Source organism: Panthera pardus, unplaced genomic scaffold, assembly GCF_024362965.1.
Source record: "Panthera pardus isolate Hobbes unplaced genomic scaffold, ASM2436296v1 HiC_scaffold_19, whole genome shotgun sequence".
NCBI classification, from domain to species: Eukaryota; Metazoa; Chordata; class Mammalia; order Carnivora; family Felidae; genus Panthera; species Panthera pardus.
The window spans coordinates 7120745-7620651 of record NW_026526754.1 but is presented as its reverse complement, the minus strand read 5'-3'; the positions used below and the strand labels follow the sequence as shown (position 1 = coordinate 7620651).

The following is a 499907-nucleotide window of genomic DNA, read 5'->3' as shown; positions in this document are numbered from 1 at the left end:
CTAGATAAGCTCCTGCTCTCTGGCAGCAGACATAGGGATGGTTGGTACAGCCTGAGATTCATTGCCTGTCACGCCCATAGCTGGACAAGAAATGTGACTCAGTTGGACCAACTGCTCGTGATTGGTGTAAGGGCCCTGGCCCTGTGCTTTCCCCGAGTTCTGCCTTGGGGCATGATCCTATAAGCTGCTGCTTTTTCTTGGTCCCCACCAGGGCCTTGGCTGTCACCCCACAGACCATGGCCTGTTGGAGAGGTGTTGTCATGTCTGTAAAGGAAAACTCATCCTGTGCGAGGCTGGGGATGGCTAGCTCCCAAATGCAGAGGTTAAAAACATCAAGGTGTTAAAATGATCAGAGCTGAGCAGGATTGGGCATTAAAACCAGAGGCTTTTTTTAGCTGGAATGGGGTTCAGAGACCATCTACTCCATCAGTCCTCTCATTTAATAAGGAAACAGGCCTGGGAGATTAAATGACTTAGCCAAAGTCACAGAGCAGGTTAGTGGCAGAGCTGGGACTAACCTCATCCCCATGGGCTGTACGACACTGTTTAGTCTTGAAGCCAAATGGTGAGTGAAAGGCTTAGGCTGGTGAGGCCCCCAGCAGTGTCTAAGCAGCTGGTATCTTCAGGGGTGTGTCAGGGATGGGGATGGGTGGCTGGGCTTGAATTGTGGAGCAGCTGAGAGAGGGCCCAAGAGGGCCCAGGACAGCTGTGTGCTGCTTGGGGTTGAGTGTCCACCTGGCTCGCGCTCAGTTCCCATGGCCATCTCCCCATTTTCTGTGCCTTATCTCTCTGTTTCAGCTGAGTCCAAGTTGTTTACTCTGTTCCTCTCCAGAGGGGCTTTCTGTCCCAATTGGACAGCTTACCTTTGGGACATAAGCCTTTGCCCCACAAGCCATGGAGAGGATCAAAACCAAGCTGCTTGAGTCCACTATCTTGCTGATAGTCCAGGGCTGCCTGCCAGCCAGAGGAGCCCCTTATGCACACCCAGTCCTACCAGCCTGTTGTCTGGGAGCCAACAGTGGGGAAGGCACCTGGGAGGAGCCCCAGTGAAGGGCTGGACCTGACCCAAGAGGACAGGAAGAAGACCTGGCTCTGTTGGGTCATCCAGCCCTGGGGGAGCAGCCTTCCCTGTTTACCTTTTCCCCTTGTGCCACCAGATGTTACCTTCCAGAGCGGACACTGGCAGATGATGCAAAGAAAGCCAGAACCTCTGATCCTCACCCACATGGGTCTGTGGCTGGGGGTAGGCTGCCACATGGGGGTAGTGTCCCAGAACAGGGACACTAAGAGATGGGGAAGTGGGGACTGCCCAGCCACCCAGCACCTTCCTACCCCTTAAGCAAGCACAAAGAAGATGAGGCAGAGAACTGTCAGCGCTGAAAGTTCCTTTGGTTGCTCACAACTCAGGTATGCATGCATGTGGCAGCCAGGCAGCAGAGCCCCCACTTGACTGCCAGTCCCGTGCACCGGACCTGTGGCCAGTTCATGGACTCTGGCTGCCTCAGGTGCCACCTCTTTGCATAGGGTTTTCCTCCATTAGTAACTACAGCTGAAACAGATGTCCTCCACATTGTGCACACTGGTTCTGCCTTTGTCCTTGCGAGTTGATACTTGGCATTAGCATGAAACTTGTGGGAGGGTTTAGAGAGAATTCTAACACAAAACATCCTATTAAATTGTACTTGAGAAATGAAAAAACTCCTGTTGTATTTTGACAGAATTATTTTTATTAAAATATACATCCATGAGCAGTCACGAGTGTCTAGTCTCTATTTTGAGTCTTATTGGGGTTTGTACCCTTTGTGTGGCACAGTCTGTTTTGACAGTTTGGCCCCTTCTCAGCCCACCTCTTAGGTTGCCAGGCCCCTGGTACCCTTCAAGACTTCAGGTGTTTGCGAGAGCCCAAAGAGGATAGGAACTTAGGCTTCAGCTTTCTCCCCCCAGACAGCTTTCATCTAAGACAAACAAGGAGCAAATTCAGCTTCCAAAAGGTGGCCACAGGTCCTCCTGTCCACAGGGTAAGATTTTAATGGACTCCAAATACACTAATCCCAAACACTGGGTAGTCAGAGCTCTTCTGAGGGTTATTGAATTAGCTTCCAGGCAGTTTGAGGAGAAAGCACTCATACTCCAAATCCTAGTTCTGTTTACTAACTCTGGAAAATTAACCTTTCTCAGCTTCAGTTTCCCTACCCTTAAAATGTGATTAATCCTACCCCACGGAGGTAGGGGATTATAGCACATATAGGCCAGGCTTGACAGAGAGGGATAGATACAGTACATGCGTGCTTCACTCGGTTATTTTATAAGACTATTACTCGACAGAACTCTCTTAGGGAAAAGTTACTGTGGCGGGACAATGGAATGTTAGATTAAGAACAAAAGTCCTGGTTCCATAAAGCCAGAGTAGATTAATTTCTCTCCAGTGGTTCTCTACAGGGAGTGATTTTATCCACCCACCCCCACCCCTACCCCCACAGGGAACACTTGGCAGTGACTGGAGATATTGTTGGTAGTCACAACTTGGGTGGAGTGCTAGGCTAGTGGCATCTACTGGGTAGAGGCCAGGGATGCTATAAACATCCTACAATGCATAGACAGCTCCCAACAACAAAGAATTATCAGGCTCAAAATGTCAACAGTGCCACTGTTGAGAAACCCTGTTCTAGGGTGAATCTTGGGACAGAAACAGAAATATCAAGCACAAACACAAGCACATTTTGATTCTGCATGGCTGTTCAGAATCCAGGGGAAAAGATTAAGGGGATAAAACCCTATCAGAAGAGGGAGGTTAGAGGTTACAATTTCTCATCACTCTGGGAGTCTTCCATGCTCTGAAGGTGGCAGCAGTGGCAGGAAGTCCTGTCTCCTAAAGCAGTTGGACCCGGTTGGTCAGCAGTTCTGAGAATAACTGCCTCAGCTCAACTGACATATTCTATTGTCACAGGTTGCTCTGGAACCACGGCTGGGACACCTTCCTAATACCACCTGAGTGGGGGTCCAGACTCACCAGGAGTCAGAAAAGCAGGGGAGGGGCTCCCCATGTAGGAACAACCCCTAATCCTACATTTCCAACATAGCCTGTTTTACAGTAAGGCTTACAGGTTTCACTACTCCAGCGGACAATATGGTGAACTAAAGAGAAGTCTTGTTACAAAACGGTATTGACTTGGGAGGACACAGGCTCCAGTAGAGATCAGGGGCACTGAGGTCACTGTAGGACCACTAACATGTAAGTAACAACCGAAGAACACGCAAAGGAAGAGAAAGGAAAGAAAACAGGAACCAGAGAACAGAAAAGACAGTCATTAGTAGGAGTCAGGAGGCCAGGAAGTACGGCGAGTTCAAGAGAACTACCGTTTGCAACGACAGGTCGTTGTGTCCAACACCAGACCTTCCTTCATTCCAGAACAACCAAGGCCCACCACAGTTCCCAGAACCTGGTTGTTTTTGATGCTGGACGGAGGCCCGAAACAAGTAGACGCAGTAACACACTCGCCCACCAGCCACCACCGCCGGAAATAAAGGACCTAGCCCTTCAGCCAAGACACTTAACCTCCGCCCCTAAAGTGCGAGCATGCGCACATGCGCAGCCCTCAATCACGGCACCTCCCAGCGCAGGCCCACCCCCCCGTCAAGGAGCATGCGCAGACTACTCGCCGTCCCGCCCCTCCCTTTCCAGAGCTCCCGGTTCCTTAGAAACCAGGCGGCGCGTTCCCGGTGGCTGCGCTTTAGATTCCGGGGCCCGCGCGTCCCCGCCAGCCTACCTCTTGGCGGGCGGGTGGTGGTCGAGACCGGTCCGGACCCATGGTCTCTGGTACAGCGCGGGACGGGCGATGCCAGCATGCCAGGTGAGAGGCGGGCCCGCGGCGGCGGGTGAGGATGAAGGAGAGCGCGGGCATGGCGCGGCAGCCAGCGGGCGTCGACCGGGCCTCCGCGGCCCGGCGCCCGAGGTCGGAGGCGGAGCTACTCATAGCCTGGGCTGGAGGGGGCAGTTCTAACTGCCACCGCGGTCGCCGAGTTCGGGGGTCGCCCCGGAGTTTGTCCTCCCCACCGCAGAAATAGGACCTACAGATTTGGTCATAGAATTGTAGAATTTTGTGTCCTGAAAGGACCTCGGCCATGACCCATCCCTTTACCGGACGCGGAAACCTAGGTTCCCTGCCTCGTGCCGAACAGACCCTACCTGTGTGAGGACTGACGATTTGTGGACGAGGATGTGAGGTGTGGAAGCCTCAGACAAAGGGCGCATAGGGTAGCTGGTACATCGTCTTTCAGAGTGAGATGGGACTTGTAGAAGGTAAATACTTTAAGGAAAGAGAGTTCAGGTGGCAGATGGGAGAAAGGACACTCCGGAAAGTGCAGGTGGCTCTGCCAGTTACAAAATGCCCACTGGCCAGGTCTCAATGGCCCTGGCCTAGCTTTGAAGCCCAGGAAGGAAGCAAATGGACTAGCGGAGACAAAAGGTGAGGTAAGGTGTTCCCATCAAGATGTTATCACACGAATGAGGTGGAAGGAAATGGGGGTGGGGAGATCAGGACTTGTGAATGGTTGTGTGAAAGTTTACCTTCCCTCTGCTGCCAAAGGTAAAGAACGGGACAAGAATAGAAAAGTTTAAAGTTGCATTAGCTAGACAGCAGGAAAGGTTATAAACCATCTTATAGAAGAAAGTGGGTGCCCTGTGAGTATCCAGAACCAAGTTGGGGCACTGCCCAGAAGACTTTTGTAGGCTCTGGGGCATAAAGGTCTCAGAAGGAAGAGCCTGTAGAGTATGACCCTTCATTTGAAGGGAACGCTATTTAAGTTAGAAAAGACACTTAACACATTATTGAGATATGGAGAAGACAGTTGTCTTTGTGTTGGGGAAGCTACATTCATTCTTGATAAGCAAACTCCTTTTCTTCTGAAAAGCTATGTGCACCAGGGAACAAAAGACTTTTTTTTTAACGTTTATTTTTGAGAGACAGAGCACTAGTGGGGGAGGGGCAGAGCGAGAGGGAGACACAGAAACCAAAGCAGGCTCCAGGATCTGAGCTGTCAGCACAGAGCTGACTCGGGGCTCCAACCCACAAACTGCGAGATCAAGACCTAAGCTGAAGTTGGACACTTAACCAACTGAGCCACCCAGGCACCCCAAACAAAAGAGTTTTTTAACTAAGGCCATCTATTTTACAGAAAATGTGAAAAAGTACTGGGTTTTGACTTGGAATATGGAGACTGGACCAAGAGATGAAAATTTTCAGCAGACAGTTCTGTTGGACTCCCCATTTTTACAGTTAAAAATTCTGTTGTCAGGCTTTCTCTTAGCACCCGGTTGTCTTACTTTTCCTATGGAATGATTGGTCTGAGTCTGATCACTTATATTTATTTGAGGGGGAAATTCAGATATTTCTTTAAGTATTGCTAGAATCCACTAGTAGTAAGATTAGCAATAACACCCCTTTTCCCCCTTCAAAGACATAAAGATTTGTAATATGGTCAAAAGAAGTGTGTGATTTTTAGAAGATGGTCCCTGATTCTAATCATCAAAATCAATTTCTTACTAGCTTGATAAAACTAATTATCAACGTATATTCGATTTTGCAGTATGTTTTCTTTCCCCCTCAGAGCGATGAGATACATTTAAAGTATGATGGTGTTAATAGGTCAGATTAGTTTAAGAAACAAAACTTTGTCTTAGGTTCATAAATCACTGCCAGACCTTATCCGTGATGTTGTGGCTGTGCATTTTATTGATTTTTCTTTCATCTGTGGAAATATTTTGTATAAAATATATCAAGAGATATAATGTGGTGTTATTAGAAGGGTTTGTAATCTGTGCGGAAAATTGGCACTGTTAATCAGATCCTGTCAGAAAAGCTTTATGAAAATCATTGTATTCTTTGTAGAAACTCAAATTACTTTAGCGCTGGCCCAGATAGAAGACAGGCTAATAGGCCAAAATCAAGGTAAGATGGAAGGGAGTAATTACCATCTGTGGAGCTGGATGCTGTGTGGGATGCTTTGAATGTAAGTGCAAATACTTTCTTGAATGCGCAGTTGAAGAAGATATTGCGTAAATGTGGTGAGTGTGCCCCATTGATTGGTGTACATTTTTTGAGCTCCTCTGTATAATCAGAAAGACACTGATTTTCTTTTCAATTTTCAAACGAAAAGACGGACTTACAGACTCTTAAAGTGTTTCTGCGTTGCTATAGCAATGAAACTTCGGACAAATAATTGCTTAATCTCAGCTCTGTTTTCTGGGGCAGCTGAGGGCAGTTATCAAATCTGACCTGTAATAAAGTAATCAGCAGTATTTAACAGGCCAATATACCAGATAAACCAGTAATGTTAACAGGATCTACTTTCACTGAACTGATTTTCTGGTTATACAGTAAGAGGAGAAATGCAGTAGAGATGCAGTGCCATCTGATAAAAGAAGTTGTAACACAGACGTTGGTGTTCAGAAAACACAGGAATCGGAGACCACTAACTTAGAAGTAGGAGAAGAGCCTTTCTGATGTCTGACAAGTCACTCAGGCATATTTATAGTAGGAGGTCCAATTCCTGGATAAATTCACTGTTGGAATAGGACAGTCTCTAGGAAAAAATTTCAGATTTTGCTATTTTTGAGAATTCATGTACAACATAGTAATGGAACATTATTTTTCTTAAATTAAAAAGTAGCAACTTTGTATTCCAAGGGAGTCCAAATATCCAAGTTACTTGAAAAATTTAAATGTTGGGTGTTTTTAAAAAATGGGCTCATGAAAATCAGAATGGTAAGAGATACTGAGAAAAATGTGAAAGCATTAAGACTTCCGACATTAACACTTACTATGAATTAGCCATTAGGTCAGGAATGAGCTCACTCGAGTATTATCTGTATAAACTGAGACAAAAGAAATGAGAAACGAAGTAAGTATTTCTGTCTCACGGGATGGGAATAAACACTTAGATAATACAGTTTAAATAAACATTCAGAAGGAAGAAATGAATATTCCTGCATTACTTAAATACACTCAAACTCTATCCTTAAGCACTTGTTCTTTAGATCCTTCTCTTAGAAGGAAAGTTGCAAGTAGTGCCTTTGTCCTAGATACTCGCAGTTTTCAGAGTAGCCATTGACAAAATGCCACATTCTTTGGGACCCAGGATAGACAGGAATTGCGGGAGAGATAGCTCTCCCCTGCCACTTCTCACAGCTATTCCATAAGGGTTTCTACCCGTCCTCTACCATGAAAGATTAGGAATGAAGGCTGTGAGGAATGGGAATGGAGTATCGAATGCAGTCCTTTTTCCTAGCTGGAGATAACTGGTACTCTCACACTGTCAGCTCTCAATTTCTCATGAGAACAGATAACCCCAAAATAGAACCTGCAACACTTCTACTTGGCTTTGAGATTTACCATATCACTTTACAACGTCAGGATCTTTTGTTATTTACTTTCATAATTACATTTTGCTTAGAATGCTGGGGCACCTGCCTGGTTCTTTCGGTAGAGCATGTTACTCTTGATCTCGGGGTTGTGAGTTCCAGCCCCACATTGGGTGGAGAGGTTACTTAAAAATAAAATCTTAGGATGACTGGGTGGTTCAGTCAGTTAAGCGTCCAGCTCAGGTCATGATCTCACAGCTTGGGGGATCAAGCCCTGCATCAGGCTCTGCCCTGACAGTGCAAGAGCCTGCTTGGGATTCACTCTCTCTGTCTCTCTCTGCCCCTCCTCACCTCACTCCCTCTCTGTCTTTCAAAATAAGTAGATTAAAAAAATAGTTTTTAAAAAAATCTTAAAAAAAAAAAAATGTTAGGCAAATCTTACAACTTGTGGACCATAATTTCATAATGTGTATAATTTGTAGCAAAATAAATTGAAAATAGTACAGTTGTCTAACACTAGAGAAATAAAGAGCTGGTTCATGGAGTCAGTGAAATATGCAACCCTTAAAAACTGTGGTAACATAAAAAATGCTTATGTCAGAATGGGTATGTGAAAAAATCAGGATACAAAGTTATGAATACAGTTTAATCACAATATATTAAACAAATCTAAAAAAAACCCAAAAAAACAGAAGAACACAGAATAATTGTCGATGAGTATATATTTTAAAATACAAACCTTCCTGGGGCGCCTGGGTGGCTCAGTCAGTTAAGCGTCTGACTTCAGCTCACATCATGGTCTCACAGTTTCTGAGTTCGAGCCCCGTGTTGGGCTCTGTGCTAACAGCTCAGAGCCTGGAGCCTCCTTCAGATTCTGTGTCTCCTCCTCTCTCTGCCCCTCCCATGGTCATGCTCTGTCTCTCTCTGTCTCTCAATAATAAATAAACATTTAAAAAAAGTTAAAAATAAATAAAAATAAAATACAAACCTTCCTAGGAGTTTCTTGCTGATGTAAAAGATGATTTGGAACTTTCTTTCTGCAGGCCTTCATCCCTTCATACTCTTTGACTGTATTAAAGTTCTGGGGAGGAGGACTGGCAGAGGACAGCACTGTTGTTTCCTGTCTCAGGTGTCAGGGAGTCAAACAGTAGTGTGGTTACCTAGATAATGAATTTTCATGTGTATAAATGAAGGGTACACTGTACATCTTATGTGTTCTCTGAGACTTTTTTTGTTGTTTTAAGATTTTTTACTTGTAAGTAATCTCTATACCCAACATGGGCTCCGACTCACAACCCTGAGATGAAGGGTTACATGCTCTTCCTTCTGAGCCAGTTAGGCACTGCCTAAGACTGTTTCATTGTTGTTGTTTTTGGTGCTTGTTGATAGATAGTCTTGAGCCTGAGGGTCTCTTCAGTGTGTTTTGATGGATGCTTTAGTAGCACAGTGTTCCAAAGTATATTAGAGGATGTTCCATGTGGTTAATGTTTTCTGCCTGGTGGTGTGGTGGTTCCTGCTAGGAAATGGTTATCATCTCTGGGGGACCTCTCTGGGAGTAGCTCTGGGAGCATGTGAGATAGAATGTTTGTCTTCTCAGGCATCCTTTGTTTGTCCGGGAGAAGGGGGGGTGGTAGAGACAGCCATATTTCCTGTTACTTTTCAGCCTTTTGCATTGGTTGACAATCCTGTGCCAGTGGCTTATGTTTTGGAACAATGGAGAAAATGATTGAACATAGTATTCCTTATCCGATGTTATTTTCAAAATTAAATCAGTATGCTTAAGTGGCTTGTTTTGGTTCCTCCAGGCCTGAGCTTGCTTCTGGTCATGGTGGTTATTCTTTTAAAACTATCTCTGTTTCTCGTTTCCTTTAATGACTAATAACCCTAATATACTAAGGTTGTTATTCAAAGAACACTTAAATGTCTTTAAGTAATTTCCAAAGTGTTCTGGGATTGTTACCAAAATACTTTGAAGTGTGAGGTTTCAGGGACCTGTTTTCTTCTTAAAACCGTATAAAACCCAGTCTTGGTCCCAAAAGAGCTTAGAGTCTCAATAGTGAGACAAGACATTGTGTGCATCATTTAAATAATAACCAAAAAATCTAAAATATAAAATGAATGGCTGTTTTCAGGAACGCATATCCCATATACATGCTGTGTTTTATAACTGGTCTTCTCCATTACACATTAAACATCTCCCCTCTCCCCTGCCCCCCCCCCCCCAAAAAAAAAAAAGGTAAAAAGAAGAAAAGGTGGTATGACAAAGACTGTCCTGAGATTAGATTATTTTAGATTTCACATGTAATAGCTAGATGATCGTTAAATGAAACCACAGCTGAGTGTGGTCATGGCCTAGTTGATAAGCAGTTTTCTTGCATATAAGAAGGAGATATGTTGGGCACCTAGGTGGCTTAGTCAGTTAGTGTCCAACTTTTGATTTCGGCTGAATTCATGATCTCATTGATTGTGAGATTGAGCCCCAAGTTGGGCTCTGTGCCAACAGTGTGGAGCCTTCTTGGGGTTAGGTAGGTAGGTAGGTAGGTAGGTAGATAGATAGATAGATAGATAAACTTAAAAAAAAAAAAAAAAAAGGAGATGTTTGTGAAGGGCTTTGGGCATTTCCAGTCACCAGAGAACCACTTCATATTTAAACTGTTTGGTGACCAGAAGCCATGTAACACAGAGTTAGAGAATGACAGTCTGAGTTGCTATGCTCCAGGGTGCCCTACAAACGTCCTATACCCAAGAGACTCCTGGCTGGCTCAGTTGGTGGAGTGTGCACCTCTTGATCTCTGGGTTGCGAATTTGAGCCCCACATTGGGTATGGAGATTATTTTAAATCTTAAAAAAAAAAAAAAATGTCCCAAACTGAAATCCAGTGTCTATTACTGTCATAGATAAACCAGTTTTCCCAGGAGAAGAGTACTTTTCTCCATGTTGAAGGTGGAAAACACTTAGAAAACTTCAGTAAATTAAGTGTGCATTCTTGGTCCCTAGGTAAAACCAAAGTTTGTAATACACCTCTCTACGGTTGGCTGTTTCACATGCATCACGGCCAAATGTGTTTTACCTAAGTGATTTAAAAGTAAAGGCAGAGTCTTTGTTCACATGCCTGCTACAGTGAAAGATCTCTGAACACTCATTGTGTTTCTGTGTCAGATCAGTCCTTGGTATTCGGCTATGGGTGTAGCAAGAAATAGAAACTAAGCTCCAGGGACCTAGCCTGCCTGTCTAGATCACTGCTCTGTGTCCCACCTCCTGGCATAATGCCTGACTCATTGTGGTGCTTATAAATATTGGGGAATAAATGAGAAGAGGACTCTGGTGACTGGATAGTGTGCCACTGAAATGGGTGGGGGTGCGCAGAAGGAGGTTTGTGTTTGAGAGGAAAGACAAATTTGGGATGGGAGCAGCTGGTAGGTCACTTATGTGGGGATTTCCATTTGACACTTAGACATTTAGTAGAGAGAGAGCTGGAACAAGTTGTTGAGGCTGGGAATTGGAAGTTAATATTTGCATGAAGGTTGTAGTGAAATTGAAGGATTAGATTATGTTGCTTCAAAAGAGAGAGGACTGAGGATGGAATTTTCAGGTTGATGTCAACCTGGAACTCACTGTTAAAGTAGTCTTAGCAAAAAAATAATCTTCTTGTTCTTGCCAGATTTTCAAAAGCAATAAAGAACTAATATGGAGGGGGTGGTGCCTGAGTGGCTCAGTCTGTTAATTGTCCAACTCTTGATTTTGGCTCAGGTCATGATCTCATGGTTCATGAGATCGATCCCCACGTGGGGCTCCATGCTGGGCGTGGAGCCTGCTTGGGATTTTCTCTCTCCCCCTCTCCTTCTGTCCCACCTCCCTCCCCTATGTGCGCGCGCGCTCTCTCTCTCTCTCTCTCTCAGTAATAAAATAAAATCTTAAAAAAAAAACAACTTAATGTAGCCAGTAAATAAGTAGTTTTTCCTACTGTAATCATCAGCTGAAGCTAACTTTTAGACCTGATAGCAATCCAGATATTTCTGTGGGTGTTAAATTTTTTCTTTATGACCCAATTTAGCTGACCCTTTTGTAGCTTGGGTAGTTATGCCTCATTGAACAGGTCATTAGGTCTTTCATTAGTGCCCTCGTAGGACACTGTGTGGACTGGAGCAGGGGGGCAAGGAACTGTCCTCTTTGGCCAGCTCTGGGTGTGCCCCATCACGTGGTAGCTGCCTAACAGTTTACCATCATATCAGCTTGTGGACCTGAGGGAATAGCACACCTGTCCTTTGTCCTGTTTGTGTTTTTGCTGACAATGAGAAGGTAGGAATCTGTGACCATGTCACTGAGTCAGTGTGGGCACTGTTAAAATAAAAAACAAATCATAGGAAAATGAAACCTTCTCCAGAGAGCCTCTGGATTTTTGAAACCCAGGGACCAAAACATTTATCACAACTAATTTGTAAAACTCAACACCTGTTTCTTTAGTTTGGCTTTTATTTTTTAATGGGAACATAAATGCAAGTAAAGAAACACTTCCACACATCTATCTGAAAGCAGTCCTGCTGAAAGCGTTCATGTTATCATATCAGACTCTTAAGTACATGCTGTAGGTAGTCCCTCTGCTATGAACTTGAGGTTTAGAACTCAGGCTGCATATCCCCACTCCCCCTCATGTTTATGCTCTGATGATGGGGTGTGGTTGTCTTTCCTCTTTGGGTCTGGCTCTTGTACTCAGGCATTGACCGCCTGTCTCCCATACTGGCTCAATTCCAGGTGTTAGGAGGGGCCAAAAGGAAGGCTGGGGGACAGTTAGACACCTCTTTCTAATTAATTCTTGGTACATGACTGGTGTTGAAGGCCTGATAGAAGGCATTCCTGCTTATTTCCCCAATAGGTCCTAAGTTTTGCAAAACAACAATTAAAATTGACCTTCATGGTTTTATTTTATCTCCTTTATCATGCTCAAAAATTAAGCTTGATGCCTGGATGGCTCAGTTGGTTAAGTGTCTGATTCTTGATTTCAGCTCATGTCCTGATCTCACAGTTTGTGGGTTTGAACTGCATCGGGATCCTCTGCTTGGGATTCTCTCTCTCCCCTCCTCTGTCTGCCTCTCCTCTGCTTACTCTCTCTGTCTCTCTCTCAAAAATAAATAAATAAACTTGAAGAGAGGGAGGGAGGCAGGGAAGGCAAAGAAGGAATTAGACACAAAAAGCTATTGTCCTCTAACCAGTGCACCATCTATACAGGTTTAACCCTACTTCCCGATCTATTCATTCTCACACTTACTTGTACATTCATTCTTCAATGATTACTCAGCACCTACTCTGTCAGCACTCTTTTGTCCTGGTGACAGCAGTGTGTGAGGTAGGCAAGATCCTGCTATCATGACAGATGCTAAATAGGTGATCCCAGTGAATCATGATGGGCACTGTGAAAACCAAAGCCCAGGCTGCTGGGAACTGTAAGCCGAATCACTTAACCCAGCCTAGGCCATGCTGGGTTAAGATGTAAAGAAGTAGTGTTTAAGTGGAGACCTGACAAATCTCCTGAGAATTAGCCTGCCAAAGTAAGAAAAGATTGTTCCAGGCAGAGCAAAGAGCTTGGACCAAAATCTCAGAGCAAGACTGAAAAAGATGTAGTAGCTGCTAGCATGTCAGGTACAGTGTAAGGGAAAAGTGGTAAGGTGGAGAGGTGGGGAGGGGTCCAGCTCATACTGGGAGATGCTTTGTGGACCTCATCAAGGAAATTGGGGTTTATCCTGGGGGCACTTAAAGTCTAGGGAAGGAAATGGTCAGGACAAGGAAAAATGTTAGGTGTCTGTTAGGAGACCAGAACAGTGGATGAATTCCAGGGGCATTGAATCCAGTTGGTGAGATGTAGTGACAGACTGGCTGTGGGGCAGATGGCTTCACTGCAGCCAGAGTGGTTTCTTATGGACTGGTTAGGACTGAATCACTGTCACCTGTTTGAGCTACTCTCACTTGCCTTCCCTTCACAATTACCTGTTGGTGTTTGACTGAACATAGTCACTGGGTCATTGTGGTCTTGTAAGGCCCTTAACATACAGTACACTTCTGTTACATGGAGGAAGCTTGACTGCAAGGGGATTGAGCTAACGAGTAATCATGAGTCATGTCATGTGGAGGAGGGAGGTTAGTTGAAGAGACAGCTCTAGATGAGGGTGCCCTCTTAGCAGGTCAAATTGTAGCTTAAGACTGAAAGTAGCAGCTCGTTTTCCTAATCCCAAGTGGCAGGCAGAGCTATTCTGTTATCATATCATGCTTGTTTTCTTTCCTGAACTATTAAATCAGATTTTGCCCCAAACTACTTAAATTCATGACATAAGTAATCTCTATTATATTGATGAACATATCCCAAGACCCTACTAAATTATATGCAGTTTTGATGAGTTCAGTATATGCATCTTGGTTTATTAACTAACTGTGCAGGAACAAGATCTGCAATCTTTATTTTTTCAGCAGTATGCATTGAATACCCACTATATATCAGGGCTTGTTCTAGGCACTGGGGATGCCACAATGAATAAACAGACAAAAAATCGCCTGTCTTAAAGAAGCATACATTCTAGCAGGGGTGATTGAGGGAATCAAACAATGAGGTAAGTGAGGGAGAGAGTAAGCCAAGTGGATATCTGTACAGAAAAGGGAACTGCAACTACAAAGGCCCTGAGACAGGAGCATACCTGGCATGTTTGAGATATATTTAGTACTGAGCCACTGCTGCGGAGGCAGAGTAAGCAAGGGAAAGAGAGATAGGACATAAGGTGAGAGATGTAAAAGGAGGAAGGGAATGAGGGCAGACTATGTAGGACCTTGTAGGTCAGTGGAAGAGCTTGGCCTTTTATTCCAAGAGAGATGGGAAGCCTGTGGAGAGCTTGGACAGAGGAATGACTTTTTACTCTAATTTAATTTGAGTCATTCTCAATGCTATGTTGAGACTAGATTGGGGTGCAGTATGGGGTGGAGGAGCAGGGTAGAACCTGGGAGGTCACCTAAGCTGTTGCAGTAATGTAGGTGAGAAAGGTGGTTGTGACTTGAACTGAGATAGCAGTAGGTGTAGTGGATGTATCTTGAAGGTAGAAAGCCAGCAAGATTTGTTAACACATCAAATGTGAAGTGTGAGAGAAAAATAATAATCAAGGATTACTCCAAGATTTTGACTTGAGCTGTTGGAAAGTTTGTTACCAATTTCAGAGATGAAGCCATTGTGCACAAGTTTGGCAGGGGCGGGGGATGGAGGATTGGCAGGGGGTGGCATGGGAATTCCAGGAGTTTAATTCTGGACATTTAAAGTTTGGGATGCCTACTAAAATAAGCATCCAAGTAGAGATATCGGATAGGGAGTTGTTGTTTATACTAGTCTGGAGCTGAAGAAAGAGGACCTGGCTAAAATCTTTGGGAGTCCTCAGAAAATAGTGTGTATTTAAGCCATGAGACTGAATAGGATCATCATGGTTACCACGGGAGATTGGGAAGTAGCCAGAGAGATAGGAGAATAGCAGGAGAAATTTGTGTTCTGGAAATTAAGAGTGTTGCAAAGAGGGTGGAACATGCTATATCAGATGCTACTGCTGTGTCAGCACAAAGTGGAATGAAAATGAGAATTGGCCCTTGGATTTGGGGATTTTGGATTTTGGATTTTGGATTTTACAACATTTTAATTGTATTTGACAAATATCGGGTAGCTGAAGTATTTATGACCATTCCTATGGGGTTGTCAGCCATGATGCCTTGAATACATAAGATACACAATTACAGTTTGAAGTTCTGAACATTTCATTCTTCTCCTACTTCCTTTGGCCCATTTTATTTTACCTTTTATTTATTTTTTTGTTTTTTAAGTAAACTCTTTGCCCAGTGTGGGACTTGAATGCATGACCCTGAGATCAAGAGTCGCATGCTCTACTGACTGAGCCATTGGGCGCCCCGGACCCATTTCATACTGAGGAAATACTGTTAGGTAGAGGCTTGAACACTACTCTAGGAGACGGGAGTGTCTGCCAATTACAAATTGACTTTTTAATGTGCTTGGACTGCTGTGCTCTTTACTGAACTGAACCAATATGTCAGTGTTTTTTCATAATTCAATCCTGCAGTGTGAGTAATGCCTTCCTCATGTGGAACTCGGAGTGCATTACAGATATGTCATTTAACTTTTTTTTAAAGTTTATTTATTTTGAGAGAGAGAGAGCATGCGTGTGAGAGCGGGGGTTGGGGAGAGAGAGAGAGGGAGAGAGAGAATCCCAAGTAGGGTCCACACCATCAGTGCAGAGCCCGATGCGGGGCTCGAACTCACCCAACTGTGAGATCGTGACATGAGCCGAAACCGGACACTTAACCAATGGAGCCACCCAGATGCCCCTAACGTTTTTTTAAAGATAAAATTAATTCATATCCTGTTGAATGCTCTTGTAGTACCCTCTTTGCCTTTATAATGCTTTTCTCAAATTATAATGACATATTTATGTGATGATTTGTCTTCTCGCTCCTGCTAAACTGTAAACTCTATGCAAACAGAAACTATCTGGTTTGTTCACCAATATAACCTGTGCGTTGCCTTGGCCTGGCCAATAGTACGTAATTAAAATAAGTATTTATTAATGAATCAATGTGCATAAATTACAGGTGTCATTTTATATATGAGCATCTGAAACACAGACTGTGATTAGCTAAGCTAATGTCGTAATCTGTTTTAAAACTAGGTTGAGGCCCCATCTCACTTAATAACTAGGGTCCTGGCCTCACCCCTGGCCACAGTACTTTATTTTAGCATATTTTATATGAAGATATAATTACTAGAAAAACTCATCCACAGAAAAAGCTGGCCTCTTGATACTGGCCCTTTGGAATGTTTGAAGGGTCAGAGATCTGTGGCAGTCTGTAGAGGCATCTCAGAGGAAGAAGGAGTGCCCTAAGGATACACAGCTTGGAATGGCTGCTTGCACTGGGGAACTGCAGGTGTAAGGCTGGTTCCAGGGAAAGACGGGGGTGGGCACTGAGTGAAGGCTTCTTGCTCTTGTGGTGTTCCAGGTCTTGTTGCCCAACCTGTACAGCTACGGCCACAAACTGTTACACATCATTTCTCACTTAGAACCATCATTAACTTTATTTGCCTAAAGCAATACACAAGAATTCTTTTTGAACCCTCCCTTCCTTAGTATGAGTTGTTCATGAGTGGTAAGGACTTACTTACCTAATACCTGAAGCTCAGTAGCTTGTCCAGTTTGGCATTGGTTAGTGGAAAGTGCCATCTTCAGATACCCTCAGCAAGTGCTGAGACTGACTAGATCATTGGGCCTTGAAGTTAATTCATCAGAAAACTTACTCTCTTGGCTCCAGCCGTTGTCTCTGTACTGTTGATATCTCCAAAAGTAAGCTGACAAGGTTTTATGTTGTTTTTAAGGAAAGAGACTTTTAGTTCACATGTATCCATTTTGTTTGATTATGAACCTGAATCTTCAAGATGTGAACAGGTCGTTCTATGCTCTTAGAAACAACAACTTCTGATTAAAAATTGAGGTATAATTTACTTAGAAGTAGTGCACAGATCTTAAGTATTCAGTTTGATGAGTTGTTACCAGTTGCATCACCATGTAAGTACAGTGCAACAAGAATGTAGAATATTTCCATCACTCGAAAATGTTTCCTTATGCCCCTTTCCAGTCAGTCCCATACCCCTACCACCACCAATACCTTCTGCTATCACTATAAATAAAGTTCACCTGTTCCTATACTTCAGATTAGTGGAATCCTACAGTAAGGGGTGTTGTGTTTTGTTTTGTTTTGTTTTTGGTGTGTATGTCTGGAATCTTTCACTATACGTATTTTTTAGATTCATACCTGTTGTTGCATGTATTCATAGTCCATTCATTTTTATTTCTTTACTATATTGTATTGAATGATTCTACCATAACTTGTTTATCCGGTCTCCTATTGATAAACATTTGGATTTGTTTCCAGTTTGGGGCTATAATGAATAATGCTACTGTGAGCATTTTATTTTTATTTTATTTTTTAATGTTTATTTATTTTTGAGAGACCGCGAGCATGAGTGGGGGAGGTGCAGAGACAGGGGTTACAGAGGATCCAAAGCGGGCTCTGTGCTGACAACTGGGAGCCTGATGCAGGGCCTGAATTCGCGAACCGTGAGATCATGACCTGAGCCGAAGTCAGATGCTCAACCTACTGAGCCACCCAGGTGCCCTTACTGTGAACATTTTATGTAAGTTTTTGTGGACATGCGTTTTTGTTTTCTTGGGCAAATATCTACAAGTGGAATTGCTATGTTATTGGGTTAATATATGCAGGGTTGTTTTAATGTTTATTTATTTATCTTTGAGAGTAGGGAAAGGGCAGAGAGAGGGAGCGGGAAAGAGAATCCCAAGCAGGTTCTGCACGGTCAGCACAGATCCGGACCCGGGGCTTGATCTCAAGAGATGGAGATTATGACCTGAGCCAAAATCAAGGGTCAGCTGTCAGCACGGAGCCTGACATAGGGCTCAAACGCATGAAACTATGAGATCATGAGCTGAAATCAAGAGTCAGATGCTCAACCAAGCCACCTGGGCACCTCCCAACACTATTTCTTTAAGAGTTTCTTTTTAGGGCACCTGGGTGCCTCTCTGCCCCTCCCCTGCTCGTGCTCTCTTTCAAACTAAATAAACTTAAAAAAATTTTTTTAAAGAGTTTCTTTTCCCCGTTGAATTGATTTAATACTTCAGTTGAAGATCAGTTGACTGCATTTGTGTGGCTTGCAGGGTAAATATAGTATTACAAGGCAGTAACTTTGTCTATAGAAATCCCTAATGGCTCTTTTTGAAGCCTGGTGCTGAAAAGTAGAAAGGTAAAATGTGGAAGCAAACCAAGTGTCCCTGGTCAGATGAATGGATAAACAAAAAATGTAGTGTATACATAAAATGGAATATTATTCAGCCTTAAATAAGGAAGGAAATTCTGACACACCCTACAACATGGGTGAACCTTGAGGACATGATACTAAGTGAAATAAGCCAGTCACAAAGGTACAAGTATTATGTGATCGCACTTATAGAGAATCAAACTCATAGAGATAAAGTAGAATGATGGTTGCTGAAGGTTGGAGGAGATAGGATGTTCTTGTGTAATGGATCTAGAGTTTCACTTTTACAAGGTAAAAAGAGTTCTGTGGGTGGTGGTTGGTGGTGATGGTTGTGCAACAATGTGAATGTTATTAATGCGGCTGACCCATACGTTTAAAAATGGTTAAGATGGCAAATTTTATGTTGATGTGTATTTTGCCACAATTAAACATTTTTAAAACCTAACGATATACGTACAGAATAGTTCTTAGGACATGTGATTCCTACTGTGTATTAGGATGACAAGGCTGTCTAAATTCTATAATGAATGTAAGCTGCTTAATAGGAGTATAGTATCTAAAGGAAGAAGGTCAGACAGAGTATGCTCAGGATATGGCATTTAGTTCTGGGGGCCCCATTTCAGGGGGATGTTGGCAAACCAGAGATTGGGCAGGCCAGAGCGACCTTGGCTATTCTTTTGATAGAGAGTATGAGGAAGGCCCGAGGGAATTAGAGTTCTGTCTGTAAAGGAGTGTATCAGTAAGCTTTTGCTATATAACAAACAACCTCAAAATTCAGTAGCTTAAGACAAATATTATGTCTCATGATTCTTTTTCCTCCCCAGCTTTATTGAAATATAATTGACATATAACATTGGGTAAGGTAAAGGTTTACAGTGTATTAATCCGGTTTTCTTATGATTTTGGGGGAGGTCTGGATGGTTCTGGGTTAGGTGGTCTCAGCTGGAACTGGATGACGTGAGATGATCTCACTCATATAACTGGCGTTTGGCTCAGTGCCAGGTGGGGCAGTGAGGATGACTTTGGTCACATGTCTCTTGTGATCTAGCAGGATGGCCTAGGCTTGTTCACATGGTGATGGTCCCAGAGAACCCACGAGCAGTGTAAGAGAGCAAGCCTCCATGCATAAGTACTTTTCAAACATCTTGTGTCATTTTGCTAATTTCCCATTGGCCAGAGCAAATGGCATGGCTAAGTCCAGAGTCACTGTGGGAGGTGATTGACTATCTGATGGCATGAAAACAGAAAAGGGAGTTATTGTGGCCATTTTGCAAACAACCTACCACCACCTATGAAGTTTAGTGGAAACATGACAGTTTGATTAGAAACATCACAGATAGTTCCACAATGTAGAAGACCAAGGACTTCAAGTCCATCCACAGAAGAGTTTTTGGACTAAAATGGCCACAGAACAGAATCAGGCCACTAATAAAGGGAAGGTCTTGTCATTGGATGGGTTGGACAGGCTGTGTGACCTCTTGTCTTTCTGACCAACTTGGACCTGTTACATCATCTCTTCCAGGAAGCCTTTCCTGCTTGCATACCACCTGTGGCCCCTGTTGTTAATGATGGCTGTTCTCCATGTGACACACAGATTTGTTGCTCTACCTGTTGTAATGAATAACAAATGTGTTTACATGCCTGTCTAGTCCATGAAATGGAGTTCCTTAGGGTGATTCACCATTTTAGTACCAATGTCTTTGGGAAATTGTGTTCCATCCTCAGGTTGCCTCCTGGTGGTCATTTGACTGTGGCAACTCCAGCCATAGAATCTTAGACTTAAAGCTGAAAGGAAGGAGAAGGAGGGGGGAAAGTGCCTGTCAATGGAGATTACCTCCTTACCTCCCTTAAAGAATGTTCTCAGAAGCTCAACCAAACTGTATCTTCATCCTATATTTATCTTCTTTGATGCGTCTTTTTTGCAGGAGAGGCTGGGAAATACAGGTTTTAGTTCTGCATGTCGCATCTAGTAGTAAAGTATTCATAGGCAACTACTGCCCAGGGTCTGACTCCTACTCAAGCTGCCTAATCGATGAATGACCTCTCTGACATTATGCAGGTAACACCAGAATTCCCAGAATCTGTGATTCCTCAAACAATGAGGTAGAATGGTTTTTAATCATAATCCTGACTATCTTCATGATTAAATTCTGTCATTTGAAGCTCCTAGCTTCATAACTCATGGGATAGGGCAGGGGTCAGCAAATCTTTTCTATTAAGTGCCAGATGGTAAATATTTTCAATTTTGTGGGCCATATGCTCACTGTTGCACCTACTTTGCTGTTATATTACAAAAGTAGCCATAGATAAAGGAATGGATATGACTTGTGTTCCAGAACTTATAAAAACAGGGGTAAGACTGGATTTGGCCTACCCCTGTGGTGGGGAATGAGTCTCTTCCTATGATTTTGCAGAAGCTGTGGCTCCATGGACCAGGCATACAGAAGGTAAGATGATATCCCACCAGTCTGGGAAGAGCAGAATCCACAAATCCCAGCTTCTGCACAAGTTTCAACAAGTCAGGCCTTTCGGGTTCCCTGTTTCTCTACATGACACTACAACTTGTCATTTATGCTTAGAACTTCGGTGTCATTTTTAGGGTGTCACATTTATTTATTTATTTATTTATTTATTTATTTAAATATAGTTTACATATCAGTAAATTTACCCCTTTTAAGTATACAGTTCTGTGAGTTTTGGCATGCACACAGTCATGTAACTAACAACCTTGTCAAGATAGAGAACAGTTCCTTTACCACCTACCCCCCAAAATTCCCTGTAGCCCTTTGCAGTTGACTCATTACCTTTGGCAATCACTATTTTCTGTCCCTGTTTGCTTTTTCTGTAATGTCATGTAAATGGAATCACACAGTATAGAGCCTCCTGAGTCTGGCATCTTTTAGTTAGCATAATGCACTGGAGATTCATTTTGTCATTGAGTCCATTAGTAGTTTGCTCTTTTGCGTTACTGAGTAGTATTCCATTGCATGATACGCTACTATTTGTTTATCCATTAACCACCAGTTGAAGGACATTTGTGCTGGTTCTAAGTTTAGGCAGTTACAAATAAAACTAGTGTTAAACATTAGAAGATAGACATTCACATACGGGTTTTTGTGTAAAAATCAGTTTTGTTTTTCTTGGTAAAAACCCAGAAGTGGGGCTACTAGATTATATGATAAGTGTATATTTAACTTCGTAAGATGACAAACTGTTTCCAAAGTGGCTCTACCATTTTTCATTTTCACCAAGAATGAACAGTTGCTTTATGGCCTTGCCAGTATTTGATACCAGGTTTTCTGATTTTTAGACATTTTAGTAGGTGCGTAGTTGTATTAAATAAGTTTTAATTTGCATTTTTTTTACACAAAAATTTTTAACGTTTACTCACTTTTGACAGAGAGACAGAGACAGAGTGTGAGTGGGGGAGGAGCAGAGAGAGAAGGAGACACAGAATCCAAAGCTCGAACTCCAAGCTCTGAGCTATCAGCACAGAGCCCAACATGGGGCTCAAACTCACAGATGGCGAGATCATGACCTGAGCCGAAGTCGGACACTTAACTGACCAAGCCACCCAGGAGCCCCTAATTTGCATTTCTAATTAATGCAGTCTAATAACTAACTACTATTGATATGGTAGATTATAGTAATTCATTTTATTTTATTTTTATTTTTTATTTATTTATTTATTTATTTATTTTAAATGGTAGATGTCTTTTAATGTTTATTTTTGAGAGAGAGAAAGAGAGAGCACACATGAGTGGGGCAGGGGACAGAGAGAGAGGGAGACAGAGGATCTGAAGCAGGCTCTGTGCTGACAGCACAGCCAGATGTGGGGCTTGAACTCACAAACTGTGAGATCATGACCTGAGTTGAAGTTGGATGCTTAACCCACTGAGCCACTCAGGCGCCCCTGTAGTAATTGATTTTAGAATGTTGAACCAGCCATACATTCCTGGGATTAAATTCTCTTAGTCATGCTAAGACTCTGATCTCCTTGAGGTACTTCCCATTGGCTGGACCCAGAAAGTCCAAACTCAGGTTAGTGCTTGGTGCCACCAGCTCTGGCTCCTACACACTTTTCTGACTTATTGGCCCCAAAATTGGGGTGTTTTGTTGTTGTTGTTGTTTTTAATCTTTTTATCTCCACAGCCTCCCTGTTAGGCCCTCAGTAAAGGTGTGATGTATGAACAGATCAACATTGGTTTGAGTGGGGGATCTGAGGCAAGCACTTGCCAATCCAGGCAACAGAATGGACTTTCCTGGCTCATACTTCTTACAAAAGAATGAAAGATTTATTCCACACATATAAAACCTCTGTTTTTACAGAGGCTCAGAGAAGCTAAGTAATCTGCCCAGGGCTTCACAGCTGGTTGTGGCAGCTCTAACATACACAGCCAGCTGCAGAGCCTTGGAAAAGTTGTCTAGCCTCTTTGAGCTTCTGTATCCTCATCTGCAAAATGGGATTGTGTGGACTTAGATGTACTATATGTTATACTAAACATTGTTTGGCCTATTGCATTTCACTGCATATTAGCTCAGAATATTATCTTCGTAGTCCTACACAGCTTTTGAAAAGGAGACATCTAAGTCAGTCATAGAAATCTTTTTAAAAATTATGGATGTATGGGGCTTCCTGGCTGGCTCAGTTGGAAGAGCATGTGACCCTTGATCACAGGATTGTGAGTTCAAACCCCACGTTGGGTGTAGAGATTACTTAAAAAAGAAAAGTTGGTTCGTTGAAAAGATCAACAAAATTGACACACTTTTAAAAATTAAATTAGGGGCACCTGGGTGGTTCAGTCTATTGAGCGTCTGACTTCAGCTCAGGTCATGATCTCGCAGTTCCTGAGTTTGAACCCCGCATTGGGCTCTGGGCTGACAGCTTGGAGCCTGGAGCCTGGAGTTTGGAGCCTGCTTCAGATTCTGTGTCTCCCTTTCTCTCTGCCCCTCTCCCACTCATATTCTCTCTCTCTCTCTCTCAAGATAAATAAACGTTAAAAATTTTTTAAATTAAATTAAATTTTTAAAAATGGTGTATACAGTGACTTACTATTATAGGCCCTGTAATAAATGCTTTACAAATATTAACTCGTTTAATCCTTAACTCCCCTATGAGGTAGATACAATTATCCCCATTTTACAGATGAGGAAACAGAAGCATAGAATGATTAAGAATTAAGAAACCTATCTGAGGTTACCTAGCTGGTAAGTGGTAAGCTGGTAAGAGTCAAAACTTGAGCCAGGCAAGTTGGCTTTAGATTCCATGCCTCTAATCTCTGTGCTATCTTCCCCATAGCCTTGTGAAGGTGTATATAGCCAGTCCTGTCCCAACCAGTGTGTGGTGATTGGAATGCATGTGAGCTAGGTAGGGTTGAGTTTGTGGAGATCTTTGGAGAATGCAAAAGGTCTACATATATACAAGAAAGTTAGGGGCTGGGAGTAGGGAAATTTTAGGGGTTAGAAAAGGGTAGTCACTGAAATAAAAAAGGGAAACCAGCTCTACCTGCTTGAACAGGAAATACCTAGTATCAAGCCTGCCTAGCTTCATGCCATCTGGCTTCCTCAGAGGCCAGCTGATGCCCCTTTATGGGTGTTGATGAAGCTGCCCTTTAAGTCATTGTAGTAAAACAGAGGTTATTAAAATGTCTTCTAATCCATTCTGTTCTTTTAAACCACCCATGCAAACATACATCCACATATAACTACAGCATGAAGGAATGAAGTGGGAGAGAGGAGCAAGTGTGCCCTGGGCATGAATTTTGAGAGAACGTGGACGTCTTTGCTTATAGTGGCTGTGTTTCACTCCTCTGGCCCTTATAGCTGTTGGTAATTAATGACCCACAAAATTTATGCAGAACCTTACTTGTCTAGTGCTACAGATTTGACACTCAGGCTCCCAGAATATCCATGATCTGAAAGTAGCAAAACAACAACAACAACAACAAAAACAATAACAAACTGCAAATGCAGAAGGTGACCAAAATAGCTGAAGAGGAGAAGTCCAGGACATGATAATTATAGAAAATACTATGTGACTTACCTGTTTCTAACTAGAAAGGAAGCCTCTAAGGGCAGAATTAATCAGCAAAGAGGAAAGAGACATAGCTGAGAGTCCACAGACATTATTCATCATTATTAGAAAGAAAGATGATTAAGATAAAACCCAGTGGTAGAGTACAGGAGGCAAGCCAAGATCCACAGCCCCAGAGGATAGAGACAGGAGCACAGGAAGCTGACTGGGGTCTAGAGTTAGCCCCAGTCATGCTTGTTTCAGTGGTTCACAGAGGCACAGGTGTCCTTCGGGTAGGGTCAAGCAGTATAGGATGCTGTATTGGGCAATACCAGCTAACCAACCCCTAAGATAGACATGTAGTTTACATAGTACATTTGTATCTATACTAGAAGCAAAAGAACTGAAATGAAATTAAGAAAACAATTCCATTTACAATAGCATCAAACAAAATTAAATACTTAGAAAAAAATTTAACCAAAAAGTGTGTTACTCTCTAAAAACTATAGAATATCATTAAAAAAGAAATTAAAGACCTAAGTAAATGGAAAAGCATACCATGTTCATGGATCAGAAAACCTAATATTATGATGACAGCGTTCCCCAAATTGATCTACAGATTCAAAACAATCTCTACCAAAATCCCAGATTGAACCTAAATTTTATAGGAAAATGCAAAGGACCCAGAATAGCAAGAACAGTATTGAAAAAGAACAAAGTTGGAAGACTCACACTGACTTCAGAACTTACTGTAAAGCTAAAGTAATCAAGACAGGGTGGTACTAGCATAAGCACAGACAAATTGAGCAGTGAAATAAAATTGAGAGTCTGTAAATAAACCCATACATTTATGGTCAACTGTTTTTCAACAAAGATATCAGAGTCATTCAGGGGAAAGAATAGTCTCTTCAACAAGTGGTACTGAATAACCACGTGAGGAAGAATAAAGTTGGACCCCCCCCCCCATACCTCCCAAATCCTCCATCCCCGCTATCTCCTGCCACTAATTTACTTTCTGTCTTCATGGATTGCCTGTTCTGAACATTTTCTATAAATGGAATCACAATAAATGGCCTTCTGTGACTAGCATCTTTCACTTAGCATAATGAAGGTTCATCCTTGTTGTAATTTGTATCAGTAGTTCATTACTTTTTGTGGTTGAAGAATACTACATTGCATGGATATACCACATTTTGTTTACCCATTCAGCAGTTGATAGACATTGGGTGTCAACTTTTTGGCTATTAAGAAAGATTGTCCTATGCACATTCATGTACAAGTTTTTGTGAGATGATACGCTTTTAATATGATATAAAAGGGTCCAAATAAACAACTGTTCTCCACTATTTAATTTTCCCAGAAAGAAAAGACATACTCTTCATCAGTTACTCTGAAGCCATTTTTGTGATTTTGAGTAACTGTCTCCCCAACTTTTAGTTGATTTATACCTGACAATTTTGCAGACTGTTCTTCTTACTCTGTTATTTAAGTATGTGTTTTGAAACCCATTTCTCTTTGAGATAATCTTTGAAAGTGACCCTGTACAAAGCTAGACCTGTCTGAAGATTTCTGGATCATGCAGGACCTAAGTCATACTGAAGAATCTGGACTTTGTGAAGTGTTTTGTTTGTTTGTTTGTTTGTTTGTTTGTTTGTTTGTTTGTTTTAAGGATCTATTTTATTTTATTTTATTTATTATTATGATTATTATTTTTAGAGAATGCAAATGGGTGAGAGGGACAGAGGGAGAGAGAGAGAATCTTAAGCAGGCTCCACACTGAGCTTGGAGCCTGACGAGGGGCTCAGTCCCACAACCCTGGGATCATGACCTGAGCCAAAATCAAGAGTCGGACACTCAACCAACTGAGCTACCCAGGCAGGTGCTATTTAAGAATCTGGACTTTATAGAGGCGCCTGGGTGGCTCAGTCGGTTAAGCTTCCGACTTCGGCTCAGGTCATGATCTCACGGTTCGTGAGTTCGAGCCCCGCGTCCGGCTCTGTGCTGACAGCTCAGAGCCTGGACCCTGCTTCGGCTTCTGTGTCTCCCTCTCTCTCTCTCTACCCCTCCTCATCTCGTGCTCACTCTCTCTCGCTCTCTCTCTCTCTCTCTCTCAAAAGTAAATAAAAAACTTTTTTTAAAGAATCCAGACTTTATAGTGAGTCCAGTGAGAAGTCAAAAAAGGTTTAAAAAGGAAGGAAGTGATGTGATCCCATTTGCATTTTAGAAAGATCTCTTTACAATATGAGGATTAGATGAAGGAAGGAAAGGATGGAAGGAAGAGAGATAAAGTAGAACGTTGTTGCAGTCATCCAGGTGAGCGGTACTCGGGGCTAGACTAGGGCAGTGACAGAGGTGATAACAATGAAGGGATGGATTTAAGAGATAATAAAGAGATAGGATCAATAAAACTTGATGAGTTACTTGTACGGGTAAGAGAATAGAGAAGTTACGGATGATGGCCAGCTTTCTGGGCTAAAGAATTGAGTTGATGATAGTAACATTCCATAAGAGAGAATATGGAAAGAAAATGTTTGAGTGAGGGTTTATGATAATTATTAAATGCTGACCATATATACTTCGCTAGGCACTTAAAACTGGACCTCATTTGGGGCACCTGAGTGGCTCAGTCAGTTGAGCGTCTGTCTTTGGCTCAGAGTGTGATCTCATAGTTGGTGGATTTGAGCCCCACATCAGGCTCTGTGCTGATAGCTCAGAGCCTGGGGCCTGCTTTGGATTCTATGTCTCCTGCTCTCTGCCCCTCCCCCACTCACACTCTGTCTCTCAAAAATGAATAAATGTTTAAAAACAATTTAAAAAAAAACTTGACCTCATTTAATCTTCAGAAGACCCTGGGAGCTAAATAGCATTAGGCCTGTTTTACCCATGAAAAGAGTTGCATAAGAACTGGTGAAGCCAGAATTTGAACTCAGGTATCTCTCAAGCCTTCACTTCAGGTGCTCCCACCATCTCACTTTACTCTTTCTGTTCAGATTTAGTCATGTGGGTGTGTGGGTTATGGAAACTATAGAACATCAGTGTATATTCAGGAGTAGAATATGTGGGTGTGAAACTCTGGAGGGAAATCTGGGCTTATTCTGCAGATTTGGGAGTCCCTGGTATACCGATAAAGCTTTGGACATGAGTGGAAAGAGTATGTGGAACAAGAAGAAAAGAAGACACCTATGACTTGAACCTCAAAAACCTCAGCATTGAAGGTGCTGGGAACCCCAAAAGTGGCACTCAGAAATGACCAGAAAGGTGGGAGGATGTTGTGGATGGGGAGGGAAGAGATGTATATCCCTAGTACTTGGAGTTACTAAAGGAACACCATGTCTCCTTTAAACTGTGAATAGGTTGGGGCATCTGGGTAGCTCAGTCGGTTAAGCGTCTGACTCTTGGTTTTGGCTTGGGTCATGATCTCTTGGTTCATGGGTTTGAGCCCCCCATTGGGCTCTGCGCTGACAGTACAGAGTCTGCTTGGGATTCTCTCTGCCACTCCCCGCTTGCTCTCTCTCTCTCTCTCTCTCTCTCTCCCTCTCTCTCAAAATAAATAAATAAACTTAAAAAAAAAACTGAAAATAGGTGGACTCTGATCTGTGAGGAGATGCAAATGAAGCAGTGTTATTGTGGATTAAAGTAGAACAGCAAAGTTGTGTGTTTGGATAAAACTTCTTAAAATTTAGGATTTGTGGTGAGCAAGATCAGTGGTAAGGTTTTTAAAAGATAGTTGGAAGACTAAGGGAACGTAAAGTGTTTATAAAATTATTATTTAAAATGGTACAGCCCCAGTGGGAAACAGTATGGTGGTTCCTCAAAAACTTAAAAATCTACCGTATGATCTAGCAATTCTACTTCGGGGTATAAATGCAAAGGAATTGAAAGCAGCATCTTGAAGAGGTATTTGAACACCCATGTTCATAGCCGCGTTATCTGTTGTAGCTAAAATACAGAAGCAACCCAAGTGTCTGAACAGATGAATGGATAAGTAAAATGTGGTATATACATATGGAATGGAATATTATTTGAATTTAAAAGGGGAGGAAGTTCTGACACATGATAAAACATGGATGAACTTTGAGGACATTATGCTAAGTGAAATAAGCCAATCACAAAAAAACAAACACTATGACTCCCCTTCTATGAGGTACCTAGCATAGTCAGAGTCATAGAGACAGAAAGTAGAATGGTTAGAGCACCTGGCTGCTGTCAGTAGAGCATATGACTCTTGATCTTGGGGTAATAGGGTCTTGGGTTTGAAGCCCATGTTGGGTGTACAGACTACTTAAAAAAAAAAAAAAAAAAAAAAAAAAAATATATATATATATATATATATATATACACACACACACACACACACACACACACACACACACACAGTGACTAGGGAGAGGGACTGGAAAGAGGAGTTACTGTTTAATGAGTATAGAGTTTCAGTTTTGCAAGATGAAAAGTTTTGGAGGTAGGTGGTGGTGATGGTTGCACAATATGAATGTATCACTGAACCTGTACACTTAAAAATAGTTAAGATGGGGCACCTGGGGGACTCAGTAAATTAAGTGTCTGACTCTTGATCTCAGCTCAGGTTATGATCTCAGGGTTGTGAGTTCAAGCCCCGTGTTGGGCTCTGCACTGGGTGTGGAGCCTACTTAAATTAAAATTTGGAGCACCTGGGTGGCTCAGTCAGTTGAATATCCAACTCTTGGTTTTGTCTCAGGTCATGATCGTGCAGTTTGTGGGTTCGAGCCCCATGTTGGGCTCTGCACTGACAGAGCGGAACCTGCTTGGGATTCTCTCTCCATCTCTGTCCCTCCCCTGCTCGTTCTCCGTCTTATTCTTCCTCTCTCTCTGTGTCAAGATAAATAAACATTTAAAAAGTTAAAATTTTAAAATTTTTAAAAAATTTTAAAAAAATTTTAAAAATTTTAAAAACATTTAAAAAGTTAAAAATTTTAAAATTTTAAGGGGTGCCTGGGTGGCTTAGTTGTGTTAGCATCCAACTTGATTTCAGCTCAGGTCATGATCTCATAGTCATGAGATCGAGCCCCTTGTGGGGCTCCCCACTGAGCATGGAGCCTGCTTAAGATTCTCTCCCCCCCCCCCCCCGGCCCTACTCCACTCCCCAACTTGTGCTCGCTCTCTCTCTCTCTCTCTCTCTAAAAAAAAAAAAAAAGTTTAAGATTGTAAATTTTATGTGTATTTTACCACACACAAAAAAAGAATTTAATTTACTATGAAAAGAAAATGACAGTGACACAGCTTCATCCCTTTATATGAACTCAGTGGGTATGGAGTTACCATTGACCTAACACACAGCCAGAGAGGGTACTACTGGTTTAGCAGAGGGGCTGCTGTATGGGGAAACCTGATACCCTAAGCACACCTAAATCTCATCTTGGTTTCCAAGAAGACTTTTGTCTGTTTTTTATTTCATTTAATAACCCTTGTGATCAGAAGGAAAAATTCCACAGTAAGACATACTCATTGTATAAAATTTGGCAATGTTTGAAAAACAAAATTCATCCATAATCTCATAATTTGAGTAATCATTATTAAATTCAGGTGTATTCTGGTCCTTCTAGTGTCATGTGTGAAATATATTTACAGATAATATTATAGATATCCTTATATGTTTTCATTCATATATATTTATTTTTTTCTGTGCTTTAAAAAAATGGATATCATACTTCACATATTGTTTTGTTTTCCCTCTTTTCAGTGAACATATGGTGATGTCTTGCAGGTCATTGAGGGCTTTCTATCCCCTTGGTTTTCAGTGACTGCATAGTGTTATTTATCTTACCCATTACTGTAATTCAGCATCTAGATTGTTTCCCAGTTTTTCACCTATCATAGCCAATGTTGGAGTGAATATCCTTATACAAAAAATACCATTTTAAACTTCCTGTTACTGTTATTGCCAGTTTGGTAGTTGAAAAAAAAAATTTTGTTTGTTTCTAGTGAACGTTCTCTATGCTTGCTACCATAAACTTGTAAATTATAATCTGCACAGCACTTAGGTAGTTCTCTTCCAACTTGTATTGGTTTTTGTTTCCCACTCCTCTTTTCCTTTTTCTAATCTAGTATCATAGAATCATGAACTTTTACAGTTAAGGCCCTGATAGTTAAATGATTGGACCAGAGTCACACAAAACATTAAGTAACAGAACAGAGATTTAACCCAGCTTTACTCATTTTTCATTTTTCTTCCTTTCAGTAGATGTATATTACTAATATCCTTAAGTCTCCATGGGAAAAGCTTTTGCAGCTTTTCATTTTGGAGTAGTACTTCACTTGTGCTTTTGTGGCAGAGAACTTGTTGCTTCCAAATAAGTCCAGAAGGTAGCCTCGGCTGAGTATGCCATCCACTAATAGCCAGTATAATGCTTGCTCTTCCAGGAGCCATGTTTGACCAGGACTGTGGGAAGGTCGTATTCATGCTGGAGGCTCTTGTGAGGAGATGAGTTGGTGAACAGAGAAGCCGGCATGAAGATGCTCCCAGGAGTGGGCGTGTTTGGGACCGGCAGCTCTGCCCGGGTTCTGGTCCCACTGCTGAGGGCAGAAGGGTTCACCGTGGAGGCCCTGTGGGGGAAGACTGAGGAGGAAGCAAAGCAGCTTGCTGAGGAGATGAACATCACCTTCTACACCAGCCGGACCGATGATGTCTTGCTGCATCAAGACGTGGATCTTGTGTGCATCAATATCCCCCCTCCACTCACCCGGCAAATATCTGTGAAGGCTCTAGGTACGGATAGTCAGACGATAGCAAGGGTAGGATGTATCTCCTTCTGGGTGGTGTCTTGTGTGTCACTGTTCTCCTCTTGTGCCTATGTGGTCCTTCTTGGGCTTTGGTCTGCAGGTAATGGTACTCTGGGACAACATTCACCCTTAGAGCCGTCCTGGGGAGGGCACACTGGGGGTGTTACAGCTGTGGAAAGAAATGCTCCAGGCTTACCTACCTCCCATAAGTAACTCCCTGAGCAAAAATTAAGCATATGCCAAGAGTTGTCTTGTCACAGGGACCAGAGATCATTACATTACATTTCATACAATGTAAAGTTGGCCTGTTTGAAGTCGGAGTTCAAAGACTTGGGCAATGGGAAATTGTGACTGATGTATTTGTTCTTCCATTTCCGTGGCACGTAGCACCTCAGAAAGGATGGAGAGGAGGGTGTAACGAGGCTGCCATTTCCCATGTTTTGTCAGTCCTTCACTAGATTGAGTGCACACCCTTCCTGCCACATTTTGCAATCTTGTGTTCCAGAAGTCAGGAAGGCCCTCGGACAGTGCTGGGCTTCCCTGACAGGATCCACAGGACAGCCAGCTCACATGTCTGCCCCCTTGGGAAGCACAAGGCAGTATAGGGCTTGCTGAGTTGTTCTCCTGCAATTCCTGTTGGGCATATCTTCCCAGTCAACTCTGGGCAACCTTTTCTCTTTTTCTAATGTAAATCAGAATCTAATTTAGTAAGAAAACAAGCCAGTAAATAGTCATCCAGCATGTTTGTTGTTGTTGTTGTTGTTGTTGTTGTTGTTGTTGTTGTTTGGTGTTTGTTTTTTTAATGCCTTCTAGGTGCCAGGCACTGTCCTGATGTCATTCAGGACATTCAAAGCAGTGTTGGATCAAAGCCCTCCCTGCCTTCAGATTTCACAGTTCAGTTGGAGAGACTAGAGATAACACACATTACAAAGTAAATGAGACAATTCAGGTAGCATATAATTAATTGACAGAGAAATTATTTAATGAAGGTGATAGGAGCAAAATATTTCTCTGATGCAGTCAGAGATCTCTGGGCCCAGAAACTGGTATGCCACTAGGCTTGACCACTCCTCCTGGACACTACCATGATGGAGAGTCCAAGCCACTGCTACTTGTTTCCCTTGTTCTGAGGAGAAGAGGATGTCGGTCACCTCTTGCCTAATGCATTGGTAAGGATAAACGTTCATTGGAGTGAATAAGAACATGAGTGTCTGGTTGTTGATTTGGGGGCATGTACATTTTGGCCAAAAATTGTAGATGGTTTGTCTTTTCCAGAGAGCACTCTAAGGATGTGTGACACTGGAGCTATCCACTGGACACTAGATTCTTAGGAGGGCAAGTAATGGCTTTCAGATTGAGTTTAGAAGTAGGCCTATGCCAACACTTTAACAGAAGGCTAGTTCAGGGGGATCAAGCTATTGTGGTCACTTGACTTCCTGCCATCCCTGTGACATGAATACAGGCTGGTGATGCCAGGTGTATCCAGAGGCAGAGTTCTAGAGGCTCTAAGTCTGCTTATATATTAGGGTTCTCACAGAGACCATTGCCAAGCTGTGTAGGAAGAAAGAGGAAATCCCAAGTTCTTTGGCTACAAGCCTGCTGTTTTCTGGTTCCTGGTATAGGAAAGCACCAGACTTTGGATCTTTTAATACAAATAGGAAGGACAGGAATGACCAGAGGCTTCTGGAATCTTATGTCCCAGCCCTCAGTGAAGCAGGGTCATCTGTCTTCTCACTGCATCTATGCTGTCAGGAGGAAGAGGGTGTGAATGAGTCCTTGGTCTGTTCTTATAGACACACAGTCCCAGGGTCAAGTTGGTGGGACTGGGAGAGCCATGTCAGCTGGACCTGCCTTGAGGCACTGCTCACTCAAACCCCAAAGGAGTCACTGAGCATATTGTGACCATGAAGTTCACTTCCTGTGAACAAAGAGGTGCTCTGGGGCACTTCACTCCTGGGTAATCTGGAGAATATGAGCTGGAGAAAGGATTGCAGCTTGAAATTTGTTCCCCCTCCAAAAAATCTGAGCTAATAAGCACTCAGCATTCATGCCTTTCCCACTCCCTGGAGACAAAAATCAGTTCCCAGCTTCTCTGATCCCTCCTTTGGCTTCCTAGCAGGAATGCTAGATAACTTTAAAAAAAATTTTTTTTTAATGTTTATTTATTTCTGAGGAGACAGAGACAGAATGTGAGGGGGTTAGGGGCAGAAAGAGAGGGAGACACAGAATCCGAAGCAGGCTCCAGGCTCTGAGCTGTTAGCACAGAGCCCGACACGGGGCTCGAATTCACGAGCTGTGAGATCATGACCTGAGCTGAAGTTGGACATAACCGGCTGTGCCACCCAGGTACCCCAGGAATGCTAGATAACTTAAATATGTCTTTCAAGATAACCCAGGTCCTCCTAAAGTTAAAGACCCTGTGCGGCTGGCCTTGCAGGAGCCTGTTTAACTTAAGATGGCCTTTAGCTTCCCTACTGATAATACTACTGAGTCTTAAGTTAAAAAGCATCCCCGTTGTTTGGGCTCAAAATGGGAGGTCTCTCCCCTTTCCCTGACCTCTCATGACATGGAACAGAAATTTCCTTATCCTGGTTTTACCATCACCAAACTCCCAGGAGCCACAAAAGTCCTTTTCCCCCCTGCCCACCTCCTTTCTGCCCCATGCTGCAGTGTCCACCCCAATTCCTACAGTGAATAGTTACAGCAGGTAGTTTCTGGGTTGGCCAGAGCTACAGCCCTCAGATGAGGTGTTAGTGTCTGAGAATCTAATTTCCTCATTACTTTCCTGGTCAGCTCTATGTGTTCTGCACTCAGGTGGCCAAATTGTCACCCAGTATGGTGATTCTCCAGTCCCTAATCCTAAAATCTCACATGTGTAAGGAAGCATTAGAGATTCTCCGAGAGCAGATCGTGATAACAGTCAGGGGCTATTCTCCCTGAAGGGCCCCCTCCTGCGAGACCCCAGTGTAAGGACCTCTTCCCTTGGTTTGGCACCCACTACTTCTTTGGAGGTATTAACATAGGGAACCACCCCAAGCTCTCAGGAGTATCCCAGGTATTGTTGTCTTGTGACTGCTCATACCCTCATGAGCTTTCATCTTAAAACATCTTAAAAATATTGATCCTTTCTGCTTCCTAAAACAGAAGCTGCCCAGTTCTAGCTCTCTTCAGGGCTTTTTCTAAGGCTTTTTTTGCTCTCTTAGTCCATCCCACCTATAGTATACTCGGAACAGGCATGAGAGCATAAGGGTTAATTTTACTTTCTTTCCCTTCCTACCAGAGCCAAACATTTTCTGGCCTTTTGACTACACCAAATTGTTGGATCAGTGTTTTTAGAGAACAATCTTTGGGAAATCTTAGAGCCCTTTCTGCAATTGCAACTGAGAGTACAGAGCCCATCCCCTAGAGTATAGATTAAATACTTTTGCCCAAAGCTGGTGATCTACTAAATGTATGAAGGTACACAAGCATGTCCTCTCTCCAGCCCATGTGTATTAGGCAGTGTTCTTCAGAGAAACAGAACCAATGAGGGTATATATAGAGAGAAAGGAATTTATTTTAAAGAATCCTCTCTTGATTGTAGGAGTTGACAAATTTGAAATCTACAGGGTAGGACAACAGGATGGAAATTCCAACAAGAGTTGATGTTGCAAACTTGAGTCTGAAGGCAGAATTCCTTCCTCTCCATGGAACCCCAGTCTTTTTTCTTGAGGCCTTCAACTGATTAGATAAAGTCCACCCACATTGTGGAGAATGATCTGATGTACTCAAAATATACTGGTTTAAATGCTAATCACATCTAGGGGCTCCCGGGTGGTTCATTTGGTTAAGCATCTGACTTCAGCTCAGTTCATGATCTCATGGTTCGTGAGTTTGAGTCCTGCATCGGGTGAGCTTGAGCCCTGCTTTGGGTGAACACAAGCCCTGCTTCTCTCTCTCTCCCTCCCTCTCCCCCTTGTGGGTTTTTCTCTCTCTCCTTCTTTCTCCACCTTCACTCACCTGTGCCATCTCTCTCTCTCAGTTAAAAAAAAATAAAATAGGGGCACCTGCGTGGCTCAGTTAGTTGAGCATCTGGCTTTCCCTCAGGTCATGATCTCACAATTCATAAATTGGAGCCCCTCGTCAGGCTCTGTGCTGATGGCTCCGAACCTGGAGCCTGCTTTGGATTCTGTGTCTCCCTCTCGCTCTCTGCCTCTCTCTCTCTTTCTCTCAAAAAATAAACATTAAAGAAGTTTTTAAATAAATGCTATTCACATCTAAAAAATACCTTCATAGCAATGTCCAGACTGGTATTTGATGGACACCACAGCCTTGCTGGGTTGGCACATAAAATTACAGATTTTTTAAAAAAATTTTAATGTTTATTTTTGAGAGAGAGACAGAGCGTGAGTGGGGGAGGGGCAGAGAGAGAGGGAGACACAGAATCTGAAGTGGGCTCCAGGCTCCAAGCTGTCAGCACAGAGCCTGACACGGGACTCAAACTCACCAGCTGTGAGATCATGACCTGAGCGGAAGTTGGTCGCTCAACCGACTGAGCCATCCAGGCACCCCATAAAATTACATATTATACCTCCTCTCTTTACTTGCCATTCCTGGTTTGCACCTTCTACCTCTACTCCTTTCATTTTCCCTTAAGAATTTACTCTTCATTCTGCAGTCTATAGCTTGTTCTCCAGTCCCAGTCACCAGGTACCATTTTTATCCAAGCTGTTGCCTTTCCTCTTGTCCCAGGCCACCATCTGATACAGGAGGCTTTTCCGAGTTCATTTGCCTTCAAGAAAATATTTTTTCCTTCATTGTAAATCCCTTGGAACTTTGAGACTTCTTGGTGTGTTTTATTCTCAGGTATTGGGAAGAATGTGGTTTGTGAGAAGGCAGCAACTTCGGTGGATGCATTCCGGATGGTGACAGCCTCGCGCTACTACCCACAGCTGATGAGTCTGGTGGGGAATGTGCTGCGCTTTCTGCCTGCCTTTGTGCGCATGAAGCAGCTGATCGCGGAGCACTACGTGGGCGCGGTAATGATCTGCGATGCGCGCATCTACTCAGGCAGCCTGCTCAGCCCCAACTATGGCTGGATCTGCGACGAGCTTATGGGTGGTGGGGGCCTGCACACCATGGGCACCTACATCGTGGACCTGCTGACCCACCTGACTGGCCGGAGAGCTGAGAAGGTGCATGGGCTGCTCAAGACCTTTGTGAGGCAGAATGCAGCCATCCGTGGCATCCGACATGTCACCAGTGATGACTTCTGCTTCTTCCAGATGCTCATGGGTGGAGGCGTGTGCAGCACGGTAACACTTAACTTCAACATGCCAGGTGCCTTTGTGCACGAGGTCATGGTGGTGGGCTCTGCAGGACGCCTTGTTGCCAGAGGAGCTGACCTCTATGGGCAAAAGAACTCTGCCACACAAGAGGAGCTGCTCCTGAGGGACTCACTGGCTGTGGGTGCAGGGCTGCCCGAGCAGGGGCCCCAGGATGTTCCACTGCTCTACCTGAAGGGCATGGTCTACATGGTGCAGGCCCTGCGCCAGTCCTTCCAGGGGCAGGGGGACCGCCGCACGTGGGACCACATCCCTGTTTCCATGGCCGCCTCGTTCGAGGATGGGCTGTACATGCAGAGTGTGGTGGATGCCATCAAAAGGTCGAGCAGATCCGGGGAGTGGGAGGCCGTGGAGGTGATGACGGAAGAACCTGACGCCAACCAGAACCTATGCGAAGCTCTCCAACGGAATAACCTCTGAGCCTGCACATGGGCTCCCTGCCATGGGGCAGAAGGGATGGGGAGGGACCAGAAGGATGAGACAGGAGGTCTTGGCCATTGCACACATAGTGTATTTCATTTCATGAGTCAACTTGGGCAGGGTCCAGGTGAAGCCCAAGGTGGCCTTGGGAAAACACCCCCTCCAATGCTCAGACTTGGAGGGTGGTGGTATAGCTGAGGGCTAGCAGCTCCCACAGTGTAGCCAAGTAGAGCTGCCCCCAGGTCTCTGCATAGTCATGCTGGTGAGCAGAGCCAGCAAAAGCTTGACTTGGAGGCTGCTTCAGCCTATTTGTGGCCCTAACTAGGTGAGAAAGCACAGCAAGGACCCAGCTTGGCTGATTCCTCAGGCCTGAGGGAAAACGACAAGAAGCCTTGTTTTCATGCCCTTCCTGGGCTAGAGCATCTCAGGAATGGTGAGGGCAGCAAGCTATCCCTCAGGGATCCGTACCTGCCCTCCTTCCCATATGCCCAGGCCTTTCCAGCCTCCAGGCTGCCCCTTCCCTGGCAGGGAGGAATGGGTTCTTCATTGGGTGAGCTCTCAGGGGCTATTGACCTGGGGCAAAGGGTCCCTGATTTGGTGGAGAGGAGACAGGGAGAGTTCTGGAATATCTGATAAATATTAATAAATCAGAAAGTCTGACACTATGGCAGTTGGTTGTTGGTTGTTTGGTAAGTTCGGTTTCTTTAATAATGAGAGGCTTGTTTATTGTAGTTTGTTTATATTTTTTCTCTCCTTGTGGCCACAGCAGATCTGGCCTGCCCTGGATCCATCATGGTCTGGTGGGCATATTCCCTTGTGACAGAATCCCAGGAGTCCTCCAAGGAAAAGTCTTTTCTCAGGGAACAAGACTCAAGACTTCCTTAACCTCAAGACTTCCCTGACCTGGTAGGCAGGTGAGGGAGATAGGGAGAGTTTAAGGCCTTCCTGGGCTGGAGGTCAGGAAGAGTTCTGTTCCTACAACCATGGATTTGGCTCCGGGAAACCCTGGGAGAGGGGAGGTAAGAAGTGGTCCCGGGGAGCCTGGATGCACTGCCCTTGGAGTAGGTACAGCCTAACGCTGCCTGACCTAGATAGCCAGTCACCAACCATGCTTTTTATTAACTATTCTACACTGGGACTGCCTTTTAACGAAGTCAGTCAGAGCTGAGGTGGGTCGGGGGGTCGGGGAAGTGGACACACACCCCCCCTTCGTTTCCTCTGCCAGCCTGCCAGGATTAAGCCTAGACGGAACTCTTCCCTTCTCTAAACTTCACTCTCTCTGCCTTGCCCTGGGCTCCTTGCCAGAGAGAGAAAGGCTCAGGGAAATCTCCCTCTTCTTCTTGGCACCCTTTCTAGAAGTCACTAGGCCTATTTTCCTGTGTGTGGTCCTGATAAAACTTTGTCCTTGTGAGCTAAAATAACAGTGACTAGTGCTGGGGAGTGTGCTTACTGAATGCTCCTCGCCCGGAGACACTTCACACATATTTCATTTGATATCCAAACCACTCTGTGAGGTCCTACTATTAATATTCTCATTATTCAGATCATGAAACTGAGGCAGAGAGGGGCAAAGTTACTTGCCTCCTATAAGTTAAAAGTGATGGAGCCAAGGAGGAGCATGGTCAGGGTCATCTGACTACAGAGACTGACCCTGACCTACTCTTTCCCCAGCACTTAAAGATCTCAGAGACTGAGTGCCCAGACATTGCCCCTCCCCGCTCAGGTCCTGCCCTCCAGGTTACTGCCTTCTCTGTGCAGCAGAAATCTGTCTGCCCTCAACTAGGAGAAGGAAGGACTACAGAGAGCCCTGCGAGGCAGGATGCTGGTAGAGTTCAGAGAGGCTGTTCCCTTCCTCCTGACTCCAGGTCAGTCCCTCTGAGTGTTACTAGGAAGATGGGATCCCTCCTAAATTGGGGGATTTACTAAGAAAGCTCATGCACCTTTCCCAGTTGTACCTGACTCAGGTTTACTGCCCCACAGTGGCACTTCTTAGGTTTTATAGGGCTCTACAACGAACCCCTTGTTGACAAAGACAGGTTCCCAGAAGTCCTAGGGCAGAGTGCAGTGGGCTTGGTGCACAGCTACTTTTGTGAGGGCCCTGGGGTCCTCTGTTGGTACTCGCTAGAGCCTAGGTCCATGGCCATCCTTCAGACATCTTTACCATTATAAATTTCTTGGGTTGGTCCTGGGGAGGAGATGTACCTTAAAATGGCCCAGGTGCCTGTGGCCTAGGAAGTCAGCAGGGTTCTGGCCCTCAGGATGGACTGTGCCTACACATGGATTCAGGCTTGTCCTGCACCGCCCCCTCCTGGAGGAAAGCAGCATCACCTCCCAGGTCCTGTTTCCTAAATTTCAGGATCTTTTTGGAGTCAGAGTGAATGAAGTTTTTCCAGCCTTCTGAAAATGGTTTGTTTTTCCTCTCTCTGACAACAACCAGAAAATAACTTACTTTTTTTTTTTTTTTTTTTTTGCTTTTATTTGCATTTATTTTATGCAGAATTTACTCCCAGGCCATAAGTTTTGTTTCTTCAGTTTCTTCTGGCGTACCTTTTTTTTCTGTGCAACTTCCTCTTCTGGTTTAGGAACAATCTGTTTTTTGTTTTTGTTTTTCAGTAAGGATCATCTCAGTGTGGCAGGGAGAGCTCATGTATGGATTAATCTGACCACGAGCCCTGTAAGTTCTATGCCACATCTTGGGGGCTTTGTTCACCTGGATGTGCTCAATGACCAGAGAATCTACATCTAAACCTTTAAGTTCAGCATTACTCTCTGCATTTTAAGCATGTGCAATAAAAATTCAGCACTTTTTTTGGCCACCAACCCTGTGTCCAGCCCCACTGTTTGGCCTGGATACAGCTACCAACTCCACCATTGTAGCGATGGAATGGCACACACTGCTTCTGCAAAGTGACATCTTTCAGATACTTGGTGGCTTTTCGGATATATATACCCTTGATTACCTGGGAAGTTTCACATGTGTTCTTAAAGTGAACACAAAGATTTGAACCTTTTGTTGGCATGATTTTGTCGGGTTTTCCAGGTCAAGTGAATAGCGAACCATTTTCAGAGATCACCTCAGGCTGCCTACAGGAAGAGCCAGAAAAGAACTTTCAAAATACTTTTTGCTTATTTCTCAACCCCCCAACCGAATGTAGGCCTCATACTCACTCAGACAATCAGCAGTCTCCTCACCTCCCTGTCCCCGGTCTCCCTTCCTCATTCTACCCTTCTCACTGCTGCCCACATGACCTCTCCAAAATATCAGGCCAAGATCCCTCCTTGCCGGCACCCCTTCTCATCACTCCCAGACTTGCCTAACCTGGTCTCCTGATGTCCATGCCTCTGCTTCAGCCATGCTAAATGGCCCTCCTGAGTGAGGCTGACTTCTATACTAGCAAGGCTTTGTGTCTGGTGTATCCCCTGCTTGGAAGGCCACCCAAATCTCCTTCAAGAGTCAGCTGAAGGGCTGCCTCTTCGTTGCTTCCCTAGGCAAAACAGCAGTCCCAACGCCCACACCCACCTCAAGGTCCCACAGCCTTGGTCCTCTGCTCTTCTGTGGTACCTGTCTCCTTGCACCCTACTCAGCATTTCCCCCTTAGATTGAGCTTCTAGGAACAATAGTAGTTACTTGTTCTTTCTGTGGCTATTGTCACCCACCCTGCTTTAGGAAAACCTATCAGGTAATAGACCTGCAAATATAGATCAGTTCTTTGCTGGTTACTGAGTATTTCCTGTGCCACCTGTTGGAAGAGAGGAACAGAGTTTCCTTGTCAGTGCTGGCCTGGGTCAGGCCTTAGCCAGAGTTTTCAGGTCCACAAATCTACAGGGTTCAGGAAAGGGTGCTGCCTCCCTGGTGCCCCGGGTGTGATTTCGTGCAAGGCCACTTCTCTCCAGGTCTCTCCTCCCTCAGCCATAAAGTGAGGCAGTCAACTCAGTTATGTGAAGAGTCCTTTACCTCTGAGAAATTCCAAAGAATCCATGCTCATCCCTATGGACAAGATTTGGTCTGCATGGTCCCTGTGGACAGTATCTTCTGGGGTGGTCCAGTCACTAACCAGGGAAACGTATGGGCAAAAATGTCCTGACACCATGACTTGCCCTATAGTCTTGCCACCAGGCCAGTGAGCTTCCAAGTGATTCCTAAACATAGAAGCAGCCTGGGATGATGTGCATTTTCTTCCTACTTCTATCTGGGCTTGCCCACCCTATCCCTTCCAATGACCTTGCCAAACCAGTATTCGAGGGGCCCTGCACATGGTTCTGGACTTTGGATGGCCTCAGCCTTTCAGATCCTGACCTGCCCTCTGCAACTTCCTCAGCTCCCCACCTCGGTCTCCTTATCTTTGTGTCTTTTATGGGGGCTCTCCACTAGATGGGTGCAATGCAATGATGTATGCCCTTGGGGAGTTCACAACCTAGTTCCAAGAGCAGGTCTAACCCACAACGGCAGTAACATGTAAATGCTATGACATAGGGCAACATTGGGTGCTGCCTGGCTCAGCACGAAGTAAAGTGCCCGAGTCTTCAAGGTAAGAGTGCACTAGTCAGGTGGAGGGGTAAAGGAATGAAGGCACTTTAGGCAGGAGAAGGCCCATGTGCAGAGTGAAAGTAAGAAAGTTGTGGCTGGTCAGGGACTTATAGAAGCCACTGAAAAGTTATGTTTTGTTTTGTTTTTTAAGTTTATATATTTTGAGAGAGAGAGCAGGGGAGGGGCAAAGAGAGAGGTAGAATTCCCAGCAGGCTCCGCACTATCAGCATGGAGCCTGATGTGGGGCTCGAACTCCCAAACCGCAAGATCAACCACGAGATCATAACCTGAGCTGAAATCAAGAGTCAGATGCTTAACTGACTGAGTCACCCAGGCGCCCCGCCACTGGAAAGTTTTTAAGGCATTTGGAGCAAGAGGAGCAACATGCCAGGGAGAAGCAACACCATCAGGTTCAGGTGTGTGTGTACCAGGATCAGTGGGGTGGATTGGTTGGGGAAGGAACCACAGGCAGAGAAACTAGTGAGCTCTCACCTGGGAATACCAGTGTCCCAAGGCAAAAGTGCTGACTATGAGATACGAAAGGTTCTCAATCTAGAGGGCACATTCACCAGCCTTGATGCCTGATTAGCTTGTAGGAGTCAATGAGCAAAGAACAGGATGGGGTCTGGGGTGACACCCAGGATTTTGGCTTGAACAATTGTGTAGATGAGACACAGGAGGGAAAGCAGATTGGAGGGAGGAGAGGTTACTCATTTAATTTTAAATTCTTTATGTTTAAGGTATCTGAGGTACGTTCGGGAGGATGAGGAGGTGGCACGATATGAGGGTTTCCAAAGTGGCCAAACTGGATAATTTCAGTTATCCAGTGGCTTGGCTGCAGGGCTCCAGGAGAACATTCACATCCACCACCACCCCCTGGCTGCTAGGAAAAAGTCACAGATGCCTCTGTTGGCAGGGCCACTCTGGGGGCAAAGTCTGGTCCAGCTTTAGTCCCCAGTATGTGGAAAACATTCCAAAGACACCACTCTTGGGGCAGGCAAGTGAACTCTGACACCTCGGTGGGAGATCCCAAGTATTGATCCCCTGAGGTCAGGCCAAATGCAGGCCCCTTCCCTGGAAGACAGGGAGCAAAGCCAAGCACCCGCTTCCTGTGACCTGACAGTCCCCTTCCTTTTTCTGCCTCGTTTCTCCCTTATCACCTCCCTCTGCATCCCCACTGTTACCCTATCTGACCTTCAGGTTCATGTGAAGAGCCTTTAAATGCACAGAACTAGGCCCCACCCCTGCAGATTCTGATTCAGTTATGTCTGGGATAGTGCCCAAGAACCTGTATGTTTGTCAAGTTCTTGGATGATCCAGGTGACCAATCAGGCTTCACACCCTGCACCCACCTTCCCAGCCTCTCTTCAGCCATTTATTTTGGGAAATCATGAAGTCTGAGAAAAGGAAAAATGTTTATTTTCAGTAAGTCCAAGGCCCCAAGTAGGGAGAAGGGCCAAATTTTCCCCTCCTCCTGAGGCCTAGGCTGCTGCTCTGGTTTGGGCTTGGGAGAAGGGGAGACTCCAGTGGAGGCGGAAAAGTCACTTGTACTGAGGAGAGAGTGGAGGTACAAGTGGGGCGGCACAAACACTCAGCATCTTATCGATGTCCACCTGGGTTGACTTATCCACCTCAGCCTTGAGGCGGCCACTGATCCCCAACTTGGGCAAACACCCTGGCTCTTCTCCAACCTCCTCTCCCAGGGGAGCCAGTGCATGGGTGGGGGACACGAATGTACTGGGGCAGGGCAGAGTGAGGCCTGACCCCAGCTCACCTGTCACGGGCAGCAAAGCCTGCAGTTGCTCCACACCTGCCTCCTCGGGGACCAGGGCCAACTCCAACTCAGGCTCCACGTCCACCTCAGCCTCCCTGTCCCCCTCCCCTGCCTGATTCAGCTCAGGATTGCAATAGTTGATGTACTGGTACAGGGGCCGCAGGCGCTGGGCCTTTCCTGCAAACGGGCAGGGCAGGGCAGGGGCTGGAGCACCAAGCTGTGCCATGACAGGGGTCCATCAGGCAGGAGAAAAAGGGAGAGCCCAGGGGCTGCCACTCACGCTCCAGCCCCAAGGTCTCTGGAGGTGCAGACACTGTGCTGGCCACAGCTGGGAGCACTGGAGCTCCCAGACTCTTGCGCTTCTTGGCTTTTTTGTGCTGTTTGGCAGATGGTGAGGGCTCAGTCTGGCTACCCTCTGGCTCCTCCCTCTGCGGTGGCAGCCCCTGTGGCATCTCAGCTTCAGCTTTGGGATGGACTTGGTGGCTAGGTCCTGGGAGGCTGGGGGACAGGAGGCCTAAGGAGCCAGCCTCCAGCTTTGGCCCCTGTGCCCTGACCATAGGGAATAACCCTGCCTATCCACCACCCCGGGCCCAGATTCTTGTCCCTTTCCTGGTCAGCGAGGCTCTGGGCTGGACAGGGAACTAAAGCTCATGTGGGCTTAGTACCCTACATAGGCCTGAGACCCCTCCTCTGGATGCTCCCTATGCCAGGGTTCCTCAGGGACAGAAGGAGTGAGGAGTGATGGTGGTGGCAGGAGATAAGGATGCACTATGTAAGAGTGCAGGATTTAGGGATCCTGCTGGAGTGTGAGCCCACCCTCCCCACCAGCCCTATAGCTCCTTCCCTCTGAAAGCCCCCTCACTTGACTGGCTTCCTCTTCGGACCAGGACTGGGCCTCACAATGGAGGCCATAGGCCTGGGAGGGCCTCTCTCCTCTAGTGACTCCACCTCTGGCTTGAGCCTCTCTTCCTTCAGCTTGAGTCGTTCCTCTTGGAGCTCTGGCTCTGAGACTTGGACTGTTGGGCACTTGTCTTCACCCAGGGTCTGGCAAGCTTCATAGTGTGGTACCAGGCACTGGTCTGCCATCACTGGACACTAAGGGTGACACATAGGTAACTGGTCACCAGGCAAAGGACACAGGGATCAGTAATTAGACACCCGAGGAGGAGCTTGTCCTGGCATTTAGGGGGGCCTCGCACAGAGTTTGGCCTCCCAGAGCGCCGCGGACAGTCGCTTGGAGACCACAGCCTGACGGTCACCTCGGAGGTCTAAGCGTGGCCGCCAGGCGACTCTACGAGCTGTGCCTACCCCGCGGCCGTCCTCTCCTGGGACCCTGGCCGCCTCTCGACCCCTGCTGAAGCTACGGCTGCGCAGGGTCAGTACCTCCTCGACGGTTGCTTTCGGTGAGCGGAGCGAGGGGCCGGACCTGTGGACCTGGCGCTGACCCCAGAGACCGGCCGGGCGGCGAGGGCAGGCGGGTGGAAAGGGTGCCTGACCGTGGCTCTGTGCCCCACTCCCCAAAGCTGGAACTACAAGCCCCAGAAGGCTTTGCGCCAGGGGGCCTTGGCCCCTGACCTCAGGGACGGAAATTATTGTTGCCCGGCAACAGCAAGCCCGTCGGGTCGCAGCAGTCGGTGGCAAAAACTGCTCCGGTGAGCCCCTTGTCAGAGTGTTGCGGGGAAGGGGTCGCGAACGAAGCAGGGAAGTGGGTTAGGAGGGGAGGCGGCGAGCGCTTTGCGGGGTGAGACGGCGGGGCAGGGGCAGGGAATGGAGGGGCACCGTTGGGGTCAGGGTCTGGGTCCAGAATCCGGGAGGAGGCACAGGGCTGGGAAAGGGGCCAGGGGCCGGAAATGTGCAGCCCAGCAGGCCTCGGTACACCGTTGCAGGGTGACGAAGGCGGCATGTGCGAGGGCCCGTCCCGTATCTCGGGGCCAATCCCCCCAGACCCTACGCTCTTCCCTGACTACTACCGGCGGCCGGCCTCGGGTGAGTTAGGGGGTGGCACGGCTGGGTGAGGGCCGAGTGAGGGTCTGGCTCTGATCCACCACTGAGCCCCGCGCTCGGCCCCATCTGGCTTCTCAGCCCAAGGACGCCTTGAGGGAAACGCGCTGAAGCTGGACCTGGTCACTTCGGACCTCGATTTGGACGCCACCCCTCCGCGCGGCCCCCGCATAGGTCCTGGAGCCAGACAGATCCTGGACCGTGGCAGGCATGGCGTCGGAGGAGTGCTGCTGCAATTTGGGGGCATCTCCCTAAGCCCAGGGGCCTCTTCCAAGAGTAAGTTCGGATACAAGGGGCAATGAAGCTAGTACGATGAGGTCAAACGCTGAGATCAAAAGCGTTGCTTCTCCTTGCTAGATTCTGGGCTCAGGGTTTGCCTCTCTGAGTGTCAGTTTCCCCAACTATGAAAGGAGGGGGAAATGCGCTACTTCCTCAAAGAAGAGGACTGAATGCAGTAGTCCCTGGGAAACCCAAGCTCAGCTTAATGAATTCATGCATCAGCAAAACGTGGTCTGTTGAGTGCCTACTGTGTGCCCTCTTTATAGGTGCTAGAAAAACAGTAAACAAGTAAAGAGATGGCTATGATAGACGAAATGATTAATGGTCTACTTCACAATAAAAATGTAGAAAATAATCAGGGACAGAAGAAGGTAATGACTATGTCAGGAAGGGAACAAAGTGATGAGGCAGAGTATGTGTATACTGTTTTAGATGGAGAGGTCATGGAGATCTTTCTGTAGGAGGCAAGGTGTGGGCCTTTGTGTGAACTGATGGGAGTTGGATCTCATGGGCTGTATGTAGGGCAGAGTCTGGCAACATCTTTTTCCCAGGGAAGGACCCTAAAGACTATGAGAAGGAGAACCTGAAGCGGATCAGAGAGATCCAGAAGCGCTTCCGTGAGCAGGAGCGCAGCCGGGAGCAGGGCCAGCCCAGGCCCCTGAAGGCTCTGTGGCGTTCACCCAAATATGACAAGGTGGAGTCCCGGGTCAAGGCCCAGCTGCAGGTACCTGCCTTGGAGAGCCAGAAGCATTGTTCATCTTGTTGACCAACAAGCAGTTATACTCTGATCTGAGTTACGGAGATGAAAATCACAGGGGACTAGGGAAACAGGGGCTAAGAGATAGCCGGCCTGCTGCAGAGTCGGGCTGGGGGCTTCCTCAGGAGTGGTGATGGCTTGGGTCATCCTGAGGGACAAATAGGTATTAGGCAAGGGGAGAATTGAAGAGAACCATTCTAGTGAGATGGAACCTCACAGATAGAAGTCCTAAGACCAGAGGGAGTATGCGCAGTGGGATGTTATGTTCAGATCAATGTGAAGGGAGAAGAGCATGCGGTTAGGCTAAGAAGTCAGCTGGACCCACATCATTTAAAAAAAAATTTTTTTTTCAACCTTTATTTCTAAGGGCAGTGAGAAGGGCAAGTGCAGGGGTATGGTGGTGGGATTGTCTTGGGTAGATAGTACCATTTCTCTGTCCAGGGTTCTCAGAAGGAGGAGCAGAATTGAGAAAAGAGACAATAAGGTCATATGTGAATTTGTTGAAGCTGAAGCATTTGTGGGATTCCCAGGGGGTAGGAGTGTGTCCAGGAAGCAGATGGAGAGTCAGGTCTGGATCTGAGGAGTGAGACCCAGGAGTTATTGAGCATTGGGCTGAGGACAATGATACCAGGGAAGTGACCCTGGATTTAATGGCTTAGAAGCCAGCTGTGAGTGACCTTGGTGGGGACAGAGCCAGGAGGCTTGGCAGGGAAAGAGAAAAAGAGAATGGTAGTCAAAAGCCAGGACTGAGGTAGAAGGAGGAATGGTTTGTTGTTTTCTTAAAGATGTGAGAGACACACATATTTAAATTGCTCATGGATAGAAGTGCTTCTTCAAGAGGGAGGAGGCCCATAGGGCTAGATACAGAGAAATATCCTCACAGGCAGAAGGAACAGAAGCTCAGCTGTACGGCCAGCTTAAGACTCTGACCTCAGCCTGGCTGATTCCTCTGCTATGCCCTACCCTCCAGGAGCCCAGCCCAGCCTCTGGAACAGAGCCCACCCACTTCCTTCGGGCACACTCCCGCTGTGGCCCTGGGATCCCACCACCCCGTGCCCCCAGTCCTCAGCTAAACCCACCAGGCCCCAATGCTAAGGTGAGAGGATGTGTGGGGGTCGGGAGGTGGGGCAGGGATCTTGGGTTCTGGAGCACAACACAGTACTGTCTGCCCCATCATGCTTGCCATGTCCTGCAGGGGCCAGGCCTGGATGTGGACTTCATTAGCCACAATGCCCGCACTGCCAAGAGGGCCCCCCGGCGGCATTCCCGCTCCCTGCAGGTCCTGGCACAAGTGCTGGAGCAGCAACGGCAAGCCCAAGAGCACTACAACACCACGCAGAAGGGCCACGTACCCCATTAGTAGGTCCCACTGCCCAACACCCAGGGTGAGGGGTTCCTGCGGAGGGTGGGAGAAAACCTACGCCCTGGGACCATCAACTCTGAGCCTGTGCATCCACAGCTTGTTGCAACGCAGGGATCTGTGGCAGCGGGAGGCTGAGGCCCGCCAGCATAGCCAGCCGGACCCTGCCATGCCCCCTGGTCACACTTGCATGCCTGAGAACCAGCGGCTGGAGACACTGAGCAATCTGCTCCAGAGTGAGTCCATAGGCAAGAGGTAGGGGGGTGTAGATGAGGAACCCACTGGGGACCACACACCCCTGCCCAACACTCACTCTTCCTGGATCCCTCATAGGCCAGAGCCAGTTGCTACGTGAGCTGGTGCTGCTGCCTGCTGGGGCAGACTCACTGAGGGCCCAGGGCCACCATGCTGAGCTGGACCAGAAGCTGGTGCAGGTAGAGGAGGCCATCAAGATCTTTTCCCGCCCCAAGGTCTTTGTGAAGATGGATGTCTGAGCCCTTTTGTGGGGCGCTTACGGGGGTCCTCAGTGAAGATTGCCACACAGTTGCAGAGGGCAGGATCAAGCCCCATCATAGAATGGGGGTCCAAAGACAGGAGCAGTGGTGTGGGCAGTATCCCCAGAGCACTCTTCCCAGCCACCGGTGGCTGTAGAAGGGCCAGCCCAGCCTCTTAATCCCTTTGTCAAAATTAAACCTTTTGTACAATGGGGTTTGTTTCCATAAGAGCTTTTCTTACCCTAGAAATGCAAAGCCTGGTGTCCCTCCTGCTGCTCAACTGCAGGGAGGTCTCTCTGTTGTCCTTATCACTCCTGCCTCAGGTCCAGGGCAGGAGGCAAAATTGTTAGAACATGGAGGATGTTAGGGCTGGGACACAGAAAGACCATGACTGCATTTGTAGAAAACTTTTAATGTTCCCCAGACGAAGAGGCCCCTGCGAGCAAGCTAAAAACCCCCACTGAGGAAGTCCCTGCCATGTCTCAGCAGCCTGGAGTGGCAAGGGGCTGCATCCTTGCCTGTCAGAGGCTAAAGCCACTACCATCTCCTCTCATGCTACTTCCCCAGCCAGCGCTGGCCTGCTCTTGATCCAGGGAGGGCAGAGAGCTGCGGGCACTGGGAAGTAGGGGGCCCTGGCGCAGGTCCCAGCATGGAGGCCCTTGAGACAGCCCATTGGAACAGGGAGGCTGGCGGTTCTCAATGACCAGATCACTGCTGTCATCGTCACTTTCGGCCTCAGCAGGCCCAGGCCCAGCAGAGGGAGGCCCTGTCAGACGACCAGAAGCCCCACGCACCACATTATTGTGCTGATTGGCTGGCTTGACAGTGACAATGAGGTTGTGGCTGTTGGCGACCATCATGTCCGTCACTTGGTCCAAGGTCTTCCCAGCGACCTCAATACCATTGACCTCGAGGATCTCATCACTGACTGCCAGCAGCCCTGTACTCTCAGCCAGGCCCCCTCGTACCAGGCGGGAGATGAAGATGCCTGGAACCCGTTCCAGGCCCTGGGGAGCTACACGTACACTCATGCCATCTCGGATGTAGAAACCAAGGGGACGGTCAGAGCCATGCTTGTGCAGCCGCACCCTTCGGTGTGTCTCAGGCAGTAGGTCCACATCTATGACTGAAGAAACCTGGCGGAAATCTTGGGGCAGGCTAATTAGCAGGGGTGGCCGGGTGCGCAGCGGTGCCACTGGCCGAAGTAGAAGCCCTTTCTTGCGCCGTTGCAGAGAGTTGGAGGCAAAGGCCAGGCCACTGGAGTCGGCTTCTGCTGCAGGAGAGGGGGAGGGGGGCGCTGAGATCAGAGACTCTGCTCTCCCACTTGAACCCTTTTCCATCAGGCCCAGGCCTGGGGAAAAGGGCACTGTAGCTATTTCCTACCACTTGGAGGTCAGGGCAAGGGCAGGGACTGCAGAGGGTGAAGCCTGGACGCCCTGGGCGTGGACTAACCCTTGTAGACCTGCCCTGCTGTCCTACCCCACAGAGGCTGCCCGCTGTACCCCATCCTCCTCACCCCGCTTCTGTACTAGCAGGCGCAGCGGTGGGGGCCCGCTGGCCAGGGCCCGGTGCAGGCTGTCGTCGTTGGTGAGGGGCAGTAGGTCGCCGTGAGCATCTGTATAGCCAAGCAGCACGTCCAGGCCCGGGATCTGGTGCACTGCACGCAGCAACCGCGAAAATTCTTGGAAGCCACTCACCGAAGCGCGGGGCAGCGCGAAGCGTCGGAACTCAGCATCAAACTGGAAGCAGGGGGTGGGTGAGAGGAGAGGTCAGCACGGAGCCCGTGCCCTTTCCCACCACAGGTCCGAGGGTGTTAGAGGTCGGAAAGGGCTGTCGCAACAGCTGCAGCCTTGCGCCCAGACCTCAGTTCCAGTACAAGGGACGCTGTCCAAGGTCTTCTCCCCGCCCTCCAGGTACCAAGGCCACAGGACTCTAGTGGCCGGCAGTGGAAAGGAGGATAGATGGAGGAAAGCGAGAGGAAAAGCCAGAGAATGGGACATGAATGATGGAGGCGAGAAAAAGGTGGTGGGGACTAAGGAGCCAGGAAAAGGGAGAATAAGGGAATTGGAAGCGCCTAGGGCCGAGGCCGGAGCCGGGGCCAGAGGGGCCCTTACTTTGCTCTTCACCTCGACGATGTTGTCTGGACTGCGCGCCGGAGTCCTCTGCGGCCTGGCCATGGTGGGGCCGGGCGGGCTGGGGACGGTGCCCCAGGCGGCCCGCGGAGGCGCAGGTGCACAGACCCGGCCGGCCGGCCCGTGCTGCCCCGCCCCTGGCGGTAGCACTCGCCCCGCCCTCCCATCCTGACCATGACGTCAAGGGGGCAGCGACAGAGAGTGGAACGTGGAGTCTACGTTTCCTAGGAAACGGAGATGGGGATGGAGGCGTCTTCTTTTGCTCTTACGTCATTACGCTACGGTGCGCAAGTCTCTGGACCCTGGGGGCGGGGCGTGGCCAATCAGAGGGAAGGGGTGGGGGAAGTGACATTTACTGAGTGTAGTCTGTGTACTGTTACTTCTACTGGCCTTATAAGACTGCACGTTTTAGAGGAGAAACTAAGCCATAATAAATATTTGCTCAACTCTTCGGTTCACAAGGTGAAGTGGCTTTGGGCCAACTCGCTTGACCACTCCTGGCCGCAGCCTGAAGCCCTAGATCCCTCCCTCTCCATTCGAGCCAGCCCGGCCGGTGCCACAGAAGTCTTGACGAATGGCCCAAACGCCGGGCCCCTGCTCGGAGATACCCTGGTAAGACCAAGCAGGTTGGCATCCAATCTTCCCAACAAGAATCTGCCCGCAAATAGCCGAACAACACGGGCTCGTGCGCACGCGCGGACACGCATTTGGGCGTGGCCTCGACCTTAGGTTCCGCCCAGCCACGGTGCGCTTCCTCTTCCGACGAGAGGCGGGGCCGCGGCGTCCGCGGGAAACCCAGGCTGGTGGTGCTCCACTAGGTGCATCCCGGGAATGGCAGGCTCGGGGAGCTTGGTCCTGCGGCCCTGGATTCGAGAGCTGGTCCTGGGGTCAGATACCCTCTCAAGTCCGCAGGCGGGGCAGCTGCTAGAGGTGAGTCCCGCCACCCTTCTCAGAGACCAGGGCAGGGCCCGAGGGCGGTGGGATTGACGCCGGTCGACGCCGTCAGGTGCTACGAGAGGCCGAGGCTCCGGGCCCGTCCCGCGCCCCTGACTCGTCTGATGTCGCGGCCACACTGCTTGTGTCTGACGGGACCCACAGTGTCCGATGCCTAGTGACGTGGGAGACCCTGGACGCCTCGGATTGGTGAGAGAGGAGCCGCGGGGTCTGGGGAAATCGGAGTCTAGTGGGAGTGCGCGAGGCGGAGGTGGGAGGGCCGCAGGCGGGCCGGGCCGTGGCCGTGAGGGTCGTGCTTGCCGCTTGCCGCAGGGAGGAGAAGGAGTTCGGCTTCCGAGGGGCAGAAGGCCGGCTGCTGCTGCTGCAGGATTGTGGGGTCCGCGTCCAAGTCGCCCAAGGCGGCGCGGTGAGTGGTGAGGCTGGTTTGGGTGGGTTAATGAGCCTCTTCGTGACAACTCCTAAGACCCGTCCCTTAATTAAATCCTTCAGCCCGCGGAGTTCTACCTCCAGGTGAACCGCTTCAGCCTGCTGCCCACTGAGCAGCCCCGGGAACGGGTGATTGGTTGGTAAGTGATGCCTCCCCCCACCGGCTGTTCTCTCTACTCAGGCCTCGCTGACTTTGGTGTAGGTCTTTTGGGTGGGAGGGCTTAGGCCGCTGGAAACATTGCCAACTACCTCCCTTTTTTTTTCCCCCAGCAACCAAGACCCGGATGTGCAGAAAAAGCTCTATGACTGTTTGGAGTGAGTAGAGGGTTGGGCTCTGGGGCCGAGTGTGGCTCTGTCAAGGGCAAATGTGTGCAGACAGGCCTCAGGATTGTTCCTCAGGCTTGTCCTCTCTGTTTCTATAGGGAGCACCTTTCAGAGTCCATCTCCCCCAGTGCAGGTATTTACAGGGGTTGGCCAATGACCCTAACTCCCTGTAGAGTGACCTCCCCAGCCATCACCTCTTGCTTCTTTAGTAAGCTTTTCTTCCTACCCACCCTGCCTTTCTTAAGTTTTGGCCCATCCTCTGGTCCCCTGCCCTCAGGCCTTTCACTGTCCCAACTTCTGGATGAGGTGCAGGAGGACCAGGAGCATCGGGGGGCGTTAGTGCACCTGGCTGAGAGCTGTCTGATGCTGGCAGGCCCTTACACAGCACCCCCTCTTACCCGCTGGACCTCCTCCCACCATACGACCACGGTCAGTCTGGGGCTCCCCCTGGGAAATGTCAGAGGAGTTGAACAAGGGCTAGGCTGAGAGTTTATGCCCACAGGGAGAAGCTGTGTACACTGTCCCCAGCTCATGGCTGCACATCTCTGAGAATGACCAGCGAGTTCTGAGCTCTCTGGGCCCAGGTCAGAGGACACAGGGTAAGAAGGACTGGAGAGGTCAAGATGGGAGTACCTGGGGACCTAGTGCCCACAGTGCTAATAAGCTCCCCCTGACCCTCAGACCCTGAGCTGCCCCCACCAGACCCAGCTCTGGAGGACCTATCGCTGACCCTGATCTCTCCTTCCTCACCTACGTCCTCAGGTAAGGTGGTGCGCAGGCCACAGGCATTCACTGCTATCAGCCAGGTGGGGGGATGAACACAATCCCTGTTGGCCTGCCTAAGCTAATGAGCCACTGAGAGGGCTGTGCCCACAGTCGGTGCCCTCCTCTCCAGGAACCCCTGCTTTACCCGGCCACATGTCCTCTGAGGAAAGCGGTGCCAGCATCAGCCTTCTGCCTGCCCTGTCCTTGGCTGCTTCAGACCCAGTGCAGAAGGGCAGCTCCCGGCCTGTGCCAGCCATCTGTTCAGCCCCTGGCCCCCTGCCCCCCCGTTCCATACACCCTAGCCGTGGAGCCAGATCCCCACTCCTGAGCTGTGCCCCAAGTCTCTCACCCCTTGGTCATGTACCCAGTCCACGTCAGGCCATTGTGACCAGGTCCCAGAAACCTAACTTGGAGTTCAAGGAGCTAGGATTGCCCCCCAAGAACCGGCAACACTCTCCAAGGACAAAAACGACCACAGGAGCCCTGGAGTCCAGCCCTGTTCGGGTGAGTATAGCCTCTCTACAACTGGATAGTAGAATGGGATGGGTCTTGGGTGGAGCTGGGAGTGGGGGTGGGGAGTAGCATTAGATGGGGTTAGGGGTCCTTGTAGGCCCCTCTCCAGATACCACACCACCTTCAGGACCCTCCAAAGAAGCATCGTGATGGTTCTGCCTTCCAATATGAGTATGAGCCACCCTGCACCTCCCTCTGTGCCCAGGTGCAAGCTGTCAGGTGAGTGCCTGGGGCTGCCCCTACTCTTTTGGTCACCAGGCCCAGTCTCCATTGACCTACAGCCATGGTTCTTTTCCCAGGCTTCCTCCCCAGCTTGTGGCCTGGGCCTTGCACCTTCTGATGGAGCCACAGCTGGAGTCTGAGCTCACCCAGGTGTGAGGGGTCATGTGAACATGTGGGAAGATGTGTGCACACAGGTCCATGGCTGGGGATAAACCAAAAGTACTCCCCACTCTGCTTCGAGTTTTTTAATAAAATAATCTCATGCGGCAGGAAAAGGAGAGGGTCAGGGGTTGGGGCCGCCGCCTCTTTGGTCTGTGGCTGGGGAGGGTGGCTTCTGCTCAGGACTAGAGGGCTCTGTGGGCTGTGGGGGCAGAGGTTGGGCTCCAAGGCCAGATCCTGCAAGGGAAGGAGGAAGGGAGAGGAGGGATCAGGACTGGACTGAGCAGTCCTGCCACCCTCCCAACTGGCCCTAGCTTCCTCTCACCTAGGCCTGGAGATGAGGGTGCCTCAGGCTTTGGCCTCCGCTTGAGAACAGGGGAGCGCTGCAACCGCAGGGGCCGTTCTGAAAGACACAGAAACACTTGGCAGGGGAGGAGGTTGCTAGGGGCTTGCTGCCTGTCCCCAAGCGTTCTCTCCCACCTCCAGTGCGTGTGTGAACACACACTGTTGGCTTCAGAGCCACCTCCTTCCCCTGCATCCTCCCACCCCTGGCAAAAGCTGTTCTCCTGGAGGTGGAGCCAGGACTAGTGGGAAGGGCTTGTCAGACCCGTGCTCCTGGCCTTCTGGCTCCCTAACTTCTCAACCCCTTACACTATTGGTGGCCCCCTCCAAGGACCAAAACCACAAAGGGAGCCATGGAGTCTACCCTCCCCATCTCCTCCTGCACTCAAGCACACAGGGAGGTGTTCCCCCTCACCAGCAGGGGTCTGGAGCTGGTCCTCATGCACAGACACTGCTCGTCGCCCTGCCGAGAGAGGCCTCGGCCTCAGCTGGCCATCTGGGGGAGGCCAGGGTATCAGGGTATGGTCTCAACAGCTTTCCCCACTCCAGCCCTTGCTTCCCCCTCCACCGTCAGGGTCCCCAGCCCAGTATTGGGGTGGGGGCTAGGTGCCTGCTTACCTTCGTTCCTAGGGCCCAAGCAAGGGTCCTCTGGGAGGACCAGGCTGTCAGGGGAGGGGCTGGTTCTTCGTGGACTGGGGCTGGGACAAGGGGAGGGGGGGCCTGGACCATCCTGTTGGCCCCAACCGCGGCCCCTGAGCTCTGCATTCAGCTGCTGTCCTAGTGTCTTCCAGGTGGTGGACTCCGGACCTTGGATCCCTGGACCAGGTCTGCATGAGGGGTCTACAGGGAGAAGGGTGTGAGCCTAACCAGTGGTCTGACCCCCTCCTATCTTTGCATGTCCCCCAACACACACAGTGGCCCTTACTCACCAGCCGACACGGAGTGGGTGCGGGACTTGATTGAGATGGGAGGGGCCTCTGTGGAACTGTCCATAATGTCACCTGCAAGGGGCTGGGGGTTCAGGCACCAGCCTTTGGGAGTGAGGGGAAGAAAAACCTGGCCTCTTCCCCTCTTCCCCCAGAACAGCAAGTACCTTGGGGACTATATCTAAGGACAGCTCCTTCACCAAAAATGTACTGCCATAGCACAGGATCCCACTTACCATCCGAGCCAGCCTTCTTGATCTCTCCATCCTTGCTCTGTAGGAAACAGGGAAATCGAGCTCAGTCCTGTCCTGTCTTCACTCTAGCCTTGTTCTTGTAACCACTACTAAATGCCCACCAGGAGATGCAGGGATGGATGAAGAGGAAGCTCATGTAACCCACAGGTGGCGATGAGAGGCTAGAAGTAGCCAGGGAGGAGTTCCTGACACAGGAACATGTGGCAGGGTGATGAGATGAAAGAAGTGACAAGGGCTGAGGCCTTGGGGCAGGATTAGGAGGCAGGGCAGTGTCTTGAGAGGAAGTACCTGGAAGACTTGCTGTTTCAAATGCAGGTGACAAGGTCAGAGTTCTGTTAGATCTACAGAAAAAGGACCACCCCAGTCCAATGACCAGGGCAGAAGCCAAGAAGGAAGAAAGGTGGACTCTGATGACTGTTCTGAGGGGGAGGGGGTGGAACTGACAGAGCTGTCTGTGTGTCATGAGCCTCCTTCTGGTCACATATGTCACCCACAGATTGCCACAAGCCACATGTCGCCTGCCCCCTCACTTTGCACTTGTGTCCCTCCCAACTTACTTGCTTCCTCTTGCCTTCAGCACTCCCGCTGCTTCTGCTCACACCAATCCTCTGCAGCATCACTTGTACCCGCTGTTCAAAGGATGGGGCCAGCTCTGTGTCTCCCCGCTCCAGGGGCCGCCGCTGAGAACACAGAAGCCCAAGTAGGAGAGAGCCCATTGCCTCAGTCCTAGCAGAGCCCTCACCCCTTGTCACCAGGCCTACCTTGTCAGGTCTGGTGCCCAGTGTTTCCTCCTCCTCAGCAGGTAGTAGTATCATTGAATAGGCCTTGCTTTCCCGGGTGTAACGAGGCCGGCTCCTATGGGCCGGGTCTGGGCTGCTGGTGCCCCCCTCAGCTCCACCAGGCTCCTCCCCACGACCGGGGCGGGATGGTGGCCGCAACAGGTCTCCAAGTGTGGTCTTTCGAGTACGGGGAGCTGCCCCAGGGCTGGTCTCTAGATCAGGCCGTGACCCCCGGGTTGAACGAGGCTTCTTAAAGGCAAACAGGGTACCCAGCTTCTTTCTCAGTGTACGGGGGACAGGGGTGGTACCCCCTTCATTGGCTGAGTCCTCTTCAGGAACCCAGCTGTGGGAACAGCTGGCAGTGAGTGGCAAAGCAGACAGACCATCCCACCTTCTCCCACCCCATACAACTGCCCCTCACTCACAGGCTATCCTGCTGGATCAGCCTTTTGGAGAAGAATTCCTCCACGCCTTCGTCCACGCGGGCACTGAGTCCATTCCCTTCCTGCGGCAGGGCTGGGAGCACCTGGGGGACACCATAGGGTGAGGACTGAGCACAACCATATATTCTCTCCACCCCTTGATAAGCAGCCTAGCCTGGGCAACTTCTGTACCTGGGAGCTGCAGTGACCTTAGGGGGCTACTGACAAACATTCCTGCTGTCCAACTGGTGGGCAGAGATGGTTTCACATATCCCCTAATCAGAAGCTGGCCCTGGACACACACACTCAGCCCACACCTGTTCTTGTCCCATGGAGTATCGACACCCGGAACCATCCTGTCACCAGCAGGCTAAAACCTACAGGCTCCTGGGTCACACGTTCCCATTTGCTACCCTCTCTGCTCCAAACAGTTCCCTGCAGTACCCTCCACCCCCACCCCACCCGGCCTGCTGGCAGCTCAGCGGCTCCTGCTGCTGCGTCAGACCCTCTGGGGGGCCTCAAGCCAACTCCTGCCTGCCTTCTACCCTGTGTCCACTGTCCCCACCAGTACCCAGCCCACACAGAACATCTCCCCACATAAACAACTACTGGACGTGCAGTAGATGCAGGATTGTCCCCGCAGCCAGGGGGCCCAGGATCTTTGAGTAACCCTGGGAGAGGGAGGATAAGATGGACACCCTCTCTCGCATATCCGTTCATGCAAAGGGCCAACCTAAGATGCAGTTCTAAACTGAGATGTACCCCAAATTAAATCCACACGCTCATGACCCTGCATGGGAATGGCCTGGGGAAGGGATGGCCAGGAATAAGCCAAGATTCGGCAGCACGACCAAGTACTCTTGAGTCCCGACAACCCACCTCCCTAGCTGCTTCTCTCCTGAGAAACAAATGAGGCACCCGTGACCCCCCAGTTCCACGAGCTCTGGAATGGGGGAAGGGCACTCACCTGGGGGCCCCCCGGTGGCGGACGGTGGTGGTACTGGCGCCGCGGCCGCGGCCGGGCCCGGGTCGGATGGCGTAAGGGTTCCCCAGAGGGTGGCAGGTCCATGCAAGGCAGTGGGCCGGCCTGGGGACCCGGGGTGGCAGGGCTCGGAGAGCCACGGGCAGAAGGCCCCGCCTGCGGCTCTGCATCTTCCCCCGGAGCCGCCAGCTCGGGCTCCGGTTCCTCAGCAGCACCTAAAGGGAGAGCACCAGAGGAGTACCGAGGAGCAAGCCTGGGGAGGTGGTGGCGGCAGCAGCGGCGCTGGGGCGGCGGGGGACCCGCCCAGGGCGCGGGGAGGGGCCCGACTACGCCACCCCCACCCCCCCACGCCCGCCCCTCCCCCCGTCGCCGCTGTCCGTGGTGCTGAGCGCGGCCCCGAGCGGCGCGGCTCTGCGCTGCCGCCAAGCATGCGCATCCTGGGGGTAGGGAAAGGGGCGGGGGAGACGAATGGAGAGTAGATCCTGGTCTGCTCAGGTCCTGCTCCATGCTGACCACAGTAGACCCCAACCTGCAAGTCTGCATGGGGAACCTGGCCTGGCTCAGTCAAGGGTCAGGTAGTTCCTAGGACAAGACTAAATGAATGTGACCATGTGTCTACGTCCCCAGATCTAATGGAGGACCTTCAGCTCAACCTGGTTAACTCCCTTTCCCCCAGACCGACTTACTGTGAGTGGAGAGGACCAGGTGAAAACATTGGCTGGACTCAGGCCATTTCTGTGGAGGACTGTCATGCTGGGTGGGGAGGGCAGAAACTCAGCCTGGGAACCAGGGGAGCTGCCTCCCTGCCTTCCAAATTTCTGGAACCACCTACCTTCTGTTCCTCTCCATCCTTCTGCTTTTCCCTCACCTCCTCAGAGAAGAAAAGACCTTCCAATTCCCCAGGCCCAAGGGGGCTGGGCTCACCTCCATCCAGTGCTGGTATGGCAGGAGGCACTGTCACTGTTGCCTGCTGAGCCAGACTCTCCACCTGCAATAAGGCACCCTAAAGATGGGCAGGTAGGGCCTCAGCCATAGTCCCATCAGTGCTAAGGAAACCCTGAAATAACCCTGGGCTATATGACCCCAGAAGACATTAAAGAACCCCTGCAAGGCAGTGGCCAGGTCACTGTGTGTGTATGTGTGCCTGTGCACGCATGCACATGCCTGCATGCACAATTCTCCCTCACCAGCCGATCACGGGCTGCATTCAGCCCCTCCAAGGCCTGAGCCACAATGCTCTCTGCCAAGGTCCCCGTGACTGACAACCGCATATCCCTGAGAGCAAGAGAGAGCAAAGATTAGTGTGCTATCTATGCCCAGTCCTGTCTAGTCCAGTTTAGCCCAGTCCCATCCAGCTTACCGGAGCCTAGTGAAGGCATCTTGCAGCAGGTGCTCTGGGAGCAGTTCTGGGAGGCCCCTTGAGCCCACCAGAACCCCCTCTAGCTGCTCCCTCCACCTGGGTCCCTGTAGCATCTGTGGGCAGAGGCTCCTTGTTGTGTCCAATGTAGCCTGAGTGAAATCCTGGGTAAAGATCAGAACATGGAGGGTGTGGCCTGAAGCTCCAACCCTCACAGAACAGTGATTCAAGGAATATCACAGTCAAACCTATGGGATAGGGGTCAAGCCTATTATGGAGGTGGAGATGGGGTTGGGGCTAGGATACCATCTTACTTGAATATCTTTACGGCAGACCTCGCCCACCTGTCCCAGGAGGCCCTCTAGCTTTTGCCGCAGCTGCCACTGATGACTTGGGGAGCTTCCAGCCTCATACAGAATTGGGAGAATCTGGAGGCCAAGGAGGAGAAGGAGTTGCAAGTTGACACCTGATTAAGTGGGGGAGGGTCTTTTTGCAGTGGTGGGGAGGGGAGTACTCACACTGAGAGAGAAGTTGGCATTTTGGATGGCATCCTCAGCCTGGTGCACAGCAGCTTCACCCTGGGGTCCAGCCCCACAGCCCAGTAGCTCTACATGCTCCTGCACTGACTGACACAGTTCGTTCACTTCCTGGGGGGGATGCATCAAGAATCAGTCCGATCTTAGTCCCCTCCCAGCCCCCCAGACTCTGCCTCCTTCCCAGTGTCTCCAACAGGGTGGTAAGGTCCTGAAGCCAATCCCATCAGGCCAGTCACTTAGGAAACCTATCTGTTCAAGGAGGGCAAGCAGTGTCTCCTTTGGTTCATTTTAGAGACTTTATATATACTCCCTAATTGTCCTGAATAGGAAAAAAAGGAGCTGTTAGTCATGTCTGTATTTTAGAAGCTTGATCTGCTTATCATCCACATAGAAGACAGACTTAGTGGTGGGCAGAAATGGGAGTGAGGTGGGGTGCCTGTGTGGCTCAGTCGGTTAAGCAGCCAACTCTTGATTTTGGTTCAGGTCATGATCTCATTGTTCGTGGGATCACAACCCTAGTCAGGCTTTGCACCGTCAGATTCTTTCTCTTGGGATTCTTTCTCTCTCTCTCTCTCTCTCTCTCTCTCTCTCTGCACCTCCCCTGTTCTCTCTCTCAAAAATAAACATTAAAAAAAAGAAATGGTTGTGAGGAGCCATAGATGAAAGACCAGGCGGAGCAAGAGATAGTTAGGGTGGGGGTAAGGATCAGTGTGTGTGAAAGTTAGCAGAGGGAGGACTAAGGAGGTCTGTGGGGGCTCTAATGTGGCCTGGAGAGACCTGGTCCAAACCTCTGTCCACAACACTTGGTGAGTGTGGGCACCATTGAGATTGGGTTCCAGGATAGAGAGAAGACGTTGTGCAAGGTGATGAGATCACTTGAAAATCTGTAGAATGTGAAGCCCCTGAAGGATGTCTGGGTTGAGATGCCTGAGCTCTAAAGCCTGGGATTTGAGAACAGATGGGTGGAGGGATCTCACAAAGGTAAGGTAGCAGAGGGAGATGAAACCAGAAAAAGTGTCGCTGAGTTTGGCCCCAGCAGAGGTGGGTGGAGAGGGCAGAAGAGCCCTGTGAGCAGGAAGTCCATACATGAGGCTATAATCACCTGGGGTGGGGGGTAGGGGGCCGGTAGGATTAAGGGAGGATTTCAAAATAGCTCCCATCTTGAACAGGAGACCCTATTTAAATGCTTTTAAAAGGCATCCAGGGGTGTTATTTGGGGGAGCTACCAAGAAGAGGGACTTGTCCGGGACAGCATAATTCAGGCACCCTAGCCCCAAGAAAGTCAGACCCTCAAACTCAGAGGATCTCGAGGGCCAAAGCTCATCCCATTCCCTACCTCCTGTGCCTACTCAAGGTTATGGAAGGGGACACTAACCTGCTCTGAAGGGTCGGAGACCAGACCCGGTGGCTGCGGACAGCAAGTGCGGTCAGAAGAGGCATGGTCCGCACGGTTATTCCTCAAAAGACAGGCTTGGATCTGGGGACAAGGGATATTGAGAAGTGGTAGGAAGCGGGGCTACCAAGCAGAGCAGGGCAAGGGAGGAGAGGGACCCACACCTGATGCACTGCACGTGTGGTCATTTCCGGGCGGCTGCGATGTGCCTGGGCCACGTCGTTCAGTGGCAGAGGCATGGCCTTTAGGCTGCGGTTCTGCTCCAGGGCCTGCGCTACGTCCAGCAGGCCCAGAGCAGACGTGTGGTTCCGGTCCCAGACGACAGACCTGGGCCAGGCCGGGCTTCAGTCAAGGGCGGAGCTCCACAAGCTCCACCCAACCCGCTGGCCTCGTCCATTCGCCTCGCACACAGGCCGCAGCATTTGTTCCTCCACATTCAGCCCCGCCCCTTAGCCCAGTAAGCTCCCCCCCCCCACCCTCCCCGCACCACGCACTCTTCCCCCCTCCGACCCCGCCCACCGGAGCCTAGTGTTGACCCGAAGTGCCTTGGCCAGCATCTTGGCGCCGGTATCCCCCATGGCGTTGCCGCTGATATCCAGCGCCGTCAGGTTAGGATTCGTGCCCAGGGCCCGGAGCAGGACGCTGGAGGCCAGCTTCAGCCGCGACTCAGCCACCGACAGAGACTGTAGGGGCTGCAGTTAAGAAAAGCGGTCAGCAAGGAGGGCAAGTTACAGAGTCTGAGGGAGCAGGAGTCACAGGGGTCCATTGCCTGAGGATCCCACATTGTCCCAAGAACTCACACAGTCATCATCCTGCATGAGCTGGACAATCCGGTGCAGGACGTCGTCCAGGGTCTCCCTGTGGGGCAGGGGCCGCGGTTTGGAAGGACCTGGGTGGGGTGGTGGGGTGCTGTCTGGGAGGCCCGGGAGTGGGATGGGGACTCACTTGCACCGGACGTTGAAGTTCCTTCCAAGTGCCACATGTCGCAGGGACCGACTCCTCCCGATGGCCAGCACCAGAGTCACCATGTCTGAGCCGAAGCCTAGGGGTGGCTCGGATCACGCATACGGCGAGGCTGGGGATGAGGTGGGAACTGGTTGGGCAGTGGGAGGGTGGGTTTGCGGGCAGCCTCACCATTATCCGCCAGATCCAGGGAGCTCACTGCGCCGGCGTCGCACACTAAGTCCTGTATCACCTGAGCGCCCGCTGAACGCAGCTGAAGGTGGAAGGTGAAACAAGCTCAGACCGACAGGCCACAGGTGCAGAGGCTCAGGCGCCCAATGGCCGGCGCTCACCGCCTCGCGGCCCCACTCCGCGTGCGCCCACTGCCTGATCACGTCTCGGGCCGGGCGCTCACCTCACAAGCGCTGAGGTCCAGATGCAGGTCGCCCGTGTGCGTGTTTAGCGCAAGGCCTTCCAAAAGGGCCCTGGGAGAGGATGTCACAAGGGGTGGCGGGAGCTGGGAAAGGGGGCCCCAGGGCGCGAACGAATAGCAAGAAGGAAGGAGCAGGATACCGGAAGGTCGAGGGGGCGATAGGAGCGGGGTGAAGCTCTGGGGCCCCGGCCTGGGTGGTGGCCGCACACGCCGGGGCGTAACCGTAGGAAGCGACACTGACCTGAGCGCGTCGGGCGGCAGCTTACAGCCCGCCAGGCCCAGGTGCCGAAGCGTCTCCGCACGGCTGAGGAAGAGTTGGAGCGCGTCGGGCGCAGCCCGGGACTTCCTGGGGTGGGAGAGCGGGAGGAGTGGGCTTCCGGGCGCAAGGAGGCGGCTCCCCGCCGTCTCCCCCTACCCCGCCCGGACCCGCCCCCCTTACGTGCGGGAGAAGACGTTCCTCGAGGCGTCCAGGTGGCTGAGGCTAGTGCAGCAGCCGCCGGCCAGCGCTGCGAAGAGCTGCGGGAAGAGTGTGTAGGCTACACCGGCGATAGATTGAGCCCCCCTCCTCCCCACCACGGGTCTACCCTCAGGTCTCGGGCCCGGCCACCGGCCCTACCGATCATCCCCCCACTGACCACCCTCTCACAGTGTCCAGGGCGGTGTCGGTGCCCGCGAGATTCAGGAACATCAGAACATTAGGACGGCTCAGGAAACTATAGAGGCCCTGGTGGGAGGATGGGCGTGGGAGGGAGGGAGTCAGGGATCACCTCACCAAGAGCTTCCTGACATCCCACTGTCTGCAGCGCCCCCAATCATTGGCCCTAAAGACAGCCACTCACCCCACTGTCCTCCGAGGACCCCAGCGCCCCAGGGTTCCCGGAAAGATCCAAGTGGGTCAGGGCAGAGTCAAAGGCCACATTGGAAGCCAGTGCCCGGCCCAGAGACCTCATTCCTGTGGTGGAGAGAGTGGCTCAGCAATCAGGCGGATTCACCTCCTCTCCCCGCTCTGACCACCCCACCTACCTCGAGCTGTCAACCCTGTCTGCGCTAGGCTGAGTTTCCTCAGGGCTCCAGGACGATACTCTAGGTGTCTGCTGAGAGCAGCCATGCCTGGGGAATGGGGGCAGCTGTGTGGCTCTCACCTCCTCTAGCACCAGCCTCCTGGGGGTCCCTAGGTTCATCCGTACCTCGATCATCCAGCAGGTTCCCCGCCAGGCTAAGCTCCCGGAGGGCAGAGCTCGAGTGCCCTGCCAGTGCCTGGGCCAGTCGCCGGACAAAGTCTCTGGGGACGAGACCCCAGGTGTGAGACTCTGACCCTGGATTCCCATCTCCTCCCCAGGCCACTAGCCTCCCAAGCCCAAACCCAAGCCCCCAGACTCCTGTCTCCAAGCCCTACCCTTTCCCCCTTACCCCCTCAGGCCACAGTTCTCTAGCACTAGCTCCTCCAGGTGGGACGATTGACTCATCATGTGCAGAATCTGTTCCGAGACCTCAAGGCTCTGAGAACCAAAGTGGAGGCTCAATGAGCTGCACCCTGGCCACCACACCCTTGGCTCCTCCCTGCCCCTACACTCTCACCAGCTTCATGTCCACACAGGAGAGGCACTGGAACCACAGGTTGTAGGACAGGGCAGCCACACTCAACGCCAGGTCGCTGGGTGAGAGAAGGGGAAGGGGCAGGGCTCAGGGTCCTCCTAGGCCCACCACCCCCCTCCATGGAGAGGCTGAGGCCCAGGAATGTGGGTCATGGGATCTCCTTCCCTTCCCAGTCCTGGAAGGCCACACACCGACTGCCCAGATGGCTGAAGTCGCCTAGGCTGAAGTGGCGGCAGCCCTGACGATGGTAGATGGTGTCCACATCCTGGATGGGAAGAAGGTGTCTCCAACTGGCTTTGGGCCATAAAGGGTAGAGGGGACCCAATGCATGTGGGGGGTCAGATGTCTCCAGAGCTCCACAAGGAGGGCCCTACTCTCACCCACTGAATCTCCTCTCGGAAAGGGAAGCCATTGTAGTCACACAGAGCCTCATACGTCTCCAAGAAGCCACCTGGGGGAGGTGCCAGGGGTGTAATGGATGAGGAAGAAGAGAGAGACAAAAGGTCAGAGATGGAGGAAGATCAGACTCGAGTTGGGTGGTGGCTGTGCCTCGAGTGACTGTTCAGTTTGGGGGACGCCCAATCCAGGGGTCTGGGGCTGCAGGATGGGGGGAGGCTGAAAGTTCTGTGTGCCCTTTTCTTGGTCCTTACCACAGGGGCTGCTGGGCAAGGTGTCTTCGGAGGGGCTGCTTCTCTCTAGCCGAGCCAGCATGGAGGAGGATGTGGGCTTCCGGAATAGCTTCCTGGGGAGGGGGATAAGGGAAAAGGGGGCAGGGGACTTGTAGCCCCTAGGATGGGAGGCAACCCACTTGCGTCATTCAGAGCACCCCCTGCTGCCCTCCTTTCCTGCTGGTCCCTTGTAGTTGTCTGGCCTCACCCAAGGTTCGAGCGAGGGAAGACCTTCTTGATGGCTGCAGCAATGTGCTGGGCCAGCTGTTCCAGGGCAGCTACACCAGCAAACTCCAGGACCAGCTCAGGCAGAGACTCTAGCTCAAAAGTGACCTGGGGAGGGAGGGCTGCTGGGTTGGGCTCCATGTGTGGGGGCAGGTGGAAAAGGAGGCAAAGACCAGGCTGCAGGCTGTGGTGGGGTACCAGGTGTCTCACCTGAGGGGGTGTCTCCTGCAGTGCCATGGCCTGGACCTCCAGGTAGCTGAATGTGCAGTCCACCTATGGAGTGCCTGAATCAGCTGGAACCAAGGCCTTAGCCCTGCCCTTCTGGGACCCCAGTCCTCCGTGCAGTCCAGAGTTCAGAGCCAGCCCTGCTTGCTGTGGGGAGCTCAGTGCTATTGGCAGGGCAGAGCCCACAGAGCACAGACAACTCAGCGGAGGCAGCCCTCATCAAAAAAGCTGCTGGAGGGCAAGGGGTGAGGGGTGGTGGTTAGCCCCTGGCACTCACCCTCAGGGGAAGGCAGGTGTGGAGCAGGTAGGCTCTCCATCGTAGCAGTGCCTGGGGGAAGAGAGTGTCTCACCCCCTGGGCAGGACAAGGACTCTATTTTCCTGGGCCCCAGTGGCCCTCCCGAGCTCTGCCCCCTGCCATACCAAGACATGACCTCGCTCAGCACCCTCCCGTTCTGGTAGCCAGGTTTTCAGCAGCAGCTCAGCCTCCTTGGGCCACAGGAATCTGGTGATCTCGCCTGTGGAATGGCAGCCTGCTGGGTGACTTTGGTCCTCCTGGGAAGGTCAACTCAGGCCCATGGTCTGCACCAGGCTTCTGGCCTGGGCTCATCTATGGGCCAGTAAGGAAGGAGTGGAGTGGATGTGGGGGCACCAAACACTTCCGAGAAGCAGAGAGAACTGTTTGCAGGTGCTCCGGGACGCTGGATGGGCTTCTGGCTTTGGAGCCAAGTACGCGGGAAGGGCCAGCGCTTACCTCGCAGCTCACAGGATATGCCGTCGGGGGTCTGGGCCATGGGGCCGGGCCGGGCCGCCGGATGGCCCAACGAGCTCCGACAAGAAACAGTAGCGGGCGGGCGCACACACAGGAAGCCTGGGGGCCCCGGCCCGCACTGTAGCCACCTGCTCCTCCTGCAGCGGAAGGTACGCGCTGCTTCCTGCCAGGCCGCCCCCAGCCCGGCTCCTCCCCGCCCCGGCCTCCGCGGGACAGGAGATGTAGGAGGGGGGCAGAGTCCCAGCTGTCCGCCCGCCCAGTCGCGCAGGAGCTACTCTGGCAAGACAGACACAGGGTAGGAGTGGTGTGGCCGGGAGGGTCGTGCGTGTGGCGCGCGCCTCTTGCCATTCCTAGCCCCCTACTTCCACCCCGCACCGCAGTGCCTGTCGCGAGCACCAGGGGGCGCTGCCCGCTCGGGGATCCCTGCGGCCCACCCGCGTTGGTCCCCTCCAAAACCTAGCTGGGGAGGTGGACAAGGGGCGGGCCGGGAGGAGTGCCTATTCAGCAAGGAGCAACGAATCTCTCCCAGTAGCTCTCCCAACACCCGGGTCCTAGCCTGAAGGGCCTAATCTGTTGCTCCTAACCTGGAGTATGTGACCCCGTGGGATAGCCACCAACTTTTTTTTTTTTTTTTTTTTTCTTTAGCAATCTGCATGGGGGGGATAGAACTCACAACCCCGAGATCAAGGGTCACCTGCTTTACCAACTGAGCCAGGCAGGTGCCCCCGAGATCCACTAACTTTTGAAAGGCCGAAAAAATGCCAGATGGGCTCAGATACCCTTTTCTAGAGCACAGAGTCCCCAGCTTTCACCAGATTTGGGCTGAAAGGTGGGGAGTACCTTCATGGGGCAGTCTTGGGCCAAGGGCTGAACCCCAAGTGTTTCAGGCAGGGGTGAGCGAAGGCTAGGTACATGGGAGTCCTCTCCTGTGTCTGTGTCTTCTCCCTCCTGCGCGCCCTTACCTCTGCTAGAGTTTAGGGAGGGGGGGAACCACTGAAGGAAAGAAAAGTTAGTGTCTCCAGGGCTGGGAGGGGTCAGTAGGTCATGGGGTGAGGTCCTGCTAACCAGAGCATGCTGCCAGATAAAAGACCAGGGACCTAGATTCTGGAGGGTTCACAGGAAAAGAATTACTGTTTTTTTCTTCCATTACAATCCAATTAAACTCCACTTATTAGGAACAGCCCTCTGCCCTGCCCACAGCTCAGCCAGGCAGAGGTGAAAGAAATAATCTTGAAAGTAGATGAGGGATGCTGAGCAGGGTGCCTTGGTCTCATTCCCATTTAGCTATCCCTCCCCACTTCAGGGCTTGGAGATAAGTGGAAACATCCTCCAGTCACCTGATCATCCCACCACCCCACCCCCACCTCCACCCCCTCACCTAACAAAATCTCATCTCTACCAAAGATTGACACAAAGTGGCAGTAGAAACTGAACAGTAGCAGCTTGGGCAAAGCCTACCCTCAAGCAAAAGGCCAATGGTGTGAAAGCACAGGGCTGACTAGGGTTGATGGGAGGATACAGCGGGAGAAGTTGCTGAGAGTTTCTGCAAACAGAGGCAAGAGATAGTCCTACTCTGCCGTCTCCCAGTTTGAAAGAAGAGTTTGGTTTAAGATCTAGGATTCCTTCTAAGACCACATAGAACCCACAAGCTGCTTTTAGGGTGAGAACTCAGTAGGTCTCTTGCACTTGAAGCGTGACCAAGTGGTACAAGAATGCTGCTTCTAAAGGCCGACTGCCTGAATTTAAGTCCTGACTCCCAACTCTTTCCAGCTGTTCCACACTAAGTTACTTAACCTTTTCGGACTTCCTTTCCTGTTTCATAAGCTGGAGCTATTAACTTGCCTCAAAGTGTTGCTATAAGGATTAAATGCTTTTTAAGTGCTCACAACAGTGCCTGGCACTCAGTGAATACTCACATCTGCCAAGTCTGCCATGGCAACCCCAGGACTCCGTAATAGAAAACCCACCTCAGTGGGACTTCTCTGTTTAGAATGGACTAGGATAAGAAATACAAGAGGGAATGTCTGCCAAAAGGGACTCTCGAGGCCAGCAACACATTGGTGGCATCTACCCCTGTCTGATGAGTGCTGTTGGGGTGGGTACAGGCTGCTGAAACCAGAATCAGCATGGAGATCAGGGCGGCAGTGACAAAACTACCACACTGCTATCAGAAACCAAGTGAACACATGGGACTCAGCTCCTAACATGTTGAGTGACTGAGAAGGGGACAGGCCCTTCAGCTTGTCTGTGTTCTAGATGGTGTGACACTCCGTGGGCGCTCAGGAAATGCTGAAGCTCACAAGGAAGCATAAGCCCCGCCTGCTCCAGCAGCACAGGATGAGGCCAGGCCAGGCTGCACCTCCCAGGTTTGCCACAAGTCTCCCTTCAGATGGTTTTAAAAGACTAGATCCTGGGGCGCCTGTGTGGTTCAGCGGGTTGAGCTTCCAACTTCGGCTCAGGTGATGATCTCGTGGTTTCATGAGTTTGAGCCCCACATCGGGCTCACTGCTCTCAGCCTGTCAGCGCAGAGCCCGCTTCAGAGTCTCTGTTCCCCTCATTCTGCTCCTCCCTTGTTTGCACTCTCCCAAAAACAAATGGTTAAAAAAACAAAAAAACCAGCTAGGTCCTGACCAAAGGCAAGAGGACTCAGGTGCTTGCTGGGCACCTTGCTGGGCAGCAGGGGAGGGTGGTACCAACCCAGGTGTGGAAAGAGAATATTTTACTCCAGTACTTGCTATTGGCTTAGTAGTGGGGAACAGCAGACAGGTCAGAGAACTTCCGCATCAAAAGTTCTCTGGTGAGGACTAACCATGAGAATTGGCTTCTGTACTTTGTTTATATATAAATATAATAAAAATATATTTAATTTTTTTAAATTTATTTTTGACAGACAAGTATGTGAGCATGAGCTGGGGAGGGGCAGAGAGGGAGACACAGAATCCGAAGCAGGTTCCAGATTCCAAGCTGTCAGCACAGAGCCTGACGTGGGGCTCGAACTCATGAACTATGAGATCGTGACCTGGGCCAAAGTTGGACGCTTAACGACTGAGCCACCCAGGCGCCCCTATATTTATTTTTAAATGTTTATTTTTGAGAGAGAGCAAGCAGGGCAGGGCAGAGAGGGAGACAGAGAATCTGAAGCAGAGGCTCTGAGATGTCAGCTCAGAGCCTGACGAGGGGCTCAAAACTCATAAACTGTGAGGTCACGACCTGAGCCAAAGTTGGAAGTTTAACCAACTGAGCCACCCAGGTGTCCCGATTTATATTTTAAGTATAAGGCTGTATGTATATAATGGACTCACACAGGATACATCATGGGCTATGCAATGAGGAATCACTTTTCAGCGTCTCTTCCATCAGAATGTGACTTTTCTTGCCCCCTCCCCATCCCAAACATACTTTACACTTTCAATTTGAATGTACACAATGAGAAAAAGCTATGCTGAAAATACAGATAAAGGCCTCACTGTTCTGCAGAGATTTTGTCATAAACACCAAGAAAGTTTACAAAACTCTATGGCCACTGGAACAATTCTGGAAGGGGGTACTCTGGCCCCCACGAGGGTTGGCCCATGCATGACAGAGACTCAATATTCTGACAACTTTCGACCCAAGGAACTGACTGCAAGGCTCAGAGTTTGAGGCCTCAGCTACCTGTTTTCCTGGGAGACGGGTCTATGTAGACAGTATGAGCAGCCAAAGGCCACACACATCTCAACTTTTGTTACTTCTCACTGAAAACCGCTAATTTGGGATTCTGGTTTAAAAGCCCTATAATTAGTGGCTGAAGATTTTACCTAAAATGGGTTTGCCAAAGCTATCTGCCCAGAAACGGCCAGCAGCATCAAGATGTTTCACTAATGCATCAACTTCCTATTCCAACTCCCTTTCCACCCTGTCTCCTGCAGTGCCTAACAAGCTACGCCATCTGAGTCTCTCTCCCTGCAGCCTGGTGACTAGACTACATGTGTCTCCCCCTCCCAAATTAGCCTCTCTAGAGCAAACTGGGTCCAGCTTCTGTTGTCCTGCACTTGGGCTCAAGTGAGCCCAGCCCTCAGTGAGCGGAGATCCAGAGTGCAGAACTTCCCATGAGCCCCTTCTCTAACATCTGTGGTTACCCCTGCCGTAGGAACCCACTCCTAAGGTGGACCATGGGGGCTGATAGCAGTCCATCCACACCTCGCTACTCACACACACCTTTGGGGAGTTAAAACCTGTGACAGGATGCACTCGATCCAACCATTTACCAAGATCATCTCCTAAGTGCTAGGGAGGAAGTGGCCATCCTGTGGTACAGAACTTGCCTCTGAAAGGTGACCAGGCCTGCACTGCCTGAGGCCAGGAGTGTGGGCCCTGTGGGGCCCCCATCAGGCAGAGATCACACACGACGGAGTATCTGGAGCACTTGTTAATCCGTTATGATTTATTAGCTGTACAGCAGTAGGTCCTCCTCCCCAGCTTTCAACCCCATTACATATTTTATTACAGGTCTCATGTTGGTGTCCTAAAATAATGAAAAATATCACACAGTACAGCTAAGTACAAAATGCATCAACCTAGAGTTTGATAGCTAACTGATGGCTCTTTTAAAAGCAATACACAGAAGAAAAAAGTGTTTGAAATCAGCAAGACTGAGGCTCTCTAAAAAACACATTTTAAACATGTGACAGTTCATGTGCAAGAATCACTTTTTAGTTGGTTTTGTTTCACATTATTATTATTACTTTTTTTTTTTTTTTTTTTTTTTTTTTTTTTTCAGATCCAAAGTTTAAATTACTGACCTAGTGAAATTTTCTGGCCCAGCTTTTAAGGGCTGCTGTGACCCACTCATAATCATCCTTCTGCTTGAACAGAGGAGTTATAAAACACAAAATTCAGCTACGAACAGAGCAAAGAAAATGTGGATGGGAAATCATAACTGAAAGTTAATTGTACAAGGTTCAAATGCTGGCTCCATGGGCTGGAAATCCGATCTTCCACGTGGGTGTCCATCACTAGCGGCAGTAGTCTGGGTGCCGTTCTGCTACATGATTGTGATCCAATTCCTCGTCAACATTTACACACTACAGAGTCTGTGGTGACTTAATTTGCAAGTAATTAAAATGCTGGGTTTTCTTACACTGCACTTCTTTTCAACCTCTTAATTAATGGAAAAGATTAAAATGTAAAAAAAGTTATTTACACGCTTGACCATACCAGAAACTCTGCCAAGAAAGAGGCAAAGCCTTCAGGACAGAAACCGATCGCAGCATGCCGTACTACTGGTGTGCAGCTGGCTCCGAGCAAAGGGAGTCAGGGAGAAGCAGAAGCAAAAACCAGTTTAAAAGTGTAAGTCCTTCCCAAGTCTGCATTTACAATTAAAAACTCTCCTGGGAAGAAGACCTAGAACTCTGGGAAACCTGGTGGCCATTCTGGAGTGGTTTACCATAGCCAAGAGAGAGGGTTCAATGTCTCTGTTTCCGTCTAAGAAAACCAGTCAGGCATCAACACTGTCCTCAGCACTTCACAGTAAACCCTCAGGGACTCAGAACATTCCATGATTTGCTAACATCAAACAGCAAGTTCTAGTTAAATCACATTTTTCTAACATCATCCTTGAAGTTTTAGTTCTCAGTATGTTTGGTAAAATGGTGTAAAATGATGCTTTTCCCAAAGCCAAAAGAAGAAAGAGGGAGAAAAATTAAGATGCAGGCCGTTTAAACACAGCCCAGAGCAGTCCTGGCGATGAGCAACGCCCTGCCATCACCGGTCCATCATGCTGAGGATCATCTCAGGCGTGAGGTCTCCGTTGGGGGCGTCTGTGGCGGCTGGCTGGGCCTCCTCCTCCTCCCCTTCCACGGGCTCGGCGTCTGGCTCTTTTTTTACTTCAACTATAATGTTCTCAATTGCACCTGTATTCTGGTCTTCCACCTGGATGATGGCTGTTGCTGGCAAGAAAGAGCATGAACAAAACAAATGCTCCATTAAAGCCCCTGAGGATTGCAAGGGTCCTTTCAGACTTGACACTAAATGGATGTCAGCAATGTAGGAAAGCCTCAGTAAGAACACAGAGAAAGCCAATTAAAAAAAAAAAGGCTCAATGACCTAAAATGTGGCCATTCAAAAATCCCCAATACTCTAGAAACCATCAGTGAACAAAAGGCAGACATTCATCTTTATATGCCTCCCAAATTACATATTATAAGCCTTAGTTTTCCTTTATATCATAAAGTTGAGCTTTACACCAATGCAAGATAGACAAAAGATGCAGACAGCACATGACGAAGAATACCTCACACTGTGTGTGATGCAGGACTGTGTTAGAGGCGACCCGCCTCTAGCGAGAACATGCCATTCCTGATTCTGAAGGTCTCCCACACCCAGGGCCCTCCACCAGTTTTTTCACTCAAGTATGTGTAGGCAAAGCGGTTCCCAGGACCTATAGTTAACCAACCTCACACTCTCCTGTGACAGACATCTATACATGGGGTTCAGGAAGTACGTTAAAAAAAACAGATTAAATCTTGCATTTGTTAAGGAAAAAAACCCCACCAGCTTTCAGGTATCCAGGCAATGAGTAGAATAGAGACCTGAGTCCCCCAGAGCCTGCTGTCACGGGGGCAGTGTCCAATACAGGACTGCTGCCCACTACCACTTGTGATGTGGGGTACAGGCTAAATACCTCCTCTGTGTCCTCTCTTAAATCAGAAGGCGAGCACTTGAATCCAAAGGCCTGGAATTCTTAGGAGGAACAATCTCAGCACAGAAATTGCTTTATCCCTCCATCCTTTAAAATTTAGCTCTTTTATATTCATTGCCACATCAATTTTGCCAGCTGACTCTAACTGTGATGGTCTTGTAACCCCTACCACATTAGCAGTACCTATCTTGTACAGCACGAGTACCCTTCTACTCTGGACTTCTCACTGAAGCAGAAGAGGCCTCTAGCATCTTCCTCAGGTGTTACCCAGTAAAAACTAAACAACTGCTTCCTGAGAGTTTGTTCAGGGTGTGACCTTAACTTATTCTCATGGCTTAGTTCCTATCTTTCCCCAAAACAAGGACCCATCTGGCTCCTCCACATGCTGGGAGAGGATGCCAGCCTACTGAACTGAGACAAGTAACTTACGCTGGGTCTGTTTGGGCTGGTTGGTTCTGCCAGGGGGGCGTCCTCTCCGCTTCTTGGCAGGTGGTGGGGCTGGGGTCACAGGCTGAGGCTCTGGCTCGGGTTCAATTTCCACAGCAGGCTCCTCCTCATCCTCATTGTCATCCAGATCTGGCTCAGCATTTTCTTCTCACGAAATCAGGAATAACAGGTGGTGGGGCAAGAAGAAGTATGGTGGAAGAAAAATATGACACACACATATCACATATTCTGTTATGTCTAGTTACGTATTTATTTTAATAGAAATCCATTTAAAAATGCTTTTGCTAGGATTTTTGCTATCAACACTGACAGAGTAAACTGGTATTGTGGTCCAATTAATAAGCAAATCAGCTTGAAGACTACTATTCATACTTTATATGGACTGGATATTACTTTTTTCTTTTAGCTGTAGACATCAGAATATTGAGTTTCAAATTCTTAACAGGCAACTCCATCATATGCTAGATAGACAAAAAAAAAGTGTTTAAGCTGAAAACATACGTTCCCTCTATTATATGAGGACAAAGCAGGACACTTAGCCTGAGACAGACCCTTGAAGATGTGCTCCTGCTTATCTCTGAGAGGAAGGTGTGTGTGTGTGTCAGAGAGCAAGACATAACTTCCTATTGCACTGTGACGTCCTATTATTAGGATAAGCAGCGAAGAGTTCTTTTAGGACTATTATTGATGTGTTTTTTTTTTAAAGCCAAGTTTTTGGACTTAATTCCCAGCTATGTCAGATTCAGTGGGTCATTCTTAACTCTCTAATTTTCTCTCTGATTCCATGACCACATAAAAGGAGACAGGACTATTATAGAAAGAATACTGACAAGGAGCCTGATGATATGGCTTTGAATCCCACATATCTTACTAGGTGTATGTAAGGTGTCCCTTACTAGGGACAATTACCACAGTGAATCCCAGTTTCCTTGTATGATCTCTACACTTACTGGTGATTTGAGGATCAAAAGGACTGAACTAACAACACATGTAACCATGCTCTATAACTTCTACTCTCTAGCACAGACATAGCTCTTATTTACACCACAGATCACAGTTTTTAAATTCTCCATTATTCCATTCAGGCTTCATTACTTCATTTAATAAGAGGTGTTACCCTCATTTTATAGAAAAAGTGAGAAGCCAAGTGATTTGTAAGGCACGGCTGAACTGCAGCAGGCAGAATTCACCTCTGGCCTCTGTCTGGGGCTGTCCTGCTGCCCCTTCCCACTCACCACAGCACACAAAGCGCCTTCCCTGCCTTCCTCTCAGAAGCACAGGTTATACAATCTTCCCCTGGGTCCAGACATTTAAATTTAGAAATCAAAGACTAAATGCTTTATCTTCAGGACAAAATGCCTTATTTGTCAAATCCTAAGTGAAAATGTGGGGAATACATTGGTATGTGGCAGTGTGTCAAAAACAAGATGCTTCCCTGTTGAACTTATTCAAGCCCCCTATTGCCTAAGTTGGCATAATGCCTAGAAAACCAAACAAATTCACTCAGAATTGGGGGAGAAAGCCACACAAAGAAGGTTAATAGGGTCAAAGGCTTATTGGCTTGGAGAGATTTTGGCAAAAAGCCTTGAAAATAGCAGTAGACTCTGCTGGTTAATCTCTGCAGGCAGAACTTCTGGGAGAGAACAAATATGACTGTGGCCTTGGTCAGCAAAGGGATGGAAGGCCCTGACTTTCTGGGGGGGCGGGATACAAAGACACTGGGTACAAGGCCCAGACCCAAACTGTGCTCTACAAGCCAGCAGTGCAGAAGCCAAAGGAGGAATGGCAGAAATCTACTGGGAACCATCAGTAAAATCTTTAGCTGAAAGATGCTCTGGTGAAACATAATTAGGGAGTGAGGCTGATGGTGCACATCACCAAGAAGACTAAGGGCCAACGTCTGTGGCAGAAGGAGGCTCTGCAACTAGAAGCACTTACAGACATCCTTGAGCTCAAGGTTACCCATGGATCTCTGGTGGCATTTGGAGCCTGTGACTTCCCCTGGCTTCTCCCAACAGTCCATTCATTCATTTCTTAGCCAAACAAAGGGGTCCCACAAAGATTCTCAGTAAAGAGTGGTGTGGGGTTTTTGTTTTTTCATGTTTATTTATTTGTAATTTTTTTTAATGTTTATTTTATTTTTGAGAGAGAGAGAGACTGTGGGGGAAGAGGGGAGGGGCAGAGAGAGAGAGAGGGAGACAGAATCTGAAGCAGGTTCCAGGCTCAGAGCTGTCAACACAGAGCCCGATGTGGGGCTGGAACTCGGGAACGGTGAGATTGTGACCTAAGCCGAAGTCTGATGCCTAACCAACTGAGCCATCCAGGCGCCCCGATGTTTATTTATTTATTTTAGAGAGAGAGAGAGTGTGTGAGCAGAGGAGGGGAAGTGAGAGAGGGAGAGAGAGAATCCCCACACTGTCAGCGTAGAGCCCGATGCGGAGCTCAAACTCACAAACTGTTATAGCATGACCTGAGCCGAAATCAAGAGTTGGACACTCAACTGACTGAGCCACCCGGGTGCCCCAAGGGTGGTATGCTTTTTTTTTTTTTTAATTTTTTTTTTTAAGTTTATTTATTTTTGAGACAGAGAGAGACAGAGCATGAACGGGGGAGGGTCAGAGAGAGAGACACACACAGAATTGGAAGCAGGCTCCAGGCTCTGAGCCATCAGCCCAGAGCCCGACGCGGGGCTCGAACTCACGGAGCGCGAGATGGTGACCTGAGCTGAAGTCGGACGTTTAACCGCCTGAGCCACCCAGGCGCCCTGAGGGTGGTATGCTTTTATAAAGATTAAAGCAAACCGACATTTTAAAGGAGGCATGTTTACTTAAAACCCAGTGATGAAGATAATGCTTAAAATAGATTTCTAGAAAAGACAGCAAAAAATAAATTACTCTTATGCTTACTGGATGAATAATCTCTCAGAAAAGTTCTAAATAGAAAAGTAAAGGCTTTATTAAAATATACAAAATACACAAAAACTAAAAAGGACCTTGTTACAGCTCTAAATATAAAAAATCAGTACTTTCATAAGCAAGTTTTAGATAAAATCAATAAAGTCACTGAAGTTCTCAAACATGTTCAACCTTCAAAAATTTCAATCCCTCCCCATTACTACTGAAGCTTCTCTCCCCCAAGTTTGTTTATTTTGAGAGCGCACGCATGCGCGTGCACATTGAGTGGGGAAGGGGCAGAGAGAGAATCCCAAGCAAGCAGGCTCTGCACTGTCGGTGTGGAGCCTGATGTGGGGTTTAAACCCACAAACTGTGAGATCACAACCTGAGCCAAAACCAAAAGTCAGATGATTAACTGAGCCACCCAGCTCCCCCGCTCCCCATTACTTCTAACAAGCATGCAAAAGACAAAATGAAGAGCCTTAGAAACACATTAAGGCGCCATCTATAATCTTTCCAGTCCGATGGTGCTTCTGGGGTAGTGTATTCCCCAAAACAAAACCCATTTACATACATCTTTTACCATAAAAAACTTAAATCTTTAGTCACAAATGTGCTTTCTCAACTACTTGGCCAGTAGTCCAAGTATCCACATTGAAAAAGCCTACCACCATGAAAAAGTGTGTACAATCAAATGTGACTCCTATGTTACCGACACTCTTGTTCTCCCTCCCTCTTCATGACTCTAGCACCTCAAAACCATACCAGAGCACCTGGATTTCATGACTAGAAAGGCAAAAACACCCCAGAAAGCATCAACGGTAGGAAAATAGGCAAAGTGTTACATTTTAAAATTCAGAGATTAAGGTAGGAAGAGAAAGGCTGACCTTCATGGATCTGATCAACACATCTCAAGGCTAGGCTGACACAGGCAGTCAAACCAGAAGTTGGTCAAGATGCTTAAGCAACCTTCTTCACGTCCATTAGATTCATTGCTCAAATCTAGACCAGCTTCCTAAATGTAAAAGTTATGAACATAGAAAAGAAACTCTGCTGGCCTTAGAATATTACTAATCTGAGTAAACTGAGTCAAGATATTAATTTTGCTTTGGCTTTAACTGAACATGTAACATACAAGACATTATCAAGCAGTGGAATACCAGGAGAAAAAAAAATGGCCCCAGAAACATACTAACTGCTGCTGTAAAAATATACACATTAGGGCGGCGCCTAGGTGGCTCAGTTGGTTAAGCGTCCGCTCTCGGTTTCAACTCAGGTCATGATCTCAAGTTTCATGGGATCAAGCCCCGCATCAGGCTCTGCGCTGACAGTGTGGAGTCTGTTTGGGATTTTCTCTCTCCTCTCTCTGCCCCTCCCCAGCTCTCTTTCCCTCAAAAACAAACAAACAAAAAAAAACCCCCAAAAAACAAAAACAAACAAAACAAAAAAAACCCCCACAAAAAACCATACACACATTAGGAAGACTAGAGGTTACAAAAAGTAAGAGTGATTGGCCTATCTCTATATCCCAGCACATCCTACATAAATGTACTGGCAGCTGGGCACCAAAATCTCTATGTGTAACTAAATCAAGAAACAAGGTACTCACCACTGTCAGAGGAGTCTTCTTTTTTAGAACGCATCTTTCTTTTTCTTCCACGTTTACTCTTCTTTGTTTCCCCTCCATTTTCCCCTTCTACGCCATCTGGACCAGCACAATTATCAGCATGTCTTGCCATGGTATTCTAACAAAAGAAATAAAACCTTCATTCATATTACTAAAAAAGTTGATATCAGAATTAGATGTTCTCTTATTTTAGCTTAATAAATAAAAATTTGGGGTAACCATATTAAGTCCAAATGTTCTAGTATGTGTTACTAAGCACATTCTAAACATATTCTCCTCGTTCAGGGGAAATGGCCTCCCTCTGGAGGGGGGAGAGAGGGGGGGGAAAGGAAGGGAGCGAGAGGGAGACAAAGAAAAGTCCGTCAGAAGAGGAGGCTGCATCCTCTGAACAGGGGCTCAGCAGCCTGCAGACAAGAGGAACATGGGAGATCAGACCAGCTCCCTGTCCTGTACAGAATGGCTCTAAGGGAAGATCCAGGACAGATCTATTCACAGATACAGAGTTCCCCTTCAGCAGAAGGGTTCACACATGCACAGAGAACCTGGAGGTGGGGATGAGTGGCCCTTTCCAAATGATAAGGCATCTCTGTGCTTATAACCTCAGTGGAAAATCAAGAACATGGTATTAAGAACCACAACAAGGGAAATAAAGTTCTGACTCTTACCCGGCGTGTAAATGTTTTCCCACACTTAGAACAGACAAAGGCTGCAGGGACAAAGTTGGGGTCATGATAACGTTTGAAGTGCATGTCAAGGAGCTGCTTCTGGCGGAAGGTCTTGTCGCAGTGGCTGCAGGCATAAGGCTTCTCCCCGGTGTGGGTGCGCTTGTGCATGATCATGTGCCTCTCCTGAAAGAAGGTGGGGGGGGGGGGGGGGAGGCCTCAGAGCCTGTCACAGGGCTGCTATACTAGCCACAACCTACATGCATGTGGTTGACAGGCCTTTCTCTCTAAAGGATCTAGGCTCAAAACTACCTGTCCAGAGGATAAAGTTGTCTTTACTGGGGTATAAAACTGCTTCCATCAATTCTAGTATAGATATGCTCCCCCCTCCTGGGCTGCTTGTCTTGATCTCCCCCAACCAATAGGCCCCAGGAACAGATTCTTCTCTTTTCTCAAGTCCTGGACTTAATTCCCTCAGTTCTGAGAAAGCAGCCAGTATTTGGCCTGAGGGGGAGGTAAGCTATGACAGAATAAAACATCAGCTGGGGACTGAGATGATAAAATTGATGAGTGAAACCTTTGGTGACATTCCTCATACATCAGTCTGAAAATATCATCCTTAAAAACAGCCATCATACAAGGAATATAAAAACCCTCGGATAAAACCTGACACTGACAGGGAATCAACTGCTTTCTAACTATGAAAGTCTCTACCTGTCTGCAAGCGTAATCACACTGATCACACTTAAAGCGCTTCTCGTTCTTGTGTGACTTCTGATGCTGTATGAGGGCATAGCGCTCATGAAACACAGCATCGCAGTATCGACATTTCTTGCCTTGCTCAATATAGGAATGCTGCTTTCGCAAGTGGACACCTGAAAACAAAACACAAAGCCCAGTCTAACTTGTGAAACCACAAACAACATTTTTTCTCCTTCTTAAAATAATTACTCTGGCTGCTGTACTGAAAATGAATTAAAAGGAGGAGAGAGGTGAGAGAAGATGGTGGCCTGGAAGGAGCAGGGAGAACTGATGAGAGACTCAGGAAGTGAAATCAACAGGATTTAGTGACCAAATACAGAGCAAGGAAGAAGGTAGGTGTCAGAGACGATCTCCAGGTTCCTGGATTCGAAAATCAAGTAGGTGGTATAACCATTTGCTGAGACAAGGAACAGTGGAAAAGGGCTGAAGCCCTTTGTTTGTTTTGGGGAAAGGGGGTTGAGGGGACTTTCAGACCTTCAGTTCTAGATATGTCAAATTTGAGATGCCAATGATATCCAAGTAGGGATAGGTATGGCAAGGGCTAGATAAGCCTAGCTCAAAGGAAAGATTCAGAGTATGAACTGGAGTTGTTAGGATTTGAGTTACACCATGGGAGCTGATGAAATCACTAAGGCAAAAAGAATGAAAAAGAAGAGTTAGGGTCTTGCTTTAAGAAATCTATTAGGTAAAAAAAAAAAAAAAAAAATCTAATAGGTAAGGGGTGCCTGGGTGGCTCAGTTGGTTGAGCATCTGACTTTGGCTCAGGTCATAATCTCATGGTTTGTGGGTTCAAGCCCCACGTTGGGCTCTCTGCTGTCAGCACAGAGCCTCGTTTGGATCTTCTGTCTCCCTCTCTCTGCCTCTCCTCTGCTGGTTCTCTCTCTCAAAATAAATAAATAAACTTAAAAAAAAATCTAACAGGTAATGCTAGTGGGAGGAAAAGAGGTTAAAACAACGGAAGGCTGAGAAGGAATAGAGAAGACAGATAACAGGCTATAGTGCCACGGAAGCCAAGGAAGAAAGTGTTTTAAGGAGGATGGCACAATCCACTATGAAGAACACTCTTAAGAGATCAAGAGACATGGGAAGTAGAATGCTCCCTGCATTCAGCAATGCAGTGTTCTTACTGATCTTAGGAAGAGTCACTTTACACAATAGGGTATAAGTCAGATGGGACGGAAATTAGGAGCTGAGGAAGGGAATACTGTGAGGGACAGAATTCTTTATGAGGGCTGGCAGAGAAAGAGACAAGAGTCAAACCTAAACACCCAAATAACATAAAAAAATAAAATAAATGAACCAAAGATGACTCCTAGAGATCTACTGTACAGCGTAATTCCCATAGTTAAATTTTTTTAAGACTGTATTTTTAAGTAATCTCTATACCTAACGTGGGGCTTGAACTTAACAACCCTGAGATCAAGTTGCATACTCTACTGACTGAGCCAGCCAGGTGCCCTGAATTCCCACCATATAATACTGTTATTACATATTAAACATTTTCTAAGAAGGAAAAAAAATTTTCTAAGAAGGTAGGTCTTATTTAAGTGTTCTTATCACAAAAACTAAATAAAAAAAAGGAAGTTTCTGTGTACAAAAATTTCCAAATTTTGTTTAAAAATTTTTTTTAAATGTTTATTTTTGAGACAGAGAGAGCGTGAGTGGGGGAGGGTCAGAGAGAGAGGGAAACACAGAATCTGAAACAGGCTCCAGGCTGTGAGCTGTCAGCACAGAGCCTGATGTGGGGCTTGAACCCACAAACCAGTGAGATCATGACCTGAGCCAAAGTCGATCACTTAACCGACTGAGCGACCCAGTCACCCCCAAATTATGCTTTTTTTAAATTATTTTTTTAATGTTTATTTATTTCTGAGACAGAGAGAGACAGAGCATGAGTGGGGGAGGGGCAGAGAGAGAGGGAGACACAGAATCAGAAGCAGGCTCCAGGCTCTGAGCTATCAGCACAGAGCCCGACTCGGGGCTCGAACTCATAAACTGTGAGATCATGACCTGAGCCGAAGTCAGTCGCTCAACCAACTGAACCACCCAGGTGCCCCACCCCCAAATTATGTTCTAACAGGAAAAACTAGAGACTATAAAAAAAAAGTCAAACCTAGAGGAGGAAAACCTGTTCTTTTCCTTTTTCAATGTTTATTTATTTATTTTGAGTGAGAGAGGATGTGAGCAGGGGAGGGGGCAAAGGAGAGAGGGAGAGAGAATCCCAAGCGGGCTTCAAAACGTGGGGCTCAATCCCATGACCACTGAGATCATGACTTGAGCCAAAATCAAGAGTCAGTAACTTAAACCAACTGAACCACCCAGGCACCCTAAGACTTTTTCTTTTCTTTTAATCTTCAAAAAAAAGTTCTTTTAATTTACTTATTTTGAGAGAGGGAGAGAGCGAGAATCCCAAGCAGGCTCCAGTCAGTGCAGAGCCCAACACAGGGCTTGAACTCATAAACCGTGAGATCATGACCTGAGTCGAAACCAAGAGTTGGATACCCAACCGAATGAGCCACCCAGGCGCCCCCAATACTTTTTCTTTTTCTTTTTTTTTTTTAAGACAGGAGAAATGTAAGCGTGTTTAGAGTTGAGGGGAAAGACAGGAAAGAAAGTGTGAAGATGAGGGTAAGGAGGTGGTACAGGATGGTATAAAAGCTGCAAAGAAGACAAGACAGTAGGATCAAGACTAAGGCAAAAGGACAGGCCACCAACAGGAGGAGTGATGCCAACTCTCTTGCAGCAAATGAGAAATGAGAAGATGAATGCACACTGGCTTACAGATTTGATAACAGGAATTTGGGAGTTTCGATCCTTACTTTTTCAGGGCTTGAACCCATGAACTGTGAGATCCTGACCTGAGCCAAAATCAAGAGTCGGATGCTTAACCGACTGAGCCACCTAGGTGCCCTACAAAGTGATAAATTTTAATTATGGCATATTAGTGTGAAATCAGGCCTGCTTTGAAGAGGGAACACAAACTTCTTTGGGACTGGTTTTGGGAAATAACTATTATTTGACAGCTCCTAGGCAATTATGTAGGGCCTAAGGGGTATCATGCAAATATAAAACATCCAACATATTTATTTATATCATAAAAGTGAGTAATTTTAAAAAATTGAATAATCCAGGGGGTGCCTGGGTAGCTCAGTCAGTGGAACATCTGACTTCGGCTCAGATCATGATCTCACAGTTCCTGGGTTTGAGCCCCGCGTCGGGCTCTGTGCTGACAGCTCAGAGCCTGAAGCCTACTTCAGATTCTGTGTCTCCCTCTCTCTCCGCCCCTCCCCAACTCATGCTGTCTCTCTCAAAAATAAACATTAAAATGTTTTTTGAATAATCCAGACAGTGGCCTAGTAGCTCACACACATTGCCATGAGATATTATTAATTTAGATTTTGGTTTCTGTACCATAAGAATAGAAAAACTCACTCATTTATCAGAGGACAGTGCCTCTTACATCTTTCCAACAAAGTCCTCTTAACAGCAGAGTAGGACGAACACATGACACATGGGTCTTATGTGGAGCCCAAAGTCCTCTGCTTCAAACTTGTGGTTTCATCTTAAAAATGAATGTTAGATGTTAAAAAAATTAAAAATCTTACAACTTGAAAAAATGTGCGCTAGTCTGCATTTTGTTCAATATGGTCATGTTAATACAAAAATGATTTAAGACACCAGCTAAATTATAGAACTTTACATAAAATCTTTGAGTAAAACCAATGTTGCAGAAAGATAGGCCATGTTTATGCTATGGCTCAGTATGCTCCTGATATGACCCAAGTACTTCTATGTTCCTCAGTGGAACTAGAGGCTCTTAAGAGCACTCAAGACCAGCTTGCCATTATAAGCTGTGTTGTGTAGCAGCTCTGCTCAAGATACCTGTTGGAGCATCAAGTTTATCACCTATAATACTAAAATACATATGCCTTGGTAACTTCATATGGTTGTTGTGAAGATCAAATGAGTTAAAAAGTAAAACAAAGCTGGGGCACCTGGGTGGCTCAGTCAGTTAAGCGTCCGACTTCGGCTCAGGTCGTGATCTCACAGTTCCTGGGTTAGAGCCCTGTGTTAGGCTCTATGCTAACAGTTGAGAGCCTGGAGCCTGCCTTGGATTCTGTGTCTCCCTCTGTCTCTGCCCCTCCCCCACTCACACTTGGTCTCTCTCTCTCTCAAAAAGAAAAGTTAAAGTAAAAGATATTTTGTAAAGTATAGCATTTTACCTAAATATAAAAACATTTAGAAGAATAATATTCAAGGAGCAATACATCTACCATCAGTGCAGAGCTCGATGCGGGGCTCGAACTCCCAAACCATGAGATTACAACCTGAGCCGAAGTCAGATGCTTAACTAACTGAGCCACGCAGGAGCCCCAGCAATGGCTTTTATTAAGTGGCAGGCCATTCATATACACAAAGCTTATATGAATCAGAAAAGGAAGTTATTTATGATCTTCATATTTTCGCACATCCTCAGAAACATTTTTCATTTACTTACCCAAATCACTTTTTCGGGCTATGACAGTGTCACAGTGGGGACAGTGAAATTTGGCCACATTTTCTGTGTGCTTCTGTAAAATGTGCATCTTCATGGTACCACTTTGGGTAAACCGAGCATGACAAATATAACATTCATAAGGTTTTTCCCCTTAAAAGGAAATAGAGAATGAACAAATTAGACAAAATGAATATTACCATTTAATTGGAGGGTAATTCAGGAGGCAGTAAAGCTAAGCTACAGAGAATCTCTGGGTACTACCCAGAGGGCTCAGGCCCACTGCATGGCTTGCGCCTGTCTTGAGAGATGGAAAAGTCCTAAACTGCTGCCGCCACCCCTGCTCTGCCAGCTCTACCAGAGTCATTCACATGAGAAAGAGAGCAGTTCCTATGACAAGGCTTGCCTTTGGGGGGCAGGAGATGGATGACAGGAGGACCTACAAGTTCTTTTCTTTTTCTTTCTTTTCTTTCTAAATTATCTCTACACCCGATGTGGGGCTCGAACTCACAACCCCCGAGATCAAGAATCATGTGCTCTATCACCTAAGCCAGCCAGGCGCCCCTACAAGATTTTCTTTTTTAGAAAAAGATAGTACGGGGAAAACTGAATGAGCTAATTAGGGATTCGACCCAGACGACTTCTAATAGTGAAACTTTCCATTCTCCAATGTATATTCAGAGCAATGAATTCAGAAGATATTCCAGAAAAGCATCTGTTAATTCCATTACTTTCATGCTAGCTTCCATTCAGGTAAAGAATAGGGGCGTGAGGTGGTTCACAGGGTCCCATGGAATCCACTGAAAAGCAGCTCATCAACACAACAAGGGAAGATGTCCTACCTGAATGCGTTCTCATGTGCCTCTTCAGCTTGTATGTGTCCCTGCTGGCATAACTGCACAAGCTGCATTGGAATGGACGCTCTCCAGTATGAGAGCGAATGTGACGTTTTAATTTGCTGACCTGAAACACGAGAGCAATCAAACTTCTTACTTCTGTTAACATTGATTGTAATGTGAGTGCTGTGGGTTAGGCACAAAAGCTTAGCTTTTGGGCACTGAAGTTCACAATACAGAAAAAGCCTAAAATATAATATTTCTTCCTCATTACTTGTAACCTTTGTCTCTCAAATCCTTATCATAGTCCAAAGGAAGAGGGTAAACAAATGGATGGGGCACAGATGAGTCAAGATTGGTTATTATGTAACTATTTAAGCTGGGGGATAGATTCATGGGGGGTGTATTATCCTATTTTATCTATTTCTATATATGTTTCCACTTTTGAAATTTTCCTTAATAGTTTAAATAATCTATGCTTATTTACAGATAATTTCCTCACAGATACAGAGGTATCAGATTTTTTTTTGTTCAGTTTACCCCTAAATGATTTTACTGCTATTAGAATGTAAACCTGTTTCCTACTATCGATCATATAAAGTTACTGACTTCTGTGTATTTGTCTTATATCTGGCCATCCAAATGGACTCTGTTTTAAGTTTTCAGCTAATACTCTTGGATGTTCTATGTAAGCAAATATGTCTGCCACAAATACCATTTTTTGTTTTTCCATTTATAATTCATTTCTTATTTAGCTAGGATTTCCAATACAATTTTGATACAGTAACGGTAAGAAGAGATGTCTTGTTCCAAATTTTAATGGGAATACTCCCAATATTTCAGAGTTAACTAGGATGGATTGACTATAGGTTTCTGGTATACACTCCTTATAGTAAAGCCATTTTCTTCTACTCTTAACTTGCTAGGACTTTAAATGGTAATAAATAATGAATTTTAGTTTTTCAGTCATCTATAGAAATGATCATATGGTTTTCTTTAACCTCTCAATATAGCACAAACCAGTAATTTCTTCATGTTCAACTATCCTGGCATTTTAGATATAGTCTATCTCATAATCACTTATTTTTATAATATATTACTAAATTTGGTTAATAATTTTACTTAGTAATTTAATTTTTCTGTGAGAAAAAGATACCCTTTTGTTTTTGGTAGCATTCTTACTCAGTTTTGGTAACAGTATAACCTCAAATAGTAAAGGAGATAAAATTTTCTATTTTTAAATACTCTAGGTGCAGTTATTTATTTCTTTAATGTTTGGTAGAACGTATCTGTAATAACATGTGGAACTAATGCTTTTTTTTAAAAATGGGTAAATCTTGCACACTCATGACAGTTTTTTTTTGTTTTTGGTGCCGGGGAAAGGGAGTGGGAGTGTTAATAATCTGGTAAGATTTTTTATCTCATCTTAAGTCAGTTTGGTTAGTTTTTATCCTTATACTAGAATCATGGTCTTAAGACAGGAACCAACAAGGAGCTGAACACTTACTTCTACACTGGCGTAATCGCACATGGAACACTTAAATGGCTTCTCATGGGTGTGTTTATAACGACGATGCCGCACCAATTCTCCACTAGTCACAAAGGCCATGTCACAGTCTGGGCACTTGTGAGGACGAGTACCTAGGGAAAGTAAGTTATAAAAGGAAGACAAGATCAAGGGCACAATTAATGACAGTTCAACATGTGACACAAAACTGCATGATGTTGAACTCAACATCTCATCAATCTTGTACCAGCCTGAGAGTAGCTCCAAAAGCTATGGGAGGGCCTGGTCGACTTTCTAACAGTAACCCCAGAATACTGGAAACATGTGCCAAACATTTAGTTTCTCTTAATTACCCATGTGAGTGATGCTTTTGAATACAAAATCTTTTTTATCCCTAGTTTATAAATTCTGATCACTATGGATCAAAAGTTAGTAAAAACACAAGTCTGCTTCAACTCTTGGTTAAAAAAAAAAAATAGAGAACATCTTTTAAACTTCAATGTTGTGGGGAGCCAGGGTAGCTCGGTCAGTTGAGTGTGTCTGACTTTGGCTCAGGTCATGATCTCACGGTTAGTGAGTTTGAGCCCCGCGTCATGCTCTGTGCTGACAGCTTGGATTCTATGTCTCCATATCTCTCTGTCCCTCCCCCTCTTGTGCTCGGTCTCTCAAAAATAAACATTAGAAAATTAAATAAATAAACTTCAATGTTCTGTCAAGTACAGGCCACAGAATTAATAGTTACTTGACCCAAGATTCCTTTGCATATCAAATCTTACTATATTGTGACTATACACAGGGCCAAAGGGCTGTCCATATTGATACTTTTTTCTTAAAAAACAAAAAAACCTCACATATGTAATAGCTTGTTTTCTATATAAATTTGTTTTGATAAATCTAGAAATTTATCAAAGGCTTTAAAAAGTAGTACTGCCTTTTATGTGATTTAAATAGATCATTTATTTTTTAGTAGGCTCTATGCCCAACATGGGGCTTGAACTCACAAACCAAGACCAAGAGTCACATGCTCTACTGACTGAGCCAGCCTGACACCCCTGAACAGATCACTTTCCAACATCCAATGTCTAATACTATGTGATCTGAATGTCAGTTCGTAGAATATTTAAACATTTTTACAAACTAATACATTTTTTTCTTTTTTCCTTTTACTGAAGGAAAGTTACATTTCTTAATTTTTTAATGTTTATTTATTTTTGAGAGAGAGAGAGAGAGAGAAGGCATGTGTGCACATGAGCCGGGGGGGTGGGGTGGGGGTGGGGGAAGAATCCCAAGCAGGCTCCACGCTGTCAGCACAGAGCCTGACGTGGGACTTGACCTCATGAACTGTGAGATCATGATCTGAGCTGAAATCAAGTTAGATGCTTAACTGACTGAGCCACCGAGGTGCCCCTTACTTTTTTTTTTTTTAAGGAAGACTCTTACTGTTTTTAATATGTTCCCACATAGTAGACCCATAACATAACTGATTGATTACTTTAATGGATCTTTTCTAGTCACTTTATATTCTAAATATAGCATTGGAAATATGCCCAGGTAATAATGACAATAAAGAGATAAGCTGACAGCAGAAAACAGTGCTGTTTTCATAAACCACTACTCAAAAACTGGGAACCATTTGTAATTATGCACTGCAGGTAAGGGGTGACAACAAGGTAACCCCAAACACCAAAACCAAAGGAAGACTTCCCCTGAGAGTGGTATTAAGAAGAATTACAATGCAAAGAATAGGACTACCCACCTGCAGAAATGATTCTGAGATTGAGAGAACCCAGAAGAGGAAGTGTGATTAAAGTATGACAGTAATGAAAAATTCCAAGAAATTCCAATCAATGTTCACATGCTCATTTTGCTTCTTTAGTACCACTAAGGATGTAGGAGTGAAGGATAGAGTTCTCTCTATGAAAAATATAGTCTGGCAGCACAGATAGGTAAGTAGAACAACAATTAATGAGAGGAGGAAAGCAGGATCCATTTCTCTTAGGACAAAGTGAATTGAAAACCAAGAATTTCTAATGTTTACCTAGTACTATCTAGGGGACAGAAAGAGGCCTGCTACTGGTAGACACAGCATGGCAATTAGGGAAGAAGAGACACTGCTGTGCAACAGAGATTTTCATTGAGTTGCACCACCTGGCTGCTTATGTCCCTATGCTCAGGGCCCATGCTCACCAAGTCACCTGTCAGTTGCTACATCATCTCAATATAGGTAAGAGTGTCCCCTAGAAAGCAATACAACTGCATCCAGAAAATGAAAAGGTGTATTCCTCACTGTAAACTGATTTTCTGATATGCATCTGACTGCTGAGGGTTTGATTAGTATGAATTAGTGCTGCCAAATTAGCTCTGAGCACCAGACATACCACAGTCTTATTTTCAAAGCTGAGGACTAGACCATGACACACACAGTCTACATCAAGCATTCCCATTTTAGGAGGTCCTATTATGGGGCCATATATTTTTATCCAGTCATATGCACTTTCGTAGTGTCTTCAAACTACTAAATACATCATATCATCAAGTGTCTGAGTAGAAAGCAGGGACAATGAAAAGTGACCAGGTCATATTAGCAAAACATATACTAATGCACAGCATACTGCTTACAGGGCAAACTCAACTTGATCATGCTCAACAAACAACCAGTACATCAATCAAAAACAAGAGCCATATTAGGTGGAGAATCTGGAGAGGAAATCTACTCTGCATGAAGAACCATGTGAGAGAAGTTTCTATTAGCACTTGCAGCCAAATGCCAAAACGGAAAGAGCAAAAAGCCCAGAAAAGACCCTAAAGAGAGCTCCAGCACACTGTCCCTCCAACTTTAATGATGCCTGGAACCTAACCATAGCCAACACAAAGCTAATACTAGAATATTAAAGTATATATGGAGCACAAATGAAGAAATGTTTGGATTGCTAGAATAATGCCTTTAACTTTCCATTCTGCAATTCTGAATTACTTACCTTTGTTGAGGCGAAACAACCAGAAACCATGGTTTTTACCAAGGTAGGATTTTGTTGCTATTTCTAATGTTTGTCCTTACAGTGCCTGGCAATTGTTGCCTGGGAATTTTCAGGGTCATTCTTTGTCACTGATGTTAAAACCTTAGCAATGCAATGGTGAGGTTCTTCAGGAAATACTACAGATTAACTATCATAGATCAGCTTTTCTGGATCACTATCCTTATATAATTTGGATTATTTTCCACTAAATTTTCTTTACATTTGCCTATAAATTCATCTGCTTATAATAAATCAGGATTACAAAACAGCATAAGAAATGGGGCGCATGCGTGGCTCAGTCGGTTGAGTGTCCAACTTCGGCTCAGGTCATGATCTCATGGCTCATGAGTTCAAGCCCTGCGTCGGGCTCTCCGCTGACAGCTCAGAGCCTAGAGCCTGCTTTGGATTCTGTGTCTCCCTCCCTCTCTGCTCCTCTCCCACTCACGCTCTCTCTCAAAAATAAACATTTAAAACAAACAAACCAGCATAAGAAAGAACAAAAGTTGTTCTTCTTTAACTTCCCACTGGAACCAGTTTTGAGGATACTTAAAACCCAAGTTTTAAACTTTGCTATGCTGCAGCCCCCAACATTCATATCCAGCACCTGTGTGTGTGTTAAGGTGATTCCTCAGGAGGGTGACTGTTCTGAATGCCCTGCCACAGAGATGGCACTTGTGTGGTCTCTCATCAGTGTGACTTTTCATGTGACGATCCAAATTTGAACGCCGCGGACATGTGTAACTGCAAAGCTCACACTGGAATGTCTTCTTTACACCTATATGCAAAATAAAACACTTACTTGTTCCAGGGTTTCAAAGTGTTAAGTTTAACCCTAATGTTAAATTTCTACAAATAAATTTCATTAGCTTTTTTAAACTAAATCCAATTTAAGTCATATTAAATCAGAATTATTTCATGCCACTAATAGATTTACTTCTTTGTCTTCTTCAGGACTTAAAAAGTACTCAATTTGGAAAAACCTCTTTTAGACTGGTTAAAAAGATTGGTACCCACCTCATGATCTTTTAAAAAAAAAAATAAATAAATAAAAATAATCCATTTACTTTAAAATAATTTGCGTACACCGTGTTATATATGCTTTATCCCAAAATGACTTTATGAGAGTTTAATGGATAAACTAATTTTACCTTTCTTTTTAATTTTTGTTGGTTTTGGAGGCTTCATGTTACCAACCACTTTCTCTGCATTAACCTCTGATAGCAGACCCTCCTGCTGCTCTTCCTCAAAATCGTAGACAGACACATCCACATCTTTGCCCTCCTCTGTGTAACGCAGTTTGCTCTTTTTGGTTTTCTTTGTTTTTTTGGCTGGCGGCTGATAATCTGGGTCTTTTTGCCAACTAGGATCTTCTTGAGGTGGAAGTTCCCCTTGCTCTAGCGTCTCCACCTCTCCATTGGCCCCTACTTTCACCACTTGAAACCCTTCAGGCAAAGGTAAGGTGTGACATATCATGGGTTCGCTTTCTGCAAGACCCTCTTTAGACACTTCATTCTCATAAGCCCCCTGAAGTTCTTCTACTGAAGTGGTAGCAACAGGTACAGTCACAGGAACAGGTACTTGGACAAGCTGAAGCTCTCCTATGTTTATGGGCTGTTCCTCCATATTTACAACCTGTAAGGTTATGATCTGGGTATCGTCCACAGCAGCCTCTGCTTCTGGAGCGACTGTACCCTCCATTACTTCAGTCTTCATCTGAAGAAGGGTAGGATCCAGCTGTTCCATCATTACCATCTGCACACTGTTATTGACATCCTGGACCACCTCACCCCCATCAGTCTGGTTCTGGGGTAGGTGGCAAGTATCTTCTTCCTGGCCACCTTCCCGGCGTCGCTGGTAAGTCTTTCTTTCCTTTCCTTTAATGAAAGTTTCAGACTCTTCCACAATGGCTTCAACCGCCTCACCTTCCATTTCCCCTTCCTTTAGTAAGGGAGAACACAGGTTGTTATTTATTTATTTCACAGATTGTCATTTAAAGTAAAATTTGTCCAAATGAAAATAAATACATTTTAAAACAAAATGACCCTTGGCAAGTGAATTAGGAAATCAACAGTTGTTAATATGACAAAAAGACAAAACAGATATTATGAGCCTCCTGATGGAAGAACAACCTATATATGAAGCAATCTTGTTAATAAACAAAACAAAAAATCCAAAACTAATCAAGCCTCTAGATCCAACCACCAATTAACAGGAAACTGGTGACAGAGTATGTTAAATTACACTACAGGGATGACTCAGTGAAATCCAGACTGAAGGAAACTGCAGGATTAACCACCCAGTTTCTTCTGCAAATAAATCACCAACACAAAAAATGGGAAGGATAGAGGAAGAATCTACACCTCAGTGGTTCTGGACCTAGGGTGACTTTGCCCTCAGGGGACATCTGGCAAGTCCTGGTGACATTTCTGGTTGTCACTACTGGGTGGGTATGCTACTAGCATCTAGGGGTAGAGGCCAGAGGTGCTACTAAATCTTCTGCTATGCACAGGTTCAGTCCTCTACAATGAAGAATTATTGGTTCACAAATGTCAATAGTGCTGAGGTTGAGAAACCCTGATAGACGTAAGAGATTTAAGAAAACATAGCAATCCAAAAACAAACAAACAAAAAGAAAAAGCAAAAACAAAAACAAAACAAAAATCCAACAGTCAATCACAACATATGGATCTTCTCTGGATCCTGATTCCAACCAACAAATGATTTAAAAAAATATGACATGAGACAATTAGATTTAACTCTGGGTATTTTTTTTTTTCCAACTCTGGGTATTTGATGATACTAAAGAATTATTAACAAATCTAGTTTACATCTTATACATTTCCTGTATCTATTAATAAAAACACTGGCAGAGGGCCTTGCTATTTTTAGCTAAATTCTACCTTAGAAAATATTCCACGTCATAGTGTTTTCTCACTGTTTTTTTGGAGCCAGAATCAGACCTTGGATCCACACTCCTATGGTCCTGACTGTCCACACAACACTACCTCCTGTGTCATACCATCAACTTGACATTCATTGTACCTCTCTCCTCTGTAAGACCACAAATTCCTTGAGGACAGGGACCATGTATAACAAGTAGTTTTTACTCTTTAGCACTATGCCTAGGTTGGTAAGTACTCAACTGTTAACTGAACATTAAAAAAAAAAAAAAAAAAAAAAAGGTGGGGGTAGCCTGGGTGGCTCAGTCGGGGTAAGCATCCGACTTCAGCTCAGGTCATGATCTTATGGTCCCTGAGTTCAAGCCCCATGTTGGGCTCTGTGCTGGCAGCTCAGAGCCTGGAGCCTGTTTCGGATTCTGTGTCTCCCTCTCTCTCTGCCCCTTCCCTGCTCATGCTCTGTCTCTCAAAAAATGAATAAACGTTAAAAAAAATTTTTTTTAATGGAAAAAAAAATCAGCTAATTCATAGTTTCCGGCTCTTAAGTCTTGTGAATACTCAAAGTACCCAGATACCTAAGAGTAAAATGGGTCTGAACAATCATCCAATTCATAACAATAATCCAACTTAACAAAACCCACATATATAAGCTTAATTCAAAATTAAAGTGTTTTGTATTCTTGCCCTAGTCTCACAAAAAGCTTTTGCTACTTCTATTACAGACACATTTTTCCAATTCTCTGTCTGGGTACCTTAACACTGTACCCATGCTGGCAGTCAGGACCACCTGTAAGGCAATACAAACACTACAGGAGAATGGGTAAGGCTTGGTCCCGCATTCAAAGAGTTACTACCTATTTTTATTTATTTTTTAAAGTTTACTTATTTAAGTAATGTCTACAACCCAATGTGGGGCTCGAATTCACAAATGTGGAGATTAATAGTCACATGTCCTTCCACCTGAGCCAGCCATGCCAGGCACCTCTTCAGGTTCTCCTGGACTCCACACAATCAGAATTTGCAACTTAATAGATCTCCAAGTGGTTTCATATACTAAAGTTTGAGAAGCATTTATTTATACCATCGTTATTCACAGATATTTTAAGAGAGAATTTTCAGGTCAATAATGTCCCAAAATTAGTACCCCAACAAGGATGGGATAATTCTAAATGCTGGCATTAGGGAACAGAGAAAAGGCCCATCTACCTTGGCACCATTCTTGGGAAAAATACCAAAGTACAAAGAACAAAAAATTCATAAGCCATAAATGCTAATGCTGACCCTGTCAGAGGCTCATCACACAACCCCAGGCTATTTAGATATCTTTAATGGTAAAACTAGTGGAAGGAAAACATTTAATGTCTAAGTTCTGTTGGGTTGTGAAGCACACAACAATCTGAAGGACACAGAAAAATCCATCCCCTCTCTGCCTTGAATTTGAGAACTTTTAAATATAAATAACTTGTAAAAAACTTGCTTGTAAATAACTAAGTCTAACCTAAAAGAAATCACTGGAATTATAAACCAAGTAGAAGAAGTGGTAGAAAGGAGTACAAATTGAAACCAATTGTGTTGCCAGGGAGCTGAGCTGACAAGAGTATTCTCTCACTGTGAAAAAAACACATGGCATAAGGTTCCTGAACATGGGCCTCTACTCAGGGTACTAAAGCAGTAGCTTGTTTTTACAGAGAAAAATCAGGCACAAAGTAGCAAGGTATTAGCCTCTCCCAAATACTGCTTAGAAAACTCAACGCATCCCCTCAAGCACTTTACCTAATATTCTCCATGAGAAGGGAGTCTCTCCTTTGAATCATTAACTAACCTAATAGGCTGTACCAGGTCTCTCTTCCCACTCCGTAAGGACTGTGCTCTGCTAGCTGTTGTCACCCCTTTGGCAGTTCTGATCCATTTCTTCTCTTCCTCCAGGGACTTGGCTCTGCTTCTACTCAGTTTCTCTTAGCCACACAACACACAGAGAACAAACTTACACTTACCCAACTCCCCAATTTTCTGCCTCTTTGCTTGAGTCAGCCATGCTTTCTAGGTTTTATCAAACCTTTCTGAGGACACCACCACTAGAAAGGGGTTTACATTTATTTCCAGAACACATTTAAAAAAAAAATTTTTTTTTAACTTTTTTTAATTTATTTTTGAGACAGAGAGAGACAGAGCATGAACAGGGGAGGGGCAGAGAGAGAGGGAGACACAGAATTGGAAACAGGCTCCAGCCTCTGAGCTGTCAGCACAGAGCCTGACGCGGGGCTCGAACTCACAGACCGTGAGATCATGACCTGAGCCAAAGTCGGACACTTAACCGACCGAGCCACCCAGGCGCCCCCAGAACACATTTTTTAAAGATTATCAAAGTATAGTAGCTTATTTAGAGAAATCTGAAAAAGGAAGCACATGAAGATTTTTTTAAAGTTATTGATAGGATGCCTGGCTGGTTCAGTTGGTGGAGCGTGTGACTCTTGATCTTGGGGTTATGGGTTCAAGCCCCATGTTGGGTACAGAGATCACTTAAAAAACAGAATCTTTAGGGGCATTTGAGTAGCTCAGTCAGTTGAGCATCCAACTTGATTTTGGCTCAGGTCATGATCCCAGGGTCACGGGAATGAGCCCTGTGTCAGGCTCCGCACAGAGTGTGAAACCTGCTTAAGATTCTCTCTCTTTCCCTTTGCCCCTCTCCCCAACTCATGCTCGCTCTCTAAAAAAAAGTTAAATAAATACAAGATAAAAAAATAAAATAAAATCTTAAAAACAGTTACTCACAATTCCTTTACCTAATCACCTACCATTTTGGTATGGTTTTTTTTCAGTGTTTTTCCCCTTATGGATATTTATACATAGATGACATTGTATTATACATATAGTGTGCACACATTTTTATACGGCTTTGCTCTATCTTCAGAACCTTTCCTTACTGAAAAGGACTCCACTTCCTCTTTAGCTTTCTATAATCCCCTTTGCTTGGTCCACAAGCACCAGAGCAACCAACCCAAAGACCTTCCCCTTACCTTCAATCTCAGTTTCTCTGGCATCTGACGGTATGAAACTTGTATTCCTCCTTCATTAACCTCTTTTCTCCCTTGGTTCTGTCTTTCCTAGGTCTCTCTCTTCCTTTGTCTCTGAGAGCTACTCCACCTACCTTCTGAGCATATCAAGGCTCTGTTCTTTTCTCTGTAGCCACTCTATTCGCCAGCCTTTTTTTACTTCAGCTGTCTCCACAGAGGTCTTTCAAACCCACATCTGCAATTCTCTAATTTTTTCACTGCCTACGAGAGCTCTCGCCCAGTGATGCTTGGCTATCACCTTCAATTCGATGGCACTTGAGAAGGAATAAGGAAACCTGTACTCCAGTCCCTAATGCATCACTAACCAAACGAGGAGCTTACAAAGTGGGTTAGTCTTCTGAAGAACTTGTCTTCTGAATTTACAAAGTGGGTTAGTCTTCTGAAGACATTTTGTATTCTCTGTCATCTTCATGACAAAGTAAAGCTTAGGGACATTTATTTTATTTTAACCAATAACTTTTGGTATATATATTTACTTAATTTTTAAAGTAAACTCTACTCCCAACATGGGGCTTGACCTCATGACCTTGAGATCAAAAGTTGTATGCTCTACTGACTGAGCCAGCCAGGCACCCCAGGAACATTTCTTAAACATCATTCGACCAACTTCTGGGTAGAGGGTGGGGCAAGAGGAGGTTCCCTCAGACTGTGGCAGGATGATTCTGGCACCTGTGAGTGTTGGGGTTGGCAGAGAGGAAAACTGGCATCTGAGCACGTCCCTGCTCTTGACGACTGGGTGAGTGGGAGGATGTGGAAGCCTAGCCTCTAACAGAGGCCCCTGAGGTCTGGCCATACTCCTAACTAACCACCAGCCTGGCCTGCATCCTTGGGAGCCTACTGGATCAGCCCTCGCCCTCTTGCCTCAGTGTCTTTTCTACCAGCTCTATGTTGCTCAAATCTTTCCCATCTTAAAACTTCCTTTAACCCACTTGACAATTTAGCACCTGCCATTTCTGTATTCCTTCCATGGTCAACCCCACACTGTCTCCACTCTTTTCTCTTCCATGCCTTGGTTCACCAGTTTGTTCCTCAATTCTCTACTGAACTGCTCTAAGCCTAGCAATGGCCCTTAACTGGCAAATCCAAAGGAGACTTTTCTGTCCTTATCTGACTTGACCCCTCAGTGGAATTCAGCATTCTATTCTAGGCTTTACCCCAGATTTATGCCAGACCATCAGAAAAAAAGCTTGGTATATTTGGGTCACATGGTCTTATCCCTACAGAACTGCTTTCACCAAGTTTTGTTTTGGCATTATGCCCTTGGCTTATACTAAAGGATACGTGGCAGAAATTTTCAATTACACACTTGGAAAGGTCTTCTTCAATTAAGGATTTTTTTCCTTTCATTGTTGAGACCTATGTTACAGGATCATGAGTTACCATTTTTTTTAGTTGGGCCACACCTTGTTCAATTTTTTTCCTCTCAAGCTATATAATAACTTCCTATTCTAAGTTGTATTTTCTAGGGTTTTTACTTTGTATCATTTATCATTTATATTTTCTGTACACTTCGTCAAATTGTAGAATAAGATGGGCTTTAAACCAGGGGCACATGGGTGGCTCAGGTGGTTAAGCATCTGACTCGATTTCAGCTCAGGTCATAATCTCTCGGTTCCTGAGTTTGAGCCCTATGTCAGACTCTGCACTGATAGCATGGAGCCTTCTTGAGATTCTCTCTCTCCCTCTGTCTGCCCCCCCCATCCCCGCTCATGCATGCTCTCTCTCAAAAATAAATAAACTTAAAACTTACAACTGTATATATGTAGATGTGTGTGTGTGTGTATACATATGTAATAGAAAACACAAAAATATAGAAATATAGGGAGTCTTACCATTCTTAAAATATATCAAAATAGAAATAACTTCAACTAAAAACGTGCAAACCTATTTGAAGATTATAAAAATCTTCCAAGAGGCAAAACAAACAAACAAAACCAAAAACCAAAACAAAACAAAAAAACCCCAAACAAACAAAAAAACCTCTTGATTCTAAGAAGCATAAAAGACCTCACTGAACAGACACTACTGTCTGTATCCATGATCAGAAAAGCCAAACATCATAAAGCTGTTAATTCTTTCTACTTTATATAAAGTCATTTTCAAAGTGTCTGAAAAATAAACAATGATAGCAATAAAATTTCCAAAAAAATGAAGGCAACCTTCTATTTCCAAATATTGACATATTATAAAGTCACAATAATTAATATAATGTATACTATCACTATCACAACCAATCAATTTAAACAGAAGAGAGGATTGGGGCACCTAGGTGGCTCAGTCGGTTAAGTGTCCAACTTCAGCTCAGGTAATGATCTCATGGCTTGCAAGTTCAAGCCCCGCATTGGGCTCTGTGCTGACAGCTCAGGGCCTGGAGCCTGCTTCAGATTTTTTGTCTCCTTCACTCTCTGCCCCACCCGTGCTCAAGCTCTCTCTCTCAAAAATAAATAAATATTTTAAAAAAATTTAAACAGAAGAGAGAATCCAGAAACAAACCCTAGAATATAAAAAGTTGTCATTTTAAAAATTAGTGGGGAGAAGAGGATTACTTCATAAAAGGTACCAAAAAGCTATTAAACTATTTGGAAAATATTGAGCTATATGTTTTTTTAATTTTTAAAAAATGTTTGAGAGAGCATGTGCGCGTGTGCGCACAGGGGAGGGGCAGAAAGAAGAGGGAAACACAAAATCCCAAGCAGGCTCCAGGCTCTGAGCTGTCAGCACAGAGCCCCATGCAGGGCTCGAACTCATGAATTGTGAGAGCATGACCTGACAGCCAAAGTCAGATGCTTAACTGACTGAGCCCCCAAAGTCCCCTTGAGTTATATTTTTAATCCATCTGGAATATGATGTCATTGTAAGAGTTAAGGAGATATTAACTGCCCCCCCCACACACACTTAAAAGCCCTCACCCTGAAAAAAGATATAAGGTGAATAGCCTTCTGACCCATGAGGAAGGCTTTGTGCTTAGACACAGAAATAATAGGAGACACCAGAGTAAGATTACTGAAATTTTAACAACCTTAAAGTAAAAAATTTCTTATGACAAAACACTGAACAAAATTAAAAAGAAAACAGTCAACAAGAAAATTGTTTGCAGCAAATGTGACAAAGGACTAACATCCTTATCGTATGATTGTAAAATGTGTAAGAAAAAGATGAACACCAAAAGAAAAAAGCTGGGCAAAGGACACAAATACATGACTCAAAGAAAAACAAATGGCAGATGAAAAAAAAAAAGAAACCAAACTTCAACACTAAAACAAAAAAGGAAATTTAAAATAATGTGACAGCATGCTACCTCTATTAAACTGCTACAGCTGTTTTAAAGCAAGGTGCTTTGAAATTAGCAAGGTAACTGGTGATATGAATCAAGAATTTTTAAAATATTCAAATTGTGGGGGTGCCTGGGTGGCTCAGATGGTTTAGGCATCTGACTCTTGATTTCAGCTCACGTCATGATCTCAAGGTCCTGAGATCGAGCCCCATGTTGCACTAGGCATGGAGCCTGCTTAAGGTTCTTTCTCTCTCTCCCTCCCCACTGGCATGTGCGCACGCTCTGTCTCAAAAAAGTAACTACACTTCATTTTATACCCAAATAATCAGAGATGAACATCAAGATTTCAAGGATATTATTAATCAAAGTGAATAGTTTTAAACAACTCTAATACATCTGGAGGTGAGTAATTAAAACTTGGTAAATGATATATCCACCAAGTGGAATACTATACAGACATTAAAAATCATGTTTCAATATAACACTTAACATGAGGGAAATGCTCATTCCATATTTAAAAAGGACACGGATGGGGCGGGGGGAGGGAGTGTCAGAAGAAGCAGAATAGAATAATTATTAAGAGCTCAGGTCCTTCAGCCAGAAAACTTCATTCCAATTCTGGTTCTTTTACTTAACTAGCAGTTGATATGGAGTGAGAGATACTACCCTTCTGTGCCTCGGTTTCCTTTTGTACAAAAAGGGACAATAATACCCTATGAAGGGTCATCCACTTCATAGGCTGTCATAAAGATGAAACAGAACAATGTACACACACAGCCTAGGTCCTGTGCTCCTCTGTATCCTCCACCCCAGAGGGTAATGAATACATGTTAGCTGAACAAATACATAACCTCCCAGTTTCCTAGAATACTAATCACAGACCTTACATAAATGTTCCCCACTAAAATGTCTGATAAACTACTGAATTTCTGTAGAATGAAGGTAGTAACCAATGGACAAAACCTGGAGACTGACCAACTCTAGGAAACAAACAGAAAAAGAGCCAAAAAGGAACACAACAAGCCTCCCAGGCTGGTGTCCCTTATTAGGTGTGTCCAGCATATTCCTGCCCAATGAAATCTTCCTTTCTGAAATTTGGTGCAAAAACTCACTGTGGTTGAGGTTTACTGCATCAACTCCAAACTCTTCCCCCATTTATTTATTTGAGAGAGAGAGAGAGAGAGAGGGAGAGGGAGAGGGAGAGAGAGAGAGAGATAGCACATGAGTGGGGGAGGGGCAGAGAGCAAGGCAGACACAGAATCTGAAGCAGACTCCAGGCTCTGAGCTGTCCGCACAAAGCCTGAAGCAGGGCTTGAACCCACCAACTGTGGGATCATGACCTAAGCCAAAATCGGATGCTTAACCAAACTGAGCCACCCAGGTGCCCTTCTCCCTGCTTTTTAAAAGCAATCTCTGTGCCCAACGTGGAGCTCGAACTCACGACCCTGACATCAAGAGGTGCATGCTCTACTGACTGAGCCAACCAGGTTGCCCTCAATTCCAAACCTTTTAGCTTGGCTCCCAGAAGTTTGTTCCCGTCCTTTCCACCCACTCAACCTCACCTCCTGGGCATCTTCTAAATAACTGCTTACTGTCTTGTACCCTCCAAGCTCAAGTGATCCCCTAAATCACATCTTCTCAAGTGCAAACTGACTTCATGTTTGTTTGGTTTTTACTGTAGTATACTTTTCTATGTCTATGTCTTTACCTCAAATAGACTATTAGCTTGTTGAGGGGAGGAACTATGCCTTTTACTTCTGTATCCTCTACAGCAATAAATACAAAACAGTGTTAGGTAAACAACAGACACTCAATGTCAATATTACTGTCACATGAAACATATAAATGGTTCCTGCACGCAAGAGCAGGAAAGGGATATGGAAAAACAAAATATCATATGCTAAGTGGAAGCTTAATTATGTGAATTTATTTCCTTTATTTTATTTTTTAAACTTTATTTATTTTGAGAGAGAGAGGGAGGGAGGAGGGAAGGGGTGGGGGGGGGAGAGGGAGAAAGAGAGAGGAAGAGAAAAGAGAGAGAGAGAGAGAGAGAGAGAGAGAGAGAGAATATCCCAAGATCCCAAGCAGGCTCTGTGCTGTAAGCACAGAATCCAACACAGGGTTCAAACCCATGAACTGAGATCATGACCTGAGCTGAAACCAAGAGTCAGACGCTTAACCACCTAGATGCTCCATGAATTTGTTTCCTTTATTGCTATGTTTGCGTCAATAAAAAGTCCTAATGACACAATTATAGGTTAGAGTAAAACAATCCTGCCACATAAAAATAAAGGCTAGGGGCACCTGGCCGGCTCAGTCAGCAGAGCATGAGTCGTGAGCTCAAGCCCTATGCTGGGCACAGAGCTTTGATAGATAGACAGATAAAAACGCACTCGTGTCATACACTGTATGTACTCAATAAATATGTTCTATGTGAAAAAAATTTTTTTAAAAAGGCTAACTGTGACTGTGCTAATTTTGAGGACAGTAAAATTTAGTAACTTATCACCTGGATTACATGGCTGTACAGTCAGTGTGTCAGGTACTTCCCAAAGGAAATCAACCAAAATAACCTTCCACACTCACCAATGCAAAGTTCAGTCCTTTGGAGAGTTCAGTTATTATAAAACATACACACAAGGGGTGCCTGGGTGGCTCAGTTGGTTAAGCATCTGGCTTCGGCTCAGGTCATGATGTCACGGTTTATGGGTTCAAGCCCTCCATCAGGCTCTGTGCTGACAGCTCAGAGCCTGGCGCCTGCTTCGGATTCTGTGTCTCCCCTACTCTCTGCCCCTCCCTCACTGACACTCTGGTCTCTCTCTCTCTCAAAACTAAATAAAAAACATTAAAAAAAATACACTAAGAGTACATGCACACTAAGAATAAGACAGTGGAGAAGAATGATTTCTAGTAGTCTATTTTCTTTTTTCTTTAAATGTTTATTTATTTTTGAAAGAGAAAGACCAAGTGGGGAAAGGGTAGAGACAGAGAGGGCCAGAGAATCTGAAGTGAGCTCCATACTAACAGCAGACAGCCTGACGCAAAGCTCAAAATCAGGAACCGTGAGATCATGACCCGAGCCAAAGTCAGAAGTTTGACTGAACCACCCAGGCACCCCTATTTATTTTTTAAAGATTATTTGTTTGGAGACAGTGGGGAGGGGCAGAGAGAGAGGGAGAGACAGAATCTCAAGTAGGCTCCATACTGTCAGCACAGAGCCCAACATGGGGCTCGAACCCAAGAACCATGAGATTATGACCTGAGCCGAAATCAACAGACACTTAACCGATTGAGCCACCCAGGTGCCCCTAGTAGTCTATTTCATAAACAAAGCTACCACATCTTTTTAATTTTTTTTTTTAACGCTTATTCATTTTTTTGGAGAGACAGAGTGGGGGAGGGGCAGTAAGAGAAAGACACACACACACACACACACACACACACACACACACACACAGAATCGGAAGCAGAAGCAGGCTCTAGGCTCTGAGCTGTCAGCACAGAGCCTGACGTGGGGCTCGAACTCATGAACCATGAGATCATAACCTGAGCCGAAGTCAGACACTTAACCAACTGAGCCACCCAGATGCCCCAAAGCTACCACAACTTTTTAATATATACCGTCCTTTACAAGGGAAAACTGCTAAAAACTCCTTATTTCCTGGAGCACATTTGAAGACTATCTATACACTCTTCGCAAGAAATAATAATCCCAAGTTCCCATGATTATAAGAATACAGTAAATAATATATGCAACATACAAAACACGTGTGTAATCAACTAGGTTATCAGTGAGGCTTCTGTTCAACAGTAGGCTGTTGGTAGTTAAGTTCTTTGGAAGTTAAAAGTTATACTCGGATATTCAAGTTGGAGGTTGGGGGCTTGGGGGGCGCTGAAGTCCCTAACTCCATGTTGTTCAAGGGTCCACTGTAACGTGATGGGTGCTGTAACAGGGGTTAACATGCTTCCTACCAGCCTGGCACAAAGGATGGTATAAGTGGGTAAGAGATGGGTCCAAGAAGAGCAACTGCTAAAGCTGGACCCTAAAGGATGAGATGAAACTTGACAGGCAAACTACAGTAGAGAGGAACTCTAAAAGAGGAAATTGTATGTGGGAAGAAACTTATGTATGGAATTAGACAAATTTTCTGCAAAAAATTCAACATAACTGAGTGGAACTATACTAAATAATCTCAAATTTATTATTGTGACCTGGTTTCAGAGGCCATGTTCTAGTTCCTCAGTAAGGGTAGCCTGTTTATTTCACTTACTGAATATTTACCCAACAAAATAGAAGACAAAGTTTATCTGGGAGTCAACATTCTAATGCCATTGTACTGATTGAAGGTTGCCTCCCAAGCACACGCTGTCCCTCTCTGCTTTCTATAGCCTGAAAGAGACTTTTGCTAGCATACAACAACTTAATGCTTCACTTCTCCTCATGCTCCCAAGGGTGACTATGTCAGGAACCACCAGATCTCTCTTTGTTCTGCTCCAGGCCCAAATACTTGAAAGCAGCTCAGAGTTACACTCTCTTTGGAGCAGTCCTACAGTCTTTCGTTGCTGGGAATATGAGAAAGGTAGGATCTATGGCAAGTCTATTACTGTGAGTAAGTATGTTATAAAAAGAAATAAGTTATACACACACAGTATAGAATTTATACAACATCTAACAGGCACATCTATGGATTTTGGTGCACATTCTACCTGAGCAGTAATTCCCAAACGTGGATGGTATCAGGATCACCTAATAAACTTTTAAATACATAGATCCCGGAGATTCTGATTCAGTAGGCCTAGGGTGGAAGAGACCTTATTCCAAAAGGTCCCCAGGTGATTCTGATATAAAATCTCTGTTGACCTTGGTTTGGAAGTGACTGACCTAGAATACAATACTTATCTACCCTAAATACAGGTCTACATAAATCCAAGCTACTCAAATACCCACTGTTTCCTACTATGAGAATTTTTGGTTCATTCTTTAGAACAAAGAATTATTTTGTTTATTTATTTAAATAAAGTGTATAAAGCCTACCTCAAAACTAGTATGATGTCCATATAAACAATAATGGAAATGTATCACCCAAGATGGAAATTCTAACGTTTTACCTCTACCATGGGTACCATCAATACCAAAATATCTCTCTAGATGGTATGGACAAGCTCAACACATGACAGAAGGAAAAAAGTAAAAAGAGAAGTGGAAAAACATGGTAAGACTGAACTCATGGTTTTGCAGTGTGTTTCAGTGACCATGTGGGCCAACGTTTGAGTGTTTCTGTAACCCAGTACTCACTCATGAAGGCTACTTAATACCAAGACAATTTTTATTTGATAAACAGGGTCTTACATAGGGTCAATATTAAATCAGAAGCCAACAGCTTAAATTCAACAATGCATACCTATACCAAAGGCATAATAATGATAATAAATGGCAATAGGAGATCTCTGAACAAAGATCAAGTAATACTTACATTAAAAAAAAAAAAAGACAGGGGTGTCTCGGTGGCTCAGTCAGTTAAGTGTCTAACTTTGGCTCAGGTCATGATCTCATGGTTTGTGAGTTTGAGCCCTACACTGCGCTCTCTGCTGTCAATGCAGAGCCCGCTTTGGATCCTCTGTCCCTCCCTCTCTCTCCCCCCTCCAGCTTGTTCTCTTTCTCAGAATAAATAAAAATAAACTTAAAAAAAAAAAACAAAAGAGTAAGATATCCTTAGTGAGTAAATAGTATAATAGCATGAAATATGGAAAATAGTTAAAGTGCTATTCAATAGATAGAACAAAAGAAATCTGAAAAACCACAAAGGATACATATGTATAGGAATACAGACATACAGAAGTTTAAACAAAAACAAAATGTTACTCTAAACTAATATTAATCATGAAAACAAATAATTTGTCAACTTGATTGCTCCTTAAAAATATGGAAACAAATACAGGAAAGAAGGAAATCTAGGCAATAGGTTAACCAAGAAATGGGGGAGGGGGATTACACATTTATGAATACCCAAAAGACATGACAAGGAGAGAAGGAGCAAAAGACCTTGTCTAACAAGTGGTCAGAAAAAAAAATTATAAATAAAATTTACTACAAAGAGGTAACCAAGTCACTATATTTTAGTCTCAATATACATTCACAACAAAAAATTTTGTTGTGTGTGTGTGTGTGTGTGAGAGAGAGAGAGAGAGAGAGAGAGACAGACAGACAGACAGACAGACACCAACTGAGCGCACGTGCATGTGTGTCCAGGGGAGAGGGGCAAAGAGAGACAGAGAATCCCAAGCTAGATCCATGCTCAGTGTGAGCCCAACATGAAGCTCAATCCCACGACCCTGGGATCATCACCTGAGCCGAAATCAAATATTCTAAATAGGAGTGGAAAGATAAAGATACAAATAAAACAGGGAGGCCTGGATGGCTCAGTCAGTTAAGCGACCATACTCTTGATCTCAGCTCAGATCAAGCCCCAAGGTGGGCTGTGCACTGGCAGCAAGGAGCCTGCTTGGGAATCTCCCTCTTCGCTCCTCTCCTGCACACACACTGTCTCTCAAAATAAATAAACACTAAAAAAAAAAAAAAAAAAAGGAAGACACATGGAGCACCTAGGTGGCTCAGTTGGTTAAGTGACTGACTCTTGGTTTCAGCTCAGGTCATGATCTTGCAGTTCTTGGGCTTGAGCCCCACACTGAAAACAATTAGGGTACCCTCTATTATTATACAATAGTTATATATCATACCTCTGGGAATGTAAACTATCTTGTATCTGCTTTATGATATATGATAATGACCATGTTATGTCAGAGTTTTGTTATACCAGAATTTATAAAGAAATAAAAAGTAGTGGGCTGAAACAATTTAGAACTTTCGGTGGTCCAACTAGACAATACTAAAACTACGTACTAACCAACCCTGGCCTCAAACCATGGTCTGTTTTTACCACAGGGAAACTACTGAAGGACTCTGAAAAGGTTCTGAGTTAGAAGAGGTAAATAAGCTCAAAATCTGAACAGTGGTGGTACTAGACCTTTAACTTTAGCGACAGCCAGAGCCTAATAACGCACTGTTTACATGGACAACCTTTAAAGTTGGTGACCAAAAAAAAATAAATAAATAAAATCTGACAAATACATACTGAAAACCTAATGTGTGCCAGTGCACAGGTATACTATACTCAAGTGCAGTAATGATGTAAAGTTTTCATGCTGTTTTTCTATAGATATACACTGATACATATTTCTGTCAAAAGAGATCTAAATAAATGAATACATATAGGGGAGTCTGGGTGGCTCAGTCGGTTAGGCGTCCAACTTCAGCTTGGGTCATGATCTCACAGTTTTTGAGTTAGAGACCCACATCGGGTTCTGTGCTGACAGCTCAGAGCCTGGAGCCTGCTTTGGATTCTGTGTCTCCGTCTCTCTCTGCCCCTCCCCTGCTTGTGCTCTGTCTCTCTCTCAAAAAGAAATAAACAAAAAAAATTTTAATGAATATATATCAAATAATTAGCTACAGAACCAAATGCAGCAGGATATTCTGTGAAACGCATAGACTATTCAGAGCCAGTATGGGGAAGAATAAAAAAGGCAGATGCACTTGTCCTACATCTATGACCTCAGGTATATCACTTTGCTTCTTAGGTTTCTTACCTGTAAAATGAGGGGATTGCCAGATGACTTAAAATTTCCTCTGGCTTTAACATTCTACACTTGTTTTTAGGTTATTAAATTCATCCCTGTAGGTAAGAAGGGAACAAGTATCCCCACTTCCCAGCTATAGAAATCAGATGGACATTTTAACTGCATCCATCAAAGCTGTACAAAAGGATGGAGCAAAAGGTAACTTCCTAGCTTTGCAGTCCACTTGTCTGTAACCAAGAATTAGGCAGAAGTCTCTAAAATCTATTTAGATTAAGATGGCTAAGGCACACCACTCTACTGAGTGGCATTTATATCTGAAGTCGATGAAATTTGATGAGGTATCTCTGTGTCAGGCGAAAACACCACAAACATTAGACACAAACCTACCAGACTGGTTCTTTCCTCCCTCCATTAGGATATGTTTTTTATACTAGACAGTCTGCTCAAAGTGAAGGTACAATCACTATTTGTGTAACTCCCCACACACTCCTTGCACACAGAGTATCAAGACATCTGCTTTTCAAAAGCCGTAACAATCTAGGACATTTTAGGATTCGGTTGCCACCTTTCTTGTTGGGGAAACTACTGTATCATCTACCCTCCTACAAAATAAGACATTCTATTTCTTTAATTTTAGTGTGAAAAATGCTTAGAGCCATAGTTATATACTTGATAGGATACTATTTAGCCATTAGCTAAGATGAACACTTACCTAGAAGTCATTAAATTGGCAAATATCTACTACTGAGAACAGTTCAGAATGAAAACAGGACTCTAAATAGTTATTACAGACATCTCAAAATCTATGTACAATTTGGCTCTTACTCAAAGTCCACTTACTCTTATATTAAAAATAATTCAAACAATGGGGATGAGGAGGGATAAAGTATTAGAAACAAAAAGCTCGGGTTAAAAAGACACTGGTCTCCAAAGGAACAGGTTAAAAAACATCCAGCAATAAGAAAGTACATTCCTGTTAAAGTAACATAGGGTATCTAACGGGAAAATGTGCATAACATACAACATGAAGGAAGATTACAAAAGAGGATACAGAACAGGATTCCAACTTTTCCAACTTAGTTTTTTATTTTCTTTTAAGTTTATTTATTTTAAGAGAGAGAGAAAGAGAATTCGGGGGAGGGGCAGAGACAGAATCCCCAGCAGGCTCCGCACTGTCAGCACAGAGCCTGATGCAGGGCTCAAACTCATGAACCGTGAGATCATGACCCGAGATGAAGTCAGACACTTAACCGACTGAACCAACCAGGTGCCCCCCAACTTAGTTTAATAAAATGAAACAAAACTATACAAATAGCATTCCTGGTGAGATCCCCCTACCTTAAGTCAGGTGGGTATTGTATCTCGCCTGGACTGATGCAATGGCCTCTGCACTAGTTTCCCTGTTTCCCTTCTTGCTCCCTTACCACCCATTTTTCACACATTGGCCAGATTTCTAAAATGGAAATTCATGGGGTGCCTGGGTGGCTCAGTTGGTTAAGCATCTGACTTCAGCTCAGGTCATGATCTCGCAGTCCGTGAGTTTGAGCCCCATGTCCGGCTCTGTGCTGACAGCTCAGAGCCTGCAGCCTGTTTCAGATTCTGTGTCTCCCTCTCTCTCTGCCCCTCCCCCATTCACATTCTGTCTGTCTCTCAAACATGAATAAACGTTAAAAAATTTTTTTTAAATAAAATGGAAATTCATGATCAGCAAGGAGACTTCCCTTCTGAAACCTCCCATGGGAAAACTTGTAAGCTCAAATCTAAACTCTTTCACCTGGCCTACAGGGTCCTTTAGGGCCCTATCAGCAGATCTGCATCTAGCCTCATACACTCTGCTTTAATCATATTAAACTGCTTTTAGTAGCCAGAACATTTTAGGCTTCTCTCCTCCTGCCTCTGGACCTTTGTACATGCCATTCCCTCTTCTAGGAATATATAAACAACTAAACTCCTACAAAGTCATTGTATAAATACACTAGTACAAGTGCCCAAAGAGGTGTAGGCAAGAAAAATATTGTAACATCTTTATCTAACATCAAGATTAAAAAAAAAACTCAAATATCCACACTATGTGTATAGTGTGCTGTCCTCTGTTTTTTAGGAAGGATACACAAACACATATGTTAATACATGAATAGAATTTTCTCTGGAAGGATGTATGAAAAACTGGTAATATTTATTACCTGTGGAGAAGAAAACTGAGGGATCAGAAGTGGAAAGAAATTATTTTTCATTATTACCAGTTTGTATTGTTTGATATATCTCTCCCCACATGTTTGTATTTAATGTGGTAGTTACAAAATACTTGTATAGCACTGTTACATTTTGTCTTTAAAACTGTATTATTACCTGTACATGTCCATTTACAAAAGTGCAGGGAAAAAACCCAAAAGGAATACACCAAACTGTTAATAGTGTTTATCTCTGTGGAAAAAAAATAAAAGGGCTACTTCTTTAGGGTTTAGTATAGTTCTACAATTATTAGACTCTTCCAAAGAATGAAACTAAATGCTACTCGGATGATACAAAAACAGATTAAGGCCAAATGTGAGGAAAGTTCTAAGAATTGCCTCTGTGATGTCAATTCCTTCTACACTTGGGCAGATACACGGCTGCCAGTACCCTCCCCCTCCTGCCTTCTTTCCTTCATGCCTGCACTTCTCCCACAGTGTCCTAGCAAGGCTTTGAATCCACCCAAGAAGTCTAAAGTTTTGAGAGAGAGCGGGCGAGCGTGTGCACATGGGAGGGCAGAGTGGGAAAGAGGATCCCAAGCAAGCCCTGCACCACTGGCGCAGAGCACGACGTGGGGCTCAAATCCATGAACCATGAGATCATGACCTGAGCCGAAATCAAGAGTTGGACACTTAAGTGAGTGGTTACCCAAGACACCCCAAAACCACCCAAGAAGTCTAGACTTTACTGCCAGAGTAAACTAGACAAAAACTACTTTTATTATCTCATTATATTTATCAGAAAGCTTCAGTCCTATTTCCTACTATATTGGATTCCTTTCAAAATTATACAATACAGGGGCACCTGAGTGGCTCAGTTGGTTGAGAGTCCGACTTCGGTTCAGGTCATGATCTCACAGTTTGTAAGTTTGAGCCCTGTGTCAGGCTCTGTGCTGACAACTTGGAGCCTGGAGCCTGCTTCAGACTCTGGGTCTCATTCTCTCTCTGCCCCTCCCCCATTTGTGCTTGGTCTTTCTCTGCCTCTCAAAAATAAATACATTAAAAAAATTTTTTTAATTATACAATACAAACAGAAGAAAACTCAGATCATCTAGAATATAAATCTATAGGGTTTGTTTTTTTTTTTTTTTTGAGAGAGAGAAAGAAACAGAGTGGGGAAGAAGGGCAAAGGGGGGATGGGGGAGAGGGGAGAGAGAGTGAGAATCTTACGCCGAGAATCCATGCTGATCCCACAATCCTGGGCTCATCACCTGTGCCAAAATCAAGAGCCGGACGGACACTCAACTGACTGAGCCACCGAGGTGCCCCTCTATTGGTTTTATATAAACATTCTGGTTTATATCTATAGTCTCCTCCCTATATATACACACATGCCTTTGTGCATACATTTGATAATTTGCTTTATGTAAAAGGTCTCAAATCTCTCCATTTCAATGTATTACTATACATAATATAATGGTTTCATGACATTCTATTATATAGACATTCACAACTTAATCAGTCCTCTATTGTTGAATATGGTTAGTCCCAAATTTTGGTAATTCTACTTTATTAAAAAAAAAAAAAAAAAAAAAAAAAAGGAAAAATTTATTTGCGTTACAAAATCTTATACAAACTAGAAAAGCTAGAAAAAGTTACTCCAAACTTAACCACCCTTGCACTACTAGTTCTTTATTTTATTTTGACCAGTGTTTTCATGCCTGTTTTGTCTTTTTCCTGGGGTATTCATTCAATTACACACTAAGTTCTTGCTATGTGCCATGTTTTTGGTTTTCTTTACTTTTATTCCATAACAATTTCTTTTTTTGGAACTATATTAAAAAAAAAATCATAGACATTTTGCTGGCTAAGAGTCTTCCCAATTAGTTTCTTTTTGTGGTTGTCAAACTTCACTCCCACATGGGGTATGGCCCTGTTTACTCATCCATTTCTCTGCTGCTCAAGAGATTTTGATTAATGTCATTTTCTCATCCACAAAGTCCCAATTTACTTGATTCACTTAACTTCTGTACAGTCTGGTGGTCATCACTGTAGCTTAATGCAAAATATATACATTGACCCACTATTCTAATGTCTACAGATTATCACTTTACTTCTATATAGCACATTACCGTTACAAATACATGGATTTCCCCCTAACAATACTTCATCTAACTGCCACAGCCTATAACAAGGTAGATACATCATTTTACCAATGAGGAAAGGAAGGCACAAGGAAGTCACCCTTGATGGACTTGCCCAAGGATACATAGCTATTAAGCTGCAGTGACTAAACCTTGGTGCCCTAATGGGATTAAAATCGAATTTATACTGCTTCTGAATTTCTTGATATACCTAGATCAAGGTCTCTCCTCCAGAAAGCCTTTCTCAAAATCTTTCACCAACTCCTGTAACAGACTACCCTCTCTGCATCCTGAACACACTTTTATCAGAGCACAAACAACACTTAATCTCTTCCCTATACTCAAGACTCTCAGAAAAACAATCTTTTTCTTATTTAAGAAATCCCTGGGGATTCAAATCCCCAGTATGTAACACACTGCCTGGCACAAAGCAGAAAGGCAAGTGTTCAAAGAATGGAATGAATACAAGTATTCAACAAATACTACAAATATTTAGAGTACATCCAAATATTCAGGTTGATCCAATTCAAATCATTTCAGAGAAATTCACACTCCATGATATCTAGAACAAATTAGGTTCAAATATAAAACTTGTATTCAAACAGATATTGTCAGTATAGAAAATGTATTTCTTACGTGCCACTTATATTAAGAGCAATACACTAGTAACAATAGGTAATAATAAAAAAAATAGACACTTCTAAATAACTGTCTTAGGAATCACAAGGTCTACAAGCTTAAGATTTAGACATATTATTAAGACTCTCAATACTTGAATGGGGAGGTAACAAATTAGTATAAATTGTTAATTATGCTGGAGTTAATATGACATTTGCTTTCAAAATCTTGTTTTGTAGAATTTATTTTACAGTTAAAAAAAATTTTTTTTTGAGAGACAGCACACGTGTAAGCAGGGGAGAGGGGCAGAAGAGAGAGAGAATCCCAAGCAAAATCCACACTCAGTGTGGAGCCTGACATGGGGCTTGATCCCATGACCCTGGGATCATGACCTGAACTGAAATCAAGAGTCAGAAACTCAACTGACTGAGCCACCCAGGCGCCCCAAATGATATGTGGCCTTTTACAAAGTAGGCTCCATGCCCAATGTGGGGCTTGAACTCATAAGAGTTCCTGCTGAGATCAAGAGTCTCATGTTCTATGGACTGAACCAATCGAACACCCCATTTTACAGTTTTAGACCTGAGTCTGTTCATTGTTTAAAAAAAATTTTTTTTCTTTTTAAATTATAATTAGGTCATTGGAATAGTCTTAATGACAGTATTTCTGTCTTGGTCCACCATCTACAACTGTCTACCAATCGGTGCAGAGCTCTTGTGCATGTTGGGCACCTGTAGAAACATGCATGCAAGCAAACAAGCACCGATTTAATACAATTTAATGTCTATATTCCACAATAGGATGCTACAGGGAACAAAGTAAGGAGCTGGATGACAGAGCTGTTCCATAGCTCAGAACTATTGCTTCTCAAATGTTTCCACTGTAGTACCTAAACAAAGGGCGATTCTTATTCCCTAAGGACTCATGACCCATTTTGCTGAAAACCTGGGTTCTCTTCAACAGTCTATACAGAGTTCCCATTCTGATCCTAAAATACGTATTTGCTTTAATGTAAAAATTTAAAAATTACTTACCAGTCAAATTACTTAACTCACCGCCCCCTCAATGAGCACAATTGAAGCTCCAAGAAGATGGGTCATGCTTATCTTGTGGCTTCAAGTACCCCGGAATCATACCACTTTGTACCCTAAGGGTATTCATATCCCAGTTTGAGAAACAGGGATCTAAACAATTAAATTGCCATAATACTTAAAAGTGACCAACACGTTCCTACAACCCCGTTCCCCAAACTCTTAAGGCTAGTTTTCTCAACAGCTTTTTAAATCAGTATTGTTTTTCTTTTCAGGAGCTCATTAATACGTACTCTGTGTCAACACTCCTTAAAAAAACCTGCAGGGCACAAATTATTTCTTGAGTGACAGAATCCTAGCACACAGACCTGGTTCTTGCCACCTATCAATGTACTAAGCTGCTCATGGAAGATAGATTTGAATAGTAGAGTTTTCACTCCTGTTCCCTTCCTCCTCTCTATTTGCTCCAACACAGCTTGTAAGAAAAATCTTAGTAGTCACTTAGTTGATTCATTCACATAAGCTTATCTAATGTCAGCATTTATAACTCCCAACCTTTCCCTTTTGCCGTTACACAAGTGCAATTAAATTATTTTCACATTTTCTAAGGGACAAGAAGGATGTGTACTCTAATAGCCTGAGAAGAGATAATTTTCCTCCCCAGAACCCTACTTTGTTGTTTATGAGATTCCAAAGCCTAGTAGATGTCAATATTTATGAGGCCTGTTTCAAGTTCCCTATAATGTCCATTATATTCTATAGCAGAAATTGTAAGCTACAGTAAATTGTAAGTGACCCCTTAAAATGTTTCAAAACGTTACTCATAATGAATATAATACTGATACAAAAATGGGTCATCAACTAGACTAATTAAAATTAATTAAGACAACTTTTATCTAGGATCCATTTCCAAAAAAATAGGATTCCATCTATTGCTCATCAAAATTTCAAATTGCCACAGGCCATGGACTCTTGACGTCTTTTGTTAATAATCAAAATATACGTTCCAAGGGTTTCTGCAGAAAAACAACTATTTCCTGGGGTCTATGTACATGCTCAGAATGGTACTTAATGCTTTATACACATTCTCACCAACCTAGAGCCTAGCCTCTGTAATTGGTGTTCTCTCACAAATGGGGACCATAGGAGTAGAGAAGTTAAGTAACGTGCTCAGTGTCACCCAGCTAGTATATGCCAGTGCAGAGTTTCAAACTGAGGACTCTGACTATAAAACTTGTATGCCCCCAATTATTCACTGTCCTGCATCTTCTATACCCAAGAACAACATAGCAAATCCTCCAACCCCAGAAAGGATTTATTACTCCCATTTTCAAGACCAAGAAATGGAAAGAGCATTTACCTCTCCGTGGCTGCAAAGTCAGTTTCAGGAGAGAACACAGAACCCAGCTCTCAAGCCCCTGGTCAGCAACCTGTCCACTAGTGCATCTTGGTCTTTGGCTCCAGATCTGTGACCATTCTAAAACAGAAACATAAATCATTTTATGAACACCAAATACACACAACTGCACATATAATATGGAAAGCAAATTGAGAGCAAGATAAAAGCTGACAAAATTGGTTAAAAAACAATATACTTGTTCTGATACATCACATTACTAAATGAGGCATTCCATAAATTCTACCAAACCAATAATAAAACACTTATTTCTTTATATATTTGCTAAATATATAAAGGACTAAAGATCTGTGGTTATCAAAATAGCACCATTGGGGTGCTTAGCTGGCTCAGTTGGTGGAGCATGAGACTTGATCTTGGGGTTGTGGGTTTGAGCCCCATGTTGAGTCTACACCCAACAGATTACTGAAAAAATAGTAACTTCATATTACTGAAAAAAATAATAAAATCTTAAAAAAAAAACAAAACCCCATTATGACCTTGCAGGGAAATAATGGCATACGTATATATATTCGAGCTGACAAAAAAATTAATTCTTATAGATGTAGTAATTAATAGTCCTTTAACAGTATTATTTCCTTATCTTCAGGAAGGAAGGGCTTTCACTGTCTTGAAATTCCTAGAAGTACAGCAATGAAATACTTTTTTTGTTAGCTGATAATTTTATCCCCAAATTACAACTATATGAATCGTCAAGTTTTAAGCTTTAGGTAATAGTAGAGTGGAACTTACTTCCAAAAGAAAAAAAGAAAAGAAACTTCCAAGTGAAATGGAAGTGCTAAATTTGAATTAAGAGTTTCCAAAGAATTTGGCATATAAGGTACAACTACAAAGGAATCTATCTCGTAATTAACTAAAGCTCACAAAACTAAGCTAATATAATACTTTCTTAGAAGCTAAAGAAAAGTCTTCTCTGTTGAGAGGCAATTTACATCTTGAAAAGAGGATTAGCATATCTAGTCCAAGAAACACTTTTGTATTAGAGTCCATATAGTGTTACTAGCATGCCTCAAAGGGAGGAGATTTTATATACCTGAACATTCTAGAGGTAACTAAAAATGAACACCAAGTATAGAAAAATCACTATTCTCAATGCATACATTAGCAGTCTATAAGCAATGTCCCATCTTTGCACTGAAATATTAATCACTAAGAAAATGCAGACCTGCCGGTGAAGATCTGAAGATGGTGACTAGAGAAAGTTTAATGTTTAGAAAAACAAACATGGTACGCCAAATCCACACATCCAACTGCAAACCAGGGTCTTCAAGGCTATGCATTATTTGCCATTATTGTTCTTTCCAAACCTGTATGCTCTTTCTCAAAGTATTAAATTATGACAAATTTTAGTTGTTTGAAGAGGGACCTAATTTTTGGCCAAAGAGCCTGAAGTCATCCAGGACTGAGACAGGTCAGTAAGGTAAACAGATGATCAACTAAGTCTCTGGTTTAAAAAAATGAAATGGAAGCTATAGATGATGGGGAGTGAATTTGATGCCAGTAGCAAAAAAAGTTTCTAGAGGTGGACTTTTTACCAGCAGACACCACTGTGAAAGGCTCTGCCACAGGACTCTCCCTTGGGGCCCTAGTCAGCCGCAGGTGGCCTCTGCACTCCCAAAGAACTCCCTAAGCCACCCAAAGAAGTTCCTCATTTTTGTGTGTTCTTTAAAGCTATATCTTAAACCTCTTAGAATTGGAATAGTCTTAAGAATGACTTTTACAACTTCTAAATTTTCTTATGTTGGTTAAATAGACCCCTAAGGATGACTTTCACAATTCCTCTTAAATATTTTCTTATGTGGGCAAACATTCCTGTTGTAATCTTCATGTTATTGATTTAAGTTATAAGCTCCTTTCGGTAACCTTATATCCTCAATTCATTCTCTGTAGATTTCATTTTCCAATAAAAACAAAGTATGAATCTGGCATATAGGAAATCTCAAAGGACAGCAACTCTGTGGAGTCTACACCACTGAAAGAGCATAAATAACATGGAAGACTAAGAGGCTGATGACTGCATATGGCAGAACTAAACGAAGAAACAAAACATGGTTTGTGGAGCATAACACTAACCAGGGAAAACAAATTTTATTCCTGGCCCAATATAGATCTTCTGGATTTTAATTTTTAACCTGTGTAGAGATTATTTTTATAAGTAAAACAGACCACCTGCCATCCACAATGTGGAAAATCTCACAAACGCAAAAAAACTACATAGACTAATTTATTAAACAATTAAGCATGGTTCTATTACCAAACCTGCACTTCATCAATACTACTGTATTTGTTAGTGCAATTTTACTTTTACTGTAGGAGGAGGAGAGAAGGGACATTTTGTAGAATTTGAAAAAGGATGTTGAAAGACTACTGTAGATGCAGATTGCTGCAAAATCCTACAGGTTGAGCAGACCCAACAACTTTGTTTAGTGCCAGCCTGTTTTAATTTCCTCATAAATTTAACAGTCTTAAAAAAAAAGTTAATCAAGATTTCCCTCTCTCCAAAGCAACCCGAGTTAATGTATCAACTGGTGCTGCACGATACTATATTAAAGTACTAGAATACTTGAGGAAAAGGGAAAAAGAGATAACTCTGACAATTCAGCAGGAAGCTTTTTAATGACTTAAGACAGCTGAGGACAGTAAACTTAATATACATGTCCTGTTTAACTTCTTTTGCCGCCTATAGGGAACTTAGATTTTTAACTTTCCTACTTGATTTAAACTCAAAGCTTGAAGACTACTTATGCGAATGTTTACTTAACGCTGAACTCTGAGCTACAGGAAGTCAGCTACTAAAGAGTAGTTACATTAGGCGTAGATATTTATAAACCAACTGCAGCTAGCGACCCAGGATTCAATTACAACATCAACCCTCATATTTCAGCGTATGGGCAAATTACCAGTGGAGTCAAGAATAAATTCATTCTGCCCTACTGGAGCTTTAGATCAGGTTGCACAATCCCGGGGCAGAAGTGCCTTCGCCTAGCCCTAAAGCATCAGGTACTAAATACTGTACTAACTCAGTGTCAGGACATTTTAAAGCGGGAGGGAAACTCAAGGGTCGCCTAAACCAATTCGACAAGCCCATAATCCCGAATTCAGGAATTTGTCACGTCACGAGATCAGAATGAAATTAAGTTTCGATCCCTTTGAGATCTCTTAGCGCACAAAGTCAGGCTATCATTACAAGAGGAGTCCGACCCTGGCTGTAGGAAAACGACTCGGTGCGGAACTCGAGTCTCTTCCGCCCACTGTGTGGGGCCGCACCAGTCAGGTCCAGCGAGGAGCTGGGGCGCGAGTTTGGGGGCGCAGCCGGGCCCGGCGGGGGCGGCGAGCGCGCGTCCCCCCGCCCGCTCAGGCAGCGTCGAGGCGCGAGCAGCTCAGCCAGCCTTGCAGAGGGAGCTCTCGGCAGCTCTGGGGTCTCTCTGCTCGCAGCCGCAGCAGCGCCGCCTGCGCCACTCGGCGGAGACGGAGACCAGAGGCGGCGGCGCGCGGACTGGGAGCGACCGCAGAGCAGCCGAGCGGCAGGGGTACGCTCGCAGAGCGGCCGGGGTAGGTTCCGGGGACCGGGCAGGCTGGAGGAGGGGCAGCCAGAGAGGCGTCGGCCAGGGCCCGACACTCATACTACCCGGACACCGGGCTGCGCGCGCGCGCGCGGCGACAGTGGTTCGGGACCCTCGAACAAGGCAGGCGCGGGAGCCGGGATGCGGAGATCGCCTCTCGGCTGAGGCCACCCGCCGCGGGAGGGGCGGAGGGCAGAGGGCGGGCCGCGGCCGGGCAACCAGTCGGGCCAAGAGCCGGCCTCGAGGGCAGAGACAAAGGAAGGAAAATGGAGTCGCCGGCGCGCGGGCCTCTGTTGCTGCCGCCGCCGCCAGAGGCCTAGCGCGCCGCCAGGAGGGAGGCCTAGCGGGCGGGTGTGTGGGGGGGGGGGAGGGAGGCGGCCGGGCCGCGGCGGCGACGGGCAATGGCGGCGGCCGCGCCGCAGCAGGGACGGTAGAGGGAGACAAACACCCCCCGGCGGCGGCGCTGGCGCCGGGCTGCAGCCAGCGCCGACCGGAGCGGCCCCATCGTGACACCTAGAGGCGGCCCGCGAAACCTCCTCCACCCCGGGCCCCCTTACCTCCGCGCCACACCCCCTGCAGCGCCCGCTCCGCCGCCGCTCCACCGCTCCGGCCACCCGGCGTCCCCGGACAGCTCCGCGCACCCGCACCGGCTACCGCCGCCGCAGCTGCCGCCAAAGAAGCAGCTCCGCGCACGGTTTAATCGCTCCACAGGCTCGGACACAAAATGGCGGCGGCGCGGTGCAGTGCGCCTGCGTCGGCGCTGCCGGGGCCGCGGGTGCTGATAAGGGAAGGGACGGGTGGGGGGGCCGGCCAGGCGACGAGTGGAGGGCGGGGGAGGAAAGGTGAGGGGAGGGGTTGGCGCAGGGCAGCATGGGAGGCGGCCCCGGGCGCCAACTTTCAAAAGCGGGCGCGATGGCGTCACGGGACGCGCCGCGAGTCGCGTCACGCCGCAGGCGCCCTCCCGCGCCCTCGCCCGGTCGCGCGTGGACTCTGCGGGCGCCGCTACGTCCGGGCTCCTGCTGGGTGGGGCTTCCTGGGCGGAGGCCGCCGCCGCCTCTGGGCGGTACAGGATCCCGGGGTCTCTTGACCTGGTTCCCCAGCCGCAGTCTCCCTTCCTGAATACGTAAAGAGGGTGGGGGCGGGTGGTGCGAGAGAGGGTGTTTGGAGGAAGCGCGCGCGGGGCTAGGCGGTGGGGTTGAGGCGGTTCTTAGGCCGGGCCCCGCCCCAATCTCCGCCCTAGCCGGGCCGGCCCCTCTCTCCCAGCGCCCCACCGCCGCCAGCTACCGAGTGAGGCCGGACTGGCCCCCATGCACTCCAAGCTCATCAGAACAGTACAGTGTCCACGAATGAGGGCGGGAAGGGGTATCCTTTCCCAGCGGCTTTTAAGGGATCTCTCCGCCCTTAGAAGAGGGCCTCCTAAAACCGGGTGCAAGAGGACAAGGGCTTCTTGGTGTCACCAGGCCCCTTAAGCCGGAAAGGCCAGCAGAAGACCAAATTTGATGCTTTTTACACGACCATAGCAGTCTTTGGCCAAAAGGGTTTTCTTACTCGGCGCTATATAATGCTGTATTTTTAAAACGTGCACTTGTTGCCTTTGCTTGAGAGTGAAATTCTGTGTGGGTGGCGCCCTTAAGCCCCTCACAGTGCAGTCGCCCCTCCCCCTCCCCAGGATGCACCTGCGGACTTTACCCAACTTGCAATGATGAAGTTCACCTACCACAGACTGGAGGATGTTCTGGTGGCTCAGGGAGGAGAGCCTTTGGTACTGATGGGAACTGACTCAGGACTGTATTCTGAACTCCCTTACTTTCGATATCACGGATAACAAGCAGACCCAGCATCAAGGAGACAGCTTCTGCGCTATTCAGCAGATTGTTTCATTATGAGGATGCCAGCCCAGTATTGACAGATTTTTCTGGGTGTTTCTGAAAAAGGAAATCAGACGGGCGCCTGGGTGGTACAGTCGAATAAGCGTCTGACTTTGGCTCAAGTCATGATCTTGGCGGTTCTTGGGTTTTAGCCTCGCATTGGGCTTTTGTGCTGACAGCTCCGAGCCTGGAGCTTGTTTTGGATTCTGTGTCTTCTGCTCTCTGCCCCTTACCTGCTCAAGCTGGGTCTCTCAAAAATAAACATTAAAAAAAAGGGGGGGATCAGAAATCTAGATTTTTGTAATGTAAATCTTCAGATATTTAGATGTTAGCAACTAAATCAGATGTTTTTAAAATGCATAAGCTTGATTAAACCATTCGTGTGGGCTGTCAGTGTATGGCCTCTGACTTGGAGAGGAGAATGAAGAGAAATTCCAAGGCCAGATCCTAGACACTCCAGCATTTAGAAATAGGTAGGGTAATGAAGGAGACTGAGAGGGAGCAGCCAGGAAGGCAAGAAAGAAATCCACAAGATTGTTGAGTTTGGAACCCAAGGGCAGAGAAGGTTTAGGGTAGGGAGGAGTGGTCAACTGTGCCTAGTGCTGCTGAGAGGTCAGCTTGGGCCAGAGACATGGCTGTTGGACTGGTCACCTTGGAAGTCACTGGAGAATATCAATGGTGACTGGCTTGATTCATGTTGGTAAATCAACAGATGCAGATCTCACTAGAATGAGTTTGAAGAGTGATTGGAAAAGTAAGGGACTAGAGATAGCACACATAAGCAAGATGAGAAGTTTTGTTGTGAAGGGAGCAAAGAAATTTAGGGATAAATGGAAGGTAATGGGTCAAGGGAGGAGATGTTTTAAAACATGAGAGTTCTTGATTGTGTTTATGTGCCATTGGGAGTGATACAGGAGAGAGAAGGCTTGCTTGACTTACATAGGAATGAAACCCATGAGAGGATATAAGGGCACGGAGAACTGACCTCAGGAACAGGATGCTTCTGCCGTGAAGTAATGAAGGTGAAGATGGATGCAAATGCTGGGGAGAGGAAAAGCAAGGACTGCCTTGTCAGCATTGGGTACCCATTTGAAGTTTGTGATCATGACTTTAAAGTTAAACCAGTTGGCCCAGTATGTGGTTTTTTCCCAGCAACATTCAGCTGCTTGGGTGCAGACATGCAGAAAAGGGATAATTTGGTTTCTCAACACCAGGTCCTAAGTTTTCTGGTTCCTAATCTCAGGTACTTGACTTATGTGACTAGCTAATATTCTAGAAATATGTGAATATTTGGAAAATTTACATGTGACCCATTTTTCTAGAAACCAAATGATCCCATTTGTCTTTTATGTACACCTGAGGACTCAAAAATAAAACCCTCAAACTTAGAGGGAAATTACCATATACCTCCAGAATATTTGTATCTTGCAGTTTCTTCAGCTCTCAACCCCAAATACCTCCTGGTATATCTAGGAACTATGTACCAGAAACAACAAGACTGACTTGCACTTAAGTTCTTAGCTTCTTTTTCTTTCTGGTACCTTTAATAATCTGATTAATAAACTTTCTGTACAACTTTACCTGAAACCATAAGAGTAAGCTATGAGAATGTCTTCAAGGGACACCTGGGTGCCTCATTCAGTTGAGCGGCCCACTTTGGCTCAGGTCATGATCTCATGGTTTATGAGTTTGGGCCTGGCATTGGGCTATGTGCTGACAGCTCAGAGCCTAGAGCCTGCCTCTGATTCTGTGCCTCCCTCTCTCTCTGCCCCTCTCCTGCTCTGTCTCTCAAAATAAGGAAATATTTTTTAAAAAAAGAAAAAAAAGTCTTCTAAAGCTTTAATATGGGCAAATATAAGTCAATGTATTTAGATGGAAAAAAACCTCAACTATATTTACAATTATATTAACAGCTGCTATGGTCTGAATATTTGTGTCCCTCTCAAAATCCATATGTTGAAATCCTAATGCTGGAGTGCCCGAGTGGCTCTGTTGATTAAGCATCCGACTCTTGATTTCAGCTCAGGTCATGATCTCGCAGTTCGTGAGTTTGAGCCTGGATTTGGGCTCTATGCTGACAGTGTGGAGCCTGCTTGGGATCCTCTGTCTCCCTGCCTGTCTGCCCCTCCCCTGCTTGTGCTCGTTCTCTCTCAAAATAAATAAATAAACTTAAAAAAAAAATCCTAATACTTGATGGGATGGTATTAGTAGGTGGGGCCTTTAGGAGGTACTTAAGTCATGAGAGTAGAACCTTTATAAATAGGTTAAATGCCTTGTAAAAGAGCTTCACAGAGATCCCTAGTCCCTTCCACCATGTTAAGGACACAGCCAGAAAGCAATGGCTATGAGCCAAGAAGAGGGCCTTAATCAGAAAGCAACCATGTTGGTACCTTGATCTTGGACTACTGAGTCTCTAGAACTGTGAGCAATAAATTTCTGTTGTCTATAAGTCACCCACCCAGTCAATGGTATTTTGTTATAGCAGCCTGAACTGACCAAGACAACTATGTTTATACCAACTATATCAGGGGTGCCTGGCTGTCTCAGTTAGTGGAGACTTTTTGATCTTGGGGTTGTAAGTTCAAGTCCCACGTTGGGTTTAGAGATTATTTAAGAATAAAATCTTAAAAAAAAAAAACAAAACCCTCCATCTGGGGTGCCTGGATGGCTCAGTCAGTTAAGCATCCAACTCTTGGTTTCTGTTCACGTCATGATCTCATGGTTCATGAGTTTGAGCCCCTGTCAGGATCTGTGCTGGTAGCACGGAGCCTGTTTGGGATTCTCTGTCTCTCTCTGCCCGCTCCCCCCCGCCCCATCCCTCCTCCACTCATGCTGTCTCTGTCTCTCTCAAAATAAATACACGAACTTAAAAAAACACCTTGGGGCACCTGGGTGTCTCAGTGGGTTAACTGTCCGACTTTGGTTCAGGTCATGATCTCAGTTCATCAGTTCGAGCCCCACGTTGGGCTCTGTGCTGACAGCTCAAAGCAGGCTTCAGGCTCTGTGTCTCCTACTCTCTCTGCCCCTCCCCTGCTTGCATTCTGTCTCTTTCTCTCTCAAAAAATAATAAAAATATATAAATAACAAAATATTTATCAACTATATGACCTCTGAGGCATCAGAAGCCAAGAATGGGGTCCAAGTGGCCTTGGAGCATGCTTTCTGAAGACAAAGATCCTAGAGGCTATTCACTAGGAAGGAGCAAATAGAAATGTTTTCTTCTCTTTGTGGAAAACTGTGAGATGTCCTACTTTATGGAATTGACTCCAAAAACCAAGAAATAGAGAGCCAAACCAAAAGGATAGGATGTTTCAGGCTGGACAGAAATAAGCTGAGAGGGAAAAGCAATATGATGAGAGTGCGAAACAGTTGGTATAATAAAAATAAGGACAGATTTGTTCCCTGCAGTACTACTCCAGACTACCTCACCAGTGAGAACTATGGTGGTTTAAAACCACTCAGTAATTTAAGGAAGAGTTCTTCCCATGAACTCTGTCTTAGGTTTGTAGTCCACAGGAGTTTAGGGCATTATCAGCTGAAGCTGTTGGCTTACCACATGGCATTAGTGAAGTCACCACATTCCAGGATCTGGTCCTCAGCCTCACAGGCAGGACCAGAAATATAGTCTGTATCCTGAGAGTGTATTCCTTCTTTAGGGACTTGTCTGGTTCACAGGAGCTTGATGGATAAGCAGAGTGCTGCTGTACTAACTGGCAAGTGGACCAATGCCCTTGTGTTGGCAAAAGGCACGTTCTTTCCTTGCAGGAGAGCCTCCTGAAAATCCATATTACTAGAAAGCTTGGTGTGCAGTTAATTAGATTAAGAGATGTAAATTATATAACTTAGACATTTAATACCACCCTTTCTGGATGCTAGAGTGAAATTGTCCAGCATTTGAGTCTTATCCTGTCTCTTTATTGGTTTTATGATCTTGGGTGAATTATAACAACTGTAGATTTCTTCGCTATAAGATAGGGTGGTAATTGTACTTCACACAGTGGTAAGGATTCAACAAGAAAATTCAAGTAAAGCTCTTGGATAATTCTAGACACCAGTAACCATACAAAAAATGTAAACTATTGTTACTATTTTATTTTTATGCTTCTTGTTACCTACCTTCACTCCCAAATCTACCTTCTGATGGACATGGTCTTTCTAGATTCATTAACAGAATCTATTACTGACTAGGCTTTCCATTCTTTCTGTGAAGGGCGTACTTTGCTCTATAATCCTTAGAGAACAATTCCATTTCCAAGATCTCCCTTGATTCCCACTGTTGCCCCATATAAAGTCTGCAATTACTACAAGATTTATGTGGTTTTTAGAAACTCTTTCAGCAAGAGAATTGCTGATAGAGGAGAAGTGTTGATTTTCTAAGTAATGATGGTAATGGTAATTCTAAGTAATGATTTCTTGCCTGCTTTAAGGGTAAGATCTAAAGTTACATCTGAATACTCCTGTCTGTATCTGTTATGTGACATATAATCCAGTTTAGCAAACATTTATTGAGTACTTGCTGTTCTATTCACTGGGGATATAAAAATGACCCAAGATGTGTTTCCTGTCCTTGAACTCCAAGTTTAACTGGTGAGACTAGTTAAAAAAACAGAACAAAACAAAATAAAACAAAAAAACAGGGGCGCCTGGGTGGCTCAGTCAGTTGGGCGTCTGACTTCGGCTCAGGTCATGATCTCACGGACCGTGAGTTCGAGCCCCACGTTGGGCTCTGTGCTGACAGCTCAGAGCCTGGAGCCTGTTTCAGATTCTGTGTCTCCCGCTCTCTCTGACCCTCCCCCGTTCATGCTCTGTCTCTCTGTGTCTCAAAAATAAATAAACATTAAAAAAAATTAAAAAACAAACAATTATTGCAATAATGGCTATAATGGGAAGAAATGGATAGATAAAGGGGTAAATCATTCTCTAGGAGTATCTCATTTCAGCTGGGTGTTAAAGGATCAGAAAGCATAAACAAGCAAGGCAAAGGCATGTAAGGTGAAAAGAGCCATAATCAAGAGCATAAAAAGGCACAAGAATGTTGGGGGACAGCAAGTCATTCCACGCCATTGGACTAGGGTGTAGAGTAGTGACACTAAACCTTGTAAGACATTTGGAAAGCTTCCAATGTCAACTGCCAAGGGCAACCACTTTCTTGTAACATATTAAAGACTTGCCCTTTCATATCTCCTACCCAGACCACAAGTTTTTTTCTTTACTGATGTCTTTAGACCCCTGTAAAAAGCCACGTTTATTTCTTACCTCACAGCTCAAATTACTGCTTTCTAAACTCTAACAGACTTTACCTAGATCTACGTCCCACATTTGTTTTTTGTGCTCTTACTTGCATTTTTCAGGCATGCATTGATCACCCTTGTAACAATCTCATCTGTACATTTTTCATTTTGCAAAACTTTTTGATGTGTGTTCTTTGAATTGATGTTCACAGCTGTATTTGAAGAGCCAGACACAGGTTTGTCCTAAGCTCAAGACATAATGTGACTTGCTCAGAGTCATCCGGTAACTTGTTGGAAAAATCAGAATGAGTGCTCAGATCTTCCAGCCCCACCTCCTCTCTTCCAGTTCTTTCCCTGGCTGCTCAGAGGTCTTCACTGCCAGATAACATTTCCATTTTTTTATGTGTATTTATTTTTATTTTTTTAATGTTTATTTTTGGGAGAGAGACAGACAGACAGAGCATGAGTCGAGGAGCAGCAGAGAGAGAGGGAGACACAGAATCTGAAGCAGGCCCTGGGCTCTGAGCTGTCAGCACAGAGCCCAACACGGGGCTTGAACTCACAGACCACGAGATCATGACCTGAGCCAAATTCGGATGCTTAACCAACTGAGCCACCCAGGTGCCCCTGTTTATTTTTGAGAGAGACAAAGACAGAGCGTGAATGGGGGAGGGGCAGAGAGAGATGGAGACACAGAGAATCTGAAGCAGGCTCCAGGCTCTGAGCTGTCAACATAGAACCCGCCATGGAACTCGAACCCACAGACTGTGAGATCGTGACCTGAACCGAAGTCGGACGCTTAACTGAGCCACCTAGGCGCACCTGGAGTGATGAATTTTTAATCTAGAAGTATGTTCTGAGTAACTGCTTGAGATCCAGATCAATGCATCAATGCCCACACTGGGTAATACTGGACATAGATTATCTCCCTAGCTCTTAAGTGCCTTATATTTTTGTCTTATGTTAGTCTATAGAAGCTAGACTAAACTTCATGAGCATTAGTAGCTAAAAGTCAAGGATGAAGAGACAAGTATAAAGCATGGACTGCAGGTATGGGAGGAATAGATGGATCACTGGACATCACAGTAGTTCTATAAGACTTCATAGTAAAGTACGGATGACCCTTAAGCTGCCTCTGGTCCACACCCATCTCTCTTTGCCCTGGATCTACATTTCCAGATTTTTTCTGGATACTTCTTCCTGGAAAGCTCCCAGATCACCTTTCCAGCTTGTTTACTCTCCTCCCAACCTGTTAAAAGGGCTCTCCCTTTTCAGTGAAAGATACCACCCTCCATCCAGAAACTTGGGCTTCATCCTCTCACCTCCCACATCCTATCAGCACCAAACTTTGTTTTTCCCTTCTGTCTTTGGAACATCTCTTCAGTATCCTATCCATCCCACTGCCTCCATCCCAGCCCAGGCCATTATCGTTTCTCCTAACTACGGCTTCAGACTCCTCACTGTTTCCTGCCTCCTCTCTCCACACAACTGCTAGAGGACCTTTCCAAAGACCAGCTGTGATCACAAAATTCCCCTGCTTCAAGCCCACATGTGGCTCCTCGGTTACCTGGGAGTAAATTCCAAACTCCACAGCCATTCCACCAGGCCTTATGACCAAGCCCCTGCTTACCTCTTCAGCTTCGTTTTTTTTTTTTTTTTTCCCTTCATTTTTTTATTTTTAAGGGGCTCCCAGGTAGCTCAGTCAGTTAGTTAAGCATCCCATTTCATCTCAGGGCATGATCTTGCAGTTCCTGAGTTCGAGTCCTGTATCGGGCTCTCTGCTGTCAGCACGGAGCCCACTTCAGATCCTCTGACTCATTCTCCTCTGTCCCTCCCCTGCTCACGTTTTCTCTCTCTCTCAAAAAATAAACATTTAAGATAAACAAATAAACATTTTTAAAAAAGATTTTATTTTTAAGTAATCTCTATATACAACATAGGGCTCAAACTCACAACCCTGAGATCAAGAGTTGCATGCTCCATCCACTGAGCCAGCCAGGCGCCCCTCTTCAGCCTCATTTCTAACGCCCCCCTCAGGCCCCTATGGATTTAGGTTGCTTGCCTCCTCTACCAGTCCAGCCTCAGCTCTCCCTCCCTATATTGTTCCATGCTCTGGCTTCCATTTTATTCCTTAATTGGGATCCCAGTGTAAAAGTGCATTCTAAAACACTGTGTTCTGTAGGGCACATGAAGAGTGTTTTGAGTGTCTAAGCTTTTTCTGCGTTAAACATGGTACTTTCATACTTGAAATGTTTTGGATGGTGCCTATTACCTAGTAGAATAGTCAGCAAATACTTATGGTAACATGTATACATACTGGAGGATACAAAGTAAATGAGGATACAAAGTAAATAAGCAATTGCAATGGGATGTGATTACTACTGGACTAGGGTAAGTGCAGGTTCCTATGACAGGACCATAGTGGAGGGACCCACTTCTGAAGAAATCTGTGATGTCTAGGTTGAAGCCTATCAAATGAGCAAGCATTAGCAAGGCAAGATGAGGCCAGAAGAATGTACCACAAGGGGCAAGCAAGCTCTGTAAGTGCATCAGTGCAGAGCAAGAAGTTAGGTGGCAGACGGGGCACCTGGGTGGCTCAGTCAGTTAAGTGTCCGACTTCGGCTCAGGTCATGATCTCATGGTCCATGGGTTTGAGCCCCACGTCGGGTTCTGTGCTGACAGCTCAGAGCCTGGAGCCTGCTTCGGATTCTTTGTCTCCCTCTCTCTCTGCCCCTCCCCCATTCATGCTCTGTCTCTCTCTGTCTCAAAAATAAACATTTAAAAAAAAAAAGAAGAAGAAGTTAGGTGGCAGAAGTGAAGCTGGCTTTGTGCCCAGGTTGAGGGGGCTGGACTTTTCCCTAGGAGAAAGGAGAGCCTCTGTGGTGGGTTTGTTTTAGAAACCATTCTGAAAGGTGTGCCTGGGTGGCTCAGTCAGTTAAGCATCTGACTTCAGCTTGGGCTATGATCTTGCAATTTGTGAGTTCGAGCCCCACATCAGACTCTGCACTGACAGTGTGGAGTCTGCTTCAGATTTTCTCTCTCTCTCTCTCTGTCTCTGTCTCTGTCTCTCTCTCTCTGCCCTTCCACTTCTCTCTCTCAAAATAAATGAAATAAAACTTAAAAAAAAGAAAGAAATCATTCTGATGAACCATGGAAAATGGATGGAAGAAGGGTAAGACCTGAGGCAGGAAGCCTGTGAGGGAGTTTCAGTGTCTTAGTGAGAGGTCAACATGTCTTGAATCTGAGTGGTGCCAATGGGGATAAACAGGAGTGGACAGAATTTAGAAATATTTAGGGCATTTAATTGAGAGGATTCTGGTGGCTGGGATGAGGGGACAAAGGAAAGAGTCAAGGTTGAGTTCATTGTGTGGCTTGCGTCCCTGGTAGTTTGGTAACCTCAAGAGACCCGGAGAAGAGGGGCACCTGGGTGGCTCAGTCAGTTGAGCGGCCGACTTCGGCTCAGGTCATGATCTCGTGGTCTGTGAGTTCGAGCCCCGCGTCGGGCTCTGTGCTGACAGCTCAGAGCCTGGAGCCTGTTTCAGATTCTGTGTCTCCCTCTCTCTGACCCTCCCCTGTTCATGCTCTGTTTCTCTCTGTCTCAAAAATAAATAAACGTTAAAAAAAAATTAAAAAAAAAAAAAAAAAAAAAAGAGACCCGGAGAAGAAACAAGCTTTGAGATACTCAGTTTGATTTTGGGCATGCTGAGTTTGAAACACCTTGGCTATTCAAAAGGAGGTATCCAGCCAGCAGTTGGATATGGGGTGAGGAGACAGCCATGTGAATCATTGGATTCAGCCTCAGCATATAAATGGGAGTCAGAGGAATAGATGCGGTAGTTCAGGGAGTGTTTCAAGAGAGAACAGGAAAGAGCCTAGAATAGAATCTTAGGGAGTGATGTTTGTAAGAGGATGCTTGAGGAGGAGGTGGCAGAGAGGATTGTAAGGAGATTCAGAGGAAATAGCTAGAGATTTAGGTTTTAGCCGTGGCAATTCAATTACTTATTCAGTGGCTCTAAAGCAGCATTTATTGAGAGTCCATATGCCCTGGGTATGTTTAGAGACAAACGAGACTTGACCGTTGGCATTAAACTCAAACTCAAATGGTGGTCACCACCATATTGTAACCTTTTGAAAAAAGAGGCTCTTCTCTTGCAGGCTATTGACGGTCTCATTTTCTAAATGATAGACTGCTTGTCCATAGCTGTTCATATAGGCCCTGGAGTCCTTACCAAGCTTATTACCCTTCCAATATTACCCAGGCACAGAAGATCTGGGTCCGACAGCCAAGCCATGGCAGGTAGTTGGCCTGAATAGGACACTCCAGGGCTGTCTGGTGGCTGGAAAGGAGGGCGAAGGAGCATGTCATATGCCTAGGGTTCAGCAAATTGTACCCACACATCGTGCATGGAAACACACAAAGAAGGCACCCCCACTTTGTGGGTGAGACAAAGAAGCAAGCAGTCCTCTTCCCACATGCCAACCCATCTGCTTCTTTGCCTTCACAAACATGCCTTTCTTTCTTCTTTTTTTGGTTCTCTACAGCTTTGAATACATGGAGAAGAAGAGTGGGAGACAGGAAAAAAGGTAAGATTAGAAGACGAAAGGGGGGAGAAAGGGGAAGCGCTGATGACCACCAACACAATAAACTATCCTGGACTACCTCAGTCTGGTCCCTCCTTTGTATCCTGCACTTATATTTTTGTCCTGGGAGAGCTCCAACTATGATGGCAAAGGCATAGCTGTGGCCTTGATGGACTTGATTGATGGGGCACTCCTCAGTATGTAACACTTCTGCTGTCCTCTCACAGAGGCTGGCACAGGCTCCACAGGACAGCTACGCATAGGCTTTCCCTGCCCTGGTGCCTTTGAATCCTGATGGTGTCATCAGGCCCCCTCCCCCCCATCACTTTGAGCAGCAGGAATGAGTGCCTCCCTGAACCTGTGTGACAGCAGGTAGGAGGTGGAGGGAGTGCCGGGTGGTGGGGGAGCACCTATGAGGCTGTGTGTGTGTTGGGGGAGGGGAGGGTACAAGAGCCTCTCCCTGTCCTCAACTATATCACATACATGGGCCTGGGCCTAGGTGTAGGAGGCCATTCAGCCTGACATCAGGGTGTTAATGGAGAGGGGTCGAGTGGCTGTTCTGGAATTGATCCACACTGCTCTAAGCTAGGTAGGCTTGATGGGACAAAGGCCTGAGACTTTTTTTTGCTTTGGTCTTGATAGTCCTTCACCTGTACCTGGCTGTGCTCACAGTGCCCTAATTCTGGCTCCTGCTCATCCTGACCCTCACACTCACCCTCAGCTAGAGCTGAATACTAGGCTCTGGCCTTGGGACTCTCCTTGTAAAGGACAGAGTTAGGGGCCCTATCCCTTCTCAGCATTGGAAAGCAGGCTGCTCAGATTTTTGGTGACTGCTTCATTTAACCCTTGGTTGGGATGATATTTTTCCATCCTCTACTTCTTGCCCAGGCCCTGTGCTCTCCTGTGGATTGAGCTGTGAGCTCATCCTGGCCCAGTCACCCCTGTCTGCACTTTCCCAGGACCTGGCCAGTGAATGTTCACTTCCTCTTTCCTGACCACACAGGCTAAAATTTGGATCCAAGTGGATAGTCCTGCCCCACTAGTGGGCCTCTTGTGGGACCTCAGGCCTGATAGGCTCCCTGGGGTGGTTCTGGGACTGTACTCTTCCTATAGGGGCTCTTGGGGCAGGCCCAAACTGTGGCCAACTTTGGGTGCTGGCTTGGTCTCTATCACTTGTTTGCTTTCTCCACCCCCTGCCACCCTAGCCAACCATCCAAAAAGCTGAGCTGCACAACATCCACCATCCCTCCATGCCACCCTTCATAGTTATAGAGGGAGCATAGAGCTGTGTCATGTGCTGAGGGCTGTCTGCCTGCCACCACCCCCACTCCAGCCCCGACGCTTCTGGAATGAGACACCTGTATCCACACACAGGTGTTTCCTGTGCTCCTTCCTGTTGGCCGTTTTTTCTGCTCAGCTTGGCTTCCCCAGCAGGTGGTTAAGGGCCCAGCCTAACCTCCTCATACACAGCTCTAAAACACTGGGGAGCAGGGCTCCCTTGGGGATCTGGGTCACCCCTCCCCCACCTCCCCCCGGGGGACTATTGGCACCTCATTGGCTCCTCTAGAGTGCAGGCACACACACTTTCCCCAGTGTCACACTGCTGTGCTACCACCACAGGCACCACAACAGAGTGGGTTCAGGGAGTAGGGAAGTCCTTGTTTCCCTTGCCCCTGGATGATGAAAGCTCTGGAGGGACAGAGGAAAGGTAGAGAGCCTGTTTGTCCAGCCTTGGGTGTGGGCCTCCCTCGGGCCCTCTTTGAAACAGGCCTGCCATTCTGAAATTCCACCCCCCCCCCCCATAGAATTCTTAACCTTCTGGGGTTAACACACTCACGTGCCAGGTAGCTCTAGGAAGATGTGAGTCCTTTCCCTGGAGCCCTGCCTCCCGAAGCAGCAGTCTGCCTGTTGGGGGGCCTGGGGGCAGCGCACAGGGTTCAGTCAGATTTGTTATTACAGAGAGGAGAGGCAGCTTGGGGAGAGAAAGGACTTGCTGTTTAGTATCACAGGGCAGCTGCCTGAGTTTCCTGCCTCCTAGGCCCCAGCTCTTCCCCTCTGCAAGAATCTCCTCTCTCTTACTACCCAGCCCCCAAGGAGCTCCTTGGGTTCAGCTCAGCTACCTCCGTAGGAAGCTGCCTGAGCCGAGAGAAGACCCAGAAGCCTCGTGTTCCTTGATGGGATTCTGCTGCCCCCTTTTGGCCAAAAGCTCACGCTCTTACCGTGCCTTATCCTGCCAGCTTCCTCTGTCTGCAGGCTACCTCATGCTAGCTGCTAGTGAGCCACTCTCAGGACTGGGACCTTTGGGCTTTCTCTAGGTCAACTCCACAGTTCAGCTCCAGCCTGGACCCATAGCTTCCAGGCCCAGGGCACCCCCAAGCATCCAAACCGGACCTCCTCAACAATACCCACTACCCTCTTCCTCTGCTGTTTTGCAACCCCAGTTTCAGTCTCTGGGCTCTCTTCCACCTGAATTTCCAGGGCCAAAACACAGTTGGAATGCAGATAGACCAGGGTCAGGAAGGGCCATAGCCAGAGAGTGCTGGAGCAGAGGGTCAGGAATGCACCAGGCCAGGCCATGTAGGAAAGGCATTTTGCTTTTTTATTTTCTGTAAAACTCTGTAAATAAAATATAAAACCAAGGGATGTGGCAGGACACTGATTTGTGGCAAGTGTGCTGAGCCGAGGCTGGGAGGCACTTGACTGCAGGCACTGACTCTACCAACCCAAGGGCAACAGAAGAATATATTAGATTTTCATTGATAGGAATCTGTGGGGGAGAGGTGTCTGGAGCCAGCCCTCACCCTCCCTGCCAGTGCCTGGTGAGCCCTGAAAGTGAGAGGAAGGGGCACTGGAAGCTAGTGGGTAGGAAATTTAGAATGCTGTGCTGGCCATGCTGCCAGGCCCAAAGATGCGGGGCAGGGCGTCCAGTGATTCCTCCAGCCGTCGATGGGCAGACTGTCCCTCTTCCCCTGTAATGGGTAAGGATGGGGTTAGGAGCGATCCTAGCCCCATCTCGGCCCTCCCATCCGTGACTCCACTCACTCCTACTCCCATCAGTCAAACTGTTATGGAACTCTACTTGACCTGTATCTCCCATCCCCCAGCCTCACCACACTGTTGCAGGCTCTGTCGAGCGGCTTCCCTCACAGCTTCTGTGTCTGTTTGGCACAGGTACACCAGGGGCTCAATGCCCTCAGGAGCCTACCGGGGGAGGGAACATTGAGGTGGGCCCAGTGGAGCAGGTGGGAAAGGCCCACAGCCCAGGGCTGGGGGAACTGGAAGGGGCATGAAGTGCAGGGGTTGGCAGGCATTACCTTGATGCAGCCCAGGGCCAGGCAACCAGCCACTCTTGTCTGTACATCCTCATCCTCGAGTTGGTCCAGGAAGCACAGTAGGGCCTGGGTAAGGGTGGGAGGGCAGACTTAGCCAGACACTGGGAGCCTGGGACCCCAAGCCTTTTCCTCAAGAAGGGCCTGCCTGACTCTCACCCTTTCCCTAAAGACGGGGCCCAGTGACAGGCTCCGGAGCTGGGTGCTGACAGCAGCCATGACCTTGTTGTTGCCATGGACAAGCAGGGAGCTGAGGGCCCGAAGCCCATCCCTTTGCAGTCTCCCCTCAGGAGCCAACCTCAGGGCCTTCAGCACAACAGCTTGGTCATCTGAATTCAAATTCCGCACCAGTAACACTGAAAGAAGAAAGGAGAGTTGGGACAAGGTAGCAGGGCAAGGAACGTTGTGGGGTAGGGTCTTGTATACTCATGTTCTCATCCACACCCACAGAGTCAGGCCACTTTGTGATCAGGGCCTCTGGCTCACCCTCCTCGGCGGTCTCAGTCACATAGGCCTCCATAGAGGGGCTGTCCAAGGCTTCGACATAACTCCAGAACTGGAAGATGGTGAACTGCTCTCCAGGGCCTGTCTGGGGCCTCCTGGGCAGCTTCTGCCCCAGGGCATCCTCCAGGAACTTGACACACACTGTGGGAGGCAGTGCTGCAAGCCTCAGGGTTTGGGTGGAGCCAGACCCTTAGAGGGAAGAGTGCTCCCATCCCAGGTTCAGGTCCAGGGGCCCCCCCATCCAAACCCTACCCTTCTGGGTCCTTCCATGCAAAGAAACAAGCCTTCATTATTTCCTCCCACTGCTCAGCTCAGCAGGTCTGTGTAGGCTGACCTGGCTTTTCCTGAGATCCCGTCACTAGGGATCCAACAAAGGAGGTAAGAGGGGGCAGGTAGGCAGCCCACTCACCAGCCTCAGCTAGGCCTGGCTGGCGCAGGGAGAGACGGGCACTGTATTGATTGCAGAAGGTGAGGAGCACTCTCTCTACGGGGCAGATGAAGGGGCTGAGTCCCTCTGTGCACTGGTCCCAGAAGGTGAGGAAGCTGGGCCGAGAGGCTGAGAACTGCACCACTACGAGGAGGTGCAGACAACCATCAGCAACAGAGCAGGCAGGTGGGCAGACAGGCTTGCAGATGGGGCTAGGTAAGGGAGGAGCTTCAGGGCAGACAGAGCCCTTACCTTCCTGGGCAGAGGTGGCAGGGACTTCCCATCGTCTGCTAAGCTCACATACGGCCTCTAGCACTCTGGCTTCCCTCAGCAGCCGCTCCAGGGCCCATGCCTCCTGGCAGCGCAGGGGCCCAAATGTGCCCAGTTTCTGGAGAATAGGGATGGCCTTATCTCAGGATGAAGCTTGGGGAGGGTGGAGCCCAGGGACTACAAGTCCCAGCATGCATGGAGAGGATGGGGGAAGCCAGAGTATGGGAGGTGTTCCACTCAGCAAGAGCCAAATGCTAGAGCCCTGGGGCAGTGGGGAGTGGAAGTCAGAGGAGGCATGGAGGGTCAGTATTGAAGTGCAGGGCTCCCTGGGGTAGGGGATTACAAAAGGAGGGTGTGGAGAATACCACTAGCCTCACCAGCAGGAGGCGGCTGCAGTGGTACAGGTGCTGGACCAAGGCAGCGTCCAGAGCTGGACACTCCGTGCTGAGGGGGCGGGCACTGGGTAAGTCGAGGCTGTCCTCAGCCCCAGGCTCCAGGCTGTTTGGGGGCCTGAGAGAAAAAGGGGGTCAACCACCCCAGGAGCACACATCATCATGTGGTCAACAGTTTATTTTTATTAAGGTCCCCCCCCAGAATGGAAGAGCAGACGATACACAGACAACAGACAATGGGTAAGTTCACGGAGGACTTCTAGAAGGAGGAAGAGACTACGACCAACAGGTGTTAGTGGGGGTCTCCAGGGTTCGTCTGTCTTTTCCCACCTCCAGCTACAACTTCTGGGACCACCAGGGCCGCCGGGGTTGGGATGGCTGGGAGTAGGGTTGCAGGCGGGATGGTCTATATAATGTGGACTCCAAGGGATTGTGGCCCAAAGGGTTCAGGGCACAGGGCCCTAACCTGGGCAGCAGCAGAGAGAGGACAGGCCAGGCAGGACTCTTAACCAGGAACTGGCAAAGGCCACTCTGGGACAGAGAGCCAAGGGGCTGGGTTCTCGGGGAAAACCTGGGTTGAGACAGAGGGGGCTGGTGCTGAGGGACCCAGGGTGCATGGAGAGGCACCAAAAGGGCTTGTTCATAGGGTAGGTCCAAGGTGAGTCCAAGGGAAAGAGGAGGAGCTGGAGGATCACAAGCTGATGGGGACCAGCAGGAGAGGCAGGCATTGCCTGGACCAGAAGGAGGGAGGTCAGAAGCACTGGGGATACAGATGGGGTTGGAAACAGGCATCAGGGACACATGAGGACTACATGGGGTGAGGGGTGGGGGTGTCAAACACAGATGCACCTGCTGGCAAGTGTATCCCCTCCTGCCACCTCCAGTCTTGCCACTCTCCTTGTGTGCTCTACCTGGCTCCACCTCACCTGTTCCCCTTTCTGGCCTTTCCCCTTCACTTGGCACTCCCCTCACCTCTTCCCCCTCACCTGTCTCCAGGACTATCGATGTCTTCATCTTCATCCTCATTGAGGAAGCTGAAGCTCTCCAGGGCATGCTCCACAGTGATACTAAGGCTGGAGGCCCGGCTGCGAGTGAGGCCTTGTTTCTGCTGGGGTTGGGAAGGGAGTCAGTGCTACCGCCCACTGCCTTGCTGCCCTCCCTGCTGCAGCCCACCTGGCCCTCCTTACCATGAGCAGACTCTCCAGCCGGGTCACCTCCTGCTCTAGGCCCTGCAGCTCAGGGAACTGGCCACGATAGTCATCCAGGGCAGCCATTAGGGCCGCTAGTGCCTCTTCCAGCCTCCTATCCCCAGCCCCTCCAGCTGCTCCTGGAACTGGGGCCTGAGTGGCCACAGCCAGGCTAAGGTCTAAATGCTGGGCCACAGGGGCTACGGGTGAGAGAGGGGGACTTGGACTCTGAAGGTCCGGTTCTGGGGAATCTGGGGATGGACTTGTGAGGGGTTCGCAACTGGAACAGGCAGGACTTGGGTAGGAGGGGCTGGGGGCTACGGGGTCTGCCTGAGTGCAAGGAGTGGAAAATGGGTAGCTACAGGACTGGGTGTTGGTGCCTGGGAGGGTAGGGTCTGCCTTTGCAGAGGAGCTGGGAAGCATGGCATGGTCTAGAAAAGTGGAAGAGCTTACAGTTATAAGGGTGGGGCTTGTGACAGGATGGGTGGGGCTCCTAGTGGTCTGGACTGGGTCCTTAGCCTTGGGGGTAGGACTCGTAGTGGTGTGAGTTGACATCCTGGCTTTGTGAGCAGGGCTTGTACTTGCATGGGTGGGGCTTGTAGTGGCATGGGTGGGGCTTATAGTGGCATGGGTGGGGCTTGCAGTAGTGTGGGCAGGGCTTATAGTGGTTTGGGTGAGGCTTGCAGTGGTATGGGTAGGGCTTGTTGTAGTGTGGATGGGGCTTGTGGTGGTCTGGACTGGGCCTGTAGTATTGGTGGTAGGACCTTCAGTAGTGAGGGTGCAAAGCATTGGCTTGTGGGTGGGACTTGTGGTGGTCTGGACTGGGGCTGTGGCACTGGGAGTAGGGCTTGTAGTGGTGAGGGTAGAGACCATGGGCTTGTGGGTAGAAGCTGTGGTAATATGAGTGAGGCTTGGAGCACTTTGGGTAAGGCTGATGTCATTATAGGTAGATCCTCTGATGGTGTGGGTAGGGCCTGGCAGTTCAGAAGGGCTAGAGTCTGTGATCTTGTGAACCAAATCTAGGTGTGCAGACAAAGCAGGGTCTGTAGATATGTGGGTGGGGCCTGTTGTACTGAGGGTAAGGCTTGTGGCAGAATGGCAAGGGTCCACAGCAGGAGGGACAGGACCAGGTTGCTCCCCATGGGTGGGATCTAGGTGTGCAGGCAGGCTAGGTCCCTGAGCTAAGCATTCTAGGCCCAGAGCCTCCACAGAAGCCTCAGCCAAGGCAGCATCCACACTGGCCTCACTGATGTGGCTCAGAGTCCGGCTATAGGGGGCATGGCCATTGGCCAGGGCAGGGGCCATGATCCGCTCTTCATCCACAGGTGCAGAGGTGGGGGTCTCAGGCCTACGGAAGGTGACTTGAATGGGCAGAGGTTCAGGTTGCTGCACCAGAGGCCTGGGAGCTGAAGAGTGGCGGGCAATGCCTGAAAGCTGGGGGCTGGATGAGTCGTCTGAAGATTCGGATGACAAGGACCATGCCGTCCCATTCTCCAGCTCCTCCTGCCGCCTCAGCATATTCTGGGAGAGAGGAAAGGGTGCTTCAGGACCACCCCAGGGAGCCCCTGGAGGATGGTGGGGCCTAAGCCTGGCCTGTGACTCACATAAAAGGCCTGTTCCCGAAGTGAGGGCGTGTCTGGTGGGCTCTGGCTATAGGTGGAGAAGCGTTTGGTGACTGTGGAGGCCTTGTTGACAGTGGAAGCAGTTGAGGGCTGGTCATCCTTGTCGAAAGGGCTGGGGAGGTAAGAGGCTTTTAGCAGGTGCCACAGGCCCCTTGGTCCTGTCCCCAAGCCACTCAACAACACCAACCTCCATGTGACTTCCAGGCTGAGCTTGATGGTGCCGAGGTCATTGATGTCCACAGCCACAACTTGGGGCAGGGCAGCAAACAGGTCCTTGGTCTCGCAGGAGACACTGCCTACAACCACATGGTTGGCCAGACCCTTCAGTTCTGTCACCTGTAGCCAAGAATGCATCATAAGGTCACAAGGGTATAGGGATCATGAGGTTGTGGGAGATCAGAGGTCTGAATATGCATAGACATTATGTGATAGTCACAGGGTCATAGGGCTATGACAAGGTTGCAGGGATTGGAATTCTCTGAGTGATGAGGCCATGGAGGATTGAAGCATCCTGGGAGCATGTGGATTGCAGAGGTCTAAGGTCATTGTGGCCATGGGGGTCACAGTCTCATGAGGGTTTAGGGAGTCAAATATTTACAAGATTAAAAGATCATAAGAAAATCACAGAGTTATGAAGGACATGGGGATTACATATTCACAGAGCCATGAAGCCAGCTGGGAGTTACAGGGTAAGGGTCTTAGGGTCATGAGGGGTTCACGGGTCAAGGAGTCACAGGATCATTTGACCTGTGGTCCTGGGCAGACGCATCACCTTGATAGACAGGAATTCCGTGAGCAGAGGAAGAAAGACGGTTTCCTCGCTGTCCCACACCTGCTTTCCGCTACCCTCAATTCGGCCCCGTAGTTTCCAGCGTTGACGCCCATATTTCATGCAGATCTAGGTGAACAGGCAAGATGAGGCAGCCCCTGGTGTTGTGACCCTCTCATTCCAGCCCTTCCTTGCCATTCTCATACCTCATACTGATCCCCCACACACAGCCTGGCGAAGCCAGCCAGCCCTAGGAGTAGAGGAGGAGATGAGCCATGGTGAGGGGTCTCAGGCACACAATCCCCTCTCCCTAGCACCAGTCTGTCCCCATCACTTAGTACCTTTCATCCGGAGATGGAACTCGCCCAGCTGTGCTTCCAGCTCACTCTCCAGCAGACACATGCTCTGGGAGGGGTGGGCAGGGACAAGAGTGGATCAAGAACCAGTCCTCTCTCACCAGCTCTGCTATACCCTGTGCCTCTGCCTTCTGGACACCCATCCCTCACCTCTGTGTACTCGCGATGCCCTCGAGTGGCTTCGGCCAGGCTGTCCCGGGCCTCTCGGCTCCCTGGAGACCCAGTGCTGTAGGCACGGATCATGTTGTAGGCACCATCCCGGAGACGCCGCTGAACACAGTATGCTTCATACAGCTCATCAATCTGGGCAGGTGAGTGGGGTGATATTGGGGGAATTGAAACTCACTGCTGGGGTTGCTCACCCAGGACCTAGCATCCCCCTATCTCCCACCCGCCTTGTGTGCACACTGCACACATGTGCATGCTGCACATATACCTTGCTGGCATGGAACTCCAACCGTCGCAGGAAGCGTTCAATGGACTTGACTTGCTGAGGGAGAGGTATGTCAGGAGGGGCGGGAGGCCCCAAGCCCTTACCCTCCCCAATGAGCCAAACTCTTCTGTCACCATTCCCTACACACTTACCTTATCCAAGTCATACAGGAAGCCCTGCGGGGGAAGATGAGAGGGGACACTTAGGAGGCATGGGAAGTATTCCAGCAGGGGCACATGTCTACCCAGGCCCATCTAACTCCTCTTTCACAGCCTTCCTCCCCCTCATACCGCAGGCCACAGCCACTCCAGTCAAAGTATGGACTGACCCATCTTCCCTCATGCCTGGCCTTAGGTGCATGTTAGTGACATAGGGTCTGGTCCTCAAGACCCCTCCCATACCCATCCCCCCATCTCTTCCCCTGGGATCCCTTCCCCGGGCCCACTCCCTTTCCTGCAACCCCTAGGAAGAGGTTCCCTCTACCAGGGAACTCCTATTCTTCAAGACCCAGCAGAAGCGTTTCCTGCTCTGGGAAGCCCTGACCTGTTTCCAGAGAAGAACCATGACTCTCTATCAGAATTACTACAATATAGTTTCCTGTCATCACGTCTGGGGGGGGGGTCTGACCCACCCCACTGAAAGCTCCAATGGGCAGATACTGAGTCCCAGACAGAAAGCGTACAAAACCTGGGGAAGGTGGGGCTAGAAACCTGCCCAGCCTTTCCTGATATCCCATATTCTAGTCACAACTGGGCTAAATCCAGGGCATCCTTGTCAACCCTTTACTTACCAGCCGGGAATTCCTCTTGGACTCCCTAATCTGTCCCTGGAGTTTCTCCTGTTCCTGCTGGTGCACTTCCAAATAGGCCCTGGGGAAAGGAGTGACTGCAAGAATTAGCTTACCTTTCCAGCCTCCAGCTGCCCAGGGTACAAGCAAGCAGTGGAAAGAAGATAGAAGACTGGGGAAGGCTCCTACTAGCAGGAAGGGGATGAGGGCTTAGGGAGGAGTCCTGGGATAAGGCATTGGGAGGCGTTCCTTACGTCAGGCCCTGCTTGAGCGCAGTGTACACCAGGTCCAGCCGCTCAGGCTGTGGGACCTTAGGGGCTGGGTGCGCCACGGAAAACATCCTGGACACTCGGGAGAGCGCTGGGGGCTTCCGTGGGGGCCCCGGGGGACTGAAGGCCGGGAAGCTCCTGGAGAAGAGGCCACACTCAGAAAGGTACGAGAAGGATCCCCAATCCCTCACTGCACACCCAGCTCCAGCCCCGTCACACTCGCTTGACCCCATTAGCCCCGCTCTGCTGCGTACCTGGGGCCCCGCTCCTGGCTGCCGAGGACGCCTGCGAAGGACTGGCTCCTATTGACCCGGGCGCTGAGCAGGCGGCGCTGCGGCCGCACCGACAGGGACATCATGGAATGAGTCCGCGCGGGGCTCCCTGGGGGGTGGCGAGGGCGGGTGTCCAGCGCCAGTCAGGCTTTTGAAGCCCCCTCCGGAGGCCCAGCCTCTGTATCTTAGTCCAGCCGGATACCGCCTGACGCCGGGAGTCCGACAACCCTGCCGGCCCCAGCACTAATGACAGGGCGGCCGGGCGACTCGGCCTCGGACTCAGCGTGGCCTGGGCTCGGCCCCCACTTCCTGCAGAGGTGCAGGCTCCGCCTGTCCCGGGGCAGGAAGGGGGGTCGCGCGGGGACCCCCCTCCCCCGCCCCTGGCTGGGAAGGGGCAGGAAAGGGGCGGGGCGCATGAAGAATGTGCGGAAGCGCTTGTTTACCCGGGGGCGGGGCGGGCTCCCCAGCCCTGCCCCTGACCTCACCCCCTATCTCCGCAACAGTGACCAGGAGCTCCCGCGCTCCAACCCCGCGAGGCTGCGGGAGGTCACCTGGCGAGGTGAACGCTCTGAGCCTAGCGGAGCTGCCCAACAGGCCCGGCAGGCCCGAGGTTGGCTCCCGCGACCCTCCCGCCCCGTGTAAACTGCTCCCCTCCAGCCCCCACCGGGGATGCCAGAGCCCAGCAGCCTGGGGATTCCCAGAGTCGGGGGCAGCGACAAGAAGTGCCCTGCCTCCTCCACTTTCCTGCGGCTCAGGCCTGGAAACTTAGTCATAGATGGACTCCTTCGCCCGCGCCCTTAGCGGGAAGGGATCCTCCGCAGACCCCCACCCAGATCCGGCGAAACACGTGCCCCTGTCCCCCAGAGTCCAGCCCGCACCCCCTGGGGCCAGCCTCGCAGCCATCGCAGCCTCAGGCCGGGTCCTACCTCTCTTCTTGGCACTCATGGTAGATCCAGGACAGCTCCCCACCCCCTGCGTTTGCCCTCCCACCCCTACGTCCCCACAGGCCCAGGGCCACTAGGTGCTGGTCGAGCTGGGCTCCGCGCTTGCTCCCAGCGACTCTGGCTCGGGCTTCAGCTCCTCCCGGCGCCGCCCCCCGCCCAGTTCCTGCCGCCTGACTCAGCCCGCCGGGATGGGCGGGACCGGCTGGACCACTGGGCGGGGGCACCGCTCAGACTGAGCGGCCTCTGGGAGGGGTACTGGGGGCTCCCTTCGGGGAGGATACTGAAGTGGGTCTTCTCAGGTGGGGTTCGGAGTTTGGGTAAAGGGAATTGAGCCCGGCGGTGAATAAGGAGGGATAAACAGAATGAAGACCCTGAGCGGAGGCTGGATTGGATGCAGTTAGAATAAGGGGCTCGTAGAGTGGCTGTTGAGGGGTATTAGAGGGCTGAGCACACACAAGGCTGGGAGTTGGGGTTCTGAGTATGCAGACTGGAAAGTGGGGCTGAGGGAGTAGAAGGAAGGACTGTGGGTGCTGAGTGGATGGCCTGTGCCAATAGAGGGCAGAGTCAGGCACTGAGCATGAGGGGTCTGGGAAGCTGGGAAGAGAAAGAGGCTAAAAGTGTGGGACTGGACCAAGCTCATATTATGTGTTGCTGCCCCAAGAAGGAAGCAGAGAAGGAACTGGGCTCAGAGTCCCATAGCCCATGCACTACCCCATCCACAGAGGAGGTGATCATTCTAGGCACATCCTCCCCACCCTCAGGCCCTAGGGAAGAGGATCAGGTCCCAGTGCCCAACCAGGGCTACCTCTCTGGTAGAAGCTGCATCCTACGGCGAGGCCCCCATCCTTCTGGCCACCGGCTCACATGGCTGAATCCCCTTGGTGTTGGCCCTTTCCCACCCTGAGTATTTTTTCCTTGAGTTTCCCTCATCCACCTCCAGCCTGAATAGAGGCTATCATGCCCAAACTCCAGTGGGCATTGGAAGGGCTGGGTGCTCCCTCAACCCATAAATACTCCTGCTCCTTGTTGCTCAGTTCTGCTTATTTTCTCCCCAAGAGGCTGGAGTGGGCCCAGGGGTCAGCATTTCCAACAAGCCCACCACCCCCCTATAGAATCAGATGCAAGATACCCAAGGACCCCAGTTTGAAATGTGCTATCCTCCTCTCTCTCCTTGAAGACCAGGTGCTCTGCACCCTACACTAGCAACTATGTATTCCTGTGGATTGCACGCCCCACACTGACCTTTCTGCTCCCATCCCAGTCTGCACGCCCCACACTGACCTCCCCCCCCCCCCACCGGCTCTGGAGTGCCCCTTTCCTAAATTGCAACCACAATGATGCCAATCTTAAGACTCTCTGCATCACCCCCACCTACACTGTCTTCTACCTGAGACCTCTTGAAACCTCAGCTCATTTATTCAACTATTCACTGAGTGGCAACTCTGTGCCAAACATGTGCCAGTCACTAGAGATACAGCCCGGAATTTCACAGACACCATCCTGCACAGAGCTCACAATTGGCCTCTGCTTCCTTTCTCTCTGCCAGCTCCCTCCCACCTTCTCTTCCCTGCACATCCTTCTCTCCCCTGCACATCCTTCTCCCCAGCCTAGATCCACAGGCACCACACTCCATAGCTCACCTGCTGCTAATATGCCTAGCACTCTGTGCTTCTCTCCTACCTGGCAGAAAACAACCCTGGGCGACCCAATGTCCTGCCTTCTCTACACCTGCACACAATGGCAGGAGCCGCCAGAGGTCTTTGCACAGCAGCTGAGCTGGAACCACAGAGCAATTCTCTCAACCTCAGCCAGGTTCTCATTTCCCACCCAGGAAATCCTCACGTGTGGCCCTACTCATCTTTCTTCCTTCTCATAGACAATGAGTGTTTCAGACTTCCTCCGCAAGCCTTAAACAAGTTCAAGTCACTTGCCCATAAAAAACTAAAACAATCCTGGAAACTACCCAAATGCCCATCAGTAGATAGTGGAATGCTATACAACAAAAAGAACGAACAGTATACATCTGCACACAAAAATATGGATGAATCCTACAGACATAAAGAAGAAGCAATACCACAAGAGAGGACCTATGTATGGTTCCCTTGATATGAAGTTCAAAAACAGGCAAAACTCATCTATGGTGATAGAAGTCAGAATACTAGTTACCCTTTGGGAGTAGTTACTGGAAGGGGACACAAGAGGGTTTCCAGGGGGCTGGTAATATTCCATATTTCCTCATCTGGGTTCTATTTCCTGGTCCTAGATGGGTGTATGTTCCCTTGTGAAAATGGATTGAGCTGTACACTTTGGACGCTCACCCTCTCTGTAGATATTTTTAATATAAAGTTGGCTTTAATAACTCCAACAAGAGGGGCGCCTGGGTGGCTCAGTCGGTTAAGCGTCCGACTTCGGCTCAGGTCATGATCTCGCAGTTTGTGAGTTGGAGCGCTGCGTCAGGCTCTGTGCTGACAGCTTGCTCAGAGCCTGGAGCCTGCTTCAGATTCTGTCTCCCTTTCTCTCTGCCCCTCCCCCGCTCACACTCTGTCTCTGTCTCTCTCAAACATAAATACACATTAAAAAAAAATTAAAAAAAAAACTCCAACAAGAAATTATTCCTCTGTGGACCCCATTTCTCTTCCCAGTGACCCCATCCATCGCTCCATTTGGCCCTTTCATAATCAAATTTCTCGAAGAGACAGATGTCTACCTTGATTTCCTCTCCACAACTACGCAGTCCTCTACCACCCTGGGCTACCTTCCACACCCACCACTCCCCTGACTGGTCTGGACAAGGTCACCAGTGACCTCCCTGTTGCTGAATCCAGTGTCCAAGGTTTAGTCCTTCTCGTGCTTGATCTCAGTAAAGCTTTTCACTTTGTGGCTCTCTTTCTCTTCTTTGAGCCTTTTCTTTCCTTGAATTTCAAGAGGCAACAACATGCTCCCGGTTTTCCACCTATCTCTCTGGCTGTACATCTTACTTTCCCACAGAAGATCTCATCTTTCTCATCATCCCGGAATTGGCCTCATCCTCCTCACTCTTGGGCTGGGTACATCTCCCACACCTCAATGCCCTCGAAATGTCGCCAGCTTCCTTATCTCTTCCTCACCCAAACAGCTCTTCTGAGCACCAGGCCTATATATCCAACTGCCTGCTTGTTGCCTCCCCAGAAGCTAAGCAACAATGCAGAGTAGGCTATTAGGGGTGTGTTGAATTTGAAGTCCTCAAGCTGGATTCACCAATTTCCTTCTCAAACTTGACTCTTCCCAGTCAACCTCTCTCCACTCAGCCACACGCTCTGGAATCTGTCCCCTCACCTCCATCCCCATAGCTAGAAATTGGGTCCAAACAGTCACCAACTCTCAGCTAGAACCCTAGTGGAGCTTCCCAATCAGCTGTCTCCACTGTAATCCACAATGATCTATTATTTTTGGTTTGTTTGTTTGTTTGTTTGTTTGTTTATGGGTATCCAGCATTATTTTACATGATTGCCTACTTTTTTTTTTTTTTTTTTTTTGTAAGTAAGCAAGAGTCTCATGCTCTACCGACTGAGCCAGTCTGGTGCACACCCCCCTCCCATTCTTTATTCAATAACAACAGTGCTCTTCTTAAAATTCCAGTCATCTGACAGTGCCAAAAACTGTGATTTGTCAAGTGCTTTCTATAGGCCAAGCACTGTGCTTAATTAACAAACAGCGTCTCATTTAATTCTGGTAACAACCTTATGGGGTCAATCCTATTAGCCCCATCTCACAGATGAGAAACGTGAGGCTAACTAGCTCTGTGACCTTGGGCAAGGCATTTCTTAACCTTTTTGGGCTTCAGATACCCCTCTGTTAAATAAGCCTAACAACAGCAACAACAGCAACTGCCTCACAGGGCTGCTGGGAAGATGAAATGAGATAGTTCTCTTTCTAGGCACTTGTAGGGAGCATCTGGGCAAGTGAAAATTGTATGTGGGGTAGGGAAGTTCGGGTGGACACACTGCCACATTGTAAACACAAAACAAATATTAACTGTTGTTGTTAACAATTATTAATGTGCCCAAGATTACACAGCTGGTAAGTGGTAGAGTCAGGATTCAAATCCAGGCAGTCCAACCACAGGACTCTTAAGTGCTAACATCCCTCTCTTTTGCCTCTTGCAAAACATCCATGGGTGACCCCCTATTCCAGGGATAAAGTCTAGGCTCTCTGACATGACCCCAAATAACCTTCAGGCTCTGTCCCTTCCCTCATATACCTTCTACCACTGATCTACTCAGTCCCCTTCTTCTCTCATGGTCTTTCTGTTCCAGCTACTGTGACCCTTTCTCTTTTTTCTAAAATTTTCTTTTTATTACTATAGTTAATTTTTTTTAATGTTTACTTATTTTTGAGAGAGAGAGAGAGAGAACACATGAGCAGGGGAGGGACAGAGAGAGAGGGAGAGAGAGAATCCCAAGCAGACTCCACACTGTCAGCAGGCAGCTTGACAAGGAGCTCGAACCCACGAACCATGAGATCATGATCTGAGCTCAGACGCTCAACAAACTGAGCCACCCAGGTGCCCCTGATCCTCTCTCGATACCTACAAGGCTCTTCAGCCTTTCAGCAGCAGCCTCCATTGCTCCTATACCCTCTTCCCATACTGTCAGCCTTACCAATTCCCTCTCCTTTTTCAAGTTTTACCCTACGGGTTCTTCCTCCTCCTGCCCTGGGTTGGTTCCTCCTTTTTAGGCGCCTCATAGCTTCCTTCCTCTGATCCTGGAAGCCACATAGTTCAGTTGTCAGTTCTCCTTTAGCATCTGTCTCCCAACCAGACTGTGAACTCTGGGAGCAGGGGCCTGTTTGCTGGGTTCACTGCTGTGCCCTCTGGGCCCCGCACCAGAGAGATGAGGGAGGGGGCTGAGTATGAGTTCGGAGCTGAGTGAACTGGGCTGCCGGGACACAGGAAGAGCAGATCCTGGGCTGTTGGAGGGATAGATTTCAAGTCTGTGCCTACCCTAACTCCCCTACTCCATTTACAATTTTCTTTGTCCTTCCCCCACTTTATGATTATATCATCAAGTAGAGTTCTGCTCCCTGAGCATAGGGTAGGGTGAGGACCCCTGGGCTTCTGGGACTGAGTGGGTAGACTAGACTCGGAGTAGGCTAACTGTCCCAACAGTTTTCTTTCTCTCTCTAACTAGGGCTCTGCTGCTACCAATTCCCTAGTCCCACCAATGTGTAATTGTTGGTCCACACTCTTGCCAAAATGACCATCAGAATATCCGTCTGAGTGACCATTTCAGGGGGGTGGAGGCAGGGTCTTCCCTGCTGCAGGGGAGAAAAGAAAAATTGCTGAGCTCCTCTGAGCTAAGTAGAGGGCCCACCTTAACTGGTGGGGGGAAGCTGGCCTCATACCAGCCCTGAAGTCTGTTCTGGACGTGGGACAGATCTCAGGTCCCAAAGATTATGGGGCCAGCAGCACAGCCAGCGTCAGGCAGCAAGGAATGGAACCCTGACTGCCTGCATGGCCCCAGATTCCTCCGCCCCCAAAACCCTCTACATGCCAAAAGTGGTGCACTTGTGTGGGACAGGAGGTCCCACCACCTGCACTGCCCAGCTCAGTGGTAGGCCAGGAGGGTCCAGCAGCCTAGCCAGGAGTCCGCGATCTAGCCCCGCCCAGGAGCAGGGCTGCCCCAGAGGTAAACAGACACTAAAAATAGCCTGGGCAAGGGGAGGCTGCAAGGAGAATGGGGTCCCTACTGAACCTGTCCCTGTATCCATAGCGACTGCCACCAAACCCGGCTGCTGACGTCATGCCGCAGCTGCCGGAGCCGGAGGGAGGGGTGTGCGCGCGGCCTGGGACCCCCCACCCCGGAACCAAGCAGAGACTCCCGGTGGCTTCACTTCCTGCCGGCCCCCTCCCTGGTCAGCTGGTCACATTCCCTGGCTGGAGGCTGGTGGCTGGCGGCGCGCTGGAAACCGAGTGGCTTCCCCTGGGCCAGGCCTGGAAGGGTCGGGAGTCTCGAGCCTAGCTGCAGTGAGAGGCAGGGGTTGACTGAGCCGCGCCCTCTTCACCTGCCTTTCCACCCAGGGTGGACCCAGCCTGGCCCCCTGCGTGCTCTCCTCACCCCCACTCAAATCCAGGCCTCTATCTCTGGCTGTTGCCTCACAGGACCCAGAACGGGTGGGTGGAAGTGGAAGCTAAGCCAAGCCTCCTTGTCCCACTGGAGTATTTTGTACTTCACTCTCTAATTCTCCTTTTCCACACCCCTTCTGTGCCACAAAGGTGGTAGTGCAATGGCAAGGTTTGAGGTCTTGGTCTAGTTCCCATTTCTCCCTAAATCAGCTGTGTGACCTTGAGAATACTACTTAACCTCTCTGGGCCTCTTTTTCAGCCTCTGCCAGATTGTCATAACCCTCCTCAGAAAGCTGTGCTGGTGCTGAATGCTGCAGGCCCGGGGTGAGGTCCCACAGATGGTGACAGGAGAAACTTTATTGTTATGTTTGTTATATTTAGACTGCACACAGTAGGTGCTCTGCCAGCCAGTCTGGACCTGAATTAGGATTAATCCAGTAGAACTGGCTGGACTGAGGCCTCAACAGGGAGAGGAGGACAGGGGGTGCTGAGGGCAGACAGCCAGATCCCTAGCCTTGGTAGGCAGCTCCTTCCCCCAAACAGTTCTTCAGGGTGCCCAAGCCTGGCTGCTTGCAGAGACCATGCATCAGCCTCCCATTCCCAGGGACAGGGTCTGTTCCCCCACCCGGCCAAGGCGATCAGCTTCAGCCGCTTGGGCAAAGAGCCGGGCCACAGGCCAGGATCGGCCACCTCGGGCCGAGCCCCAAATCCGCTTAGGCCGGCCGGTGTGTCCAGGAAGATTAGCTCATCTCCGAGGCTAGCCTGCAACCCTCGTCGCCCCCTCTCCATTCCCAGCTCATCCTTTCCCCTCCCCGCACCCAGCGAGGACAGCGGGGGCTCCCGGAGAGCGCCCTTGCCAGCGCCCAGACAGGCTTCTTGGGCCCGCCCTCAGGCCCGGCCCACCCTAGAGCCCCGGGGCAAGGGCCGCCTGGGCCTTGCCTTGGGAGGGAAGAAGGCAGCGCGGCGCGCGTCAGGCCCAAAGGCGGCGGCTTTTGTGGGCGTCCTCCGCGCCCGGGGGGAGGGGAGGAACGCGGCCCGGGTCCGGGGGATGGGGCGACGTGGGACCGGGCCGCAGCCGGGGCAGCAGATCCGGGACCGATGCGGAGGCACCCGAACCGCCGCATCCGACCCCCGCCTGGCCCGTGGCCCCCCGAAACGGCGGTGACACTCACATGGCTGCGCTGGGCTGCGCGGACCTCGAGCTCTCCGTGCGCTCGTCCCTTCCCGGCCTGGTCGCGCCGCAGCTGCCGCTGTCCCCGCCGCCGGCGTCCGCCCCTCCCTCCGCCAGTCGCCCGCCGCCCAGTCACCCCGCTCCTCCCCCTCCCGCTGGGCCCCACCCACTGCGCTCGGGAGGCTCCGGGACCCAAGGAGGCGCCCACGGCTCGCTCCGCCCTCTCGGGTAACGGGGCAGGCCAGTGGCCCGCGGGGTCCACCAGGTTGCGGGGAGGCGGGGCCCTGGACGACGCTAGGGCGGTGGGAGTTCTTAGCGCTCGGGATTCGCGGGAATTGGGCAGCTGCTTGCAAAGCCAGTCCCATTCCTTCCCACGCAAATCCCAAAACAGGGTGCGCCGGAGAACCCCGCTTGCCTATCCCCCTTCTCAGAATCTGTGGTCTCCAGAGATCTTTCAGGCCCTCCTATCTATGACCATCCCGGAGCAGCCACTGCTGGGTTGGGTTGGTTGGAGGAAAGAATCAGGGCCAGTTTCGGGGACGGGAACAAGGGGTCCTGAAGCCTAGCCATTGGATACTTGACCGCGCATTCACTACTCACTGGTTACTAGCTCTGGGGAGCCTCAGGCCTTGCTCACAGAGTGCGGGAGGGTCTGGGTACCTGGGCTTGGGGCACATGCTGGCCAAAGGGGGCCAGAGCCAGTCCTTCCCAATAGGGGACTGGAATACTGACTCTCCCCTCCAGTGGGTTGAGGTGGAGCTGAGAGCTCTGGGCCCGTACCGGAAGGGTTTCACCCCGTAGTCCTTTACCTTTAGAGGGAGCACAGACATACCCGGGAGCAGGTTGAGGGACTTTGAGAGGTTTTTGACTATCTGCACCCACAGGGTTGGTCTTAAAAACCCAGAATTAGTGGTAGGGGGTAGAGGCCCTCAGGGACACAGAGGTCCCCTCCCTCACCAGCTCTTCCAAGAGACACACCTCATTCTCTCCCAGTTCTCCCACCTCCCGGCCCCTCCTCTTTGCCTTCCTTTACAGCACACCTTTCTCTACAGTCCTTGAACCTGGGGATTGCTTCCAGGGACTGGGTTCTCTTTATTTCCTCACCACACAACATCATCCAGTCCCAGGGCTTCAATCCATCCACTGCTGAGCGCCCCAAGCATTCCTCCCTACTCAGAGTCCTCTCCTATTCCAGAGCCTCTGGTCAACCTGCCAGATCGCATGACCTTCCCCTGGGGGACTCTTCTTCCTTCATCCTCATATTTGCAAAGCACTGCCCTCCACTCAGGCTCCCACCTGAGCCAGAGACTCAACCTCTCCACAGCTCTCAAAACCGGCACCAGTTAGTCCCTGCCCACCTCCTCTGCAAGGCATCCTCTGACCGCCTTCTCTGAAGATTCTCTTGTTACTTTCTCTTTCCATGTCCTGTGGACTCCTACCTTCATGTCAGTCATCACCACCAGGCAGCATGTAGGCCCATGTGCCTAAACCTGCCTCACTGTGGGTCTCTAAGTTCTGTGGAGGCAGGGATCATGGAAGTCCTCATTACCACTGACCCTGGCTTGTAGTGGGAATTCAAGAAATATTTGTCAGATGAGCCAGTGAAGGAATGAGTAAATGCATGAACCATGACGTCCCCTCTCCTACTCCCACCTTCATTCAGCCTTCTAGTCCTATTGATCATCCTCCAAGACGTGTTTCAAATTCATTCCCTCCCCGCACCTCACCTCCCACTTCAAGTACTCTGTTTATTAATTAATTCAACAAACACCCACTGAGCACTGAGGGCTGGGAACTTGCTGGCTCCTGGGGTGGCGGTGAAATAGAGCTGTGCCTGTGACACTGCTCAGAGCTTTGATGAGGCAGCACTGATTGTAGGGCCTCACCAGAGCACTGTCCAAAGAATTCTTTCTCATTCTAGAATTCTGTAATTCCACTTCCAGAAAATTTCCACTTTTTTTTTTCAGTTTTTTTTTTAATGTTTATTTATGAGAGAGCGCAAACGGGGGGAGAAGTAGAGAGAGGGGACAGAGAATCCAAAGCAGGCTCTGTGCTGACAGCAGAGAGCCCGGTGTAGGGCTTGAACTCACAAACCATGAGATCATGATCTGAGTCGAAGACAGAGAGACACAACCAACGGAGCCACCAAGGTGCCCCATAAAAAATTCTTTGTTTTAAGTAAACTCTACCTCCATCATGGGGCTCCAACTCACTACCCCAAGATCAAGAGTCACATGTTCTGGGCGCCTGGGTGACTCAGTCAGTTGAGTGACTTTGGCTCAGGTCATGATCTCATGGTTCGTGGGTTCGAGACCTGCGTTGGGCTCTGTGCTGACAGCATGGAACCTGGATCCTGCTTCAGATTCTGGGTCTCCCTCTCTCTCTGCCCCTCCCTCACTCACTTTCTGTCTCTGTGTCTCTCTAAAAAATAAATAAACATTAAATTAATTTTTCTACGTTTATTTATTTTGAGAGAGAGAGAGAGAGGGAGAGAGAGAATCTCAAGCAGACTCTGCACTGTCAGCACAGAGCCCCATGGGGGGCTTGAACTCATGAACCGAGAGATCATGACCTGAGCCAAAACTGAGTCAGACATTTAACTGACTGAGCCACCCAGGTGCCCCTGAAATAAATAAACATAAAAAAATTATTTTAAAGAGATGTATGCTCTACCAACTGAGCCAGCCAGGTGCCCCCAAAATTTCCACTTAAAAAAAATTTTTTTAAATGTTTATCTTTGAGAGACAGACAGACAGAGCATGAATGGGGAAGGGGCAGAGAGCAAGGGAGACACAGAGTCTGAAACAGGCTCCAGGCTATGAGCAAGCTGTCAGCACAGAGCCCGACGGCGGGGCTTGAATTCACAAACTGTGAGATTATGACCTGAACCAAAGTTGGACACTTAACTTACTGAGCCACCCAGGCACCCCCAAAATTTCCACTTAAATATTTTTTTTAATGTTTATTTTTGGGAGAGAGAGAGAGAGAGAGAGGCAGAGAGAGAGGGAGACATAGAATCTGAAGCAGGCTGCAAGTTCTGAGCTGTCAACACAGAACCCAATGCAGGGCTTGAACCTACAAACCTTGAGATCATGACCTGAGCTGAAATCAAGAGTCAGACGCTTAACCGACTGAGCCACCCAGGCACCCTCAAAATCTCCACTTTTATTTAAAAAAATTTTTTTTAACGTTTATTTATTTTTGAGACAGAGAGAGACAGCATGAACGGGGGAGGGTCAGAGAGAGGGAGACACAGAATTTGAAACAGGCTCCAGGCTCTGAGCTGTCAGCATAGAGCCCGACACGGGGCTCGAACTCACGGACCGCGAGATTATGACCTGAGCTGAAGTCGGCTGCTAAACCGACTGAGCCACCCAGGCGCCCCAAAATTTCCACTTTTAATGGATAATTCCCTCGTCCTTCGCAGCCATTCTGTTCTGTGTCTGGCAACGTCTCTACATGGTCACAGTTGGTATCTAGGCCTGGGCCACCATCTTTTCTGGCCTCCCTGCCTTCACCTTTATCCCTTATGGTTGTTCTCCACCTAACAGCTGGGGTGATCTTCTAAATCATAAATCAGGTCATTCTGGTTCACCATTGCCTTCAGGATAAGTCCACACTCTGTAGTGGAGCCTCTAAGACCCAGGAGGTCTGGACTAAGATGACCTCACCTACTCCTCTCCCATGCATCCTGCCAGCCTTTGCTGCTCTGGTTCCACTACACCATCCTACCTGTGGCTCCCTGAGCGTGGTCCCCACTGTCTAGCCTTTCCCTCTTGTCTCAGCTTCCCTTCTACTTGGGATGCTCCTCCCCTTATCCACTTGGAAAAAGATTCAAATGTCACCTCCTCCAAGAAACCTGTGTCCTCTGGCTTCCCACTCAACTCTTCTGAGCACCCGTCACTGCCTGTTGTCCTTGTCTGTGACCAGGCTTGGATTCTCATCCTGTGACCACAAGGGCCAGGCATGGATGGGGCCACAGTGAGCAGATGGGGCACCTTAGCCTTCAGCTGGCCCCTCCCCCTGCCTAGGTGCCTTGAAGAAGGTATAGTAGTTGACGGCTATGGGGTGCTGCAAGTCTCCCAGGCTTCTCCCCAACCACCATGAGCCACATGAGGAAGGACACAGCTGAAACCCATTTCACAGAAGAGCCACCTGAGGCTCAGGGAAGGCAGGGACTTTCCACGGTTCTGTGGTTAGGAAGGAGCAGAGTCTGAGCTACAACTCAGCTCACTGAATCCCAATCAGTTTGGCTCTGTGTCAGCCATGATTCCCTGAGGACATACTCTGCTTGGCACTGGGTTGGGAGCTCAGGCAGAGCACCAAACCATCACCATTTCTAACCATGAGCACCGTAAGTTCACATTCCTGAATGGATGGGCTCTGGCCTGAGAAAAGTGCCTCTAATAGCAGAGGGTGGTGAGAACCACAGTGGGCCCTAGGTCCTCACGTATGGTGTAGCTAGTTCCACTTTCAGAAGTAACGCAGTTCACGTCCCCAAACCCAGAAAAATGTAGGCTTCCTTCACCCCAGCCCACAGCCTCTGTGGCTACAGCTCTCTGGTATGCAACTTCACTCCCCAGCCTTCTGTGAGGGGACAGAATAGAAGCCTGCCCTATACTGTGCCTGTGGCCACATGCCTTGAACAGAATGTGCGTCATTCATTCATTTGCCAGATATTCACCAAGCAGAACCTGCTATATGCTCAGTCCTTGAAGAAGTAGGGGGACCAGAGGTGAGGCCATCCAGTCGGTGTTCATGGGGGCTCACTGTCAGTCAGGGCAGTTATATCCCTGAGTCTCTGTATCTCCTGTGTCACCAGTGTGAGAGAGAGAGAGAGACAGAGTGTGTGTGTGTGTGTGTGTGTGTGTGTGTGTGTGTGTGCGTGTGTGCGCGCGCGCATATGAGAGAGAATGTGAGTATATGCTAGTTAGGAAGGGCTTTGCAGGGAAGGGGCCCTTAGCATGGAAAATTGTCGGGGCTCCCTAAGCAGGTGGAGGGTAGATTTTTGGAGAAGTGTCTTGGGCAGAAAGCACAACAGAGTTCAAGACACAGGAGGGAGGAGCTGTCCCCCGTGCTCTTGGGGAGCAAAAGCTTCACGTGGCTAGAGAATTGTGTATGTGTTGGGATGGAGCCAGTCATTAGGGACCTTGGGGATTGTCTAAGGATGATGGATTTTACCCTTGGGTGATGAGAAGCCTGGGCTTTAAGCTGCAGAATTTTGTGGTCCTATCTATGCTTTCTAAAACTCACTTAGGCAGTATATGGAGAGGGGAGGTAGAGGCAGCAATGAAGCGACTACCATTTTCCAGCCAAGGCATGGTGGCCTGCGCCCAGGTGGGAGCAATGGGGACAGAGAGAAGGAGACATTCAAGAGATGTTCAGGAGGCAGAATGCAGGGCTTGGTGACTGATAGGATGTGGTGTCTGGAGAGGGAGGCAGCCCAGATGATGCTGGGGTTTCGGGCATGGGCGATGGGTGGATTATAGTGTTTTTCAATGATGTGGGGAGGCCTAGAGGGTCACGTAAGCGAGAGGGTGTTGTGGTCAGTTTGGGCAGGTGGAATCTGAGGGGTCTGGAGACCATTCATCCAGGAGGAGGTATCCAGAAGGCAGCTGAACATGTGGGTAGAAGAAAAAGGGGTCTAGAGTAGAAACAGCTTTTGGAAGGGACAATGGTCAGTTGGCTCACTAAGAGGTCAAGTAAGAGAGGGCCCAAGGTGCCATACCTTGCTAGAACACTTCAGTGAATAGTGGGGGCAGATGACGACTCCAGAGGGAGGACATAGAGGCTCATAGGTATGTCTGTATCTGCAACCAACCTCCACCTCCCTCTAGCCTCAGGCTGGACTCTACTTCCCAATGTGTGTGTCAAAGGGCAAGGGCCAGGGATGCTGCTCCTTGTTCGAGTGGCTTTACCACTCTTACCTTGTGGTTCCTGAAGCCACTTCTCTTTTCTGATGCTTTAACTGAACCCATTCATTCACCCATTAAAATTGCAATTTGGGGGCACCTGGATGGCTCGGTCTGTTATGTGTCTGACTTTGGCTCAGGTCATGATCTCATGGAGCGTGGGTTCAAGCCCTACCTACATCGGGCTCTTTGCTGAGAGTGCAGAGCGTGCTTGGGATTTTCTCTCTCTGCCCCTTCCCCACTTGCCCTCTTTCTCTCTCTCAACAAACAAACAAACAAACAAACAAACAAAAAACACCCAAAAATTGCAATTTTAAGAGGCGTTCTGTCTTGTTAACAATCAATACAATGCAAATATAAACAAACACCAACAAGAAACTTTTTTTTTTTTTTTTGCCTCTGAGATTGGCAGTGAGAAATGATGTGTGAGTGGACACTCTCAAGAGAGTAGGAATTGGTATGAGTGTTTAAGACTAGTTATTTCAAGGGGGCACCTGGATGGCTCAGTCAGTTAAGCGTCTGACTTTGGCTCAGGTCATGATCTCATGGTTCATGAGTTCGAGCCTGCTATGAATCCTCTGTCCCTTGCTTGCTCTCTCTCTTTCTCCCTCTCTCAAAAATAAATGAACATTAAAAAAATACTATTTCAGTAGTTTCAGGATATCAAGTGCAAACCCCTCTTTCACCTAGAAGTACCACTTCAAGAAATTTATCCCAAAGAAAGAGTTGTACAGGCAAGAAGAGATCTGTGCCTGAGGATGTTATGTTGATTACTGGCTTGCTTGTCAGGGATAAAGGGACGGCATGGTCCATGTGACCATCAGTGGGCAATTGAGCATTGAAAGAGGGTCACAGATGCCCTGAGATGCTCTGTGGCCACTGAAAATGGAAACGAGGCATGGAATAAACACCTACCATGTGCCTGGCATCATTCTAAATGCTGGGGACACAGTGGCAGACCAGACAGGCAAGGTCTTTGCTCTCAAGAAGTTTACACTCTAGCCAGAGGAGACAGATAATCATCAAGTTAGCATATAAGTATGATGACTTCAGAGAAAGTGAAGAGCTGTGGAGAAAACGACCAGGGTGATGTGATGTCAAGCAATGGGGCTGAGGGGCTACTTCAGTCAGGGTGGTCAGGGAAGGCCTCTTTGATCAGAGAAAAGAATGACAAGAAAGAAATAGTCATGGAATGATCCAGAGAAAGGGTATTCCAGGCAGAGGGAAAAGCAGGGGCAATGGCTGGGAGGTGGCAACGAGCTTGCTGTATTTGAGTCACGTGGGCTGCAACAGGGAGAAAGGAAGTCTGAGAGGCAGTAGGGTCAGGTCAGGGTAGGGTAGGGAGTAAGGGTTTGTTATCTCTAGAGGGGGAAATGTGCTCAACACAATAAGCACAGAGGAGTGGCGAAGGCACCAGAACAGCTGCCAAGTCTCCTGTAGTGGGAGTCTCCTCAGCGCAAAACTGCCTCCACTGACCCTGAGAGCTGTTGGGATAGTCACCCCTGCACCACTAGTGACCATCATCTCTGGGCATTGTAATTCACTTGGTTCTATTTTTTTCTCTGTATTTACTTATGTAAAGAATGGTTTGCAATGGACATAACATTGTTTTCAAAGACAACATGGCCACCACTTCTTGAGACATTTCCAGGCCAGCCCCTGCACCTAGGAGGCACAAGTTTCTAGTCCAGGGTTTCCAGGGTCCACAGGTGACATCCCAGGGGGACTCTGCCCCAGGTGGGGTGATGTCTCTGCTACTGTCCCCGCTGATCCAGCTTTGGCCTCCAGGGAGGCCTGTGGGCAGGGCTGTGCTGGGGTGGGGTGATTGTGTCCCACAGCCTGGGCCAGGCGTTCTTCCTTCCTTCCTGACTCTCTTCTCCCAAGGGATAAGTGGGAGGGACATCCCTGCCTCTCCCAGATCATGGGATGAGCTGTTCCCCTGGGACCCTTTCAAGCCAGGCCCCTTGCCAAAGGCTGCAGTGTGTGATGTGTAGTTTATTTCTGAGCTCCTACCACTAGGAGAACTGTTCTGACAGAGATTTGGAGGGCATCGTTAGTGGGGAGGGTCCTAGCCATCCTGTATCTGGCTGTACCCTCCACTCATGCTAAGATGACATTGCCCCGGAGGATGCAGACCCCTGCCCTGCCCCAACCTCTCCCAAGAAGTACAGCATTGGTCTTTGGCGCCACCTTGTGGTAAATATCCACACTGCAGTCACAAGTTTCACAAAATACCACTCAACTCCGCAGGTAGCCCCTTGCCCCAAGTTCTGTTTTTGTGAATGGACAGCCACTGGAGTGTGCAGTGCACAACCTGTTCAGCCTTATGCAGCCCCTCTCCTAACACTCAGACCTAGTGGCAGATCATGGTCACTGGAAAGCCTGCCACCACCGTTAAAATATCCTCCACACTCTGAAGCCTCTCCACAAATGCTCCCTGGCCCTTCACTTCCCAGTCCTCTCCTCCTTTGACCTGACCAGGTGTGTTGAATATAACTAATCCTTCCTCTCTTCTGAAACTCCCTCTGGCTTCTGTGACTGCTCTTCTTGGATTCCTAGCTGCTTCTCTTGTTTTTCTTCATGTTGCTTGGTGGGCTCCTCAGGGCGTTGGGCTCCCTTTGCTTTTCCCCAGGCCTTAGTACTTTTCCCCAGGCCATCCTGACAACTTCCAGGGCCTTGTTTTCATCCCCACAGTGATACCTTGAGTCTTACTCCCCCCATCTCTCATTCCATTTACCTGTTAAGATGACCCCTGAGCTCCCCAAACTCATTGTGGAAAGTCAGCCTATGACCTCTCGTCAGAACTGCTCCCCCTCTAGGGTCCTCATGTTAATCTGAGTAGCCTTTTCCCTGACACTCCACCAGCCACCAGGTCTGTTTTGTCCTCCCCACGTCCCCACCTCCCCACCCCACCCAGACGCACCACTTGCACCTCCTTTCTGGCCTCTTAGTGTCCTTGGTTTCATCTGCCCTGGTCCATTCTCCACAGGGCAGCTGTTGGCCTCTGCATATTGGACCCTGTCCCTTGTCACTTCTGCACTGGTCCCTCATTTCTGGCCAGTTCCTCTCCAGGAGGTCCTAGTTACAGCCAAATCTGAACTTCTTTGTATTCTTTCAAGTCTGAATACACCCCGCTTCCCATGCCTCCATGTCTTTGCACAGGCTTCTTCTCTGTGCATCTTTTTCCTCTTTCCTTCACCTGGCTAACTCCTGCCTACACTTTAAGCCTCAGCTCAGACATCACTTCCTCTGGAATGCCTTCCCTGGACCCCAGGCTAGTCAGGACCCTCTTGGTCATGCTTACATGACCCATGCTTCTCCCCCCAACAGCCTTGTCTGCCTCCCCTTCCGAAAGGGACAACGGCTCTTATACAGGCTCCACACAACTGTGTCCAATCATTCTGCCCGATTCTTGGACTCAGAGGTCCTAGACCTCAAAAGTTATCGAGTGCACCATTGTGAACCAGTGGTCAGGCTGGGATGGAACCCAAGGTTCTTACCTTTCCCTCTGGGGCTCCCCTGTTCCCCCAGATGCCATTGTGAGCTGAGTCAGGACCCTTGAGAGCCCATAGGAATTTAATGGGCAGAGAATCAGTAGGTTCGTGGCCTGGGAGGAAGGCAGCCATCAGCCTGGGCCCTTGAGAGCCCAGGGTACCGGTAGAGACCGTCCAAGCAAGGGGACTGGTGTGCAGGTGACTCCGGGCCAGCACATCTGCTGAAAATTTTTAATGAGATTCCTTTCTCCCCCAGAGTTGTGTGGAAGGAGTGTGGCCTAAATGTCATGCAGGGAGGGCCCAAATTCCTGAAGGGTGGTGGTGACAGCTGTTAAGGTCCCAGGGTTAATTATCTCCAACGTCACACAGAAGAGAATGTGCTGAGGCGGGACCTCCTCCACCCAGCCTTGGCTTCTTAGAGCACGGATCCCTCTAGGACTCATCCTGCTCCCCAAATGACAGTCTGAAGATCAGCTCCTTGTGCCTTTGGACCTTGGCTCCTTTACCCTACTGCAGACCCAAGGGACGGATTTTTCCCTGAGATGCTTTGAGGAGGTGGGGGGGGGGTCCCACCTCTGGGCCTTTGCCCTTGCTGTGCTCTCTGCCAACCCCATGGCTGGGTCCAGGTTATTTGTTCAGGGAGCTCAGTAAACACTGGTGAATTAAATTGCTCTATAAATAAACAGAAAGTGCCAAATAGGTTGCCTGGCACTTAGAAGATGCACCCCACCCCCCAAATTCTGTAGCAAACAGATTACCCACAATGGGAAAAGAGAAAGGACCAATCCAGGCTTTTCTTGTGGCTCTGTTCCCAAACTGTTCCCCTCTCACTTCTTCCAAACAGCCCTGCTCTCTCTATCCTGGGCCCTTGCCTGCAATTTAGCCTGTCCTTTTTTTGTGTCTGCCCGAGGTGTCAAGAAGCCTTGTAGGATCCCCACGTGGCCTCACGCCCCTGAAGTTTCTTCCTTGTCACTTGGCACAGTTTGTGGGATGGCTTGCTTAATGGCTGGAAGCTCTGAAGGGCCAGGGACTGTGGTGCCTCATTCACCACTCCAAGCCCAGGAGCTGGATGGATGCTTTGTAAATATCTGTGGCATTCTGAAAGGCTTTGGAACATGGGGGTGTTTTCTCCCTCTCTGAAGCTGCCCGGATAATTTGCTGAGTCTGTGCCATCTCCGTTATTCCAAAGTGCCCACAGGCACAAGGTCTCACCCGAGCTCTGTCTAGTTCCTTGCTATTTCTCCCGCCACTCGCACTCTTGTTTTCCTCCTCCGGTTCCCACAAGAGTAGAGAGGCTTGACAGTTTCACACTAAAGCTGAAAACTTCCCCAAGATTCCTCTTGCATATTTCCTGGAGTCTACTTTCCACCTCTCTTGGCTTGCAAAGCCAGTGACTCACTGAGCCAGGAGTCTCTGCAGGGATTTTTTGCAGGAAACGTGAGAGGAGCAGGTGACATCGTCTTTCACCCCCACCCCCTCTAGTTCTGGCTTTTCTTATCTAAAATGCCAGATTTGTTGCACCATGTGGAGCGGTAGAATTGCTATATTTTCCCTTGATGCTGGCCACCCTTATTAAATCAGGGCCCTGCACCCCCGAGGCTCAACACAGGATGTTTGCAGAGCTTACAACATCCCCAACCCCTAGACTCCACAAAAGCATAAAGTCACCTTTGTTTCCTTGCTAATGTGCTTTCAAGATGCCAAGCCTTCTCATCCTTCCTAGCCACCAGAAATTACACGTGCACATACTTTCTAATTTGCAATAATTTAAAAAATTTTCAAATGCAAATTATAGAGTCTGCCACCTGCACATTAAGCAGCCTTCATATCAGCTGTCCCTGGCAGGAGGTTTTCATGCTGAACAGGAGGGGAACTGTGCAGATGTCACCCACACAGTCAGATGACCTGAGTGTGTGTGTGTGCATGTCCATGTCAACTTTGAGAGAATCTGTGGCAGCTGGGGTGAAGGGGGTGGGATTTTAGGGACTGTTGATGCAACTCGATGAATGGGGTAACATCTGATGTAGGTGTGCAATGTCAGTGGGTGTTTGAAAGGTTAGGTGTATATTCGTGGTAAGTTCCTAAGGGTTGTCAAAGGCACCGCTTAAATAAAAACTGCTTTGCAAATGAGTCAGTGAAACAGAAGGATGGCTTGCAGATCATGAATTAACCGGGCTTAAATGAAGTTTGAGAAACATTACTAGAGGAGTCCAATAACTTACCATCATCATCATCATCATCATCATCACCATCAATAACACACAGTAACAGTAGATACCATTTTTGAATACTTAATATGTACCACACACATGCACACACACACCAACACAAACACAGGTAGCATGGCACACGCAAGTCAAGGAAGTCTTGTCTTCTGAGTGTCCTCTATTCTGTACTGGTCTTGGAACCTTTTGCCCAGGACATATTTTGTAGGATTCAATGCAAAATAAAAATGCAGAGCAACTTGTTCAAAATTATGATGGGGGCGCCTGGGTGTCTCAGTCGGTTAAGCGTCCAGCTTCTGCTCAGGTCATGATCTCACGATTTGTGAGTTCAAGCCCCATCTTGGGCTCTCTGCTGTCAGCACAGAGCCTGCTTCAGATCTTCTGTACCCCCCTCTCTCTGCCCCTCCCCTGTTCTCTCTGTCTCTCTCTCTCTCAAAAATAAATTAAAAAAAACAACAACCAAAATTACAATGAATTTCAAGACAGCAACAGCATAACTAGGGACACTTTTTGAGAAGAAAGCTTGGTGTGATGACACAGATCTTAGGCCCATGAAATAGGACCCCCTGCTTTCACCTCCAAATGACAAGGTGCATTGCTCAAACTTTTGTCCATTGGAAAGACTTTCCCCCACAGCTGGGGCTGGAGTGCAAGAACAGTCAATTTTAAGCTTGTCCCTTTCACATCAAGACAAAGCATCCTCAAGCCAAGCCTGGGCTTTCTCTCTCTCTCATTTGCTGGGTACCCCACATAATGTATGGCTGTGAGCTGAGTGAGAGCCATCAGTGTGACAGCGTTAGGTGATATTGGTGTTTGAGCCACCTGTTTATGTAGATTACTTGTGCTATCTGGCCCTGGCCAGGCTTGATTTAGGATAAATAAGAAAGTAAACATCTGGATAAAGATATGCCAAGCTACCAGTGAGTGTAGGAAAGCTGCAGAGGCTATATTCACAGAAAAGTAAACTTCAGGAGAATGGCTGTTACCCAAGCTAAGGAGGGAAATCCATATGGATAAAAGGATCCATGCTTCAGGAAGTCATAATAATCATATATGTGTATGTATCTAGTAACAGAGCTTCAAAATAGTTGAAGAAAAAACTGACAAGAAAGGGAAGAACTAGACTACAATATTATAGTCACTGAAGACTTGTACACTCCATACCCATTGGTGGATAAAATAGCTGGACTGAGTAATGAGAAAATGCTTGTAGGGCATCTGGGTGGCTCAGTCCACTGAGTGTCTGACTCTTGGTTTCGGCTCAGGTCATGATCTAAGGGTTGTGGGATCGAGCCTCATGTTGGGCTCCATGCTGAGCGTGGAGCCTGCTTGAGATTCTCACTCTCCCTCTAACCTTCCCCCGCTCATGCATGTGTGCATGCATGCTCTCTCTCTCTCAAATAAATAAAATGAAAAAAAGAAAAGAAAATGCTTAGAAGACCAGAAGAACATTGTCAACTACCCTGACTGTAGCTGACATTTACAGAACACTAAACTCAACAGCAGTAGCACCCACATTCTTTTCCAGCAAATGTGTCAACTTCATCAAGATAGACCATATGTTCACCCGTCAAACAATATTAATAAAATTTAAAGAATGTAGAGAATATGTTCTCTGACTACCATGGAAGGAAAATAAATAACAATGAAATATACAGAAACATCTTATATATTTGGAAATTATACAACACACATATGAAGGATTCATAGGTCAAAGGAGACATTTTAAGGGAAATTAGAAAATATTCTGAATGGAATGGTAAAACTAAAAACTATCAAAACTTTTGAGATATACTGAAGCAGTAGTTAAGGGGAAACTTACAGCTTAAAACACTTATAGAAAAGAAAAATGTAAAGTGGGGATTAGTTCAACATTCTTATAGCCTTGTAGTTACAGTGCAGAGTGTGAACCTTGCAGGGCAAAAGACTCCTTCTCCTGATCCCCCTGACTACAGGTTCCCCCATCCCCTCCATTTGGTAGCCCAGGGTATGGTTCCAACACACAAATCTGATTGTGTCACTCTCCTGCTCTAAACCTTCTCACAGCTCCTCATTGCTTCAGGACGAAATTCAAAATGGACCTGGCAAGCTGACCATTTATGACCCTGCTCCTTTGCTTCTGATACCATGCCCTGTTTGCCACTGTGCTGCATCCAGCTTTCTGAACTGTCTCTTGAAATACCATGAGTTTTTCTCTCTTTTCTGCCCTAGAGCTATGGTTCCAGATAAAATGCAGGACTCCCAGTTAATTTGAATTTCAGATATGTATGAATAACTTAATATAAGTATGTCCCCAATGTTGCATGGGGTATATGTATATCCAAAAATAGTATTCATTGTTTATCTGAAGTTCACGTTTAACTGGGTGTTAAATTTTTATTTTTTATTTGCCAAATCTGGCAGCCTCACCCACAACTAGCACATCTCCCCTTTCCTGGCTTCTTGTGCATGGCTAACTCCTTTTCCTTAGACAGGTCTCAGCTTAGAAATAACCTCCTCCAGGAAGACAGTTCTCTCCACTACCCCCCCCCCCCCGCCCCCCCGCCAGGGTCTATCTCATTCACTGCTAACTCCTCAGTCCGCAGAACAGTGTCTAGCACTTGGTAGACACTCAACAAACACTTGTTGAAGGAATAAATGCTGACCTGGGTCTCAGCTCCAGGGATAAAGAGCTGGCCCATTTCCTGCCTTCCAAGCCTACGGCCCTCAGCTGGGGGTGGGGGGGAGCAGGGATACATCAGTTACCTATCACTGCAAACAAACCACGCCAAAAATGAGTGACTTAAGATGGCAGCAATCATGTAGTTTGCTCTCAAATCCGCAAAATAGGCAGAGCTCAGTGGAGACAGCTCATCTCTGCCCCACACAGCCTCAGCTGGGGACGGAGGATCTACATCCAAGATGACTCACTCAAATGGCTTTCAAGTTGCTGCTATGTGCTGCTTTTCTCCACGCATGCCTCTCCATAGGGTGGCCTGGACTTCCTTAGAGCATGGTGGTTGGGCTCCAAGAGCAAGTGTCTCAAAAGAGACGGGAAATGGCAGATGTTAGGCTTTTAAGGTCTGGATCTGGAATGTATACAATACCATTTCCACTATATTCTATTGGTTAAGCAGTCGTAGAGTTCATATCTAAGGAGAGGGACAGAGACCCTGTCTCTTAATGGGACAAGTGCTAGAGAATTTTGTGACCATGTTTTAAAGTCATCACAGGGGAGAATACTCACCGCAAAGGAATTGACATAGCCCATCATCCGCACCCAGTCTGGGTGTGGATGATGGGCCATAGGATAGGATGCCTTTCTCTCCACAGGTCAGTGGGTACCACGGGGCCAGTATGTTTAAGGCAGCCTTGGAGTGGGATAGGGCAGGAGAGAAAGAGAGAGACAAAGGGACAGAGAGAGGAAGGGGCGTGAGAGATAAGGAAAGAGTCTTCCCTTGAAGGATTAAGGACTAAGCAACTCTACTCATGTACGTACTTAACAATGATCACATCTGAAAGGAGGTTGCACAATTGGTACCTATTGCGGGTCCCTTGGGATGTCATAAACAGAAATCATGAAACTGAATTGTCTTTTGGCTTTGAACAATTTTAAATCTACAGAGAGTTGACAGAATAGTGAAAGCAACAACCCACACACCTCTCACCTAGTTTCACCAGTGGTTAACATTTTGTCACATTCGCTCTTTGAAAGTAAGTTACAAATAAGACATTCCCTTCCCAAATCCTTCAGCCTGCATCTCCCTCCATCCCCTTAAAAGCAGTGTCCTGTCTGCACCAATAGTTCTCGGCTGGTGGAATTCTGTCCCCCAAGGGATATTTAACAACATCAAATGGAGACATTTAAAAATTATATATGTTTTTTTAATTTAATTTTATTATTATTTTTTAATTTACATCCAAGTTAGTTAGCATATAGTGCAACAATGATTTCAGGGGTAGATTCCGTAATTCCCTTTACCCATTTAACCCATCCCCCCTCCCACAACCCCTCCAGTAACCCTCTGTTTGTTCTCCATATTTAAGAGTCTCTTATGTTTTGTCCCCCTCCCTGTTTTTATATTAGTTTTGCTTCCCTTCCTTTCCCTTGTGTTCATCTGTTCTGTGTCTTAAAGTCCTCATATGAGTGAAGTCATATCATATTTGTCTTTCTCTGACTAATTTCTCTTAGCACAACACCCTCTAGTTCCATCTACATAGTTACAAATGGCAAGATTTCATTCTTTTTGATTGCCGAGTAATACTCCATTGTGGGTATATCTATATATATAGATACACACACACACACACACACACACACACACACACACACACACACATACACATACCACATTTTCTTTATCCATGCATCCATCAGTGGACATTTGGGCTCTTCCCATACTTTGGCTATTGTTGATAGTGCTGCTATAAACATTGGGGTGCACGTGCCCCTTTGAAAGAGCATACCTGTGTCCCTTGGATAAATACCTAGTAGTGCAATTGCTGCATCGTAGGGTAGTTCTATTTTTAATTTTTTGAGGAACCTTCATACTGTTTTCCAGAGTGGCTGCCTCAGTTTGCATTCCCACCAGTAGGGCACAAGAGATCCTCTTTCTCTGCATCCTCGCCAACATCTGTTGTTGCCTGAGTTGTTAATGTTAGCCATTCTGACAGGTGTGAAATGGTATCTTACTGTGGTTTTAATTTGGTTTCCCCGATGATGAGTGATGTTGAGCATTTTTTCATGTGTTGGTTGGCCATCTGGATGTCTTCCTGGGAGAAGTGTCTATTTGTGTATTTTGCCCATTTCTTCACTGGATTATTTGTTTTTTTGGGTATTGAGCTGGATAAATTCTTTATAGATTTTGGATACTAACCCTTTATCTGATATGTTGTTTGTGAATATCTTCTCCCGTTCCGTCGGTTGCTTTTAGTTTTGCTGATTTTTTCCTTCACTGTGCAGAAGATTTTTATTTTGATGAGGTCCCTATAGCTCATTTTTGCTTTTGATTCCCTTGGCTCTGGAGACGTGTTGAGTAAGAAGTTGCTATGGCCAGGGGGCGCCTGGGTGGCTCAGCTGGTTAAGCATCCGACTTTGGCTCAGGTCATGATCTCACAGTTTGTGAGTTCAAGCCCCACATCAGGCTCTCTGCTGACAGCCTTGAGCCTGGATGGAGCCTGCTTCAGATTCTGTGTCTCCCTCTCTCTCTCTACCCTTCACCTGCTCACACTCTGTCTCTCTCTCTCCCTGAAAAATAAATAAACATTAAAAAAAAAAAGTCACTGCGGCCAAGATCAAAGAGGTTTTTGCCTGCTTTCTTCTTGAGGATTTTGATGGCTTCCTGTCTTACATTTAGGTCTTTCATCCATTTTGAGTTTATTTTTATGTATGGTGTAAGAAAGTGGGCCAGTTTCATTTTTCTGCATGTCGGCGTCCAGTTTCCCAGCACCATTTGCTGAAGATACTGTCTTTACTCCACTGAATATTCTTTCCTGCTTTGTCAAAGATTAGTTAGCCATACGTTTGTGGGTTCATTTCTGGGTTCTCTATTCTGTTCCATTGATCTGAGTGTCTGTTCTTGTGCCAGTACCATGCTGTCTTGATGATTACAGCTTTGTAATACAGCTTGAAGTCCGGGATTGTGATGCCTCCTGATTTGGTTTTCTTTTTCAAGATTGCTTTTGCTACTCGGGGTCTTTTCTGGTTCCATACAAATTTTAGGGTTGTATGTTCTACTCTGGAAGAACGCTGGTGTTATTTTGATAGGAATAAATTATATTTTTTATTGAGAGAAAATTAACATAACATAAAATTCACCCTTTTAACCATTTTCAAGTGTACAGTCCAGTGTGCTTTCATATATTCTTGACGTGATGCAACTGTCAATACCACCTAATTCCAAACCATTTTCTCAGACCGTTCTGCGTGTTCCAACTGAGAGGGTGCTGTGCTCCTGACACCTAGTGGGCAGGAGCTGGAAGTGCTGCTAAACTCCCAGGAGAATTATCTGGCTCTAAGTGTCACCATTATACACAATTACAGTGCCATTATCACATCTAAGCAAATCAAAAGAAATTGAGTATTGTCATCCCCACTGGTCTCAAGGGTGTCTTTTTAGCATGTTTGTGTTAGTTCAGGAGGTAAGCTTCACACACTGCATTTGGTTGTTAGGTCTTTTTTTAGTTTATTAATATAAAAAATATTCTCTGTCCCACACTCAGTCTTTTTTGTTTGATTACTTTTCATAGGAGTTCAGGCTGGTTTTACAGCAACATAGTTTGGATTTATCAGATTGTTTCTTCAAGATTAGATTCATGTTAAATATTTTTGGCAAGAATACGACATTGGTGATTATTGTATCACATCAGGGGGTCCATAATTTGAGGTTGTGGCACTATTTGTGATGTTGAAATTGGATGGTAATGTAGTTGAGAAGAGAGAAGCAAAGTGCTGCCTCCCACATCCTGACCAGCCAAGTGTGGCACCCAGGTAGCCACGCTGGTTGGCTTACCCTTCCTGAAAAATAGAGATAGCCTGGGGAGGATTCTGTCACCCCAGGGGTGACAGAATCCTCCCTTCTCCTTGCTGTTCCACCTTCCGGAGTTAAGGGGAAGACCCCAGCAGCTGGGGGTTCCCTCTGCCAATCCCAGGGAATAGGCCCCAGCCCAGGATGGCTGGGAGGACTTGGAAGGATTCTTGGGACTCCTTCAGCTGTTCCTTAGTTTCCAGGAAGAAGAAACTGCAGGGCACAAGTGGGCTGAGTACCTCGAGCCTGGAACCAGGAAGTGAGTATCTCAAGTGAGGCTAGAGGCTGATTGTGGTCAAGGGCTTGTAAGGCTGGAAACTGCAGGGCCTGTTAGCATTCATGCAGCAAACAACTATGCAAAAGCTGTGCTAGATAGAAGTCACTCCCTATTTTCATCCTTTTTGGAAGTTCCCTCTACCTTTAGAAACAACTTCTAAATACTGTCTTCTCCAGGAAACCCACCAGGACTGCAGAAAGAAGGAATTGCTCCTTTTCGCGAAGCCCTTCAGGCTAGAACCACAATGGCAAAGGTTCTATCCAATTACACTGGAAGTGGTATGATGAGGAAAGCAAAGGCAGGAGAAATGTAGCTTAAATGAAATCCTTACAGCTGGCAGCCCACTGATAGATACCTGAAATTGCAGAGCATGACCTTCAAGGAACTCATGGCTGCCTTAGTGCCTTAGTGGGTTTTTTTGTTTGTTTGTTTTTTAAGGTTTTATTTTTGAAAGAGAGCATGCTAGCCGAGGAGGGGCAGAGAGAGAGGGACACAGAGGATCTGAAGCAGGCTCCTTGCTGACAGCACAAAGGCCAATGTAGGGCTTGAACTCACAAGCCATGAGATCACGACCTGAGCTGAACAACTGAGTCACCCAGACGCCCCAATGTTTATGTTTTATTAAAAACTAAAAGTAACCTTATCTTAACAACAGCTAGCCCCTCAAGGTCCTGAAAACCTTGCTTCCTTATTCCTTAGAGACTTATGCTATCCCTAACCCCCACTAATTAAATAGTATATAATTAGTCACTCCTCACAATCACAGTGCAGCTCTTTATCTCCATGGGTCCTGTCTCCACGCTATAATAAAATCACCTTTTTGCACCAAAAACATCTCAAGAATTCTTTCTTAGCTGTTCGCTCCAAACCCAAAACTTCCAAATTTCATAATTTCTTCAGGAACACGACAACCTGCATTAAGCTGAAGCTCCGGGCTTGCATATCTGCCTGGTGTCGATGACTTCCCCTTGCAGACCAAGCCCGCACTCCACATTTCCCCAGTACCTGAGTCCAAGTGTGGCTTTTAGTCTCCTCCTGTACCTTGCCAATGTTGAAATAGAGAACTGATTTTCTATACCTGTGTTTTTGAAAAAAAGGGTGACAATAAAAGAGAGGTCTAGGAGCCATTGCTTCAGGGAAAATGGGAGGAGGCATATTTTTTTTGTGGAATTGAAGAAATTCCACAAAGCATTGTGTGCTTGTAACATGATTAAAGTGAATCTGTGTTAAAAACAAAATTGACCCCAAGTGTCATTGTGTCTTAGCATCATGGCTGGGGGGCACTGGAATGTCAGACACCACTTGGCTCTGCCACTTACAAGCATGTGACCTCAGATAAGACTGTGACAATACTCAGATGCCTCTGCAACTTAAACCTCTCTCAACTCCTTGAATATCGAATATCGCCCAATTGCTATCCTGCCAACAAAGCACCCTAAGCACATGACTTTCAAGGCTATGCTGAGGAAGAACGAGATTCCACACCAAAAGTCATTTTTTTTCTGGGCTGGGAATTTGCCCAAAGTCAACACCTGCGTAAACCAAAAGCCAAACCTGGCTCCCAAGGGTAGATATTTGACCCTGACTTTGGCAGAAGGTGCTGGCTCATGTGACCCACTCTATCCTCAGGGCCTCTCCAGGGGCAAGGTCTCCGGAGATCAGAACTTCTGTGGAAGTCACAAGCTGACCTTGGGGATGCTCAGGGCCTGTAAGGGTTCAGCAAAGGTCAAAGGAAGATAAGAAGAACTCACCATGAGTGCTCCAGCCACAGCCTTCAGCACTAGATGCCAGCAGGACTTCCAGAGCCAGGACCAGGGAATTCTGGAACAAAGGTGACTCTCTCCTGTAGGATGTGATTGAGGAAGCAAGAGGCTTCAGAGACTCCTGAAAAGCCAGTTTGGGTCCACAGGGGAAACAAGTCTTAGAATGAAGCATTTACCACCAAAAATGTGGACACGGGATACAAAGAAAATGAAGATATCAGTTTGGGAATGTGTTTAGCTGCAAGTAAGAGAACCTAAGAATAGCTTAAACAAATATTTGTTTCATGTTTGTCTCATGCAAGAAAATGTCAGGAGGTGGGCAGACCAGGGTTGGTATAATTGGTTTACATTTCCAGGAAGGCATGGTCTACTTTTCTCGCCTGCCATCCTTAGCAACTTAGTCCGTTCTCAAAATTGCTGTCTTATGGTCACGAGTTGGCTGCTACAGTTCTAAGTATTATATTCACATTCTGGGCAGGAAGTCGAAAGGAAAAGAAGCAGAAAAGGGAGACACTTCTGCTGGGGAAGCAAAACTTTCCCAGAAGCCCTTAACATAAGTTTCATGGGTCACACTGTGTCCCAGGGACACCGTGAACACTTAGGGAATCTGAGGAAGTTAGTCTGTTTAACTAGGCACTGCCCCAAACAAAACTGGGCTTCTTTTGGGAGGAAAGGAGAATAGCTATTAGGAAGGCAACCAGCTGAGTCGGCCATACCAAGTCCTTATATAACCAAGAGGTCTGGTATCAAACCTCACCTGAAACCAGCCTCCTGGATTTTTTCAATTATATGAGCCAATACATTATTTTTATAATTTAAGACAATTTGAAACAAGCTTTCTGTTCATTACTACTGATATCTCACTGGTACTGTCTGTTTTCTCCCCCCTTTCACTATTTTTATTTTGTACCATAAACAACACCTGCTTTTCTTCACATTTATATAAATTTTCAGAAATCACTGCCTTTTCTCCTGGAGAAATAACCTACAGACAAAAAAGAAGTACAACATTGTGAAACTATGCAAATCCTTCAAGTCCACATCGTGAAGATAACCCCTAGAAACAGGGAAGAAGAAAATTGTCACAAGAGACGACACAAGCACATAAAAGGATAGCAAGCTGGAGAAGCATCTGTGTTCAATGCCACTGACCCAGACAGCAGGTACCCTTTTTCTCCTGGCAACCACGGCCACCACCTCAAAAAGATGATCTTTGGTCTATGGTCTGAAGCACTTTTTCAAATGACATAAGAGTTGCTTTGAGGAGAGGTGCAATGAGAAATGTTCAAGAATGAATAAGAATTGGGGCGCCCAGGTGACTCATTCGGTTGAGCATCTGACTTCAGCTCAAATCATGAACTCGAGGTTCATGGGTTTGAGCCCTGCATCAGGTTCTGTGTCTTCCTCTCTCTCTGCCCCTCCCCCACTTGCACTCTGTCTCTCTCTCTCACAAAAAGAAATAAACATTAAATTTTTTTTAAGAGAAAGAATAAGGATCCTGTAAAGTCTAAAGTCAGGGAATATCCCCTAGTGAAAAGGACACCTGTGTAACTACCCCCAGACAAAGACACAACACATTTCCAGCACTGCAGGTATCTTCCTCATTCCTCTCCTTTGGTCGAAAATACTCCCAGAATTAACCACTGTTCAGAGTTCTGTCACCACTTTTACAGTTTTGCCTGGTTTAGAACGTCATATAAATGGAATCATAACCACATTCTCTCCTCTGTGGCTGGTGTCTTTCATCCAATATTACATCTGGGAGATTCATCCTTGTTATGTACAGCAGCTCATTCTCTTTTTATTGCTGTGCAATTTTCCTCTGTATGAATATACCATTATCTATCTTCCTGGTGTTGGATATTTGGATTGTTTCCAGTTTTTAGGTATCATGAATAAAGTTGCCGAGAACATTCTATACATGCATTTTAGTAGAAATCACAGTCAGTTTTCCTGGGTTTGTACCAAAGAGTGAACTTGCTGGGTCATAGATCAGGTGTAGTAGTTATAGGAAACACTGCAGTTTTCCAGCTTACCTCTTACCAGTTCTAGTTACTGCATATCCTCACCAACATATAGTTTTGTCATTGTCTTAAGTTTTAGCCAATATAATTAGTGTATAATATCTCGTTGTTGTTTTATTTTTTAATCTTTTAAAAAATGTTTATTTATATTTGAGAGAGAGAGCAAGCAAGCAGGGGAGGGGCAGGGAGAGAGAGAGAGAAAGAGAGAGAGAATCCCATGCAGGTTCCACACTGTCAGCACAGAGCCTCAAACTCATGAAACCGTGAGATCATGACCTGAGCCGAAACTGAGTCAGACGCTTAACCGGCTGAACCATCCAGGTGCCCCTTAAATATCTTTAATTAATAACCAGAAGTTCTTAATTTTATTTATTTTAAAATTTATTTATTTTCAGAGAGAGAGAGAGAGCGAGTGACTGGGGAAGGGCAGAGAGAAAGGGAGAGAGAGGATCCCAAGCAGGCTCTGTGCCATCAGCACAGAGCCCAATGTGGGGCTCAAACTCATGAACAGTGAGATTATGACCTGAGCCAAAACCAAGAGTCAGATGCTTAACAGGCTGAGTCACCCAGGAGCCCCCAGAAGTTCTTCATTAAAATTAATGAAGTCTAATTTATTAACCTTTGATGTTTAGAGCTTTCTGTGTCTTGTTTTTTTTTAAATATTTTATTTTTCTTAAGTAGGCTCCCACATCCAACATGGGGCTTGAACTCATGACCCCAAGTTCAAGAGTTGCATACTCTACCAACTGAGCCAGCCAGGCACCCACTTTGTGTCTTATTTAAGAAATCTTTGCCTACTTCAAGATTATGAAAATAGTCTATGTTTTCTCTAGAAGTTTTACTGGTTTACCTTCACAATATGCTTATGATCCATCTCAAATTAATTTTTGTGAAGGCTTCAAGGTACAGGTAAAACAGTCACTTGCCCCAACACCATTTATTGGAACTATCTACCACTTTAGTAAGTTTGCATAATTTATTTTCAACCATTCTTCTTTTATTTTTTTTAAATTTTGTTTAATGTTTATTCATTTGTTTTTTTTTTAAATTTTTTAACATTTTTATTTATTTTTGAGACAGAGAGAGACAGAGCATGAACGGGGGAGGGTCAGAGAGAGAGGGAGACACAGAATCTGAAACAGGCTCCAGGCTCTGAGCGGTCAGCACAGAGCCCAACGCGGGGCTCGAACTCACGGACCGCGAGATCATGACCTGAGCCGAAGTTGGACGCTTAACCGACTGAGCCACCCAGGCGCCCCTATTCATTTGTTTAGAGACAGAGAGAGCAAGTGGGGGAGGGGCAGAGAGAGAGGAAGACACAGAATCCAAAGCAGGCTCCAGGCTCTGAGCTGTCAGCACAGAGCTCGATGTGGGGCTCACACCCACAAACCACAAGATCATGACATGAGCTGAAGTTGGATGCTTAACTGACTGAGCCACCCAGGCGCCCCATCATTCTTCTTTTCTAATATATGCACTTACACATATGCATCTAATATATACACTTACAAATATGCATTGTTCTATGTGCATCCCAGAGGTTTTGACATATCGTATTTCATCATTCAGTTTGAAACATTTTCTAGTTTCCCTTGTGATTTCTTCTTTGATTCATAGATTTAGAAATGTGTCCAAGAGCATAAGAACACTCAGCACAGCTCTGGCACCCAACTGAGCCCACAGCCTCATGGGGGCCGAGCTGAGCGTGGGTGGAGCAGCTGCTTGTTTTTGTCTGTGCAGCTCCTGGGAGCCCTGTGGGTGGGTGAACCGTTTCCACTGTCAAGAAGTGTGTGGGGAGACACATAGGGCAGCATGTCTGATAAACTCTTGGATGCAGCGCGTGCACACGTGCGCACACACACACACACACACACACACACACACACACACACACACCATTCTTCTTCAGCTCTAAAATATGCCCTGGGCCATGCAAGGAAGAATGGAAAACAGGCCAGCCTCTTCTTAGCTAAATGATCAAAACTTAAGTCACTTAACCTGTAAGCCTGTTTCCTAATCTATTAAAATGGGGAGAATGTGTATTTCAATGTTCTGCTGAGAGTTAAATGTATGGGATGGGAGTTCTGCTGTGGGGCATTGGATAAACTTAAAGCAGGTAAAGGGATAAGGTAGGGAGGAAAATTTGCTTCTATGCCAGATCCTGACACAAAGTTTGGCTTTGGCCAGAGTTGGGGAGGAGGACCTCTACCTAGGACTTAGTGGACACAGTTTACTAGGGCCTACAGGGACAAAATTGGGATGTGGCCAGGGGCTGCTGGTGGAGGGGCACCCTGTGAGCTCCTTCTCCCACACTGGGCTTGGGCTTGGTGCCTGGGTAAGAGCTGTGCTCCAGGGGTTTAAGCTGCAAGGTTATCTTTCCATCCAATGTCCCCAGATGACTATTTCTCTCCAGAACTCAACCCCCTCCCAGCTCTATACCTCCACCTCCCAGGTCTTCTTTGCAGCTGGAGGCAGAAAGGATGGGAAGGGGTAACAGCAGAAAGGAAGGGGTCCAGGAAGCCTGGGAGCCACTGCAGCTCTCAACTGCTTTCTCCAGCTGAACCTGGGCTCTCACCCTGAATCTGTCAAGCCAGGTACCAGCTCACCCCATACCCAGTACCCTAGGCAGCATCTCCATGCCTATGACCAGAATTCCTGCAGTCTCTGTTCTTAGCTGCACAGAACTCTAATGGCAGAGATGAGCATGTTGGAGAGCTCTTGGAGCTTTAGCAGAAAGAGTTAATTCCTAGGATAAGAGTCATTTCTAGGTAGCCCAGTGGCTCCTGTTGTGAAAACACCTTTGTTCCCGGGGCTTTAGCTGAACCATTGAATATCCTCAGGGAGTTGGGTTGCTCCCTTCTATGGGGATAGATTAGAAACAATGCAGGGGATGTCTTGGGTGCCTTCTCCCCAGCCCAACAGTGCCATGCTTCTGCAAAGGGTTGGTGGGGACTCAAATTGCACTTACCCAGAGATCCTGTAATATTCAGGGGTTGTCTCATTACCCGGAATGGAACAAGCTCCTCACCACTTTGTGTGGGTTTCCTGTGAGTGTGGAGGCTGCCATCTACCTGTTTGGACATGTTGACAGTGAGGAATCACCCTGAGGCAGAATGTAGAGTGCTGCAACACCTCCAAAACAGAATATTTCACACTGAAAAGCAGGACCTGGCAGGCAGGAGGAAGGACTGGCTACCTCTCCAGGCATCTGGGAGTGAACACTGTGGGTTGTAGATGTCTTAAGAGAGGACTGGGGTTGGAGTTTAAGGGGGTCTTTGCCATACCAGAGGGGCCTAAGCATCCAGACTGTAAGCCACATTCTATGAACCAGACTGGCTGGGCTTATTTGTCTATGGCACCCCTGGGTCTTTGTGGAATTTCATCTAAACACCCCACCCACAGCTCAGTTGTTCTGAGGACTCCAATAAAGGGCCCATTTCTAGCACTGAAGGGGAGGACTGTAGGAGGAGAGGGACAGAGGGTTAGAGCAAGGCCGGAGGGGAAGGGGTATCTCTGGGCCTGAGTCCCCTTATAGTCTGTCCACCAGCTGTCCCTGCACCTTGCTCTCCTCTCCCTTGGCGAGGCTCCAGCCTACGCTTTCACTGGCAACAGGAAAGCCCACAAAGCCTGTCTGATCCCAGAATCAGGAGCTTCAGTTCACCACAGCCTCTGACCTAGCCTTTAAGTCTAAAAGCCTTGTCATATGCCTTTCATGTAGCATGCACTCAATAAATAATTCTTGAATGAATGGGAGAATGGCAAGTGCTAGCATTCAGCATTCCATGCAGCAAACGTGACTCTCCTCTAGGAGCTCCTGATTATGGTGGGACCCCCTCCAGCTGAGGGCTCAAGACACCAGCCTGAAAAAACCCCCATCCATCCTCATTCCCCTCCCAGGATAAGATGCCTCCAGGCAACTTCTGCCTTTTGGAAGTCCTGCAGGATCTGGTTTCCAGAAAAGTTGGATTGAGAGACCCAGTGGGTGCTCTGCTGCCCCCTGCTGGAAAAAGTAGGACAGTGCCCTTGGAGGTGAGGACTACCTTACAGGAGGAAAAAGAGGAAAGGCAGGGTTCAAGTCCCCCTCCTTGTCCTTAAACGTGGACTCTGGCACATAGCAACCACATTCCCCTCTTTCTCCTCCCTGAAGACAGGTCTCCTATGTTTGGTCCCCGGCCTCACCAAGCAGGCTTTGCATCCCACCAGGTCTCCCAAATTCACCACCTAGAACATTTCTGAAGGACTTTTTGTCAACAAGCATTGTTCTGGGAACATCAGGCCGGTTCCTGACAAATAAAATCACCCACACAGTGTTTATAGTTATTAACAAATGAAATGGGCTCCCAAGGGGCATTTTACAGACTATTGATGTAGGCAACTGTGCTCATCAGAAGGAAAGATAAATGTAAGGATGGACAAAGCCAAGGAAAATAGAAAATAGGAGAAAGGCAGAAATTTAGTTGTAACAAAATCTGATAAATCAAGCCAAAGATTGGTAATTTGCAAAAACAAATAAAATTTGATAAGACAATGGAAATTTCACTTTAGATATAGGTATAGATATATACAAAGAGCTATGACAAGAAACCCACAGAATTGTTTTGGGTCAATTCAGTGGTGGTCGGAGGGGGCCAGGTGACAGTGTTGGAAGGCATGAAGGCAGTGTGGGAAAGATATAAACCAATGTTGATCTCCTCCTCTGGATTCCAATTGTGTGGCACAGGGTTGCTAGGCTCCTGTGGCTATGGTCTGAGCCTGTGTGCACTCACAGTAGTAGTACAATGTAGAGGTGGCTACAGATGGCTGCTGACTCACTCACTGATTGAATCAACTCTGGGATTCAGCTGGCTCCCTGACCCCAGGGGAGAGTCTACTGACTGCTTATCAGTCTGGGGTTCATCAGGCCAGAGCCAGTCTTGGAGCAAAGCCTGTACCAGTGTTAAGCTGTAGAACTAGGCAGCTTGGTAAACCACGTGCCAGTTATGGGTCCAGGAAACTTATATTGTCCCTTGCCTGGCTCCTTCCTTGATTCTTACTCAAGCTTCATGAATGAGTAAAGTTTCCTGTCCCAGAAAGCCTTCCCTAGCCAACTTCCTGCCCCTCCCTCAGCTGGGGTAGGTGCCTTTCCTGGTCCCACATGCCCCTGGGGCATTCTTCTATCAACAAATTTATCCCACTGGATTTTAAATAATTCCCTTTGTTTTTAATAAAAAAATTTTTTTTAATGTTTATTTATTTTTGAGAGAGACAGAGACAAAGACAGAATGAGAGCAGGGGAGGGGCCGAGAGAGAGGGAGATGCAGAAGGAATCCAAAGCAGGCTCCAGGCTCTGAGCTGTCAGCACAGGGGGGTTCGAATTCACATGAACTGTGAGATCATGACCTGAGCCAAAGTAAGACACTTAACTGACTGAGCCACCCAGGCGCCCCTTTTTTAATTAAAAAAAAAAAAAAATTAAAAAAAAATTTTTAAAACGTTTATTTATTTTTGAGACAGAGAGAGACAGAGCATGAGCAGGGGAGGGGCAGAGAGAGAGGGAGATACAGAATCTGAAACAGGCTCCAGGCTCTGAGCTGCCAGCACAGAGCCTGACGTGGGGCTCAAACCCACGAACTGTGAGATCATGACCTGAGCCAAAGTGGGATGCTTAACTGAGCCACCCAGGTGCCCCCCCTTTTTTCCTATTCTTAATTTCCTATTCTTAATTTTTTCCTATTCTTAATTAATACACAAGGGTAACAGTAATAGGTTAGCGAAGCCCATGTACTCATCACCCAATTTCAACAAATTACCAACTTGTGAAAAATTTGGTTTCATCTATATTGTATCTTGCTATTTCCCCCTACCTTTGATTATTTCATACATTTTATCAGTAAATAGTTCATTATGTTTCTCTAAAAGATAATAGTACTTTAAAAAATGGTATTGTAACCACAATACCATTATCACAACTAAAAAAATTAACAATTATTCCTTAACATCATCCAATGTCCAATGTTTATAATTCTCTCATCATTCTACTGTGTTTTGATGGTTGTTTTTCTCAACTGTCTCCCCCATTGGACCTGACTAGAGACCTGGGATGCCCTTAGGATTGCTTCAGTCCTTGTCCATCACCGTCCATGTCTTCACCTGCACACATCCAGGTGAAGACAGTCATCGCTCTATAGATGAGCAAAGACACTGAGGGCCTTGGTGGGGTGACCAACCTCCCCCTGTTGCCCCCTGGAACAGGAAGAACTATTCTCAGCATGGATGCTGATCAGGCTCAGGCAAGTGCTCACAGCCCTTACCTCAACTCATCTAGGGCACCTTTCCAAAATCCACATGCAGTCCCTGCTCCCCACCACCAGCTCTTCAGCCACAATCTCCAAGGATGGGGCCAGGGGACAAGGTTTGGGGAATGTGCTTCAGGTATGTTTCATGCGTTGCCCTTCTTGAGCTCCAAGTGGCCCCACCAAGATGGGGGCCTGATCTTGGTGCCTGATACCACTCTGAGAAGAGAAAGCCCTGGGGTAGACGACTGTGCCCAGCTGTAGCCTCTGGGAAATAAAGGTCAATGTCCGTTGCCAGGGAAGCCTCGACACCAGGTCAACTTTATGACAGAGTCACCAAAATAGCCAGTAGCATTGTCAGGGGGAGAAACAGGGTTGGCCCTTTGCTGGATTATCCAGGGACCAGCTCTTCATTGAGGCTTTCCCTCACTTCCTAGCCTCCTCCCTCTGGGCAGTATTATGTGACTCTCCGAGCTCCTAGGACTGTTACCTTGTGTCAACCACAAGTGAGCCCAGTGCCAGTCCGATCCCAGAATAGACATCAGTGCCCATCTGTGAAAGGAGCTGCCACAGCTCCACCATCTGCAGAGGGGTGCCTCCCCATGCAACCAAACCCCAAGAGTGATTGTTGGTGCCGAAGGCCAAAGGCTGTCAGCTGATAATATATGGTTTACACCCGCTGTTGGGAGGACTTCCTCAGGCTTCATCCTGGGCAGAATAGCCTGCGTGAACCCAGATGGCAAACCCCAACAGCCTCTTCATCCTCCTACTGGCCCAGACCAGCTGTTTGTACAGTGAGGCCTTAAAGGTGATTCAGCCTGTACCCCTTTCCCTGATGGGCAAGTGTATGTTAGAGGCCTCCAGAGGGGAGAGGGAAAGCAGAGGCAGGTGGGGTCCTTTGTGTTCTACCATCTTCACAAACGGGCAGTCCTCACCCTGGCCTCATGCTGATGAGACCAGGCGTGGGCACAGGCCTGACAAAGCAGGGCGGAAAGGAACAGCCATTAGCACTAATGAGACAGGCGGCCTGAAAGCTTTTTACTTTGAAGCTGCTCGCCCACCCAGGGAACAGTCCGTTCTGCCTCCTTGGCTTCCAGGAACCCCAGGCGGAAAAGGGTTTGGGAGAAGAAGCAAGGGTGGGGGTCTTGTTGAAGCTTGGAGGGACACGGGGGTGGGGGGGGGGGGAGGACCAGGAATGGAGGCAGGAGGGCCTGGTTTTGGCTAAGTGGACTTCTCCCCTCCTTTTTCCCTCCAAAAAACCCCCAGGGTTTAGGTCTGCACCCCACTCTGGCCACTGGCCCATCACCCTCTTCAATGCCCTTGACCAAAATTCCTGGAAGCAAAGGAAACAACATGCCACACAGGGTCTAAGTGAGCATCTCCGGGGCCACAAATTAAATTAAGTTCTCAGGGCTGCCTGCCTTGTTATTGCTAATGGCTCCAGCCTGTCCAACCTCCCCATCCCTACCCAGGTCCCTGTCCTGCAGAAATTTGGGGGTTCTGGGCACCCTCTCTTGTTCCCAAACTTTGATTAGCACGTGGGGACCTCACCAAAAATTAGAGCTGGGCACCCCTCTTACAGAGCACCCAAAAACCCAGGTGTAGGGAGAGAGGCCTGAGCTATGCCCCCACCTTCATGCCCTGGCTGCAGGCAGCAGTCACGTGTGGGGCCTTCATTAGACCCTGACATATAAGCTGTGGGCTCAGGGTGGCCAGAAACTCTCCAGGCAAGGATCCAGCAAGCAGAGGTAAGTCCTCTGGTTGGGCAGAGACTCCTGCTCTTTGGGAGGTCTCTCTCTGGGGTAGGGCACCTGGAGGGTGCATCAAGGATGAGGAAGGACTAAGTGGTGGGTCTTCCTGATGGTCAGGTCATGCTGACTGCAGTGCTGCTGAGCTGGGCCCTGCTGCTGACCCTTCCCCCTATGCAGGAAGCTCAGAGGGGCTTGGCCCCTCTGGAAGGCAACAGAAGGCCTGACCAGGCCCTGTTCCCAGAGCTGCCAGGTCAGTATGGGCAGGGGTGGAGCTGGGTGGAGCCTGGATATCTCTGGCCACAAATTATCCTGCTTGGTATGAGCCCTCCTTCCCCCTTTCCCATCCCAGACCTGGGAGGTGGGTGTTTTGTGCATGGGGGGGGGCGGGGGTGTGTGTGCGGGGAGGTGGGCAGGGCTCTGGCCTCACATCATCTATTCCAGGCCTGGGCCGGCAGCCTCCACTGAAACGGACAAGCGCAGAACAGTCCATAGAAGCTCTGCTACAGGAGGCTGAGGCCTTGACAGAGGTAATTGCTCAGGGAAAGGGGTGAGGCCATAGACCTTGGGAGGGGACATCAGGCAAACAATCATCCCCACTCTCCACCTCATGACACCCTCACCTGAGGTGATACTGCAGACCATTCTCTCCATGCTCCACTGCCATCCAGCCTGGACTGAGGTAGGTGAGATCCCTGCACCTGCCTTTGGAGGCCCATGCCTACATTCCTGCTCCCCAACTCCTGTAGGTACTAGATCCGGAGGGCCGCGAGCCACGCTCCCCGCGACGCTGTGTAAGGCTGCAGGAGTCCTGTCTGGGACACCAGGTATCGTGTTGCGACCCATGTGCCACATGCTACTGCCGTTTCTTCAACGCCTTCTGCTATTGCCGCAAGCTGGGTACTGCCACGATCCCCTGCAGCCGTACCTAGCGGGCCGACATGGGGTCGAGGCTGAACAGGGGTAGCGAATAAAGGTTGGGACCAACCCCAAGGCTGTGGCGTTATTTCGAACGTGGCCGTCGGAGGAGGGAGGTCATGGAAGTCACAGCAGGGGTGGGGTTGCCGCCAAGCCAAGAAACCACACACACACACCTACCGCAGGGTCTAGGTTACCATCATCTGAATCACTTACATGCATGCTTTCATGGTGCCAGGCACAGCTGGGGAGCCAGAAAAGGGCCGGGCTCCAGCCTTCCATAATCTTGTACAATAAATGCGGGTGCAGCGCGCGGTGCACATAGGGGCTGTAACTCCAGGCTGGCCAGTAAGCATTAGGCTCTAGGGTCGGCTTGCAGCTAACTGGACGTGCGACCGCAGCGAAGCCTGCCCTCTCCCCCCGCCGCCAACCGTAGTTCCTTTCGGGATAAGACTGACTCAACAGTCTGGAATATTTCCAAGCATAAGAATCACCGCTCACTCCCATCTTAACTCCTCCTGCCCCTTAGTGTCAGGTCTACCAGACCCTAGAGGGCCCACTAGAAAGCTAGAGGGCCCACTCGAATCCTCGCGGCCACGTGCGCCACCACGCGGCCGGCCTCCGACACTCCAAGCAGGTCAAGCCCCGACGCGAGAGGCAAGCCAACCCTAGCCGCGCAGGCGCCAGAGGGCCCATACTTGCGCAATGCATTCGTATGAAACCACCCGGAAGTCGGGCGCCACTAGGGCTCCGCCCCGTTGTGGTCACGTGATACGTTCGCTCATCACCTGACCTGCTTGACAGTCCGCTGCTGGCGCTGCGTCAGCTGATCTTGGAATCGTGCTGTCTGCCGGCCGATCGGGGTTCTCCGGTCTCGCCACCCGCGCCGCAGCCATGTCGTTCTTCCCGGAGCTTTACTTCAACGTGGACAATGGCTACTTGGAGGGACTGGTGCGCGGCTTGAAGGCCGGGGTGCTCAGCCAGGCGGACTACCTCAACCTGGTGCAGTGCGAGACGCTCGAGGGTGAGCCGCGGGGCCGGACGGCTGGGCCTTGAAAGGCCGGCAAGGAGACTAGCCCAGGCCTCAGGGTTCCGAGATCTGGGCGGGGAAGCCGGAGGCGGGGGTTCTCGAAGGGCCTAAGAGGTCTCGCTGGGAATCCAAGGGCCGATGGCGGGGGCCCCAGAAGGGAATCTGTCTCGACCTGTGGCTCCGCGCGGGCCCAAACGCAACCAAGTCTTTAAAAAGGAAAAACAGTGGTTAGCCTCCGTTTGGGGCAGCCTCTTCCCCCTTATGCCTGCCGTGTAGTTTGGAAAAGAGGGTCTCTCGAGAGTGGTTGGTCGATGCGAGAGGTGTCCATCCAAACCTCTTTACTCTGAGGTGGCCAGAGAACTGCCCCGTGGCAACGTTTAGGAAACCTAAGCGGAAAAGTCCTCTACTTCCCGCCTGACATACATCGAGGCATATTGGATCACTGTGTCTTAGTCCTGGTCGGCGGGGTGAGCCTTTCTGGGGAATCGCTGAGCCAACCTAGTGAGAGTTTCCTCCCATCCCCGAACCACTGGCTGTGCAGAGTCTTCTGAAGGCAGTGATTCGGGGAGCAAGAGGTGACCCTCCAAGTTCCTATACTTGTATTTGGCTAATAAATCCCACCTCCTCAGCAAGAAGGTTGCTCTTGGAACAAAAATTTTAAAAAGCACAAGAATGATGGGAAGATGAGTTCCCCTTTCTTCCGCTCTCAACTGGTTTTGATTTCCCAAGGCACAGCTGCATCAGATTCACTGATTTAGAAGTGTCCCTGAGTCCCCACTTTCCCAGGTGATAGTGAAGGGCATTGTGGCTGGGATGTAAGTTCTCATTCCTGATCCTCAAGAGATAGCCTTGAGCAGAGGTACTGCTGGCCCCATGGTTGATAGCTGGAGGGGGAAGATGATTTACCATCCGGAGACAATTTTCTCATCAAAAACTTATTGAGGTTAAAAGACAATTCAATTTTTAAAAATCAGCTATTGTTTATCTTGCAAACTAGACCAGCAAAGTGAAAATAAATATCTTTAAATTTTAAAACTTATTGAAATTAAAATACAATAATTGTGGACTTTGTGATTTTAACATAAATATACAAGAAAAGCTGTTCCTCTCCCTTTTGAGAGTGGTGGTGGGACAGAGAGGAGAGCACTTCAGGGTGCTGGGTTGTAGGGGCCTGCCAGCCACCTGATTTTCCTCCCTGGGAAAAGGAGGAGAAATGAGGGAGGCTGCCAGGGGCAGGGCCTGACATACAGTTGGCATTCAGTGTGAGTTTTGTGGACTGGCTGGGACTGGAAGGAGATCATTCTTTGCTTAAATCCGAAGGTGAACACCATTGATTACCAACTGGCATTTGGCAAACTTGTTCTTTTCTAGGCTTTCCTCACTCATGCTGTTGCCTGTCCTTCCTCTTTGTGTAGAGCTTCTGGGGGCATTGGGTTCCCATCTTCCCAACAGCCCCTTCCACCATTATCCTCCATAAATGTGTTAGGGCATTCTTCCTGCAGCACTGCTCAGCACATGGCCTGCCTTGTGGCATACCATCTAGATCTTTAGGGTCTCATTCAAGGATTCCCTTGCTCTTCCATACATACTCCTCTCCCTCACACAAGCCATTCCACCCTGAGACTCTTGGTGCGTATGGTGTGATGGACCCCAGGGATGGACAAATTTGAGTTTGAATTCCAGCCCTGGTAATTACTGGATTACCTTAGACAAGTTATTTAACACCTCTGGGCCTTAGATTCTTCATCTGGTATATTATCATCAACTATTTCATAAGCTTTTACATGTGAACAAGCTTTTACATGTGAATATGAAGCCCAGCAACAAGCACAGAATATGTGCTAGATAAATGCTAGCTCTTGTTTCCACTACATTGCACCTGCCATTCCCTCTGTGTCCTTCTCATCTCCATGAAACCCAGTGATTCCCACTCTTCAAGGCCCACCCCCAGTAGCACCCCATGTTAGAGCCTCTTTGTGGTCATGCTAGCCTAGAATGTTGTCCTCTACACCCAGTTACATTTCCTGTGGTTGTCTGTGCTCTTTTCCTAGAAGTTTCTCAACATTGAATTTGGGATTCTTGGGATCCTGTGTGTTGGAGATGCTCAAAACTTTCAGGTGCTGGGGATAACCAGAAGCAGGAGTGACCAGAAACCCCATTATTCTCTGCATAAAGTTCTTCTCTTCTTCTGAAGTTGACACCAGCGGACTTTGTTGCTGGGTGTTTTTGCCTTCATATCTCCAGGGGAAAGAAGAGAGGGGAGGGGAGACTAACAAAGCTTTTGGTCCTTAGTGAGATCAGTAGGTGTGTCCTGAAGTGATGAGGTTTCCAAAGAAATCTGCATCAGGTGTTGGACAGTTCCCAGAAGGCACAGGGCATTGGGCAGAGGGTAAGTGGATACCCTCCACCATACCCTAGCCTTCCTCCCTGGATTCCACTCCATCAGGGCCTCTGCTACTGATCTCTTCTGCTAGAACTCAGTCTCTTAGGACCTCTGAAGCTCATATGTTCTCCATTGTCCATCTTGCTTGATAGTCTATACTCAGAGGTAGGGGAAAGAACCCAGAGAGGTCCTATCTTTTTGGTAAACTTAGGGAGCAGAGTTGGTTGGTCTCAAAAGCACTTTTTAACTCTGAGTGTTTCTAGATATGTATAGAACCTTCTGGGAGCTAAGTCTTGTGCTGGGAATTTTGGGGAAGAGGAGGTGGGTCAGAGATACACAAAGAGAAATCATACAGTATTACTTTGAATGTTTTCATTTGTTCAGCATATACTTACGAAGCACATATTTTATGCCAGGTACTGTGATAGGGGCTGAGATATTTTGTGGCATGATATTCTCCTGACCTTCATAGTCTGGGGATGGAGGTCAGTGGGGGCAGGGGGAAGATATTAAGAGATCAGTGTTGCATAGAAGTTACAAATGTAGTTCTACTACTTCATGGCTCTGTGGCCATGTAACATCTCTACCCAGAGTTTTATCATGTGTAAAATGGTATTAATAACGGCACCTACTTCATGGCCTGGTTATGAAGGTTAAACAAGATAATTCATATAAAGCCCTTAGCATGAACTTGGCACATGGTAAGTGCTGAGTCAGTGTGTTAGCTGCTGTTATTGTTATTTTATTTTTTAAAAAGTTTTATTTAAGTAATCTCTACATGCTGCATGAGGCTCGAACTCATGACCCTGAGATCAAGAGTCACATGCTCTTCTGACTGAGCCAGCTAAGTACCCCTGTTAATGATATTTTAAAGTGAAGTAAATATATAATTACATATTGAAGGTAATACCCATGAAAGTGACAGTGGAGAAGTGATAGAGAATCACAAGGGAACTTTATTTAGAGAGTGTGGCGGCTTAAGGCCCTGCTGAGATAAGGATATTTGAGCTGAGATGTGAACAATGAGAAGGAGCCAGCCATGCAGAGAGCTGGGGGGAAGAGCATTTCAGGCAGAGAGACCAGCATGTCAAGGCAGAAATTGTTGGGCCGGACAGAGGGACCAAAAGAAGCCCTGGGTGGCAGATTGTGGGGGGACAAGGGTACAAATCTTTTGGGAACCCAGACCCTTGTTTTGAAAAACAGGCTTAGCCCAGGGGAGGAAGCCTCTGACTCCTTAGCATCGACTGTGGGGGCAGATACTGATGGTATGGAGCACCACCTTCCACAAAGGCCTGCCAAATTTTGGGTTGTATGATGTATTTCGGACGTTAGGAGCATATATAGTGTTCCTTCAATGTTCAAATGTTTGTTTGCTCATTCAAGAAACACTTCCTGAAGGCCTACTGTGTGCCAGCCCCTGGGCCATATAAACAAGCCAAGCAGCTATTTGAGGCATTATAATAGTTCTGAACCTGAACTCTTAGCTTTGACCCTGGGTTCAGCCTAAGAGCATTGGTGTTAATTTGTCTGTCTGGATGTGGGAAATTCAGGTGTGAGCGAGGCTCCAGTTCTGGCCTCTGGAGTTTCTCCCTTCCTCTTTTCTCTTTAAAACTATTTACTATGGATATTGTCAAACATCTACAAACTAGAAGGAATGGTAGAATGAACCCATACGTAATAATCATACAACTGCAACAATGATCGATTTTTGTCATCATGACAGTTATCAATCTTGTTTCAATAATAGCTCTACTTGCTCCCTAACTCCGAAATTATTTTGCAGTAAATCCAAGACAACAAATCATTTCAGTTGTAAATATTTCAATATCTCTGAAAAAGGTCGTGACTAATTTTTTAAAAAACCCTGCAATACTATTATTCTTCCTGTAAAAGAAAAAATAATTTGTTAATATCATCTAATATCCATTTAGTGTTTGGATTTCTCTGGTTACCTCCGATTTTTTAAAATTTTTTTTAAGGGGGAGAGAGGCAGGAAGGAGTAGAGAGAGGGAGAGAGAATTCCAAGCAGCTCAGCGCTGTCAGCACAGAGCCCAACATGGAGCTTGAACCCAAGAACCCCGAGATCATGACCTGAGCTGAAGTTGGACACTTAACTGACTGAGCCACCCAGGTGCCCCCCAGATGTTTGTGGTTTTTTTTAATATGATATGTTTCAGGGGCATCTGGGTGGCTCAGTTTGTTGAGCATCAAACTTCGGCTCAGGTCATGATCTCACAGTTCATGGGTTCGAGCCCTGCGTGGGGCTCTGCACTGGTGCGGAGCATGCTTGGGATTCTTGCTCTCTTCTCTCTCTCTGCCCCTCCCCTACTCGTACTTTCTCTCTGTCTCAAAATAAATAAATAAACTTTGAAAAAAACATATGATTTTTTTCAGTCAGGATCCAAATATGATCCATACATTTTAACTGGTTGATGTGGTCTCAGGTCATTCATTCATTCATTCATTCATTTATTTTAAATGTTTATTTATTTATTTTTAGAGAGAAAGTGTGTGCGAGTGCAGGAGGGGCAGAGAGAGATGGAAAGAGAATCCCAAGTAGGCTCTGTGCTCTCAGTGCAGAGCCCGATATGGGGCTTGATCTCATGAACCGTGAGATCATGACCTGAGCCAAAATCAGGAGTCAGATACTCAACCAGCTGAGCCACCCAGGCGCCCCTTAGGTCTTTTATTTAAAAAAAAATTTTTTTTAAGTTTATTTATTTATTTTTGAGAGACACAGAGAGAGCAAGCAGGGGTGGGGCAGAGAGAGAGAGAGAGGGAGAGAGAGAATCCCAAGGAGGGCTAATGTGGGACTCGAACTCATGAACTGTGAAATCATGACCTGAGCTGAAACCAAGAGTCAGACACTTAACTGATTGAGCCACCCAGGAGCCTCAGGTCTTTTAATATATAGATTCTCTGTCTCTTATTTTTCCTTTTACTTACTAAAAAAAATTTTGTTTAATGTTTATTTATTTTTCACACACACACACACACACACACACACACACACACACACACACAGTGTGAGCAGGGGAGGGGCACAGAAAAGGGGAGACACAGAATCCAAAGCAGGCTCCAGGCTCTGAGCTGTCAGTACAGAGCCCAACCCGGGGCTTGAACTCACGAACCATGAAACCATGACCTGAGTCAAAGTCAGACACTTAAACGACTGAGCCACCCAGGCACCCCTCCTTTTACTTATTGAGGAAACTGGGTCATTTGATTTATGGATTTCCCCTTGCATCTCAGTTTTGCTGACTCCATCCTTGATGTGTTTATAATTGAACATGTTCCTCTGTCTATGTTTTTCCTGTAAAATGGTAGTTAGATTTAGAGGCTTGATCAAATTGTAGTTCAGTTTTTTTGAAAAGAATATTTAGTAGGTGATTTTGTACTTCCATTGGGAGACACATAATATCTAGTTGTTTCTCTTTTTGTGACATAAGGAATCATGGACATTTATTGCCTAGAACCATTATTTTATTAGGTGTTACAAAATGGTGATTTTTCTAATCCTGTGTTTCCTTCTGCATTTGCTAGCTTGAATACTTCTATGATTGGAAACTTCTACTAATTTTAACCCTGAAATACAGTTTGTATAAGCAAGATAGGATAAATGCTTGGTTCTTTCCTGTATTTATCAATTTTCAAAATAATGAGTTGGTTCTCCAAAATCCTTCAAAGATGACTAATGAGGTTTGTTTGGTCTTTTTGTTTGTATAGTATCATAATGCACACATGGATTTTGATATTTTTTGTTGTCTTTCAATCTTTGTATTGATGCTTGAATTGTCCCTTGTCCAGTGGGAGCTTATTCAATAGGCTGTTGAGTCTTTTTTTTTTTTTTTAAGTTTATTTATTTTGAGAGAGAGTGCACATGTGCAAGTAGGGGAGGGACAGAGAGTGAGAAGGAGAGAGAGAGAGAGAGAGAGAGAGAGAATCCCAAACAGGCTCCACACTGAGAGTTCGGGGCTTGAACCCACTAACCGTGAGACCATGACTGGAACCAAAATCGAGAGTTGGTTGCCTAACCAACTGAGCCACCCAGGTGCCCCAGGCTGTCAAGTCTTTCTGACACAACCCTGTAGCCCTTGAGAGCTTTTCTTACTTCCTAGATGACAGTATGTTCAATTTTTTCTTTTTTGAGAGAGAGAGAGAGCGCACACGTGCGTGGGGAAGGGGCAGAGGGAAAGAGAGACTCTTAAGCAGACTCTACATCCAGCATGAAGCCCAATCTGGGTCTCAATCTCACGACTGTGAGATCATAACCTGAGCTGAAATAAAGAGTCAGATGCTTAACCGACTGAGCCACCCAGGCACCCCACAGTATGTTCTAATTTTATCTCATACATTTCCTAACCCAGACCTACTGTCATCATTTCTTTTAGGATACCTGGTTCTTTTTTTTTTTTTTTAATGTTTATTTATTTTTGACAGAGAGAGACAGAGCACGAGCTGGGGAGGGGCAGAGAGACAGGGAGACACAGAATCTGAAGCAGGCTCCAGGCTCTGAGCTGTCAGCACAGAGCCTGATGTGGGGCTCGAACTCACAGACCGTGAGATCATGACCTGAGCGAGAGTTGGACGCTCAACCAACTGAGCCACCCAGGTGCCCCAGATACCTGGTTCTTTTTATTGGAAAATGGTATTTAGATCAGAATGAGTCTAAGGAGTTCTCATTGCTACTGGGGTGGTCATTGTTTGCAGGATTTTTTTTTTGGATTAGCTCTCTTCTTACTCAGGAACTTGGAAAATAGAGAAAAGCATATGGCTAGCTAATGCAGTCACAATTCAGCTGATGGATGCCAGATGCCAGTTTTCTAATTTGGAATGGAGGCACCTAGGCCAGTCAGGCCATCTCCTTCTTGTAAAGAAATATAATTAATATTCAGGAGGAGGAAAGCTAGTGAATTAGATACTCAGGGACCATAATTGAGAGTCCCTATGTATGATGTGCTGGCTGTCTTCTAGAACACTTTATCCCTCTTTGTTCTGAGTTCCTTGTCTTCATTACAACATCTCCTTCTGCATTTCAACATCTTTTCACAAGAGACAGTGTCTTATGGGAAGAAGAAAGCAATACTGTAGGCGGGGCTTGGCCAATCTCTAGTCACGTGAAACTGCAAATGCTAATGTAAGTGGTGTCTTCTGGGAGTGGCAAGTCGTGGTGTGGCTAGGAGTGTGGCTGCAGAGTAGGACAGAGATCAGCTCTTGAAGGATTGCAAAAGCTGTAGAGGAAGTGCTTTGTCCTGAGTGAGGGATGGGCAGGTAAAACTATTGGACTTGTCCTTTAGAATGTACCTGCAGTGTGAAAAGTGGATTGGAGGTGGGGGCCATACCAGAGGTGGGAAGAACAATTTGCAGAGTTTTGTAAGCAATACAGGTCAGAGATGATGACAGCTTGCCTTTGGCATGGGCAAGGATGATCGTGGGGGAATTTTAGGAAGAGGAATTGATAGGACTTGAGGGGTTGGATAAGGAACTGAGGAGGAAGGAAAAGTCAAAGCTGATGTCCTCATCTCTGGCATAGGCAGCTGTGTAGGTGGCAGAGTGAAATGATGGTGGGATGTAGAAAAGAAGTTTGGAGAAAGACTGAAAAGATGGGATTAAGGGGTCTGTGAGCCATTTGAGTGATGATGTGCAGGCTATTTTTGGTGTTCTGGAGTGAGTGTGAACTTGGGATACAGCCTTGGGAATCAGGGTAGTAGTGTGGCTGCTGTCTCCAAGAGAGAGCATAGAGTCAGAAGAGGAGAGGCTCAACATGAGACCCTCCCCCAGGAAAGGGGTCCTTCCAGAAAGGTGAAAGGCATCTCCTAATAGGTGGGTAGCCCCAGCAGAGAACCTGAAAAAGAAACAGTGATGAATGCCAAATGTGGCCAAGAGATTGAAGTAAAGTCAGACAGCCTTCCACTTGGTTTTACCATTCAGAGGTCATGGTGACCTTTTTTTAGAGGTCATGGTGACCTTAATGAGAACAGAGGAGAGTGGGACTAGAAGGTGACAGCAGTGCATGGAGTGTATGGGCAGAGATAACATATGGACAGAGCAGAGCTCACTAGGGAACTAATCCCAGCTCAGCCGCTTACTGGCTTTGTGACCTTGGGCAAGTCATTTGTCCTCAGCTGTACTGTGGGAAATATTAATAGCATCTCTTTGAGACATGTGTGAAGTGTAAGTGCAGGGCCTGGTGCCAGGTGAACAGTTAGGGAAGCCAGCTGTTCCCACCATGGTCATTCCCTCCCATCACTCCTAGGAGACAGTTGCCACACTGGGCCTCTGAGTGGGTAAAGAAAACATGTCACACAGGTTTTGCCTGGGGGCAAGTGTGCCTGTCTAATGGACAGACACCATCGAATATACAGTAGGCATAGAGTACATTTTAGTGGGACGGGAGCAGGTGGGGAATGATGGCTAAAAGGGTACACGGTTTACTTTGAACGAAGTGTTCTAAAATTGATGGTGGTGATGATCACACAATTTTGTGAACATGCTAAGACCTATTGAATTATACACCTTAAATGGGAAAATTGTATAGCATATGAATTATATCTCAGTAAAGCTGTTATTTAAAAAAATCAGCAAGGCCAAGGAGGTGGGAAGAATAATGGCGCTAGCAGTCTCAGAAACATGAAACTTCATAGGGTGTCAGAGGAGTTTTAGGAACTGGGAAGAGAGAGTAGGACACATGTCAGGGATGTGCATGGCTGAGTATGGATAGGTGCATCAGGCTGGTTCGTGAAAAAGCTTTGGGTGTCTTGGACACACAGTTCAGGAGGGATGTGTAAAAAGATTAAAAAAAAAAAGGGAAGGTATAGAGATTCTTAGGGTTAGGGTCAAGGTCAATGTGTGGGAAATGTCTGTTTATAGTTTTGCCTGGAAATATTTTGTATATTGCATTTTGTTGGTCAAAGGAGACTGTATTGAATTATTGAAGTTAGAGGACCATTGTTTGGACAGGAAGACGAGCTTAGCTCAGTCCAAATTCCTCTGAGTCGGATGTGTTTTGAAGGAAGAGATAACACGGTCCTGACAGACCACTGGCCACAAACAAGGGAGAGGAGCTCAGGGGCATTGGGAGAAGGCAATAACTCAGGAGAGTTTGCACTGCAGAATGAAGGGAACAAGCACCTGGAGTCTCTGAGCTATGAGGGCCTGGCCCCATACACACCTGAAGTGTTCCCCTCAGCTTTTGAGGATCCGTGTTGTCCCATGTCCCTAGGCAGTGGCATCGCTGAGTGAAGAGACCCTTGATACCCAGTAATCGATGAGCTGGCACAGATCATTGGTGGGTCCTCCACCAGAGGAGGAGATGGTTTGGGGTATGGATAGGGTGGTGGAAGAGGAGGTGTTCTGTCTCAGATGTGCTGAGTTGGGAGAGTCTGAGGGAGGTGGCTGTGTGGGTCTGGAGCTCAGGGGAAGTAGCACTAAAGATACCAATCTGGAAGTCGTCAGTACGCTGGCTGGCTGGCAGCATTTCAGCCCACACTCGGCCATCTATTGGCTCGCAGCCAGGGCATGTCTCCCTTAGAAGCCCAGTGCTGCCCGTGAGTCCTGCCAGGAGGCTGGGGAACAGCCTTAAGGACAGGCCAAGTGGACACAAGTGTGGTCTGATGAGGACACCTGGCGTGGAGCCTAATTTGGCAAGTGGCGCAGGGAGAGCAACAGCCAGGGATTCCCCTTCTGATCCCTGCCGTGCATTCTGTTGCATGACTGGGCATGCTGGTGGTTTTGTTTTTGTTTTTGACTAAACGTATTTTCTTTTTTTAATTCTAAAAGTAAAGTTGGTGGAAGGGTGACTCAGTGTGGACCTTTTGGGGGACAGGTTTTACCCACCTTGTTAAAACATGCCTGTATATGTTTGTTCTCTTGCGTCCCTATAGCCCCACTCACAGGATTGTGCCCCTCTAGATTAGCACAGGATGCCATGTATAGAGGTGTTCACACCAGCCTTGGTGGTAACAGCAACCTGTTAGAACCAACAGGATATTCATCGACAGGGGTGTGGTTAAATAAACCATGTTCTGTCCTTACCGTAGGATACTATGCCAAGTGTTGCAAAGCATGGAGTTCTATAAGGACTGATTTAGAAATATATTGTTAATGTGTTCCCATTTTAATAAGATATTATATGAACATGGAAAAGTGTTGAGAAGCACAGATGCCAATTGGTCTAGAGTAGCAGCCTCTGGAGAGAGGGATCGGAGAGGCTAGGGAGGAACATGTGCATTTTTATTTTATGTACTCTTTGGATGTATTGCAGTGAACAAATATTTTATAATTTAAGACATCTGATAAAGGTATCTAAAATAAAGGAAATTAGAACATGTAAGTATGCAGAGAAGCTGTTCACACCCAACAGCCACCCAAGATGAGATCTCTGCTGGTGACCCTGGGCATTTGACTTCCAGATTTTGATTCATAGCCTTGTGGGGCTGCTCTGTGTCTTACGGAACCCCCTTTGGGCCCCTTCTCTTTACACCTGAAGACTCAGAGCCCAGATGGTAGTTGAGGGCTGGTGACCCGGGGCCCCTGGGTTTTTGTTTTGCTCACCTCTCATTCAGCTGTTTTTCTCTTGCCTTCTTCACCTGCTCCACACCCCCCTTCTTGCTCTCTGTTCCCTGATTACATCTTGCACTTTGTATGTATGTATGTACTGTAGCACGGGGACCTGCTAGCCCCTGTTTCACAAGCCCTGCCCCAGGGGTCGTGTCAGAACTTGCTCTGCTGGGCGAGAACACACTTTTTCATGGATTTACTCAGTGATTTCTCGGGCCTGGTTTCTGAGGTGGAGCCAGTGTCTGTACCCAAGACTAGGGCCTTTTGAGGTGGCGTCAGCATAGGCAAATGTAAGCCATCCAGGACTCTTGAAGATAGGCTTTCTGTGTGACCAGGGTTTCAGGATGGTAGAGAAGGAAAGGTCCCAACATCTTAGTTTAAATATTTTGCATAAAACCCTTCTGGAATGTATTAGTCTACCCTTCCTTCTTTCTTAGTGGCACACACTGAGCAAGCTCACATCAGGGCTGTTAGATTTGAAATGAGATGGAAGGAACCTTTGTCCCTGAGTGCCCAATATGCTTCCAATAGTTTGGTCCCTGGCCCCCCTGTCGGACCTCCCACTCAGCCACCCTACTGTAGTCACGGTGCCTGCTACAGCACCCCAGCCCCTTTTACTGACTTGTAGCTGTTCTTGTGCTTTGGGCTCAGCAGTCAAACACACTCCAGGTTGTTGGAGGGTCTGCATCAAGAATGAATAGGTGTGAGGACATGATGTAGTGGCCTCTCCTGTAACTCATCTGTGCTTGCTTGGGGTCAGGAGCCTGGGTTGCCGGGACCTGAGGCAGGGCATCAGGCAGACCATGGCTTCCTTTCTGGCCAGCTCTGTGATGCTAAGCATGTGATTTAGCATCTCGAAGCTTATTTGCCCACCTGTAAAATGAAATTGCTTGTAGGCTGTGAGGATTCAATAGCACAATGCCTAGCCAGAGTGAATGCTCAATAGATACTTATGTGATCAGATGGGTGACAGCTCATTATTTGTGCTGGCAGAGTGCTGGGCTTTGGTGTACAGGGGAGGAAAAGCTAAGGTCCCCATCTTGGAGGGGTGTGCCATGGCATAGATTGTCCTGTTTCTGGGTTATTGAGCACCTGCTTTTAAGTGTTTTTTATTTTTTTTTATTTTTTATTTTTAAGAAATCGCTACACCCAACATGGAACTCAGACTCACAACCTTGAGATCAAGAGTTGACTGAGCCAGGCATGTGCCCCAGCACCTGCTTTTTTAAGATACAGCATTAGGCAGCAGAGGGGGTGGGGTGGGGTCGGGTAGAGAGCTGGATAAAGGGATTTGGAGACTTGGGAGGATCTGGCTGAGCTAGTAAACAAGCATAGGGGACTGAGGATGCCCAGACTTCCTCTCCAGTCTCTCCAGTCTTGCTCCTCGGCCAACCAATCCCTCATGACTAGAGTCAAGCCCACCTTGTCTCCATTCTGGCTTTCTCAGACTCCTGTCTACCTTGATTCTTTATGACACATTCCTATGTGGCTCTATGGGTGCCTGTAGCCTCCTCCCCCAGGGATTGCTGGCTGGGGGGGATTGGGACCAGAAGTCTGAGGCAGGGGTTAGATTGGTGGGACATTGAGAGGGAGGAAGAGTGGAGCCCCTTGCTGTTTACAAAGCCATCCTCCCTGTGGCCACAAGGGGGTGTGCCAGGACCACTTGGCTGGTACAGAGCCGGGGAGAGAGGTGTGGCTGGACTAGTGAGTCACCCAGGCTGCCTCTCCTCTGCTTTTCTGCACAGCACCTGCCTGTGGCCACTGTCCCTTGGGACTCTGTCCCGGGCCCTACTTCTCTCCCTCACCCAAGTCCCATTTGGCCTTCTCAGATTAAGTAGGACTCACAGCTAGGTGTCTCCTGTCTGTCCATTTCTTCCTGCTCTCACCTCCTGGTGCCCCGGCTTCCTGGGTTGGAAAGGAGAGGCCAGGGGACATTCTCTGAGGCTCTCCACCTTCATGCTCAGTGCACAATGCTCCAGCCTTTACCGTCAGTCTGTCCTCATTTACCCCCACCTGGGTCATGCTGGCAGCTCTCAGTCAGAGTGGCAGAGGACAGTGTACTAGCCATGAACCAGGGGTCTTATAGGCCCCAAGCAGGAGTTTGAGGCTGCCTGGGGTCAGGGCCATATTTCCTCCCAGGAGCACCACTCTTCCCCAGGTGGCTTCCACTTTTGTCCTGCAACCCTGGTCCCTCCAGGAGAGGGAAAATTGATCCTCAGGACAGACTCCTCCCTACTTCCTTCAGCACTTTAGGACGCATAGGTGTTCATGTGGCACATATATAGGAGCGTGTGGGTAGAGTGACTCTGGGAGAGGTCCACACCAGGCACCCCAAACTCTGTAGGCACTGTAGGTATGTTACAGTCATGCTGGAAAGGGGTTGTTATCAGGTGATTGACAACTCTCCCCTTTGCACCCCAATTTGGGGGATATTTCCATTGACCTCCCTGGCTTCTGCCTCATTTAACACATCTTGGCTGATTTTTTTTTAAAATCTGTCCTGCACTGGAATATTCCTCCTCTTTTAGAGGCAGGAGGGTCAAGGCTCTGAAGGTCCAATTAGTAGGTTAGACTGCTCTTGTGTAGCCTGATACCTGCTCTACCTATCTGCATCCAGCACCCTGTAGCTTGAGAGCCTGGACTGGGGCTGCCCCTAGTGAACTTGCATGGTCCTGAGGAATGGGAGGCAAACTTGTGGCAGGGGAAAGGGGTATGTGGAGGAACGGCCCTGACTGGGTGCTGGGCACTGCTTTCCTGGCCAACTCTGGCCTGGCCCTGGGCACTTGCCCAGATTTTGTCTCTCCTTGGCTACTCAGGCAGCAGTTTTTTTCAGGCCTTAACCTCAGCTGAGGCTTTGCATTTGGCTGGTGGATGGGGCTTTCCCCTCTAAGGAGTCATCTTGGTGTCCTCACTGTTGCAACTCAGCCTTTCCTGCCTGGCCCTGCTCTGGTGGCTGCTCAGAGGCTCCACAAAGCCAGACCTCCCCTGCACCTGCCGTTGGTTCTGCCAAGGCTGCTTCTTGGGTAGCCAGGCCTCTAGGCTCACCCTAGGCCCTTGAGTGGCCCTCAGGGGCTGAGTTGTGGAGAGTCAATGTGACCTAGGTCTGACCAGGTAGACAGTTTCAGAGCTGGCCAACCCCCTGGAGGTAACCCTATTCAGCCCTCTTATTTTACCTGGGAAGTTGGGTCCAGGTGAGGGCCAAGGGTTTGCTTACAACCTCCTGACACCTGTCTTGGCTCCTCCTATCCAATCACTCTATATTCTTTGGTCCTTTCTTTCTTATTCCTGCATATGTTCACTAAAGGATGCCTAAACCATGCCTCTGTGTGCCTGGCCCCCCATTCAGGAAGTGGTGGTCAGGTGAAAGAGGCCCTGCTTTTGAGGCCCCTCACCATTCTCCCAGGCCTTGCCATATGTCATCTAATGTAGACATTAAAGGGTTGGGAGTCAAGGAATGAGCTATAACACATGACCCAGCACACAGGGCCCTAAGGCTGCCAGGTCATGGGTGGTAGCTCATCCATCTTCACCACCCCCTTACCCTTTTAAGTTCCAAGGCAGATACCACATGGCAAGGCCTGGGAGGAAGATGGGGTCCCCCTTTTCTATTGGCCCAGGCTCCATGCCTCACTGTCACCCCCATTCCTCCATTGGCTTCTGTCATTTGAACCTAGCCTCTGCTGTGAGGCTCCCTGAGCAGGTGCCCACCTATCCCAGGGCTGGCCCAAATCCACACACTGATCATGCTCAGTCTGGCATATTACTGCTTACCCTGTACATGTCCTGCCAGGTCCTTGAGCAGGTTGGGTAAATGGGTGTGAGGGTGCTATCCAGGACCAGCCTGGATGCTTACTGCTCCTGCCACTTCCTGCCTGGCCTAAGCTTCTTGGCTCTGCTGGTCATGGGTATAAAATGGGTCAACTCTGCTTCTGGCCTGGGCTGTTTCCAGTTTCTGTGAGCTGCAGTAAATGCAACTTTGTGCTAAGAGCAGCATGGCTTATAGCCCCAAATGAGGTTTGATCCAGTGAGCCCATCCATAGGGCCTAAGTCTCAGCAAAACGACTATTTCCATAGCTTTGGCTCTAAGCACCGCGGAGCTGGCAGGATACTCCAGCCTGACCTGACTTAATCTCACTGTGAACAGTAGCCGCTGGGGGCCCTAAACCTGCCCTTCCCCCATCCGAGTGAGTCTCAGCTTTTCTTAGCATCCTTCCTCCAGAGGCCTATGCTTGTAGAACAGAAGCCCAGCATCAAAGGCTGACAGGATCACTCAGGCAGTACAGGCCAGTGGGCCCTGGGAACCAGACATGGGCATGGGCCGGCTTTTCAGCAAGCTCAGTGCCACAGCTGGCCCTCTCTGGGCTGCCTGGCCCCTGGCCATGCCGGACCACTTTACCTCTCTCACTCACACCCAAGCAAACTTAACATCTTTGGTAAAATGAAAAGAAGCTCTTCTTTGCAGGCCCAGATCCACTGCCACCTGCAGGTTCTACAACTGTGGTGACAAGCCTGGAGAAGAGCTTGCTCAAGGTCAAAGTGCAGGGCAGCCGCAGAGGTGTGGCCCCTGCCTCCCAGGGCGAGGCTGGGCCGCTTGGTTCTCAGGCTGGGCTGTGGCAGGGGAACACAGGCAAGCTGCCTTCCAAGCCCTGTGTCTCCTGGGACATGCCAGCCCCAATGGAGCCTTAGGGCCTGGGTGGGGATGTTCTGGTGAGGGGATATCCAGGCGGATCTCCGCTCAGAGGAGAGTTGCTTGGAACTTGCCCTGGGTGCAGCAATAACCAGTTTTGCCCCTCCCTTTGGCACATGGGGCTATCGCCTGCCTGGCACCCTCCTGACTGTCGGATAGGTGGACTTCCTCATGGGATGTGAGGGATGCTTTCATTCTCTCACCTCAAGGACAAGGTGTTCCTAAGAACTTAAGTGTAATTAAATGTGGCTCTACCACCACCTGCCACCTGTCTTAGAGCAGAGAGGAGGGTGGTAAACCTGGGTCGGACATCCTGCTGCCTCCTGGACATGGGGAGTGACACTCTCATTTGATCCCTGTATCTGATATGCTGGCAAGTAGTGCCACGGGTCCCTAGTGTCAGCTGGACCACCTCTGTGGATCAGTCCCATCCCCCTCCGTGAAAGCCTCACCTCTCTGAAAGGCCTCCAGCATGAAACAAAATGCTGGTCCAGGGACTGAGGAAGGAGAACTCACTGTCCTTTCCCTGCAGGGGCTCTGCTTCACGCCAGCTGAAACTCAGTAACTTGCATGTGGCCATGCCAGCAGCGGACTCCAGGTTCTTCCCGAGACTGCTGGCCCGCCAGCCTGGGGGCTTCCCACGGAGCAGGAGCTGCCCTTGGCTGCGCCACCTCCTGCCTGCTCACAAGGCCCTCAGGGCAGCAGCTCAGGGTGTGGTGGATGGTGCAGAGTTGGGTCCTAGCCTCTGTCCACATCCATGGGGCTGCCCAGAACTCTATGTGATCTTGCTGGTAGGTGAAGTGAGACCTGAGCTTGGGGACAGGAGTCCCAGATTTTGAGTCAGCTCTGTTGCTCCTTCAGCAGAACAGGACCTGTGTGTTTGCATGCCCATGCTGCACAAGACCCCCCACAACCTTTACAGTGGGGAGAACATGCCAGAGGGGAAGGATTGGGACAAACCAGGAAGAGGAAGGGCAGGGGCATTCTGTGGAGTATTGAATAGGACAGCCTGAGCAGTAGGCTGGAGACGAGAACACATACCACCTGACTGGGGCTGAGGGTCGTGGTTGGGAAGCTCTGGGTAGGATCCTCTCTGCCAGGAGAGATGGAGTATGGTATTCTGTGCTCAGTTCTAACACTGTCTCTGTTCGGTGTCTGTCACGGGTGCCCTGGAAGGCTGGCACTGCATAGCCTTTCACCAGGTGACCAGCCAAGAGCCTGGATCCAGTGGGATCCACAAGCTGCTCAGAACCAAGCTGCAAAACAGGATTTGAAGCCAGGTCACTGTAGCTCCAAAGCCCAGGTTCTCACTCCCCTACCCCGCTCAGCTACCTAAGGAGCGATGTCTTAAAACCAGTGATCTGACAAAATTAGGCTGCAGAGGGGGCACAGGGGGCAGGGGCTGTGGCATACACCAGCTGCTGGATAATGGGTAGACCTGTACTGGTGAGCAAGAGACTATGGACATGTCAGTTGGTGGGGAGGTGGACAGTGACAGGCTTCTGGATGTCTGGATGGGGAATGGCAGGCAGCACCTGAGGGAGCAGAGGAAGAATAGACATTTGATAGGACGTGTTGGAACTCAGGACTAATCAGCTGATGTTATGTGAAGTTTGCGGGGGGCCTGTGACAGACCCTGGCAGAGGTCTGGGGGCGAAAAGGATGCTTAGTTTATGCTGCAGGCCCCAGGTAAACTCAGGGTTAATGGTTTCCATGTTGGGAGTTCCAGCTGTGATGCTCTGACCCTGAAGAGCCAGCCAGCCAGTGCACACATCTGCTTTGGAGCTGATATGAAGAAGAGGTCTCACCCACCCCTAGAGCCTGGGGAGGAGACTCAGGCACAGCACATTTGCTGAGGCGGGGCTGTGGCTCCATTGGGCCACCAGCCTGGCCATCTGTCCACATCTGTCCATCTGTCTGAGTTTGCCTGCTTTGAGCCATGGAAGTTGCAGCCTTAGGGAGCCTTTGGTGCAGAGCAAGCATTGGAGGTAGGACCCACGTTCAGTCTCTTCAAAGTAGACCCCTCACCTGGACAGAGGGGAGTGGTAGAACAATCTCTGAGGCTCCATCACCCTAGAAGGGAGTGGCAGGGTGGGCATGCTGGGCTCTAGGGAGCGTATTTGCACATCTGGTTTTACTCAGCGGTCCTCAATTCCTGAAAACCCCTGAGCTCCCCAGGAGAGCATCGTTGAGTGACCTCTGGAAAAGCAGAAGTGAAGTCTGGGAACACACTGTCCTCTCACACTATGCCGTGGCCAGCTGGCCAGCAGGGCCCCTCCGTGGGCCATGAGGCCGTGGGTGAGTCTAGAGCAGGGGGCCGCCCCGCCTAGTGTACTGTGCCAGGAGCTGCCTCTGTGCCTGTTGGGCCCCTGGGGCAATGTGGGACCAACCCCTGGCATGGGCCAAGACCCTCCCTTCCTGCCTCCCTGGAGCCCTTGGGGAGGGACTCTAGAGGCTTGGGGGCTGGAGAGGCCATGTGCTGCCTGTCCCTGGGAGTCCTGGAGGGGCTGAAAGATCACTTTCAGGGCTGGCAGGATCTGGGAAGGGTTTCAGGAAGTGGATGGGGAATAGGGCTGCCCAGCTGCCACCTCTCCAGGCCTGGCTGGGACTGGCTGCCAAGCCCACACTTTGGCCCACACAGAGAAGAGAGTGCTGCTGATCAGGCTAGCGGTCCCCATGCCTTCTTGCTAATCAGGGGTTGGGTGGTAATCAGAGGTGCCATCTGGGGCCAGGACTCTGCTGCTGAGAGGTTCTGGCCTTAAAGACGTAGACTGAGAGACAGGCAGGGGGTGGAAGGACAGGGAAACTATGGAGCCAGCTTGATTGTGGTGCGCCCCATGAGCCCTGAGGGAATAGCCATGCTGGATGGGTGTGGAGCTGCAGCCCAGGAGCCCTCAGATTGCTCAGCTGGACCCTGCTGGAGCCAGGGCAATGGTCTCGGACACAGGCAACCTCAAGGCTGACAGGGACACCCTGTGGAGGAGGGAGGGCAGAGGCCTCTCTAACTGGGCCTGAGGAATCAGCTCTGTTTCCTGTACTTCAGGGGCTTTTCCCTAGGGCATCCTGTAGACTTCCCTGAAACACTTGTTTGGGGCAGAGATCATAGACAGGTCACCCTACTCAAAGCATGGGACCAGTGGAGCAGAGAGTCAAGGGCTGAGGCTGAGGTGGTGCTAGGGTTGAGGGCATGGGACCTCACAGGCTGTGGGGAGGAGGCAGGGCTCTAGCTCTGAGGCCACAGAGGCCGCTGGGTAAAGGTGACAACATGTTGGGAGTTGGATGACTTCACTCTAGTGCTGGTGTGAGAATTGACTTGGGAGCAGGGAGTCAACATGTGGGGCAGGAGGCCAGCATAAGGGTATCATGGTGGTGAGGAGGCCTGGATGGTGCCGGAAGATAAGAGTTGTGGGGAGAGTCACGGTAAGATCGGGACAGGTGACCCTGGGAAGCAGAGGAGGTATGGGAAGGTCCTGGGTGGGGTGAGGCGTGCTGAGAAGCAAACCCAAGGCCCTCAGGGGAGGCTAGAGGCACTGGGAAACCAAGTTGGTGGGCTTCCTTTGAGGAGGGGTTTAGGTCAGACTGCAGAGAGAACTTCCTAATAGCGGCAGTATCTTCTTGGACATGAGAAATCAGCCTCTGAGGAAGTTTTTTGCTATGAGAGCTCCCAAGCTGGCCAGACATTCCTGGTGCCGGGCCACGGATGGGAGGATTTGGGGTAGACAGCTGGGCTTGTGGGTAGACTAGAGCGGTCCCCTGAGTGTGTGCTAACCAGAACACTGCTCATGCCTCAGCCCAGGCACGTCTGAAGCTCTCAGGGGCTGTCATTGAGGCTGTTAGGCTGCTCAGCTCAGGGCGCAGAGCAGAACTAGCTCCTGCCTTCCCAGAGCCCCTGGTGTCCTTGGCTGCCCTTGGGGCCTTAGCCAGGGCTGGGTGGCCTGGTCTCCCACGAAGCTCTCAACAAGTTCCAGGCTTCTCCTCCTGTGTTCAGATCCCACCCCCAGTCACACCCCCTTCTCTGCATCCCTCAGAGAGAGCAGGAAGCTGCTGGTGGTGGTGGGGTTCTAGCAGGCCTTGTCCCAGCTCTGAGGACTGTCTAAAGGGCTTGGGGCTGCCAGTAACTGGTTCTGGGCGCCAGATTTCTTGAACAGGGTCAGAGCTGGTTCAGAAACCCTGTGTGGTCCAAGCAGAGAGATCGGCTAGCCTGCCTGCCTCCAAGTCGCCTTCTTGGCTGACAGGCTGTCCCCTCTCCCTGGGTCACAGGGAGACGCAGGGCTTGGCCAGGGAAAGTGGTCTGGAACGGCCCTTTGACATCATCCCTGGGGGCTTTTAAAAATGAGTTTCCTGGTAAGGAAGACTCCTTGGGCTTTGGGCAGGATTCTGGGTAGAGTCTCCCGGGTTTGCTCTGATCTCACAAACGCCAGCAGAAACCACCCACCCGTCTGTGTTCCAGCACTGCTGGGAGCCGTGGCTTCCCCAGATGCAGCGTCAGCAGAACGCAGCAGCCAAGGCACAGGGGTGTTTGCTTTAAGGCCTGTGCTAAGCCCCATGCATGCAAAGTGGGGTGGGGGTGTGCAAAGAAGAGCCCACCCCCAGCTTTGCTCCTCTCATTCGCATGCACGTGTTCCTGGCTTCTCTAAGAATAGCTGTTGCCACAAGTCATACCAAAGGTGCTTGTCCCTGAGTCATGACGTCAGGTGGACAGTGAGTGTCCAGGCTGTCTCCAGGTCATGTAAGGGACATATCCTGGCTTCTCTCACTCCTCTGCAACCTGCCCACTCTTCTAGGACTAGAGCCTGTCTAGGAAGCTGGGTCCATAACTGGGCCAAGGGCCGTGGGAGAATGTGGTCAAAGATGGTAGGGGAGGACAGGAGGCCAGAGTTGGAGATGACAGAAACCACCAGGCTTGATCCACATCCCAGCCCCTCTATACACCTGACTGGGACTCTAGACAAGTTTTGTGTTCCCCTTGGTTGCTCTTTTCTAAATCTGAAATGGGCATGGCTGAGAGGTCAGACACACAGGTTGCTCTTGGCAGGGGGCTGAGTACGCAGCAGGGACCCATTTGTTTCCAATTAGAATGGGTCTGGGCTTCTCCCCCCAGTGTTGGGGTGCTGACTCCCACTTGACCAGTGTATTGCATGGAGAGTCCATGGGAGCTGGAGAGGGGAGAGGGTACTTGGCAGTGGGGAAGTTGCTGAGCACACCTTCCCAGTGAAGAGAAGCCCTGTAGAGCAAGGCGAGGCTGGACCCACTTCTGGAGAGCTGAGGCCAGGGTGGTAGGGGACAGCGTTCAGGGAAGCCTCCAGCAGTGTGATGCAAAGATCTTTTGGAGGGTAGGAGGCAGGGGCCTGGGTGGGGGCCCACGGCATGGACTCGATATCCCAGAGAATAGTGGGTCATTGACATGAGGGTCCCTAGCACGGGGACTGGGTTTTGCTCTGGTTTTTGGCCTGCACATCTGGCCTGGCCCCCAGGCCCAGCTGTGAGAGCTGCAGAGGAAGGAGTCTTATCGCCTGAGATGGGTTCTCTGCTGGCTGCAGTTGTTGAGTGGATAAACGAACAGGTTTGGTCTGGCAGCTGCTGTGTTAGACGGTCTGACCCAGAACACCACACTTCAGCCCCGGCTTCCAGCTGCTGTCCGCTCCGCAGCTTCCCCTAGTGGGGATTTGGGCACCTGCTGTGCCCTGGCCAGAACCCCTTGCCCACTTTGTTTTTCAAGTATCATCATGTTTGATAGATACAAGTGTATAAAATCAGGGCATGAATGTGACTTGATAAACTAAGTGGAATTAATTTCAATACTATAAGAAGAGGGATGGATTCATATTCTCACTCTCACACCCACGAAAACCACTTGGAGAACATTAACGATCTCTCAGAACTGATCAGTTGTGTGCAAATAAACCATGTTTCTGTTCAAAAGAATTGTGCATTTTCCCAGGGTCGAGGATATTAAAATCTAACACATAAAGCCCATTACTAGAGGTAGAATACAAGGTGAGGTACCATTACACAACCATCAGTTATGACTATCAGTTGTGGTTAAGAATTTTTCTCTGACAACCAAGGGGGTAATGAAATATTGCAACAACTTGAGTACTACTGAGCAGAACACCTTCTCTTACCCAGGCCTTATTCTAAGTATAGGTGGACTTTGGCCAGACCATGGTGAGGATGGAACCTAGGCCAGGGACTCGTGGCAGATGGCCTGGGTTGAGGACATAGGGGTGTGAACACTTCCTTGTCAAAAAGGCAGCAAGTTCATGGGGGGTGAAGCAGGGGGCTGGTGGCTTCTCCCTGCCCCACCTCACCCTCGGCTCTGTCCCACTTTTAGGTGGCCGTGGAGAGAAGTGGGTGTGAGTGGGAGGACGGTGGCAAAAGCAGCAGGTGGTGAAGGCCTTCTACAGGCCTCAGGAGGTTAAAGTTCACTCTGTGAGGGCCTGAGAGCTACAGAGGACATGAGTGTTGCCTGCCACCTGGGTGCCACCCAGATCTGCAGGCAGAAGGCATCTAACCCAGGGGCGTGCCAACTCCTCCCTCCCTCTCACCTCTCCCTTTCACATATTCTTCCATCTCTCCTTTAGCACTCCTAACTCCAGGTTGGGAACATTCTCCTGCTGGGATTGCAGGAGTAGGGGCTTCGCTGGGGATTATGTGCCACACCGTCCCTTCCTTCTCAGCAGCCCAAGGTAGCAAGGCCCTCCAGGCCCACAGACACGTTGGAAGGCTTGATCAGGGAGGCTTGTGGAGAAGTTCACAAATGTGACCCTTTCTGTCCTTCCCTGGACAACGTCCCCAGGAGACATAAAGCATGCAGGCCCTTACAGCAGAAGCTGGCCTTGGTTGTTGGGCCTTCACACACACATGTGCACGCACACATGGGTACCTTCCCAGCCACTGTCCTTGGCACTGCCATCACTGCTACAGTGTCCCCCATTTCCAAATCCAGGAGTAAACCCCCCTGCTGTCTTCACCAACACTCTTCCCAGACTTCTGTCCATTCTCCAAATATTTAATGAGCATGAAAACGTACCAGAACATACTCTGTTCTAGGCTCTAGGGTCCTGCAGCGACCCCAAATCCCTGCCATCATGGTGCTTATGTGTCCTGTGACAGGTGGAGTAAGTGTTAACAAAGAAAGGAGGCACAAGTGAAGGAACAGGGTGATGGGCTGTGGGAGAGGTCTCTGAAGAGGGGATGTGTGAGGAGAGATCACCCCTTTCTAGGCAGAGGGACAGGGAAGGCCCTGAGATGAGGATGTATAGATGACTGATGTGCTCTGCCTTGTGTTTTAAGATCGCTCTGGCTGCTGGTTGGAGAATAACCCCGGGGGTGGGAGACAAGGGCAAAAGCCAGGCAGCTGTTAGGTTGTTGCCCTGAGCTCACTGGGTCTCACCTGTCCTGCCCACCCAGGCCCTTCTTCTCTGTCCTCTCCTCCCTTTTCCCTTGCCCCATCCCTAATTGCTCAGAAGAGCCCAGAGGATCAGCCTGTCTGCCTCCAGCCACTTGTACAGTGGCTGTCTCCTTTCCCAGCCTCATCTCCCCCTCATGTCACTCATTTGTCCTCCAGGCCACTTGTCACTCAGGCCATCCTGCTGGCTGTTACCTTTGTATGTTCCTGTCCCTGCCCTTTGATGTGGCCCAGCCTGGCATGCTCTCTCCTCCTCTCGGTCCCGTCTTGGTGTCCTCTCCACCTTACTTGCACTTGTGGCCTCTTCTTTATTTCATTTGCATCATTTATGCCTAGAGTGTGTGGGCTTGCCCTTCTAACCCTGCAGCTATGGAGTGTAGGGCCCAGGTCTTACTCTACTCTAGGTTAGAGCCATCCCAGAATCTGCCATGCAGAAGGGCCTCAAAGGTGGTGGTGAATGGCACCTTGGGTTGGGGTTTCCCAGGCCTTCTTGTCATTTGGAGGAACATTTTGTTCTACTTGTGCTTGGACTCTGGGGCCCAGTGTATTGGCTAATGGCCCAAGAGTCTGGGATATCTCTAGAGCCTTGGTCTGACTGCCCTGGAGTAGGCCCTGAGTCAACAGGGAGGTGAAGGTGGGGACAGCAGGTCAGGGTAGCACCAGGACACAACAGCAGAGAAGCTGGGGCTCGGAGTTGGGTGCGGATGGGGTTTTGGGGTCCTGGAGAGGTTCAGTGTGGCTAGCCCTCATACTCCCCACGCCCCTGCCTTGGGTTTCAGACCTGAAGCTGCACCTGCAGAGTACTGACTATGGCAACTTCCTGGCCAATGAGGCATCGCCGCTAACAGTGTCAGTTATTGATGACCGGCTCAAAGAGAAGATGGTGGTGGAGTTCCGCCACATGAGGAACCACGCCTATGAGCCACTCGCCAGCTTCCTGGACTTCATTACGTAAGTGTGCCCTATAGTGCCTTCCCCTCCCACTGGGCAGGATAGCTGCTCCTCCTGCATCTGGGCCAGCATGCGCTTAGGCCAGCTGCCCACAGAGTCTTCCTGGGCTGTGTAGCTGAGCTGGTTATTCAACAGCCCTGGGCCTCCAAGCCACCACCAGCCACTTCATTGCTGTGGATTCCACACTGTAATGTTGGATGAAGCCCCTTTCCCTGCACCCTTGGTATTACAGAGATTGGGGTGAGGAGACCAAGGATGATGGGAGCACTTTGCCTCACTCACCCTGCAGCATCCACACTGAATGCTCACTAGGTCCTGACTTCCCAGACTGGGGTCAGAGGTCAGGGGATGGCAGAGCTCTGAAGAGCCAAGTTCTTGGAATGGACCATTCAGGCCCTCTGGGCCTGTCTGGGCTGAGGCCATTCTCCATCTTCTCTGTCCATGGCCCTGGGTCTCAGGGAGAAGTGGGGAAGGCTGAACACCTGGCTGCCTTTCCCAATTCTGGACCAAGCCCACATGTTTATGACCATGGCTGCCCAGCTTCCCCGTTGTCTAACCCTTGGGTGTAGTCCTGCCTCCACTAAGCTCCTGGAGGACCTGAGCAGAAGAAAGGACCCTACAGGCTAGGGGAGGGCACCTGGATGAGGCAGCCTCTGCTTGCCAGGTGTGCCTGTGGAAACAGGGAGATAGGCCGTCTCTGCCTGGATAGTCCAGGAGCCATTAGCCAGGGCCTGGTTAACAAAGAGATGGCCCCAGAGGTGTGATCAGTGGCTAACTTAAATGAATGTGCTCTGCATTAGTGGTGTGTGAGTGTGTGTTGTGGGGAAGTGTTTCTGGGTACTGGGTACTTTTGGGTACTGTTGCGCCTTTATCATTCCCTGATTTCGGTGCTCCCACCCTCCTCCTTGGAAACTGGCACACCTGCCCCACTAGGGTGCTTCCTGCCTGTCCTGATTCCCACCCCCAGCAAGCAGCAGCCACTTACTTAAGATCCACTTGCTCAAGTGGAGACTGCAGCCAGAAGGGATCCATCCTTGGGTAGAGGCCACAGGCTGGGACCCCTGAAGGGCTCAGGGAACTTACCCAGGCTGGGAAGCAGTCTCTTTCCTGGCTACAGGCCTCCTTTCTGGGGGCCTCCCTGCTGTCCAGGCTGGGCCTGTAATTACACCTCCTTGACTCTGGTCAAGGTATAGACTACATAGTCCTGCTGGGGCAGGAGGCCAGAGATGGGCCATGTCTTGTGCTGCTGAGATGGGGGTCACACCGAAGTATCCCATGTGTTAGCTCCTGGCCTGGGCCTGTGTATCCCTTGCCTCAAGGCCAGAGCCGGGGACATACCAGGAAGCAACAAATTTATTGCCAGAGCCCAGCCTTCACCTTATTTGCACAAGGCTCTCTCAGCTTCCTGGTGAATGTTCTGGCCTTGCCAGCCAGGCAGGCCAGAGGAGGCCTGACCCATGCCAGTGGTCAGAGGGCAGTTGTCATCCATCTCACTGTCCACTTGGCCACCTGCCTGTGCAGCTAGCTCCTGGCCTTTCTTGGTGCCCTTAGAAGCTTCGTCTCAGCCTGCCAGGCCATGAAACTGGAGAGGGCTCTGAGCGTGACTGAGGCTGCATAGCCGCCAGCTCTTTGCTGGAGGTTGGCTGCAAGCACCAAGCGTGCTTAAAGCAGCCAAGCACTATCCTGTGGCAGGCTGTCACTTCCCCGCCCCTTCCATTCATGGGTGATTGTGGCTTAGTCTTCCCAGCTCCTCACTCCTGCCCTCACTCAGGAAGAGCTCAGCAGCCACGTGTCAGCCTGTCTGAGCCTGTGGCTGCTCGTTCCATGACCTCGTCATCTTCAGTGACCTGCTCCTCTGCTCTCCACTTCAGCCACCCCCACTGATGGCTGCCCAAGGCCATGTCACTACTGGAACTGTTCCACCCCGAAATCGCTGAGTCAGGCACCCCCTCTCTACCCACAGCCTTCAGGCACTCCAGCCCACTCTCAGTCCCTTGAGGGACGTTGGTTCCGGACTCAGCAGGACGCTGGGCCTTGCTTCCTCTCCTGCTGTCCCTTCTGTCTTCGTTTTCCTCCCTCCCCAGCTGAGGTTCCCTGGTCCATCATTTGAGTACTTTTCTGCCAGCATCCGCAGCTCTCTTGGCCGCCTGTCCTATAGTCCCGCCCTGGCTGGCAGCCCCCCAGCCCTGGAGGAATCCCAGCAGCCTCCGGCCTGGAGGCACCCTCCCCCACCTCCACAGCCTGGAGCAAAGCTGGGGAAGCCGGCCTTGAGCGGTGATCCCTGCTGCCAGACGTGCACGCTCACCAGTGCAGCTGGCCTCGGCTTGTCTTTGCCCAGCCAGCCATTTGTTCTCCCTACCCAGCACCCTGCAGCCCCCCCACCAAGGTTGGGAAGACCACTTCACCATTTTAAATACTACCTCTCTCCCACCCCCAGCCTTGTCTCTGGGCAGATGGCCCACCTTCCTCCTCCACAGAGACAGTAGAAACCACTCACCTTCCAGCACCGCATCTGTGTCCCCAACCCTGATCTGATGGCAAAGGTTCCTTCTCTTGGGTCCTTCTGCCAGAGTCCTGAGCTCTCTTACCCGACTCCCTGGACCCTGAGTGGCCACTCACCTATTCTGTCTGTGCAGCCACTGTCCCTTTCAGATTCTTCCCATCAACAACTGAACAAGTGCAAATCTCTCACACTGTTTAAAACTGTCTCCTAGGGGGGCGCCTGGGTGGCTCAGTCGGTTAAGTGGCCGACTTCGATTCAGGTCATGATCTCGCGGTCCGTGAGTTCGAGCCCCGTGTCGGGCTCTGTGCTGACAGCTCAGAGCCTGGAGCCTGTTTCAGATTCTGTGTCTCCCTCTCTCTGACCCTCCCCCGTTCATGCTCTGTCTCTCTCGGTCTAAAAATAAATAAACGTTAAAAAAAAACAAAAACAACAAAACTGTCTCCTAGGGCCTGCGCTTTTACGTTCACTGTGTGCTCTCTCACCCCCGCCCCCCCACGCCTGCCCATCCTTTGAGCCTCCAGTCTGCTCCCAACTGTCCCATCACTCCACCGCAAAGGCCCTGACCAAGGTCACCACTGACCTTTGTGCGGCAGGGTCTGCAGGCCTAATCAGGAGCCACAGCCCTCCCACCCTCCAGCAGTCTCCTTCTTCTCTGCCATTTAACTCTTACCTCTCTGCCTGCTCCTCTTCCTCACCTCCACCTCCTCCACTTCCTCCTTTCTGGGTCATCCGCAGTGTTGCAGAAAGAGGGAATCTCTTCCGTCAGGGCCAGGGCCTGGAACTCATAGCTGGCTTCTCTGAGGAGGTGGCTGTGTGTTGAGGAGCTGTTTAAGGAAGAATTGGGGAAGGGGAGATTCTGGACTGAGGGAACCATACATGTCCTGAGCCTCAAACCCCAGGGATGTCCAGAGGAATGTAACTAGAGAGGAGAGCATGGTTCCCCCAGGTAGGGGAGGCGTCAGCTAATGGCTCCATCCTGCGTGTGAATACTTGAGGGAACAGTGCCATCACTGCTGGCCACAAACAAAGCTGGCCCAGCTGGGTTGGAGGTTGGGACTACCACAAAAGGTCAACTTAGCTCTGTTCCTCAGAGCCTCTTAGTTGCCCATAGAACTGCCCTTGGATTGCTGGAACAGGATTTCCCAGGAAGTGATGGGTTCCTTGTTACTAAAGGTGTGCAGACAGAAGCTGATGAAGGTCTTTTCTGCCCTCCCATGGTGAAAGACAGTGTCCATTGGTTTTGTTGATCCCAGCGAGCCTTCAGCCAACACAACTAGTATCAGCTCTGGGCCAGGCCCTATGCCAGGAGGGAGGGGGATGCATGAATGCAATGGGATGAGTGTCAGGGGTGGTGTAGACAGCTCCTGGAGAGGCCTGTGGGCAGCTGCTACAAATGGATCCAGGGTCACAGGAGGCTTCCTGGCATTAAGAGGACTCAAGGATCAGGTGGGGTGAAAGAGACTGCTCAGGAGAGTGGGTGGCACTGCCTGGTGTGGAGGAAACAGGCCTTGAGTGAGTGAGAGTCTGTGAAGTAAGCTGTCATCAATCATGTAGTTTTTAGATAATTCAGTTCAATTTCACGGCAATAACATGTAATATGTCACTATACCAAGGATTTTTCCAGACGTAGCCATTAACGTGCTGTGTGACTTGGAATGGAGCCTCCATTAGGGTTTTTTGGCTTTGGAGGGGAGATCTTGATCTAGGCCATTCCATGATGGCTTCCCATAGGAAAGTAGGCTCTCAAAGGGAAGTTGGGAGAGGTGCGTGTGGGAGAGGTGAGTCTGGCCTCTGGGGATTTTCAGGTGGGCCCCAAAGGCCCTTGTCTTTAAAGGAATGAGCCTTCCTGGGTGCCATCCCCAGTGTGCAGCAGCCTGGTACCCATTAGCAGAACCTGGGCTTGGTAACCTGCATCATCTGGGAGAGGTGAAGTCCAGTCTTTCTTATGTACCAGGGGCTCCAGTGCCACCAACCTGGAGTGGGTAGCTGGAAGGCAGCTTTGTCCCAGGACAATGGCCTCAAGTGCCCATAGGCCTGTTAGCATACCTGCCATTCTCCCCAGAACTTTTTGTAGCATGGGTTGCAGAGGCATGGTGGTTATCCTTATCCTGGTCCTCTAGCCCTCTCTCTCTACATCCACTGTTTTTGGGTCATAGCACGGTCTATACAGGCTGGGGCTCTAGGCCTGCCATGATTTCTGGGTCATGGGCTAGACCTGGCTCCTGCCTTGCGGGAGAGCCAGCAGTGATACTGACTAAGGGAGAGCACACAGGAGCTCTTTAAGGCCTAGAAGGCTTAAGTCAAGTGGGAAGACCCAATCAGGCTTCTGGGGAAGAGCAGGATTTTAATGAGAAGGTCAGGGCCTTACTAGCTCTGCTATGGGCTGCATTTTAGTTATCCTGATTAAAACTGAGAAACTGAGGCTTGGCAAGTTGTATGCTGAGGCCATAGCTTAATATCTCTATTCCCTTTCTGCCCTAGGCAGGGCTTTGCAGGACTCTGATGTGATTAAGCACAGATACTGTTATGAGCAGCCTCTGCTGGGAGCTGTAGGATAGACAGACTAGCAGAGGTACCTAGTCATCTTGGCCTCCTCACCAGTGCTAGGCCAGCCCCTGGCGCCAAGACGATAAGAATGTGGAAGCAAGCCATGCTTCTCCGGCAGGTGGCGCCAAAGGGCACAGCAGAAGAATGGGGCTTGGCTGGGGGCTCTGAAGACTTCTTGGAAGAAGGGGCTTCCTAAACCCCAACCCGAGACTTCTATGGGCCCAAGCTGAGTCTTAAAGGCACAGGGTGAGGGAGGGCCTCTGGGTAGAGGAATACAGACTCCCTACTCCCACCCCACAAGGGCCTCTTTGGCCTGGCGGGCAGCCGCCTGTCCACTCCCCAGCTGTCTTCCTCTGGAGGGAGACGCTGACCAGCTGGAACCTCATTCTCTGCTGTTGAGGCCAAATGAGGGGAGGACTGGTGGAGTGGCTTTTTGGGGGCAGGGAGGCAGCTGTTCAAGCCAGGCGAGGAGGAGGAGGATGTCCCTGTCTGCTGAAGGCCTTGGCCTTGGGGGGGAAGCAAACAGCCTAGCCAGCACCATCTCTGCCAGGCCTGCCCTGCTTCCTTTCTCCCAGGAAAGAGGATTTGGGCTCTCATTGGGCTGGGGAGAAAAGCAGGGGCTGCTTCTGCAGTAACCTCATAGTTGACTCAGGGAGAAGGAAGAGCTGGGTCTGGCACAGGTTTATCCAGTGCTGGCCTAGACTGGGTTAGAAGGGGGCCCTGGAAGGTGCTGGGAGTATGTGATCGTAAGTGGCCCTTAACTGGCTCGGCATTTTCCTTGGTACCCAGACTGGACTTCTAGCAGGAGAGGCTGGGGGCAGCTAGGAGGTACTACTACTGGCCCCGACATTTGCTGTCAAGGCTGAGAAGTGACTCACAGCTGGCCTGTTCCACATCATTGGAGGGACAACAGAAAAGCCAGATGGTAGAGTCTTCCCACGGGCTCTCCTCTAAGTCCAGGCCAGGACCCTGAGGAGTACCAGGGCCTCCCCTGAGCCCTGCCTCCAGCCCCATCCCCAACATAAAAGAATACCCTGGGTTGTGGGCAGAGGGAGTGGGGAGATTTAGAGAAAGAACACTGGCTTGTGGGGATACCTCTGAAAAGACAGAGCTAGATGGGGAGTGCAGTGCCAGGGCATGGGGACCCTAGAAATGGGACATGGAGATCATCTGCCTGATGGTGTGACAGGGCCGAGTGCCTATACTCTCTCTTACTTCCTTGGATACTGGGTTTGGTGATGCTGGTGGCTGCGGGGTCAATCAGATAGTATAGGCCTAAGAGGGGTACCCTTCTCCCTGTCCCTGTCCACAAGGTTGTGAGAGTGGAGAAGAGCATCCTCAGGCCGGGGACAGGAGTCTTTGTGGCTGTCTCAGAGAACAGGAAGACTGGAGTGGGGCTGGTTGGGGTGCAGGTAGAGGACTGCAGGAAGTGACATGTAGCATAGGTCCTGTGGTACATGAGATTCTGGAGGCATTGGGAACAAGGGATGCTGTCCAGGGTGGAGGGGATGCAGGCTCTGGCTGGAGGCCAAGGCCCAGAACTCTAGTGAGCTTTTTCTGAGGTCCCTCTGCTCTGCCAGCTCTGTCAGGTTCGGGGCAGAAGGCTGGCCATTGGGCTTCTTGCCTTGCAGCTACAATGGGCCCCGCCTGAAGCCCTCAGTTTGAGAAGGGGAGGGCCTGTCTCTTCTCTGTGCACATCCTGTCACTGACCCAGCCGGTTTGGGGGCGGAGAGAGGGCAGCTGCCTGGCCCCAAGCCCAGAAGAGCAGAGGTCACAGCAAGGCGCTGGGCTGGGTGGGAGCTGGGGGAGGGTGCAGCAAGCAGGGGGAGTAGGGGGTCAGGTCAGGACTGGAGCTGTGGCTTTTTCTTCCTGTCGCCTTCCTGGAGGGCCTTGTGGGAGCTCCCCCAATAGCTGGCCCTCTGAGTTGAGGCCTGGGCCACCCCTTTCCCTTTCTTCCCTTGGTATTTAGGGCCACTGCCCACCACGGGTCTTCCATGGACAGCCTCAGCGTTGGGTGCTTAAAATACTTTCCCAGGAGAGGGGCCTAGTTGTGGGCCACCCAAAAACTAGGGCAAGTCCTGTGCTAAGTGCCCATTCAGGGCAGCAGCCTGCACCTTAGCTCTGACCCTTCAGTGGTGCTCCTCCCCACAGGCCTCATCCACTCGTGTACCCTGAGTTCATCACTGGTGACAGGCTGGAGGAATGTTGTGGTTAATGCCACCTGACTGTGCCTGGGGCCTTCCTCACCGCCCCCCCCCCCCCCCCCCCCGCCCCTGGCTTCACCCCATTCCCACGTAGGTGACTAGACAGAGCTCTGCCCCGGCTCCTTTGTGCCATTGTCTTAAAGTTCGGAAGCAGAGCTTGCCCTGCCCCTTGCCAAGTCTGAACCGGGAAGCTCCACCCTCCCCAGCTCCACAGCCCCCTCTGCTGCCCATGTGCTATCCAGAGTGGAGAGCCGAGGAGCTTAGGCCTAGGACAACTTGAGCCCAGCCTCCCTATCCAGGCCTCTGGGTCCCCTCTAGGCCTCCTGCGCGGATACCTGGCCTAGGCCTCCGGCTGAAGGAGGAGGCGGTGCTCTGCCTTTGGAGTGGAACTGTGCAGGGCAGCTATCTACCTGCTCCATCTCTGCCTGACCTGGGGCCTTACTCTAGAGGGGCCCTCCCGCTAGCTCCTTTCTGGCCTTCCCTTTTTCTCTGGCTTCTCCCCACCCTACTCTTCAGCCTTTCCTCCCCTTGCCATCTCCCCCTCCCCACATCCCCACCCAGCAGCCAGAATGACTCTAACAGGACTGTAATACTCCCTGCTTACATCCTGCTAATGGATCTCTAGTGCTCAAAATGCAGTCAGGACCCTCAGCCTGGCTTGCAGGACCAGCGACCAGGCCCCAGCAAGCTAGGAGCACTGCCCTGGTTCCCGCCTTCTGCCAACCCTGAGCTGTGCTCAGTTCCTCGAATGCGGCAGGCACTCGGTGAATGCCTCCAGGCCTTTGCACACACTGTTCCCTCTTCCCAGAACACAATTACATCTCCCAGTTTTTTCATCCCCAGGCTGGCCTTGCACCTCCTTCTGTGTTCCCTGCCAGAACTCTGTTCACACCGTGGGGTAGTTACCTCTTCCCAAACACTCGAGGGGCGTGAATCTGTGCCACACTCCCAAGGGAGGGGCCGTGTATGTCTCAGACTCCTGGTGCTGGAGTAGGGCTGCAACCGGGCAGGGAGGTGAACCAGTGGTGCTGGTCAGCAGCACCATTGAGGTGGCGCTCTTTGTTGAGGGTGGCCTGTGCAGGGTGGGGGCAGGGTCACAGTGCTGGGCCAGGACTTCCAAACCCCCTGCTGTTGTGTGCCTCCCGCAGTTACAGCTACATGATTGACAACGTAATCCTGCTTATCACGGGCACGTTGCACCAGCGGTCTATCGCCGAACTTGTGCCCAAGTGCCACCCACTAGGCAGCTTTGAGCAGATGGAGGCTGTGAACATTGCGCAGACACCTGCCGAGCTCTACAATGCCATTCTGGTGGACACGCCCCTGGGTGAGCCACTGGGGTGGAGGGGGGAGGAGGTGGACACCGCCTCCAAGTGTGGGGTTTGTGGACCCCTGGGTGGTGGGGGGGTGATACTGAGCCATAAAAGAAGGCTTGCCCCTGCTGCTTACCTTTATGTTTCCCTTAACTTCCCTCCCATTCTGTTGCCCTACCTTCAGTTCCTTTCCTGTTGCTTTTGCTGGGCTAGGCAGACTACCACCAGGGCCTGATTCAGACCATGTAACTTTGTGAAACTGGCCAATTTCTCAGAATGCAGAGAAAGGCTGAGCTCATGGAGTGGGGAGAGGCCCAGGTCCCTCAGAGTCTTGGGACTCGAACACACTGTGGCCCCAAGCTGGGCCAGAGTGGCTGGCTGCCTGTGAGGCAGAGGAGGGAAGCAAATAGCTTCACTTGCCTCCACAGAACAGGTCCCAGGGGCCAGGTCAGGCAGTGTCCAGCAGGATGCAGGGTTCGTGTCAGAGGCCAAGAGAGGAAGGGGAACTGGGAGCTTCCTGCAGGGCCCCACCTAGGCAGTGCTGGCTCCTGCCTATCTTGGAGGCTGGGGAGAAGGCACTAAGGCCGTCACCAGCTAGTGCCCTCATAGCCACAATCTTTGTCCCCAGAGCACCACCTCCAGGAAGCCTCCAGGGTTAAACACTGGGTTCTAAGTTGCACTTGTTCCTGTACTAAGAGTTCTGAGCCCTACTTGCTAGGCCTATCTGCCATAGACTCTTCCAGTAACTCTGAGCTAGTTCTGGGCTATTTGTGGTTTCTCAGTTTCTCCATTTTTATTTTATTTATTTTATTTTATTTTATTTTATTTTATTTTATTTTATTTTATTTTATTTTATTTTATTTTATTTTTTTTGCTCCCTCTCTCCCCCTAGTTTCTCCATCTTTAAAGAAGAGACAGACTAGAGAGTCTGTGGGCCCCTGTCAGGGGAGGGAGCTCTATTCTGTTCTGGCCTCTACTTTCAGCCTGACAGTGGCCCTCTGGGTCCCTGGTCCAGGCCCACTCAGCTCATTCCTTAAGAAGTAGGCTGGTTTTCCAAATGTGGGCCCCAGGCCCCCCCTGGGGGTTACAGATACATGGGCATCAGGCCCCAAATCCACAGCTGCCCCTCAAGAAAGGAGGATGTCATGGCCTCTTATGCAAGTCTGTCTTTGGCATGGTCTGAGCTTGGGTCTGCCCCAGAGGCGATTAGATCATGTTATGGCTGGCCGCCTCCTTTATAAATCAGTTTTAGGAGCAAGGATGCAGGAGAAGCTCAGGTCAGTGTACATGGCCCAGTGTATTGCTTCTGCCACTTGCAAGGCAATTGCCCAGGCTGGTTCGGGAGGCCCCCCACCCCCTGGCCAGCTGGGCCTTGTGACAGGGGCCCTCTATGCCCTGCAGGGGTGGTTAAACAGCAGCAGGATTCTTGCCTAGGCTGAATCTAGTCGCCCACCCTCACCCCCACGTCTTTCTTTCCCAGCGGCCTTTTTCCAGGATTGCATCTCAGAGCAGGACCTTGATGAGATGAACATCGAGATCATCCGGAACACACTCTACAAGGTAGTGCCCTCATCAGAGGTGGGGGCTGGCCTGTGGGCAGGGGTGGGGCCACGGTATGGTGGGCTCGTGGTTTATGTGGGGTGCTGGGACAGGACGCAGCTGCACCAGGCTTCTATCCCGCAGGCTTAACCTTATCCGCAGGCTTAGCCACTTTCTGGCTCCCATGATGGGCGCAGGCTGCATGGAACAGGTTCTCCATCTCGTGGCGCCTGCGGCAGGCCCTGATAAGATCAGCAGGAGTGGCTGGTGCCCCACAGCTTGGCCTGTCAGAGCTGGCTCCTGGATGGCCACTCCCCCTGCATCCAGGAGGGTCACGGGGCCGCCACCCAGGCCATAGCTTTCAGGTTTACCCCACCTAGACTGTTGCCAGCAAGGACAGGCATTTGAGCAGAGGCAACAGTGTGCTTAGTTATGATGGGGGGAGGGACCCAGCCAGGTGTAGCCAGGTCACCACATCCTTCTCAGGTTCCTAGGCCTAGAGCCAGTGCCACGTCACAGCATCCTTATCTCTTAACCACTTTCTGCTTCACCCCTGACTATGGCACAGGTTGGTGACCCCTGGAGACAGAGTGAGCTTGGGATTCCTGGGTCAGCACTGCCCTGGCCCAAAGAGGTTAGGAGCAGGGCTGGGAGCCAAGGAAGGGGGCCGGCCAGGGACCAGTGAAGGACATTTGGGACAGACTAGGCTCTGGGCACAGTGAGGTACTGATGGGCTGCAGCCAGGAACATGGATCAGCAGTAGGCAGGCCCTGAAGGGGGACTGAGTATAACCTAAGTCACAGGCCCTGCTGACCTAACCCTGAGAACATCTGGCAATCAGATCTTTACACTGAGTGTCTTCTCCTGCCTGAGTTGGAGCTAGGTGGCTGACACTCAGCTGCAGCCTGAGAGGCTAGGCCTCCAGTCTCCCTCCAGGAATCTGGGCCAGAGTGCAAGGGGAGGTCTGGTAGTAGGTGAGGAGCCTGCATATGTTGCAGTGGTGTGGGAAGGGGAACAGCCCATGCAGAAGCAAGCATGGAGCATGGGCCAAGTGACAGGCAGTTTGCCATGGAAGTGCAGGTTCCAGATAGACAGCAGGAGACAGGTCTGGAAAAAGAGGCAGACACAGGATGAAGTCACCGAGGGCCTAGAGTGTCAGGGCAGAGTTTGAACTGTATCCTGTGGGCAGGGTCAGCCAATAAAGGTTTGCAACAGGGCAGAGTATCATCAGAAAGCCCCCTCTGGCTATAGTGTGGAGCATGGAGTAGAGGGGAGAGACTAGAGGTAGGAAGATCGTCAACTTCTTTAATCGTCAGGATCACCCTAGGAGCTAGGTAGGCATGAATATCTGAATTGGTAAGATGAGAAAACTAAGGGCTCAAAGAAGCAGGGTGGGTTGCCTGAAACCACTTGCTATACTCTGGCAGCACTGGGATCACACCTGGCTCAGCCTGTTTGCAAAGCACGTGCTCTCATCTGCCCCGCTAACAGGGAGGCAGGCCAGGCAATCAGCCGAGAATGTGCATGCGCACATGATCTGAGTGCTCCTGCCCGCCCAACTGGCCTGCTGCCGGTTCCCTGCCCTGAGACAGGGTGAGGGGTGCGGCTGTCCCCCTAGCCTCACCCACACCCTCACCGGGCCTGACTGGTTCTAGCTGGAGTCACTGGCGAGGGCTGCCGGACACCAGCTCCGTAAACACTGATCCGAGGCTGAGGGCGCCATGCCAAGACTGCCCGCTCGACAGGCAGTGTCCCAGCCCAGTGGCCACAGATGGGAGATTAGATGGACCCTCAGCCGCCTGGCAGGCAGGAACTGTAGGCAGCTGGTACAGCAGCCATGGACTAGCAGGCTCCAGGGGACAGGGTGGGGATGGGGAGGCAACCTTGGTACCTGAGCCTTTGAGGTCTTGCCAGTTTCTTCAACTGCCCTAACTTCCAGAAGAGAGTCTGAGCCTGTCCCATCATCTCCTCTGAGCCTAGGGTCAGCCTTTCCAGGGATTGGTATAGCTCAGTGAAGGCTGGTGGCTTCCCCACAGATTGGAACTGCAAGCCCCACTGGGGCAGGCCTCGAGATTTGGGCAGGCCATGGGGAACTTGGCCTGGCCATGGGGAAGAAAGTGGCTGGGGACAGTCCTAGAGGGACTGAATTACCAGTGAGCCATGGTAGGATTGGCAGCTGTTTCTACCACCCAAGCCCTCTGATTCCTGGGGATGTATTATGCTGGGGTCCACTCTCCCCTTCCAGGCTTCTTCCTCTCTGACCTGTTCTAGACTTTTGTTTCCTGTGACCTCAGTGGTCACCACAGGCCTTCTGAGCACAGCTTGCCCAGTGCTGCTGGCCAGGCTATGCCTGTGCTCGTGGACTCCTGGGTTTCATCTCACCTCCTCCCTTGGGGGAGCAAAGCCTGTGGCCCAAGTCAGCTTGTGGTGGGTAGAAAGGTCTCTGAACCTTGGAGATCAGACCTTGGTACTGAAAGCTTTCCAGGCCTCCTGGCCCTGAGCCCCAACTCTGAAGAATAATCTCTAGCCTGTGGAGCCAGAGTCCCTGTGACCATGCCACCAGAAGGGACTCAGGAGGATCTGAGTGAAGGGAGTTCCCCAGAGGGGCCACAAGACCATCCCCCCCCTCTCTTGACACAGAGAGGTTTGGGGAAGGAAGCCTGTGCCTAGCCACTTTTATGAGTGAGTGCTGGGAGGAAACGAGGGACTGGGCTGACCTGTCTTTTCCTCATGCCCAGAAGATCCAGTTTGCCTGGGCAGGAAGTGCTCGTTCCCACCACAGCCCATGTGTCCAGCCATTGCACTGCAGGGCTGACGTCTGTGCAGGCAATAACCATTCCTCAGCAGGAACCGAGCTGACATTTGCTTCCTGCTTCATGGTGCCTGGGAGCTGCTTGGGGGATGGAAGGAGTTCCGTGAGGTGGGGTGCCAAGAGGGGCCAGGGCACCCAGTCCAGGCCACTTCCATGAACTCTCAGGAGTAACCTTCCTTCACTAGCTCATCAACATGTAGTTTTCTGAGGCTGAGGAGGGGAGGTTTGGGGGAAAGGCAGGCAGAGCAGCTGGGGGCAGACAGACCCCCTCTCTGAGCCTGGTCCTCTGCGGGATGAGGACATAAGGGCACGTAGGGGGCACTGCACCATGAAGCTGTCAGTAGGTCAGAAATTGCTCTATTGCTCCTGGGTGCAGTGAGGCAGCCGGCCAACTGATTAATAGTTGGAATTTGCAGATGTTTCCGAGGTTCTGACATGGGGGCTTCCCTGGCCAATTGATGGGTGTGATGTATGGACTCACCATGCAAGGGACTGGGGAGGGAAAGAGGCAACTGTGAGGAGAAGGCTTGGCAAGTCCCCCAGCTCCCTGCCTGAGTTGAGCGAGCCCCATGCTCTGCGCAGGCCTACCTGGAGTCCTTCTACAAGTTCTGCACCCTACTGGGCGGGACCACAGCCGATGCCATGTGTCCCATCCTGGAGGTGAGTGCTTGCCCACCTTCCTGCCCACTAGTCCCTGGTAGCCTGGGCCTGGGGGAAGCCCCGCCAGCTGACTGGCTGCTGCCTCCTTCCCCCTCCCTCTCGCCTTGCCTGTGTACTGGCCCCACAGTTTGAAGCCGACCGACGAGCCTTCATCATCACCATCAACTCCTTCGGCACAGAGCTCTCCAAGGAGGACCGTGCCAAGCTCTTTCCACACTGCGGGAGACTATACCCAGAGGGTCTGGCCCAGCTGGCTCGGGCTGATGACTATGAGCAGGTCAAGAACGTGGCCGACTACTACCCGGTGAGTGCCCTGGCCACAGGATGATGGGCGGGCATACTGGCATCTGCATCCCCACCCCACACCCAACAGTGCCCTTGTGCTCATGCTTCCCATCCCTTTTCTGGGCCAGGAGTATAAGCTGCTCTTTGAGGGTGCAGGCAGCAACCCCGGAGACAAGACCCTGGAAGACCGATTCTTCGAGCATGAGGTGAGGGGTTGCTCACCTGCCTGTCAGGGAGGGGTTGGTGGCCCAGGCCTGACTCTGCCATCACGGCCACCTGCACACCACGTCTGCCTCTCTCTATAGGTGAAACTGAACAAGTTGGCCTTCCTGAACCAGTTCCACTTTGGTGTTTTCTACGCCTTTGTGAAGCTCAAGGAGCAAGAATGTCGCAACATCGTATGGATTGCCGAGTGCATTGCCCAGCGCCACCGCGCCAAGATTGACAACTACATCCCCATCTTCTAGCGCCCTGGCCCAAGGCTCCCCACAAGTGTGTGTGTCTGCGTGTGCTGTGACCAAGCCCACAGCTCACATGCCTGCCCTGGGGGATAGCACATTGTCCTAGTGGCTGCCGGTATTCCTGACCCTCCCTGGGATGGTTCTTGGGCCTGAAAAGGGGCTGGGCACCTGTTCCCCCTACCAAGGTTGGACCAACTCCCCCCCCCCCAAAAAAAGGAGGCCCCCTCAGCCCTATGTTTACAGCCACTGACACGCCTGAGAAGCATGTGGTCACTTTGTGTGCTTCCCTGAGAACCCCTGGGGCAGCGTGAGCCTCCTCTCCCTTCTGTGGGTCACCCGCAGAGCCAAGGCCCAGGGGAAGGATAGAGTGTGTCCTTGGGGCATAGGGGAAATAGCTCTGCCACCCTGTCCCTCAGCTCTGCCCTCTGAGACAATAAACTGCCCTCTCTAAGCCTGGCTATCTGTCTCCTTTGGGTGCCATCCTTGTCAAGCCACCCCCACTCCAAGCTTTCTACCTCCTTTGCTGGCCCTCTCTCTGTGCTTTCAGGTTCTGCAGGATGGGGGAAGTCACTGGAGGCTCACACAGGGCTGTGGAACTGGGTGCTGGCCCTAGCGGGCCACAGATCTCCCTGTTTGCCTCAATGAGCCCCACTGCACCCTAGTCCAAGGGCATTACCCCCATTTCACTAGGCTGAAACCCAAACCTGTGGATAAATGACCTGCCCACAGTCAACGAACAGGAAAAGGTATGAAGCACAGAATCTTTGTCCAGAGCCTTGGCCCATGCTGACCACCAGGGGTTCCCCAGGCAGTTCCCAATCTGTCACACAGTCACAGACTGGCACTCAGACAGTCATGCCCTCCAAACACAGCATCTCCCCCATTCTAGGAGAAATAAAAATTTGTCTTTATTTAAAAGGTGGCAATCAGGCAAGTAGGGTATGGAACCTCCTATGGCTAGGGGGGTTTGGGGTGGGTGGTCGGGACCCTAATTCTTGAGCCAGTCAAGAATCAGGATTTACCCTTTGAATCGCAGCACTGAGGCACTGGTGCCTTGAAAAAATCCTGAGGGTGGTCCCCACCCCACCCAGTGACTCCTTAGTTTGCAGAGGCACTGTCTGCGGGATCCTGTCAAAGGCTACAGCTAAGTCTTGCACAAAACTCCCCATCCAGTTGGGTTCTCCAAGCTACAGGGTGGAGCCTTGTGCCCAGGAGGGTCTGTGTGGGCTCATGAAGCAGAAGAAAGGCCTGGAGGTTCACTGGGAAGCCTCAGCTTCACCAGGCCTGGCCTGGGGCAATGACTGAGTGGGTAGGGCTGGGGTCCTTTAGGCCAGGCTCTAGGGCAGACTTGGGGGGGTCACAATGGCCCAGGGGAGGGCCAAGGGCTTATGGGACCTTGTCTGCTAGAGCAGCTAGGCCATCTGTGTGCACTGCTCATTGGGCTGTCATGGGGGAAGAGCCTGGGTTTGGGTCTGGGTCCAGGGCTGCATCCTGGGCTGGGGTAGAGCCAGGCTGGCCAGGCCGCAGTGCTCTTGGCAGACAGTGATTGATGAAGAAGGTCTGCAGGAAGCGGCGCCGCAGGCCCTCAGGCAGGTAGTAGTGGATGAAGTACATGAGCCCCAGGCCACGGCCTGGGTAATAGCGGCGGCGTGGCTGAGCTGCCAGCAGTGCGTCGGTGATGGCATCTACAACTGGGCTGAGGTCTGGCAGCGCCAGGCGCAGCGAATGCAGGAACTGCCCATGTAAGTGCTCGATGTAGTCCTCACCGTAGGCCTGGAGCAGCTCTTGGGGCAGGCTGGCCAGCAGCAGCTGTTTACGCTGCTCCCACTGGCCCACATTCTGCACAGACTCTGAGGAAGGAGCCACAAGGTCAGGGTGGGTTCACTTAGGGAAGCCAAAGCCAGACTCAGGTCAGTCTACCTCAAAACCGATCCTTGCCTCCAGACAGAGCCAGGCCCATTCCTTAGACCTGACTCCACCCCAGGTAGGAACACACCCACACACTGTATCCCAAACCCGATGCCCACCTGTCTTGAAGCAGCCAGGCTGGATGATGCTGACCTTGACCCCCCAGGGCAGAAGTTCACAGCTGAATGTGTCCATGAGCAGTGCCATGGCCGCTTTGGAGGTCCCATAGGCCGCCAAGCATGGGTATGGCATGTCTCCTGGGAATGGATTGGGAGGGAGGCAGCTCAGCATGGACCAGGGGCTCCAGCAACCCTCCCTGCTCTGCAGCAGCACCTTTTCTACTCCAGTAGGGAAGGGCACTCACCTGCTGGGCTGCCCACAGTCACAATGCGACCCCTAGAACGGCGCAGCAGTGGCAACAGGCCCTTGGTTAGTTCAAGCGCACCGAAGAAATTCACCTCCATGCAGCTGCGGAATGTGGCCACTGGAGACAGCTCCACATCGGCCACTACATTGTTGTGGCCTGCATTGTTGACCAGGCCCCACAAGCCTGAGGGCACGGAGAAGGGGGAAAAGAAAGGAAGCTCAGAGTTGAGTCTGCCCAGCAGCAAACCTCCGCCCATTCACACCCACCCAAGCACACCCTCTCCTGGGGGATCTAGGCCCACTGACCTGTGCTGGTGGTGTGGGCCTTTGTGAACTCCAGTGCTCGGCTGATGTCTGCTGGCTTGGTCAGGTCCAGCTGCAGCAGCCTTAGGCGAGGGGAACAGCAGGCACGCAGCTCTAGGGCACCAGGGCCATCCAACTCCAACACGGTGGCCAGCACCGTGAAGCCCATAGCGTCTAGCTTCTTTGCCGTCTCCTTGCCAAAACCAGAGTCACAGCCTGGCCAGGGCAGGGCAGCCAGTGAACTCCCACTGTGGCCCAGTCCAGCCTGAGACAACTCTAGGATCATCAGGGTCCATACAGGATCCAGGCCTCTGGATACCCAGTCTTCAGCAGCCTTCCCTCCCATCCCAGGTCCATCTCTGTAGGCTTTGCCCCTCTGGCTGAGCACTAGCTCTCTTACAGCTGTCACCTCCCTGACCCCCCAGAGCTACCCCAAACATGGCTTAATGATTCCCACTTTACAGATGAGGACACTGAGACCTACGAATGCTAAGTTGCTTCCCAAAGTCATTCAGCCAGCAGAGAGTAAGATCAGGACTCTACTGGAGGTCAGCCCGAGACCCAGTACCAGTCCTGGTGTCCTGCTTGCTTTGCTATCAGGTCTAAGCTTGCCTGTGCAGTATTACTGCTCAGCCTCGCTGCCCTTGCCCGGGCTTCTTCCTCTTACCTGGACTAGGCAGCAGCCCCCTCTTTGGTCCTGTCCCATCTTGCCCCCTTGAATCCATTCTCTTACCTCAGCAGCCAGAGGGATCTTTCCAAAACTGACAATATCACTCTGCGGCTGAAAGCCTTTCCAAGGCCCCCACAACCCTGGGGATGAAGCCCCAAGCCCTCTGCTCCCATCATCACAACCTGAGCCCCACCTCCCTTCCCCACCAGCACCCTACTATTGTTCCAGGCTCTAGGCAAGCTGGAGGCTCATACCTACCTCACCACTGACCCCCACTCTTGGAATTCCAATCAGTGGCAACAGTGGGGCATTCTCTGAGCCCCAGACCACTTGCCCCCAGGACAGGGAAGATGATGGATGGAGAAGAGAACAGACCTGCATTTGAATCTCTTCCCACACCCAACAATTGTGACCTGAGGTCAGTTACCACTCTTGGAGACTTAATTTCCTGTGTTTGGTATGTGGAGAGTGGAACCACCAGGCAGAGCCAGAGTGGGGGTCTGATAAGACCCTGTTTCCTTGATTGTTCCCATCCAGATCCTGGCTCTGAGGGTGGCAAGGGGAGGGGGAGGCCAGTGAGAGGAGGCTCTCTGGAGCCTGCCTCCCTGGTGGTCCCACTCACTTCTGGACAGGCTCTGCAGCCCCTCCCCACCTCAGCCCCGCCCCCTCTGCTGAGGCAGAGAACAAAGCTGGGACAGGGGCTGTGAACTAGGCTTTGTGTGGCTGGGGGCCTGCAGACTAAGGCAGTCTGGGCTGGGCTGGGCTGACAAGTCCTTCCAGGGCAAGCCTGGCTGGGGGAGGCCAGTGAGCACATGTGTGTCCACTTGCCTAAGCTCCCTACTCTGGAGGGCCCTTCACTGGGAAACTGAGGCCTCCCAGAGCCTCAGCTCTACAGTCCCAACAGTCACCCATGCCTCGCACACCCTCTTGTTTATCTGCACACAGACACCTGTACATACACTTCCAAACTGCCTGCATATTCACACAGGGATTCACTCCCAGGAGACCCCCAGCCACCATCCATGAGCAGATGTGCACACATGGCACCCAGCCACTCAGCCCAAACTCTGACTCCACGGCTGAGCTCTGGATGTAGCCTTGGGCTGTGGTTCTCAGGGGTATTCTCAAGGAGGGGTGGGTAGCAGCTCTGGCAGGCTGAAGACACTGTTCTTAGCAGGTGAGGCAGGGCCTAGTCACTTATTTGTCTTGCAGTCAGGTAGTGAGAGAGGAAACCGCAGAGTGTTTGGACATCGGGAAGCTTGCTGGTCTACTCCTGATGCTTAGCAGGAGTGGGTTGGGCAGGACTCTTCCCCTCCCCCATTGCAGGGCTTTACAACCAGATATGGAGGAGCCCAAGCCTCAGAAGGCATCCCTCCTCTTCCCTCACTCTCCAGCTCAAGGCAAGGAGAAGTAACAGCAGCAGCATGAAGGCCTGAGGGGAGATCTCAGGAAAGTCTGCCCACTGAGTCACTACTACCAGCAGATGGCCCAGATACTGTTGAGGCAACTCACAAATTAGACGGCAGGAGGGGAGCTGCCCAGTCCCTGGGAGCAGAGCTCACAACCTAGTTCAACCTAGTTGAACTAGTTGAACCTAGTTGAACCTAGTTCAACTCCTGCTTCAGACCAGGAGGGCCACTGTATCTTTCCTTCCTCAATCCCCTAAAACTTCACACTATACTCTGAATTCAGGTTCCACTCATCAAACCTGACCCCTGCTCTAACTCCACCCTCTTGCTGAAACCCAAAGCCCTAATGCCACCGGTGTTCCCACCCCACCTCAACAGTCAACCTTCTTGCCTGGCATTCAAGGCCCCTTTTGAGGAAACAACCTCACATCACACCACATCTCAGCAGCCAGGCTGGTTACTGACTGTCCCCTACCCAGGCCACTCTCATTGTTGCCTCAAGCCTTTGTCCCACATCCACACTTTGATCCAAAACACCTTCCACACTTCACCTATCTTGACTCATCATCCCAGGCCCAGCTCAAGCATGGCCTCCTCTGAGAAGTTCTCCCAGGTCTGTCCTTGTGATCATACAGGGCCCCCTACTGGACCAAGACCTCTGGGAAGCCACTCTGGTGGTGAGGGCAGGGCTCTGAGAACCTGTCCAAAGCCATGGGGGTTGGGGGGGGAGAGACCAGGCTGCCCCTCCCCCCACACATACAATGGAGCCAGTGCCCCCTGGCCTTTCTCTCCCTCCCCGCTTCCGGCTGGGTCTCAGTGCGCCCCCCCTCCCTTCTGGTGACAGATTTATTCCCTGCTCCAGACAAAGGGAACTCTGCCAGGCAACCAGAGGCACCTGAGTACAGCTCTCCACGACCTCCTTCCTGGGCACTGAAGACCAGGAGGAAGGTGGCATTGTGTGTGCTGGCTGCAGATCTGGAAGGCTACCTCAGCAGTTTGGGGGTGGGTGGCACATTCTAAGAGGCAGCTGAATGCCCAGCTGCCTCTTATGGTGACCTCAAGCTTTTATGGATTCCAAGGACCCCAGCAAACGGGGCGGGGGAGGGGGAGTGGGTGCCCCAACTCCCTATCTAAGCGCCTTCCTCTGGCCCTGGGGAAGAGGAGATGAGGCGTCCCACGTGGGCATGTTAGGCAGAATCCAAGGGGTGACCATCCTCTTCAGTCCCTCAGAGCACTGCCCCCTGCCCCAAGACTGCTCTCTTGGGGAGGGGCATAGCATAAACCTCAGACTCCGGGAGGTTCCACCTTTCTCAGCCAGCAGTTGTTCCTGCGCACCTGCCCACTCCCGGCCTCATTTTCCCTCCAGCACTCCACAGCGGCAGGTAGTTAACCCGGACTTAAGGAGGTGCCTTGCGCTTCCTACTTGGCTCGCTCCCGGCACCCAGGGGAGAACGACACTCCCATTCCTGTGCTGGGGGTCCCGCCTTGCCTTGGCGCGCTAGAGGGGAGCCCTCTGGGTGTCTGGTCCCGCCCTCGAGCCTGGAGTCCCCGCGCTCCGCGCACTCACCGGTGATGAGCACCGCGCGAGTGGCCACCGGCAGGCGCGGAGGGCGCGCCAGGCGGGACAACGCGATCCAGCCGGCGGCGGCCAGCACGGCGAGTGCGGCCGGCGGGGGCAGCAGGCGCTGGCACAGCCAGTCGAGCGCAGCCAGCAGCGCCAGCGCCGCCAGCAGCGGGCGGCCCAGACGCAGGTCTGCGCGCAGCAGCTGCAGCAGCGCACGGGCCGCCACGAGCAGCCAGGCGCCGCCCGACGGCCAAGGCCAGCGCTCCATGGCGGCCGGGCCGGGCTGGGCTGGGCTGGGCCGGGGCGGGGCGGGGGCCGGGCTGGGGAGCAGGGAAAGGGACTTGAGGCCGGAGCGAGGGGCGCGCCGTGCAGGAGGACACCAGCCAGGGGCGGAAGGGATACTCGCTTTCTCTGTTCGCCCTCGGGCCGAGCTTATAAAGAGCCCCGGGGGCGGGGAGAGGGCGGGGCGGAGGCGGGGCAGGGGCGGGGCTTCCCTCCACTTCGCACCCCGCACCCTCCTGCGGGCAGGTGCCCCCCCTCCCCCGCTCCGCCCCGCCCCCGCGGCCAGATCTGCTTTCTAAGAAGCCGGAACAAAGTCCCGAAGTTGCTGCTAGAGAGGGAGCCGCCTTGCCGCGGACCGTGCCGGGAACCAGGCCGGTCTGTGTAGCCCTAGTGCTTTGCATCTGCTCACCCCTGCGCCCACCCCCACCCCCACGCTGCGAGAGCAGTTGAGCCGCCGCTCCCAGGTGAGCACACCCAGCTCACACTTGCTCAGGACACCTGAGGACAAGCACAACTTCCCTCAGCTTCTCACACTGACAGCACCGCCGCGACCTCCGGGCCTGCCGGAACCCCGCGGGGAAACAGACCGCCCTTACCCGGCCGCCGCAGCCGCCGCGGGCACACGCGCCGCACTCCCACGCCATGCGCGGCCGCAGGTCCCACGCGCACACACACGCCCTGACGCGCGCTCACACCTAAGCTGGCGGCGGCCACAAAACCGGCTTGCTGCGGGGCTGGAGGGAGCAAGATGACTGCCCGGGTTCTAGGGAGTCTCTGCCCCGCCTTCCCCCTTTCCTTCAGGGCCCAGTCCTGGGGATGCACCAACCCCACCTCCTCCTGCCACACAAGTGTACGTGTGTGGGAGTGCAGGTGTGTGTGCGTTTGTGTGTGTGTTGCGGGGGATGGGGCTCACAGAAAGTGTCTAGGCTTCGCATTACCTCCAGCCCACCCTCCGACTGGTACTTCTAGGACCAGGCCAATGGGGACACCTGGGGAGTCAGTAAGGGCAGCCTCTAGGACAAGGTAATTCCCTGCCCTACTCCCATGATTCCCCAGGTTATAAAATAAGTGCTGTGAATGTGGGTGCATTTCCCTACCTGTATGTATGAAGATCTGTGTTTGTGTGTGGCCCAGCGGCCCCCCATCCTGCCCACCCCCGTGTCTGGCACCCTGTGTTTGGCATCCAAGCTAGGGCTCTGCCAGGCACTAGGAGTTGGTGCCAGCACCTGGCTCCCAGGCCCTATTCTGAGGGCAGTAGGTGCAGCTCATGGCAGAAGGAGTCCCTGCTTCCTGTGGGCCTTTGGACTTTGCCCAGTGCCTCATCTATGCCTGCACTAGGTCCTGGGAGGTCATGGATCCCCCCAGCCCTGTGCCCATTCTCTATCTTAGGTGCTCAGGCTCTGTGCCAGGGCTTTGAGGCAATGCCTCTTCCAAAACCTTCTCTGCCACCCAGGCGTGGCTCCCTGGTGGGCCAGGGGGGTCTTAGGGAGGGGGCTGGGAGCCACTTAAGAGGAGAGGCTCTGGGTGGAGGACTCAATTGCCCAGAGCCACTTCTGTGCCCTCTTATAAGCACAGATGGCAGGCTAGCCCTGGCCCTAGGAGGCAGGACTTACCTGGAGAGGATGTGCCTACCTTGAGTACATGACCTTGTGTGCCTGTATTTGTGTACATTTGTGTCCATGTCCCGTGCCATGACCCTGTATGTGCATGTGAGTACATTTGTGTGTGTTGTGTATGCTTCTGGTGACTCTCCCTCAGTCTGGGTCATCCTTTGGAAAGTCAGGGAAACATTCCTTTTCCAAAATGTGCTGACTCCTATTGTCCCAAATCTATGGCCCAGGCTCACAGGTAGACACAGCATCCTTGGCCTGGCTTCCTGACCTGATCTGTAGACTGTGGATTCATGGGACAACCCCTCCCCCCCACCTCTACCACACACACACACACACACACAACTCTGGCACTCTACTGAAAGTCTGGTTATGGTTTTTCAAATTAAGGGCTTCCCTTTGGAGCTGGGGAGGGGGTGTAGAGGAGGAGATGGGGCAGGGGGTCCCAGGCAGTCTTCAAGGTTAAGCCCATGCAGGTAGTACCAGCACTTGCCCAAAGAGGAATTGAAAGTAGGGGAAGTGGAAGTGGGACAGCAAGGTGAGAACAGAAACTGAAAAGCAGGATCCTACACTGTCCCGGGAAGGAAACATGAAGGATTCTGGCTCACTGGGAAGGCTATGATGAGGAGAAAGACTTGCTTAGAGGGGGTATAAGGGAATTGCCTTTGGCTGCATGGTACAGGATGGCTGGGATGGGGAGAGGTGTTTCCGGTTTATCTTCTGGGATGCTCTGCCACCTTGGACAGACCCATCAGTCTTATGTGATTTGGGTCTTTTGGAACAGAATGATCTGCCATGCTTTTATATGTGCCCATCCACCCCACCCCAATTCATCCTACTTCCAAGGCCAGGCTTCCTTCCTAGGATCTATGGTGCAGCCCCCTGCAGCCTCCTCAGCAGCTGAACCCTTACCCCTCATCAGGTGGAGACATTCTAGAAGTAGAAAGAAGGTGGTTCAGGCAGTCATGACTGGGAGGGGCTGGCCCAACCCTGTCTGAGGCCTAGTGCCAGCTTGTGCCTGCCCAGGGGCAGAGAACCAGCTTCTGCCAGAACCAGGAGTCTGGGCTGGTAGGGGCCTCCAGGGAAGAGAAGGGAAGGGGGGGCAGAGGGCAGGAGCCCCAGTAGATAAGGCAGGGCCTGGCAGGGGCAGAGGAATGAAGGGCAACCAGAAGTTCAGAGCCCCTGAGCCACCCCACCCCTAAGCCCTTAGCCCATAGTCTCTCTTAGTCCTGAGTCTGACGCCTCCCTCCCCCCACCTTGGTCAGAAACCTGGTGAGCCAAACCCTTAGATTGCCCCTGGTGCTAGAGGGTCAGGGGTTGGGGAGGGGGGTGGCTGGCAGGCTAGCTCCAGTCGGCTCAAGCTGAGTCTGGCAGCTCACCGGCACCATCTGCTGGCTTTTCCAGGAGGGCGCGGCTCTGAGGGTGGTAGAGTGAAGGTGACTGCTGGATCTGAGGATGGGAGGAACAGAAGCTGGTGCCCGGTGCCGAGCAGCAGTCACCAAGAGTTCAACCTCTGTCCCCTGACCACACTGGAGCTCCTGGAGCCAAGACTCCATTGTTACCTCTTCCTCCCTCGGTGGTGCAGCTCAGAGGCAGCAAAGTCCCAAGGAGGCCCTGCCTGGTGCACTGCTCCCTCCTGGCACTGCACCGCCATCCTCCCAGCACAAGGGTGGTGGAGCCCCTCTCCCTGCCAATGGCCAGTACCCCCACCGGGCCCCAGACCCCATCCCTCCCCATCCTCAAAGATAACAAACTTTTATTGAGTTTCTACTGTGTGCTAGGCCCTGTGCTGTGTCCCCTGGGTGTCATAACAACCACTGGCCTCTCCCACTGGGAGCCACAATGGAGAACTTCTTCCACCTTAATCTGGTACCACTTTCCTCCAGCACTGTTCTTGTGCTGCCCTCTTCTCAGCTACATTTCTCTAAAATAGTCTACAATCACCATCTCCACTCCCTGCCTCCACTCCCCACTCTAGCTCTGCATCATCTCCCCCTCCCAACCTCGCCAAAGGTCACCAGAGAATGACATCCTAGTCCCCAAAAACCTTAAACACACATCTGCTATAGTTAACTTGGCTTCCTCGAAGCCTCTGCCCTGCTGGTCATTCCTCACTGCTCCAAGCCCTTTCTCCTTCTGGCAGCCATGAAACTACTGCTGTTGGGTTTCCTCCTACCTCTCTGGCTCTCCTTCTTGGTCTCTTTCTTGAGCTACTCTTCCTTGTGGATAAGCCTCTGGCTGTGGAGACCTCATGCTCAGGTTCTCCCCATCCCTGCCTCATGAGTTCAGCTTCCTACTCACATGCTAGTGACTCCCACCCTCCTTTCTGGCCAAGTTCTTGCTCATGACTCCAGGCCTGTGTGTCCAGCTACCCCTGGATGCCTCCCCTGAACACCTGTAGGCTCCTTACACTTGGCCTTTATCCAAAGCTGGTGTCACCATCTTCCGTAGTTCTGGCAGCCACTCCTTCCCTTTCTCATCCTGAGTCTTCATTCCATGCACTGGCCTCCCTAGGTTGCATACAGAGGCCTCACAATAGCCCTTTGTAGTAGATATCATCATTATTCTTTTATATTCAAGGAAATTGAGACTTCCAGACACTCAGAAAATTGTTCAAGGTCTTAAACTCAGGTACACTTGAGTTTGAATCTTAGACCATTCCCTAGATTCAGACTCAGCCTACTTGAGTCCAAAGTCTCCGATCTTGAGAACTGTGCTAATGCAGGACCACGTTTGCCACATGTGGCCTCTTACAGTTCATTCTGAGGGCAAAGGAGAGCTGGGAATGGTCTTGAGCAAATGAGATCCCTGTCCCAATTGGCCAGGAAATGGATTTGGGGATGGGGGAAGAGTGGAGGCTGGGAGTCCTATTGCTGCATCAAGACAAGAGACAGAAGCAGAGGTCTGCTTGGGGCAAACCGGGCCCAAGATGCTCATGGACTTGCAAGGGCTAAGCCCAGAGGCAGCTGGATGCTTGTGGTCTCCAGCACATCACTCACGTGGCATGGGAGCCCAGGAGATTGCTGATTCACCTCTGCATGCCCTGGGCATGAAGTAAAATCCCCCTATTTTCAGAGGTACCCCATCTAGGCTGTGCAACTGGAAATCAGGCCCTTTGGTTATCAGGGAGGGGGAATGATGAGGCAGGGAAGCCAGTGGCATCACTTGTATTTCCAGACTGTCATGCACCCTACTCTGAACTTCTTTTCTTTTGTCTCCAGGATTGAAGGAAGATATTTGGGGATTAGGGCCCTCGAGTTTGGGAGACACTAAGAGAATGTGCTCGGAAGGGTTTTCTGGACCAGCTCCGGAGGAAAGGCAAGCCCCACTTGAGAACATTTGCCAGGAGAGCTTGGCTGACTCCAGGTGAAACTGGCTGTCTTGGATCCTGCAGTGTGGCTTTGAGTTATTCATAATCCTCTGTCATATTTACTGTGTGTTTGTGTATGCCAGTGTTTGTGTTTGTGTATGCCAGTTTTTGTGTTTGGTTTGCTTGTCCTTTATTTTATTTACTATGCTCACATCATCCCTGTGAAGCAGGTACTATCATTATCCCCTTCCCATACATAAGGAAACAAAGCTCAGAGAGATTAAATGACATGCCATAGGTCACACAGCCATCCAAACTCTATACTCCTAACCATCCAGTCACACTGCCCCCCTGGCCTTAAGCATAGGGGGTTGGCAATACCCAGGTGGAAGACTAACAACCTTTTTTTATTTGCTTTTGTATTAGAAACATGTCTCCCAATGGTAGAATTAAGGCAAGTTGTTAAAACTAATTCTGAAACTTGCTTCTTTACAGCTTCTATCACCCCTGATTTAGGCCCTTTTTTGTTTGTTTGTTTGTTTGTTGGCAGAACAACTGCAAAAGATACAAAAATTAGTTGCTGTTGGCTAGCTGGTTTAATTTATTTGCATATATATAATTCAGCCCCACCCCTGGTGGCTAATACCCCCCTGGGGGAAGCTGCGGCTGTTTTCTGATTGCTGGTGGGGAGGCCTGTGTGTGTTGTTTTTTAAATAAACTGAAACCAGATGGAGGGGAGTTTTGTTCACAGCCTTGCCTACAATTTTCTCCAGCAAATTCCTTGAAAAGCCAACCACCTATGAGTGGTGCCTGTTCTCCTTAGAGATCTCTCACCGCTGGTATGCAAATGGAGAGCAGGGTTGGGATTTCTAAAAGTGAAACAAAAGGAGAGGGAACAGAAGCTCTTGGGTCAAGGGCTTTCGAGAATGCGGGGCCATCCCCCGGTGGAGCCCCAACTTTAGGTCTGCATTTAGAGTTTGTGTCCTCACTCTCCCCTTCTTCCTAGAGTTGGGGGTTGGGCTGGAGGGGTGGAGTCTTGGGCTGGGCAAGAGTCAGAATCACCCTGACCGACCACTTGGTGAAAGTATGGGTTCCAGACCGGCGCATATATTCCATTTGCAGTGCTAACTGCTGGCATGAGACCCCAACTCTCCAGATAGGCTGATTTTTGAGTCAGTGGAGGCAGTTATCTCCTGAAAGGGCCCAAGCCACTCTTGCTTCCATCCCAGGAAGACCAGTTGCTCAAGGTGGTTATCGAAATATTTTTAACCACCAGTCAGGTCTAGGACTTTTGTCATGTCCCTTGAGCACCTCGTTAAGTGATTCCTTGTTCAGAGATGTAGCACGTACACCCACTGATCACAGTGCCAGGGGTTTAGCATTTTTCTTTGGAATGTAAATTGGGTATTGTCATAGTGAGGTATGACCCAGTCCCCTGGCAGGGGAGAACACTTCTTTCCCAGCTCCAAACTTCATTCCTAGCTCAGAACGCTGTTTTTTTAGATTCCGAGCCTTTTCAGATAATTGTGTCAGGTTACATAAGGTTTCAAGATATGAACACTCAAAGGAAATTCCGCTGGGAACAGGCCTGAGAGGTTCCGGCACATAATTTGCTTTCAAGTATTCGAGGAAAAATTCAGGTGTCTCAGGCCTGCACATTTCTGAAATAAAGTAACAACAGCCAACAACTTTGCTCGCATATACCATTCCCCATAGAAGTGAGCGAGCAAAGAGATAGATTTCGTGATGGATGGAAATATCCCTCCCTGGGGAGCACAGGCAGGGCCGAGTGGAGGTCAGCTGCAAAGAGAAGAGCTTTGACCAGGCGGCCATAGACATTCTTACCAGCCCAAGATACCTTTCACTACCCCACCCTCCCCTGCATCTTTGGTAACACATATGGTAAATACAGGCCTTCAGTTTTCCAAGAAACATAAAATAAAAGCTGAATTACTGGCAGAGAAGCTTTAAAAGCTTTAGTTCCTAGGACTCTGTGGGCACATTTTCCACACACCATGATTTTTATTACATTTGCCTCCAAGGGACGGCCCTGCAGCGGCTCGGTTGCATAAGGTGCTGTTTCCAAACACCTTGTCCCCAAGTAGAGACACAGAATAAGTTTTATCTAGGTCCGAGAGTGTTCTGGAGGGGTGACATCGTGTTCCAAGCTGCACTGGTTATAGTCAACAGTGGGAAAGCTGCCAAAACCTTCTCACCAAGGAAGCTGAGAGAATGTTCTAAATACCGAGCAGTACTTCTTTCTTAAAGCACAAAGTAGTCATAAAAACCACTTAACAAGGAAAAATTAATGGGAGGAAAATGTCCTAAGTGTAGGAAAAAAAAAAAAAAAAAAAGGCTTTGCAAGGGATACGGAAAAAAATAGATTTACTATGTTGAAAGGATGTGGCTATTAATATAGGAAAGTCAATTTTTACACCAAAAATAATTCAACAAGTATCATTTACTTTACAAAAGGCTTCACAAAAGAACTCCTATGAGAAGCACTATGGTTTCCTTCCTTCCTTCCTTCCTTCCTTCCTTCCTTCCTTCCTTCCTTCCTTTCTTCCTTCCTTCCTCCTGCCTGCCTTCATCAAACATCTACTGAGTGCTTACTGTGTTCTAGACTCTGTGCTAGGGAAGCCATGGTGAACTAGATAAACATTGTTCCTCCCCTTGTGGTCTCTCTGGCCAGCTGGAGAGACAGCCCCTAATCAGATCACTACACAATCAAGAAGCCACTGATAGCAGAAGCCAGAGTCCCATGGTGCTATGGGAATAACAGCCTCTTCTATTCTGAGGGCCAGAGAAAGCTTTCCCAAAAGAAGTGATGTTCCAGGTAGCAAGAGCATCCGCGCAAAGGCCCTACTATAACAGCAAGCCTGGTCCTTCGAGGAAAGGGAGGCCATGAGGCCACAGAGGTCAACCGGAGCCAGGGGGCACAGGAGGTCTTGGAGGCTGCTGTAAGGAGGAGGTTTAGATTCTAATTTCATGGTACATGGAAATATTGCTCCCTGGGGAGCAGGGAGAGTCATGAGGATTGTAAGCAGGAAGTAAAATAATCAGTTAGGCGCTTTTTTTATTTTCTTTTCCTTTTTTTCTGACAGTCACAAGCTGTGAGGAGAATGGACTGATGGGGGTGGGGAACCCACAGTAGAGGCAGAAAGACCAGTCAGGAGGTCACTGAGCTTGCCAGGGCAAGAAATGCTGGTGGCCATGGGGACAAGCCAAGTGGAATGGGCCAACTCATCCAAGTGTCCACTGGAAAGGGTACTGTGACCCAGACAAAGTGAACCCAGAGAACAAGAGCCGTGGCTGACCACATCCCACCCAGGCTAGTTTCACAATTAAAATTTAATTTCATTAGTTGATAAAATGGATAGCATCATTTCCTGGTGGAAAGACAAGGTCGAGATTATATGTATCAATGTCTACTACCAACTTGTGTGCTTTAGGAGTCTGAGCACATTTTCAGCCTTTATCATCCTCATGTAGTAGTTATTGTTACCCTCATTTCACAAAGGAGCAAATTGAGAGCCACAGAGGTTGAGAAATTTGCTCAACTGGTGACTGGCAGAGCTGGGATTGAAACCTGGCAACTAGTGATCTGCCCTGGGACAAGTGGCAAGTGTCAGGGAGCCCATGCATACAATGGGTCTAATTAAGGCTGGGGTGCTGGTTCAGCATAGGGCGGAGGTGAACTGCTTTTTCCCCACTCCAGAGGTCTCTTCTGGCAACGGTTCTAGGAGTCATGTAAACCAGTTTGGAATCCCCACACACATGTGTGCAAGCCCTTAAAATCACAGTGGGGCCTCTTCTCCCCCTGGCCTGGGCTCTTCCACCCTGGGCAGACCTGCCTCGCGGGTCAGGGGCACCCGCTCTGGGCAGGAACAAGTCCTGCCTGAGGGGGTGACTTCTGTCCCAGAAAAATGTGCCTCACGTTTCATAGAAGTTGGCCAAAGGGGGCAGGAGGAGCTGGAACAACACTCCAAGCAAAGGGAACCCTGTGGGAAAAGCCCTGGGGGTGGCAGCAAAGGCTGTGGGTTCCTGGAGCTGCATAATCCTCAGAGAGGGCAGGGATGAGGAGGTGGATACGAGCCTGCCAAGCAGGTCCTTGGAAGCCATGCTTTGGTGTTTAAGTTCATCCCAAAGGCAAAAGGGAGCCCTGGAAGTGTCTTACACAGGCAACTGATAAGATGGTGTTTTCATGTTGAGAAAATTTCTCTGCCATGTGCCGGCCCTGGGAGCAGGCAACATGTTGCTTTCTTCACTAGGTGATGCCCTAGGCAGTGTCAGGTTCTGGACTGGGGACCACACTATGTTGACAGACTCAGGAAGAACATGATCAAACTACCTGTGCTTTTAAAAAGCAGATTTGGCCAGAGGGTGTCCTTTTCTCAGACAGCCTGACCTGGAATCACTCAATCACAGACATTGAGGGAATCTGAGCTGTCACCTGGATTTTTGTTTCAGATAAAACCAGCTTTAATTTGTTTAATGTATGTATGTTTAACCCTACTTGAAACCCACTATATTAGTTTCCTGTTGCTGCAATAACCTATTACCACAACACACATTAAAAACAACACGAATTTTTAATCTTCTATTTCTAGAAGTTTGAAATGGGTCTCAAGGGGCTAAAGTCAAGGAGTCAGCAGGCTGGTTTCTTCTGGAGGTTCTATGGAAAAATCAGTTTCCTTGCCTTTTGTATCTTCTAGAGGACTCCTGCATTCCTCAGCTCATGGCTTCTTCCTCCACCTTCAAAGCCAGTAGTGCAGTGTTGTCATATCTCTTTGACCTCTGCTTTCATCATCATGTCACCTTCTTCCATTCTGACCCTTTGGCCTTCCTCTTATAAAGGCCCTGTGATTACACTGAGCCTATCTTGATAATCCAGGATAATCTCCCTCATTTCTTTTTTTAAAAAATTAATTTATTTATTTTGAGAGAGAGAGAAAGGGAGAGAGAGGGAGGGAGGGAGAGAGCCAGTGGGGGGAGGGGCAGAGAGACAGGGAGAGAGAGAATCCCAAGCAGGCTTTGTGCTGAGAGTGCACAACTGGACACGGGGCTCGATCCCATGAACCATGAAATCATGACCTCTGCTGAAATCAAGAGTCAGACGCTTAATGGACTGAGACACCCAGGTGCCCTAATCACCCCCATTTCAAGCTCCTTATTTTGATCAAAGTCCCTTTTGCTTTGTAAGGTAACATACTCATAGGTTTTCAGAGATTAGGATGTGGACATCTTTGAAAAGCCATTGTTCAGACTACCACACACTTTAACCAAATAAAGAGAAAGGGGATGCCTGGCTGGCTTAGTCAGTAGAGTGTGCAACTCTTGATCTTGGGGTTACAAATTTGAGCCCCATGTTGGGTGTAGAGATTACTTAAAAATAAAATCTTTAAAAAAAAATAAGGAGAAAGAGTGATAAACCTGGAAACTGGGAGTAGAATGGACTAGAAGTAGGCAGGCAGATGTTAGACAGGAGGTTGGGGCAGAATCAGCAAGGAAGATGCTGGTGGTCTGGGCTGGAGTAGAGTGGGAAGAATGGACACTGGCCATGTTTCAGAGGGAGGATGGCTTGGTCTTGGGGACTGTCTGGGTTAAATGGGCAAGGTCCAGGAGACTGAGAAGATAGTGGTGCCCTTGGGAGGGTCTGAGGGGGAAGAACAGATTTGTGGCAAAGACAAAGAGGGCATACAGGGATGTGTTGCATCTAGATACCCATGAGACATCTAGGAGAGGTGACTGGGAAGCAGGTGGACCCAAAGTCTAGATGGCTGTGACTCTCAGGTTCCCCCTCTCCCTGTGGGCATATATGGGCTTATCCTCCACATTGATTTCTAGGTCATCATCTCTGTTGGACCCGAAAGTTCTCCAATTCCAGGTAAGAGTCATCTTGATTGGCATCTTAACAAGAGAAGTTATCTTGCATTTCTGAGGCCAGAGTACAGAGATATTTATTCCACAATAAGTTTGAGTTTATCAGGACTGGAAACAAGAATTTATATGGTAGAGAGATTCAATCACTTGCACAAGGACTCACAACTGGCCTGTGGCAGAGTAGGAGTTGTTAATGCATGTGGCTCATGCATTTTAGGCATAGGGATGTTTTCTGTCCAGCCCATTCTAAGCTGATAGCAGCCAGCTGCTCACCATTTTAGGGCCTTGGAGATTTCGAAGACAAAGGTTCTTCCTGTTTTTTGAGAAAGCCTGAGCTCATGGGAGGGTCCATTTCCAGTGTTCCCAAGGAGAAAGGGAGAGGGAGCTTTCAGGGAAGCTGGGTCCAGCAGGGAGGTCTCCAAGGCAGGGGAAGGGAAGAGTCTTCAGGCCCTGCAACCAGGGAAGCAGGCACCTATCCCCTGGCAATCTTGGGGCATCAGGCATGGCCCCTTAGAGCCCAAACCTGGAAGTCCTGTGGTTGGGACAATGGCTGTGGCTTCAGTACCAGAGAGGACCCATGACTAGAGCGTGCTTCTCAGGCTGCTATTGCAGGAGATCCTGAGTCCTTGGAATAACCTGGGTAATAGGAGCCCAGCAGAGACCAAGACTGAATGTCCCACCAGTCTGGAAGAGGGGGCTCCCAGTAGGATTTCTACTTAATTTAAAGGAAAGATAGAAAGGAGATATTTTGTGCTGCATATTTTCTTTTATACTTCACATTTTATATTATGGGGAAACCTGCATATTTATTTGTGTATTTGTCTATACCTGTCTTTCCCTTAGCCTGTAATCTCCCTGAGGGGTAGGGATCTCGTGTTCCCCATGGTATGCCCAGTGCCCAGCACATACTCATTAAAGTGTGCAGGCTGACTGGGGGGTCTCCCCGACAGTGGTAGTCTCAGGGAGAAACTGAAGGGGGGCACGTTTGGGACAAGTTACGATTTCGAGAAGACAGCTGTGGAGTGAGGGTGGGGGAAAGTGGGTTTTCGAGGACAATAGTTGAAAGGGAACGGGGAACGCGGAGGCTCGGGTTCCAGGGATCCCAGGGGTCCCTGGTGAGCCCCGCCCCGAACCTTGGTGCCGGCGCGAAGCGACGCAGCGCGGTTTGGCCGCTGTGGGGCGCCGTAGCCCGCGCCGTTGCCAGGGGAACGGGCCCAGCTCCTGAAGAGTTCCATCCCGCCTCGGCCTGGCCTGGCGGGGCTGTACAGCCAGCCCGCTCCAGCCGGTGCCCGAGGACTTGCCCGCCCGGCCTCCGTCGCGCGGCCCGGGATGGGGCCCCGCTCCGGGCTGCGCCACCGCCTGGTCCCGAGGACCATCTCCGTTGTGAGGGTCTGAAGTGCAGCCACCGTGGGAGGGTGGACGGCCAGGCGCGGGGGCTGAGCTACCGGGTGACCTTGGCAGGGCCGATCTGGCTCGGTCGACGCGACGCGCAGGTGAGTAGCCCCCACCGCGGTTCTCACCTCGAAACCTGGCATGAGCCACGGGGTTGTGGCTGCAGCCGCCCGGCTGTGCTCTGCGCTCACCTCGGCCTGGAGCCCGCGGCCTGGGCTTCAAGGGACAGGGCAGAACGCGGGGCTTCCTTCTAGTATTCATCAGGTTCACATATCTGCATTGAGCAGATACTCAATATACACAGTATACTCAATACTGTGTGCCAGGGACGGGGTCACTGAGGATTCCAGGAAACGGCACGATCTCCAGAACCCACAGAGTATTAAGGGGGGTGGGGTGGGCAGACTCCAGATAGACGACTGTGTGATTTTCGCTCGAGATAAGTACTCTGGTGACGTCATGGAGGGGGGCGGGGGTGGTGTTCTGGCAGGGTCTCCTATAAAAGGTGACTTTGAAGCTAAGACCTGAAGGTTGAAAGGAACCAGAATTGTAAGTAGGGGAAGGGTGTTTCTGGAAGAGGGAAAAGCAAATGCAAAGGCAGCAAAGTACTATGAAGGAACAGAAAGGATGAGGGGAGCATTGAAGGATGCGATGGAGGTTTCAACTTTGTCCTAGAAGCAGGAGGAAACCATTGAAAAGTTTTGATGAATTTGAAGTTTTGAAAAGCTCACCTTCCTCTGGCTGCTGTGGGCAGTGTCCTTATGACAGGGCACACCAGCAAGTCATTTGAGGGCCATCGTAATTCTGCCAGTCTAACTGTGTCTCCTAGAAGAACTTAGTCTCTCTGAGCCTCAGTATCTTCATCTGTGAAAGGGGGATGTTATTCTGCATGTTGTTTATGAGAGAGAAAGTGAGAGACCAGTCCATCCGCGACCAATGACAGAGGAGGTCTTTGGGAACAGTTTGAAATGACAGGACCTACCTCAGAGAGTTGTGAGGGATTATAAGTCATTCTGTTAAAGTAGTTCCTGGCACAGAAAAAGTTCCCTCCAAATGGCCATTATTACTTAAACTACATTGCTACAGGGGAACAATGATGGAGGGTTGGATTAGGGTGATGGCAGCAGAGATGGTAACAAATGGTTTAATTTCTTTTATTGAAGGAAAGCTGGATTTAGAGATAGGTGTGGGGTGGTCTTTGCTTTTGTGGAACTGGTGGTTCACCATGGAAGATGGGTTTGTAAACGGATAATCACCATGAGTTGCAATAAAAGCAACATTGGTGCTTCGTTTTTTTTTTTTTCTTTTGTTTTTCTTACTTTGTTTTGTCACAACTTTGCTCTTAACGACTGTTTCTTGGTGGGTGTTCCTCCAGGCTTGCTCCTACAATCATGTGAGTTGATTTCCTGGTTAAAATCAACAACCGTTGGCTCCTCTCATTGGCCTGTTTTCGCTCCATTGTTACTCCTTCCTTCTTGTCCCCTTTCCCTGGCTAAACCTGAATCCCAAACATTGCAGTGGTTGCTTCAGGAGGAGAATGGCACAGAAAATGTTTGCACACCACATCAACTCAGGAATGAGTGAGATTTCAGGGTTTTCTTGCTCTAGCATCAGACTTCTGTGTGTTGTTTATGTGAAGAGCCCAGCCACATCTGAGGCCAGTGACTGGACGGGTCTATGAGAACAGCTTGAAGTTCCAATTTATTTTCTGGGCATTGTCGTGAGGTGCATATCTTAGTCAAACTGGAGCCACTTCCCAGAATTTTAAGGCCAGAGACTTCTCTGGTACCTGGAGGGAATTTTAATAAAGTATTTGCCCAAAACTTCTTTTATAAATGACTTTTTTTGCACTGTAAAACAGTGTGTACCATGCAGCATTTTTTTTTCCAGCCTCTGTTTAGGTTTAAATTGGACATCTGTTAAATCTTAGTGAAAATTATTTTATTTTATTTTAAAAAATTTAAGTTTATTTATTTATCTTGAGAGAGAGAGCGAGCAAGCGAGCTTGGGGGAGGAGAGAGAGAGACAGAGAGACAGAGAGAGGGAGGGAGAGAGAGAATCCCAATCAGGCTCCATGCTGTCAGCACAGAGCCCACATGGGGTTTGAACTCACAAACTATGAGATCACAACCCGAGCCAAAATTGACTGAGCCACCCAAGCACCCTTAGTGAAAATTATTTTAAAAGCAGATGCAAGGAAAAGTTGTTTAGAAATATCCATAGACGGGTGCCAGGATGGCTCAGTCGGTTAAGTGTATGACTCTTGATCTCAGCTAAGGTCTTGATCTCAGGGTCATGAGTTCAAGCCCTGCAAGAAAGCAAAAGAAATATCCATAGAAAATAATTCCTGTAAATCCTCTAGCTTTTCTTAGCAAACAGAAAAGATGGTTGTGAGCAAAACCATCCTGTTGCATGCACCTTCCCTTTGGGTTCTGGAGTCACAGGAAGCTGAGCTGACTTTTGGCTGAGCACTGGAACAGGGTCCTGCCCAGCAACTCCTCTTGTGCTGCCCAGAGGTCTGATTCCAACTTTGACAAGACTCCCAACAGCTCGTAGGGAGCTCTGTGGTTCTTCCTCACAGCTCTGCAGTGGAATGATTCAGAGTTGCTTTCGAGGAGTGAGGAAGCACCGAAATAAAACTGAGCACTCTTTTTGCATGGTAGTTAGGTGGGATTTCCTTGTTTGTCAGGTGTGGTACAGGGCTCTGGAGCCCACAAGCACATTTGGTCTACGTGGCAGCCCAGTGGGCCAGGAGGGTAAGAGGTGACACCCCTTAATTATTTATCTGACACATTCTTTTTTTCAAAAGCATTGATGCATATGGTAAAAAAAATTTCAAACACTGCACAGTAAAAGCAAGTCTCTTTCACTGCAGCCACTAGATCTTCCCAGAGGCTGTCCCTGTGTTTGCCTTTTTGCATTTCTTTCCAGAGAGAATCTATGCAAATTGGAACATACCCATCCCCGTTTGTTTTCACTTACTTGATATAGCATGTTCTACAACTGCCCACATCTTGCTTTTTCACTTCACTTTGTATCAAAGGTCATTTAATCCCTCATTGTTTTGACATTGTATAGCATTTCATTGTGTGACTGTGCCATAGTTTGTTTATATTGTTTTTTGTTCTTTATTATTGCAAACAAGACTGCTGTGAATCTTTGTGTACTTTGTGACTATATGTATAAGATAAATACCTAGAAATGGAATGACTGGGCCTAAGGGTATATGGGTTCTAAAGTTTGGTAGGCATTGCCAAATTGTCTTCCAGCTACCTTTTTTTTTTTTTTTTAAGTGGGCTCGAACTCATAACCCCGAGACCCAAGAGTTGCATGCTCTAGTGATTGAGCCAGACAGGCACCCCCCAGCTAACTTTTTTAAAAGCTGAGTAAAGAAGACACCCAAAGAGTTGCCTCTGAAATTTGCCTCCGGGTTACCCAATCTGTGAGTGGCAGTGCAGCAACCAGAGCCAGGATCTGTTTCCAGGCCTTGTGCTCTTGCCTAGCTCCAACCTGCCTCTCTCCATTGGTGGCTCAGGTCCCCAGGCCCTCAATCCTGCTCTAAGAGCCCTGTCTCTTCTTCTCTAACCCCATCATTCTACCCTGCCAGTTCAGTGGCGTCCTCCTAAAAAGCCTCTTTAGTATTGAAATTGATTCTTTTCTGAAATCCTCAAACATTTTTCAGGAACACAGGGGTGCCCACAGCCTCTCCAGGGCTAGTATTTTTCACTTGCGTCTGGTTGTTTCGACAACGCCATTCATAAATCTTAGGAAGCATTCCTAAATATTTTTTTGGTGAGAGCAGAGGTGGGCAAGAGGGAAGTGGATCAGTCATAGAACTATTCTACAGTTCATAATGAGAACTTGAAATGTTGACTTCCCTCATTTAAATTAGGCACATAAAGTAAGGTAGCCTTTCTTTTGAAAATGCTATTTTAGGGTTTTAGCATAGGAATGTTAACAGGAAGAGATTAGTGTCATCTTGGCAATGACCTTTACCTTATTGGGACAAGGGAGGGGGCTATACAGCCCCTCTAGCCCACCTCAGAAGCCAGGTGGGTCCTTGGCTTACCCAAGGTGACCTTTACCCAAAGGTGGCGACTTTTGGCCTTAACACTCCTTGGGACCTCGTTACTCTTGTCTCCATCTCCACCAGTTTAACTCTGTGGTTTGTTCTGTGGCAGCAGAAGGTACATGAAGAAACTTTTACCAAGGCGCACATACCTCTCAGCCCACCAGAGATGCAGCTGGAGGCATCGGTGGTTTAGGGGACCTTGTGGGCTTGGCCTCCATCTTCTGGCCAATTCTTCCCGAAGCACAAGGCTGCTGGGCTGCTTCCCTCCCTGGGCCAGCCTGCTGTTGTGTCACCTTTCCCCTCTTGCTCGTGCCCTCTTCCCTACTGGACTAGAAGAAAGCTTTCTAAAACACCCACCACCTTTGTGTCGTTCCCCTGCTTTAAACTTCTTATGACTCCTTGTGGCTCTTTCAATAGTAGCCAGACTTCCTTGCCTGGCCTCCTAAGCCCCATGGGATCTGACCCTTCAGCTTCTCAGGGCTCATCTCCTTCTCTAGATCCCCCCTCCATGCACCCTGTGTTCTGTCACTCTGAATGGCTCACCCTTGTATGACCCATTCACCCACTGCCCTCATGTCTGTCTGGGCCCCCAGAAAGCAAGGCCCTGAGGGCAGGAGCCTGGTCTCATCTGTGTTTATATCTTTAGTGCACACAGGGGGCTGGGCCCCAAAAGTGCTGACTGGGCCAAGGTGTAAATGCACAGGCTGGCCAAGCTGTCCGGGAGCAGAGCCATGCATCTTTCATTCTGGTCTTCTAGAGAAGTGCCGAGAGGGGAGGGAAAGCCAGAGAAGTTCCTGGGTCTGATGACAGTGCTTGGTCCCATCCCTGCCTGAGGCCCTATCTTGGATTCTCTCCTACCTCCCAGCCCTTTTAATCAAAGCCTTTTGGGCCAAAAGAATTTGTAGCCACCAACCCCACAAGGGAAAACGTCATCAGGTAAGAGCTGGCTGGCCCAGGTTTTCCGGGCAGGTGGCATGCCTCCTGGTCAGCTTGGGTGTCTGCTCTGGGGTGCTGCTACTTCTGTACAGGACTCACCCAATAGCACCATTCCCCTGTCCTCTGTCTCACATGAGGGGCACCTCCCTGGGCCAGTTGTCCCCGGGTTTGGAGTCAGAGCCACCCCCCAGGCCTCAGATGATGAGTCCTCCCACTTCAGATATTGGGGAGACAGCAGCACTGGGGGTGCCTGTGACCACTGCCACTGTGAGCGGTGGGGACATGTCAGTCATATGCCTCTGCTGCTTTCTTTAAAAACTTCCTCAAGGTGTAGGGCTGCACAGGTGTGAAGATGGCAAAAGGAAAGCTAGAATTTAAGGATCCCAATTCATGGGTTCCCTTCAAAGGAGTTTCCCTGGTGATGGTGTCACTGGAGAACGGATGTGCAAGCCACAGGGATTTGCCCCTGAGCAGAACCACCCACCTCAACTGTATTTACAGGGCTTCACCTAAAGACCTTTGAATTCCCAAAAATCAAGGACAGATTTGCTACCTCTGGGGACATTGAAAATAAAGTGGTACCTGCTTTTTTTTTTTTTTTTTTAATTACCATTGTCTCTGTGATCAAAGGTGAGACGGTTAGAATGACCATCCAGTGGCCCAGCTCTTATGACAACATGTTCCTTGGGACCACTGGTTTAAGAAAGCAGCTTCAACCAATCCCATTACTTTGGAAATTAACCTTGTAAAATATCAGATGCAGCAGCCTTCCTTTGGAGAGATCAGGAGAACCCAGAGGGCTATTTTAAGGATAATTATAATATCCATCATTTATGAAGCATTTATGTGTCAGGGCTTTACTTACAGTGTTGCTGATCTATACACAGCACTAGGTAGCCATCCCTACCCCCATTTTTCAAATGAAGAAACAAGCCACTCAGCTAGTAAGTGCAGGGCCAGGACTTGAACCCAAATCTGTTACCTCCAAAGCTGGGGCTCTTTTTTCACTTTTCACTGTTTCTTTTTGGAGACAAAGCAAATGACCAGGGGATTCCAATTGAGTCCCTGGGAGAAAACTAAGGTCATCCCATTTAGCTTTGAGATAAGGCTGCTCAGAGATGAATATGGCGGGCTTGGCTTACAGGAGGCTCTGAGCCTCAGGTGGGATGAAGCAGTGGCTAAGTGTGAATGTCCGGCAGTCAGGGTAATAATAGCCAGTGGCAGGGCGAGCTGGGCAAGAGGTATGTCTCTGCATGGTGGCTGTGCAGATTGAAGGCAGGGCAGAATGGGCCAGATGGTTCTGGGTGGACCAGCATTGCACACCATTTATCGCACCCACATTTCCCTTTATTTCAGATGATTTCAAGTCAGCAAACATTTACTGAGCACCTACTATGTACAAGGTATGTTTTGGGTGCTTGGGGAAGGGTGTGTGGGCAGCAGGGATAAGTGAATCACAGTACAGTTGCTGCCCTTAGGGAAAATTGGCATAACAGGGAGCAGATGTGGGGATGACACAGGGTTCCAAGTGGCAAAGTGACTTGCCCATGAAAGACTGAGCATGAGGGCCCCCTGACTCTGTTTGGGGCATCAGGGAAATCTTCCTGGATTGGTGATGCTTAAAGTGGGCACTGAAGGCCAAATCACATTTTGTTGGGCCAAGATGTGAGGAAGGTGTTCCGGGTAGATGTGCTGAGGGGGGTCTGCTGTACTTTCTGATATAGTCAGACTCCTTGGCCCACAGGCATGGGCTCCTGAAAGGAGAGTCCAGCTGCCAGGGTTTTGTCCCTTACTCCTGGCCATCCCACCAAGAGCTCTGAGTTGGCCTGTCTCCCCAGGTGTGGTGCTGCCTGCCCAGGTGCTAGTCCTCCCTCAGGCCCAGAAGATTCTGGAGGTGGGGCTCTTCCTCCAGTAATGACAGCACACCCTGCCTGCCTTGCATGTGATTTTGGCCACTAGGCCAGGTCTTAGACTGAAGGATGGTGGGACGGGGGTGGGGGAGTGCTGCCACCTGGTGGTCTGGCTGTGGAGGAGGCCCAGCCTTCTCTGAGCTCTCAAGTGAGTCAAAGGCCATCAGCCCACTTGTCTCTTCTCAGTGCACTAGGCCCAAATTTACCTAGAGAAACATGGTCATTTCTGCTGCTGGAAGGAAGCAAGGGGGGATCCTTCCTTCTCTTGCATGCTGGCCCCTCCCCAGCCAAGAAGTCTGAGGCACAGGGGGAGATGGTTTAAGGGCTCCCCCATGCCCCATCCCCGCTGTTCCCAGCCTCTCTCCTAAAGGGATTACGTGCTAGCCCAGGGGCAGACGCCAGACCCCCTTCTGAGCACCCCTAGTCCATGTTTCCCCTAGCAAAGAGTAAGGGGGCCCTTTCTGACACTTGCATTTGGGCCTCAGGACAGAGGTGACTAACAGAATCAGCATGTGTTCTCATTGCTCTGGCCCCAGCCTGATATTGTTACCAGATGACAACATGTCTTACTGGGTTTTTGAGTAACAGGGAGCCACACTGTTCTGAATAAACCCTGGACCCTCCTATCTTGTCCTGGCCAGCGCTGGGGCCAGAGCTTGCTCTGGGGCTTTGAGAAATACTCCACTACCACCTTCCCCCATGGCCTGTCTTCATCATGCTAGGGCCCCAGTTCTTCTGCAGAGTAGCTGGGAGATGACTTCACATCCCGGCCTGCTCTCCACATGGGGCTCTGGGCTCCAGCCCGGGCCTCCTTAGGCTAATGCTTTCTCTACTTTTCCTTCCTCTGGAGATGAACGTCTGCAACAAGCCCTCCAACAAGACAGCCCCTGAGAAGAGTGTGTGGACAGCGCCTGCACAGGCCAGCAGACCCTCCCTGGAGCTGCAGGGCCAGCGGTCCCGCCGGAATGGGTGGAGCTGGCCCCCTCACCCGCTCCAGATTGTGGCTTGGCTGCTGTACCTCTTCTTCGCTGTGATTGGCTTTGGGGTCCTTGTTCCCCTCCTGCCTCACCACTGGGTGCCCGCTGGCTATGCTGTATCCTTGGGAAAGTGTGGGGCTAGTACATGGGAGAACTGGGGCAGTGGATGGAGGAACATGGCAGGGGCCTGAAGCTGGGCTCCAGAGCCCCACAGAGTGCAGGCAGGCCCCCTCTCTGCCCAGGAGCACCAGCTGCCTCCCTGCCTGGTTTCCAATCCCCATCTGACCCCTCTGCCTGATGGGGTGAGCAGATGGACCTAATGTACCTTGGAGCATTTAAAGCCCACACAGCTAGGAACCTTGTCAACCGAGATACCGCAAGAGTGATCACAGAAGAGAGCCTTAATGTTAATTGTGTCCAGAGCTCGACAAGGGATAGAGAGTAATTATTCCATTTACAAAAGAATCTTTCACTTTTCAAAAAGAGTCATGGTAGAATTCTTTTACATAGTAAGTTTCCTGGTATATTTAAAATGTGGTTTTATGTACCGTCAGATAATTATGCTGTACCCAGGACTGTTTAGGAGCTCATTGGTTTTGTAAACCAGACTCTTAGTGTGAGGCTGAGTTGACAAGAGGAGGGATAGAGATGCCCTGGAAACTCATGGGAACAGTGACAAACACAAACTTGCCTGAGCCCAGTGGTATGACTCCCCCAGCCTTGGCCACAACCCCCAGGAGCCGAGGACGTGGCTGCAAGGCTGGGAGATTGGGGTGCAACAGGTGGCTATGTGCCCCTGTCCGGAGGGTGCCCAGAAGAGGGTGCCCTCATGTGTGTTCTTCATGAAAATGATTTCTTGGGCTTCCTGGGGGAGAAGGGAGAGGGTGGGCTAAAGGAGGTTAGCAGAGATTAACTTGAAAGCTCCGGGCGTAGGGTCAGCAGCCGAGGTTGGTCACAGCTCAGCCCTTCAGGGGTCAGACAAGGCTGAGCAGCTTCGGCCGGCTCCCCGGTTCTCAGCCTCCTCCTCTGTCTGACAGGAGTCCTGCCTGCTTCGCAGAGGAAAGGAGCACCAAGGGTGTGTGTGTGAGCACCAGAATATGTGAGCCAGAAGTGTGAGTGTGCTTTCTTGGGAAACCACAGAGCCCTTGGCTGGTGAGTGACAAGGACAAACATGTGGAGAAGGACTGTAGAGAAGGTTGTTGTCCTCAGACACCAGCAATATCGCTGGGGGGCTTCCTGGTTCACTAGGACCCAGGGCCTAGTCATCAGCTGTGTAAATGGAACGCTGGCCTTTCCCTGAGGGGACCAACAGGACTTAGGCCTTAGTGCTCTTAAGTAGAGTGGTTTGTGAAATATTCCTCCCATGATCTGGAATGGGCATGCCCCTCACTCAGGATTATCTGGGCTTCTACCACCAGGGTACCTGGGAAGCCAGATTCATAACCACGTGGTTGCAGTGAGTACAGTCAGAGCAAAAACAGTAAACAAGAGTAGCATCTGTTGAGCATGTATATGTGCCCGGCACTGTGCCAAGCCCTGTATGTGGATTATATCATTCAATCCTCATAATAATCTATAAGGAAGGTGTTCTCCCCCACTTTACTGATGAAGAAGTCAGGGCTCAGAGAGTTTAAGCGACTTCCTGAGGTCACACAGCTGATACCCACTGAGACAAGAAGGGCTGCTCAGGCAACCTGACTCTGAGGCCGTGGGACGATTTAAGGGTTTTGTCCTCTCCACATTCATCCCTTTGGGCAACGTGGAGGCTCACAGAGCCACCAGGATTGGCACTCCCACTTCTAGGCCTGTATGCTTCTCCTTCCTTCCATCAAAGCCACCTTCCTTATGAAAACTTCCTCAGGGCCCCTGAGGAATGAGGTAGGGTAATGGTGTGTAGCAAGTACCTACCTGGGGCCTGGAAGTGGCCTGGGACCTACCGTTGCAAAGATGAGTAAGACAGGCCCCCGGCCCTGGGGTGCTCAGCCTGCCGCTGGGGGAAAGCCTTGTAGATTAGAGATCATCACATGGTAGGTATGAGGGTAGGAGCCATACGACAGATTATGGGTGTAGGAGGAGGGCTGTCTAGACCAACACCACCGTGGGCTCAGATGCGGATCTGCTATGTGCCCATCCTCCTCTGTGGTCACCTCTCTGGGTACTCTTGGCTCTGCCCCTTTCCTTCATCATCTGTATCCAGTCAGTCATCAAGTTCTGTGGATGTTGGCTCCTAAATAGCTATCCAGGCTTGCCCTCATTCCTCCCCACTGCCATCTGCCCCTCTTACCTAGATGACTGTTTTGTTTCCAAATAGGCCTCCCTCCACACCCTCTTGGGCCAATCCATCTGTGTCCACCTGTGTTCCTGCAGCAGATTGCCCTTTCAAAATCCAAATCTGATAAAGTCGCTCCCCAGCTTAACATCCCATAATGGCTTCTTCCTGTCTTAAGAAATGATGTTCAAGATCCTCAGGACTCTTCATGTTCTGGGTTCTGTCCATCTCCCCAGCCTCTTACATTATTTCCTCTGACACCACTGGTCTCTTGGCTGGAAGTCTCTTGACTCTCTCCCTACCCCAACACCCAGCTAAATAAGAAGTCCAGAACTGGCAGCCCACAGGCCTGTTTGGCCTACAGATTTTCTTTTCTTTTCTTTTTTAAAGTAGGCTCTATGCCCAGAGTGTGGCTTGAACTCACGACCCCAAGATCAAGAGTCACACGCTCAAGCAACTGAGCCACCCAGCTGCCACCAGATTTTCATTTTTATTAAAAAAATTTTTTAATGTTTATTTATTTTTGAGAGACAGAGAAGGAGCGTGCACACACACGAGTGAGGGAGAGGCAGAGAGAGGGAGACAGATCCGAAGCAGGCTCCACGCTGACATCAGAGAGCCCAATGTGGGGCTCAAACTCAAGGAACTGTGAGATCATGACCTGAGCTGAAGTCAGACGCTTAACTGACTGAGCCATCCAGGTGCCTCCAGATTTTCTTTTTTAATTGGGGGACAGTTAACACACAAAATGGACAGTCTTAAGTGTTCCTTTAGCAGGTGTATTTTAAGAATTATTTATTTTTTGTCAACATTTAAAAAATGAGACCTCATAAAAATCCAGATTTCTAGTTCCTTTTGAAAAGTTAGAATATGGTGGCGTGTGCCCTTATTCTAGCATGGCAGCAATGAGCTGAGCTGGAACCACACACCAGCCACCCCTCTGGCCGGGACTCTACTTGGTCCCAGTACCCAGCCAGGCTCCTCCTATTTACATTATCTGTTCCTCTCCAAGTCTCAGCTGAGATGATGCTTCGTCAGAGCAGCTTTCCGGATCCCTTCGGATTAGATGAGGTTACTCAGTTGTAAATTCACATGGTCCCATGAACTTCCTTCATTGTAATCAACCATATTATTTGATTAACATATATGTTTCCCATCAGACTGTAGGCTCCTTGGGGCGAGGGCCCAAGTCTGTCTTGCCCCTGGCATAGCCCTCAGAGCTTGGCGCAGAGAAAGACCTGAGTGAACAGTCAAATGAATGAACCAGGGAGTGGTATGGGAGGAGTGTTGGAGCAGAAAACTAAATGTTTGCCCACATTCAGTGTGTCTGAAGAGAGGCTGGAATGGTGAGGAGTAGTGGGTGGTGATATCAGACAGGTGTGACAGGAGCCAGAGCAAGAGAAGCCTTGGCACTGAACAGAACAGTAAACTTTAACTTGAGAGCCATCGAGAGCCACTGTAAAAATTGAAGCAGGCAAGGCTTTATTTAAGCTATTCAGTGCTCACTTTGGGATCAAGTGAAGGGCAGGCTCAAGGGCACTGAGGCCAGAGGAACAGAGTCAGGAGACTGTGGAGTACCCAGGGAAGAAGTGAAGGCCTGACCCACAGCCAGGGCTGTCTGGCCTTCGTGGGCTGTGGTCCTCGTGTTCAGCTGTGGTCTAGCACATTAGGGAAGAGCCTGGCTCACACAGACATGTAGGGAAATTTGGCCACTGGGAGGAGGAGGAAGAAGGAAAAAGGAGGTTAGGCAGCCAACTGATGGAGGGATGAATGATGGAAGGATATGAGGTCTGCCTGGTTAGCAAGAGGACAGATGGAGGGAGGGAGGGCAGATGGCTGTCTGGAACCTATTGGAGAATTTTTACAAATGTAGACTTTGCAGCAAATTGTCAGGATACTCGTCCCCTGCATTTGTTCTACTCACTGAGCAGATAGTTCCTGGATGATCTGTGTTTCAGCCCCAGGAATTAGCCAGGCTGCCCCTGGCCAGGCGCTGAATATGTCAAGCCATCCCAGAATCCTCAGCCCTAGGGCTCCAAGTACCTGGACTCCAGTCAGGGAGGCGGTGGGTGTATTGGACCCTATCTACGAGTGATTCTCCATCTGGCCCAGCTGCTGAGAAAGGACGGCTGCTTCCCTCTCAGATCCGAATTCCTATGAAGGCAAGAGAAACAAAGTTAGAACTTATATTTTGGGTCCTTGGGCCTTAGAGGATAATCTCTTTCAGTCTCATTTCACCATTTAGAATCTGAAACCAGATCAGATTCCAAGGTCAGACCAGCCTATGGTCTGTGCCAGGACTGGAGCAGTGAGGCCAGGGCCCTGTGGTTGGGCCGCTCAGCGACAGTAGGCAGTGCCTTGTGAGCTCCATTACCAGATGGCTCCTCTCTTCCATCTGGGGCATGGGTATGCCGAAGAGGTCTTTCAAGGAAGCTCTTGTTGGGCTGGAGGTAAGAGGTGGCACAGGTAGAGAGTCTCTGCATGAGGGAGTCATATGGAGGTGGAGAGCTGCTACCTGGCCCTGGAAAGTGGGGAAGAGGGGCTTCCAGCCAGCAGAGTGTGCAGTGAGTCTTTAACCTTCTGGGCCAGTGCATGGGCGCCATCTTTGCCGGCCACCTTGTGGTTCACCTGACTGCTGTCTCCATCGATCCAGCAGATGCCAATGTGAGGGACAAGAGCTATGCAGGCCCCCTGCCCATTTTCAACCGCAGCCAACATGCACACGTCATTGAAGACCTGCATTGCAACTTGTGCGACGTAGATGTGTGAGTGAGTGTGGACTGAGGGTGTGTGTGGGTGGTGATTGTGCCCCGGGGCACTGCCAGCGTACGGTCAAGGTGGATAGGGGCATGCCCAGGGCTTTATAGTTATGCTGATGCCTCAGAAACCTCATGTTTTACACAGTCAAGAATCTTGACGGAGTGACAGAGAATTGGGTGAAGGAGGAGATTGGAAACAGAAGATGAGGAATGGCATTTCCAACAGTTACAGTAGGAGACAGTTGGCACTGCCACAGACTTTTCTACTGACTGACTCTGCCAGTGACTCCCCTACCCCCATCTCTCACAAGCATTCCCAGATAGGGACGGGGAGGGGCACTAATGCTTGAGTACTTACTATGTGCTAAGTTCTTATGAACAACCCTGCAGGGCGGGCAGCACCTCACCTCACAGAAGAGGAAGTGCCCAATGCTCATATGGGAGCCCAGTGCTCCCATATGACCTATGCCTGAGGTCATATGGCTATTGGGTAGCAGAGCTAGATTCACAATCCAGCCTGCCTGGCCCCAAGCCCATACTGTTATCCTCAGTTACCCATGAGGAATCTGAAGCCCAAAGAGGCCAAGTGACTTACTCCAGATCATGCTGCTAGTGGGAAGGACAGTCAGAATTTGCAGAGCCCATGCCTCCTTGGCTGTTCTGGACTGCCTCCCTAGGTCCCTCCCTACTCTCCTGGAGCTTCCAGCCTCAGGCAGGGGATTGGGGGTGGCGGTATGGTCCAAGGCTAGCTCTACATTTCTAATCTTAATGTTCACAGCCTGTTGAAGGGGTATGTCCCCAGGACAGAGAAAGAGGCAATGGCATTAAGGCACTGAGGGGTTTGGTGTCTGATCATCCTTTCCTTCACTAGGCACCAGTCAGTGCATTGCTCTTAAGTGGATGCTGTGGCAATGGCTGCCCACTCTGTTCTGTTCTGGGGAAGGGGCTGCAGCTCACTCTCCCACACCCCTTTGGGCTTGCATTCCTAATGTGGCCTCACCTCCTCTGACCCCCTGCAGCAAACTGCTGTTCACCCAGATGTCAGCTTGCTCCTCTTCCTTTGGCTCCCTTTGGGTTAGCCTAGACAGGCTTTTTCTGGCAGAGGTTTTCTGGAAGAATGCCAGTAAAATTCCCATAGACTGGCAGGGAAATAGGGACTCAAAAAATGGAGATGTCAGAAAAAGCAACGCAGGCCCTGGACCCAGCAGCCTTGCTCTCTTCTGCTCCTTGGTGCCACACCTGCATCATCTCCTGGCTTGGCGCAGGGGTCCTTGCTTGGAAAAGAAGCCCCATTTCCGGTTCATACCACCGTCACGCAGGTGCGCAATCCCTTAGCGGTTAAGTGTAATGCCTCCCAACCCCTCTACCTCCTACCCTGGCTCTTCAGAAGCCAGACCTCCTGTGGGTGCTCTGCTTCGCAGTGCCACCAGAGGGCGTGCGCGCTCCCCGTCGCCGTTTCCAGGTTCCGGTGGAGTGCGGGGTGGGTAACGCGCTCCAGGCCCGGCGTTCCGGTCTTCCGTGGCCCCAGCCAGGCCGGTGGCGAAGTGCGGGAAAAGCTAGCCGACCGCCTTGTGCCCCTCCACCCCCTCCCGCAGGAGCGCTCGCTCCAAGCACTGCAGCGCCTGCAACAAGTGCGTGTGCGGTTTCGACCACCACTGCAAGTGGCTCAACAACTGCGTGGGCGAGAGGAACTACAGGTGAGAGCGCTGCACGGGCCGCAAGGGTGCCTGCGGATGCACGGGTCCGAGTGTGAGCCAGGAACCTTGAGCTTGCATATGAGGCGGGGAAGGGGGGGGGGGGGCGGTGCTTGGTGGACCTGTGCGCTGGTGTGCATTAATGTGTTGGTCTGAGGGTGATGCTCCTGATGGCTGCCACCTGGGACTGCTGAGGGAAGGTTTGGGGCTTTCTCCTGTGGGTCCACAGAATGGTGGGAAGCCTGCTGGGGTGGCTGCCCAAACTGATCTTTGCCCTAAGTCATTGGCTTCGTGAGGAGTTGGGGCTGTGGGGTCAGAGGCCTGGCTCCCCTCCCAACCATGGGCCCTTCTGAGTTCTGGGCCCTTATCCAGCTGGAGCACCTGGGTGCTGACAGCTGCCCACGGCTGGGCCCAGGCTCTTTCTACACAGTGTGGCATCTGCTTTACTGGGTGTCCTGCTCCTCGTGCTGGTGGCCACTTATGTCTTTGTGGAGTTCTTTGTCAACCCCATGCGGCTGCGCACCAATCGCCACTTTGAAGGTCAGTCCCGGCTCCAGGCCCACTTCCACCTTCCAACCCTGGGCCTGTCCTAGTCATTGGTCACAGCCCGGATGAGCAGTCTGCCTGTGCCTTGCAGTCCTGAAGAATCACACAGATGTGTGGTTCGTGTTCCTGCCCGCTGCCCCTGTGGAGACCCAGGCTCCTGCCATCCTAGCCCTGGCTGCCCTACTCATCCTTCTGGGCCTGCTTTCCACAGCCCTGCTTGGCCACCTGCTCTGCTTCCACATTTATCTCAGTAAGTCCCCCAGCCCCCACTCACATATACCTATACCTGCCTTGCGGTGGATAGGGGTCCCTAGCCTGCAGGGAGGTACCACTTGGGCCGTAGAACCCTGAAGCCATGCTCCTTTTTCAGTATTGGCTTTTGATGGTGGCCTGGTCTCACTTAATGGATTAGTGTATATGGGGACACTAGTTTTCAGGCTGGGGCTGGGTACCCTCCCTTACCTTCTGAACTCTAGGATCCCCTTTCCACTGCACTGAGCCCTCTCCTCACCCCCTCAGTGTGGCACAAGCTCACCACCTATGAGTACATCGTGCAGCATCGCCTGCCACAGGAGGCAAAGGGGGCCCACAGGGAGCTCGAGTCATGTCCCCCCAAGATGCGGCCCATTCAGGTATAGAAGTCGCCCAGAGGGCTGAGGGGATGGGAGATGGGGCCTGGGTCTGGGAGGGGTGGTGGCTGTGCAGCAAGCAGCAATGAGACAGGGCAAAGGAAAGCAGGCCTGGAACCACAGTTGGAGTAGGGGAGCACCTGGAGGCAAGAGGGGCAAGGCCAAGCCTGTACTAAACGCATGTCTGTTTGCTCAAGTGTGAGCACAGCCAGAGGAAGCCCCGTGTTTTCCCGACCCCATGTACATGCCTGTCTGGGCTCCGAGTATGTGCTGGAGGGCATGGGATGTGGGAGCTTGGAAGTGGGCAGGTTGGGGCTGCAGAAGAGAGATGGATCAGCGACTGGGTCGCCAGGATGGAGATGTCAATTCTCTCTACCCGTGACCCTGAGACCTTAGACTCGTCACCTTCTTTAATCCTTAAAAGAGCCCATGAGGCAGGTAATATAACTGCAACCGTGTTGCAGATGAGCCTAACGCTGGGTCTGCGAAGAGTTAAAGTCCCTACACTCTGAAGCAGGAACCCTGTAGCCCAGCTACTGACCAGCCTATCCCCATTCCCACGCCCCATGGCTTCCTGAGGTCAGCAGCTGGAGGTGGGGGTGGTCCAGTTCTTGGAGCCCCCAGGGACTGGGAAGGCAGGGGGCCCAGGCAGGCCTTGCTGGGAAGGCTGAACTCTGGATCCCAAGTCCTCATGGCAACTAGACACAAACACAGGCTGGTGGGCGGGTTGGGAGAAGGCTTGGGACCCGGCCTCTCCTGTTCTCATTGCCAGGGGTAGGGCCTGGGAGGCCCGGGGGGAGTATTGACTTTTGGTGGCGACCCCCCTGCCACACCACTATGTACACACACTGGTGCCTGGCACTGAACCCTTGTAAGTGCAGTGGCAGCTATCCTTGGAGTGGGCATCCCCTAGGCAGGAGACTTTCTCAAGCTCCATAGTCATTACCCACTGAGGCAGGACTGGTCCTAAGATGCTTAGACCACAGGGATCTAGGCCCCTGCCCTGTAGTCACTGCTTGCCTAGGCTTTGGAGTCAGGTGTGCCAGCAAGGGCATTTAATGCCATCTGTATGTGACCTGAGGGAGGCCTCCCCAGGAGGAGGAGGGATGTGTTTGTCCCATTGCACACAGGAGAGTTCTGAGGCTGAGAAGTGCCTTTTACCATTCAGGAATGTGCACTTTTTTTTTTTTTTTTTTGGTCAAATTTTTATTTCAATTCTAGTTAACATATAGTGTAATACTGGTTTCAGGAATAGAATTTAATCACTTACATACAACATCCAGTGCTAATCATAAGTGCCTTCTTAATACCCATAATCCATTTAGCCCATCCCCTACCCACCTCCCTCCATCAACGCTGTTTGAGGAATGTATACATTTAAAAAAATTTTTTTCAACTTGTTTTATTTTTTATTTTTTAAAGTTTACATCCAAATTAGTTAGCATACAGTGCCACAATGATTTCAGGGGTAGATTCCTTAGTGCCCCTTACCCATTTAGCCCATCCCCCCTCCCACAACCCCACCCGTAACCCTCAGTTTGTTCTCCATATTTATGAGTCTCTTCTGTTTTGACCCCATCCCTGTTTTTATATTATTTTTGTTTCCCTTCCCTTATGTTCATCTGTTTTGTCTCTTAAAGTCCTCAGATGAGTGAAGTCATATGATTTTTGTCTTTCTCTGACTAATTTCATTTAGCATAATACCCTCCAGTTCCATCCACAGAGTTGCAAATGGCAAGATTTCATTCTTTTTGATTGCCGAGTAATACTCCACTGTATGTATATATGTGTGTGTGTGTGTGTGTGTGTGTGTGTGTGTGTGTGTGTGTATACACCACATCTTCTTTATCCATTCATCCATCAGTGGACATTTGGGCTCTTTCCATACTTCGGCTATTGTTGATAGTGCTGCTATAAACATGGGGGGTGCATGTGTCTCTTCGAAATAGCACACTTGTATCCCTTGGATAAATGCCTAGTAGTGTAATTGCTGGGTCGTAGAGTAGTTCTGTTTTTAGTTTTTTGGAGGAATGTACACATTTTGAAGCTGAGAGAGGATCCTGGGGACAGCTGTGATGAAGGGAAGGGGGTTTGAATGGGGATACCCTGGTATACCCTCAAATTTCCCCAGCTGGCTAGGACCTGGCTCCTGTCCCACCCTGGCCTCTCAGGCTTCTGGGACCATCCTCTAACTGCTGCTCCTCCCACCCTGCCTTGCTTCTGGAGCCCAGGGGCACCAAGAAATGCTTTGCCCCTCTTTGCTGGGCCCTGGAGGGGTGCCGAGTCCATACTGGGGGAAGAGAAATGTTGGGGGGGCTAGATTACCGTGAGGTCCCAGTCATTACCTTGAGGTTCTAGTTCTCGTGACTGGCCTCTGAACGCTTCTTTCCCAGTGCTCCTCTCCTGAGGCTGGCGCCCCCACACTACTTTACAAAGGGCTAGTCTGGGCCTTGGTTGGGCATGAGACTTACTCTGGGCTTCAATCTCTGCATCTGTGCAGGCAGCCCATGGCCAGCTGGGCTCTATCCCCCAGATCTTCCAGGGCCCTGAAGGCAGCCTCCCCACCCCCACCCTGAGCAGGAATGCGGGAGGGGCCCCACTCTACAGCCGTTGCCCCCAAACATAGGCTTGTTTTAGAGACGGCGTTGCTGTTACAGTGTCATCTCTGCATTAGTCAGGACGCCTCGGTCTCCATGGAAACAACTGTTGAGCAGGCGACAGCTGTCCCAGTGCCCCCCCTGCCCCCCCCCCCCCCGGTAGGGGCGCAGCATCATCCTGGCTCTGCCCTATACCCTCCACACCCCACCAGGGTTGGCTTTTTCCTTGCTTTTGTCTCCTCACCTGTAGTCCTTATGAGCGTCCTTTGTGCTCGGTGGCAGGCTTAGGCCACTTCTGTGTCCTCCTGGCTTCAGGTCCCCTCACTTTCAGGGGTTGGTGCTGCCACTCCAGTGTCACTGTGAGGATCAGTGACTAAAGTAGACACAGAACTTGCCCATAAGCCTGGTCCCAGATGGGGGCTGTGGTACTGTTTTTTCCCACCTCTTAACTGCCTTCTCTTTTGGGGTGGGGGAGACCTCGCTTGGTCCCACTAGTTCCCCCACCCAGGTAGCTAAGATTGTGGCTGGTACCCTGAGGACTCAGCTCCCATCCAGTCATGCACATAGCCTCAGGTGCATACCCCAGCGTATGAATGTCTGGCCAGTCTCCCAGCCAGGGAAACAATCAGGGAGACTAGAGCCCTGGGAGGAGCAAGAAGTAGGAGAGGGTTGCTCTGAGAGCCTTTTCCCCACCACCCACCTTGGCTAGAGCAGACTGAGTACATTGGACCTATGAGGCTGGGGGTTCTCTGGAGGAGGTAGTTTGACTAGATGAAGTGAGGAAGATGGTAGGGATGGGCTAAGGCCCATAAATGGGTGTTTTAAGCCTCAGCCTACAGAGGGGTTTTCCCAGCATAGCTGGGAAGCCTGGAGGACAGTCGGAAACCTCTGTGCCCAGACCTCCCACAGAGACCAGTGAGAAGTGGGGTATTGTGTACAGGATGGGGTGTCGGATACAGGATGGGGTGGGCTCAGGACCCAGAAAGCCTTGGATCCACACCTGGCCCCAGCCTCCCTGACCCCCACCTTCCCCAGGAGATGGAGTTCTACATGCGGACCTTCAGCCATGTGCGCCCAGAACCCCCTGGCCAGGCCAGGCCTGCCACAGTGAATGCCAAGTGAGTGCAACCTGGGCATGTGCCACCTGAACATCTCTCATTGGCATGGCAGGGACATCCAAGGTGGGAGAAAAGGGGTAGGTCAAGGCCAAAGTATAGGTCTGGGTCCAGCCTGGCATGCCCTTGGACAAATCAATGCCCCTTTCTGTGTGCTAGGAAGGGTGGCTTATTTCAGAACATCCAGAGGGGTGGGATTTGAGGAAACAATGGGCATCCAGCACTTACCCTTCCACTTCCCCTTAGTCTTTCTCAGTTCCTTGCCACCCGAGGCCAAATGGAGCCCCCCCAACCCTCCTCCCCAGAGACTCTGCCTCCCCGGATCCGACCCCAGGTGAGGGGGACTGTGCTGGGCCCATGAGGAAGGGTATGGGAAAGCTGTCTCTACCCTGCCCCACTCCTCTGCTTCTTTGGGTGAAGTGGGGTTTGGGGAAGGGGCACTCAGGCTCCCCATGTCTCTGCAGAAAAAGAGGAAGCGGCGTGTGTATAAGGTGCCAACCTCTGGCACCTCGGATCGGGAATCGCCGCTGCCCAGGCTGTCGGGTGAGTGTCCCTTTCTGACCAGATCCTGAACTCCGAGGGAAAGAAAGGTAGGGCCCCGAGAGTGTCACAGCCCTAAGTTCCACATTTTCCTCCATCCATGCAGGGCCCAGGGGCCCAGGTCGCAGCTCCAGCTCATCATCAGATTCCGTGGGCGCCAGCCCAGTGCATGCCACTGGGCCTGCAGGCGCCTACCACTCAGCGTCAGCAGAGTCCATGGACGAGATTCCAGTGGCGCAGACACGCCTGGGCAGCGCTGCTCTGGCCGCCCCTGGAGGCAGGGGCCGAGAGCCAGGGCTGGCGCTGCAGGTGCGTGCGCCCGCTGTTTTCGTGAGCCCAAGCAGCGGCGAGCCCGGGGCGCGGGGCGGTCCAGAGACCGGCCTACCTTAGCAGGGCGGAGAGGCAGGAGGGCCAAGGAGGACCGGCCATCCCGACTCTCTATGCAACACCCCCACCCTTGCCGCACCGAGTGCACTTTAGGGGCCCCTATGGCCAGCGGGATGGGTCCCCTTCTCCCATGACTCAGCAATACCCCCTCCCCCCCAACCGGCCATGATGCTCCAATAAACTTTTTTTTTTTTTTTTTTAATGCTTTTGCGGACTTAGTGCATACTTCTTAATGGCAAGGGCCATAGGCCCTCCTGGAACTGGACCATTGTCAGTCGGTCTAGGGGCAGAGGGTAGGATGAGCCCCCTCATACATTGAGTGGCCACCTAGGTTGTCATATAGAGAGGTACACGAGGACCTAAGGTGCTCAGGTACAGGGCCCCTGTTGTGAAAAGTCCTGCAAGGCTGCCTGGAGGAGGTTATTTGTCTTGAAAATAGGGTTTATACTTGAAAGGGAAAACAGGCTTTGGGATCCGGAGGCAGCAGAGGGGGCAGGGACTGTGAGGCTGACACCGGGGTGGAGTGGGAATAGAAGACCCCGGAAGTCTTTAAACTTCTTCCTGATGTTGGGATTACTGTCGGTGGGCTTGGGGATTCGTGATTAGTGCATTGGTCCCTCCTGCTCTCAGTGCTCTTGAGTTGTGGCCTGGGGATGCCACACGTTATTTGGAGAGCTGTGGCCTTGAGCCAGCTCTAGAACCCACTGCCATTGAGAGGAAGGACTTTCTCGCTCTTCTGCCAGCCCTCTGCCCCCCCCCCCCCCCCCCGCCCCCCTTCACTCTGGCTCCCGCTCCTGTTCCCAAACGGCCTTCAGTTGCCGCTCTGGGAATCTTCAGCTTCCCTATGGAGGTGGGGGCCTGCCTTGAACTTTGGGCAAAGCCCCAGATGAGGCTCTTTTCCCGTTAGGGGTTCATCCGAGGACGTCCAGAGCTGCGGAGGGCTGGTCTCCAACGGGCGTGAAGGCCGTGGAGCTGCCCTGCGAGCTGCGGGGATGATGATATCGCAGCAGCTCCGCCCCCGCTGAGCGCAGAGGGGGAGGGGTCCGGTGGGTGGGGCCAGCGTGACCTTGGTCATTCTCCCGCCGAGACAGCCCCGGGGGTGGGACTCGCCGTCTCTATGGAGACCGAGAAACAGGGGATAATACGGCGGAACCGCCCAGGCTGCAGTCCCTCCCTGGAGCCGGCAGGGAGCAGAGCTGCGGAGCCGCCTTGGTCTCCCGCGTCCGTCGGTCCATTCTTGCGTCCTTCTGTCCATCGAACGAGCACGGTAGGAGCAGCCACGAGGTAGAAGGTAAGAGACTACAGCGCCGACCACTCTAATCAGTATCCTGCACAATAAGGAAGAGGGTGGGGTGGGAGCGCCCTGGAAGGGGTCCCAACCCCAGATGGTACCGAACTGAGGACACCAGCTGAGCGGCCCTGCCCTGGGCCCCAAGCGTTCCTCCCCCACCTCCTTGCCCTGCTGATTGATGACTCCAGCTGTCCCAGTGGGAGTCCGCGGGTGGCCCCAGTTCTTGGGTGTGGCTGCTCCATCCTTGGCCTGCAGACTCCTGGGACTATGGCCTGCGACCTGGCTCCACCTAATCAGTACCAAGAATCCCTTCTTCCCATAACAGGAGTGAGCACTGGATGCAGGATCCTGTCAGTCAGTCTGGGACAAGCATCTGTGCCCCAAAATCTCCCCGAGACTTTACGGTTGGGTGGCGTCTCTGGATCTGTAGTGGGAGGCTGGAGTGTAGAGAGAGGGAAGAGGAGTGCTGCGTGAACCTGGGATTGTGGGTCCATAGAGTCGCGACAATGTGGGGACAGCGGGGACCCCTAGGCCCAGAAATTGCAACTTAGGGATAGTGAGGATGGTCACTGGGAGGGGGCTTTCATTGTTAAGGCCAGTGGTAAATGGAAGGGGGTGTAGTTCTGTAGGGGCCCAGGCTATGGTAACTGGAGGCCTTAGGATAAAAGGCAGAGGTAGAAGCTGTTTGCTGAGGACATGACTTAGGGTGTGTTCAGGAGGCTGCAGTGGAGGTTTGGGGTGTGTTCGGGGAGTCTCAACATGGGGTCTCTCAGTGTAATACCTGGGAGTCTGGAAATGCAAGTCTGTGGGTTTGGACACTGAGGGGTTTCAGGGCAGGGTTGAGCATGAGGCCAGAAGGCTTGTGGGTGTAAGGATGTGGTCAGAGGCTACAAGTGTACAGAGAGGGGGTGAGTTGTGAAGCTCTGTTTAGGGGGCTCAGTAAGGGCTGTGGGTATGTGGATAGGGGGCCCTAGTCCCAGGGCTGGGGTGTGTGTGTAGCTGCAGTGGAGGTCTGAAGGTGTGATCAAGGAGGCCTCAATACTGGGCTGTGTCACACGTCATAGCTGCAGTACAGGGCTGTAGGTGTGGGCAGGGGGCTGCAGGGAGGCTGTGGGGGGTGTAGGAGGGACACTTTATTGCAGGGCTAAGAGTATTATTGGCGGGTTTCTGTACGGGGCTGTTAGTATATGTGTGGCCGTGGGTGCTGAGGAAATGGTCTGGGCCCTCAGTCCCGAGACTGGTTAAGGGTGTGGTGGGGGGAATAAGGCTGAGAATGTGGAGAGCCAGGGCTACATGCATTCAGCTGTGGGAGTGTGGACTGGTGTGACAGTGCTCAGGGTGTGGCCAGGGGCTTCCATGGAAGACTGAAGGTGTAGACACTGGGGAAGTGTGCTTCACTATAGGGCATAGGTGTGAGGATTACAGGACCAAGGCCATACCTGCAGTTGCCAACATGCCTCTGGGGGTTGATAACTCTACAACCCCTACCCAGGCTAGTCTCCTAATCACCTGCTCCTCTTAAACTCTACAGACTGGGAGGTTACAGCCCCAAATGGATGGCAAGGGACCAGGAGGCCACGGTTGTGCCCCAGGCACTGGGAGTGCTGCTGTGCCCCACCCGTGGGCCCCTGTTCCCTAGCCCAGCCCAGCCCAGCAACACTGGGAGCTTCTCCCTGAGCCGCCCTGACACCATCCTGCCCTTAGCAACATTCTCCAAGCAGTACTACCCTCCCTTAGCAACTGTCTCCAGGCTTCACAAACTGTGGCCAGGCCAGCCCCAAACTCCCGCTCCCCTCGTGTTTTTGTTTAACAGCAAATAGTAACAAGGTCCTGGCTGGGCTAGCAGCACCCCTGCCTAGGGCATGCACCCCTGCCCATGATCTGGCTCCCTTCTCAGCGTGGACTGGGTCTTTCTGGGTCCTCATGACTCTGACAGAGACCCTGTCCTTACTAAATACCTGTCCAACCAGCAGCCTGGCCTGGCCCTGACCTAGCTTGGCATGGAACTCCCAGGGAGGGATGCCTGCTCTGCCACCCTCACTTCCACCCAAGCAGGCCTTGTGCCAGGGTCAGACAAAGCCATGGCCCCAGCTGTTGCCCTCACAGTCTTTCTGGACAGTGCCACTCTGTTCCCAGCCTGGTGTGGGCATCATGATTTCACCTTCTGAACTCCACTCTTAAGCCAGGGCTGGCATTAAGTGACAGGACCTTTCAGGGCTTCTCCTTGGGCTCTGAGGCCCAGGGACACACTGAGTGCTGGCCCCTCTCCCCAGGCAACTCCATCTCCAACTCTGAGGGTATGTGGCATAAGTGCTCCATAACTCAGACCTTGGTAGGTTTTGAGGTAGAGGCAGTGATGTTCTCTGCCTTGGGGAGAGGAGAGGCAGCTTGGCTGGGAGGTGACTGAGGTGGGTCCCCCCCCCCCCCCCCCCCCCCCCGCCCACAGGGTAGCATGGCAGCAAGCACAGATGTGGCTGGGCTGGAGGAAAGCTTCCGCAAGTTTGCCATCCATGGTGACCCCAAGGCCAGTGGGCAAGAGATGAATGGCAAGAACTGGGCCAAGCTGTGCAAGGACTGCAAGGTGGCTGATGGAAAGGCCGTGACAGGGACCGATGTCGACATCGTCTTCTCCAAAGTCAAGTGAGCCCCAGGCAGTCCTTGTTTCTGATGTTCCCAGAAGGTGGGGAACTGGGAGGCTGGAACCAGGGAAGACATGGAGAAGGGGGAAAACTCATGGTGTCCACATACCTTGCAGAGGAAAGTCTGCTCGGGTTATCAACTATGAGGAGTTCAAGAAGGCTCTAGAAGAGCTGGCAATGAAGCGATTCAAGGGGAAGAGTAAGGAGGAAGCCTTCGATGCCATCTGCCAGCTGGTGGCAGGCAAGGAACCAGCCAATGTGGGCGTCACCGTAAGTACCCTGCTGGTCTCGGGTGGCCACTGAGGGGGATATGGGGAATCACAGTTGGGGGCGGCGGTCTGGGCTTCCCAACGCCAGGTGCCCTTGGAGGAACAATTCTGTCCAAACAGAAAGCAAAGACAGGAGGTGCTGTGGAACGGCTGACTGACACCAGCAAGTACACAGGCTCCCACAAGGAGCGCTTCGACGAGAGCGGCAAGGGCAAGGGCATTGCTGGGCGTCAGGACATCCTGGATGACAGTGGCTATGTGAGTGCCTACAAGAACGCAGGCACCTATGATGCAAAGGTGAAGAAGTAAGGCCTGGGAAGGCCCACAGCATGGCTGCCCCCAGCAGAGGCTCAGGCCTGGGCCTAAAGGGCACATGGAGCGAGAGAGCCCTGTCCCATCCCTGCTGGACCTCCACCCAGTGCTTCCTGCCCAGCCCCAAGGGCTAGCCCACCAGACCTCTGACCCAGACTGCTCTGCATCCCCTCCCCCTTCCCTCCCTGACTTCTGGTTGTCTGGGGAGGGTCTGTGCCTGTAGCCTCACTGCCCCAACCTAGCCCTGGGCATGGCTAACCCCTTGCGTGCTTGCCTCATATTTAAGCTGCTGCTCTGGCCAAGTGCCTAATTCTTACCCAGACCTCAATAAAGATACCTTTTGTACCAATATAACCTGGTCAGGTATATGGTAATGGGGATAATGACATTCACACCCTGCTGACCTCTCAGTGTTACCACCCGCTTGCAGATCACACTCTGCTATCTTTCCACTGGCAGCCCTGCCCAAAAGACCACACATACCAGGTCCCTTCCATTAGCACAGAGCCAAATTACCTGAGGATGCTTCTTAGGGAAATCTAAGGCCTTTCACCTCAGCCTTGACCCACAATCCTAACATCATATCTTGCTCTCCTGCAATTAGGGCTCAGTCTTGGCCTCTCTAGGAGAGAGGAATGAGACAGCAGACTAGGCCTGGCCAAGGTGCTGGGCAGGGTCCAGTGCCAGGCCTCAAGTCTAAGCCTGCTGACAGGTCCTCAACTTGATGGGGCTACCAAGGTAAGTCATTCTGGGGTCCAGCTCAGAATACCAGATAATGCAGGAGCAGCAAGAACCTTCAAGAGTGGATAGTCCAACTCCATAATTTTATAGCCGAGGAAACTGAGGCCCAGAGAGTGAGGGGAATTCTGCAGAACAGAGCCAAGAACCATGCCTCTTACCTCCCAGGCCAGGCTCTAACACAGCAGTCCCCAACAATGATTTCCAAAAATGGAGTTCGATGGCCAGTGATAGAGCCTGGCATCCAACACCAGCCTTTGGCATGTGAGCAGGGTGTCCGACAGTGAAGGGGCTTCTTGCTGATTCCCTCCCATCTGTTCAACATCCCATGTTGTGAGGAGGGAGAGAAATCTCTGGTCCTTGAGGACTCCTGGAAGTTTCCAGATCAACATTTTTTCTTCTGTGAGGCCCTGGTTGTTAGGCCATAGCTATTCCCAACCCCAAGGCTTTGGGGCCAACTCTCCTTCTTTCCTGCTGACAAGCAGACTGGATGGGACTTAGGGCCTGCCCAGGAGTGGGCAGCTCCCAAGGGTTCTAGAAAAGGCTTAACAGATACTCACAAATACCTTTCTTTTCTGATCCAGATAAGGTGGCAAAGCAGTACAAGGGTTCATTCCCTCATCCCACAGGCTGTTCTGGGATGTCCCTGCCCTAGGCAGAGTCCCTTGAGTGGGGTTGGAGAGGAATAGTATGGTTTGGGGTAGGAACACTGCAGGTACAAGGTGGGAATTAGAAAGTGGAGGTCAGCACCTGGCCACAGCAGAGCCTTGCCTAACAGCTGACAGCTGTGGGTTCCTCCTGACTCAGTTGACTGTGTTGCTTTGCATTGCCCAGGGAAGAGTTTCAGAGAGCTTTACCTCTCCCACCAGCAAACAGTAAGACGAATGATTCCCCCAGCCCTGTAGAATTTGCTGAATTGTGAACTTACTTAAGTGAGTACAGTAAGAGTGAAATCCAAATCCTTCTGGCCTTCATTTACTAAAATATCTTCATAGTGAAAAAGAATTTAACTGTATTGCAATTTGATCCAGGCTATTAAGCTCAGGTGAGAATACTATCCAATGTATAGGGGAGTAGCAGCTCAGCTGCTGGCAATGTGGCTTAGAGCAGCCCAGAGAGAGAACAGGCTGAGCCCAGAAACTCCACCCACTCCATGTTGAGCTCACTTAGCCCCACAGGGCAACAACTCTATGCCCCTTTCTTTGACACCACCAATTCTTGCCCTTGCCTTCTAGACCAAGGGCCACATAGGGAAATTAAGAAACAGCTGACTTTCCCAGAAGTAGCCAGCAACCCTAGAGAGGGGCAGGGCTAGCCACTTTCAGTGACAATAGAAAATAGGGTAGAAGGTGACTGACTCAGTTTGCTCCTCCTTAGAGGTACCCTGAATAGGTTCTGGGTCTGGCATTATTAGACATTCATAGGGCAAGAAAGGGAGAGCTGGAGTTGGAGGGAAAATTCATTATTTTTCCCTCAGTGGTTTAGCCCAGTAAGTTGGCCTGTGTACTGTGCTGGGACGCTGAAATATGACAACTCAGGGCTATAGGGCTACTGCCTGAGGCTACCCTACCTGGGCAAGGCTTAGACTTGTTGGAGGCCTCTCAACAGAGCCAAGACAGGCCTAGAAAAGTAGGAAAGTGGGTTGTTCTTACTATTTCCACAGAGTATGAGCTCACTTTAGGTTCTACAAAGACATGCAACTCAAAGAAACTTAGGGCTCCTCTCTACATTCTCCTTTTGGGAACCCCCATAAAATTCAGAGGCCTGTGGATTTTATTTATAACTCAGAAGTGTGTGAACTTGGTTGTGATCTTCATGTCTCATTACTGTGGCAATAGCTTGCCTTCCCTGAAGAGTACCTGGGTCAGAGGAGCAAATAAGTGTGTAATCTTCCCACCTGTCTCTCTCTCTGACATGACCCTGGAGATGAAGAGAAGCACAACATGGAGTTAGGCTGACACTCCTTCGCCCTTTACATGCTCCAGCAACATTAGCTAGCTACCTGGGTGACCCTGAAGCAGAATCACTTTCGTTATCTTTACCACTGATTAAAAATTTTTAAAAAATATTTACTTTTGAGAGACAGAGTGTGAGCAAGGGAGGGGCAGAGAGAGAGGGAGACACAGAATCTGAAGCAGGCTCCAGGCTCTGAGTTGGAGCTGTCAGCACAGAGCCTGATGCAGGACTCGAACCCATTAACCACAAGATCATGACCTGAGCTGAAGTCAGACACTTAACTGACTGAGCCACCCAGGCACCCCTACCACTGATTTTTAAATGCCCAACTAAACAGGATTAAAAGAAACATTGTGTCTCAGGTCTGAAAGGCAAGGTACTCATGTGTAAAGTGAGCCCAGAGCTAACATTCGGAAGCTTTATCTCTGGTCTGGATCACACCAGTCTTCTCTTTTATCTCTAACTCCTCATTGGTCCTCCCCTACTCCACATGGTCCTCAATCCATTCCTCTTATAGAGAAAGTTTCTCAAACACAAATGTCACTCCTTTGCTTTCCTAATCTAAAATCTTCAAGGAGTCATGCAGCCTAGCTCCTACTCATCATAAATTAAATTTATTAAACTATTTTTAAATTTTTAAATAATTTTTTTTAAAAAGATCATTTCTTTAAGAGGACATTTCTTGACACTACACCTCCCAGACTACGACAGCTCCCCTATTTAATATATTCTCCCAGCACATTTCCTCCCACATCTTCCCTGCCCTACAATCCCTCTAGGGGCTCCAGACTCTTTTACTCTGCATTCTTGGCCTGGGGGACTCTGCCTACCCCCTCTGTTACCATGGTACTCATTCTTCAAGCTTCCACTCAAACAACAAGTCCTCACTGATGCCTTCTCCAATTCCCCAGAGTGGGAATTCCTTCCTCTGCCTCCCCTCCTCTCTCTCTAGGGCATTTTTGGGCATGTGTGTATGTATGTATTTAAATATTTTTTAATGTTTGTTTTGAGAGAGAGAGCAAGTGAGCGGGGAAGGGGCAGAGAGAGAGGGGGACAGAGGATTCGAAGTGGGCTCTGTGCTGACAGCAGAGAGCCAGATGCAGGGCTCGAACTCTCAACCTGTGAGATCATGACCTGAGTTGAAATTGAGAGTCAGACACTTAATTGACTGAGCCACTCAGGCACCCCTGGGCTTGAATTTAGACCTGTTTCGTACCAATACCAATCTTTGAGCTTCATCACATGAGTTTTGCTCATCTCCTCAACTAAACTGTTGGCTGCTTCTAAGCTGACACCAGACATTGTCACCTTTTCACTATGGTGGGAAGAAACTCAAAACATGATTGATGAGCCAATCAATATACATTGTCTGAAATTTCTTCTAACACAAAATACACCTGGCCAGTGATGATCTTTTAAAACCTTCTACCACATAGTTTCAAGTGACACTCAGAAAAATGTCTGATTTTTTTCCTTTTTGACATTTTTAGCCAAATGTTTCTTCTCTTTTGTGTATATGTGTGTGTGTGTGTGTGTGTATTGTGTGTGTGTGTGTGTGTGTATACACACACACACACACACTTTTAAGTTTATTTATTTGAGAGAGAGAGAGCAAACAGAGGAGAGGCAGAGAAAGAGAATCCCAAGCAGGCTCTGCACTATCAGCATGGAGGCTGATGTGGGGCTTGAACTCACGAGCTGTGAGATCATGACCTGAGCTGAAACCACGAGCCAGATGCTTAACCAACTGAGCCACCCAGGCACAGGTGCCAAGACATTTTTAACCAAATGTTTCTATGTGATATGATGCCTAGGATTAAGTGCCAACTATTTCTGAGGGCAGGAAGAAAGAAAGACTTGATGGGAGGAGATAAAAAGAGAAATAAAAAGGACCAATACAATGTAATCAGAATAAGATTTTCTCTTAATCTTGTGGGTAAATACTACCATACTAGTGGCAATGACACTAGTGACACTCCCCTGGGGCTGAGAGGGAAGCCACAGAGAAGGTGTTTAGCGCTAGCTCCATAAACTAGGCTCTGGAACAGAGTCTGAAACACTCTGTATTAGATACTGACCCGTGTCATGTGCCACTGGTGAGGAGGAAGACAGCGTCCTTTTCCCAAAGGGTGACGATCTCCCCAAATGATGACTCTTCTCAGGAGGCAGGAGTGCTTTCCCAGAATAACCTTTTTGCTCTTTATTCAGCTGCTGCAGCAGATACTCATTAGTTACCACCAGGGATCTGAGGCACGGGTGGGGAGGCAGGGAAAGACAGTCATGAAATCGTAAAAGCAAAGTAGATGCCATTCAGACCTGAGATGTTTACTAAAGACAAATATAAAATGAAGTAACATCTTTAAATAGAAAGAACTGACCGATTTATGAGTGGGTTATTTTAGAGGCAGGCTGACAGTTTCTTTCTTCATTACAGTTCTGTTTGATTATGTTCCAGACTGACTGTAGCAATAACATAGTTCACATTTTATATAGTGAGTTCTATCCTTTCTAAAGCACTTTCATGATGAGGTAAGTAGAAGCACTGGAAGATTGGCATCTGACCAGGCCTCCAATTTCTATCCCCAGATCTTAACTTCTACTTCTTCTAATCTATCCTGCGTTTGCAGGATATTAATTAACTAATGGTGTTAGTCATGACTGTATTCTTGAGCTCTGTATTACTATGTAATATTAAAAGCTATCAGAGACTAGCCAAAAAAAAAAAAAAATGCATGCACAATGCTATTCATTGCAACACTGTTTATAATAGCAAAAATACTGTCAATCTAAATGTCTGTCAATAGAGGACTAATTAAATAAATGCAGAGTGGAGTCCTAGTCCTATGCAGTTATAAAAATGAATGAGAACTAACTCTATACACTACTGTCAACTGATTTCTAAGATAAAAGTTAAAACAACACTATGCTTACTTTTTATATTTGTCTGAATTTATCTTATTTTGTAGATTTGACTTTGGAACCATGTAAATGTTTTACATAATTATAAAACAAGATTGCGGTGCCTGGGTGCTTTAGTCGGTTAAGAGTCTGACTTCGGCTCAGGTCATGATCTCATAGTTTGTGAGTTTGAGCCCCGCGTCGGACTCGGTGCTAACAGCTCAGAGTCTGGAACCTGCTTCGGATTCTGTCTCCCTCTCTCTCTGTCCCTCCCCTGCCCATGCTCTGTCTCTTTCTGTCTCTCAAAAATAAATAAATGTTAAAAAAAATAAAACAAGATTAAATAAAAATAATTTGAAAATTGCTTATGAATCAAAAGCAAAATGAAACAAATTAAAGCTATATATTGAATTGATGGTTTAACAACATGCAGAATTATTTCTTTCAAAAATATTTTAATGTTTATTTATTTTATTTTAAAACTTTTTTTAGGGGCGCCTGGGTGGCTCAGTCGGTTAAGCGGCCGACTTCAGCTCAGGTCACGATCTCGCGGTCCGTGAGTTCGAGCCCCGCGTCGGGCTCTGGGCTGATGGCTCAGAGCCTGGAGCCTGCTTCGGATTCTGTGTCTCCCTCTCTCTCTCTGCCCCTCCCCCGTTCATGCTCTGTCTCTGTCTCAAAAATAAAATAAAACGTTAAAAAAAAAAATTAAAAAAAAAAAACACAAAACTTTTTTTAAATCTTTATTCACTTTTGAGAGACAGAGAGAGACAGAGCATGAGCAGGGGAGGGGCAGAGAGAGAGGGACACACAGAATCTGAAGCAGGCTCCAGGCTCCAAGCTGTCAGTACAGAGCCTGACACGGGGCTCAAACCCACAAACCGTGAGATCGTGACCTGAGCCGAAGTCGGATGCTCAACTGACTGAGCCACCCAGGCGCCCCTTAATATTTATTTTTGAGAGAGAGAGACAGAGCGTGAACGGGGAGGGGCAGAGAGAAAGGGAGACACAGAATCTGAAACAGGCTCCAGGCTCTGAGCTGTCAGCACAGAGCCTGACGCGGGGCTCTAACTCACAAACCAGGAGATCATGACCTGAGCCGAAGTCGGACGCTTAATGGACTGATCCACCCAGGTGTCCTCCACAGAAGAATTACTTTAAGATATAGCAATTTGTACATCACTTTGAGATATACCCTAATGTTCTCAAAATGTGATCCCCAAATCAACAACAACAGCATCACCTGGAAACTTATTAGAATGTAAATTCTCTGTCCCCACCCCAGACCTGCTGAATCAGAAACTCTGGGGGTAGGGACCCAGGAATCTGCCTTTCAACAAGTTTTTCAGGTGATTCTAATACCCCAGTTTGAGAAGGATGATTTGATTCTACTTCCTCTACCTTTGTATGTATTGAAATAACTATAATGGAAAGTTTTAAAAAAAGCCATCTAGAATGGGTCTGGGTCTAATCCTCTGAATATGAAGCTATCCTAATTCACTAGCTACTCAGGAAGTGAAGTTTGGGGACAAAGGTTTGGGGATGGGGTTCTTATATTTAAACTTCATTGAAAGTCATAGTGAAGGTGTTTTGCAAATCAAAATGTCAAGAACTTCTGTAAATGTACCAAAAGACTTGAGGCCTCTTCTGATTTGTCTAGCTGGCATGTTGAGGGTACTGTTCTTTGAAGAGGCTGATACTGTTGAGCAGCTCTGAAGAGAACACATACATTGGACATTCAACCACTCTTCCTAAGTGCTTGATGTCTCTTCTGAGACCATTAGGAGGCAGGCATTTTCCAGAAGAGACAGATGGCTGGTTTTAGGGGCACATAGTGACCAAGGAAAGCTAGCTGACTCAAACCTGGGACCTATTGGATCCAGTGAGAAACTACTTATTATTGAGGTGTTGTGACCTACTAAAGCCAGCAAAGATCTTTAGTCTCTTGTGTGTCCTGGAATATAGGAAGTTTACACACAGATACGTCTAGATACATGAGATTACACACAGAATGAAGTTAATTTGAAAAGTATATAGGTATTAACTTATCAAATAAGACAAAATAGATAAAGGAAAGTAAATATTGGCTTCTAGAAGTGAGCTAGATACACCCTCTCCTACCTTTGACTTTCATGGAGAAGGGCCACTGTCTCCTCCAGCTTTTTCAGCTGGGCAAGCTCCTGGTTGAGGCAAGCCACCTGCATGGTCAGCTGTTGGTTTTTGCGCAGAAGATCATCTGCAAAGGGTACAGGAGCCAGATGTGAACAAAATTCCAAGCTACTATCTTCGAGCAGAGCTTAAGCAATCAGGTGGACATCTTAAAGAATTGGGGGCCCCAATTCTGCACGTACCTCCACACTCCATTCACTATTCCCTCCCTTAGAGACAGTGGATACAGTGGTTGGAGTATCCAACCTGAATTAAAATTCAACCATTTAATATTGCATGTTAGTTTATTTTTTTCTTTTTTTTTTTAAACGTTTATTTATTTTTGAGACAGAGAGAGACAGAGCATGAACGGGGGAAGGTCAGAGAGAGAGGGAGACACAGAATCTGAAACAGGCTCCAGGCTCTGAGCTGTCAGCACAGAGCCCAACGCAGGGCTCAAACTCACAGACCGTGAGATCATGACCTGAGCCGAAGTCAGACGCTTAACCGACTGAGCCAACCATGCACCCCACGTTAGTTTATTTTTCTGAGTTTCACTAGAGCAATAACCCTACCCCACCACTGTTGTGAGGATCCAATCCTCACTTAGCATAGTTAACACATATTAGGTATCTCTGTATTCTCCATTTTAGTTTGTGAATGTATGTATATCCTTCACTCTCTATAGTATATGTGAAAACATCTAGAACTGTGTCAGGCACATAGTGCTTACAGGCACTGAGCACTTACAGAAACTGAATTTGTAGTCAAGACATTCATACCTAGGTCCCCAACTATGTTACCACTGCCTGCAAAAATGAAGTAGATGGGGTACCTGGGTGGCTTAGTCGGTTAAGCATCCGACTTTGGCTCAGGTCATGATCTCGCAGTTCATGAGTTTGAGCCCCCCATCGAGCTCTGTGCTAACAGCTCAGAGCCCAGAGCCTGCTTCAGATTCTGTGTCTCCCTCTCTCTGTCCCTCCCCCACTCGCACTCTGTCTTTCAAAAAAAACATTAAAAAAAAAAAAAAGGTTTTTGGGGTTTTTTTAATGAAGTAGGTAAAAGCGCAGGAACTCTGGTCCTAAGGAAGTCAGTCTTCTAGAACAGTACTTCTTAAACATTAATATGCTTACACCTGGGGATCTTGTTAAAAACAGATTCTGATTCAGTAGGTCTGAGATGAAGTCCAATATTCTACATGTCTAAGCTCCCAGGTGAAGCTAATGTTTCTGATCTATGACTCACCCTTTGAGTGGCAACGTTCCAGAAGGTGGAAAATAGGGCTGCAATAGCTTTATTTATCACCAGTAAGGTAAAATACAGTACTGGGTCTCATGGGTGATTGAAAGTAGGTATCTAGTGAGCATCTGTTTATTTTCAGAACAGGTAAGTGGAGAAATCTCAATTATTCAGGCTTGAGAGAATCAGACAGTGATGAGTTTCAATTCTAGAAATTCTGTGCAGACTTCCAAATCAAGTTCCTCATATAAATCCAAATGCCCATAATGTTTGCTTAGGGGTGCTGAGCTAGAGGTTTAATGTCAAGGGTAGACTTTATCTAAGATACTGGCCTGGGCCACCTGGGTGGCTCAGTAGCTTAAGCATCTGACTTTGGCTCAGGTCATGATCTCATGGTTTGTGAGCTCGAGCCCCACTCAGGGCTCTGCACTCTCTCTCCCTCTCTCTCTGCACCTCATGGTATTCTCTCTCTCTCTCTACCCACCCCCTCAAAAAAATATTTAAAAAATAAAATTATGGTCTAAACTATGCTAATAATAAAGTAGTACAAATCAAGATGTCAGTGAGATATTAATTTTCACTTATCACAATGGAAAAAAAAAGAAAAAAATACACAAAAAAACCTGAGTGTGGGCAAGGATGGAGTGAAAATGGCATTTAAATACACTCACTGCTGATGTGAAATAACCTTGCTTGGGAGTGGTTTGATAATATGCAACAAAAACCTCAAAAATGTCCACATATTTTGACCTACTAATTCTACTTCTAGGAATGTCTCCTAGGAAAACAGTGTGAAATTTATGTACATAAACAGCTGCACTATTTATCATAGCATGAATATTAAGACTCTCAGCTCCATCAGAAGGGAAGAGACAATTTCAGAGAAGCATTTCCACTCAGGTCTTCATTCAAGCATTTCATTTCAAGTCTTCTGAATATTTGGAAATTCTTTAGAATTATTTATGTGATATTATATGAAATGCCTTTGCTATTAAATTAATAACATTAGGATGTAAAAATCAGATTGGTAATTGCCTAGGGTAGAGAGTAGGGGAAACTCACTGCACAAGGGTCTCAGGGAACTTTCTGGAGAAACAGAAATGTTCTATATTTTGATTGGGATGAAATTAAAAGAGTGTATGTATTTGTCAAAACTCATCAAACTTAAAATGTGTGCATTTTATTGCATGTAACTTAGTTTTTAAAACATCAAGTCACTGGGGTGCCTGGGTGGCTCAGTTGGTTAAGCAACCAACTCTGGAATTTGGCTCAGGTCATGGTCTCACAGTTTGTGAGTTTAAGCTGTGCATCAGGTTCTTCACTGACAGTGCTGAGCCTGCTTGGGATTCTCTCTCTCCCTCTCTCTGCTCCTCCCCCACTCTCTCCAAGTAAATAAACTTAAAAAAAATCAAGTCACAAATTTTATTTATCTTTTTCAAGATTTTATTTTTAAGTAATCTCTACACCCAACGTGGGGCTCAAACTCACAACCCCAATATCAAGAGTACCATATTCTACCAACTGAGCCAGCCAGCTGCCCCTCACAAAATTTAATTTTAAGTTGAAAAAATATATGTATAGGGGTATGGTGAAAGAAAATATATGAAAAATAAAAGTGGCAGTTATTTCAGGATAATGGGGTTATATTTTTCTTATATTTTTCAGTCTTTCTATAAAGAACATGATCTTTTTTTTTTTTTTTTTTTTTAAGTAAATCTCTATACCCAGTGTGGGGCTGGAACGCACAACCCCAAGATCAAGATGGCATGCTCTACTGACTGAGCCAGGCAGGTGCTCATAGAACATGATCTTCTTCTATAATCAGAAAGTGTCAATATCAAAAATGATAGGGGCGCCTGGGTGGCTCAGTCGGTTAAACGGCCGACTTCCGCTCAGGTCATGGTCTCGCGGTCTGTGAGTTCGAGCCCCGCGTTGGGCTCTGTGCTGACAGCTCAGAGCCTGGAGCCTGTTTCAGATTCTGTATCTCCCTCTCTCTGACCCTCCCCCGTTCATGCTCTGTCTCTGTCTCAAAAATAAATAAATGTTAAAAAAAAATAATAACATCTGCACTTGCTTTACACTGACAGGTTCATAAGGTAACACAAGCCACTTGCATTACAGCTCTCTGAGGCAAGATGATTGTTTCCATGTGACCTCTAGATGATGAAGCTAATTAAATGGGTCATCTATAAACACACCACATGTTGCTTTCCTGAACTCACCATAAGTGTGGGGCTGGTGCCCACTCACAATCGAGGTGGCAGCACCTTCCTCCAACTGCTGGATTTTTTCTGACAAAATGAGGTTTTCCTCTAGCACTCTGACCAGTTTTTGCTTCAAACTTTCCTTTAGATCAGAAAACAAAATACAAGTACATTAAGAATCTGAAATTCTGAGGAGTGCTTTTAGAAGACTAAAAGACACTTTTCTCTGTTTAGTGATGAACTGAATGGAGGTCAGCATCTCTCTTTCTCATTAGAATTTTAATTCACTGGTAAACATGAGCACTACTTGGAGTTGCAATCTTTCCTGTAAGTTATCCACTACTCTTACAGAACAAGGGCTTCTTTTGACCAGTGGCCAGCATTCTGAGTCACTTATCTAAAGTTTCTAGAAACTCAATTTGGTATGTGAAAATTCTCTGATGTTAAGAAAAGCGGGGGAAAGCCTAAGGATATAAGTCCCTTCTTCATTTCCCAAAGTCAATAGCCTGATGCTCTAGGAATGGCTCCCGGGTAGGACTCTCTGTTCCATCAGAAGGGAGGAAAGACAATCCCCAAGACATCTATCTTCCCTCATTAGAATTAAACCATAATCTTCCAAAGTATGAACCTAAGTATTTTCATTCTAGGGTCATTTTTCCCCCTTTTTCCAAGTCTTTCTTTAGAATTTTTAGAATAGGGCTAGAGTAGGGAGTTATCCCTGCAGAACTTCCAAGTTGTCCCTATGCTGGCAAAAAGTTTTGTGTTCCTGATTTTCCCAGACTGACTTCTCTGTATTTTGGTTCAGGAACATCTAGGTCCATGGTGATGACCTTTATGGCACAAAGCTGCTCTAGTCTTGTTGCTCTGTTCTCTTCTAGTAAAGGAAGAGTAGGAAAGGAAGATGAGTGAGGCGTACCATGTCATTAGGGACCACCTGCCCAGCCTCCTTCAGTTCCATCTCTCTGCTGTGGAAGGTTTTTGATGTGTCTTCAGGATGCGAGTGACACCACTGCTGGGAAGGAGCAGGGACTACCAAAGTCAGAAGTAAATCTCGGGCAGGACCTGCCAAAAATTCAGGTTGGGCACACGGGCCAATCTTAAAAACTAAAGCACAGAATTCCTAATCAATAACTACAAGCTCTGTAGGACAAACACAGTAATCTAATATTTCCTTTTGATAAGAATTTAGGGGCGCCTGGGTGGCTCAGTCGGTTAAACGTCCGACTCTTGATTTTGGCTCAGTCATGATCTCATGGTTCATGGAATTGAGCCCCGCATCAGGCTCTGTGCTGACAGCATGGAGCCTGCTTGGGATTCTCTCCCCCACCCCCAGCCCTCCCCTGATTGTGCTCTCTCTCTCTCTCTCAAAATAAATAAACTTAAAAAAATTAAAAAATATAATTTAGTAAGTGGCTGTAAGAGGTGTTTCATAATGGATAAGAAATTCTATCCCATGTCCTCTGTGGAGAAACAATAGAAGACCCTCATGAGTAGACCCTCAATACCCTCTGCTATTCTCTAGTCAATGATGAGTGGCTCCTGAGGATAATTTCCTACAAAATGAGAGCAAAGAGCCAATGTGGGAAGGAAAGTAACTTTTTTCCTATATGTCCCTTTAGACATTTAAATTAGAAAAATTAAGCCCAAACAACTTTAAAGTTTCTACTTTTTCCTAAATGTTTACCACCAACAAAAGCTCCTTGAACTTTTCTTCCATTAAGCAACAAATAAACACTTGGGGCACCATTTGCAGAATGACTTTTTCCCCCAAGTTCCTAAAAAAGAAGCCCTGGAAAGAGTCCAAGTCCTTTACTCATTCAAATTTTTCAAATCATAACATTTCAACAGGCATCTCAGAATTCTGATGATCAAACCCAATTTTTGTTGTATTCACTGTCCCAAGGATCATAAAATCCTTTTGTAATCATTAACACTACCATGCTGTTTTACATCTTGTTGCTCTACATATTACCCAGAGATTACCAAAAAAGTCACAGAAGGGACAAAACAATTAGTACATGAGGGAAGAGTGTTGATAAAACCAACAGGGAAGATTATGAGAAAAAATACAGATTTGTCAATTACCATGCCACTGAGAAATTTTAGTAAGGGCTCATGAGAACAATTTTCCTTGCAACTTAAGGGGGCTTGGTGGCTTTTGTAGGAACATAGAGAGGAACCAAGGTCTGAGTTCTTCTCCAGAAGCTGAAAATGCATTCACTTACCAAGAAACTTCTTGTTAAGGAGGAGGGAACCAGAGCCATTCCAGTGCTTATCCACAAGCTCCAAGAGCTGTCTGAGGACAGTGGCCACATGGGAAGTTCTGGCAGAAATCAGGGGACTGTGGTTCCCTGGCAAACCATGCAAACTGCCCAGGTCACTAGAGAGAGGCTCAAGAAAAAAAAGAACACACACACACACAACCATTTGTCATTCTTACACAATAAGGGAAGTAAGAATCTGGAATATTTAAAGTGTTAACATTTAAAAAAAGAAAAAAGGAGCCCCTGGGTGGTTCAGTCGTTAAGCGTTTGACTTCAGCTCAGGTCATGATCTCACAGTTTGTGAGTTCAAGCCCTGCTTTGGGCTCTGTGTTGATAGCTCAGAGCCTGGAGCCTGCTTCAGATTCTGTGTCTCCCTCTCTCTCTGCCCCTCCCCCACTTGTGTGCATGTGCACTCTCTCAAAAAATAAACAAACATTAAAAAAATTTTTTTACAAGAAAAGAGATGGGTTCATCTTGGTTTGGATTTGAATAGAATATTATTTATGTCCAAGGCAAATATGGTAGTATATTCAAGGATAATTTAAAAGATAATGGTATATTCAATCATAGTTTTCTGTAGAGAGTTTTAGAAGAAAACTTAAGTCTATGACTCAATATATTACAGTATGTAATATAAAAAGATGAAACTTGCAAAACATTGCAAAAAATTCTTTAATTCATTTTTTAGAGAGACAGAGAAAGTGTGAGTGGGGGAGAGGCAGAGAGAGGGAGAGAGAGAGAATCTCAAGCAGGCTCTGCACTGTCAGTTCAGAGCCCAATATAAGGCTCAAACTCCTGAAACCATGAGATCATGACCTAAGCCAAAACAGAGTCAGATGCTTAACTGACTAAGCCACCCAGGAGCCCCACAAAACATTTTTAAAGTTATTACATACCATAAAATGGGTATTTTTAAAATTGTAACTCATAAGCTTATATTTAGTACGTTAATATATGATAAACTTAAATGTTCTGTAACATTTTATTTATTTTTTGTTCTGTAACATTTTAAATGTTATATGTTAAATGTTATTGTTGGACCCAGTACTTAAGATAAATGTTTAAATGTTTATTTATTTTGAGAGAGAGAGAGTTCATGCCCACACATAGGGATGGGGGAGGGGCAGAGGGAGAGAGAGAGAATCTTAAGCAGCCTCCATGCCCAGCACAGAGCCCAACTGGGGGCTCGACCCCACGAACCCTGAGATCATGACCTGAGGAGTAATCAAGAGTCAGACACTTAACTGACTGAGCCAGATGCCCCAAACATACTTTTATTTAGTGAGATTCTTATCTAGAAAGATGGCTAGATCTGCCCAGTAAAATTCACAATTATTTTTTTATTCATTCAGATATTTATATTTTTATATTTAAGTTTATTTTTATTTATTTTGAGAGAGCACGCACGTGCAAGTTGGGGAGAGGCAGAGAACAAGGGAGACAGAATTCCAAGCAGGCTTTGCACTGTCAGCACAGAGCCTGATGTGGGGCTTGAACTCACAAACCGTGAGATAATGACCTGAGTCTAAATCAAGAGTCAGATGCTCAACCAACTGAGCCACGCAGGCGCCCCTCTACCAATCTTTTTTGTATGGTCTCATGGATTTCAAGAAAGCTGAAAACAGCCAAGTTATTTCTCAATCATTGGCTCTTCTGATACAAAAAACTATAGATGATAATTAGCTAATGCTGTCATATCTGACAACTGTGAAGCAGAACATATTAATGACCTGAGTCACACACATGGCCTATGGTTAATAGGGAAAGGCCTTACAAATGGGATAAACATTTATTCAACAGATCTGTACTGAGCACTGACCATGTGCACTGAGAGTTCTGTATAAGAACTGTGAACATATTGAAGAGGTAAAGGATGAGGAACTTTAAGAAGTTAACCTGGTTGGGGAGAAAAGTCATAGAAAGTCTAGTTACCCCACAAGGGCACTTTAGAGGAACTTGTCAAAAAGAATATTTACTAACATTGTTTTTTTATGTGTTGGTAATTTTGTGAGTGTATCATGGAAAAATTTGGAAACTTATATATGACTTTACTCATTTTCTTTGACTTATCACAATGTGGTGAGAGTTGGGGATAAATTTTATGAACGTTAGAATAATTTTGTTACTTTTTATGAGTCTTTTAATTTTTTAACTTTTTTTTTTAAGTTTATTTATGGGGCACCTGGGGGGCTCAGTTGGTTAAGCATCTGACTTCAGCTCAGGTCACGATCTCACGGTTCGTGAGTTCAAGCCCCGCACATCAGGCTCTGTGTTAACAGTTCAGAGCCTAGAGCCTGCTTCAGATTCTGTGTCTCCCTCTCTGACCCTCCCCCACTTGCATTCTGTCTCTTTCTCTCTCTCTCAAAATAAATAAACATCAAAACAACTTTTTAAAGTTTATTTATTTTGAGAGAGAGAGAGAGAGAGAGAGGGAGAGAGAGAGAGAGAGGCAGAGAGGAGGGAGAGACAGAATCCGAAGCAGACTCTGTGCTGTCAATGCAGAGCTGGACATGGAGTTTGAACTCACAAATCATGAGATTATGACCTGAGCTGATACCAAGAGTTGGATGCTTAGCCGATTGAGCCACTCAGATGTCCCTAAATCTTTTAATTTTCAACAAATTGTGCCTGTTTTTTTAAATTCAAAAAAAATTTTTTAAATGTTTATTTAGTTTTGAGAGAGAGAGACACAGAGTGTGAGAGGGGGAGGGATAGAGAGAGGGGGAGACACAGAATCCGAAGCAGGCTCTGAGCTGATAGCACAGAGCCCGATGCAGGGTTTGAACCACGAACTGTGAGATCATGACCTGAGCTGAAGTCAGACGGTTAGCAGTCTGCACCACCCAGATGCCCCACCTAATGGCTTTTTTTTTAATTAATTTTTATGTTTGGTCTATGATTCCAAAGTCAGTTGTTCAAAATTTCTAAACCCAAATTCATGTTCGGTTTAATTTTGTGTATCATGCAATTATTTTCTTAACTTTGTAAATGTTCTTTTAAGCAGTTTTCTGACTAATGCCTTTCTAGAAACTGAGGTGTATTTGTTAAAATATTTATATTCAAGCAGCTCTTTCATAGCTTTCCATATAAAGAAAAATAGTATCGGGGCGCCTGGGTGGCTCAGTTGGTTGAGCATCTGACTCTTGATTTCAGCTTAGGTCACAATCTCATGGTTTGTGAATTCAGGCTCCACACTGGGCTGTGTGCTGACAGCACGAAGCCTGCTTGGCATTCTCTTCTCCCTCTCTCTCTGTCCCTCCCCCGCCCTCTCTCAAAATAAACTTTATTAAAAAAAATAGTATCTAAAAGGAAAAGAGAAATGAAAATTTTTAAGATGATCCAGGAAAATGCATTGAGGTTTTAATTCCTCTTTTAAACCTGTAACTTGAAATAGAGGTTTAAAAAAATGTCTTAGATGGTGCTCCTGGGTGGCTCAGTTGGTTAAATGTCTGACTTCAGCTCAGGTCATGACCTCACAGTTTGTGAGTTTGAGCCCCATGTGGGGCTCTGTGCTGACAGCTCAGATCCTGGAGCCTGCTTTGGATTCTGTGTCTCCCTTTCTCTCTGCCCCTCCCCCATTCATGCTCTGTCTCTATCTCTCAAAAATAAAAACATTAAAGAAATTCCTAGAATATGTGTTATTAACATAGCATCCCAAATATCCTAAGTGTTGCTGAACCTTCACCCTAAAAACATTAACACAGTGCTCTTGCCTGGAAAAATAGGCATCAGTGGCTGAAAATGGGAAAAAAGGGACCAAAAAGCCAAGAAAGTACCACAAGACTGCCCCCTTTAGTGCATAAAAATTATAACGACCTCCAAAAAATTTGAAAACTGAATAGTATTTAGAGTAAAAAAACCCAATAACTAAACCAAAACAAAACCTTGTGAACCCATGCCAATGTGCAAAAAAATGTCCAAAAATTGCAAAATACGTAGTAGCTGGTTTTTGTTTTGTTTTGGGTTTTTTGTTTTTTTTTTACTAAATCCTCTGCTTCCTTACAGGGTAGTAAATGATTGAATGACAAATGGTTCATATGACAAAACATCATGGGTTCAAGGGAAGACAGGGCTCTGAAAGTGTGGTTCCTTTAAAGAGAAGAAGGCTTTATGATGGAACTAGGACCTGAAGAAAAATTAATATTCAAACAGATGAGAATGGAAGGCATTCTTCATGGAGGGATGTCAGCAAAAGCAGTGAAAAAACTTAATAAGAACTGAATAGCAATTAAGTTCTATTGTACAACACTATTGTACTATATGTTGGAATGGTTCTTGATTTGTTGTTCATTCTCTGAACCACTCTCAGCTAAAAATCCTTTGGATAATCTAATTCATCTTCTGCTTGCTCCTACTTTGGAAAAAATTGGAATAATTTTAATTTCTAGACAGAAAAGCAGTGCATTCAGAATAAAGGTCTCTAGCAAGTTAGTCACGTGTGGTCAGAGCAAATGTGTAAGCATGGTAAGATTATAAATATCAATGCTACAGAGCTCACTCTTCAGCCAATCCAGAACCCCCAGCAACTTCTGCATTCCCTGCTATGGTAAACTGTCTGCTACTTCTTATTATCAAAGTATGTCCCTACAATATTTATGCTCTGGAAGTAGATTAGGGAATGTCTCACTGTGATGGAAATGAGAAAATGCAGCAGAAGGGGAATAACTTTCCCAAGGGCAGAAGAATGATAGGCTTTGGCCTGGCAGTATTAACCACTGGCCTCCAAAAATCCCTTTGAATTTGTAGTACCCTTGGTCAGAATCACTGCCACCCCCAACAGAACCCCACTGTGGTCTTGGATCTGACGTGTTTCTTGTACAAGCAAACAAACCAATACTTGCCTCGCTGCCAGTAGCATCTTGGAAACCAATCTTTGGATTCAAGGTGGCAAGGAGATTGTCCTTCCGTTTGAATCCTCTCCTTGATGGGCTTAATGACCCCTTGGTCAAACTCTCTCTGTTTTCTGAGGTCACAGTAGGCAATAGCAGTGTCCGTAGAGAGTCTCCCAGGGTGGAGTTGTTTGAGAAAGAACCATGTGCTGGTGTTAAATCACCGAGACTGGTAGATAATTGTTGCTCTACATTGACCAGCAAAGCAGGGTCACTGTTGAAATGGGTTGTGGCATACAGATCTGTGAAGGAAACAGCCTGGGAGATGACCCTGCCTTTTAACATTCTCATGTCTCATTTACAACCTTACCCCGCCTGGAGTCCAATGGTCATAATAACATCTTCCTACGATACACCCTCAACTCTCTGGATCCTTTCTGTTCCAACCCTCCACCTGACAAAACCCCCCTCTGGCTAAATCCAACTGTCCACATACTCTAAGCCTACATGAGGGCAGTAGGCAGTGGCTGGAGAACAACATGCATCTCTTCTCACTGTCTTCACTTCAAGTTGATGACTACTGTCTTGACTGAGCCCTCTACTGCCCAGCTATCCTAATACACTACTCTAGTCAATTTACTGTTCTATTCTCTGAAATGACTATTTCACACCTCTCTTCCCCTCAAACTTTCAACACCTTCTCCTCCTTCCTCATTCTTAGATTCTGACCTCTTTATTTTGCCAAGAAAAACAAGCAATCAAAGAAAACATCTACATGATCCCAACACTAAATCTACCAACTCATCTATATTTGTATTTATAAATTCTCTGCCTTCCTTATGTAATAAAAATTAAACTATCTGTGCTTCTATCTAAGGCCAACTTCTCCACTGGTGGAGTGGATTCTATCTTCATGACTACCTAAGGATTTTTTTCCTTGTAATTGTCCCTTTTCTCTCTTGCATCATTGGTTTTCCCTCTACTGGATAATTTCCATTACAATTTCCTTGATCCCATTCCCCCTCCATCTATAGTTCCCATTCTCTGCAAATCTCCTTGAAAGCATTGTATATATTTTATAACTCTATTGCTTCTCCTTCAATTCTTTCTTGAATTCACCTCAATAAGTCTTTTATTAACTATGTGTCTCTTAAAGCTACTTTCTAATATATTGCCAAATACCATATGTCTCATCGGAGAAGTTTTTCCTGACCATTCTATCTAAAACATCACTTCCTCTTTATTATTATTTATTATTTATTATTATTATTATTTTTCTTCACAGCATTTATCATAACTTGACATATATTTATATGCTAACTTGTTTATCATGTCTTACCCCTTTAGAATGGAAGCTCCATAAAAGTAGGAACTTTTTTTTTATTGTGGCAAAAGATAAATGGAACTTTATTTTTGTTTGTTACTTTATCTGCAGAGCAGCATCATTTGGCACATAGTAGGTATCAATAAATTCTGCTGAATAAATTAATTACCCTGAAACTACCTTTTTCTGAAAAAATAACTCAGAATAGAAGTGACTGTGCCTAGAGAAGACTAACTGCTACTAGAAATACGTTCTGGGATGCTATTTAGCTACAATAACATATAGTTATAGAGCTCATATTTCTATGAATTTTCTTTAATATATCTGTTATGTTAAACTTACATCCTGCAGATTTCTGGAGGTTTCATGGGCTGACACCCCAAAATAAGAATTTAAAAAATCCTAATGCAATTTAAGAAATGTTAATTCCAGGGGCACCTGGATGGCTCAGTTGGTTAAGTGTCCAACTTCGGCTCAGGTCATGATCTCACGGTTTGTGAGTTCGGCTCAGGTCATGATCTCACGGTTTGTGAGTTCAAGCCCCATGTCACGCTCTGTGCTGACAACTCAGAGCCTGGAGTCTGTTTTGGATGCTTTGGATTCTCTGTCTCATTCTCTCTCTGTCCCTCCCCGACTTGTGCTCTGTCTCTGTCTCTCAAAAATAAACAAATGTTATATATAACATTATATATATATATATATATATATATATATATATATAAATTCTGACAGGAAGCTATTACCTGAACTAAGCTTCAAAAGCCTTCCGGTGCTGAAGTCAGGGTTTGACAGAGAAGTCAGTAAGTCTCCACAGGAATGGGATGTGGTGGCCTTCATGTCATTTGAAGGTTTTATGCTATATTCTCGATAGTTCTTGCTTCTCTGAGGCCTTTTGCCAAGACTTCCATGCAGGGATAGATTTTGAGAATAATGACTATCATAATTTTCTAGACCAACATCTGAAGGTAACTGATGGGGATGGATCTGGCTAGAATCACCCACATCCAGGCGTTTACCCACTGAGACATCATGGGTAAGCTGGTAAGTATCAGCCTTTAGTATCAAGTCCTTTTCTGGAGAAGTACCTGAAGACTTTTTGTTCAAAAAAGATAGTCGGTACCCTTCTCTAGCCATCTTCTCTGGGGATCGGACTGTGGACTGATGAGGAGAGTAGCGTCTGAATTCTAACCACCACCAAGGGGAAAAGAAAACACAAAATACAATGAGAATTGTTGGCTCAATTAGGGTACCTCTGTTCACTGGACATACCTCTGTCTACCAGAAAAAGTTCTCAGGAAGAGATGGTTTATAATTTTGATAAGTAGCAGCATAAAGTGATAAAAGGACTTTTACATGGGACAACAATAAAACATGATGGATACTGAGTAAACAGTAAAGAATCTCTAACATTCTGGAGATAAACTTCATGTCACCCTAATCCCCTAGGAATTTCCTCCTAAAGCTGCAGTATCAGAGTTTTCTAAATGCTGCTTTCTATTTTATTTTATTTATTTTAAATAAACTCTACACACAATGTGGGGCTCGAACTCATGACTCCAAGATCAAGAGTCACATTTTCTTCTGACTGAGCCAACTAGGAGCTCCTCTAGATGCTGTTTTCATATAAAAAATTTGGTGCACCCCATATGACAATAGTTGTAATCTTATGTGTTCAGTGTATAGTCAATAGTTGGTAAGTCTATGATTTCATAGACTTCTTGCAATAAAACTAAGCCCATTCCCACCCCCAAACTTCACTCAGAGGTTCTAGGTTCATACACTGGGAACCAGTATTCTAAGCCAATTAAATGGCAGGGAATCCAAAACCTATGAGAATCCCTAACTAGCTACAAAGCATTTCTTTCAGACAGCTGTATGTGTCATCTCTAAAAAGCCTCAGAGTGGAGCAACTAGAAGTCTTTGTGCTCTTAAGTTTTCAGAGTTTCATATGCTTAAAGGTCTTCCTTAGGAAGCAAAAAATACTATCCCTGACTTAGTCATATTAACTTAAAAAAGTGGAACCAAGCACTTTTTATCTGTATAGGACCTATAGAATATCAACGTTTTACCCAGGGCCAGCCTATACAGTGGGGGAAAGGTTGTAGAACAATATTTTTACATTAACAAAAATAATCTAACAACAAGTGATGAGATTAGGTAATTCAGATTGTGCTTCCTGTTGAAGATACTAAAAAAGTGGGATGGTACATGTTCTTAAATGCATCAAAGAGGGAGCACCTGGGTGGCTCAGTCGGTTAAGCATCCGACTCAGGTCGCTCAGGGCATGATCTTGTAGTTTGTGAGTTCTAGCCCTGCATTGGGCTCTGTGCTGACAGCTTGGAGCCTGGAGCCTGTTTCAGATTCTGTATCTCCTCTCTTTCTTCCCCTCCCCACTCACTCTCTCTCTCTCTCAAAAATAAATAAACATTTATAATAAATATAATAAATAAACATCAAAAAGCTTGTTAGCTGGTAAGGAATTTCTAGGCCAAAATCTAGTTGACAGCAAGGACTCACATAGGTAAGTCTAGCACTTAAAGTCACTTTTACCCTCAGAAGTTTTAGGGTGACAGGGACGGAAGTAAAGTTCAGCATCCATCCAAAGTGAGGAGTATGACAAACCATTCCTCTCCCCTACCCTCCCCACATACATATGAAGATGGAACCCCAAGCAGGATGCAACCTTCAGAGTAAAGGTAAACTGGAAATAAGCCAGTCCTTGTATTGACAGGTAATCCAGGTTTGCATCACCTGAGTGGGTCCAGGGAACCTCAAGCTTTGAGCTTGGATTAAAGTGATCCCAGAATGAGAGTGTTCCTGGTACCTGGTAGAAGCAAATGAAAATCTGATCTGGAAAAGATACCTTTATGTAAGACTTTAAATGATTCCTACAAATAGTTTTTCAAATATATAGCAAATAACCAAAGCAAAGGAACAAAAAAGGAAATAAGACAACACAAGTATGAGGAAAAAACAAAATGACAACAACTTCAGATATTAGAATTAACATCCAGTGTATGCAACAGCTATGTTTACTATGTTTAAAGAAATATTAAAAAAGCTTTAAATTTTCTGTTTATACAAACTGACCCAGAAGACTTGGAAAAAGAAACAAAACTTATAGAACTAAAAAATAAAACTATTGAAATTAAGAACTCAGCAAGCAAGCAGATTAGACACAACTGAAGACAAGGTTAGTGAACTTAAGATGGATCAGAAGGAATTATCCAAAGTGCAGATCAGACCAAAGAAAAACAAAAACCAAAGATGAAAAATACAAAAGAATAAGAGACAAAGAGGACAAAGTAAAGATCTCTAACATATATTTATTTAATCAAAATTCCCAAAAGGACAGAAAGAAAGGACAGGACATAAGGATACAAACAACATTTGAAGCACTTTCCAGAATTATTGAGACACAATTCACAGATTCAAGTGTAATAACCACCAAACAGAATAAATAAAAAGAAATCCACATATCATACTGAAACTGAAGAAAACCAAAGACAATTGGAAAATCTTAAAAGCAGCCAGAGAAAAAAAGACAATATCCTTGCAGGAATGACAGACCTCCAGCTGACTTCTCAAAAGCAAAAACAAAAGAATACAGTGGAATAACTTCAATTTTCAGAAAGAAATAACTGCCAACTTAGAAACTTATAACCGGCCAAAATACTTTTTAAGAATAATGGTAATGGGGGTGACTGGGTGACTCAGTTGGTTAAGCATCTGACTCTTAATTTCTGCTCACGTCATGATCTCACAGTTGTGAGATCCAGCCCCACGTTGGGCTCTATGCTGGGCATGGAGCCTGCTTAACATTCTCTCTCTCCCTCTCCCTCACCCTCTCCCCCACTCACACTCTCACTTTCTCTCTCTCAAAAAAAAAAAAAAAAAAAAAAAGAATAATGGTGAAAGAGAGGCATTTTCATACAAACAAAAACTAAAAGAATTCAACACAGTAAACCCACACTAAAGGAAATTCTAAAAGATGTACTATAAGCTAGAGAAAAATGATCTCAAAAGGGAAATCTAGGATGAAAAAAAGAAATAAACAAAGTGGTAAATACGAAGATAAATCTAAATGAGCACTGGCTGTATAAAAACTATTTCATATGGGTTTAGAAAGTATAGAGAATTAAAATCTATAATAATAATACATAAATTGGGAGGGAGTAAAAGAAGTAAAGTACTTTAAGTTCTTTAAATTATCCAAGAGAAAAGTTAAGGTATTGATTAATTATTTTGTAATTTTTTATGTTTATTTTTGAGAGAGAGAGAGAGAGAGAGAGAGAGAGAGAGAGAGAGCAGAGTGCAAGGGGGGAGGGGCAGAGAAAGAGGGAGACACAGAAGCTGCAGCAGGCTCCACACTGTCAACACAGAGCCCAATGAGGGGCTCAAATTCACGAACCGGGAGATCATGGCCTGAACCAAAGTCAGATGCTTAACCAACTGAGCCGCCCAGGCAGCCTAAGGTATTGATTAATTTTTTAATTATAATAGTGAAGGGCACATATTATAGTTTAGGGAATAATAGTAAAAATATTGAAACAGTATATAACTTATAAACCAGTAGGTGGGAAAAAATGGATGAATAAAAACATAATAAATCCAAAAGAGGACAAGAAAGATAAGAAAAAGTAAAAAGAAACAGTCAGCCAGTACAAAAAATCAAGAACAAAGGAAGTCAGAATATCCACTCTTCAACCAGTAAGGCCTTACAGGTCACTAAGCTTCCAGGGCAGCCCCCTACAAAAGCAGAAAAGAGTTAGTTGACCCTGTAGGGCCCTAGGGCTGAGACACCTCCATCTTCTCCCAAATCTCATAACATCTGGATTTCTCTGATTAGTGTGGAGAAAAATACTCCCTGCACAAAATATTTACCATCTTCTTGGTGATTGTCACTTGGGACCTCCCTTCTTGCCACTTCCTGCAATGAAAAAAAAAGTTTGAATGTTTAGGAAAAGGCAGTCAATGGGCATCCAAACATGAGCTTACTAGATAGACCAGGGGTTCAGAATACTTTCCTATTAGTAACCAAGTCTATCCTTACAACCTAGGGAAACAGACCTTCAAGCAAAGGTCCTAGTTTAAGCCTGTTTAAAATTTTTTTTTAATGTTTATTTATTTCTGAGAGACAGCACAAGCAGGGGAGGAGCAGAAAGAGGGAGACACAGAATCTGAAACAGGCTGCAGGCTCTGAGTTGTCAGTGCAGAGCCTGACGTGGGGCTTGAACCCATGAACCATGAGATCATGACCTGAGCTGAAGTCAGACACTTAACTGACTAGCCACCCAGGTGCCTCTTAAGCCTATTTTTAAATAGCCACAATCCAAAAAGATTCTAGAGCTGCTTTGGAGTAGGTAAGGAGACTCTCTGAAAAGACAAAATAGCCTCAGTTGGTAAAAGACATACCAGTGAAATACTGTATTTTTTCTGCTTTAAATAGCTCAGCATAGAAGTTAGATGGTTCACATTTTCCAACTTTATTTTTTCTGTTTAAAGAACTCTTGTATTTATTTTACCTTCTGATAAAGCTGAGCATCAACTACAGGTGTTACTGAGAGTTTTAAGAGATTGAAAATTAATTTAGGGCATAATTAAAGCAAGGATTAATACAAAAGAGAAAGCCATCTAGGGTTTGCTTTTTTAAATATCATCTTCAAGTTTTCAGTTTGGTAGTTATAGAGAAGAAGAAATCCTACTTATTTCTTAAACTAAAAGAATATATAGCAAGCTATTTAATTTCCTTTTTGTCTGTCACTTCCAGTAGTTTCAATGAAATTGTGTTTTTTAATTTAAAAAGTGTTATTTAATTTTAACTGTATATTATTCTTTGTCTCCATTTCCTTTATTATTTTTTAATTTTATTTATTTATTTATTTTGGGAGAGAGAGAGAGCAGGGGAGGGGCAGAGAGAGAGAGAGAGAGAGAGAGAGAACCTTAAGCAGGCTCTGTGCCCAGCACAGAGCTGGACATGGGACTTGATCTCATGATCATGAGATCATGACCTGAGCCTAAATCAAGAATTGGATGCTTAACTGACTGAGCCACCCAGGCGCCCCATACTCACTCATATAAATGAGGCTTATATAATGGTTGTATTCCCCTAACCAATTTTTTTCACTAAAAGCTCATTAATTTTTGCCTCATCTTGCATAAATAATCTCTACCTCTCCATTGTCCACAACTTCTATGCCACCTTTATTTACCCCTAACTTTTCTTCTTTTATGTTCCAATGAACAGGCAGCTTTGGGAAAGCTACCCTTGAGATGTTAAGATTCAGTAATGAAAAGTCAGAGGTAGAAAATTTAAGGAAGTAAGGTAACAGGAGATGGAGACATTGGATAGAGAAGAGAAATTTTATGTTTATTTTCTTTATTTTGAGAGAGAGAAACAAGTGGGGGAGGAACAGAGAGAGAGGGAGAAAGCTAATCCCAAGCAGCATGGAGCTGGATGTGGGGCTCAAACCCACAAACTGCAAGGTCATGGCCTAAGCCAAAATCAAGAGTCCCATGCTTAACTGACTGAGCTACGCAGGTGCACTGAGAAGAGAAATTTTAAAACTGGCCAAAACATCTGTTTGAGAGCCAAAATACTTGGCATAAAATGTGCTAAAAGTTGTATACATAAATATACTACATTTGATAACAAATTAGTAGGGGAGAGGGAAAAGGGAGATTGAAATTAATGGAGAAAGTCCTCTGTATTGTCTGTTCTTTCCTTTAATTTTATTTATTTATTTATTTACTTACTTACTTTTTTGCCCCTTTTTCCTTTTAAAGGGTCTAAAATGCCTTTATCAAACAAATGCTCTTAGACCTTCATAGACAGAGAGTCCAATGAATTATTGGTATTAATCATTGAGTAGTCAATAAATCAGCAGTAAAGTGAACACATTACCTGTGTCCCCAGTGAGTAAGTGTCCAATTTCTGATCTGCTATACCATTGTCCTGGGTTGCAGAAGTACTCGTGAGAGAATCCTTTATTTCCCGGTTGGGGAAGGGAATAAAAAGTCCTTTGTTTGAGTCTGTGTTAAAAGAAAAGGCATACAATGAAGCACTGACCAGATTTCAAAGGCAATATGCCTTATGGAAAGATACTACTGGAAGGCAAGTCACAAGATTGAGAGCTAGTTCTGGTGCCACCACCTGGAAACCATGTAAACTTGGGCAAACTGCTTAACCTCTCTGATTTTCTCCATTGTAAAACAGTGATGATAAAATCTAGACTACCTATCTCTTAGGGTTGAGGTAAGGTTAAAACAAAGTAATGGGGTATGTCAAGTTGGCTCAGTTGGTGGAACATGGAGTGTGCAACTCTTGATCGTGGGGTTGTGAGTTCGAGCCCCACACTGGGTGTAGAGATTACTTAAAAATAAATCTTAAAAACAAATAAACAAAACTATATACTAGTCCTAGCCACCCTAGAAACTGTTATCAAAAAGAGCCAGTTGGGGGGCGCCTGGGTGGCTCAGTTGGCTGAGTGTCGCACTTCGGCTCAGGTCATGATCTCACGGCTTATGAGTTCGAGCCCCGCGTCAGGCTCTGTGCTGACAGCTCGGAGCCTGGAGCCTGCTTCGTATTCTGTGTCTCCTTCTCTCTCTGCCTCTCTCTCTCTCTCTCTCTCTCTTTCTCTCAAAATGAATAAACATTAAAAAAAAAAGAGAGAGCCAGTTAGGATTTTTATTAGATTGGAAGACTTGTACAGAAGTTTTTGCACACTCTTGATCAATACTTATTAATTGTAGAATTCTGGGATCTGGAGTCTTCTGGGGGGAACTTGAATGAAAATAAGAGTTTCTTGTTTAGGGAGGTGTTTCCCCCTAGCAGGATTATGTAAGCATTAAGATAGTTTCAAAAACTTGGGCCTTAGTCAAACAACGTGTTCTTCTGCTAGTTTTTTATTTGTAGGCTCTGGCAACAGAAAGCTGCTGTAAGCCAGGGCAACTGAGAATACACAGTGAATAAAGTCAGCTTTTTGAAAATCCAGGCCCCTTAGTTCATTTGGGGCTCTAAAATGCTTCCTACTTCTTTTTTTTTTTTTTTTTAAGTTTATTTTTTAAAATTTATTTTTGAGAGAGAGACAGAGAGAGCGAGAGGGAGGGGGCAGCGAGAGAGGGAGAGGGGCAGAGAGACAGGGAGAGAGAGAATCCTAAGCAGGCTCCATACTGTCAGCATGGAGTCCAATGTGGGGCTCGAACCCACATGGCATGAGATCATGACCCAAGCTGAAACCAAGAGTATGATGCTTAACCGACTGAGCCACCCAGGTGCCCCAAATACTTCCTACTTCTGAGTTGCCTTATGGGATTGAAATTGCCTATTCAGTATGAAACGCTCTTCTACCATTGTATTTGACAGAATTACTTATAAGCTCTTAAAATTTTGTGCTCCTTGGCTCCTACTGCAGTAGTAACACAGAAAAAAAAAAGTAAAGCAAAAATTACTGATCTTAACCTGATTCTTAGTAGATAATGAGAATGGTTAGTAAGCTGTGATTTTGGGTTCAGACCTCCTCTTACTCTTATCCTACAGAACAACACTTACACTTCCCAGGTGTCCAAGACCCTGCTCCATCCTGTTTCCTTCTACTGTACTTATATTCTTTTTCAGATTCACAGGTTCTTTTTCTTTCAACGCACCTCTTTGTTTAAGCAAATTTCCCAATGTCCAAACTCTTTGCTGAATGCTACCAGACCTTCCCTTTATCACTTAAATCTGGATGACCCTAAATCTAAATCTCCACTCTGATCTCTGATTTGATGTCCAGACCTAAGGTTCTTGAACTTTGTCCAAGGAGTGCCTCCCTCCCAGACAAATAAGAAGTTGATATTTTCTAAACCAAACTCATTATCTTCACTTCTAAGCCTACTTTTATGGATGCTCCCCCACCCTCCACTCCAAACTGCATCTCTATTGGGATTACTACTCAACCAATCTCTCAAGATAGAAACTAATTCTTTGACTCTCACCCATCTCACATACTAATCAATTAACAAGTGTTATAGAATCATTTTTTTTAATGTTTATTTTTGAGAGAGACAAAGAGAGAGAGCACGAGCAGGGGAAGGGCAGAGAGAGAGGGAGACAGAGGATCCGAAGCAAGCTCTGTGCTGACAGCAGAGAGGTCAATGTGGGGCTTGAACGCACCAACCGTGAGACCATGACCTGAGCTGAAGTTGGACGCTCAACCGAGCCACCCAGACACCCCTAGAATCAGTTTTTTGGGGGAGAGGAGAATCTTTGTTTTAACTTCGTTCACACACCATATAATTAACCCTTTACAGTATACAATTCAGTGGTTTTTAGTATATTCACAAAGTTGTCAACCACAACACTATCTAATTTCATTATCCAAAAAGAAACCCAGTTAGCTATCACTTTTAATTCTCTTCTCCTTCCCAGCCTTTGGCAACCATCAATATACTTTATGTCTCTATGGATTTTCCTATTCTGGACATTTCATATAAATGGAATAACATAGTATTTGGCCTTTTGTGTCTGGCTCCTATCACTTAGCATGATTTTTTTCAAGATACATATTGTACATGTATCAGTACTTCATTCTTTTTTATAGCTGAATAATATGCCTTATATGCATATACAATATTTTGTTTATCCATTCATCATCTGACAGACTTTTGGGCTATTATAGATAATGCTGCTTTCGTTCTTGTACAAGGATGATTGTGGTGAATTTTTCTTTGCTATTCTATTTTCCTTAAGATGTTACTTTACTTTAAGTAATCTCTATACCCAACATGGGGCTTGAACTCACACCAGAAGACCAAGAATAACATGCTCTACCAACTGAGGCAGCCAGGCGTCCCTTTGCTGTTTCGAAATAAGATACCCATTAGATCAGTATGTTTTAGATGTAATTCTACTTACAGGTAAAAGGAAATGGCTAAAAGAGTGAGCAGGGCCCCTTTCAATTCACAGAGTATGTGTGCTATATGCACACATATTATCTTTAGTAAGGCATTCATTGTTCTTCAATAATTGACCTTTTTACCCAACATAAACTTTCTACTCAAACTACATGGTCATTCAATTGTCTCTATGACCTGCTATACTCATTACCACTTTCACACAGCTGTTCACACAAATCCCACCAACCACAATGCCCTCCTCCTCTTCTTAGGCTATCCCAGGGTTCACCAGCCTTTAAGGGCTGATGACTTTGTTTCCACATCTGCTACAAAACCTTTTCACCTCTGCTCCTAGCAGTCTGAGCTTCTATAGCATGTGTCCATCCACATCAGTGTTTCTCAAATTCAATGTTCTCATAAACTCTGAGAATATGAATCCAGTTTGAGAAACTTCAATTTAAGAAGCTCAGTATATAAAAAGATACTTTAAAAAGCAGATTGTATGGGTGACAGTTTGGCAGTTTCTTGCAAACTAAACACTTGGTATTTACTCAAAAGAATTGAAAACTTATGTCCACACAAAGACTGTACATGGATGTTTATAACAGCTTTTTTCAAAACTGCCAAACCTTAGAAGCAACCAAGATGTCCTTCAGTAGGTGAATGGATAAACTGTGGTATATCCAGACAACATAAGAAAGGAGCTATCAAGCCATGAAAAGACATAAAGGAATCTTATATTGATAATACTAAGAAGCCAATCTGAAAAGGTTACATACTTAATGATTCCAACTATATGCCGTTCTGGAAAAGGCAAAACTATGGAGACAGGGAAGATGGCAGAGTAAACAACACTCTGCATCTGTCTTCTGCAAGCGCAACAATTACATTGGCAGAATCTGTCTGATGTAACTATTTTGGAATTCTGGAGTCTATTGAAGGCTTTCAGTTTCCAGGGGAAGACATGGAAGTTAAATTGAAGTTAACTTCAGTCATGTTCAGTTCTTAGCAGTAGCAATAGCAACTACTCATGTCCCACCCCTCATGCAAAAGAATGAAGTTGAACTCTTATCTAAGATCACATATAAAAATTGACTGAGAATGGATCAGACCTAAACGTAAGACCTAAAACTATAAAACTCTTAGAAGAAAACAGGACAAGTGCTCCATGACATTGGATTTGGCAATTATTTTTTTGGATGAGACACCAAAGGCAAAGCAACAAAAGAAAAAAACAGACAAATTGAACTTCATGAAAATTTAAAATGTTGTGCATCTAAAAACAATATCCACAGGGTAAAAAGGAAATTCACTGAATAGGAGAAAATATTTGCAAATCATATATATGATAAGGGATTAATATCCAGAATATATAGAGAACTCCTAAAACTCAACAACAACAAAAACAACTTTAAAAGTGGGCATTAGGGACAACTGGGTGGCTCAGTTGGTTGAGTATCTCACTTTGGCCCAGGTCATGATCTTGCTGTTCATGGGTTTGAACCCCGCATCTGTCTCTGTGCTGACAGCTCAGAGCCTGGAGCCTGCTTCAGTTTCTGTGTTTCCCTCTCTCTGTAGCCCCACCCCTCCCCATTCACCCTCTGTCTCTCTCTCTCTCAAAAATAAATATTAAAAAAAATTAAAAATAAATAAAAGTGGGCATTGGACTTGAATAGATATTTTGCCAAAAGAAGATATACAAATGGTCAAAAAGCGCGTGAAAGATGCTCAACAGAGCACCTGGGTGGTTCAGTCGTTAAGCATCTGACTTCGGCTCAGGTCATGATCTCACAGTTTGTGAGTTCGAGTCTCACATTGGGTGAGCTTGAGCCCTGCTTTGGGTGAGCATGAGCTCTGCTTTGGGTCGGCCCCGTTTCTCTCTCTCTATCCCTCGCTCACTTGTGCCCTCCCCCCCCAAAAAAAGATTCCCAACATCACTAATCATTAGGGAAATTCAAATTAAAACCACCAGATACTACCTCATACTCACTAGCATGGCTACTATTAAACAAACAAACAAACAAAAAACAGAAAATAACACATGTTGGTAAGCATGTGGAGAAATTGGAATTGCTGGTCCAACTGTATGGTGGGAACGTAAAATGGTACAGATGATATGGACAATAGTATCACAGTTTCTGAAAAAATTAAAAATAGGGGCGCCTGGGTGGCTCAGTCGGTTAAGCATCCGACTTCAGCTCAGGTCATGATCTCGCGGTCTGTGAGTTTGAGCCCCACGTCGGGCTCTGGGCTGATGGCTCAGAGCCTGGAGCCTGCTTCCGATTCTGTGTCTCCCTCTCTCTGCCCCTCCCCCGTTCATGCTCTGTCTCTCTCTGTCCCAAAAATAAATGTTAAAAAAAATTTTTTTTAAATAAATAAAATAAAATTACCATATGAGGCAGTAATTATGGGCCTATCCTCAAAGAAGTGAAAGCAGAGTCTTGAAGAGGTATTTGTGTACCCATGTTCATAACAGCATTATTCACAATAGCTAAAACGTGGAAGCAATCCAAGTGACCATCAACAGATGAATGGATAAGCAAAATGTGATATATATAAACAGTGGAATGTTATTCACTCTTAAAAGGAAGGAAATTCTGACATATGCTATAACATGGATGAGCCTTAAGGACATTATGCTAAGCAAAATTAGCCAGTCACAAAAAGACAAATACTGTATGATTCCACTTATATGAGGTACTTAAAGCAGTTAAAATCATAGAGAAAATAGAATGGTGGTTGCCAGGGACTGCAGAGAGGGGGAAATACAGAGTTATCATTTAATAGATATAGTTTCAGTTTTACAAGATGAAAAGAGTTCCGGAGATGATGGTGGTAATGGTTGCACAACATTATGAATGTATTTAATACCACTGAACTGTACACTTAAAAATGGTTAAGATGGTAAATTTTATATGTATTTTGCCACAATAAAAATAATTGGGAAAAACCCAAAACTATGGAGATAGTAAAAAGATCAATGGTTGCCAGAGCTTTGAGAGGAAGAAGGGATGCCTAGGTAAGCAGAGATTAGGGCAGTGAAACTATGCTGTAGGATACTAAAATGGTGGCTACATATCACTATATATTTGTCAAACCTGTAAGACGTACAACACCAAGAATGAACCCTATTGTAAACCATGGGCTTTGGGTGATAATGACACATTAATATAGGCTCAGCAATTGTAACAAAAGTACCACTCTGGTTCAGGATGTTGGTAGTGGTGGAGGCTGTGTGTGTGTGGAGGCAGGGGAGAATACACAGTGAATACACAGTGAATACACTGAGAATACACAGTGAATAAAGTCAGCTTTTTGCATCAAACAAGAACGCAAAAGTAAGGGATCTCACACTGCCTGTGGACCTCTGAGTGTATCCCTGGACTGAGTCCTTAGCGCTGAGTTTGAGGAACACTGATCTCTACCATTCACTTGATGTTTTCATATGCATCACCTGGGATTATGTTACTTAGGTCTTTCGTGTTTGTCTCATGTTCCTAATGATGCTGCAAGTGATTCAGGGAGTGGTTGAATTTTCTATTTCCAGAGTACATATACCAGGATATATATATATATATATATATATATATATATATATATATATATATATATATATATATATATATGCATTATGTGGATTTACAAAAACACAAAAATTTTTTTGGTTGAAGAATCAAAAACACTTCACTAAAGACAATGGACTTTGAGTTGGGTCACTTAAAAAAGGGTAGGATTTTGATTAAAGCATACCAAGACAGAGTTAGTTCAGGGGCAGAAGAGGGAGAAAAGAATAACTATCCGAGGAGGAGACAGTGGTTTGATGTGATTGCAGAATTGGAAACTGTAGTTCAGAAACAGGAGACAGGTTTCAGGTTAGGATGAAGATATAAACTGTGGTCATAGTTTAAGGGAATCTTGTATGTCAAATTAAGGAGTCTTAATTTAGTAGGTGAGAGGAGCCATGTAAATTTTTGAGCAGGCAAGTATAATTATCACAGCTGAGTTTTATGAAAATTAATCTGACAGGAAAGTACAAAATGAACTGAAGGAAGAGACCAAGAGGTAGCATGGTGTAATGCTTAACAGGACTTTGATGACAGATGGACCAGAGTTTGCATTCCAGCTCTGCCACTTTCTGTACGACTAGAACAAGTTATTTTACCTTTTTGGGTCTCAGTTTCCTCAACTGTAAAATAAGGATAATTATAACCACCTTCAAGGATGTTGTGAGGATTACATGAGATAATGCACAGAGCCTGGCCCAGAGTTTACACTCAATAAATGATAGCTATTACGCATGCCTATTAAGAGACCATTAGGAAAGGAAAAGGAAGGCTCATCAACTGTGGATCATACTATAGAGTATAAATGTTCAGCTGGTCTTTAGGAAAGGAGCAGCATCAAATCTCAGTATGGTTCTAAGCCTGAGTACTAGGAAAGTGGTGGTAACACTGAGGAAACCCTAGTTACTGTTTAGGGCTGGAGGAAAGGGGTTCATTTGGTTTTTTAACATGTTTGGTTGAGGGACTAGAAAGTTTACTAGTGGAGATTCTAAGTATATACAAAGTTAGATTGATCTATCTATCTATATTAAGATTTTATTTTTAAGTAATCTCTACACCCAACATGAGGCCCAAACTTAAAACCCCAAGATCAAGAGCCACACATTCTACTGACTGAGCCAGCTAGGTGACCTGAGATCAATATATTTAAGAGTCATCTAGAGGGAGGGAATAAAGCAAGTTTTACAAATAGATCAGTAAGGGCAAATAAAGAAAGAAGAGACCCTACGGGCACCTGGGTGGCTCAGCTGGTTAAGCGTCTGACTTTGGCTCAGGTCATGATCTCACAGTTGGTGAGTTGGAGCCCTGCATCTAGCTCTGTGCTGACAGCTCGGAGCCTGCTTTGGATTCTGTGTCTCATTCTCTCTCTGCCCCTCCCCCACTTGTGCTCTGTCTCTCAAAAATAAATAAATGTAAAAAAGAAAGAAAGAAGAGGTCTAAAGACATAGGCTAGGTATGTTTATTTTGGGGCTATGGGAAAAGAGAGAGGAACCTTCGAAAGAGTCAAAGATCATGTGGTTAGGAGAATAGGATGAAGATCTAAGACAATAGTTTTGCTGCCCATTCTAAATGATTGGTGGGAAAGCACTGTTTGGAACTGAGCTAGTGGAAACTGTCCTCCAGAAAGTTTTCTCCTAGCTTGTGGCACAACGATTAGCATGGCATAACCACTTTAGTCATATTGAATTACCAACAGTGCTTACAGGCAACAATCCCCAGGGGTCTAGCACAAACATGATTTTCAGTGGAAAGCAAAGCTGTTTAATGTTTCAAAGTAGCAACATAAATTTTATATTAAAAAAAAATCCAGGCAACAGCTGGAGCTTCCAAGAACCTTTAGAAATGGGCCCTGTGTCTAGCAGAGCAGTTTTTTCTCAGGGGAGACTGTGCACTTTAAAACATTTTAATTCATGGAGTGAATTTTTATGTGTGCTAATGATGTAATATAACATAAATGAAGTTTAATTCAGCTAATACAAAGAGACAGTCAAATTACACTTCATTGTATCTTTTGTCATTCTGGAAATTGATATATAAATGTTTTTACCTAGAAAAAAGACAGGAAGGTTGTATACCAAATTATTCATTGGGATTCTCTCTAGGGGACAGGCTAATAAATGATTACAATGCTGTTCTTCATGCTTTTCAGTATTTTCCACAATTATTACAATAGAATTTCATCAAACTTTAAATATAAAAAAAATGCTATTTAAAATGAAATAAAGGGAGAGCCTGGGTACCTCAGTAGGTTAAGCATCCGACTTCGGCTCAGGTCATGATCTCACAGTTCATGAGTTCGAGCCCCACGTCCAGCTCTGTGCTGACAGCTCAAAACCTGGAGCCTGCTTTGAATTCTGTGTCTCCTTCGCTCTCTGCCCCTCCCCCACTTGCACTGCATCTTTCTCTCAAAAAATAAAAAAAACATTAAAAAAATTAAAGAATAAAATGAAATAAAGCAATCCATGCTCCATGGCATGTGTGCACTGAGGCTTCCAAGAAAGAAAAATAAAAATCACACTTCACTATGGCTTATTTTACCATGAAATCATGTTAAAATTACTTGTCAATAAATGTCAGCCAGGATAGATAAGCAGTAAGGAAAACAAAATACAGTATGTTATAAACTGGAAATTCTTAATGTCTAAACTACATACTCCATCTATTAAAGTTATTGCTGGGATTTTAGGGATTAATTTTTAGAGGTTGTAAATAATTTGGTATATCCTTAAGGGGACAGAGGCCTCTACAAAATAAAATTTTCTCAAATAAAAGGTCATCTAATGAGTGCTAGGTTAATCCATAAGGATCCACTGCATGTATTCTCTTGTGGAAAGCTTTCTCCTAGCCTGTGCCACAACCATTAATGTGGTATAACCACTTAAATTATATTGCACTACCAATAGTGCTTACAGGCAACACTCACCAGGAATATAACACAAACACAAGAGATTCTGCAGTTGCAAAGGTTCAAGGTGGAGAAGCACAGAAGGTTCAGGTTTTAAGCTACATTGATGCAGACGAGTCACCAGTCTCTGGCTAATGAATCAATCACCATAAGCAATGCTCAGGAGTCATGGGGACTGGCAATGCAACTTTCAGAATGTACTGAATGTAAACTGATATAAATGAAATTGAATTCTGACTATAGCTTGTACTTAATAGGTTCTGGTTTATGCCTGCTCAATAAATAGGGCTCCTTCTGGCAGTGAGAGAAGGGAGGAAAAGCACAGTCAGTAAATCTTGTGCTTACTGCAAATCTGTTATTTCTCAACTATTTTGTCCTCATCCTACCCAAGACTGCCCATAAAAACTGAAATAACTTATGTCTTAAGCATTTTGTGATCAGAGACAAAACTTACCAGTTTCAACTCTGTTATCAATATCAGCATTGACTTTTGATGCAGAACTCTCATCTGTCATGCAGCTTTTCATTGTCTTCTCCCTAGAGCTGCCACATGGAATAATTTATTTAAAACCCCAATTTAAAAGAAAACGCAAAGAAGGTTTCTGAGATCACCACTAAATGCTATTTAGAAAACATTAATTCATGGTGACCAGATTTTTTCCTCAAATGATCTAGAAAATATTAATTTCACAAAGTGTTTCAGTTAAAACCTATTTTTAAAAAAATTTTTAGTGTTTATTTTTGAGAGAGAGACAGACAGAATGTGAGTGGGCAAGGGGTAGAGAGAAAGGGAGACACAGAATCTGAAGCAGGCTCCAGGCTCTAAGCTGTCAGCCCAGAGCCCGACACAGGGCTCGAACTCATGAACCGTGAGATCATGACCTGAGCCAAAGTCAGACACTTAACTGACTGAACCACCCAGGCACCCCCAATTAAACCCTACTTTTAAGGTCATAATATTTTTACTGGGAATAGTGAGAGAGGAGGACACTATAGTTCAGCCTTTAAAGAATGAAAGCCAGAACATTCAGACACCGTTTTCTTGACACAAACTTAGGTCTGAATGATTAAGGGAATATTTTCTTTTGAATTAAAAAACTCATAGGACACAGAAAGAAAGGTTCTGCTGCCAAGAATTACAGTGTGGACAACCACAGCCATTAGTTTAAAAAAAAAAAAAAACAGACAAGAAAGGCAAGTTTTGCATTTGATTGAAGTAGTATAGTAAAATATAACTACAGTAAGTACAGATTGGGAAGTACAGACAGCCTAGACTATGAGCTAGGCACTTTACACCCACCATTTTATTTAATCATAAAAGCTCCCCTATTATCTATTATCTCCATTTTATAGGTTGGAGGAACTGGGACTCAGAAAGACTTAAAGAAAAATCTTTACCCAAACAAAACAGATGAACATAGGGGAAGGGAAGCAAAAATAAGATAAAAACAGAGAGGGAGACAAACCATAAGAGACTCTTAAATACAGAGAACAAATTGAGGGTTGTTGGCAGGGTGTTGGGTGAGGGGATAGGCTAAATGGGCAATGGGCATTAAGGAGAGCACTTGTTGGGATGAGCACTGGGTGTTGTATGTAAGTGATGAATCACTAAACTCTATTCCTGAAATCATTATTACTCTACATGTTAACTAACTTGGTTATAAATAAACAAACAAACAAACTTAAAAAAAATATTTACCCAAGGTTGGAGAGCTAAGATATTAATGTTAGGACTGGGCACTTGAGTAACATTTTACCTCTGGTTTTGCAATCACTATGTGATAACTAAACAGAAATATGATAGTGCTAACTATCTGCCTTACTAGAAAATGTATTCAGTTACACATTAATTCATCTCTGTATTTCTACAGTAAACAGGGTACCCCCAATGAATTAAAATAAGAATTAGGTCACAATATATATATAGAAATAACTTTTTAGAAACATTCCAGTTCTTTTTACAGCAGGATAAATTTTACTCTATGTAAAAATCTCAAAATAATTAACTTAAAAAAATAGAGAACTAAAAAAATATGTAGGGAACTAAAAATGCTCTCTGAGGGCTATGTTATAAACATATAAGAGGTTAGGGGTGCCTAGCTGGCTCAGTCGTGTTTAAGCGTCCAACTCTTGGTTTCAGCTCAGGTCATGATCTCATGGTTCTTGAGTTTGAGCCCCATATTGGGCTCTGCACTGACAGCATGGAGCCTGCTTGGGATTCTCTCTCCCTCTCTCTCTGCCCCTCCCTCACTTGTGCGCGCGCTCTCTCTCTCTCAAAATAAATAAACTTAAAAGAGAAAAGAAAAAAAACTTATAAGGGATAAGAGCAGAGATAGGCAAAGAGAAGGATCCCAGACCAACAGACACTGACTTCATTCATTCATTATTCAACAAATTGTTTCTTAATACCTTATATGTGCCAGGCTATTCTAAGCACTAGGGATACTGCAATAAACAAGACAAACAAAGTCCTAGTTCTCATGGTGGGGAAAGGTAATAAACAAATGAAGAAAAACTCATTTTGGGAACAATATTTAATGCTGTGGAGATATGTTCATGATATCTTAAACTAAAAATGGTACATATAGGAAGCAAATTACTATAAAATAAATATTATATATGTATTATTTTTATTATTAATATGTATTTAGATATCCATTATATAACATAACCTTGGAGATAAGCGCGCACACACACACGCACACACACACACACACACACACACACACACCTAAGATTAAGAGGATATTTACCGTAATATAATTAGTGTTTATTTCTGGGTAGTGAAATTATGAGTTGCTTGTCTATTTCTTGTGGTTTTTAAATGTTTATTTATTTATTTTGAGAGAGAGAGTGAGCACAAGTAAAGGAGGTGCAGAGAGAGGAAGAGAGAGAAATCCCAAGCAGGCTCCGCACCACCAATGCAGAGCCCAATGTCGGGCTCAAACCCACAAACTGTGGTATCATTACCTGAGCCAAAGTTGGACACTTAACCAACTGAGCCACCCAGGTACCCCTCTTATGGTTTTTCTATACTTTCCAGGTTCTCAATAACAAGCATGCACTACTTTTATCATCAGAAAACAATACTAATAGACACATGTACATGTGTCTATAGGTAGGTACACAGATGTCTATAAGGATGTATACCAAACATTACGAGAGGTTAACTCTTGGTAGCAGACTATGGGGTGACTTTTACTTTTTTCACTGTATTTTTCTGTATTATGTAAATTGTAATGGATTTCTGTTTTTCAAAAATGAAGCTACCTTTTTAAGATAAAGAGCATGGGTTTTATAGTAGAAGATATGGTATCTTATTTTGTTCATATTTTAGTAACAAGAAGTAGAAAAATCTACCTTTCCAATACTGTAGAGCTTCAAGGTCTGTTTACTTTTGTAGAAAAAGTTTTTTACAAACTTTTGTAAAAAAGTTTTGTAGAAAAATGGTTCCCTTACCTTCTAACAAATTTATCTCTGTGGTAATGTAAACCTTCTAATTCAATAGGAAAAGACCATGTACTGATTTATAACTCCAAGAAAGATTTGGTAAGCATTTATAAGTCATTTCATGGTATCCCTATCTATAAGCTTTGAACAGCAGCTCTAGAGAATTTTCAACAATCATATCCAAAGCAGACGCAATGGTTCAACAAAGCAGAAATGCTCCCCCTGAGGGCCAGATTCTCATCCTAGATAAATCTCAATATATTGAATAGATACTTTTATTCCTGATCTGAGGATTCTTACAACTTGTGGAGATTTCTACTGGAAAGTGAAGACATTAAGCAGTAATTCACTGCTATGTCCAGAACCAAACTAAAACTTTTTTTGTAAAGGATTGTCTTACCTTTTTTCCACCTCTAAAAGAAAATTTTCACTGTTGCCCAACTGACTAAAATGCAGCTTGGCAGCTTTTCTCTCACTTGCTCGCACTGCTCGGTCATCTGGAGGCAAAAAGCGTGGTCTGAGCATGTTTCTTTTTTGGAGTAAACAGCAGTAAGTCAGAAAAACATATTCACAGAGTAAAAACTAAAGATCAGTCTCATATTCTTTTGTTAGAGACAGGTCACAAAATACTGCTACTATGTTGTCACTGGAGCAAGTAGTAACTCAGGGAGACCACAGGGATGTCATAGCAACAACTGCCACATAGGTGTAATTACCCCTGCAGGAGAGTAGTTTACTGCAGCAAACAATCCAAAAGACCTAATATTAATGTCAAAAGTTACACTGTTTCTGACAGACATTACTTAGTTTCCCTATAATAACTTTCCTAGGGGCATGTGAAATCCAAGTTTGTATCATTAAGAAATGTATATTTCAATTTCAACAATAAAATTATAAAGAAATGTGGACTACCTCATTTGAAAGAATAATTATTATTCCTTACCAACTAAGCCCCAGAGAGTTGTATTCATTTTCTATTGCTAATATAGTTGCAAATTTGGGGCACCTGGAAAAATAAATCTCAACTGGAAACTCTTTGTTGGAGAGGAAGTGGTGGTGAAACCATCAACTGAAGAAAACTAAAGCTGGAAGTAACTGATAAAAATCATAGATTGTCATTCAATAAAAAAAGGACTTGCCATACATCCTGCCAACACAAAAGAGTTACATAAATATTGACTAATAAACAAATATATCCTGCCAGTGCACACTCTGGGCCAACACCCAAAAAGTTAGGAGGCAGCTGGTTTAATGTAAATTCAGGGACAAGGAACAGGGGAGGAGGGTCTCACCCAGTTTCTCCAGAGTTTGTAGCGTGTACACAGCAAAGAGCCTATAATCTGTATCTTTCCTGACAACAGGATTGAGTCTCAAATCTAGTTCTTTGAGGAAGGGTAAAGACTGTAGGCGGGACACCTCCACTAATGAAGGAATGTTGTTATAATATAAATTCAGGTCTTGGAGTGAACATAAATACTGGATGCCCTGCAAGGAAAAGACCACATTATGAATCTGCACATTGGTAAGGACTAGGAATCTCATAGATACAGATGGAAATATATCTATTACTTCGATCCTTAAACATGTTACCTGGGTCAACCATGAGAAAGGCAGGGTTGAAACTCCCATTTAAGATGCCCGAGGAGTCCCTGGGTGGCTCAGTTGATTAAGCATCTGAGGTCGTGATCTCACAGCTCGTGAGTTTGAGCCCCACGTCAGGCTCTGTGCTCACAGCTCAGAGCCTGTTCTGTGTCTCCCTCTCTCTCTGCCCCTCCCCTGCTCGTGCTCTGTCTCCCTTTCAAAAATAAATAAACATTATGAAAAAAAGTAAGATGTCTGAGAATAAGAACAAAGTATCCCATGGGTACTAGATGTTCTCTATATTAAATAATTCATAGATATCATACATTTCCTCCTTACAAAGTCTGACATAGAAATATCTGCAGTCAATTCTCTACTTCTGTTGCTCCCTGATAATTCTCCCTTCCAGTGGTAGTTAGGCTGAGTCACTTTTGCCCTTCTCTCACCTTTGTCACATCCACTCACCTGACCCCAGAAGCACCTCAATTTTCAGGAGGAAAAGAAATAGGCAAAAGAGACAGCACTGGAGGAGAAGGGCATAATAAAAAAAATTAAATGTGTGTGTGTGTTGTTGTGTTCTTATATCTCAATGCCTCATGTTTAGGGTCAATGGATTATATGGAAAACAAAATAATGCTATCTCTAAGTCTTCCCTCCTGGAACAGTCTGGAACCTTTCTTGTCCTTGTTTCTCCTTTCAGAATTACCCTACCCTTCCATTTCTCTGGGATACTGGAGAAGAAAAGTCACATTTTCCTCCTTTGCTGAAATCTACTATTGAAAACAATTGTTTAATTTTCATGTATTTGGCTAGTTAGCTGCTTTAGCCCAACACTAAATTTCAGGACAGAATCCAAAACATGTATATATATATATGTACAATCATATACTTTTAGTAGTAAAAATGCTTACTATAGAAGGAACTCTGTCATTAAGAGTTATTTCAGAATGGTAAAATTATTTTCCATCATGTATTTATAAAATGTTTTTTATCCTCCTCTCATTTAAAATTACCATTTTTTGTTGCAAAAAAATTTAGAAAACTCAAAGCATTTCTGAATAAAACACTGAATAAAACACTGTTTATACTTTGATGCATTTATTTCTGGCTTTTTTCAATTCCACTAACTTCTACATTGTGAAAGGGTCACTGGTTAGGAATAGCTGTCAGTGACTTTGGCCACATTTTCCAGGCAATACACCATTAGGATTCTATTTAAATGTGTAAATGGCAAGGAAATGTCTTCTATCCTCCTCTCACTTTTCCTGTTTGCATGAATTCATGTATTCCCCAAAGTTACACTAGAAATAACCACAAAACATTTACCCCCTGAGAAAATTAAGCAAAACCATTCAGAACTGCTAGAGATAAATATATGCAGATAAGTCATAGATGAAAAGAACGTAGAAAACATTTACCAAGTGCTTCCTATATGCCAAGCAGTGTACACATGCTAATTTGATTAATCTTCACAATAGCTTTTTGTCCAAGTTACAGAAGCGGAAAGAAAGTGAGTATAAAAACAAATAATGGCAATGTTCACTCAATTTTTTAGCTTGAAAATTAACATACATACATGTGAAAAGAGGAGACTTAAACAACTCTGAATTAATGTTTTCTGAAACTGATGGGCCAAATACAAATGGCTGCTACCAAATAGTCTAAAGACCTAGTTTAACTTGCAGTTTCTATTTTTAGAATCCTAGTTGAAAACCCTGCTTGGACTTCCTCTTTTTGGACCCTTCATTTAGACCTTGAGATTGGGTCTGGCTTGTATTGTTGAACAAGTATCCCCTAAAAAGCACAAAATGGGTGGAATAATCCAGGAGATCATTAACTAATCCTGAATAGCATCCGTTGAGTCCTTCACCTTGAGTCTCGAAAAGAAGGGCTTAACCAAGACCAGCACAAAACTGGGTAAAATGGGAACATGTGGAAGAAACACCATCTGGGGGTCTACCACTAAGAAAACAGAACTTCCATTTCTGTATGTGCACACTGATGTTTGTAGAGCTCTTAGTGTATTTGCTAATCCTCACACACTCTGCTCAAGCCTGCTCTCACCCTACTTTCCTGTCCTGCTCTCTCTTCTACCATCCCCTGATCCAGACATTTTTCTTTGTTTTCAGTACCACCATTTCCTCTTCCTCTGTGAAAAAATTATTTACTAACAACCAGCAACAATCCAGTAACAACACAGACCAGTGTTTCTCCATGTGTACTCCATGTACCAACATCATCAGAATCCCCAGGTATATCCTGAGCCCACCCCAGACCCACTAACTCAGAATCTCTCTCAGAGTAAGAACTAAGAATCTGTATTTTCACAAGTCCTTCTTGTAATTTTTTTACACACATAAAAAATTTGTACTATTGCCTTAGGCTGTGATCATTTAATATAATTTTCCCTAAGTACAAAAGAAATTTTCCCCAATATTTTAAAAAATAAAAAATATTTTAAAAAATTCAAATATAGAATAGAGTCAAATGAATTTTACAGTAAATAATAAAATTTAGTTTGGAAACATTTAAAAGGAAGATGCTATATTCCCCAGGCTGGTATTACCTATCTCTTATTTCTTCCCATCAAAACAAACAGTGATAGATAGATAGATAGATAGATAGATAGATAGATAGATAGATAGGGCTGAACTGACTAGTCATAGAATATAGAACTTACCTTCAGGCTAGTGATCAAATTTCTTGATAAATCTAAGGATCGGAGGTTTTTAAAATTTCTGAAGGCATCACCAATGGAATGAATTTTTCCAGCATAAGATCCCTGCAATGAAAGAGACTCCACCAGTTCTGAAAAGAGATCATCAGTAGTTATATTATGATCTCTGCTTATATAAACAACAGTCAGTGAAAATAGGCCTTGCTTCCTCCCATATCCCATTTGTAAAAGGCCCTACATTCAAAGCTTCTAAGAAGATCATCTTCCTTTTAAAAGCAGCATTATCACCTAATATATTGATATCAAACCTTGGTTTTACAGAACCCCTGTGTTTCTCTATTCACCCTGAAGGATGTAATAAAAGTCTCCCAAAGTTCTCAAAACAAAATTTAAAAAGAAATTCAGTAATCCTACTGCTAGAATTTAGCCCTATAGATAATACTCAAAAATTTTCACTAGGATATATAATTTATACACATAGGTATCAATTCCAGAGAGGTTTTAGAATAGTTTTTAAAAAAAGAAAGAAAGAAGAAAAAGGAAACTATCACAGGATTTATCAGCAGAAGAGTAGAACTTAGGGGCCCCTGGGTTGCTCAGTCAGTTAAGTGTCTGACTTCGGCTCAGGTCATGATCTCACAGCTCATGAGTTCGAGCCCCACATCTGGCTCTGTGCTGACAGCTCAGAGCCTGGAGTCTGCTTTGGATTCTGTGTCTCCCTCTCTCTGCCTCTCCCTGGCTTGCGCTCTATCCCTCTCTCTCTCAAAAATAAACATTAAAAATTAAAAAAAAAAGCGTAGAACTTAATGTCCTAAATAACAGTACACTGATACAATGAACAAAGTACTAGATCTGTGGCCTTGTACAAGTCACTTCATCTCTCTGGACTTCAGTTTCCTTATCTGCAAAATGGGGATAATAACAGTACTTAACTAATAAGGTGTGAATAGTAATAATTAAATGAATATATATACAAAATTTAGAATAGTACCTGATACATGACCATTGTTATATATGTGTTAATTATTGTTATGCAGTCATTAAAAAGAATAAGGTCAATTTGTAGATGATCATATGGAAGATCTCCAAGACATTAAGTGAGGGAAATGTATGTGTGTAACTGCTTTAAAGTATATACATATATATTTATATAATATATTTATATGTATGGAAGAAAGTCAACTAGACTTCTAACAGCACTGAAAAGAGGAGAATCTCAAAACTGTCAATAGGAACTCACTGGCAAGTGTGGTGGGCCAAATACAATACCAATCAAAGCCGGAAGGAGGTATTGCAGGATCCAATTTGTAGATAGGTGCCAGAGGACTGCACTGAAATAAGGTTTTAAGATGTTAGAACAGTCTGGACCATATAAACTCTGAAAAGTAATAAAGTGAAGATCCCTTTCAGACAAGACCCACATCAGGGAGAAAGAGAAGTAGAGTGGGAGTAGAATCCACATTGAATGGGACAGAGACAACAGGTTCAAAAGAAAGAGAAGGTCCAGATACAAGTTGGGAGAGAAGAAAAGATGGCAGATAACAGGAAGCATAAAGCTCCATTTTTTAGTACTTTGTGAACAAAACAGAAGAGGGAGCTCCAAAACCCTGAAACTGGAAAGGCTATTCTGGCCCACCCTTACTATCTAAAAGTATAGGAAAACTTACTACACTTAAAAGAGCCACAGAAAAAGATTACAGTCAAATTTTATATGAGGTTAATAAAAGAAAAAAGAGAATAACATCCTTAAAGAATGAAAACACTCCAGAAAGCTACAACACAAATGAAAATTGTAACTTAATATTTTGAAACAAGTTAAAAGATACCAAAACAAAATGTAGCAGTCCTCACAGTGTGGATCCCTCAAGTTCCCTGACACATACACAGGGGTCCACAAAATCAAAAGTATTTTTTTAAATTATTTGCATAATAATATTAAAATATTAATTAGCTTTTCCACTGTTTCACTTATGGTGCAAAAGGAAACACTACTGGGGCCTTAGGATGACTCAAGGCAGTGGCATCAAACTTCACTCATAGTCACTGTGTTCTTTACCATGGCTTTTTAAAATAGCCAGTTTCATTTAAGAATGTCCTTTAAAAAGCAGTAAAAATGATTAACTTTATTAATTTTTGAATCTTGAGTACATGTCCTTTTTATTTGTCTGATTAAATTAGAAATATGCATGAAGTACTTCTGCTGCATACTGAAGTATGGTGGATGCCCTGAGAGAAAACATTTGTGTGATTTTTGAGATGCCAGCTTAATTAGCTACTTTTTTATGGAATACCATTTTTATTTGAAAAAAATAAAAACTTGATATATGATGGTTATTCAGACTTGACTATTTGGCAGACATTTTCTTGAAAACAAAGTGAGGTTGTTACTTCAGGAAAACAAGTGACAGTAATTGTTGTCAATTATAACATTTGAGTTTTCAAGCAGAAATGGGAATTTTGGAAAATTTGTATCTGCCACTATGAACTTGACAGCTTCCCAACACTGAAAGATCTTTCTAATGAGATTGATGACATTAACAAACATGATTTTTAAATGTTATACAGAATGAAATTTGTCAGCATTGGGAAGATCTACATAACTCATTGAGTTAATATCTTTCAAATGACCAATGCATGATGTCACAAAATCACGCATGGGTAAAAGATCCAGTTAAATGCAAGATGTTACAGATGAATTTTAATGCAAGAGTACAAAGTACACTGACAATGGTTTCAGACTCTACATACAACTAAACTTTAAGAAACTACCATTTGTCCAGTTTTCATGTCATATAAAAAGAATATCCACAATCTCTTGAAAAGGCTATAAAATACTCTTCCCTTTTCCAACTGCTTATCTGTGTGATGCATCATTTAAAAAAAAATATATTTCAACTAGGGATGCCTGGCTGGTTCAGTCAGTGGAGCATGCAACTCTTGGTCTCAGAGTTGTGAGTTCAAGCCCCCACTGCGTATAGAGATTACTTAAAAATAAAATCTTAAAATATGTACATATATTTCAAAAAAAAAAGCGGGGGGGGGGGCCTGGGTGGCTCAGTTGGTTGAGCGTCTGAATTCGGCTCAGGTCATGATCTTGCAGCTTGTGAGTTCGAGCCCTGCGTTGGGCTCTGTGCTGACAGCTCAGAGCCTGGAGCCTGTTTCAGATTCTGTGTCTCCCTCTCTCTCTGCCCCAACCCACTCGCATTCTGTCTCTGGCTCTCTCACAAATAATAAACATTTTTTAAAAAGTCCCTAAAAAATAAATAAATAAAATAATAAAATGTGTACACATATTTCAACCAAAACAACATATCATAACAGATTTAATAAAGGAGATATGAGAGTCTAGACGTCTTCAATTAAGACATTAAAGATACTATGCTAAGTGAAATTAGTCAGAGAAAGACAAAAATCATATGACTTCACTCATATGAAGACTTTAAGAGACAAAACAGATGAACATAAGGGAAGGGAAACAAAAATAATATAAAAACAGGGAGGGGGGACAAAACAGAAGAGGCTCATAAATATGGAGAACAAACTGAGGGTTGCTGGAGGGGTTGTGGGTGGGGGGATGGGCTAAATGGGTAAAGGGCATTAAGGAATCTACTCCTGAAATCATTGTTTCACTATATGCTAACTAATTTGGATGTAAATTTTAAAAAAATTAAAAAGAAAAAAAGACATTAAAGATAATGGAGCGCCTGGGTGGCTCAGTTGGTTAAGCGACTGACTTCAGCTCAGGTCATGGTCTCACAGTCTGAGAGCCCGCATTGGGCTCTGTGCTGACAGCTCACAGCCTGGAGCCTCCTTTGGACATGTGTCTCCCTCTCTCTCTGCCTCTCCCCTGTTCATGCTCTTTGTCTCTTGCTCTCAAAAATAAATAAACATAGAAAAAAAATTTTTAAAGACATTAAAGATATTTGTAGGAATATAAAAGAATGCCACTCTCCTATTTTTTTTGGAAAATATAGTTATTTTTCAAAAACATTATTTATGTTAATATAATGTAATGTTAATGTAATGGATATGTTATGGTTATCTTTTAAGGAATTAATAAATAGATATTTAAATTTTTTCTGTTTCAATTTTAAATATAGTAAATATAAGTAGATATAGTCCACAGTAACAAAAGCTCTTTGAAATTCATATTTTTAAGAGTGTAAAGGAATTCTGAAATCAAAAATTTTAAAAACTGCTGAAAAGTGTAAATTAGAAATAGAAAAATTCAGAACAATTATTGAAAAGAAAAGGAAAATTTGAAAATAAAGATAGAACTCAAATGATAATAAAAGGTCATTTCAAAAATAAAGATTAGAGCAAAAAAAACCCAAAACACTAAAACAATTCTATTTCTGGGTATATATCCAAAAGAACTGAAAGCAAGAACTCTAACAGGTATGTATACACCCATATTCAAAACAGCGTTATTCACAATAGCCAAAAGATGGAAACAACCCAATGTCTATTAATGGATGAATGGATAAACAAAACGTGGGGTGTGCATATGTGTGTGTGTGTGTGTGTGTGTGTGTGTGTGTGTGTATCCATACAAGGGAATATTAGTCATAAAAAGGAATAATATTCCAGCAAGTTATTTTGAAAATATCAACAAACTGATTCTAAGATTTATGTATAAAAGCAAGACTCAGAACACTCAATACAACATTGAGGGAGGAAAACAGTCAGAAGACTGGTACTATCTGACTTCAAATCTTACCGTAGAGCTATAATAATCAAGACAATGTGGAGTTGGAAGAAAGCAAAAAAGACAAATAGACTGATGGACAGAACAGAGTCCAGAAATAGACCTACACATATACAGTCAACTGATCTTTGACAAAGGAGTAAAGCCAATTCAGTGGAAAAAGGATATTCTTTCAACAAATGGTGCTAGAACACTAGTGTAACTGGACATCTACAGATGGAGGAGGAGGAGGTGGAAGAAGAGGGGGAGGGAGAAGAATCTAGACACTTTCACAATAATTCACTCAAAATGGACCTAAATGTAAAACACAAAACTATAAAACTTCTAAAAGATAACACAAAAGAAAATCTAGGTGAGCTTGGGTTTGGCAATAAGTTTTTAAATGCAACACTAAAAGCATGACCCATGAAAGAGAAACGTGGGACTCCATTAAAATTTAAAACCTGTGCCCTTCGAAAGACACTGACACACTGTTAAGATAATGAAAAGACAAGATACAGAGTGGGAGAAAATATATCTAAAGCACATATCGAGAAAGAACTGATATCAAAAATATACAAAGAACTCTTAAAACTCAACATTAAGAAACAAAAAACTCAATTAAAAAATAGGCAAAACAGTTGGAAACCTCACCAGAGAAGATATTCAGCTGGCAAACAAACATATAAAAATATACTCAACATTATAAGTCATTAGGAAATTTCAAATTAAAAGTGAGATACAACCATATACTTATTAGAATGGCCCAAATCCAAAACACTGACAGCCAAATGTTGGTGAGGATGTGGGATGTCTTTGTCTGTTTGGGCTGCTATAACAAAATACCACAGAGTGGCTTATAAACAACAAGTTTCTCACAGTTCTGGAGTCTAAAAGTCCAAGATCAGGGTGTCAGCATGGTTGGGTTCTGGTGAAAGCCTTTTTCCAGGTTGCAGACTACCTACTTAGCCATGTATCCTCACATGGTGGAAGGGGGAAAGGGAGCTTTCTCTCTGGTCTCTTTTATAAGGTCATTAATTTCTTTTATAAAGGCTGTGCCCTCATGGCCCAATTACCTCTGAAAGGCCCCACCTCTTAATATCATCACATTAGGCATTAGGATTTCCACATACAAATGGAGAGGGGGCACACAAATATTCAGACCATAGTATGGGTTAACAGGAACTCTCATTCATTGCCGGTGGAATGCAAAGGTGTAGCCACTTTGGAAGACAGCTTGGCAGTGTCTGATAAAGCAAAACACAGCTTACCCAATGATCTAGCAATCATGTGCCTTGATACTTGCTCAAGTGACTTGAAAGTTTATGTCCACACAGACCCCTCTATGTTTATAGCACCTATACATAGAGGCTTAAATCTATAAACCTGAATGTTTATAGTAGCTTTATTTATAACTGCCCAAACTTAGAAGTGACCAAGAAGTCCTTCATTAAGTAAATGGATAAACAAACTATGGTACCTCCACACAGTGGAATATTATTCAGCAATAAAAAGAAATGAGCTATCCATTGAGCCATGTAAATACATGAAAGTACCTTAAATACATATTGCTAAGTGAAAGAAGCCAGTCTGAAAAGGTTACTTGTATGATTCCAACTATATAACATTCTGAAAAAGGTGACTAGTTTAGAATGGTATATGTCAATTATCTCAATTAAAAGACTTTTTAGGGGCGCCAGGGTGGTTCAGTTGGTTGAGTGTCCAACTTTTGATTTTGACTCAGGTTATGGTCCCATGGTTTGTGGGTTTGAGCCCCACGTTGGGCTCTACATCGGTAGTGGAATTCTGTCTGTCTCTCTCTCTCTCTGCCCCTCCCCCACTAACACACATGATCTGTTTCTCAAAATAAATAATAAATAAGCTTAAAAAATAAATAAAATTTTTCAAAAAAATTTTTTAAAAGATTACTGGTTGTCAGAAATTACATATAAATGACTACAACTACAGGACATTCTGAAAAAGATAATAGTAAAAAGAAAGAAAGGAGCTCTTAATCATGTCTATGTCTTAGAAGTTCAGTCTGTTCATCATCCACGTAGAAGACAGACTTAGGGGTGGGCAGAAATAGGAGTGAGGTGGGGTGCCTGTGTGGCTCAGTCAGTTAAGCGTCCAACTCTTGATTTTGGCTCAGGTCATGATTTCATGGTTTGTGGGATCACAACCCTAGTCAGGCTCTGCACCATCAGATTCTTTCTCTTGGGATTCTTTCTCCCTCTCTCTCTCTCTCTCTCTCTCTCTGCCGCTACCCATCTCTTGCTCTCTCAAAAATGAATAAACTTAAAACAATATATTACCTATATAATAAATTAATGGAATTATTTTTTAAAGCCAAAAAAGTATATAATTATATATTTTCTCTCTTTACCAAATAATTATTAGCAGCATACAAATATGTTCTAGTATATCGTGCCTTTAAAAAACTTGTTCTTGATCCCACATCATATCCCTCAACTAATATTCTACTTTTGTGTCCTCTTTTATAACCAAATTTCTCAGGAAAGGTTCTTACCTTCACTCTCTCTTCTCCCTCACATATCATTCCCTTTTTTTTTTTTTAAGCTTATTTATTTTGAGAGAGAGAAAGAGAACAAAGGGGGAGGGGCAGAGAGAGAGAGAGGGAGAGAAAGAATCCCAAGCAGCAAAAAGCCCTACTCAGGGCTCGATCCCATGAACTCAGGGCTTGATCAGATCATAACCTGAACCTAAATCAAGAGTTGGATGCTCAACTGACTGAGCCACTTAGGCACCCCTATCATTCCCTGTTCATACCAACCCAGGCTGGCCTTCCTCCCCATTCTCCAGAAACCCCCTTAAAGTGACCAATGAATTCCATGTTGCCAAATCTAACAGATACTTCTCTGCTTTCTTAGCTTGTCAATAACATTTGGCACAGCTATTACTTCCTTGGTGTACTATCATTTCTTAAATTCCAAGACACCATGTTCTTCCCTCTCTATTCAGCCTCTAAACACTGAAATGCCCCAAAATGAGTCTTAAACCTTCTTCTGTTCTCCATCTATATTCTCTAGTTAGGTGAGTTCATCCAGTCCCATTGCTTTAAATACCACTTATTTATTTGCTAATGTCTCCCCAAATTTACATCTCTAACCCCAACTTCTCTCCTCTGAGATCCAGACTTGTATATCCAATTGCCTACTAAAATTCTCACATTTGAATGTCTAGTTGGTATTTTAAGCTTAACATGTTTAAAACAGCACTCTTGATTCCCCTTCCCCAAACCAATCTTTCCCATAGTCTTTGCTCTCTAGAGAGATCTCTCTAAATAGCACCATCATCCATGTAGCAATAACTTAAGCCAAGGCTAAGTGTTACTTTTGAATCTTCCCTTTCCTTGTGTTCCATATTCAATTTTTTTTTTGTAAATCCTGTCCGGTCTACCCACAAAATACACCTTGACTCTGTTCATTTCTTTTTATCTCCACTGTCATCCTCCCAGTCCAAGCTATTCATTATCTCTTATCTGGAGGACTTTAACAGACTTCTAATGGGTGAGAGTCATATTTTAAAAATAAGTATTAGATCAGGACACACCCCTGCTTAAAATGTTTTCATGAAAACTGACAAGCTGATTCTAAAATTCTAAATGAGAATAAAGGACCAAGAATAGCCTACATGACTTTGAAGGAGAAAAGAGGAAAGTAAAGTGTAATCAAAACCTACTGCTAAGCCATGATAGTTACAAAAGGATGATATTGGTGTAGAAATAGACAAACAGAACAGTGGAACAGAACAGAGAGCCTAGAAATAGACCCATGTTTACAAAGGAACTTGGAATACAGCAGAGATACTATAAATAGGTTCCAGAGAAACTGGCTATCAGTATTAAAAAAACACAATTATACCAAGTCACACCTCATATATAAAAATAAATTCCAGGTAGATTAGACTTAATGTGAAGAGCAAAGCTGCAGAATTTTTAGAAAAAAAATTATTCATCAGTGTAGGGAAAAACTGCATAAATAAGACACAAAAATCACAAATCATAAGGAAAAATAAACTTGATTACCTTAAGATGGAAACTTTCTGCATGACAAAGGATAACTTAAACATTTATGGGAATTTTTTTAGGACAGAGAAATATACCAAAAAACAAACATACAACACAATCTGTAACTGCACCACAAGATTATCCCTTTGGACATTAAAAAGAAAGAGTAGCCAGAAAATTCCAACAGTACAGAAAAGTACAGAATAAAAGTAAAAGCCTTTCTCTCCAAAGATGACCACTGTGATTTCTTACATAATTTTATAATGCATATACCAACACATTAATTTAATTGAAAAATGTCTGTTTTGTTGATAGGTTTTAAAAAAAGCAAATTTCCAAAGAATATATATGCTCTTATTCCTTAAAAAAAAAAAAAACTATATGTATACGTTTCTATAAATATTGGAAAAGATATGGAAAGAGGGAGAGGGAATAATATTCTTTCACTTTAGATACTTTTGCATTGTTTGAATTATCAGAATGAGCACAATTAATTTTGTTATTCAAATGATTGCAATAAAACTGGGAAACAAACAAAAACAAAATAACAAAAAATCTGCCATATATTGTTCTAGCTAGAGAATGTAAGTACATGCCCCTCCACCAAATAAAACCGAATCAATATATTTTTAAAAGGCAAGAAAAATACAGAAGCATATCAAACCAATAAAGCTTTTCTTACCTAACTTGTAAAATAGGGGAGTTCAAAGTAGTTTGGAAAAGAAAAGCTAAACCTGAAATATCTGCATGAGTCTATTTATACACACACCAAACAGTTACCTTTGGCTGGGGTGGAGGGATTTCCAGAGGAAGGAAAGATTAACACCCTCTTTGTTCACTCATGTAATGTTTGTTACTAGCATGCTCTAATTTTTATAAATTTTAAATAATAAAAATTTTTTTTGAAAGAGAGACAGCACAAGCAGAGAAGGGGCAGAGGGAGAGGGAGAAAATCTTAAGCAGCTTCCACCCCTGGCGTTGGTGGGGGGAGGTGGTGCTCCGCGAGGGCTGATCTCATGAGGGTGAGATCATGACCTGGGAGGAAATCAAGAGTCACATGCTTAACCCACTGAGCCACCCAGGTGCCTCTAATTAATATGTTTTAAATAAAATAAAACCAAATTATGTCATACCCCACAAATAAAAAGTACTAGAGGAAGCAAGAAGGGCAACTTTTTGTTATGGTTAAAGCACAGGCTCTGGACTCAAGAGTCCTGGGTTAATAAACCCCAGCTGTGTCACTTTGGGCTGGGCAACTTTGGGCACAAGTCTAAACCTAAATTTTAAACCACCTGTAAAACAGGCACAATAACAGCATCTGCTTTATAGGTTTGTTATGGGGATTAAATATTGCAGGAGGTGGGAGGGGAAGCGTTTAACTCAGGACCTGGCGTTAATGATACAGTAAATTTAGTAAGAATAAAAGTTGAAGTAGGAATGCTGATAACTTTCCCAACATTTCTATTCCTAGAAACTCAGAAAACAATCTGTGTGAGTTAGACCCCGGGTCAAAGGTGGGGTCTGCAGTCACTCAGCCAGTTGCACCTCCAGGACGAAGTCAAGGCTGGGGCACTGCCATAAGCGCCCTGAAAGATGAGCGGCTTGCCACTGCTTTCACAACAGGCCCCTTTCTGAGTGCCACGCATCCTGGTGGACTAAAGAAATGGCCAAGCTCTTGAGGCTGAGACTGGACGAAGAGAAGGGTTGATGAAGGAAACACCCTTTTCCATTTTGCCCCAAACAGGAAAAGCCCTCCTGGGTCTGAAATTTCAGAAAATGCCAAAATGAACTCCCTTCGTGCCTCCTCAGGAGCACCACGACCTCAAAGTCGCTTCTCAGCACGTCCCTTCTCCCATCAATGCCCCTCTTGGGGCTCCGTTTTCTTCCGCTAGTTCAGATTCTGTCCAGTTTTGTGTTCCTGGCCTCAGTGTCCCGTTAATCTAGTTTCTCCTTCTCCACTTCAGACTCCATTCCTCTCCTTCAATTTCTCGCCCTCCTCCCCAGACTCAGGTTATTTACTTCCTTCACCTCTACCTTAGTGTAACTCTTTTGCCTTAGTAACCTCTCCTCCGCCTCAGGGACCGCTCCTTCGCCACCCTTCTCCCGCGTCCACTTCAGGTTTCCCAGCTTCCACCTCAGTTTTCTCCCCTCAGCCTCAGACCCCAAACTCCCGGCACAAGCCCTCCCAGCCTGGCCCTACCGGGCTGCTCCAGGGTCAGCGCCCCCAGGCGGCGGACGCCTTCCTCGTCCAGATCCCACTGCTCCGCCATCCCTGCCCGCCTCTCACCTGTCTCCGCCCGCGAGACAGGCTGGCTCGCGCCAGGCCCCGCCCCCTACCAGGCCCCGCCCCCCGCGCGAGCGGCCGACCTCCTCCGGGCCGTTATTGCCTAGGTCACGCGCCTGCCCGCCAGCCTCAGGAGTCCCGACTATGGTATGGAGCCATCCCTGGCGGGGGCGCCAAAAACAATAAAGCAGATAGGGTGGCGTTGCGGTCGAGGATTAGAGCTTTGGGGTTAGGGATGTAGCTCTGGGACGTGGGGTAGGTTATGGCCCCAGCTTTGTAGGATGTGGGGGCTGGCTCTGAGGAACTGGAAGAATGCTCCTGTTTTGAGGGATGAAGTGTTCTGCTCTGAGGATTTGGGGAACTTCAGGTCTGAGGGGTTGGTGGTGTGCCTCTTGGAGAGGTGAAGGTCTTCATATCTCAGTGCTTGGAGCTGTTGACACTGAGGCCAGGCAGTGACGGCCGTGTGAATGAAGCGGTGTCCAGATCTGAAGGATTGGGGTAGGGAGTGGGAGGCAGCTCTCTGAGGCATGATAGGGAGGGAGCCCCAGATCCGAACCGTTGGGGAATTTGGCTGTGGGGAGTTGAAGTCCTGTCTTTAGATCATGGGCTAGTTCTAGCTCTAGAAATTGATTTGGAAGGCGCTTCTTTGGGAAATAGGGATCAGTGTGGAAAAGAGATACTCTTTGGAATGGGGTAGAGATGATTATGCTAGGGCTACCCCATTTCCTGTAGTCAGTCTGACAAGAAGCCTTTTGCCCTTCAAGTACTACAGATCCTCAAGCTTGCCTATGACCGAGGGCTCTTCCCAGACTGGGATAGTTCTAACAAACTCCTGTGCAGTCTTTGGGAAGAAAACTCTAGAAAGAACAGCCATACCCTTAACTCCTACCTTCACTTCAGCGAGCACCTCTTGAGAGCTCACCTGTGGATGGGACATATATGTGTAAGAAGGAGGCAAGCTCTTGAGCCAATACACTCTTGTCAAAGCCTTTTTTTAATTTAATTTTTTTTAATCTACATCCAAATTAGCATATAGTGCAACAGTGATTTCAGGAGTAGATTCCTTAATGCCCCTTACCCAATTAGCCCATCCCCCCTTCCACAACCCCTAAGCCTATCCTTTTTTTTTTTTTTTAATTTTTTAAAATATTTATTTATTTTTGAGAGACAGAGACAGAATGCGAGTGGGTTGCGGGCAGAGAGAGAGGGAGACACAGATTCCAAAGCAGGCTCCAGGCTCCGAGCTGTCAGCACAAAGCCTGACACGGAGCTCAAACCCACAAACCAGGAGATCATGACCTGAGCCAAAGTCGGACGCCACCCAAGCGCCCCTGTCAAACCCTATCCTTAATAACAAAAGAGGAGAACAGAACTGTGACTCAGCTTCAAGGAGCTAGTGGGTTTTCTCTGGCAGCCCAAATCCATACACTAGGAGCACTTACACTGAGCTCTCAACCAGCTAGTCACCTTTAAGGACAACAGAAAGTAAAATCAAGAGTCCTTGCATATTTATGCTTTCTGGTCTAGGTGGGGACCTTAGTTACCATCAGTTTGTCATGTTCAGTCTTAGCCATGTTTAGGAAGACCAGGGCTCAAAAGCCTAGATTAGCTCATTAGATGGGCTTTTCTTCCTCTGGTTCTGTGAATCATGGCACCATTAAAAAATTTGTAATCTTTCTCATGGCCCCTTTAACTCTTCTAGCCTCAAATATGGCATATATAATTGTTCTTCTTTATATATGAATATTTAGACCAGGCTTATTATAAAAGAACTCCACCCCCTTCTTTGTTGCATGCATTTATTTGCCTTCCTCAACTATTAAAATAGGAGATGCAGGTTTTGTTGGGCTTTTCCTTTCTTAAACAACCACCTCTTTAACACTTTTTCCCCCCACCATTTTAATGCAAATTTTGAAACATTTAGATAAGTTGAAAGAACTATATACTCACCACCTAGATTCTATAGTTAACATTTTGCTGTGTATGTTTTATCACATGTCCATGTATTTATCCCTTTATCAATCCACATTGATTTTTGATGCATTTCAAAATGTTGTAATATCAGTACATTGCACCCCACTTGCTTCAGCATGCATAATTTTTACCTAGAATTCAAAATTGTTTTATGGTTCTTTTATTATTTTTATGTACTATTTGCCACCTTTTAAATTTTGTTTACAAGAGTAGTGCTCCTTGAGTGTTTATTTTAAAATCTGAAACAGATGATGTGTATGTTTGATGATTTGTATGTTTATATGTTCTACTTTTCTATAGTGTTGATAAGCTAGGCCATCTTAAGGCAAAATAGACAATTCACTTACGAATAGATAACCTTGAACTTTTAACAATGAGCTGAAGAAGGTTAATGATCTTTGCTGTCTTTCTGTATATTAAAAGGAAACCACAGCATTCAGCTATCCTGTTATGGCCTCAATAATGTGATGTCTCTGCAGGTATGACCCCAAGAGAGCTCTGCATACGCTCAGTGGGGTGGGGAGTGCCTTCCTCATAATTCTCTTTTTTAAATGGCTTTATTAACATATAATTCCCATACTACAATTTACCATTTTAAAGTTTACAGTCCAGTGGGTTTTAGTATATTTACAGAGTTGTGCAAGTAGTACCACAATCAATTTTACAACATTTTCATTATCTGAGAAGGAAATTCCATACCTGTTACTAGTCACTGCCCATTTCCCCCACAACCTCTCCAACCCTGAGCCACCACTAATCTACTCTCTACAAATTTGCCTATTCTGCACATTACACATAGATGGAATCATGTAATATGTGGTCTTTTGTTGCTGGCCTTCTTTTACTTAGCATAACATTTCAAGGTTTCATCTGAGTTGTAGCACATATCGGTACTTCCTTTTTATTGACAAATAATATTCCATTGTATGGATACACTACATTTTGTTTATTCATTCATCAGTTGATTGACATTGGGTTGTTTCTACTGTTTGTTATGAATAATGCTTCTATGAACATTTGTCTGTAAGTTTTTGTGTAGACCTAGGTTTTCATTTTTCTTGAGTTTATACCTAGAAGTGGAATTGCTGGGCCATATAGTAACTATGTATTTAACATTTTGAGGAACCACTGAACTGTTTTCCAGAGCAGCTGCACCATTTTACACTCCCACCAGCAGTGTAAAGGAGTTCCGATTTCTCCAGTCCTTGTCAACACTTGTTGTTACCTATCACTTTGATTCAGGTCCTCCTACTGGGTGGTGAAGTGGTATCTCACTGCAAGTTTTGATTTGCATACCCCTGATACCTACTGATGTTAAGTATCATTTCATGTGCTATTGACATTTGTGTATCTACTTTGGAGAAATGTCTTTTTAGAGTTTTTACCCGCCTCCCTTTAAATTTGCTTGTTCATCTTATTTCTATTATTGAATTGTAAGAGTTCTTTTTTTTAAAAAAAAAATGTTTATTTTTGAGAGAGGGATAAAGAGCAAGAGCGGTGGGGGATGGGGAATAGTGTGGAGGGGGGAGCAAGCGTAGGGAGACAGAGGATCCGAAGTAGGCTCCAGGTTCTGAACTGTCAGCACAGAGCCCAACACGGGCCTTGAACTCACAAACCATGAGATATGACCTGAGCCAAAGGTGGAATGCTTAACTGCTTAACTGACTGAGCCACCCAGGCACTCGAGTTGTAAGAGTTTTTTATGTAGTCTAAATACAAGTTCTTTATTAGATATGTGATTTGTGAATATTTTGATCTATCATATGGGTTGTCTTTTTACTTTCTTGATGGTGTCCTTTGAAGCACAAACATTTTTAATTTTGATGGACTTTTATTTATTTCACTTGTCATTTTGTATCTTATCTAAGAAGCATTGCCTAATTCAAGATTATAAAGATTTTGTGTTTCCTTCTAAAGGTTTTATATTTTTAGCTCTTATTTTTTAGGTTTGGTCCACTTAGTATTAATTTTTGTGTATGGTGTGAGGTAGGGTTTTTAGCTTGGTTGGTTTTCTTTTTGCATGTGGATGTCCAATTGTCCTAGCATCATTTTTTGAAAAGGTATTCTTTACCCATTGAATTGCTTGACTCCCTTATCAAATTCATAACCATATGTTTCCTTACACTAATAGCACACTATCTTGATTACTATACCTTTTTAGTTAGTTTTGAAAGTGGGAAGTATGAATCATCAAATTTCGTTCTCCTTTTTCAAGATTTTTTTTTTTTTTTTTTACTATTCTGCGTCCTTTGTATTTCCATATGGATTTTAACATCAGCTTGTCAATTTTTGCAGAAAAAAGGCAGCTGTAATTTTTATACGGATTGTGTTCAATCTATAGATCAATTTGGAGGGTATTGCAGTCTTAGCAGTATTAAGTCTTCTGATTCATAAATATGAGATGTTTTTCCATTTACTTAGGTCTTTAAATTTTTTTTTTTCAACAGGGGCGCCTGGGTGGCTCAGTTGGTTGAGCGTCTGGCTTTGGCTCAGGTCATGATCTCACAGTTTGTGTGTTCCAGCCCCACATCGGGCTCTGTGCTGACAGCTTGGAGCCTGCTTCAAATTCTGTGTCTCCCTCTCTCTCTGCTCCTCCCCTGCTCATGCTGTCTCTCTCCTTCAAAAATAAATAAAAACATTAAAAAAATTTAAAAAAATTTTTTCAACAGTGTTTTGAACTTTTCAGAGTACAAGTATTACACTTCTTTTGTAAATGTATTCCTAAATATTTTGTTTTTTTGATACATTGTTTTCTTAATCTCATTTTTGGATTGTTCATTGCTAGTATATAAAAATACAATTGATGATATATTGATCTATACCCTTCACCCTGTTGAGTTCATTTCTCATAATTTTCTAGTGAATTCCTTAGGATTTTCTATATGCAAGATCACATCATCTACAAATAGAGATAGTTTTACTTCTTCCATTTCAGTATGGATGCTTTTTGTTTCTTTTTCTTGCATAGCTCTGTTTTCATTCTCCCTTTAGGAGGAGCCTGGCATGCCTCATGAATCAGCAGAGGATTTGTTTCATTTCAACGTTGGGGGCTGGCATTTCTCAGTTCCCAGAAGTAAACTTGCTCAGTTCCCAGACTCCTTGCTGTGGAAAGAGGCTTCAGCCTTGACTTCTTTGGAAAGCCAGAGGCTATTCATCGACAGAGATGGTTCCACATTTAGGCACGTGCACTATTACCTCTACACCTCCAAACTCTCCTTCTCCAGTTGTGCTGAACTGAACTTACTCTATGAGCAAGCACTGGGTTTGCAGCTGATGCCTTTGCTGCAGGTAAGATACTCTTGTCTTCCAGGAGTGATCAGTAACATAGGCCTTATAGCACTAAATGTTGTGTCCTTTCAAATACTGGTTTCTGGGATGACCCTCTTAATGGGGAAGTGTGATGAGTGAGTTAAAGTAATAAATAATACACTGGAAATGCATGTCCTGAATAAAGGCTTTCATCCTGACTCTGCCTTATCTATACCAGTACCCACCACAGACCCAGGATAGGACTTAACCAACTGCTGAGAGGGTGCCCTTGACTTTTGAAAATCCTATTTTAACATTCTTCTTGAATCTTAACTTTCCTCCTAACTACAGAAACCACTTCTGTGGCTTCTCTTAAGTAGTTTATTCTTAGTTTTTGGACAATGATTTTTTTTTAACTAGAAAAGCTAAATATTATGGCTAGAAAGGACCATTGGCCATGCTCCATATTAATTCCACTGTCTGGACAAAGTGTTGTTTACTCCATCTCCACAAGCACTGAGCCAGCAAGTCACAGTTCAGCTTAGGGTACTACCAACTGTGCCTCCCCAACACATCTTAGAAGAAAATTGAAATAGTGCATGTTTGGGTCATATAGGAATAAGAACATTTCATACTGTGTGTTTTTATAGATATTCCTAAGTAATTTAATGTTTTTTTCATAAGTTACTATGTATTTGGAAATCAAAACCCTTCACATACTCCAATGCAAGTTGATGGTAGTATTCTTTTCATTTATTTTTTAAAGTTTATTTATTTATTTTGAGAGAGAGAAAGAGAGAGAGCAAGCAGGGCTGGGGCAGAGAAAGAGGGAGAGTCTCAAGGGAGATGTGGGGCTCGATTCTATGAAACCATGAGATCATGACCTGAACTGAATCGTGCTTAATCGACTGAACCACCCAGGCACCCCTTCTTTTTATTTGTTTAAAGCTACCCACCTGAAACAAAATTTTTTTCAACTACCCCTGGAGTGGAGTGCTAGAATTGCTTACAAGTGGCTTCAAAATTACTTAAATGGCCTCACATGTCAGGATTACTGATGACTTTATGCCAAGGCACCATTTTGTGAGGAAAAGAAGGGAATCATTTGTTCATTGCAGAAAATCAAAGAGATCAAAGCAATTTTTGAACCATTTTAAAGAACACAAGCCTATTCTACAAACAGTTTATAAAGCCCTTTAAGTCCTTTCCTGTTCTCACTTCCCATTGAAACAACATCTATCTGGGAAGCAACTTCAGAATGGGATGTAGCAACTTAGAGGGCAATGAGCTGGTCCAGTTCCCAAGTTCCAAGTTGTGTGAGCAGAAGTATTTGAAGAATCATGTGGATCTACCTCCCTAAAAGATATAATAAAACAAGTGCTTATGTTTTGGAAATAGTGTTTTCAAAGAAGTAAACATTTAGGCTGGGCTAACTGAAGTGATGTTTATTCTTTGAAGAAGAGTATAAATACAGCTGAAGAATCAATGGCCATCTCAAGCAAATCAATAGTCTCACACATTTCCATCACTTTCCCCATTGCTAAGGCCTGCCCATATATTCAGGTTCTTTCATAAATGTACAGATGCTTTGCTTGGAGAAAATGGAATTTTCTAGTTATTAGTCTAAAGACTTTCCTCAGGCAGCCCAATTTAATTCATTCAGCCAGTATTTACTGAAAACATTTTGGGTACCAGAAATTATTCCTGTGGGCTTTAAGAAAAACATGGTATGAACCAATAAAAATAAGATGTCACAAGTAATTTTAAACTTTCAGTAGCCATATTTAAAAAATTAAAAAGTGACACTAAATTTAATAATATATCTTATTTAACTCAATATATTTAAAATACTATCATTTCAACATGTAATAAGTATTTTAAAACTGATATATTTTACATTTTTTGTACTAAATCTTCAAAATCTGATGTGTTTTATACTTATAATACATCTCAGATTCAGATGATTGCATTTCAAGTACTCAGTAGTCACATGTGGCTAATGGCTATCATATTAGCACATATCTAAACTGTTCTTAAGTGTTGGCACTCCTCACTGTAGCATCCCTCAGGTTTAACTCCTAGTAAAAAAAATGGGACTCTGCCACCTGCTAACTAATGGCTAAAGTAACTAAAGTTACTACACACTCAGCAGATCACATATCGTACTCAGAATTTTCTGTTACACAGTAGGCTTTTTTTGGAAAGCCATGTAGAAGAGCAAACCATCAGAATGAGATGGGAAGCTTCTGGAGTACAGACACCTTGTCTCACACTGCTGCTATACTCTCTACCACTCCTTATCCCCCCACATTTCCACTCTTTCTCTTTCCCACCCCTCCTTCACCTGCCCACTCTACCTCCTTTCAGTCTGTAGCTTTGGCCTCCAAAGGACACACTCAGTATCTATTACACTCAGAATCTATCTACACTTGATTCCAAGTGTAACATTTATTGTGTATTGAGCACCAATCAAGGGCCAAGCACTGGAGATACAGGAATGAACCATATAGCCATACAATGTCAGGTAGAGGTAAATACTATGAAGAATAGAGCAGTGCTTCATGTATAATAGTGAAAGAAGAGGGCATTTCTGTATTGTAGGACTTCTTGAGGTTTCAGAATGTGCTTATGTGATTTTCTTTTTGTGCGTGTAGTTTTTATTCTGTCAGTCACTGCCCTTGTAGTATTGGAGCTTAGTTGAAAGAATAAAACATTTATATCTAACCTGCTTGTTTTTAAATGTACAAATGTGTAGTATGTGGAAAGGAGATAGCAAGTGACTGAGACCAAGGAAGCTACTCCTTTAGAAAGAGTGGTAAGGGTGGGCCTCAATGACAAGGCAACATTTGAGCAAAACCTGCAGGAGAAATAAGTCATGCTGATGTCTGAGTTAAGAGCTTCCAGGCATAAGGAAAGGCACATAAAAACACCCTGAGGTTAGAGTGCCTTGAAAGAGGCAATCTCAGAGGCTGGTACAATGAAAGGTAGAAGATCGAAGGTAGATAGATGGTGAGGTCAGAGGAAGCCAGGGGGCAGATCTTACAGAGTCTTATAGGCCACATTAAAGATATAAGATCTATTCCAAATGTTATAGGTAGCTTTGGGAGATACTTAAAGAAGTAAACTGATCAGATTTAAGTTTTAAAAGATTACTGGACCTTGGGTTAAGCAATGGTTTCTCAGGTTCAACACCAAAAGCACAAGCAACCAAAGAAAAAATATAGATAAATTGGACTTCATCAAAGTTAAAAACTTTTGTGCTTCAAAGGACACCATCAAGAAAGTGAAAAAGACAACCCACAGAATGAAACAAAAAATTTGCAAATCACATATCTGATAAGGGACCTGTAACCAGAATATATAAAGCACTCTTACAACTAAACAATAAAAAGACAATCATATTTTAAAATGTGTAAAGGATTTGAGTAGACATTTCTCCAAAGAATATATACAAATGGGGAATAAGCACATGAAAAAATGTTTAACATAGTTAGCCATCAGGGAAATGCAAATGCAAACCATAATGAGATATCACTTCACACCACTAAGATGGCTAACATCAAAAAGACATGCTAAGGGTGCCTAGGGGGCTCAGTTGGTTAAGCCTCCCTCTTGATCTCGGCTCAAGTCATGATCTCACCGTCCTGAGATGGAGCCCAGTGTGCACTGACAGTGCCAAACCTGCTTGGGATTCTCTCTCTCCCTATCTGCCCCTCTCCCTCCCTCCCTCTCTCTCTCTCAAAAGAGATTAGTAAATAAGAGAGAGAGAGAGAGAGAGGCAATAACAGGTGTTGGCAAGGATGTGGAGAAATCGGAACCTTCATACACTGCTAATGGGAATGTAAATTTGTACAGTTTCTTTGGAAAACAGTCTGACAGTTTCTAAAAAAGTTAAAGAGTTATGATGTGACCCAGTTAATTCCCCTTCTAGGTATATACCCAAGAAAAATTAAAACTTATGTTCACACAAAAACTTGTAGACAAATGTTCATAGCAGCATTACTCATAGTAGTCAAAGAGTAGAAACATTCCTTATATTCATCAGCTGATGAATAGGCAAACAAAATGTATATCCATCCATACAAATGAATATTATTTGTCAATAAAAAGAGATGAAGTGAAGTGTCTGGGTGGTTCAGTCATTTGAGCATCCGACTTTGGCTCAGGTCATGATCCTGCAGTTCAAGAGTTCGAGCCCCACATCGCACTGTGTGCCAACAGCTCAGGGCCTGGAGCCTTCTGGATTCTGTGTCTCCCTCTCTTTCTGCCCCTCCCCTGCTCACACTCTGTCTCTGTCTCTCTCTCAAAAATAAACATTAAGGGGCGCCTGGGTGGCGCAGTCGGTTAAGCGTCCGACTTCAGCCAGGTCACGATCTCACGGTCCGTGAGTTCGAGCCCCGCGTCAGGCTCTGGGCTGATGGCTCGGAGCCTGGAGCCTGTTTCCGATTCTGTGTCTCCCTCTCTCTCTGCCCCTCCCCCGTTCATGCTCTGTCTCTCTCTGTCCCAAAAATAAATAAAAAACGTTGAAAAAAAATTTTTTTAAATAAAAATAAAATAAAATAAAAAATAAACATTAAAAAAAATTTTTTAAACGTTTTTTTATTTATTTTTGAGACAGGGAGAGACAGAGCATGAACAGGGGAGGGTCAGAGAGAGGGAGACACAGAATCCAAAACAGGCTCCAGGCTCTGAGCTGTCAGCACAGAGCCCTACGCGGGGCTCAAACTCACGGACCGCGAGATCATGACCTGAGCCGAAGTCGGCCGCTTAACCGACTGAGCCACCCAGGCGCCCCCTAAAAAAATTTTTAAGGAATGAAGTACTGATACATGTAACAACAAGGATAAACTTTGAAACATTATGCTAAGTTAAAGAAGCCAGGCTCAAATATATTGTATGATTCCATTTATATAAAATGTACATAATAGGTAAAGTTATAGAGACAGAAAGTAGATTAGCTGTTGCCTAGCACTAAGGTAGAGGGTGGGAAGGCTAGGGTGGGCAGGATTGGCAATGACTGCTAATGGGTGCAGAGTTAACTTTTTAGGATGTTGAAATAGATTGTGGTGATGATTGCACAATTCTGTGAACACATTAAAAACCATTGAACTGTACAATTTAAATTGGAGATTTTATCATTCATATTATATATGTGAATACATTTTACATTAAATATATTTCAATAACACTATTTAAAAAATCATTGACTTCTGTCCTGATATTAGACGAATCATCAAACTATAGCCCATAGACGAAATTCAGCCCACTACCTTTTTATACAACCTGTTAGCTAGGACTGATTTTTACATTTTTTAGATGGTTGAAAAACCAAAAGAAAAATATTTTGTGGCACATAAAAATTATATGAAACTCAAACTTCAGTGTCCATTAAGTTTTTTCTTTAATTTTATTTATTTTTGAAGGAGAGAGAGACAGAGCATGAGCAGGGGCAGAGAGAGAGGGAGATAGAATCCAAAGCAGGTTGTAGGCTCTGAGCTGTCAGCACAAAGCCAGATGTGAGGCTCGAACTCCCGAGCAGTGAAATCATGACCTAAGCTGAAGTCAGACGCCCAACTGACAGAGCCACCCAGGCACCCCTGTGTCCATTAAGTTTTACTGGAACACAGCCATGCTCATTTGTTTATGTATTATTTATAGCTGCTCTTGAGCTACATACAATACAGAGTTGAATAGTGGCAACAGGGACCATATTCTCAAAGCCTAAAATATTTGCTCTCTGCCCTTTTACAGAAAAAAATTTGCCGACCCCTGGCCAATGAAGAGTGGGACACAGGAAGAAGCAGGAAGACCAGTTAGTTAGGAGGTTCCTATAGCATCCAGATAAAAGATAGTGGTAGTTTGGCCTAAGGTGGTAAAAGAAGTGTTCAAATTCTGGATGTATCTTGATAAAACTGACAGTTTGCTAATGAATCGTTGGTAGAATGAGAAAGAATAGATAATTCTTTGGTATACTGAGCAGTAAGGTGAATGGTGGATTCCAAAGAATGTGCAGGTTTAGGGGGAGAAATCAGGAGTTAGGATTTGAATGTGTTAAGTTTGAGAGGCAAGAAAAGGGTATTTATTAAACATCCAAGTGGTCATGGTGAGAAGGCAGCTCAATTGTATAAGTTTTGGAATTCATGGGAGCAATCTGATCTAGAGGTATAAATCTGGGAGTCGTCAAAGCTGGTATGTAAATCTATTAGCCTGGATGTTCACAGAGGAAGTACAGAGTAGCTATTCCAGGTCTGTACATTAACATTATAGTGCTTCCTAGAACTTTCTCTGTAATTTGGGGAGTCCCCTTTGCCTAAATGTAAACTGCTTCAAGCCTCTCACAAGCTATCAGCCTGGTTGAGAGTCATAGCTGCTACTGCAGTGTGAAATTTCTCTTCAGGGTCACTCACAAGAGTTCAAAGTTCTTGGCAGACTGTCGATTCCTTTACTTGCCCCCTTGAACCCCACTGAGGACTTAGTATGATAGTACATGCTACTTGTGTTTCCTTTTCCATCACCATCTGGCGACTTCTACGCTTGGAAACTTAAATTATTCTTCCTATAAGCATTCTACTACCAGCAAGCAACCCAAATACACCTGCATTTCTTGTGTTCAAGGGAGCCAGAGAGTTTTTATGTTGATCACACAAATGATGCTTTCAAGAAAACAGACAAGGGACAGTCTCACAGTTTCTATTACTCATGATGTTAAGACAGATTACCACTGTGGTCTTGGAAAGGAAGATTACATAAACAGTAGATATTCATCCCAACAGTGTAGCTTGTCTGTAGATATGGGTAAGTGGACAACCCTGGACCTGGCAACTGCTTGCCTTGACTCATAGCCTAACACATACCCAAACCTATGTTCTTGTGTGGGCACTCACACACACACTTTGAAATCCAGCCATGTCCCTAAGTACCCCCAGCACCACCTCTCCACACCTTTTTACTTGGTGTTCCTTCTTCCTAGAATTCTTCCCCTTTAAGATTTACCCTAAATGTGGTCCAAGGGAAGTCTAGCCTGACACTTCCAGGCGGAGTTTTTGTCTCTCTGCTCTCAGAGTTAATTCCTGTCACCTATCAATGTTAATTCTGTTTGGATCAAGTATTCATAGGTCTTTCTCCCTCACTGGCCTGTATTCTTTTCATGTTTGCATTTCTAGTATCTCATAGTACCCAACCTGTAACAGGTGTTTAACAAACATCCACTGAGAGAACATTGAATGATGCACCCAAGATGACCTATGAAGGCTAAATCTACTTCTGCAGGGTCAGGGCACTGGAACTGGCAGTGGAGGGACAGGTTTGAGATGCTGATAGTTGTGTCATATTTGACTTCCTTGGCTGATTGCTGTTCTGCATATCCTTTTGTTCTACTAACCTTGCTTCCCTTGAGCTGCAGATTGATGCTGGCCTTCCTTGTTTTTACAAGACAGTTGCAAGCCCCCACTCCCCCACCCCCAGATCCCTCCAACAGCCCACATCAGAGCTTAAGGCATCTCTAAGCACTGGTTGTACTTGGAAAACCTCCATTAAGTCCCAGAGTTCTTCCAGTAGTGCATTTGTCAGCCATCTTTTGGCAGCTGTACATATACACATACACACTTGCCCCATGCCATTAGTCTTACGTTGCTTCTGATTGACAAATTTTTTCACTACTATCTAGACCAAAAGTGACATTAATTATCCCTGTGCTAGTAATTAGCCATTTGAATTTATATCTATATTTCCCTAAAGAAACCCTCCCTTTAGTAACTTTCTAGGTCATAGCATATGAATAGTAAAAGTCATAGAAGTAATATTCAGGCAGATAGAAGTAGAATTGAAGTCCACAGAAGACTAGTCAAATACTCTGTGACAATTTCAGTCAACAAACCCAAAGAACACTAGGAAGCTAGGCTCTCTGAAATTCTCTTCACTCATTCATTAGTTCATTCATTCCATGAAAATGTATTGAGATTCCTCAGGCACTGTTGTTGTGGGTGCTGCAAATAAAGCAGAGAACAAACCAGGCAAGATCATCATGGTATTGGAGGTTTTATCTACTAGGGGAGACTAGCAGATGTTAAATAAGTAGGTGTTATTGAGAACAATAAAGCAGAGTGAGGGGTTTAGGGAATGTGTTCTTTGGGTTCCTATAGCACCTAAATGGCTTCCCAGAAGAAGGCCTTGTGTTTCTAGAAGCCAGAGCAAGGACTGGCTGAGAGAATTTAGAAGACAACCCAGTTGGGGCACCTGGGTGGCTCAGTTGGTTGAGCGTCTGACTTTGGCTCAGGTCATGATCTTGTCGTCTGTGGGTTTGAGCCCCACCTTGGGCTCTGTGCTGACAGCTCACAGCCTGGAGCCTGCTTTGGATTCTGTGTCTCCCTCTCTCTCTGCACCTCCCCTGCTTGCACTCCATCTCTCTCTCAAAAAAAAAAAAAAAAAAAAAGAGAAGACAACCTAGTTAAGGCTCCTGGGCCTAGTGCATGCAGCACGACTTGACTGGCAGGAATTATGATCTCTTAGGATTTATTTGTATGTTTTTCTTTTTAAGATTTTTCAAACATACCTTTCTTGGAGAGAATGGTACAGCTCACACTTCACATTTACAGAAATGGCAAGAAATGGAGATTTCACGTCTACAAAATAGGTCATTCTCCCCTCAGCTAATACATCTCTCAAGCTAGTTGGACTATCAGTACTGACCCACCCCACAGGATATACCTGGGTACCAAACAGCACTTCCAAAAAGGGCATCTAGGCCCAGAACAATAGGTTGTTCTCCCAGACAGGGATTTCCCTCCCCCAATAGGTCCCTTCCACAATGGCCAATACAGAGTTGATCAAAGGCACTGTTGTTTCCTCCACTGGGACAGAATTTCAGGATTTGAATCTGCAAGTGAAACACAAATGGCAAATTCAAGTTCTGATGCTGTCAGCTTAGTATGGGTTTTGAATGGTCCACTGTCACTTGCAGGCTCTCCCTAGTTTTACTCTTTTTTCTTGCTACTTCACCCAGCATCTTTTGATCCATCACCAATCAGACTGAAGTTGAGACTCTTCTTCCTGTCATCCTGTCTCCTTCTTCTCCTTCATCCTTGTCCCTCTCCCCCTTAGATCTTCCCTCTGGACTCTAGGTCCCAAGTTGGAATCACTGTCTTCACTGCCCTCTGAACTCTCTGAGCACTGCCCATTGTAATCCTATGTTAGCTTTTCCTGTGGTTTTGGATATTCAACATCTTTGGATGCTCAGTTTTTGTGAATGTAGTCTGCTTCTCTGCCAGCTCATTTTGGGGTCCCTCATGTCTCATTTTGCTTTTCTTTCCAGAGGACTCAGCCTTCTAGCTCTCCATTTATGTGAATTCTTTCATTTAATGCAGCAGTTAAGCACTTACTACACATCGGGTTCTAGACTAGAAGCTGGGATGCATCAAGTCAGTCCTTCCTCCCAAAGCCTGAAAGAACAGGCCTGAAATCAAGCCACAGAGACCCAGATGGAGAAGTTCAGAAGGGTCTATGGGAACAAAGGAGGATGACCTGCTCTAGCTAGGGGAGGATGCAGGCTTTTCAGGCAGTGAAGGGAGGAGAGAAGTGTTCTGGGAAGAGGAAATGGTATATATAAAATTGAGAAGTCATTACAGAACATGGTGTGTCTTTGGAGTGTTGTGGAGTTGAGTATCACTGATGATGGAGTGCAGACAGAATGGTAGAAGATGAAGCTGGAAAGGTAGTTTGGGATCTGACCATTAAGAGGAAGGAAATTAGGGGCACCTGGGTGTTTCAGTCAAGCATCTGACTTTGGCTCAGGTCATGATCTTGTGGTTTGTGGGTTTGAGCCCTGTATTAGGCTCTGCGCTGACAGTGCAGAGTCTGCTTGGGATTCTCTCTCTCCTCCTCTGTCTCTCTGTCCTTCCCCCACTTGCACTCTCTCTCTTCAAAATAAATAAATAAACTTAAAAAAAGGAAATTAACATTATATTATTTCCTTTAATCCTTACAACATCTTCCAGATTTTACTATCTCGACTTTGCCTATGAGGAGCCTGAGGCTTCTAGATGTTAAGTGACAGATGGGAGGCAGGTGGTCAAGAGCAGTGGTTAAGAGCACGGACTCTAGAATCCTGGGTTCCATTTGTAGCATTTCCTCTTACTTGGGGCACTGAGTACTCATTCTCTTCTTGGGTCTTGTTTCCCATTTGCTAAAAGGGAATGATAATAGTAAAACCTACTTTGTGTGTGTAAGGGGGGCATTAGGAGAATTCAGTTTTAAAATGCCTGGGTAGGGGTGCCTGACTGGATCAGTTAGTAGAGTGTGAGACTCTTGATCTTGGGGGTGTGAGTTCAAACCCCACATTGGATGTAGAGATTACTTAAAAGATAAAATCTTAAAAAAAAAAAAAAAAAGTGCCTGCTGTTAAGTGACCAAGCAAGATTCAAACCCCAGTCTGTCTGAGTTCAAGGCTCCATGCTTGTTGTGTATATCCTGCTGCCTCCAATGATTGTGAAGGACCTCGCATGCAATGCTAAAAGGAATTTGGATGCCCCATAGGTAGTGGGGAGCACCGAAGTTTTTTAAGATGGAGACTGGTTTGGACTCATTGGCATGTTCGAAAGATACACTGTATGGAAAGGACCTGGGGATGAGAGGACCAGGACTGGGGAAAGGGAGAGGAGGAAGAGGGTGGAGCAGAAAGCAGGGGATGGAGTCACAGGGCTTGCTGACTGACTGAGTGGATAGTGTGACTATCAGTCAAGTTACAGTTCCTGCTTTAAATCCTTCAATGGCTTCACTTAACCAGGGGATATATGAAACTCCTCAGCTCAGCTTACAGAGATGTTCACTCTCTGGCTCTTGTTTACTGCTCTAGACTCATCTCCCTCACTTCCTCAACCTCCATACACCTTAAAGCTACAATCAAGGCACAGAGGCAGGTGACTTAGTGTATATCTCTACCTATCATCTTCCCACCCTGTCCTGTCCCTCCTGTGCAGTCACTGTTTTCTTTGTCCCTTTTCTCAGTACAAATACTACATTATATACTATAATAATATAATTTATTATTATTATCATCATCATCGTTATCATCTCATTTTAACTCAATAATCCTGCTCACTCACTTTTGCAGAAACTGTTCCAGTCTGTCACCTTCCTAGAACCTCAGTTTTATTTCTTTGCCCGAGGCCAACTACTCCCTCATACAGAAATCCATCTCTCACCAGTTTCCCTCCTCAGGATAGCTGACAGCTTCACATAGAAGCTAAAGTTGTGTGCAATCCTGAGCAAAAAGGGACAAAAAGCCTATATTTTCTTCCAGTGCTGTGGAAAGAAATCCTAGGTTCCTGGAGCTCCTGAAACTTCAAAAACAATGCTGGCTCTTATCCCAGTATATGTAAATTGTTGGTTTTCTTGTCTTTTCTCATCTTTCCCTCAAACTGAGAGCTCCTTGAGTCCAGGCACAGTATCTGTGGCCCTGGTGATACACAAGCATTTCTTAAATGAATGAATGACAGACTCTCTTCTGGTGTCACACACACACTATTCTTCTCTTCCATTACTCAGTGCTCCCAGGAAAGCACTTCCCACAACCCCGACATTTTCCAATCCTTCCACAAGTCCACCAGCCACCTAAAGTGAGGAAGAATTCTCCCACTTCTCGTCTCCTTTCAGAGTTTAAGCAGTTATGTGGGTGCACTTTATAGGTATGGCCACCAGAGGGCCCTCTCAAAGCTTGGGATTCCTATGACCAGCTTCACCAGAGTTTCATCTGGTAGTTTAGATTAGAAGCAGGTTCTTTTATTAGTATCATACTGAATCTAAGGTGTTCTGTTAATTTTGAGGCTCTTAGAGAAAAAAGTTGTCACATGATGCCTTTCAAAGACAACTTTTCCAGCTATCTCTAGTATTTGATGGGAAAATACTATTTTCTTCTAGAGTAGGTACATGAAAAATGGGCTTGATGTTATGATAAGCTGCCCCCTGTACAGGACTCTTGAAGGAAAATGGGTCCTTGAGTGAAGGGCGGCATGAGCCCACCCTCTGCTCTGAGCTTCATCCCTGCCTATCTGGGGTGCTCCACTCGAGCCTCAGCCCACCCTGGTCACCTGCTCCTTCAGGTACAGAAGCTCTGGATGTGAAAGACTACTTGAGCAAGTCACAAATCCTTTAACTTCAACTGTCTCATCAGTAAAATGGGAATGCAGACATTTACCACATCTATCTCACAGAGCTATGTCAGGGTAAATGAGCAAATGCATGTGAAAGTGCTTTGAAAAATGTGGTACCCTGTGCTACCTCCAATTCCCTGCTTAGATCACGTTCCAGGATTAGGATGAACACAAACAATAAGCAGGTCACAGCAACTCTAACAGTTCAAAAGGGTTTTTAAACTGTTGAGGGGAAATGATAGAAAATCTCAAGCTTTTAATGATTAAATATAAATTACTCTTTAGCTTATGTAAGATAACTTTCTATCAATCAGCATAAAATTATAACCCAAAAAGATTGTTTAAAAAAAATAAGAGAAATAGTCCCTGAAATTTTGAATATTAGCATGTCATCTTATAGACCTAAATTTTTATATTTATGTATGATTGACTAAATTTATTTCAAAACACTTTATCAAAGTAAAACACATACTATCTTTCCTGGTACTTTGCCCTAGAACTGGTAGACAGTTACATGATTTAGAATTTTCAAGGTAGTAATTTTCTGTATCTAACAGACTCTAGATAATCTGAAGGAAGGGAAACACCACCTACGTGTACGGCCTGCAGACATACCTGTTGCTGAGAGAGCATCTTTGAACTACTGGCGAACGTGGAAGTGTATCAGCAAACCCTCAGAGTTTCCTATAAAAAGCCCAGCCTTCACAGGTATACCCACAGGCTGACCCATCCTATAGCCCACACCAGCCTTCCTTCTCCTCATCCTAACAGAAGTGGCTTCCATCCGGAGAATACTCTGATTTTTGAACTAGGTCTGGATGATTTTTTACCTCTCTGTCATCTCCTTTGATCTTGTACCTTGCCACACTCCTTCTTCAAGGCTGCTTACCCTCTGGAACTAAACATCCTCTTCCACGTTCATTTCTCTGCATAGTGGTTTTACTTGGGCAAGGCTGGGCTGCATTCTGCCCCCTCCTAGTAGTCAGAGAACTCCACTAACCTTTCAAGTCAGCTCTAACCACCACACAAGGAATGTCCCCAAATGATCACTGTCTGATGCATGCCTTGCAGTATAGATTGGCCTCTCTGGGACATGAGAACAGCCATTCACGACTGCTGATGGGTCTTGAGCTTCCAAGAGAGTCAAAAGCATTTATTTTGGCTGTGGGTCACGATAGTTGGTTTGATCAATTAGAACTAGACAGGTAACAAGTATGAACTTAATGACGTTGGGTACATAAGCCAAAATGTTACAACATACCTACTGCCCTTCAGTATAGAAAAAATAGATTTCTGTCTTTCTCCCCACCACACTCCTGCATTTGACATTAGAGTTACATCCAGAGACAGAGACAGACAGGAAAGAGAGAGAGAGAGAGAAAGGAGGCACCTGGCAGGGACCATCTCTGGGGTGATCTCTCCATCTCCCTCTGGGACCCCTGGGTCAGTGAGAGCCCTAACCTCTGAGAGGTGGTGATGCCCCTCTGCACATTCTCTTCCAGGCCTCCATGATAAGGCACCTTTGGGACTCATGGATACACCATTGTTAGACACAGAAGAGGAAGTGCACTACTGCTTTCTGCCCCTAGACCTAGTGGCCAAGTATCCAAGCCTGGTGACTGAAGACAATCTGCTGTGGCTGGCTGAAACTGTGGCCCTAATCGAGTGCGAGTGCAGTGAATTCCGCTTCATTGGTGATTGCTCTATCCTGGGGGTGGAGGGCTGATAGGTAGGGCCTATCCACCCCTCCCTATCCCACACACCCTGGCGGCTTAGCTTGGTGCTTAAGGCCTCAGGAGCTTCCCTGGGTTGAGGAGGTGAAGGCATGACAGAGCCTTCTGGAAGGCTAGCAGATTCTCAGCATTAGACTCCCACAAGCCTCAGGGCTATATTATTCCCTGTTCATTTGGGGATGGCCTGGGTGTAAAGGGGCACTGGAAACTACCTGCAGTGATCAGAGGCCACAGGAGTTGGTGTGAAGGGCAAGGCCCTGAGCTGGGCTCCAAAGTCAGCTACTCTCTAGCTTGCCTTTATGTATCCACCTGGCCTCCTGGCCTCAGTTCCTCTCACCATAAAATGAGGAAATAGGGTTTCCTATTCCTATTCCTTTGTTTCAAAGAATGGTCCCTACCTGCTCTCATTTCCACTAAAACCAGAATAAAAGGGAAGGAGAGTAGTCAAATTATTGTAAAATTACTTGAACTAGTGGCCTAAGGAGGGATGAAATCTTCAACCCTGGACAGAGCAAGCCTCCCTCCCCCCACCACCCTAGGACAAGGTCTGGTTAGGGTGTGAACTGAATGAGCTTTCTGATTCCAAGATGCTACTGCTGCCTAGATGAATAGGACAGGAAACACCCAAGTTGTACTGGGGCCCAAATGCCTGGAACCCCAGCCATTCCTACTTACAGTCACCTGGAAAGTTGCCTGTGATGTGCTTCTGAATCTCCAAGTTGATTCACACAGGACGTTAGTGTTGGCTCCATCTCTGCCTCCCACACTGCAATCCAGGCAGGGACAAACTGCAAGTGCCACCTGCCAGCCCAGGCACAGCTGGGCCTTTCCTCTGTAAGCAGCAAGACAACCCCCCCTTTTGGAATGACCTGCTCTTGGGTCAAGACTCACAGGGTAAGTCTCAAGGCCAGTATGCTCACCTGGGAGCTCCAGGCCAGGCCAAGGGAGGCCACACCCATGGACTCAGACACAGGAAAACAAAGTAATTTGGGGTCTTTCACCTTGAAACCACAGACTCAAAGCCTATCTAACCAGGTATGTTTAGAAGTTGTTTCAGAACAAGGAGGGCGTAGGATATGTTGCAGTACCACAAACCTGCCCAAACCTGGACCTACAGTTAAATCAGAAATAATCTTATCTCATGTTTCCCTTTGCTTTTCAAGTGAATTTTCTACGCTCACAGAAGATTTTACTACCAGATAATTTCTCCAACATAGATGTGTTAGAAGCAGAAGTAGAAATTCTGGAAATCCCTGAGCTCACTGAAGCTGTAAGGTTGTACCGGATGAACATGGGTATGTCACCAGAGGAACCTTGCCCTGCCCTTGACATTCTGGGGCAGTTGAGGCTTGAGCTGTTAAAGCCAAGAACAGACATCTCCCCTCCCACAACCACTTTGGGCTTTGGGTGGTGGTGGGAGAAGCGGGTGTTTTGGCTGACTTAGAATCTGAGAAGAACAATTTCAGCCTGAAACCTTGTACACCCTGTCTGCTCAGCCTTCCCATTGAGCTGCACGTAGGTCAGCCCAGCCTGGGTGGGGAAACCAGGCCTGAATGTCCTAGGGAGGGAGGTTGGGCCCAAGGGCAAGCTTCCCAAGGGTAGGGGAGGTTTGTTCTGCTTGGGGAAGTGGGGAGCAACTTGCAGCGTCTGACTGCCTCTGCCGTCCTTCCTCTTCCAGGCATAGCTGGAGGGCGTGGGAAACTCTCAAGCAAATTCTCTATTAGTGCTCCAGTTATCTTACCCATCCCCAAATTCCCTTGTTTCCCTAGTTCAAATCCTCTGGCTGTTGTGCCTGTCTCTGCCTGCTCCCGACACTTTTTTTTTTTTTAAACAGTCTTGAGGTCTTTTATTTTTTTTTTTATATTTATCATGCCATGAATTCATGGGGAATGAGTTCCAGCAGCTCAGGCTCCTTTCCACTGGCTCTCACAAAGTGTGCTTTTCTGGGTGGGGCAGGCTGGCACTTCAGTTGAACCCAAGTACTTTCTCCTTGGCTTCCTTCTTTTTCTGACCATTTTCCTTCACATGCTATCTTGGCTCTTTGAGTGCTTAATATGCTCAATATGTACATTAATTCTCTTAGCAAGAATCTTGCCCTTGTTTGTTTACAACAATGCCAATAGCATGTTGGGTAACATTGTAGACTCTTCCAGTTTTGCCATGGTAACATTTATGGTGTATTCCTTTTTGAATGTGCCCATTCCCTTATGTCCACAATATCACCTTTCTTGTGGATTCGCATGTGTGTTGCCAAAGGAACAACTCCATGTTTTCTAAAAGGCCTAGAAAACATATAGCAAGTTCCTCTCCTCTCTCCCTTTGTGTTGGTCATCTTGGCGAATTACTGGAAGATGGCGGTTCCAGCCCAAAAGGACTGCTCCTAACACTTCTTGACCTGGTCCAATCCAGGCCTTTATGCTCCCAGCTCTACCTCATTCTGGTTTCATCCTCATGTTTTTATTTGCCTTCCACCATCCCATTTCCCAAATCCTGCATATCTGTGGAAGCTACTGTGCATGCTGCAGGGAGCTAGCTGTGTTGCAGTGTGGCCTCAGCTGGCATTCTGAGAACATATAAACTGTCTTGCACATGTGAAGTTTGGTCTGTGCATCGAATAAGGTCTTTCCCTGTGATTAGGCCTAACTTTCCCAGCCTCTTCCCCAGGCAAAAATGGGACTAGTGGCATCCTGAAGCAGGTCTCAGGAGCCTGTTCCAGGGTCTACAATCCACTTAAGAGGGCTGAGTTCAAATCCCTCCTTCAAGGGCTTCTATTTCTCAGAGAACATGGGTCATTGAGAGATGAGTAGAGTGGTGTCTGTTCCACAAGAGCTATGTGAAGATGGCGGGAAAGCATGTTTGCAGACAGGCTCTGTAAATCATGCAGCAGCCCCCAAATACAAAGTGTGGTTTTGTCTTTTGAAAAGCACCATAACTAAGGGAAACGGCTCTAGTAGCTTTGGAGATGGACAAGCTGCCCTCAAATCCCAGCTCTGCCCCACCTAGCTTTACAGTTTGGGGCAAGGTACTTAATTAGCCTCTCAGGATAGTTTCCTCCTCTGTGATAAGGATGGCATGACCCCTCTTGTACGATCCATGAAAATCACCCAGCAGCTTGCCTGCTGGCCCACTGTTGCCACTGGGACAGGATTTTATAGACTGTGCATTGTACCCACTTCAGGAGAACAAGGTCCTGCCTGTGAGCTAGCAATCCCAATACCCAATCTAAAAGTAATACCACATAGTTTGTCTGTAGGAGAAATTCTGCCCAGGAGTGATAGGGGCTGTGAGTCTGAGAAGCCTGTAATGCATATCAGGTTCTGTGCTATGGGGTCGCCTTCCCCATAGATGATTAATTAGAGCAGAACTTGGAACAAAGGAAGATTCCTGCAGAGGATGGGGCCAAATGGCTGCTGTACTGAAATTTCTGAAATTCAAATGTTAATGATTCAGCAAATTAATCCCCCGCCCAACCCTACCTCCCAACAAATAGCTTTGGCCTCTAAACCTATGTATCCTAAAATTATACAGATTTTGAGAAGAATCAGATTTGGCTATGCAAGGAAATAAGCTTCCTCTAAGTTTCTTTAGTACTAATTCAAGGCAGGAGTAGGAAGCAAGACCCAAAGCTTCCAATACAATTATGACTGTGAGGAGTCTAGGAGTCACCCCCTTCTCGCCGGCACAGGTGGCTGTTCCCGGACCTCCTGTTCTCCCCTGAGCCCTGGGAAAGGGGGCCGTGCAGCAGGCCTGGAGTCTATGAAGCCGTTGTACACGATGGCCCTGGGTCTGCTTGTCAAGTACCCAGACTCCGCACTGGGACAGCTCCGCATCGAAAGCACGCTGGATGGAAGTAGACTGTACATCACAGGGAATGGGGTTCTCTTTCAGCACGTCAAGTAAGGCCCTCCTCAGTGAATAGCTCAGTTCCACTCAGGCTGGTCTCTGCCTTTCTCCAGAAACCAACCTGGGGCCCCGCCCATGAGCCAGAGGAAAGTAGTGTCCTTGGAGGCAAACCCATCATTTTAGCTACTCCCACTACCACCACTAAACCCAGGCCTTAGAGGAGAGCACAGGTTCCAAAGGTATAAGGGTTCCCAAGGTTCAAAGGCTTCAGACTGTTTCATATTTCTGTTTTCTGCAATCCACTGCTGTTTTCAGCCCTGTACTAGGGCTGAGATGACCAGGTCACGGTCACAACCCTCAGGATGCTAGATATTTCCCCTGCCATGCAGACCTTCCTACAAAGGCCCTCCCTGAAACCCTTGGGAGTCTTGCTAGATACACAGAAATGCCAGAACTGGGGGTGAGCTCCAGAAGCGAAGTAAGGCAGGCTTCCCAAAAGAGGTGATACCTGGTCTGTGTCTCAGGGAATAAGCTTAAAGTGTCCCCATTAGTGCAGAAGCATGGATTCTAATCCTGTTTTATAGAAAAGTAAACTGATGTTTGGAGTGGAGCAATTAACTCTCTTAGGGTCACAAAATATACTGGTACCAAAACTAAATGTGCAAGTAGGTTTTCCTGAGCCCCTGGGGAGGTTAGCCAACTCTGGGCCCTTTGGGCCTTTGTGGCCCACACCATCCATCTCTCCCAGAGATGTCCCATCCCTGATGTCACAAATGCCTTTGGAGGCAGGGACTGATATTCAGACCCCCAGCCTCTTTCCTGGGCACAAACAGTATTAGTAATTTTAGGCTGCCACACAGTCACTGTGATGTCATGGGAAGACACTTAGGGGGGGCAGAATGGAAGTGGGTGGTCCCTGGCCTGGCTTCTGAAACTTCAGGCAGACCTAGAAGCTTACAGTTAGTTGATTTAGAGGGCTTTTCTGAAGTAGGTCAAGCTCAGCTCCAAGATGGTGAGTCTGTGTGTCCAAGCTCATTCTCCTATAAGACATCACCAGATTTCTGGTTAAATCAAGGAAATGAGGTTAGTAGCCACAGGTTTCAGCCGGTGTTAAGGACAAGACATTCTATGCATGAAAAGTTAGCAAGCTCCCTAGGTGTGCAGTGCTTGAGGCTCTCTCTAACAGGCCTTTCCTCTGGGCAGGAACTGGCTAGGGACTTGTCGACTGCCCCTGACTGAGACTATTTCCGAGGTGTACGAGCTCTGTGCCTTCCTGGACAAAAGGGATATCACCTATGAGCCAATGAAAGTAGCCCTGAAGACTCATCTGGAGCCGAAGAGTCTGGCACCCGTGGATGTGCTCAGTAAATGAGGAAGCTTCTTTATTTGAATTTAGCATCAGAGGAGGGCTTGGGTATCAAAAAGGAAAGTTGAGGCTGGCCAGGGCCAGGAATTGTAGATGGAAGAGGAGAGGAAATCCAACATTTGTAGGTTTTCCTAGAGGGAAATTTTCCTGTTAAGGTACCCCTCCTCACCTCAAGCCCATGAGTAGCCTCAAGTAGTACAGACTGACCTCAGTAGGGGGCCACATGGGTCTTTGAGAGCTGACATGCTGTGCTCATTTGATCCTCATAACCTCCTGGGAAGAACAGTCCCTGGGTCCATTTAACAGATAAGCCTCAAATTACTCAGTGAGCTAGTGATCAAGCTGGAGTTTGAATCTGGGTCCAAAACTAATGTTGTTTTCACCAGCTGCCTGTAACTATTAACAAAAAGTTTTTAGATCAAGTTTCCACTGCATTCCATCATTCAGCAACATTCAATATTTATTGAGCACCTACCATATACCAGGAAAGGAGATACTGGGAGTATAGAAGTGAACACAAGAGACCCAGTCCTTATCTTCATGGAGTTCACAATCTAGTGATACACCTCTTGCCTCTTCGTTACATAACATAAACCTTTTACTTATTACAAAGCTCATTAGAAACTGGTTCCCAAACATCAGAACAAAGCCTAAGTCTAGTCTCCCCCAGGAAGAGGGTCATGGATTCATCTCCCCAAAATGAAGCCCCATTCTCCAGACATACCTAGAGGCTTGGTCTCTATACCAGTGACAGATTTGATGAGTGCTGGCAGTGTGACATTAGCTAAACTATAAGCACAAACATAAAGAGGGACTTCTCACCACATGAAGAGTTATACACCAAGGAGACACCCAGCCAGAAACCAGAGGCAGCTGACAATGTAGGTAGACAGGAACATTAGTCCAGCTTTCTTGAGAGAGGTGGGTTGGGGGAAGAGCATCAGTGTTCTTGGGGTTGGGATTTTAGAGGGCTTACCCTTCCCACTCCCAGAGTCATCAGCTGTCCCTCCAAGCTGCCATTCCAAACCCACCTCACCACCCAGGAAACTGTAGTGAGCTGCAGGGAAGGCCTGAGAGAAGATTGGTGTCAGAGATTTCTATTTCTTCTGCTTCTCAGAAGAGGCAACACAACATGACTGAAGATACTGAGTCTTAACATGCATTATTAACTAAAATGTCCTAATTTCCCTTCTGGCCATGTGATACATTCCTTTTCACTGGTTTCCTTAGATGAGGAGTGGACAGCAGAAATCACTGTATATTCCCCCCAACAGATCGTCAAAGTTTATGTTGGAAGCCACTGGTATGCAACCACCCTGCAGACCTTGCTGAAGGTATGCTGGCCCGGGAGCTACCCTCTTTTCCTTTTGGCTTCTGTGGCTGAGCTGCTTTAGAACCTGTCATCTGACTCTCACACAGTCTCTAGCACCTGCTTAGAATAAGACCTTCCCCCTACCCCATGGCCCAAAGTGCCCTTATTGTATGAACAGCATGCTACAAACGCCCTCAGGAGTTTGGGTAGGGAGGAGACCAGTCTGAGGGGCCTGGACTGAGCAAGACACAGGGTAGGGTTACAAATGACTTGAGAGGGTGGTTTAGGGGCAGTAAAACTGAAGCAGGGTTGTTCTTGTCCCTGGATGCTCAGCTCCCCACTATCGCTCCCTGTGGCTAAAAAGATAGGGAGCTGGAAATCCCAAAGCCTAGAAAGGTCAAGAAAATGAAGTAAAAGAAGACTGACCTGCCCCTTACTAAAGACCAAGCCCTTTAACTAACAGACTGACAAGGTCTGGTGTACAACCTCTTGCAGTATCCAGAACTTCTGTCCAACCCTCAGAGAGTATACTGGATCACATACGGACAGACCCTGCTGATCCACGGGGATGGCCAAATGTTCCGACACATTCTTAACTTCCTGAGACTTGGAAAACTGTTTTTACCATCTGAATTTAAGTAAGTGATAAATGGAAGGAAATCACGTGATGAAATCCCTTCCTTGTATAATAGAAAAACCTTCATATTGCAGCCTTCAAGGAGGTTATATTATTTCCAATATGTAAATTGCTGTCAAGGCAGCAGCTCTGAAGGCTATGCCTCTATGCACCCAGCTGCCCAGCCTGACGAGATCTTGTCATTTGCAGGGAATGGCCCCTCTTCTGCCAGGAGGTTGAGGAATACCGCATCCCATCCCTTTCAGAAGCCCTTGCCCAATGTGAGGCATACAAGTAAGGAAACTTTGCTCTGGACACCATGTTCTGGCGTTTGGACCTTTATAGTATTCTTGAGAATCCTAAGTCCCATCTCCCTGTTCTCCTTTGGGCAGAGGGGGTGGAACAGGTCCAGGATTGGCCAGTGACCTAAATGAAACCCTTTAAGAGCCCTTCACTGCCACTGTCTAGAGCTAACTAGCCAAAGGGCAGACCTGACAAACTAGTAGATGAACTAGTAGAGGCTTCTGCTCACTGACTCCCTCTTGGGAGTCTGCAGGTCATGGATCCAGGAGAAAGAATCTGAAAATGAAGAAGCTTTTCCCATCAGGAGACTGCGCGTGGTAACAGAAGGGCCAGAGTCACTGGTGGAGTTCAGTAGAGATGCCAAAGAAGTAAGTCTCAACCTTCTTTGGTTTGGTGGTGTCCTCAAAAAACCACCACAGTGTTGAGGGGTAGGCTCTACTATTGAGGGGCATGGCAAAATTAAAGGGCAGAGCCTACATGGATTCCTAACATGGTAATTGGTTTTTGAACATTGAAGGGGCACAGGGATGTGTTTGCCACTTGTGGTCTAGGATGCTGATAATATGCTCCTTTGGAGTATGTGAGGCCCCTGGGCTGGCACCACCCCCACTCAGGCTGAGCAAAGCAAATGGCTGATCTATGTGGAAGACAGGAAGACAGGATCTGGATGAATAAATTAAATCTTAGAAGTCCAAATTATTAGCTCTTGGGTGAGGCTTCAATGTGGAAGCACAACATTCCCAGAGCTGCTGTGTCCTCCCTCTCCAGACCACAGCCTGCATGCCCATGGACTTCCAAGACTGCAATGACAGGACTTCATGGAATAAGGCCAAGGGGATCCTGACCAGATCCAGCCAGATGGAAGAACCTGAGCAGTACTCCCAAACCATCCAGGTGTCCCTTTGCCGAGGTGCCAAGAGGGCGGGCAATCCCAGCACATACTCCCACTGTCCAGGTCTTTGTGCCAACCCCAAATACTGGGGGGCCCACCCCGAAAGTCCTCCCAAGAAGAAATGTAGTACAGTCAACCTCACACAGAAACCTGAAACCAAAGACCCTCCTGTCACTCCCATGCAAAAACTCATCTCCCTCGTTAGGGAATGGGACATGGTCAACTGCAAACAGTGGGAATTCCAGCCCATGCCAGTCCCCCGGAGCAGCTTCATGGAGGAAGCCACTCTGCAGCTCCCTTCAGGAAGTGAGGCTGCTTCCCAGCCCAGCACCTCAGCTTCCTGGAAAAGCCATTCCACAGGCTCAGAGAAGGACCCAGCTCTGCAGGCAGGGGCTGGAGCTGGAGCCAAAGACAAGGGGCCAGAGCCAACCTTTAAGCCATATTTCCCTGTGAAAAAAGCTGTCACCCTGAAGGATTGGGGCAAGCAGAAGCCAAGGGAGAAAGGTGAGTCCTCTCTCATCCTTGACCTAAGTCTTATAAAACAGAGAGGGTAGGGGCACCTGGATGGCTCCATCAGTTAAGCATCTGACTTCAGCTTAGGTCATGATCTCATGGTTCATGAGTCCTGCATCGGGCTTTCTGTCGTCGGCACAGAGCCTTCTTCGGATCCTCTGTCCCCTTCTCTCTGTCCCTCCCCTGCCCATGTGCACACGCTCTCTCAAAGATAAACATTAAAAAACAACAACAACAACAGAGGGCAAAACTTGGCCATGACCAGAGTGAATTAGTGACAAAGTGGGGCTAGAATCCTCTGTTCACAGCTCTGCCAAGCAGTATACAGAGATGACCAGTACATTGGCATGGCTTGTGAGGCTAAGAATCTGCATGAAGCATATAGGAAGAGGGTGTTTATGAAATAATAGGAGCACAAAGGAGGTTAGGGGCTGAGGACTGAGCAGGGGGAAGGAAGAAGTCTCAGGTGCTTGGGGAAACAGGTCTTGCTGGAGGCCAGGCTTCATGTGGAAAAGTGATGGGAAACAGAGCTGAAGACATAATTCATCAGGACAGGTCTTGTGGGCCAAGTTCAGGACCTGGTACACTGTTCTGACCCTAAGGGGTGTGCGCAGCCACTGAAGCATTTTAAACAATGGAGCAAGAAGCCAGGTGTGCATTCAGAAAGCTTGCTCCAGGAGTAGAGGAAATGCAGCAGCAGAAGTAGAAGTATTACAAGCATAAGGTCAAACAGGCTAGGCAGTTGGGAGAGGAAATTGGGAAGGATCTGGCCAAAGAGGGGCCAGATTTCTGGCTTGTGTGACTGCAGTGGAGTGAGGGATTACTGAAGTGGGATGGACAGGAGGAGCTAAAGAGAGAGGCGTGTTGTGTATGGTGGGGCAGTGTGGAGACAACCTAGAGGAGTTTGCTGAGAACTGCCATGTTGGGCTGTTTCCTCTGCTCCCTCAAATTCTTTCTACAGTGTTCTGGTGCTTTCCCTTTCAAAGGTTTAGGTCCTGCTTGGAGGGGCCTTCTTGGGCCCTGCCTATGAGCCCTGAGTTGGTCTGTCAAACATACTCTTCAGAGTGGACATGCATCAACAGCTCACCCAAAAAGCTCCTCTCATTTTACAGTTTTCCATGATTTCCAGTCCCCCAGCTAGGGTATTATCAGCTCTAGTTGACACCAGTCTTAGTTCAAGAGGAGTTCCCTGGAGTTCTAAAATGTAGGATTGGACTTATAATGCTTCTAGGACAATGGAGAGAGGCGAGCCAGGACAGGCTCCTGTCAGCAAAGGGTGCCACTTCTGAGAAGCTGGCAGCAGAGGCCGCTGGAAGGTTGGGGTGACTCACTGTCCTGGTCCCCTCCCCGCTTGGGCTCTGAAGTAGTTCAAGGAGAACTCCCACCCCATGTCATTTTCACAGAAAGCCCTGGCCCTGAGCAGCCTTTGCCTGAGGCCAATGAGGTAGACAGCGCAGGGATCATCCTCAAAGTGACCCACCCCCCCGTGGTGGGCAGCGATGGCTCCTGCATGTTCTTTGAGGACAGCATCATCTACACTACACAGATGGACAACCTCAAGCATACGCTGCCTACAGCCAGCCCCCAGCCCAGAGGTGAGACTTGAGCCATACCTGGCCCTGCACTTCATTGTGGAGGTGCTTGAGCCCCTAGACAGGGTGCTTCAGGAAAACACTCTCTCTCGGGAGCCTTACACCTCTCTCCTTCCAGGCTGGCTCTAAGGCCTTAGCCACAGCAGATGTGGCCATATCCACTCTCTCCTCCACAGAGGTGACTTTCCTGAGTTTCTCTCTATCCTGGGAAGAGATGTTTTATGCACAAAAATGTCACCGTTTCCTGACTGACATCATCCTGGATTCCATCAGGCAAAAGGACCCCAAAGCCATGACAGCCAAGGTGGTCTCTCTGGCCAACCAGCTATGGGTATGTGTGACAGGCCCCAGACCTTGCTCTTTGTCTGTCCCCCTGTCCACATGATAAGTGGTGCCAGCCAATGGGAATAGGTCAGGGGCACAAGGGTGGCATGAAGAGCAGGGATATGAAGACAGGGCAGCAGCATCTGGACCAAGCCTTGACCGAGAAGTAGCTTGGAATAACAGTAGTCTCCGATCCCTGGAGCTCCTGCAGACCCAGGGAAGCCCCTGCTCTGCATCCCACTCTTAAAGGCAGGAAGTAAATGTGTGTCAGGCAACTGCTTCCAGCCCTGCCTGACCAGGGGCTTTCCTGGCAGACCCTGCACATCAGCCCCAAGCAGTTTGTGGTGGATTTGCTGGCCATCACCAGCTTCAAGGATGACCGGCACACCCAAGAACGCCTGTACAGCTGGGTGGAGGTGAGGGCCGCTTGTACCCCACTGGGAAAATTGACCCTGTGGACACCTCAAATGGACACTGTCTTGCTGCCAGGCCAGCACTGCCCAGAAGGCAAGGCAGGCAGCAGACCTCTGGTCCCTGGTCCCAAGGAGGGAGAAACAATGGTTTGAAATTAATCAGTCCAGAGTGATCAAAAAGCAGTATTCAGGCCACTGGTTTTTTTAAGTTTTCCTCCAATGGTACCAATTTTGCCTTTATCACTAACACCCCGGCCATGCTTGGGAAGCACATCACATGAGCTCAAGCTTTTAGGGTGTTGAAATCAGAGAAACTATTGGGAGTCAGACCTTTTTGACCACTAATACCAACTTCACCTACTGAGCCATATCACCACTTTCACACATTCCTTTCATATATAAGCCGCTTTAAAGTATTCTTTACCCAGAAAAAAAAAAAATGTTCAATGAGATCAAAGGAATAACCCAGGTTTTTTATTTTTGCTTTTTGATTCCTTAAAATAATTTTAGGGTTTAAAGTTTTCATCTTAACATTATAGCTGAAAAAGATTTAGCTAATTTCTCATTAATCTGATATTTTTTGTAATCAAGTACGTTATTATAATACTTTTCACTCTAAATACACTGGTACCCAGTTACTATTAGGCCTCTGGCTAGTCTATTGATTAGAAAGGTAATGTCAGCATATGCAGCTAGAAAAGTAGAAAACCAGTGGCTGGAAACGTGTATTTTTGACCCTCTGGTCATTCTGGTAGCCATTCATAGCCACAAGCTTGTGAGATACCTCTGGGCAGAACTGAGCCCAGAACATCAAAAGTCCCCGATAGGCCTTGCCCTACCCCTGCCCAGATGGGGAGGACCCCGCCTACTCAGTTACAATAGGCAACCAGCCAAGAAGTAAGGGATAAGATGGGACTTTCCTTCTAGCTCACGCTGCCTTTCGCCAGGAAATATGGCCGCTGCGTGGACCTGCTCATCCAGAGGGGCCTGTCTAGGTCTGTCTCTTACTCTGTCCTGGGCAAGTACTTACAAGAGAGCTAGGGTGACCAGAGATGCTGCCCTCACAATACCCCCATCTGCCAAGGCTCATTTAAAGAATGCATGTGCCCATATGAAAGTGTATCAGTCTATTTTTATTATAAATAAAGAGTAATTTATGAGTCAAGGGCCTGGACTCTCTGAAACACCAAAGACCAACAAGTGAAATAATTTTAGAGAATAGCTCTAATTGAAAGCTCTTCAAAAGGTGTTGAATCAATATAACCAAACTGACCCAAGAAAGAAGGGCTGGGCTTGGGCAACCAAGGCAGTCAAGAGTTAAGGGTACGATAGAGGTGGGCTTGCCCCTAAGTCTGAGAAGCTTGGCTTTGAGACCAGGGATTGGGAAGCAACTGCTGGGAACCCCACTATGTTCCTCCTGAGAGGTGGGGCAGCCCAATCACTGTCCAGAGCAACTTGGTGCCCCACCAAGTGGGGCGTGGGGCCTACAAGGCTTGGTAGGCCTACCAAGCCTACAGCGTGGAAACACCCACTCTGCTCTAGCCTAAACCTAACGTGTAATTGGGGTGGAAGCCGGAAAGGGAATAAAAGGGGACATGGGGCCAGAGGCTCAGGATCAGGGCACTCACTCAGGCTTTGCTGCCAGGCTCCCTAGGACAGGTCCCTGCCAGTCTGCCAATGGGCACAGACATCAGAAAGAGCAGTCAATAGGGCAGTGCATGTGGGCTGGAGGTGGCCCACATACCAGTCACGTTCTGGTCATAGCAGATCCTGAGAGAGGTGATATTTCTTGGAGCTACAAGCTGCTGGATCCGCTGCCTGCCTTCCAGCCCAGGCTCAGACCTGCGGTTGACAAGCTAGGTGTGACTGCCTGTTTCCTCAACTAAAGGTCCAGGTGGGATCTCTGGGGTATGGCCCTGGCCCACACACCCCCATTTCCTCCTAAAGGAAAGACAGGCATAGGCCTGAGCTGGGGCTGGTAGAAAGAGGACAAAATGATACTCACACAGGACAAGTCCTCAAGACCTCTGCCCAGGGCCCACCCTGACATATAGCTGCTGTCAGAGCCACTGGATCCACTGGCTGATTGGCACTGGGATGACACCTCTGAGTCTTCAGGAGCTGGGGAGGAGGAAAGTGAGCTGTCACAGGGGAGGGCCAGACCCTAAGCAGTGCCCTCTTGCCTCTGGCTAAGCCCAGACCTACTCAAAGACAGCTGGCTGCCCAGCTCCGCTTCAGCCTCCAGTGCTGCTTCCTCTGGGAAGCTGGTAGAATACAGGGGCCAGCGGAGTCCCAGAAGAGCCGGGTCTCTGTACAGATGCAGGTTGAGGGACCCCAGCATAGAGCAAGAGGCAGGGTCTCCAGGAAGGGAGCTCAAGGCCCCCAGACAGGGGCTCTCATAGTCAAACGGGGCCACAGCAACAGAGGCCCGAGAGCGAATGTCTGTGTAAGAGAAAGGGTCAGGTTGGGACAGGCCAGAGCCCACCTGGGCCAAGGTCCTGAAGGGAGCACAGGCAAGGGGTGACAGAGGTCATTATTATCTCCCATGCAGCATTCCACACCCACACTCCCCTGTAGCCTGCCTGCTACCTCGGCACTTCAGGATGTAGTTGACAGTGCGGTCGTTGATAGCTTCCTCGCTGGGGTCGATGTCCTGCAAGGCCTTGTTCCCCACACCCATGGACACCATCTCAGCCATGCGAACCTCTGGGTGGAGAGTGAGCATAGGTGGGGCCTCTCTGGACATCAGCCTTGCCCTTAGGCCTCTGTGTCTACCAACCCCTTGAGTAAGTCCTTCTTCTACATCCATACCCAGCATATTAGCCATCCTGTGCACTGGGCCTTTCTGGTGCTATACTCTCCTCCCAACAATCCTGGGGACAGGTGTCATACTCAGGTTAACACTGTGTCCACAGTCGGGGACAGTGACAGCGGGACTGCCTGACTTTGAAGTTCCTTTCCTACACTGGCTGCTGCTGTTGGACCTCCCTGCTCCCAAGCATTTCCAGGTCCCTAGGCCCTGTATGGGGCCCTGTGGGACGTAAGCTCTCCAGGAAGGGGACCGTTGGATGAAATAGGGGCAGGGACCCACCCTTGTTGTAGATGGCCTGCCTCCAGAGCAGACGAGAAATGTCAGCTGTCCAAGCCTGCTTGGTGGCCAAGCTGGCAGCCTGCAGCACAAAGGTGTCCCTGGCCTTGCGACGGCGGAACCAGATCTCAAACCGCAGGTTGTTATCCCCACAGCACTCAGTGAGGCCCAAGTCTGCCGTCTGTGTGGCCAGGAGAGGGGCTTGGTGAGGCCAGAGGGGGTGAGGGTAGGGCAGGGAACATAGGAGGGGTCGAGTGGGCCTACCTTGAAGGAACGCTTATAGGCGTATGTGTCAATGCCCGTGGGTCCTCGGCGAGGCTTGCTGAAGAGCAGTAGCTCCTCAAAGAGGAAAACGCGGCGCAAGGACTTACGGCGCCCAGCACGTACCATGAACTCATCCTGTCGCACCAGCTGACCCTGTTCCTTCAGGTTAACCTGCCAAGGTGGGGCCCAGTGAGTGCCCAGCCTCTCCTGCCCCCTCTCTTCACACCCACCGCACCTGCCCACCATGGCCTGGCATGACTCACATCACAGCCCTGGATGGCGTCCATAGCTAGCAGGTCATTGCCATGTCGCAACTGGAAGCGCACAAGGCTCTGGGCAGCCCGCAGGGCACTCAGCTCCTGCACAGCACCCCCGCAGGCCCTTGCCAGTTCCTGCAGCAGCAATGCATACTTGCTCATACGCTGGATGGGCTTCAGCAGGTAGGAGGCCAAGTCCAGGTGGTCCCCCAGTGCTTGCTGCTTGTCCTGCCAGGTGGGTAGGAGACCATCAGGTGGCTTCAAGGTACTTACTTCCTCCATCCCCTCCTCCCCTTGTCTCAGGCTCATCTACCTTGAAGAAGACATGACCGAAGCTGGTCATCAGGGCATCAGAGCGAGGTTTATTCTTGCTGTAGAGTGCATACATCCCAAACTGCAACCTCTGTGAGGACACACAGATCAGTCCAGGTGCAAGGGGGCCAGATACCCTCAGCCTGGGAGGACCAAAATGCCAACAAACAATTCCCCGGGAAGATTCCCCCTGCAGATCCAGTCTGCCTGGCTTTGAATGAAGGGTAACCTGGAAAGAACAGGCACTGTGCCGAATGGGGCTTGCCCACAGGGCCTCTGCTCCTCCCATTGTCTTGGACCACCACTCTGGGCTCCCTCACCTTGGACTACTCCTCTTGCTCACTACACTCAGCCACTTTGACCTGTCTTTTCCTTGACCACTGAGCCTCTTCCCTGCCCCAAAGCTTTACACTTGATCTTTCCTCTGGATAGAACGCTCTGAGACCAGCCCCTCCCCTGGCCTCAGCCTGTTAAAGAGGCCTCTAACTGCCCCACCCCCCAACCCCACTACTAAATCACGATCATGTATATATCCTGATTATTTTCTTCCTGACTCCAACTACCATCTGGAATTACCTTTTTTACTTTTGTCTCCTCTACTGAACGTGATTACCTACAGGGACAGGGACCTTACTGGTCTTGCTCATAGCTATAGCCAGCACAGACCCTGGCACCAGGCATGTGCTAAGATCTCTTTATTGAACGTGGCAGAATCAGGTAGGGGCTGTGTGACCTGTGGGCTTACATGGCGCAGGAACACATAGGCTACCCGGGATGGGTGCTGGGTACAGGCCTCCAGCTCACGCAGGAAGAAATGACAATGGAAGTCCCGCAGCTTCTCCAGGTTGCCAAAGAGGTGGGCACGCTGGCCACGGAGGCCCTGGGGCACATCGGGGCGATCCAGCTCAGGGAAGTAGTTCTCCACGGTGTAATCAAGAGCTCGGACATACTCCCGCTCTGTAGCCACCATCTCTGCCAATACCAGCTGGAGCCTACCAGACAGGTAGAGTCAAGATTCAAGACATCTCTCCTGCCACTGCCCTCCCTGCCCTGCCCTCTGCCTGCACCTGTTGGGGGTCCTGGGGTCAGAACTGCCTGGTGGAAGCATGGTAGGGGATGACCCTGGCTGGGCACCACCTTCAGCGTCTGGTCCGTGGGAAGCAGCCACAATAGCCGCATGGTGGCAGTGGTGGGCAGGCTCTCTGAGACTCTGCCCCAGATTCTGATCGAGGCTATATGCCTTCCTCAGGGGAGGGGTGGCAGATGCAGCAGGGAAACGGCTGACACACAGGCTAGCTGTGCTGCCCGTTGTGGTCGTCGTCAGTGGTGGCTTCAGTGCAGCCTCTAGCTTCTGGTCCAGGGCCAGCCAGGTGTCCTGGCATCGTGCCCAGGCCCAGCGGCACTCCTGGCGAATGCCCTCAGAGCCCAACCCTGTGGCCAGAGCCCACATCTTTCGGAAGTGGGCAGGAGGCAAGTCAGGGTGCTTGGTCCAATGCAGCTGCAGCCGTTGCAGCACGACCCCTGGGCGCTCCTGCTCCAGCTCTGCCAACACCCTCTGCCCCTCCTCAGCCCATGTCGAGGCCTGTAACACCAAGGCCAGAGAGGCACTGAAGGCAGAGCCCACCAAAACCATTGAGCCTTCTCTTCTACCCACTCCCCCAGCCCCCCAGAATGATGGCTCAGGCCACACCCCCAGTGGTTGAATTTTGGGGTCAGACCAAAGACAAGGAGAGAGAAGAGGCAGGATGTCCTGAAAGAGCTCAGGCTGTGATGAAGCCAGGAAGCCACCCCTCCATCCCCACTGACCACCTGGAACCAGGGACAGGACACCGCACCTACCTGCTTGAAAAAATGCAACAGCCTCTGAGCATCTGCCAGCCGCTGCCGCCGCTGGGCCAAAGCCCTGGAGAAGTCAGTCAGCTGGGCTTGCAGGGCCAGAAAGCGGGCCCCAGCAGCGCCCAGCTCAGCAGCCTCCCAGCCAGCCAGTGGCTGCAGAAACCTCTCCCCTCGCCGGACCTGCTCCTGGAGACAAAGACTGGGCTTAGCAAATCTGGGCCATGGTCTAGCCCCTGAGCAGTCCTTTCCACAGATATCTACACGTCATTGTCAAGTCTCTCTTGTGACTGAAGACCCTCCCCCCACACCCCCATCCACTCCCCTGTCTCTGTGCCTCTCTACACAAACTTCCTGGAGGAATTATTCTCCTCGGTATCAGGTATCACTGTTTCTTCACCTCATCAGCCTAGTGCAACCTCACTGCCACCTCCATCCCCAGCAATTGTCAGGCTTCGTCTGACCATTGCTCAGCAGCCTCCAATCCTCTCTCTTACAGCTCCCCAACTCCTCCCCACTCACCCTATTCTCCTCCTGCTCCCCATCCCTCACCAGAGCCATTCAACACTGGCGTTCCTGAACACAGTCCACACTTTCTCTCCTGAGCCAATCTTATGTGACCGTCAAATATCATCCACACACCTATGTCCACCAAGTGACCCTGTATGGCCAGGTCTTTCTTCTGAGTTCCAGGCCAATCCCCATGGGTCTCAGTCCCTTATGGTCATCTCCAGAGCACACCCAAGACTGCACTGATGAATCCCCTTGCCTCAGAAGGCCCTTGTCTCCTGGTCGCTCTCTCAGAAGAGACGTCCACTCACCCCTACAACCTCCCTCTCCTTCTTTTTTTGCTTTTTAATCGTATTTGAGAAAGAGACAGCACACATGTGCAAGCATGGGAGGGGGGTGAAGGGAGAGAGAGAGAGAATCCCCAGCAGGGTCCACATAATGCAGTGCTCGATCCCACAACCCTGGGATCACGACCTGAGCCAAAATCAAGAGTCAGACGCTCAACAAACTGTGCCACCCAGGCGCCCCTTCCCTCTCCTACTTACCCCACATAGCAAATCCCGGCAATTTCTAAAATCAGTCTCCTCTGCCACCATCTGGCTAGAGAAAGCATCATTCCCACTGGGCCATTGCAAATGCCTCTGTGGACTCTACATGTCAGTCCTTCAAATCACTGTCTAACCAAAAACTAAGATAATCTTCATAGAACATGGATCTGATTGTGACTTTTCCACTTAAATTTTATACTGCTACAGGACCCAGCAATCTGGCCACTGACTGTTTTTCCAGCTTCATTTTACCTCATCTTATTTCACTCTCTCTCCTTCTACTGCCCTGCATTTCAACCTCACTATCCTTCTTATGGTTCCTCAGGCAAGCCGTGCTCCTTCCTGCCACAGAACCTTTGCACATGCTCTTTGTTCCCTCAGGTGGGAATGTCTCTCAACCCCAATCCCTCTTTCTCCTGGTTAACCTATTCTTCAGCTCTCATCTCAAAAGTCAGTATCTCAAGAAAGCTAGACCAACACCCCTTCTGGGTCAGGTCTTTTTTTTTTTTTAATTTTTTTTTTTACGTTTATTTATTTTTGAGACAGAAGGAGACAGACCATGAACGGGGGAGGGTCAGAGAGAGAGGGAGACATACAATCCGATGTAGGCACCAGGCTCTGAGCTGTCAGCAGAGCCCGATGCGGGGCTCGAACTCACGGACCAAGAGATCATGACCTGAGCTGAAGTCGGCTTAACTGACTGAGCCACCCAGGCGCCCCTCAGGTCTTTTGTAATAAACTCAGAACCACCTGTGTTCTTTCCGGAGCTTTTGCCTCAGTTTGCAATCACACATACGTGGCTCTGAACCTTTGACTACCATTGATGTCTGCTGGATTGTAAATTCCAAGAGAGAAATGGATAGATTTGCTCTCACCCATCCTGCATTCCTAGTCCCTAGCAAACTGACCCAATACCTAGGGAATAAACAAGTAACCAAACTCACCTGAGCAACCTGGTCCAGCTCCTGAAAAGGGCCTTGGGCCTGGAGCAGCATGTCCAGTGAGGGCTCCCTTAGCTCCTCAAGTGCTGGCCAGCCCACCTGCTGTAGCCATACTTCAATCTGGAGGGGCACAAACAGGGAAAAGAATGCTGCTGTGGGGTGAAGGTCATGCTTGAGATCAGAGGCAGGGCCCATCTGAGCAGATAGTTCCCACCTGGTGCAGCCTGCCTTCCTGGGCCTCCAGAGTCTGGACCAACTCTAGTGCCTGTACTCGCCGGTTGCTCTGCAGGGTCAGTTGGTGCAGCAGTCCATCTACACGGCCATAGAGCTCATCAACTTCATCCACTGCTGACCTGGTACAGGGTACATGGTCTTACGACTCCTATTAGATGCCTTGTTTCACTCCACCCTGTCCTGGGACCACAATCCTGGCTGGTTCTGAGCCAGCCAGCTGAGTCCTTGGCATGGAATATGGTGGGCTGGGGCAAGAGCGGGGATCTGAGTTTGCGTCTACCTGTAGTCTGGGCTCAAGGTCACCTCTGGGACCTCTTGCTTCAACCATGCCAGCTCCAACCCCCCCTGGAACTGTAGCCATGCTAGCCAGGGTGAGTCTAGCACGTGCTGCATCAGGACTTGTGTCTGCTGGAGCAGCCGACCAACTTCCTATGATTAAGGGCAACAGTCAGTGGAGGTGAGCATCGGAGAAAAGGAGGAAGACAGGGAGCATCTGGAGAGGTGTTGAGGGGATACTCACCCCAGACTCCATGGGCTGGGGCACAGCTTTCATGCTCTCAATGGCCTCCTGGAGCAAGGCACAAACCACCTGGAAGCTTTGCAGTAGGGCTTCCAGACGCTGTGAACAAGGGTAGGCATGACCAGAGTAGTGCAGTGCTGGTCCCAGGCATCCTGGATCCCAGGCCACTGCAGCCAGCTTTGCACTGCTCAAACCAACCCAGGAGAGGCTCCTCTGCTGGCCAGGTTGCCTGCCACCCACCCTATGCCCCGACCCACTGCACTGACCATCCGGAAGTCCAGCCAGGTCTGGTGGCAGTAAGGCAGGCCTCCTCCCATTGAAGCTGGCAACCCAGAAGTGGAGATGTAGGTCAGCAGGCTCTGATGAGAGGGCAGCTGCTGCAGCTGCAAGAAAAGACGGTGTAATGGCTCCTGCCTGGTGGGAAAGCATCCCACCTCCACCCCTAGCCAAAATGGCTCAGTACCTGCAGCCTGGAAGGCACCTCCTCTGGCATCTTTCCCACCAGCAGCACCTGGTATACTGACCCTACGGCTGCTTCCTGCAAGGAATTTGAGTTTAGCCATGTCCCCAACCCTATTTAAAAGGAATGGCTGAAGGCAGGGGAAGATACAATCCTGTACTCACTTGTAGTTGGCTGAGCCCCCAGAAAAGAGAAGAACTTGGGGAACAAACTCGGGCATCCACCAGCACGGTCAATCCCAGGGCCTGTACTTCAGGCCTAAAGAGGCAGACTTCAGTTAAGTATCTAATTCCCCAACCTTGCCACCTCCTGGCTCCAGCTCCCCCCAACCTCCTCTCTATAACCTGGGAATGCTTCGCAGGTAGAGCAGGAGGCGAGTAAGTTCATGGCTACTGCACTTGGGGTAGAGCCAGGCTGGGCTATGGGCACACAGAAGCAACACTGCCCGGCCTTCTACATCCCGAGTCCCTGTGGGGAGAAGACAATGAACACCTGCCCAATCAAGTCACCCCACTTCCACTACCTCCAGTCTCTCCCAACTACCTGGTAAGGTAGCCATGCCACTGGCCAGCAGCTCCCAGGAGAGGTCTTGGGCAAGGAGGTAATTAGCAGGCTTAGGGAGGCAAGATCCACTGGGGTCTTGGGAAGGAAAATGGCTTGGGTGTGCATTGGGCACTCACCCAGAGACCCCTCCTCAGACCTGGGCTCAGTCTGAGTAGGGTCAGAGCCCTCCCCCAGTCTTGGTACCCATCTTTAGGAACCTCCACTTGACTTCCTTGGCCCAGCCTCCCTTACCTGGCTCCAGTAGTTCTGAAGATGTCTCAGATAAAGGGCCTCCAAGGTCCACAGGATCGCTGTCCAACCCCTCAGGACCCAAGCCAGCTGGCACTAACCTGTCTGGAACTTGGTCTCTTGCCAAGTCTCCCCCTCGACTATCACTCTTGCCCTGTGCGAGGCTGAGGTGGGAGGACACTGGACATGGGAGGCTCTCCACTCTAGATGGGGTGGGTTCCTCTAACTGAACTGAGGAACCTCCTAATGTGTCCCCCTGCCATTCCCCCGGCCCATCTGCAGCCATTGGTCCTAGGGGTGACTGAAGATCCCCAGGCACGGAGCTGCCAAGAAGCCCTTCTCCCTGGGCTGTCCCTGCTGGTGATCTTGGAGGATTAGGGTCCTTAACCTGCACGTGGGGAACAGGTTCCTCCTCATCCCAGGCATTCCTGAAACTGCACACAGCAAACCTCGAGTCAGTGGCGTGTCCCTGGGAGTCTGGGGACTTATCCCCAACTTCCAAGGGCCCTTCCATCACCCTCTCCTTAAGAGTAGGCCTGCTCAGGACAAGTGGGAGAGGGTCTGGGCCCTCACTGTGAGGCTTCTGCTAGTCCAGGAAATGGATTGAAGATGTTCCGGTAGGGCTCGGTGGGTGACCCAGATAGAAGGCACTAGAACACAGGAGGGGCCAGTCTTGGTGCCCGGGTAGAGGTATAGCGCAAATGCGCCTGAAGTTCAGGCCTGAAACGACAGAGAATGACAAGGATCTGTCCCCGCGCGTCCGTGCTCACACCAGCCTCAGCCAAGAGCGCCCCCACGCTCGGACGCGCACTCACCACCACGCTTGGCCGGCCTACGCATGTGGCACGCTCAAGGCGTGGGCGCGGGGCTGCCTCCCGCTGACGCCCGCCCAACCCGGCCCTGCCTCGCCGCAACACTCGCACGCCCCATCCCTCGCCTGTCTTTAGCCCTCACACCCCCGCACGCGGAACCGCGAAGCCGAGAAGCCGCACATCCGAGCCCTCGAACCTTCCACACCGCCACGGACGGCGGGTACAGCGTGACGCCCCGGCGTCCACTGGCGCCGCCTCCTGGCCGCGGGGAGGGAACGCAGGGCGGCGGAAGACCCGGCACCGCGTCGCCCCCTAGGGGCCGGAGGACAGAGCTACATCCCACCCCAGGCCCGACGGCAGCTGCCCGCCCTGGACTCCAGTGAAAGCACTGAGGCGCGCAACCCTCGCAGCGTCCTAAGCCCGCCGCCGCCTCCTGCCACCCTCCGGGCCAGGCGGCTTGGCTCCACTCCCACCTTCGGGGCCCGCTTACTTGACTCGACTGCTCTATCGGCCGGGAGGAGCAACGACTACCAGCCCAGCTGTTCCAAGATGCCCACTCACCGGACTGCTGGAGAGCGCCGGAAGCGGTCCGCCTGCCGGCAAAAGTGGTGTAGATGCTGGAGGGTGCATGAGTGGGTGCCTGGGCCGGGAGGGTCGAGGGAAAGGGTTTGTGGGAGTGGGGGGAATCTGCTCTTGAATGCACGAAGTATGGGCGGGGGGTGCCCCACTCTCTGTCAGCAAAACTGGGAGCATTCACAACTCACGAGAAGAAAAGTGTGGGCCCAAGATCCCAGGAATCCCCTGGAAAGAGAAACTTCCTAAGCCCAAACCAGCAGCTTGGGGCTGCTGGGAACCAGTAGGGGTATCTTTATGGAGGATAGGAGGAAAGGGCCCCTCCTTTGCAGTCCTCAATCTTCTGCCCAGGCCCAGGCCCCAAGACACAGGTTTGTATGATTCCAAGACCAGATGGGGGACTGCTGTCTGGGCTGGAGGGAGGATGGGGGCAGGGAGGCCTCTGGGGTAGGAACTACCCAGGCCTGCCAGAATCCACCAGGCCCAGACCCTCCACTCTGGTGCATTCCTGTCACTTTCACCTACACCCCCTCCCCACAAAGTCCAGCCAAGGAGGCTGGGACTGGGGTCAGGGTCCTGGAGCCAGAGATCGTAACCCAGGCCTGCTCTTGCACTTACCTTTTGGGTGAGCTCCAGCAACTCAGTTCTCTTTAAGCCTTACTTGCCTGTAAAAAAAGAAAGTCATTCCTTTTTTTCCCCCTGGGGTTGCCACAAGGACTTGGAAAGACCCTCCCATATGTCAATGTCCACTGGCTGCCAGCATTTGGGCTATATTCATGCCCTCCCCATCATTTCACCCTCAGTCAGGGGATCCTGAACTGGTGAAAGTTACCTAGAGACTTGACCTGTGAGATCCCTCCCAGCTCAGAGGTATGAGGTCCCTTTAGGGCATGTGTGCCTGGCCTGACACTCCCCAAAATTTTGGGAAGATTGTAAGAAGGTAGGCTATGTGGCCAGAAGAACACACTGTGCCCACAACATGCTCTGGCCCTTGGTTCCTGGGAGGGGAGGGGGCAGTGGGTACAATGACTTCCTTGGCTCTAAAGCATGAGCCTGGAAGTTGCCGGAGGAGCAAACCAGAGCGTCAGAAGCAGGCACGGTGGGAACAGCATCCTGCCCGCCCCATCCTAGCTGCCACATCAGCCCCCAAAGTCCAGATTCTCAGACCAGGTTCCTAGGAGCCTTCTTCATGAGCTGATCTGGCTGCCAGAGGAGCTTTGGAATTGTCCTGCTCCATCCCCAGCTCCCAGCCGGGTCCTCTGGTCCCATCCTCCTAGAGCTTTAGTGAGCATCAGGACCAACCTTGGCTCCCTCCCCAACTGTCCCAGGGCCGCCCCATTGAGTCATTGCCTCCTGCTCCCTCCCTCTCCTTCTGTTGCCCACTGTCTGCCCACCTCCAGCCACCAGCCAGGCCTCCTAAGAGCCCTAAGAGCTGGGGAGACCTGCTGGCAGGCACACATAACCCTTCAATACCAGAAGCAGGTAAGAGTCCCCAAGCCACAGGCCATAGCTGACCCCAGCACTGCTGGGCACAGGCAGACAGATCGAGGGTCAGGGTCAGGCCTTAGTTTATTCACTCCACAATACAATGTGCATTGTAGCTACATGAAAACAGTGTTGTCACTTCTGTACTTCCAGCACTTAACATATGGCCTGGCATAGAACAAATGCTTAGGGGCGCCTGAGAGTGGTCACGTTACTCCTGTCCCCATGAGGCTCCCTATCCTTGAGCCAGATGTAAGCCAGAGTCACAAATAGATTCAGAGGCTCAGTCTGAAAAGGAAACAGAAAAGGCAGAGAGCTGCAGGATGCACAGTCCTAGGATGGCAAAGATATAGATAGAAATGGGGACATACTGAGGCCTAGAGGGGAACACTGGGGGCTGGACCTGGAACAAGCCCAGGCTACTGACCACAGGAGGCTGTATGGGCTGAGTTTGCAGGACTGAGCAGTGACTCATGGGGCCCATCTCTGTGGCTCTGCTGGCAACAAAAACTACTCACAACAGCTTTTTCCACTGAGATCATAAAATAGGGTTGGACCTCCTTCTCTTGCCCCTTCCCCAGCCTTCCCTCAGCCTCCCATTCCTTGCCAACATGAATCAATCAAAAACAGGAGAGGGGCTATGGGCCTAGTGATAAGACACCCAAAGTCATTGCCCTCACTCCATCCCAAAACTTGCACACTCTCTTAAGTACTGCCCTAGATAGCAAGGGTGACAATATCCCCAAACCTTCCAGATCTCTCTCACTTTGGGCCAAAATAAACTCCAAACTCCATACTGGCCTGAAAAACTCATCTGACCACAAATCTTGTCTGTTTCCTCTACCTGGAAAGCCCATGCCCATCTCCCCTGGTCAAAATCCTTCTTCCTTCAAGGTCTGGATGCAGCTCAGGGTGCCCTGAAGGCCATGTCTGCCATCTTGCCCAGTTAGGTGGTGAACCGCAGGCAAGCCCCTGACTTGCTCACTCTCCTACATCCCAGGTGCCTGCCTCTCCCTGGCTGTGTTCACCTGCTTTCTCCCCCTCTATCTCTGACTAACTCTGTCTTCCTGGCTGTCCCACCATCCTTAGTTACCCAGCACCAAGCCAGGAGCCGCCTGCACCCTCTCACCTACACCTTTGGTAGTGTGATTGTGTGAATTTGACTTCTACTACGTTTCTAATCTAGAAATTCTCAAAGGATGTGGTCTCTGTTGTCTCCCTTGAAGGGAGCTGATTAAGATTACAGATTTCTGAGGGGTACCTGGGTGGCTCAGTCAGTTGAGCATCCGACTCTTAATTTCAGCTCAGGTCATGACCTCACAGTTTGTAGGTTCAAGCCCTGCATTGGGCTCTGTGCTGATGGTGCAGATCCTGCTTGGGAATCTGTCTCCCTCTCTCTCTGTCCCTCCCCCGCTTCTGCATGCATGCTCTCAAAATAAATAAACTTGAAAAAAAAAAAAAGATTACAGATTTCTGGGTCTGCATAGCCTTGCTGAGTCAGAACCTTAGGGCAGGCCCAGGAATCTGCATGTTTGACAGATTCTCAGTGATTGTGATTCTAAAGTCTGAGAATGGCTGCCTGCCCTCTCCAGCCTCTTCATGTCCCCAGGCTGCTTGAACAGATACAGGCCTCCCATCCCCAGCCTTCTTTTCTACCAGTCCATCCTCCACCTGGGGTTTCATTCATTCCATCTGATACCAATTGCGTTTGAGCTCCCAAAAGCACATTACTGCCCACACCACACTCCAGATCACAATTCTCCCAGACCAACTTTCTGCCACCTCCAAAACTCAGCAGTGTCACCCCTCAAGCCTTTGTGTCCCTGGCTGGTCTCTCCAGAGTACAACACCCACTGCTCCTAGGTTTTTGCCATGTGTGCTCTGGGCATCCTTTGTTTATACTGTTCTACCTGGAATGCACCCACCCAACTTTGCCTATATTGTCTGAATCCCTACACACACTCTCACCCACACTAGCTCCTCCCAAAGCCTTCTCAAATCTCCTCAGGCCCCCACAGCACTTTCCTTGCTCCTTGCCTTGCGATATAAGACCTGTAGTGGCATGGGGTGCCCAGGTGGCTCAAAATACTTCTTGGGGTACCTGGGTGGCTGTTGGCTGATTTCAGCTCAGGTCATGATCTCATGGTTTGTGAGATGGAGCTTTGCATCGGGCTCTGTGCTGGCAGCATAGAGCCTGCTTGAGATTCTCTCTCCCTTTCTCTCTGCCCCTCCTGAGCATGTTCTCTCAAAATAAACTTAAAAAAAAAGACCTGTAATGGCAAACATTTATGATCCCTTACTGTGGGCCATGCTGTGTACTAGATTCTTATTTTGTCATTTCATCCTGACAGCAAACTTATAAAATAACTGTTATTCTGTCTTAGAGATGAGGACACTGAGGCTCACAGAGTATATGTAGCATGCCTAAGCTGACATAACTGGTAAGTGACAATGGACTGTTTAACTACCAGGCCCTATCACTGCCAAGTATAAACAATGTGAGGGCAAAGCTCAAGTCACTCCTCCTCCCATTTTCCCATTCATAACACAGAAAAAGTAAATGCTTGTTGACTAAATATGTAACCTTCACAGCATCCAGAGTCCTTCAGATCTATAGAAACAGAAAGTAGGTTAGTGATTACCTAGGGCTGGGCAGTAGGGGATGAGGAGTGGTTGCCAATAGGCACAGGGTTTTCTGGGGATAATTAAAATGTTCCAAACTTAGATTGTGATGAGGGTTGCACAACTCGTAAATATATTAAAAACCACCAATCTGTATATTTTAAATGGGTGAGTTTTATAGTATATTATATACCATATGTTATATATGTTTTATATATATAGCATATGTTATATCTCAATATAGTCAGTTATTTTCTTAAAAGTTCTTCAGACACAGTGGAAATTAAATTTGGGACTGATACTACCTAAGGGTCTCCTTTTTGTTCCTAGATGTTTCTGGACCCCACACTACCTAATTTGTAGTGTAAACTCATAGAGTAACCACCTCCCTGGATATTGGCCTCCCATCTGCCATGTGCAGAGTATTTCTGTTTATTTGTCCTACGCCTGCCTCCAGGTTTTCAAGGAAGGCTTATCTGGTCCTAGTATGTAGTGGCTGCATCTTTGGGTACCTGGGGATCTATCTTCTGGGGTCTCTTTCCCTGCTGGTCTCCCCATTTTCTGTGACCCTGTGCCCATACAGTGATCCCTGGACTACTACTGCAGGCTCCCTGCTCAGGGGACCATATTGGGAAGGGAGGAAGGAAAAAGGAAGAGGGCCAGCACGCCTAACAGTCCTTCCCAGGATTCCCCTCCATGCTCTATCCTAGAAGCCCCAAGGCAGGCAGTTGCAAGTTTCTGCTTCCCTCACTAGATACCCCAGTTGCTCCCACCCCCACCCCTAGAGCCACCCCCCCATGGACACAGGACACCCATCCATCTGAGAGATATTTAATGTGTCTCAGGTTCAAGATACAAGACACAAAGCAGGTACTAACCCCAGGAAAGTTACCTGCCACCCAGACAGCCCCCTTATTACTTCAGCCAGGCATCCCAGCCCCCAGAGCAGTGGAGTGGTGGCCCTGGAATACCTGGCTTCTTTCCTATTTGGGGAATGTCAAGGTGGTAGTGTCCCAGAGGCCACTATCTCCCCTCCTTAGAAAATATAGACCCAGGGATCTGAAAGTTCCAGACTTGGATGCAGAGCAGCATATCTTCAGAGTGACCCCTGCCAAGAAACAGCCCTGATCTGAAGCGAGGCCCAGCCCTGTGGCCTTGATCCTGTAAAAGAAAGAACTATGGCCCCAATAAATGTCAGCAAAGTATAGGAGATAAAGCAAGAATTGGACACAGATTCCCACTGCCCCTCAAAAATTGGCTATAGGTAGCTGACCCAACAGGTAACAAAGCCTAAGGTTGAGACCTGCTCCACCTCCCACCCCAGTGCCTCTGAGGACCAGCCCCTCAAGGAGCCTCATTGCCAGGGTGCTGTCCTTGAGCTGGTGCTGGGGTGAGTGAAGGGCAGGAAAGGCCAGCATTAGCTGTGGAATGATGCCTTGCTTTGGGGGCAGGAACAGCTGCCTAGAGTGACTCCCGGGGGGTCCACTGGGGAAAGAGCATCAGCTTCCCAAGTGGGTGGGCCTAGCTCCTAGAAGCTCTGGACTGGGTCTTTAGCCAGGGTAAGGGCCTTAGTGAAAGGGAAGATGGCAGGAATTAGGAGCAGGGAGGATAGTGAAAGTGCCCCTGTGAGGACCAGCCCAACACCCTTCTGACCTGCCACAAGGAAGCCCAGTTGCTAGTTCAGGCTCCTCTGGCCCCCTGTCAGGCTAAGTGGGCTCCTCTGTCTCTGCCTATTGCCCAGGGAAGACTTCCCATGGGGGATCCAGCCTCCTACTCCTCCTTGAGTCTTGGGCTACAGCCGGCTACCTTTGTTGAACTGGATGCACCAGTGGGAGTTGGCTGTGCCTGGACTAAGATGGGTGCGGTCCTCATATCCCATGAGGGGCTGTAGCTCCTGCTGCTGGGGGATGTCAGCGCTGCTTTCACTGCGAGAGCGGCCAGCTTTGGCTAGGCTTGGGGGAAAGGCGAAGCTAGGGCGTGAATCATACGGCAGGTTGAAAGGGTGCTGAGGCTCTTCAGCAGCCAGTGGGCAAGGAGGCAAGCGGGTCACAGTTGGGGCTTGGGTACAGGGTGGGGATGCCAGGCTCTCCAGGGATGAGATGCTTTGGTTCCAGCCTGTCTGCATGTCCACAGGCACAATCTTGGTGGTTTCCGAGGACACGTAGACTGCCAGATCTCCCTGCCCACTCTTCCAGGGTAGCTCCTTCTCTGCACAGGTTGGGGAGGGGGGGATGATGCGTGGGCTTGGGCACACCTCAAGGCTCCCTAGGGACAGAGAATACACACGAACTCATTAGTAACACATTGGAATCCTTCTCAAGTATAACTGCATTTTCATAAATAAATTCATTCCACATTTGCCCTATTACATCCATTTGTGTAATTAGTTGATGAATGCCTTGCCGAGGGAAAGCACTACAGCTGGTTTTGCTCTCATGGTATCCTCAGCACCTAGAACAGGCCTAGGCACATAGTAGTTGCTTGGCAAATACTGACTAAACAAATGAAAATAACTAAAGCAAGAGAAAGCAAGAGCCAGGCAGGAAAAAAGCCCATCTGCGATCAGCCCTCACCGACTTGCAGCACTGGCATAAGAAACCATATCCTGCCAGGCCCATCCCAGAGGAGACAGCAGTGAGGGTGAGGAATATCTCAAGGCTCTACACCAAAGGCTTTGGTGCTGGACACCCTGCCTGAGCACCCATAACAGCCCTTTGGCGGGACAGAGCCCAGGAGTGTGAGCTCATGCAAACCCAATAGTAGGCTAACACTGTGCCACAAAGGGGACCTGAGCCAGGAGTCCCAGGACTGCTGGCAGCCAGGATGGAAGACTGGGCCACTGCATGGCAGGAAGTTGGAGGTTCTGAAAGAGGAAACCTGGGAAAGAGAAACCCCTGGACACCTACCGCCCCCTGCTCTCCAAGTCAAGCACGATGCCTTGCGTATAACAGGTGCACATACATACCTGCTCATTGATAAAGTCCTGAGCAGTCAAGTACAGTATGAAATGTATTGATGCTGTGATTGGAAGTAAAACTACCTCTCTTAAAAGACCTGGAATATTACATTTTCACAACAACGACCAAACTAAAACAGCAAAAGAATTCAGTCTTCACCTTTGGAGGATGCTTCACTGGTTTGAAAACCGATTAGTGAAAGGAATAAAATCAAGCATTTATCTATTCCAGTATGAACTGTACCTCAAAGTAACAAAGTCATTGACGAGAAGTTTTTTTAATAGAAGAATTGCTAGTAACGCAGACGAAAAAACAATGTAGAAAATGACCACTGTACAACCCTGGATGAAATGTTGGATCTAGCAATGATTATCAGTGACTGCTAAGACTGGTGAAACACTGATGGCGAACTTCATAATGGACGGGGCTAACATCTGAACCCAATGATCAATATTAACCTCACAAAAGAGAAACAGTGATATAGGATGTGTTTCCTGATGTGATACAAACTACACCATTGCTACCTCTCAAGTAAGTATTCTTACCAAAACATCTAAACTGAAATCTGATCTAGATTTAATTGCTGGTTTAAAGGAAATAAAAGGCATGGTGGAACATATTAAATGATGCTTTGGGGATGCAATCAGCAAAATCCAGACAAGGAAAGACTGTGGGACAAATAACCAGATTATTTCAATAAATACATTGGAGGGACACCTAGGTGGCTCGTCGGTTGAGCATCTGACTCTTGATTTTGGCTCAGGTCATGATCTCACAGTTGTGGGACCAATCCCTGTGATGGGGTCTGTGCTGTAACGCAGAGCCTGTCTTGGATTCTGCCTCTCCCTTTCTCTCTCTCTCTGCCCCTCCACTGCTCACGTGCGTGCATATTGTCTCTCTCAAAATAAATAAATAAATAAATAAATAAATAAATAAATAAATAAATAAATAAATATTTTTTAAGAAGAGCTTTTAAAAAGGTAATAATGGGGCGCCTGGGTGGCTCAGTCGGCTAAGCGTCCGACCTCAGCTCAGGTCAAGATCTCGCAGTTCGTGGGTTCGAGCCCCGCGTCAGGCTCCGTGCTGACAGTTCAGAGCCTGGAGCCTGTTTCAGATTCTGTGTCTCCCTCTGTCTCTGACCCTCCCCTGTTCATGCTCTATCTCTCTCTGTCTCAAAAATAAATAAACGTTAAAAAAATTTTTTTAAAAAAAAGGTAATAATGAATAAATACATTGGAAGGGGAAAAAGGAGGTATGGGACCTGTAAATCAGGGCTTTTCAACCTTGACACCACTGACAAGATGGAACACAGATACTTTGTTGTAGGGCTGTCCTGTGTATCACAGGGTATGTAGCAGCATCCCTGGCTTCTACCCACTACATGCAAGTGCACCTCTTCAGCTGTGGCAACCAAAAATGTCTCCAGATATTGCCAGATGTCCCCTGTGGGCAAAATCACTCCACTACCACCCCCTTGAGAACCATTGCTGTAGGTTAAAAGAGACTTATCAACCAAATGTCATGTGAGGGCCTTATCTGGATTTTTATTTTAACAAACCTACTGTAAAAAAAAGAATATTAAGACAATCAGGGAAATTTGAACACTGGATATTTGACGACAGGGACTTTAGATATAATAATAGTACTGCAGTTGTATTTTTTAAGAAGAATCCCTATCTTTTAAAGATGCATGCTTAAGTATTTATTGACAAGGTGATATATTTGAGATTTGCTTCAAAAGAACCCAGTGAAGAGAGGGGCAAAGGTGAGGGGAGAGATGAAATAAGATTGGTTAGGAGTAGGTAATTATTGAAGCAGGGTAATAGGCAGTTAACTTTGTGATTCTGTCTATTATATATTTTGTTATTTTCTATAAGAAGACATTTTAAAACGACACTTGAGGATGCTGGAGCCAACTAGCAATGATATGAGTAAGTTAGGTCTCCACATATGGAAAAATGTATGTATTGTTTTTTATCTGCTGTAATGCCATTTTGATGAATTCAGGCTCCTCCCCCAGGTCAGGTGGCCACTTTCACCAGGTGCTCTCTACCTGAGGGCAGGTGTGCTGAGCATGAGTCACAACAGAGCCTGGTGTTAGGTTTGCTTGTCACCTCATATTCCTAGCTAGACTGTAAAGGGAGGCAATGAGGCAGTGAAAAAGGTGTAGGTTTTGGGAGTCAGATGGGTCAGGTTCAAATTCCAGTTCTGCTGTGGGTTGCTGGACAAATCCTAAGTCCCTTTTTTCTCTACGAACTCAGTTTCCCCACCTTGGTTATTGTGAGGATTGAATTAGATCAGGTATGTCAGATTCCTGATATAAAGGAGATGCTCAGGAAATGCTGGTTGGTAAAGAAATGAGTAGGAAAAGGGAGTTGTCTGGAGGAAAGGCCATGCGTGAAGAGGGAAGAAGGCAGCTGCACAGCTCCCGCTTGCCCCAGGTGGGGGTGGGGGGCTGGGAGGAAGCCATTACCTGAGACCTTGACCTCTTGGAGAACCTCACTGGTGGCCCGAGCCACAAAGATGATCCCCTCGTCGTCCTCCTTCTCTGTCTCCGAACTGTCACTCTCTTCCTCCTCCTCAGACTCCACAGTTAAGATCACAGCAGCTGGACAGGGACAAGAGCTGAGTGGGGGTGGCCAGCCCAGCAGCTGCCTCTTGGTACTGCATGATGCCAAACCAGCTCCCTGTCCACCCAGGCAGAGCCCACGGCTGGCAGAGCCTCCCCACCTTATCTTCTGGCTCTTTCAGCACTGGACTAGTGGGTTGGGGCTGAAGAGGAAGCTAAGTGGGGCTACAGAGCCCTAGGAGGCCACCAGAGACAGCAGAGTCCTCAGAGGAAGCCAGGAGGGAAGTCATACTTTCTAGCTCCTCCATCATCTTCTCTCAGCCCTGAAGCCCCATCATCAACTGAAAACATGAGCATCAGGAGAGCTGGAAGACCCATCAATGCTCAGCTCATCCAAAAAACTCCTGGTTTTGTAGGCAGGACACTGGGCCCCATGGGTGACCCATCCTTCAAGCTCCCCCCTTCTCCATGACACCTTCTCCCTGTCCTTAAGGCCTCTAACCTGTAGTTATATACTAGATACCTCCTGTCACAAATTAAGAACTGCTTAGAACATGTCCAGCTTTGAAATCAGGTAAGCCCAAGAGGTCCCTGAGGGAAGGAGTCTCAGTCCATGGCACTGAATGTAGCACAGAGGAGATCCTCCAGGTTTTGGCTGATGGGCCTCTGCCCCCCACCCCATCCTCAGCTCCCCCCACCCCTAATCCCTGCTTGCCTGTGTCCTGAACGCTCAGGTTTCGAGGAGGTTTCCCATTTGTGGCCTCAGTGTTAGCTAAACCATCCTTCTGAGGACCAAGAAAAAAAAACCCTAAGTCTCTGGCCCTGGCTCAAAATCCCAACCCTGTTGTCTGGTAGGGTCTTCCTGACATAGTTGGGGAGGGAATCTATATCAATCCCAGTGGTTCCATCAGCCCTTGGCCCCCCAGCCAACTGTAGAGTCTAAGTAACCTATGCCCCAGCAAGGGCTCTGGATGCCTCAGCCTGGGCTGCATTAGGCACTCTTGGAGCGCCCCCTCCCCCTGACCTCAGGAACCTGCCTTTCTCATGCTGGGTCACTTCTGGTAGGAGGTCCTGCTGCCTCCCAGGATGTGACCACAAAGCAAGACGCAGATCTCCCTCAAAAGGGCTCACCTTACCCTTCTGGGACTCTAGGAAGATACAAAAGGGAACCCAAACTATTGCAGCCACCAAGACCCTGAGGGTTAACCAACTAGGGGTTCCCCTGGGCTGGATTCCAATACTTGAGAGCTCAAAACTATGTGTCATCAGCCTCCAGCCCCAAACAGAAGTCCCAGAGAAAGCACATGCCTTCTTGCGACTGGTCTTGCGAGGTCGTGGCTTGCTCTTGGTGAAGCAGATGTTGTGCTTGGTGGACTTAAAGGACTCCAGCCGCCGTTTCATGTTCTGCTGGAAGACCTCCTTGTCCTGCCGTTCCTGTGCATCCTCTGAGATGAAGTGGCGGCTGCAGCTGGCTTTGTACTGGCAATGACAGGCCCACCCTGCCATGAGGCCAGGAGCCTTGGCCTCCCACAGGAGACCAGGCCATAGCACCATGTGCACGATAGACCCTCCCAGCCCCATTTTTCCAGAACTAGCCATGGATTAAAAAAACAAAAAGTACAAAAGGAACCCAGCCAGACACTCTGCATTCTCAGTTCACTGGGGGAATAACTTCCCTTTATCACTTAACCTATCCCCCCAAATCTGGCTGTCCCTATCCTCCACACTACCCTTCCCCAATTTTCTCTGATATGAGGTAACAAGAGGCAGGGGACCCTGTATCTTGTCCCTTGGGGCTGCAATGAGACTGTGGGGGACATTTCCTTCTTTGCCCTTCCATTTAAGGAGCCTGGTCCCTGTGCCTGGCCCACACACCCCTATCCAGCTATATAGGATTCTCCCTCTATGAGAAACTCTCCAGCCAGCCATTTCTGCAACAACCTTGGACTTCCAGAACTATCTCTCCTGACACCCTGGACTCTTTTGATCCCAAAAGCCACCTGCACCCAATTTAGGACCACTCCCATCATCTATTCCTTCCCACTCTTTCTCACAAACACCAAGCCCATTACATACCGACCTAGACTGCCAAAAAGAAGTACTGCCATCTGGTCCAAATCACCTTATCTGGGCTCACCTCCCTAGCACGACCCTTTCTTACAACTTGTATTTTCTGCTGCCCCAATCCAGTTCTAAGAGCTCCCTTCAAGTTTTCCATCTGCCTTCCCCCACCTAATCACCGAGAGGGATCCCTCTTTGCTGGGGGTGCAGGAATCCAGCTCCCTCACAGGCGTACCCTGAACCCTGGCCTCCACTTTGCTCAGCCCATTCCTCCCTGCCTCCATCAGCTCCCTGCTCCCTCCCATTTCCCGGCCCTCCAGCACCTTCACTCCTTCTCTCATCAGGCCAACCAGCCCACCACCCTGCTTTTAAGCATGCCCCTGGCCCATTCTCCCCTGAAGAAAGCCTTTTCATTAAGGCCACTGCTTCCCTTTTGCTGCCAAACTTTTATACTTTGATTCTGATACTTTCCCTTATACCCATTACTTTCTTAAATACCAGAAATACAACTCCAGGGTCCACAAGTCCACAGTGCTTTCTCCCTGGTCACCAATGCCATGGCATGATCTCTGGTTAGGCACTGGTCTGACTTCTGTGCAGCATCCAGCCGTCCTTCTGGCCCAGGCCTCCAAGACACCATCTGCTACTGCGCATCTCCTCTCCTTTGCTGGTTCCCATTCCTTTTCTCCCATGTGCATTTCTCACAGTGTTGTCCTTGGCCTTCATGTCTCACCTCCAAAAGCTCTCTGCAGTGAACTCTCCATTCCCCCAGCTTCAGCTAGCCCAGTCACAGACATCATGCAGCCATCACACCAGCTGCATGAATCACCTGGGCGATTTATTAAGGCCATAGATTCTTAGTCCCATTCCACACTACAAAATCAGAATCTCCAGGAGGTAAAGCCAGGAATATGTAGTCTAGCAAGCTCCCCCAAGGGATTCTGATGTTTCCAGGTGAGGAAATCTCTGACAATAAAGACTGTTTATGTTTATTTCCAGCCCTTATCTCTGAAACTATAATCTCATATTTGTAACTCCATACTAAACAATCTGTCTCTCTCTCTCGGATAACATTTCTGTGAAGAACATGAAGAATTATGGCAGAACTAGTTGAGTAACCATACCCAAAAATGCTTGATCCATGGCAGTCTAGAGGAAAGTCTTTAGTAGCATGCCACAGGGCTCTGTCCTCAGCTCTACCCTATTCAACTTTTTATGTTGATTTGGATAAATATAAAGTTAACAGGCTTAGCAAATTTTCACATGATGTGAATCTGAACAGATATTTGGTGCCAAACATGGGATCCAAACGATGCACTGATGGGCTAAATCAAATAAAATGACATTTAACGGGGATAAGCATAGTCTTCCTCCAGTTTTGTTTTGTTTTGTTTTCTAATTGATTACATAAGAACTGGTTGAACTGCACCCATTGACCAATCTTATGCACACACATCCATAGACAACCAATCGTTATGTACAACCTGATGTGATACAATACATAATACAAAGCACACCTACTGAATGTTCCTGAATCTGACCAGGCCTCTAGATTTAAGTACCAGGAAATACAGGGGATGGAGGAACATGTTAAACATCGCCACTGGAATATAATTAGCAAAATCTACAAAATGGGAAATTCCCTGAGACAAAGTATCCAGTTTTTTCAATAAATAAATAGCAAGTGGGAGAAAAGGAGAAGGAAGTATTAGAGATTTTTTTCTTTAATAAAGAGAAATATTTACCAAATGCAAAATGTGGGCTTTATTTGGATCCTGATTTAAACAAACCACCTGGAAAAAAGATGATTATGAATACTGACTGGATATTTCATGTGAGAAGAAATTATTGTTATTTGTTATAAGCGATAATCACACTACTATTTTATACATACATTGTATACGTAGACTTCTTGCCACATAGAGATACATATTGAAATATTTAGAGGTGAAAAAAAAAGAAAAAAAAAAGAAATATTTAGAGGTGATATGCTATGTCTGGAGTTTGCTTTAAGATAAAAAAGTGTGGATGGGATGAGGTAGAGGTACAGAATATAACAAGATCAACCATGCATTGATAATTAGGGGAGCTGAGTAATGCATAAATCAGTAATTTTATTCTGTCTAGTTTTGTGAGTGAGATGTGCCTTAAGAAAAAAGTAAACAAAATGAAACAAAACCCCCCACAGGTTGGATGAGACAGAGTTGAATAGCCATTAACTGAGGAAGACATGGGAGTATGCCTGATTGTAAGGACATTTTGGGGCCTCAGAGTGGTAAGACAAAGCTGGAGGGATTCAGAACATCGGGAAGAGACTTGCAAGTTCTAGAACTAAAAAGGTAAGAAAGCCTCTATGCCCTGCTGTGGTGAACCACATCTAGAGCTGCATTCAGGGCCTTGTTTCTTATGACCAGAGAAGACATAGGGAGACAAGGGAGAGGGGATGCTGGCCTGAGGGCAAGAAGGACTGTGTGAAAATGAACTGTCTTGAAACCTTTGAAGGCTTATTCTGCAGAGCTGCAGAGAGTCAAATTATAACCCGTGCCAGCAAGTTAAAGGAAGCCAGTTCTGTCTCAACCGTAGAAACAATCTTGACTGTTAAAACTGCCAGGAATGGTAACAGCTGCCTTCCCATTTCTGAAAAGTTCAAGGTAATGGCATGCTGCCCCCTTGTGGGGTTGCAACAGATTCCTTCCTGAATGGGTTGGACCATTCCAGCCTGAGCTTCCTGACCTGCATTAGACTAACACTACCTACAAGAGATGTCTGCCTTCCCCATACTAAGCTGGTCCCACAGGCTTCCTCAGCACTTCTGTTTCTGCCTGTGACCCCATCAAGCCTTCTGTAGTCCATCCCCTCCTCTCCCCCTCAAGACAACCACTCAATCCTATGTGCTCCTCTCCTTTACCACCACCCAACTCTGATCCAGTGTTTCACTCCAGCCTCCCAACTGGCTCTCCCAGCCTCGCACCTCGCCCCTCCAATTTGGTCTATGCTCTGCTACCAGAAGAAGATATCTTTAAACAGTGCTTATATCAGCCCAACCCTTTCCAAAAAAAAAAAAAAAAAAAAAAAAAAAAGCTAAATGTTATTACAAGATAATGCCCATGCTCTTCCACTGGGCACTTATAGCTCTTCACTAGCTGGTGCCAATTGCCTCTTGAGCCTGCAGTCATGGTCTCCCCAGACCACTCCCCCAAATGCCCCCCACCTCCACTCCCCTTTGGAACTCTTACACCCTCCCTGCTCTCACCCTGCGGCGTGGCTTGTAGAGGCCTCCACAGAGCAGATGGTGCATCACAGCATCCTCACGGTCCCGGCCGCTGCGCACTGTGTCAATCACCTGCAGATCCAGACACGCTCCACTGCCACTCTCCCTTCTGCAGGAAGCAGGGAACATGTGTGCTAAGGAGGGGCCAGGAGGCACAGGCCAGGGGAAGGGCAAAAAGCAAAAGTGCCCACAAATCTTTCCCAGAAGGGATGCAGAGAGAGGGCCCAAGAGAGAGGAGCTTGAGGAATTGGAGGGGGGTTCAAGGACTTACAACAGGTTCGTGACAGATGTCTCTGCCATAGAATTGCGGCTGGGCATAGAGGGCAGAGTGAGACCTGTGGAGGACAAGATATGGCCTCCCTGCTGGGGCCAAGACAGAGGTCAGAAAGCAAGCAGATTGAGGGTACCCCAGACAGTCAAAGGGTAATAAAAACAACAAGAGTTAACACTTATTCTGTTCTTTTGATCATCTAGGTACTATGCTATGCACTTTACATATTGAATCCACAAAATTCTGTGACATATGTATTCTTATTCCTGCTTTCTTACAACAGAGGAAACAGGCTGAGAGAGGATAAGGGACTTAACCAAGGTCACAAGTCTGTAAGTGATAAGACTTGAACTGCATCTCCTGACTCTAGAGTCTAGCTGTTTCTCAACTTTCTCTACTCCTTGCCAGACTCTGAATTCAGCATCAGGTCAGGCTGGTTTCTGCAGGTGCCACTTTACCAGTCTGCTAGGAATTCCCAACTCCCCGCTCAGGTCCTACCTGCTTGTCACTCCCTCCTGCCCTGCTCTGCTGGCTACCCACCACTGGCTGCTGGCCCACCTGGTCCACGAAGCTGATGGCATCCCGGATGTTGAGTCGATAGTACACATCCCAGATCTGGTCCCGGATGCGGTAGGCTGACCGTCGCATCAGCAGCTGACTCAGGTACTTCTTGTCAAACTGTTCCCACCTACAGAAGATGTCAGGCCCAGGCCTGAGTCCCATCCCCAAGGCCCAGCTGGCTGGCCCTTCCTCAGATGAGGTAGGGGCACTGCCAGCATCAGCCTGGCTCTCTTGGTATAGGCCTCTCAGCCAGGGAGAATATTGAAGCTAGTCCCCACCCTTATGGAACTTACAGCATTATAGGAAAGCCTGACATTAAATTGAAGTTATTACAAATAACCAGAATTGCAACAATAACAAGAACTACAAAGGATAATTATAGAGTATGATAGGGATTCGTCCTAGTCAGCGAGGCCAGGGAATGCCTCCCTAGGGACTTGATGCCTATAGTGAGATCTGAAGGAGAAACAGTGGTTAAGAAGGTGAGAAGGTAAGAAAATGTTCTAATACACAGAATATGTGCAAAGGTCCCAATGGCAGGGTAGGGGAGCACAATGAGTCCTGAGGTTCTAAACCAGGGTCCATGTAATTAGCAGGCAGACAGTCAAGGACAGAGCACAGCATGATGAGGCTGGAGTCTGGAAGGTGCCAGACCACACAGGGCCAGGCAGGCCTCACTGCGAAGACTTGTCTTATCCTGAGAGTACTGGGATGCCACTGAAAGGGCTCCTGGCAGAGGTCACCCAGCCCAAGCCTGGCTGTGTCCCTTCTCAGAAGTGTGGCACATCCCCAGTGCTGCCCTGGCTGGTGGGTCTGCTGCTGCTGAAGGAGCCTTGGGGGAGCTCCCTCACCTGTCCCTCCAGTAGTGATAGCCATGGTGCCCCACAACGTCCTCCACTGCAGCCAGAATGTGGTCAAAAGTCTAGAAGGGGGGTGGGTAGGGGGACTGGATCAGGACTCTGCTTAAAATAGAAGGAAGAGAGGTATAGGTGGAGGGATGGGGTTCTGGTACCCACGTGCTCATGCAGCTCCTGGTTCAGGGTGGGTTTGTGATGCTCACTCCTCTTCACCTTCAGCCACTTGACCAGTGGCTTGATGGTTAAGCCCTATGGACAGGCAGCAGGTGAGCCCTGCCCTATCCAGTTCCCTGCCTTTCTTTCCCCATAATTAGGCCTCAGCTTCAGTACCTCCACCTCACTGCACTCAAGGTCTGAGAAGTCAGGCCCCTGTATCCCCCAATAGAAAGAAGAGCCCCTGTCCCAAAGGCTCCATGCCTCCCCCAGGGCCTGTTGGACCTTCTCCCTACCCAGCCTCATGGGCTCTCCCACCTGCACAATGACTGTGAAGAAGACCACCACAATAGTGGTGGCCACAAAGTAGTCCTTGGCAGGGACCTTGGTCTTGTCCAGTAGGATGACGAGAGCGAAGGCCACAGCCCCACGCAGGCCCCCATAGGACATCACCACCTGGTCAATCTTGTCCAGAGGGACCAGCCGGAACTGATTCAGCACCCACGTCTGCAGGACTACGCCTACAGCAGGAGGGAGGCCAGTGGGAGCAGGGCTTTGGTAGTGGAGGACCCAGGAGTGGATGGTACCAAGTATCTGGGCTAAGGTCTGACAGGGGCTAGGAAGGATGAACAATAGTGGGGAGGCTTAGGAATTGACAAGGATATGGACTCAGACTAGGAGATGAGCTGGGGCAGGGCAGGAAGTAGAGTGGGAAAGCAGAGGGTGCTGGCAATACCGAGGGCTCGGAAGAACAGGATGAAGAAGAGGGTGCCCAGCACCAGCCCAGAATCCCAGGCCCACTTAGAAGAGTCCACAGCCGAGATGCCAAGCAGCATGAAGATGACTGTCTCAGCACAGCTGGCTAGAGTCTTCATTGTGTATTTGACAGCCGTGCGTGACTTATGGGAGATGTTGGCCTCCACGTACTTCTTACAGCCTAGGCCACACATAGTCACCCTGGAAGAGGAATTGACAGAAAGGACAAGTAAGGAGGGGTTGCAGAAGCACAGCCTCTGGGGTTCAAGCGTGCTGCAGGAGGGGTGTTGCCCATCACAGGATGTCAGACCATCAGGGCTGAAGCCCAAGGAGGCATGGAGACAGTCTCAGAACAACTAGTGGGGCTCTTAGGATAAGGGTCCAAGTCTCCAAGTTCCCATTCAGTGCCTCCTGGAGAGGCAGGTGGGAGAAACATGCTCTGACTAGCATCCTTTCTAGGCACCTTTTGCAGTACTGTAGCCACTAGAGCCAGTGGCACCAGGCCTTGAGATCCACTTCTAGCTCAGCCTATACCCCAGAGAGCACTTCAGGAAGAGGAAGACTAGGTTCTGCAGTGCCCAGGGCAATTCTAGAGGTAGATCCTGAAATATGACGTGAGGTTTACTGTCTTCCCAGGGGAATTTGAGGCTCCCACTACCACAAGGGCACAGGGAAACCTATTGCCTCCTTAGGGTCTTGCTTCTGTCCATGTGAGGGGCAACCATCTCCAATGCCCCCTCCCAGCTGCCTGCATGCAAGGCCCCCAGGACTCACGCAAGAATAGCAGAGAGAGAGGCCATTTCAGCAGTGAGGTAGGCTGCATAGGCGAGGAGGAAGACCAGCAGCGGCTCGATGATGCGGACCCGCTTGGTGAAGCGTGTGGTCAGGGCCAGGAGGAAGGCAAAGACTAAGCCCACGGCTGCCCCGCCCAGACTGACCACAAACAGGGAGGCTGGGGGAGGAGTGGGTTGTCAGCGTGACCCCTGGCCTGGACCCCACCCGGGCGGATAAGACTGCTGCCTGGCAGGGAGTAGAGGACAATGCCCACTGTACTCCCAGGGGTCAGGATCCCAGAGCCAGGATCCCAGGAAAGCCCCTCCTTCTCAGGTTCTCAGGGCCCCATTTCTCTATAGAGGAGAATGAGGCAACCCAACAGCCTCCTCTGTCCTGATGCAGTAGGGGGCAGGACTCAGCAACCCAGCCAAAGCGGGAAAATACTGACCGACTCCTTTCAGGTAGTCAGTGGCCTGCACATTGGCAGAGCCCATCTCCACAAAGGAGTTGCAGACCTTGTACAGCACCTGAGTGAGAAGATGAGAGTCAGGAGAAAGGAGGGGGAAGGTTCAACTGGGACTACTGGGAGAGGGTGAAATCTGAGATTGTATTTCTTACCCAGGGAACCCAGGGAAGGGTCTGAGCATGCTCAGACACCCAAATAGTCAGAGCATGGCAACAGGGGTCAGGGAATGGCAGCCAGCTGAGCACTCTCACCACGGTGACAGCATCATTGAGCAGGGACTCGCCAAAGACGATGATAAAGAGAGTGTCGTTGACATGCACCTCCTCAAAGACAGCCAGCACAGCCACAGGGTCCACCGCTGAGATGAGGCTCCCAAATAGCAGAAAGTCCAGCAAGCTGGCCTGCACTCGAGGGGCTTTTGAGGGATAGATGGGGGACAGCAGTTGGCGAGGTATCCAGTTTCCCACAGCATTCCCTGTGACAAGCCCTGGCTCCACCCCTACTGTGGAAACAAGGATACCCAGAGAGGACTTGGGATGGTGAACACAGCATCAGCCCGCAGGTCAGGACACTTGAGCCTAGGGCCTGGCTTTGCCACTTACCAGCTCTGTGATGTTGGTGCTGTCACTGTCACATGACTTCTCTTAAGCCATGCCTCCTCATCTGCCTACCTCACGAGATTGCTGCAAAATCAACCCAGGAGATGGCTAAGAAAGCTCTACATAACCTGAAAAGTTAAGGTGGCACTGACAATAAAATCTGCAGCTACAGTAATAAGAACCACCAGCAGGTGGAAATTGGCTGCTGACTGGCTTTATTAGGGAGATAGTGCTTTCTCCCACCCTTGTGGTTCTCAGCCTAAAGGATATGACACTCAGAATACTCAGCAGAAGGGGTAGGGGCTGTCGATCTGTGAGGGCTAAGTATGGTAGGAAAAGCACCCACCGTTGGGAGATCTTGAACATGTCATAAAATCTCTGTTAGCCTGTTTCCTCATGTATATATTGTGAATAATAACAGTATCTACCTCAAAAAGTCCTTTATTTAGCCAGAGTCTAACACAAAGTAAGTACCTAATAGATATTACCTATTATTAGGATTATTATTATTACTATTATTGGTACTATTATTATGGTCTGATGTCCTCCCTTCCCTTCCTGCCCCAAAGAGTTCACTCACCCATTAGGAAAACCAGGTAGGAGGCCTCAAGTAGAAATTGCAAACCTCTCTTTGTACCTTGGAAGAAGTCTGAATTATCAACATTCCGAGTTGAATGGATTTTGGTGCAGGAAATAAGGAAGAAGGGAGCAGGAAAGGCAGTCTGAGGGCAAAGAACCTCAGTAAAACAGACCTCTCCTGCTAACCTTTATCAAATGAGTTTAAGGGCCTCTATTTCTCCATCTATTAAATGGGACAAATTATACCCCAATAGAGTAGCTATAAAGAGTCCATGTGATAAGTAAAGATATAATATCCAGGGTAATGTATTGCATTCTGTGGATGTATAATATGGATTTATCAAAAATAATAAAGGCACCTGGCTGGCTCAATCAGAAGAGCATGTGACTCTTGATCTCAGGGTTGTGAGTTTGAGCCCCATGCTGGGTGTAGAGATTACTTTTAAAAAAATCTAAAGGGGTGTCTGGCTGGCTCAGTCAGAAAAGCATGCAACCCTTGATCTTGGGGTTGTACGTTCAAGCCCCACGTTGCATATAGAGATTACTTAAAACTAAAATCTTAAAAAATTATTATAATAAATAAATAGATCTTAATAAAAAAAATAATAATAACAGAAAACCACCCTAATGTGGCCTGGGCAGAGCCAGGATGGCTGGCCCTCGCAGGAATGGTGAATTGTGCCTCAAGGGAGCAAGGCTGGCAAATGGCAGTGTGGTAACAGAGGGCAGGAGGCAGCAGTAGTAATGCAGGCTTCTCAGCCTCAGCAGCCCACACATAGCTGGGAGCCAGGCCTCTGCTCAGCTGTCATGCTGCAGAAGCCCAGACTCAACTGGCAGAGACCTAAATGAAGGCTGTAGGCCCATCTGGAGTATTGCCTTGCACTCCAGGTGGGAAGGACCTAAGAACTCTCAGGGCATGGCTCCAGAGGTGAAGAAGGGGGTTGGTCCAGGTTCTAGGGTCACTCACCCACAAGTCCAGCCTGCTGCAGGCCCCAGAGGGCAGCACCTGTTGTGAAGGCATTCCAGAGTGTGCCCACCACAGCATAGGTGAGGATGGCACCCAAATTATCAAAGAACAGCCGGCTAGGCATGAAATAGCCTGAGTCCAGCACAATAGGAGGCAGCAGGAAGAGGAAGAACGTGCCTGGCTCCAGCTGGTACTCAGCTTTCTTGGCCACAGCCAAGACAATGCCTCCAAGCACCAGTCCCAGCAAAATCAGCAGGCAGCTCTCAGGGACCAGTGATGTCACCTTCCGAGACAAGTGAAACACTACAATGCAAGAAGAGGGCAGGATGCATCAGCTTATTGGACACACACACACACACACATACACACACGTCCGCACAACACATATACACTGGCCTATAACCTCCCACTCTTAGAAGGTTATCCAAGGACAGGAACCCTGACCCCGAGACCAAGGAAAGAGAAAAGAAATGCAGGACTACTAGAATCTCCAACCTCCATGCCCATAAACCCTCCACTGCAGCTAGAGTTGTCTGTTTCTTGGTGTTCCTGTCATGGTAACCTAGGCCTTTGCTTGCTATTTCCATTTCTGGCAATGCCCCCTCCTCTCTACTCTCATCCTCAGGGCATCTCACCTTTCTCTGATCTCCCTTATCCGTAACCATTATTTGAGCCTCAGCAAATGTTATTTGGTATATTTCTGTGTATAACATAGCTGTAAAAATCAGGGCCTCTAGATCCAGGCTGCCTGGGTTTGAAGACTACCTCCCCTATTTACTAGTTCTGTGACCTCAGAGCACATAACTTCACCTCTCTTTCAGTTTTCTCATCAGCAAAATAGGAATAAAAACAGTAGTGATCTCATAGGATTGTTGTGATGTTCAAATAAAGCAATCTACTCAATAGCACTTAGCCCAATGCTTTATCATAATCACTCAATAAATGTTACCTAATATATTATTGAGTCCTGCCTCCCTAACTAGACCATAATGCATATTATACATCCTAACAGCACTGTAGACCTCCTAGCCCAATGTGCTTTTCATTATAATGCCTCAACTAAGGAAACAGTAGTTGAAAAACATTGGGTTTAGCGGTAAGACGATCCCTCATTCTTCAGGCTCTGTCGCTTTCTAATTGTATGATCACGAACTAATTTACCTGAACTTCAATCTCTTCTCCTATAATATGAGAAAACTACCTATTACACAAGGTGGGTATAAAATGATACAGTGTGAATGTGCCCACCAGGATATCACACATATAGTAGGTTCTCAACAAATATTAATTAAAAATGACTCTGAGGAAGGGACACCTGGTCAGTTGAGTAGGTGGAGCATGTGACTCTTAATCTTGGGGTTGTGAGTTCAAGTTGGGTACAGAGATTACTTAAAAATAAAAAATCTTTAGGGGTGTCTTGGTGGCTCAGTTGGTTGGGCGGCCAACTTCGGCTCAAGTCATGATCTCACGGCTCGTGGGTTCGAGCCCCGCGGTGGGCTCTGTTCTGACAGCTCGTAGCCTGGAGCCTGCTTCGGATTCTGTGTCTCCCTCTCTCTCTACCCCTCCTCTGCTCGCACTCTGTCTCTGTATCAATGGTAAATAAACATTAAAAATAATTTTTTAATAAAAAATCTTAAAAAAAAATGACCGGGGGAAAATAATGACAGACTTGTCCCCCAGGAAAAGAAGACGAAGCATGTAATGGGTTTCTAGCACTATCGCCACTCCTACCTTTCCCCACTAAAATAAGTCATTTTGTCTCTCCCTTGGGCCCTGAGATCTCAAGTGAACAACTCTCCCCATACTTGGAGTGGCAGGTAGTGAAGAAGCCTCCATGTTAGCCTATGTGAGACCCAATGCCAAGACAGTGCCCTTTGGAAGTCGTATCCAAAGGGCTTCAGGCAGTTCCTGGTACATAGTGGGATCTATATAAATATTTGTTGAATAAAAAGGAAAACAAAAGAAAACAAACCTTCTAGTAATAAAGCTGAGGGAAGGTATTCCAATCTCTCCCCTCCTCTGTGAGAAGGTTTTTTGTTTTTTGTGGTGTGTGTGTGTGTGTGTGTGTGTGTGTGTGTGTGTAGCTGTTGAAGAGGCTATCTTTGCGTACCCCCAGAGGAGTTGGCATCCAATTATGGGGGAAACTACAGTCATTACTATAAACCCTAAATAAGACAAGCACTTTCCTACAACCCATAGATCCTCAGTAAACCCAATTCTTGGTTCCCAAATCTGAGGCTTCTCCCACCTTACTCTCACTGCTGACAGACCCTAAGGCAAATTCAGTCATAGATCTGCCCATACACATCCCTCCCTACTTTTAGTTTCCCTCTCCTCTCCTTCAGGGACTCTATTCCATCCTCACCTCCACAGCATGCATCAGCCCCCACAATGCAATCCAAAACCCATCACCAAAGTCTGCTCTCAGGCAGAAGTAGGCTCCCTGAAGGCATTTCAGCCCCCACTTTCCATTATTAATGGGCTGACAGAACAGAGTGGAAAGTTCTTCTGCCCCTGCCCAGCAACTCCTCCCCACCAACAGAGTCCCTTGGTAGGGGGGTGGTGGGCAGTAGAGGGGCAAATTCTAAGCTATGTAATTCCTACATGAAGACTGTATTGGTGAGACTGGAGTACAGGCTGTGCCAGCATAGCTGGGGAGTGAGTAGCAACGCTCAGCTATAATTAGTCACCCCCAGAGCAGAGCCTGCAGAACAGGGAGAGGGAGGAGGGTCTCTGGTGGGAGGAAGGGCCACTGGCTGCTCAGAAGTGGGGAGGCAGAGGCAGAAGTAAGGAAAAGCAGCTCTATTCAAGGTAAGCAATGTGAAGCACAAGTTGTGCAGACAGAAGGAGGTCGGCTGTACGAAACCACCTAGTGTAGGCAGCATATAGTAAGCAAGGCCCTGATAAATAAGGTGGGTTTTTGTTGTTGTTGTTGTTGTTGTTGTTGTTTTGTTTGTTTGTTTTACCCCTGAAGTGGGAAGAATGTAGATCTGAATTATGGGGGGGGGGGGGGGTGCCGCTAAGCACACCTAAAGAACAGTGCATCTATAGGGGAGCAGAAGGGGACTAGAGAAAAACTGACAGTCTAGTATCCCAAGAAAGTGGACACTTGGACGTGGTCTCCTGGGAAGACTGCTTCTTCAGGACCAAGATGCCTGAGCTTTCCGGAGAACGCTATCCCTTCAATGTCCCCACTCATCCTCGTCGCTGACAGAGGGTTCTAGGAGGCTGGAGATTGCTGGAGGAGGGGCCAGACCGAAGGGTTTACTGCAAGGGTAAGAGGGGAGCAGAGAGGGCAAAGGAGTCTAGGGATGAGGCTGGAGAGAGCAAAGGCAGCCCTTAGGGAAGGCAAAGCCTCAGACCCCCCCCCCCCCCCCCCGCGCGAAGGGGAGGAGGCAGAGCCACAAGAGAGGGCGCAGGAACTCTGTGAGAGCCCGGATTTGTGGAATCGGAGCCTGAGTCCTGGCACTGTGCAAGAAGCCGGCCCAGATCTGGCGACTAGGGGGTGGGGGTGGGTCCGCTGCCAGCCACCGGCCTGGCTTTCCCACAGACGCACTCACCTATTTTGGCCAGGCTGGCCACCAGGATCCACAGGGCTACCAGGTAGGGCGCCTCCACCTCGTGCCACTGCCAGCGGAAGAGCGCCAGCCCTGGAGGAGGCTCGCCGGGCGACCCCGGCTCCCGGGTGGGCTCTTCGGTTGCGGCCGCCCCCGCCAGGGGCAGCCAGAGCAGCGGTAGTGCTGCGCACAGCATCCTGCCGACTGCCTAGCCGCCCTCCCGGCACCGCACGGCCGCCGGCCTCGCGTCGCCGCCGCGCCTACCGGCCGCCCCCGCGTCACGAGCACGTGGGGCCCGCTCCCCCCAATCCTGGCTCCGAAACCCCCAAGCCGGGTCCGGACTCCTAGACCGTGCTCCGGACGCCCGGACTCTGGACCCCTGCTCCTCCCCCACTAAACCATTCTCAGCTCTGGAAATCCCCCAGTGCAGCTCTCCCCCAAGTCCCGAAACCTATTCCTTCGAGTCCGCTCCTCCAAACCTTCCTCAAAGCTCCCCCGACCCGGTTTCAGAACTGTAAGCCCCCACAGCCTTCCAGAGGCACTACTGTCCCACCCGCCCAAGGCTGCAGCCTGCGGGGGGTGAGGGGGGAGGGGCGGGGTCCAGGCCCGAGGGGCGCGTCTCCACAGCTAGTGCAGACCCGCGGCGAGCTGCCCACTGCTGTTACCAAAGGCTCGGGCCCCGACGCTGCCCCGTGCAGACTGCAGGTGGCAGTGCGCCGCCGCCCTCCGGAGCCTAGGACCCCCTACGGGCCCCCGCCCAGACCAGAGCTGCGCACGCGCATTGGGCGCGCCCAGAAAGCCGTGAGGGACAACGCTGTCCTCCAAGTCCCCAGAAACTCCAAGGCCTAGATTAGGCCCGGCTCTCCCCAGGCTGAAAAGAAAGCTGTTCCTCTTTATCTCCCAAACCGAGGAGCACCCGGCCACACTTTCCATCAAACTACAAGGAAGTCTCCTCACCTTTTTCTTGAAACTGAAGGGAACGTATCTTCTTTCCCTAAACTATGGAAAACCCAGCCTATCAATTCCCTTCAAACTAAGAGGGATCCACTCACCTTTTCCCCCAAACCTGAGGAGGCATTCGGCTAATCTCGCCCCAAACTGAGGAGGACCGACTCCATTTTTCATTCAAGCTGAGAAGCAACCACCCCACTTCTTCGCCCAAACTGAGGAAAAATATGTTCTACCTCCCCACTCAAACTGAGTCATCACATCATTTTCCCAGAGCTGAGGGGCATCTTCTTACCCCAACTAAAGGGAAATCATCCCACCTCTTCCTTCATACTGAGTGGAATGTATTTTCACCTCTTGCTCCAAACTTAAAGGGACCCATCTGCATGCTTTCCCCAAATGATGTAATCCCATCCACTTCATCCCTCAAACTGAAGGAATCGGGGCCATCTCATCCCTAAACCCAGGGAGACCTGGCTGGCCACTATCTGAAGAAATATCCGCGCCACCTGCCCGAAGAATTCCTTGACCAGAGCGCAGCCTCATCGCCCCCAAGCCCAAAGAAAGCCTCCCTGACATGGGTGCGCTCTTGAAGGCGGGGCGCGAGCTTGGGTTTTCCCGCCGGCCGAGCCAGTGAACTAACGGAATCACGATCGCGCCCTCTGACTGGCTGGCGACAAGCCTCGCCTCCAGCAGTGGTAGCTCCCCACTGCGTGTTCAGGGACTACTCTTAGCTCCACCTCCTTCCTCGGCCCCGCCTCCGTCTGGCTCCTCCCCTCAGCAGCGTCCGGTCCGGCCGGGCCCAGACAGCCGAGCTAGTGGAGTAGACGCCGCGGCGTAGCCGGGATCCTCCCGGAGGCGCGCGGCGCGAGCCCCTGACAGAACCATGGCGGGCGAGGAAGACCGCGGAGATGGGGACCCGGTATCAGCGGTGACCGTGCGGGTGCAGTACTTGGAGGACACCGACCCCTTCGCATGTGCCAACTTCCCGGAGCCGCGCCGAGCCCCCACCTGTAGCCTGGACGGGGCGCTGCCCCTGAGTGCGCAGATACCCGCGCTGCATCGCCTGTTGGCGGCGCCGCTGAAGGTGAGGGGGCCCAAAGAAAGGTTGGGGGCGATCAAAGGTTCATGGTCGGCGCCATGAAAGCCTTTGGGAGGTACCCCTCGGGAGAGGCGGGAGTGGGTGCGTTCCTGCGGGAAAGTCTTGGGCTGGGGACCTACGGTCCAAGCTGCCTCGCTTTCGCGGGACGCCTCTCAAGTTGAGGGAAGCTCAAGAAGGGAGGTGGGAGCTTGTTGTCTGCGCCACTTTGGCTGCCCCCTCAAAGTGAGGCCCATCTGGGGAGGTGTTTGGGGTCCATTCGCTGCCTGTCTGCTTGGGTAACCGATCTGGATAAGGTGACGGTAGATGTTTGGGTGGTAGCGGACATGGAGTTCGGAGCTGGGGAAGGACCAGCTTCCACCTGCTTCAGGTGAGGTGGGGCGGGACCAGGAGGAGGGGCGGACCGGGGCGGGCCACTGGGGGTGGCAAAAGCTTGGAGCGGTTTCTGTTGGCTGGATTGGGTCCTGCCCCATAGAGCGTTGCCCCTGTAGGTGGGGGCCTGGGTAGGGAGTGAGAGTAGAAGAGAGACTTCACGGGGTGAGGGGAGTCCCCGGGAAGCGACCTGGCCGGGGACACGCAGAGAGCCAGTGGCTGCACTGGTGGAAAAGCCCTTTGAGTCACGGCCCCCACCATCCCGTACTCCAGCCTCCACCAGCCCACGGCTAGAAGGGAGGGGGCGAGCCCGGCTAATTTTAAACCGCCGGCCTGCCCTAGTTTGCCTGCGTACCAGAGCCGACTAGTGCACAGTGCTGGGAGAGGCCCTTTTCCAGATGGTTGGCCCTACCTCCCCTCCGGCTCCCTGAGCTCAGTCCCCCGCAGGCAGCCCTTTCCGGCGCTCTGGGTTTCCGGGCCAGGACTCTGGGAGGTGCGCTACCACCCCCCAGGGTTCCCCGCGGCCAGTCCTCACCGAGTGGCGAGAAAAAGGAGAGGGAGTTGGTGGGGGTGCCCTCCCTTGCTCTCAGCCTTAGCTGGGGGGCTAATTGCGCAAACTTGCCCCCTGGGCCCGGGGTCTCCCCTGGAATGTGCCCCGGGCGCCGGGCCCCCAGCCTGCATTCCTTGCTCTGCAGGCCCGCCCCGCCTCTGAGCGCGGGCGGGAGAGTTGGTGAGATTATTGGCCCCGGGGAGCGGCCCGTGTCCGGGCAGAGCCCGAGCTTCAAGGCCACGGCTTGAAGGTTGCAGCACACTGCCCACTTTAGAATTTTGATGCAACCCTTTTTGTGCTGCCCTGTTCAAAGGGGGAAACTGAGGTGCGCCTGGAAGAAGCACATCCAGCCCGAGGCCACTTTCAATTCAGGATAGGCACTGGAGAGAGAGGGCTGCTAAACTGAGGCCAGATTCCTGCCTTCAGGCTCATGAAACTCTTGGTGCTGAAATAAGCCTGGAGCATTACAGAGAACATAGTATTCCTTCTACTGCCACTCTAGGACAGGACTTAGCCCTAACACGCCTCTTCCCAATTAGGGGCAGATTTAGGAGGACAGGGACAGGAAGAAACCACCCCTTGCTTCTTCCTCTCATTTAGGGATCCATCTCCCTACTGCACCAGGTGTTCTGCCCTCTGTTCTGTGCTCCCTAGCTAAGGACACCACTGAGCTCAGATTGAGAATGTGTTAAGTACCCCTCAGCTCAGACATTCCTGGGCTCCTCACTTTTAGGATATCCCACTTGGTGTACCTGAGGACACAGGCAGGATATGCTGGTGGGCACACTGGGTTACTACTGTGCCTGTAGCCAGGACTCCCTGGGGCTGGCAGTTCTGCCAGGAATGGTCAGATACACTGTGATGTGTTCATCCCAAATATAAACTGTGACCACAGCCCCAGAATAGAAGGCTGAAGGAAGAAGGGCTGAGAATAGGGTAGGGGGAGGAACATCAGAGAGCTGAGAGGGGGAGCAGGGCTCCTCCTTGCAGGAAATGTCAACAGCTGGTTCCTCCCCGAGTCCTATAAGGGTGTGCCCCAGGGGCACAGACACGACTCAAGCCTGCCTAGATAGCCCTATAGAGAGGAAAGGTGGCCCAGAAACCCAGGCATTCCCATTCTAGGCTGAGAGCAGAAATAAGAGGGAGGGGGTCTCTACTTAATGCTTTATCCTCTGTACATTTGTCTAGTAGGGGAACAGGACACAGCCAAGTGGACATCTACCCTCCCATTCTGGGCACTGACCGTCATCCCTGCAGACCCTGGGAAAGCACAAAGGCCCAGCCCACTTTCTCTCTGGGGCTCCACCCCATGCACCCCATTGGGCTGGGCCCAGCCACTAGAGTTCCCCTGGGGGCTTCCTTTTTAAACTGTTTAGAGCTTTCAGGTCTGAGAAGGCCTTGCTCATTTCCTCCTAGTCTAGGAGGAAGCTCCTAGCCACAGCCTCTGACTCATCTCCTGGCCTTGGGAAGGGGGCCGGTGGAAGGGGGTGGAGAGGGTCCTGGCAATGCCTTGGGCCATGCCTGGTGTCCCCAGGGGAATTTAGAAGTATCTGTCTTCCCTCTGTTTCAAGCCTCTCCCAGTCCAGGGACCTGCTCTTGCCCAGAGGAGACCTGGCCCTCTGGCCCTGCATTTTATCTCTTTACCCAGAGTTCTGCTACCTTTTGCTCTTCTGGGCAATGCCTCAGGAGCCCCTCTCGGACACCTATAAACCCTGACACATCTGAGATAGCACTGACTTCTCCGTGGACTCTGGGCAGAGAGACCCAAATGCTGCTCGGTCCCTGATGCAAAGGCCAGAGGAGCCCCCTACTTCTAGCAGCAGGGATAACCCTAGAAAACTTTCTGTCACCAGTAACTCTGTTTCCCCAGCTGTGGCTAAACATTAGAGAAGGACAGGAGTGGCACTGTCCTGGAATGTTTCCTGACCTTGCACCGTCCCTACTCCAGCCTCAGTTTACCCCTCAGAAGCAGTTGTTGCAAGGGGGCTAAAGTGTGAACCTGACCTGCTTGGACAGGGACCAACTGGAGGGGTCCCAGAGGATTCTTAAGGGTAAGATGAGGTGCTCTGGTGATGAATTGAGCCATTTATTCTCCTGATATGGAGGTCTTTGGGGGATACTAGAAGATTGGGATGTGGGCATGGATCATGGCCTTCTTCCAGCTTTTCCTGGGACCACCATGTCCAATTTACTGGTCATTCTGGGGTAGGGAGCCTGGGCTGCAGCCTGGTGAGCAACCTCAGGACTTAGATCCTTGCAGATTTAGGCACTATTACCTTGGTGTGTATGATGTGTGTGTGTTCACTGGTGTTCCTTTGCTTGCTACAAATTTGAGGACCAGTTTGGGGTATTTGCAGAGTCCAGAAAGCTGAGGGGTGGTCTTTAGCCCTTGACAACACTAGAGGCTCCAACCCTCCCTCCACCTCCCCTCCAGGGTTTCCTGGAGCACTTCCAAAGTCCATCCATTCAAGATCTAGCCTCAGTTAGCCCTGGTTCCAATCCTGGTTGTGCAGCCTAGGGCATATTCACTGAGGTTCTGAGCTTTGGTTTCCTCACCTGTAAAAGGATTATCAGGAGAAGGGGGCTTGGCTGGCTCAGTTGGAAGAGCATGTGACTCTTGATCTCAGGGTCATGAATTGGAGCCCCATGGTGAGTGCAGAGATTACTTAAGTAAATAAAAGTTAAAAAAAAAAAATTGTCTGGGACACCTGGATTGCTTAGTCAGTTAAGCATCCAACTCTTTTTTTTTTCCTAAGTGTTTATTTTTGAGAGAAAGAGACACACACACAGAGACAGAGCATGAGCAGGGGAGGGACAGAGAGACAGGGAGACACAGTTGGAAGCAGGCTCCAGGCTCTGAGCTAGCTCAGAGCCTGACATGGGTCTTAAATTCACAAATCATGAGATCATGACCTGAGCTGAAGTCGATGCTTACCCGACTGAGCCACCCAGGTGCCCCAGGCATCTGCCTCTTGATTTGGCTCAGGTCATGATCTCACAATTCCTGATCTAGCCTTGTGTCAGGCTCTGTGCTGACAGTGGAGCCTACTTAGGATTCTCCCTCTCCTCTCTGCCACTCCCCTGCGTGTGCCTGTGCTCACACATGTGCACACATGCACTCCCTCTCTCTCAAAATAAATAAATAAACATTAAAAAAAGGATTATCAGGAGATTCAAACAACTAGGCAAGCTGGTATGTGACACAGAGGAGGCATAACTAATATGGATTTCCCTCCTCAAGGCCCATCCATAGTGTCTCATCTAGGAAGTCATGGTCTAATTGGAAACCCAAGATAACAGGAGAAGGAGGGTTGTTAGAGCACAGGGTCTCTCTCGTGTTTAAAATTTATTTATTTATTTATTTCGTTAGTTATTATTTAAGCGATCTCTATATCCAACATGGGGCTCAAATCATGACCCTGAAATCTAGAGTTCCTCCGATTGAGCCAGCCAGGTGCCCCAAGGGTCTTGTGTTTATAGGAAAGCAGAAGAAAAAAGCAACAAAATCATTTCCTAAAATAGGAGTCCTTCAGCATATAATTCTGCCCTCTTCTCCATCTTCTTTCCCTGCCCCTGGCGTGGCCATTCTTGCCTGATTTGCAGTTATGAAAAATACTGGGGAGTAGACACCATGGTCTCCTCAGTTTGGCCCTGCATTTAAAATCATATGTAACAAGTTGGTTTCGGCTGCCAGAAAAGCTTGAGCCCAGAGAACCAAGAAAAAGTGGGCTGGATGCTGAAGGGAGGGTCTGAGCCTGGGAAGAATGGAGAGGACTCCACTCTAAGACACAGAGAAGCATGAAAGACAAGAGCCAGGAGGGAGTCAAGGATATGAGCCCACGCTGGCCCTGTGCTGACCCTAAGTGCTGTCAGCAGGGACCAGTGTTCAGGCTTACTCTGGCCTGGCCCAGCCCCATGGTGTGAGAAACAAGCACCAGAGGTTTGGCTCTCAGAAGGGTGACCCGAGGAAGGGGGCAGGGGTGTGAGGGACAAGCACCATCCAGCTGACAGGAAGTCTCTGTTCTTTGCTATCCTAGCCTATCACCCCCCATCTCTACCCAGGACAGGCAACTAGGTTAGGGGAGAGGGGCACCAACCTGGAGGCTCTGGGCTGGCTGTTACCTCTGGACTTCTTCCTAGAAATGGGGCCCTGGAAGAATAAGACAAAATGGCTAGGGAGGCCACTGCTGCCACCATGGAGGGAAAGGGTTTAAATCTGCTCATCTGAGGAGGCTGGGTGATAGAGCACTTGGCCTTCAGGACTCTACCCCAAATAGATGCAAGTATCCTGGAAGGAGAGGGCCATTCTCTGCTTACTTGGGATTATAGCATGTAAATAGCATGTAAGTGTGCTTGCAGGAGGGGAAGACATCCTGCTTGATCCGAGCTTTCTGTACGTGTGCTTCTTGGGCTTGTGCTCCTCCAGAGCGTGTATGTACACACACACACACACACACACACACACACACACACACACACACACACCAGATCGTAAACCTGGGTGTGGAAGTACATACCAGGTATAATATAATCACCCTCCAGTGTTTACCTTTATGGCACTCTGCCCCTCTCCTTTCTTAGCACTCATGGCAGTTGTGCTTCTATATTTATTTGTGGTCTTTTTTAATTTTTTTATTTTTTTTAAACGTTTATTTATTTTTGAGACAGAGAGAGACAGAGCATGAACGGGGGAGGGTCAGAGAGAGAGGAAGACACAGAATCCGAAGCAGGCTCTAGGCTCTGAGCTGTCAGCACAGAGCCCGACGCGGGGCTCGAACTCACAGACCACGAGATCATGACCTGAGCCAAAGTCGGACGCTTAACCGACTGAGCCACCCAGGCGCCCCTGTGGTCTTTTTTTTTTTTTAATGTTTATTTATTTATTTTGAGAGAGATAGCACAAGCATGGGGAAGGGACAGAGAGAGGGGGAGAGAGAGAATCCCAAGTAGGCTTCCCACTGTCAGTGCAGAGCCTGATGGGGGCTCAATCCCACAAACCATGAGATCATGACCTGAGCTGAAATCAAATTGGACACTTAACCAACTGAGCCACCCAGGCAGCCACTTGTGGCCTTTTTCTGAGGTAAGGCTGCTGGCCCTCCCCAGCTGGGCTCCCCACTATGTCTTTAGCACCTAAAAACAGCCGGGTTCACGAATGTTTGCATGAATGAGCTATTCCATATATGTGTGATTTGGGGGATCCCCGAAGGGGTTTGTTTCTCTGGGGCTGTGCCAGGCTGTGTGGATATGTTTCTCTAGGGTCCTAGAATCCTCTAGTCCAAGGTAGAAGGAGATGCAGCTATGCCTGGATGGGGGTGGAGTGGGTAGGCTGCTGAGTCACCATGTGGGAAGAGGGATCAGGAGGAATGTGGGGCTGCCCTCAGCTGAGCTGGCCCAAGATAAAGTACCCCAGGCCTGGGGCCTTGCCACCCCATCTCAGGCCTGTTCCCACTAGGCCCTGGAGAAGATGACTCTGCTCTCAGGGAGGGGAGAGAGGCCAGGCCCGCCCAAGGCGCCCAAGGGAGGGCAGGCAGCCAGGCAGGAAGTGGGACAGAGAACAGGCTAGAGTGTTTGTCCTATGTCCCATGTCCCAGGCAAGGCGGGGGTGGGGGGAGTGGGGGAAGGAGAGGGGGTGTCACCCAAGGGCCTCACAGGCTGAACTGCCAGGAAGGAGCTAGGTCAGTCTCTCAGACATGAGCAGAGTATAAAGCAGAAACGGGTAGGGGTAGGAGCTGGGCTCCCTTTCTCCCAGGGGACCAACAGCAGCTGTAAGTCCTTGGACTGGGCCCAGAGCAGGGCAGTGCTGACAGAACAGTGGGACAGATGTTGGGACTGACTTTCCCAGTAAGATGGAAACCAGAAAATACTCTGCTTCTCCAGAGGTGGGCTCTCCCTGGGCCATAGCAACCCAAGGAGCAGGGCCACTCAATATAAGGGGACTTTGCTGAGCCCTGCATACTGGCTCTGTGCTATGGGGGAAGTGTCTGGGAGAGGCACAGTGCTGCCCTCAGACTCTCGGGAGTCACTTCTCTACAGGTACTTCTCAAGAGGCCAAGTGTCATGCCTGGTGGTAGTAGAGGGCAGCCGGGCAGGGGGCATGATAGAGATACTTGGGAAGCACACACACGGATAGAATGTGTGCCTCGTACAATGCAGGTTTCAGGGACCTGCTATAGACTGATAGAGTCAGACCCTAAAACCTAGTTTTTAACAGGCCCCTTGGAGGCCTCTGAGGTCTAGCTCACTTGGGGCAGGGCAAAGACCCTGAGGCCTGAAGGGACTGATAGCCTATGGATTACTCACTGTTCCTCGCTGTCTCAATTCAGGGAGACACACATACCACACACACACACACACACACACACACACACACACACACACTCCTTCCAGCTGGGTTTGCACCAATATTCTTAACACTTTCTCCCTGGGCTTGAATGCTTTGTGGATGCAGCTTATCACCCCCAGGGCTGTGAACTTCCTTGAAGGCAGGAACTTCGTCCCATATTCTATTCCCTTTCCTTATTCATGTTCATGAGCTCAACATGTTTAGTGAGCACTTACTGTGAGCCATAGGGCTGTGCTAGGCTCTGCAGATATAGCATGGGGCAAGACAGACATGCTGCCTGAACCCAGAGATCTCATGGTTAGTGGGGAAGGAGACTAGTGTCTAGGATATTATAATGCTGTATGGAAGGCCTCACACATGGGGTGGAACAGGTTGCATAGCACTGGCTACAGGAGTTCAGGAAAGTGTTCCAAAAAAGCATTACCTAATCTGAAACATGCAGAATGGTAGGTGTTAGCCAGAAGACACAGCACATTCAAAGGGCAAGAAAGCCTGGCATCTGAGGTAGATGGGCTTCGTGCACGGTAGGCCCATGAGAAATGACTGCTGAAAGAATGCATGGCTGCAGCATACACCCTGTGGTATGCCGCTCTGCTGGCTCTCTGAGTGGAAGTAGAAGGTCATGGGGTCTCCATACATATCTCTACCACCGCTTTCCCAGCCCTGACAACTATTCCCTTTGCCCCCAGCTGGAGGACTGTGCTCTACAAGTGTCTCCCTCTGGATACTACCTGGACCCTGAGCTTTCTCTGGAAGAGCAGCGGGAGATGCTGGAGGGCTTCTATGAAGAGATCAGGTCAGAGCTCATGGGACCAGGAAGGCAAGGCTGACCCCTACCCTTGCCTCCACCAGGGGCTGACTCAGGTGTCAGCAGCCAAGACACCTGATCTCTAGCCTAGGCTGAGGGTCACCTCCTGCCATGCCACCCCACATGACTGTGCCAGGGGAATCCCTGGCCAGTGTTACCTGATGCCTGGGATGGGGGGGGGGGGAGGAGGCGGGATGTGTGTGATCTCCCACATACCTGAGATACCTATGTTTGCACAAACCCTCCTGTTGAGGAGGAGGGAGTTGGGCCAGGAGTGGCATGTGGGGTGGTGTTTAGCTGCCTTGGTGTGGGGGGGCAGGGACCCTGAGGAATGGCCTGAAAACTGCTGACTAGGCTGCTTAATTCCAGCAAAGGGCGAAAGCCTACACTTATCCTGCGTACTCAACTCTCCGTGAGGGTCAATGCCATCTTGGGTGAGTGTATGAGGACATTAGTGTCCAAGAATGCCCCTCCCCAGCGCTGCTGGCTCAGTTTCTTTCAGGCCTGTGCTGGACAGTGGACAAAGCACATGGGAGACAGGATGTGTGGCCCCTTCCCACTCCTATCCTGACCTCTCCTTTCAGGGCCAGGGCTGATGCTGCAACTAAACCGGATTGGGGGTTGCCCAGAGTCAGGGAGTGGAGGAGGAGGTAGGGGGCTCAGGCACTAGAATATTCTTTGGTGGGGGGTTGTGTCCCCTTGAGGTTTCCATGCCCACCTACCCCTTGCAGAAAAGTTGTATGGCTCCAGTGGCCCTGAGCTCCGCCGTTCCCTCTTCTCACTAAAGCAGATCTTCCAGGTGAGGCCCAGAAGTGGGCTGGGGGTGGGTGTCCAGCCTGAGCCCTGCTTAAATTTCCCCATGGTGCCCCCAGGAGGACAAGGACCTGGTGCCTGAATTTGTACACTCAGAGGGGCTGAGTTGCCTGATCCGTGTGGGTGCTGCTGCCGACCACAACTACCAGACCTACATCCTCCGAGGTAAGTCCAACTCCTCCCCCATGACCCCTGCCTTCAGTGACCCCTTACTGACCTCTTCTTGTCTCTGTGTCCCCAGCACTAGGCCAGCTGATGCTTTTTGTGGATGGGATGCTAGGGGTGGTGGCCCACAGTGAGACTGTACAGTGGCTGTACACACTGTGTGCCAGCATGGTAAGTGGCCCTCCACACAGCCATGCACCCTTTTCCCACTACCTCTCTCTGGATCTCAGTCTCCTATTCTGCAAAGTGGGCTGGAATTGAATGAGTCTGAGGCTCGTCTAAGTCTAGAACGTACTCCAACACCTGGTTCTGGGGCCAGGGTCTTTCTGCCTAGACTCTCCTCTTTGAGTCCAGCCCCAGAAGCCCTTACCCCTCCCCACCAGGAGCTGATACAAGTCTGGCCCAAGCCCCACTCATATGTGGTGACCCCTCCCCCTAGTCCCGCTTGGTGGTGAAGACAGCCCTGAAGCTGCTGCTGGTGTTTGTGGAATACTCTGAGAACAATGCACCGCTGCTTATCCATGCTGTCAGTTCTGTGGCCAGCTCTACAGGTGAGAGACTTCCTCCTCCCCCCTCAACCCCCACTCAGAGCCCTCTCTCCTACCTGTCCCCGCATGACTGCTCCCCTTTCTGTGTCAGGCTCTCTTCCTTGGGCCAATCTGGTGTCCATCCTGGAGGAGAAGAATGGCGCTGACCCTGAGTTGTTGGTGTACACAGTCACCCTCATCAACAAGGTGGGTATGGCCGAATAGGGGGGAACCAGGTGCCAATTCTGGGCCCCTTAGGCTCCTGACTTCCAGTCTCCATCAGCCTTAGCCTTGCCCTCCCATCCCCACCCTCTAGACACTGGCAGCACTCCCAGACCAGGACACCTTCTATGATGTGACAGATGCACTGGAGCAGCAAGGCATGGAGGCCCTGGTCCAGCGCCATTTGGGCACCTCGGGTACTGATGTGGACCTGCGCACACAGCTGGTGCTCTATGAGGTGGGCTGGGTCACCTGGGCACAACTGGCGGGGAAGAAGGAGGTGCAGTTCGCCAGCGGCTCACATCTGGGTCTACCTCCACTAGAATGCCCTGCGGTTGGAGGATGGAGACATCGATGAAGCCGCTGCAGGTGGAAGGCGGGAACGCAGAAAGCCCTCTTCAGAGGAGGGCAAGAGGAGCCGCCGATCTCTAGAAGGCGGGAGCTGCCCTTTGCGCTCCACCGAGCCTGGGTAAGATAGAACTTGCCCTAGCACTTGGGGAGGGGTGGATCTGCCTGCCGAGGCCTTGTCTGTTGATAAGCCCCGCCTCCAGCCCCACAGGCCCTGTCTCTAGCCGCGCAGGCCCCGCCTCGCAGACAGGCCCCACCTCCAGCCCCTCAGACCTGGCCTCAACGGTAATCTCCACCTACTCCACTGGCCCTGCCCTGTCGACAAGCCTGAACTCCAGCCTCGTGGGCCCTGCTTCTGGCCTCCTTACTTCGGTGAACCTCTTTCCTGCCATCTCTGTGGGGCCATCAGCCGACAGCTCCAGCGAGAGGAGCATCTATAAGTAAGTAGGAAGATAGTGGAGGCCACCCCTAGAGTCCTCTCTCCAGCTGTCCCTCCACTGAGCCCCTCCACAGGCCCTCCGCCTCCTCTGCCCAAACTCCTCTGCCCAAACGCATGCTTTCTCTTTCTTTCCAGACTTCACCAAACTGCTCCTGTTTGGTAAGTGACTGCTGGGGAGTGGGGTTCAGCCCTGACTGGACCTCTTACTCCTCCTGCTTGTCTCCTCATCTCTTTCTGGCATTCTGCCTGTCTTTGCCCTTTGTCATCTATCTCCTTGCCCCCCTTCTTTATTTCTCTGTCACTGTCTCTTGACTCTCTTGTTCTTTGTCTCTTACTATGCCCTGTCCTGCTTCATGTCAGTCTCTCCCCTCCATTTCCAGTTTCTTCATGTCCTGTCACCCCCACCCCTCCTCTTTCCACTGGGGCTGGGAAGGAACCCTTGATATTACTGCCCAGCTGTGTGTGGGTACAAGCAACTGGGCTTTGGAGTGGAGCAGGCACCATAATTACCATCTCTTCCTCTCGTCCCCCTACCCAGGGCCCCTGAGAGCCCACCTGTCTCTCAGTCCCCTACTGAGCAGGCAGTGCTGGAGTAAGTACAGAGGCCAGCCTGCCAGGCCTGCCATTTGCTCAGGGCTTCAGCATTGCTTCCCCCAGCGGGGGTTCCATGTGCCTCATGCAGCCAGAGCTGGGGGACTCTCAGGCCCATCCTCTCCCATACATAGCCCTCCTTTGTTACCCAAGGACCAAGCACTGGGAAGCAGTTCACTGGGGTCATAGTGTTCAATAGTGACACCTTAACAAGCTTCAACCAGAAATGAAGACACGGACTCCCAATCTGGAGCCCATTCTTCCATGTCCTCAGCCCAGGAATAGGGAAGGGGGCTAGGATCTAGGGTGATGTGTGGTATAGGGGTGGAGGAGCAACCTAGGGCAGAGGGAAGAAGGGCAGGGACTGAAGGCCAACAAAGGCTAGAGGGGCTCAAAAATAGACACTGGATCACATTCATTATTCCAACATAAATTGAATGCCTGTTGTGGTAGCTCAGTCAGTAAAGCATGGGACTCTTGAGCTGAATGCTTGCTTACCAGGCCCTTTTCTAGACATGGGTCATAGCTCTCAGAAGCTACCAGACATGGGACAGCCTGGTGTGCCCATTGGAACAGCTATCTCCTTCCCCTGCTCTAAGGGTCTAGAATCAGACAGTGAATGTGAACAGCAGCAAGGTTGCAAGTTGGCTGTTAAGTAGAACTTCTCCCCATATGTTGACCTGGGAATGCTGGGTTGGCAGTGACCCTCCCCAGATGTGGAGGAATGAACAGGGGCTGCCTTGGGAGGGCAAGTCCTGGGTCTGCTCAGCGCATGGACTGTTCTCTGTATGTCTGTGTGTGCCTGCAATTTGGGGTAGTGCCCAGGGGCCCAGCAAGGCATGTACACCACCCTGGGCTGGGATGTGTCAGACACCCTCACTGACAAGTACCTCCCCTCAGAGCCCGGTTCCTGGAGAATGTGGCAGCAGCAGAAACAGAGAAGCAGGCTGCACTGGCCCAGGGCCGAGCAGAGACACTGGCTGAGGCCATGCTTGATGAGGCTGATGGACACCCAGGTGAGTAGGTGGGTGGGCAGAATCCACTCATGTTGCCCTATTGCTCCAGAGGGCGTGACACTGACAGCTGCTTCTCTTCTCTAGATACCCGGGAACTATGGGGCTCCCCAGAACCAGGCCCTGCACCCAGAACACCCCAGAGCCCTGCCCCCCGAAGTCTGCTCCGGGCCCAGCGGAGCCTTGAGCCAGAGCCCAAGGAGCCACTGGCCCCACCAAGCCCCAAGGCTGAGCCCATTCAGGAATTCCCTATCCGTGTACCTAAGCTCTGCATTGGAGACCTGGACTTCTCAGATTTGGGGGAGGATGAAGACGAGGACATGCTGAACATGGAGGCTGTGGAGGCTGGGAAAGGGGTCCCACCCCCACCGCCCCCACTGCCTGTGCTCTCTGGAGGTGGCCCACCTCCTCCACCCCCACCTCCCCCACCCATCAAAGGCTCACTCCCACCACCTCCACCTCCCACCACTCCCCTTCCTCCCTCAGCACCCGATGGTCTAGCCCTCCCCACCAAGAGGAAGACAGTAAAACTCTTCTGGCGGGAGCTAAAGCTGGCTGGGGGTCATGAAGGCTCTGGGAGCCGCTTTGGGCCCTGCCCCACCCTGTGGGCCTCACTGGAACCTGTCTCGGTGGACACAGCCCGGCTGGAACACCTGTTTGAGTCCCGTGCCAAAGATGTGCTGCCTTCCAAGGTAAACCCACCCTCATCTGCAAGGTAACCCCAGCGGAAAGAGGAGGGAATCAGAACTGAAGGGTCTGAACTGCCAGGCACAGCCACTCATTTCCCACATGGGGAAACCAAGGCAAAGAAAGGCATTGAGTCTTGTCTGAGGTTTCTCAACAAGGAATCAGCAGAGTCTAGCCCTAACTAGAATCTAAGCTCATCCCAAGGCCTTACATATCCCAGATCCCTGGTTGTGGGGTGCCCCCACCATCTGGCTATTTAGAGGGGCTATTTAGAGTGCCCTTGTAGATTGTTGCCCCAGCTAGTCCCTTTCCCAGTCTTACACTGCCCTCTTGCCAACTTTAAAGAAAGCTGGTGAGGGCCGCCGGACAATGACCACAGTGCTGGACCCCAAGCGCAGCAACGCTATCAACATTGGCCTAACCACCCTGCCACCTGTGCATGTCATTAAAGCTGCCCTGCTCAACTTTGATGAGTTTGCCGTCAGCAAGGATGGTATTGAGGTAGGGATACCAGCTAAGGGTGTGACAGGGAGGTGGGAGGTCTGGCCCTCTCCTTTGGTCAGTGGGCATTTCCTGTCCCTCCAATGGTGGGCATGGGCTTAGCATTTCTACAGAGCAGTTCCCCAGGCCCTGGGGATACCCCAAATGACCAAATGACCTGGGGATGAGTCAAGACCAACATCTGAGGCCTCAGGCCAGCACTGAGGGGACTTCGTGTGGGGTGGTGGTTGCATCCTCAGAAACTGCTGACTATGATGCCCACGGAAGAGGAGCGGCAGAAGATTGAGGAGGCCCAGCTGGCCAATCCTGACATACCCCTGGGCCCAGCTGAGAATTTCCTGATGACCCTTGCCTCCATTGGGGGCCTGGCCGCACGTCTACAACTCTGGGCCTTCAAGCTGGACTATGACAGCATGGAACGGGTACTTAGGTCACGGCATGTGGCAGGAAGTGGGGCAGGTGAGCACAAGGACCAGGTAGTTTGAGAGTCCCTTGTCTCCCACTCCAGGAAATCGCAGAGCCACTATTTGACCTGAAAGTGGGCATGGAACAGCTGGTACAAAATGCCACCTTCCGCTGTATCCTGGCCACCCTGTTGGCTGTGGGCAACTTCCTCAACGGTTCCCAGGTTAGTGGGAGTGCATGAGGGCTGGGGGCCAGGGCTCTGGAGCCTGCTAGGCCCAGGCTCAGATGGGGTCCTTTCAGAGCAGCGGCTTTGAGCTGAGCTACCTGGAGAAGGTGTCAGAGGTGAAGGACACAGTGCGCCGACAGTCACTGCTGCACCATCTCTGTTCCTTGGTTCTCCAGACCCGGCCTGATTCCTCTGACCTCTACTCAGAAATACCCGCCCTGACTCGCTGTGCCAAGGTTAGCACCAGCCAGAGGCTTGACTAAGGCCAGCCATGGCAAAAGGGAGTGCTGCTTTCTGGGGCTGGCTTTTCCTCCATGTTTGGGCTACTGTGCCAGAGTGTGCTCGGCTACAGGTGTTGTGTGGGCTGTATCCTCTGCCAGAAACATTCTTTCCTCTATTGGCCTGGCTACACCTACTGTCTTTGGGTCTTCATTTAGCCACTACTTCCCTCAAGAGAGCTTTTCCATTCCCCATTAGATCAAATGGACTTGTCTCTTCCCTGGATTAGACTGTGAGCTTTTGGAGGGCAGGCGGAGGCTTTTTGGCTCTCTATATCTCTAGGGACCAGACTGGCTAGCCTGACAGAGGCAGCCTCAGGCGGTGCCTGTCTTTGGGGGGACAACATGCATACCCCCTGCCTTTCCAGGTGGACTTTGAGCAGCTGACTGAGAACCTGGGGCAGCTGGAGCGTCGGAGCCGGGCAGCTGAGGAGAGTCTACGGAACTTGGCCAAACACGAGCTGGCCCCAGCCCTGCGTGCCCGCCTTACCCACTTCCTGGCCCAGTGTGGCCGCCGTGTTGCCATGCTGCGGGTAGTACACCGCCGTGTCTGCAACAGGTGGGGACATGGGCAGAGGGCAGGACTGCTATCACCATCCCTCACACCCTAAGCAGGACTCACCATCCCTCCCCACCCCAACCTGCCTAGGTTCCATGCCTTCCTGTTGTACCTGGGGTACACGGCCCAGGCAGCCCGGGAAGTGCGCATCATGCAGTTCTGCCACACGCTGCGTGAGTTTGCACTGGAGTATCGGACTTGCCGGGAACGGGTGCTACAGCAGCAGCAAAAGCGGGCCACGTACCGTGAGCGCAACAAGACACGGGGCCGCATGATCACTGAGGTAGGTACCTTTTCCAGGTTTGGACTGCCACCCCCGTGGTTTCCTTCCCCTGCTCCCAGCTCACCCTTCTCCCCTCTACAGACAGAAAAGTTCTCAGGTGTGGCTGGGGAAGTCCCCAGCAACCCATCTGTCCCAGTGGCCGTGGGCAGTGGGCCAGGGCGGGGTGATGCTGACAGTCATGCCAGCATGAAGAGTCTGCTGACCAGCAAGCCGGAGGACACCACACATGGCCGCCGCAGCAGAGGTGGGACCTATGGCCACTGGGGGCAATGGGCTTTGGGGTCACCTTGTCCTGACTTCTCTATCTGGCCTCTCTCAGGAATGGTCCAGAGCACCTCCCCAGTCATGCCTACAGCAATGGGGCCCTCCAATGCACCCCCAGAAGAACCCCCAGTCTCCAATTTACCCAGTGACACTTCAGATGAGATCATGGACCTGCTGGTACAGTCAGTGACCAAGAGCAGTCCTCGTGCCTTAGCTGCTCGGGAGCGCAAGCGGTCCCGTGGCAACCGCAAGTCTTGTGAGTACTCCCCAAATGCCCACTACCCGCCTTAACCGCATCAACCCTCTCTAACCCTGCTCTGTTCCTGCAGTGAGACGGACGTTGAAGAGCGGGCTTGGAGAGGACCTGGTGCAGGCACTGGGACTGAGCAAGGGTCCTGGCCTGGAGGTGTGAAGGTACTGCCTCTAGGACATGGACGGGCCCCAGCCTGCAATGTAAGAGACTAGAGAATGAGGAGGAATCAAAGCAGAATTCTGGGCCTTTTCTCAACCCTAAGGCCACTGTGTGCCCAGTGGACAGTGCCTTGAGCAGTATTAGCTGTGTGTGCCTGTATGCAATTGTGTGTTTGTGTGTGTATATGTACTTGTATGAGCTCCCTGAATGCATGGAGTATAATAAAGTTTTCCTAGCCAATCCAAGACTCTCTTCCTTCTTTGAAGGTACCACACTCAGTCTGTAGCAGGAGGCTAATACCAAACGACTGGCTCTTCCTGTCTCGCCTCATTATCACCCACACAGCCATTAGCCACATTCTGAGCCATTTATTCAACAATCCTATACCTTAGACTGCTTTTGGGCCCTGGACGAGGCCCTCCTTGCTCCTGGCATGGGGGCCGTGCAGCCTGTGGCCACAATGTCAGTGGTTATAACCGCTTCATCTGCCGCCGCTCCTGTCGGCGTTGCCGTTTCTCATTGTGCTCTGGTGCTGGGGTGCCACTGTCTGCTGTGAACCAAGGGCCCAACACATTCACCCACAGAAGGTACAGGGCCCGGCCCGGAGCCTAGGACAGAAAAGTTAACTTGAAGCCTGGTGCAAAAAATGAAAGAATAGAAAGTTTAGATGCCCCATTCACTTCTTGGGAGCCCTACAACCCACGCACCAGAAGCCAGAAGGACCAGATGTAGAGGGAGAAGCAGCTGAGCACTTGCACGATGGCTGTCAGTAGAATCACATCCTTAAGGTGCCTGTGAATAGAAAGGAGGCTGCAAGGGCCAAAAACAGGAGATGGGCCCCAGTTCATCTCCCTTCTACCCTTTCAAGTTGTGGGCAATTGTGGGTCTTGGGCTATCTGGGCCCCAAAACCCCAGCCCCGGGGCCGCTCACCTGGGCTGGCAGCGGGGGACACTCACTCTGCCATGCCCTGTTCCATGTTGAGGTCCATTCCACCATCCATCAGGGCCCCATCCTCAGAAAAGGCTGCCCGTGCCATTGAGCTCATAGAGTGGTAGCTGGCCCCATATACTGCCAGGCTAAAGCCCAGGGCCATCTGCAGAATAAGAATGGTATCAAAGGCCAGCCACTAACCCTACACACTCACCCACTCCCCAGGAAAGGGGACACTTACCCAGGCCCAAAATGAGGCAGATGAGTAGAAGAACACCAAGGTCACAAGACAGTAAATGGCCTGTAAGCAGATACATGGTCAGGCTGGAATCAAAACCTACCCTAAACCACGGGTCTCCCTCGACTCTGACCAAAAGTTAGGCCAGGCTGTGGAAAGAGACAAGTTGTTTCTCATAGGGTTGTGGGGTAAAGGGGTCTGTTTCCCGTGTCCTGAGTACCCCGGCTCCCCTCTGATGTGTCAGTCCAGGAAAGAAGGCCATGTGTATTTGGGATCAGAAGAATGGGCTCAAGTTCATCTGAGACTCAAACCCTCATTTGTTTTTTTTGGTTTTGTTTTGTTTTGACTACTCAGCACTTTCTTTGTGCCAGGGCCCATTCTCCTTTCTTTAATTGTAGTTTCCTTCTGGAAAACTACACATGGCTGTCACATACCACCCCCTCACTCACTCACTCACACACACACACCCAGAAATGAGGACAATGGGACCTTGGGTGGGCACAGAAGAAAGGAGGAAGGCACTTACATTTGCCCCCAGTATGATCCGCAAATAGAACTTCAGAGTCTCTCTGTTCTCTTCAAATATCTGCTTCTTCCCTCTCGTGCCCACTTTGCCCTTGGGCTGCAGAGGGATGGTAAGATGCTGTCAGAGCCCTCCTCAGCCAGGGTCCTCCTCACCCTGCCCACCACTCTGATTAGCTACAGAATTACTCCTGCACCTAACCCAGATCCCCATGGTGCTCAATCTAGCACAATCCTAGGGATGTACACCCCTCCTCCATTCCATCCTGGTTAGAGCTGACACCATCTGTGCTGCACCCCTTAGCTACGATCACCTCTTGCTCACCCTGGAAAATTCCAACACTAGGCTGGTATGTTCTGGTTCCCCTGGTAAGGTCCAGCTTTGGGCTGACAACCCCTTCATGGGGGACTCCTGAGGGGCGCTGAATGGTGCGCCCTTCCGGCCTTTGCTGGAGTAGTCCAGATCTTGGCTGACGCCCACCCCCTTTCAGGCCCCTAAGATCTCCGGCCAGGTCTGGGACAGCATAGTACTGACGCTCACTCCCCTCCCGGACCACTTCTCCCATGGTCGTGCGCGGCTCCATTCCTCCCGCTAGCTCTAGTACGGTAGGGCCACCTCACGGCGCCCCCCTCTGGCTGACCCGCTTCCCTTGATGTCCTTCCTCTGTTTTCAGTCTCCCGACCCCGGGAAGGTTCGGCCATTGCGAACCCCGCCCTACCCGCCCTCCTTACCGCCATGGCGCGACGCAAACACCCAGCAAGGAAAACAAGGCAGAGCGACCGAAACCGCGGTCAAAAGGTACCACATCGGCAGCACAGGCACTTCCGGTGCAGACCCAAATCGTCACAACTGTGACGGAAGTGGGGGATCCACTTCCTTCCCAAGACCCTCCCCCCGAAAGTCGGTAAGACTACATTTCCCAGAAAGGCTTGCACGGGGGCGGTGGCGGCTGGGATGCGATGGCGGAGTCGCTGCCCCAGGAGGTGAGAGGAGTCCGCCCTCAGACTTAGCTTGGGACAGGCTCCGCCCTCGGGGTCCCGGGCTGTGGGGAGGGGCTGTCAGACAGCTCGCCCGGCTCTGCCCGCCTGGCTGAAACGACCCGCCGGGGAGATCCCAGGATCTGCTGGCTATGGGTAACGGCCCCGCCTTTGGGCCACCCTATCACCTTAGCTTGGGGGAACCATTCTCTCCACCCCCATCGGCCCCACGATTTGGTTGCCTTGTCACCTCAACCAGGGCAGGGTCTCAGCCTACCCACCTCTCTAGAAATGGCCGCCCCTTCCCCCTCAGTTCTGGAAGATGTCCGTTTCATACAATCGTCCCCGAAGGGTAACCGGCCTTATCCTCGTTGGTCTCTTTGGGGTGATCACTTCATTCCCTTTGCCCCTCCCCCTGGCGGTGGGAAGCAGACTGCCCCCTTCAATCAATTCCAGGCACAGTCGCTGAATTACTTCACCGAAGACAGGCCTGCTCCCCACTCCCTAGGCCCCTAGTGATGGCTGCCCCTACCTCCTTCACCCCACGGGATGTTTGCGCCTTTTCCTTAGCCTGGAGCAAGAGCACTCTGTCGCCATTGGCCAGAGACAGATAACAGGTTTTGTTGCCAGTGGTCTCCTGGGATGGTCTCTCCATCCCTTTTGCCTTGAGAGTTGGCAGCCCCCTCCTGCTGTCCGTGAGAGGCAAGTCACCCTTTACTCATTGGCCCTGGAACGGTGCTCCTTCTCCTTAGCAAGAATAAGACAGCTCCCACTCCGCTGACTCCCCTGCCATGGCATCCTTTATCTCCTGGGCTCCAGAGGATGTTTGTTCCATCTCCATAGATCCTAGGAATGACCAGTTTTATCTCTAGTAGCCCCTTAGGATGGGGTTCATGGGATGGCCTCTTCATCCTTATCGCTGCCTCTTCTTCCCTCTAGAAAAGCTACCCCCTTCTCAGTTCAAAGAATCATGCTCCCTCCCCTCAGAGAGGACAGGTGTACTGCCCTCTCCCTTTGCTTTTTGGGTTGGTTGCTGAGCCCCAGAAGACAGGATGGCCACTGTCTTAACTTGGCTCAGATAGGCTTCCCTGCCTTCCCCTGGGATTGGGGGCTTAGTCAGTCCCAATCTCATCAGTGTTCTCTTCCCCATGCCTAGCCTTCCTGGCCTAGAAGGCTGTTCTCCCCAGTCCCCAGTACTTCTCTCAGGTAAAGTGATCCCTTCCCTTAGCAAACCTTTGGTGAAAATAGAGGTAGAGGGCTTTGGTGAAAATAGAGATATAGGACTGTCCATCTTTAGTTCAATCCAGTAAGTATTGGCTGAGTACCTTCTGGTGCTAGGAATCAAAGAAAGGAAGAAGAGATTAGAATGCACTGGTGAGGTCAAGGTTAAGGAAGGGCATTCCAGGAAAGAGACCCACATAGGCAAAAAGTAATAGGCATGCTATGTTTATAGGACAGTGGGGAGACTGAACTGGGGAAGCTCTGGGATTAGGGATCCAGTCAGGCATAGGGCCTGGCAGTGCTGACCCAAGAGTGGAGATTTTGTCCTCAGGGCATTAGGGTACCCTGCAGGTTTTCATCAGGGATATCCTAAGACTGAATGCTGGGGTTTTTTTTAGGAAAGTTAACCTTGTTGCAGTGTGCAGAATGACTAGCAAGGATGAGCCTGGAGGCAGGTGGGAGATTGTAGAAGCGCCCCACGTCTGGGGTAATGAAGATCTGGGCTGCTGAGGTTCTAAAGTTTCAGTGGTAAAAATATTAGTAGCAGCAATCCAGCAACCATTTATGGAACATTTACTAGTTGTCAAGCACATTATATCTATTAAATATATGTACATATACCTGTATATATGTATATGGTATGGAAACTGAAGCTGAGAGAGGTCAATTACCTTGCCTGAGGCCACATAAGTCACAGAGCTCAGAAGCAGTAGAATGGGGATTTGAATGAGTCTAAGTTAGCCTGGCCTAAAGCTTGTGCTGTACACCTGTATCTGACAGCAAGGGACAGAAGAGCAGGAAGAGTTCAAAGTATCAGGATCTTCAGGTGAGATGCACCGTTGGCATTGAAGTTCAGATACTGGAAAGTTGGGAATAAGAGATGCTTTAGACTGAGAATATGAATTTTGGTTGAGATAAAGGTGATAGTAAAACATTTAGATGAAGGATCCTGTGGACAATTGGCAACACTGGACCAGCATATGAATGATGAGACAATAGGGGGATATTGAATTGTTGGTTGTTCCTGTAGAGGTAACTGTTGAAGCCATGCAACAAATTTATTATCCTCGGAAGTAAACCTCAGATTGAAAGACCCAGGTCTGAACACTGGGTTCCACAGAAGAGTCCAGAAACAGGGCAATTGGAGTGGTGAGTGGAACCCTGGAAAACACAGTGTCACAATAGTCCAGGAGAGAAGATTCCAGAAGAAAAGAATAGTTAATATTAGATCATTCCTGGCCTCACAGGCGACTCCATTCCCAGGCCCTTATAGGGCCTCCAGCCTCACAGAGCATGTGTGGAGTGACGGCCTGAACACCTGGGCTGGGTCCTGCTGGGATCATAGCTTAACAGCCAGCTGAGAAAGCGAGTTGGCAGTGGAGAAGATGGGGAAAGAGGGAAGACCCAGAGCCTGACCTGTGATGGCAGGTGGATGGGGTGTGGCTTCTGAAGATCAGAGGAAGAGACCTGACTTGCTGTGTCTGAGGTCCTATGCCAGACCCTTTACTATGTTACTTGATGCTCACCATAACCCATTTAGATCTCACTACATTTGCCATTTTACAGATGAGAAAAACAAGACTCAGAGAGGTCAGGTGATAGATAAGCAATTGAACTAGGTTTATCTAGTCCCAGTGCCCAGGCTCTTTTTACCACACTGAGTGGGAAGTTTGCTTTTTATCAATCAGTACAAACCTGCATCCAGGCGGGGCTCAGGAATGGTTTGTTCACAGGAAAGATCCTTAGAGGCTGGAGAGGGGAAGTGAAGACCCCATGAAGTTTAGGATTAAAGATGAACTAGAAGCCAGTATTCCAGTCCCCTCAGACCTACTATTCTACCAGGTGGAGAAGGTTCCAAAGGCCCCCAGTTCTTACAGTTTCCAATGTCCTGTCTTTTTCCCTCAGATGCTCACATATATTCTGAGCTTCCTGACTCTGTCAGATCAGAAAGAGGCCTCCCTCGTGAGTCAGGCTTGGTACTGTGCAGCCCAGAATGCTCTTCGGGAGGTAAGGTGGCCACCCTCATCTGGCCCATTCTCAGTTGTCTGTCACTTCAGTTTGCCTGTGGCCCTGCTCATACATCATCCATCCATCCATCCATCCATCCATGCACACCTGTTCACACATATGTTACATTCATACATACTTGGCTCTGGGTACAGTGCTGGGACTTTACAGATGAATAAGACATAGTCCCCTGCCCAGAGGAGCTCATAGTCCAGTGAAGGAGAAAGACAAGTACGTTAGTGATCGTGATGTCGTGTGTTGGGTGCTATGACATTGGAATGGAGGGTGCAACAAGAACAGGAAGAAGGGCATCCAAAGGAGAGCAGCAGCATCAGGGAAAGTTTCCTCATGGAATAGGATAAGGGTGAAGGTTGGTCTTCCATACTGGTAACAGCACAGGTGAAGGCGCCAAGGTGTGAAATAGTTCTGGAAATGACCACACAAGTTCCATGTGACTAGAACTTAGATAGAAGTGGTGGGAGATGAAGCTAAAGAGAGGTCAGGCTGCAAACTGGCACTATTGCTGGGGTTCCATCCTGATTACCATCACGGAGCCTTTAAAGGAATGTTAAGGCAGGGGAGTGACAAGGTGTGATGTGTCTTAGATCTCTGCAGTGCAGAGTGGACTGGAGAGGGTGAGTTGGGGGGTGGGGAGACAGCCCAGCTCAGAAGTGCGTGCAGACATCTGTGACAGTTTGAAAGGCAAGCAGTGAAAGCTCCTTGTTTGTTTTAACTTTGACTTCTTTGAATATTCCTGAGGTTGAACAGTTTTCTCATTAGCTGACCATTTCTATTTCCTTCTCTTGTCTATTCATGTTCTTTATCCATTTAATCATTAGCATCGTAGTATTTTCCTTATCCATTTGTATGAACCTTTTATATATTAAAGAGATTAATCTTTTACATATTCATTGAAATATATTCCTAACATATTTGCCTTTGAATTTGATTTGTAGGTATGTGCTTATTTATGAGATACAGAGGTTAAATTTCTATGTTGTGGATCCTGAACATCTTTTGTTTTCTTGCTTTTTAAATTTGGAGACCCCTTGCCTCCTCAGTGATTTGATGTCCCTCATATTTCTCTCCTTTTTTTTATTAGACTCTATTTTTTAGAGAGGTTTTAGGTTCACAACACAATTTTTTCTTCTATTTTATGGTTTTAGTTTCTATAGTAATTTTTTTAATTGGCGAAATTTCTTTTGATTTATGCTGTCAGATAAGAAACTAAACTAATTAGTTTTCAAATAGCCCTCATACCATTTATATATAATCTTCCCCTTCCTTTCTGGGTTGGACTTCTCCTCTGTCACACATTAAATGTGTGTATACACAGAGGGTCTGTTGTCATGTAATCTATCCTGTATCATTGAGCTTAGTTAGTGTGTAAAGATAGTTGGACTTGTGGAAAATTGAAGTATGAGACATCTAGATGGTGAGATGCAGTTGGTTGTTGAATTTCTGAATGAGGAGTTCAAGAGAAGTGTCTCAGTAATAAATACAGAGTTGGGTATCATTACAGAATGGGTAGAGGTTGAAACATGGATCTAAGTAACTTGCCCCAGGGAGCACATGACGATCCATAGGAAGAGCAGGCCACAGAATCCCAAGGGGGAGTACACCAGTCTAAGGGCATGGTATGGAGGAGGCACCAGTGAGGCATAGAGGAGATTACAGTGAGAAGAGCGGGCAGAAGTCATAAGTGGAGAGCATTTGCAGTGTTGAGTGGATGACTAACAGTGTCATATCCCGTGAAGAGTCGAGAAAATAAAGAGCAGATAGTGTCTGTGATGTCCAATGTCCAGAGAGGTCCCCAGTGACTTCAGCAACACTTGGCATCTGGAGGAAAAGCCAGGTGTGTGGAGGAATGAATGAGATAAGAAGGACAGTGTAGACAGTTGACCTCCTTTGCAAGAAATTTCCCCACGAAAGGAAGGAAATAAATGGGGCAATAATGAGAGGTTGAGGGGACTTGACAAAAGGATTTTCATTGGGAGAAATCTCAAATGTGTTCTTATGCTGCGGAGAGTAATAAAGGAGGGGCGAATGTGAATGAATGAAGAAGAGAGGTGAGAAATGGTCCGATGCCACCTGAGGTGATACAGGCCTGGTCTTCGATAGGGTGGGGAGGATGTCGCTTCTGCTCAGGAAGTGGCAGTGTGGAGCAGTTTGCTGAGGAAGCTCCTCTGAAGCTAGTGGCCTCTTTGCTGGGTGAATCTGGAGGCCACATTGTCATAGGAAAGTAAAAAGAGAGGTAGAGGCAGGGGCCTCAGCACAAAGGCTTGGAATCCTCCAGGGCAGAAGGAAGTGGGAGAGTTACCAGAGCTGCTCAGAGAGCCCTCACTCACTCAGATACTGATGCTGCCTGTCTGTGCCTAGCCCTATGCTGGGCCCTGGGGCTGCAGGGCTGGGGGAGGCACAGCACTTGTGAGTTGGTAGCAAGCACAAGCCAAAGGAGTGGGTAGGTAGTAGTAGTGCTGCATTTGGAGTCTTGTGTGGGACACAGGGGATCAGAGAAGATTCAGAAAAGACTTCATGGAGAAGGGCGTGCCTGGGATGAGGCTAGAGAGGGGAATAAATATTTGCCAAATAGACAAATAGGAGTAGGTGAGAGGTGAGACAACCCTCACACCCATCACTACAACCAAACAGAAAAAGCAGCCAAGTGGAGGCATGGCACCATGAGGCACCAATAGAAGTGCCATTCCCAGAGCCAGGGCTGGGGGCGGGAGGGAGGGGGAGCGGGGGCAGGTGTGGGAAAGCTGGGCCCAAAGAAGTAGGCAGGGCTCCAGTGCTGGCAGAGAAGCTCAGCCTCCATCGCATGGAGTAGAGAACCTTCAAGGGGTCTGAAGAGCATGGTCAATTTGCCTTTTGTAAGGATCACCTGGTGACAGTACCAAGGCTAGAATGGAGCCAGAAAGACTGAGGGCCAGGACCTTCAAAAGGGGACAACTGCTGTAATGTATTTCTGAGAGACAATACAGGAACCTGATCTAGGGCACAAGCTATGAGGCAGGAACAGAGGGACATGCATGCTACAGTGTGTCAGAGAGATGAGATGGAAGGGACTTTGGTCACCATGAATGTGGAGTGTGAGAGAAGGGTCTAGAATGGCTCCCAGATCTCTGACTTGGGTGACTTGGTAGAGGGCACTAAGAGTTAAGAAAAAGGGGCATCAGTGGGGGATAAGACAGTGAATTCAGACGTGGTCGTGTTACACCTGTGTATCTGGCGAGTTCCATCGGGTAACTAATTCCCAGGGTCCGCAGATAAAATCGTTGGACTGGGATGAAGTGCAGTCTGCCAGGGCGCACAGGGAGGACAGCAGAGAGTGTGTGCATGTACGTGTGTGTGTGTGTGGTGGGGTGGAACATACCATGAGGAACTCACTCTCTCTCTTCTTTGGTGACCCCAAAAGAGGCTGATGGGAAACAGGCTAGACAGTAGGAGGAGAGCCAAGCAGGCAGAGCCACAGAGCCCCCAGTGGGACATAGCATGGAGGAAACTGGCCATCCACAGCAGGTGGCATGGCAGAAAGGACACTTGTAGGAGGTCTGAGAGGAGCCCCCAGGTGTTGATGACCTTGCTGGATGGGAGGGGTAAGTGGGTGAGGCAAGGGGTAAAAAGGCGGCTAGCTCAGGTATAGGTGTGCCCACATGCTTCCAAGAGACCTGACGTCAGAGGAAAGGGGAGAAGCAGGAGTAATGAGGAGAGGGAGGCAGGATCAAGGGAGGCCTTTTTTGTGACTCTGGGGTATTTGTAAACTGAGGAAGGAGCAGTGGACTGCGGGTTACTATGGAAGAAGGTGGGGCAGGCCCAGTAGGCCCAGAGAAGGGGATTAGGAGCAAGAGAGGGAAGGAGATTAGGATGGGTCCTGACAACTGGTGAATATGAACAGGGCAAAGGGAGGGCCTTCCCACCTGATGGCTTTGGCTTCTCTCTGAAACACAACAGGTCATCTCTGGGAAGGTTGGAGTGAGGGGAGGGTGGTGCACTTGTGTCAGGGGCTGGAGAGAATGGTGGGCATGGAGAGAAACCTTGAGAGGGATGAGAAGAGAGCCAGAAGGTGGGGAGGAGGTGGCAGTGGGGGAGGCAAGAGGGGAGACTGTGGCTCCCACAGGCAGAATTCTGTACTCCCAGCATAGACCCAGAGGAGGCAGCGGTCTCATAGTCCCTGGCAGGGCTGGGGGCAAGAAGAATGGGCACGGCAGCATGGCAGGCAGGGCCACAGGACCCCAAGGGGAAGTAATCAGGGCAGAGGTTCTTTGAGTCCAGCAAATAAGGAGAGGGCAGGAGAAGAAAAGTGGGCAGTCAGGAAGGAATAGATTCGAATAGGATAAGGGAGTGAGGAGAAAGAGGCCAGGGCAGAGTTTGAGATCGTAGAATCCACCATCTCAGCACTGGGGCTCCTCCAGCTAACTGTGAGGCCTAGATGGGATGCTGACAAAGACCTGTTTGGTGGCTCTGCAAAACTCAGCCCCACCCGGGCTGGGAGCACTGGAGGGCCAGGCCACAGGTACATGGCATCTAGGGTTCTGCTGACATCCCACCACAACCATGTCCCAGAGAGCAATTTTCAGAATTCATTGTCAGGAACCATCTTCCAGGGCTCACTTGTGGGCAGGTTGATAAGGAAGCAGCGCCCCCTGCTAGTATGTGCTACCAAAGATACTGGTTCACCAAAGCATGACTGGGGTTCATGCCTCACCAGGCCAAGCTAGGATGCTGGATTGATGACTTGTTATTCTCCCTGACCTACCCCCACTTAATCCCAGTTTTTCTCAAATAAGAAGGTAGACAAAGGCCGTGCCCCCCTGCCCTCCCCCCAACACGGGATCTGCCCATTCCGGTGAGAGCCTGGTTGCCTGCCACTGGGTTGGTCTCTGTGAAGAACTCAGGACAGCTCAGCTTCTGCCCCTCACTGCCTTCTCTTGCTTGGGGTGTTTATAAAGGCCTCCCGGAGCCTCTGGAAATGACCCCCAAGGTCTAGCTCCTCTCTATAGACCAAAGCCCCTGGGTGCCAGAGCATACACTTTCTTCTGGAGAACAGCATGCTGTTTGGGATCCCTATGCCAGCAGATGGGAGAGCCATTTCTCTATCAGATGGGTTTCCAATCTTGCCCACAAGCCTGCAGTTTCAGCTCAGGGCTTCATTAGGTACAATGAAGTCTTGGCCTCTCACAGTCAAGGGGTATGTGCCCCTTTTAGCAGATTTAGGGCATTTTCCAAATGACTTGGCATTTACTATTAAGATGCCAGCATTGTGAAAAAAGGACATGGGGCTTAGTTGGCTCCTTTGTGGATGAGGCAGCTGGAACTAGAGCAGATATGCTTGCAGTCCTCCTTTGGACCTCTAGAAGCATCTTCCTAGGGCCTAGGAAGGGTACCTTCCTACACTGGGGCTAAAGACCAGAATCCAGGAGCCTGCTTCTTCTGTCTGTTGCTCTGCTCCCCACAAATGAAAAATATCACTAAAAGGCTGCTCCTGGGCACCTGCGCTTTGAGTCTAAGGCAGACCACCTGGGTGATGGCTTAGAGGCTGCCCCCACACCACCAAGAAAAACAGTGGGGAGCAAGGAGGCGGTCTTAAATCTCAACACACACACACACACACACACACACACACACACACACACACACACACCTCTCCCAGTAGCTGCTAAGACCTGCTTTACATCAGGTCCTGTGCCTTTATTTGATGGGTTTTATTGCCACCAACCAACCCTGGACTTGGACTCTAGGCTGACTACCATTGCCCCCCCTCAGCTGTTCATCTACCTGTTCATAGGGAGGTTGTGGGAGAGGGAAGAACAGGAGAACATTCCTGGCTGCCAAGGCTCAGGAAGCAAGAGAAACAAGGACTACGGCGGGCCCCTGGGGGTGGGGGGGTGGGGGCACAGGATGGGAAGGTGCAGGTAGTACTGCCTCAGCAGCCAGCCCTGCTCTGCGCTTGGCAGCCACAGCATACTCTTCATCATCAGACTGCTTCCTCTGTCAGGCAGGGCTTTCAAATGGCTGGAGGTCTGCTTTACCATTCTTTTCTAGAACCTTTTCTCCCTGCTCTTTTCATCATTTTGTATCACCTTCCCCACCCAGTGGGATCTTCCCACTCTCCTTAAATCTTAGAGAGGAACGCAGGCCCTTGGGGTTCCCACTACTCCACTGTCTCCCAGTGTCCACGAGAGGGGGCTGTGGGAAGTGATCCTCTGGCCCACAATCCCTACATTCCTGGAATGGGATCTGGACAGGGAGCCCAGTTTGACCCCTGATTCCCGTGGAAGTAGTCAGGAGCCGGCCCCCATTTCTTCCCTTCCCTTCCTTTTAGGCTCCATGCCCAAAGTGGGGCTTGAACTCATGACCCTGAGATCCAGAGTCACATGCTCTGCCGATTGAGCCAGCCAGGTGCCCCAGGCCCCCATTTCTCACCACACACTCCTTCCCATGATGACAGCCATAGGTATCTGTTTCTGTCTGTGACAGAAGCCAGCCTAGTTTCTCTACCCGGGAATGAGTTTCATGTGTCTTCCTGGGAGAATCCTATAATAAGTGTCTTGTAAGAGTGTGTATTATGTGTCATTTCTACCTTTCTGACTTCCCTTTGATGATGTTCTGTGGGGTAGAAGTGGGAAACATCGTTTGTTCTTGCAGTAACTTACAGGACAGGTTTTTTAGAGAGCTTGCTTTCTTGCATTGGGATCACGTTGATGGATTAAAGCAAGAGCTTTTGAGTACTGCTTGCCTGCACCCTGGGCATCCATCAAAGGTAGAAAAAACCTCCCCCATACCTGTTCCTCACAGACCTGTCCCAACTTCCCTTTGGCACAAAATCAGGGAAGTTTCTGTGAAAACTGGGACTCCCCAAATGTCTACGCAAGCCAGCCTGTTCTCCTGACTTAACCCTGAGCTCGCCTCTGAGCTCCACCCCACACCAGCCATGGACTCTCCTCTCTCCCCTGTTCCTCCACAGCAGGGCCAGCCCCACTTTCTTGGCACCACAAGATTCATTCTCTTAGCTTCTGCCCACAGAAATAGGAGACTTCTCCTTCCTTACCTGGACAAAGAAGATGGACACTCCAGAGATGAACCCCAGGGATCTCAAGCACATCTTGAACTCTGGAGCCTGCAGGGCCCACACATGTTGGTGCACACACACACATATGCACACGTGTATGCACACATTTTTGCTTACACACAAAACCCATTTTTGCAAACATTCATGTGGCTAAGATACTGAAGCCACCAGGGGACCAAGGCCTCACTGCCTGCCCTAGACCTCTGGCACCCAGGCCACCCAGGGCGTGGTGGTGACAATTGCTTTGCTTCTTACTGCCTTCGGCTGTTCTGAGGGCTATTTATATGCTCTTGAGAAAGCGAAGGAGGCTGGTTGCTTAGCTAATGCTGAGCTCTGACTCTCTGGAGTAGGAGCTGAGTCTGTGGGTCTCAGGGCCACCTTCTGAAAGGCCCAAAGTTTGGGATCTATCATACTTCCTCCTTCTGCCTCCTGGGGGCTTCACTGGCTCTCCTCTAGGCCACCCCCAGCACCCTGTGCCCAGCATGCCAATGCCCCACCCCTCTGTAGGCATCCAGTCCCATCCATCACTAACCTTCCTGCCCTCCCCTCAAGTCATCCCCTTTGAGCCCCAGAGTGACTTGTCCCCTTCGACCACACATGACACCACACAGCACAGCGGTCTCCATTGTGACAGGGTCCTTCCCTGATCTCTGGCTTCAGAGACCTGATGGCCAACCCTCTCTGAAGCCAGAGGGCTAACCCCAGTCCTATTGCTGCCCCTTAGACCAATGTGCAGTACAATATCCCTGTGTCCTCTGCCTCCCTCCCGGCCATCAAGAGCCTGGGCCTCAGGGGCGTCACCTGCGTCAGCCTGACCAACCTGGATGACTCACCAGCTTCGCATGAGGTGCTGGAGTGTGTTGCCTACCACTTGGGCCCGCATCTGCAGAGCTTGTGCCTCAGTGGGGGCAGCCCCTCGGAGGCCGCCTTTGTGGCCCTGATCCTAGGCTGCCCAGCCCTGCGTATCCTTGACCTCAGTGGCTGCAACAGCCTCTTCACATCGGGCATGCTACTAGCTCAGCCCGAGACGGCACAGCGTGTCCAGCAGGTGTTGAGTGGCCTCTGTGAGCTCAACTTGGCTGGCCTGTGGGACCTGACCGACCTCAGCTTCAACCGGCTCAGCAGCTGTGCCCCCAGCTTGGAGCGCCTCTCCTTGGCCTACTGTCACCTCACCTTTGAATTAGGCCCAGCCTGGGGCTCCCTTGGCCCCCAAGACTCCTCCCCCTCCCAACTCTCCTTCCACAACCTGCTGCGGTTCGTGAAGGAAAGGGCTGGTAGGCTGCATGCCCTGGACCTGAGTGGCACTGGCTTGCTCCCTGAGGCCCTGCAGGCCCTGGGTCAGGTGGCCGGGCTGCAGCTGCAGGAACTGAGCCTGCATGGCTGCCAGGACCTCTCCACAGAGGCTGTGGCTGCCCTTTGCCGCCTGCAATCGGGCCTGATCTCCCTGGACCTCGGCGGCTGCTCAGGACTGGCTGACGGGGCACTCGTGGCCATAAGCCGGGGCCTGGGACACTTGCAGCGCCTCAGCCTGAGGAAGCTGCAGCGGCTGACAGACGCAGGATGTACGGCCCTGGGGGGCCTGCAGGAGCTGCAGAGCTTGGACCTGGCAGAGTGCTGCCTGGTGAGTGGGTGGGGCCTGGCTCAGGCCCTGGGTTCAGGGCACAGAGCTCCAGCCCCACTGGCCTCCCTCAGCCTGGCCTACTGCGCCTCACTCAAGGTGAGCACACCATCTCCTTCCTTCCTCTCCAGGGCTGTGGCTGGGGGAGTTGCACATGTGGCAGCAGGGAGGAACTGCCCAATGTTTATGTCCAAGGAACAGTAGTGAGAACAGAACTTAGGACACAAGGGGAAAGGAGCCTGGACAGACAGTGCTGCTGCCAGCACTCCCCTGCTCAGCCCCTACCGTGTGCCTGCATGGAGGGAGGTCCAGGACACCAGGCTGGCCCAGCCCACAAGGTGGCACACACCTCGTATGCAAAGTGCTCGGTGACCCCGGCAGTCTGGGTAGGGGTACTGAGTGCAGGTGTTCGTTCTGGAGGCAGGAAAGATGAAAGAAGGGGTCTGCAGGGAATGGGCACCGAGGTTACACAGGGAGGTTGCTCAGGCAGGGCCTGACAGAGGTAATATGATGTGTCACAGGGTCATTTCTTGGCTGCAGCCAGTTCATTAGGACTCAGCCCTGTCCCTCTGGGTGGCATCCCTAACTTGGCAATATCAGTCTCTCCCTCTTTAGTGAATCATTCCTTCAAACTGTCAATGTACCCAGGGCATTCCAACCTGAACACCGTCTCCTTTCCCCCACAAGTGCTTCTCTTGCCCTGCCCCACTCTGTCTTCCTGTTACCGCCATGTGTCTCTTTATCAGCTCTCCCACTTATCTCTGCATCTCTTTACAAACCAGCTTCCTCTACTCTGCCCTTAGCTCCTGCTTCTGGCAGGTGGCAGCCCTACCCCCACAGTGACCTCAGAGTTCTGCTTCACATTCTAGAGGGAGCATACCTGACTGGCTCAGCTAGGGTCAGATGTCCAATGAGAGTCCAATAAGCTGTGGTCAGAGGGCTGCCTCAGCCCACACCTTCAGGAGGGGCCTGGAGTACAGGCAGGGCAGATACTTTAGAAACTTCCACCTGCATCCTTGGTGCCCCAGACAATCTAGGCCTTTGTCCTCCAGCAAACTCCTCCTGGTGTCCCTACCTTTCACCAACACAGGGACATTGTTGCTTCCCTCTATGGACCCACTGGTAGCTCTCTGTTGCCTGTGGGGCTGGAATCTTGAGTAGAACCTGCATAGGGACCCTTGCGGAAGTCACCTGCTCATTGCTCTCTCCCTTCTCCACTTCCCTCCTAGGATGCCTCAGTGCTCTCCCTGATCTCAGTGCTGAGCCCAAGCCTCAGGGTGCTAGACTTATCTTCCTGTGTGGCCCTCACCAACAGGACCCTGCAGGCCATCTGTGCCTACCTAACCCACCTCTCAGTCCTGCGCCTGGCCTGGTGCAAGGAGCTCCGAGAGTGGGGACTTCTGGGGCTGGGGGAACCAAGTGAAGAGCCTACACAGGAGCCCCAGGTGCAGGTCATGGAAGGCAGGGGCGGTCCCTGGATTCAGCTACCCACCCCCACCCCCCACCCCTCCTGAATGTCTCTCTAGGACCATTTGAGGGCCAAACTCAGGAGGAACCTGAGAAGCAGGAGCCTCTTCCCACAGCTACATCAAGAGTTGGAGCATCAGGCCTCAGGCCCCAAGGAGCCTCCCCAGCCACAGGGCCCTTCCCTACTCATGCTGCGGGCCTTGCAGGAGTTGGACCTCACAGCCTGCAGCAAGCTAACTGATGCCAGTTTGGCCAAGGTGTGGGATTGGGACTGGAGGTGTGGATAGGCTGATGATCCTGGCACTAGAGCCAGGCCCAGGCCAACCCACTCTTTGCTTGGAAGAAGTTCCATTCTCTTTGGCTTCTGCTACCTCTGGCTGGGGGTGGGGGAACCTGGAAGAGCCCTGGGCTCCAGTGCCCTATCATACCCTCCCACTCCTCACCCCCATCCTTGCAGGTGCTCCGGTTCCCCCAGCTGAGGCAACTGTCACTGAGCCTGTTGCCAGCACTCACAGACAAGGGTTTGGTGGCTGTGGCCAAGGGCTGCCCCAGCCTGGAGGACTTGGTGCTGAGTCACTGCAGCCTCCTCAGCGATGAGGGCTGGGCCCAGGCAGCCAGCTCCTGGCCGAGGCTGCGGCACCTCAACCTATCCAGCTGCAGTCAGCTCACAGAGCAGTGAGTTGTCTGATACCACAAGTCAGTACAGGGGCTGGGCTGGGTCCCCATGCCAGGTCAGGCACTCACTGGAGGCCTCCCCACAGAACTCTGGATACCATTGGGCAGGCGTGCAAGCAGCTCCGGATGTTAGATGTGTCCATGTGCCCTGGTATCAGCATGGCTGCCATCAGGCACTTCCAAGCCCAACTGCCCCAGGTGGCCTGCATCCAGTCCCGCTTCGTGGGAGGGGCTGACCTGACCTTGACGCTCTAGGGCCAGGTCAGTAACCAACCCTTTGGCTCAGCCTCCATTGCCCTGAGTCCCCAGCCCTGGCCTCTTGACCTGGAGTTTGACCGAGTGCCTCCTACCCTCCTCTGCCGCATACCCCAAGCTACAAACTCCTTTTCTAGGACTGGGGATAGAACTAATCCAGGGCAGCACAAGGGGTTTCCTGCTCCAGTCTGCCCTACAGCCCAGCAAGCACCTCTTCCAGCTATAGGCTGCTGCCACAGGCCCATAGAAATGCCAGCTCCTGCTCTCCTGACCAGGCCTAGGTCCGGAGGCCAGGCCCACAGGTGGGATGCATCTGATGTTGGGGAGGAGCCGACCTTGTGCTGCTTGCCCTGCCCACTTCTCACACCTAAGGCCTGTGCCTCACCTTGTTCCCTATAAGGAGCTCTCCCAGCCCTTACCAGCACGGAGTTTTAGCAGCCAAGCCACAGACTTTGTTGTAAACTCAAACAAGATTAAAAATTCCAGATCTTACCTCCTTGTCTGAAGTTCTCAGGCTAAAGGGCTCCCTCCCCTCCCTACCTCAGTTGAAGCAGCCCAGCCTAGCCCAGGGACAACGTAGACAAAACACCAGAGGCACATAGACAATTTCTTCCTTACACCTGACCCAAAGCACCACAGGCACCACCAGCAAGTCCTAACTTCTTCCCCAACATGGTTGGAGACTAGAAGCTTTGAGGCCTCCCCCAGCATGAGCCTCCAAGCATGTCTTGCAGGAAAGGCACATCCCAGACAGACCCGAGGAGCGCAATGATTAAGGATGCAGTGGTCTTCAGAAAGAAAAAAAGAGAGAGGACAGGATCTCTGACTTGGAAGGGTCATTAGAGGGCATCTAGTCCAACCTCCTAAACAGTGCCAGTGACTTCTCAACAGCAGCTCTGAGAAGCCACTTGGCCTTTCATGTGTCCACCCACACTTTGTCCATCTATCCATCAGTTCTAGGAACAGCTAGCATGGCTGCCTGAGTGCCTGCAGCACTGTACTTTATGTGGGGATTCAGAGGTGCCAAAGCTTTCCCAGCGCCCCGGTCATTTGGGGAGGCAAATTAGCCAACAGACAGGGACAGTCCAGTGTGCACGGCATGCATAAATAGAGAAGCACCTGGAACTGGGAGCCCAAGGGAGCAATGAACATACCCTGGGAGATCAAGGAAAGACTCAAGGCAGTGAAAAGCGAGCAGAAGGGAAGGAAGAGGGCAATCAGAAAGGACCAGGGAAATGCACAGTGCAGGCCAGAGCTGGCACTGGGGAGGAAAGGGCGGGTCTCACAGGATGCAGGGAGGATGCCAGCTTGGATCAAGCACAGAGAACTCTGCAAGCCACAGGCCTTTTATTAGATGGCATAAACCACGTGTCTGCAACCCATCTTAGCTCAACTCTGCTCAGTTGGGAAATTGTGACCATCATCCCGTGGACAACAGGGAGGCACTGAAAAATACAGGTTGGGGGTAGCGTGCATGTGAGTGTATAATCAGATCTTCATGTTTGAGAAAGACCTGGGGTATTGAGGACCAGAGGAGCAAGGCAGGAAGTCAGGAGATTCTTGCCAAGATGTTGGTGGCCTGGACAAAGGAGTGGAGACATTGGGGAGGAGGAACTGATGCTATTAGAAGGCTTAACTGCATCTGGGATCCTGACCTCAATTTCCATTTTGAACTCAATAGCAAGTTGAACTATTCCAACTGTGGTGGGAAGTCTCTGAATGTAGGACTGGGCATGTTGGGCCCTGGAGGCCTGAGTCAGAAACAGGTGCTCTCCCAGCACATTCTCCAAAGAGATGCCATTTCATCAGTTTTCAAGGTAACATGTTGATGGTCAATACCGTTAAAAAGGTACTGAGATGGTGTTGAGAAATAGCGGTAGTGAGAGGCACGGAGAAGGTCAGAGTGGTGGCAGCTTTCAGCCTGCCCTGTGGGTTGGTGTGCTAGCCTCTGAGATTGACCTCCAGCTGGGCCCAATACTCCTCACCACTTTCTGTCCCCAGTGGTCTTGCCTGTCCGTGGCCACCACCACACCCTGCTGCTGCAGTGGATTTGACTCAGAATGCAAGGCTTGCACTGAATTCCCTCATCAGAATCAACACATCCTTCCACCACCAGGGGACAGGTTTGGAATCTTGAGTTTGCCCTTCAGCACAAAGCAGACCCAGCTTCACATCTATTCCTTCATGCCTCTCACCAGAGGGCCTCAAAAAGGACAAAGAGCAGGGCCAACCAGAGCTGAGGACTGAGTTCAGACTGTTAGGAGCCTTTTAGAAACATGGCTTTCAGACTAGGCCCCTGTTCATGTTGCCCAGGAAGGTATCCACTTAGGACAACACCTTCTGCCTTGCCACAGGTCCCTCAATTGACCCTCCAGACCATAGGCCATCCCTCTCTGCAGGCCCAGCACTCAGGAAGGCTGAGGACTCATCTTGTGGAAGGACAATAGGTCCAGCTTGTCTCCAGCCTCCTGCAGAATACCCTCAGCTATGGCTCCCCAGGTTTGTGGCCCCAAGCAGTGACCTTGACCCGATGCCCCATCTCATTTGCCAGCTAAGCTTGAAGGCAGGCTTGGCCCACAGGTTCAGAACTGGCTCGACACATACATAAGAGCCAAGCAGACTTTATTTCTGCTGCAGCCTCTGTTTGTCCGGATGTCTGGGCTTTTCCACCCTCCACCCTTCATGGTTGCCGCAGTGCCAGCAGCTGTGGCCCACGGCCAACCTCACTGTCAAGGTTCAGGGATGCTGCAGTCATAGCAGAAGTTGAAATTGGTGGGGGGCGGGGGGATGGGAGGTGGCTGCTCAGGAATGGGCACATTCTCCAGCTCCAACAACCGCAGCTTGGTCTCCATCGTCAACAGCTGTTCCAGGTCCAGCCGAGTCTGCTCACTACCCATGGGACTTCCCAGCAGGGCGCTCAGCCCATCTGTCCACAGGTGGAACTGGGGACAGGGCCAGCTCCGTGAGGGCCTGCCCATCTCTTCCCCGGTCCATCTGCCCAACTCAGCTCAGCCTGGCCCAGACACTTACCTCCCGTTTGGATGGGGCGATGAAGTTGAGGTATGCCTCCTCCTCCCCATGGTCATAGCTGACTGAGAAGGCTAACTCATAGAGATCCTGGGGAAGCCAGGGAGCTGAGAGCACTGAGCAGGGAACAGGGCAGGGCAGATGTGGGTGAGAAGGAGCCCCTGTCTTCCACTACACTCACCTTGTTCTGCTTCCCTGAGCCTTTCTCCCGGACGTGGGGGCAGTCTTTGCCTGTTAGCAGTGCCTTGATATCAGCCACAGGGACTGCAGGAAGAAGGCTAGGCTGATCACTGGGACCCAGGTGGTCCTGCGACATGGTCTGGGGAGAGCAGGTGGCTGATCCTGACCCTTGCCCCATTCTTACGCTGCTCAGGTAGGCTCTCAGGGGTGGGTGGGCTGGAACCCTCCTCCACGTCCCCATACTGCAGCACCTTGTGGTTAGGGGACAGGCAGCAGAACCACAACTTGTCTGTGGGTAGAAAGGGAAGATGGAAGGAGTGACAAGAGGGGCCCTGACCCCAACCCAGCCACCCAGCCACCCAGCCACTCTCTGCCCACCCTCCCCTCAACCACCCTGGCGTCGCCGGCTGCTGATCTTGCGGAAGAGTGTCCCCTCACAGAGGCGGAGCAAACGCTGCTGGCGGATCAGGCCCATGAGTTCCGGCTTCAGCTTCTCCCGCAGCTCCCTGGTGGGGCAGGGGTGGGGAGGCCGTGCTTGGTGACTGGGACTGGGGCAAGGCCCATGGGCACTAAGGAAGGTGGAGCCAGGACGGGGATCCACTCCCATCTACTCACAGTATGGGAGGGGCCAGTGTGCCCTCCTGATGCAGCCGCTCTGTCTGTCTCAGCCGCAGGACCTCCCCGTAGGGGAGCGCGTTCACCTTGGTTCGGAAAAGCTCCAGGGAGCTGGGCTTCAAGGCCAGCGTGCGGGCCAGTTGCTCCCGCACCACTTGCATGACCTGGAGTCACCAATTCAGCTCAGTACTATGCTCTGGACCCCTACTCAGAAGAGCCCCTGCCCTGGCTCAGGTCTCCTAGCTTCCACCCCACCCACCTTGTCAAAGTCCTCCTGGGTGGCCCGCATCTCCTTCCAGGTCTTATTAAGCAGCTGGATGCTTACACAGAAGAGCTCATGGAAACTCTGGTCTTGGCTGAAGAACATGGGTGAAAAATCCTGGGCTGTTTCGGAGCCTGGAGCAGGGGGGCAGGAGGGGCTCAGGGAGAAAGTGTGTGCAGCCCCTGGCCCTCTCTGCCCTTCCGTCCCCCGTTCCTGGACACGCTGTGCCCAGTCCACTCACAGGGCTCCCCAATGCGGAGCAGCTCACACAGCAGCACAGTCAGCTGGATGCTGCTCCGGGCAAAGGGGCACTCATGCTTGTCCTCACGGCTGCTGTTCTCCAACACAAACTGGGGTGGTGGAAACAGAGAATGGGATAGAAGTCGCAGCTAAGGCAATACAGACTCTGCTTAGGTGGCATCCTACTGTATCCCTTCCACCATATCACTGACCCGGCTGTAAGCACTAGGTGCATGTCTGGAGAAGTAAAGCATGTTGTCCAGGGCCAACAGGCCGGGGGGCACTCGCTCTAGATCCTGTGCAGGGTTGCTGTTCTGGGGAAAGAGGGACAGGTAGCTCAGTAAGGACTCCAGGCCTCTGGAACAAAGCAGCCCTGGTTGAGGCAGGGGTGGGGAGCTAGGGAGGGGTTGCTCACGGAGAAGCCCAGTTTTCGAAACTCGCGGGCACAGAGGGAACGGCGACGGTCAGCACTCAGCCCGGTGCCCAAAGACTCCCCTTCAGGATCAAAGGCAGCCTGGCGCAGGGCCTGCAGCTGCTCCCGCTGTTCCTGGGGTCATTGTTGTGGAGTAAGGGAGTATCAGGATCATAGATTCAAGGCCATTCTCTAGCTGGCCCCAGCCTTGTGCACTCCAAAAGCACCCACCTGGCTGTAGGGGTCCAGTGGTGTCCGCATACGTGGCTCCAGCAGCCCCAACATAAGGGCCTGCAGTACGTACAAATGATGAGCCATCTCATCGCCCAGTGGTGCTGCACTGTGGATGATGTTCTGCAGAACAGCCAGCCCACGGGTGTGAGTGTCAGCTTACTGGGAGAGGGAAAGTGGGGAGGGGTCTGTCTAGCCCAGTCCTTCCTACCTTATAGATGAACTGGCGAAGGTTTCTCTGCCACAGGTAGTCAAGCATGTGCTGAGTTGGGTGGGAAAGGGACTTAGATGATTTAGCCCCACCATGAGCACCCACCCTGCAGTCCCAGGACAGAGCACAGTACCCACCAGCTCCTGCCCCCACAGCCAGCCACCAGATGGGACACTCACCTTGCGTTCAGTAGAGCTGGCCCCCTGCAGCAAGGCTGTCAGCAAGGCCATAGCCTTGGTTTGTAGCTGCTGGTTCATCCTGGGGCAAGAAAAGGAGGGCTCAGCTGGCTATCCAGGGTCTCGGTCCACACCCCTCATCTGTATTCCATCCCCACCCCCAGACACTTACACCTGTAGGTGTACCAACAGCCTATCCAGTGGCACCTCACTTTTGACCAGCTGGCCCAGGGCAGGGCTGCTCAAAGTCACACTCTCCAACAGCCTGAGAGCCAGGGGCTGCACAGATGCATCCATCAAGTTCATGTTCACATAGCATACCACCTGTAACAGGGGAAGGGGATTGTTAGCATTTCACCACCATGGAAGGCCATATCCTGACCCCACCCCTGCTGCCCCTAGAAGAGGCAACCCACCTTCCTAACAAAAGGGATGCTGAGCGTCTCCCAAGACACCATGCCATGTTCCATGAGCTCCAAGAAGGCCCTCAGTGCAAGGGCCAGCAATTCCCCTAAGCTGGGGGGACATATGGGGCTGAGCAGGACCAGACCAGGACCCCCAGCCCCACCATGTCCACCACCCACCACAGTCCTGTGCTCACTCATCTCCATCCTCAATGATGGTGCCTAGTCTCTGAAGCCCATCACGGCTGATGACCTCCTGGGCAAAGGTCATGTCTGGGGCCAGCAAGACGAGGTGCTGCAGAGTTTCCCGGCGCCTTTCACGGCTCCCACACTGCAGCCCACCCAACAGTCGCTCAGCCTCAAGGTCCTGGCAGGGGTGGGAGAGGTGAGGAGGTTGGGTAGAAGAACTGAGGTGTGGGGACTCAGATGTCCACTAGGTGGGGCACTGCGGAGTTGGAGTCCCGGCCTCCAGATCTGGGGCAGAGAGGAAGGTGGGCAGGAAGGAGGCATAGAAGAAGAGCAGGAAAAGAGGGTGGGATCAGTAAGGGCATTACTGGGGCAGTGCTGAGGCACAGGATGCTGCCATTCTTGATCTCTGTACGGTTCTGGAGAAGATGGAAAGAAAGGGAGAGAAGTCAAAAAGGGCTCTGAGAACTGGTCAATTGGGGTTCTCGGTGAGGGAGGGTTTGGGAGTCAGGAAAAGATCACATTCCAGACAGTGGGATGAGTCTGAGTAATCAAGACCAGGTGTGCTTGCAGGAGGTGGGGATGTCACACAGTGGAATATGGGCCTGGCGGGGAGTGGAAGACTCACGTTCTCAGTGATGTATTTCCTATGTCCATCAGCAAACTGCAGGGCATAGCGTTCAGAGTGAACCAAGCTCCACCTGCGGGCAGCAGAGACTCAGTGAGGCAGGTAGGGGGCGCCCCTCCCTTCTGCCCTCCCATCTCCCAATCCCCTCCCCCGCCTGGCTAGCCTGCACTTACGCGTCGCACACCTCCTTCAGCACAGCAGCCAGAGGCTTTGCCTGCAAGTGAAGAGGTCACTTATGGGGCAGGTGTGGGGAGGAGTTGGGAAGGAACCTGGGAGTTCCGAGGGGAAGGGGGGCGGCCCAGAGGTGAGTGGTGGGGTGAATGGAGGCCAGACAGGCCTAGTGACCTGGTCCAGCCGGATGAGTTGCGGGATGGCGTCACGCATCTGGACCGCGATCTTCACCACGTTCCTCGGGGGCGCCATGGTCCAGCTGGGCGGGGACGCCTGTAGTTTCCAGACCGTCCAACCTCCGGCCGAGGGCGTGCCTGGTCTGGTGCCTCCGAGAACGAGGGCGTCTCCCTGTCCAAGGCCTGGACCCCGTGGCCCGCACTCAACGGTCAGGCTCGCTCCAGGACAAGCGCCGCGGCCTTCCCAAGGGAGCCAGACTAGTTCCGGGTTGGAGTCCCGGGGGTAGGCGCCTGCCCCGCCCCAAGAGGCGGCCCCGGCCCGCCCCAAGGTGCGGCAGGTGGGGGCGGGGAGGATGGGTTGCCAGAGCAGCCACACCTCCCTTTCCGGCAAGGTGACCCACCCGGTCCCACCACCTATCCAGCAGAATTCCAGGGAGGGGCCCAGAAAAAACCAGATCAGATACAGCCTTAGGCACGGTCTTTATTCACTCGCACACTGTACAAATATTACAATTTCCTTTTGCTGCAAAAAGTATAAAAATAATCTTTATATAGGAATCCATTCGTTACTGCAAATCTTTCTAAATCTCTGGAAATGGCTCTAAATGAGGATAAATGAATAAACAAGGGTGGGGCAGGCAGAGGAGAGGGAGACCTACAGGGCAGCAGGAGATTGGACCAATCCTTAGGGACTCACTTGCCCAGATTTCTAGCTAAAGACCTCTCTGTTCTTTCCTGTTAGCACTCCCCCCACCCCAACCCTACCTATAGGTTCTCAGGGCTAAGGGCCAGGCAGATGGGGGATACACACAGAGGTCCAAGGGGAGCTGCAGGTTCAGGGGGTGGGGAAAAGTGAAGGAGGCTGGGGTGGTGCTGGAGAGCATCAGGCTCCACCCTAGGCTCCCCACCTCAGAGTGGGGGGGAGTGGGGGTTGGCTGGAACAGGGCAGTAGGGTTGGACAAGCTGCCCTATTGGGGTGATGGCAGGTCTTCGGTTCTGTGCCACTGAGTGGTAGCTGAGCCTGGGCTCTGAGAGGGCATGAAGTGGAGGAAAGCCCCAGAAAAGAAGAGGCAAACGTTGGCTCCACGGTGAAGGGGGCTGAGCCCCTTTCCCCTACTTTCCTAGCACGGTACAGGTGCTCGTGCAGGAGTGGGAGTTGTGTTCAGAACTGCAGTGAGGGAAAGCTGGGGAAGCCAGGAGTCTGTGGCTCTCAAGCTGTGTAGGGGTAGAATGGGGGATGTCCTCAGGCAGCCCCCAGGTCACACAGTCTGTGTCCGAGCCACACAGAGCATGTCTCTGTCAGTCAGAGATTCAGAACAGGCACGTCGAAGAGGTCACAGACACCTTCACTCTCGTCCAGGTTGTAGATGTAATCGTGGTCTCCAGGGGGTGGAGAAAGGCGGAGGAGAGGGGCAAACACTGCAGAGAGCATCAGGCTGAGACTCTGGGCCAAGGCCCCTCCCAGCAGCTGCCCACCCCCTGCCAACCGCCGCTCCCCACCTTCCTGGGCCACCCACCTTCTGAAGACATCAGCTCCTCCAGCAGCTCTGAGCTCATGCATTCTGGGGAGAAAGGGAGAGTTCAGTTACATTCTGGCTCCTGCCTCTCTACCCACCAAAGCCCATGAAGGGGACCCCCCTAGCCATTCCTTAGGAACTTTACGCTTTGCCCAGGGACCGAGCACAATCAAAGATCCTCAGAAGCGCAAGCAAACAGCCGTAAGACTGAATGAGCTACCCTTTACCCCATGGAAGAATGCAGCCCTACCTCGTGTGGGATCGAAGATTTCTGACAGTTCTTTGGGGAGTTCCAGAACTGAAAGACAAGAAAGCCATGCTCAAGAGCACAGAGATCCATTCTGGTCCCACCCTAAAACCTTCATCCTCAGATCTTCTATCACCCATCTTGGGGCTCCACACAACTGAGGAGATGGAGGCCCTGCCCCAGGCAAAGCTGGCATTGTCAGTCTGCCCTCCTAGACGTGAATTCCTCAGTGCTGGGCTCAGGGTAATAAAGGCCCATTGTGGGTAACTGGTATAGCCCTCCTAACTCAGAACTGCTGCAGAATGGCAGCAGACTTCCTCCCTTTATGGGTTCAGCAGGTATGCCCTGTCTGATGGAAGATGCCCCATTCACCCCTGCCCTTGCTGAGCACCTGCTCAATGCCAGGCTCAGAGATCACACCCTGGGGACCAGGTCACTGGGCAGGGCAGGAAGCAGATACTTATAGGGGGGCTGGTGCTACAGGGTGACAAATCTGCTACAAAGGTCTGACTGGGAGGATGCACGTGGGAAGCAGAGGAAAATGACACCAGAGAGGAGTGCTGGGGCTGGTTCATGAGGATTTCATATGCTAGGTGTAGGGATTCTGGTTTTATCCAGCAGGGCTTAAGAAGCCATTAGAAGTACTCTGTAAAGACAGAAATGTCACAGTAAAAGGAGGATGCTGAAGAGTTTAGAATAGAGATAGCCAGTAGTGACCCTGAGTGTTGAGGATAAATAGAAGCCAGTGATGGGAGATGTCTGGAACAAAACTCAGCTAATGCAAGATGGGGAGCAGAAGGAGATAGAAAAGGAGTGACATGCAGGTGTCAGGCCTGGGGGACCAGGGTCAACGGTAGGGTAGACACAGAAGTAGAAAAAGCAAGTTTCGGGGAGCCTGGATGGCTGAGTCAGTTAAGCGTCTGACTTCGGCTCTGGTCGTGATCTCGCAGTCTGTGAGTTTGAGCCCCGCATTGGGCTCTGGGCTGACAGGTTGGAGCCTGGAGCCTGCTTTGGATTCTGTGTCTCCCTCTCTCTCTGCCCCTCCCCCACTTGTGCTCTGTCTTTCTGTCTCTCAAAAATAAATATTAAAAAAACAAACAAACAGAAAAAGCAAAAAAGCAAAAGCAAGTTTCAGTTGAGGACACAGGAACGAAATGCCCATTGGATGTGCACAGGAAGGCACATGGGCACAGGTGTGGAGTTCAGGCAAAAGAACTAGGCAAGCTGAAAGTTGGGGACTCATCTACCCTGAATAGGTGCCCTCCACAGCTGTAGAATAGGACAGAGATCTAGGAAGCACCAAGGTTTATAGGAGTGCCAGGGAGAGGTCAGAAGCCAGCAAGAGATAAGAGCCAGAATTGGCATCATAAATGCCAAAAGACGTAAAAAGCATCAACATGGAGTAAAGAAGCACCTGAATAAATTAGCCCAGAAACCTGCTGGAGCCAGTAGTCAAGGCTAGGAAATTTCTCAGAAGTAGCACTGGCATACCGTGGGGTTGGCATACAGGGATCTTGACTGCTGCAACCTGAAGGGGGACTAGGGGACCAAGATACAGAATGGAATAGAGATCACTTGTTCAAGGAGTCCAGAGAGGAGACAGTGAAGGGGACAGAGGAAACACAAAGGATAAAGTGTCATTTAGCGAGAAGAAACTTAGCAGTGTTTGTGGGCCAAGAAGACAAAGTCCTGGAGGAAGCAAACACTCACATCAAAAGATGGAGAGAAGACTCCAGGCAGATGACATCACCTCCCCTGGGAAGGCACTGCCCACCTTTGGAGACTGAGGGCCTTACCACAGCCCCTTCTCCAGGACAGCAGTAATGCCTTTGTGACACCTGAGTGCAAGGGGTGACAGGCAGGGCTTGAGAGGGACCCAGGAGTTCCATGTAACCCAGGAAGGGGAGCAAAGGGGCACCATTGCCAAGCTGAAGGCCAGGCTCCTCACCCAACCTGGCAGAGCCCTGGTGTCAAGGCAAGAGTTGATGCCAGGGCTGACCCTTGGGCTGGCCAGCTCTGGCTGAGGAGACAGATGAGCTGGTTCCAGCCCCCGTACTGTTTCTGACCTAGGACTGGCTGAGGCTGGGTTCCCCCTACTCCTCAGGAGACAAGCACTTACCTCCTGTGGGGTCTGCCTTGATGGGCTCAAAGGAGGTAGAAGGGTTGGGTCCAGATGAGCTGCTATTGCTGCTGCTGCTGCTGCTGCTACTGTCCAGCAGGGCAGAGGACTGTAGCGGCCGGGTGTCCAGTGCTGTCAGGCCCAGTGGGAGGGAGCTAAGCTCACCACTGTCCTTGCTATTGGTTCCAGGGCCACCACTCACTGCAATCAGATCCCCAGAACCCAGTCACTTGGGAGCAGGAAGTGAGACATTGAAGCTTTGTGCTAGAACCCAGTCAGGATGATGATAGCCCAAGGAGAGATAGGAACTGTCAAGGTTCCTGAAGAGGTAACTTAGAAATGAGCCACGAAAAGAGACAGGAGCTTGAGACCTCCAAGAGGAAGACTCCCAGAAGACATGGCTGCTGTGACTACTCTTTAAGAGAGGTGACCAAGGAAAGTGAGACGTAGACGGATCTAGGGGAAAATTGTCACCACTGATATACCCTTTCACAGTCAGAGCTTCCCTATTAAAAACGACTCATAACCATAGCAAAGGGAGGCCAACTAGAGACCAGGAAAAGGACAACCCCCACGAAGTCTTTTCCAACTCTGAGTACACATTTCACAACAGAGATGTTGCCATTCGGGCCCCCAAAATCATCCCATCACCAGCTGCCCGTTACACCTCACCTGTGATCTCAGTTGCTGGACCAGGCACCCCCTGGGCTTCGATGATGCCAGGAACAGGGGTGGGGCTGGTCACATGGGGACTGCTTGGGCGTGAGGTATCCTGGGGCTGGGCCAGGGTAGGCTTGGGCAGAGGTGGAGGGGTAGGGACCGCAGGTGGGCTCTGGAGCAGATCTTCAGGTGGCGGCACAGGCACTGCCACAGGCGGTGAGCTCCATGCCTCCTTGTTCACCAGCAGCACCTCAATGGGGCCGCTTACACTCTTCAGGTGAATCTGGTACTTCTTCTGCCCATTGAGGCCCTGGAGGTGGGGGATGGGGGACAGGTAGAATTAGAAGCACACTTGGCTCCTGCCTGACCCTGGGCCAGGGCCAGTGTCCTCTTCCACCCTAGGCTGCCCGTTCTTCTAGATAACCCTAAAACCCAGGCTTCCCCCTACTTGCCCCACCCAGCACTTATCAAGCTCCACAGCCAGCACCCACCCTCAATCAACCCCGCCTGCCCAGGCTGAGCACCCACCTCTGGGATGGGCACCTCGAGGCTGGTGCCCGATGGGGCCCGGATGGCCAGTAGAGTATCTCCTAGAATGACAAGGAGAATAGGTCAGGGTCCGTGGGCTCAATCTAATCTGAGAATAGGGGTGGCTATCCCTTGGATCAAGAAAGGAAATCATGGTCTCTTAGGGACAGCAGGCTTCACCCAACACCCACAGTGGCTGGGGCAGAGAACTAAAGCTTTTCTCCTCCCAAGAGCCCAAGGGTCAGTAACCACAAAATCTGGGTTCAAACATGTGGATCAAAGGATTGCTGGCCATGGGCATCTCACTCCCTTATTGATGGGACTGTTCCCTAGAAGTTCTGGCCAAGGCCAGTGTTCCTTCCCCAAATCAGTCTGGGGAATGCAAAATGGAGAAGGAACAGTTCCTGTACCCATAATGCAACTAACTACAGGCTGAAAGTGAACACCACTGTCCCCTGGATACAAGAATGCAGGAGCATACCCATTCTCTCTCCCCCTTATGTTTCTGTCATGCCTGAGAAGACAAACCCAGGGAACAGTGGAGAGGGGGACTGACCCAGGGACTCAGCCCAGAATTCATGTACACTTTCAATACAGTTGGCCTCCATGGGGTCCCAGTGACCCTCAAACCCAGGACTTACCCTGCCTGATTCCTCTTTGGGCAGGCCCAAGGAACCCTCTTAAGAGACAAAACTCTCCTTTGGCACTGAACCCACTGCTCAGGGCTGTGGTTCAGCCCAGCCCCACCCCCAATTCCCCCTACCCAGGCTCTGCTCACCAGCAAAGCATCTGCAGATGTCCTCATGAGTCACGTAGGCCAAGGTGTGGGGGTTAAGGAGAACGGCTGATGCCCTGCCTATGGTGATAAATGGCAGACCACAGAGAAAACCCAGCTCTTTAGCAGAGATCTGACATACAAGCTCTCAAGAGAAAGTCCTCGGGTCTACATGGGGAAGGATCACAGGACAAGACTGGTTGGGGAGGGGCTTTGAGGAGGGAGGATGAAGCAGGGACCTGGTGAGGAACTGCAGGATCATCCTCCCGAGGTGGATAGTGCCTTGGGCACCACAGAACAAACCCAGCTGGACTAAAGGGCCCCTCACCCACTCCCTGGGAGCAGGGACCGCCAGGAGGATATCAGCTGTTCTGCACGTCCTCTGTGACGTTCCGGATGCTCTGCTGCACCCACACTTTGTGCTTGTCCAATTCTTGCTCCCGCTGTTGCAGCTCCTCGATCTCAGCCTTGAGCTCAATCAGCTTGTCCGCAATCTCCCGGGTATTGCAGCCAGGCCCCACGCCCCTGAGCCCAGGGAGTAGGGCTGAGAGGAGCCACCAGGAACTCTGGGTCCCATGGCCCATGCTCTCTCCTGCATCCTTCTCCCCACACCCCTGACACTTCTGGGTAGGAGATGCCACTGCCCTCCCAGATACCCCCACTCACTTCCACTGGATGCTATTCTTGGATTTTTTCTCGATCAGCCCGATACCTTCCAGCACGTTAGTAATGTCGTAAATCCGCCGCTTCTGGCGCACGGCAAGGGTGTCAGCTGCCTGGCAGACAGAAAAGAGTGAAGGATACTTATCCCTGCTCTCAGGTGTATCCCCAGCTACTTTGAGACTTGGTCTGGAAAGGATCTGAAAAAAGGGTGGCCTGAGTCCCAACCCTCTTTCCAGGCACTAAACCGGCTCAAGACCGCGGGGCAGGAAAAGGCCTGGTGCAGCCTGAACTGATGTTCTGATGCTCTTCTCCCATCAGCCGAGGAGGGCCACGAGGACTAGCACTTGCAGCCCTGAGCCTGGCACATAGCTGACACCCAATGGCCTCGACTGACTGAATGGAACAGCTCCCAGCCTCCCTCCTGTGAGAAAGCGCACGGATGGCTGCCTGCTCTCTGAGAGCTCAGCTGGGCCGTCCCAGGGATTCCCGCTACCGGTCCAGGCCTGCCTGGTCCACTATCCTCCCGGTCGCCCCTTAGCCCAGGCCGCACCAGCTTGAGGTCAAGCACACCATCCTTGGCCTCCTGGAGAAGCGACACGAACTTGGTGGTGAGAAGTCCCAAGCTTTTCTCGTGCCGGCTTGGGGTGCCCGGGGGAGGCGGCGCTTGCGGCCCGGCCTCCGCCATCGCGCCCGCCCGCCGCCTCCCTTCAGCCAGGCCAGGCCAGGCCGGCGCCGCCGCCACTTCCGCTTCCGTTCCTGGCCACCAGGCCGCCGGCGCCAGCGTCGCTGTTTCCGCTTCCGCTCCGCGCCCTCCCAGGGAATCCGGCGCAATTCCTCTCGGTGGACACGGCAGCAAAACTTCGGGGACTATCAACAAATATCCAGCCGCCGAAGAGGACGAAAACAACCCCGGGATCCCGGATGAGAGGACAGGGGGCAGAGGGAGGTGGAAAAAGTCGGTGGGCAGCCCTGGCAGTAGAGAATGGAGAGCCACCGGAACTTTCCTGGTGGCCACCCTGTCCCCATTTCAGGAGAGGAGACCATGCTGCCTGATGAACCCAATGTGTTTCCCCAAACCTGCTCCTGGAAGCTGCCCAAGTATGTGGGTTTACTCACCCTATTCCTGTCCCTCACTTCCTGCCAAACAGCAAGCAGTAACTACATGTAGCTTGCCCACTTGTCTCCATTCCCACTCCCCATCCCTGATCCCAGCCTCATCTTTCTCTTGTCTCCACACTGCAGTGCTCCTAGGCCCTGAAATTATAACCATTTTTCTGCCAATGCAAACATGCTTACCTATGCATACATATATGTAAAACACTTAGAGCAGCTCCTGGCAGGTAGGAAGGATTATGTGTTGGCCGACACCATTTTGTTATGCTTGATATCATCATTATCTATTTTCATTTATTTTAAGTCAAGATCTTTGGGAAGCTGACTTTGAGCCAGGCCTACAGGGAAGCTTAGAGTAAGACATGCAGAACTGGGCAGAGGGGGGAATTAAACTGTGATGCAGTTATATAGAGGCCTCAGACTATCTGACTAGGAGCACTGAGACTGGGGTGGCTCTTCCAAGGTGGTCTCTGTCGAGGCAAGGGTACCAGAGAGACTCAGCTGTGACACCTCAGCAACCTACACTCCTGGCAGCTAGGGCAACAGGTGGCTTTGTCCTGAAGGGTGGATTTGGGTGGTAACCAGCTTCCACTATATTATTACTACCCTGTGGTTCTCTCCATGGCCCCCTTTAACTCTCAAGACAAACATAGGTTTCATAGCCCTTCTACCTCTCTGTCACTACCACCCATCATACACCTTCCTCACAATAGCCTGTAGCCTCTCAGTCCTCTGCAGAGGTGCAACCCTCCTCTGAGGGGCCATTGGCACAGTTTCCCTACTGTGATGTTGTCTGCACCCGTATTTGCACACCCTGCTCTCCACCCCTGTTTGGGGCCCTCTAGTTCACGTCTGTGTCCTGAGCACTAAGGGGTCCTATTTGGGCTGGTCAGGACTCAATGGTTACAGGGAGTACACCCCCTCCCCCCAAGGAAGTGGTGCCCAGCCCTCCCTACACCATCCCACAATGCAGATGCTCTTTCCTGTTGGGAATAAAGGGCCAGACTCAGCTTCCTTCCTTTCAGGCATTTGGCCTTGGGGAGGGAGGGGCCTTGGAAGGAGGAGGGTGCTCCTGGGCCCAGAGTGGGACAGAGGTTTCCTTGGAGAGAGGAATTTTGCTGCGTGCCAAGATGTGGGCTGGAGCCACCAAGGCCTCTTGAGACAGTGAAGAGAATACCTAGCTTTGCTCTGAGGACTGGGGAGAGGGCCATCTTCAAGGCCAAGACTATTTTCAAAGGAGAAAGAACTGGATGCCTGGTCAAGCCTGGTGAGTTCCATACCAAACTGTCCTCTGCAATTCAGAGCAGGAGCTGGGGCCAGCAGAGGCCTGTGCCTTCCCTGCCTTGCTTGGCATCTGCAGGGGCAAAACTGAGAAACTGAGCAGGCAAAAGCTTCTCAGCTGCCTCCCCATCACACCCACCTCCCTCCCATTTTCTGAGGGGCTGGGCAAGAACCTCCTTCCTCCTTCTCAGAGGGGCCTAGACCAAGGCTGCAGCTCAGAGAATCCACTCTGCCTGCTCTAACCCAGACTCTTGCTCCCACTCCTACCTCATCTCCAGTGCTTCCAGGGAGTGCCATGGACTCAGCAACCAAGGATGAAATGCAGCCCTCACTTCCCCCTGGTATGAGTCCTGGGTGGGCTCAGGGAGGGACGGTGGCAAGAAAGATGGGAATGTCGGGGTTGGAGCCTCCTTGCCAGGTCTGGCTGGAGCTCCATGGGGCAGCAAGAGGAATGGATCAGACTGCCCTAGGGGGACAGTCTGAGAAGTAGGAAGGGGAGCAGGTTTGGGCCGTTTCCTGTAGGCCCTGCCCAGCTGATGAGGCTGCCCAGGGTCTTCCTGCCCAGGGCCTGAGTGGCCAGAGCAAGAGAGGGCGGAGCAGCTGGCCAGAGGAGCAGCACTCAAATGGGCCTCGGGCATCTTCTACCGGCCAGAGCAGCTGGCCAGGCTGGGCCAGTACCGCAGCCGTGAAGTTCAACGTACCTGTTCCCTGGAAGCACGCATTAAGGTGGGCATTGGTCAATCGGTCAGGGGGTAGGAGAGCTGGGGATGGGCTGCAGGACTGGCTAGGCCTCACTAGCTGTCTCCCCACTACAGTCGGTGGTGCAGTCCTACCTGGAGGGCGTGAAGACTGGTGTGTGGCAGCTGGCCCAGGCTTTTGAGGCTGTGCAGGGAACCCGTGAGGCCCTAGACCAGGCCCATGGGTTGCTCCAGGGTATGGTGGAGGCCACAGAGACCCTAAAACCACTGCGAGAACAAGTTGCACAGCACAAGCAGCTGCAGGTCCTGTCTCAGCTGCTGCCCCGGCTGCGGGCAGGTGAGTATGTGGGGGCCCTGGGCCTCAGCCCACTAACAGTCAGTAAACACCCATCACTGATCAAGGGGCTGGGGCACTAGTGGGAGATAGCATGGAGGGACACAGCAGGGACCTCCGAGAGAGTAACTCAGGCCTCAAATGGCATATGAAGCAGGATACAAATTAGCTTATTCTGGGATTCTCAAGCATAGGTTGTGTGAGTCAGGACTGAGACCCAATCAAGTGGCTCTGGCCACCCTGGTTGCTAATTTTTTGAAATACTTCCCTAACAGAGTGAGTAAATAGCCATTAGCATGCCCCCCCCCCCCCCCCCCCAGTTCCTCCCTGCCTTGCCTCCAGGATCCCTCGCTTCCTCTTGTTTCATCAGCTCAGGGATTTACACCTGGCCTACCAGGCCTCTAGGCCCTTCCCTGGGTCCTTTCAGATTGGTCAGTGCTCTGCTGTACTGGTTGTCAAACATTTTACACATCATTCCAGCCCTAGGGCTTCAGCATCCACTGTTGTACCCATTGCACAGGTGGGAGGGTTGAGACTCAGGGCTGTTTCATCTTCTCCCCTCTTAGTGCCAGCTGCAGTGGCCCACACACGGACCCTGATTGGTGCCCAGCGGCTCTTGGAGGCATATGTGTGCCTTCGGGAGCTGGAGCAGCTGCAAGAGGAGACGTGGGCACCTCTGGGGGGCCTGGAGTTGCCAGTCTTCGAGGGGTTGGGCCCTCTAGCTGAGGCATTGGGCCAGGCTGTGGAGGCGGCTGCGGGGGTGGCAGGGCAGCTAGCACGGGAGGACCCAGCCTTGCTGGTGGCTGCTGTGCGTGTGGCAGAGGTGGATGCTAGGCACACAACCTCCCTGGAGCTGCCCCCCCGGGACTGGCGGCGGCGCTGTCTGCAGGCACTGCAGGAGGGCCTGGAGAGGACCCACTTTGGGACACCTCTGCTGCTTGAGCCAGGGGCCTTGGCAGGGTGGCTGGAGGCTCTGCGGGTGGCTCTACCAGCTGAGTTGGCCACAGCTGAAGCACTAGTGGCACCCTGCTGCCCACCACACTACAAGGTGGTGCGGCTCTGGGCCCACACCCTGCACAGTGGACTGCGTCGCTGCCTGCAGCAACTGCTGGAAGGGCCTAAGCTAGGAGCTGCTGACGCCTTCGCCTTACTGCATTGGACACTGCATGTGTACCTGGGGTCAGTACCCTTGGGGCAATGAGAAGTGGGTGGATCAGAGGCTGGGGCTCAGAGTGACACTGGGCTACCCACCTCCAGGCCAGAAATGATGGGGAGCCTGGAGTTGGGGCCTGAGGCTGATGTGTCTCAGCTGGAGCCCCTCCTGACTCCGGAGAACATTGAACAGCTGGAGGCAATGTTTGTGACCCAAATCCAGGTGAGTAGTTGGGGCCCAGGCACAGAGAAGCTCTGCCACCAGCTGTGGGCCTGTATCTGTAGAGTTACAGGTCTCCCTGTCTCTAGCAGCAGCAGTGCCTTGCTACAGCAGTATCCTGCTGCCCTTTGCCCCTTCCCCCAGGTTAATGTGGCCCAGTGGCTTCAGAAGGCACTGGATGGGGAGGTAGCTGAGTGGAACCGAGAGCAGGAACCTGGCACAGACTCCTCTGGCTTCTATCACTCACCTTTGCCGGCCATAGTGCTCCAGGTGGGTGGGAAGAGACCAGGCAGGTGGGAAGCCCCCATGGGGAAAGGGGAGGAGAGAAGGACTAGGACTCTGCTGAGGGCCACCCATTTCTTCCTGTAGATCCTGGAAGAGAACATTCGCGTGACCAGCCTGGTCAGTGAGTCACTCCAGCGGCGGGTGCATGGCATGGCGCTGTCAGAACTGGGCACATTCCTGAGGAGGTCTGCCAAGGCGTTGACCCACTCCCAACCCCTAGCCCGGCTCCTGGGGTTGCCTTAAGGGTCTCTGAGTGAATAAGGCACACCAGTGGGAAGGGGCTCCTTCAAAACAAGGTCTTGAGTCTCTTGGAGGTGGGGCTGGAGTACCAGGGACTCAGGTTGTGGGGGCACCAGAGTGACAGGTACAGGAACTATCTCTGCCCTTTGCAGCTTTAGTGATGCTCTGATCCGATTCTCCCGAGACCACATCAGGGGGGAAGCAATGGCTCCTCATTACGTGCCCTACCTACTGGCCACCCTCAACTGCCAGTCAGCACTCAGGTACTAGGAGGCCCCCACACAACCGCTGATTGAACCCCAATTAGGTATGGACGCAGTCCACACTAGACCATTAGAAATTTTGGACTCACTTAACCCTGGGAGTCCAATCCTAGTTCTACTAATTGCTGTGTGACCTTGAGTGAGTTACCTAATCTCTCTGAATCTTGTTTTCATAAGTATCATGTGGGTAATAATGGTACGTTCTGAAAATCACATAAGAAAATAGATGTGAAGTACCTACCACAGTGCCTACCTGGCACATAGTATCATATCAAAGTCCTACTCTGTGCCACATAATAATGGCTGTGGTTGCAATTGTGAGCAAAACAGAAAAAAAATTCCCTTCCTTTTAGGTCTTATGTTCTTTGAGGTGGGGGCAGAGAGGACAAACAAGTTAATGATGATTTTTTATTCACTCCTAAGGCTTCCCTTACCCAAACAGAAACCAAAAGACATGATTTGCGCAAAGTTACACTGCAAATTAGAGGCAGTTCTGGCTGGGTTTCTTCTAGCCGTCGGAGCCTATCACTCCCAGCTTCAATCCAAGGCCCAGATCTTTGGTAGTGCCCCCTCCCTCCACAAACTTACGCCAGTAGGTGGCGTCAGCGTGGCTAGACAACAGAGGGCCGTGAGGGCCTTGGCCTTGGTCCTGAAGCCATAACTTTTGGTCGGTCCAGCTCCTCCTTGTCCGTCCTGCAGCCCGACGGGGCGGGTTCAGGAGACTTGGCTCTGGTGGAAGCAGGGCTGGACGAGTTGCAGAGGAGGATCTGCCGCCTGGTGTTGGAGGAGCTGCTGGCGGAGCTCCAGGTAAGTCTTCAGGTGGGGATGGGGGTGGGAGGAGGAGATACAGCATATATATGTATGGGTCTCTGCTGGGGAAATGCTAGGTCTGAACGTTCCTCCAGCCCCGTCTCTGCCCAACCCCACCCCCCAGCCCCTGTTCGAAGCTCTGCCCTCGCGCCGGTGGCTGTCGAGCCCAGAGCTGTTGGACGATGTATGCGAGCGGACGGTGCGCTTCTGCCAGGATTTCAGGCGAGTGCGGAATCCTGCAGTCCAGGTGCGCTTAAGGGAGAGGCTGGGAAGCAGGGAAGCGCCCATAGGAAAGGCGTCTTGGACTCATTGCGTTCTCTGCAGCTTCTCCTGGCTGAGGCGGAGCGCACGGTGGTACTGCAGTACCTACGTGCGTTGATGCAGGGCCGCCTAGTGTGCCGAGGAGCCGACGAGAGGATCCAGGCAGCGCAGCGCCTGCAGAACGATGCGGCCCAGCTTCGGGAGCTTTTCCTTGGTTTGGTGAGAGCTCCTTAGGCGAGCAGATGGGCGGGAGTCTCAGTGGTTGGGTGGGAGTCGAGGGCGGGCTCGAGACCTACTCTGGGGTGCTCAGGGCCTGGAGGAGAGTGTTCAGTGCGCACCGGTGCTCCTCTCTCTGCGGGATCTACTGAACCTCCGTGACCCCATGCTGCTCGGCCTCGAGGTGGCAGGCCTACGACAAAAATTTCCCGACGTGAGGTGTGAAGACTGGTGTTGGTGGGGGGATGGGGAGGAGGAACGGGGCGGAGCTGACACACACCTCTTTGGGGTCCCCATAGCGAGGATCATGTCTCTGCCCTCCTGGACCTGCGCGGGGATGTGTCCCGAGAGCAGCGCCTGGCCGCACTCAGCTCCCTGCAGGCCGGCCCACAGCCCTCTCTCTCTGCGGGTCAGCGCGCACTCTTTAGCCTCGTGCCAGTACCTACTCCTGCGCTGTCCTCCTGCCTTCCCTCCGGGCCCTGTGCCTGACGCCCGGCTGCCCCTGGAATACAGCCACAGCTCCTGGATGTCTGAATTGTGTATTGGGGAAGGGGGATGAAATAAAAGTGTAAAGACTAGGGGGTCCACGCTCAGTGAATACGCCTAAGGTATCCTGGCTCCAGTCCTGATATGGGCTGTGCCTCACCTATCCCGGCATCAGCCCTGTGTGGACCGCATTCTCAAGTACGGGAGCTTCTGCCGCTGTACGCAGACTACAGACCCACCTATCCGCACCAGGGCAGTGAGCTCGGGTCTCCAGGCCCTGACTCTGAAGCTGAGTAGCACCTGAAGCCCTGAAACTCCCCCAGCCCTCGTAGAGGGGGCGGGCTTAGGACATCGCCGCGCCCAGGGGCGGGACCTAGCCGCCCCCTCTGCTTTGACTGGTCCCACCCCCAGCTGTGTTCTTGGGTGCGCGCCGCCGCCGAGATTGACGCGAAAACGCGCGCCTTCGTGTGAGCGTGCGCGCACCCAAGTGCGTGCGTCACCAGCGTCGGCTTCCGCGGGGTGGGCGGCTGGCGATTGGTGTTGCGGAGCGGGAACGGTGGTGGCGAGAAGAGGAACGAACAGGTGGGGGTGCGGTACGCGGACGGAACCCTCCACCTCCGAGAGGCCGCGAAGGCCTGCGGCGCGACCCCTAATCATCTGAGCGGGTACCCCCCCTCCCCCCGCTCCATTGTCCTCTGGCTCCGCCCTCTATTGGCCACGCCCTTTGTCCCATCCTCCGCCACTTATTGGCTACAGGTCACGCCCCTCCTCCATCTCTCCGTCCCCATTGGCTCCTCTTCCACGTTACCCTCTCCCGGAGTTTTTTATTGGCGCAGGCCACACCCTCTTATTTGTCACTGGACTCCGCCTTCTGTCTGGGCTCCTCCCCAGCCATCTTTCATTCATTCTGCTTGTAGTGCTGGGTGCTTGAGACATGGGGGTCAGTCAGACCCGTCCCTGCCCTCAAGGAGTTAAGGGGGAGGTGGGGAGACACAGGCCTAGGCTCCGACAGTGACACAGTGGTAAAGAAGCCGCCTAGACACTGGGAGCCTCCAAGACGCCAGGAAGGCTTCCGGGAGGAGGTGAGGCCTAAACCGAACCCTGAAAAATGGTTAGGAGTTTGCTACAGGGAGACATTGGGAGGGCATTCTTGGCAAAAGAACTGAGACATGAGAGAAGCAGGCGTATTCTTGGTCGAATGAAGAGCTAGGTCGAATGAAAGAAGGGGTGGGGGAGATGAAGGGGACTGGTCTAGGGAGAGGCCCAGATATCAGTGAGGAGTCCAGAAAAGTGTACAGTTAGTTGAGAAGAATGAAGCCTGAGGCCTGAAATTTTTTCAAACAGGTGGTTACTAGGCAGAACGGAGGGAGGTAGGGATGGGGGATCAGATCTATACAGGGAAACAGAGTGTGTGGAAGGAATGATTCCAGTTCTGCAAAGGAGCAGGGCTCTTGGGTTCATCCCATTTATTGAGTAACCGCTCTGGGTCAGATACTATTCTGGGTTCTGAGGACACAGCTGTGAACATTCAAAAGGAGAAGGGAGGTAACTAGTAATGACATATACTGTACTTCAGATGGCGATAACTGCTTTAGAAAATAACGTGGGGAAGGGAAGATTGTGGCGGAGAGGAAAGAGGGGGAGGTTTACTATTTTACAGAGAGTGTGTTAGGGAAACTTGTCTAATAACATATTTGTGCAGAGATCTGAGGAAAGTGGGAGAGTGAGCCCTGCAGTTAATATGAGGGGGAAGCATTCCAGACAGGGAACATGTTCAGTTTGAGATGCCTGTTGTAAATTCAAGTAAAGATGTTGACTTGAGAACTGGCAACACCAGCTTGAAGTTTATAGAAGTTTGGGCTGATGTTTTTGAAACCATGAAAGTGAATGAGATCACCCTTGGAAGTAAGCATAAATGGAGAAGAGGAGAGAAGTTTCCATAGAAGTTTCCAAGCCCTGAGGCCTGACAACATTAAGAGATCAGGAAGATAGTAATGATGAACAATGAAGACCAAGAATGAACAGCCAGTGAGGTAGGAGAATATGTTTGAGTGTATTTGGAAGCCAAGTATAGAACGTGTTTCCAAGATGAAATGATTATGTTGAGTGCGCTGATCAATATGTGATCATTGATGACCTTGGTCAGATCAGTTTCGATGGAGAGTGGGGCAAAAGCCTAGCTGGAGTGAAATGTAAGAGAGAACAGGAAAGAAGGAGTCAGCGACTACATGCAGATGACTTGGGGTGTTGTGCTGCAATAAGGAGCAGCTGGAGGGAAATGCGGTGGGCCTGGGAGAGTGTGGGGTCAAGTGAGGGTTTGCTTTGGATTTTTTAAGACAGAAATAACAGCAAGTGTTTATGCTGATGGAAAGAATCTAGTAGAGGAAGAGATTGACGATGTTGGAGAAATGCTGGAATTGTATCCCTGAATAGGCAAGAGAGTTCAGAATCTGGAGACTTCAGTCAGACTTTCGGGGAGAGACTGGATTGTTCTGAGCCCTAGTACAGAGTCAGGAGTAAAGGTCCAAACACTGGCCTTGGATGACCACTAGAAAGAGGCCTCTGAGAGGAGACAGACTAGGGATTGGCTTGAGTTTGCTAAAGTCTCCCTCTGCTCCCCAAAAGCTGATTCTAATTTGGATTTGCACAGATGATCCAGAGGAAAGAGAGCATTCCAGGTGGAGAGACTAACATAAGCAAGGAGCATGCAGGCATTCAAACTGACTGAGGCCAACTGGGCTGGAGGAGTGGTGGAGCAGGTGGGAGGGGAGGGATGAGACTGACAAAGGGCCATAGATGGAAGGCAGGTAGAAGGTGGTGAGAGCCCCTCACTGATCACCCCAGCAACTGAGGCTATACTGTCCCAGCTCCCAGCCTGTGTGGGCGCTGAGCACAGGAGATAAAACCATGAGTAGGGGCTCAGGCCTTGTTCTCAGCAGCTCATAGGCTAAGGGGATTCCAGTAACCGCTGTCGAGGTGGGTGTATAAGTTCTGCCTCCTGCTTTCCCCCAGTCCAGCTTCCTTGGGTGAGCCTGCTGGAAGGCATGGACACTGGGGTGGAGGTGAGGCAGGGGGCAGCTCCCCAGACCCTTGGTGGCAGACCCTGAGCCCACTAAGCACCCACCCAGCATGGACAGTATGGAGCACAGGCCTGCTGATTCTCAGGCCACAGCCACTCATACTGGCCTCCACATGCCCTTCTTTGTCCCCAGAAGTCGACAGTGTGGGGAGTTGGAGTGACTCGGCTGGATGTGACCCCCAGGACAGAATGGTGCTGGACTCAGGGGCTCAGGTGTATGAGCAGGCACCCCCCAGCCCACCAGCCAGTCCCTCGTCCTTGCGCCATAGGCTGAAGCCCTCAGACCGAGATGGGACACTGCTGTACCCCTGGCCTCGGTCCCTGGCCTTGCCCCTGGCTCTGTCAATCCCCTCAGCCCTGCGGCCCCAGCCTGAGCTGCAGCCCTTCTCAGAGCTGCACTTGGGCCACCGTGGCCACATGCGTCGCAGTGAGAGCACCTATACTGTAAATAGTACTGGACGGCGGGGGGGTGGCACCCAGGGTCGGGCCCCACCTGGACGGGGACGGGACCCAGGTGGGGGCACCCTGAGGTCTGCAGCCTCTCTTCCTCATATTGCTAAGAGTCGAAAGCATGCAGGCCGTGGTGCCAGCAAGAGCCCTTGCATGTTGGTGGCTTTGCGGCCAACTAACATGGACCGTGAGCGGGACAAGTTCTTCCAGTCCCACTATACCTACAACCCACAGTTCGAATACCAGGAGCCCATGCCCACGGCTGTGCTGGAGAAGTACTGTGAGGCTTCTGGACAGTTCATCCATCAGGTCAGTCTAGCCTGCCCACCTCACCCTGGCCTGACCACTCAAGAGGCCTGGTCTGACCAGCCATTGCAACCCTATGTGCAGGCAGTAGGCATCATTGAGGCTGTCCTGGAGAAATTTGGTACCTATGAACACTTTGAAGCTGCAACTGGGGGCCAGCTGCTGACCAAGTGCCAGATCTGGTCTATTGTGCGCAAATACATGCAGAAGGAGGGCTGCGCTGGGGAGGTGAGCCAGCCCGGTCTTCCGGGCCCCTTTTCTATGTGCCCCAAACCAGGCTGCTGATGCCAGGCCCAGCCCTACACGTGGCCAGATAGTGACCCCAGCCAAGCCCCTATCCCTGCCCCAGTAAGGTGGGAGCTGGCTCTGAGCAAAGGTGGTAAAGTGTGGGTGCCCTGGCCAGGTGTGTGGCCTGGCTACCCTTTGGCATCAGCATGTCCACCTGCATACTGGCCCCAGGGCTGGTGGCCATGGCTTAGGTCACTACCACCTGCAGGTTGTTGTGCAGCTGAGTGAGGACCTGCTGTCCCAGGCAGTGATGATGGTGGAGAACAGCCGACCAACATTGGCCATCAACCTGACTGGAGCCCGCCAGTATTGGTTGGAGGGCATGCTGCGGCACGAGATAGGTCAGGGTGTGGGTAGGTGGGTGGGTGGGTAGGATGAGAGGGGGCTGGGATGGGGTGGTGGGCAGTGAGGGGCCCCAGTAACCCCACCCCCTCTCTTTCTTCCCCTTCCTTCCGGAGGACGGGCCCTTTCCCTTCGTGAGCAGCTACCTACTCCCTCTGGCTCACAGAGGTAGGCCAGAACATGCCTGCCCACTCTCTGGGCTCACCCTCATCTCTTGCTCCCTTTGGGTATCTTTTGTCCCTCTGCTTCCTTTCTGATTTCCCTTGACAGTGGGGACAAGGTTGCTGAGGCCTGGACAGGCCAGAGGGAGTACCCCGAGGGTTGCACTAGCCCAGCCAACATGGAGGCCCTCCAGGGTGGGTGGAAGGCCAGATCCTAGTAATGGAATTGGTTGAGGACTCAAAGCCAGGTTTTAGGAGGGGATAGGCTGAGCTGAAATGGAGAACATGGGACACTAATTACTATTCCTTTCTGTCTGTGTCTCCTCATCAAGAATTCTGTAGCTCTGGGCAAAAGGTGTTTATCACTGGGGGTCATCAGCATGACTTTCAACATGATATGGGCATGCAGGATGTGGGGCCCGGGGTGGTTTGTGAGTTCCTGCTTCTCAGGGGGTAGAGGGGGCAACATAGGGAGGCAGTGTGAGTTTGGGAGAGTTGTTTGTGTGTGTAGCCCTGGATAGGTGGGGAGGATTCTTGTGTGTGGGACTCTGAGTCTTTGGGTGCAAGTTCACTTGAGGAGGGTCTTCCTGCTGCCTGGGGTTGGGTGAGTATGCATTTGTCTGGGGCAGGGAATGGGGGTGGGGAGAACTTGCACGAGAGCCTGAGTTTAGGGGCTGGAGTGTACGTGAGTCACCTTCACCCGCTAGAGGTCCTGCAGGATGTAGCAGGACACAGGTTGGTCCCCTGGATGCCCCACCCAGTGTCGCCTTCCCCTCGCCTTCCCTGCAGGCACTCACTACCTGCGGGGAGTGAACAACGCCCGGCAGCCGTGGCACAGCGCCGAGGGCCGGCTGCAGTACGGTCTGCGGCCAGCGAACCCCACGGAGGAGGGCTTGGCCAGCCTGCACAGCGTGCTGTTCCGCAAGCAGCCATTTCTGTGGCGTGCCGCACTGCTCTACTACACCATCCACCGCGCCTCGCGCATGTCCTTCCGCCAGCTCTTCCAGGACCTGGCGCGCTACGTACAGGATGCTGACGTGCGCTGGGAGTACTGTGTGCGCGCCAAGCGCGGGCAGACTGACACCTCGCTGCCGGGTGGGCACCCGTGCTGTGTTGGGAGGGTTGCCCTGAAGGAAACCTGGGGGTGCGGGGTGGGGGGCAGTGCCCTGAGCAGGGGCGAGGAGGGTGGGCTTCCGGCCAGGGGCTCACGGCCCTCCCGTGCCCACAGGCTGCTTCAGCAAGGATCAGGTGTACCTGGATGGCATCGTGCGCATTCTCCGGCACCGCCAGACCATCGATTTCCCACTGCTGACTTCACTGGGCAAGGTAGGGGGCCACGGACCTCTGAGAGATCCCAGTCAGCTCTCCTTGTCACTGCAGTGTTCCCTGAGCCTCTGAGGGGTGCTCGACTAAGGACTGGGTGCCAAGCTCCTCTGGTGGGGGGAACCCGGGTGGAGGTGAACAAAAGTGAAGTGACAACCTGGCAGCAAAAGTAGGTACCTGACCTAGACTTCAGGTGTGTGGGTGGATACTGCATTTCAAAGGAGGGGAGCATTCAGGCCAGGGGAGCAGTCAGGAAAGGCTAGGGAAGGAGGCTGGAGAAGTGGCCAGAGACCAAGTCTCTGGCTCTGGGTTTTTGTGCCAGGCTGAGGAAGATGGACTTCTATCTGAGGCAATGGGAAATCAGTAGAGCTTTAAGCAGAGAAATGTCATTTTTACTTTAGAAGGCTCCCTGTGGATGTTAAGTGGAAGGTGGATTGGAGAGAGAGGCCTAGGGAAGGGAGTGTGGGGGGAGGAGGAAGCCACCTCTCCAATCACTCCTGAAGAATTGGTGGTCTGGCCTAACTGGACAGTAGCCATACAGAGGGAGGAGCAAGCTGGGGAACACTCTTCAGAGAATGGAATCCCTCTAACTCAAAGACCACCCTGAGTTGGAGGGTGACATATTCCAGGTTCTTTCCCTTGAGCTGGCCTAGAGAACTTTGCGGAAGGTGGGGCTGGCATAAGTTGGCACCCAGTTCAGCATTGGGTGTGGGATCTGAGGTGTCTGAGGGAGATCCAGGGGAAGGTGCTGAGGAGTCAGCTTGATACCTGCATTTGGAGGTGAGGGGAAAAGCTGGGCTGGAGACAAGAGTGGGGCTGTGGGGCACGGACGATACCAAGTATTCGAAGAGAGAACAAACACATCCAGGACTGAGCCTCAGGGTATGTAACCTTGGAGTGGATCCAGAGGGTAGAAGGAGGCATTCCAGGAGCAGAGGGCATTGAGCAATTCATAGAGAGCTAGGACCAGCTACCTGAAAGCCACATCGCTCTGGTTACCCCTGAGGCCCAGCTTCCTTCCTGCAGGTGTCCTATGAGGATGTAGACCATCTGCGGCCCCATGGGGTGCTGGACAATACCCGGGTGCCCCACTTCATGCAGGACTTGGCACGCTACCGGCAGCAGCTGGAGCACATCATGGCCACCAACCGGCTGGATGAAGCAGAACTGGGCCGCCTGCTGCCTGACTGATGCTGGTTAAGGGCTGTAGGCAGAGGCCCTGGACAGAGGGCCCCAGATCAGCTCCCCGAACATGAAGCTGACTGTTCTGTGCTTCCATGGCCTAGATGTTTCTTGGGGAACTGGGAGGGCAGGAGCATCCCAGGAGGTAGGGATGGCATCAGAGGGTTTGTGTCCCTTGGTAGCCTCACTGGGGCCTAGGGACCAGTAGCAGCATGTCAGGCAAACTGAGTCTGCCCTCCTACCTCTAGTTCTCTCTTGAGCAGAAGGTAAGCCTGAGGGCAGGAGGGAAGCTGAGCATGATGGGAATGGGGGGTGGTTTGGGGGTAGAAACTTGTTCTTGCATGAGATGGCTTTGAGTGTCTGCATACTCCAGTCTCTCCCTTCCCCCACTTGGCCCCTTGGTGCTCCTTCAGCTTTCACGCTGTCTACCTCTCACTGGGTCCTGGTGGGGATCTCCCTTCTCCTGGGGTGACTGCCTGAGCCTGAGGGCCTGGCTTTCACACAGACTCAAGGGGCAGGGATCCTGGTGGTAGAGACCCAGCTGGGCTGGGGTGTGCTTTCCAGCATTTTGCCTCTCCCACTGGTCATGTATTTATTCCCTATTTATGTGCTCTGCATCCTGGGTCTTGGGAGGCAGCAGCTTCTGAAGGTTTGGTGGAGGGAACAGAGCTCCTCTGGAAGGCACCAACTGTTCCTAGCCCCACTCTCATCTCCCTCCCTCTCTTTCTCACACACACACACACACACACACACACACACACAGTTCTTCAGGCCTTGTGAGTCAAGCCCAAGAGTTCACCTGGCCCTGCCCCTACCCCCCACCATTGGCCTGTGCTATTCCTGTCTTTGCCCATACCCTCACAGCTGGTCTCTGGCAGAGGGTGGCATTGCCTGGCAGCAGTCACACTCAAGCCTGAGGGGCAGGCCCCTAGCCATCGTCCTAAGTCCGAGCCCCTCTTGGACCAGGAGAGGTGTAGAGGTGGTTGTTGCTTCCATTTTCACCTCACTCGACTGTGTGACATTGACCTGTTCCCACCCCGACCTTGCCCTTGGTTTTCCCACCTGTAAAATTCAGAAATGCAGTTGGAAAGTCCTTATTCATTTAGTCAGTGAATACGTGTAGATCACCTTCTGTGTGCCAGTTAATCGTCAGAACCCTCACAGAGCTCCCGGTCCAGAGAGAAACCAGACAATTAAAACAACAATCACAATGAAGTGTGTGGGCTCTGTCTACCCAAGATCCCTTCCTCTTCCTCTCTCACTTCTAATCTCACTTCCCAGGGCTGTGAGCTCTAGCCTGTCCTAAGTGGAGAGAAATCTCCCTTCCTCTGGCTCTCTGCACCAGGCCCAACGGTTTCCCTGAAGTGGGACTGGTGACTACACAGCACCCCCCCCCCCCAATTGGTTCATGAGAGGAAAAGGGCTGTAGGGCAGGGCCCTGGGGTATGGCCGTCATCCCACTGGGGGCCTGGAACTGAGGGCTCCAGGGGAGTGTGGCTTGGGCTATTGAGGATGAAAAGGGGCTAAGGACAAGGCAGTGGGGCACAGGGCTTCCCAGGTTGCTAAGACTCAGGGGTATGGATCTTCACCCTAGTTCCTGGGCAAAAAATCAGAGTCACAGAGAGGGCCCAAGGTGACCCACCGGAGTTTATTCACTTCCAGTGGTACTGGGTCAGGTGGAGACTTGGTGGCATCCTCCCCAATGCCAGAGCAGAATCCCAGGTCCTGTCTGCTTTGGGCAGAGAGTAGCAGCCTATCAGCACTCTGACATTCAGGAATCTAGAAATGATGGGGGGAAAAAAGTAGTTGCGTGGGCGGGGGGGGGGGGGGGGAACCCTCCCGCCAATCCGACACCAGGTTTGGGTAGCCTCACACCTTCAGACTCGTCACCCGCCTCAAAGTCGGGCTCTGGCTCGGGCTCTGGCTCTGACACTAGTTCAGGTGCTGGCTCTGGTTCCGGATCCATTTGGGGTTCCAACTCTGGCTCAGCCCCTTCAGAGACTTCAGCTTCCACTTCCGGATCGAGTTCCTCGAGGGTTCCGGATACTGCCTCCGAGCCCCCTGAAACCCCAGCCTCGTCGCAGTCTGAAGCTCTGGGCGGTTCGGGACAAGCGGTCCTCAAGTCAGGTGCCTCAGGCGTCCAGTGGCCAGGGCATGGAGGGTCGTAGCTGCGTTCCCGGTAGCCTGGATTGGAGTATCTCATTTTAAGGCCTCAGCGGTATCTTTGACACACGGCCATCTACAACTCAGCTCCACACTCTACCCTTCCCGCCAAGCCCCGTGCTCTGGCCCAGGCCCCGCCCCTCTCGCGCTCACCAGTGCCCACGTGCTGCCAGTCCCAGGCCGGGTCTGGCGCGCGCGTAGTACGCTGGGCGCAGTGCAGCAGCTCCTGGCAGGCGGCCTCGCCCTTGCTTTGTACCAGCAGCAGCAGGCGACGCACCCTGCGCTCGGCATCAGGCAGCGCGTCCAACGCCTCATACTCAGGCCCGGTGAGCACGCCGCGCGCCAGCAGTGCATCCAGCAGCAGCCCGGAGTCGTCCTGCAGCGTCTCCACTAGGCGTTTCCGCTCGCGATCGATCGTCTCTGAGGGCCGCTCCTGCGCATTGCCCATGGTGGGGGCTGCATGGGGGAGGGGAGAGAGGTAATAGGGCAAGGACTCCCCCGCCCTTGACCTCTCTCCCAGGGTCTCCGTGAACACTCGTGGCTGGGATTTAAGTTCACCTTGACCCGGGCAGCCGGACAGCTCCTCAGCACAGGACTTGTACCTCCTGCCTTTCAGGCTGCTTCTGTCCCGTCTCCTCCTCAGGCTTCTCCTTGGGTTCCTAAACGTCAGCTGTGGCTCCCCTCTCCTCTATGCTATCCCTGGGCCCTTATTTACTCTCGACCACTCTCCCCAGTCAGGACGTCCCTCCTGTGTCCCCGCTGCCTGCAGATCCTGCGTTTGATTCAGACCGTTTATCCAAACTAAATTCTTTTTCCCAGCCTGCTTCCCCACCTTAACAAGCAGAAAGACCTACAATTGACCTGGATACTCAACACCCAGTTTGCAGTCAGGTCCTTTTCAGTCTATCTGCTGAGTATTTCTCTGTCATCCTAATCTCTTACTTAGTCTAGCCTTTCATGTACAGCTTAGACTCTGCTGAGTGCTGAATCCCCTCTGCACCCAGAGCACAAGTGCTGAGAGCCTTCCCTCACCAACTGAAGGAAGTCTAGGCTCCTATCCTGATCCTGAGGCCCATCTTTCTGGGGGAGGCTCCACCCCTCCAGTCCCTCACCAATACCACCACTATGTTGTAACCCTGACATTGGTCTGATGGTGCTTCCTGGCTCCCTAATACCTGAGCAGGGATGCCTGAATCCTCTTGAGACCTAGCTCTGACCAAGACCTCCTGACATTACCTGAGACCCAACGTCTCCCTGATTCCCTGGGAATCTTCCCTGGGAATGCTTCATCTTTAGGTACCACAGACCCAACTCATAAAAGCCACCAACAAATGCTTGCTGAACTTTTCTGTTTTCCTCCATGGATCCTCCCATTTTGAGAGACTGTCTCTCGCAAGCAGCAGGTCTTAGGCAGAAATTAATCTGCTGTGTCCATTTATTAACAACCAAGGATAAAGGTCCATCACTTTTGGAGTGGCCTGACCCAGGCAGCAAAGCCCCTGGCATTAAGGGGCAAAATAGGTCAGGCCCTGAACCACTCCCTCCTTCAGCCCACCTACACCAGCCTTGGCTTTGTTCACACAGCACCCTCCCGGGTCTCATCCTCCTTTTGGGGTCACTCTGCTACCTCCCTACCTGGCTCCAGGTCTGGGTGAGCGCCTTTGGTCCTAGCCCCCATCCTGCCTCCCAGGTCTCTCTCACTACCACCTGGTGTCAAGCTATGCCTCCCTGGCCATTTCACCCTCCTAGCCATACTGAAGTGTCAGCCCTTCCCCCAGCCACTGACCAAAGACCAGAACTACCCCCACCTCTCCCTCTCCCTTCATGTCACATCTCTGACAAATGCTGCTCCTTTACCTCTCAGTGGTCTCTATTAGTATCCCCCTCAACCCCACCATGGTCACCTCATCTCCTATGACAGTCTTTCTAAGTACATCTCAGTCCCATCGCATCACTCCCACCACATAGTGACTTTGACAAGCCCCTGGGACAGGATTTATTGTCCCCATTTTACAGGTGAGGAGACAGGTTCAGAGAGACCAAGTGGCAGAACTGGGATCTGATTTGCTCTAACTTGAACTACAACAAGATCTGCGAAGCAGAACGTCAGTCTTAATGGCCTGTCTGTTTCCCCCCACTGCCCATCAGAGAGAATCAAGATTATCTGGCCTGGCTGCTCTAGGCCACCTCCTAACCTGGACAGCTGGGGTTTCTCCCACTTCCCTCCACCACACAGTGCTGGGAGAACCCTGTAAGCCCCTGGCACATCTGAACCAGATGCAGATGCTGTTCCCTAAGCCTGGAATACCCTTTCCTTACCTCCATGCTGTGGACCCATCCTCCATGACTCAAATGTCCCCTTTTCCACCCCAGTGCCAGAATGTCCCAAAAGCAGACTGGTTCCTTCTCTTGTGGAACCAGTGAACAGCATACACCGTCACAACTGCGTGGACATCACTGCACTGTGCACACGGACCCTCTGCCCTCTTTGGCAGAGACCTCCAAAGACTGTGCCCCCAGTCACAGGTGCAGGACCTACTCTGTACAAGTGCAGAGAATTGGGGGGGGGGGGGACAGGTTGAACTGGCCCCTCCTTTTCCCTCATTGCTCCCCAACTTATTTTCATGTTAACCTCCTCCCCACATTATGCCAAGTCCTGTACTTTGTGCACCTCAGTCTGAGGTGCAGAGACCCTAGCTGGTCTGGGTCTCCCCCTGCGACCCAATGCTCAGAAGTGAATACCAAAGTTTTGTCGTGGCTAGTCCTTCAAGGGTCACAGACCAAATTCTTCCCGGAGCTTCAGGAGGTTACAGGTGCCACGCATCCAGAGGGGTCTGGGTCTCCTTCCCACCTCGCTGCGCAGGCTCTTACGCTAGGGAGCAAGGGTTGTGGGAAACTGCGGGAGCTTTTGCGAAAGTGAGATCACAAGGCTCCCCTTACCTCCCCTCCACCCAGTCCCAGAGCTAGAGTCCGGCGGAGGGGCGGGGCTCACAGACCTCCTTCGAGCGCGGCTGGTGATGAGGGGGCGCAGATTCTGCCCAATCAGTTTCTCTTCCCTCCTCCAGCCAGGTGGCGTCGGGGGGGGGGGGGTCCCGGTTCTGTGCGTTCCGGGCGGCCCCACTCAAGAGTCGAGCCTCCGCGGGGCAGTAGATGACAAGGCAGAAAGGGCTGGGCAGGGAGGGGGTGGGAGCAGCAGCTGCTGAGGGGGCGGGGCGGCCAGGGCTGCCGGGAACTGGGAAGGGGTGGAGAAGAGGGGGGCGTTCTTCTTGGACACCGGGAAGCAGGCCGCAGAGGCCGAGCACCGCCTGGGCTCACACACGTAGTCCGTTTTCCCTCTCCACCCAGGGTGCATCGGCTGAGTCAGCGAGCGGGTGGTTCAGCCTGCGGCCCCAAATATCCAGCGCCCAGCCTCTTGGCCTGGCAATTACCAGATGCTTTACATCCATCTTCTTGAATTCTCTCTGCTTGTCGCAGATAAGGCTCAGAGAAGGGGACCAGCTTACCCACGATCACAGAGCAGATGCATTAGAAGGCTGGATGTGACCCCAAAAGCCCCTGAGTTCTGGAGGTTGCAGTGGCCACATGCTAGCCCTGGATGAGGCCAGAGGATGGGAGCTAAGCAGGGAGTGGAGCTAACCTCCACTCTCCAGGGGTTCCACTATTAAAGCCTTAGGAGCTGGAAATTTCTGTAAATGCAAAGTCCCCCCCCCCCACCCCCACCGTGAGTTCTATGCTCCCTGGTGGGTAGAGAAAAGAGACCAGAAACACAGAAAAAAAAATGCAGTTTATGTGCAGGGTTCAGTAATGGAGAAGTAACAGGGTCTTCAATCAGCCTCTTCTAGGGGGGCACGAGGAAGCTGAGAAGGGCTGACTTCAGAGCAGAGCGGGTTTCAGGGGGAGGGATTGGCCCCTGGGCCCAGGTAGGAGGCTCGGCTCTCAGGGGCGCTGTAAATCGTTAAACCTCCAGGAAGGCTGAGAGCTGGGCTTCCCAAAGCCGCTTGGACATCCAGCAGGAGTGGTGCCCCAAGTGTGGAGTCCTTCCCTAGGAGAATTGGACTGTGCTCAGCAGGGAGAAACAGCTCTTCCTTCTATCTTTGAGGAAGGAGAGCCTTGCCTGCCCTACCTCTGGTCAGTTAGGATGAAACATCCATTCTTAACCTCCCTGCTTTCACCCAACAGCAAGAGCGTGGGTGGCTCTCAGAGGGCTGCCAGAACTCTGGGGATTTCCCTCCAAAACACAAACTGCCCAGCCTACCCAATCCTGGTAGCTCAGACCAGTTAGGGCCTCCCCCCTAGTCCTGAGTCACCACAACTGTTACCTGGCCCTGGAGAATTTAACCCCTTGACTGCCAGCTCATTCTCACTCCTCTCTGGAACCAATGGCTGCATCTGCATAGGAAAACCCCAGGAAGCAGCTGGCCAACCAAGAGAACTGAGAAGGGGAGCTCTCGGGCACTGGCTAAGGGCTTGGCTCAGCAACCCTAACCTCTGCCCTCCCCACCTTCACCTTACCAGGGACAGCTCCATGTCCAAGTCCATCAGGGTCCACTCTCGCCCTTGGTGGCTGGGGCCTAGCACCTGGGGGAAGCTCTGGGTCAGTGGTGCCTTCCCGACTACACAAACCCCACCAAGCCCCATGCCCCTGCCCTGCTGAAGGTGTACTCACATCCAGGGGCCCCGCAGGCTCCACACTTTCAGGGGGGGCCCGAAGCAGCATGGGAGGCAGAAGATTCTCTGGGCTCCGCATCCCCCTGTCCAGGCCCAGAGTTCCCCTGTGCACAGAGAACTGCTGTCGGCCTGCAGTGTTCACCCCCATTAGATTCCCAAGGATTCTGGATACATCAGGATCAAAATCTGACATCTACAAAATGGTAGGAGAGGACTCCCCACCTAGAGTATACTTAAAGAGTGCCTCTGCCTCCTACCTTTGACCTGAGGTTTGAGTTATGGAGGTAGGGTCATGGGATATATACCCTCTCTTTGCAGTTGTCAACATCAATGGTTCTTAAGCTATTGTGTACTTTACAATGTTTCCATTCACCCCAATGAATTCCTTCACAATAAGTGTTCCTGGGTTCCTGAACCCTACCATAGATATGCTGATTGACCTGATGGGAATTTCTATTTTTCAGGGAACTGTGATACAGGTACTCTTTAGAGCAACTCTGGGAAATTAGTTCAGATCATAGTGCCAGACCTCCCCCTCAGCCACCAAGGAGCAGACAGGGCTGGGAAGTTAGTTAGTGGTGGTCTGTCTGGAAAAGTAGCCCACAGGGCTCACAGTCAAGAATGGACTCTTTTGCTCACCTGTCAGGTACCTCCCTGAGACCTCTTGGTTCAGGCTGTTGGGCATTCCTGGGCCCGTCAGGGCTGAAGCTCCCTTTCCCTTCCAGGATGGCCTGCACCACAGCCACAGGCAGCGGTGGGGGTGCTGTCACGCAGAAGTCACACTCGTTTGGGGCCAGAGCCAGCCCGGCCTCGCCTTCCCCCCCTGGACTGGCCGGCTCTTCTTTGAGCAGTGCCAGGCCCTTCTCCCTGCACCAGAGAAAAGCTTCAACCAGACCCTTGCACTGACTTCCCTCCATTCCCCCATAGCCATCTGGGCTGCCGGGTCATCCCCCACAGGCTCCCCAGTGGGCAGCCCTGTCTGTCTTACCTCCTGCCACCACTGGAAGGAGAAAGCCTGGTCCCATCAGGGGATGGAGAGTCTTCATGGATGTCAGAAATGATAGGGCCCCTGGCCCTGTGAGAGCTGGTGAGGCCCAAGGTGGTCTCTGGGAGGGGCTGTAAGAAGACAGCTAGGCCCAGTCCTTCAAGTCACAGGAAGAGTCAGAACCCAACCAGTACCCACATGGACCAGGTCTACAGAGTAAGGTTTGAGGGGGTAGGCTCAGTCCATGCTGGGGAACCTGGGTCTTGGGCCATGGAGAGGAGAAGCTGGACTCCACCTTCTCTTCCTTTTTGGGAATGGAGGAAAAGAATAGGCTCTCCATAATCCCAGCTATGCCCTAGGGAAGGGAGGAGGAGCAAAAACCTACCGACTGGATAAAGTAGGGATCCTGAAGGACGGCACCAGGTAGGGGGCAGGCACTGAATTTGGCTGCTGTTGGGCATGAGCTCCCCTCATCCAGCATCAGGGACCTGTGCAGGGGGGCGGGGCAGGTTCATCCCCCATGCCTCTCAGCCTGCACCTCCCTCCCTCAGGCCCCAGCAGCCAAGTCAGCAGAGCTGAGGCCTGTTGCCAGGGCATCAGTCACATGCTGGAGGCCGAAGGGGCTCCACCCAGAGATGGGGGCCCTTTGGGGGTGGAGAGGGGAGGGAGGGAGCATGGTTTCAGCCCCAGACCCTCTGCTGTTGGGATGCTTTGGAGTGAGGGGGAAGGGATTGCTGGGGGTGGTGGAATTGGGGGAGAAGGTCCTGGAACATAGGGATCTGGGAATGGGGGTACTTGGTGGTAGAGTTGGGGAGAGAGGGGGAAAGCCCTGGAGGTGGGCCCTTGGGGACATTGCCATGGAGTGAAGAAAAACGGTATTGCAGGGAAGAAGAATGAGGATTCCCAGTGAGGGGTCTACTGGAGGAGATGGAGTTCAGGCATGGGTCCTCTGACAGAGAGGCTCCTGGAAGTGAGTGTGGAAGGGGGGCATCATCCCGGACTTTCTCACTCACAGCTTTCTCTTAGCTCCTGCGTTGCTGGGCCCTGTCTGAAGTGGCCCGAAGAGGCACTGGATCAGCTAAAGAGGAAGCAAAGGGTTAATTCATACTTCGGACCTTGCCCCAACCCAAGGCACTTCCAGGTGGATTCGCCGCCCCGGCAGAGGAGGTGGGTGTGTTCAGGAGTGGAAGAGAGAAGTGGGGTAGGGGGAGAAGAACACCTTGCCAATGACCCGGTGCTGCTGACCATGGCTCTGCCGTAAAGTCACCACCTCCCTCCATAAGATCTCGTTCTGCCTGCGGGAAGGTGTGGGGGAAGGGTGCTGAGGCACCTGAGAGTCCGCCCAGTCACCACCCCCCACAGAATGGCAGGCCTGAACCCACGACCACTCAGACGATCGTCCATCCATAGAGAATAGAGTTCCACAGTTCAGCCCATTTGTCTGGATGGAGGCACCAAGACACGAGAGAGGAAGGAGCTGTGCAGAAGAACAGCCTGGTAGCTAGTGTTCTCTCGTCCAGACTCCCCTTCCCCCCTTCCCCCCTCCTATGCCCCCTCCCCCCCGCACTGCCTGAGCTCCCGCAGCCGCGCCTCGGTGCTCTCCTGCACTCCCCGCAAAGCCTGCACCTCGCCCAGCAGCCGGCCCAAGTCCTCCGGGCGCCAGCGGCCGTCGTCGCTGCGCAGCGCAGGCACCTGTAGGTGGGAAGCACCATCGGATCAGAGTCATCTAGAACACGGCCAGCCGTCTCAACACCTCTATCGGGGGTGCTGGTTCCTGCATGCCGTACCCACCTTGCGCCGCACGCGTTCCAGTAGTTGCTCTCGGCCGCGTACGAAGCTCGGGTGCTGGAATTCGACGTGGTCGCGCTCTGGCCTCAGCAGGCCGCCCTGTTCGATGCTCACCACCTTCCGAAAACCGTCTAGGGAGTGGGGCGTGGGGGAGTGAACTGCCCCATCCCCGCGCACCAAGTCACTCACACCCAATTCCCGTCTTGCCCTAAGGACTCACACATGTTGAGTTGCCGCACAAAGCTCGCCATGTTGCTGTGTTTGAAGTATTGGGGCAGCACTTCCTTGGCGAAGCGGCTCTGGTCGCTTACGAGGAAACTGGTCCCGCTCTGCCAAGAACGCCTCCCGCCCACCCACCGTGCGGGCGGAGACGGGACGACACAGTGAGGCGTGCCCGCCCACGGCCAGGCCCGCGCTCTGGCGCGCGCGCGCGCGCGCGCACACACACACACACACACACACACACTCTCACTCCGCTGGGGACCGGCCACTCCTGGAGACATGGGACGAGGCCAGAACTGCACCAGCTATGAGGCCTAGCCTGGGGCCACCACAGTGTATTCTTACCCTAGCCCAACCCAAAAATCTCTACTGGGTTCTCGGAAAGGAGGAGCAAAGGCCAGGGTTTTTGGGTTCCAGCCCTGGACGGGTCCCAGACCCAAGATGTTACTTTGAGCTACAACCAGCCCCAGCCCTTCCCTCCCTCTTCTGGTCTCTGTTTTCCGATCTGTCTGCTGGGGTGGGGTGGGAACTAACTGACCTCAAAGATCCCTCAGGCTCTGGGTCTCCAGAAGGCTCCTACCTACCCTTTCCTCGGTCTGTAGGAAGTAGCCTCACCTCCATCTCGCACACCCCCTCCAAGGTAAACTACCCAGGACAGCTGAATCGGGGGACCCACAGCCCTATCCCAGGCGGGGGTTGGGTGGCCGTGGATGTTCACTGACGTGGAAGGATCCCGGGGACCACTGGGGAAATCAAGGGGCCCCAGCCCTCACCGGGCTCCAGCGGATCAGATGGTCGGTCCCCGGGTCACCCACCAGCGCCCACAGCTTGCCGAGGAAGGCAGGCACGGGGCTGGGGCCCGGCTCCGTGGGCAGCGCTGCTGGCGCTTCCTGCATGGCGCAGTCTCGGCCCGGCTAAGCGCTCGGGCCCGGGCGCCGCGGGCTTGTCAAAGCCGCGGAAAGTGCTGCGTTTGCCGCCCGCCCCTCCCTACTCCGCCTCCGGGCGCCGGGTCAGGCGGGGGCCACGTGCGAACCCACGGGGCGGGGCTCAGGCCGCGGCCGCAGCAACAGCGGACAGAAAGGGAAGGCTGGGATCCGATGTGAGTGGAGGGTGCGGTGGGGACGGAGACCTGGGTTCGAGTGTCACCCTTTGTTCTTAGGGAGAAATCGCCCGTGCGCGGCCTGGTGTGGGCTGAAAAAGTCTAGAAGGTGATGGCCATGGCCTGGATAGAGAGGGCAGATAGAAGTGAAGGGGTTGGGATGCGGAGAGGAGAAGCTGGCACCCTCCCGAAGAACTCTGAGACATGGTCTTTCCAAGGATGCGGAGTGCCCGGTCCCTGACCGCCGCAGCCGCAGCCGTAGCTTATCAGTACAAATGATCTCTCCTACGCCTACCTGGTGGGGTCCTCTGGCCTCTGCGGGTTCCCTGCTCTCCCTGTTAAGAGCCAGCGCCGCCTTTGCACAGGACGCAGTGTTGCTGCAGGATTTTTTTTATTTCACACTCTCCCCAGAGGCGCCGCCTGAGCCTGTGTCCTGTCTCCCCACCGCCCCGCTCCCCATGCCAGGGACGCGGAGCTAGCGTAGCTTCCATAGGGAAGTGGGGTTGAAGGAGGGTGATCCCACTACGGAAATACACCCAGTGGACTCAGGACGCAGGGGCTGGTCCCGAGGCAACAGAGTCCTGAAGGAGCGGGCTAGTAGTAGGTGCACGCCTAGGCAAATGCATCCAGCATCTCAGTGGCCACATATCTGCTGGGGAGGCGGCTACGCCATCACGCCACAAGAGTGGGCAGCCAGGGATGTGGCTCCCGGGTTAGTTTGAGCGTGTAGCTGCGCAGGCGCGGACAGTGCGCGCGGAAGGCGTGCAGCACGGAGGGTCGCACGACGCAGAAGCAGTGTACTTCGCGCAGGTCCGAGCAGCGCACAGCCAGCAACTCCAGCGCGGCGTCCAACTCCGCTGAGGCAGCGGCGCGCACCTCCAGCGCGCGCAAGGTTGAGGCATAGTGGCGCGCAGCAAAGCGCACAGGACCTACGGTGTCCCCAGAGAGACTGAGGCTCAGCGCAGCCACTGGCACGGCAGGCTGCAGGACCCGCGTCACGCTCTCGTCAGGCAGCGCTGGCTCCAGCTCCAGCTCCACGACCAGTCTTGGGTGGCGGCGGCGCACTGCGGCCCAGGCTTCCTCGGGCAAGGGGGGCGCGCGTGCGTCCTCGGGGCACGCGCACCGTAGGGCCAAGTGAGCGAAAGGCGCGCGGTCTGGCGCCGCTAACACCTGGAGGGCGGTGCCCGACAGGCTGGCCAGGTGCAGCCCAAGGGCGCGCAGACGCGGGCAGGCCTTCAGTAGCTCTAGCACGGAGTCTGGCCTCACGCTGCCCACCAGCGTACAGTTGTTTAGGAAAAGGCTTCGGAGCTCGGGACAGCCCTGTGACGCCTGCAGCACCAGTGCGTCGTCCAGTGTGAAAGGCAAGCGCCGAAGGTCGAGGTGACGCAGCGCGCAGGAGGCCCGACAGATGGCGTGCACGGCGTCCAGGATGTCGCGGCCTGCGTCGAAGAGGGGCTTTTCTCCGTGGCAATTCAGGAGCAGGCTTCGAAGCCCTGGGGTACGACCCGCCAGTGCCGTCAGCAACTCAGTGGCCGCCCGGCGGCTCGGCTCCCTCGACGGCTCAAATTCCAGCCGTAGATTGTGAACGTGGTCCAGGCAGGCGGACAGATATGGTAGCAGCGTACCTTCTCGCTCACAGTCGTAACTTGTGGTTAGAACGGTGAAGAAAAGGCATTGGCCTCGAGAGGCCAATGCCTGTCCCTCACCCTACTGTCCCCACCCTGCCCCCTACAATACACCTCCCAGTCCTGATCATTCCTGGTTGCCCCAAAGTAGACGCTGATTCTAGGGGGACCTCCCACCCTATCCCTTTAGAAGACTTAAGATGCGATACGCCTGTCACTAGTTGAAACTCTGGCAGCGAGAGCCAATGATATTTTAGAAACTGAGCTTTCTCCGAGGTCTCTACAGAGGCCTGGCATGGCTTCTGAACTGTCAGGTTCCCATTCTGACTCAGCTACTCCTTACCTGAGTGACCTGTAGAAAGTGATTAAATCTCTGCCTCAATTTCTTATCTGTGCAATGGACATAATAATACTACCTATCTACCACATAAGGTTTTCGTGGGGATTAAATAAATTAATATACATAAGGCACTTAGAACACCAGTTAGTACATAATAGGTGGCCAATAAATGTTAGTAACGATTGTGCTTTTTAATATCCCTAACCCCCAACTCCATGGAGAAAGGGAGAAGGCAGGAGGGCGGCGCGGAGGAGGGAGAGGGAGGGGCCCGCTCACCTGATGATCGTGTCGTGCCACACCGCGCTGCAGGTAGCAGCAGCAGCCCAGGCTCTGCAGACCCTGGAGGCAGTGGCACGGTCCCGCAGGGGCAGGTGGCGAAAGATAAGCGCCAGCACCTCCTCTGGCAGTTGCTCTCCAGGCTCTGTCATGACCGTGGGCGGGGTGGGAGCTCCGTGCTAACAGCGGTTCTTGCCTGGAGAGAAGGGCGTCTCTGGGCTCAAGAAAGCCAAAATGTTGAGGGGACCACCAGAACCTATGTGTAGAAATGCTTGTGGCCCAGGAATTGCTACATAATTTGCAGAACCCAGTGCAAAATGAAAATACAGGACTCTTTGCTGAAAATATTAATAATCTCAAGACAGTGACAGCAGAGCATTTGACCAAGGTGTTAAACTAAGCATGAGACCCTGTGCCTCTCACTGAACAGGCCTCAGAACCATGAGGTTGGCCCTGGATGCTTAAAGATTCTTTCACACTACATCCTCACTTGTTGAACAAATCTGCATTTTATGCTATACCAGAAGAAATACAGCTACGACCTATGTGCGAAGTTGATAAAGCCGAACATGTAGATTTGGAAAATGCTATCGGGTCTTTCTCCTAGTTACTAAGGTTTACCCTGGGGAAGGTGGAGGGCTGCACTGTACATGACCTGGGACAAATCGTCCTTCCCTCCCTGCCCACCCCCTCCCCAGCTCAAAGAGCTCCTCTCGCCTCTAACTGCCTCCCCATACACACACTCCCCACCCGGACCACCCAGACTAGTCTCCCAGACATCTTCCAGAACTGCTTCCTTCCCTGAACTCTAAGTTCCAGGGAAGGACTGGGCCCAAGACTCGCCTCAAGGGCCCTTGAAATGAGGGCTTCTCAGATGGCAGGGGCAGTAGAATCACCCGCACACTTGTTCACAATACAGATCCCACTGCCCACATACTAAATCAGGCTCTCTGGAAAGAGTAGGACCCAGGAATCTGAATTTTAAGAAGTGCCAGTTGACTCCACCGGTCCCAATTGAGAAACCACGTCCTAGCCGTGCCAGTCACTAGAGAGTGACGATAGGGTTAATAGGGCGAAAGCATTGGAGAATACTTTTAATTGGCAGGGACCACCAGCCAATCAGGAAGCGGGGGCGCGGGTGGGGCACTGCTGAACCGGCTCTGAGGGAAGGCTCCTTCCTTTTCTCCCCCCCGCCCTGGGGAAAAGTCCCGGGTGCTTCCTGAGAAAGGCCGGAGGGGCGGAGAAAAGCTTCGGGCTTTGAGACCTGAGGGGCCTGGGTTCAAGTTTCAATCCTGATCCCGGAGCAGTACAGGCTCAGGTTGGGCGATTTAGGTTCAGCAGGAATTCCGCAGACCCATCCCAGAGCGCGGCCTTTGTTGGAAAGTGTGCATCCTCTTCGAAGTTGACAATTTATTTTAGAGTGCTTGAAGGTTTTCCTACACGTTTCACACCACTTGCTAGTTTTCTGTTTTCCCATATTCTCCAGGTTAACTGTCCCTGCTGCAATTTGCGCCTCGTTATCCTTAGGGCTTCAGATACCCTCGGCCAGGCTTGAACTTGGACCCACCGGCACCCCGTTCTGAGTGTCAAGGAGTAGGAGAGGTCAGAGATCATCGAGCTCAAGCCTCCAGGCGGCACTAGAAAATTATGGTGCCCAGGGGGTGCCTCTTTGTTGATCTGTTTCCTGCCTGAGAAAGCGAGGCAGCGCTCTCCCTTGGGGTCCCCTGGGCGCGTAAATGCCGCAAGTGCCCAAAGTCTCTTGCTGTGGGCAGTTCTTCCCGCCGTCTAACCCTGGGCGCCAGTGTCTTACCTGCTCAACGGACCAAGGGGGCTTTGCCCAGAGGCTGTGGACTGGCGCCTGAGGACAGTGGGAGGGAAGGAGTCACAGGGAGCACGGGGGGCGGGACGCCCGGGCTGACGGGGCTGCTCCGGCTGGGGCGCCGCCCCTGCGCTCCGCGCACACCCGGAAGCAGCCTAGTCCAGTGGAGCAGGGCGGGCGTGGGAATCCGGGCTGGGCCCAGGCCGCCAGGTTAGTGCAGAGGATGGGTGGGCTTTCCCGGGTGCCGGCAGGAACAGAGGCGGATCCCGGCTCAGGAGCGTGGGTGCAGCGCGGTTGTCACCCGCTGCTGCCCGGGCCAGCTGGTGGCGGTGGCCTATTGGGGTGTTTCCTTGGCAGGCGAAAGAGAGCGTACGGACGTTGGCACTAGCGTTCCTCATCCCAGCTAGGGCCTTTCGGTGGTGGCGGGGGGCGGGTGGTCAAGTTCCTACTGGTGGGAAGGCGGGGCGGGGCTCGTTCTGACTTTGTCTGTGAGCAGAGACCTGTTCCCGCCCTAGCCAATTGCACTTGCGAAACGGCAGCACGAGGGTGGGCGCAACTGGAGGCTGGGCAGAGGGGCAGCTGAGTAGGGGGACGCGCCAGGATGGATGCAGTTCTTGAGAGGCTCTGGCCGCGGGCCTTTGCTGTCCACCCAACCGGAGGTGGAGCTGCCCCAGGACAGTTAGGCTATATTAATGGAACCCTGTGCCTGGTTGGCCTCTGGTAGTAGGGGCCTATTTTCTTTAGTTGGTACCCGCGTGTCCCTCTCAGTCTCAGCTCAGTGAAGAGTCTTCTTGACCCAACCCGGCCCCGCCCTCAGAGAGGCGGACTGCGGGTGGATGACGCGCGCGGGGCTTCCCGAGGAGGGGCTTCTGTAGAACGACACGCAGGAAGAGGTTCCTCAGTGGATAACTCGAGCCAAGGGTCCCCGTCCTCGTCTCAATCCTATTATCTGACCCTCCAGACCTCCAGCCCAACCTGTTTGAATTCTCCCATTTGTCCACTAGTGAGTGTGATAGAACATCCCCCCCCCCCCCCCCCCGCCTCCTTCAGGTTTCCAGGGCCCGCCCGCCCTGACAGTCCTGATGGGCAGACTCTGGCCCGGTCCCAGCCCCCCACCACTGCAACTTCCACATTCATGAGGTCAGCACCCTCAAGTCAGGGGGCTAAGAAGACATGGAAGAAGAAACGTTTCAGGGCAGGTTCCCTGCCCTCTGGGCCACTCCCCCTGGGCTCCTCACTTTTTTGTCACTTGTCTTGTACTGCTCTTGGTCCCACTTATCACCTATAGAGTCTCACCCCGTTGTTTTTGTTTTTGTTTTTGTTTTTTTGCTTCCAATTTATGTTGCTTTTTAATACAAAGCAAATATGTCTATTTTACATAAATTAGAATGTTGCTAAATACAATGAAAATACCCACCCCCCCAATCTCCTTCTCCACCCCCTGCAGAGGTAAATACTGCTAGCTAGCTTCCTGTTAATTTCCAGACTATTGCTTTGGATAAATACACAAGTATTAATATGTTTTCTACCAAAAGGTTATGGGGGAGGGAGGCTCAAAAGGCATGTCCCCTGTGCTCATACTGAGGGTGGGACGGACCATCATCAGGTCTGGGTGATGTTGGAGGGTCCCTGCCTGGCTAGTTACTGTCCCAGCTGTGGCTCTCGGGTTACGATCTGGGGGCAGATCTGAAATGCAACCTCTGTTTTGAGGTCAGGATTCCTACTCCCTAACCAACAAAGTCCAAGGGACCCTCTGGCACCCCCCCCCCCCCCCTCCACACACACACACTGCTGAGGCTCCCTGTTCCTCATGTAAATGGATGCCAGCTGGGGCCATCCCATCTGTTCTGCCTACAGCAAAGACATCCTGGGTGCTTACAGCTGGGGCTCAGCACCCCCTCCTAGCCCACTGTATATAAATACAGATGATCAGAGATAAAGAAGTGTGACTGGTGAGGCAGGAGGTGGGGTCTTGAGCCAATGTTTCTAGGAAAAGCGTAAGATGTTGTCCCAGGGAAGGTGGGGAGGAAGAATCATGCTGCACCATGCTGCCTCATGGGAATTCTCCCCCCCCCCCCACCCCGGTCTAGGGCTAGGGTTTGGTCAGAAGATAGATGGAGGAGATACTAGCACCAAGGGGCCCTGGCTCTGTCTGGACAAGGAGGGAATCTGTAATAGAACAATTTGAGTTGTGTAAGACAAGAGCCCAGCTCCAAGGACTTTAAAACAAAAAAGGAATGATTTAGGTCACATAACTGAGAAGTTCAGGGTGCAGCTAGAGCCAGGGGCATAGTATGGTTAGGCATGCATCTCTTCATCCCTTGGCTCTGTCTCCTTCTGTGTCAGTTTTATTCTCAGCCAGGCTCTTTCCAGGCAGTGGCAAAGGAGTCCTTATCCTTCCTTCCAGCTCAGCCCCGTGGGAAGGGAAACTAATGTCTCTTTCTTATTGGTACAGCCAAGGTTGCAGGTTGATTATGATTCACCTGAATCCTATACCCAACTCTGAACTAATTATTTCAGGAAGAGGAGTGGAATATGAAGATTGGCCAGGCCTATTTCTCTCGCTCACACCTGGAGCTAGGGAGTGGGGTTAGCGCCCCCAACAGGCACATGGGTAGAAGAGGGAAGGCCCCAAAGTTCAGCCAGGATTGGGGAAGGGAATCTGGGCACAGGTCAACACTAACAGGTATCCTTGGAAGTGAAGCCAGGAGGTATGGTAGGAATGCAGGTGAGAAAACCTATTGGGGGGGGGGGGGGGCTCTGGTCCCAAAGGGGTACTCGGGGCTCAAGTTTAAGCTGAAGGCATACCAGGACATGGGTTCGGTTGGCTGTGGGGCATGGACACTGCCCAGGATAAGGATGTCTCCTATCAGCTTTCATAAGGGAGACATCCTGGCCTGAGGGAGGGGTGGGGGGTTGGGAGCAGAACTTCTCTGCCTCCACTGCAGTATAGTATCTCTCTTTTTCTTCCACTGTGACCCTGGGCTTTCTCTGAGAAGATAGTGGATGGACAGTACTCACTCCAAGTCTGGGCTGAGCTGAGCTGGGCTGGGCTGTGCAGAGACAGAAGCACAAGGGGCTGCCTGTGGGATGATAAACTTCCCCTCACAAGTGTGCCAGCTGGGTGGGGACAGCTGGGCCATGCAGGACTGGACACTTGTCTCCAGGGCTGGGTTGGGGTGATCTGGATGCCTGTCTATGTCTCCAGGAGGCAAGATGGCGAGTGGGCCAAATGGGCCCGAGGAGTGGGTGGGCAGCGCATACCTGTTTGTGGAGTCCTCGCTGGATAAAGTGGTCCTGTCTGATGCCTACGCTCACCCCCAGCAGAAGGTGGCGGTGTACAGGGCTCTGCGGACTGCACTGGCAGGTGCGTGGGTGGGGGGGTACTTGAAGAGGGAGGGGAACTTGGGCCTTTGTGGGCGGGGCCAGGGGCTGAGGCCCCACCTCCTGAACTCTGTGGGCCCCTTGCTTAACCACCGTGTTAAGGAAAAGATATGATGGGGTGGGGAGGAGGGAAGAGGGGTGCTTGGTTTCATAAATCTGTCTTCTCTGTTTATGCATGTGTGCCCTTGGGTGTAGACATGTGTCCCCGTCTCTGTGTATGATCTACCTATATGTGCACTAACGCCCCCCCACCTGCTTGATGCCCTCTACTCACCAGACCAGCCAGCTCTCTGCTTTCTACTAATCGCCCATCTCTCTCTTCTTTTCCTCTCTCACTGCAGCACTCGTTGCCCAAGACCCCTCCCTAGTACCTACCTTTCGGGGGAGCCCCCCTTTCCCTTCTCGGGGCAGAGGCCACAGGAAGCTGAAGCCGTTTGGGGGATCCGCTTCCTTCCCGGGCAGTGGGAGCCACAGTTGGTGGAGCCTGAAGACCTGAGACCTCTCCCTCCACTGTCCTGACGGGTGCCCACCCAGAAGGCTTGGCTGCCCTGGGCATACGCCCCTCTCTGTGCTGCAAAGCCTCTCCCTATGTCCCTTTTGCCCACCCTCATTTGAGGCTTCAACGATGGGGCTGGGGTGGCACCCATTCCGTCTTACGGTGCTCCCTGTGATAGGTTCTGGCTTTCATTTTGGGTTGTTGCTGTGTGCATGCCAGTTTTGTTTCCCAGCTGGGAGCTAGGAACAGGGAGGGAGTCTGCGCGGGCTTCACCCCACTACGGTCGCTTGGAGAACGGCCCCGCATGGGGACCGCCTGTCGCCTGACTGTCCGCCTCCGCAGAGAGTGTTGGGAGTCCGGAGGTGCTGCAGATGCTCAAGATCCACCGCAGTGAACCGCAGCTGATTGTGCAGGTGCGTTTCTGCGGACGCCAGCCCTGCAGCCGCTTCCTGCGAGCTTACCGCGAGGGGGCGCTGCGCGCAGCGCTGCAAGGGTGCTTGGCAGCAGCACTCGCCCAGCATTCGGTGCCGTTGGAACTGGAGCTGCGCGCTGGCGTGGAGCGACTGGATACCTTGCTGACGGATGAAGAGCGCTGTTTGAGTTGCATCTTCGCCCAGAAGGTGCGGCTGGGCCAGGGCCAGGGCCAGGGCCAGGTTGGGGTGGGGCGGGGATCCGCAGCTAACACACCTACCGACGACCCCCCACTGCCCTCCCTAGCCTGACCGGCTGCGGGACGACGAGCTCTCTGAGTTAGAGGATGCGCTCCGGAATCTGACATGCGGCTCGGGGTGCCAGGGTAGCGACGTGGAGGTCGCTCCGGTGCCCTCACAGTCCCTGGATGCCTCTCTCTCAGATGAGAAGCCGCCGCCGCCGCCATCTGGCCAGACTTTTCTGTTCCAGGGTCAGCCCATAGGTGAGGCGCGCTCAGAGGCGCAGGCAGGGTCACTGGGAAGATGGAGTTTGGGGAGGAGCAAGGTCTGGGCCGGGTAGTACCTGGGTGGGAATGGAGGGTACCGCTCCTGGCTTCCCGAGCTCATTCTGCTTCCCGCTCCCCCCGCAGTGAACCGGCCGCTGAGCCTGCAGGACCAACAGACGTTCGCGCGCTCAGTAGGCCTCAAGTGGCGCAAAGTGGGGCGCTCCTTGCAGCGAGGCTGTCGTGCGCTGCGGGACCCGGCGCTCGACTCACTGGCCTATGAGTACGAGCGCGACGGGCTGTATGAGCAGGCCTTCCAGCTGCTGCGGCGCTTCGTGCAGGCCGAGGGTCGCCGCGCCACGCTGCAGCGCCTGGTAGAGGCACTAGAGGAGAACGAGCTCACCAGCCTGGCAGAGGACTTGCTGGGCCTGGCGAATCCCGATGGCGGCCTGGCCTAGGCTGGGTACCAGAGAAAGGGACGATCGGCCAGTTGTCCAGCCCAGGTTTGGAGCACTTGGATGACCCTAGAGTCCCTTCTGCTGCTACTGCTGAGCTCTGTCCATCCATGGGACTCTGAGACCACACTTATAACCCCACTTAGCCGAACTGTTGGAGCTGCTGGGCAGTGTTGATTGCCTTCTTCAAGAGTTGGGCAAGCACCCACCATGCCTACTGGGGTGCCACTGGGGATTTGGCTCCAGATACTATGACAGAGACAGAGTGCATGGGTGACCTGCTGCAGCAGTCTGCCCACCCCAAATGAAGGGCTTCTGGCCAGCCCTTACCTCTTCACTCACTGAACAGGTAACTGCTCATTAAGCACTTGCTGTGTCCTAGTTATCATCCAGGTGCTGTAAATACTGTGGTGAACAAGATACATGAAACTGCCTGCCCCCAGTTCATACTCAGTGTCGGACTGCAGATATTAAGCAACTGTAATAAAAGATCACCTGTTTTTTTGATGTGAAAAATAGGGGTTAGGCTTCTGGGGAGAGATAGGAGTGTGAATAGGGGAGACGGTGGGGGTTTGAGAGAATGGCAACACTCTGGGCATAGCCAGCCTCAGGTGAGGTGTTGGGGAATGTTAGAAGAACAGGAAGTTTGGAATGGCTGCATCTAGGGGTGGGTGGGTTTGTAGAGAGACCAGACCAGTTGGTGAGTATGGGAGGCAGATAGCTTGGGGACTGGTGAGCCATTTTATAGAGTTTGGATTTTATACTGAGGCCAGTGAGAAGCATTTAGAGGGTTTGGGGAGTTAAGGTTGGAAGGCTGGTGAGGAGGGAGATGGGGAGGGAGGAGGATGGAGAGAGGGGAGGGGAGGAGAGAGAGGGTCTAGGCTAGGGCAGTGGCAGCAGAGATGGAGGGAAGGGATGAACACCAGGAGTTTAGGATGAAAGATAGCAGGCCTAATGACACTGGATGAGGAGTGAGAGTGAAGGAGGACCTCAGGGTTTCAGCTTTTGTCAGCTGGATGGAGGGTGGGGTTGCCTGCTGAGATGGGGGCCCTCAATCTCCAGAACAACTCTCTGTCCACCTGGGTCCCGGATCAAACCCTTTGCTCACGGCATGCTTCAGGAATCCCCTAGCTGAACCATCCCTGTCCGTCCAATCTGGCCTGCAGGAGGCTATGCTGATTTGGGGCACTAGGGACCAGGGGGCCCAAGAGGTGCCTCTGGGGAAACAGACTTAAGTGCTTGCTGTGAAGTTAAAGCAGAGGGGGTTGACCCCCTGTCCTGTGTCCTAGTGGATAGATGGAGAGAGGGGGCAAAGGAGGACAGAGGGAAGAGTTCCAGACTGAGTTCCAGAAGACCTGGGGCAGTGCTCTTACTTTCTGCTTATATGATGCTGGGCAAGTCACTTAACTCCCTGAAAGGCACTGTCCCCACCTAGACATGAGCAATGAAAGCTGCTACCAACGTTGTGAGAATTGAATGACCTGTCTTTGGTGTGTGTGTGTGTGCGTGTGTGTGTGTGTGTGTGTGTGTGTGTGTGTGCTCGCGCGCGCAGCGCGCGCGCTGGAGGGTGGGAGTGGGGGAGCATAGAACTAGGAGTAGGGAGGCAGCCACGTGTCCGGGGCCATTTATAATTTATAGGTCCTGCCTGGTAGAACCAGGGCTGCTGGTGAGCTGAGGAGAGGCTCTTCCAAGATAGTCTGGGACAGTGGCCAAGTAGATGTCTAAGACGCTGGGCCTCAGGGATTTGGGACCCGCCTGCCCCAGGCTCCTGCCAGCCAAGACCCTGTCCCACTCCGAAGAGGTGGGGGTGTGGAGATTAACCAGAAAGGCTAATGTTTCTTCCTGCCCTCACGGAAAGGCAGATTTGGGGCATTTGAGCCCACACCGAGACTAGAACCCACCTTCTCAGACCTTCCCAGAGAGTTGCCTGTGGGGATTCTTCTCAGAGATTAGTCCCCACTTGGAGACAGCGCTCCCTGAGGCGCCAGGGCGGAGCTGAGCTCCAGATGTCCCGGCGCGCACAGCTGGAGGGTCACGTGGCAGCGGCCCCGGCCCCCCTTCCTGCCAACGCTGCATTTGGCCCAGGCCCGGTTCATGGCTGCCCTTGGGACCCTGCGCTGAGCCCCGGAGCCCTGGCGTCCGGGGCCGCGCCGCTCCCAAGGGACGAGAGTGAGTGTCGGGATCCCAAGGACGTGGTGGGTAGGGAGGGGTGGAAGGGATTCGGCTACAGCGCGGGAAGGGCGGGTTGGGAATCGGGCCGAGGCTCCGAGGCTCCCGGCCTTGAGGAACCGTCCTGGGCCGGGGTTGAGGGGTGGGAATTGGCTACTAGGAGGAACTTCCAGCCCCTTCAGGGTGCCCATCCCAGTGCTGGTGGGGGTGGGGTGGGGTGCCACGGCCCGGAGAAGAAAACGCCGGAGGACGAATGGCTGGTAGCGGAGACCCTCGGCTTGTGGCCTCAGCCCCCTCCCCCTGGGGAGAGTGGGGCTGGGAGCCCCTACCAGCCGCTGGCTTTCGCGGCAGGGGCCCCTGACTGAGTTTCTCCGCAGGGGGCGGGGGCGTGAGCCACGCGGACATGAGGCGGAGGCTGCGCCTACGCGGGGACGCGTCGATCACGCTTCTCCTTGGCACCGCCCTCGGCCTCCTGCTCTACACACAGCGCGAGGGCGCGACCCCGACGACCAACGCACCCCGAGCGCAAGGGAAGGTAGAGGCAGCGCCTACTCCGGGACTCCGAGTCTTCCAGGCACGGGACGCGGACGCGGACGCAGCCCCAGCCCCAGCCCCTCTGGTCTACGAAGGGGACACACCGGAGCCGCCCACACCCACGGGACCCTTTGACTTTGGCCGCTACCTACGCGCCAAGGACCAGCGGCGCTTCCCCTTGCTCATAAATCAGCCGCACAAATGCCGAGGAGATGGCGCACCTGAAGGTGGACCCGACTTGCTCATCGCCGTCAAGTCAGTGGCGGCGGACTTCGAGCGGCGCCAGGCCGTGCGCCAGACGTGGGGTGCTGAGGGCCGTGTGCAGGGGGCGCTCGTGCGCCGCGTGTTCTTGCTGGGCGTGCCCAGGAGCACGGGCACTGACAGGACAGACGCCGAAGGGGAGGGCACGCGAACCCACTGGCCAGCCCTGCTGCGTGCCGAAAGCCGTGCATACGCGGACATCCTGCTCTGGGCTTTTGACGACACTTTCTTCAACCTAACGCTCAAGGAGATCCACTTTCTGGCCTGGGCCTCGGCCTACTGTCCCGAGGTGCGCTTCGTTTTTAAGGGCGACGCAGATGTGTTTGTGCACGTGGGAAACCTGCTGGAGTTCCTGGCGCCGCGGGACCCGGCGCAGGACCTGCTTGCGGGTGACGTGATTGTGCAGGCTCGGCCAATCCGCGCGCGGGCTAGCAAATACTACATCCCAGAGGCTGTGTATGGCTTGCCCGCCTACCCGGCCTACGCGGGTGGTGGTGGCTTTGTGCTTTCAGGGGTTACGCTGCGTCGCCTGGCCGGCGCCTGTGCACAGGTTGAGCTTTTCCCCATTGACGACGTCTTTCTGGGCATGTGTCTACAGCGCCTTCGGCTCACACCGGAACCTCACCCTGCTTTCCGCACCTTTGGCATCCCTCGTCCTTCAGCGGCGCCGCACCTGCGCACCTTTGACCCCTGCTTTTACCGAGAGCTAGTTGTAGTGCACGGGCTCTCGGCGGCCGACATCTGGCTTATGTGGCGCCTGCTGAACGGGCCCCATGGCCCAGCCTGTGCGCGTCCTTGGCCTGCTGCTGCTGGCTCTTTCCGGTGGGACTCCTAGGTAACTTCATGGCCCCAAGATCTCCTTCATTCAGACCCAGGATAATTATTGCCGTGTATGTAATTCTCTCCCGGAGGCTGAAGAGTTCAAAACTCTAGCCCCATTTCACCAGGAATTGGCCTCTACGGGGCCCCAAGGAACTAAGATTGTGCTTGGCTCCTGCTGGCCTGGAACCATTCGAAAAGTAGTCCTTTGAGACAGCCAGGGCTGAGGCCATAGAGCACCAGGCTCTGCCAAACAGGGACATGTTTGGTCCTCCTACTACCAAATAGGTTTTGGGGAGCTGGGATGGGTGGTGGTAAGAGGCTCACGTAGTCTGACCCTAGTCCTTGGTTTGGAGGCCCTAGAATGCTGCAGATGCAGTTTTTTGTTTTTTTTCTCCAAGGCTGGAGGAGGTGTGGGGGCCTGGCCTCGGTCCTCCAGGCAGGCATTTGGCTTCCCACCTGCACCTCCAAATCAGATTTTCAGCCCTGGGCAGATCTTTAAATCTTCTGAGGTCTATCCTGAAGCCAACCCCTCCTGGGCCCTGGTCTGGCTGGAACACCAGGGACAGAGGCACACAGGAACAGCTGAGTGCATGGTCCCACCTAGAGTCTCCCCACTGCAGAACTTTCACCCATACAACAATGCCAGTCTCCTACTAGAGGCTATGCTGCCCCACTCAGAGGAGCCAAAGAACCTAAGATAAAGCTACCACCATAAAAGTACCCATATTCTTCAACCACCCAGTTTCTCAAAAATCAACACCCCATGTTTATTTTAGTACAAACATCCCAGCAACAGCACGTGGTAAGCCGCTGCTGAGGGCATAGGCCTTTATTGGAGAGGTATGGGCAGGGCATGAGGAAGGTTCCCCTATTCTAGGAGGATGGGAATAGTCCTGGCTGCCCCAACAGTGGGATCTAATGTGGGCTGGGGGGAGGGGGGTCCTCCGGCCAGGCCACAGTCCAAATAGGAAGACACCAGTCAGTCACAAAGTTATGGGAGCGCCACACAAGCCTGGCTGTAACCCAGGAACCACTTAGGAGCCTGGGGCAGGTCCCCTGCACATTCATTGTTAAACTCTACAGGATGAGGCTGTACATGAGTTAATTACAAAAGAGTCATATTTACAAAAATATGTACACACATTTGAAAAACTCACAAAATTGTCATCTATGTATCACAAGTTGCTAGACCAAAATATTAAAAATGGGATAAAATTATACATTTCTCTTCTCAATTCTTTTCAAAAGGATTATTTTTAAAGCACATATGCTACTTTCCTTAGACCCATGTAAAGACTGAGCAGCCCAGCTTTCCTTGAGCCCCCAGAGGCCTTGAACCATGAATGGGCCTGGCCAGGGGACACTGCCCAGGGTTGGGGCAAGAGAGCCAGCCCTCAGTGCAGAACAGAATGCTGAAACAACAAAAGGAGGAAGATGTCTTTGGCTAAAACTTTGGCATTAAATAAAAGAGGCAAACAGGATGGAAACATGCAGCCTGCCAGCCATGTTGGGGAAGAGTGGGGGCACAGGTGACCTTGAAGGCTGGCTCCAAGAGGGGTAGGAACAAGGCCTGGGCACATACCTAGATGGTAAAAAGTTGTGTTTCAACCAGTTGGGCGTGCCTACTGGGCCTGGTAGGGAGCGCGTGCAAGGAAGGGACAGGGAAGGGCAGGTGGGCCACGTTGGCCACAGCCAGCTCATCAAGTAACTAAAGTAGATGTAGTGCAAAAGTTGCAACCAAGTACTATGGACATGCTACCTGCTTGCCTTAAGGGTCACGTGGCAACAATGGGCCAAAGGCAGGACCTCATCCTCGTCCTCGGTGCCTGTGACCTCAGCCACAGAAAGAGTCCCAACTTTTCCCAATGTGTGTGGGGCAGAGGAGAAAGAACCCTGCCTCCTTATGTGTTAGTCGAGGTCTCCTGGGTCCAGGTATCAAGGCTCAGAGTTTGTGCTTCTCTTTGCAGTCGGTGTCCTCTGTTGGCACCAGCAAGCCGAGGACAGAGGAATATCTGGGCCTCTCACTCCATGGCAGAGCACCCAGTCTGAGCCCCACCTCAGAACATCACAACAACCCTTCAACACTGGTAGGGTGTCCAAGAAAACCCACAGGGTGGCACATGGAAGCCTGCTGAATAGGATGCAATGCACATCTCCACAGGGCAGAGGGGCATGGGCGGTGATGTCCTTAGGGGAGCTCCGCTGTTCTCAGGTGGGCACCAGGCCTGGGGGGGCCATACAGGGTCACCGAGGCAATATGGTTATTCTGCATGACCTGGTGTGAGTAGAGGACAAGGAATCAAAGGGAAGGAGAAGAAGGGATGTAGGCAGGGCAGGCAATCATCCATAAAAACCACCAGTGAGGCTAGTACTGGAGCTGTGACTGCAGAGAAAGGATTTGAAGCAGCTCCTGTGCACAGTGGATTGTTCCATGTACAAAACACCTGCACACAGGGGTAGGCTGATCCCTAAACGCCCCCAACTCATGTTAGAGCTCATCTCTGGCCCAGAAACTGCCTGCTCTTCATGGAATACATCAACTTCACTATACCTATTTATCCAGTCCTTCTGGAACTGCTTGGGGCCTACTGAAGTTATTTGGGTGTAGCAACCAAAAGGGAAAACAGGGACAGCCCATTCCTCTCCCAAGCCAGTGGGGCCTCTATAGACACTTACCCATAGCACATTCTTTCATATGGCATGCAAAGGTACCCAACACTCTTGTGGTGAGCCCCACTTGCCCCCTGGCGTTTCCTCTCCTACTGTATTTACATTCTCAAATATGTGGGATAGCCATCACCTCTCACCTTGTTGGATATAGATCACTGCTTTAGCCTCCATCATCCCAAATTTCCCCAACATAGTTTCTGAACCCTTACTGTTGAATGTGGGTAGGTCAGATTCTTAGCAGACAGGGTTACTGTGGAAGGATTAACTCACCCAGCAGAGCCGTGAGGCCCTCCCCAACCTTTCTCCATCACTTGCCCATCCCTGGCATGGCCACCAGCCCCTTAACCCCCAGGGCTTACCTCAAAGATCATCCGCTGAAGACCAAAGCAGAATGTGGAGCCAAATGGGTTGGTGTTGTTTGGGGAGGAGGACCTGAGGCCAGGGAAGCCAGAATTAGAGGGGCAGACAAAAGCCGAGGCCAGGCAGGGCATCCAGTCCCTTTTGGGATGGGGGCTATTGTCCACTGGTCTCTCATGGCTTTATCTGTTTCCCACAAAGGCCCTTGAGGTCCCAAGGGTGGTGACAGGTCTTATTCAAGCTCTGAATCCTACACAGTCTAGTGGTACACAGAAGGTTATTACGAAGTTAGAGTGGCGTGGCAAGAAGTTAGGAAGGAGGAGCCACATGCAGCATGGCAACTGAGTACAAAGCTGTGGGCTGCAGCCTGTGAAACTCTGATGGGAAAAAAGAGTCCAGGGAAGCCAATGAAAAGTGCTTTACTTTCTGAATAACTAGGGGTGAAAGGGTCCCTCTATCTGGAGGTAGCTGGAGGGGGGCTATCACAGGGGGCAACCTCTCTGGTACAGGTAAACATGCAGAATAGCTGGCCCTGTTGTAATGTGCAGGGTGGGGGCAGGAAATAATGTCTGTGGCAACACTAGCAACTTCTGTCATTTCTAAGCCATAGGCATTGCTAGGCTTCCCTACCCCATCTGGGCTGTGAGGAGCAGGATGGGGTCATCAGAGACAGCAGCCTCCTGCTCACCTGTGTAGGACAACAGGCTTCTCCACAGGGTGGCCCAGGAGCTCTTGGATACTGTCCCACTGCAAAAGGGATGGGGGTGGCAAGAGCTTAGCAGAGACCTAACCATGCCTGTGACCAGTGGCTGGCCCATAGGATGTGGGCCCCAGACTGCTGGTGGGCTCACACCCACTTCATTTTGGGGCTACATCAGGTGGGAAAATATGAGCTCACCTTGCTGTAGGTTGTGCATGTTTCTGTCTGACCATCTGCATTTTCTGAAAAGAAACATAGGGTGGGTTGGTAGCTGGCCCAGCACACCTGTGACCCCAGCCCTAGGCGGAATCCAAACCTGGCCACCCTGTGCATTGGGGTTGGAGTACAGAGGGAAGGCAGATGGGCTATTTCAGAGTTCTTGAATGGAAGAGGGTAGTGAACCAGCAGATGGACAGCAGTCACAAGACTGACCTGGAAGCACCTGGATAATCATGTATAGGAAACTCCCCGTCAGAGACAACCAATCCCCACTCATCAATCCCATGGTCAAAGGAAAAGACCTTTAGAACCTTCAGGAGACTACAGACCAGAACAATACAGCCCCAGAACAAAGAGCCCAACCCAGAGGAGCTGAGGCTAAGGGCAAAGGCTCCATAAACCCAACCATTAGCATTTCTGTTTGGATCACGGTCTCTTCTCATCATGAGAGACTAACTCTCCAAAACAGTTTCTTTACTCTGAAGATATTCACTACTTACCTTTCTTTATGGCTAGTGGGATCTTGAACTCACAGCGATGATAACTAGAGAGAGAAGTCAGATAGGTAAAGGCTGGGCCCCATGAGAGGCCTGACCCCCTGTGCATCTCAACCCTGCAACCCAGGAAAAACATAATGAATCTGTCCCCCAAAGCCCTGGCTCTGGGGTCTAAAGACCCTATCATCTTGGATAAGATACCAAGCTCTCTGAACCTATTTCCCTATTTGTAAAATGGGTACAAATGGAGAGATAAAAGGTATTGGACACTGTACCAGGAACAGAACAAACACTCAAGAAATGTTTGCTTCCCATAAAACTAAGAATTTAGGTACAAATTAGTGAGCATTCAAAGCCACAGCTCTCTTTTACTGGGGATTTTTAGTTCAAAGCTCAGTTTTGGAGGGGCAGGTATAGGTATACTCACATGTTAAAATTATAATGCCCAGGGTAATTGGTGTGTAGGACAAACTTCTTCACTTTGTGTGTATTTGCGTCAAAGAGGATATCCTGGGATAGAAAACAAGGATTTCCAAGTAGGGAAAGTTACTGAGGTTGGGAAAGGACATGTCCAACTCAGAGACGGCCACTTCATAATAGAGATGCCTCTGGACAACAGCCTTCTGCCAAACAACAGTCAAGGGAGCAGCTGAGGCAAGCAGCCTTAACTGGACATTTTCAGTAAAGGGGGGGGACCCAATCATCTGTGGGTCTCCCATTCCAAACTTGGTAGCAGCAGGCCAAGCAGGTTTGTGGGCTACAGCTGCCACTGCTTGGGAACTCAAACCTATCATGGAGATCTTGCCTAACAAGCACTCGATTAAAAACTCTTGGCTTAGGGGCGCCTGGGTGGCTCAGTTGGTTAAGCGGCTAACTTCGGCTCAGGTCATGATCTCGCGGTCCATGAGTTTGAGCCCTGCATCGGGCTCTGTGCTGACAGCTCAGAGCCTGGAGCCTGTTTCAGATTCTGTGTCTCCCTCTCTCTGACCCTCCCCGTTCATGCTCTGTCTCTCTCTGTCTCAAAAATAAACGTTTAAAAAAAACAAAAAACAAAACAAAAAAAAACTCTTGGCTTAAAGGTCACTAAGAAGATTTAGCGACCACCTGACTTTTCAGAGGCTCAAGGCATCTAATTACTCTGAATGCCATGACCGCAAGACCCTTCTGGCTTCCATTAGGCCCTCTCTGTGAGAATCAGTGACCCTGGGAAATGAAAATCCAGCCTCTGACCAGGACTCAGACTTGGAGTTGATGCTGCCTATCGAACACTCTCTCCTATTCACCACACCCTTCCCAGTTTCACACTCTGATAGCTGTTCAGGCCTGTGACCCCAGATTTCCCTCTGATTCCATTCCTACATTAAGTCCTATTAGGGCTGGGCCATTTGTTCCATCTTTCTTGTCACTTATCATCACTGGTCCTTGACCTCAAGAGGTTCAGTTTACAAAGCACCATTCCCTCTGCCACTGTCCTACCTCAAGAGTTTATGAGCCTGCTGCCGTGCCCCTACTACCCCTGGCTCCTTTGGTCTTTATCCACATAGGCAGACCCAGTATCTCCTCTCTCCCTCTCCAGAATCTACCCTTTCTTTGCTGTTTCAGGAACTCAGGCCCTAGAAGGCTCAAAGATTAGAAGAATCAAGGTCCAGGCCAACCCTGCCCTAAGAGATGTATCCTGCTAGGGCAGGGTTTACACAACTTCTCTCACACACATCCCATCTACTAGCAGGACTGTCAGCACTGACAGTGGCCACAAGCTCTGTTCAGCATCCTACATCCAGAACACAGGGCCACAGCAATGCCTCTGGGGTGACCCCCTGCAAATACATAAGCACACCCCTACTTTTTAGTCTCCCTATTTTGTGACCCCAGAAGAGGGTCCTGTGTTCTACAAACAGGCAGATCCCAAAATAGGTTAATTGGGATGACTCCCACAGCTGCCACCTGTGCAGCACGCTTCCCTCAATAAAGAAGCCAAGACATACCAGGGAACCTGTGTTTCTAAGCAATCTTGGTGGCAGAGAAGGCCCACTTTGGGGTACCAATGCAAGGCAGCACTGGGCAAAGCCAGCTGGGGCTAGTTTTCCTGCTGCCAGGCATGGTTACGAGCTCCCGTGTACACAAAGGTATGCCCAGGTGCATGGTCCACCACCACAGAAATCCAACATTTCTCTCAGGAATCAGAACTTACCACTCCAAGAGTGAAGTAGTTAAAAAAGTAGTCATTGCACTTGGATGGAACTTGTTTATGAGGGGAAGGAGAATGAATTTTCATCTGTTAGGAAAAAAATAAAATAAAATCCAACCCCTTAATACAGTTCTTGGATTAACTGAAAGTCTACAAATTGTGCTTTGTGTGTAACATTAAGCTATCAGGTGAGCAAGAGTGTCAGAGTCCCTGCTGCTAGTGCTGAATAACACTGAGCTTTGGTTGACTACAGACTAAGCCCTGGTGTCCAAGAAAAGGCAGGACAATCTGATCAACAGGATCAGACAAGAGCTTTCAATTTAATTCTTTGTCAACTGTAATAGAACAGGTACTATGGAAAAATAACAATTTATATTTACTTGATATTAACTTAATATTGATTAAAAAAGAAAAGTGGAGCTGGCTCAGTCAGTAGGTAGAGCATGTGACTCTTGACATTGGGGTTGCAAGTTAGAGCCCCATGTCGGGAGTAGTGTGTACTTAAAAAAAGAGAGAGACTGCCTTTTTGACTTTATAAACACATTTCCCCTACCTTGTCTTCTGACTTATAGAAGACCTTGTGTGGAGAGCCAAGCATGCTAAGAACATCTTGGCAGGAATCACCAAAATACACTGAACGTTCAAATACCCGCATCTTGGCATCTGCTAATAGGCCAGGTCCACAACCTGCAGAGGAGAAGGGGGAGGTGGTCAGGTTCCTAGCCAGGGCCTGAGATGCTGCAGCCTAAGGCCCAGGGGCTCCCAGAGAGGCCACTTGCTGCATGCTGCATTATTAGCTCTGGCTGAGGGGCAAGACTGCATATAAGGGGAAATACCAAGTCATACAGCTTGTGATGTTATGAGAGATCACCATCTACTTGAAATAATCCCAGAGACTCATTCAATCCCACAAAAGTGATGTGGAGCTCTGGAAACTTTATTCAGTCACCAAATATTTACTTATTAACTACGATGGGATAGACACTTTGTTAGATATTGAGGAAACATGCTGGGCAAAACAAGTGCAGTCTCTGTCCTTATTGGAGCTTATGGTGTGAAGATCCCAATCCCACACCACACAACTGTGGTACAATAAACAGCAGCATAGGTGCTATGGAAGTATAGAATGAGGTTCTATCTCTTGCCATTTTCTAGGTCCTGACAAGATACAAGAATTTATGTTAAGAGGGGCTTCTCAATGGTAACCTCCAACCAGAGACTGGACCTAAAGAAAAAAAGCACTCTATAAAAAAGCCAAGAGTGAAACATCCATTAACTCATCCCTAATTCTACAAACACTGATAGACCCACTAACACTCAAAAACGAAAACCAGAGAAGTGGGAGGATAAGAAAACCCGATTTGCCATGAGTTTCTTCTTTGGGAAGAATCTTTAAACCCTGACTCTAATACATTTCAGAAACAGTTCCAGTTAAACACACACATAGCAGCAGCTGTGGAATAGCAACAGACACTCCTAACAGGAAGATTTTCCCCATTCTGTGGATGGAAAGACAAAGTATTTTCTGTCTCCTCCACCGGGGGGGGGGGGGGGAAGGTGGGGGAGGTACCTGGGTGGCTCAGTTGGTTAAGCTTCTAACTCTTGATCTTGGCTCAGGTTATGATTTCCCTGTTCATGGGACTGAGCCCTGTGTTGGGCTTGGCGCTGACATCACAGAGCCTGCTTGGGATTCTCTCCCTCTCTGCCCCTACCCTGCTCATGTTCTTTTTCTCAAAATAAACAAACTTTTTTTTTTCTTTTGTAAAAGGCAAGAACCTGAGGAAGACTGAATTTCCTGGTCCATGATAACCACCATCACCTTACTCTGCACAGAACTTTATAATTGACAAGGCTCTTTAAAATAATCCATTTGTTATATAGGGAAGACTTCAGGAATCCACAATCTGAAATAAGTTGGTACCGAGTTCTTCAACTAATCCAAGAATCTTCAGTCACAGCACATATACAATGAGTGGCAAATAAGGTTGTGTTTAAATTAACTAGGTCCAGGGGCGCCTGGGTGGCTCAGTCGGTTAAGTGGCCGACTTCGGCTCAGGTCATGATCTCACGGTTTGTGAGTTCGAGCCCCGCATCAGGCTCTGTGCTGACAGCTCAGAGCCTGGAGCCTATTTCGGATTCTGTGTCTCCCTCTCTCTGACCCTCCCCCGTTCATGCTCTGTCTCTGTCTCAAAAATAAATAAACGTTAAAAAAAAATCATTACAAAAAATAAATAAATAAATTAACTAGGTCCTGGGAAAACCATAGTCAACATTAACCTCGGTCTATATATCTTGCAGTTTTGGCAATCCTGGCTGACCACCAAAAGTCCTATACTGTAAGCCCAAAGTCCCCAGGTACACTTGTGAATATGCAGATGGGGCTACTAGGAAGGCACTCTTCACAGGTGGGTCTTCTCTCTCGTCTCACTCTACCTGAAGCCTACCCAGGTAAAAGTACCCTTATTTTTAGGAGCCTATTTTAGCTTCTGATTCCCTGGAGTGAATCTTCCTATAAATTATTGTGAGGACCAAGATAGATGGAACTGTCTTCTTATCTTAAAAACATCACTGTAGCTGCACTCCACAGGAAACATGTGAGAAATGGGTTGGCTGAGACAAGTTACGCTTGCCAAAGAAACTCTCAACGAGTACTAGATTGGACAGTAACTTGGGTGAGTCCCTGACTTAAAGTGTCTCCCCAACTCATCCGGCAAGCAGTGAGATGTGACTGCTGGGAGTGTGCTATACAAGGTGGAAGTCAGAACTGGAGAGTCCCCGCTCCCAACAGACTCCTCCTGCTGTCACTTGGGATAACTGTGCCATCCTTAACTACCTCAGTGTTTCAAGGAGTGATCCTTCTGACAAGAAAGACCCTAGATTGACCTTGTTGCTACAGCTCAATTCTCTCAAACAGTATAGCTCAAGTGTAACATTAGTTTTCTGCTTGGCTAGAAAACCACACTTTTAGAAATTTCTAACCTGGAGGTGGGGAACTATCTAACTGCTCAGGGGAGTGACTTCAGAGTTCATACACCAGATTCTTCATAGTTAAGAACTAGTGCCTTAGAAACGAATGCAAGACCCCAATTTATGAACAAACACTGGCTAGGCATAGCCCCTATGCTGGCACCCAGGCGAAAGGCACGGAGGCAAACTCGACATAGAAGATCCCCGTACTACTAATACGAAGCATGACCCAAGGTCCAAAGTAGCTGAGATTGGCCATGCCACACAAGGAAATCACAAATGAGACATGGATCCTAGAGAGACCAGCCACTGAAGACAGCAGCTTTTTGTTCATAGTCAGCAAAACTCTCAGTGGATGTGGCCAAACCAGAATTCAAGAAGTCCCTTCTGCCAGCCTCCTGAGAACTGGGCATAAGGGGTAGAAAAGGGCAGAACACTCCAATATCGAAGCTCATAACATGCATCTCTAGTAAACAGCCTGGGAACAACTGAAAATCCACATAAGCACACAGAAGGCTATATACATGCTAGGAGAAGCAATGCTACTGTTACTTATTAAGATTTACTAATGACAAAACTGTGTCTTGTCCTTTTTCATTAAATTAAATGAAAGCTTTAACCATAAGCATCTACATTATCTTGTACCAACTACCTCTAAGCATGTGGGATTTTAGACCGTCTCAACATGAATATAATCCACCACCCCAAGGCCAGTAACTGACCTGCAGCAAGTAGCCGAAGTCGTAAACCTGAGGGTCCAGTTCCATCTCGAAGAACATCTACACTCTCAGCATACACATTGCCAAGGAAACAGCTCAGGGGCATCACGGGAGCCCTGGAGGCAGGCACAAAATGAGCAGAGGCTTCACCCTCCCTCCCAGGGAGTCCATGGCCCATGAAACGTGTGCTCCCCAAACGCACTTGGTATCCTGTAGGCTGTTTCCACTGTAGATGTACATTCGTTTCACAGTTGCTCCGTGGGGTATCTGGAGAGAAGCTAGACCATGGGCAAAATTGGGCTGCAAACACAGGACAAAAGTTTTACTGAGAGCCCACTGCAGGCCATATGGCCCAGGCTCTGGCATTTCTCCAGCACTCATGGTCTTCAAGAACTGGCCAGGTCAAACCTAAACAACAGTTAAACCTGGCTCCAGATCAATAAACTCACCCCATCCATTCAAGTTCATCTTTCATTTTACTCAGTTTTTCTTTCCTTCATCAAGAAAAACATGCAGGAATGGTTCCTTTAATAAAATGTAAGCCTTACAAACATCTATCATTTCACGACCCTAAGGACGCTGCTACCTAAGGATGAATGAAACATTTTGCTAAAAGCAATAAATAACTGAAAATCCAGAATGAATTATCTCAAACTCTAGGTTACTGAAAAAAACACAGTGATTTAGTTTTAAAGCAAGGCAAACTGGATTTATCTCTGACAATCCTCACTCTGCAGTGGGAAGTGCCCTCCCCCTGGGAATGCTGGCTCAGGCTTTGTTCTTGCTATCAGTCCTATCCATGTTGGCCCCTAAAGACCTCAGAGATGAGGAAACCAAAAAAGGGTACCTATCCAACCTCCCCAGTGGCACTGTCTGCTGGGCCCATATCACCTGGGTACTGGGTGACAAATACCGTGGGAAGGGAAGGGCTAACCTCGTACTTGGGAGCCTCAGTCCACGAGTCTAACTGAAAAGAGAAAGACAGTCCTCTGAAGTTGAGGTGGAAGAGCTGCTCAGCGGAGTTGTACACTGTAAGAGTGGGGAGGAGAAAATGACATGGTTGAATGGTACCAGAGATGAGAACACACACTAGCCTGGTAACACCTTCCTTGTGCCTGATTCTTGAACTGACTTACTAGGGTGAAAACAAGAGGGAGAAGCTTTCCCTCACACCCAAGTATCAACCCACAAATTCTACCAGAACCTGGCTTCCTGTAGGAAGGGGCACTAGGGCTGGGATGGTGCCACTTGCCAGGCTTATCATTATAGGCTGTGACAGAGGAAACAGATAGACTTGGCTTACCTCCAGGATGGGTCGCACCAAAAGACTGGTCAATCTGCTCAATGGTGGGAGCTATGGCCTGAGAGTTAAAATGCACTCCACTGAAAAACAAAGATGCTTTTCAGATCACTGAAGATGGTGGCTGGAAGAGTTATTCTTAAAACACAGGCAGGTGAGCCTACAAGTATGTCAAAACACAAGTTTAATTAAAGAACTTTTTTTTTTTTAATGTTTATTTTTGAGACAGAGAGAGACAGAGCATGAATGGGGGAGGGTCAGAGAGAGACGGAGACACAGAATCCAAAACAGGCACAGGCTCCAGGCTCTGAGCTGTCAGCACAGAACCCGACGCGGGGCTCGAACCCACAGACCACGAGATCACGACCTGAGCCGAGGTCGGACGCTCAACCGACTGAGCCACCCAGGCACCCCTAATTAAAGAACTTTTAAGTGAAGGATAATTAATGGGGTCAGAATAAGTCAAGTCTCCTGAGACTGACATATTGAATTGATCCTCTAGGGCCTCCCAAGACACGTGTGGTCACCAGGCACAATTTAGAAGGAAATAAATTCAGTCTCAGCCCTATGGCATTTGGACTTGGATAAAGAAGGGCCCCAGGAATAGAGAGTGTGAATGTGTTTTCCCAGGATGCCTATTAGCAGTTTGGCTTGAAAAGGAACTTTCTTAAAAAGGGATGAACATCTTAAGAGAATAGTGTATAACCAAGCAAAGCAGCTTGCTTTCTTACTAGGCAGAAGAACCAGCCAGCACCCATGGACTAGGTGAACAGGTAGGTTGGGGGTGAGGGGCAGATCCCATGCAAAGAGGAAAAACCCAAGGGGCAGGGGCTTGGGAATGAAGAGCAACACATGATTTCAGATGATGAGCATGTAAGGAGAATGCTTAAAGGTTAATTTAAAAATTAGTATAATTCATGGAACACCTCTTTTTTTAACCAGGCATGGTGACAAGTGCTTTGCCAGCAGTATCTCATGTCATCTTCCTAACCTAGTAGCCACGTACTGGCTTCATTTCTCTGATGGAAAAACAAGCCTAGAGAGGTTAAGTGACTTGCCCAAGGTCACAGAGGTAACAGAATGATGAACACAGGGCAGTCTAACCCAGGACCTCATGATTTTACCCACCACTAATTCTTGTTATTTATTTAATTTTACCTACCACCTTAAAAAAAAAAAAACAAGTATGAGGTGGTATCTCATTGTAGTTTTTTTTTTTAAAATATAATTTATTGTCAAATTGGCTTACATACAACACCCAGGGCTCATCCCAACAAGTGCCCTCCTCAATGCCTATCATCCATTTCCCCCTCTCCCCAACCCCCACATCCACCCTCAGTTTGTTCTCTGTATTTGAGAGTCTCTTGTGGTTTGCCTCCCTCCCTCTGCTTGTAACTATTTTTTCCCCCTTCCTTTCTCCCATGGACTTCTGTTAACTTTCTCAAGATCCACATAGGAGTGAAAACATATGATATCTGTTCTTCTCTAACGGACTTATTTCACTCAGCATAATCCCCTCCAGTTCCATCCACGTTACTACAAATGGCATGATTTCATTCTTTCTCATTGCCAAGTAGTATTCATTGTATATATAAACGACATCTCCTTTATCCAGTCATCAGTCAATGGACATTTAGGCTCTTTCCATAATTTGGCTATTGTTGAAAGCACTGCTATAAACATTGGGGTACATATGCCCCTATGCATCAGCACTCCTGTATCCCTTGGGTAAATTCCTAGTAGTGCTATTGTTGGGTCATAGGTACCTACCACTAACTCTTAAGAGGGAAAAGACAAAGAAAGGCTCCAACAAAACTAAAAGACAAAAAGAAATCTGCAAGGGGCCAGTACTATTACACATTTGCTTTATCCACTTCTCTATTGGCAAATGCTGCTCGAGCCAGCCCCAGGAATTGGACCCTTTCACGCCCTCACAAAGGGAAAGGGAAGCCTGTTAAGGAAGCTTACTAAACGGAGTATTCTAGATGGTAGCACAGCACCTTGCCATAAAGGGTGCTCAAATATTAGTTCATGATATAGGCCACCCCCATTTTCATTCTAAGAAGTAGATTTTGGGGCGCCTGGGTGGCTCAGTCGGTTGGGCATCCGGCTTCGGCTCAGGTCATGATCTTGTGGTAACGAGTTCGAGTCCTGTGTCAGGCTCTGTGCTGACCGCCTGGAGCCTGTTTCAGATTCTGTGTCTCCCTCTCTCTGACCCTCCCCCCGTTCATGCTCTGTTTCTCTCTGTCTGAAAAATAAACATTAAAAAAAAAAAAAAAAAACTTTTAAAAAAGAAGTAGATTTTGGACCCCAAATAGAGGTCCCTTTGGCATTCCCTTTAGCATAGAGGCTTTGGGGTCAGACCTATTTGGGGAGGGCAGCTATGACCCAGAAGACAGTCACGTCACCACCCCTAAGCTGAGGTCCTGCTTTGCTGTAAGGATTAAATGAACTGACATATATGAGAAGTGTTTTACACAGAGCATGTTCTTAAGAACACTTCCTTCTCTTCCTTGGGAAGCTAAGTAGGTTTGGAGGCTGCCTGAGGAAATCATGGTACCAGGTTGTAATCCTGGAACTGCTAGGAATGGGAATTCTTTATTAACTTAATGAGGGTAATAAAGTCCATTTGTACCAATCCTGTGACATAGAGCAACAGGGGAGAAAACTTACCAATATTTTAACTTTACTTTAGTCAAGTCATATACTTCAATCACCTAAAAGAAAAAAAATCAAATTTTAAGCATTGGTAATGCTCTGCAGTTGAAAGAGATGGATTAAAAAGACATTTATAGGGGTGCCTGAGAGGCTCAGTCAGTTGAGTGTCCGACTCTGGATTTTGGCTCAGGTCACAATCCCGGGGTCGTGGGACTGAGTCCCTCATCGGGCTCTGTGCTCGATGTGGAGCCTACTTGAGATTCACTCTCTCTATCCTCCTCTGCCCCTCTCCCCAACTCATGTACGGTATCTCTCTAAAATAAAATTAAAAAAAAAAAAAAAAGAAAGAAAGAAAAGAAAAGACACTTATAGTGGGGCACCTGGCTGGCTCAGTTGATAGAATACACAACTCTTGATCTCAGGGTTGTGAGCTCTAGCTACTCATTGGGTGTAAAGATTACTTAAAAATAAAATCTTAATAAAAAAGACATTTATAGAATAGTGAAGAAAAAAAATCTATCACTAGCCAAAATTCTCCTGAAGCACTGCATATTACATTTTATTCTCATTTTAAATCTGAAGGAAAAACTGATACCACACACACAGCATAACCTCTCCTTTCCCTTCATCCAGATTGTTGAACAGATGCCCATGGAGGCTGTGGGTCAAAGATCCTTTATCTAATCTACTGCTGGGTCATATAGAAGACTGTACATACAGAACAGTGGAAACCTCCACAGAAACAAATTCACATAGTATAAAGGTTAAAACTATGGACAAAACCTTGGATACTGAGCCCCCTTCCTGCTATTGCACACTTTGCTGCATTAAAAAGACCCCAGACCCAGTCACTTTCAAAATCAGCTTTAAAATACTGTGGTTTACAAAACAAAAAAGATGGGGGGAGGTCTATCCTGCTAGAAAACAAGTCATATTAGTTTAGGACAAGTGTGACAATATTCAAATATGTATACATATCTCTATTGAAGGGTACCTGGAGAACATCAGTGCCCTTGTGTAGTTTCAAGGGGTTCAGCCTTTAATTAAATGCCAAGAACTCAGGGCAAAGACAAAGGTATTGCTAAAACACTCAGCTACTAGTGGTGCCAAATAATGAGCACTATGAAGTCTTCTACGCAAGAAACATGGCTGGCCAAGGCCTGAAGAACCAGCTACTACCCTCCAGTTGGGAGTTCTGGCCCTTACTGTAGAGGAATAAGCAGAGCTGGTTCAGTGTCTGTTTGCCCTGACAATATGGGCCTCATCCTAGAAGGAGCTGTGGGGCCCTGCATGCAGAAGCATCTGGAACTACCAAAGAAAATGAGACATATTAGTTTACTCTTGGCCAGACCTTATCTCTAACTTTGTTTAGTGGTCATAACACTGAACCACAAGTTGGGCACCTCTGAATTATAATGCAGCTCTTCTAATCCTACTTGCTAAGAGTAACTCCCTCTGCTGGGCAGACACAGCACTTCAATCAACTCTTTCCTATACTATTTGTGTATGCCATTCACCAGTACCACACTAAGTTAAGCCCTTTTTAAGGTCTGGCTCATTAGTTTGCACAGGAAAGGTACTCAAAACATCAGACAAGTCTGACTGTTACGAAGTCAGCTAAGGGCAATGTGAAACTAGAAAACATGAAAGGAGGTACCAAGAGAGGTCATTAAAGGAAGAACAGGGGAACAGCTGTGATTCATAATAAGATACTCAGTGTCCCTTCAGAAAGCTCCGGCATGGCAGTATATCATGCCAAACTGGTATATCATTTCACCAAGGCCAGGGCCCCATGCTGGTAGACAGCCTCACCCTTTAGCCAGAAGCCTTGCTTGTATAGCAGGAACAGGCACTCTGCCTCCCTTATTGCCACCCCTACAGCTGGCCAATGACCACCCAAGGGCTTCCCACCACTCACCCTGTGGCGGTGGGCCTCCAGGATGTTCCTTCTGTGTCGCTGTCACCCACCTGCCAATAACCCCGACCAACATTTATGGGTGTTTCAACCCTGCCTGCCTAATGGGAAAACAATGGACCAGAGTTAACCACAGGGCATATGTAGGATGGCACTTGTGGCAAGAGACCCAGAGTACCAACCATCTTGGAGTCCTTCATGTCACCAGGATAATCAACAAGCAGATCTGGCCCATGGAGCTTGCTGGGCCACAGGGACAAGCAGCTGGGGAAGTCTGAACTTCATGATTTACCACCCACTGGGCTGGAAAAGACCTTGATTTCCCCAGAGGAGAAGCCATGGCAGCAGCCAAGATAGGAAAGGAAAAGACAGGTAGCTGTGAAGGTTGAAATTTGTGAAGGCTTATTCTGTAGGGCTTTCTCATAGGCAGGGAGTGAGGGGATGAGGAAACTGCAGGAGACAGCATCAGGGAAAAGTGGATTCTTTTTATTTTTTTATGTTTCTTTATTTATTTTGAGAGAGAGTGCACAAGGAGGAGAGGGCAGAGAGAGAGAGGGAGAGAGAGAAAGAATGCCAAGCAGGCTCCGCGCTGCCAGGAAAGAACCCGACGCAGGGCTCGAAGTCATGTAAGACCACGACCTGAGCTGAAATCAAGAGTCAGACGCTTAACCGACTGAGACACCCAGGCACCCTGAGAAGAGTATTCTTAAGTGCTTGGATGGAGGGGCAGGCACATGGGTCAGGTCAAACCTGATGCTGACCAAGGGCACCTGAGAATCACTTCCTCAGTTTCCAGAGGCTCCAGCAGGGTCCCAGACCCTCCTCTTCATAGGGACCCCACAGAAAGCAGAAGAGAAGGTTCTAATTACTTCCTTTCTCATTCAAATTGTACTTCTCATTCTTCACATTTCTCCAGAGTGTGCTTACACAATTTTCTTCAGCTTTTATGACATTTATTTCCCATATACATCAACAGAAGCTGTCATTTCTACTCCAGTGGCTATCACACACTGGTAATTCAGGGTTAAAAGCTTGGCAGACCACTCATCCTCTGTCCTTCCTTTGTCTCACTGGGAAACAGTACAGCTCACAGGCTTGTTAAGTTGGGAAATGCACGGGAAGCATTCAGTGATGTGCCTAATCTGTACCAAGTACTCACTTAATATTTGATACTGTCCTCATCATGCTGTGATTCTATGATGGGCTGCCTGGCCATCCCCTTTTGCTGTCCATGTAGGTTATTTCCAGCTTTTCATTACTATGAAAAGCCCTGCTTTACGTATCTGCCAACATTACCTTCCTTATAATCTTCTGGGGTTATGTCTCCTAAAGTGGACGTACCTAGCTAAAACAAATAACTCTTTGTAAAGGTGTTTCCAGATTAATTTTCCCTGATTTGTAATGAAGCCACACTGATGACCATTCTCTCCCTTTTCCCACTGTGAAACTTCTGGTCAGTGAAGACAGGATGACTGAGTCCACAAGGAGAGGCAAGGTAACTGTGGGGCTAAGAATGTTCACATTTGCTTTTGAAAAACCATCATGAATGAAGAATTCCCATTCTGTGTACAGATTCCTTTTCCATGTTCTATCTTGTCTTCTTAGGAGCTCACTTGTGATGGGATGATGAGAACTAGGAAGTACCCAAGTCTTTTGGAAAGGCTACTCCATAACCTAACCAGGATAAGCACTCTGGTATGCCAATGCCCAGAGCCACATTCAACCTTGTGACTCTGAGGCATGAGTCTGGTGTCACATGACTAATCTGTGAAGCCCAGGCATTTGTAAATAGTGTATTAAAAACATCCTGGAGTGAAACAGGTGTTAGTAAATTGCACTTGAACTTAAGACAACCCTATACACCATCAAGTTGTTTGTTTACATATCCTCAATGGGGTTAAAGAATCAATTCATCACTGGTGGTGTTAAGCTGTAAATTCCAGCATTTTAGGAAGAACAGTTGCGTTTTTCACCTTCCAAGTCATATTGCTTGACCTAAGAATGAAGTAAAGCAAGATACAAAAACCTGACTAAAGTCTTTTGATCCTATTCTGCAGTTAGGCCCCATTTTTAGTACACCTGTTAAGATCTGGGATAATCTGTGCCAATAGTTAGCTCTTCTCTTGCTTTCCTTAAGTTGAAGGACTTAGAATCCCCCTCCCCATAGTATTCCCCAAAGCTTTTAACACTCTTTCCCCTCCACCTCTGTAGCCTATGATTGGAGTCCCTCCCAGCCACTTTCCAACCACCCCATCCCAAGCTTCCCTCTTTTTAGAGGAACAGGCACAGCTTCCAGTCCCCAGTACTGTCGTACACCGAATCACAGGAGTCTACCCCCACTTATGAGTTTCAGAAACATCTCATAATAGCACATAGTAATCCGCCTGACATGAAACTTTAGTTGTCATTCACAGTTACCTTAAGCCTCTGATTGAAAGCATCAAACAGCAGTTTGATCCCGTCCTGAGTCAGGTTAAGGATGAGGTCATGGCTTAGAGGAGACTGCAAAACAAAAATAAAACACTCAACAACTTACTCAACAGCACCTACCAAAAACTCACAAGTCTAAATGCAATGCACAGAGAATATGTAAGTGCAGACAGCCCCTCCCTGGCCCAACTAACAAACTGTTGTGTGAATGCAGTGTCTGCTACTTCTAGCCTGAAGCTGCTGCTTCCTAACACTGGCTGAAAAGAGACTCCTTCTTCTAGGCTTTGAGAAATAATACCTGGGGGAAAGGGCCAAAATTATGTGAGTATGTAGGCCATTTTCTTTTGAGGGTCAGGGTCCACAACTACAGCATGGGTTTCCCTGTCAAACCTAGAGAGCAGTCAATGAGGAACGCAGGCCATGTAAAAAGGTCTAGTCAGGACCCAAACTTGGCAAGTAATATTCAATGCATGTCAGCTGAACCTATGTCCATTTGTTCCCAAGGTTGTCTGTACCATCTACAGAAAACATATCCTATACTTTGACTGCTTCAGGCCATATTCCAGGACAAAGAAATACTTTGTGATGTTTATGTATGAGATGATACTCTTACTCCTTCCTTCCTTCCTTCCCCTCACCATCCCATATCACATGTGCTTCTTTCTGTAAAGCCCAAATCTAAGATCTAAGGAGTCGTATTTCTACATTTGCCCCTTCTAAGTCCTGGGGGGAAGGAAGCAGCAGCACAAAGCAGTGAACAGAGCTGGGCTTGGGTACGAGTGAGCTGGTGACCTTAACTGACTCTCAAAACTTCTCTGAGCTGTAGTTTCTTCATGGGAATAACATCATCTCTTCCCTCTAGGGTTGTTGTGGGAACGGAGATAGTAGGTCTAGATAGTAAGGTAGAAGGCACCAAGCATAGCACTGAGCATACAACACTGTTTCGTCACATTTGTCTCACTTGCCTGCTTCTGTTCCAGTGCAATCAATTCAAGGACTCGACATCTGAAGACACTCCACAGCCCTAAACCAAGCTGCCCCACAGAAGAAAAACACCAACATCCAAAACCCTGCCACTCCTTGAAACTGGCACAAAGCTCTCAAATGTTTAGAGAAGTTTCTTTATAGAGCCTCCCAAGGCAGGCACAGTGAATCAAAGAAGTGTGGCTGTCAGAGACAGAACTGTAGGCTGGAAGGCCAGGTGCCATTGGTGTGGGCCTCAGTGGAAAAATTCTCTCCAGAGCCTTCTGGGATTAGCTAAGACTATCTCCTCCCTCCTACCCCACTGATCTTCACAAGGTAGCAGGCCTAGGAGGTACCACCATGCCTGGCAAACACTAGAAGAAAGAATGTTGTAATTTTCCAGTAGGTCTGTATGAATGTCTAAAACCATCAGGTCTCAAGCAAGATAATAGAATGATGAACTCTGACCTTAGGTCACTTATTCTCAACCCAGAACACATTTCTAAGAGGGCTATCCCACAGCATTAAGCAGGATGAAGCAACCTTTTAGCATCCTTCAAGATCCTTGTTTGGAGTAGGAACAATGGGAGGATTGGAATTTTCTTACACTCTCCCAAGATCTGATCATTTTTCTCCCGGCACTGTTACAATTCAGGACATAACTAGATAATTTTCAAAAGCAAGTAAATTATCCTCACAATCAATATTTTACTAGTAAATCCTAAGTATCTCTGGAATCAAAATATACATATACTATATGGTGTTTAAGCAGGCTCTTCCAGTGATCCCAGAATTACACAGTTCTCCATATGAAATAGTTTAGTAAAGCTGTTTGCTCCTAGTCATTCATACTTTTCTCTCTAAGAAAGATGGGACCCACTTGATATGCACATTTAACCTCCAAGGTGTGATTTGCTAGAGATAAGAAGATATTTCTGAAACATTTAATGGGGCCAGACTATTCTTTGCACTTGATGGGAAGCAAGAAGACAAATGGGAAGAAATGGAAAGGAAGGCAGAAGAGGACAGGACCCACATTTAAGAAGCACTATATCAGAGCTCAGAGCTCTGAGAGACCATCTCCTCTTGATCCTCTTCAAAAGATTATTCTATTACAAGGAAACAATAACCATATTACAGAAGGAGAACCAGACTGGTTATTAACTTGTCAAAAGTTGCATAGCTAAAAAATGGGAAGAACAAGGATCTGAACCAAGATCTGGGCTCAAAAATCCATGTTTTCCAACTGATTCCAGCTCCTTAGAAGACATAAGGGAAAATGAGCTTAATGCTAAAACTATTTGTACCCAAAGGTCGGGACAACAGACAACAAAAGTAGTGATGGAAGATATAAACTTCATGCTTTAAAAATTTGTTTAAAAAATTTAAAGCCGGGGCACCTGGGTGGCTCAGGTGGTTAAGCATCTGACCTCGGCTCAGGTCATGATCTTGCAGCTCCTGAATTTGAGCCCCACATTGGGCTCTGTGCTGACAGCTCAGAGCCTGGAGCCTGCTTGGGATTCTGTGTCTCCCTCTCTCTCTGCCCCTCCCCCATCCACACTCTTTGCTCTCTCAAAATAAAACTAAACATTAAAAAAAAAAAATTAAAGGGGCGCCTGGGTGGCTCAGTCAGTTGCGCGTCCAACTCCAGCTCAGGTCATGATGTCACAGTCTGTGAGTTCGAGCCCCATGTTGGGCTCTGTGCTGACATCTCAGAGCCTGGAGCCTGCTTCAGATTCTGTGTCTCCCTCTCTCTCTGCCCCTCCCCTGCTCTTGTTCTGTCTCTCTCTGTCTCAAAAATAAATAAAAAAACATTAAAAAAAGAATTAAAGGGGCACCTGGGTGGCTCAGGTGGTTAAACGTCCAACTTCAGCTCAGGTCATGATCTCTTGGTTCATTGGTTCGAGCCCTACATGGGGATCTGTGCGGACAGAGCCTAGCCTACTTTGGATTCTGGGTGTCTCCCTCTCTCTCTCTCTCTGACCCTCCCCCACTCATGCTCTCTTTCTCTTTAGAAAATAAATAAATAAATAAACGTTAAAAAAAAAATTAAGAGGCACCTGGGTGGCTCAGTCAGTTAAACATCCGACTTCGGCTCAGGTCATGATCTCATGGTTCATGAGTTCGAGCTCTGTGTTGGGCTTTGTGCTGACGGCTCAGAGCCTGAAGCCTGCTTCAGAGTCTGTGTCTCCCTCTCTCTCTGCTCCTCCCCTTCTCATGCTCTGTCTCTCTCTCAAAAATAAACATTAAAAACACTTTTAAAAAAATTACTAGTTTAAAGCCTATGTTCAATTTTATCTACTCTTGGGGTACCCAAATCTGATTTAACTGAATGTGCAGGAACCTAAAAGCTCAAGAAGCAAACCCATTATCCCTATTTTGATAGTTGCTAATTGTCATGAGTAATTCCCTCATGGTCTAACACTGAAAGTCAGAGTAGGTTAGGGATGATCTGAGTGCAACAAAGTGGAAAAGTCACCATTCTTCACTTTATAAATGAGGAAGTACTTTGGCACTGTGGCTCAAGGCACCTTTGTCCTACTCCTAGAAGTCCCTTGTTCCGTGTTAGGTACCACAAAAATATCCAAGAACTTGCTTGGAGATTATGCATTCCCTGTCTCATGAGGACTCTTCACATGGGAACTCTTTCAGTAGGCTGGCAGAGGGGTATTGCACTGCAGAAAGTAATGTCTGGACATAGATAAGAGGCTCAACTTTGACACTAGGCAAACTGGAAAGACTCACAGAAATCTCACCTTCCTCTAATCCACAACATTTTTCATGTCGAAAATAAACAGTCATTTGCTTTAGGATTTGAAACTAAATGGGACAAATGGAACTAAAATAATCAAAATGGTACTTATAAGGTATTAGAAAAGACAGTGAGAACATCCTGTAGCCTAGATAGGCTCAAAACTATTCCCTGAGGTTTGTGACACATAGGACACCATAAAAGTTGCTACACACAGCAACACATGGTCTGTGTCACAAAAGAATCATAGATTTCAGAGTTCAGAAGGGAGATTGCATTTTTAAAGAGACAAGAAGCATCTTATTTCTAAAAGCCCATAATAAAACAGTCCCCAACTCTGCTTATAAAACCAAATACAAAAAATCCTGATGTTCAGAAAGTTCTCTAGTGCTAACGTATACACTCTTTCTGGAAACAGAAAAGTTCTTTGTAAGCACATGCAACATTATATTATAGGTGTTAATTCCTGGCACAACTGACCAACATTTAATAGAGACCACCATAAGTCAGATAAAAAAAAAAAGAGTAAAATATGTCCATTAATTTGGAGCCAATATTTTGATATATGATCTTATGTATCAGTTCATTCTCACCAAAGGAATGAGCTACACCTGTTTCTTTTCAAGTCTGGAGTGCTCTGCACTGCAACAACTCTGAACACAAATGAAAGCAATCAACAAAGCAGAAAAGACCATTTTAAACACAAAAGTAGAAGAGGCAAGCACTCTAGAAGACAAGATAGTCCCTGAGGTGACCTCCCACTGAAATGTCCCTAAGGATCAGCTAAGTCAAACACATCAAAAAACAAGTTCAGTTATTATTGCCTTTCCAAACCTGACAGCACTACATTATCAAGCCCAAAAGTTTCAGAGTCAAAATGTACTTGGTAACTGACCAGTGCTGGAGATTCTCCCATTCAAACACACTGACCCAGCAATTCCTGCCAGTCTGCCTCTCCCAGAGCATCAACCTCTGGAGTGACTCAACGATTAGGAATGCTATTTCAGTAAACAAATCAGCTACCACTCACCTGTTCACTGTAGAGAACCTGGACATTTTTGATGATGCGACAGTGCTTCTGAAGAATGGCTACTGCTTGAGCCAGAGGCATTCCTGAAATAAAGCAAGAACAACTGTGTGGTTACCTGGGCTATCCATTTACTGACATCTATCTTTGTACTAGACATTAGACCCTGCAGTAAAACCTGGGGTGGGAACAGGGGCCATTAAGGTCTACAAACATATGAGTAAATAAAAGTTCAGTAAGCAGCAAAAGCTAGAATAAAGTCAGCAGCAAGTACTAAGGGAACAGTTGGGTTGTATAAGGGAAGGGAGTGAATACACAAAAAAGATTTCTGGAAATGGGAACTACTATGCTGATCCCAAGCAGAAAAGGGACTCAGAGAAGGCAAAGTCAGCATGAACCAAAAAACAGTGAGAAAAGCACTGACTGCATGACTCTGGATATGGAGACCAAGGTTCTGGTTCTCACTCTTCCGTGAATTACATATAACCTAGGGCAGGTTCCTTCCTCTCTTTCTTTCTGGCATGTCTCCTCATCTCTCAAATGAGACTCTGCAGGAGCACATGACTTGTAAGAGCTCATTAAAAAATTTTTTTTTGTTTATTGAGAAGAGAGCGAGAATTCTAAGCAGGTTCTGCACTGTCAGCACAGAATTCAATGCAGGGCTCAATCTCACAAACTGTGAGATCACGACCTGAGCTAAAACCAAGAGTCAGGCGCTTTACCGACTGAACCATCCAGGTGCCCCTGGATGTGTGATTTTTAACTTTTTATTTCTAAAATAATTAATTTTTTAATGTTTATTTTTGAGAGAGAGAGAGAGAGAGAGAAAGAGAGAAAGAGAGAAAGATGGAGGGAGGCAGGGAGGGAGGGAGTTTGGGAGAATGGGGGAGGACCAGAGAGAGGGAGACACATAATCCAAAGCAGACTCCAGGCTCTGAGCTGTCCGCACACAGCCCAACGCAGGGCTCCAACTCATGGACTGCGAGATCATGACCTGAGCTGAAGTCAGACACCTAAGCGACTGAGCCACCCAGGTGCCCCAATTTACTTTTATTTAACTTTTTAAATGAGCCCTTAGAGGAGCACCTGGGTGGCTCAGTTGGTTAACTGTCTAACTCTTGGGTTTTGGCTCAGGTCATGATACCAAGGTTCATGAGACTGAGGCTGCTTCCAGCTCTGCAGGCTCCTGCTTAGGATTCTCTCCCTCTCTTCTCTGCCCCTCACCTGCTCACTTTCTCTCTCTCTCAAAATAAATAAATAAACTTAAAACATCACATCTACCAGAATCAATTCATTTTACTAAAGATTTCACTGGATCCTTACTTATCAACCCACAAATCCTCTAAATCTTAATACCTGATTGTTGAACTCATGGCCCATTGTAAACAAATTTATGTATGCACCCAGTTTAAGAAATCCAAATGCCAACAATATCTCTAAGATCCCAGGACTCCCAGGGAATACCAAAAAGTATGTTTTCAGAGTCCATTATATTTCAAACAAGAAGAAACTCAAAGAGAGACAATCCAAAACAAAGTCTCAGACAAAATCCAAAGACTCACAGCTTTCTGAATCCAAGGACAGTATTGTGCTATTCACCACTCTCTGGATCCCCAGTACCCAGTACAGGGCTGACCACACAGTGGCTGTTGAATAAATATTTATTCAGCAAAGCTGAAGGATTATGGAGTAGGTAATAAAAGAAAGGGAGAAAGAGGGACCACCGTATGACCTCAGGGAAGCACACAGTGGCTCACATTCAAGGTCAGTTTACCTCTGATCTTCGGACAGATGTGCAGAAAAGAGCTTGCATACAAAGAAAAAGAAGGTTATAAAAATGCATGGTCTATCTACATTTAAACAATGATCTAAACTTGCCTTCATTTGATGGTCCATTCTATAATTTGAAGAAAGTTGGAGGACACCACACCTTAACACAGGCTCTTTCCAGCCTTTGGTAACATAGGGCTTGATACATAGTAGAAGCTTAATAAATGTTTGTTGAGAATATGAACAAGTTGGATGCATCACTCAGCTTTGCCATTCCTGAAATGGAGAAGCATCTATACTCTCCCAGAAGGAATGGGCAAACATCATGTGGAGAAGACAGATAAGCTTGGTTATGTGCTGAGAAACAGAAGGCCACATGGTTTCTCTCACCTACATGGCACAAATCAGTTTCTCAAGAGAGGATTCTTCTCCACCTAACTACATCAAATCCCTGGCCTTGGAATCTTCAGATCCTCAGGTCTTGAGTCATCTGGGGAGAAACCCCATCTGGAGGAGACAAAGCAGCTACAATGACCAGTTGTCACACAGCTGCTGATAAAGGAAGGCTACAAAAGGCCTCTAAAGGGAACCAAACATATGTATGACAAAGACACTAGAGCACTGTCCAGTCCGAACAGAGTTACCTAGACCCAGAAAAGGGTATGGAGTGTATGTCAGCTTTCTAAACTATATACATCCTATGTATTACAGATCTCATCATTTGTCTGCTTACAACCCTTCAATGATTTCCCACTACGGGGTTATAAAACCCAAACAGCATGTCACCACCTAAAGTCCCTGAATATTCTCGATCTTATCTACCTCCATCTTTCTTTCCACTGCTCATCATGCCTCCCTTTGTTCCCAGCACATTTGTTAAGCTCTTTGCTAACTTAGGCCTCTGTGCTAGCTCAGATTCTGCTGGAATGTCCTTTCCATGGTTGGTTCCTTCTCATTCTTCAGGTCTTGACTCACATCTCACTTCCCCAACTGCCTTATCTAATGAAGCCTCCCATCCTATTTATTTTTTTTTTTAATTTTTAATGTTTATTTAATTTTGAGACAGAGAGAGAGACAGAGTGTGAGCAGGGGAGGGGCAGAAAGAGAGGGAGACTTAGAACTCAAAGCAGGCTCTAGGGTCCGCACCGTCAGCACAGAGCACAACGTGGGGCTTGAACACACAAACCAGATCATGACCTGAGCAGAAGTTAGATGCTCAACCAACTGAGCCACCCAGATGCCCCCTGTTTATTTCTGTTAGTCTCCCCTATACCTTGAGGATAGAAACACTGCCTGTTTTACTCACTGTCATACACCTAGCACCCAATCACCATGCCTGGCACAACAGTAGGTGGTCCTACATATCTGCTGAACTCTAAGTGAAAAAAAGCTATTATAGGACATGTAGGTCCTGTACCATAGACCCTGGTGACCACTGTCTCACTCTGAGCACCCTCATCTTGTCTCTACTAACACCATTCTTTCTTGCTGTTCCTCTAACTTCCCCAGGTCTCTATGATGGGCAATGTTTCCTTCTGCCCATCCTTCATACACTCATCCAACCAACCACCTAGTTTCTGATTCATATCTTATTCTGCTTTCTATATATATATCTATATATCTATATATGTACATAGACATCTACAGGCAAATAGGGCCACCTGGGTGGCTCAGTTGGTTAAGCATTTGACTTCGGCTCTGGTCATGATCTTGCAGTTCCTGAGTCTGAGGCTGCATCGGGCTCTGTGGTGACAGCTCAGAGCCTGAAGCCTGCTTCAGATTCAGTGTCTCCCTCTCTCTCTGCCCCTTCCCTGCTTGTGTGCTCTCTCTCTCTCAAAAATAAACATTAAAAAAAAAAAAAAAAGGCAAATAAAAAGTTAACAGATTAAAAGAGACTTTTTCACCTTCTTTTCAATCTGAGTTCTCCTCTGTATTCTGGGTCTCCATACCTCTGATATCTACCCAACCACTCAAGCCAGAAACCTCTAGATTCCTTCTCCTTCTCCACCTCTCCAAATCTAGCCTCTAACTTTCTTCCTAAACCTGTGTCTGCAACACATTTCACTAACAGATACCCTCTTTTCCAATGGACCCAAAAGCTCCTTGACAGTGTCCCAGGCAGCTATCACGAGAAAGAATTGGGAATTTGGAGAACCCATTTTCTTCTTCCACCAGTACATCACACTCTCATTATAATACCAAACTGCTTATGGTTCCCTACACACACCATCTTTCCCAGTGTTTTGTTTTGAATTTGACTGTAAGATTTATGTTTATGGAGACACCGTAGAAGAGAAATCTGGCGGTAGAATTTCCTATTTAAAAAAAAAAATTTTTTTTAATCTTTATTTTTGAAAGAGAGAGTGAGAGAGAGAGAGAGAGAGAGAGAGGGAGATACAGAGTGCAAGTGGGGGAGAAGCAGACAGAGAGGGAGACACAGAATCCAAAGGAGGCTCCAGGCTCTGAGCTGTCCGCACAGAGCCCGACGTGGGGCTTGAACTCACCAACTGTGAGATCATGACCCGAGCCAAAGTCGGACACTCAGTCGGTTGAGCCACCCAGGCGCCCCTAGAATTTCCTACTTTTAAGTTTGTTTGTTTGTTTGTTTACTGAAAGACAGAGAGAGAGAGAGCGTGTGCGTGCAAGTGGGAGAGGGGCAGAGAGAGAGGGAAAGAGAGAGAATCCCAGGCAGGCTCTGTACTGCCAGTGCAGAGCCCGATATGGGGCTTGAACTCAAAAATGATGAGATCATGGGGCACCTGGGTGGTTCAGTCGGTTGGGTCATGTTCTCATGGCTAGTGAGCTCAAGTCCCACATCAGGCTCTGTGCTTACAGCTCAGAGCCTAGAGCCTGCTTCGGATTCTGTGTCTCCCTCTTTCTCTCCCTCTCCCCTGCTCATGCTCTATCTCTCTCTCCTTCAAAAATAAATAAGCATTAAAAAAAATAAAAAACAAAAACAAAAATAAAAAACAAACCATGAAAGCATGACCTGAGCCAAAGTCAGCCACTTAACCGACTGAGCCACCCAGGTGCCCCATGGCAGATTTCTGATAGGGCTTTCCTGGTGCTCACTGGCTCCAGGAATGATATTGACTTCTGTAGTTTGATAGGAAGCCCTCCCTGAATCCCATCAGGTCAAGTCCCTTCTCCCCTTCCAAACCACCCTACATGACCTCTCCCTCATTTTAATAAAATGAACTATTTCTTTATCCCTTAACCCACATGAGACTAACTTCTTCAGGGCACAGGAGCATTTCTTATTCAACTTTTGATGTTAGTAAGCAGAGTCCGCAGGGGTACATATGTTGCCTTCAACAGAGTAAGCCTTCAGTCTCTCTAGAACAATTCAGAGATATGCTTCTACACCAATACATTCTCCAAGTCTCACTGAAAACATTTCAAGTTTGCACTGCCTTTACTTCACCATTAGTCAAGCCATCAGTGGCATTACCAGAGAGTCCTCTTTGCCTAGGTTTGCCTTTCCCTATGTTGTTGGCATTTCCCTAATCTCCCAACATTACACAAAGGCCAGGAAGGCAGCCAAGAAGCTGGATGCAGATCCCCACTGTGATGCCAGGCAGATGATGGCAAGGGCTTGATGCATCTGCATTTGCAGAGATTCCAAAAAGAAACCTAGAGACAAAGCTGAGTCCATCCTCAGAAGGGCAGAGTGGTGGGAAGCAGGGAATCCCTGTTCAGCTACCTACTTTTCATCATCTCTACCTTTCTGAGCCTGCTCCTCATCTGGGAAATGAAGATTACCTTACAGGGCTGTGGTAACTTTAGTTAAGCACTGCCTGGTTCTCTAGGAATGTAATTCTAAAGCATAGATCCACCTTAGACCTATCCCTACCTATCAGCCACAAGAGCAGCTTAGATGTGTTGAGGGCTGGGAAGAAGACTGAGAGAGAGAAAAATCTTTTTTTTTTTTTTTTTTTTTTTAAGCTTCAGGAAGTTAAAAATGATCATCATCTCTCAGGCAGACATGATTTAAAAATGTGGATTTTTAAGATCCACAAAAGAATCATCAAGGCCAAGCTGCCTCTATGAGGTTTCCCTCAAAGTTCAATTCTGGGCCCACCGTACAGAAATGCTGTTTTGGGGGCACCTGGGTGGTGGCTCAGTCAGTTAAGTGTCTGACTCTTGATTTCAGCTCAGGTCATGATCTCACAATTCACGACATCGAGCCCAGTGCTGGGCTCTGTGCTGACAGCACAGAGCCTGCTTGGAATTCTCCCTCTCTTCTCTCTCTGCCCCTTCCCCCACTCGTCTGAGCACTCTCTCTCTCAAAATAAATAAATAAACATTAAAAAAAAAAAAAAAGAAAAGAAAGAAATTCTCTTCTCACTGTTGTTATTTAGACAATTTGAAAGAACTACCCTAACCCTTGATTTCTGGGAACTGGCAAAGTTAGGAGTAAGGGTTAAGGTATCTAAATAGTTGACAGAAGAAACTTTGCCCTTCCACCCAGCTTTTTTTTTTTTTGAAATCCTGGTTTCAAATAATACCTTTATTTTACTTCGAGTAAACTCTGGCCCCAACATGGGGCTCGAACTCACAACTCCTGAGGTTAAGAGTTGCATGCTCTACTCATTGAGCCAACCAGGCACCCCTCAACTTTTGGCCAAGAGACTACCACAGAGATCCACAACCTAGTCACACCATCAAGTACAGTTTGAAGCTATGGTTGTGGTTCTCACTCTGCCCTGTGAAGTACTGGTATGAGAAGCTGTGAGGGAGGTTCTTTCTTAACTAGAAGACAAACAGCAACAGCATGACGAATGGATCTGCAGGTAAATATATCACTGGCCTCCCAGTCAAATTCTTGGTGCTTCACAACAGGCTAGAGTGTTTCACACCAGCTAAAATTTGGGGAATAACTCTGCAGGTGTGGTTTAAGTTATGAGAGAAGTTGGCTATGACCACTCAATAAAACTGGCTCAAACCCAGAGGCTTGTAGTTCAGTTAGTTCTTGGAAACACTGAGCACAGTAGGGTCCTACCAGCATCTATCCTCCAGTTCCTCATTTATGCTATCTCCATAGATGAGTATTCCAGATTCAAGGATAAGCTATAGCCCAAAGGAGTAGGTGACTCAGCCCAATAGCCCAAATTAGTGGGACAAAAGTTCAGATCTACACAAACAGCACCAACACCTGGTCCACACCCCTTTTTCCTAGTGCTGGATAAGTGTAAACACACAGTGGACTTACTGAATGCACATACTTCTACACATAAAAGCAGCGACGTTGGGGGTAGTTAAAACTGGCCCCAACCCCCAAAAATGGCCAAACTGCATTTTATACAAACTGAACGTTACTTTCCCTGAACTCTTATGTCATTCAACCTTCAACTCTCTCTGCTAAGGTCTGGGTTTAGGATTAAATCACACATCGACCACATTAAAAACAAGAAACAAGTCACAATTTCCTTTAAGATACAAACTCTTCTCACCTCCCTTGACTAGATCCCTAACACGTGATTATGGGATCTAAGCCTAGGTTTCCCCTTCCGACAAGGCAACTCACAGCCCAGAAAAGCAAAGGGAGACAGACTACTGTGGCGTTTTAGAGTGTAACTTCTTAGCTATTAAGGGTGCAAAATAGAAATAGGAAAAACAAAAGTATGGACCCTCAGATCCCAAGGAGGCATACTTGAGGTAACTACGCACAGGGAAGGAGGGCCTGGCCTTGGGTAAGTGTTTGGGGCGTGTCCACCATTGTTATTATTACTACCTTACCACTGCCCCAGGAGGAGCCCTGCTGAGGCCTGAGGCGAGGGCATCTAGGCCAGGCTGAGCGACAGACGGGTGGGTCTGGCCGGTAGGAGCAGGTAAGTTAGTGCCTGGAACCCAAAGAGCTGTGAGGACGGAAAAGACGAGGAGCCGCGGGCGCAGGGGAATAAGAGGCAGAGACCAGAGGCAGGAAGGGCCTGGAGAGAAGAAAGAAGCATAGTCCTGAGGTAGAACCCCACACTCACCCAGCGTGAATTCCCATTGCTCGTTTCCCAGAGAGCGCTCCGGCACCACCTCCAGATCCAGCATTGGTTCAGTTCGCCGGGCCGAGGCGGCCTCCCTGCAGCAACGCAGACGGGACCGAAACTGAGGAGACAAAGCAGCGACTAACCCGCCGGCTCCGCCGGCGTGGCTCTCTAACTGCTCCTCGACCGCCGGCGGCACTAACCCAATACTACACCTCAGCTCAGCTCAGCTCAGCTCGGCTCACCGGCAGCAGCCGCGGCGGCAGGGGCAGCGGCGGTAGCCGGAGCGTCTGCGGCAAAACTGGCGTGCCGAGCCGTAAAGCGTGACGGGGGCGGGGCTAAGGCGAGATTTCAATCGCGGGGTGGGGGGAAGGAGCCCAAGGCGGAGTCGCGCAGGCGCAAAATGCTGTGAAAGTCGCATAGTGGCGTGAGGGAGGCCAGACAGTACGACGCGGAAGGGTGGGCGCTTGCATAACGAGGGACCCCGTACTCCGTGAACCCCCACATCTGCACACCACACCATACACGTTTTACATGTCTGCACAAAGATGTGCACGCCAGGCAACACACAAATGTGACGTGGTTATACGACATCTGTCTGCTGTCTACACGTATGTCCTACTGATACTCACTGGGCGCAAAAGGCGACTTCTGAGGGTGCAACGTCTGAGGCCCAGCGGGGAGGGAGGACACGGACTTCAAAGTGAGTGCGTAGTGTGCTTGAGTGTTTGGGTAGGGGCAGGGAGGTGGGGTAGAGGGTTGAGGAGGGAGGAGCTAGGCCAGACCTC

General features: G+C 48.9%; 29 protein-coding genes and 1 long non-coding RNA gene across 109 annotated transcripts; 13 read left to right on the top strand and 17 right to left on the bottom strand.

Moving 5' to 3' along the window:
* Positions 1-2899: 2899 nt before the first annotated feature.
* Positions 2900-37401, top strand: GFOD2 (glucose-fructose oxidoreductase domain containing 2). 2 transcript variants are annotated; one of them, XM_019455574.2, is made up of 3 exons: positions 3738-3851; positions 30628-30973; positions 35833-37401. In XM_019455574.2, exons 2-3 carry the CDS (start codon positions 30715-30717, stop codon positions 36729-36731), a joined length of 1158 nt encoding a protein of 385 aa, XP_019311119.1. In that variant the 5' UTR covers positions 3738-3851; positions 30628-30714; the 3' UTR covers positions 36732-37401. The 2 variants fall into 2 exon arrangements, with proteins under 2 accessions (XP_053762545.1, XP_019311119.1); XM_053906570.1 differs by lacking the exon at positions 30628-30973 and having other exon boundaries at positions 2900-3851.
* A 5260-nt stretch (positions 37402-42661) lies between these two features.
* On the bottom strand, positions 42662-44523 carry CUNH16orf86 (chromosome unknown C16orf86 homolog). 2 transcript variants are annotated; one of them, XM_019455573.2, is made up of 5 exons: positions 44417-44523; positions 43896-44128; positions 43314-43531; positions 43034-43210; positions 42662-42809 (listed from the first exon to the last, which is right to left on the bottom strand). In XM_019455573.2, the coding sequence occupies exons 2-5, from the start codon at positions 44117-44119 to the stop codon at positions 42682-42684; spliced, it is 747 nt and encodes a 248-aa protein (XP_019311118.1). In that variant the 5' UTR covers positions 44120-44128; positions 44417-44523; the 3' UTR covers positions 42662-42681. The 2 variants fall into 2 exon arrangements, with proteins under 2 accessions (XP_019311118.1, XP_053762544.1); XM_053906569.1 differs by having other exon boundaries at positions 42662-43210.
* Positions 44524-44673: 150 nt separating this feature from the next.
* ENKD1 (enkurin domain containing 1) lies at positions 44674-48133 on the top strand. 2 transcript variants are annotated; one of them, XM_019455569.2, is made up of 8 exons: positions 44674-44774; positions 44920-45019; positions 45116-45310; positions 45865-46037; positions 47041-47166; positions 47266-47429; positions 47530-47666; positions 47764-48133. In XM_019455569.2, the coding sequence occupies exons 2-8, from the start codon at positions 44935-44937 to the stop codon at positions 47922-47924; spliced, it is 1041 nt and encodes a 346-aa protein (XP_019311114.2). In that variant the 5' UTR covers positions 44674-44774; positions 44920-44934; the 3' UTR covers positions 47925-48133. The 2 variants fall into 2 exon arrangements, with proteins under 2 accessions (XP_019311114.2, XP_019311113.2); XM_019455568.2 differs by lacking the exon at positions 44674-44774 and having other exon boundaries at positions 44872-45019.
* Positions 48134-48316: 183 nt separating this feature from the next.
* PARD6A (par-6 family cell polarity regulator alpha) lies at positions 48317-50241 on the bottom strand. 2 transcript variants are annotated; one of them, XM_019455570.2, is made up of 3 exons: positions 50039-50241; positions 49441-49663; positions 48317-49197 (listed from the first exon to the last, which is right to left on the bottom strand). In XM_019455570.2, exons 1-3 carry the CDS (start codon positions 50099-50101, stop codon positions 48446-48448), a joined length of 1038 nt encoding a protein of 345 aa, XP_019311115.1. In that variant the 5' UTR covers positions 50102-50241; the 3' UTR covers positions 48317-48445. The 2 variants fall into 2 exon arrangements, with proteins under 2 accessions (XP_019311115.1, XP_019311117.1); XM_019455572.2 differs by having other exon boundaries at positions 48317-49194; positions 50039-50240.
* Positions 50242-50396: 155 nt separating this feature from the next.
* Positions 50397-53535, top strand: ACD (ACD shelterin complex subunit and telomerase recruitment factor). Of its 4 annotated transcripts, none has more exons than XM_019455566.2 (13): positions 50397-50668; positions 50875-50986; positions 51063-51199; positions 51323-51416; positions 51500-51576; positions 51707-51751; positions 51859-51893; positions 52038-52189; positions 52263-52359; positions 52442-52522; positions 52656-53029; positions 53166-53257; positions 53338-53535. In XM_019455566.2, the coding sequence occupies exons 1-13, from the start codon at positions 50631-50633 to the stop codon at positions 53414-53416; spliced, it is 1413 nt and encodes a 470-aa protein (XP_019311111.2). In that variant the 5' UTR covers positions 50397-50630; the 3' UTR covers positions 53417-53535. The 4 variants fall into 4 exon arrangements, with proteins under 4 accessions (XP_019311111.2, XP_019311110.2, XP_053762542.1 ...); XM_019455565.2 differs by having other exon boundaries at positions 53136-53257; XM_053906567.1 differs by having other exon boundaries at positions 50397-50986; positions 53136-53257.
* Positions 53491-65540, bottom strand: CARMIL2 (capping protein regulator and myosin 1 linker 2). 8 transcript variants are annotated; one of them, XM_019455553.2, is made up of 39 exons: positions 65252-65418; positions 64921-65015; positions 64777-64827; positions 64485-64547; positions 64258-64382; positions 64032-64123; positions 63762-63832; positions 63573-63646; positions 63364-63439; positions 63196-63284; positions 62973-63067; positions 62809-62895; positions 62625-62737; positions 62432-62509; positions 62225-62301; positions 62027-62131; positions 61768-61837; positions 61545-61626; positions 61356-61452; positions 61211-61268; positions 60930-61102; positions 60575-60737; positions 60393-60494; positions 59000-59128; positions 58796-58909; positions 58485-58645; positions 58312-58399; positions 57957-58127; positions 57811-57877; positions 57110-57339; positions 56146-56246; positions 55703-56063; positions 55499-55621; positions 54924-54960; positions 54691-54792; positions 54380-54601; positions 54177-54257; positions 53745-53822; positions 53491-53656 (listed from the first exon to the last, which is right to left on the bottom strand). In XM_019455553.2, the coding sequence occupies exons 1-39, from the start codon at positions 65289-65291 to the stop codon at positions 53544-53546; spliced, it is 4254 nt and encodes a 1417-aa protein (XP_019311098.1). In that variant the 5' UTR covers positions 65292-65418; the 3' UTR covers positions 53491-53543. The 8 variants fall into 8 exon arrangements, 7 of the variants coding, with proteins under 7 accessions (XP_019311098.1, XP_053762538.1, XP_053762537.1 ...); XM_053906563.1 differs by having other exon boundaries at positions 54177-54224; positions 61768-62131; positions 65252-65422; XM_053906562.1 differs by having other exon boundaries at positions 58826-58909; positions 61768-62131; positions 65252-65421.
* A 4126-nt stretch (positions 65541-69666) lies between these two features.
* Positions 69667-116786, bottom strand: CTCF (CCCTC-binding factor). Of its 3 annotated transcripts, none has more exons than XM_019455559.2 (13): positions 116577-116786; positions 112400-112516; positions 111043-111155; positions 89344-90133; positions 88800-88970; positions 85179-85312; positions 83678-83798; positions 82839-82988; positions 78293-78453; positions 77582-77764; positions 76899-77034; positions 72378-72539; positions 69667-71196 (listed from the first exon to the last, which is right to left on the bottom strand). In XM_019455559.2, exons 4-13 carry the CDS (start codon positions 90122-90124, stop codon positions 71012-71014), a joined length of 2184 nt encoding a protein of 727 aa, XP_019311104.1. In that variant the 5' UTR covers positions 90125-90133; positions 111043-111155; positions 112400-112516; positions 116577-116786; the 3' UTR covers positions 69667-71011. The 3 variants fall into 3 exon arrangements, with proteins under 3 accessions (XP_019311104.1, XP_053762534.1, XP_053762533.1); XM_053906559.1 differs by having other exon boundaries at positions 69667-71190; XM_053906558.1 differs by lacking the exon at positions 111043-111155.
* A 13491-nt stretch (positions 116787-130277) lies between these two features.
* On the bottom strand, positions 130278-146624 carry RIPOR1 (RHO family interacting cell polarization regulator 1). 6 transcript variants are annotated; one of them, XM_019455576.2, is made up of 22 exons: positions 146536-146624; positions 138299-138425; positions 138030-138182; positions 137779-137857; positions 137141-137164; positions 136992-137045; positions 136706-136858; positions 136541-136604; positions 136406-136449; positions 136203-136328; positions 135618-135766; positions 135413-135542; positions 133809-135329; positions 133608-133726; positions 132607-132739; positions 132212-132347; positions 131942-132103; positions 131515-131673; positions 131188-131384; positions 131014-131097; positions 130810-130900; positions 130278-130668 (listed from the first exon to the last, which is right to left on the bottom strand). In XM_019455576.2, exons 2-22 carry the CDS (start codon positions 138400-138402, stop codon positions 130571-130573), a joined length of 3780 nt encoding a protein of 1259 aa, XP_019311121.2. In that variant the 5' UTR covers positions 138403-138425; positions 146536-146624; the 3' UTR covers positions 130278-130570. The 6 variants fall into 6 exon arrangements, with proteins under 6 accessions (XP_019311121.2, XP_019311120.2, XP_019311125.2 ...); XM_019455575.2 differs by having other exon boundaries at positions 133608-133729; positions 146536-146623; XM_019455580.2 differs by lacking the exon at positions 146536-146624 and adding an exon at positions 139243-139366 and having other exon boundaries at positions 133608-133729.
* A 29581-nt stretch (positions 146625-176205) lies between these two features.
* Positions 176206-177748, top strand: AGRP (agouti related neuropeptide). Its single transcript, XM_019455581.2, has 4 exons — positions 176206-176755; positions 176876-177008; positions 177200-177285; positions 177505-177748. The coding sequence occupies exons 2-4, from the start codon at positions 176879-176881 to the stop codon at positions 177685-177687; spliced, it is 399 nt and encodes a 132-aa protein (XP_019311126.2). The 5' UTR covers positions 176206-176755; positions 176876-176878; the 3' UTR covers positions 177688-177748.
* Positions 177749-178462: 714 nt separating this feature from the next.
* ATP6V0D1 (ATPase H+ transporting V0 subunit d1) lies at positions 178463-217476 on the top strand. The gene is made up of 8 exons (XM_019455584.2): positions 178463-178697; positions 202523-202694; positions 211097-211275; positions 212742-212821; positions 216195-216272; positions 216400-216576; positions 216686-216763; positions 216863-217476. Exons 1-8 carry the CDS (start codon positions 178568-178570, stop codon positions 217022-217024), a joined length of 1056 nt encoding a protein of 351 aa, XP_019311129.1. The 5' UTR covers positions 178463-178567; the 3' UTR covers positions 217025-217476.
* Positions 217477-217901: 425 nt separating this feature from the next.
* Positions 217902-223645, bottom strand: HSD11B2 (hydroxysteroid 11-beta dehydrogenase 2). The gene is made up of 5 exons (XM_019455583.2): positions 223242-223645; positions 219599-219811; positions 219291-219476; positions 219046-219183; positions 217902-218868 (listed from the first exon to the last, which is right to left on the bottom strand). The coding sequence occupies exons 1-5, from the start codon at positions 223504-223506 to the stop codon at positions 218453-218455; spliced, it is 1218 nt and encodes a 405-aa protein (XP_019311128.1). The 5' UTR covers positions 223507-223645; the 3' UTR covers positions 217902-218452.
* Positions 223646-235520: 11875 nt separating this feature from the next.
* ZDHHC1 (zinc finger DHHC-type containing 1) lies at positions 235521-256341 on the top strand. 4 transcript variants are annotated; one of them, XM_053906552.1, is made up of 13 exons: positions 235522-235816; positions 242080-242126; positions 242562-242617; positions 243484-243726; positions 248469-248644; positions 250234-250335; positions 250748-250872; positions 250952-251128; positions 251398-251510; positions 255140-255222; positions 255466-255553; positions 255684-255762; positions 255866-256341. In XM_053906552.1, exons 4-13 carry the CDS (start codon positions 243484-243486, stop codon positions 256147-256149), a joined length of 1470 nt encoding a protein of 489 aa, XP_053762527.1. In that variant the 5' UTR covers positions 235522-235816; positions 242080-242126; positions 242562-242617; the 3' UTR covers positions 256150-256341. The 4 variants fall into 4 exon arrangements, with proteins under 4 accessions (XP_019311134.1, XP_053762527.1, XP_019311130.1 ...); XM_019455585.2 differs by lacking the exon at positions 242562-242617; XM_019455586.2 differs by lacking the exon at positions 242562-242617 and having other exon boundaries at positions 235524-235816; positions 250970-251128.
* A 981-nt stretch (positions 256342-257322) lies between these two features.
* On the top strand, positions 257323-261011 carry TPPP3 (tubulin polymerization promoting protein family member 3). Its single transcript, XM_019455666.2, has 4 exons — positions 257323-257437; positions 259884-260077; positions 260193-260346; positions 260466-261011. The coding sequence occupies exons 2-4, from the start codon at positions 259890-259892 to the stop codon at positions 260652-260654; spliced, it is 531 nt and encodes a 176-aa protein (XP_019311211.1). The 5' UTR covers positions 257323-257437; positions 259884-259889; the 3' UTR covers positions 260655-261011.
* LRRC36 (leucine rich repeat containing 36) lies at positions 257361-315323 on the bottom strand. 8 transcript variants are annotated; one of them, XM_019455615.2, is made up of 16 exons: positions 315224-315323; positions 304310-304437; positions 301341-301533; positions 300449-300545; positions 297053-297141; positions 287159-287286; positions 285139-285184; positions 280998-281438; positions 278943-279232; positions 274063-274228; positions 272754-272899; positions 271856-271979; positions 268368-268482; positions 265430-265596; positions 261962-262104; positions 257370-257474 (listed from the first exon to the last, which is right to left on the bottom strand). In XM_019455615.2, the coding sequence occupies exons 1-16, from the start codon at positions 315291-315293 to the stop codon at positions 257463-257465; spliced, it is 2355 nt and encodes a 784-aa protein (XP_019311160.2). In that variant the 5' UTR covers positions 315294-315323; the 3' UTR covers positions 257370-257462. The 8 variants fall into 8 exon arrangements, with proteins under 8 accessions (XP_019311167.2, XP_019311160.2, XP_019311162.2 ...); XM_019455621.2 differs by lacking the exon at positions 257370-257474 and adding an exon at positions 262966-263016 and having other exon boundaries at positions 262028-262104; XM_019455622.2 differs by lacking the exon at positions 261962-262104 and having other exon boundaries at positions 257361-257474.
* Positions 315232-346748, top strand: KCTD19 (potassium channel tetramerization domain containing 19). Of its 6 annotated transcripts, none has more exons than XM_053906532.1 (16): positions 315232-315454; positions 320273-320569; positions 333234-333384; positions 334179-334370; positions 335573-335704; positions 338095-338305; positions 339456-339616; positions 340849-340952; positions 341453-341568; positions 341757-341840; positions 342103-342217; positions 342618-343245; positions 344658-344849; positions 345023-345177; positions 345485-345586; positions 346511-346748. In XM_053906532.1, exons 1-16 carry the CDS (start codon positions 315452-315454, stop codon positions 346622-346624), a joined length of 2757 nt encoding a protein of 918 aa, XP_053762507.1. In that variant the 5' UTR covers positions 315232-315451; the 3' UTR covers positions 346625-346748. The 6 variants fall into 6 exon arrangements, 5 of the variants coding, with proteins under 5 accessions (XP_053762507.1, XP_053762508.1, XP_019311147.2 ...); XR_008423534.1 differs by having other exon boundaries at positions 315233-315454; positions 341426-341568; positions 345373-345586; positions 346511-346531; XM_053906533.1 differs by having other exon boundaries at positions 315233-315454; positions 341426-341568; positions 346531-346748.
* PLEKHG4 (pleckstrin homology and RhoGEF domain containing G4) lies at positions 321362-357395 on the bottom strand. 3 transcript variants are annotated; one of them, XM_053906531.1, is made up of 23 exons: positions 357346-357394; positions 356351-356955; positions 355346-356062; positions 355094-355189; positions 354895-355018; positions 354715-354808; positions 354554-354628; positions 354357-354473; positions 354091-354189; positions 353851-353999; positions 353551-353689; positions 353340-353456; positions 351344-351526; positions 350572-351086; positions 350250-350496; positions 349506-349595; positions 349199-349420; positions 348936-349106; positions 348675-348852; positions 348173-348289; positions 347789-348025; positions 347589-347704; positions 321362-321886 (listed from the first exon to the last, which is right to left on the bottom strand). In XM_053906531.1, the coding sequence occupies exons 3-23, from the start codon at positions 355854-355856 to the stop codon at positions 321869-321871; spliced, it is 3615 nt and encodes a 1204-aa protein (XP_053762506.1). In that variant the 5' UTR covers positions 355857-356062; positions 356351-356955; positions 357346-357394; the 3' UTR covers positions 321362-321868. The 3 variants fall into 3 exon arrangements, with proteins under 3 accessions (XP_053762506.1, XP_019311143.1, XP_019311144.1); XM_019455599.2 differs by lacking the exon at positions 321362-321886 and adding an exon at positions 347114-347425; XM_019455598.2 differs by lacking the exon at positions 356351-356955 and having other exon boundaries at positions 357346-357395.
* Positions 357396-361649: 4254 nt separating this feature from the next.
* On the bottom strand, positions 361650-382843 carry SLC9A5 (solute carrier family 9 member A5). 7 transcript variants are annotated; one of them, XM_053906537.1, is made up of 17 exons: positions 381236-382834; positions 377676-377978; positions 375782-375945; positions 375513-375591; positions 375065-375242; positions 374271-374491; positions 373853-374055; positions 373541-373630; positions 373376-373446; positions 372522-372651; positions 371964-372055; positions 371675-371801; positions 370167-370214; positions 367669-367839; positions 367076-367142; positions 366265-366399; positions 361650-363099 (listed from the first exon to the last, which is right to left on the bottom strand). In XM_053906537.1, the coding sequence occupies exons 1-17, from the start codon at positions 381426-381428 to the stop codon at positions 362627-362629; spliced, it is 2745 nt and encodes a 914-aa protein (XP_053762512.1). In that variant the 5' UTR covers positions 381429-382834; the 3' UTR covers positions 361650-362626. The 7 variants fall into 7 exon arrangements, with proteins under 7 accessions (XP_053762512.1, XP_053762510.1, XP_053762511.1 ...); XM_053906535.1 differs by having other exon boundaries at positions 367076-367145; positions 381236-382829; XM_053906536.1 differs by having other exon boundaries at positions 367076-367145; positions 371964-372052; positions 381236-382826.
* Positions 382844-382965: 122 nt separating this feature from the next.
* Positions 382966-399328, top strand: FHOD1 (formin homology 2 domain containing 1). Of its 3 annotated transcripts, XM_019455596.2 has the most exons (24): positions 382966-383267; positions 391237-391343; positions 391725-391789; positions 392087-392154; positions 392228-392333; positions 392410-392504; positions 392773-392884; positions 392973-393067; positions 393177-393320; positions 393406-393551; positions 393634-393870; positions 394005-394028; positions 394408-394461; positions 395361-395476; positions 395561-396165; positions 396506-396661; positions 396901-397083; positions 397170-397289; positions 397367-397528; positions 397939-398129; positions 398220-398412; positions 398494-398656; positions 398732-398932; positions 399006-399328. In XM_019455596.2, the coding sequence occupies exons 1-24, from the start codon at positions 383067-383069 to the stop codon at positions 399086-399088; spliced, it is 3627 nt and encodes a 1208-aa protein (XP_019311141.1). In that variant the 5' UTR covers positions 382966-383066; the 3' UTR covers positions 399089-399328. The 3 variants fall into 3 exon arrangements, with proteins under 3 accessions (XP_019311141.1, XP_053762504.1, XP_053762505.1); XM_053906529.1 differs by lacking the exons at positions 394005-394028; positions 394408-394461; XM_053906530.1 differs by lacking the exons at positions 382966-383267; positions 392087-392154.
* On the bottom strand, positions 387535-393170 carry LOC109270794 (uncharacterized). The gene is made up of 2 exons (XR_002081683.2): positions 392938-393170; positions 387535-388351 (listed from the first exon to the last, which is right to left on the bottom strand). It is a non-coding gene; the product is annotated as an uncharacterized LOC109270794 (long non-coding RNA).
* A 113-nt stretch (positions 399329-399441) lies between the features above and the next one.
* TMEM208 (transmembrane protein 208) lies at positions 399442-401645 on the bottom strand. The gene is made up of 6 exons (XM_019455665.2): positions 401512-401645; positions 400784-400879; positions 400261-400320; positions 400046-400182; positions 399796-399880; positions 399442-399696 (listed from the first exon to the last, which is right to left on the bottom strand). The coding sequence occupies exons 1-6, from the start codon at positions 401515-401517 to the stop codon at positions 399559-399561; spliced, it is 522 nt and encodes a 173-aa protein (XP_019311210.1). The 5' UTR covers positions 401518-401645; the 3' UTR covers positions 399442-399558.
* A 21-nt stretch (positions 401646-401666) lies between these two features.
* Positions 401667-436951, top strand: EXOC3L1 (exocyst complex component 3 like 1). Of its 11 annotated transcripts, none has more exons than XM_053906542.1 (15): positions 403790-403804; positions 404884-404985; positions 432053-432235; positions 432460-432620; positions 432710-432929; positions 433493-434105; positions 434184-434301; positions 434443-434568; positions 434668-434768; positions 434976-435086; positions 435764-435893; positions 436021-436143; positions 436221-436376; positions 436468-436592; positions 436673-436951. In XM_053906542.1, exons 3-15 carry the CDS (start codon positions 432190-432192, stop codon positions 436860-436862), a joined length of 2220 nt encoding a protein of 739 aa, XP_053762517.1. In that variant the 5' UTR covers positions 403790-403804; positions 404884-404985; positions 432053-432189; the 3' UTR covers positions 436863-436951. The 11 variants fall into 11 exon arrangements, with proteins under 11 accessions (XP_053762522.1, XP_019311176.2, XP_053762517.1 ...); XM_053906541.1 differs by having other exon boundaries at positions 432445-432620; XM_053906543.1 differs by lacking the exon at positions 434976-435086 and having other exon boundaries at positions 432445-432620.
* ELMO3 (engulfment and cell motility 3) lies at positions 418678-423266 on the bottom strand. 4 transcript variants are annotated; one of them, XM_019455624.2, is made up of 20 exons: positions 422990-423263; positions 422818-422858; positions 422645-422717; positions 422385-422435; positions 422028-422197; positions 421843-421942; positions 421599-421750; positions 421430-421508; positions 421251-421301; positions 421040-421162; positions 420812-420943; positions 420609-420710; positions 420398-420506; positions 420154-420290; positions 419895-420058; positions 419673-419785; positions 419464-419568; positions 419281-419363; positions 419103-419189; positions 418678-419014 (listed from the first exon to the last, which is right to left on the bottom strand). In XM_019455624.2, exons 1-20 carry the CDS (start codon positions 423065-423067, stop codon positions 418802-418804), a joined length of 2163 nt encoding a protein of 720 aa, XP_019311169.1. In that variant the 5' UTR covers positions 423068-423263; the 3' UTR covers positions 418678-418801. The 4 variants fall into 4 exon arrangements, 3 of the variants coding, with proteins under 3 accessions (XP_019311169.1, XP_019311170.1, XP_019311171.1); XM_019455625.2 differs by lacking the exon at positions 422385-422435; XR_002081675.2 differs by lacking the exon at positions 418678-419014 and having other exon boundaries at positions 419281-419377; positions 422990-423266.
* Positions 423455-430185, bottom strand: E2F4 (E2F transcription factor 4). Its single transcript, XM_019455649.2, has 10 exons — positions 430051-430185; positions 429504-429613; positions 429201-429362; positions 428841-428884; positions 428063-428124; positions 427547-427844; positions 426875-427075; positions 424759-424806; positions 424509-424553; positions 423455-424410 (listed from the first exon to the last, which is right to left on the bottom strand). The coding sequence occupies exons 1-10, from the start codon at positions 430183-430185 to the stop codon at positions 424295-424297; spliced, it is 1221 nt and encodes a 406-aa protein (XP_019311194.1). The 3' UTR covers positions 423455-424294.
* Positions 436952-437312: 361 nt separating the features above from the next.
* Positions 437313-445205, top strand: MATCAP1 (microtubule associated tyrosine carboxypeptidase 1). 9 transcript variants are annotated; one of them, XM_019455639.2, is made up of 8 exons: positions 437448-437941; positions 438697-438892; positions 440072-440697; positions 440779-440922; positions 441191-441323; positions 442275-442580; positions 442714-442811; positions 443835-445205. In XM_019455639.2, the coding sequence occupies exons 3-8, from the start codon at positions 440128-440130 to the stop codon at positions 443997-443999; spliced, it is 1416 nt and encodes a 471-aa protein (XP_019311184.2). In that variant the 5' UTR covers positions 437448-437941; positions 438697-438892; positions 440072-440127; the 3' UTR covers positions 444000-445205. The 9 variants fall into 9 exon arrangements, 8 of the variants coding, with proteins under 8 accessions (XP_019311183.2, XP_019311188.1, XP_019311184.2 ...); XM_019455638.2 differs by lacking the exons at positions 437448-437941; positions 438697-438892 and adding an exon at positions 437313-437441; XM_019455643.2 differs by lacking the exons at positions 437448-437941; positions 438697-438892 and adding an exon at positions 437340-437441 and having other exon boundaries at positions 440623-440697.
* Positions 445206-445618: 413 nt separating this feature from the next.
* On the bottom strand, positions 445619-449087 carry NOL3 (nucleolar protein 3). Its single transcript, XM_019455662.2, has 4 exons — positions 448935-449087; positions 446307-446609; positions 445866-446174; positions 445619-445769 (listed from the first exon to the last, which is right to left on the bottom strand). Exons 1-4 carry the CDS (start codon positions 448975-448977, stop codon positions 445762-445764), a joined length of 663 nt encoding a protein of 220 aa, XP_019311207.2. The 5' UTR covers positions 448978-449087; the 3' UTR covers positions 445619-445761.
* Positions 449088-449923: 836 nt separating this feature from the next.
* Positions 449924-455342, bottom strand: HSF4 (heat shock transcription factor 4). Of its 5 annotated transcripts, none has more exons than XM_019455633.2 (14): positions 455211-455337; positions 454590-455038; positions 453815-453923; positions 453598-453725; positions 453374-453498; positions 453026-453101; positions 452820-452884; positions 452192-452294; positions 451810-451937; positions 451461-451688; positions 450820-450985; positions 450666-450731; positions 450473-450542; positions 449924-450195 (listed from the first exon to the last, which is right to left on the bottom strand). In XM_019455633.2, the coding sequence occupies exons 2-14, from the start codon at positions 454710-454712 to the stop codon at positions 450044-450046; spliced, it is 1539 nt and encodes a 512-aa protein (XP_019311178.1). In that variant the 5' UTR covers positions 454713-455038; positions 455211-455337; the 3' UTR covers positions 449924-450043. The 5 variants fall into 5 exon arrangements, 4 of the variants coding, with proteins under 4 accessions (XP_019311178.1, XP_019311180.1, XP_019311181.1 ...); XM_019455635.2 differs by having other exon boundaries at positions 450820-450925; positions 455211-455329; XM_019455636.2 differs by lacking the exon at positions 454590-455038 and having other exon boundaries at positions 455211-455326.
* On the bottom strand, positions 455290-471110 carry FBXL8 (F-box and leucine rich repeat protein 8). 3 transcript variants are annotated; one of them, XM_019455660.2, is made up of 3 exons: positions 471039-471110; positions 457157-457352; positions 455290-456560 (listed from the first exon to the last, which is right to left on the bottom strand). In XM_019455660.2, the coding sequence occupies exons 2-3, from the start codon at positions 457306-457308 to the stop codon at positions 455588-455590; spliced, it is 1125 nt and encodes a 374-aa protein (XP_019311205.1). In that variant the 5' UTR covers positions 457309-457352; positions 471039-471110; the 3' UTR covers positions 455290-455587. The 3 variants fall into 3 exon arrangements, with proteins under 3 accessions (XP_019311205.1, XP_019311201.1, XP_019311204.1); XM_019455656.2 differs by lacking the exon at positions 471039-471110 and adding an exon at positions 458967-460007; XM_019455659.1 differs by lacking the exon at positions 471039-471110 and adding an exon at positions 458249-458960.
* TRADD (TNFRSF1A associated via death domain) lies at positions 459089-464723 on the top strand. Of its 3 annotated transcripts, XM_019455654.2 has the most exons (6): positions 459132-459185; positions 460026-460115; positions 462184-462342; positions 463198-463475; positions 463573-463768; positions 463916-464723. In XM_019455654.2, the coding sequence occupies exons 3-6, from the start codon at positions 462192-462194 to the stop codon at positions 464224-464226; spliced, it is 936 nt and encodes a 311-aa protein (XP_019311199.1). In that variant the 5' UTR covers positions 459132-459185; positions 460026-460115; positions 462184-462191; the 3' UTR covers positions 464227-464723. The 3 variants fall into 3 exon arrangements, with proteins under 3 accessions (XP_019311198.1, XP_019311199.1, XP_019311196.1); XM_019455653.2 differs by lacking the exon at positions 460026-460115 and having other exon boundaries at positions 459089-459185; XM_019455651.2 differs by lacking the exons at positions 459132-459185; positions 460026-460115 and adding an exon at positions 460122-461703.
* Positions 465854-469223, top strand: B3GNT9 (UDP-GlcNAc:betaGal beta-1,3-N-acetylglucosaminyltransferase 9). Of its 2 annotated transcripts, none has more exons than XM_019455644.2 (2): positions 465854-466392; positions 466770-469223. In XM_019455644.2, the coding sequence occupies exons 1-2, from the start codon at positions 466230-466232 to the stop codon at positions 468020-468022; spliced, it is 1416 nt and encodes a 471-aa protein (XP_019311189.1). In that variant the 5' UTR covers positions 465854-466229; the 3' UTR covers positions 468023-469223. The 2 variants fall into 2 exon arrangements, with proteins under 2 accessions (XP_019311189.1, XP_019311190.1); XM_019455645.2 differs by having other exon boundaries at positions 466306-466418.
* On the bottom strand, positions 468776-499433 carry PHAF1 (phagosome assembly factor 1). 4 transcript variants are annotated; one of them, XM_019455646.2, is made up of 17 exons: positions 499335-499433; positions 499120-499240; positions 491375-491457; positions 486618-486701; positions 482300-482343; positions 479630-479709; positions 479261-479355; positions 478529-478626; positions 478330-478442; positions 475194-475327; positions 474644-474727; positions 472880-472962; positions 472456-472499; positions 471935-471978; positions 471725-471783; positions 471039-471111; positions 468776-470284 (listed from the first exon to the last, which is right to left on the bottom strand). In XM_019455646.2, exons 2-17 carry the CDS (start codon positions 499181-499183, stop codon positions 470198-470200), a joined length of 1269 nt encoding a protein of 422 aa, XP_019311191.1. In that variant the 5' UTR covers positions 499184-499240; positions 499335-499433; the 3' UTR covers positions 468776-470197. The 4 variants fall into 4 exon arrangements, with proteins under 4 accessions (XP_019311191.1, XP_019311193.1, XP_053762530.1 ...); XM_019455648.2 differs by having other exon boundaries at positions 499120-499214; positions 499323-499399; XM_053906555.1 differs by having other exon boundaries at positions 499120-499214; positions 499335-499353.
* Positions 499434-499907: the final 474 nt, after the last annotated feature.

Bases quoted from the DNA above. Each gene is read 5' to 3' on its own strand.
- ENKD1 (XM_019455568.2), top strand. From the start codon at position 44,884: ATGTGCAGCCCAGCAGGCCTCGGTACACCGTTGCAGGGTGACGAAGGC. The intron at 45,311-45,864 runs GTAAGTTCGGAT...TCTTTTTCCCAG, and splicing joins CCCAGGGGCCTCTTCCAAGA to GGAAGGACCCTAAAGACTAT. The intron at 47,430-47,529 runs GTAGGTCCCACT...GTGCATCCACAG, and splicing joins AAGGGCCACGTACCCCATTA to CTTGTTGCAACGCAGGGATC.
- GFOD2 (XM_053906570.1), top strand. From the start codon at position 3,578: ATGCGCACATGCGCAGCCCTCAATCACGGCACCTCCCAGCGCAGGCCC. The intron at 3,852-35,832 runs GTGAGAGGCGGG...TTTTATTCTCAG, and splicing joins GGGCGATGCCAGCATGCCAG to GTATTGGGAAGAATGTGGTT.
- PLEKHG4 (XM_019455598.2), bottom strand. From the start codon at position 355,856: ATGGAAGGGCCCTTGGAAGTTGGGGATAAGTCCCCAGACTCCCAGGGA. The intron at 354,809-354,894 runs GTTATAGAGAGG...CTGCCTCTTTAG, and splicing joins TACCTGCGAAGCATTCCCAG to GCCTGAAGTACAGGCCCTGG. The intron at 349,107-349,198 runs GTGAGTCATGCC...CCACCTTGGCAG, and splicing joins ACGCCATCCAGGGCTGTGAT to GTTAACCTGAAGGAACAGGG.
- EXOC3L1 (XM_019455612.2), top strand. From the start codon at position 430,553: ATGAACCCAATGTGTTTCCCCAAACCTGCTCCTGGAAGCTGCCCAA. The intron at 434,769-434,975 runs GTCTGCCAAGGC...TGCCCTTTGCAG, and splicing joins CTGGGCACATTCCTGAGGAG to CTTTAGTGATGCTCTGATCC. The intron at 436,144-436,220 runs GTGCGCTTAAGG...CGTTCTCTGCAG, and splicing joins TGCGGAATCCTGCAGTCCAG to CTTCTCCTGGCTGAGGCGGA.
- CARMIL2 (XM_053906561.1), bottom strand. From the start codon at position 65,291: ATGGCCCAGACCCCCGACGGCATATCCTGTGAGCTGCGAG. The intron at 61,453-61,544 runs GTGAGGCTGCCC...AGCCACCCCTAG, and splicing joins CCTGGATCTGGCGGATAATG to GCTTCGGCTCAGACATGGTG. The intron at 58,128-58,311 runs GTGAGGGAGAAT...GCCCATCTTTAG, and splicing joins ATGCAGCCCGTGATCGGCTG to GGTGCCTTATTGCAGGTGGA.
- MATCAP1 (XM_019455638.2), top strand. From the start codon at position 440,128: ATGGTGCTGGACTCAGGGGCTCAGGTGTATGAGCAGGCACCCCCCAGC. The intron at 440,923-441,190 runs GTGAGCCAGCCC...TACCACCTGCAG, and splicing joins AGGAGGGCTGCGCTGGGGAG to GTTGTTGTGCAGCTGAGTGA. The intron at 442,581-442,713 runs GTGGGCACCCGT...CCGTGCCCACAG, and splicing joins GACTGACACCTCGCTGCCGG to GCTGCTTCAGCAAGGATCAG.
- FBXL8 (XM_019455660.2), bottom strand. From the start codon at position 457,308: ATGACAGAGCCTGGAGAGCAACTGCCAGAGGAGGTGCTGGCGCTTATC. The intron at 456,561-457,156 runs GTGAGCGGGCCC...TCTAACCACAAG, and splicing joins TGGCACGACACGATCATCAG to TTACGACTGTGAGCGAGAAG.
- TMEM208 (XM_019455665.2), bottom strand. The intron at 400,183-400,260 runs GTAAGTGTCCCC...CTTATTCTGCAG, and splicing joins CTGCCTCATTTTGGGCCTGG to ATGGCCCTGGGCTTTAGCCT. The intron at 399,881-400,045 runs GTGAGTGTCCCC...TTCTATTCACAG, and splicing joins ATGGAACAGGGCATGGCAGA to GCACCTTAAGGATGTGATTC.
- ZDHHC1 (XM_019455585.2), top strand. The intron at 250,873-250,951 runs GTCAGTCCCGGC...CCGGATGAGCAG, and splicing joins CACCAATCGCCACTTTGAAG to TCTGCCTGTGCCTTGCAGTC. The intron at 255,554-255,683 runs GTGAGGGGGACT...ATGTCTCTGCAG, and splicing joins CTCCCCGGATCCGACCCCAG to AAAAAGAGGAAGCGGCGTGT.
- LRRC36 (XM_053906549.1), bottom strand. From the start codon at position 315,293: ATGGCGGAGCAGTGGGATCTGGACGAGGAAGGCGTCCGCCGCCTGGGG. The intron at 297,142-300,448 runs GTAAGACAATCC...TCCATGTGGCAG, and splicing joins CTTTTAGAGGTGGAAAAAAG to CTCTAGGGAGAAGACAATGA. The intron at 265,597-268,367 runs GTAGGAGAGGGT...CCCGTGCCTCAG, and splicing joins CTTCTCCATGAAAGTCAAAG to ATCCCTGGTGGTAACTAATG.
- ELMO3 (XM_019455624.2), bottom strand. From the start codon at position 423,067: ATGGCGCCCCCGAGGAACGTGGTGAAGATCGCGGTCCAGATGCGTGAC. The intron at 421,943-422,027 runs GTGAGCACAGGA...ATGTCCCCCCAG, and splicing joins ATCATTGAGGATGGAGATGA to CTTAGGGGAATTGCTGGCCC. The intron at 419,569-419,672 runs GTGGTTGAGGGG...TTCTACCCACAG, and splicing joins CAGCAGCCGGCGACGCCAGG to ACAAGTTGTGGTTCTGCTGC.
- CTCF (XM_019455559.2), bottom strand. From the start codon at position 90,124: ATGGAAGGTGAGGCGGTTGAAGCCATTGTGGAAGAGTCTGAAACTTTC. The intron at 83,799-85,178 runs GTAAGTGTTCAG...CTCGTGTTTCAG, and splicing joins GCGATTACGCCAGTGTAGAA to GTCAGCAAATTAAAACGTCA. The intron at 77,035-77,581 runs GTAAGAGTCAGA...TTCTTTTGTTAG, and splicing joins GGAAAACATTTACACGCCGG to AATACCATGGCAAGACATGC.
- AGRP (XM_019455581.2), top strand. From the start codon at position 176,879: ATGCTGACTGCAGTGCTGCTGAGCTGGGCCCTGCTGCTGACCCTTCCC. The intron at 177,009-177,199 runs GTCAGTATGGGC...CATCTATTCCAG, and splicing joins CCTGTTCCCAGAGCTGCCAG to GCCTGGGCCGGCAGCCTCCA. The intron at 177,286-177,504 runs GTAATTGCTCAG...CAACTCCTGTAG, and splicing joins AGGCTGAGGCCTTGACAGAG to GTACTAGATCCGGAGGGCCG.
- E2F4 (XM_019455649.2), bottom strand. From the start codon at position 430,185: ATGGCGGAGGCCGGGCCGCAAGCGCCGCCTCCCCCGGGCACCCCAAGC. The intron at 429,363-429,503 runs GTGAGTGGGGGT...CCCTGGGCTCAG, and splicing joins AAGAATAGCATCCAGTGGAA to GGGCGTGGGGCCTGGCTGCA. The intron at 428,885-429,200 runs ATATCCTCCTGG...TAACCCCCACAC, and splicing joins GAGGACGTGCAGAACAGCTG to CTTGGCCTACGTGACTCATG.
- CUNH16orf86 (XM_053906569.1), bottom strand. From the start codon at position 44,119: ATGGCAGACCAGTGCCTGGTACCACACTATGAAGCTTGCCAGACCCTG. The intron at 43,532-43,895 runs GTGAGGGGGCTT...CCTGTCCCCCAG, and splicing joins CCGAAGAGGAAGCCAGTCAA to CCTCCCAGGACCTAGCCACC. The intron at 43,211-43,313 runs GTGAGTGGCAGC...GCCCGTTTGCAG, and splicing joins AGAGACCTTGGGGCTGGAGC to GAAAGGCCCAGCGCCTGCGG.
- TRADD (XM_019455651.2), top strand. From the start codon at position 461,511: ATGAAGATTGGCCAGGCCTATTTCTCTCGCTCACACCTGGAGCTAGGG. The intron at 462,343-463,197 runs GTGCGTGGGTGG...CCGCCTCCGCAG, and splicing joins TCTGCGGACTGCACTGGCAG to AGAGTGTTGGGAGTCCGGAG. The intron at 463,476-463,572 runs GTGCGGCTGGGC...TGCCCTCCCTAG, and splicing joins GTTGCATCTTCGCCCAGAAG to CCTGACCGGCTGCGGGACGA.
- TPPP3 (XM_019455666.2), top strand. From the start codon at position 259,890: ATGGCAGCAAGCACAGATGTGGCTGGGCTGGAGGAAAGCTTCCGCAAG. The intron at 260,078-260,192 runs GTGAGCCCCAGG...CATACCTTGCAG, and splicing joins ATCGTCTTCTCCAAAGTCAA to AGGAAAGTCTGCTCGGGTTA. The intron at 260,347-260,465 runs GTAAGTACCCTG...CTGTCCAAACAG, and splicing joins CAGCCAATGTGGGCGTCACC to AAAGCAAAGACAGGAGGTGC.
- ACD (XM_019455565.2), top strand. From the start codon at position 50,631: ATGGCCCAAACGCCGGGCCCCTGCTCGGAGATACCCTG. The intron at 50,987-51,062 runs GTGAGTCCCGCC...CGACGCCGTCAG, and splicing joins AGGCGGGGCAGCTGCTAGAG to GTGCTACGAGAGGCCGAGGC. The intron at 51,577-51,706 runs GTAAGTGATGCC...TTTTTCCCCCAG, and splicing joins CGGGAACGGGTGATTGGTTG to CAACCAAGACCCGGATGTGC.
- B3GNT9 (XM_019455644.2), top strand. From the start codon at position 466,230: ATGTCCCGGCGCGCACAGCTGGAGGGTCACGTGGCAGCGGCCCCGGCC. The intron at 466,393-466,769 runs GTGAGTGTCGGG...GTTTCTCCGCAG, and splicing joins GCCGCTCCCAAGGGACGAGA to GGGGCGGGGGCGTGAGCCAC.
- SLC9A5 (XM_053906535.1), bottom strand. From the start codon at position 381,428: ATGCTGTGCGCAGCACTACCGCTGCTCTGGCTGCCCCTGGCGGGGGCG. The intron at 375,243-375,512 runs GTCAGTATTTTC...CTCCTCCCCCAG, and splicing joins TGACTACCTGAAAGGAGTCG to CCTCCCTGTTTGTGGTCAGT. The intron at 366,400-367,075 runs GCAAGCAGGGAT...GTCCCTGTCCAG, and splicing joins CCTGAGCGTTCAGGACACAG to CTGCTGTGATCTTAACTGTG.
- KCTD19 (XM_019455602.2), top strand. The intron at 333,385-334,178 runs GTATACCCACAG...ATTCTCTTCCAG, and splicing joins AAAAAGCCCAGCCTTCACAG to GCCTCCATGATAAGGCACCT. The intron at 341,841-342,102 runs GTAAGGAAACTT...GGGAGTCTGCAG, and splicing joins GCCCAATGTGAGGCATACAA to GTCATGGATCCAGGAGAAAG.
- ATP6V0D1 (XM_019455584.2), top strand. From the start codon at position 178,568: ATGTCGTTCTTCCCGGAGCTTTACTTCAACGTGGACAATGGCTACTTG. The intron at 212,822-216,194 runs GTAGTGCCCTCA...TGCTCTGCGCAG, and splicing joins TCCGGAACACACTCTACAAG to GCCTACCTGGAGTCCTTCTA. The intron at 216,273-216,399 runs GTGAGTGCTTGC...CTGGCCCCACAG, and splicing joins CCATGTGTCCCATCCTGGAG to TTTGAAGCCGACCGACGAGC.
- PARD6A (XM_019455570.2), bottom strand. From the start codon at position 50,101: ATGGCCAGGCCGCAGAGGACTCCGGCGCGCAGTCCAGACAACATCGTC. The intron at 49,664-50,038 runs GTAAGGGCCCCT...CCCTGCTTCCAG, and splicing joins TCGTCGAGGTGAAGAGCAAA to TTTGATGCTGAGTTCCGACG. The intron at 49,198-49,440 runs GTGAGGAGGATG...CCTCTCCTGCAG, and splicing joins CCTGCTAGTACAGAAGCGGG to CAGAAGCCGACTCCAGTGGC.
- HSD11B2 (XM_019455583.2), bottom strand. From the start codon at position 223,506: ATGGAGCGCTGGCCTTGGCCGTCGGGCGGCGCCTGGCTGCTCGTGGCG. The intron at 219,184-219,290 runs GTGAGTGCCCTT...ATCCATTCCCAG, and splicing joins GACTGTGGGCAGCCCAGCAG to GAGACATGCCATACCCATGC. The intron at 218,869-219,045 runs GTGGGCATCGGG...CTCCTTCCTCAG, and splicing joins GCCTGGCTGCTTCAAGACAG to AGTCTGTGCAGAATGTGGGC.
- NOL3 (XM_019455662.2), bottom strand. From the start codon at position 448,977: ATGCGTGGCACCTGTAACCTCCTGAAGCTCCGGGAAGAATTTG. The intron at 446,610-448,934 runs GTCTGTGACCCT...TCCCCCATGCAG, and splicing joins GAAGCTCCGGGAAGAATTTG to CCCCCACCATGGGCAATGCG. The intron at 446,175-446,306 runs GTGAGCGCGAGA...ACTCCAATCCAG, and splicing joins CTGGCAGCACGTGGGCACTG to GCTACCGGGAACGCAGCTAC.
- RIPOR1 (XM_019455580.2), bottom strand. The intron at 136,605-136,705 runs GTGAGGGATGGG...CACCCCTCCCAG, and splicing joins GGCATCGCGAGTACACAGAG to AGCATGTGTCTGCTGGAGAG. The intron at 132,104-132,211 runs GTAAGGGCTCTG...ACCTCCTCGTAG, and splicing joins TGCCACCTCTGCCCAGGAAG to TGGTGCAGTTCTCAGCCTCT.
- HSF4 (XM_019455633.2), bottom strand. From the start codon at position 454,712: ATGCAGGAAGCGCCAGCAGCGCTGCCCACGGAGCCGGGCCCCAGCCCC. The intron at 452,885-453,025 runs GTGTTCTTCTCC...CTTCCTCTTTAG, and splicing joins AGCACCGGGTCATTGGCAAG to CTGATCCAGTGCCTCTTCGG. The intron at 451,689-451,809 runs GTAAGACAGACA...TCTCTGGTGCAG, and splicing joins CCTTCCAGTGGTGGCAGGAG to GGAGAAGGGCCTGGCACTGC.
- FHOD1 (XM_019455596.2), top strand. From the start codon at position 383,067: ATGGCGGGCGAGGAAGACCGCGGAGATGGGGACCCGGTATCAGCGGTG. The intron at 392,505-392,772 runs GTAAGTGGCCCT...CCCTCCCCCTAG, and splicing joins ACACACTGTGTGCCAGCATG to TCCCGCTTGGTGGTGAAGAC. The intron at 398,413-398,493 runs GTAGGTACCTTT...TCCCCTCTACAG, and splicing joins GGGGCCGCATGATCACTGAG to ACAGAAAAGTTCTCAGGTGT.
- PHAF1 (XM_019455646.2), bottom strand. From the start codon at position 499,183: ATGCTGGATCTGGAGGTGGTGCCGGAGCGCTCTCTGGGAAACGAGCAA. The intron at 475,328-478,329 runs GTCAGTTACTGG...TCTCCTCTGCAG, and splicing joins ACTTCGGCTACTTGCTGCAG to GTTGTGGACCTGGCCTATTA. The intron at 472,963-474,643 runs GTAAGTTCTGAT...TTTCTATCCCAG, and splicing joins ACTACTTCACTCTTGGAGTG to GATATCCTCTTTGACGCAAA.